The sequence below is a fragment of the Danio rerio genome, chromosome 9, assembly GCF_049306965.1.
Source record: "Danio rerio strain Tuebingen ecotype United States chromosome 9, GRCz12tu, whole genome shotgun sequence".
Taxonomy (NCBI): Eukaryota; Metazoa; Chordata; class Actinopteri; order Cypriniformes; family Danionidae; genus Danio; species Danio rerio.
The window spans coordinates 32,339,921-32,827,507 of NC_133184.1; the positions used below are offsets into that span (position 1 = coordinate 32,339,921).

General features: G+C 35.6%; 6 protein-coding genes and 4 long non-coding RNA genes across 51 annotated transcripts; 4 read left to right on the forward strand and 6 right to left on the reverse strand.

Annotated features, from left to right (window-relative positions):
• Window positions 1-13,882: 13,882 nt before the first annotated feature.
• On the reverse strand, window positions 13,883-18,012 carry LOC137496478 (uncharacterized). Its single transcript, XR_012385478.1, has 5 exons — window positions 17,805-18,012; window positions 17,442-17,522; window positions 17,020-17,083; window positions 16,609-16,735; window positions 13,883-15,652 (listed from the first exon to the last, which is right to left on the reverse strand). It is a non-coding gene; the product is annotated as an uncharacterized lncRNA (long non-coding RNA).
• Window positions 18,013-25,796: 7,784 nt separating this feature from the next.
• On the forward strand, window positions 25,797-130,450 carry klf12b (Kruppel like factor 12b). Of its 7 annotated transcripts, none has more exons than XM_068223264.2 (9): window positions 33,096-33,340; window positions 33,861-33,933; window positions 53,154-53,367; window positions 76,175-76,301; window positions 96,524-96,606; window positions 103,047-103,548; window positions 110,743-110,878; window positions 119,378-119,535; window positions 121,718-130,450. In XM_068223264.2, exons 5-9 carry the CDS (start codon window positions 96,541-96,543, stop codon window positions 121,897-121,899), a joined length of 1,044 nt encoding a protein of 347 aa, XP_068079365.1. In that variant the 5' UTR covers window positions 33,096-33,340; window positions 33,861-33,933; window positions 53,154-53,367; window positions 76,175-76,301; window positions 96,524-96,540; the 3' UTR covers window positions 121,900-130,450. The 7 variants fall into 7 exon arrangements, with proteins under 7 accessions (XP_073767555.1, XP_073767553.1, XP_068079365.1 ...); XM_073911453.1 differs by lacking the exon at window positions 76,175-76,301 and adding an exon at window positions 39,353-39,566 and having other exon boundaries at window positions 33,156-33,340; XM_073911452.1 differs by lacking the exon at window positions 76,175-76,301 and having other exon boundaries at window positions 33,095-33,340.
• On the forward strand, window positions 78,794-84,582 carry LOC141376148 (uncharacterized). Its single transcript, XR_012385489.1, has 3 exons — window positions 78,794-79,659; window positions 80,173-83,279; window positions 83,326-84,582. It is a non-coding gene; the product is annotated as an uncharacterized lncRNA (long non-coding RNA).
• A 6,525-nt stretch (window positions 130,451-136,975) lies between the features above and the next one.
• Window positions 136,976-146,714, reverse strand: klf5b (Kruppel like factor 5b). Its single transcript, XM_683433.11, has 4 exons — window positions 146,471-146,714; window positions 144,500-145,307; window positions 142,846-142,905; window positions 136,976-139,688 (listed from the first exon to the last, which is right to left on the reverse strand). Exons 2-4 carry the CDS (start codon window positions 145,293-145,295, stop codon window positions 139,510-139,512), a joined length of 1,035 nt encoding a protein of 344 aa, XP_688525.5. The 5' UTR covers window positions 145,296-145,307; window positions 146,471-146,714; the 3' UTR covers window positions 136,976-139,509.
• A 12,186-nt stretch (window positions 146,715-158,900) lies between these two features.
• dachd (dachshund d) lies at window positions 158,901-404,406 on the forward strand. Of its 25 annotated transcripts, none has more exons than XM_073912271.1 (22): window positions 158,901-159,062; window positions 160,303-160,394; window positions 200,105-200,169; window positions 200,633-200,698; window positions 200,763-200,900; window positions 207,409-207,516; window positions 217,683-218,011; window positions 222,498-222,625; window positions 222,753-222,789; window positions 222,889-222,956; window positions 227,809-227,915; window positions 229,676-230,397; window positions 308,911-309,026; window positions 329,969-330,130; window positions 354,431-354,603; window positions 354,935-355,070; window positions 357,934-358,065; window positions 381,840-381,985; window positions 388,166-388,313; window positions 391,630-391,773; window positions 394,256-394,324; window positions 401,535-404,406. In XM_073912271.1, the coding sequence occupies exons 12-22, from the start codon at window positions 229,829-229,831 to the stop codon at window positions 401,573-401,575; spliced, it is 1,836 nt and encodes a 611-aa protein (XP_073768372.1). In that variant the 5' UTR covers window positions 158,901-159,062; window positions 160,303-160,394; window positions 200,105-200,169; window positions 200,633-200,698; window positions 200,763-200,900; window positions 207,409-207,516; window positions 217,683-218,011; window positions 222,498-222,625; window positions 222,753-222,789; window positions 222,889-222,956; window positions 227,809-227,915; window positions 229,676-229,828; the 3' UTR covers window positions 401,576-404,406.
• On the reverse strand, window positions 204,632-229,523 carry LOC101887159 (uncharacterized). Of its 10 annotated transcripts, none has more exons than XR_012385481.1 (6): window positions 229,344-229,523; window positions 229,055-229,233; window positions 223,589-223,665; window positions 218,809-218,905; window positions 217,178-217,278; window positions 215,640-216,642 (listed from the first exon to the last, which is right to left on the reverse strand). It is a non-coding gene; the product is annotated as an uncharacterized lncRNA (long non-coding RNA). The 10 variants fall into 10 exon arrangements; XR_012385482.1 differs by having other exon boundaries at window positions 217,178-217,285; XR_012385480.1 differs by having other exon boundaries at window positions 217,178-217,404.
• A 10,896-nt stretch (window positions 404,407-415,302) lies between the features above and the next one.
• Window positions 415,303-484,902, forward strand: LOC137496481 (uncharacterized). 2 transcript variants are annotated; one of them, XR_012385494.1, is made up of 3 exons: window positions 415,303-415,593; window positions 483,139-483,251; window positions 483,445-484,902. It is a non-coding gene; the product is annotated as an uncharacterized lncRNA (long non-coding RNA). The 2 variants fall into 2 exon arrangements; XR_012385493.1 differs by having other exon boundaries at window positions 483,139-483,333; window positions 483,445-484,400.
• gpr18 (G protein-coupled receptor 18) lies at window positions 427,471-432,590 on the reverse strand. Its single transcript, XM_005167779.5, has 2 exons — window positions 432,464-432,590; window positions 427,471-429,906 (listed from the first exon to the last, which is right to left on the reverse strand). Exon 2 carries the CDS (start codon window positions 429,894-429,896, stop codon window positions 428,907-428,909), a length of 990 nt encoding a protein of 329 aa, XP_005167836.1. The 5' UTR covers window positions 429,897-429,906; window positions 432,464-432,590; the 3' UTR covers window positions 427,471-428,906.
• Window positions 444,647-447,577, reverse strand: gpr183a (G protein-coupled receptor 183a). The gene is given in 2 exon segments (NM_001099241.1): window positions 444,647-445,972; window positions 447,456-447,577. A coding segment is annotated over 1 exon segment (1,107 nt). The 5' UTR covers window positions 445,956-445,972; window positions 447,456-447,577; the 3' UTR covers window positions 444,647-444,848.
• Window positions 473,397-475,522, reverse strand: si:ch211-184m13.4. 2 transcript variants are annotated; one of them, XM_005167754.6, is made up of 2 exons: window positions 475,474-475,522; window positions 473,397-475,296 (listed from the first exon to the last, which is right to left on the reverse strand). In XM_005167754.6, exon 2 carries the CDS (start codon window positions 475,284-475,286, stop codon window positions 474,255-474,257), a length of 1,032 nt encoding a protein of 343 aa, XP_005167811.1. In that variant the 5' UTR covers window positions 475,287-475,296; window positions 475,474-475,522; the 3' UTR covers window positions 473,397-474,254. The 2 variants fall into 2 exon arrangements, with proteins under 2 accessions (XP_005167811.1, NP_001122272.1); NM_001128800.1 differs by lacking the exon at window positions 475,474-475,522 and having other exon boundaries at window positions 474,199-475,310.
• Window positions 484,903-487,587: the final 2,685 nt, after the last annotated feature.

A 487,587-nucleotide genomic window follows, 5' to 3' on the forward strand; every position in this document is an offset into this window, starting at 1 on the left:
GTGATTTTAGCGGTTAAGAATTACCAGAATTAGGTTAAGAAAACCTATCAATTCGGTGGGCAGGGAAAACCACAATCCTATATCACGTTGTGGTGGGCCTCAAAATCAGTGGAATTTGGATCCTATTTAAACGTCAGGAAATTTAAAAAAAAAAGATACATATTGTGTTTTTTATATCACTCTAGTACGACACTTGTGCTGTATGTTTTAAATTCACTTAAAAGAATGACTTCACAAGAGTCCTTTTTTGGGGGGAATTGAACTATAGGTGCTAGAGGTGAATTGAATAAACTAAGGCCGTACTCACACTATGTACAGTTGCCTCGAACCAGGCCAAAGCACGCTTGTTCCCCCTCCCGTCTTCCCCGACGGCCCGCACTCACATTACAATCGGGCCAGGACACGCTTACGTCATCGTTGCTGCGCTGTTCAGTGAGCGCTCTCGCTCAGCACAGTGGAGATTTCTCTAGTTATATCATTTCAGTCGTTTGATATGCAGTGACACGCAGTCAAATATTTCGCCAAACAGTCCTTAGGGATGTGGGGACACGCAGTCAGATATTCTGTCAAACAGACCCACCACTTTTGGTGCTCATAAAAAATCAAATGCCCTCTTGCTGCAGAAATGAGGAGGTTTGCTGAAGGTGCGCAGCTGTCGTGCAGTGAGGGGTTTGCGTACGGCAGCTTGCGTTCATTGAACAGTAAGATTGATTAATAAATCCATATGAAACAGTCCCTTAAAAGTCAAGTCTCAGTTTCATGCTTTGTCCCGTTTTGCACTCACACTACAAGCGTACCGTGCCAAAGCCCAAGTGAACCCAGCTCAGGCCCACCTCTTCCAACCGGGCCAGGGCCGGCCAAGTGAACCGTGTCTGAGCCCAATTCAGTGCACTCACACTTCTCAAACGATCCAGGAAACGGGCCTGGGCACGGTTCGAATAGCATAGTGTGAGTACGCCCTAAATTGGCTGTAGTGTATGTGTGTGTGTGTGTCTGTGACAGTGAGGGTGTATAGATGTTTCCCAGTACTGGGTTGCAGCTTGAAGGGCATCCACTGCATAAAACAAATGCTGGATAATTTGGCGGTTCATTCTGCTGTGGCGACTTGAAGGCTATCAGAATTGAAGTCCTGACCATTATAGTTTCTCCTCTGAAAACCTCTAGACAAGTTCGTGTTCCCCACTCTTAACATTTTCTATTCCTAACATCTATTTTGCTTTCAAAAAAACAGTAGAGTAACAGATATATGGAGTTTCGCCAGCAGTTTCTTACCTCTTGCTTCCAGTCTCCAGTCCCCAGCCTGACTAATAATTGAAAGCCTGCATGGTTTCCCTGCGCACTGGGGCTGGGCCGGGCTTTGATTCAGGCAGTGTGGGCACTGGTGCTTCATCGCTCACTGGAGAGAACCTGAAACTGCTCTCTCCCACTCCACCTAGAGAGAACTCCTTTAGCCTCTTCACAGCACTAGTGGAGGAGGGCTGATTTCCCATTGTGCTTCATTAACCTTTCCTGGATCTCATCAGCACGGATTCATCGAGGTACATTTGAAGCACTCGCACCAATGCCATCATCGCACAAGGGAGTAGATGTGTCTCCAGATATCGTGATGTTTAATTGCAAAAAAAGCACAGATTAACAACAATATATTAGGTTAATGTATATAAAGGAGGCCGGTGTGCCTCAGGTGTCAGTACTGGGGCCATTTTAATTTCTCTCTTACTCTATAGATCAATAAATGTGAGTGACAACTCTACTCAAAGTAATCTATAGATGCAAAATTTATATTATTAAGAAGGGGCGGAAAGTGAATACGAGTATTGATTCAGCATCTTTAGGAGTGCAGGCAGACACTCCATTAATCTTAAGGGTGGAAACACACAGGAACATACAGTAACAACGCCAACTGTGCTTGTAGAACACAAGCCCATCCCTAAAACACCATCTTCTGTCAAGCTAAGTGGCCAGATGCAATTCAAGCATTCATGTTAAGGATGGATGCGGTCTAATGCGAAGATAATACGAAGCGCATGTACGGCAGTGTGTGTCCACGGACTTGTGTATAGGGAGTGAGCGAGTGTGTGTTGGCTTTTTTAATGAGCACATACCCCTGCCCACTGCAACACAAGCGATGAGAGGCTGTCAGCCCTAGTGGACTAGGGATGTGGAAATTGAATGGAGTCTTTCAGTTCTGTTGCTCATCTCCCCTGGGGTGAGAGACTTGTTACCATGGTTATGTTGGATTCCTGCAGCTAATGGGTGGGAGTAGCGTAGCTCTGGCAACCTGGCTCCTGTCTGGGGTGGAAGAGACGCGCTGAGAGCTGGGGGTGTGGTGTGGTGGCAGGACTCTAGGACATGGGAGGTCACACACTGACAGGATTGCACAAAGACACACACGAGCACTGTTAGCAGAAAGAGGAAAATGTGAAAGATTTGGCTTGCAACTTCATGTCCACATGTGCTTCGATTTGAAGGACTAGTATAAGTGAAGCTTACAAATGTAACATCCTTTACCTTGTGCATATTTCGTTGTTTCCCTCTGATGATGTGTATGTTGATGGGTGGATTTCTGTCTGCAATTCATCCCAGCAAAAATCAACGTTTATCCTTTTTCTCATGACTTTTTTAATATGATTATTTGAATCGGTATTTTATCTTTAAAATGACTATGACTTATGAATAAAGCTAACGCTAACGTTACATAAACACCACATTCACAACAGGAAAATACTATTTAACTCGTTACATTTCTTAATTAAATGAATAACTAATCACTCAGTGAGTGCTAACTTTGACATATATGAATATTTAAATAAAATTATTGACAAATTATAACTTACCCGAAGCAAATGACAGGGGGAAGAAATAATGTTAAACTCGCACAGTAGTCTTGGCAACTGAAGAGTGGCGTGCCAGATATCTGTCAGACTTGTGTTCAGTTTCGAGTGTTTTTCAACACAATCCCAAAGTCAGCCAGAAGTTGATGTTTACCGATGTCAGCCATAGCTGCACCTCAGGATCTTGTGTTTTTGTTAACTGGCTCACATATTACAATAGGAGCTGTGAACCAAAGGAACATTCCCACCTATTCTGATTTTATGGCAAAACATATATGGTAATAATCTATCCCACTTTACTGTTTATGCCATATCTGCACCAGCTATCCATATTTGGCCCAAATGTTCTTGCTATCTGGGTAGGCTACTTCGAATTGTCTATCTTTGCTTTAACCAATCAAAACTTTTTACCTGAGTCGGGCTGTGATTGGGGGAAAATATTTAATTGCAGTTTTTAAAAAGATATTGCAGTTTTGATTTGATTTGCGATTAAATTTTGTAGTCAAGAATCAGCTCAATATTCTTTATGCTTCTTACTGCTGAAATGCAGTGAGTGTAAGTTAAAAAATGTTTTTTCACCAGCATGGACAACACCACAATTTGAGCTAGACTTTATTTATGGGATCTAAAGATAAAAGGGATGGTAAGAGAACAGTGGGATGAATGGGGAAGAGAAGTAAACAGTATAGAGATGTAATGATTCACCGTGAGCTGGTTGAAAATCGATTCAAATGTGTGACGATTGAAATGAATCGTAATACATTATTTGAACAGAGGGGGCGCTGTGACTACAGGTGCAAGCTGCTCACTTTACCTGCACATCTGCGGCAAGGAAGAGGTGGGGCGGCAGAGTAAAATGACAGCGGTGATGTGCGCTAGACAAACTGTGTGCAAATTCTGCAAAAAGACGGTTACTTACACTAACAGTACAACGAATATGATGCACATAAACCATCAGCACAGTGAAACACTACTGTCACATACAGACATCTATATGCAAAAAAACTATTAATAATAAGCCAAACCATGGGGACCAGAGGATTTGCAGCTATGCTCGCTCCGACTAGTACTACAGAGATCACATGGTGCATCAGTGTTTTCATCGCAAATGTGTGAAGATGTTTTTCAGACTGAAAGAGAAGGTTGTCCTGTTACAGAAGCAGGTATTTGATTATTTTTTTTCCTCTCCTTTTCAAATTAGTTTATGATATTTTAGTCATTTGCTTATTATTATTGCATATTAAAAAAAATCAAGATGATCTCTTTTTAAGTGTATCACACTGATACTCATACTGATTAATTACACAATTAATATTAATTACTCATGTTTATAATCATACCCAGCTCCTGTCTCTATCCTACTTTATAATTTGTAATCTTATAATAGCTTTTTATGCCAGTAGCCAGTCTTCTGGATCAGAAGGCCTATTGAAAACCTCTGTACACTCTGCTCTCTGATTTAGGAAAGGCTTTCCTCTCCATACCAGCCATGTCACACCCCAGTTTTTTTTCAGCAGGAGACATTGTAAATATGCAAATACCTCAACTTATGCCAGAAAACATAGATATACTGATATTTCAAAAAAAAAAAAAAAAAAAAGTATTATCCTAACACAGTAACAGTTTTAGTTTGTTTATATTAATGAGTCTCCTTCAGTTTGTTTTATTCTTTTTTAAAATAGCAATTTTGTTATTGCAGAAAATATATAATATTTTGCAAAAATGTGCAGCATTTAAGAAAAAATGATAAGGCTCTTCACCTAAAAGTTGTTTCAAATAATTTTGTTAAAAAATCATGACTAAATCGTGAGATTAGTATCATTAATCATATTTATGGGTTGTGGCCTGTAAGGGTATTCGCTACGTAGAACATATGCTGGATAAGTTGGTGGTTCATTGTGCTGTGGCAACCCCAGATTAATAAAGGGACTAAGCCGTTCACTCATATGCCATGTAACTTGGGTTCGATCATTTACTGTAGTACTTCAATGGATCATCTGCATTGAGACGGATTGATTTTGATTAATTCTGAACATGTTAATTCCATGTGGTATCACTACCTAAAAACCACAAAACCTAATAAACATTGTCACCGATGAACTCTTCTAAATGCATGGTACATTGAATCTAATGAATAACATAGCAGTGTAATAATTCTCCACTTTTACCAGAGTGTTGCAATAATATCTGCTTCTGAACTCAGACAGCACACACACACACTTTCCCCCTGGCTGTGAATATTAGCTCAGGCTATGGAAGCACCTGAGGAAAATGATGACAGCAAGCTTACTTTTCTTGTCTCCTCTTAAAACCAATGGCTCCTCTGACAATCAGCAACACAAAAACAACATCTTGTGGCAACAAATGAACATTTTGAAATTAAAGTGGGTCATTGATAGGCATCGCCGCTTCCCAAAATTCCCAACGCTGAGTGTTCCAAATCTGTGCCTCAGTACCCTCCTCTCGAGCGATGCAGATGTCTTGGCTCGTGTTACACTTGAAAGACTGAGTCATGGCTGATGCCTGGCCCCCCAATGGACTCAAAGGAACTTGGCTCTGAGATTTATGAAACCCATCCCATTCCCAGCATGGAGCCGACAGAGCTTAGAAAATATGAGAGACTTTTGTTTTTCCGAACTGACGAAGTTTTAGCTTCTGGTGAATTAACATACTCTAAAACAAAAGATTGCTTCCAGACTTTGTTTTGTCGGCTACCACGAAATTCCTTCCCCTAAAACGAAGCAAAGAGACTCATGAAAAGCGAAAGGCTTAGGAAAGCTCAGAGCAGGTTCAGGTAAGAAATTGAAAATTTAGTGGAGTGTATAGCGATATTGATATTGGAATACACTCATGGTGTAATTAGCCAGGAAAAACACAAAGCCCTCAGAGTGAGCAGTCGCTGAGGAATGTGGGCGGGGATTAAGATCTGCTCACCAATCAGGGGCCTTATGATATTATTCCACGTCTTGCGCTCCTAAATGTTGCCAGAAGAGTTATGTAATCCAATAAAGACTTCAGACTGTATTATGGCAGTTAAACAACTGAGACTGCCAGCTGTTCTCTTTAAGAGATGACAGTATGAAAGATATGTTAGTTATCATTTGCATGCGTTGTGTTCTTGTATCTACTTATCTAAATACGACCCAGCCCTTATATATACAGTAAGCTGTTAAGTCATAAAAAGTAACACATAATCATATTTTAAAGACGCATTAAGTTTAGTACTGATAAAACTAGATAAATGCAGGTCACAGATCACGCTCTACTGTTGAGATCCATTTTATTAAAAAATCTAATCATGTTACCTAAATATATACATACATTGACATTGGAAACATTGGCAAAATCCTTCCATGTAAATTTAAACGAGGTCAATGCGTGTTTTCTTGCCGATTCGCTCTCCTTTGTCCTCCAGAGCTCAGCAGTTCCTCTGCTCACCCAGACTGCCTTGAGTCATGGCCACCACATGCTCTCATTGTCCAACTATTTTACAAACCGCAGTGAGACAGCTTTCATTTCAGTGGCTGCAGGGTCTGAAGGATACCCCGGGTCGACTACACCCAAACACTGAGGCAAACTGTTTGGACCACAGCCCTGAGGTCATATTAGCGGCTCAGGGGACAACTTCATTATTCATATTACACTCACTCCGTAGAGTTTTCTTGCCTGAGTTAAGGCAACGCGCTGACCTCACTCCGCTTTAATCTGGGGAATAGTGTGGTTCAAGATCTGTTCCAGCACAGCGATGGAAAGTAACAATAAAATTACTTAAAATTAATACTCATTAAGCACAAAATGTTTGTATAACATATACCATAAACTAAGTTACTCACCAGCTGTTGTTATGTAATGTATATATTTTTTGTTTTACCACATTGTCAGTCATTTGTTCTCTATTGGTCATACTGTCTGTACACACTACGCAGTGGATTCAATATATTGTATTAAATTCATTATTCTTAATGGAACCTTTTCATAAGACAGTGATAACACAATTAATAGTCATCAGATTCATCAGCTCCCATCAACTTTGTAATATTTAGATCTTAAAAAAAAACGTACAGTATGTACATTTATAAAGCTTTTTGTTTATAATATTTGCATCAAATTACAGACAAACTAGTTACGGCTTATGTGAGGTGTTCCTAATGTGTGGGACAGTAAATTTGACAATGACTACGTTTACATGGACATCAGTAATCAAATTATTTGCATTAATCTGAATAAGACAATAATATGATTAAGTTGTTTACATGAGTTGTTTTTTAAATGTACCTTTCATGATCCTGTTTTACATGTTATAGCACATAATTCAATTAGCGTTATTGTGTCACATCTCTATCCACATTTCCTACTGCGTTTCATGTAACTTTGGGTGTTTTATTTTTAATTTGTCAACTTTAAAGAGCTCCTATAATGAGTTTTTGAAAATGACCTTGCAAGTAGTGTGTAACAGCTCTAAGTGAAGTGAAATATCCAGCTAAGGTTTAAATTTGAATTTCAAATGAATTGTCTCGATAACGAGTCAAGCTGCTTTGTCGTGACGTCTATAAGAAACATAAGCCCCACCCAGTTGTTGCGTGCACAAACCCGGAAAAATTGAAACCTGAGGTCCCGCCCACAAACACATAAGAACAGGAAAGACAAACAGATCCTGAAGTCATGAGTCACGAATACGCTGTGCTCAGCTTGATATTATTGGAAGTGTGAGGGAAAGTTATGGGAGTTTTCCAGGATAAATAACAAAATGAGTGGGTGGCTGGAGATGGGCCTGAATTACAGGAGACTCTCGGGAAAAACAGGAGAGTTAGCAGGTATGCTCACACACACACAAGCCGTGCTGGGCATTCACTCTGCCACGCTGTCAACCAATCGCAACAAACTGTCATCAGACCAATCAGCACAGATTAGCTTCACGCTAAGAAGGGGTTTGGGAACAAATGAATCACTAAACGATTCATATGGGAGTTGCTGGAATAATAAAGTAAAAATAAATGCATATTATAAGACAATGAAAGTGTGTTTTGACCTAGCATGCATATCAGCCTGTTGTTGGAGAACCCTGAAACCAAAATATGATCCTTTTTAATTTATATAGGATCTCTTTAACTGCAGTTTGGCACTTTCACTTTCATTCAGGAACAGTTCATTCATGCCCCGTGACAAACGCGATATTGGATACAAGTTTGAACTGCTGGAGGTGCGCTATTTTAATGGAATTTGATCCCGCACGCCGTATGGGAAAAAACCTCTGTATTTTGCAATGCAGGTGTCTGTGGTCCTTCACTGAATATTGTCAAACTTGTGTGTGTATAGACTATCCTGTTGCAAAATGCGCCAAAAAATCCTACACAACGATAATAGATTGATTACGGTGTTTACATGTCTACATCGGCATACTCCACATGTCTTAATTCCATTTGTTAAATTTGATTATGACCTTAATCAGATTAAATTAATCAAAAATCTCTGTTTACATGGTAGACTCTTAATCAGGATATTGTCTTAATTGCATTAAAATTGTATTATTGGTGTCCATGTAAACATTCTCAGTGTTCTTTTTGCTTTGCTTTTCAGTCTCACATATATTTTTATATTTTCTAAAAGTCATCATAACACTATTGTTGAGTTTTTCTTTTGTTATTTGAGCAAATTGGAAACCAGAAAGATGTATTTGTGTTATTCACCCATTCTCTGTTTACCCAACTATGACAGCTTCTGCTGCTGAGAAACCCGGAAATGTAAAAAAGCTCAATTAGTTTTCAGTAGTGAAATAACTCACTTCATGTGCACACATACAGAATGTGAAATATACATATCAGAGGATGACATTTCAATGAAAATGTGAAGAACATTTAGTTTTTGCATTGCATTGACAGGTGCATTGAATCATTAAACAAAAAGAGAAAAACTAACTACTCACAACTGCTTGGCAAAATATGCAAAGCAAATATGTAATATGCCAATCTTGTCATGGCAGCAGCTCAATGCCTTTAAGCATGTAGACATTGTCAAGATGATCTGCTGCCATTCAAACCAACCATGTGAATAGGGAAAAAGGTGATTTAGGTAAGTTTTAATGTGAATGCTGGCGCCACGTAAACTGAGACGGGTATAAACAGAGATGAGAGCCAGCTCCAAGTGGGTAGGACTTGAGCTCCCAGTGGGCTGTACAAACCTGGAGTTTTTATTTTATTAATGTCTTTTATAAGACACAGTCCAACCTTTTGTGTTTTATGAATGTGTACACCTACCTAACTAACATATCCTTCATACTGTCATACGATGAGTTTTATTAATATCTACAGGGCTGATAGTGGAAAAAATTCCTGAGCCTGAACTTTTTTTCCTTGCCCCTGAGGTGAGTAGGGGTGGGGGTACTATGTATGCAACGCACTTTTAACACATAACTCGTGGGCCCCTGGGCCCAAATATATTAACAGCCTATGTGTAACCCTAATCATCATTATTGTCAAGTGGCTCTTTTTAGACACATGCCAGTAATGTCAGTGACACATGCCAGTGTCAGTGATCTTGTGACATGTGCCAGTAGGTGTCAGTATAAGCACGTTATAAGCACCTTAATCTTATAAGTCTCTTTGCTTTAATATTTAAAAATCATTAGGCAAATGACACCTATTATCTTACATGCATATATGTTATGAGTTTTCAACATGCATTTTATTATAACTTTTTAAAGGATATTTTTTAAAATACCTTAAAATGAAAATAAGTTAAATAATAAAATAAATGAATGAATTAAAAACACAGAGAAGTCCATATTGTAGGGAACAAAGGAACTGCCAGGATGCAATAATATACAGTACAACAGATAAGTGTAACCCCTCCCATACATAAGCATGCCACAATAAAGTTGACTGATATGTACTGTCAAATGACTATATTACGTACGGAAGTATGACTACGAATACATAAAATAAATGCGTTTAAATTAAAACATCGTGGAGTAGCTCAGCAAATAAACTAACTTGCGACGCGATAAATTAGGTTAAAAGTCGCGTAATGATTAAATATGGTTTTGCTCGTGTTAATTAATGTCATAAGCTTCGCCGGGTGTCGATGTCACTGCAGTGACATGCAGCGCGACACTCTGAGTGACACAGCAGGGCTCGAAATTAACTTTCTTACTTGGTAGCACCGGTGCTCCCAACCTGAAATATTTAGGAGCACCAGAAAAAAATTAGGAGCATCCACCAAAAATGAATGATATATTTGACAAGTTGTATATTAAGGGATTTATTGTATTTGAAAATAACATCAATTGGGACTAACAAAACCCAGAAACAACTATCTAACTAATGCTGTGATGACTTAATATTTGTGCAATAATTCCAAAATGAATGTTGAATAATTATAAAATATTAATGATGATGATGATGACAATAATACTAATAATGAATAATATTTCTCATCATCATGATGCATTGAATGTGCTTTAATGCAAGTTATCTGCTATATAAAGTCCTACTGTTAATTTATGAAAAATGAAAAATAAATTGATGGTTTGCATCAAACACAAATGAAGCATTGTAGTAAGAAATATTTATTTTGTACTATTGTTTTTATATGCATGCCAATTTAATAAATAATATTTCTGCTACAAAACAAACGAAATAATATAATAAATAATTTAATCCGATGCTGAAAGCTGCAAAGCAGTCATCAGTAATTAAATAGAAAAATAATATAGACCTCAAGAAAGAACGGACAAAAGAAAGGAAGAAAAGCCTCACTTTTAAAAGTTTTGGTTTCGGTTCGTGTTGTTTTAATGCTCAGCCTCTTTATGCGCTGAATTACATTTTTCTGTGTTTGCGGGACAGCATGCGAGTCAGCCGGCCCAATAAGAGGGGGGCAGAGCAGGATTCTCCCGATGCCCACCGGCGCAATACTGTTCTTTGTTATAACCCGCATCAGATCAAACTTAGTAAAGGCGAGCTTCTTTGGCGATGGTGTTTTAGCGGACATTTGCGCTGTTGCAGCCTGCTCACGAGGAAACGTATGAAAAAGTTATGAATTGCCGTGAGATTGTGTTGGCTGAACGCTGTGCATACAACGCATCGAGATTCAGTGTACTTTTCACTCTTCAGCCGTTTGCAATCCCCGCGGTCACAAAAGCTCCCTCCCTGTCATCTGACAGCGGAAAGTCTTGAGTGATTGACGGCTAATATGAACCAATATAGCGGCAGGGAAGAGCGAATTTACCACGTTTTTAGAAAAAAAAAAAAACAGGTCGCACTATAACCATAATATGCAGTCGCACGAATGCTCCCAATATATATTATGAGTCGCATAGCTTAAATTTCGGGCGCATATGCGACTAAAATGGTCTCAATTTCGAGCCCTGCACAGGTCACTACACATGCCACTAGCAAGTGACACATGACAGTGGAAAACCGGACTGTGCCAGTCAGTCAGATGTCGTGTCACTCCATGTTAAAACTACTGTGAATCCGCGTTCAAGCGCACACAATAAGCTAAAACTCGCCCCAAGCACCGGCAAAAACAAATAACAATGAATGTGTCGAGGAAAGAGAAAGGACATATTTTAATTATTTATTATTTTATTTTATTTTTTTATTTTATTATTTTAATTTATTATTTACATATTCTGAGTCAGTGTCGCAAAGATGCTGACTGGCAATCTCCTCTTGGACTCGCCTTTAGAAAGAAAATCATCTTTACGGATTACATGAAGGAGTTTTTTTGTTTTCGATTTGTTTTATTTCGTTAAGTAATAATTTAAAGCTTTCTATAAATATATTTATTATGTCTGTGAGGCATATACATTTTGCTTCATTTTGTTAAGCGCTCCTGTTCAAAAACCAGACGACAGAAAGCGCATAATTTTGGTTTTCTTTATTTTATAAAAACGCTGTAACGTTTTTTGATGTATTACTCGTACTTTGAGAGCAAAAATGACGGATAACTTTAAATTGCTCCCACTGAAAAAATGCAAGTGATTGCTCTGGCGCCTCGATGTCCTGCAAGCTTTTTATAAGCAAACTATGCGCCTAATAGCACACATTCTTTAACGTTTAAGCTACCATTGTTTTATACTTGAACTGTTTTATCTTTTATTTTAGGCAAGTCGTGGAGATCTGAGAAGGCAACCTGATCAAACAGACAATGGTCTTCCGCTGGGCGCTGTTCGTTAAAAAAAACAACTTATTTTTAACGAATAAAAAATGCTCCAAACGTTTTTCTAAATAAGCTGAATAAAAAACGAAACTAAATATAAACACTTTACCATTAAGATACATACAAAACTGAACTATTTCATAGCTGAAACACTAATTAAGTTGTTTAAGGAGAAGGGGGAAATATATTTTTGTCCCGTCTATTGCTTCACCGTTATTTCGAGAATAAACCCAGCGTAAATATGCAGATGTCATTCCCAAAACATATCAGCGTATATGTGCTGAAAACGAAAGTTTCATACAAATTCTGAATGGATTATAGCCTGGAAAGTGCAAAGCACGCTCCTCTTATTATCACTAAAAAGCGTCACTAATCTTAGTTCATAGAGATCTCACAAAGATCCGTTATAATTTATAAAGCTCTCTAAATTACACAATTAATCTTTTATTTACATGGCGTCTACACTCAAAAGATGATTCGCGAGCACACAAAATGGCACTTAATAAAAACCAATCCGGCGCTTTCAGCAGTGAGTGAATTCTGTGAATCTAGAGAAATGACAGATCAATATCCGTGAACCTGATTTTTTTTTTCCCCCGCAGCCACAGTACGCCGGAAATCCGGCGTGGTGCCGGAACGCTATCACCCCTGTATCTACTACACATACAGCAACCCAGCCCACTAGCGGCGTAAGCCCCTCCCACTTGGAGGTCACCCAGCCTACTTGCAGCAAAATCCCTCCCACTTGGAGGTCTCCAGGCTGCAGCGATACCTACTCGCGCATAAACTAGTTCCGAATATTTTAGAAAATGCTGAAATGCTATTGGATTTTGATAGGATTATGGTAGGATTCTCACATACAACCACCTCTAGGGTTTGCAGAGAATGATTTGAAAATGCAAAAATGCTTGGTAGATGCCAGAGTTCAGAGGAGAAAGACCAGATGTTGAAGACAACATTAACTTAAATAGCCATTTTTTGCAACTGTGGTTTAGTAGAAGACCATCTCTGATTGGCCAGTGTCACACCTTGGAGTTGAGGTAGAGCAGCAGAGCTGCACACCAATGACATACGTGTCCATTTACATGGACTTACCAAAATTGGACAGTATAAAGGTTACAAATAATTCACTATAATAAAATGGCATTTGGTTAAACAGGAGATTTACACCCTGAATGTGCCAAAAAAAAAATCTGAGGCCAATTTGTTATGCTATTAGGGCTACACTATACTGAAAAAATATGTGATGTTGTTGAGTATTAGCGATAACGATATTTTTTACATTGCATTAGATGCAAACATTTAATTTTTAAAACACCATAAATGAGTGAAATCCTCAGATATATAGGCGAAATACTGGTTTGTAAATATTCAGGATGTGCACGCATCAAGGTTGCAGAAAAAAAACGGGAGCGCTAGTGTTTACAGCGAGGGAATGACATCCGATGCGTTTCAGAGTTTGTTGTTGTATTAGAGAAAAGTTATATTGATTACATCCCAGCCGGCATTTCAACGGTGATTCAACGTTGAATCAACGTCAGGTCTATGGTTGGATCAACGTTGAATTACCTTTCGATTTTGCAAATTGGATCAACGTTTATATAGTGACGTTGTTTCACCGTCGGACCACCACCGGTAATTCACCGTTGAAATCACAACGTTGTTTCACTCTTACCTTCTTCATGGGTGAATTGTGGTCGTTTTGTAGACGTTGAATGAAGGTTGAATTACCTTTCGATTTTGCAAATTGGATCAACGTTGATACCGTGACGTTGTTTCACCGTCATACATTTCAACGTAAGTTAAATAGAAATTACATACAACGCAAAGTCCATAAATATAGCAAACAAATTTTTACTAATAAAAAATACACGACACAAATACACAACTTAGTCTGTGTATCAATTTATTTAATACACACCTCATTATTTCATTTATTCTAAATATACAGCAACATTTACAGCATACATAGTTCATTAAAACCATGCAGGTTACTATACATGCTGTACACTCAAATACAGAAAAAAGGCATACAATTAAACAGTCACTTTTTAATTAGGTTTCATGAATTAAAGTTAATGTTTACTAACATGAACAAAGAACAAATACTTGTACAGCATTTATTAATCATTTAATTAATTGAAATATGTCCCGATGCTATTAAAATCAAAATGTATGCTTGTTAACATTAATGCACTGAGCTGACATGAACTGTACTTTCTTTATATGAAAGATGCTTCATTGTTCTTTGTTCATGTTAGTAAATACATTAACACTTACTAATACAACCTTATTGTAAAGTGTTACCGTCTTCAGAAAGACAGATACTAACTAAATTAAACTAAGTAACTAAACTACGCTTCAACCATCACAGTCTCCAAAATACAATTCTGTTTACAAAGTTTACAAAATACCCATTTTTAAAGTGGCTGCAGTAAAAAAATAAAATAAAAAACATCACTCACAACTAAGAATCACAAGTGAAATACATTACATCTGTTTGAGGTTTTATAGGTTGAGAGAAACACTTGAGGTAAAAGATGGCACTGGGGACAAAGAATCAAGTGTAAAACACTAAAACATCTATATCAGTCTAGCACTTAAATACATATTTATTTCTCAAACACCAGGTGAGTTTCCTACAAAATCAATAATGAGGTTTGCTATTCCAATTCATTGTAAATGAATGGCTTCACTTTCACAATAGTGAAAACTCATGCTATAATTTAAACCTGACATTACTCCTTCACTTTGCAGGTCTGCATGCTAAATATTTAGTGTTTTTTTTTTTTTTTTATAAAGTACATCTATTGTGTTTAGCATTACTGCAGCAAAACTGAGCACCTGTGACAGTGGAACATAGACAAATATTTCAGTAAATCAAACACAACAGTAAAAGCAATTTGTTATTCCATTATTATTAGTAGTATCATAAAAATTGCATGTTCACATGGGTCTTATAATAATGGCTCACATTTGTGAATGTAGGACCACTATTTCACTATTACATGTCACATTAAGTGTTCATATAGGTTCTGTTATTAATTACTTGTGTCATCCCAGAGACTTGTTAATCTTCAGAACACAAACTAAAATATTTTAGATTAAATGCTTCTCATCCTCTACAGACAGCAATGGTCCCAAGATGGTCATTGTCGTAATAAGGCACAAAACACATTGTCAAAACGTTCCATGTGACTTCAGTGATTTCAACTGTGAACATACCAAGCTCCAACAACACTTTAGTGAGGCAAAACAAAACAGTAAATACAAATGTGTTTGCATATATCTCTCCCGCATCAGATCAGCGTGTGTGTTTATTACGAGCAGTATGCACACACCATGACCTGTTGTGGCAAAGGCAAACAAGTTATTTTTACAGTACTTACTGTGATTTAACCTTTATGACAAATGTACTGGACCTGTTACTACACCTGATATATCACTATCTTTTATGAACACAAATTTCACTGTAACGGGTGCTGTTGTTTTGCTCTAGTTCCACCTTTAGAGAACACCGTACTAGTCAGACATCCATACAAAAGCAGAGAGTTTGGTCTTGTGTAGCAGAACTGCAATAGATGTCTGTCTGTCTAGGCTGACACTGGTTTAGGCCATCAGTATGTCCTTGATGCCCTCAAATGGAGCTTCCAGAAAACCTGCAATAAATGAAATACGAGGTTACAACTAAGTTGGTATCAGCTATTATACAAAGTGAAATTTAAATATTTATTTTTTATTGAATCCAAATTTGTCCTATAATATCGCCACACTCAATAATTTTGACTCATCCATCTGAATATTCCTAACTAAGAGAAGTGAAGAATTAGGTGTGATGTCGTCAGGAAGCCCTTCGCCACCACCGGTGCCAGCATTTCCAGAATTCAAATTTCAGATTCTCGAAAAAATAGCTTTTTTTTTTTTTTTTTTAAACCAAGGCTGCAGTAAAGAATCATGAAACATTCAACACATCTAATAATTACAAGTTGTCGTAAACCATTACATGTACTGTAAAAGCTGTTTAAAGCTTTTTAGACATGGTTGAGAAAAACTCTAGAAGGAGTAGCACTTCTGTAAAAGTCTGCATGTAGGACAGAGAATAAAAGGGATAGTTAAAAATTTGTATTCTGTCGTCATTTACTGACCACATTGAACACAAAAGAAGATATTTTGAAGAAAGCTGCAAATCTATTTAACCATTGACTTCTATAGTATTTTTTTCTACTATGGAGGTCAATGTTTACAGGTTTTTTTTTCAGAATAGCCTCTTTTGTGTTCAACAAAATAAACTCATAATGGTTTAAAACCATTTGGGGAGTAAAATGTGAGTACATTTTCATTCTTGGGTGAACTATCCCTTTCAGTTGGAAAACACCAGAATTCTTAAGTAGACCCTTTTCGCAAGACAGATGATGCATTTCATTTGTCATCTTAATCCTCAAGTTTTTAATATTTAGATTTATTTAAATAGCATTTTTATTTATTTGTTTTAATGACATTTAATAAAACAACTTCTCAATGACATCACATGTACTGGACCTGCTACACATGTATCACTATTTTTTTGAATACAAATTTCACTGTAACGGGTGCTGTTGTTTTGCTCCAGTAATACCTTTAGAGAACACAGTAGCAGTCAAGACATCCATACAAAAGCCTTGGTGTGGAGTAGCAGAACTGCAGTCTGTCCAGGCTGACACAGGTTTAGGCCATCTGCGTGTTCTTAATGCCCTCAACTGGACCTTCCAGAAAACTCAGAAAGTTAAAACCCATTACACCTTTTATCTGGTACTATACAAAGTGTAATTTAAGCATTAATTTCTCACTAAATACATATTTGTTCCCCAATACTGTCACATAGTATAACATCACAACATGATTTCACAATAATAATATCAATATAACAATATAATATCACAACATAGCCTAACAATCAATAAACAAACAGATTAGAAAGAGAATATCACCAACCAAAGCACCAAGAAGATTTAACAGATAGTTAAAGGTAAAGTAAACTTAACGTTACATGGACAAAGCCTTTTCCATTCAATGCTGTGCAAGTTAGTGCGTCTCTGGAGTAAGTTACATGTCTAAAAGCAAAAACAACAACAACAGTGAAACGACAGCAGTTAACTTTGTAATAATAACACTAATAATACAGCGTATAAAATGGATATTGTTTTATAACGTTGCTCAGTAACTTTAAACTGCGTTTGGAGTTTATCGCTTTGAATTTGCCATAAAAACGCTCATTTAGACTAACGTTAAACATGTGACATTACCTCGAGGTTAGCTGCGCGTCACCGGAGTGCAAACAAGACTAAAAACAAACTGGAAAGTTTTAAATGCTTCAAAATTCGAAACACTACACCTCAAAAGTCACGTTTAAGATACACTGACAAAATCGGGGGGTAAATAAAACGTTAAAGCATCTAAAAACACGCTTACCTCTGAATTCTGCTGCACTGCAGGTCAGGTGTTCGTAATTACGTGAAGTGAAGCGCTGCGCGTGGCCGCGTGCGCGGAGTCCTCCGATACCATGGTAACCAAACATGTTGAATGTTGGGTGAAGCCATGACGTTAATTCAACATACAGATCATGATAAAAAAATGTCAACGTTGATTTGTACAAGGATTTCTGTAACTTTTTTCAACCATTTATCATTCAACATTGTTTCAACATTAAAGCAACAACTGACATATTTTCAACCACATTTCAACGTTGAAGCCTTGTCATATGCAGGCTGTTTTTCAACCATTCAACATTGAACGTTCTATCAACATTATTTCAACGTTCAAAACACAACTGACCTTATTTCAACCATATTTCAACGTTGAAGGTCGGTCGTGTGCCGGCTGGGATATTATATAGATTATTAAATAATGCTTTCAGCATATTATAACAGCTTGTCACCCAGTGATAAGTACAGTGATTCAGCAAAATTAGCGTTAAAGTGAGTAGCGTTCATCTGACAGGTCCATTTGCAAAAGCACCCTCATGTGATGTCATGTGTGATGTAGGTTGGTAATTCCGCTATTCTGGGGAGGTGTGGATAAAGCTAGTAAGGCCCCATCTGATTGGTCAAATTTTACATAAACAAGCATTGTATAAAATAAATGTAATTAATCCCACATGTCTGATATGACTATTGCATATACTTTTATCAGGACAATGATGATTTTGCGATATATTGTACAGCCTGCTGCCATGTTTATATCGACCAACATCTCTAAGGACTGTGTCTAACACTTTGTTAAATTAATGAAACAAAGATTTAGAGCCGTTCTACTAGTAAGAAGTACCTAATAAAGTGGCCAATGAGTGAATAATTCTTTTACTGTCACTGAAACAAAATGTTTCAAACTACAGTTTCTTGGCCACTAACACATCTGTTTGGCCGAAGTCTCAATTTACTCATCATTAGGAGTGGCAATAAGGTAATTTTAAAGCTTGGGAACAATAACTTGTGTGATGTCAGTCTTGGACACAGAGACCATGTCTCAAATCTTTACAATGACTCCGGGTCCATTAATCCTTTGCAGGAGCTCCAAATTATAGAACAAATGAAAGTAGCCGGCTCTCACCGCAGGGACAGGGATCGCCTATTTTGCTGACTCGTTAGTTGCGTTTGACATGCCTGTTTGTGCAAGAGGGAGAGCAGGAGAATATTTATTGGCTTCCAGAAGTGTGAGAGAGCCGGGTATGAGCGGCTCAAGGGTCTTGTTATCGTCCTCTTTGCCTGCGTGTACTTTTTGGGGTTTAATGAACACTCGGGCGGTCCTCGCGCTCCAATCAGACAGGAGTCTCTGCCACTTTCCGCCGCGCTCCGCCAGGCTCGCCTCGGCACCGCTCGCCTCTCCTGTCCTCCAAATCAAATGAGAGGGACATGATGGCGGTGCTGAAAGGCTCAGCCGCTGAATAATTGATGCCTTGACAAGTGTGGAGTCAATTTATCCAGTGGCACACTTTGAGTGAAATTGTGTCCATGATCAGCAGCAGCAGGGGGGAATAAGTGTTCTCCTAATTTTATTTATTTCATTTTTTTTTTCGAAGAAATTTGTGGAATGCAGCACCATCTAAAGCAGACGGCTCAAAGGTTTGTCAGAATCCCACTGCTTAGCCTTTTGTACTTATGTTTTTAAAATAAAAGCAGCCTCAGAGTAATAAGGTCCAATTAACTGTATGAAAAAGTTCCAGCAAGCCATCTTGCATTCAGATATAAAGTACAGAATATCCACTGCAATATTTATTGCAAAATTTCTGTGACATTTATTCTGATGTGGCTACATAGACATTTGCACTGACTGCATTCTGAATCTGATCACAAAATGTGACCATCAACATCTGTATTGAGAGATATTAGCATTCATTTTTCTAGAATATCTGCCAGTCGTAAACACAAAAGCTTTAAGGTATATGATATGCACAAAGCAGCGGACAGGGCAGCGCAATCAAAGCAACCTCATGGATTTATTCTCGGATAGTGCGCTAATTAACAAAAAAGGAAATACCCCTGAGAATAAAGGATTCAGACTACTATAACTGCAGACGATTCAGTGTTTTTTTTTAAAGTTACACTGGAGTGGAGCTGGTGCATTATTTCCAAAAATGTATTGTAGCAAGCTAAACTACTCACTATATGCACAGAAAACATTAAGCTACGCTAAAAGCTATTGCATAAAGTATGCAAAGGTACTGTTTTTAAGCTACTTTTTAATATATTGAGTAGCTTTGTCTCTCATGTCATTATATTACAACTCTTGTTCTACCACACATTGCAATGATGAGTTGAACTGAAAACCCATTTTTGTGGTGTGTGTAGGTTTGTGACAGTGGTTGAGTGTTAATGAAACACATTTAGAGAGAAAATAAGCAGATATTTATATGGATATCGGGAAGATGGGGACATTATGAAATAGGACACTGGCTGGACGTCAAAATGGAAGTGTGTTTATGAGAAAGTTTTGGCAGGAGGAAGCCAAAGCCTGGGCCAGAATGAGAATAAAACACCAATTTATGTTACTTCTGGGAGTATCTCAAGTCAAAAACTTCACTGTGGAGTCACTGGATTTCAAACTGGGGGTTTGTATTTGTAAATCTAAACATGGTGCTTTTAATTAACTCCATGCAACTTTTTTGGCGACTATGAAATGGACAGTGGTGTCCAACATATTTTATGTGTTTTTTTTTTTTTCAGAAATAGTTTTGAGACTAAAGATTCAATAGCCAAACACTGCTTCGTAATACAAATTATAGCAACAATATTTCTTTAAACATAAACAGTATTTACCACATTTCACTTTTAGTTGTCATCAGTGAGCAACAAAGCATATTACTGGACAACCGAGTAAGACTGTACAAACTTTTACTGTTATGTATGTACATTAAATGCAACTTCATAAAACAGGGTTATTTATTAACCTAGTACATGCCATAAGTCATCATTAGTTCATGGTAAAACAAAATTAAATTCATGTATTAGTACTGATATGATTATTAATGTATTGATATTACAGCTAACCGATTTTTTAGTAATGGAAACTTGGTTGAGTGCACAAAAAATTATTGGCATCATATCCAAAAATGTGCAGATAGATAAAAAAAAACTTACAACTTTTTGAGCTGTTTTTTTTTTTTTTTTTAACTCATATGGCGTCCTAATTTAACAAATAAAAATTTTCCCTAAAATATTGTCCATTTATGTTAAAAAATAATCTGAGTACACTCAAAAAAAGTCAACAAGCCACTTGCTTGATTTCATTCATTCATTTTCTTTTCGGCTTAGTCCCTTTATTAATCTGGGTTCACCACAACTGAATGAACCGCCAACTTATCCAGCACATGTTTTACGCAGTGGATGCCCTTCCAGCTGCAACTTATCACTGGGAACACCCATACACTCTCATTTACACACATACACTACGGACAGTATTTAGCTTACCCAATTCGCCTGTACCGCATGTCTTTGCACTATGGGGAAATTTGAGCACCCGAAAGAAACCTACGCGAACACATGGAGAATATGCAAACTCAACACAGAAACATAAACTGACCCAGCCGAGGCTCAAACCTGCGACCTTCTTGCTGTGAGGCTACAACACTATCTACTGTGCTACCGCGTTGCCCACTTGCTCGATTTGCAAAATACAAATATGTCTCATGGAAAAGAATGGATGAGTTTAGTTCTGTTAAACAATTCATTCTAGTTGTTTGAAACTTAATGAATGAATTATCAAATGAATTAGATGAGATCTTGTTGATTCAATGAGATTTAAGCTTTTCATACGAAGGACTCTCTCTGGTGAGTTACTGTGCACCTCCGTTACAGTAGGTGGCGGTGCGCACTATAAGCTGGTTTGCATACCCCCCAATAAAACCCGCATAAGAAGAAGTTATTGCACATGCTTAGCTTAATGTTGTGTTCACACCAGACGCGGAACGCGCGGATAAATTGCGCTATTCGCGCGTAAATAGTCGCGTGAACATTTGAGGTTACTCGCTTCATTCGCGTGTCAAACCCCGCTTTATTCACGTGTCAAATTTACTTCAGAACAGACGCGGATTCGCGTGATCGGCAGGGCTTCTGTCTGCCCCGTGACTCTAGCTTCATAGCTAAAGGGCTAACATGGATTTTATGAAGAAAATATCTGTGTTTGTGTGCTTTATGAAGGCTGAAAAACAGCATCGATACGTTTAGAGCTGTGTTTGAGTCCACTACATCCTTTCAGAGGTGCATCCAGCTCTTTAAGCTCATAGACTCCTCCAGAAACTGAACCTGGCTGATGGAGGTTTTCAGCAGTGCTTCTGACTGAGCCCAGACCAGTTTGATGAACTTCTTGTCAGTGTTTGCTGGGGGATTTCCCCTGGGACACCGACAACAGGCGATACGTCACAATCACGCCCCCACAAGAGCAAGCTCCTGATTGGTTAACGCGGCGCGAATGTCTGCTGAAGTTCAGATTTTTGAACGCGAGTGATTCGTGTGAAACGCGCATTAAGCGCGTCAAACACGCAAAACGCTCAATTCGCTCCACTCCATTCGCACCATGCGCACCGCGCAATTCTCGTGATTCGCGCGTATCTTGCCGCAGGATGTCTATTCGCGCGTTTGCATTGACTTAACATGTAAATCACTCGCGCTTGATGCGCGTGCTGCGTCTGGTTCGAACGCAGCCTAATGCTGTGTTCACACCAGACGCGGAACGCGCGGATAAATCGCGCTTTTTGCGCGTAAATAGCCTCATAACCATTTGAGTTTACTCGCTTCATTCACGCGTCAAACCCCGCTTTATTGGCATGTCAAATTTACTTCAGAACATACGTGGATTCGCGTGATGGGCAGGGCTTCTGTCTTCCCGGTGACTGTTGCTTCGTTGCTAAAAGGCTAACATGGATTTTATGAAGAAAATAACAGTGTATATGTGCTTTATGAAGACTGAAAAACAGCGTCGATACGTTTAGGGTCGTGTCTGAGTCCACTACATCCTTTCAGAGGTGCATCCAGCTCTGTGAGCTCATAAACTCCTCCAGAAACTGAACCTGGATGATGGAGGCTTTCAACGGTGCTTCTGACTAAGCCAAGCCCAGTTTGATGAACTGTTGTCGGTGAAGACTGGAGGATTTCCCTCGGAACACCGACAACAGGTTCTACGTCACAATCACGCCCCCACAAGAGCAAGCTTCTGATTGGTTAACGCGGCGCAAATGTACGCTGAAGTTCAGATTTTCGAAATCGAGAGATTCGCCATTCCGCCATTCACGCGTATCGCACCGCAGGATGTCTATTCGCGCGTTTGCATTGACTTAACATGTAAATCACTCGCGCTTGACGCGCGTGCCGCGTCTGGTGTGAACGCAGCATAACAGACTGAACTTTTGAAGCTAGCTGCAAGTTATCGTAAGTATTAATTATTTTGTTACAGCAAAAAATTTCACAAACATTTGCTTAATGTTACAAATGCATGTTCATTCATGTTACTGTTATTTTTTAGTTTGTTTTGTCAAGACAATGTTTTAATTCAAAAGGGTATATAACAGATTCATTTTTTAGAAATTAAGACCAAAATGGCAAAAATCTAATCATCCATGTTAATGTTGATTTTTCTGGTTGTCAGGCCAAGGTTTGTTGGTAAGACTAAATTAAGTGAAGAAAAAAGTTTGAATTTTATGTTAATGTCTAATGAAAAAATACAAATGTTAAATTGTTTGCATGTTTTATTACTTTTGTAGATTAGTGAATTAAGACAAATCTAATTGAAGCAACAAAACAGATTTAAATGGACAACACCTAAACTTGTGAATCTAACAAGGACGAATCTAGTTGAGTTGAAGCGCTTTACTGATATTGAGTATACATGAATAAATTCAGTCAGTTTAATTCAATAAGCTGCAAAGAAGTTACACAGACCTATTAAAACCTTGTTGAATTCACAAGTTTGTGTTCAGATAACACATTCAAAGCAGTTCAAGTTTACTTGATTTGTTTAGATGCACAATGGGTGCTACAATCAAATAATGTTGATTCAACAAATTGTTTTTTGAGTGTATGCTTAAATATGGCCTTTATATTTTCACAAAAACACCTTTTAGTAAATATAAAAGTATATTGGAAGAGTTCAGATGCAAAAACTTCTAAACACCATCTAAAATTTTCTTCTAAAATGAGCTTTTTTTTCAATCTCCTTTGTTTGTGTTCAGTTATTTAACGAAACAAAATTATTCAATGCTATAAAAAATGAAATGACCAAACCTATACATAAGAGCTTGAAAAAATGGCATATTTCAGTAGAACATTGGTGCTTAGTAGTTTTTGCATCTGAACTCTTCATTTACAAAGACGTATCTTAATATTTTTAATTTAAGATATTTATAATACAAAACAATGTTTAATCCAAACTACAGCTATTTTCTAGTGAATAAATAATGTGCTCGAAGCTTTTATGATCTATTCTCCACCTCCTCTTCAGCGTTCTAAATGTGTGCTGTAAGGAAATGTCGAAGGTGGAGAGTAAAGCCTGGCCAAAGAAAATGATTCATTGAAAACACGGTATTCACTTTCAATCTATCCAGAGCCTAACAATGTGAAGGCTGCAGTGGAAGTGAGTTTGAATGTGAAGTGTTGCTATTTCTCCTCAGGCGGTGGACTGTGGCAGATGCCACGCACCTTCGCCCACTCTCCACCCACACTGGAGCAGCCGTGTACTCGGGGCAGATTCTATGTGCAAGCTGCACTCCGACAGATAAAGAAAATCACATTGACGCAGAGAGGGAGAAATGACGAGCTTCTCCTAGTGACTTCGCTCTGAATATTAGCACCGGCTTCAATCAGTCTGAAAACCCTATTCATGGAGCAGGGAACAAACAGTTGTGATCGTTTCAGTCATACAGTGTATAGATATAAGCCATATATATTTATAAATATATCACTGAACTTGTGTATTTTTTTGGGTTTAGCTTCTGTACGTTTTCATAGCTATTTTGTGTCACCTCAGATTGTTCGTTAAGCCGTCAGCCATTTATAGAGCATTGCTATGAAGGGTTATTCAAACATGACGTGGGTGAGGAGGGTGTGAGTCTACAGTCTTGCATATACAGCTGTAATTCTGCTGCACTTACCATGGCTCCATGCTGTTCCACTTGAACTGTTTCTTTCAGTGCTTCGCTGCCTTTCCAGCATATGGAAAGAAACTTATTAACTTATATGGGATGAGACAAGGGGTGTGCACTTGCTTCATAACATTTCGCCAACGCCCTGTGTAAGACAAATGCCATTAACATTCCATTGTTACATGTTACAGTCCATCTAAAACAATTCAGAGCCAAAGGGCCATTCCATTGGTCAGAATAACAGCCACAGACTAACACCATTGGTGGATGGTTTGACTAAAATTTAAGGGGAAATCAACCATTTAATTACTTTTCCACAAATATTGAACTGTTGTATAAAAAAAAAGAAATGGATTATAAAAACACTTTTAGGATTTATTATCTCAGTTGTCTTCTATAAAGAGATTTCACAAAGTTAGTTTCACTTTGTAAAGACACTCCGAATTCACATAATTTCCAATTATATAGTCAACATAGGCTCATTCTGAAAACGTACTTCATATACATTTTTGGTGATTGTGAATTATGTAGCCAGAAGTACATATGGCTGCATTTAATTTTTTAAATGAATGCTAAAGGGCGATATAATGGCGTTATTTTTTTGCGCTTACCAGCTGACCGATTATCTCCGTATGCATGGCTTTCCTGCTTATAGTTTGTAGAGTTAACTTCCCATGAACGTCGGTGGACTTGAGACGCAGAGAGGAGTTGACCACGATGATGAGGTTGAAGTGCGGTGAAGAACGGTTCCAGAATCAGGTAAGACAAAAATAGAAGCCAAAAAATAAAATTAACAAAAATAACGATAAGAATGTGGCAAAATCTGAAAACGTGGTCAAAATCAAACAAAGGCTTTTCTTTTTCTGGATTGCTTTTTGAAATTGTTGGTTGGGTTTACGGAAGTGGGTGGACGGGTCAATCTGTGGTTCTGAAAACAATGTTTGGTTAGGTTTAGTGAAGGGGGAGTGTGGGTCAGTCGATCTGTCAGTCAGTCAACAGCGGCCACTGGTGGATTTACGTGAGAACAATGGGCATGAACGGCACTCGCGAGAAAAATTTGAGATCTCAAAAAGCGTACATTGAGGCCTCTGGTGGATTTATGAAAATAAAAAAACTGAAAAATATAAACATAGCTCCTGTGATGTATTTGGTGCTATCCAGAAATGTATATAGAGGTATGTTTTCAGAACGAGCCTGGATTGATTATAGTATGTGAAAACTGTATAAAAATTCTAAATTCAAAAAGAACGCAAAAGTATCTGGACTTGCATAGTCAGGCAACTAAAATACTATTCTAATGTAACAAAAAAGACAGACAAAGTATGACGACTTCTATAATCTGTATTAGCTTACAATTCATGCACTATGGTGAAATTGTTTTGATGACCCTCTGACTGCACTTTTTGATTATCTTTCAACCCCAACTACACAAACATCAACATGCAGCATCAATGCATTTACCACCTTGACACCAGGCATGCAATTTTCTTCAAAAGGAAACATGTGTCCCCTCCATCTTCAGAACACTGGATTAGAAGGTTCTACATTGCATCTATCTTGAGAAACTTAGACATAAAGGATTTATGGATTTAAAGGATCACTCCTTTAACAAAACATGGAGTCCCATACTGTCTGTCATTGAGAACCTTAACTTTTTCTGACCTGCTGACTAGAATTTCAAAAGGGAGAAAGAGACTATTCAGTATTCACTTTACATTTTTTTTCTATATTGACCCATTTATCTATTATACCTTCTTATTAATTAATTATTTAATCAAAAAATCGATTTTCCCATGGTTGACAGTGGATATTAAAGCCCAAACCAAGCATGAAGAAAAATGAATTGTCTCAAGGCACAAGGCTGGGGAAGGTTACAGAAAAACTTTCTGCCGGTCTGAAAGTTTCGATGAGCACAGTGGCCTCCATCATTTCTAAGATGTTTGGAACTGCCAGGACTCTTCCTAGAGCTGGCCGGCCATCTAAGCTGAGTGATCTGGGACAAGGGCGATAGTCAGGGAGGTGATCAATAATCTAATGGCCATTCTGTCTGAGCTCCAGCGTTCTGCTGTGGAGACAGGAGAAACTTACAGAATGACAACCATCTGTGCAGCAATCCACCAATCAGGCCTGTACGGTGGAGTGGCCAGACAGAAGCAACAGTTCATCTTCCAGCAGGACAATTACCCAAAGCACACCTCCAAAATATCAATGGAGTGGCTTCACAAGAGCTCAGTGAATGTCCTTGAGTAGCCTAGCCAGAGTCCAGACCTAATTCCTAATAAACATCTGTGCAGAGATCTGAAAATGGCTGTACACTGTCGCTTCCCATCCAACCTGATAGAGCTTGAGAGGTACTGCAAAGAGAAATAGGCAAAATTTCCTGAAGACAAGTGTGCCAAGGTTGTGGCATCATATTCAGAAAGACTTGAGGCTGTAATTGCTTTCAAAGGTGCATCAACAACCAGCCTGATCTCACAAGGAAACGTAAGTATTTTATGTTTTGTCTGTTTAGTGGCAGTATGAAAATATACGATTTTAAAAAGGAGGCGTGGCACCCAACCGCAACCCTAACCCCAACCATCATTGGGTGTTGAGCAAATCGTACAAAATTTGCAAATTAGATCGTACAAATTCATACGATTTAGCCACTAAATCAACTAAATCACCTCTGAGCAGTACAATTATTTACTTGCGCAGTTTCTTTTTAAAGTATATGAATTTCCATAACTCTCTACTGCCCATTTCCTCCTCATGCCTCTCACCATTAGGCCGACAGCCAGGTCTCTGAGCCTTAGAGGCAGACAGGTATACACTCCTCACCTGTCCATCCGCATCCACTCACATACAGCCCAACATTAGATAAAGAGACACTCTACATTATTAATCAGGGAGTGTGGGGAAGGATAAGGTAAGGGGAAGAGAGAGAGTGCGATAACAAAATGAGCAGGGCCTGTCGCACTTCTACCTGAAATGTGACACTACGCCCAGCAGACACGCATCACAGAGCTAAAAACACCCGCAGACTTTTTGTTCTCCTTTGTTTTCTAATTCTGTCTGCAATGAAAAAAAGAAAAGGGGGAGCAACAATCCCAGCCTTTCCACTCTGCCAAAACCACAGGGAGATCAATACAAAACATCTGGGAATGGAGTGGACAGGGCAGCTTTTGTTTGCTGGGACCGAGTCCAGTGAAATACAGTCCTGTCGAATCAGCCCAACTATGCTTTGGGTTGCCAGGGAGAGAAAGAAAAGGTGTTCGCTTTACTCAGGGATAAAAGCCGAAAGGAACAAGAGGAGAAAAAAAGAGTATAACTAAAACCAAATCCTCACAAAGGCAATAGACCGGCCTTTTAGTCGGTTCAAGACATTTCTTGTTAAAGTGGTGTGTAGATTTATTGGAAAAAGTTCTGCTGTGTGGTTTCAAATCCAACATTAATATTTGTTTGAGGGGGCTCAAAGGTAAAAAATCTGAGATATAGTGTAAAGGGCAAGCAAACAGGGTAGAGAAATAATGCTGAAGTACAGAATGAGAGGGTCTAAATAACAGACTTGATATTGAATATCAATATCAGACAGACATTTTTGTGCAGGTTCAATAAGGAATGAAATTAGCACACTAAGCATGGCTCTACAAAAAGGACGGCTCACTCACCCAGGGACGGTGTGAAACAGTTTTAAAAGAGTTGATAAATCCCTCACTATAACACTTTCAGACCAATGGTGCATTTTCAATGAGAACATTCATACAGCTTTGACCTGCATTTTTATGTCTTACACAATTGAACTTAGGAGTTATATTTTGCATAGTTGTTACAAATTCGGTTGATTTCTAGTAAAAAATTAATTATAACGCAAATTATTACTATAGTGTTTATGGTCAGTGATTATATCCAGCGCTTGACATTAAAAAGCGATCGTTTCTCTTTTAAACAGACTGGGCAAATGTTGCTCGTGCACCCACAGTCCTGCTGCTTTCAAGAGCTTGAGATTTTTTGTAAGCAACAGCAGTTGCCGCTTTCGCTTTAACCATTCTTTGGACAGATAATTGATATAACCTTAACCATGTGCATTTGGTCATCCTTTCATTATTGCACATGGAATGTTTTTCACATCTCTTTCCTTCTGCTTGCAGTCCTTATTCATTAATATGGATTAATTGTCATCCTTTACAATAACATTGCTTTAATAGGAGATTAACTCTCTATTTATGTGTAGTTAACTGCTGAACTGGGACCTTTAGCCAGGACAGACTACTGTATACAGTTTTAGACACATGAAAATTATTTTTTTAAATGTCTATTGTTTTTCTAAGAACATTTTTGTTTAGAAAAAAGTGTACGTATACTGCTATATTTTGATTGTTTTGACAGATTATTTAAATTTTAAGGCAAGGTGGATGCAGAGCGGCTGGTGAAGTTAATGTCAAGCCCTGGTTATATACTTGTGGGCATCTCTGATGACGTATGGTTGATTTTGGATTTTTTGGTTTGCTGTATTTTTTTAAACCGAAAAAAAATATTGTCTAAAATTTAATCTAAAAATCAAAAAAGTTAATCTACAGAGCAAATAATATCAATAATAATTCCTTTCTTTTCATATATCACTTATCTGGACACTCAAAGCGCTTTACACATTTTTTTTTGAGTGTTATCTACCTGGATGATGCGACGGCAACCATATTGCACCAGACCGCGCACCACACACCAGCTGATTGGTAGAGAAGAAACAGAGTGATAAAGGTAATGATGGTATGGGGATGGTTAGGAGGCTGTGATGGACAGAGGCCAGTAAGCAAATTTGGCTAGGATGCCTGGGTTAAACCCCTACTCTGTTTTGAAGGACATCCTGGGATTTTTACGACCACAGAGAGTCAGGATATTGGTTACCGTCTCATTTGAAAGACGGCACTTACTGAGCAGTATAGAGTCCCCATCAATATACTGGGGCATTAGAACCCATAAAGACCACAGGTTGAGCGCCCCCTGCTGTTCTCACCTCACTTTCCTATGTGGTCTCTCATCCAGGTACTGATGCTTCAGTTGGTGACCATGTGACAGTTGCAGAGAGCTAGCTGCTGGCAAAATGTTTGCCTTTATTGTTTTATAGGAAAATCTGTGAATTTGTTACTACTCAAGAATGGCATTTCTTTTTGTATGATATCAGTTTGACTGCTTGGGCAGAACTTCCTGAAAGGGTCATCAGTTAATATTAAAAATCCTGTTGTTTTGTTGCTGTTTAGAGTAAAAATTAAGAATTCACACTGCATTAACAAATGCAAGCTAATGTGGACAATTACCAGATTATAACCATCATAGGCTCATTCTGAAAAGTGTCCATATATTAATTTCGGGAGATTGCGAATTATGTAGCAGAAGTACAGTACGTATGGCTGCATTTGATTTTTTAAAGAACGATACGGGGCGATATAACGCTGTTCTTTTTTACGCTTACAAGCACTTACCTCAGGCTGTTACCAGTTCTCACCATGTACACCGGTGAACTTGAGACGCAGAGAGGAAATGACCATGATGTCTGGGGAAAAACAGTTCCAGAAAATGGGTAAGACAAAAACAGAATCCAAAAAATAAAAAATAAAAAAAAAATAATAATAAAATAAACAATTAAATAACAGGGTTTAAAAAGCTGAATTGCTTTTTAAATTTGTTGGTTGGGTTTAGGGTAGTGGGTGGTCGGGTCAATCTATGCTTTTCAAAATACTATTAGTTGGGTTTAGGGAAGGGGGAGGTGGGTCAGTTGATCGCTCATTCAGTCATTCAAACAGTCAGTCGACAGTGTCCTCTGGTGGATTTATGAGAGAACAGCATGTGCGAATGGCACTGGCGAGAGAAATGAGATCTAAAAAGCGGCATTCGCGAAAACAAAAACTGCAAAAAAAAAATAAAATAAAATAAAAAAATTGCTCCTGGGACATATTTGATGGCCTCCAGAAATGTATATAGAGGTATGTTTTTAGAATGAGCCTGGATTGATTACAGCATGTCATTGTCAGACAATGTATGACAAGTACTAATTCATCATGATCAGCTGATGAAATCAAGCATCAACAAACAACAATAGAGGAAAAACATTGAGCTCAATGAAAATGTTGGCAATGAAAATGCAGGCAGGGCAACTGAAAATCAAAACTACTGACCATGGCAATCAAAAGTATATATAAAAATAATTGAGGTCTTTTCATAGATATTAAAGGTCCTAACATTGGCGATGAAAAATGTGTTCAGGGCTGATACCAACCACTGCTGTGCGCTGTTTTTTCCTACTCCACCTGGATGCCTGCAGTCCTATATCTCACCGATCTCTCAGCGGACCGCCAAGGCCCCAGGCACAATCATTACACTTCCAAGATGCATCGGTGCCCCTTTGCCAGGATGCCCCCCCACCCCCTCTGATGATAGTATTTACCACCGAGGACATTAGGCGTTCCACTTCAAGGACAATAGAGAGCGCTGAGGATGTTTTAGCTTACATTAATGCATGTAGCAATACAGTACCCTCCCAATCATACTAACATTAGCATGTAAATGGATCCATTAATTGCCCTAAAAATGTTATTCAGGGAGCTAGGTGGCATTTTTAATGAAGGAGTCTTTTATATCAAAGTTTGTGAATGCTTTTAAAATGGCCTCAGCATTTGGAGAGTTCAGATGTTAGATGAAAAAGCGATGCACAGTGTTTGACAAGGAAAGTAGCTCTTCAGGGGAACTTTTAATGTGAATGAATGAATCACGGCAAAATAGCACATTAGGAAAGAGCAGCATTACTAGACACAATGGACTGTGCTTGAGAGCGCAGTGTGACTCAACCTCTAGACTACGTCCTTGTCTGCATCTACGGTTCTAGTGTGTGCTAATCAAACACACACTATGCAATCACATTCTCTGAAAGTTCATTACTACAAACCCATTAGGTTCAATATCTAGACCCTCATTCCCTATATCCCTCTGAAAGGGCTTGTGCATGCTGGACTGCACAGAGCATCAGGCACAAGGCATAGACCACATGCAGAAGACTGAAACTCAAAGGTAATGAACCTTTTGACTGCCCCTGCGCTATAGATGCAGGCAAACTAATTGGCAGAGAGCAGCAGGGCATTCATTTTGAACACACTGCTGGGTAAATGTAGTGCAATCGGCTGTGAAGGGTAAATCAATGCCCTGCAACGACAGAACCCATGCAAGGTCTAACAAGGACCTTATATTGATTATGAGAGCCACACCTTGACTGTTTGGAACAAATGGTCTACCTACAGTGAGAGCAACAAATACAGTACAGTAGAGCGGGTGTGATGCATTGGTGCTCATGGGTTCAGAAATAGCTTGCATAGAAACATATGATTTCTGTAATGCAGAAAACAAGGAAAGATTCAGAACTTGGTCATAAAAACGGAATTAGCTGCATAAAGGAAAATGTTACACAACCTAACGAACTTTAGACAAACAAATCAAAATACTCTTGATTGGAATTTAAATAAAAAATGTTTAGTAGTAAATTAAGACTTTTAACTCGAAATTAATATTTGTTGAACCAATTAAATTCCATCATGTCAAATAATGGGGCATTTTAAATTGTAATATTTATTTTAATATTAAATAAACTGATTTCATAATAAACTGGCTGACTAATTAATTACCTTCTGACTCATTTCAAGTCAAGTGGAGCTTTATTGTCATTCCGCTACATGTGGACATACAGAGGAACCGTTTCTCGCAGGACAACGGTGCTAAATAAATCATAAATACAAAGACAGCACTGGACATATAAGAGCTATTTTTAAAAACACCTATGCTTAAATGACATATATTAGATACTTAACTATACACATAAGACAGGATGTAGCCTACAAGTAGGCTACTTTTAAAAACTTTCTGTAATGTTAGCTTGATTGTTCTGCAAAAATAGTTTTTTTTACCTCCTAGGCTGGAGATGGATCATTTTCTCCAAAGTGATGGAAAAAAAAAAAAAGTTTTTTCATTGTGATGGTTGTGGGACTTGTGTAGCTGCGCATTCATGGATTTGCTCTTCAGTGTTTGGACTAGCAGTGAAAATTAAACCACACTAAACTGAATAAAACTGAAATTCAACTGAAATGTGGACTGACACAGTTTCAATTCACTAGAACTTATTTGTGTGGACAGTGGACATACAGAGTGAAATGTCATGTCTGGAAATATGAGCTATAAAAAAAATCTATGCATAACTAACATACTGTATAAGATACTATACACATAAGATAGTCTATACAAGTACTTTGTTAAGCTGATTTGACACAATCTAGGCTGAATTGAATTGATCATAAGGGCAAATGGCTGATAAATTCTTCTCTAACTAGATAATTTTTCAGTAAACAGTGCTAATTATTTCACAGCATCCAAGCAGTTCATGGTATTTTCTGCCAACTGCTTAAAATAGAACTAAAAAGCTTCATTCAAAAATTAACACTGAGTCGGTTCCTTTTAATGAATCGGGTATTGAATCAATTCAATTAATTGAATCAATTGGCGAATCGTTCTTAATGTCAGCACGCCGTTGTTTGAATGAATTATCTGTGGATAAAATGATTTACATACAAATAATGTTGCTAAATAATATTGGAAAAAAGATATTTACTAGAAAAACAGCTGAATCCAGACAGGTACCTTCGTTTGAAAACGAAAGTGAAGCTCTTTGTATTTTAAGCACCTGCACACGCGGTCTGTCGACGACGACGACTCCGTGATGATGGTAAATACAGTTTCACAGCAAAAAAAGTAAATCGTGTTTTCAGTCATGTTTTTAATCGGTAACTTGAGTAGGTTACAGTGTATTAATATAGAGCAATGTGATATAATATCAGTATTTTTGGTCATACATTTAGAGTCGATAAACAATTCCTTCAAGTCTTCATCTGTTCAAAAATGCAGTATATAATCTATAATGTTACTATAACATCTATAATGTTGTAGTAAGATTACAATTTTATATTTATAATTTTTATGAATGTACTTTAGAATTGTAATTAATTCCAAAAATTAAAGCATTAATTTCCAGAATAGAAATTAGCGTTACAAATTTGTACAAATTTTGGGGATGTACAAATTTCCCCCCAGCAAATCAACATTATAGAATGATTTTTGAATGAATTACAAATCTTTTTATCTTCCTGGTGTTATTGATGTAGATTAGACCTTTTGGTGCTGAACAAATTTCTCTGTTTATGCTAATTGCTGTACATATTTTGTGTGTGGGTGTTTGTCTTGTCTAGGGTGCCAAATGTGGCAGGACCACCCAGTGGTGCCCAGGAGCGATCTTACAGTTTATCATTCTCTCTTCATTCCGTAAGTTCAAAGTATCCTTTTCCTTTTTGTAAAATGCCCCAAAATTCTAGCAAAATGGTGAAAATGATTGGTGGTCGAGTTGTGAGAGTGTGAAAGAGCACTCGCTCTCTTTCTGCCATCTGCCTCTCAGTTCGTGCTCCACCCGGTGTGTCCCCATGGGAGATGTGTGGTGAATAAGTTATTCAATTAAAGGTGCATTATTGGGTCGGCCACATCAGTGTGCCGACTTGATGATGTTGTGATTACCCCGGTCTGCATTCCTTTGCCCCACCACAGTGTGTGTGTGTGTGTTTGTTAAGAGAGGGAGGACACGGGCGAGAGAGAAAGTATGAGATAGAGGGAGAGTTAGTGAAGAAAAAGGGGGAGGGAGAGAGAGACATGGATAGAGTGAAATGGAGGTCTATCAGAAATGCCTGACTGGTTTCAAATGAACCTCCTAACCACCTCGGTCCCTGGCCACATTCAGCCACTCAGATTGAAGGTGGGGGCCGGCAGCAGTTTGCTACCACTTTATCAGACTGTAATATTCCTGCCTTTCCCTATCCAAAACGCATTTAGTTTTGAGAGGTACTTTGGATCATTGTCGCCAAAGATTTCTTGACAGTTCTGAGTGTGGCATGTCACTCCTGAAACATTTAATATTTTTTATATTCGTCTGTGACATTTGTTTTTGTTGCGCTGCCATTTGGATCAGCAGTGTCACATCTGAGTAACCCAGGGGAAAGTTTTATTGCTCCAAGGGGTTCCTCTTTAAGGGCTCAGGAGACTTAATCTTGCTCTCTGTTTTTTAACCGTCAGTTTTGCCTCAGATTTTTCTGAGATTAAAATAGACACAAAAGTATGTGTTTTTTGTGAATATCACACCTCATATATGTACATATTTTGGTCTTCATAGGCTTTTAAAACAAATGATCAAGTTACTTTTAATTCTGAGTGACATCTAGATGAAATATGCAGAGATTACTTTTTTCAGAAGAAACAGCGCAAAAGCAGAAGACTTAACTCACACTCCATTTAATATCCTTTTTCACTAGAGGAATCAATTACATTAAACAGATCTCATTTGTGTTGTTTATTTCCTGTGAGTTTGCAGTGTCTGGCTAATTTAGTAGTGCAGCATTTGTGTTAAAGGGGCTGTAAATGAAGCATTTTCATGCATTAATTGCTTTTTGTTGCCAACGATTGAACAGATTGTAGCAAACATAACATTAACAAACATAAAAAAGACCTTACATGGCATTCTATGTTGTCTATGAAAGCCTGTTGGCTGATTTTTATGTAAAGGATTTTTGTGATGAGAAAATCAAAAGAATGTGACGTTTACAAGTTTTTATTTTATTTTATGTCGCATGCAACAAATGCTTCCAGTATATAATGTTCAGGATAAGGCAGAAAATGCATTATTCTGTAAAGGTGTGCAAAGCAAGGGTGTATTCATACTAAACTCCCACATAGCCAGTCTTATTAGCTGCGTCCCAAATGGTACTCTATGCACTTATGCACTGTACTTATGCACTTACACACTCAACAGCATAGTATATGTATATAGTGTCGTCCTAAATGAAACTCTGTTTTTTTTCAGTTAACGGAAATTAAAACCTTTTCCGTGATGACGTTTGACAGTTGCCAAATTAGTAAATCATCAAACTACCAAATAATTCCTCCCGTGAGTTTAACCGCTTTCACCATCAAGAGGCGGTATAATCACTCTTGTAGGAGAATTTTGCTTTCACAATCCAAAATAAATAAAGTAACTAACATCAGTACCCGAAAGCTCTGCCCCTTTAAGTGAGAAAAGCAGTGGCTGCTGAATGCATGAAGTGTCCAACATTACACACTTTTTTAACAGACTGATTAGAGCATCATCTGGGTTTTTAAAGTACACTTATTCTTTTTAGATTTTCAGTGTGAATGCACTACTTGCACTATTTATACTACAAATTGACGTTGAATAGTCCATAAGTATGCGCTTTGGGATTTACCTACAGACATCTGTTAAAATGATGCTGTTGAATTGCAGAACATATGCAAACATATCCATATAACTTTGATCCGATGCTGTCTTAACTGCTGCTTTTTTCATCGCGGTAATTATTGGTGAGTGTCTTTATTATTAAAAGAAAAATGTGCATCATCTAATTAATAAAAAAAAATCTCTGTCAAATATTTCTAACTTCATTTTTAATTTAATTTTAACAGCTGATTTTGTCACATGCACAAGTTTAAGCACAAGAAGCATTTTGGTTAGGCAGCGGTTTCACTCATAACAAGTGTTTTAGATATTAACTATTGAGGTTTTTCAGAGATCACAGTTTTATGTATGTTATATTAAGGTTATATATACATTTTTTTTAGATGTTTTTTTTATTATTGAAGCTAAAACTGTCACAAATGAAACCATAGTTTACATACAGAATTAGTGTTGTCACAATCATTAACGATAGTCCAGAGATGTATAGTAACGAAGTTGAACTACTTCACTACTGTATTTAAGTACTAAAAGGCTGTATCTGTACTCTACTGGAGTATTGTTTTTTTCTCCTACTTCTACTTTTACTTCAGTACATGTTTTCGATGAGTTTTTCGATAGATTTTGTATGTGCTGCATCGTTACTCATTAATAGGGGTGTCAAAATTATTGATATTGGTTCAGTAGATCATAACCGGTTATTACATACTGATGTCATTTATCTCCTATGCGTGATGTTGCAGTAGAATACTATGGTAAAGGAAGCAAGGGGGAGTAAATCCTACTCCTAAAAAAGTAGTACAGTTCAACTGCTTGTGAATTTGCTGGAAAGTCTTTCATTGACACTGAAGAAGGTACAGCACGTAGGAGCCACTATTTCACTACTAGGGAGAAATGCTGTAAAACTCCATCTCTGCCTCTCTCTCTCTCTCTCTCTCTCTCTTAATTTGAACATTTGACCCGTTGGCGTGTTTGTAAGTTAACTTTTCCTCTCCTCTTGGCTGTTAAAGCAATAATTTTGAATCCAGACACAAGCGTGCCTGAGGTGCGAGTTTTCTTCACTGTGTCTATTATGGATTAACTGTGATAACCACATATTATGCGCATATAGACTGTAACCACGGCTGTTCTTCCCGCGTCATTCATTGGTGAACAGCGCTTTCATTTCTAAAGCCAATTCGCAGCCCTTTCTGTTGAGCAGGTGAAGACAATAACCAATCATAGGGGTGTATTTGTTTACATCGCTTACTGCCTATACTGACCGTTTGCCTGTTATTTGACCATGACTTTGAATTCCCTGTATGTATTTGTTTGACCCTGTTGACCATTGCCTGTCTGATCATTCTCATAATAATCCTGAATTTGAATCTTTAACTCCGTTGTCAGCGACATCGTTAATTTTAAAATTGCAGATATTTGATTGTAGACTTGATTATAAAATTAAAGGGCACCTAGGTTACCCCTTTTTTCAGATTTAATATAAGGCTTTTGCGTCTCTAGAATGTGTATATAAAGTTTCAGATCAGAATTCACATCAGATTTTTCATTATACCTTTTACAAGATGCTGTTTTATACTGATTTCCAGCAGGGGGTGGTTTTGTCGTACTGCGCCTTTAAGACGAGTCTTTCCCGCCTACTGTTTTTACTTGCCTCCTTCCTCAGCTGCATCAGACAACAGACAGACTTAAAGGAAGGTCTCACGTAGCGTTTGTGAGATACTACACTAAGAACTAACCTTTACTAATCAGTATTGTCAAGTTGCATTGAGTCACACACAATATCGTTACAAAGTTAACACACACACACACACACACACACACACACACACAAACACACACAGATACACACGCACACCGCAGATGACACACACACACACACACACACAGACAGGCAGGCAGACAGACAGAGCGCGCTTAGCCTAGTTAAGGCTAACCTCAAGTGTGAATATCTGTTATGCTAATGTACAAAATAAACCTGATTTAACTTCCACAAACCGGGATTGAAGCGTCTTCTTTTATAATTGTTCTGACACGCGGCTGTGCTGAGGAAGTAAAGCTGAAGTAAAACGCTGTAATTAATTACACACATACTCTGTTTTAAAACACTTTAAACATGTGAAACTTACTCTTAATCACATTTGATGATGATTGCTGATCCTAGCGAACAGAACAGACCTTTTATTCCCGGTTGCTTTGAGTATGTCTGCCTGGTCTTGTTGACATATACACGTGACTACCGGAACATGTTAATGCGCGCAGCTGTCAATCAATTCGGTGGGCGGGGGGATCGCACACCTACGTAATGGTGCAATCGATTTGAAAACAGCTCCAATTGGCCGACCCTTTTTTTTGTAGTTAAATTGAAAAAAAAGGACTGGGTGTGTTCATATCACCCCAGTATGACGGTCTATACACTATACCAACACACAGATCTGTCCAAACAGCTTGAAAAGTAGATTTTTTACCATAGGTGCCCTTTAAATTAAATTCATTCATTTATTTTCTTTTCGGCTTAGTCCCTTAATAATCCGGGGTCGCCACAGCGGAATGAACTGCCAACTTATCCAGCACATTTTTACACAGCAGATGCCCTTCCAGCGGCAACCTATCTCTGGGAGAAAGAGAAAGTATAAGATAGAGGAAGAGTTAGTGAAGAAAGACACACACACACACACACACACACACACACACACACACACACACACACACACACACACACACACACACACGCACACACTAATACACTACAGACAATTTAGCCTCCCCAATTCACCTGTCCCACATGTCTTTGGACTGTAGGGGAAACCGGAGCACCCAGAGGAAACCTACGCGAAGGCAGGGAGAACATGCAAACTCCACATAGAAACGCCAACTGACCCAGCCGAGGCTCTAACCAGCAACCCAGCGACCTTCTTGCTTTAAGGCACTGCACTATCTACTGCGCCACTGCGTCACCTGACGCTGAAACTAAAATACCAAAAACTTTTGTTTTGGGTGTGTTAAATGGGTCCAGTTGTCAAAATATAGTTGTTTTAATGATAAGAGATAGTTCTTTCAGTGCTAAGGCAATCTCAATTATGCTAATATTAACTATTAGTAATTATTATTGTTAATATTATTAGTTTTAACTTTCATTTCTTAACTTCTCTTCTCACGATTCTCAAAACATTCCTTCAAAAGTAGAATGTTGTCACAAATGGGACAGTTGTTTACATGATTACAGATCATTTTGAATCCTTAAATGTATGATTGTAGCCTTGATTTTAGTTATTTTCTCTTTATTGATTCTCATTGCTAACTACGGTCATCAAAGAGATCCTATTTTATAGTTCTTTTTTTCCTAAAGCTTTGCAGAGTCAGACTTGAAGTTACAAGCATCTCATTTGTGTTAGAAATAAATCAGAAGGACATCAGAATCAGAGCAGTGACCCCTAGTTTTTTTCTGTACAGAGGGGTGAGGATACAGTCAAAGCACCACATGCCCAGGTGACAGCGAGGACATGAGGCTGAACTTTCTCTGTTCGCATAAGCGTGTCAAGAAGCTTCAGAGGGTTACAGCATGCTCCTGCCAGGAAAGGCTGGCTCTGGTTCCCACCGCCAATCCCCAGATGCCCACAGCGAAGAGGGCAGGGTGCCTCATCTGCTGTGCAAAGAATACAAATAGGTCAGTCAGTGTTGTAGAGGAGGGGCGGCCCTGGTCAGGAAACCCTGCCAGATGAATTCCTCCATCAGACTTGATGGTGAGGGCCATCTGCTGCAAATGTGGGGGAAGTCAAGCACGAGTTTGGGCGATGTCTCCTGTTAGCCTATCACACAGGAAAAGGAGGGGGCCGGGTGGGTGGTAGTGAGAAACAAGAGTAAAGGATCTTGTGTGTAAGGTACACACAAGTCACTCAAAAAATTGCCAGAGCTCCTCCCATCACTAGAACTGCTAGGAAGACATGCTGAGATCTTACACACATGCAAACTAAATAATAGGCAATTTGGATCAAATGTTCTCAGGTTTTTCAAAAATGTGTGAATAATTAAGGTATACACACTCCCAACCATGCTGAAAGATAATTTAACTTGGAGGTGGGCGAAACGGGGTAGAATGATGTCATAGCTTGCAAGCGATCAAGTGTTTTTAGGCTTGTGAAGCTAATTCGTGTGTAACCTGATGAAACATATTGCTTGTTTTTCATTTTACTAGTATGAATTTATTGTGAATTAATGTGAAATGCCATTTGTTGACAAAACACAATATGCTGATATGCATAATATGAGGTCTGCTGTCTTAAGATCAGCGGATAATGCATTTCCTTTGAGATGTCAATATTACTATAGCAGATTTGTGACTTGTTATTGGGTCTTGCCATGTGTAGTTATAGTATATTCCAAAGTAGAAATTGAGGATTGTCAGAAAGTTTAATGAAATGAGAGTTTAGAATTACTTTCAGACCTATTGCTTTGTTCTAAAACTGGACTATTTAATTTAAAGCTAGACATTGTTGCAAAAAATCTACTTTAAAGCTATACATTGTTGAAAAAAAAAACTACTTTAAATCATATAAGCCAAGTTTTGAATAATTTTCTTATTTTATTTGTTAGTTTCATATTTTATTATGGGTCATTTTATTATATTTTATTATTAATTTTAATGTTCTCAACTTTTTTAGAGGTCTCATTTTGAGTCAACTCTTGTGACTCTGTGATTGGTCAGATGTCACTGTATGCCTGGTTTGGTCTGCTACTTATCATGTTGGAAACTAAATGCTCAATTTAAATTTCCATTCTGGAGGCCTCCTCAATCATCAGCATTTATACACACTCTAGGAAAGTAATAAATGCAATGGCTTTGACAAATTAATTGAGAGGGTGCTCGCTGCAGAGCCATTTGAGGAGAGGTGAGCTCCAGAGAGGGGGAGCATGAGCTGTCGCTCCTCCTCCTGTAAGCTGTTTTAATGCGTACACCAACCCCACCCCTAACCCTACCCCCAGTGACATCGCTCGTAGAAGAAGTGCAAAAAAGGTGGAGCTCAAGCTTAAGCTCCCCCTCTCTGGAGCTCACCTCTCCTCAAATGGCTCTGCAGCGAGCACCACTTGAATTAATTTGAGCCCAAGTCTGATGATAAAAAAGTTCAGCTGAACCTCCATCACAATCGTGACTTCAGCTGGGCATGTCTCAGTGTAACTTTAGATAATAATAGGCAATTACACACCCTTCTGTTGAGCATATACATGGCATGGCCATCTAGCACATAGAATATACTGCAAGTAAGTGATTGCAGTTTCGGTGATTATGAGTTTTTGTGCCGGTGCATAATTTACACTTGAATATTGGTTTCTCTTACAAAAGCAGTTAATGCTTCTTCTCAACTTGATGTCGATAACATGAGCCAACTGAAGTTTTTGATGACAAGTCAAAGTAGTTGTTGTTTGCAGACTTCTAATTAAGAACATAATGCAGATTTGTTTACATCAACCCAGTGTGCAAATTATTCATTGATGATTGGGGGGGTCAACTTTTTTTTTGGTAGTAGTTTGGTAATACATGCTTCCGTGAATCAAATTTATGAATGTGTTTAAGTTACATCTAACTTATTAATAAAATGTATACACTTTTAGTATTTTGAGGGATATGTAATGACTATTTCAGAGGTTAATGTAGGTCAAACTATACAAATTGTGTGAAAATCTATATACAGGCAGATACAAACACCTATTTTACAATAAACATGTTTTTTGAATACTTAAGATGTCTATCAGGGCTCTAGAACTGCCAGTTTTAGACTGTTGAACGATATTTTTCCTAGCAGTGAATGGTGTCTTATACATTCACAATGGTATGAATCGTTATGGGGGGATCAAATGTGTATTTAAATTATACATTTATAATTATTAATATTTAACATACAGATCAGAGCAAGCTATTTATTACTATTAAAGGGCTGACCCCCCCACACATCTTGTCTTGTTGTCCTTCGGGGAGGATCAAGCGTTAATAAGGGGGGTCAATCCCCCTTAAACCTCCCTTTAATTTGCACCCTGCTAGATCCGATATGGAAATAAAACTTCTAGTGATGCACGCTATATCGGAGGCCATATCGCTATCGGCCAATAAATGCTATTTTTAATATTATCGTTATCGATCCGATGTCTAAATTAGGCCGATATCTTTAAGTCGATAAATTACGTAATTGCGTGGAACATGTTCAGACTTGTTCATGGATCTCTCCTCACACTGATTATTCCTTCAAAGTCCATCCTTTCTTCACTTGGTATTGCTGTGCGTTAATAACTCAGTAAGTAACCATTATCCTTATCATTGTAGATATGTTTGATTGAGTGCCATTGTGTATTTTGCTTCAAATCGCATCAGAAAAAAATATTACATATATGAAAACCTTTCCTGCTCTGTCTCTTTGTTGTGTTAGAGATAGCAGGGAGATTTACTTATTACTCCAGAGCCGAATAATATTAGTTTCGGGGTGAACTCTTTTAGTTGCAGCCGGTGAATGAACAAGGACCCGTGTTACTTGGTCTCATTGGGAAAAAAGCGCTCCTCTTTTCTGTCTCTCCCTCTTCGCTTCACACACACACACACACACACACACACACACACACACACACACACACACACACACACACCAAACTGACCTGCACACGTGACGTGCTAAACAAAAACTTTACGAAAGGTTTTTAATCTAATATAATTATTAATCAACGCGTTGCTTCCCATGTGTTGTTGATGTAAGATGTAATATTCATATTGATTATAACGAGCGCGCGTGAGAGCTTTCACCGCGCGCGCACACACATAGATCTCACAGCCTTGAGCCTTCACAGATTGACAACAGGGGAGAGCCTAGGTGCACCGGTCACTGAATCCAGCAAACGGGCCATACAGTCTGTCTTTATATTCTGCTCTGTGTTTGTCATTAAGCCATCTGAGCTCAGTGATCAGGTTTGTATCAAAATCCGAGGGCAAATCTGCGCCCTCATAGGGGTTTATCATAAACTTTTCATCGATCATTATTCCAGCGATTGACAGCAAGAACAAACACAGAAGCGTTGATGCTACATGTTCAAAAGAATAGCCAAATAGGATGAATTTATGCCGTATTTTCTAAAATAATGCATTCTGTATCTAGATTTTCACTTGTACCGTGGCTCAGAGCTGCCAAAACACCTCTAAAAAAGGCTTTTACGGACATGACATATTTGTACACATGTACATTACTGTAACCCGTTTTATTCAAGAACATTTGAGCTGGTTTTAGTCCTTAGCTCTTTCATTTTTATTTTGTTTAAAATATATTTTACTTGCCTGTTGATTAAATCCCATTTTGTTATTTAACCTTTTGTAATTTTATGCAACAGTCAATTTGCCTGTTAATTTGCTATGAAGAAAATGAAATAATGTATTTTTTGCATGCTGAAATGGTGATTATAGGTCTTTATAATCACCTTGCAATTTAGAAATCATAGCTTTTTTGCTTTGAGTATAGGCTATTCAGTTCAAAAGAGCGGAGTTTCAGCTTTTATGAAGTTTGCTGTGTAAAAATATAACATTTTGAATTATTTATAATTATCGGCCCATATATATCGGCTATCGGCCTCCAAGTCTGAAGAATTATCAGTTATCGGTATCGGCCAAAAAATCCATATCGGTGCATCCCTAAAAACTTCTATTTCTTACAAAAAGTGCCAGTAATTTAGAATTTATACTTTCAAGACATCATTCCTAAATTTTTCAGACCTGTCCCATGTACAAAAAAGCTAAATCACACACTTTTTTTTAATTATTGAAAAAGTGAGCATTACGGGATTAACCCAAAATAACCTTGTATGTCAGCTTAATGGAACACTTTTGCCAAGAAATGGTTCTTAAAGTGTACTATAACATAAATGAACTGTTCTTGCGTGAACAGGAAGTCTTACGTCCAGTTTTGGAGCTCACCTCTGGAAATTCCTGATATGACAAATGGTGTTTAATCAGCATGTAAAAATAGAAATGGTTTGGTTGTGATGTAATCCAATTGTTATATATATGTTTTCCAGCAATTCACCCCTCTCTTGGCTGCATGCACCTCTTTGAGTGTTTGATTTACATTGGCAGTAAATCAAATCCCACTCCTGATTAAGTTCAGAAAAATCCAACTAAAAATAAGCAGCTTTGAGTGACTTACCCTGGTCAGTATCATAAAGTCAAAACAGCCTTCACCAATTTGAGACATTCCAGAGTTTTACAGTGATATCGGTTTTCCTGTTTTACACCAGCACTGAGTTAAAGACACTAAAAGCTGATGAAAATACAGGAAATAGACTCAGTCAGAGTCGAGGGTTTTGCGGCTTGTGGAATTGTAACCTTTGCCAAAATGTAAATATACATGATCTGGATTATAAGGTTTGGCTCATTCAAAATACTAGACATTTTCTAAAAATCAGAAATGCTGCAAGTATTTCAGAGCCGTCAATCTCCCCTGATTGTAAACATGTAGTGTTTGAGTAAATAGTACTCTTGCTTATTGATTTGAGGTGTTTGCTGAAAGATTGCCTGCACTTCTTGTTAAAGTTAGGTGTTTGCATTCCCAAACAACTCTTTTCTGAAAAGAATGCCATTCCCTCATGCTAATGCAGAATGCGTTTGCACATAATTGCCCTGAACTCTTCTGACAAATGCATTTCTTGTAATTTCTCTTTCAATTTCCCACTTGCAACATAAATTAATCATATTACAATTGAACGAGCTGTCTATTTAATATGCTCGTTTTTTTCCCCTCCATTTCACCGTTGCTTTGCAACACATCCGTCTCTATGATTATTTCAACTGGTGCCAGCAAATGACTGTGACCTCTTTAATTTGGCCTGTGATGAGGGCCCCTCCAATTCTCCACAGTCCCCTTTTAAAGCACAAAAAAGTAGAGAGTGAAAGCAATGTTGTTGCCATGGCTACCTGCTGGCAGCCTCCTCCGTGTACCGAAAGCCCCCACAATGAACAGCACTGGCTGTTCCCAACCCTGAGCCTGGGTGGGAGGGGTGGAGCTGCTTGGAAACAAGGGTAGGTCTCTCCTCTACTAAACCAAGGCTGCTGGCTGGGGTAAGAGCAACAAAAGGTTCAACACAAACCCAGTGCTCTCCCTTGTGTCCGTGGGGTTGGGTGATGGGCGCGCTCTGTATACAGTATTTGGCTGTTCAGATGATGACAGGGGCTGGTATTGGTCATTATGATAGGTTGATTAGCACTGCATTTACACTCAACTCAGCTTAAACTGCCCAATGAAATTGCCCATAGCTTCTTACATAGGAACTACAGTTGAACTGTAGTAATAATAATAATAATTCCTTACATTTATATAACTCTTTTCGGGACACTCAAAGCGCTTTAAACATTTTTTGGGGGGAATTTCTTCAACCACCGCCTGTGTACAGCATCCACCTGGATGACACAACGGCAGCCATGTAGCACCAGACTGCAGACCACACACCAGCTGATTGGTGGAGAGGAGACTAATTGTGGTTATGGCTAATTAAGATATGGGTATGGTTAGGAGGCCATTATGGACAGAGGCCAGTGGGCAAATTTGGCCAGGATAGCCCTACTTTTTTTTTTTACGAAGGACAACCTGAGATTGTTTTAACGACCACACAAAGTCAGGACCTCGATTTAACGTCTCTTCCAAAAGATAGCGCTCCCTAAGCAGTATAGAGTCCCTATCAATATACTGGAGCATTAGGACCTACACAGACTACATGTTGAGCGCCCCCTGCTGGTTTCTCTAACAACACTTCCAGCAACAACCTAGTTTCCCATGTGGTTTCCCATCCAGATACTGACCGGGCACAGCCCTGCATAGATCTATTGTGTTGTATTGTATTGTGTTAAGAACAGGTGAATCGATAGAAGGCTCCTCATTTTAATACTCGGACCCAATGTAATGTTACTACAGTCAATCTTACTATATAGTAGACATATCGTAAATGTTTTTTTAAACATTATTTTAATTAATCAATTTTTTTTCCAAAACCTAGTCAATAGCCATGCTTGATTGTGCCCACAGCATTTATAAACAGCTGTCTTCTAAGGCAGCATCTTAATTGCCACGTGACTAGTTGAGCATGCTGTGTGGCAACAATACAGTGTGTTGCACAGACAGAACTTCACACAGGAAATATACAGAGCTCAGCATATATAAGTACACCCCACACAAATCTCTTTTGAATGCTATACAATATTATATTTGTGCATATACCTTAGATTAGTCAGTACTGAAACCAAATCTTGAGCTTATCTAATAAAATAACTTACGATAACTGTCCAAAAACGAGTACTCCCAAATTTATGTCATAGAAAAATATTAAATACAAATTTTTAAAAGATGAAAAAATCGAGAGAACCAAAAAATCGAAAAATTTAGTTGAAATTTTGTAGGTTGTCATTTTTTTGCAATATTTTGCTTGAATTTAATTGTATTATTTTTTAATTTCTAAATATGTTTGGTGACTAAAAAAGAGTTTTAATAAATCTGTTTAATAAATCTGTTTTGTTTAAATGCACCAAAGTACATTTCCTATATTCACTGAGAAATGGATTAAAATATTTATTTTCAAAATGGGGTGTACTCAGTTATGCTGAACACTGAATTACACATTTCTTTATTTTTTAAAAACATTATTTTAGTTAATATTTTTTTCTTTCAAAACCTATTCAATAGCCATACTTGATGCTGCCCACTGTATTCATAAACTCTTCTAGGCAGCATCCTAACTGCCACTTAACTAATTTGGCATGCTGTTCGGCAACTATACAGTACATGCACAGACAGCACTTCACAGGAGACAAATATCACAGTTGATTTCAATAGTTTTAGGTTTTATGGTTAGCTAAGCTTATAGTTTGATACTCAAAAAAAAAAAAAAAAAAAAAAAATATATATATATATATATATATATATATATATATATATATATATATATAAATAATAAAAATATATAAATATAAAGAATATATAAACTACAGTGTGTTTTGTGGGCTACATATGGTCATTTTTATGGTCACATGGATCCATTGTATTGACTAATGTACTTATTAGCTTGCAAAATTTTGCCAATGTTAATTCACATTTAGCGTTGACTGTAATATAACTGTTTTTTTGCTACATTTTTCAGTCTTGGAATAATTTTCAAATTAGTCATTTGGTGAGCATTTCTTGGAAGGCATAGTTCCACCACTTGCCTACAGAAAAGTCCTTGCATTGGAAGCCTCACAGTAATACCTTTAAAAGTTTTTCGATAGGCTGCCCACTAAGTTTGGAAGCACTTTATCTCAAACTGTACTGTCTAAGTTAACTGCCATATGCTTCATGTGCAGTTGCCTAAAAGCACCTTGAAATAACAGTTTATTATTAATTAATGAAGTTGGGAAGTTGTATCAAGCCAATTGCAATGCTCAGGTGGCTAGCGGTTCGCTGGGGGTTAAATGTCAGCCCCGCCTACGCTAAGTCAGGCCCTGTGAAGGAAAACGATCCAGGTAATAGATCTGAGCACAGATCACATAATACCCAGCCTGCTCTCGCTTTTCACAACTGTCTTTCACAAAGCTCCATTTACCCAGTAGTGTGTTTGTGTATGTCCACAAACATCAGCAGTGATCTACTGTATATGCTTCAGTGTGTGTTTGTGCCTGTGTTAGCTATTTAGTAGATGCAGATGCAGTTGCTATTGGACACAGAGGAGGTGGTGGTGGTGTTTAGGCAGCCGCCCCCGCTCCTGCCCCTGCTTCTGCCTCTGCCCCGAAGTGTTGCTCTGACCTTGGCCACAGCACATAGATGCAGACCCGATTCAGACCCTGCAGCCACACCAGCCAAAGCCCCCTCTAAACAGCCAGGGTCTGTGCAGGTGGAAGCACACACATAAATACACACACTGCCTACTGAAGAGCCCTGGCCCCCGAGGATGAACATGTCATGTGCTTCTGAACTCCACACTGAAGAACATTTACTTGAATAATGCACTTGTTAGGAAAGAAAAGACTGCTTGGTTTAGCACAGACTTCATGCAACGATTATTTTTTTGTGTTTTTTAATACTAGTTAAGAAATAAAACCATTGACCTCAAGTCCCTGATTCCATTTTGATGGTCCATCTATGAGTCTTTTGGGGGGATTTCCGTGAACTTGTGGATTTTTCAAAACAAAACTTTTAAAAAAAGACAATGTCTCTGGTGTTTGATGCTAGGGTGGTTGCCAGGTAATTGCTTTGCAGTTGCTATAGTGTTTCAGTGGTTGCTAAGGTGTTTTAGTGGTTGCTAAGGTGTTTTAGTGGTTGCTAACTATATAGAGTAGGAAAAGGACATACCTGTCTTTTTATATCTGTATTTTTTTTTGGTCCCTAGATATTAAGCTCTATGTAGTGTCAGTAGACTCTACCGTAGTAAATATTTGAAGTGGCTCAAAAAAGTTGTTTAATGTTCTTTTAAGACAAGAACATTTGATACAACCGCTTGTTAAAGGGTCATGAAACCCCCCTCTTCGGTTCAAGTCTACCTCAGGATTTTTTTAAAAATGCTCAGAGATGGGTGTGGAGCTCTGCGAGCAGAGGGAGGAGTGGGCGTGGCTGGCAGAGCAGGGGAAAAAGAGGGAAGCGGATAACTGTTGTCAGTTGACTCACAAAATGAGACACAAACCATGAGGAGACGCATGATTTTGTAGTTTATAAAGTTAAAATACAAAGAAATAAACAGTAAATAATTTAATACTCTGCTACATTTGTTATTCGAAATTTCATATATACATAACCACAATTTGTCATAGCACCATAAAGATAATCATCCTTATATAAACACTATAAATGGACTTCTCTCCTTCTTAATCACTGGGTCTGAATGTAGACACAGTGGATAGCAGTACTGCAGGTCTCTTGCCCTGTCTATTCCAACCATTAGCCCTGCCAGTAATCTGGACGATTTTAAACATGCATGGGTGAACACAGCAGCATGGATAAAGGTGTTGTGTCTGAATGGTAAAAAACTGAACTGATAAAAGACAAAGATCACTATTCTCCAATTCTCATCCATCTTTTTAGACCAAAATGCTTGCTGAAAACCAGCAGCTTTACTGTATCGCCCCTGACAGAATCACAGGGAAAACATGCAACAAACCCCACAGATCATGGAAGCAAACATACGATCCGTGGCATGTGCAAACATGGTCTTAAGCAGTCATTGGGTCTCACAGAAACTGGCGCGTCATCACTTCCCTACCAAATTCATGCAACTTCACAGATTTGGATCCCGCCCCAAAAATGATTTTAACCCCGGAAGATGAAATTAGGTGACAAAAGCTCCAAATTATTCAGTTTTCCCCACAATTAAAGTTGAAGGTGCTAACGTTGTCTTAACACACACAAATATGTTGAACTCTCAAAAAAAGTACTCCAGGGTGTCTTGAACCTTTAAGTAGTGACGTATGAAGTACCGTTTCCGGTTTCAAGCCGCTGCTCATTTGAATTAAGAAAATATTGGTTCATGACTACTCTTTACTCATCTCAAACATCTAAATGAATATTATATAAAATCATGGTGTACACAACAGTCTCTGGACTTACTGCATCACAGACACCAATATTTTTACAATTTGTAAATAATTAATCCCTTTTTGGCCATCGTATATTAGGCATGGATAGATATATTACGATTGTGATTTTGGAAAGTAATACATTGCTTTGTAAACGTTGGTTATTACCATTTGTTGAGCCTCCCTGTACAGTTTGAGCAATTGGACCCTCTTAGACCTGGAAGCCACTTCGTGTGACGTCACACTTAACAAGTGGATTGGTTTGGGACATATTTAATTCAAGGCTTTAATCCACTTTAGTTGTTGACTACTGTAGAGTTTTTTTTTTTTTTGTCTTGATGAATCTCTGATGAATCTCTGATGCGCTAAAATTATGAATGTGATCACATCTTAAACTATAGTACTGCGGTTTCCTTTACAAGTTGCATTAATTGAAACATCATGTGTGATTATGGTATTTGCACTGAGTACAGGTCATAAACCACAACATGACCAATAATAATAGTGATGCTGGCTCATATAACAAAATCATTTTTAAATTAAATATCTGTAAACATAAAAGGGTAGTCAATCATTTGAGACTAAACTTTAGTTGAATTGACATTTCAGAAGAAAACTGAGCCTTCTGGACAGAATTGTAGTGCACTCTATAATTTTTTTTTTTTTCATTGGTGGTTTCCTAAAGAACCTTTTCTCTTATACACAAAATATTGTTTTTCACATGAAGAACATCATGGTTGAAAGGTCCCATGCAATTAAAATTAAGTTTTTTACAGGTTAGTATCAGTATGTTAGTTTTAAGGATATATATGTGACTGTGACAAAATTAGAATTTAAAAAATATAAACCAAATAGAAACATCTAAAGCTTGCAGTTCGTCACTGCTGCCTAAATGATCAACTTCATCTCATACTCAAATTTCTCATCAAATATTGACCAATGAAATGCTCTTTAATATTTGACTTGTAACGCCCCTTTCAAAACGCTTTTTTTTTCATTAGATGCACTTGAGCTCAACCCTTACTTGCAGAGCTTTGATAAAATGAAACACTATTGGCTGTTTTATAAAGGGAAAAAGCTACTCTATGCCCCACCCTCTCTTCGTGTTCCAGTTGAGATTACATCAAACATCCCATAAAACATGCCCATTTCAAAACAATTCACACGACCTTTAATGTAATTGACTTCACATTGAAATGTAATCATTAGCACTATTCTTAAGCTACGATAGTTCACAGAATGCTGTTATAACCTTAGTGCAAAAATCCGACTTGGATGGTTTTAATACAATGTATTATGACCTTTTCATCATAAGAATTTCCTTTTTTTAAATGAGCTTTTAGATTTGGGTGCTGAGTCTACCTCTCTGTAATCTGATTTCTAATCAAGGTGTAATCTTATTTCACTTTGAATCTTAGATACTGATTTTAGAATATCTAGCCTTTTATTAAGTATGCCAAAACAAAATACATTGCCATAGTGGCATATTTCAAACACCTATAAAGGATGCGCACATAATGTCATTGTGATATTAAAGTTTCAGACCAATTTGACAGTCAAATAGTGTGAAGTAATTCCTTCTTTTTTGTTTTTTGCCTAACACACAGAGCAGGCTTACAGACAGCAGTAAGTTACCCAGCAGGGGTGCATTTATTGCACAGCGACCAGGTTGCTCCTGCAGCCGGGTAATCTGTGTGGATAATGCTTCATCAACACATTTCCCAGATTCTACTCTCTGCCTTAAACCAGACCACTTAATACGTTGTTTATTAATAGCCTCACTGCTGCCTTTGTCATAAACTAGCTCCTTATAGTAGAGCAGGGGGTAATTGTTTTGTTTTAAGTTGTAAGGGAATGGATTATTTATGTTATTGATTATTTTATCATCTGAATGATTTTAGCATTCATGGGAAAAAATTTTAAATGTTTGATGTGAAAATGCTGCTATTAGTATAAAGAATACCAATGCATTTTGTTTTTGGAAAAAACACACACTCTCACACATACAAAATACTTTATAGCAGTTGGCAATAAATAATTAGAGCATTGTAAATTGGTTGCATTTGTTCATCCAGTCAGTGACACTGTTGACAATACAGTGTGAAATGTTAGCAAATGTTTAGCCAATATTAAATGTTAACCTTCGTTAAATAATGAGCAGTTTAAAGCAAGGTAATCCAGCATTCAGTTTAGCTTCCATTATTAAGCTAGGATATGTGACCCACTCTGTGAAAACCCAGCTAAAGTCTTTTCTTTGTCATTCACAGTTTTTAACAAATAATTTGCACAATGTAAAGAATATTCTGTGAAAATATAACATTGATATCTTTAATTTTGACTGACTTAGACACAGAAAAATATTTTTGAGAAATTCTAATTTAAAGAACAGCTTGTATTTAAAATTACAATAAATCAAAACAACAATTATCCTAACAATGTGTCACACATCAAATGAAATCTGAGATTCTCACATTTTCAACGATATTTAAAACATTTATGGGAAAATTAAAGTTAAAGTTTTTTAAAAAGAGGTCTGATATTTGTGATGTGATGATACAAAAAGCACACAGTATGAACAATTGAATTATTGGGTGAGATACAGCTGGTTAATTTATAAAATCAAATATCAATAGAAACTGTTTATAAATTTTTACTTATGATATAAATGTAAATGTAAATTGATAAATATTTAAAATATAAATGATAAATACTGTTATATTTATCAAACTTTCCTTCAAATTCCTATGCAGTTTCATCCCAAAAATAAGTCTTGCTCGTCATCCTTTAAAATAATGGTTGTAATGGTTATTTCATAATTTAAACAGATTAAAATCACATTATTAAACTATTATCTTTCAGTTCCTCGTGTTTCATAACTGCCGACTTGTCAAACAGAGAATTCATCAACGCATAGCATCAGTATGATATATAACCAAATTATTTTGTGGTGTATCAGCCATAAAATGAATCTAAAATAAGTGGGTTTGCTTGACACTTGTTGATGTTTAAAACAAAATGAACCGTTCTTGACATTTTGTCTTATCAAAACAATTAAACAAACAACCAACTCTACAAGACATAATGTTGATAAAATTATTAATTTCAATATTTATCATGTTAAAAATGTAAATAGTACTCTCAAAACCTTGATAATTAATCTATCATTTCTGCAACAAACAGAAATACAATTTTTTGTCATTTTATGGCTATAAAACTTTGTTGTTTTTATCGGACATAGATTTTTACTTTAGCCATGGTTTCACAAAGGGGGTCACATATGCTTACAAGCATGTTGTGTAGAAACGAGCAGTTTGGATAGTCTGCGAAATATCTCTTTCTGTGATTCACACAAGAGAGAAGGTCATCTCGTTCAAATGAACATGTCTTTTTCAGTGGTGAAATATTAGAATTGCTGGAGGGATGACATTCACATCTATACTTTGGACAATGCTGGTGGAACCAAAATCTTTGTTAGCGTGTAATTTATGGTCGATGTGTAAATGTGCGTATGTTGGCCTACGTGGGCTTGGTTAATCTTATCACTTTACAGCAACTGTTTGCCTGCTGTGTAGTTAACCGTGGTAAACACGGACATTGGAGCCCACCTAATCGCCTTGGGTTTTCTCAGTGCCACAGCTGTAATCAAGGGTGTTCACTCTTTTTTTTAATGTCTTTCTTTCTGCCTCCTCTTTGCAGGGGAGCTAAGATGGGGCCATGTTCCCTGGCAGGAATCCATACATGGCTCACCCTCCCACTGGAACGCCTGATTCCAGTTCAGCCCTTTACAAGACATGCCAGGACCCTTTGTGTGCCAGGCTGGGCTGGGTGTGCGGGCAGAGCAGGACAGCTTCCTCGAGATGTCATTATTGCTGGGGAAATTGCCACTCTTGTCAGAGGCTGCAGCTGGGAGGTATGGCATTTCATAAAGAAGCATCAGAGCGACATTCAATGCACATTTCATCAACCACAGTGATAAAAGTCTTTGTTTTCTCCTGAGTAATTCACACGGATGATCATGTATTGATAGATTGCATAATTATTTTAACGTTTGTATGATGAAAATGGGATCTGTTTTGCAGAGATCAATGTTTCATATTTCATTCTAAGTCTGAGAGCTTCAAGCAAATTTCGTTTTTTGATGTGCGGTACCTTTGTGTTAAAAATTAATTAGTTTAGGTAACAAAGTTAGGGATGCTATCAAAACTTTTTTAAAGGATTATTTCAGTGACTTTTTGCCTCTGCTCAATGTATGTTCACTCAAGGCCAAGTATGAATAATGTAAACATTGTTTTCTGCTCAGTGTTTAAATGTGAACAATCGTGTCATATCATGCACCATAATCATATTAAAGAGCCCATATTATGGGTTTTTGAAAATTCCCCTCCATGTAGTGTGTAACACAGCTCTAAGTGAAGTGGAGTATCCAGCTAAGGCTTAAATCTGTTAGTGTACAGTGTTAAAAACGGTTGATTCATCTAAAAAAAGAGTCAACTCATAGTGCTTCAAACGAGTCGCCTTGATACCGATTCATTAGGTGTTTCGCCATGACGTACGAACGAAACCAAGTTATTCACGTGCACGCGCAAACCCGGGAGATTTCCCCGCCCCGCCCTCTGACGCAGAAACCCAGACACACACACACACACACAAACATGCCGGTCGATTGAAGTCACACTGCAGATGGATATATTGAGTCTCTACCCAAAGATGAAACCTCAGCATTATAGCCAAGCAGTTGGAAACTACTGGAAACTTCTGGAAACTACATGCTACAAAGAATACTTCATCTGCGTTTGTTAAAGGAAGAATCAGTAAAGAGTAACTTACTGATAGACGTCAGGATGGGTTTCTTCCTCCATTTCTCAAGTGTAAGTACGTGCGATTAAAGTTGCCTCGTTGACTCTAGCTTGCAAATGTATTTAGTTGTGATTTGTTACTTGTAACCGCGTGTACTGTATCAGGTTAACTGGCTATATTCTCTTATCGCGTGCAAAGTCACGTTAAAAACGCGACGCGTGCTGCTTTGTTAACGGAGCTCCGTGGACGGGGAGTAGTGTGTGTGTCTGTGTGTGCGTGTGCGCGCGCTGTCGTCCGGAGGTGTGTGTGTTTGTGTGCGTGTGTGTGTGTGTGTGTGTGCACGCGCGTTGTCGTCAGGAGCAGGGTTAAGTGCGTATGTGTGTGTGTGTGTGAGTGTGTGCAATATGTGTGTATGTGTCTGTGAAAAGAGCAGAGTGAGAAGCTAGGAGATCTCCTCAACTGTTTTTGGAGTTTTTGTTCAATAAAATAGTTAGTCATCTGTATTTTTAAGTCCATAGTCCTACACGCCTACACTATCAAGCGTGTATGAACTGTGATTACTTTTATATTGCTGATTAGCTGTTTGGCATTTCATTCTCTGACTGAAGGCAGTCGACGAATCGCAACAGACTGTCATCGGTCCAATCAGCGCAGATAAGCTTCGCGCTAAGGAGGGGTTTGGGAACAAATGAATCCCTGAACGATTCATACAGGAGTCGCTGGGATAATTAAGTAAAAATAAATGCAGATTATAAGACCATGAAAGTGTTTTTTGACCTTGCATGCATATTAAACTGTTGTTGGAGACACTTACATCCAAGATATGACCCTATTTCATGTATAATATGGGCTCTTTAAGTCTTTTCAGATGACTTAGATTAAATGGTTTGATTTATTTTTGATCTCTTTGCAACTGTTCTAAAGCATCAGAGTTTCTGCTGAATAGACTATCAGTGAAGGGATAGAAATTCCTCAGATTTGATCGAAAGTATCTCCATTTGTGTTCTTACGATGTACAGATTATTATTTATTTTGGGGTGAACCAAACATTTAAATTGTCCAATATTCAAGTTCCCATTGCGTAAAATGAATTTCAAATACACAGTGCTTGATTTTCTTGAAACATTACAAAACGTATATAACAAAATTGCTATATTAAAGAACATTTTCAAAGGGAATTAGGTAAAGGCTAACATATTCTTCAAAGCCTAATCAACTCCATTAGCGTGTGTTTGTGTGCTTGGAACACAAAGTCTATCAGAGATGCAAATTAGCTCTGTTTCCTATACATTAATTAGGATTCCCGGAAGAGCGAATCTGCATCTTGAAACCAGAGCTGCCTCTTGAACAGACCACCGTCAAGCCTTCACAATTTGTTCCCATATGTGTGCTTAGATGAATAGAAATAAATAGCTTCTGCTGAATTTCAGTAGAGATGAGTCTGTAGTCTAAAGTATGTAAGTCTGGTGACTAAGTGAAATTAAGTAAGTTTATATTATGTAACTTGTAACATAGACTTTTAATCACATTTTCAGGAATTTAAAAAATATATATTTTAATTGGCAAGTATCTTAAAACTGACTATAAGTCCTAAATTCTGAGAGGTTTTCAAAATTTGTTGATGAAGATGACGATCATAATATTTATAATAGTTGTTACTATTTTAAAAATCTCAAGATTAAGCAGTATACAAGTCACATGGGTCTAACAGACAGCAATCAATTAACAGTTAACATTAATCACACCTTTTTTCTCTTTAATTTTATTTATGACTTTTCATAAATCACACATTGACAAACAAGCTATTCAAAACATTTACAAGCCTGTGCTTCAATTTCTCATTCAGTTACACTCTTTTTAAAAGCTTTTAGGGAAATCAATTCAATTATTTTATGCACAAGGTGCTGCGTATTTAAAAGCTTTTTTCTCATCTCAGTCCACATTTTAGGAACAGACAGTCAAAAACAACAACCTGTGAACGAAAGCCATAGCTAAGGACAGGTTTTTTTACAAATGTAATTCTGATGTAATATAGATTTGAAAACAAAGATATACCAATGCTTAAGCCCATGAATGGACAAAGCAGACCAGCCTACCCCAGTATACATTGCACAAAGATGAATGAGGGATTTAAAATGTTATAAGTCTTAGTGCACTATGGTAAATAGTATCCAATGCATGTAGACTGTGAGACGAAGCATGCATATAGATAACATCACTGTAGTCCAATATCAACATAAATGTTGCATCAACCAGCTTCTTTGTAGCATCAATTGAAAGGCAGTTTTTAATTTGAAAACAGAAGCCTAAAATTACTTTTCATTTTTTCACCAATTGCTGAATGTGAGAACTAAAAGAAAGTGTATCATCAATTAAAATTCCAAGATATTTGTACTGGGACACCGATTCAATATCTGCACTGTATATTGATAACAATAATAAAGGCAATAAGTGTACAGCATCAAGTGTTGCTGTTGCAAATATTATTTTTATTAATAATAACAACAATAATAATAGTATAAACCCATTTATTTTTAGTCTTACACATTTAAAATGTTTCAAAATTCATTATTATTGTTATTTTGAATGTTTTATTATTATTATACCTTTAACTGCCTGCTCTACTAAATGGTTGACCATATTTTGACTGTTTTAAATAATGACTGATAAAGTAATTTAAAGAATGACTGTTTTAAATAATGGTTTACACTACACAGCATTGTTGGTTTACGTAATCCTGTTGCATTTCTACACTTGGTTTTGGTTTATTGTAAAAAAAAAAAAAACAAGAATTTTTTTTTTTTAATGAAAATCGAAAATATTTTATGGCATATTTAAAAAAATAAAGATGATTTAGTATTCAAAAATGTTTTTTTACATTTACACTTATTATTTCCAGATTTTTCATAGTATATGTATCAATTCTGGTACTTTTACCATAAACCGACATATCAACCATTTGGTAGAGGTTATTATATTAGAAATAATGGGATGTGTTGAAAAAAAAAATGCATTGAGTATGTTAACTAGTGACATGAGGAGTTAAGAAATGCTATCCAAAACTTTTCTTTCTTAGTGGGGCAGTTATAGGGTAATTATTATCATCATAGGGCTGGGCGATGAATCTAAATCGTCATTCAGATCCTCTAATTTATCAAAATTTTCTTGGTCAATTTTTCAAATTTTTAGGCAAAATCACCCAGCGCTACATCATCATAATCATCAATTAAAAAATAAAATTATAAATACAAAATAATCTTTAATGATTTTATATAATATTTTAAGTTTTAATACATTGATTTTAATGTTTCTATAGTGAAGTGCTTTTAATTGTATAACTCAATGTATATTAAGTAGGGCACTTTTTGTGAGGAAATCTCTCTCTCTCTCTCTCTCTTCCCCTTTAAACGGGGAGGTACTCTAGCTCTCTCCGCTGCCTGGGCTCAGAGACATGTCGGAAACCTCCCACGAGGGGCCCCGTGTAATTCGATGCATGCTGTTAAAGCTTAGAGTATATTGTCTTCTCTTGCTTATGAAGCCTCCACCCACTGGCCCACCCTACATTTAGCAGATCATGTGACCGTGGTAAGTCATTTGCAAGTACAACAGTTCTCTGTGAGCTCCCATTCATTTCCTGAGAACTGCCCTGAGCAGCTGAGAGGAGCAGAGAGGGGAGGGAGTCACAGAGAGAGAGAGAGAGAGAGACAGACAGAGAGGACTGTATAAGGAAGACAGTTTCTGTCGCTCTGCAGCTCCTGGTCAGGTCTGTGTAAATTTTATTCCCCTTCGCTGTTCTTCTTTGAGTGCTTCTGTTTCGCTTGTTTGTCTGTTCTCTGTACATCTTGTTCAGCTGTCACTGTTGTGTTACGCCAAATGACAAGTCTGATGCAGCCTACAGAACAGTGCAGGTGACCAAAGACACAGTATGATATAACAATCATGGTGTCATTTTTTTTCTTCTTCATGTGTTGTCCTTTCAGTTTGAAATGTACTGTAAGTGCTACACACTTACACAGTAAAGTGGTCTGAAGTGAGTTCAAACTGTGCATAGGGTTTGATTAAGCTGTTTAGAGAAAAGGAAAAAACATCCAGCTGGTTTTCTGGGTTAAATATTGACACACTGTCAGAAAAGTGTGTGCGAGGGAAAGAAGCAAGAGGAGGAGGAGGAGGTCTGAGTGGCCACTGTTCCGCTGTCGAAAAAGTTTGATCCCGTTGGTTCGTAGTGCATGCATGCACGAGCGTAAGTGAGTGAGAGAGTGTGTGTGTGTGTTTGAGTTTGCTGATGGCACGTGTATCTCCGATGCGATGACAGGCTTCCCGGTGAGTGGAGTTACTGTGGTGACAAACTGGGGTAGGAATCAGAGACTGGAGTGCTGGGGGACGGACAGCAAGGGGGCGGGAGGCGAGTGCTTGTATCTGCGCGCCGGGGTGTTGCATGGGTGGTGTCGTGGATGTCATCTGCTCCTCAAGGAACAGTCATTGGTATTGATGGCTTGCTGTCAGTGACGGGCTCCTGGCTTGGTGTGCTGTGTCTGTGGGCTGGCCCGTGGCTGTTCTTTTCAATTACGCCAGACCTGGACACAGCTGACAGCGAAGGCATTCGAGTGGTGTGGAGGTCGATGTGCATTTGTGTTTGTGTGTGTGGGGGGAACAGTGGGTGGAGGTAGGATCCTCTGTGTGCTTGTATATGTGTGTACTTTGGTATGGTAACTGTGTTCTGATGTGTGTGTGTGATTCTACACAGTGCTAATGTTGGTCACTCATCCTTAAACTGTGAGGCAGCCACTGCTGCTCAAGGCTATTCTGCCAGAGAGATGAGGTTATTTAATGCTCTTGCTGCGGTTAAGACCCTTGCTACAGGACACATTGAGCGCATGTGTGTGTGTCTCAGATAAAACACTAGTAAATGATACTATTGCTGCTGATACTATAGGTCAAGCTAGCCACAAATGCTCTGTAAGCAACTCATTTTTATGGTGAAAGATTTGAATGATGCCTCAGATTGTGTGGCTCGTTGTGGAGAGTTGTGCTTAGTGATCAGATTTATGGTGTTCACCTGGCAGAGCAACAGAATGAGTCTAAAAGCTTTAGGTTTATAGTGATTGAGGGTTCTTTTGAAGGAGTGTGTTTTTTACTTGTGTGTCTTGGGTCAGTAAGTAACCACCTAGCAACCACCTATAACCTCTTAGCAACTGCATAGCAACATGCTACAAGCCACTCAGAACATCCTTAGCAACCGCAGCCAAAGCCCTGGCAACCACCCAGAACATCACAGCCTTGTGGCGGTGAGTTTTTATTTTATTCTTTACACAGACAGGCAGCACTGAAGACAATCAGATTGACCAATTTTTTATTTTAACATGTCCAAAATTAACGTCCAACAAGTTGTTTTTGCAACTTTTTCATGTTTAGCACATCCATTTCAGATGTGATCAGTTTAATTGATGAAAGTGAGATTTTTAAGGTGCTGTAAGTTTTTGACACTTAAATTATAAAAATACAATAAGATGTTTGCAGATATTAAAGAAACATGCCAAGTGAACATTTTTGTTTATCAGAAAACAATGCTGAAGTCTACATTCTGCTTTGAAAATGTCTGTCTTTGTTTTGGTTCTTTAAACCCGCCCAATGCCCGTTTAACCAATTATATTTCAGCAGCCCAGGTTGCCTGGATGGAAAACAGCGTATTTCATTCATTCATTCGGAATGGTTCTCAAAGCATGCGCCAGTGACTGAAATGCAACCTCCGGTGGACAGTAGCAGACTCTGAAATGAGACACAGATTCAGAGTTCCACATGAGGTTATTAATTAGCAAATAATATAAATATTACAAACGTAAACATCAGGTGAGCAGGTTACATTGTAACCCTGTGTCATAACAACACGCTACGTGATGAGATTTGCAGCGATAAGCAATTTGGCAGTTTGCACCAGACGAAACATGACAGAAATTTAAATACAGCCATTTAAAAGCACAGAATATACACTCTCATGAAATGGTAAGGTTTATAATCTAATTTATACATATTAACCCTCTTTAACATTATTATATGTAGATGCTTAATCACATTTTAAAGTTCAATTTCAAACGGTTCATTTTGCTTTCAGTAGTATGTCAATAGATGGCATATAAAATGGCCTTCAAACTCACATCATAGCTTTTAACACTGAATAGAGCACATGAGGTTTATCTGAAGTGATCACAGTTTGTCCTGTTGTTCAGCTGCAAGGAATAGAAACCGTTTGGAATATATTATTTTAGCTGTTGGTTAGAACAAAAACTTCTTTTAATATAAAAATATTCCTCTATCACATGTTGTTGCTTTAATTTTGAACGCGATTTAAATCACCCTTTGGCTTGATCATACTCGCTCTTCAATCTGGCAACCTGCGCTTGCATTTGTTTTGGTCCAGGAATGTAATGACTAGTTCAACCACTGGGTGTCAAACTTAAATACTGCACCTTTAGGGTGCTTTCACACTAGCACTTTTGGTCTGCACCCGGGTTCATTTGACGTCATAGTACGGTGCGTTTAGCTAGTGTGAACGTGTTTTCTGAACTCGGGTGCGCAACCGTGAACTGTACCCGAATCTGCCTGAAAGAGGTGATCTGGGGTACGGTTCATGCGAACTCTGGTACGGTTCACATCTGATGTGAATGCAATCATACCAAATAACGGAAGTGAACTGCCAACTGTACAACAAACTATCGTTTTCATAACGTTTGTTCGTGTGTGTGTGTGTGTGTGTGTCACATTTCGTACCTTGGTGACGCGTGGGACTGAGCCAGGCCAAACTCAGTGATACACAGTGATGTCTGCTTGTCTCCTCCAAAAACAGCTTCTGCAGACAGTGTGATGTTCTGAATGTTTATAAATTTTTTGTGGCAGATGGACCCGAGTCGCTTTCTGTATGTCCAAAAGCTTAAGTTAAAAGCAGAATGACCGCTATGTGCGGACGTCTTTTCATTTCGGTGCTTGCTTTCGTGACCGTCAGCTAGCAACGGCTGTAAAACAAAACAGCAGCTCGATCACGCAAGTGTACCAGGGTTCGGAAGTGATAGTGATAGTGAAAGATAGTGTGAACACAAACCAACCTGAGGAGGTGGCAAGGGGAGACAATCAAACTTGGGTATGGTCCAGGCAGATGAGCCAAGTGTAAAAGCACCCTTAAAGTGATTGTTTGCACACAACTTCTGCTTTTTTACTCATCCTGCTACTTCTGTTGAACACAAATGAAAATATTTGTAAGTATGTTGGAAACATTGATAATTAATGTTGATGATTTTTTCCTACTATGGATGTCGATGCCTACCGGTTTTTTATTATCTTTGCTCTACTCAGTTATGCTGAGCACTATGTTTTAATTTTTCAATAAATCAGCTAATTAAAATGATTTCTGAAGGATCATGCAACAGATTTTTTATGATCAAATAAATCATTTTATCAGATATGAGTCATCCTCCTTACTGTATGGAGCCTACTGTACATATACTGTGTATCTCCATCCAAGCATGTTGGACACGCTCTGATAAAAACCCAGCCTTTAATTTGATTCATTGACTTTGTGAAGTATATTTGTTAGACTCTATGGCCCCTATCAGAAGAGCACTGGAGGATTTTATCCCTGGCACCGAGATAGCAATCAGCCAGATAGAGAGCTCAATAATGGGACCCAATAATCAGAGGACAGCGTATCTGCTTATCACCTCTGCTTTACGCTGTGCCGGAGAATTCCATTAAAACTCTCTCTCTCTCCGGCCATACGAGTGGACCCTGCTGGCCATTGCGGATCAGCGATTAAAGGTTAGCGCCCTTCTGCTCGGAGACGCTTCTCACAGGTGGGCGGAAGATAGTGAATTATTGATGGATCTCGTCTGAGACTGGATACCTTGCTGAAGGGATTATCTGGGAAATCCTCACAAGATCTCCAGCCCAGGATGTGTACTGCGAATGAGTCCCAAACGGACCCCATCTGTCTCAGGCTCGGCCCAGAGGGACTCAGGAATGCCCCTGTGGTCTACATAGCTGTCGGGCCCCAGCTGATCAAATGTTCAGCTTTGCCCTCAATCTTTGCTTTTAGAGATGAACTGTTGAACCGGCCGGAAAATATATACACATATATTTGAAAAAAAAAAAAAAAAAAAAGAATAATATATATAAATAAATAAATAAATAAATATATATAAATATATATATATATATATATGTATATATATATATATATATATATATATATATATATATATATATATATATATATATATATATATATATATTTATTTATTTATTTGTTTGTTTGGTTGTTTATTTATTTATTTGTTTATTTACCTATTTATTTACTTATTTATTTACTTATTTGCTTATTTACTTGTTTATTTATTTATTTATTTTTAATTCAGCTAATCTATGGGTTGGACATGCATACAAACAAACTGCATTAATTTTTTACTACGGAGTATGTCAACATTATTTACCACAGCATTTACAGAGGCCAGTGATGTGCATTTACAGATGTACAGATATAGTTTATTGTACTCTCAGCTCAAGCACCACACAGAAATGGCTTAGAAAAACTTATATACAAAGAAATAAATGTCATGTCATTTTCATCCACTTATCCGGGGCTGGGTCGCGGGGGAAGCAGTCTTCCCTCTCCCCGTACACTTCCTCCAGTTCCTCTAGGGGGATCCCGAGGCGTTCACAGGCCAGCCAAGAGACATAGTTCCTCCAGTGTGTCTTGGGTCTTCCCCGAGACTTCCTCCCGGTAAGACATGCCTGGAACACCTCCCTAGGTTGACTTCCTGGAGGCATCCAAAACAGATGCCTGAGCCACCTCAGCTGACTTCTCTCGATGTGGAGGAGCAGCGGCTCTACTCCGAGCTCCTCCCGGGTGACAGAGCTCTTCAGCCTGTCTATAAGGGTACATCCTGCCACCCTGCGAACGAAACTCATTTCAGTGCTTGTATCTGAAATCTTGTCCTTTCGGTCATGACCCAAAGCTCATGACTATAGGTGAGAGTAGGAACCTAGATTGACTGGTAAATCGAAAGCTTTGCCTTTCGGCTCAGCTCCTTCTTTACGACAACGGACCGGTACATCGACCACATTACTGCTGCCGCTGCACTGATCTGCCTGTCAATCTCACGCTCCATCCTTCCTTCACTCATGAACATAACCCCAAGATACTTGAACTCCTCCACCTGGGGTAAGGACTTTCCTCCAACCCAGAGATGACAAACCACCTTTTTCCGGTGGAGCACCATGGCATCGGACTTAGAGGTGCTGATTCTCATTCCAGCCACGTCACACTTGTCAGCATTAACTTTAATACGTTTAACAACTTTCATACTGTATTTTCTGAGACTTTTTGTCTAGATTAGGGCTTTGTTTTGGGAGTTTGCATTAAAGCTCTTTTTTTGGGTGATTTTCTGAAATGTACAATATGTGTATTAAAAATTTAGAAAAAAATTCACTGGAGCATTCTTTTTATGACATTTTACATTATTTTAGTTCAATTAATATAATGTTCATTTAAACTGTTGAAACCTCTATATAGAGCTAGACTAAGAATGTGTTCACTGTACATGGGCTTCATTTAGTATATTTGTTCATGTCTTTTTCATCATATGCATCAATTATGGTTGCACTATATTCGAAAAGCCCACCTTAATATTGGAAATAAAATCTGATATGCTAAATTGGTGGCTGTTTTGTTTCATTGAAGTATCTACAAAGGTCATCCACTGTCTTCAGAGAGAAGTTCAGATGGTATTTTTTTCCTGTGTAATGCATATTATAGTCCCTGTGAAACCAAAATAACATTTTTTAGACATTAGTATGTCAGTCTTAACTAAGGATATCTATTAACTAGTGCGTGTGCTTCAAAACATAGATAAAATTTGCATTAAGAAGATGCAGTATAAACGTCCAAAGATTGCAGTTTGTCACTTCTGACAAAATGGATAAACAGTTTTGTTGACCTCATCTCATTCTTCAATCCCACCCCCTTCAATATGCTATTTGCAAGTGGTGACGTCTAAAATACTGTTTTTGGGTCTAAGTCACTGCTCGTTTGAATTGTGAAAATATTTGATTATGACCATTTTTAGTCATATCACACAATAAAGTGGATTTTATATAAAATCATGGTGTACACAACAGTCTCTGGACTTGCTGCATCACAAATTTATTAATAATTTATCACTTTCTAACTATCAAATATATTGCAATGGTGTTTTTCAAAAGTATTACATTGATTTGTAAACAATTATTATTACCATTTGTTGAGGCTACCCATGCAGTTTGATAAAGCGCTTGGACACAGAAGCCGCTTAATGTGACGTCACAATTAACAAGCAGATTGCAACATGTGCTTGAGCTCAACTCTCACTGGCAGATCTGTGATAAAAACAAAACACTATTACCTGTTTTTCCCAAAAGGGGGAGGAGCTACTTTATGCCCCGCCCTGTATTTGTTTCATTTTGAATTTAATCACACATTGAACAAAAAATGCGCAAATTACGTAATGGGTCCTTTAAAAACCACCACAGCTGCTTTGTTTACCACACCAAGCAGTTAAACAGTTGTTCTTGCTGTTCATTAAGCACCTTCTACTGGGAAAAAGGGCAATTTCCATTTTCACTTAGCCTGTGCACTGTTTGTACTATAAAACAATCTGTGTTAAAATTTGGCCAATTTGATTGTTAAAAAAATGTGCAGTCTGAATTTGTAATGAAAACCAAGATCGGTGCATCACTACTTGCTCTAACGAAAAACAGCTAAAGAGCAAAGCGCATTCACGTAGACATGTTGAGTTAATGTTGGGTCTGTCACCGGGCCTGTCCGATAACACGGAGAGCATGCCATTTTAATGATACCCTTCACTGCACCGATGGGTCCAGGTGTGTTTTCTGCCAGATCTAAACTGAAGAATTCTCTGTTGTGTGCTTTGCGTAGTCTACTTGGAAATACTATGAAAAACAATTTGTCATTTCTTGTCGGATCATGACATACAGTATGTGTTCGCGCCGAGGCTGGCTGCTTCATGCATGTCAGTGAGTAAACTGAAGCATGTGACAGAGACAGGGGGTGTCCTTTCATTGATTAATGACTCAGAATTGTTTGCCAATTCAGAAAGTAATATTGTGATTGTTTTGGTAACACAAGAGGGGCATGGATGACACTGCTTTATCCATCCATCCATCCATCCATCCATCCATCCATCCATCCATCCATCCATCCCATATTTCTCACACTAACTACAACCTGTTGTTCGATTAATGTAAGTTTCTAAGATTTTATTAATAATTAAATGTATTTATTGTTAATTCATTCATTCATTTTTTAATTCAGTAATTTACTTAAAATTTTCAGTTTTTTATATATATATATTTTTTATTTATTTAATTTAAATACATTTTATTTTTTTATTGTATTTTTATTTAAATTTTATTTGAATTTTTTATTTAATTTAAATGTTTTATTTTTATTTTAATTGTATTTATTTTAATTTAAATGAATTTTTAATTACTTACATAATTGTATTTTTAATTGTATTTTTATTTTAATATTTTTAAATTAAATTTACATTTTTTTATTAATTCAATTGAATTTTAATAAAAATAAATAAAGGTACATAATTGTATTTTGTTATTTTTATTTTATTTTATTTTATTTTTTATTAAGGCCATATTCCATCTAATATGTTTCTAAAAAAGCCAATATGATCACTCTAATTCTCCAGAAATGTCTATCTGTAGCATCCAGACACAAAAGCAAACCGAGAGAAAAGCATAGGTGAAAGAAGGGCTCGTGGCTACAGAAACTAATGATCCCTCTCCTCCTTTTCATTTCAACATTTCACTAAGCTGACAAAATGTTCCAGTGCGTGTCCTCTGGTGTGTTCAACCCTTGACCCTCATGTCCAGCCCTGGTTTGTTTACTGAAGCTGTGTGTGGTGAAGGGGGGGTGATTGTTCAACACTCTGACACACAAAGCAAGACGTGGAATTCGACATCTAAAAACACACAAATCATTTACAACAACTGACCATATCAGAGACTCCAGATAACTGTTGCACTGTTATAGAGCATTCAGAACATGATTTATTTACACAGTAATGTATGTTAGATTTTTTTTAGTAATTAGACATGGTGTGGGTCTGGCTGACGGTGAGAGAAATGAAGACGACCAGACCTGCGCCGTATTCTTCTATGTACTGTTCTCTACCTGTCGTCATGACAACACTGTGAGCACACCTAGCTGCCGTCCCTTAACCTGAGATGACTTTGGGGAACTTAAGGAAAGATACTTCTGGTGTATGTAGTAAAAAAAGAGAAAGACAATGAGCTGATATTGTCGTTATCAACGTATTTCCACTATTCAGTGATTTCATCATAAGAATTACAAACAATGCTTATATATTTAGTTATTTTTATATTATATAATTTTATATAACATTATATAACATTGTAACATTACAGTTGATCCGGGATTTGTACGGCTCACAACCCACGGTTCAAAAGACACGTGACCCGCAGATTAATAGTTTTTTTTAACTGGTAGATTAAACCTAAATTTAAATTTACAATTTATTTTTACTCAGCTGATTATTTCTTTATTTTATTTTTTAATAAAATCACAGTTTTTATCTAAGTGCTGTTTGTTAAAACCAAAGGTGTCTGGCAGTACTGTTTTTGTAATAAATGGAAAGCAAGTTAAATTTGTCTCCTCCCCTTTTTGGCTGATCCGAAAAATGGTCCGATGAGTGACTAGAAAACATGATACGAACCATGAAATTTGTGATCTGTTACACCAATATGAAAAGAATTTGATTATATACATTTTATATAATTCTTAAACGCATATAGTTATGTTTAAATATGTAAACTGAGGCATTATATCATTAAATATGCATACATTTACGTCACACTAAATTCTGAATATTGAGATTTTTTTGACACATTATTGTTTTTAGAGAGCATTAGAGTTTTTTTCAGAGGGAATTTTGAAAATCTCATGTCATTGTTCCATAATTAAGTAAAACAATTAAATAAAAAATAAATAGTTAAAAATAAATAAATGCAATTTAAATAAATAATAAACAAACAATTAAGTAAAATAAAAACTATAAAATGTATTACTTTCAAATAAAAGAAATAATACAATAAATAACAATAATAATAGAATAAATACAAAAAAAATGTAGAATAAAATGATGTATATAATTAGTCAAATTATGTTTGATCATATACCTCTGCAAAAACCTTCAGAATACAAAAATAAAAAAACAAACTCAAAATTTATAGTAATGAATGTGCAAGAGAAAAAAAACACATTTTAATAAAACTGCATTAAAATATGGGTTGTAGAAATCTACAGACACAAACTGTTATAGTGTGACAAAAGTGACACTTGAAAGAGTATTTCTGATGCCAAATAATAATAATTCATAACATTTACAGGTGCATAAAAAAAAGTTTTTGCATGCTGTACTTCATGCTAATGGAAAAAGTATACTGTACATACAATATAATCCCCCAAGCACAACATGATGTGCAGGATTTGTTCTGGCTTGTCTGTTTTTTTAAGGGTGCTCAGAAACTGTTGGTAGGATGTTCTGAGATGTGCATGAACTTTGTTAGTAGTTATAGGTCTGGCGATCGGGGGGTTGAGAAATTATGCAAACAACATATGGAGTCAATTACTGTCTAAAGGAAAAGCACAGCATGCATGGCTCAGCTTTGAGAGACTCGAAAGTAAGTCCATGTCATGTAGTATAACTTCCTTCTGGAGACTGGAGACTCATATCTGGCACCTAATGCTTTAGATTAGTAGAAAAAGTGGAGGAGCAAACTGAAAAGCAGATGCTGCATAAGAAGCATGAGTATAATCCCAGCTGCTTATTCTATAGAGTAAGACAGTGGTTGCAAAATATATTATGTTTTATTTTAGATAATTTTTTATTTGATTGTGTTTTTTATGTATGTTAATTTTTTTTTAATGTTATTATTTTTAAATGTATTTAATTTTATTGTTTTTTATTTAATATCTATTTTTATTTTTGTTGTGTTTTATTCGTAGGGAAAGGTTAAGTCTGATAGTTCTGTTATTTTTGTTATGTTTTTTATTTATTTATTTTCAATTTTTTGTCCTTTTTATTTTATTATTTTAGTTTATCTAATGTACTCTTAAATGTTTCATATGTAATATTTTATTTAATTGAAAAAATGAATACTTAAAAATGTTCTTCAATAGGATTTTATTTATTTATTTTTTTATTTAAATTTTCATTTCTTTTTATTTTAGTTTTTTTATTTAGGTTTTTTAACAATAATTAAGAAAAATTATTTAATTCTGAGTTCATTTACTTTTTAATGGTGCTTTTCCTAACACTTCTTAGCCATATTTTATATTATATTTTACTTGTTTTTATTTTTAGTGTATATTAAGATTTTCTGAATTACTTTAGAGCAATGTCTGTTCATTTTTATTTTATTTTATTATTATTATTATTATTATTATTATAATAATAATAATAATAATAATAATTATTATTATTATTTTTAACCAAATTTAAAAACAAAAAGAAAATTATTTAATTGGGAATTCATTTTGTTAAGTTACTTTTCTTAACACTTTCAGGCCATTGTTTTTATTTTGTCATTTTTATTTTTACTTGTTTCTATTTGAAAACTGTTTTACTTGTTTTTTCAAACTTTTTTTCAAAAGTTTTTTTAGTAATATTTGTTTTTCAGAACAACCCCTTCCCTAACAATTAAACTCCTTTCAGGTGAAGGAAAATAAATAAATAAATAAATGATTATATATATATATATATGTTGTTTTTTTTTTTTTTAATAAAAATAATACAAAATAAATAAAGGACTGCCATCATAAACACTTTTCAGGGGATATATTTGTACATCAAGTTACATTGTGAGACATTACCTTACATTGGTGATAGGTTAATTAACCACAAATGTAAATATCTAAATTTATTCTAAATATGATTCTAAATTCTTAATATTTATTCTAAAATAAATCTAAATATGTTGTAATACTTTTCCACCTCTTCAGAAAAATATCTGTCTTCAATTGTAGACATGCAGTCATTATTTCCATTACATAGACCTGTTTAAGTCTCCTAATCCACTTCCATTTAATGTAAGAGAAGACATTTATTAATATGTACATATTTCAAAAACAAATTTTGCATATTAAGGACATTTTACATTTATATATCTTTCAGTTATTGTAATATTCAATTATTTTTTATCAGACGGTTAATGCCAAGGCTCCTGGCACCTAAATCCGAATATTAGCAGAAAATATTAAAAAAGTAAACCAAAAAGCAGACGTTGCAGATGAAGCATGACCACAAAACCAGCTGGTTATTCTATTAAGCGAGGCTATGGGTGCCGGAATGTGTCAAATATCAAGTTAAAAATACCCTCATGAGCACTTCCTGTATTACTTAATGTTCAAGTGTGCTGAACTCTGAATTGTTGCTCTTAGTTGTTTTTTGACTCAGTGTGGCAGTCACAGCGGTTATAGATTTGCAGAGAAAAACCGAGCATGTGAGATGACTGTGCCTCGCTTTGTGTGTGTTGTTGATAGTGTGTGTTCTTGTTTGGCACAAATGCCATTGCTCAATCAGAGAGTGTGTGGGAGGGTCTACAAGAGGATGTGTGCTGTGTAAATATGCACGTTCTCAAATGCCAAATCTACTGTAGATTCTGGTCTGCGTAAATCCAGTTCACATTTAACCCACTTCCGCCCTGTTTACACCTGATATTAAGATGCATTTTCATTGTTCCAATCAAAAGTGGATCATGTTAAATAAAGGTGAAGATGATATCTATATGGCCAAGTTTCGACCACATCTGGAGGTGGTTGAAAAGGCATGTGTTTGTATTGCTGTTGTGGTGTACTTGGTCATGTGATTGAATTTATTTGAACAGCCCCAATAGTAAGTAAATACATCAATATTGGCCTTTTGCTTTCAACAACAACAACAACAACAACAACAACAACAACAACAACAACAACAATAATAATAATAATAATGATGATGATAATGATAATAATAATAATAATAATAATAATAATAATAATAATAATAATAATAATAATAATACAATTTTAAACAACTTTTTATTCCCTTAATTATTAAAATTGAATTTTATTAATAAACATAAAGCGATTTTTGGTCATCAACATTCATGATACCTTGGATAAAATGAATAATTAGATCTTTTATTTACTAAAAACTTTGTTAAACAATTATAAATATACAGTTGAAGGCAAAATTAATAACCATCCTCTGAATCTATAATTATTTTTAAATTTTTTAAAAATGGTGTTAAAAGTTTTCATGAAATGGAAGTTAATTTGTCCTTTTACCCTGTATCATGATCTACATTTGATTGAAATGATTTCTGAAATGAGAAAAAAAATCCTTTGTAAACCAATTGGATTGTTGGAAAATAGGCGTTGCTAACAAAATGAAAGACGATTTCAATGCCAGTTTTATGTATTTATTGATACGTTTAATTATTTATTTATTGTTATTTATTTTAAAATTTATTAAAATAATTTTTAAGGCCGGTATTGCTAGCCCACTTAAGAAATATATATTTATTGATTGACCACAGAACAATCCAGTTTTCCAGTGACTTATCTATTTAATGTAGTCTAGCATTTGAATGGCACCATAGGTTAAACACTGTTAGATTGAAAAATAGTAAGATAAAATGGATTGTTAATCAAGGCAAAAGCAAAAGATATTCCTTATGAGAAATTGGTTATTAAAACTATTATGTTTAATTTAATATAATGTGTTGATAAAATGTATTTAAAAGCAGATGTTTTTAAAAGAATTCAAATTTCACAGGAGGAATAATAATTTTGCCATAAACTATATATTACAACAGTATGCTGTACTCATTTGGGAATTAATGAGAAGCAAACTCAATTCATACTCAAATATAATAATATATTATTTTACTGCTTAAATATTTACACAGTATATTTTAAATTCAAATGCTGACCACAAATGAGGACGGTTGTTGCTAGATCAGATACGGTAAAAGCCGGAAGTTAACAGGAATTTATTTATATTATTCAATATGTTTCTAATTAAGTGTATTTTATTAACGTCTACCCCTACCTCAACCCTAAACCCAACCATCACATTAATGTAAAAACAGTAGTTGTTCTAAATATTATTTATGCTATCTATTAATTTACCCAATACATTTTTTTAACCCCAACCCTAAACCCAACTGTCACAGTACTGTAAAAATATAAATTATTGTTATACAGTGTCAGAAAAAATGCTGCTATATTGATGTACATATCGCACTTCTGTCCAGCCGCATATCTGATCTAGACTTTACCAATGAGTACATCATAGTTTACAGAAAGTCATAATGGCAGTATGCACTAAAAATTGTGATATATTACACAATATAAGACTAAAAGTACTGAAAAACATCCAACACATTTACTCACCAAGTGGTCAGGAAAGAAAATTTACTTACCCTGAAGTGATTATAAACTTTTATGAGTTGCTTACTTCTGTTGAACACAAAAGACATTTACTAGAACTTCTGTTAAGCTGCTTTGACACAGTCTACATTGTAAAGCGCTATAGAAAGAAATAGAGATGAATTGAATTGAATATTTTAAAGAGAGCTTAAAACCTGTAACCACAGACATCAATAGTAGGTAAAACAAACACTATGGAAGTCAACAACTACAGGTTTCCAGCTTTCTTAAAAATTTTACCTTTTCAGTTCAACAGAAATAAAATCAAACAAACAAGTAAGGGGAGTGTAAATGATGACAGAATATTAATTTTTGGGTAAACAATCTCTTTAACGTGAGATGTAAACTGGGACTAAGATTCTGTATGAGATTCATCCCCAAACTAGCAAGTAAGTTGTTGTTTTTGTAGCTGGTTTTGTTTATGTGTCGGGGGAGGGGGGCTTGTGCATTGAAAGACTGCAGAGAGGCATCTTAAAGAAGCTTCTCAGCATTAAGGCTGGAGGATTCGTCCAGCCCCGCAAGACATGAGGAGTGGGTTATTGTACTGATGATAAAACACTCCAGCACCTCCACCCACACACCTCCATCCACCTCCGCAAACACACTTCACACACTGAACGTGTTGTATAACCTGCACCGCTATACATAGCGCTTCTTTTATGTCCATGTGATGTGACAGCAGAATGACATGCTGTGAATGAAATGCCGGTAGACAATCTCTTTAAACGGAATTGATGGCAGTTGTGTTACTGCAAGTGGCATTCAAGTGTGTTGTTGAATTGCTATCATTTACAGAAAATCACCAGCCATATTTTTCTGAAAATGGGGGTGCCGCTAATCTGTGCTAAGCTAAAGGCTGATGCTAACCTGTGCGGTTGCTAATGTCAAATACAGTAGTTTTGTTGATTGTTTTTGTTAGTCACGTTGGATGAAACACTTTTATACGATAAAAGTTTCAACTGGACAAAACTATGATGGTTGGCAGAATCATTTTTCATTATCAATAGCTTATATATTCTTTGCTGTGTGCCATGTTAGCCACGCTAACCATGCAGATAGTAATTTCAGTATAGCTAAAAGCTGTATATAACTGTATACACTGTAAACTATGGCTAAGTTTGGTCTTGAATTGCCTTAAGTGTGCTTTTTTCATCTTATATTTATCTTGTTGCTTATAACAATATCAACAGTTTGCTGGAAATGTCAATGGTTTTGATTTTAGAAATCTAGTCACTCTAAAATGGTCTATTCAAGATTGGATACGTGCCCGACTAAAAGTGTGATATGTACATCAATATAGCAGCATTTTTTCTGACTCTGTACAACAATAATTCATATTTTTACAGTACTGTGACAGTTGGTTTTAGGGGTGGGGTAGGCATTAAAAAATACAACTTATTGTGTAATTTAATAGATAACATACATAATACTCAGTACAACTACTGTTTTTACGATACTGTGACGGTTGGGTTTAGGGTTGGGGTGGCGGTTGAAGTTTATAAAATACAATAAATGGAAAATTTAAAGAGCCCATATTATACATGAAATAGGGTCATATCTTGGTTGTAAGGGTCTCCAACAACAGTCTAATATGCATGCAAAGTCAAAAAACACTTTCATGGTCTTATAATCTGCATTTATTTTTACCTAATTATCCCAGCGACTCCTGTATGAATCGTCCAGTGATTCATTTGTTCCTAAACCCCTCCTTAGCGCGAAGCTAATCTGCGCTGATTGGACCGATGACAGTCTGTCACGATTGGTCGACTGCCTTCAGTCAGAGAATGAAATGCCCAATAGCTAATCAGCAATATAAAAGTAATCACAGTTCATACGCGCTCCATAGTGTAGGCGTGGATTTTAGCTGCCACACACACACACACAAACACACCTCTGGACGACAACGCTTCCGCCCGCACCCGCCAGGTTTTAGCCTGAACCCGACCGCTCCCGCTTATATTTAGAATTTCTTGTCCCGGTGCCCGAACCGCCCCGTTTTCTACCCGCCGCGCCCGATCCCGCTAAAGAGCGGGGGAGAACATAACCGAAAATCACCCAGCAAAACAGTCCAGAGACAGCCAGACAGAGCTCTCTCTCTCTCTCTCTCTCTCTCTCTCATATGCGCGCACTAACACATACACACAAGCGACAAGCAGACACACAGGCAGGCAAAGCTCTGTCTCATTCGCATAGTAATATCCACGATATTGCTAGACAGCCCGCTCCCGTCCCAAATTAAACCTGTTACCGACCGCTCCCGCGATTGATTCGGAAATTTATTCCAGCGCCGCAGAAATCTGGCGCAGGGACAGCCGCGGGAATGCAGACCTCTACCACGGAGCTCCGTAAACAAACAGCACGCGTCGCGTTTTTAACGTGACTTAGCACGCGATAAGAGAATATAGCCAGTTAACCTGATACAGTACACGCGGTTACAAGTAACAAATCACAACTAAATACATTTGCAAGCTAGAGTCAACAAGGCAACTTTAATCGCACGTACTTACACTTGAGAAATGGAGGAAGAAACTCATCCTGACGTCCATTAGTAAGTTATTCTTTACTGATCCTTACTTTAACAAACGCAGATGAAGTATTCTTTGTAGCCTGTAGTTTCCAGAAGTTTCCAACTGCTTGGTTATAATGCTGAGGTTTCATCTCTGGGTAGAGAATCGATAATGTCCATCTGCAGTGTGACTTCAATCGACCGGCATGTTTGTGTGCGTGTGTTTGTGGGTGTGTGTGTGTGTGTGTGTGTGTCTGGGTTTCTGCGTCAGAGGGCGGGGCCTCAGGTTTGAAATCTCCCGGGTTTGCGCGTGCACGTGAATAACTTGGTTTCGTTCGTACGTCATGGCGAAACACCTAATGAATCGGTATCAAGGCGACTCGTTCGAAGCACTATGAGTCGACTCTTTTATAGATGAATCAACCGTTTTAAACACTGTACTCTTACAGATTTAAGCCTTAGCTGGATACTTCACTTCACTTAGAGCTGTGTTACACACTACATGGAGGGGAATTTTCAAAAACCCATAATATGGGCTCTTTAATAAATTAATAAATAATTCTCGCTAACTTCTGGCCGCAACCGTATCCGATCTTGCAACAACCCCTTACAACACCGCAAATATACGATGGCCGGTAGAGCTTAATGCGTTGCAATTTAAGAAAGCACATGCAATTACAAAAGACACCAGCAAATAAAGAAACGATCTTCATCAATTTGACAGCACATGTGTTGCAAATTTTGTCACAACACAAACAACTGAAGAAACGCTGCAAATTAGTCACAACACTTGCAAATTTCCACGTAACACAACGGAAATGTTTCTTGGGGACCCAAAAACATGACGGACCTACATCCATATGCTGAGATATGGATGTGTTGTAATACTGTGACTTTTGCTCAGTGAAGTGATTGGTGGTCTTTGAAAGGTGAGTTGTTTTTCATTTATTTTAATATCTTGATTACACAATATAACAACACATATCTCAACAGGGTTCATCATGTTTTTGGGTCCCCTAGATACATTTCCGTTGTGTTGCGTGGATATTTGCAAGTGTTGTGACCAATTTGCAGCGCGTTTCTTCAGTTGTTTGTGTTGTGACCAGTTCGCAACACGTGTGCTTTCAAATTGATGAAGAACGGTTCTTTATTTGCTGATGTTTTTTTTCCGTAATTGTATGTGCTTCCTTAAATTGCAGCGCGTTAAGCTCTCTCGGCCACCGTACAAATAGAATGTTTCGTTAAGGTTAATAAATGTGAGCAATAAGAGTAATGCAAATGATCAAATAAGTATGACTGATGACAGCTGGCCAAGCACCTCTTCCCTTTACAGTTCTATTTAAATATAATACATTTTTGTTATTTTTAATATTAGTTGAATTTATTTTAAAAGTTTGTATGAATTTAAAAGTTTTGGAGTTTTGTTTTCATAATTTGTAATATTATTTTACAAATATAGGTGTGTTTTTTAAAAATATATATATTTAAATTTTTGTTTACATTTAACTTTATTTTAGCAATAGTTATTTTAAGATACTACAGTAGTTGCTACAGTAAATATTTGCAAAAAATTGCTACAAAAATCAATTCCCAAGTAATTACTGAATATTTCTTATTTATTTTCATTTATATTTATATATACATTTGAAAATGTTTCACATAAGAAATGTGATTATTTTTTTAAACTAACTTCAAACTTTTCTGTTTCCGTATGAAGACTATGAGTTTAGATGAGTGACTTACACTCTACTGCTCTCAGTATAGAGGTGAATATTTGCCCTAAGCATCTGACAGTGCACAGCTCGAGTGTGAAACAGTGTTGTTGTTTGCTCATCTGTGTGTGATGTTTTCTTTGGAAAGAACTTTACCTTTCCAGCAAACAGAGCAGCCCTGCGGTCCACAGCTGGTAGGAACACAGATGGCCCCTAAAAGTTAGCGTTGGACACCTTTAAATGGATTTACTTGAACACAGAGGACAGCTGTGAACGTAGGTTTTTCTTTTTTTTTCTTGCTACCCGTCAATCAAATCGCAAGCAGTTGTGTTTTGGTGAAAAACAGGATATGCGTTGCTAATCGGGAGAGTTACTCTTTATTATTGATGCTTAGGGAAAGAATTGGAGTATTGTTCAGTCTCACTGTGTTTTCTCTAAAACAGTGGATTTTTTATTCTATGTCATTGGTGGCATTGCTGATATTCAAGAAGATTGTCAATGTATCGGTCAGTTGTCTGTCAGGGACTGATTACCATGGGTTGGGTTCATTAAGGATGGATTAATTATATGTGAATCAATGTGACTTTACCACAACATGACAGCTCATTAGTCAGAATGACTTGTCAAAAAGAAAAGAAGAAAAATTGTTTTTTTTTTTTTTCCCCTTTTGTGGTTACCATCAGATTACCGTAACTCAGAGAGCACTGTAGGGAAACCACCAGCTATCCTTATTGTTTTTTTTTTGTTTTTTGCTTTCTTTTAATGTATAGGCCCTGGTTTAGGTGCTGTGTCTAGGCATTCTGCCCGTTTTGATTAAATTTGTGAATTAAAAATGACAAAATGCTGGCTATTACATATAACACAGTTTGTAATTTCCTTATTTGTTTACTGCCTTTAAAATTTTTAGTATTACAAAGAAACTAATAGGTATTTACAGAAAGAAAAAAGTAAAAACAGAAGTTACTATTGTAAAGAAGAGCTCAATAGAATGAATAACATATTCAGCTGATTGTATTAGATTATAATGTCTTCTGAAAATTCATACAATAGCTGTGGGTGCTTAAGAGTGCTTCTGCGGTCTAGCTTTTATTTATTTATTTATTTTGTCATTTGAGATCTCTTGGTTGCTATTTGCGATAATCTATATTGACTATATTGTTCCATATTAACTTATGCAGTGTATGAAAATGACTGCAATTTTGGGGATATTATGGCATGCTCGTTGTATTGTATAAAAATAATACAGCGTATTTGGGATTATAAAATCAAACTGCAATACGAAATTTAGGGAGGTAATGATTCACCTGACTCACGATTCGATTTGATTCATGATTTAGTCGCGATCTTTTTTGAAACATTTCATTTTTTTCCTAAATGCTTTATATATATTTTTTTTGCCAAATATATTTTCTGCCAAAGCCGAATTGCTATTTTAAAAACAAATAAATACCCCCAAAAAAGAGAATAATACAAGCTAAAGACGCTCTCGTCAGAGCAAGCGAAGCTGCAAATCATCCAGTCTACGTGGTTTGGCTTATTAATAGTTTTTTTGCATATAGACATCTGTGACGGTAGTTTTTCACTGTGTTGACAGCTTATGTGCAACATATTTATTGTTCTGTTAGCATAAGTAGACGTCTTTTTGCAGTGTTTGCACATAGTTAGTGTTTTGTCTGGCGCACTGCACCGCTGTCAATTTACTCTGCTGCCTCACCTCTTGCTCGCCACTGATGTGCAAGTAAAGCGAGCTTGCGACCCCTCTGTTCAAAAACATGTACTGCGATTCATTCAACATTTCTACTGATTTGAATCGATTTTGTACTGACTCACCGTGAATTGTTACATCCCTGCCAAGAGCTGTATGGCGACACAGGAGGACACAATCTATGTCACTAGGTAAAATTTCTTATTTCTCTGGGTTTACTTTGAACAGTTTTTGAAACATTTGTTATGTTGTGAGTACATTAGTCATAAAATATATAACGCTGTGCTTTTTAAATAACCATATTTCACTAGAAATGTCCTGGATATCATTTCAGAAATCTTGTCACCTTACAATACGGCAACTGCAGACATCCAATATGACACACTCGAGCCGACGCAGGGAAAGAGAGCAAGAGCTGTGAGGCATTGCTGGTCAGAGACAGTTCATTAGCTTGCTTTTCTGAATTGGAGATGAGGTTGGATTCTCAGTTCTTGTGCAAACCGAGGGCTTGGAAGGAGAAAACATGGAGCAGGAGCAGCATATCAGCACATGCACATTCCTTATTGATCCAGCGCAGATCATCAGCATTTAAGTCCAGCTCTCTCAGGCTAAATCCCCAAGCGGTGACCACACAGCCCATTCCATACCTCTCGGAGCAATTGAGGTTTTTGTGTCAGGTCTATTTTAAAGCACGGGCCACTGAGACCACTGCACTTTAAATAAAAGAGGGAAGGGAAGAGGTGTGCTGGGAGTGGATGGGATCGAACCTTTCTTTTGAAGCCTGCAGTTTCAGATTAGAAGCAGAGGAACTGGCAAAATAAAAAAGAAAGCTTTGTTATCAAGCTTTTGTAATGATATAGTTAATATTTAAAATGTTTAATTTATTCTACGAAATATAGGTGAAAGTCTTGCCATTACAATCAAGGCATATTTTTATTTTATTTTATTTTTTAAATTTAATTTATTTAATTTTATTTAATTTTATTTAATTTTATTTTATTTTTCAGACTTGAGTTATCAAGTCTTGAGTAGTTTTGTGATGCCAACAAAATCACTGCAACTGTATTATAAATATTAAATTTCTATTTTTGACACAATATATGTATAGTTTTACTTCTATTCTTTTTATTTTCATTTATTATTATTTTTTTTTGTATATGTTATACTAAGTGTTGCGTAATTAATGATGCCAGTAAGATCTTTGTAGTTATGAGTATTCAAAAGAGGAAAACTGTTTAAACTCTACTGTGACACTTGTGAGACGGATGTACAGTAGCAAGAGTTTATATGGGGAGAAGTGTTAGAATATTATGTAAAATTTCTCAGAGGTCATAGACAAATTTGGCAGGGGAAATGATGCTCAGGAAGCCAGATAGGTTTACGAGAAGCTACAAAAACACGTGAATGAAAAAAACCCCACAATGCTTTAGCTGTGAAGAAGTCTTTTTTAAAAGCTTGCCTGTCACTCCACATCCTGAAGCTTCAAACAAAATAACAAAGCTCTGACTCGTGTAATTCTGTTCACAAACAGCTGAAAATACAGATATGTAAAAATTCTTAAAACATGAGTGTTTTCTGTTGCATTACTGTACCTCCCACAGCTTGGTTCCATTGAACAATAATTTTGGATATTTTGTGGTTTAAAAAAAACATTTGGAGAGGGAACTCTGTCCCTTCTTTTCTCCTTGAATACCTTGTACACAACTCATGACCTCTCACCTTAATAGAACTGACCAAATATGTAAATAAACCTGGCTGATACTTAGTCTTGTAATACTAATGCTGTTGCATTTGATGCATATGTTTTAATCCAAGTACATTTAACACTACAATTATTCTCTTTTTATAAAGAAATTTAACATCAAATGTTCTTAAAGGCACAGTATGTCATTTTGCCACTAGAGGGCATATATTCACAACCAACAAAGGCATAAGCTGCGTCCCAAATCGCATACTTATGCACTATTCTACGCCATTTTGTAGTATGAATAGTGTAAGTAGTGTGTTCACACTGAAAACTCTAAAAATAATAAGTGCACTTTAATTACCCGGATGATGCACTCATTCAGCCGCTAAAATGAAGTGTGTAATGATGGACACTTCACGCACTCAACGAACGCAGGTTTGCCTACGTAGCGGAAGGGGCGGAGCTATCGGACGCACATGTTGAATAACTTTATTTATTTTGGATGGTGAAAGCAAAATTCTCCTATGAGAGTGATTATAGCGCCTCCCGATGGTGAATACGGCAGTACTTACGTCAGGTATTTGGCAACCGTCAAACGTCATCAGGGAAACGGTCTGAATTTCTGCTTAGTAAAAAAAACATTAGTGTGCCATTTGGGACAACACTACATACATAAACTATCCTGTTGAGTGTGTAAGTGCATAAGTACATAGTGCATGAGTGCATAGTGTATAGTGTGCCATTTGGGACGCAGCTAAAGTTTGATGATGCCATGAGTATGGAATCATGGAGTTTTTGTCTTCATTACATCCTATCATACTCCTGCAGAAATTATCTTCATGGATGAGCTAAAATATTCATCCCAGGCTCATTCTTAAAACGTACCGCTATATACATTTCTTGAGAGTGCCAAATACATTCCAGGAGGTACTTTTTTGCAGTTTTTGTTTTCGCGAATCCACAAGAGGCTGCTGTTTACACTTTTTGAGATATCAAATTTCTCTCGCAAGTGCCATTTGCACCTGCTGTTTTCGCATAAATCCACCAGAGGCTGCTGTCGACTGACTAACTGACTGACTGACTGACTGACTGACCCACTCTCCTCCTTCCCTAAGCTCAACCAGTAGCGTTTTCAAAAGCACCAATTGACCCACCGACCCACTTCCCTAAACCTGACATAGCATGAAAGCAGCAGAGCTTTTATTAAGTCACAGTCCACCTCTTCTTGTTCTTCCAGTCATGGTCACGTTTGAAAGAAGCAGCAGTATTGATCATGCTTAAAACATTTTAGAGTTCTATTATATTGCTGCAATTGTAAAGTCTAATAAATTGCATGACATAATAAAGCCTCTTTGGTGTTTTCCTGTTTTCTATAAAACCAGAATCAAGGTTGTGTGACATCATTAGCCCGGTGACAGAGAAGTTGGTCTATGTGTCATGAGTTAAAATGGATTATTTCTCTTTATTTAAACATTCTTCGAAACATTTGGCATAAAGTACACGAGTCAACACAATTTATAAAACTGTTTGGATATATTAATGCAAAAATCATACATACTATGCCTTTAAGTACATCTGCAATAAAATAAGTCAGCTTAAATATTCTACTGAGAATTCACTTTTTGTAGTGGCGGTGTCTTTGTTTTCTTGTTACGCTTTGCTGATACAGTACATAAGTGTAATATTTTTTAAATCCAAATATGGTCATATGAATAGTCAGACCTTAAATTTACAGTAGTTGTTCAAATTTAAAATGTTGGCAACACTTTAGTTTTGGACACAATACATGCTATTACTACTGACTTATTACCTGCCTATTATTAAGATGCTGACTGTTTATTAGTAGTTATAAAGTATTATCTTATTCTGCATCCCTAATCCTAAGGCAAGGCAAGTTTATTTATGTAGCACATTTCATACAAAATGGTAATTCAAAGTGCTTTAAATGTAGCACAGTGCTCAGTCCGTAAAGACACAGCTAAACAGATGTGTTTTAAGTTTTCATTTGAATGTGCCTAAAGTTGAAGCACATCTGATCATTTCTGGAAGCTGATTACAGCAGTGGGAAGCATAGTTTCTGAAGGCTGCATTCACCCTGCTTTGACTGAACCCTTGGAATTTCTAGTTTACTTGATTCTAATGATCTGAGTGATCCGTCTGACTGTCTTTTTGGGAAGGCCAATGAGGAGGCTGTTACAGTAATCCACATTGCTGGTGATAAAAGCATAAACAAGTTTCTCGCTGGAAACAAAGCATATAATTCTTGCAATGTTTTTGAGATGATAGTATGCTGATTTACTTACTGCTTTGACATGCCTAATGAAACTCATATCTGACTCCAGAATAACACCAAGATTCTTAACCTCATTTTTTGTTGTTTGAAGGGACGCATTAAATTATGTGTCTACCCAAAACCTAAAGCTCAATTTCTACCCAAAACACAAAGCTCAATTTGTACCTTGCTAACTATTAATAAACAGCTAGTTTATTAAGCTTGTAGTGTTATTTAATGGCTTGCTACCATTAACTAACCAACCAAGAGTTACCAACATGTTTTGGATTTTTTTTTTTTTAATGTTGAGTTCTAATGTTGTAGTCATAAACTGAGAAACAGACTCAACAAATTCAACGAATGAAATTGTATATCATTTAATGCTAATGCCAAACCTGTTGATGTAAATTACTTTAATGGAAGGTCTATATTTTCATTGCTACAAACTTTTATAATATTTCAAAACTTTTACAAAAATGTTATATAAGATTGGAGGCAGATGTTACGTAGAATAACTAAACTATAAATGGCCGCAAACTTTGACATTGAAAGTTTAACAGTGTCAAGACATTTATGCAGCATGCGATTAGTACAGTCCAGGGCAATATTTCATGAGCTGTGCTGTTTTATCCCCATTGGACTACTGACACAGGATCTCCCTGTGCAGAAATAGCAGGAGCCCAAGGGCAATTTGCTGGACTATGGGTGCTTCCGTCAGCCTGTGTTTTGGAAAGTTGGCCTAGTGTTTACAAGAGCCTCGGCCTCCTATTAAAGCTCACTCACTTCCTATCAGGTGTGTGAGGCCTAGTGAAGGGGTAGAATTGATGTACAGTATGGAGTCCTTTTACAGCTGGCATCTTGGACGGGCACCAGCTTTTTGACTCTACTGATTTAAGGCTTGTATGCTATTTTCCCCCTCCACTTTTGGGTTATATACTATGAATCACAATTACATTGACATGAATCTAAAACTGGCATCCGAGAGTAGTTCATTCCCTTGTGACCTGATTTTTTTTTAAACTTGTTTAGAAGAGTTTATCTGGTCATGTCTTTTAGCGCTTCTTCTGTTCGTCTCTGAGTCAGACTGCATTTGTCACACTCAGAAAAATAAAGTGAGCTACAAGACAGCAAATCTGCTTGGTCGGGGGCTCCAGTGAATGACAGGCATTGTTGTATGGCTGTTTTTAGCCAGAGGAAAATGGCAAAGTGGGCTCCCTGAGGTGAAGCGCTACCGTCTGGATGCGCAGGGCGGAGAACACACACTCACATTACTTATCCACAAACTCGGCTGGTACTGAAGCAGCATGTCTCTCAGGAGCTTGAATCAAAAGAGAGGTCTCAAAAGCGGCCAAAGTCGTAGAGCAGTCTTGCCTGCCAAAAAAAAAACTCGCCTTATGAAATGGAAAGTCTGAAGTCATTCACAATATGCCAGAAAATATTAATCAAAGAAATACAGTTCATACTGGAGTTTGAGGAGCACCGGGGTTAGAATTCATGATATGTACGAGGAAGAGGAGATATGGATATGAGCGTCATTTCATGTTTTGTGATGTTTTCTGAAATTCATTCGCTGTTCAGTTTATGGAAGGGTGGAAGTTAAAATTTGTGTTTCATTTCTGAATATTGAGCGGTGAGGTGGCGAAGTAGGTAGTGCTGTCACCTCACAGCAAGAAGATCGCTGGTTCGAGCCTCAAGCCTGATTTATACTTCTGCGTCAGGTGACCGGCATAACCAACGGCGCATGTAACGCGCGTGGCTGTGCATTTATACTTCTGCGCGCTGTCTCTGTTGGTCTGCATTAACACTTCCGAAACGCTAGTTGGCAGTGAGGTGTAAATGTTCCTCTGTGTCGAGTTTCTTCGCTGCTTTTTTGCTTTTCCTGAACACTTCCTGGGTGTACAAGTGGCTCAAACTCGCTCATTTTGAGGCAGGAACCGGCGGACGTGCAACAACTTTAACTATGAGGTAAACACAAAACAAAACTTTCCATCCGGAGCTCCTTCACGGTACTCCACACTTGTAAACAATCGCTCGCGCGGCGTCGCGCCATTCGCGCGACTCTTGGTCCCGCCCAGACTCATCAGCGCTACCAAGCCGACCAATTACAGAGCTTACGCTACGCGTCGTTGCGACATGTAGTTACATTTTTTGAGAGCATCACGTCAGTGACAGCGATGGCCATGGCGAAGGGCTATGCGTCAGCACCGTAGCATACGCCGGTGTTTGACGCAAAAGTATAAATCAGCCTTCAGATGGGTCAGTTGCAGTTTCTGTGTGGTGTTTGCCAGTTCTGCTCACGTTCGCGTGGGTTTCCTCCAGGTGCTCTGGTTTCATAAGACATGCAGTACAGATGAATTGGGTAAGCAATAATTGTTCGTAGTGTATGTGTGTAAATGAGTGTATTGTTTCCCAGAGATGGGTTGCAGCTGGAAGGGCATCCACTGCGTAAAACATATGCTGGAAAAGTTAGCGGTTCATTCCATTGTGGCGACCCCAGATTAATGAAATTAATGAATGAATTTCTGAATATTCAAAAACATATTTGAATAAATGAGGAAGTTAATATCTTTTCAGTTCCTCATTTTAGCAGTAAGAAGTTACGCTACAGATTATTGAGCTGAAGCTTGACTCTAAATTTAAATTGCAAATCACATCGAAATCGCAATATCTGTCAAAAAAAAAAAAAGCCAATTTATATATATTTTTTCCCAAATCGCACAGGCGTAGCACATGCCTTTATTTCCTTTATTTATTTTTTTTATTTAGCCATGAGATCACATTGAGACAGCACTATCTCTTCTTCCAGTGAGACCTGTTCAAGACGTAGGCCTGTAGTCGGATGCATGACAAATTGATTTTGTGCCCCTTTTTGTATGGTATCACAAAGCAATGTCCAGTAGCAGAGCGGAGAGTTCTACAGGGCAGATAGGGCTGAAGTTGTAGGTTCAAGTAAAGGGGTGCAGAGCCATTGGTTTGGAAGGCGACAGTGCCTTGATTTTTCATGGAAGCAATTTTATTATTATTATTATTATTATTATTATCATCATCATTATCATCAGTTTATGGCATTAGATACTGGATAGTGGTTTATTTCACAAAATTGTATCACTGTGGTACCAGAAAAATGCAATTATAGTGTAACAAACTTAGGTTATCACTAACTCCTCCTTCTTCAGGATAAGGAGGTCCAATGTCCAGCATGACAGTAAATGGAAAAGGCAGTATTTAGCCTGTATGTTTTCTGCTGGGGATGACAGAATGCTGACTCGACATTTTCGCTGTTTATAGGGGCTCCAAAGAGGGAAGTGAGCTTAAGCTGAACTCTCTCAGACATTGTCTGGCAGCGTTGAGGAAGCCTGAATTTCATTGCATCATGTGAACTTTCTGTAAATGTAAATACATTTTTGATTACAGGGGTTACAGGAATTTTAGAAAGAGCATAACAACTGTATTTCGTAAACTGCATAAATGTATGACACATTGGGTTTGTCCAAGCAGAAGGAAGACGGACAGAACATCAGAACATCACTGCTCCGACAGGCAGTCATTTTGCAGTCTTTTTGGTAGCAGCGGCGGTTCTGAAATTGGCCATTAATATTTCCAAAGTGTTAGTTTTTTGCAACCCAAAAAGGCAAGGTAATCTATTAACAAGAGCTCAGCGGGGAGCAGCTCTCAATAGCTCTTCTCCTCAGTGTGGAGTCTGATGTTACGTAAAATGCTGTTCTTTTGCTCTGGTTGAGCCTGAGAGGCTCTTTTGGCATGTTTGAGTTCAGTGTTCTTGTCTGGCTCTTGGCTGTGCTCCAGTGCTTAAATCCCTACCTCCCTTCCCAACCACCTCCTCCTCCTCCTCTTCTCATCCCCATCCGCTTTTCCCCCTTCGGCCCGTGGCAGCAGGACCAGCCTCTGTGCCACAGATGCCCGCAGTTGCTCAGGGCTCTCAACATGGGAACAAAGCATTGGCAGGACCAAGGGAACCCGTCTGTTAGTGTGCTGCTCCTCCAGTGCAAAAATCTAAAATTTCAGAAATGAAACGCCTCCGAGCAGTTACAAAATCATTCTGCTTCTCTTTATTTTCTCATCTTCTCATATTCCAAATTGTGTCTTGTTGTTTTGAAATGTCTTGGTGTTTTTGGAAGATTTTATAATACGGTATCTTTTATATTGGTTGTATATATTCTATGTGCATATGTTCTTAATTGTGAATGGTAGTGTTATTGTTATAAGGTAAACTTTTATTTATTGATTGACACAGGTTCCCCAAGAAAATCTTCTTAGGGGTACCCAGATGAGGCCATACCAAATCTTGGGGTGGCACACAAAAATAATGAATTCAGTGTAATGATATATTTTTGTTTCTGCTAAAATAATAATGTGGTTTTAATTAATTTAATGAATTACTTTTAAAATATTGCAATTTATTCATTGAAATAATTCAGCAAGTACATGTGCTAACCAAACAAAAAATCAATATTTGGTCTAAAAACACTTTTCAGGTCAATTTTTTTACATACTTTTATTGTACAGCATACAGCATGTGCCATGTCTAAAATTAATGAAGATGAATTAATAAAACACAACTGAACAAACTGAACAAAAGGCATTACCATATACACATACTCACTATACAGACTCTAATAATATCATTTACCCATATTCCTTTTTGAACCACAATATTAATAATACAGCTTCTTCTATTGATATGCCTTTTTGAAAAAACATTCACAAAATCATTGAGATCTTTTGGCCCTTGTAGTTCAACTAGCAAAAAATGAAGGCGCTAAATAAACTTGATTTTAAAGCTGATTTTATACTGCTTTTTTATTTGTGGTTTTCAATTGAGTAAAACCTAATTTTTCCATTTCAAAAATAATAATTTCTTAATAAATAGTTTCCAGTCTCGGGAACCCAAAGTCATGTTTCGCTTTGCATCGTCAAACGTTAAACAAATTATAAGAACTTTACCCTTATTTAGTTTTTTTTTTAAGAAAAAGAATGTAATGCGAACTTGAAAGTGTTGTGGTAAAGTCATCTTATTTGCACTGGTTGAATGTCAGTGGTTCATCCCGAGGTGCAGCCAGAATAGCAACAGTCAAACATCTTAGTGCATGCTTACATACAGTAGTAATTTACGCAAGTACATTAAAATGAATAAAATCTACAGCAAAATCATATTGGGCTGGCCACAGGGGCACCCTTGTTGATTGATTTATTGCTAATGAAAATAAAAGATCAATAATACACAAAAAAGTCTACAACATTACATAGAAAAGAAATATTGTATAATGTATAGAAGTTAACAATGGAAATAAATCAAAACCTTTCATCCAAGTTAAAGTAATCCAAACACCAATTCTTGTCAACTTATTTTGATCCACTTTAAATATTGACTACTGTAGATTTAGAACTTTATATAAATGTAAAAAAATATATAAACTTACAAAAGCAAATAGCAAAGTTATTAAAATATATATGATCAAAATGATAACTCCTAAATAAAAAAGCTAATTCAACATATTAATGCGATAGTATTTTAAAATGCTAAAATAGTCCTTTGATATTCAGCTCTGTTGTTTTTGCATTCGTATGACCTTTTATTGTATATAATAACTTAATTACAAAAACCCTCTAAATTTGTTTGTCAAATAATCTCAAGATGCATATAAATTTTTATGCCTTATTTATTTGTGATCCTAAATTTACTTCAAACTATTAATGTGATTTTTTTTTATTATTATGATTTTATTATTATTTATATGTTTTAATTATTTAAATCTATAGTATTGATTTTATTGACAATAATACTTGGCCAAAATTTTAATATTTGTGTTTTCCGATTTTATGCCACTCGACAGGTTTAGATTACTCTTGAAATACCTCCAAACCACTTAAATAGCGGTTCCTCCTGTGCACTGTAACGCCCCTCACATCAATGCCACACCAGGCTTGGCGTTGCACAATGAAGTTTGCAACCGGCTCCAGGAGGGTAACTTGAATGCTCTTTAAATCTTTGTGTAGCAAGGTCAGCGTGGGGTCCGGGAAGGTCAGCCTTTTCCACCCATGCCTGTCACCTCATATTGATCCGCTCGTCATTCGTCTGCAATTCCGCCCCCCTGTACCGTGCCTCTATCGGCACCCACATCCTTCAGGGGAATTCTTCAGCTATGGCTGGGCATGGGAGTGCCAGCCATTCTCCTCCCCTTACCTCCCCCCATCCTTAGCCGGAATCAAATCCCATGTGGGCCCCCTCCCTGTTGCCCCGTTTCCAGTTGAATTGCCCTCATTCTTCTCGGGGAGCCTCTCAGGGGACGGCTCCAGCCGTGCATGGCAATGAGATGCCTGAGCACTCTGCGACTGCACCTCCCCTGCTCATAACGCTCACACCTGGGATCACTATTTCATTCAGTGTCCTGGTGAAATGGAAAGGTGATCTTAATCTCTCTCGCGCTTGATTGCTCTTTTTCCATTTCTTCAGGTTGTTAAAGGGATAGTTCACTCAAAAAATTAACATTCTGTCATCGTTTTTTAACCCTCATGTATTTACCTGTATGACATTACTTTTTATGGAAAACAAAGATGGTATTTTAAAAAAGTGTGTTGGGCAATAAGGAGTTGTTTTTATTTATTGTATGGATAAGGGGAGTTGAAACGGTCTAATATCAGAATGTCTTTCCTGTATGCATGAAGGGTTTGCTTCAGTTTTTTTTTTTTTTTAGTTCATACAGAGAATTTCAGTTGGATCCAAAGTTGTTTTTATTTATTGTATGGATAACAGAGTACACCATTTCAGCATTTAAGATTCACAGAAATACATACTAAAGGCAGGTAAAGGCAAACAAACACACCCATTGGTCGGTTTTAGTTTTAAAGAGTTAGTTCATCCCCGAGTAAAATATCTGTCATTTAATTACTCTCTTATCCTTTCAAACCCATGAGGCTTTCGTTTATTTTCAGGTCACAAATCAAGTTATTTTTTTAATAAAATCTGAGATTCTTGTTTTACTGGTGAAAGTCTAATAACCCAATCGATGACTCTTTGAAACATAAAGAGATCAAAAATAAATTCATTTTACCTGAGAGATTTAAAGGGATATTTCACCCAAAACTAAAATGTTTGATTTAAAAAAAAAAAAAAAAAAGAATATATATATATATATATATATATATATATATATATATATATATATATTGCATATAAAAATTTACAATATATATATATATATATATATATATATATATATATATATATATATATATATATATATATATATATATATATATATATATATATATATTGTAAATTTTTATATGCAATATATATATATATATATATATATATATATATATATATATATATATATATATATATATTGCATATAAAAATTTACAATATATATATATATATATATATATATATATATATATATATATTGTAAATTTTTATATGCAATATATATATATATATATATATATATATATATATATATTGCATATAAAAATTTACAATATATATATATATATATATATATATATATATATATATATATATATATATATATATATATATATATATATATATATATTGTAAATTTTTATATGCAATATATATATATATATATATATATATATATATATATATATATATATATATATATATATTGCATATAAAAATTTACAATATATATATATATATATATATATGCAAATATATATTGCATATAAAAATTTACAATATATATATATATATATATATATATATATATATATATATATATATATATATATATATATATATATATATATATAAACAGGGCAGTTTTTCAGATTTCTTCAAAATGTATCTTCTTTTGACTTCAATAGAAGAAACAAACTCATTCAACTTACCCAAAAAAGTTGGGTTGTACTAATCCTTTAAGTTAAATACTTCAAAAAAGCCACAATTACTTTAAACGATTGTTTAAAAGGCAAGGCAAGGCAAGGCAAGGCAAGGCAAGGCAAGTTTATTTATATAGCACATTTCATACACAGTGGCAATTCAAAGAGCTTTACATAAACAAGAATAAAAAAGACAAGTATAAGAAAAATAAAAACAAATAATAAAAATGATTTATAAAACAGATAAAAACAAATAAAAATGTGTTTATAGAAGGTTACAAAAGAATGAAAAAGAAGAGAAAAACATACTGTAATAGTGTGATCTGTCAGATCATTCAGTAAAGGCACAGCTAAACAGATGCACTTTTCAGTCTCGATTTGAATGTGCCTAATGTTGGTGCACATCTGATAATTTCTGGAAGCTGACTCCAACAGCAAGAGGCTTAGTTGCTGAAAGCTGATCCACCCTGCTTTGACTGAACCATTGGAACTTCTAGTTTATATGATCCTAAAGATCTGAGTGATTTGTTAGGTTTGTACTTAGTGAGCATATCTTTAATGTATTGAGGTCCTATGCCATTTAGTGATTTATAGACAAGTAATTATACTTTAAAATCTATTCTGAATGTAACTGGGAGCCAATGTAAAGACCTAAGGACAGGTGTGATGTGCTGTGATTTCCTGGTTCTGGTCAGAATCCTGACCAGAAAACTAGCAGATTGACTTTGGAATTTTTCTCACATAACACTTGATCAGCAAATAGTGTTTACAGCATTTGAATTTGGGTACAGAAGCTCAACCATGCTTGCTTGATGTGAGAGAATCAATGTGATCCTTCATTTTATGTCTGACTGCATTTTTGAGCTTTTGCTAGAACCATTTTTTTATACAGCAAGCAGGTGTGGTTGAGCTTATGTTTATGTGTTATATGGTAAAAAGAGCCAGAATTGACAATAAAACTTCAAAAATGTCTAAAATCGAACTTGCCTATTTAAACAGTTGGTTCTAATGAAGGGTGATCAAATCAGGTGAGAAAATAGCCAAAAGAAAATATTCCCACCCCACCATGACTTGAATTGCTGAATTGTGTTAATCATTCATTCATTCATTTTCTTGTTGGCTAGTCCCTTTATTAAACTGGGGTCGCCACAGCGGAATGAACCGCCAACTTATCCAGCACGTTTTTACACAGCGGATGCCCTTCCAGCCGCAACCCATCTCTGGGAAACATTCACACACACACACATACACACTCATACACTACGGACAATTTAGCCTACCCAATTCACCTGTACCACATGTCTTTGGACTGTGGTGGAAACCGGAGCACACGGAGGAAACCCGCGCGAACGCAGGGAGAACATGTACACGAACTCCACACAGAAACGCCAGCTGAGCCGAGGTTCGAACCAGCGACCTTCTTTCTGTGAGGCGACAGCACTACCTACTGCGTCGCTGAATTGTTATTTTGGTGTAAAAATTTTGTTAACTCTATAAGTGTACCTCAGAGAACAGTACAAAATATAAAAAACGCAGTTCATGACCCCTTAAAAAATAGAATTTTTGTGCCAAAAGTGAATGAAAGTTTTATAGGTTTGAAACAATGTGAGCAAATAAAAACACAAATATCATTTTGCAGCACACCAACTTTTTAAAACCAAACTAGCTTGCATAAGATGATGAATTGTCCATAAACAATATCATATAACTCTTAATGTGCAAGATTCCTTTGCTAAGCTCTCCAGGGGTAATACACTGACAGTACATTTGATTAGATAAATCACACTGATCTGGCCAAGAGCATTTACGCTGTTTGGAGGAGGAGGAGGAGGAAGAAGGATCTAGAATTAGTCATCGTTACTCTTGCCTCTTGTATCACATTGGCCCTGTTAAATACAGTTGGCAATACCGTCCTCCATCACAACCTCTTGATTAAGCGTTAATCAATTGGTGCTAAGATAGACAAATTGTGCCTAAATGTTAACCTCATGGCGCTGTACTCAATTATGCTAATAATCGGTTCATTTGATGGTTAATGAAACAACTGAGACCTTGCTCTTGCTATTGATTTCCCATTTGGAGCTCTCTTAAGGGACAAGGTTAGTTAGGCAAGAGGTTGGCTCATTTATCTGATCTAATGATCAATGTCTCTGAGTGATATGCTTACACAATACACACCATCGCGATGACAGTTTCTTGGACGGAAAAACAGCGAGTGACCTGGTCAACTGGTAAACCTCATGTGTCAATCCAAAAGGACAATAAAGCTCTGAGCTCCAACTTGAGTTGCCATGGTAACATTATCTCAGCACACCACTACCTGGAGCCATTGGGCATCATGATCACAATATCAATCCAATGCACACAGATTAGCTTGGAAACACACTTCGGCAATGACAAGAGGGTTAGGGTTATAATTCATACAGATTCATTGTAGAACATGTTTACTTTTTATATGTGCATGACTGAAAATATTTTAGCTGTGCGACAGCTAATGCTAACATGGATTCTGTTTCAACTGTGGTGTTGATTAATAATGAATGTTCATTAATAGTCTTTTATTTAATTAGTTTGCATTAGCAGTTTGGACTAGATGACATGTTTTTATTCTAATGTAACACTGCAAAATATTAACAGAGGATGTGTTAAAAAATAATTGTGCAATATTGTGTCTAAAATGACCTTGTCTGAGTTGAAAGATAAGTAAATTGAGTTTCATCTTATATCCTAGCCCTAAATTTGAGCGCAAATAATAGTTACATTTTTAGAATCTATTTTACGATTAATTTATGTTTTTATTCAGGGTGTCTACGGGGTCTTAAAATGTCTTGAATTTCAAAAACGAAACTTTAGGCCTTTAAAGGTCTTATGCACTGAAATTTAGTATTGCAGGTATTTAAATAATTGTAAACACGTCTTAACTTTCATATGTCCATGTAAAGCTACCCAACAGGCATCCAATCACCAACAATCCATCTCTATTGACCTTATTCTACAATGCGGAAGTGCTCTCAGTTTTGCGATTGTTTTAAAACTTTCAATTTAGTTGCCTATGGAATAAATTATTAGGATTAATAAACGGCAGAAAACGATCTAACTTCTTGTTCTGCAAACGAGAGTTTGCATGACTCTACAGACAAAGTAGAATAATCTAATAAGAAAATATCAGTTTGCAATATCAAGCAGCAGTACGAACTGTTTTTAACATTTAAAAATGAATGGAAGTGAATGAGACCGGAAGTCTCGAGCCAAAAAGATTCAATTGGCTGCGCCCGCTCAAACGTAAAAAATAAGGTAAATAGAACTTTTAGCAAAACTCTAGTAATAACTCTTATTTGCAATATGGTTTAATTATCGTCCTTACAATCATATTAATTTAGAATGTCTCTGTGTATTTATAGTCCATTTATAATGAGTACACTGACCTAAGCAGATTGTTGTGTAAACATTTAGTCTATTATAGTTTTTAAAGATATGTTTTATTGAAAAATGTGTATGTATACAACTCAGAAATAAAGGTATGAGAGCTGTCACTGGGGTGGTACCTTTACAAAGGTTAGGTAACTAAAGTTTGTAACTAAAGGGTCCTTATTAATACCTCAAGGGTACATACTAGTACCTAAAAATGACAAATATATACCTCATGAACATTTTAGGAACTACTATACACCTGTGAGGTATCAATATGGTCCATTTAAGTACAAATGTGTACCTTTTGAAAAGGTACCACCCCAGTGACAGTTCTCGTATCTTTATTTCTGAGACTTAAAAACATCTGGCTAAGAAATAACGAATTTCAATATGAATTTCATTCATAATGGTCTTAAAAACATTTTATAAAGTCTTAAATGCGACAGTAAAACCTGCAGAATCTCTGTTATTGTCAATAATTCATAAATTATATTGTATTATAATATTTAGTAAGTACAAGGTAAAGCTTTTATATGAAATAGAAATATTCATAACAGCACTAAATCTCTTTACTTTGAATCAATCAAATGCATCTACAGTATGTTTAGTAAAAGGATTAATTTCTTTCTGTTAAAAACCATAAGTGGATGATGTGGTGTTATACGTTGTTTTGTACGTTAAGAAGCTTGGCTATAGTTTAGCTTGTTACACAATTTTTTGTTGATAAAATGCATCTTTTTGTTAATACTCAATAATGTAAATTAAACAATTTAACTTAAATTTCTAAATTTCTGACTTAGAGATGATTAGCAAAAAACAATGGCTACAACCAAAACAATAACTAAGCAAAAGCGAGCAGTTCTACATAAACATAACAAAGTTGACTCAACCAGAGGACACTACAGTATATAATGTTGTCCAATCTTCACCAAAATGGGTTCAGCCCAAGTGCTGAGTTGATATCTGGGCTGATTTCCTGCTGCCAATGCCAGGAGTGAAGCGTAATAGAGATGTTTAAAGCGTATCTGCTTTGCTTGCATTCCATCATGCACTGCTGCTAAAATAATAAGTGCACGGGTTACTTCAGGACACCTCCCTCTGAGCCACCATCACAATGTTGTCATTGGCTCTTTCTTGAGGTTCCCTCGTAACAACTGCGAAAGCCATACTGACCATGTTTGCAATCGTTGTGACAGACGCTTCTACGATCCGTACATATCAAAGTAAACCACTGACAGGCAGAGACGTATGTTCACTCTTTTCTGTCCTCAAGACAAGTCACCTATCTGTTTGTTTGTGTGCAAACTCGTCCCTTCCAACGGGCCAGAGCCAAACAAACATGAGGAAACATGAATATTGCATTTCCCAAGATGCTCATGTGTCTATTACTGTGCCTTTATGGTGTTAAACATGGTAAATTGAGTAGACGGGGGAGAGAAACCGTCTCAGTGGGAGTTCTGGAGCGTCTCATCTCCCCATCATGCACTGCTCTAAGAGCTATATTAACTTGTAATCAGATTCCACCAGTTCATTAAAGCTGTCTACTTGTGCATCCCTTGGATGTTAAGGGAGGTGGCCACTTTTTCATGTGTGTGAGAGTCTGGCAGAGCAATGCCCGCTGTAACAAGGCTGTAGTCTTTGTTCCGAGACTTAGGCGCCTGAGGGGAGTTTGCACAAAAGATGTGGATTCTGTTAGAAAGTCTTGTCGTTTGTGTGGATATACAAGAAGAGAAATGTCAAGAGACTCCGTTAGCAGTGACAGCCTTGATTGTGTGCATGCATTTAGATGGATGGATTGTGTGAGTATGTATGTGTGTGTGCGTGTGAGCCCACATGTTTGCTTGCACAGCTTCAGCGTAAAGACATGCCTCAGGTCGACTAGGTGATGCTGGGGACATTAATGTGTTTTTGTTGAACGAATCACTGAAACCACATTTGAAGATGGTGTGTGATGGATTTTGACTTCATGGAGTGGTGCAGGAATGAACACGGAAGATTAGTTTTGTTTGGTTTTCACCAGATTTTCATTTGGGTTTTTTAATTTAGTTTAGTTTATGAGAAACATTAAATGGTTACAATTTATTTTGATGGACCATTTGAATATTAGTAGACTGTCTGCTCATTATCTGCTGATACTGCTCCTTCAACAGACATTTAACTGACTATAAAAATTTTGCAAGTACATGTCAATTTACACTATGACCCACGGCACCTGCCTTGTGCGTACAATAGTCATGCATTTATACTTCTGTGTGCTGTTTGTGTTGCTCTGCAATAACACTTCCAAAATGATAGCTGGCAGTGAGGTTTTTATGTTCCTCTGTGTCGAGTTCCTTTGTGGATAATTTTGGTATTTTTGAAGTAGCTAAAACTCGTTCATACAGTGGCTGGAACTGGCGGACGTGCATCAACTTTAATCATAAAGGTAAACACAGAAGAAATGTTTACATCTGGAGCTCCTTCACGGGACTCAACACTTGTAAACACTCACTTCAACGGGCTCACGGCTCTCAACACCACCCACGCTCGTAACTGTTACCAAGCCGACCAATCACAGAGCTTGCTTTATGCATCGTTGCGACGTGTAGTTATATATTTTTTGAGGTGCGCATCAGCGTCGGCGTAAGCCACAGCAAGGGCTAAGCGACCGTGCGAAGGCTGCGCCGATGCATACACATGTGCTTCATGCAGAAGTATAGATTAGCCTTTTGTCTTTTTATTCATGAGGGGTCGCCACAGCAGAATGAACTGCCAACAACATAAATAACCTTAATTAGAAAATGTGATTAAAAAGAAAAATGTTGTCTCTATCTTGATGTGGTATCGTTGGGAATCCTTTGGGGATTTTTTTTTTACCTCATTATTTTAAATTGCTATCACGTATTTCATTTTTTTCTAAAGATAAATTCTAAACTTGGGTTTACTAATTATTATTACGTAATTGTTAGATAAAAGGAAAAAATAAATGTACAAAAAAAAGTGAAAAGAAATTGTGAGTGTTTCATTTACCTTTATTAATTTTTATACAGTGGCAGAAACAAGCTTCTGCAGTGGTATTTTGCTTTACAAAATACAGTGGTATTTTAATAAATAAAAAATTATAAAAAATAAAAGTGGTATTTTGTTTAACAAAATACCAACTAAGAGAAAAATCTGCTTTTCCTCACTCAATTTCTTTTAATTGTTGTTTATTCACACACATGCACAAAACTTGATACTAAAACATGTCCTCAGTTTGGCCAAGATTCTGTTGCTTGTGTTGTGTTTGGACTGTGATATGTGTTGCTCATTCTTTACAGCACTTTAGGTTTAAAATATCACTCGAAAAACATCCCAGATGTGTTTGTTTATGCTCTGTTGTAAACCTGAACAGTTTGCTAACTGCATACCATCATGACATCATTGCCTGTTGCATTGTTGTAGGCTACAGTATTGTTCAGAGCATTCTTTTGCTAAGTCACACTCAATCACAAGGGAAAAAGGTGAGAGGAGTCACACGCAGCGGCTTTCTCATGCCTTTCTCTTTTTCTCTCTCTCTCTCGCCTTACAGACGCCATCAATAACAGGATGTTAATGCTAGACGGAATGCCTGCAGTCCGAGTCAAAGCAGAACCTCTGGAATCTGAGAGAGGGGTAAGAGAGCAGTTGTTTTTCATACAAACTTCCCATCCGCACTGTACCACCCTCTGCTTCTTTCACCCCTCACACGCCCACCTCCTCGCTGTGATGCCCCTAATTACACCCAGACCTATGAATGTGGAGCGGCCCTGATGTGGAGAGCCACAGCTGGAGCAGGAATGCTCTCAGGGCCTGCAGTCGGGGCCACTGCAGCCAGGGCAGCCATTTTGGCAGGGCCTATACACAGATGCTGTAGAGAGAGTCATTAGAGAGTCATTATTTCTTCATATGCTACTTCCTTAAGTGCACATGTTGTGTTCACGATCATCCCATGCAGAGTACTGGCCAAATATAAGCTGTATTTGGGGTTTTGAAACTGAGATCCAAGACCCCACAGGAGCTCACAAGAGAGTTCTAGGAGGTCTTTTTGTTTTGTCTTGTTTAACAAAAAAACTAGTAATGTTTGAATTAAAAAGTATGTGTTGGGTTGATTTAAAGTAAAGACTGCATCTGTCATTGAGTCAACAACTCCAGTGTGTGTCCAGTTAATGATTCACTGATTCAAATGATCTGTTCAGAGTCTTTAATTTGCAATTCATAGATTATAATGAACCAGTCAGAACAAGTATCTAGTTAATTTTTTTTAATCAAATGTTCCATTCAGAGTGAGTCTTCAATGATTGATTCAGTCAGATAGATGTGATACTCACAGATTCAAACATTTGAGTTTGAGCAAGTCTCCAGTTAGCGATTCACAGATTCTTATGACCTAGTCAGAACAGGTATCCAGTTAAGGATTTATTGATTCAAATGTTCGGTTCAGAGCGAGTCTTCACTGATTGACTTGGTTAAAGAGAGAGTCTCCAGTTGATAATTCACAGATTGAAATGTTTAATTCCAAGTCAGTGATTCACAGAGTCTAATGAACTAGTCAGAACAAATATCCAGGTAATGATTCTTTGATTAAAATATTACATTAAGAGTGAGTTTTCACTGCTTGATTCGACGAGAGAGTCTCCAGCTGATAACTCACAGATTCAAATGTCCGAGTCCAAGCAAGTGTCCAGTTAGCAATACAATGAGTCTACACTGCAAAAAATCCTTTTCTTACTTAGACTTTTTGTTTTGTTTCTTGTCCAAATATCAAAAAATTCTTAAATCAAAAAGCATTTTCTACACTTGCAAAACTTATTGTTTTGTTTAAAGAAATAATATGGCAAAATGAAAAAAAAAGATTTTTTCCTTAAAACAATCAAAATAATCTGCCAATGTGGTAAGAAAAATAATCTTGTGTCAAAAGGAAAAACAAGATTATTTTGCTTACCCCACTGGCAGATTATTTCACTTGTTTTAAGAAAAAAACTCACTTAATATTGGTATATTAATTCTGAAAACAATGCATTGCTTTGCTTGCTGAAATAAATATTTTTTTTTTGTTGAGATTTTAGACCAGAAACAAGACAAAAAATCGAAGTAAGAAAAACATTTTTTGCAGAGTAATGAAACAGTCAGAACAACGGTCCATTCATTGATTTATTGAATCAAATGTTTCGTTCAGAGTGAGTCTTCACTGATTGATTCGACCAGAGAGAGTCTCCAGCTGATAATCTTGGAGTCAGAACAAGTCTCCAGGAAACAATTCACTGATTCCCTGAATTCACAAGTCTAACTCAATATGAGCTAAAAATGACAGAACAACTTTTTGGATTATATAGTTTCTGTTTCAATGTAGCATTTTTAAAAACACCCATCAGTAGTTTTGTTAGTAATACCAAAGCGAACTTTAAAAGAATTGTTATATTATACTTGAGCCAACAATTCCAAAAGGCACTGTTCACCGAGCTGCTCCACATCAAACGCACAGTTAACATGAAAAGCACAAATGCAGAAATGGATAGATGCACTGTTTTCTTGGAGAGAGAACTTGTGAATAGTTGTGTCTGACAGCCAACAACACACCCTCGTTGTGTTCTACTTCACAAGCCAGCATAGCAACACCTTGTTTCCTTCCTGCGAAAGGCTGGTAGACGTATTCATCCATATGTGCAGAAATGCTGCCAAGCACCAGGAAGTGTGCAACCTACACAATGACTCTTTGAAGTGCATCTCATCACTCAAACATAGTCGTCGTTCCGGTGGCCACTTGCCAAGACCTTGCTGAGAGTGCTTTGCCCCAGTTAATGCCCTCACCTGCTTAACTGAGATCTCATGTAGGACCACCGAATAAAAGTGAAAGTCATCAGTAGAGAGCCAAGGTGGAAAGTACGGAGGAGCAATCAGTTGAGGTTGAAAACATTTCTACAGAAACTCGTATTTATAACAAGAACAAGAATCTGCATTCAAAGGCAACCTTTTACTCGCATCAAAACCTTACTTTTTTTATTCCATACGAAAATAGGTCATGTGTGCTACATTACATTCACCATAATTTACAGTTTGGGAATTTCTGTCCTTTTTACAGTGCAACTGGAAAGTATTTATATTCACTTTTTTTCACATTTTTTTGTTACAGCCTTATTCCAAAATTGATTAAATTCCTTGATTTCCTCAAAATTCTACACACAATACCCCATAATGACAACGTGAAAAATGTTTTTTTTTTAATTGTTGCAAAATTATCAAAATAAAAAAACCCCTGAAAAATCAGTATTACTCTGAATTGAGCTCAGTTACGTTCTGTTTCCACTGATCATTCTTGAGATGTTTTAGCAGCTTAATTATAGTTCACCTGTGGTAGATTCAGTTGATTGGACATGGTTTGAAAAGGCATACACCTGTCCTAGGTGTCCCAGGGTTGACAGTGCATGTCAAACCAAGCATAAACACAAAGGAATTGTCTGTAGACCTTCGAGACATTATTGTCTCGAGCCACAAGGCTGGGGAAAGCTCAGTACAGAAAAATTTCTGCTGCTCTAAAAATTGCAATGAGCACAGTAAGCATCCGTAAGTGGAAGATGTTTGGAACCACCAGGACGCTTCCTAGAGCTGGCCAGCCGTCTAAGCTAAGTAATTGGGGGAAAAGGGCCTTAGTCAGGGAGGTGATTAATAACCCGATGGTTACTCTGTCTGAGCTGCAACATTCTTCTGTGGAGAGAGGAGAAACTTACAGAAGGACAACCATCTGTGCAGCAATCCACCAATCAGGCCTGTATGGTAGAGTGGTCAGACGGAAGCCCCTCCCCACATGGAATTTGCCAAAAGGCATCTGAAGGACTCTCAGACCATTAGAAACAAAATTCTCCGGTCTGATGAGACTAAAATGGAACTTTTGGAGTGAATGCCAGGCGTTACATTTGGAGAAACCAAGAACTGCTCATCACCAGGCTAAAACTATTCCTACAGTTAAGCATGGTGGTGACAGGATCATGCTGTGGGGATGTTTTTAGCAGCAGGAAGTGGAAGACTAGTCAGGATAGAGGGAAAGATGAATGCAGCAATGTACAGAGACATCCTGAATGAAAACCTGCTTCAGAGTGCTCTTGACCTCAGACTGGGGTGATGGTTCATCTTCCAGCAGCAACTCCTGCGACAAGAACATATGCAACCGGCCAACTGGATGTGATGCATTCCTGTGTTGTCTAAGCAGGTCCATGCCTATGAGATGAGAAATACGTTTTTTTTCTTCTATATTTAAAAAAAACATTTCTATTTAAAAAACAAGTAATAAAAAAAATATTTTTTTATGTTGTCTCCACATTCTCTCCAAAGTTTTTAATGCAGTCTATGAGTTTCTAGAGAGTAAAGGCTCTTGCTTTTGAACTCCTTTATTTCAGACACTGTGAGAACAGCTTCTCTCCCATGGTGCATGACAAAACTAAAAGTTCTGTACGACAGCCACAAGGAGGTGTATTCCGACAGTCATGTCCAAATGTTGTGTGCAGTGGAAAAGCGGCTGAAGTAGATGCTAAATGCGCATGTGAACAGTTTCTAGACTCTTTTGCATTTGTCCATTTTCTACCATTTCCAAGGGTAGTCAAAAATGCATTAAATCGGATTGCTTTCGTTGTGTAACCGCTCATGAGGTCAAATGCATTCAAACAGCCACAAAAGACCACCTACTCACCTAACACTTGACTTGCATCTGTTTAGAAAAAGCGGACCAAAGCAAGGTATTCATACTTTGTTTTATATTCTGAATAAGCATGAGCTCCTCACGAGTATAGTTCTTGATTATTTGCTGGTTTTATTTTCAGCGTTCAAACAGAATAAAACGTTGAAACAATTCAGATTTCTTTGACTAGTGTAAAGAGAGGAGATGAGGTCTATTTGAGAAGGAGGTTTGTCTCAATGGGGCCGCAAAGGCCTGAGGCTACAGCGGCTGCAGGCACAGATCCACACAATGTCCTATATACACACAAACAAAAAAATATAAAGCCTCTTAAGCATACCCTGAAGGGAACATCACAGAATTCAATAGAACTAGAGCGAGAGTTCACTACAGACAAACACTGTACCGTATGGTCTTTTTAAGCAGGAAATAAATAGGGGTTGCATCGCTGTTCAAAAGGATTTTCTCAAGGAAATGACTGGTTTGTCTTTTCTATAGGAGCACAAAGCATCTCTTAGGTGCTACAGAGGCAGGTTTTTCAATTAGATAGTGAGTCTGTTAAGCATGATGCTGATTGGTCATTAGATGCACCACCCTTCTCTTTCATACCACCCTCATTAGCAGGTTGCTGATTGAATGCTATGCTAATAGAAATTCACTCACTAGGTTTGATTCTTCCCCTGTTTGTGCAGCTGTGCAGTGCATTTTGAGACTGAAATACTAAAAATGGCTCAAATCTGACTATATCTTGCAATTATGTAATAATAATAATAAAAAAATGTGACAGTAATAACAGTTTTATATAAACTAAAGAATAGAAAACAAATTGTATTTCACTCAAGGGTTTTAGGGTCATTTGAGTTTGTGATGGATAATTATAAAAAGAAGAAACTGAACAAAGAGGACAGGTTTGAAGTATTTCTTTTAGAGCTGGGCGATATTGCAAAAAAATAAAATAAAATAACTATAACTATAACTATATATATATATATATATATATATATATATATATATATATATATATATATATATATATATATATATATATATATATAAAATATTGATAATGATTGATTTTTTTTAACAATACATTTAGGAATATTAGGAGTTTTTGTTTTTTGTTATTTAAACACTTTGTTAATTTACCAACATTACTAAGGCAAATAGTTTTAATAGTCAAAAACAAAAATATTTAAACAAAATATATTATCTCTTTATAATAAAATAAACATAAGTGTAAAGGAGACTCTTAAACTTGATATATAAAATGTTACAAGGTGTGTGCAATGGTAAAGTGTAAATACTGAACAATCAAAGCAAACGTTTAGGAATGAATAATAATGATACAGTAAACCTCAAACTCTGTCAACAACACAAATCAGGATAACTAAATCTAAACTTTCAAGTAAAGGAACCAACCATCATTGCAGCACGCATTCAAATTCAAAAACTAACCCTTTCAACTGTCCCACAACTGACTTTTCAGTTTATTTGCCAACCTTTTAATCCCATGACAGTCCCACCAGTCAATAGAGTAGAGCTTTTTCACAGTTTCATTGTGCTGCTCTTTTAGCCCAACAACTCCTGAAAGAGACTAATCACCATTGTTGTCAGTACTGTCACACTTTGCAAAAATGGCTCTTTTTGTTCTGAAAATACTGTTCTTTTCTCTGCCCAGTCGAATCTGTATTGTAACCATGACCTTTAGGTCATGTGTCCTGACCTGTGACAATGCCCTTTGAACCCTGGATGACCCAACCAGTTTTTTTACGGCTCATGTCAGCAAATTTAATAGCCTGACATTTGTTTGTTTTGAATTCAAATGCAGTTTTATTGTACCACATACTGCTGATTCATGGGCCGGTAACGCTCAGGCTGACTCCATGTGTCCTGAGTAAAAATAGTATGAGCTCAAGGGGGAGAAACTGTAATCTGCTACAGGCCCACTCAGGCTGCATAAAGAAAAGTGAGTCTATAAACAAACTCGAGCTGTGATTCTGCAGCAGACCGTTTATCACATCTGCCGTCGCAATTCGAGAACTTTTCCCCTCAGTTTAATGAGCTGCTCTGTCATGATTAGCCGCCCGCTCAAGAGCGATCATTTCACTGCACATGCTTACGGCAGAGAGGAATTTTTTGTCTGCTAGTGCTTTATTTACATGTTTTTTTGGGAGACAAATGTGGGGAGCTGACAGATCCTGTCTAAACAACGATGTTGTTTTTGTTAGTATTATTTCGTCCATGTTCTGGACTTCACAAAAGAAGGTCCAGAAGACACAATGCGACAATTGATTTATGAACACACAACTTGTTTGAATTGGATCTAAAGCTAAAATGATTCATGACTACTAATTCAATTTTTGATCAATCTAATTGCCACTTACATTTGTGCGTTTGTTCCTTACAGTCACCCAAAGTGCACGGCTATCCAGATATGGAGGCAGTGCCGCTTCTGCTCAGCAAAGTAAAGGCAGAACCTCCAGAAGACCTGCTCTCATCTGATCAATTCCAGACCCAGACGGAGCCTGTGGACCTGTCCATCAACAAGACACGGACGTCATCTCCTTTATCCAACAACTCACCCGTTACCTCAGCCTTTTCTCCATCCTCTTCTTCATCATCTTCATCCTCACCTTCCGTCATTGCCTCCGTATCATCTGGAATGCCCTCTGTGTTGACATCCGGGTCCTTAGTGGGCTCTTCTCATGGAGTTAGGGGCCAGCAGTTTTTGCATATCATCCACCCCGTCCCCCCTTCAAGCCCCAGTAAATTGCCCAGCCAGGTGCACCGTATCCCTGTGGTGGTGCAGTCGCTGCCCCTCATGTACACCACATCCGTACGTTCCCCGTCCACCCTCAGCTCCACCATCATGTTACCTCTCCTGGATGAGGCCAGGTGCCAGGATAAAGGTGAGAATCTCTTTTGGGTTTGATTCATTTTTTATTTTGCTTTAGTTCCACTGTTCACTTGATGCTTTAATGAAACAGGTTGGGAGTTTGTATTTGAGAATTACTTACAGTACTTGATCACTCCCGTGCCCCTGGGTGAAGCATTGCCTTGAGGGGAATGCTGAAATCTGATGAAATTTGGATCACGGGAGGAAATACATAGCTGGAATGAGGAAAACACACGAATGCTGATTAAAAGCATCTGTTTCGTTCATGTTTGTTTTTGGAAAATACTAGCTATAGACAACAGCATCTCTCTGCCCTTTCTTCAGGGAAAAAGCACAGCAGAATTCATAATGACATGCAGATATGGGGTTGATTGTCCTCAGCTGCCTGTGCATTTCCTGCTGTTAGGGAGTATGTGCTGTGTGTCTTCTTTCTGAAGTGCAGGTCACAAAGTAAAAGCCTAATTCCAACTCAAATAAGCAGCAAGGGGAATGAATATCCTCCACCAGCCAAATACTAGCACTGTTTGAGCAATGGAGAGCAGATTTGATTTGTGTATTGTTTAATGTGGTGCTTGACCTGTAAAGACTGATTTATACTTCTCCGTCAAGTGTACGCGTATGGTCCGGTGCAGCCTTCGCGAGGTCGCATGTCCCTCGCTGTGGCTGATGGCGACATTGACGCGCACTTCTCAAAAAATGTAACTACACATCACAACGATGTGTAGTGCAAGCTCTGTGATTGGTTGGCTTGTTATCAGTGACAAGCGTGGGCGGTGCTGAGAGCCCCGAGCCCGATGAACCGAGTGTTTACAAGTGTCGAGTCCTGTGGAGTAGCTCAAGTAGGAAACTTTTGTTATGTGTTTACCTTATGATTAAAGTTGTTGCATGTCTGGTGGTTCCTGCCTTTGAATGAGTGAGTTTTTAGCTACTTGTAGCTTCCTGAAAAAAACTAAACATCTGCGAAGAATCTCGACACAGAGGAACATAAAAACCTCACTGCCAGCTAGCATTTCAGAAGTGTTATTGCAGAGCAACACAAACAGCACACAGACGTATAAATGCACGACTGTGCACAAGACAGGCACTGTTGGTCATGCCAATCACTCAATGCAGAAGTATAAATCAGCCTTAGTTTGACCGTTTTCTGACATTTATTATTCCACTTCATTTCAAAAACGAGCATCTCAAATTGTCATTTGGCAAACAATGTTGTCTAAAGAAATCGCCACTGTCTGAATGATCTGTTAGATGGCAACCAAGGAATTGAAACTTCAAATGATTGTAAACACAATCTCATTACACCAAAATTAGATTTGACAAGCAGCAATAAAAAAAACTTTACTTTGACATCAGTCACAATTTGACATTTGCTGAAAATGTTTATGAGAGAAAATTATTACAAAAATGACGACTATCTTAGGGGATACATTAGACATAAATAATAACCATAATAGTATTTATTATTTATTTCCCATAATAAACCAATTAAATTAAATATATAAACTTTATTATATATTTATACAATATTTTTTTCTTTTTATATATATTGCGATAGAAATACAATTTAACCAGATGACTTAAATAACTCTGGAATATTTGGAAAGTCATTAATTTAGATTGGTTGGGATGATTTTATAGGGGATTAAAATCTAAATTTATTTTATTTCATTTATTATATACTTATGGTAAACAAACTACAGTCATATATAAACACAATAGAGCAAATGCCTTTATGGGTTTCTGGGGAGCATCTAACAGTATTTGGCTACAGAAATTGAGTATTCAAATGTAAAATAGCATTGCATAGTGTTCATCATATACATTATTTAATAAAATTAATCTTTATAAAACTTATTTATGTACTTAAAATACTTTAAATTCTTTTCAAAGTCACAGGCCATATAAACACATGCAGATGATAAACATTCACTCTATTATGGTTAAATTCTGCAGTGTCTCCACAAATCTCATGTGTCTTTCTGGTCAACTATAATCCTAACTCAACATTGCATATCTTGCGATATGACTATTGCCTACAGACACAACGTGATAACAATGCCCTAATGATATATTGTACAGCCCTATTAGTGAGATTGTAAAAACGTCTACTACTTTCATAATGTCCACATAGCTAAAGGCCTCCAAAGTTGAAGAAACTACCATAAATACAATAAAAATATATTTGTATCTCACAAAACAGATGTTATTGTAGAATCCTTAAGCAGATGCAACACATTGTCTGGTGGGTGAGAAATTCCGTTTCTCACCCTGTAATTACAGCTTAATCCTTTTTCTAACAAACAGAATAGTGAAATTGGTTTATTCAGACACAGAGTCAGAGTTGTTGTCTAAAATCCAGGGTCATGCAGACAGGTCTCAGCCCTTCACTGCATGCTCTAATCAGAAGCACACATCTTGCTCTGTGCCTTCCCAAACTCTGGAGACGACCTCACCGACGGCACTCTGGGACTGCTGTTTAGGGCTGGTTTCCTGTAGGGTGAGTTTTAACACTATGGCTCAGAGCCACGATGCTCTGGGTGTAGCTGTCAAATGGTGTTCGGCTGGAGCGGAGGGCACAAGAGAGCTGTTTGTTGCTCAACCTCTTGTTTATCTGGGAAAGGGTGTCTGTCCCAAATGATTGGGCAGGGCTAGGCATCCTGCGAGCTGGAAGAGGGATTTAAATACTGGGTGTCTCGGTCAGCTTCAGGGGAGGAAGGAGAGGAAAAACAAGGTTTGCATAATGGGGTGGGGCGGATATTGAAGATGGGTGGCACCGCGAGCAGTCAGGCACATAGACACATGGACTCCACCCAAAAACCTCTGGAGCAACACAGAGGAAATGGGGTCAGATTTGGGCGGGGCGACGATGATGATAGTAAGGCTGATATTTAGATTCTACCACTGTTTTGAGGAAGATGTATGCACCTTATGTTCTGAAGTGCACAGACCTGCAGTGTACTAGTAAATGTGCATGAATGGATGTTTTCGTCATTGCCGGTGGCAGCTGGAAACACAATGGACAGCACACTTTCTCTTGCATACCCGCGTACAGGTTGGCAGGGGGAGGTGGGAAGGGGTGTGCCCTTCTCCACAGCTCTGTCTCCGGCTGAGTTTCCATGGAAACAAGCTACGGCTGGAAACAACAGGAGAAAGAAATCATGGGGTTTGCTTCTCCACCTCTTATGAACTCCGCTTTTGTCATTGCCTTTATATGGACATTTTTAAGGAATATCCAGGCAAGCTGTGTGCTGGAGGTAGATTGAATGGATTATGGTGGAAAGAGTCAGACAAGGCAGACTGTTTCATTTGTGCTCTCTTTTGAGGGTGTCTTTCCATGCTGTTTACTATATCCAAGTTCTTTTTGTTTTCCTAATTTTGTCTCACATCTTTTATTTCAAGTAAATAAGAAATTAAAAACTGCGTAATAACTGAGAAAACCTTGCAATTGCAGATGCATTTAATAAAAATGTAATTAATAAATATAATATGTCAACAAAAATAAAGCTATTAACTGTTTTAATAATAAATACAATGTGATGTAAGTTAGAATATTATAAGGGATGGGCATCTTCGATTAATCCCCCAGTCTTAAATAATACAAATAAAAAAATAAATAATTTAGTTCATTTAAAAAATCGTGGCAATCACACAAAGTACACAAATATGACCCCAAATCTGTTTGAACATTGCCCTTGTGTGTGTCACAATAATACCGGAAATGAATGAAGATATAGTTGTGAGTGGTTTTGCATTACTCTCTATACAGAGGTCATAACTGATTTGTTTCTGTCTGAGTCAACAGATTGGCAGAGGAGAGAGAAGAGCTTCAGGCTCTTGTAATGTGTCCAATTAATCTTTCATTGAAATCCGCCATCGGTTTTACTAGCTTGATAAAGCTTACAATCACTTGTTGTGTAGAATTTACCCTTGGCTAATAGTACAAACCAATTAAAGATAAAGTCTATAGACATTTATATTTCGTCACCTTAGAATTATAAGGTTCTATCTTTGGGATGTCTATAAGATTTTCACTGACATCCCAAATTTAGCCTTGTTTGAGCCAAGCTGTTTACGTTTGGATGCATATTAGACGGCTATTAAACACAAAATTGTTTGCTGGGTTGTTTCTCAAAAATGGAGTGGTTGTCTGTTGTCTGTCTGTCATAGGATTAGATGTACTGCATTTATTTGATTATTATCAAAAAAGAAACAGTAATATTTAATGCGTAAGTCAATTTTGCTGCTCAAATGAAATTTCTTCCTCTTAAATCGTTATTGAAAAACCTAGCTGCCTATTATCTAGTGGAAACAGTGACACTTTTTAATGTTTTTTTATATTGTAAAATTGATATTTTAACATCAACATGTGTGATATGATTTATTGGATGCATCGGAATCACAAAATAATTACAAAAGCCTGCTCTTATTGTAAGAACATTGATTTATTGTTATTTTTTTAAACAATCAGTCACACTAAATAACCACTGACAATCCACAGCCCTAATTTAAAAGTCGTACTCTACCTGAGACCAAATAGCTGGCATCTTAAGTGTTTCCATCATTCATACAGAAATTCACAAATTGGCAGCATAACAATGTCCAGGGACAAAGGGCGAGTGGCAGCACAGTGTGTTCGCTTTTAGAGGCTCCTGGGGTGTCTGATCGCCTGTGCTGGTGACAGGCCCGCAGGACACTCTGCCCTGGGCTGATTGGGAGACAGCCTGGATACCTCTGATCCGGGATCAGCTCTGACAGACTGCTGAGAGAGCAGCGAATTAAAGCGCAGCCCTGCAGCCTGGGCAAACCCAGATTAACAGAGCCTGCTCTGGCTCTCTCTGGCCAATGACATACAGTACAGTAATCAGAGACTGAAAACAGGACATACAGCAAGACATGCTCAAAAAAAGAATGGGTGTTTGATGACAAACTCTCAAACAAGCACACGCCTGACAAGTGTTGAATTAATTGTTCTAAAAATCTTGTCGCAAAATAGACAATATTTTTATTTAAAAAAATGTATGTAAGGCAACATGGTGGCAAGAAGGTCACTGGTTCGAACCCCGGCTGGGTCAGTTGGAATTTCTCTGTGGAGTTTGTATGTTCTCCCCGTGTTAGCGTGGGTTTCCTCTGGGTGCTCCAGTTTTTCTCTACAGTCTAAAGACATAGGTGAATTGAATAAACTTAATTGGCCATAGTGTATGTGTGAATGAATGTGTACGGATGGTTCTCAGTACAGGGTTGCAGCTGGAAGGTCATCTGCTTTGTAAAAAATATGCTGGATAAGTTGGCAGTTCATTCCTCTATGGCGTCCCCTGATGAATAAAGTGACTAAGTCGAAGGAAAATTAATGAATTAATGAAAATATATGGTGACGCAGTGGCACAGTAGTAGGTAGTGCTGTCACCTCACAGCAAGAAGGTCGCTGGTTCGAGCCTTAGCTGGGTCAGTTTGACATTTCTGTGTGGAGTTTGCATGTTCTCCCCATGTTTGCATGGGTTTCCTCCGGGTGCTCTGGTTTCCCCCACAAGTCCAAAGACATGCGCTGCAGGTGAATTGGGTAAGCCAAAATTGTCCATAGTGTATGTATGTTTGCGAAAATGAGTGTGTATGGGTTTTGCAGGGATGGTTTGTGGTTGGAAGTGCATCTGCTGCGTAAAACTGGATAAGTTGGCAGTTAATTCTGCTGTGGTGACACCAGATTAATAAAGGGACTAAGCAGAAAAGAAAATGAATAAACTAAAATGGCAGTTTATATATGTATTTATTTAACTAGTTAGTCAGTTCTAAGTTGACCCTCCACAACATCAATTAAATGTCAAATAGGTTCTTTTGGGTTTCATTCTACCATTTTATACCAGTGTTTCGTAGCAGTAAATGGTAAATGACAACAAAAAAAAACATTACAAATTGCTCACAAGCTTCCACATATTTCATTTAGTACTAAATATAGTAATACTTAAAAGTAGACCATAGCTTAAATCTATGTGTTCAAAAAAGTCATAGTCTAATTCACATTTCTAAAATTTCATTATTGAAATAAGACAAAATATGAAATAAATGCTAATAATAATAAAAACTATTAATACTATAAAAATCATAACATCAATAAAAATTCAGTAATATTAATCATATAAAAATATTATTAATCTTAATACCATTATGACTAATATTAATACAAATAACAAATGAATTAAATGAAAAATATAAGCTACGTCAGTTCATACAGCAGTGTTATTGTGCCTGCTATCAATAAAAACATTTTTAATACACACCTTTTAACTGTGGACTTTCAATAAATACACTACAGTATAATTCCCCCCACCTCATAAGTATGACATTCAGAAATTTTATTCTAAAATTAGCCTTATGATAGTAAAAATGAGTAGAAAAATAAGGCATTAAAAAAAATAATTTGAGAAGAGAATTTCAGATGCCGCTTTTGCATCATATTTATATACAGTTGAAGTCAGAATTATTAACCCCCTTAAATTTTTATCCCCACGTTTATTTTTTCTCCAATTTCTGTTTAATGAAGAGATTTTTTTTCATATTTTCAAGACACTTAAAAGACACATGCAGCTTAAAGTGCATTTGAAGGTTTAACTAGGTTAGTTAGGTTAAATAGGCAGGTTAGGGTAATTAGGCAAGTTATTGTATAAGGATGGTTTGTTCTGTTGACTGTGGAAAAAATATATAGCTAAAAGGGGCTAATAATTTTGACCTTAAAATGTTTTTTTTTTTTTTTTTTTTTTACTACTTTTATTGTAGCTTAAATAAAACAAACAAGACTTTTATCAGACATACTGTGAAAATTTCCTATGCCTGTTAAACATCATTTGGGAAATATTTAAAAATAAAAATTAAAAGGGGGCAAATAATTCTGACTTCAACTGTATATATTTATAAGTACGTATTTGGGCATTTTAAATGCGTCAAACATTAATGCAAAATGCATGATAATGCTTCCAAGATAGTCGTTGTGACCTAAATGTGATGAACAGAAAAATGAAATCTGTTAAGAATAAATTGACCTCAGGCACATGGAGGTGCCAGAAGTTGAAGAAACACCCTGAATTGTTTTGATAATTTCTGCTTATGGTGGTGTGGCATATTGTGAGCTTCTGAACTGGTCTGCGCGGCCTTAGGCAGCTCGCATATTACAGTCGTATAACTAACCTCCTCCTCTGTTATTTTCCCCCTGCGGCAGCACAAACAGACCCCAATGGCCTGTCGCCAAGACAAATCAAAAGTGACAGTGATGATGACGACCTGCCAAACGTGACCTTGGACAGTGTTAATGAAACAGGATCCACGGCGCTGTCTATAGCACGAGCAGTGCAGGAGTGAGTACTCTATAAACATACACTGACTGCACACTATAACATATGCACACTGACAATCTGCTGAGACATACTGTAATACTGCACTGAGTTGACATCAGCATGTTGCGTTTTTATTTTTGGTTTGTGATTTTGAAGTTTTGTATCTCATTTTATTTGAAATTAGCCTCTGCTTGTCAAAGATGATATTCAAAGGGCTTTCTATTTATGCAAATATTTAGTTTTTTATTAGATTAAAGTGGTTTACTTATTTAGTTTTTAATGTTAATGTTTTGGTAATTTGGTTGGGATTTTATACAATAAGTCAACAGTATTAGATGATTTTTGTGTTTTAATTAATTTAATTTAGCTATTTTAACTTTTATAAAAATTTGATCAATAAAAACAAATATGGCTATTGCTTTGGGTTCAACTAAATACAAGTCTAAAAAATAAATATTTCCTTTACATCTAACTAAAATTAAATAAAATGTATTTTATTTAAAAATCTGTCTATACTTTCAATTAATTATTATTTTATTTTTTAAATTTAGATAATTTAATGTTAAATTGAACAAAATTAGGAAATATAAATATTAATTACTCTCAAAATAATAATTTGCACAGCTTCATGTTGGTCCCAACCCTGCTTGACTTCTTTCCTGTGAAATATAATATGGTATATGCAGTATGCAGAAGGACTTTTAATTTTTCAGTAACCAGGGTCAAGTGCTTCCGGCGAATATCCCGTTACAAAATCACCACGTTTAACGTTTGTTTATCTTCACTGCCTGATTGATATATGACATAATGTGGGTCTCAGAATGTACAAGAAGCACTGCAAAAAAAAATAAATAAAATAATAATAATAATTTTCCACACCATGACTTTAAAATATGGACATTTATTTTACTCCAGTATATTCAATAAAGTTTCTGAGCTAGCCTGCTGATCCTGACGGGCAAAACGGCTTTTCATGTCGTTTTACGCTTGAACCACCCAAAAAATGCTGAATTCTATATAACTGAATGTATTTTAGTTACAATACAACATCAATGCTGTAAAAGAAACCGTATAAAATTTAAAAGTCACATGAACCGTTCAACAGAAGTATGGGAAGAAACACTTGCTGTGCATATACTCTATTGAAAAGTGATTTGTTTTGTCCCTATAGTGAATTTAATTCAATTAATCTTTATTTCTATAATGATTTTACAATGTAGATTGTAAAATTTCAAAGCAACTTAACATAGAACAGGTTCTAGTAAATTGAAACTGATTCAGTCCAGTTTTCAGAATTGAAGTTCAGTTTAGTTCACTTCAGTGTAAAGTGTGTGTTTTTTATTATACATCATAATGTCATTCAGATATTCACAACAAGATCAAGAATAAACTACTGAACAATCTAAAGAAAACTCTGCCATTAATACATTGAACTTTTAAGTTTAAAATGAACACCTGAAGACACTCTATAAACTGTAAAGCCTTTCATTCATGGACATCATTTTTTAAAATAACATCTCTAGTTGTGGTCTCCCATTCTTGGCGCCACAGCTCCACGTGTGTTCGCTCAGATGAGGTAGTCGTCTCTTTAAAGACAGTGACATGATCAAAACCAGAAGACTCTCAAGCCTGCAGGCCATAAAAAAAATCTAGTTTTCCATGAGCCAGTCCCCCTACCAGCACCCTGTTGTCCGCCTGTTATTTAGGCAAATGGTTTGGAAAGTATTCCAGGATTCCTCTGTATGTCAAAGCTTCTGCGCTCTCAACACATAAGCGTTTTCCTTTGCTTCGAATGTGTTGCAGACGAGGACTTTGGCCCCCGGTGTATTAGAATGCCCCCTAAAAAAACTGTTAAACCAGGTTTACAGGAAGGGTGTTTTTGGGAGATCTGCTGCTCCTGGCTGTTTGGAGAGACGGAGGAAGAGCCCATGTGTGCAGCTGGGTTCATTCTAGCATGTGAAATAAGATAACATTGTGGGCAGCGTCGCCACAAGAATAACAGCGATAGCACAGCGGACTCAATGGACGAGAACAAATAAGCATTTATCACATCAAAGACGTGTTTGGTGAAGAATATTGTTGTTTAATTGGGTCAGTGTTTTTTTGCGCAGCAATCGAACTGGAAAATTTAGAAAGACCAGGCAATAAAATACAGTCTACGTTCGAGCTGCACCAATTTGGATGAAATCAGGATTGCTTTTTGTTGTTTGTTTTGTTTTGCATAAGATCACGATTCTCCTGCGTAATTCTGAATAGACCACAAAAAAAAAAAAAAAAAATGACTACACAGGGTTCCAACAAGTTAAAGAATTTCTAAAATATCATGGAATTTTCGACAGTTGTTCCAGACATTGAAAGTGGAGTATCAGGGATATTGTTTCTCACTTAATTTTTTTCCAATAATTAAAATGTAATTAAATAAGAATAATAATTACAATTTAGTTATTAAGTATGGGAGAGAGAGAGCATTTCTCATTCAAGCAAACAGTAACAATAAAACTTTCTAAATTCCATTGTTGTTATAATAGTGTCTATTAACATCATACTTAATTATATTCAAGCTAAAACTGTTTTAATATTTTGCTGTTTTTGCATTTACTAGATGTCATAGATATTCAGCTCTTTAGTCAGTGAAAATTTGACTTAAAGTATGAACCGTGACTAGAAGCTCAGACTTTTTAAATTTATTATTTATAGATATTAAATATCTTCTTTTGTGTTAAAAAAAAACACAAAAAGGTTTGGAACAAGTAAAGGGTGAGTAAATAAGGGCAAAATTTTCATTTTTAGGTGAACTATACCTTTAATATACAGCTGTGATCATCAAAAACAGAGAACCCATTAGGGTTTTTGGCAGGCTTGACAAGGTCTCATATGACTAAAATAATCCCCTGGGCTCACAGGCCTTTCAGATGCCAGTCACGGGCGACCCAAAATGACTCAGTCTCCACTATAAGACCGTTCTCACCACCGGACGACCAAATTTAGGAGAGAGCAACTGCCAGCTCTGCACTTCATTTAAATATCCACGTGTGCTGTATCACAACATAGCTCTCTGAGTGAGAGGACAGATGCTGATATCTGCCTTTAGGCTGCTGATGTCAGTTTTATGCATAAAAACCTTGAAATAACATTGTCAAAATAGTTATTTATAAAATCCTTAATTCATTGTGCACATTAGAATAATTTAAATAAATATCTCTGTTATAATATACATTTTTATAATGTTATCAATACACATTTAAAAATATTTATTCATTTATATTAATAGCATTTTATTTTATTTTATATCTTTTAATTACATTTTATTTTACACAGTATCTACACCTACAGTAATCTAACTCACTCTATCTGCTTCGCTGTACTTGTTCTCTATCGTTGCTCTTCTCAGCCTGCTTTCTCTCTGTGGGATTTTCGGATGAGTTGCAGGTCTTGTTGTGACAAATGTTTAGCATATCAGAGAACACCCAGAGCAGAAAGCGCACTGCACTGGTCACTCTGAAGGAAGAGAAGAGACAAAAACACAGCTCAATTCAGCCTGATTTAAACAATTCCGCATACAGAAGTCTTTATACATCCCACCGCCTCAACACAGAAACAGAGACACAAAAACAGAGGCAGGATGGCAGGGGGTTCATGTTCACACCAGAGTTATTGCAGTTGTTTTTGACGTAAAGCAACAAGTAAAACCACAGTATTTGAGGATTTGGTTGTATGCAAAATCGGGATCCAACCAACCAGAAGATCATCTTGGTAGACTCAAAATGACTTTTGCTGCTTGTTCAAACTATATTAAAATGTGTTGAAACAACTCATTTTCTTATATCTCATATATAGATATATATAGTTGAAGTCAGAATTATTAGTCCCCCTAAATTATTAGCAACCCCCCCCCCATTTATTTTTAATAACTCATTTCTCATAACTGATTTGTTTGATCTTTGCCATGATAAAAGTACATATTATTTTACAAGATATTTTCCAAGACACTTTCATATATATATATATATATATATATATATATATATATATATATATATATATATATATATATATAACTGTTTGTGTGTGTGTGTATATATATATATATATATATATATATATATATATATATATATATATATATATATATATATATACACACACAAACAGTTACTTTCAGTAAACGTTGAGCTGTTGACTTGGGTTTTACAGTAAGATGTACAGATATGGTATAGATTAGGGGTGCCCAAACTTGGTCCTGGGGGGCTGGTGTCCTGCAGAGTTTACTTCCAGACAGCCGTTTTTTTTAAGCACGTTGGAGCTAAACTCTACAGGACTCCGGCCCTCTAGGACCGAGTTTGGGCACCACTTGTAAAGATGGAAAGAATTATAAATTAGAAGACGTCTAGTATACGAGCATCTAAACACAAAAAAAAAAGATGAATCAACTATTACATTAAACAGAATAAGCATCTTTACCTGTCAGGTCATTTTGAATTTTCAAGCCATTTTCCACAAGTCTGACTACTCTATCAGTATTTATGACAGTGGCGTCCCGTCCGAAATTTATCAGACAGTAAACATCCTGTGAGAGTTTCCCTCTGAAAATCTTTCCGCTGTAAATCCTGTCACTCCCCTCATGCTCCTTCACTCCCTCTGAGCTTCTCCTACCAGCATCAGCCAGTTTCATCTTGCCACCAACTTTGTCTCACAGAAACTTGCTCTCACTAATTTTTCGGAGCAAAAAAAAAAACAACCTGCTTGGCTCATTGCCTCTTTCTCGCCTTCTCTTTGTCTCCTCGTCTCAGTTTCATTTCTCCCCTCTTGGGTCTCTCTCTCTCTCTCTCTCTCTCTCTCTCTCTCTCTCTCTCTCTCTCTCTCTCTCTGAACTGCCTTAGAAGTGTCTTGCTCTAGGTCCAAAATCATTTTAATCTGGTCTAATTTTGCAATGTTTATATAACACTACCTCTAATAGAGCTTGAGCTTTGCTTCTAAGGGCCCTATTAGGAATGACACAAGTGTTGTTTTGCAAGTTTCAGCCTGGTATCAATTTAATATACTACGTTTTTTTAACTAGAAAATGCATTTGTGCCCATCTGTGTGCTTATGGGTGTGCAGGTCTGAAAAGGTGTGTTCTGGCGCATTGTTGACATGCTCCTATTTTAGAGCAACTGAAATAGACATCACCATTGACTAACTAAACGCTGGTCTAAAGTCATCAATGGTGCAGTTTTATTTATTTTCTTTGTCACTTAATGAGCGCATTAAAATGTCTTTATGTCATAATGGTTAGTCTAACCTACCTATTTGCAAAAATGATAAATGAAAATAGGGAATGTGCCATGGTGTGACGGGTAACTCAATCGTAAGTAGAAAGAGAAAATTAACTTTGATGCATGTTTAAGACAAGTTACACCCAAAACACACCAATAACTCATTAAGAGAATAATGACGACCCTTTTAGTCTATGCGCTGGGCATGCAAACCTTTTTTCCCATCCTTAAAATAGCTACAATTTGGATTCGAATATGGCCTAAGTCCACATGCGCTTAGATTGTTAAAATATAGCCCATAGTATTTTTTTAGTTAAGTGTTTAATTTTCAGAAAAAAAAATTTCAAGTGATTTTGTCAGTCTGCATTTCTTTTCTATGTTTTTTTTAATGTCGCAATAAGCAGTAAAAAGACATTTATTCAAAACAAATAATTCTTAAGTTCTTAAAGTCTTAAAATTGACTGTGAGACTTGCAGGTATGCTGTTTTTATCCCTTATTCTTTATTATTGCAATCCTGACAAAAATTAAACAATTTATGAAAGCTGCTCTCTGTAGTCATATTGTGTTGAAAACTTTTCAGGTTTTGACCAACTAAAAGGTCAATAGCTAGAAGTTACACTATTGTAGAGTTGTAGTAATTTAACATTCACTTACTTATCACTAAGGCCAGACAGAATCTGCGGATATTTTTTGCTTTTTCTGCACAGAGTTTTATAAAGAATCTCCGTATAATAATCTGCGGAAATAAAAACAAGTAATTAACAAACTTAAATAAACTTTTTAAACTTTTGTTTAATGTTTACCATGCAAATACAATTAGATCCACTTAATTGGTAAAAAAAGCAAGTCTCTCATATAATAGATCTACTAAAAGACAGAAAATATTACTTCACAAACTGTATTGTAATCAAATAATTTGAACATTTTCATATTAGTCAATAATATCACTAAAATTAGTTTCAATACTGAATAAATATATATCTACACAGGTTTACACAAATAAATAAATAGACGCAATGATGGGTGAAAAATTAGCAAAAATCTGCAAATTTCTGCTCGTGCAGATTTCGTGTGGGCCTACAGTACTTATCAGCAAAGCTCTATTTAGTTTACAAGAATAAACCATCATCTTCATGTGCACAAACACTGTCTCCAAAGTCACAGCAAGGCAACAAGTCGGCAGCTTAAGCTTTTGGCCTGAGTCGTATAGCGTTTAGACTCATTTCTGACACATTGGCTCATTTCCGCTCAGTCTTCGCTTGGCAGCTCACCAACACCAACAGGTGACCCAGGAGCAGGGAAAGACGAGAGGAAGAGGAGTCACTTCACTGGAGGGATTTAGTCTGGCTCTTCCCCCTCTAGGCCCGCTTTAACAGTCCCTCCCAGTCCATGCCAATCAGCAGAGCAGGGGACATGAGCTCTTATTACCTTAGAAGGGAAGGCCAGCGAGGACAATGTAATGCAATTAGGCTCTCCTCTGTCTCTACCTTTGGAGGAAATGGAATAAAACGACTCCCTTTCTCTTTGGAACACAGCATGTCCTCACACTTACGTGGCTCTCTGCTCTTCTCCAACAGTTCTGTGAGCTCATTGGTTAATTTCGTGTAAAAATCCTCTCAATGAGAGCCAGATTTACAGTCTGAAAGCAGGCCCTCCGTCTGGAATGGCAGTAATTAATTTTTTTCCCCCACAACAGTCACAACAGATAGCGTGTTAGTACTATGCAGTTCTGTTCTGTTCATCTGTTATATTGTGTAACGTTAATCATGTAGAGGTATTCACTAACATTGTACTAACAGCAAACTAACAAGCAACAAATGTCACATTGCTGTAAGAGTTATTACTTGTTTTTTGGAGAGAGATACAAAAAAAGACCGTTTTTGGCCTGTGAGTATTTGTGTTGAACCATAAAAATACATCAGGCCTACAGCACCATCTAGTGAGACTTTAGGAAGGGCACAGTAGCAAAATGGGAAAGAATAAAAATGTTTTAAATTAAAACATAACTTACATTTTCTGTTTACATAAAAGGGTTTTGCCCTGTATTTAATAAAATATTATTGTGCCCTGTATTTATTAAAATATTATTGTGCCATATATTTATCAAAATATTATTGTGCCCTATATTTATTCAAATATTATTGTGCCCTATATTTATTCAAATATTATTGTGCCCTATATTTATTCAAATATTATTTTTCCCTATATTCATTGAAATATTATTGTGCCCTATATTTATTAAAATATAATTGTGCCCTATATTTATTAAAATATAATTGTGCCCTATATTTATTAAAATATTATTGTGCCCTATATTTTTTTCAATATATAAAAGAATAAGTGGTTAAACTATTTTAAAAATCCAACCGTAAAATGAAACAGAAGACTTCAGTGTACAGATTTTTATTAAAAACTATTTGCTGACAAATGTTTAAGATAAAGATAAATGAAAATAACATTAATCTGAAGAATTTGTAATTAATATTATTTTTTACTTGTGTTGTTTTTGTCTTTGAAACATGCAATACTGTTCAAATATGTTTTAAGCAATCTACATTTTTATTAAGCAGTAAAACATCCTCAACATTGACGGTAAGGATATTCCTCTTCAAAAAAAGATGTACTAATTTCGACAGTGATATAAAAAAGCTTAATTTCTCAAGGACCAAATCAGAATATTATAATTATTTCCAGAGGATCAATGGAAACTAAAGTCTGGAGTAATGACACTGAAAATCCAGCTTTGCCAATTAGGAAAATATTTAAAATGTGATACGTTAGAACAAAAACAATCATTTCAAATAATAATGTTATTTTTTTTACATTATTATACTATTTTTGCAATATATTTTTATTAAACAAGTACAGCAAACAAGTAGAGACTTGTGATAAAACAATAGACATTTCTTGCTGTCATTTTCTTTTTTATTACATTAAATAAAAAATGCAAATTAACATTCACAGCTCAGGTGAAATATGATTTATTTTGCTTTTACACATATTGCTCTGCTGCTGCTGAAAACAGCAGCTTGAAACATTGCAAGTCATAAGGGTAACCTGTTTAAAACACACGGTCTAAATTAAAACGGATGGTCTAAAGGCTTTAAAACGCATGGTCTAAATATTTACACTTCAAAATATTGTGGTCATACAGTCATTTTCCACAAGGTGGCAGCAGATATCTTGTTCACATGCTTATGTGTCTATTCATACACATCATACACAAAGTTAGTTGGCTACTCAAAGTGCATCTTTCTTTCTCAGTTCCATGTCACCATTCAGTATTGAGAGCATTCGACGGCCACCGCCACCTGAATCTCCAGACTCAAAGAAAAGACGCATCCATCGCTGCGACTTTGCAGGCTGTAATAAAGTTTATACCAAGAGCTCCCATTTAAAGGCACACCGGAGGACACACACAGGTTAGTAGGAAATTCAATTCAATCATAGTTTCAGTCAATTCATTCAGTTTAAGGTGTCTTGATGTTAAGGTTGTGCAATAATATTGGGGGAAAAAACTTTTCAGTATAGTTTGACATGTTTTCAGTAGCTACAATGAAGCAATATTTGGCTTATCATGGATAAATAACCATCACTCTAAATTTGCAAACACTTTGCTGAAAATTTCTGCCTTAATGATTAAATGATTAAACCTTTTATTAAAATTAATAGTTAGTTGGTGCAATTGCCCAGTGTAGGGCTGTGCGATTTGGGGGAAAATATGTAATAGCAATTTTTTTTTCTTTTGACAGATATTGCAATTTGATTTGCGATTTATTTTTGTAGTCAAGTCATGGCAACAATTCTGCTCCAGTTCTTAAAAATTACTTGTTCTTTTTCTGTGACTTTGAAAAAAAAAAATCCCATATTACTAATGCTGTTTTTCTATGACATTAAATAGTCTACTAATGCTTCTGAAGCAGCAGACGTGATTATCCCATTTGTCTGTGTTTCCCTGTTTGTGTTCTTTTGTTTTTATTGTGGGCTTTCCACATTGTTCAGTTGTGCAATTTTGATTGGGCAGAATGAAAGTCTGCTTACTCAATTGGCTAGTAAGACTATACACACAAAGACCAGTAGTGCATTTGCTCTGGGAGAGGGAAATTAAAAAAAAAAAAAAAAAATTTATATATATATAACCCCCTCTCTCCTTCACTTAATTTTCTGTCAACCTACTGTTTTGTCAAATAAAGGCAAAAATGCCTAAAAAAATACATGTAAAAAATAAATAAATATTATTTTTATTAAAAATAGACTGCCGTTCTTCAGATTTGGTGTCCTTCATTTAATTTACCAAGTTTGAATAAATAAAACACCATTTTTTTTGTAGAAACGTAAACACAAATAATACTGGTGCACTGAAAAATAATTTAGGCTGGAAACGAATACAACAAAAAAAGAATAGAAAAAATAAATGCAATTTTACAGTTTAATGCTTTTGGACTCTCGAGAATTGTTATTTTTGCATAATTGATTAATCACAGTTTACACAGTTAAACATCACAATTATGATATTATCACAGACAGTAAACAGGCCCGTTGTCTGCCTGGTGAAAGGGGTTCATTTTCTATTTATTTATGAGATTTCTGCATTTAGTGACATTTTAAACACTATTTTTTGCTGGATTCGCTTGTCGGATGGTTATTATTGCCACACGTATTAATATACCAAAATATTTTCTAAAGGTTTCAAATAAAGAGATGTGAACAAACTTATTTTTAATATACAATTTTTTCATTTATTCATTAATTTTCCTTTGGCTTAGTCCCTTTATTAATCATTGGTCACCACTGCCAACTTATCCAACATATGTTTCATGCAGTGGATGCTCTTCCAGCTGCAACCCATCATTGGGAAACACCCATCATTAGAAAAAAATAGGAATCTGGTAAAGGTTTAAAAAAAAAAAAAAAAAAACTGTAGCCTATTGTCATTTATTAGGCAAATAAACCGATCAGCACATTCAACTTTTCTTAGTCAGATTTTGGCCCTTTGAATAATAAAAATGAAAACATAATAATAATAATAATAATAAAAGAGTCATGAAACTTCTTGACTTATGAAAAATAATTGTTGAAAACTGATTAGCTGAAGTCACACTGATGTGACAGTCAACAGAGAATTCGGCTTGGTCTTAAAGCCTTTTTCAATATGTTATTTATGATGGTGTAGTAGTCAAAATAAGACAAATGAGCTCATGTATGAGACAAATTCTGGTCCTTTGTCATCAAGGGGTGGGTGTTTCGAACCACCTGAACCCCCTCTAGGCTACGGGCCTGATTAATATCAAACACTCCAATTATTTCAAATTAAAGGCATAGTTTATTCCAAAAATGAGATTCTGTCATCATTTACTCTCCTTTCACTTTCTTCAAGCCTGTTTGAGATTTTTTTCCCTCTATGTTGAACACAACAGAATATATTTTGAAGAAAGCTAGAAACCTGTAACCATTGACTTTCATAGTATTAGTTTTTCATACTATGAAAGTCAACAGCAGTCAATCCCTTTAATCAATCCTGATTGATTTTATAATACTTTATGATTGACTTTATGAATTCCAAAAATTCTGAAGTGTGATCCATTTTCTCCATTTTTCTACCAGGTGAGAAGCCATACAAGTGCACCTGGGACGGCTGCACATGGAAGTTCGCCCGCTCGGACGAGTTAACACGGCATTACCGCAAACACACTGGGGTCAAACCCTTTAAGTGCGGAGACTGCGACCGAAGCTTCTCTCGCTCAGACCATCTGGCCCTGCATCGTCGCAGACACATGCTGGTTTGAAAACACACACATGCATACACACACACACACACAGGAGAGCTGGATCTCCCTCAATACTGTTCAGCTGGGCTGGACACACAAATGGCAATCCCTGCTCCTCAGAAACATCCAGAGAGGATAAAAGAGCAAGCAGAAGACGGAGGATTACAATGCTTTCCCCACAATTGCAAAGCTAAACAGGGTCCATTCAGGAAGGGATGAGGTTCAGCTACGCATTTTGGAGTCTACGATGTGGATCGTTTCATTTTTGTTCAGAGGAATATTTCAATCGGGCAAATGCTTTCTTTCCTGTTTTGTCTTTTTCTTTCCGAATCATACTTTCATTCTGTTTAAACATGGCTGCTTCTTACTCAACATCTACAATATGAAGAAATGCAGCGTGGAATGGCTTCGTTAAACATTTGCTTGAACATCTTTTTTTTGTGGAACATCAAGAGCCGGACACGTCTGAGGAAGATGGTAGTTGTTTTTCTGATGACGGAGACTTTTGATTCCAGAGATTGCCGTTTACAGGTCAACACACCAGCGAATGAGATTACACAACAACCAACCTATTGAAATGATCTTTCGTTTCCTCCTGCTGTTGATTTTGAACTGATTGATTTTGATAAACCGACAAAAAAATAAGCTTCTGCTGTCTACTCTCCACATTTGCCTTCATTTCATTGCACCAACTTACTAATTGAGGGCTTTTCACACTTTGTTTAACCCTGGGTTATCTGTCACCTGTCTTAATATTGAATTTAACCATGGGAAAAGGACAGTTGTTTCGCATTCATTGCATTAAAATGTGAGATAACGAGTCTCTGCTCCAGAGTTATTATGGGAGAAGTGAATCTTTTCAAAGGCTTTGAATGTTTCACTAGTTCAAACACCACATGCTGGTGACTCCTGCTAATCAAAATAATAAAAAAGAATGTAATGAAGTTTACATAAAATATGTGTTGTTTTAGCAATTTACAGATCTTGTTTTGATTGTTTGGCTCAACAGGGCATTAAGAAACCAAATACTACTCTTTATTTTAATTATACAAAATTCTCAAAGTGACCACAAATGTATTAAAACCAATCCAATTTTAGGGATAAACCATAGACATAAAGTATATTGAGTATAAACCACAACCATATTAAAATTTGGACACAATCAAGACAAAATGGTTTTGTTTACTGAAAAGACTGTTGATGTATGTCATAATTACTGTAATCTTAAGATAAAAACATGATTTTCTGTTCAGAGCAGTTCATATCGACATGCTTCCATAAAAACAAGCAATGCCTAAATTAATCAGCATTTTCCAATGAATATTTTTGGAAAATATTGGAACATTTCCTATTTGATACGCGTGATATGCAAAATATACAACTTTTTTGAAGCTGTAAAGTTGAAGTTGTCTTTCAGAAGGCCAATCATTATGATTAGCACCATTTTGTGCTGTTAATCTGGCTTTGCGGTGCCTGAATTGCAGTGTGAACCGATGTAGTGTTAGAATGTTTCAACTAGATGCTTATAAGTATAAAAAATCATTTCCATTTTTAAAATGAGAATAATGTGCAGATCCACAACATCATAGACATTATGTAAACTTCATGTCTAATCAATGAAAAAATGCTATGATGTAAAGCCACAGTTTGGGATTGTACAGTGTGAAACATAAGTACTTGATGGAAAAACCTTGAGTAAATAACACGTATAAAATGTGAAGCAAGATATCCTGAATAGAATAACCTATAGGTTTAACTATCAAAGTATGGAAAGCCCTTTACATTAGTATACTTGGAGAATGAGGGTTTGCTCAGAGCAGTAAATTAAGGCATAAGAGCAATATACTGTATACTCTTGCTGAGCTGGCCTGGCTCTCACCCTTAAACAGTATCAACTTACATCAGCTGGCTTTAAAACATGGGCAAATCTTGGATTTCTCTCAGCGCCGCTTTGTTTTGTTTAATCCAGATACCTCTTCTATTTATAGTGGTTTTCTAGCTGCCACATTTTGAAGGTGTTAGTCTCTTTGTAGAGTAAGTTGGAGAAATCTGTTGAATGTCCTCTGGTTTCTTTTCTTTTGTGAGATTGCTTTTGAACTATGAAGCCTTGGTGCCATTTATGGTCAGTAAAACAGCACTGCTTGTTAGATTTTTTTTTTTCTTCTTTTTTTAGTATTTACTAAGTACTGTGTTAATGCATCAGGCAAAGTCTTTGCAAACATCCATTTGCTAATTATTCCCATCACACTTCAATTAGTTTGTGCATTAGGTAACAATGAACTAACAGTGCACACTGCTGACTTGTAAGAACAGGGTCCGTAAGAATTTATAATGATTTAAAAATAAGAAGTCTCTTAAGTGAATTATAACCAAAAAATAAGCCATTAAAACCGTATCTAATTTGAATGGCTAATATTTTTACTTATAGGCATATATAGTCATAACTTTGATTGTGACTTTGAATAGATAAATTAATTTTTTTAATCAACAATTTAGAACACAAATACATTTATTTGGAATACAAATCTTCTGTTAAACATATTTGCTTACTTTAGCTTGTGATCAATTTATTACATACAAGCTGTATTAAAGTGTTAATGAATTCCTTTGTAACCTTAATGGCAAACCTTTGAATGGCACTTATAAGTCAATGTAGTTGGTAATTGTATTGTTTTATGATACATCATTTATAATACAGTATTTGGAACAAACCATGTAAGTTTATACAACTTGTTGGCAAATGTAGGCTATTAGTGATCCCGAAATGGACATTAACCCAGATTATTAAGTGCTGTTAAAGAATTGTTCACTGTTAACTAATGCATTAATAATACTTATTGTCAAGTAAGTATGAGTCGGTGTAAGATTCTTATGGTATGATTACCTTGTATTAATATATAATGCTTTCATGGTATTGTGATTACTGCTCTGAAAAAATATTCTTTTTTTAATGTCTGGGTAAAAAACTTAAACTTTTTTGCCCTTTGAACACAATATATTTTATTTTGAGAAACATTTAATATATTTTGGAGCCGTAAACATGTCAGCGTAAATTATTCAAATGAGTCATTGACTTCTGCTGTCTTCATTAGTTTTTAAAAACACAGATTTCATTACAATTTAAAACGACATCTTGGATATCTTTTCTGCTGGAGAAACTGTTGCCCTAAAAAATTAAATAAAATAAATCTTACATATACAATAGGAATGGTATAGCAGAAAACTTTGGCGGTTTTAAAATTGTGACTTTTCCAAACTGCGTTATACCTTGAAAACGGTTACCATCCCATGCCTATTGTCAAATGTTACTAATGTTTATTTTTCCACACTATAGAATCAAACCAATTGAACGATCTCTAAAGTGACCAGTAGAGGGCAGACATTGAACTGAATCTCAGAGGTATCTCTGATAAGCCCTTAAAAACAAAAACAATCTTTATAAGCATTCTAATGTTAGATATGATGGAAAGTGACTTACTGAGCCATATTTGGTCAATTTTAGGTTAAGAAATTGCATCCGTCGGTCTACAATTCTGAAGTTTCTTAACCTAAACACACAGACACACACTACACTAACCAAGATACCCTATAGAAGCAATACGCCACACTTTTGTGAACACAACTTTTTATTACTATTTTACATACTGTACCCAGATATATCCACTGTAAGCTCCATGGTGTGCCGCTGAGCTTTTCGGCTCTCTTTCTTAATGGAAAGCCGTCAAAGGTCCTGTGATCCATATGCACTTTTAAGTGGCCACAGAAAGCCATTTAATTGCTTCTTAGATACTGCTAGAAATGACATTGACTTTGGGCTCACACTGGTGATCAAACACGCAGACTAAATCTACAATCAATCAAGGTCGCTGAGGCATGTAGGGACTTTTGGTCACCAATAATAGGAAAGTGAAGTCAAAAATGCTGTGAAAGGAAACGTTGTGTCAATAGAAACATTCTTTTCTTGGTAACCGTTTGTCCGTTAGAGATGAGCAATTCATATCTAGCATTTTATTTTTATTTTGTTTGTTTGTTTGTTGGTTTTAAAGTATTACGATGTTCCACCATGTTTTATGTATTTGTGTACACACGTGTGTATTCTGTTGTATATGGGCTTGAACATAACATGCACCTTGTTTTTATGAAGTATGGAAGTAATTATTTTAAGATAGACGTGACATTAATCACCAATGTATCTTATCATCATATTCTGTATTTTGAAGCGTGTCTGTAATGTGGGGCACTTCATCCGCATATGGCTATTTTCTGTACAAACAAAAAAAGTACTTTTAAAGATGTTGTAATATATGTGAAAGTGAAAAGATATCGCTCTGTTTTACAGGCTGTAAATACCTATTAAAATAGGGCTTTTTTAAAACTACAAGGGATTATCTTTATACGTAATATGCAGATTTTTTTCAGAGACATTCATTTAGCTAATATGATAATAATAAAAAAGAGAACAGTTGGTAGGAGAGATAGTTCATCCAAAAATCTGCCATCGTTTCCTTAACCTTCATGTTGTTCTAAACGGTAGGATTTTCTGCTTTGGGACAAGAAAAAGAAGATTTATAATTTGTTTGGACCTCACGGAATTAAAACAAATAAAGACAAGATTAAGTTTGGAATTACTCATGAATGAGTAAACGATGACAAAAAATTCCAAGAGTTTGAAAATATTTGACATTTTAGCAGATTAGTTGCTAATTCCTATGAATCTGTAAAACCCCATTCATACATTTTCACACAATCTTCTCATGCCCAAGTTATAGTACAAGGTATACCTCAGTATTTCCATGGTCTGCACAGTGTCCTTGTGACTAAGGCTATGTTATTACGTCCTTCGAGTTTTTGTATTGTTTAAAAAAATGTCTGCATTCAGATGGAAACCCAATAACTGGGTGTAATACATATTCCACACCTATATGTGGCACTGCAAACAAACACAGACACCCGTGGGATACTCTAAAATCCAAGAAGATTGCAGTGAGCAAGTTTATGACTGAATACAGCAATGATCTCAAACTCAATTCCTGCAGGGCCACAGCTCTGCACAGTTGAGATCCAACCACCTCCAACTAACACCTGCCTAATAGTCTCTAGTAGACTTGAACACCTTATTAGCTGGATCAGCTGTGTTTGATTAGGGTTGAAGCAAAACTGCGCAGAGCTGCGGCCCTTCACGAATCGAGTTTGAGACCTATGGAATACACACATAAAAACAAGAAGATAATGGCAAACGCACACGCATATCTGAAAATATCTGATGCGTGCAACTGTTAAGGCATCTCTACTGGTCTTGTAGTTGATACAGGATTACCTGGTTGTGTTCTAATAGTGCTAATAAACCTAATAGCAGCTGCAGCGCAAACACAGCTTTGTAACCTGCCATTGTTGCAGGGTTCTTCTAAATACAGAGTAAAGAGACATCATTGTTTCCAAAAAGCTGCTTGTTTTTTTTAATAATGACCCAAAAATGTGAATAAACAAAATCAATCCAATGAAACGCAAGTTCCCAAAACAGGATTGAAGTATGGAGCTAATTTTGCTTCTAAAACATAGTTATTAATATTATCCGAGCAAGATTTCAGTTCTTTAAAGGGGCTTTTTAGTGGAATTCAGAAACAAACGTTTTATTAGTGTAACTGGTGGTCATAAAGTGAACTGCAGCCATCAATTTTTGCACATTTTACATATTGTCAGCAAATTTGCAAATTCGTATGAATTCATGCGAGTTCGGTATGATTTTTAAAAGGAGGCATGGCACCAAACCCCACCCCTAAACCCAACCAGGGATTAGGGATAAACAAATGTTTCATTAGTGACACCGGTGCTCATAAAGTGAACTTTATGTTTAAGTTTTAGGGCACTGACAACATGGACAATATTAAACTTTTGCGGATTCACCTAAATCTAAACTTTTTTGCGATTTTTGAGCCTGGACCGCAAAACCAATCATAAGGGTCACTTTGGGAAATCGACATGTATGCTTAATTTGAAAGCTCAATAAATAAGCTTTGCATTGATTTATTGTTTGTTAGGATAGTAAAATATTTGGAAGAGACACAACTATGTTATTTAGCTCCCCCCAAAACCATGTGCCCACCTTCCCGGCCATCTCTAACTCGCCTCTTACCACATCATACCCCCTTCCCCCCACCCGCTGTTCATCTTTAACTTAGCCACCCCAACATGTCAATGCTAGAATCGCCCCTGGACACAACTATTTGACAACGATCTGAAATCTGAGGGTTAAAAAATATATATTTTGAAAATCACATTTAAATTTGTCCATTTTCCTTAGTTATTAATGTTATTCATAAATTAAGGAAATTAAGTTTTGATATATTTACAATAGGACATCCATTAAATGTCTTAATGAAATGTGATCTTTAATTAATGTTCTAATGATTTTTGTCTTAAAATAAAATGCACAATTTTGACCCAAAAAGCTTTTTGGCTATTCATACCCTTGCAACATAAGACTGGTTTTGTGTTTCAGGCTCTACTAGACCACATGTATTGTAGACATGGTCAATTTCAGAACTCCCCTCATGTTTGTGCTGTTAAATGCACATCGTTCACACGGACATAAAAACGGGCATATACACAAACTGTGCAGACATAAGTTTACCTATAGCAGCACAATCTCTCTCTCTCTCTCTCTTTCTCATCCACGCTTTATTGTTATCATGAATGAGATTGTATGGATTCGTTTGAATTAGCCTCTCTTTTGCTACAGTGTAAATATGTTGTTTTCTTATCTGGTTGGAACTGTCATTTTTGGCTGAACTATCCATGAAAGCGCACTTGTAGGACCGGTTTGGACTCTCGCTTGCAACCGGTTTGCAATTATTATGAACAATCAAACGAAATGTTTAGCTCATCACAGTATTCAGGCAGCGCTGCCTCATTTTTAATAATTATAATTTTGTAATGACTCAAAAATGTGAATAAACAAAAACAATCCAATGAAACGCAAGTTCCCAAAACAGTATTCAAGTATCAAGCTAATTTTGCTTCTAAAACATAGTTATTAATATTATCCCAGTAAAATTTCAATTCTTTAAAGGGGCTGTATAGTAGAATTTAGAAATAAACGTTTTATTAGTGACACCGGTGGTCATAAAGTGAACTACAGCCTTCAGCTTATGCTAAAATTTTTGCTAATTTTACACTTAGTAGTTTTACACTACAATTTTACAGTTCAGTCATATGAAAATTGACATATTCTAAAGGGAGGCGTGGCACCAAACCCCACCCCTAAACCCAATCATCATTGGGCGATGAGCAAATTGTAGTAAAATATACGAATAAGATTGAATTCATACGAATTTGCCAGTAAATCCAAAACTTACAATTTGCCCTGAGATAGCATTGGTTTTTAAAATAAATTCAGACTTATTTAAAATAAATTATAAACTTATTTTTAGTCAGTTTGATTGATGTAATTTGACTGAGCTAAAAAAGTTTAGTTTAGTTTTAAGACAACTTAAAAGATCGGGGATTATCTTAATTCTTGATCTCTTGTTTGTTTCATGAGTTTTTAATGCAAGAGCAATTAACAAATGTAAATTCTAACATATAGCCCCTTTAAAAACAAAATAATGGATTGTTAATACTCAATTCTGCATTACTTTCCCTCTCGTTTAGCATTCTTATGTTTTTTTGTGGCATAATTTTGTAAAGGCAAACAGGGTCAAAGTTATGCAATAATGATGAGTGCCTAGTATTATTAAGAATTGCGCGTACAGGAAGTTACGTTTTCCCTGGTTTAGTCCCACAAAGATCTGTTCCTTGAAATGCACTGAGCCTTACGAACCATTACGAAAGCATTCTGAAGCTGTAAATATCCCGGTCGGTGTTTGTTGAAGATTCTTTATGTGTCTCCTATGGAAGCTGCATAAGATTTATATGGTATTACTCGACTACGGAAGGACACATTCGTTTAATAAACAGGACTTTAGTTTACCTCTGACTTCCTAAAGTCACGTGAACGACTTCTCATGCGTCCCCAGTTATGGAAATATTCTGAATGTTAAGACACTGGTGGTACGGCGTAATTCCTCTGTGAACAGCATTTCCCCCCTCACCCTCGAGTCTCTGTAAAATATTGTTTATGTATTTACTTTACTTTCTTTGGAATCAAGTATTTACTCGATGGCCTTTGTTTCTTGTTTTGCTGATATTCTGTAATTATCTTTCTTGTATTTATGTATAGTGTGTGTATTGTAAATATATTCAGAGCTTTTGTTTTTTTTTTCTTCAGTTTTACTGTAAAGTTGTGAAATATTTTACCCTGCTACACTTCAATGGGTTTCCCTTCTCGATGGATCCCATTGGAGGATTATGTCACGTCCCAATCATTTCAGAGGTTCAAAGTGTTTCAGCTTTATTTTGCTTCTCCAGAAGTTGTCGAAGTATTCTGTGCTTTTTTGCTATTCTCTGTGTTTTTCTTTCTTTCCTTTTTCCAGAAGATTGAGCTGTGAATTGAAATTGAGGTTACACATTATTCTTGTTTGATAATCTAATCGGAGGCATGGAAGTTAATAAACTTGCATTTTGTATGGAACACATTGGCATAAACTTGTGTATTTACATTTACTTTAATATATTTAAATAACCTTTACATACTTTAACATACTTTAAATTGACATGTAATTAATTAGGCTATCAATTACATGTATTTACAGCTACAAAAAATAATTAAGAGACCACATGGTAATCGGGGTGGGGGGGTGTGTGGGGGGTGGGTGTGGATAATGGGATGGGAGGGTGGGAAGTGATCTGAAACTGAAGAGCGGGGTGTGTCCGCTACGCCACTGTAAATTGCTTGACGCTATTAGCAGGTTTGGCATGCTGTCTTGGGAGAAAACCCTAAACTTTGAGATTATTGAGCTCAGGGCTCCCGTCTGGTCAATTAGCATGTAAGTGGGTCTGAGATCAGGTAGGTCTCCAGAGCTCCCTCTGGAAAAGGAGGAATAGGAAGAGGTGTCGTGGAAGTATTCTTACAAAATGAAGTTGAGGCAGTAGGGTGAAATCGGTCTATTTATTGTAGTCTTGGATTAATCTGATTACGGATGAGGGACCAGCCTGATCAATCATATCGCGCGCTCTTCTCGAAATTAGTCTCTAAAACTTCACTTATGCAAACAGTAGTCTCAATAAGAAATGTACAATGTTAAAAATTTGGTATTATTGATTGATTTTAAGTGGCGCGGTGAGTAGTGCTGTCATCTCACAGCAAGAAGGTTGCTGGTTCGAGCCCTGGCTAGGTCAGTTGGCATTTCTGTGTAGAGTTTGCATGTTCTTTTCTAGTTAGCGTGGGTTTCCTAAGGGTACACTGGTTTCCCCCACAGTCCAAAGACATGCGCTATATGTGAATTGGGTAAGCTAAATTGTCCATAGTGTATGTGTGTGAATGAGAGTGTATATGATGCAGCTGGAAGGGCATCTGCTGCGTAAAACATAAACTGGATAAGTTGGTGGTTCATTCTGCTGTGGCGACCCCTGATTAATAAAGGGACTAAGTTGAAAAGAAAATGAATAGAAATACTTTGGAATGAGTTTTTATCCAGCACAAATTAAATTGATCAAAAGTGAAATTACATCATAATTATATTTCATATTTATGTAAAGATATGTTTTTAATGTCAGGATGTAACTAAGGATTTCAGAAGGATTATGTGTGATTAAAGATTTAATAACTGTTAAGAATTCCACTTTTCCAGCATCACAGGAATCAACTATTTTCCAAAAATATAATACAGGTAAAAACAGGTATTTCAACGTTTTGATTATAAAAAGTAAAAAAAACTTCCACCAGCTCCAAACGTCTGTAAGGTTTTTACAGACACGATATGAGGGCACAGAATTCTACAGAAAGCTTTTAGTCAGATGAACAAAGTATAAATTTGTGTTGCGTGAAACATTTCCATTGATTTTGTTTTCATACCAGAGTGATTTTGTGGGAATAACTTTCCCTTAAGGGGATAAGCAACATCACAGTGATCCTATAAGTGCTTTCAGTAAATGGCATTCACTAAAGAGGATCACAGCTGAGCTACTGTTTGATCCATACTCTCATCTGCAAAGATCATCTAAATGTCAGGTCAAATAGTGAATTAAACTATTGTTCCTTTCCATGAAAGAAAATAAATGAGTTCCCTATTGACACAAGGCATTTCAAAGAAACATGAAGGCAATGGCTTCACGATAACAATCTTCCTCGGAGACAAAGCAGTAGGGCTGATGGTTGTTTTTACATGTTTTACATAACGTAAAGATCCTTAAAGGTATAGCTGGCATTCACTAATAATCACATAGCAGTCTATTTGGTCAGTCGAGGACACAGTGCATCCTAAGGTGCACAAGTGTCTGTGTGCTAACTTAGCATGCTAAATTCTGCTAAAGAGCCAACAGAGATGAAGTGTAAATTATAAGCTAGACAATATCAACCACTGAAGTGGTTATGTCTCGTATTTTACTTGAAGCTTGTACATTTATTGACTAAATATGGCATAGTTCTGCTCATTCATGCCCAAAGACTTGTCAGCATAACCTACAGTACTCATGAAGATACAGTATAGTATATTTGCACATTTATGTTTGGAGGCAAAGTTCAGAATATGTTGCTTATGTTAGAATTGATTCAGAAAATAATACACCCGAAATTGTTTTCTAGACATATCATAGCTAGCACATGAAAAGTGCACACGAAAAGTAAAAAGTGATTAGTTACTTAAAGCGAGGAAACCAATTGCCTTAAAAACAAGTTGACTTTACAATAATAATTTAATAAACCAATTATAAGTTGGACTGTCAAGTTGACTGAATTTTTATAATTATGCTAATTGTACTCACTTTTTAAAAAAAAATAAAAGTAAACTAATCACTTTTTTCAATACACCTTTATTATATGTATTTTTTCAGCATCTAGCAAAATACTAAAATAAATCTGCTCTCCAGTGTGTCTTCTAAATTCAATACAGACTTAAATTGTAGATTTTATATACTTAATGATGCACCAAATATGAAATATTGTGATAATATCAGTAATTATTTGAAAGCAGACATGTTAAACTGACACAGTAAAAAGGGATTAGTTGAATTGAAAAAAAGTGAGTACAATTAGCATAATTATAAAAATTAAGACGACTTCGCAGTTTCAAGTTACAAGGGTTTACTTACTTTATTTTTGCAAAGTCAACTTTTTACACTAAAAGTCGCTTTTTACAGTGCATGTTTTTCTTTTTGCTAAAATGAGACCACGCAGATTAGCTAGGCTATAACAGTAGTGACTTTATATTTTACTTAGTGACTTTATATTTTACTTAAAAAATGTACTAGTATTTGGCCAAGTAAACAGTAAATAATCCTACATCATCTGTTCTGAGCATACAAGGCAGGGTACTATCTGTGATATCTGTTAATTAAGTGACTTATTGACAAAATATTGCACTATTCTACTCATTCCTGTCCAAAGACTTGTTAGCATAGCCTACAGTAGGCTACTCATGAAGGTACAGTATATTATTTATTTTGGGGGATAAAGTTCTGAATCTGTTGCTTACAGTACGTTAGAACCAATTCTGAAAATAATACAACCGAAATGTGTTTGCTTGACCTATCATAGCTAGCATGCCAACTTAAATCAGCCAACACAGATTAGCTAGGCTATGGCAGTCTCGAATAGCAGCCTTATATTTTACTTGAAAATTGTACTAGTATTTTGTAAAGTAAATAATCCTACATTGTCTGTTTTGAGCATACAAGGCAGAGTTCTAGCTGTGATACCTGTGGTTAATTTAGTGGACTTAATGACAAAACATTGCATAATTCTACTTATTCCTGTCCAAAGACTTTGTAGCATTGCCTAAAGTAGGCTACCTAATAAGGTATAGTATATCTGCACATTTACTTTGGGAGGTAAAGTTCAGAATCTGTTGCTTATTTTAGAGCTGATTCTGAAAATAATACACCCGAAATGTGTTTGCTATAGACCTGTCATAGCTAGCATGCTAACTTTTGCTTAAATGAGCCCACACAGATTAGCTAGGCTATAGTTTCAACAAGAGTGACCTTATATTTGACTTAATAATTGTACTAGTATTTGGAAAAGTAAATAGTAAATAACCTTACATCATCTATACAAGGCAGAGTACTATCTGTGATATTAGTTAATTTAATGGACATTTTGGTGTATTTGTTAATTGTTCTTGTGTGGGGCTGTTTCTAGATGATAGCATCTTTATTCTGAGACTTAGCATAAATACTTATGAACTATACTCAAATTAACCTTGGTTTTGTTATACAGTAGTACATTTTTGTCAGGTAGTTACTATTCGTATTGACATACTAATTGTATTAACAGTATGTAGCTTTAAATACCATGGTTTAGCTAAGGCTAAATTAGCATAACCACTGAGGTTTGAGTTTACCATGTTTAACAATTACAATGTACAAAAATTTAATATTTTTAGATTATTTTGATAATGGGAAAGTATAGTTGAATCTGTATAGTATCTGCTACTAGATAAAATGTTTTTTAAAAGTGTATTTCTTCCTGTGTAGGCCTATTTTTACATGATAGTGTCAATAAACGGTAATATCTACAAGTAAGCCAGGAAATAAAAAAACACCGAATTGTTCATGTTCAATGATGACTGCTTATATAAGAAATGATTCAGAAAAATAACATCATACCACCGAAAATAATTCATTATGAAAACGTCAGGTTATTTCCATGACTGAAGCCTTTCTGCTGTTATCCAGTGATTTGTACACAAGCTAGATAATTATAGTATCAATTTAATTGGGTGTTACCACTCAACACTCGCAACCCGATGACTTAAAATCTGACAGCCAGTATTAGCAACTGCAGCCACACCTCCATTTATTCACCTAATCACATGTGAGCCAGGACGACGGGACACTCCAGTCAAACTCGACAGACTGAGACTTTAAAGATTTGCCTCTATATTAAGACTAATAACAGTAATAGTGTACGCATTTAACATTAACTGTACTCATCTAAGTGCTGCAAATTAGAGTGATTACTGGGTGTGTTTAACATTTTAATCTTAAGCAGTCTGAACCTTTTAATTACAGCAATTAGACTTTTTCTCTTTCGGTTTTGGTCACAAAATGAAAGAACTTCTAGTTGCAAATCTTGAACAGAGCCATGTGTTTTTTGAATCATACAGTCAGAGAAAATATAAGCGATTGCTCAAGAAATACTCATTTTCTCAGGATTTACTGAGTTTATTAGATATGGGTTTGAGTAAAATGTAAATATATTAATGTATATATAATTTTACATTTGGAAAAATTGTTTCAGTAAAAATGTTAAAGAAGAAAACAATTATTAGCATTTTACTCTAAAACCCACATCTAATAAGCAAAGTGAGTCTAAATATCTAAAATAAAATGTTAATGTTTCTTTTGTTCTATAAAGATAACATTTCTTCATGTATGTGTATATATATATATATATATATATATATATATATATATATATATATATATATATATATATATATAGTGATTTTAGAGCTTTTTTTAATTAGAGAGCTTAATGTGCTGCAATTTAAGAAAACACATGCAATTACAAAAACACCAGCAACATAAGAAACGATCTTCATCAGTTTGACAGCACACATGTTGCAAATTCTCACAACACAAACAACTGAAGAAATGCGCTGCATTTTGTCACAACACAATAACAGAAGAAATGCGCTGCATTGTCACAACGCAAATAACTGAAGAAACAAGCTGCCTGTCACAACACAAACAACTGAAGAAACAAGCTGCATTTTGTCACAACGCAAACAAAAAAAAGAAATGTGCTGTATTGTCACAACACAAACAACAGAAGAAACAAGCTGCATTGTTGCAATGCAAACAGCTGAAGAAATGCGCTGCATTTTGTCATAACACAAACAACAGAAGAAATAAGGTGCATTGTCACAATGCAAACACCTTAAGAAACACGCTGCATTTTGTCACAACGCAAAAAACAGAAGAAATGTGCTGCACTGTCACAATGCAAAAAACTGAAGAAACAAGCTGCATTGTCACAATGCAAACAACTGAAGAAATGCGCTGCATTTTGTCATAACACAAACAACAGAAGAAATGCGCTGCATTGTCACAATGCAAATAACTGAAAAAAACAAGCTGCTTGTCACAACGCAAACAACTGAAGAAACTAGCTGCCTGTCGCAATGCAAACAACTAAAGAAATGTGCTGCACTGTCACAATGCAAACAACTAAAGAAATGTGCTGCATTTTATCATAACACAACCAACTAAAGAAATGTGCTGCATTTTGTCATAACACAAACAACTGAAGAAATGCGCTGCATTGTCACAATGCAAACAACTGAAGAAATGCGCTGCATTATCACAATGCAAATAACTGAAGAAACAAGCTGCTTGTCACAACGCAAACAACTGAAGAAACTAGCTGCTTGTCGCAATGCAAACAACTGAAGAAATGTGCTGCATTGTCACAACGCAAAAAACTGAAGAAACAAGCTGCATTGTCAATGCAAACAACTGAAGAAATGCGCTGCATTTTGTCATAACACAAACAACTGAAGAAATGCGCTGCATTGTCACAATGCAAATAACTGAAGAAACAAGCTGCTTGTCACAACGCAAACAACTGAAGAAACTAGCTGCCTGTCGCAATGCAAACAACTTAAGAAATGTGCTGCATTGTCACAACGCAAACAACTTAAGTAGCACTCTGAATTTTGTTGCAACACAAACGACCTAAGAAACGTGCCGCATTTTGTCACAACGCAAACAACTAAAGAAACGTTTAACAAAATGCATCGCGTTTCTTCGGTTGTTTTTGTTGTGACAATGCAGTGCGTTTCTTTAGTTGTATGCGTTGCGACAAAATGCAGAGCGTTTCGTTAGTTGTTTGCGTTGTGATAAATGCTAAATAATTTTTCGTTATTTTATGCAAAAATACTTTAAATGCTAACATTTTTATTTAAAATTTGAAAGAAATGTCATCAGTAGTTTACAAAAGAAAACACTCAAATTCAAATGCTATAAAATATAAATTCTGAGAATCTTAGAACTGTCAAGTCGAGATTTGTGTCTTTATTTTTTCCATATAGCTGTATAAACACTGTAAGTCCTCATATTACATTACCTCAGATAAAAAAAAATAAATAAATAAAAAAAACTCCATATGCTTCCCAATCTATTTTACTTCCATCTCAGGAACAACACTAGCTTGTCATCCGTAACGAGTCCCTTCTGTTATGCATTTGCAATCTCTGAAAAAATAAGGCGGAAAACATTTTTATTACTGTAATGGAAAATAAGAGGTTTTATGAGGCCACACATACAGATGTAACGCACACCATAAGCCAAACCAACTAATGTAAACAATCAGCTGCCACATTGTTCCACATAATGCAGCCATTTAGAGCACTATTAGTTTGAACAAAGATTTCTAAAACCACTTCCCAGTAACCCGGTGCACATTTCATGTAAGCATTGAGTTACAATTAATACAAAGTAAGAAATAAAATGTGCAAAATAAATACACATCATATGTACTGTACATATAAAGCTATCATTTATCCCAAACAAATGCATAGTAAGAAAAAAATAAACAACTATGGAAGTAATCGATATCTGAACTCTCCACTTTCTAGGAAAAAATACAGCATTTGCACCACTTATTGCATTTCAGTAAAGCACAAGAATTAACAATCAATCTTTAGATTGTGCTCTTTTAAAAACATGTTGCTACCATAAAGCGAATCATCTTCGTAACATATCGCAGTTTGGACTTGATCCAACTCTTTGGTGTTCTGAAGCTACATTTAATTTCCTAATTACCCGCCAGCTCCCGCACCAATTTCTGAAGCACTGTTTCTTATCAAGTGCTGCTTTTAAGACACCTTAAAACATTGTGACTCAGCATTCGTGGCTTACATTCTCATGACTGCTCTGCGGTTTGATTCTACAACCAACACTACAGCTCTTTTTTTAAATATATTATTTACCTTGTGATATACGATATATATTCTGGGTTCAGTGCAATTTAAAGGGATAGCTCAGCTTAAAATTAGTTTCTTTCTTCTGTTGAACGCAAATAAAGATGTTAAAGAATGCTGGAAAGCAGCAGCCATAAGCTACATTTCCATCCACCTATTTTAATGCACATTTTGGATATGCACATAAAAAAAAATCGGTTGATGGAAATGCCAAGATGTGCAACAATTTTGAAAATGCACATAAAAAAATGTGCATAACTGAGTAGGATAAACTTTTTATTCTATAAGAAAAGATGCGCATAAACTATGATGGAAACACTTTTACTGAACAAATTCCAGTATGTGCATTAAAAAAAGTCATGTGATTTTATTATAGGAGATCATGTGATGATAAAAATGTGTGTGAAGGGACAAACCACATTGTTAAACATCCAAACCATTGTTTTAATTACTCTAAAATGCCAAAAAATAATTTAGTATTGGTGTTATTATATTATTAATTGCCTCCAGAATCAAGAGCATCTGTGCTCCACGTCACATACCTTCAAACACCACATGTCCGCATTGAAGTGCTAGTAATTTATTAAATAAAGAAAAGATTCGTTCAGCTTCTCCCACTACAGCAAATTCCATTTTTACTGTTGACATTTGGTGTCTGTTAATCAGGAAGTGGCGATTTTGTTCTATTTGACTTGTTGGATGAGAACAGTGATTTATTTGCATATCTTTGCTGCAATATTCCAATTATTTTGCGCATAATGTTAATTCGCATTTTTGGATGGAAACATAGCTAGTGACTTCCATATTATTATTATTTTTTAGTTTGTCAATGGCTGCTGGTTTTTAACATTCTAAACAATATTTTATTTTGTGTTCAACTGTAGAAATAATTTCTCAAGAGTTTAAAACCACTTTAATGTAAGTGAATAGTGAGGAAATTACATTTTTTTTGTCGGGTGAACTACCCCTTAGCTCGGCTGACAGAACTTGGTGTTCTGTTGATTACCACAACATTTTCTGAAAAGAAAAAAAAAATGCTCAAGTTCATTAAAAATCAAGAACTTTTGTAACATTTGAAATTTCTGTACTGTAATAATTTAATAGCCTTTTTTTCTTCAACGCAATCAAGTGCTTGATTTTGTGTGCTCCATCCAGCACTGCAATCTTGTGGTATTCAACATTACACCACAAATGATGTCAATTAAGCTAAACTTGCCATAAACCCAGAATGTTGCTTTACAGTTGACTTAAACTGCCCACACAATCTTAAAAACAATGTACATTTTTACGTGGCACCTCAATTCTACAAGGTAAAAAAGGCACGTTAAAAGTAGTCCTAAAGAATGGCCTCAAAATATGCAGACAAATGAAGAAACAGACAAACATGTCAAAAGAATGTCCCATCTGGCCATCGAGCCAAGTTTTCATCAATTAGCTGGTTTTTGTGACCACAGGAGCCGTACCGACGGCAGGGTTTGGTCCTGTTGTACCTGATGAACTGCCAAAACCCGAGATTAACCAACACACCCAAATCCTAATTAGTATCAACAACAGAGGTCCCGATTGCCCTCCTGCAGCACCGTCAGAACAACGAGAGTGGGTGCCTCTAGTTCTGGTGTCTTTTCATGTGGAGGGCCAGGTGGTCCGATCGGGAGAAGCAACGGCTACATACAGAGCACTGGAAAGGTTTGGCCCCCGTGTGCTTCCTGAAGTGGCGCGTCAGCTCGTCGGAACGGGCGAAGCGCCAGTCGCACCCCTCCCATGAGCACTTGTATGGCTTTTCGCCTGTAATGAAACACAGGCCAATATAGTGTGAGGGGAGAACACAGTCAGAATTAGGATACAACTAAATGAAAAAGGTATTCCTATCAAATTGTCTATCACGTTGTCTATCACTATCATGTTGCACAATTAATGTAGACCAAATATCTCTTCTGAGGCATTACTTTTAAAGGAATAGTTTCAACCAAATCTGAAAATCCTGTTATCATTTACTCATCATTTACTTGTCTCAAACCTGTTTGAGTTTCTTTTTTCTGTAGAAAAATGGTGAAAACCTGTAACCATTGACTTCCATGATATTTGTTTTTTCTATTATGGAAGTCAATGGTTTATAACATCCCAGCAGACACACAAAGCCATAAGATGTTAATATTAGGTTGTATTTACAGTGCATATAGAAAGTTTTAATAGCGCTTCACCTTTTTGGCCTTTGTCTATGTTACTATTACTATTCTAAAATGGATTAAATTAAATTATTTTCTTTAAATTCTACACACAATACCCCATAATGACAATATGAAAAAAGATTTTTTTTTAAATAAAAAAATAAAAAAATCTGAAAAATCACATGTACATAGGTGTTCACAGCCTTTGCTCAATACTTTGTTGATGCACCTTTGGCAGCAATTACAGCCTAAACGCTTTTTGAATATGATGCCACAAGCTTGGCACACCTGTCTTTTAAAAATTTTCTGAAACTAAGTCCATTCCTCTTTGCAGTAACTCTCAAGCTCTATCAGGTTGGATGGGAAGCGACGGTGTACAACTTTTTTGAAATCTCTCCAGAGATGTTCAATAGGATTTAGGCCTGGGCTCTGGCTGGGCCAGTCAAGGACCTTCACTGAGTTGTTGTGAGTGCAGTGCAAATCCATTTTGGAATAAGGCTGTAACATAAAAAAAATGTGGAAAAAGTGAAGCGCTAAGCCACTCTATTGATATTTTGGTGGTGTGCTTTGGGTCATTGTCCTGCTGGAAGTGGTCAATGCTGGTTAAGAGCACTCTGAAGCAGGTTTTCATTCAGGATGTCTCTGTACATTGCTGCATTAATCTTTCCCTCTATCCTGACTAGTCTTCCAGTTCCTGCTGCTAAAAACATCCCCACAGCATGATCCTGTCACCACCATCCTTCACTATAGGGATGGTATTAGCCTGGTGATGAGCGGTCCCTGGTTTTTTCCAAACATAACGCCTAGCATTTACTCCAAAGAGTTCAATTTTAGTCTCATCAGACCAGAAAATTTGGTTTCTTCTGGTCTGAGAGTCCTTCAGATGGCTTTTGGTAAATTCCTTTTGGGGAGTGACTTCTGGCCACTCTACCATACAGGCCTGATTGGTGGATTGCTGCACAGATGGTTGTCCTTCTGTAAGGTTCTCCTCTCTCCACAGAAGAACGCTGGAGCTCAGATAGAGTGACCATCGGGTTATTGATCACCTCCCTGACTAAGACCCTTCTCTCCCAATCACTCAGCGTAGATGGAAAGCCAGCTCTGGGAAGAGTCCTGGTGGTTCCAAACATCTTCCACTTACAGATGTTGGAGGCCACTGTGCTCATTGAAACTTTCAGAGCAGCAGATTTTTTTCTGGAACCTTCCCCAGTCTTGTGCCTCGAGACAATTCTACTTTGGAGGTTTACAGACAATTCCTTTGTCTTCATGCTTGGTTTGTGCTTTGACATGCACTGTCAACCCTGGGACCTTATATAGACAGGTGTATGCCTTTTCAAATTATGTCCAATCAACTAAATTTACCACAGATAAACTCCAATTAAGCTGCTAAAACATCTCAAGAATGATCAGTGGAAACAGAATGTACCTGAGGTCCATTTAGAGCTTCACGACAAAGGTTGTGAATACTTGTGTACATGTGATTTTTCAGATTTTTTATTTTTAATAAATTTGCAACAATTTCTAAAAATCTTTTTTTACATTGTCATTATGGGGTATTGTGTGTAGAATTTGGAGGAAATAAATTAATTTAATCTTTTTTGGAATAAGGCTGTAACATGAAAAAATGTGGAAAAAATGAAGCGCTGTGAATGCTTTCAGATGCACTGTAGGTCACCTTCACAAAGGACAATGTTATTTTGACGTCCAATAACGACATGAAATGACATTGATGTTTGGTTGATTTTAGGTTTTGTTGGAAAGTGATCAAAATCCAATGTCAAGCCAACGTTTCAAACCAACGTCATATTAATGTCAAATACAATACTGACATTTATTTGTCAGGTATGGCAACCAAAATCCAATTTCTGATAAATGTCATAGTGGTAATGTACACACAACGTCAAGCCGTAACATCATTAGACATTGCTATTTTGTTGTTTTTAGGTTGCGTTGAGAAGTTTCCAAAATTCAACATCTGTCTGACGTTAGACATTGATGTAGGCCTGACATTGGGTTTTGATGTCAACCCGATTTTCATTTCCAAACAAAATGCAAAGTACCACGACGTAAGGGTATAGTGTCAATCTGACATCATGTTGATGTCCTGTGCCTGCTGAGATATTTTAAAATAACTTGTTTTGTATTAAACAGAAAAAAGAAACTCAGAAATGTTTGAAACCATTTGAGGGTGAGTAAATAGTGAGCATGTTTTAACTTTGGGGTGAACTATCCCTATAATGAATCATTTAAAAAGAATCACAAGAAACCATTTGATTCACTGAATGAACTCACCACGGTTCACCTTTCAGTGATGGAGTATTTTAAACAAACAAACAAACAAACAAACAAAAAACAGCTCTTATTTATACAATATCAGATGTTTTACAGAAGAAATGCTTTTTGCAGATCTTTTCTGTTGGCAAAAGTCAGTCTTTGCTTTTGCTTAGTACAGTATATATTTTAAAGAAAACACCAATTGAAACTGCTCAATTTTAAACTACTGTTTTTCATGTGTCAAGTTGGAGCATTCCTTGCATAATTTACAGCATTAAGAGAGAATCTGAGGACAAAATGGACATTATGACTGAAATATGCCTAAATGACTCCAAATCTAATTGAGAGCGTGTGAATCAGAATTGAATCAGGAAGTTCTTTTATCTCCAACATACTTGTTTTGTATTTTGTTGTACAGTCACCTTGAATGACAGAAATAACACACTGAAAACTGTGTAAACAGCTCTCTGGTCTCCCTGATTTTGCTTATCAAGTCTTACCTGTGTGAGTGCGTAAGTGGGCCTTCAAATGTGAGGACTTGGTGTAGACCTTCTTGCATCCTGATACAGAATAACAGAAAACAACATGTGTTAGCAAATACAGTAACTGAAACTTTAACATTAAAGCTTATATCTATTAAATACACACAGGAAATTCAATACAACCAGGAATGGTTGGATAGTTGAATAATTAAAAATAATAATAATTCTACATCCCTTTGATCCAAACCTGTATGATTTTATTTCTTCATATTTTGAAGAACGTCTGTGATTAAGTCAATAAAATAAAAGTCAATGAAAAAGTTATTTTGTGTTTAGCATAAAGAAAGGAAAATCATACAGGTTCAAAACGTCATGCGAGTGAGTAAACAATGGCAGAAATGTCTTTTTTTTGGGGTGAACTGTTCCTTTAATGTTCTGGCCAGCTCTGACTTGTCCAGCAGGCTCATATTCAGTGTCAAAAGGTTTTGCATTGTGTCCTAAGCCTCTTAGTCAGTCAACGTCCAACATAGAGACCGGTAATTGCCAGATGTTTAGTCATGTCAGTCCACAGCATCTATTCAGCAACGTTAAATCATCTGAATAGCCATTTAAGCCTGCACTGTGTCATTTGGACTTTGTGGAAAAAGCGGTGTCTTTCCTTCCGACACAACAATTTCAAACAAAGTGTATACCAGGGGTGTCCAATCCTGTTTCTGGAATGCCTGCTGACTTTAGCCCCAGCCAGCTAAATTACACTTGCCTAGAAGTTCCAGATAATCTTATTAAAGTGTTTTTAATAGGAATGATATAAAGACTGCCAAAGATGATAAATTATGGATTATTTTCACCAGTTGATCTACTTCAGTTGGACATAAGGGTTTTGACTTGTGCATTACGTGACACATTGCACATAGATGCACACTTCTGAATAGATTATGTTGAAGGAAAGATTTGATTTTTGATTTTTTTTTACAAAAAATGTGCAAAAATCAGATTTTGCAAAGAAAAAAGACTAAATTCTTCTATGAAGTGGTGTGGTTTGATTAAAATGAAATAAAATCTGTTGTTTACTGCATTTGCTTGCCTTTTTCCTGCAGGCATCGGACGACAACATAAGCCATATTGACGTTGTACCCCAACATCATAGGGACATTGGATTTGGTTTGGAAATGAAAATCAGATTATTGTCAGAACCCATCGTCAATTCAACGTCAATGTCCAACCTAAAATCAACCAAATATCAACGTCTAATCAACTTGACATTGTGTGGATTTTACCACTATGACATCTATCAGACGTTGGAGATTAGTCACCAAAACAACCTAAAAAAACAAATATCAACGTAATTTGACGTCGTTATTGGACATCAAAATAATGCACTTAGACGCTGGCTAGACATTGAATTTTGGTCACCTGACATCATGATCTAAATCTAACCTAATATTAACGTCTTATAATGTTGTGTGCCTCCTGGGTTGTTTTTGTAATCACTGTTAGAAAAATCTACATTTATTGTTATCTCTATATATCAGTCATCTGCCTCCAAATATGATCTTCTAACATTATCGTATTTCAGTATTGGTGCATCCCTAAACGGCAGACCACTGGGAACAGATCTAGGCACCTCTGATAGTCACATACTAAAGAGTCTAGATAATAAATGTAGTTTCACCTGGCACATCACAGTGATGTATCCTCCTTTTGTCCAGATCAGGATTGCTCCTGCGGTTATACTGGGCAGGCACCTGTTGCGTTTGGACAGAAAGTGCTGGTCCAGGGGTAAGACAGGCCATTTTTGATGCCATGCTAGCAGCATATGACGGAGGTGGCGATAAGTTCTGTATGAGCTCTTTCCTCCTGTCCGGGCTGCCCGGTTCTGAGTTGGGTGGGGAGGGTGGTAGATAAGCCGCCCTTTTCTGAGGATGCTGACCAAACTGGGCAGGTAGAGAATATCCATTGCTGGCCATATTACAAATGGATCTCTCTGTACCATGACTGGATGCTGGGTGAATGCTGTTATACGTTGACATGGGAGGGCATGTGGCATTGTGGGAATCTGTGCAAGAGTGCCCTCCAGGCACATTGGGCTCCAGATCTGAATTCAACAGCTGAAACAGTGGAACGTCTTGAAATTCAATGGATGGCGTCTCGTGCTTGATGTAAACATTACTACCTGTTTCCGGAGCTGGAGTGTAGAGGTTTGTGTACTCTTGATGGGTCATGGTGGGTGCAACGGTGCCATGGCAGCTGGAGTAGTTGAACGATGAATGTATGGGTTCAGTCTTTATCTGCGGCCCCACAGACCTCACGGTTCTACACATGCCGGTTCGTAGGTAGGTGACGTCAGGTAAGAAAACATTCATGTTTATGCTATATGGTGTGCCTTGGTCCATTGTAAAAGTATTGTCTTGACAATACTTCTTATGGTCTGACAATGCATGAAACTGAGGTGGCAGGTATCCATCCATTTCTCGGCAGATCTGAGGAACAGAAAAAACTGTTATAACAAGCCTGAATACTCACCAATAATCATTAGAAATGTAGAATAAAGTAACGTTTAGTTGGTTAGCATGGTCCTATTAGATCAGGGGTGTCCACTGTCCAAAGTAAGTGTCCTGCAGATTTTAGTTCCAGCTTATCTCAACATATCTGCAGGGATGTTTCTAGAAAGCCTAGTAAGAGCTTGATTAGCCAGCTCAGGTGATTCTGATTGGGGTTGGAACTAAACCTTCCAGGACACCGGCACTCCAGGACCGAGTTTGGGCACCCTTGTATTAGATGGTAGCTAATTTAATATACAGTAAATCTTACAGAATTCCACCAAATTTAAAGTTGTACAAAATCATTATAGTTTTACTGTTCATACACTCTTTTAAAGTGTTCAGATGAAAGTTTTTGTATTCTGATGGTATCATCTGTATTGTAATGATGCTTTCTGGTCATTAGTCAGGTGCTGTTTACAGCTGATTGGCTCAAAACATGGCATATTTCCAGCTAATAATCTGCTATTGACACATAAATGCTAATGTACACGTTTCGCCACTGAATACATGTGTAGCTTTTTGGCAGAAATCCTCTAAGCTTCCTAGTAACAATGCAGAATTCTTGAGACTTACAAAACAAGTTCAGAGAAACGCTTGTTTAACCTGACAGATTTTTGTCCATTATGTTCACATGTACAGTAAATCCACTCTCAAACTTGTTCAAATTCCTGTAATTTTCAGGGCAACAAGTAGACTTGTTTGCATCTCTGAATACACAGGCTTTTTGCTATCTTACACCGAAGAAGGAACCCCATTACATGCGCTCTCTCTCTCTCTCTCTCTCTCTCTCTCTCTCTCTCTCTCTTTCTCTCTGCCATCCATAAACTAGGAAATACTCCATCTGAATTTAGAGCCTACAGCTGCTCTGCTGTTATGGAGTTTTCAGATTAAGGTCAGTGCAGAGTGCACAATTCATCCAGCATGCTCATACACATATACAGTAAAACACCATTTGAAAACATTTCTATAAAATGTAAGCTGTGCAGCCGATCATATTACAGTGCGTTTTAGATCAAATGCATAAATAACACAAGCGTTTCGGAAAGCATGGCACCCAGCACTGTTTACCAATGTAACATGCAATTACAGATCGACTCTACCAGAATGTGATGCTTTGATGGAGTGTCATTAAATCCACTGTAACCGTCCCCTCTCTCTCTCTCTCTCTCAATGCCTCGCTCAGATCTTAGAGGTGTTTTATCCTAGCCGTGGATCCTGCTCAACAAAGCGTTGCCCATAACCGCATGTCCTCCGCTGAAATCAACTGGAGATCACGTCATTCAATATGCCGCAAATAAGCACAACACGACAGACAGCCAGAGATGTCAAGCGCTTTACGCGTTTGACAAGACAAATTACGCAACTGCCTCGTTTCAATGCCTCAAAACGGGGCGGGGCTTTATCATCATGCATTTAATAATTTATCCAAACAGGTTTTCAGGATCTCTAATAGTCTTGTTAAAGATAACCCTGCAAAACGTGATTTAGCTCATTTTTGTATGTAATAACAGTGGCTGCTGGATGACAGAACTTTACCATGGTGACTTTATGTGCTACCTGAAATAAAACAACCTACAGTAAGAGCGTTATTAAAATGTTTGTTATGAGGTAGCCTACTTGATGTTAATCAAATGTGCACCCTTCAACAACTTTGGACAATAAAAAACTAGAGTTTGAAACAAACACCATATAGGCTGTCATTTTATAATACACGACACCTAGCCTAAAAATAGGCTATAGTAATTATGAAGAAAAATATAAACTGCTTATTAAACAAGGGTAGCAAAAAATAAGACATATCTAAATAAATACATAAATCTATAATCAAAATACACAGGCCCGGATTAAGAACTCAGGGGCCCCTGGGCACATTGTCTTGTAAGGCCCCCTACCTGGCCGCACCCCTATAGTTGCATTTAAAAAATAAGAATAATATAATATTTTTTAAATAAAATGAATCTATAATTTGTTGCCCACAAATTTAAATAAATGATATATAGTACATATGCATTTATAGTCTACAAAGATTTAAATTATTTTTCAAAGCATTAAATAAAATACTAATAAAACTACATATATATATATATATATATATATATATATATATATATATATATATATATATATATATATATATATATATATACAGTTGAAGTCAGAATTAATAGCCCCCTTTCAATTTTTTCTTCTTTTTTAAAATATTTCCCAAATGGTTTTTAACAGAGCAAGGAAATTTTCACAGTATGTCTGATAATATTTTTTCTTCTGGAGAAAGTTTTATTTTTTATATTTTTTTGCTAGAATAAAAGCAGTTTTTAATTTTTTAAAAACCATTTTGGGACAAAATTATTAGCCCCTTTAAGCTAATTTTTTTTCAATAGTCTAGAGAACAAACCATCATTATGCAATAACTTGCCTAATTACCCTAACCTGCCTAGTTCACCTATTAATCTAGTTAAGCCTTTAAATGTCAATTTAAGCTGTATAAAAGTGTCCTGAAAAATATCAAGTAAAAAATAATTTACTGTCATCATGGGAAAGATAAAATAAATCTTTTATTAGAAATAAGTTTTTAAAACTATTATGATTAGAAATGTGCAAAAACAAAATAAACAGGGGTAATAATAATACAGGGGGGCTAATAATTCTGACTTTAACTGTGTATATATATATATATATATATATATATATATATATATATATATATATATATATATATATATATATATATATATATATATTTTTTTTTTTTTTTTTTTTAAGGGTATTTTAATGTATTGCTTTTACAAACTTATAAAGCATATTATTGCCATGGCATATAACGCACAATGCTTCTCCAATCCAGTTCTATGAATCTGAGTCTTTCATAATACAAACACTGATTTACTCTCTCTCTCCTCTCCCTGTATTTTCTCTACTCTTCTCGTGATAAAGACTTGATTATAAACCTAAAAGTATCCGAAATCACACACACTATACCTCTTCTCTCCTGTCTCTCTCCTCTTCTGGGCCTTTTTCTCTCTCTCTCTCCCTCTCTCTCTCCTTTTCTGTCTGTCTCTCACACGATGAATCCAGTCCGCGCTGCGCTGCCGTTAGCCTCCTCCGCCTGGTTAATGCTAGCTTCTCATCATTTAAAGTTACCATAACGTCTTCTTCTGTACCCTCATTCTCCTGATCACGGGTCTGTTTAAAGATGGTGTGTATGGAAAATGCCTCAATAAAGATGCCTCCTCTCCTCTTTCTCTCGCGTTTGCTAAATCCACTTGTCCACTCATTTTTGATCTATGACAGATATAACGTTACACTAAAGTCCGCTCAGTTTAGTGCGGGTTATTACAAAACTGACGTTTCCGCGCTTGACCAATTACAGCATTCTGTTTAGTCAAAGAAAGAAAGGCAATTTAAATATAATAATAATATTAATATGTGATCACGATTTTTTTGCTCAGAGGAAATACAGTTGTCTGAGCAATAGAGTTTTTGAAGAGAGGGCGGCACGGCAGGCGCCTATAATAAGACTAAACGTTATTAAATACCCACGAGACACTTGTGACTTTATATCACATTTGCATTATTTTAAAAAAATGTTTCTTTCCTGTTAAAAATAAATATATTTCCAATCTGATATGTAATGGGGAGAAAAAAAAGTAGCACGAGTTCAACTGATGGTGGATTCGAACCAATGTTATGAGTGATCGCGTCAAAAGATGATGCCGTGTGCCTTACAAGGTGCGCCACTGCTGCTGTATTGTTTCACAGCTCTTTACTCATCTTGTCTCTATCAATCAGCCATCGATGGGCGTAAACCCTGCATAGCTTAGTCCAACTAGATGCGCTATTTGCAATTAGCCTAAACAGACACTCCGAAATTGTCTTTTTTTCTCCCCCCTCGCAGGGGCCCCTCGTGCGCACGGGCCCCTGGGCCTGTGCCCATAAGGCCCATTGGTTAATCCGGCCCTGAAAATACACTTGCCTCTATTAACATAACTGAAAAGCTTAAAAATAAATTATTATTTATTAATAATATTATTATTATTAGGTAATCTGTCTGTCTGTCGTCTGTCTGTCTTTCTGTATGTCTGTCTGTCCTTCTGTCCGTCTGTCCGTCTGTACATCCATCTGTCTATCTATCGTCTATCTGTCTGTCATGTACAACAATAATTAATAATTAACTTTTTGGGGCAATGCATCTCTGAATGTTTCCCAGAGATGGGTTGCGGCTCAAAGGTCATCCGCTAAGTAAAAATATGCTGGATAAGTTGGCGGTTCATTCCGCTGTGGCCGAATTAACAAAGGGACTAACATGACAAGAAAATTAATGAATTAACTTTTTGTTATATTTTGTATTTATTTATTATTATTATTTGTTTATTTATCCATCCATCTTATCTGTCTGCCTGCCTGTCATATACAACAATAATTACAATAGCAACAACAATTAACTCTAATTTACTTTGTTTTAATACTTTATTAAAATTTTAATCAGTACATAACGACTTGTTGCATATGTAAACTTTGTAAAAACATTAGATCATTCAAACTAAACACTTTAAACAGAATGATATATTGTCTCTAAAAATGTTCAAACATTCATTTATTCATTTTCTTGTCGGCTTAGTCCCTTTATTAATCCGGGGTCGCCACGGCGGAACGAACCACCAACTTATCCAGGACATTTTTGAGCAGTGGATACCCTTCCAGCCGCAGCCCATCTCTGGGCATCATTCACACACACATTCACACACACAGCGGACAATTTAGCCTACCCAATTCACCTGTACCACATGTCTTTGGACTGTGGGGAAAACCGGAGCACACGGAGGAAACCCAGGCGAATGCAGGGAGAACATGCAAACTCCACACAGAAACACCAACTGAGCTGAGGATCGAACCAGCTACCTTCTTGCTGTGAGGCGACAGCACTACCTACTGCGCCACTGCATCGGCCAATGTTCAAACATATCTAAATAAATAATATATGTTCCTATAAATAATATGCCCCTATTACAGGCAAATTCAGAGAGTTAATGATAATAATAATAATAATAATAATAATAATAACAATAATAATAATAATAATAATAATATTAACAATAGTAATATATATATATATATATATATATATATACACATATATATATATATATATATATATATATATATATATATATATATATATATATATATATATATATACACACACACACACTACAATTATAAATTATTATAGTAGTATAGTGTACTACGTGTCTAGCCAAAAATTATATCACCATAGTTAAATATTACTTTCTGTTCTGATAACTAATTTTTTGACGTAAATGTGTAATCTAAAAAGGCTATAATATGCTGCTTAAATAAAGTGAGACTTAATGTATGAAATTAACTCAAATGTTTCATTTAAATTAATAGCCTTCTAAGTAACAACACTTAAAGGTAATCAAGCCAGATAAGCCACTAAACCAAAACTATTCTTTTGTACTTGACTGATGAGATCCTTAATCCCTGTGAATACAGTATGGAATTCCAGAGAATGGGTTAATTCACATTTATGCCCCCCACCCTCTCTCTCTTTCTGTGTCTCTCTCCCTTGGGCCATATGTGCTGGTATGCAAAACTGCTTGACTGCACTGCAGCTGCCTGTGTGGATTGCGTGTTCTATGCCAACATGCTAGAAGAAGTGTTGAAGTAGGCTAAGTTGCTGCCAGGGACAAATATCAGGAATGTTTTGATTAAAATAGCACGCGATCAAAAACGATCACTCGGAATGCCGCTGTAGTCTTCAAAGGCTGATTTAAGGGCAAATCTGATGTAAATGTACAGTAGTTGAACTAATTCATAAAAACTGGGATGCTGTAGAAATGTCACACTGCAAATTTACAGTTACAAGAAGCTTTGCATGGTTGAATGATTGTGGCAAGATGGTACTAGTTCAATAGAAATGAACTTTAATCCCATCAATCAAAATGTCAGTGATTATTAAAAATGTGCCAGGAGTTTCATTTTACTGTAAAAGAAAATCAATGTCCCGCATACAGGGAAACATACAGAACAGTATGTGTTAGCATGACAAATGAATTGTCATGTCGAAATAAAGGCCGTTCCCATCATTCATATAGGAACATGCATTGTCCTGCTTCACAGAGGCATTTGAAAACCAAACACAAGCATATTAGAAAAACAAAGACACACACGTTGGACAGGTTTGGAGATTTGTTCTGGGGCCGGACAAACCACTGAAACTGGAACAATGTGATGGACTTCAGATGTTTTCTGTAGATTTCACAATTACATTTGTAGAATCGGTCAATCAATACTTCTGTGAAGAGAAAGAGCACACAAAAATGAAAATACTTTTATAATTAACTCATCCTCATACACTACCTGACAAAAGCCTTGTCGCCTATCCAGGTTTTAGGAACAACAAATAACAGCCTGACTTCTAGTTGATCATTTGGCATCAGAAGTGGCTTATATGAAAGGCAAAGGCTTCTAGATTACACTTATTTTACCAAAATAAAATATGATCATGCCTTGATTTGTAATTATTTAATTAGGACAGTAAGGTCTGACTTTGCTTAGACAAAAGTCTTGTCACTTAACACAAATATTGTACAGTATAAAATATAAAGTCATGGTGCAGTGGAAAAAATAGTAAATATTGTGTATGCCCCCCATGAGCTTGAAGGACTGCATCCATACATCTTTGCAATGACTCAAATAACTTATTAATAAAGTCATCTGTAATGGCAAAAAAAGTGTTCTTGCAGGACTCCCAGAGTTCATCAAGATTCTTTAGATAAATTTTTATTGCCTCCTCCTTCATCTTACCCCATACATGCTCAACAATGTTCATGTCTGGTGACTGGGCTGTCCAATCCTGTAGCATCTTGACCCTCTTTGCTTTCAGGAACTTTGATGTGGAGGCTGAAGTATGAAATGAATCACAATCCTGCTCATGAAATTGCCCTCTCCTGTTATGTAATGGGCAGCACAAATGTCTTGATATCTCAGACTGTTGATGTTGCCATTCACTCTGCAGATCTCTCGCACATCCCCATACTGAATGTAACCCCAAACCATGATTTTTCCTTCACCAAACTTGACTGATTTCAGTGAGAATTTTGAGTCCATGCGGGTTCCAATAGGTCTGCATTATTTGTAATGACTGAGATGCAGTTCAACAGATGATTCATTGGAAAAATCTAACTTCTGCCACCTCTCCAAATGATCAACTAAAAGTCAATTTATTATTTGTTTCTCTAACAACAGGGATTGATGACAAGACTTTTGTCAGGTAGTGTATCATTAAATCCTGTAAGACTTTCTTTCATTAAACAAAATATACAGTTTCATTCTTTGATCTACATAATTAAAGAACCACATGACTTCAATTAATGGGCAGAAGATTTCTCTATAAGTAATTTGACTATTAGTAAACCCCAGACATTTATCTAAAACCATACTTGTGATTTTGAGAAGCATAAGCAAGTATGAATTAATCTTATTTTACATTTAATTGATTTACTAGATGTTTACTGCGTTGCGGCTGGAAGCACATTCGCTGTTTAAAACATCCTGGATAAATTGGTGGTTCATTCCACTGTGGTGACCTGATGAACAAAGTGACTAAGACGAAGGAAAATTAATGAATGAATGTTTAACAGAGAAGGGAATTTTCATAGTATGTGCTAATAGATTTTATAATATTGAGAGAGTCTTATTTATTTGCGGTTGGCTGGAATAACAGCAGTTTTAACATTTTGAAAACAAATTAAGGTCAATGTAATTAGTCCTCTTAAGATATCCCACCCCACCTCCCACGGTCCCACCCCTTGACTGGCTACAGAACAAACCACTGTTCCCAATGATTGGCTAATTAGTCTAACTATCTTAGTTATCAAATTAAAAGCCTTTAAATTGCACTTTAAACTCAATGCTAGTATCTTGCAAAAATATATATATTTTTACTGTGATCGTTGCACTAAGACAAAACAACATAGTCATTAGAAATTAGTTATTAAAACTACTACCTTTAAAATATGTTAAAAAAGTCATCAATGTCAAACAGCACTTACATATCTGAAAACAATTACATTTTGCCTTATAAATTTGCCTTCAACTGTATATGTACACATATTTTGCCATGCCTTTGTCTTACTGCCAGATATTAAATTAAGATCCACTGAATCTAGTTATGTATTGAATGTGCATCAAAGCCGGGTATTTTCTGTTGCTCATTAGAGAATTTAAGGATCACAGCAGCCAGGGAGCATCTGTTGATGTTGGCACATAGATATCCGCATATGAATGCAAGTAATTCATGTCGTATGTTATTAAAAACTCAGAATATGCCGACAATCGGATGCCAGGTTTTAGAAAAATTTAAAGCATGTATTTGAAGCAAGCATCTACTGTACATGAACTAATAAGGTGAAACTCACAGGGCTAAAAATGGTTTGCGCATGCAGGAATATGAGAGTATATGCTTGTGACGTATTAATGTTTAAGATTTGCAGGTTAAAACGAAAGTTAAACACGCATATATACTGTTTACATTAAACGGCCACTTTATTAGGTACACCTTACTAGTACCTGGTTAGACCCCTTTAGCCTTCAGAACTGCCTTAATCCTTCATGGCATAGATTCAGCAAGGTACTGGACATATTCCTCAGAGATTTTAGTTCATATTGACAGGATAGCATCACGCAGTTGCTGCAGATTTGTTGGCTGCACATCCATAGTTTGAATCTCCCGTTCCACCACATCCCAAAGGTGCTCTATTGGATTCAAATCTGTGACTGTGGAGGCCATTTGAGTACAGTGAACTCTTTGTCATGGTCAAGAAACCAGTCTGAGATGATTCACTCTTTATGACATGACGTGTTATCATGCTGGAAGTTGTCAACAGAAGATAGGTACACTGTGGTCATAAAGGGGTGGACATGGTCAGCAACAATCTTCAGGTAGGCTGTGGCGTTCACATGTTCACATGATACTCAATTGGTACCAATAAGTCCAAAGTGTGCCTAGAAAGTATCCCACACACCATTACACCATCACCACCAGCCTGAATCGTTGATTGAAGTCATGATGGATCAATGCTTTCATGTTGTTAAACCAAATTCTGTCCCTATCATCTGAATGTCACTGCAGAAATCAAGATTCATCAGACCAGGCAACATTTTTCCAATCTTCTATTGTCTTATTTTGGTAAGCCTGTGCGAATTGGAGCCTCAGTTTCCTGTTCTTAGCTGACAGAAGTTGCATCTGGTGTGGTCTTCTGCTGCTGTAGCCCATTCGCCTCAAGGTTGGACGTGTTGTGCGTTCAGAGATGCTCTTCTGCATTCCTCGGTTGTAACCAGTGGTTATATAAGTTGCCTTTCTATCAGCTCTAACCAGTCTGGCCATTCTCCTCAGACCTCTGGCATCAACAAGGCATTTGAAATGAGTTCTATTTTAACTTAACATTCGTAAAAAATAAGCAGGTAGGTTTTTTGGGTTTTTAAAGCATTTAAAGTGTCAAGTCATTTCAGTCACTACGATATACTGTATATTGTAAATGCACAAAAACTTATATTTGATCTAAAAATTCAAACAGATTTATTTAATATATTTTCTCAAAACTTTTGTATCCATCAGTGTTTTAATTGACATTCAGTCATGTTTTCTAAAAAAGCAGGTTGCAATGTCAAGTGTAAAGTTGTAGTTTCAGTGGGTGTGGTGCGTCAGGAAGCCCACATTGTTTGTGGGATTATGGGTAGCTTATTGAATGAGCTATTTAAAATAATATTTAATGCTTTATGGCACTGAATAGAACCTAATCCTTTTGAGTATGTGTGTGTTTATAATGCATGTGAACTCGTGAAACAGACAGGAGAAAATAGAGCGAGTTGTACTGTATGTGTGAATCATTGTGTGCTTGGTTTTAATGGTGTACGTGGGCGTCTTTATGATTTCTGATAATGGGAAATGAAGATTTAACAAGTATGAACTGTTAGATGCAAAAAAAACAGGGAAACACTGACACATCTAGACATTATTGTTATTAGTTTTGCTTTGTGTTGGGTTTTAAATATGAACAAAAGGTGGTTTAAAAGCAATTACTGTATATATGTGAGAGAAAAAAACATCAATGTTGAAAAATAAAAAAATCAAAGCTGTTTTAAGATGTTATTGCAATGATGGCCTAGCAGAAGTATCAAAGAGCTTTTTTGCAGTCATCAGAGATTCAGCAATTTATGGCAAGATCTGGTTGCGTGTTAATGAGTAAACAGAGTCAATCTTAGGCTTTTGATGAGAACATTTGTATGATCATGTCTAAACACTGTGGACCTGACTAATTTGGTATGAGATGTTAATCATAAGTTGCAGTCTAAAAAATAACTCCATAAAATACCATAAAATGTACAAGTAGCTATCCAAAATGACCATCCCAGACAATATTTCTTTAAAACTCTTAAAAAATATAAATAAAATAACTTTTGAACTGCAGCGTTAATTTCTTTGACATCGGAAGTTGTAAGTGTAAATTAACATCTGTAATGTGAATTACAAGCTACAGACCCGTTCTTAAAATTTAACATACATATTCACCCAAACCTTTTTTGCTGCTTTTTCAAATTACGTATTTGAAATACTTTGAGTTTTTTTCTGGCAACTTAATTGTTTTGTTTAATCAACCTAAAATTGTGAAAAACATTACGTTAACTTAATCGATTTGCATTGGGACAGTGAACTGTTTACACAGTTTGCAGTGGATTACCCAGGTTTTTTTTGTACTGGAATTTACATAAAAAATGTTGAATTTCAAACTTGTTCACATGAATAGTTATTTTTTTAAAGACCAGATAAAGATGTTGTTGGAACAGAGATCAAGGTCCCATAATGCAATTTGAAATAGTAAATAATTTCCTCTAATGTGATCATCATTTCGCTTGGCTATATGATGCAGGTTCATTAAACTCATCAGTAACATATCATATTATGGCTCACCAACCAATTTCTCTATCAAAGTGGTTCTGTCATCATTTCTGGATCTTTGATCTTTTTAAATTCCCCTTGCCTACCTCAAAAAAATAATTATGACACTGTTTAGCAAAATTATGATAATTTGAAAGTAATAAGCAAAGCAATCATGTAAAAATTATTTTTGGATTTCCCACAGTCAGACTATTCATAAAACATTTACACTGAGTTCTCAAAATGTTCAACAAGTCTAGCTATGTTGTATTAAGCTGTGCATAGTGTTATCTGACCCGAATACAAAGTAAAAACTGCTTTTCCTACTTTTGTGTTCTTCTCTTCTCTTTTATACGAATATCTACAATTTCTTAAATCAAGATGCATTTTCTAGACAAGCAAAAAAATATTGTATTGTTTTCAGAAATAATACATCATAATTAAGTGAGTTTTTCCATAAAACAAGCAAAATAATAACCCATTGGGGTAAGGAAAAATAATCTTATATCAAAGCGAAAACAAGATTTCTTTTTACCCCATTGGGATATTGTTTAGCCTGTCTTTAAGAAAACTCACTTAATTTTGATGTATTGTTTCTGAAGATAAGACAATATTTTTTGTTTGTCTAGAAAAAGTTTCTTGATTTAAGAATTTTTAGATATTTGGAATGGAAACTAGATAAAATCTCTGAGTAAGTAACATGTTTTGGTGTGTAGCTGAAAAATCTTAAAAAATAAAACCTTCCGGACAATATTTACATGTTTATATTAAACTGTGTGACTTTAAAAAGAAAAAAATAAAGGCACAGGTTGTCATGCCAGGCACTTAAACTTATAAACTATAACTTGATTATGTAAAGTGACACTGATCAGAAATTAACAATACAGTATGTCTAATACCATGGAATAAAGCAATAGTTTTGCCTATTGAGAGACCGAAGTACTTTTATTCAAATTTGTTCAGTGTTTGTGCACAACTTTTTAAATGTGAATTCTTTAATCTGTATTTTTTTTTCCCTCAAAATAGGAAGGAATGCGTGAGACAAGTTAAAACTACCACAAAACTTAATTTAAAATCTACAGGTCTACTATTGTTGTTGCTTTCCCACCAAGATGATGTCACTATAACCAGCAACTACCCACATAGCTAAATTTCTCTGGCCCACACATTCAGCTTTTGCTTGGCCCACATGCCATAGTGAACTATGGTACATAATTGGACCAAGTCTGGTTTCCATACAAGGGCCAAACATGATCCATATTTGGGCCAAGTTTTAGCCAAGTTAATAACCCATAACTGGGCCTGAACTGGGCCAGATATGTTGGTCTGTCACGTTTTCAAAGAATGAATTTCATTTTACAAACGCTTTTTCTCGAAGTGTGTCAACTGGTAAAATTTGTTTTACTCAAAAAATAATAAATAAATAAATAAATAAATAAATAAATAAATAAATAAAAAAATTACATGTATTTTAAAAGTGGGTCAGGAAGATAGGCCAAACTTACATGGGCCACATATACGTTTTTAACATCTGGGCCAAATACTGTTTGATCTGGCCCAAGTCTTATGTGCTGTCTTAAAGACAGCACCACCTCTGCCAAACCCAGACCATGTTAGGCCCACATGCTGGACGAATACCTGCTATGCCAGCTTTAAATCAAATCTGGGCCAGAATTCTATAATACCTGGGTAACTAGTGTCAGAAATCATACTTGAGTATGTCATACCAATAAGTTGCCGCAAGTGGATCCCATTTTCTTTACGGCTTAATCATTTTGTTAATCAGGGGTAACTACAGCGGAATGAACTGTCAACTTATCCAGCAAATATTTTAAACAGTATGATGCCCTTCCAGCTGCAACCCAACACTGGGAAACACCCATACACTCTTGCATTCACACACACACATGGCCAATTTAGTTTATTCAATTCACCTATACTGTATGTCTTTGGACTGTGTGCGAAAACAGAGCAGCTGGAGGAAACCCACGCCAACACGAAGAGAACATGCAAAAGTCCACACAGAAATGCCAACTGTCCCAGCCGAGGCTCGCTGTGAACTGATCATGCTACCCACTGCACCCCGTGTTGCCCCATTTCTACAAGTCAAAACATAGAAATGTCTGAATATTTATTGTGGAATCTCTAGTCACATTTCACCAGTTTCAATGATAGCATCCTGTGTTTGATTTAAGATCAAGGAAATCTTGGTTCAATATCAACCAATAACATATGGCCATGATGACACTGAATCTTCTGTCAAAACATTCAGTGCATAAAAAGCATTTACTTGACGTAGTAAGTTTACACTACAAATACCCCACTTTAAAATGAAATAAACATAAGGATTTATATAAAATCATTCTACAATTTAGATGCAATCAATTATTGTGTCAAAAACCAGTTTATTCAGTGTAATGACGCATATTGATTCTATAGATTTTTCCTTTATGGCTTCTTTTATTTGCAATACAGGATTTTTTTTTGCTATTCGTATCAGGTAATTGATATATCGTTGGTGTTTTAAACTAGATTGCTATTTCTATTTCCCCTCACACCGGAAGTGGCTTACAGGTGTTAACTTTCCTCATTAACGTTTAAACAGAGCCGTCTGACATCCAAAATGATTGACACGAATCGTAGAAAGATAAAACAAGTAGAAAAGAAATGAACAATAGGAATCAACATGAAAACACTCGTTCTTCAGCTTTACGAAGAAAACTTTATGACTGGTGAGTTAAAACTGTCTTTCTCGTTAATGTTTACTTTTTGATTTTCTTTGTAGGCTACTAGGTCTAGTTAATATAGCATAGCCTTATAATAACATAGAAAATAATACCTCCAGATTGGCCTTTTCTGTGCATTTTTGTTTCTTGGTGACACTAAATCGTGAAAATGAAATTTAGCCATGGCATTTTTGTGGAGGAATCCTACTGTAGTTTCAGTCTGCTGCCTCTAGATGGCATTGTTTAGTCGTCAGACAGTCATCCGATGAATGCAACACGTAATGTTATAAATAACACCATATTCAAATCGAATCACATTTTATTCATTATGTCGTTTTATTTATTATTATTATTACTATGATTGATATTATTATTATTTTTAATAGTAAGATTTGTAGTTGTGTGTAGCCTACTATATGAACCAAACTGTACTACTATTGCAAAAGCACTTTTTATAATGCATAATGTATAAATATATAATGCTATAAGTAATTAATTTGGCTGATGCACAGTGAATTGCAGTGTGAGCCTTTAAAGTAATTCAAACAGCTTTTTTGGATCATGCTGTGACATTGGTTTTTGTAATAATTTAGTGATTTAAATACATTTATAGAGCTGGAATGTGCTGTCAGAATGCTATCGAATTTAATTTGCAAATGAGAGAACCAGATCTCTCCAGAGCAGCTCATTAAGGTATGAAAAAAAGTTTTGATCCAATTATGTTTTCCCCCGTGCGTCACAATCATCCGTGATTGTGTTACAACAGATGACAATACACACTCCGTCGGTTTGTCTTTGTCTCTGCATTTTCTCTGACACACTTTCAATTTCCTTCTGATCTTTGCAATCATTTCCCCAACATATTTTTTTTTTCGCTTGTTGCTTGTTTGTAAGCGAGAAACACAAGTCTAATGTTGCTCTCTGGGGAAAAGTTCAATATAATTTGTTAATTAAATGGATTAATTTAATTACAGTAGCTCCAAAAACATTCATCAATATAATTGTTCCTTGTACTCCAGTTTAATTAATCTTTAAGTGAAAACAAGTCCGTTTCAAATGTACATAATACTTTCCTACATAAACCCCCCACCTCCCCCTGCCACCCCCCCCCCCCCTGCCTTGCTATTCATTTTCCCTCTCTGATCCTCATCGCACAAAAGCCTGTCGGTGTTTGTTTGATTTTCAATGATACAGTGTCGCTGAAACCAAACATTTATTACAGCAATTTAATTTAACCTCTCAACAGGCTTTTACAAGACGACCAGAGGGATAGTATCAGTGAAAGGCACTCAGTGTTCAGTTATTAATCTCCCGCCGCCGTTGGCCCTTTCATAAAAGGTAAGTATTATCCAAACTCCAAACATACCACTGCCATTCAAGCTGTCTCAAATTTCATCGCAATGCAGACCAGATAGAGCTCAATTCGTCCGTGCAGGCCAAAATAATAAAAGATAATTTGGGCTAATCTGCCCAAGGAATGTGGAGTGTTTGATGTGGACAGTGGTGGATCTTCAGTTGAAATAATTGCATATTGACTCGGTTGGCTCAGGTACGCTCCTTGGTAGATTACAGGTGTTCTTTCTAGACAACCCTTCCCTTGTTTAAGAAAGAGGCACAGAAAGGATTCATCTGAACGCTGGAATGAACAAAATTATATGGGAAACCGAGTGTGCATCCAATGAGTAAGATAGTTAAGAAGTTCTCCATAGAGTTTTAGTGTTTTTCTAGTCTTGTGAAAAGCACTGGTTTTATTTGCAAGGGACCTATAGGATATATAAACTCTTTTTACGAGGTACGTGCTTGGAATTTAATGAAATGTGCTTATAGAGAAATAATTCCCCTTTTTATTTCATAGTACATGCAGATTAAAAACAACAAAGGAGTGTTATATGCAGGTACTGAACATACACCCGTTGTAATTGCACAGTTGTTAATGAAAAGCACAGAGAGTAAATAAATCCCTCGTGTCATGGAACATGCACATTTATTTTTATGTTTATACTATTTATAATTCATATAAAGCGGGATATTTCACATTCTGAGGAGAAAACAAAAATAAATTCAGAAAGTTAAATTCAGTAGCACTTTAAAGTGCTGTAATTATACAGTAATAACTTGATGGAGATACAGTTTTTAAGATGCTAGCATTTTTCCTGCTTTGTTAGATGTTGCTTGCATGTGTTAGCATGTTTTCTGGTATAAAGTAATGACTTACAAATTCTCAGATTGCTGTAATTGAGTTGTTATTCTCAGTAAAACTCAGGAAGATGAAAGAAGTCTGCTGTATGATGACTGAAATGGCCTTAAACAATAACTAAATGTTACGTTTTTAAATGTATGCACAATGTATTCAGGGCTGTGTTTCCCAAACAATGACATATCTTGTGGCTGAACTATCAAAGTAACATGCATTGTTTGGGATTGTTTATTTATTGTTTTTAGGACATTGTTTATTTAATTTTTTTTCTACTTTTACAATTGACATATCCAAATCACTGCTGAAATGTTCTAACCAATAGACGCATGTCATACAGATACATTTAATAAATGACCTATTATAAAATAAAGTATTAACGTATGCTATATATTTTTGTTTTCACAAGCTTGGAGACGTAACTTAAATTCTGCTTTTGAATAATAGGTCACCTATAGCTTTCTTCATGAGCCAAGGGTGCGTTCAAAGTAGCATAAATGCTTTCAAAATGCACTACGAAGGCAATGCAATTATCAATATGAATTTCGATTAAACTAAACGATAATAAAAGTACTAGGAAATCAAACTACATCCAAGAGAGATGGCTTTAATGTTTTTGTTTAAATGTTGGAATGTTTAAAAAGAATAGGGCATATGGGATAACTGGCAACACAACAGGAACTACAGCTATAGAGGTGCAGTTGGAAGTGTTTGTTGGAACAATGGATTTGGGAGACGCCAAATCAACAAACTATGTTTGTAAAAACTGAATTGCAAAATGTAGTTGGCTAACAATAGTTTTCGGAAAAGCACCCCTGCACAAGCTCGGTTTTGTGGTTCTAACTGTGGGACACTTGTAATTTGTCATTCAGGGTTCAATGTGCATAATAAGCATTAACATCATCACCACTATATTTTTGCTTTTAATTTACGTAGATTTTACTCTGTAAATGCATCAACCTGCTTTCTGTCAACTTATTATAGCTGCCTAAATTAATGTAATGTGTTGTGTTCTCACATTAAATTAGGCTCATGTTGCAAATTAATATTCCATGGATGGCAAATAATTTAGCTTACACTTATAAACATCAAAATTGCATTGATGATCCTACATTTTTAATTTAAAGGCTATAAGGTGAAATAAATTTCACAGCATAATACTGATTGCTCACTACCTTTGAGTACTTTTTGAAGAGATTCGTTTTATAGGACAGTACTTGGTCTACTTGCACAATTTTTTTTGGCTGTAATAATGATAATAATAATAATAATAATAATAATAATAATAATAATAATAATAATAAATAAAATGAATTCATTCATTCATTCATTTTCTTTTTGGCTTAGTCCCTTTATTAATCAGGGGTTGCCACAGCAGAATAAAATTTCAACTTATCCAGTATATGTTTTATTTACAGCTGCAACCCATTACTGGGAAATACCCATACACTCGTACACTACGGACAATTTAGTTTACCCAGTTCTCCTATAGTATATGTTTTTGGACTGTGGGGAAAACCGGAGCACCCGGACGAAACCCACGCCAACACATGGAGAACATGCAAACTTCACACAGAAACACCAACTGATCCAGTCGATACTCGAACCAATGAACTTCTCGCTGTGAGGCGCCATCGATACCCACTGCATCACTGCGCCGCTCCAATAATAATAATATAATATAATAATAAACTTCATTTTTAAATAACGCCTTATGCATGTCAAGGCATTTTAAAGACATAAAATGCAGAAGTAAAAGTATGAATATGAAAAAGTGTAATAATAAAAAGATCTAAAAATCATATAAAAGTCAAATAAAATCCAATAAAAGCTACCCTAAAAAGTAAGTTATAAGAGATTATTTAAAATATTTATTGATTCTGCATTGCGAATATCAGAGGATAAAGAGTTCCACAATGTAGGTGCCAATGAAGATAATGCCCGGTCTAGATTTTAGCCGCGTTGACTGAGCACATTAAAATGACAGATTAAAAGCTCAGGTAAATATTGTGGTGCTAGACCATTTAAGGCATGATAATACTGTACTTTTACTTTTTTAGTGCTCTTTCCAGCCCATTTTTTTGTTTTGGAAGGTAGCAAGATTGTAAAAGATTATTGTAAGTGTGCTAAGTTTCTTTAATTAAAAAAAAAAAATACTTGATTCATAGGATTTTTAAATAAATTTGCACAAAACAGAAAAACAAGCAATTAACACCAACGACAACAAACATTCCCAACACTTATTTTCCCTTTGTGGCTTTAAGAGAAGGCAATAAGCTAAGAGTCAAGGTTCAAGTCCTCAGGCGTCATACAAATGCACAGCAAATGTATGTATAGGATGTATACACAAGACAGATACTGTAATAACTGTACAGTACTGTACAGTAATATTTATTTTAAAAATTATGTAAATAAAATATGTTAAAAGGAAATTAAGATATATATGATATGATAAACATAAAGCGAACCATTCAATGTGTAATAGCAGGAAGGTTCTTCAAAAACCTTTATTATAAGCAAACCCATTGTGTTTAATGTGAAAGGCATACCAATGTTATAGTGAGAGGAAAGAAAAAAACGCTTAAAAAAACTTTAAACTTAATTGTTCAAACTTGAACTAATATTATGTTAATATGTTAATTAATGTTTATTAACAACCTGTATTTACATCATGGTTAAAATTATTTGCTTCTAATTAACCCTAATTTAATTGTGTTGCTATACTTAGTACATATAGCATAACACCGTATGATAAAATGTTAGTGAATGTCCATCTGACAAGTTGTTTTTGTTCAGTTAGTTATCTTTATCTTCAAGGAATTTCACTCCACACACTGATACCCACTCAAGAGAGTTTTTCTTGGGAAATGAAGATGATTCATAATTTGAGTGTTGAAACAGTGAGCTAAATTTGTGCGCTTATCACTAACTCATTGTTTCAAAACAATGTATCCACTGTTTGAGCGCTTTGTATATTTAAAGCAATTAAGGAACAGCACAGTGATGCTTTGCTCAAACATTCAAAGCTTATCATAACGAGTTTCACGCTGCTACGTGGGTAAATATTTGTAAGCTTCATGGAGGACGTTTTGTAACAGAGAAGCGTCAAATCAAGAGAACATCTGTCCAATTGCTGCATCAAACGAATAAGATTATAATGTTGTAATGTTCACTGAAGGCTCAGATCATTATGCCTCTATTCAGCTGTGAGATTGGAGGCGAGCGGGAAAAAATCCTCTACAGAACAGATGTTATGTGTGGAAATAGCTTACACTGGCCCCAAAAAGTATTTAGACACTTAAGCCACAAGTAAATTACAAAATCATTTTTTATTCAGCCAAATGGCATCTGCAGACAAATGATTTTCTCTGAGCTTACTTTCTCAGACATTTTTGCAAGTATATTTAACCAGCTGTCAGATCTCTCCAACTTTGAGGAATGTAGTCAACATAGGCTCATTCTGAAAAAATAGCCCTATATATATTTCTGGAGATCGGGAATAATGTAGCCAGAGGAAACTATGGCTACATTTCATCTTTAAAACAAACGCTAAGGGGTAATATAATGCCGTTTCTTTTTGCGCTTACCAGCTGACTGCTTGCCTCTGGGTAAACGGCTTTTCTGCTGTTACCAGTTTGTCCAGTGGGTCTTCACGTACGTCTGAGGATTTGAGACGCAGAGAGTAATTGAACTTGACGATAGAGTTCGAGTCTGGTGAAGAATGGTTCAAGAAAGAGGGTAAGACAAAAAACAAAAGTCAGACAATAAAACAAACAAGTAAATAACATGGTGAAAATGTGCTAAATAAAAAAAAAAGTGGTAAAATCAGGCAAATGTTTTTCTTTTTCTGGATTGCTTTTCAAAACACTGTCAGTTGGCTTTAGGGAAGTGGGTGGGCGCTGGTCAGTCGGTGCTTTTGAAAACACTATCAGTTGGGGATGAGGGAAGGGGGTGCGTAGGGGTATCAGTCAGTTGGTCAATCAGTCAGTCGACAGCGGCCTCTGGTGGATTTACCCGAGAAGAGCAGGTGCGAATGGCACTCACGAAACAAATTTGATATCTACACATCGGCTTCCGGCTGATTCGCAAAAATAAAAAACTGCAAAAGAACTGGCACTCTCCAGAAATATGTAGGGGAACGTAATCAAAATGAGCCTGGGTTGCATGTTGTTCTAATGCAGTAAAAGTCATTTATAGCATGATTTTTAAATGCAAAAAAATACTCTATATGATTTAATTGCTCAGAATATTCATGGTTTTCTGTTTTTTTTTTTGGGACATAATTTAGAGAAGTTTTTTTCAAACTGCTTGTTGGAATCTAGCATTAGAGGCCTGTGAAAATATTTGAAAGAAAAACGCAAAAATATCTTTTAATTAAAAAATCATAATAAAAATTGACAAAAACACGAGATACAAAATATATTTTTTTTACAAGAAATCACATTTGTTTAAAAGAAACAAAGAAATTGTAATTGGATTTAAGTAATTTAATATCTTTTATAGTTAAAATAAAAATAGGGCTGCACGGTGGCGCAGTGGGTAGTACGATCGGCTCACAGCAAGATCACTGGTTTGACTGGTTAGTGAAAGTCACTAACCAGTCACTAGTGGAAGTGAAAAGTCACTGGTTTGAGCCTCAGCTGGGTCAGTTGGCATTTCTGTGTGGATTTTGCATGTTCTCCCCGTGTTGGCGTGGGTTTCCTTCAGGTGCTCCAGATTCCCCCACAAGTCCAAAGACGTGGTACAGGTGAATTGGGTAAGCTAAAATTGTCCGCATAGTGTAAATGTATGAGTGAGTGTGTATGGATGTACACCAGTGATGGGTTGCAGCTGGAAGGGCATCCGCTGCGTAAAACATATGCTGGAGAAGTTGGCGGTTTATTCCACAGTGGCGACCCCAAATTAATAAAGCGACTAAGCCGAAAAGAAAATGAATGAATGAATGAATGAATGAAAAGAAAAGTACAATACAAAATAAAATAATTAGTACATAAAACGATTGAATAAGTTTAAAATGATACAAAATTATAATAATAAATTCACACAAATGAGATATAAATATATTATAAAATTTATTTTACAACTGGTAAATGAATATAGCACTGTACTGTGTACAAAAAAATACCTTAATAAAACCATTTAGAAGGGTTTTGTTTTAGGTATCCCTCATATGCAAGGATAATCATATTCGAAGGTCTAATAAATTAGATTTAGAGGTTTTATTAGGTAAAATAATAGCTTTAATAAAACATTTTACTTTAACATAACTGTAACATTTTACTTACTGACTATGAGTAGAGCCAGACGGAATTTGCGGAAATGTTTTGCTATTTCTGCAGAGAACTTTGTAAAAAATCTGCAGGTTTATGTAGAATTATTTTGGGAGTAAAAGCTTAATTTGTGAAATAATAAAATCATTTTTAACTAAATTTCAATTAATTTAATTAATACATTTTTATTTAATGTTTAAAATGCAAATCTTATAAGATTCACTTTATTTGGTAATCAAAGCAAGTCTCATTGAATAGATCTACTAAAAGACAGAAAATATTACTTTACAAACTGTATTTTAAATCAAATGAACATTTTAATATTAGTCATTTATTTCACTGAAATTAATAAAAAAATGGAATAAATATAAATTTACACACATTTACACAAGTAAATAAATAGACTAAATTTCTGCGCACAGAGGGCCTAACTGTTAGAAATGTGAACGTTACCCATCCTAAGTCTACTAACCCTAACCCTATACCTAACAGCTACAGCTATTACAGTACTTTTAAGGCAACTATTTTACATGTTGTTGCAACATTAATCATACTAAACAGAAAATCTAAAGGGGGCCAAAAATAGCATGCACCCGAAACGCTGGATGAATAAATCTCTGAGCTGAAGTACATAAGAATAACTCTTCCCTCTGGAGTCTCTGCATTCCCATCCATTAGCTGATCTGTCCACACCTCCTCCTATTCATTCATTGGCCAGATTCCTTCAGACAGACCCCTAATCACATGACAAAGCTTGTCTCTATTAGCCTCTGTCCAGCCCTCCCTTCACTCGCTCACATTTGCCTAGTATTCTTCTTCTTATTGTTGTGCTAATGAATTATTTGACCAACAGTATTATTTACTGTCATGTGAAATGCGCCGGTTAAGCCCCGAAACTGACGTGGAATACTATGATAAAGCTAAGCCTCTTCTGGCTCAAGTCAATAAAATGTGAACAAAGGGGCACCTTCACCATTAAAACCATCAGCAGCGGCTTGTGGAAAAACAGAGCTGCCAATCAATGCACCGCTCCAAAGGCATCTGCTTAAGCATGTTGTGCAGTTCTAGTGAAAAAGGGGGGAAATTAATTAGCTTTTATTAGAAGCATTGATATAGAGAGCTCTTTAAATAGAGTCAGTGTGTCATGGGAAATTGCTCAGTGTGATTGTTCTGAATTGAGTGTAATCATAGATATACTGTACAGTATGACACACTTCTTAGGTGCTCTGCACGGTTTATAGAGTTGACCACTTTTTTATATAGTTGATCACATTTAAAAATATGTGTCTATAGTAAACTGTTTTAACATGTATACAATCTTTTCTTTACTCAGTTAAATTCAATTTATGTTTATTTATATAATAACACTTATACAATGTAGATGTGTCAAAATAGGTCTAGTAAATTGAAGCTGTGTAAGTGAAAATCAGTTTAGTTCAGTTCCGTGTGGTTTTAATTTTACTTCTTAAAGTCCAAACATTGAAGAACAAATCCATCTATGCTCTGCTCCACAAGTCCCAAACCAAGCAACCCAGTGGCGACTGTGGTGAGGAACAAAACGGGACCAAAGTGAAGGAAAAAAAAAAAAAACCTTGAAAGAAACCTGTCTCAGTTGTACATGACCATTTCTTTTTTGGCCATATTTAATATTATATATTTATATAATGTGTATTTTCATGCTGCCATTATTTTTTTTAGCTATTGGGTTTTGTTTGGTATATAATTACAGTCAAACCATAAAATCGTGAAATTTTTAGATTCAGTATTTTTTCTGGACTTTGAACATCTTTTGAATATTGCTGTTTATGGAGGATGAGAGAGCTTCTGGATTTAATCTTAATTTGTTTTCCTGAATACGAACGAAGGTCCCGGGGCATTGGAATGACACGAGGGTGAAAAATTATGTAATTTAGATTTTTTTGGGGGTAAACTAAAAATAGAAGATGGTTTTAAAAACAGAACATTTTGGCTCTTATTATTATGCTAGCGCTTATTTCAGTGGTCACTAGTAACTAATCGTATTGTAATTTTTTTCCCGTTAATTTGCGATTTGGATCTTACATTGATAATCTGATACATCAACTATTCAGTTTTGCTTAATATGTATTCCAGCTGAGATTATAGCACAGTATAAAACCAGATTCTGTTAACTACTGTATATTCATTAGATGCTAGAACTTATATTTATCCAGTTTTTATATTAGTACTTAATAAATTGATGCTAGTTTTTATTACATTCTAGTATGTATAGATTTTACATAATTTTTATTTATTAGACACTAGTACTTAGTAATTAGCAGCAAGTTACTGTATTTATTAGTTTCTAGTACTTATTTTTTAATTCTTACTAGTGAATATTCTAATCTTACTTGTCACAGCTTCTGTTTTACTTGTCTTGAGCTATGAATAGTCAAAAATGGTCACAGTAGTTTTAAATTCAATGTGTTTTAAAGACACAAGAGTGTTTTTGGGGCTTGCATGAGTTGTGAAATCTCAGGGCAGGGTTGTGGCAGGAAGGTCATCCAACAGTAAAACATGTTAGAGTAATTGTATCATTCCGGTATGGTGATCTCTGACAAAGAAGGAAATATACCAAAGTGAATGAGTAAGTAACAAACCCACTGAAGTCAGAATTATTAGCCCCCCTGATTTATTAGACACCCTTTATTTTTTTTCCCCAATTTCTGTGCAGAGAGAAAAAATTTTTCGCAGTGGGTAGCGCTGTCGCCTCACAGCAAGAAGGTCGCAGGTTCGAGCCTCCGCTGGGTCGCCGTTCGAGCCTTAGCTGGGTCAGTTGGCATTTCTGTGTGTAGTTTGCATGTCCTATACGTAAATTGGGTAAGCAAAATTGTCGGTAGTGTATGTTTGTGCATGACAGTGTATGGGTGTTTCCCCATGATGGGTTGCAGCTGGAAGGGCATCCGCTGCGTAAAACATATGCTGGATAAGGTGGCGGTTCATTCCACTGTGGCGACCCCTGATTATTAAAGGGACTAAGCTGAAAAGAAATTGAATGAATGATTGAATGAATAATGACATCTGACTTTTTTTGTGGTCACTCTTGACTTGTCGTTTGTTTAGTTTTGTCACTTCAGTTTTTGCTTTCGCATTTTGATTTGTACACTGTAAAAATTACTGTAATTTTAACAATAAAAAACTGCAAAAATGTAGAAAAATTAAAAATCTGCAACCTGGTTAACAGTACAAGTACATTTCCTTAATATAAACAGACTTTCCCACTGTTTGTCATTTTGTTGACATTAATATGGTACTTTATTTTCTCACCAGTGATGTACATTAGAGTTTTATGTTACATCTAATGTTGATAAATGCATTACTTTAATTACATGTGTTTAGAAAATATGTAATGAAATACTGGAGTTTACCAGAAAGTTTTAAAAACTTTTTTATGGTTTCTACAATTTATTTTTTACAGGTAAAGTTCTGGCAACCGTTTTTTATTACTGTAAATTGCATGGATTTTTTAAACAAAGTAGCTGAAAAGCAAAACAGAGCGCTCCCTTTCACCAACTGCCAACCCTGATTCTACATGCTGAATCAGGCAAACTTTCTCTTGTGTGAGCCTGATGAGCAATATGGCACAAGTATTTAATGAATTAGCTAAATAGAAAAGATAGTACCTAAAGAATAAGGGCTAGAATAATGAAAGCAGATCCTATATGGTTTTTAAATAAAATGTTAAAATGGCTTGCCATAGTATTAGCGGTAGTTGTATGTGAAAACTATATCATTTGTTATGTGTTATTATAATTTTTTGTTTTTGTGTATTATTATTCACAAAAGTAGCATTTTCATGTGCAAACATTTTTAACCTGGCATAGACAGGATATCATACAGACATACAATACGTTAAACATTTTCCCAAATGCACAATTCAAACTTTCTGCTGTTCCACTTATAAAAAAATAAAAAATCTGTCAAATATGCAGTGAATGAGAACTCATCACAGCCGGCTATACATTAGGCATCATTATTTTAATTATTATTCCACCACAGGTCAGAAGAAACAAGGTCCAGAGCAGTAAACTCACCATGTTTCTTGATCGCTATCCAGTTGTTGAGATTTACCTGGAGGCATCTTACATTTCTCGTGATAATTGAGGATGCTTTAGTATCAAATAGTACAGAGGTTTCTTCAGAGGTATTAATTAGGATTTTATTTATGCAGATCCCTGAAAAAATTTGCATAAAATCTATTCCACAGATGGGTTTATGGGAGTAATGAATGTGCAATGCTGGTATAACATCTGGTTCACCATAACAATGCTTGTCCTTTATAAAGAAAAAAAAACATAAGGCATAAATTTGTTAGAATATGAAAGAATATTATTGAACAACTTTACGAAACATAACCGCAGGATCATCATGCAAAGTCAAGTATCTGTTTCTCAAGATAAAATTACTTCCAAGTTATTTATGTGGATGTTTTTTAAAAAACTGATATATGACCATCCTTATTTTTCCTTTAAAATATTTTTAATTATAGATCTGCAAAAAAAATTTTTTTTGTCTTAACAAATCATTCTATGATGTAGTGATAAGAAATAGCAATGGTCTTCTTGAAAATAGACCCAATTTAGTAAATGTATTTATTACCTAGTTTAAAAAAAATCATAATTGTGTTTTTTTTTTTTGTTCCTTATTTCCAAGATTTATTATGCTACATTTAATACAGTGGTTTTAGTTTTACAATTCTGCTGAAATGTTTTTTTAAATATACAAATGTAGCACTATCTGATGAAATATGCACTAATTTGCATCTATTTCAAGAACAGGAATCATTGGAATTGGATGGTGAGGTTTTTGACATTTAACGTCTATTTTTTTGGTTTTTTTTACTTTTATATATCAGATAAATACTGTTTAAAATATTGTTAGCAGCCAGGACAAAACCTCATGTTAATAAGAACAGTATACAAGCTAAATTGCATATAAACAAACCAATTAAAATGAAAATAATGCATAAATAAACTGATGTATTAATGTGCTTCTGAAGTGGAGATTTTGTAAAAAAAAATAGATAAAAAAAAATTAAAAAATTCGGAAAATTAGGGATAGTGGATAGCAGATAGCAGACAAGTACTTTAATACAAGAACATTAGCCTTTTTTCGGTTTAATAAAAAAAACAAAAAAACGTTTCCCTCATGATTTACAGATGCCACCAACTTAAATGACATTCAGTTTAATATAGGTTCAGGCTTACTTAGAACAATAACCATTTGAAGACATATTCAAGACTCTTTAAGATCTTGTCCCCAATAGACATTATTTTTAATTTAAATATTCCAGATTTTGCCTCTATTATTCAAAGATTTTTACCCATTTCTCAGGAAGACGTTTTTAATCATTTTAAAGTGTAATAACATTGAATTCTTATACTTATACAGTTGAAGTCAGGATTAATAGTGGGCGATTAATTCTGACTTCAACTGTATGTTTATATAACTTGTATAACTTATTCTTTTAAATATGTTAAATATTCTGTACAGATCAGAGTAAGTATGTTTTTTGACATAAATATGATACACTGAACAATGAAACATTTTGTTTTGACAGGAGAAATAGAAAAATATTTGGATCTAATTTATATAATTTTATAATATATATTTTAATATATATAATTTTTACTAGCTAAACAATTTTTGATGGAGGCTGTACCCGCTTTAACATTCTACAGTATCTAGTATGTACTGTACTGTACATAAAATCACCAAAAATCACCAAATCAGGCATCTTTTTTGACCCTTGTATGATGTCATTTTAATGATGTAAAAAAATACATTTATAAAATAAACTTGACTAGTTATGCTGTTGTTTCAAAACTGTTGTTTTGTTTTCCCTTTCTCACTCGAGTGTTTTGCACTTCTGAAAGAAATCCACAATGCAAGCAAACTCACTTCTTTTGGCCGAAGTGCCAGTTGGCACGCGGAGCCCGAATGCGGACGGTTTCTGGGCATTCAGCAAGATCTCAAACGGGGGGCGCTGTGCTCTCATCCTCCGCCGGCTACAAGGTCACAAGAGTATTGATAAATCACACAGCTGTGATTCCCCTCTGACAGCTCAAACTAACATCAACCTGGATGGGAGAGAACAAAAGACCATCAAGCGGCCCTTTTCTTGACACTTTTATTCAATCACGGCCAGATTGCTTACGACAGCAGCAGCAGCTGTTTTGTCTTCATCTTTCCCCATTTGATAAAGTGTGTCAAGTCATATTTTTTGTAAGTATTTCACGTCACCCCTGCTGCGTGAAAGCGGCTCCCGTTTGGCATATGTATTCCACATGAGGGGATCATCAAATGGGTCAGGGTTTAATGACATCCCTTCCAAGGTCATCAGCCATCTAAAAGGGAAGCTGCCACAAAGCTACAAGCTGAGGGTCAAAGATAAGAGCGCGCGGGGAGATATCGCAGATAAAAACCAGAAAATTAAACAATGAGGCAACGCCGCCACGCTTTGATTGTGTTGTTTGGTGCGATTGTTATTTTGGGTGCACCAATTCACAGAGTGTCGATGTTAACCTTGTCCTCGCAGGATAGAGGTTACTGATAGGACTAACACATTGTTTGTTTTCGAGCTCCCAGGAATGGGATTTCCATTCCCCTCTTCGGGTCCAGTTATAGATTGCATTTGCAGCAGTTGTTTTGTAAGGCCGATGTGTGATCACAATTACAGATGATTGAATGCTTTCTGATGGGGTGAGTGAGAGGTGAAATGACAGCGGGTCAAAGTCTTGTGAGAATATCATATCGGTTCAAGTGGGGAAACTGTTTATATGGGACGTTTCTTACCAGAGGGTGGTGCTGAAAGCTATATTGTTTGGGGAAATGCTCATGCTTCGTTTGGGGATTTGTGTTTGGAGAGACTTATGAAACTGGTTTGATTCATTCCTGTGCATTTGGAATTCTGTTTCCAATGGCAAACGTCTGCTAATGTTATCTGTGGATGAAAAAACATCAAGCGGTTTTTGTAGCTTGAATACAAACAGCACTTTTCAAGCCCATAACAACTCTTTGAACACTGTAGCGATTAATTGAGTTTAAATGGTCAGACGTGCAATCTGGAAAGCACACACCATTTATCAGGTAGAGATGACTTAACTCTCGAGTTGGACAGAGTCCCAGTTTTATAGTCGACGTTGAATCGTTCCGTTCACCACAAAAACAGATGCACTGTCCATATGCTCACCTCCAGCGACGGAGGATTCAAGCAGCCCATCTTCTTCAGGTTAAGAGATGAATGGCAATCAGTCATTAATCCCCTGGTATCTCCTCTGTTTAAACGCTTGGATTGCTCGCCAGTACTTTTATTTAAATTTTGTTCAGCTCTTTAGCATTTCAAAGATCTCACTGTTTGACTGAATGTGCTGAGTGTGTGTACCCACCATCTTTTGGGGACAGATTTGCACCTGTAAAAACAAAAGAGACCTGACGACGTTTTGAAAAACTTCCTTTTAAAGACATCCTCAAAACACATTTGTAAATTCAAACCCCTCAAAATCTATTTAATGTGATATAAATATATAATTAAATATCAAACATAATTCTTTATAACTTATTAGGACAGTAAGATCTGACTTTGCTTAGACAAAAGTCTTGTCACTTAACAGAAATAATGTATAGTATAAAATATAAGGTCATGGTGCAGTGGAAAAATAATAAATATTGTGTATGCCCCCCATGAGCTTGGAGGACTGCATCCATACATCTCTGCAATGACTCAAATAACCTATTAATAAAGTCATCTGAAATGGCAAAGAAAGCGTTCTTGCAGGACTCCCAGAGTTCATCAAGATTCTTTTTATTTATCTTCAATGCCTCCTTCTTCATCTTACCCCAGACATGCTCAATAATGTTCATGTCTGGTGACTGGGCTGGCCAATCCTGGAGCATCTTGACCTTCTTTGCTTTTAGGAAACTTAATGTGGAGGCTGAATTATGAGAAGGAGTGCTATCCTGCTAAAGAATTTGTCCTCTCTTGTGGTTTGTAATGTAGTGGGCAGCACAAATGTCTTGATATCTCAGGCTGTTGATGTTGCCATCCACTCTGCAGATATCTTGCACACCCCATACTGAATGTAAACCCAAATCATGATTTTTCCTTCACCAAACTTGACTGATTTCTGTGAGAATTTTGGGTATGTTGGTTCCAATAGGTCTTCTGCAGTGTTTGTGATGATTGGGATGCAGTTCAACAGATGATTCATCTGACAACTTTTACAACTCTTACAACTTGGATCATAACGAGACTTTGTCAGGTGGTGTATATGTTTTTATTAAATAGACTTGTTCTGCTGTTATATAGCTAGTTTAAATTTTATAGCCAAAATCCTGCAAGAAAAAGTGTATTGTTGTGATGTTATTTATACAGGTAGATAATATATTATATGTTTGTCCTGGACATGGGAAAACTAGGTTGCTGTTGGTAGTGGCGTTAGTGTGGCCAGCAGGGGTGCTCAACCTGCGGTCTGTGTGAGTAACAATGCCCCAGTAAAGTGAAGGGGACACTATACTGTCAGTAGGCACCGTCTTTTGGATGAGACGTTAAACAGAGAACCTGACCCTCTGTGGTCATTAAACATCCCCTGGCACTTCTCATGTCCTCGCCAAAATTTTTACATTGGCCCTTACCAACGGCCTTACCAACTTATGCAATGTGTGGCCGTATGGTAAAGTTTCCTGAAATAAATCTGCCTTACCAACTTATGGAATGTATGGCCGTATGGTAAAGTTTCCTGAAATAAATCTGGGAATATCAGGATGCTGTGTAGTTTATGAAATCAATGAAATCCTAGTAGATTTGACATCATGCTGCTTTGTTTACCACAGTAACCAAATCAACACCATTATTTCTGCTGTTCTCTAGACGCCAACCTGCTGAAATAGCTAGATTTAATAGATTTTTATTCAGTATATGAATAATGTTTTAGTTTTAGATTAATTTCTTACATTAATATTTAGTAAATATACTGTAGTTTAAAATCCCACCAGTGTTTCCAGTTGAAAAGTGGTTATGAGGTCTTAAAATGTATGGAAACTCTTAAAAAAGGTATTTAAAGGCATTGAATTTCACTCTCTTATTCCTCTATATACTCTGATAAAATCCCATAGTTTTTTCCATAAAGGAGTGCATTTCTCTTGATTCTTTGGACATTTTTTAAAAATTTCAAGTTTGACTATTAAATGTAAGATTTTTTTTTTTTTTTTGCTTTGTCTTCTTTATATGCTTTCTGGAAAAAATAAAGAGGGATACAATTTTCACAACCAGAAAAAGTAGGTTCAAAATGTCAGCCAGTTTCTCCAAGCTTACATACTTTTAATTGTTAAAAAAAAAAGAATTTCCCCCTTAAAACAAGTATGTAAACTATCCTGAATACATGTTGTTGTGTTTTAAGCTTCTCTGGGAATGACAATTAAGGTAAACCACAAACCAGTGGATTAATATTGTAAAGCCATAAAGTCTATGTATCCCTCCAAGTGAGGTGTTATCTATTCACATGAGACTTAATTAAAGAATATTTATCCAGTTTAAATCATCATATTCTGAGCGCTTTTAAGACTTCAGGCTATGGCCAGCGTTGCTCACTGTAAACCGTGTGCTGCTACAGACTTTGTTTATTAGTCCTCAAGTATTACTTTATTTTTCCAAGCATAATAGCATACAGTAGTGAAATATAGCAGCGCTCCTGTGTAATTACAGTTCTATTAATGTCATTTTACAACCATGACACGCTGCGCTATTCACATACATTCAGACTGTCAAGGACGATGTTTGGAAATAGTCTGAATATTCATTAAGGGACACATTTTCACCAGCTCAATGACATCTTGCATTTCACAGACGATTGTGAGACGTTTCAGATAAATGACTTTTTTTTTTTTCTATTAACAAGTCTGTGCCCAGCATTATCAATTCATAATGGTTTTCTTTCCAGCATTCTGCAGCTATACCTTATCAAAGAATAGCAGCCCTTCCGAGCTGGGGACTCATTTTGTGTTGAGAAAGGCCTCCTGAGATCGACAATATTTCTCTGAGTGCCATCGACATTAGCAGACGTTACAACGACACCATGCTGCTGTGAAAGAAAGTTTGTAGCATGTGGTTTTCTCTGGATTTTTCTATGCGTGGCTTTTGAAATGTGATCAGTTTTTTTTTGTAAGTAATAACTTAAGTTGATCTTTTATTTATTTTGGGAGGCTTTTTATACAGTACATTGCCTTATTGATTTAAGCTGAACAGGAAATGAATGAGAGGAAAAGGGTTATGGAATTGGGTCATGGCATAGGCCTCTATATAAAATCAGTTTTCTCTTTTTAGTCTCATTTTTGTTCCCTAAATTCTGTTATTCTTTTGGAATTCTTTATGAATCCATTTTTACTGGTTACATTTTTTTCTGGACTCAAATTTAATTGGTAAAATACATTTTATAAATCAATAAATTATAGAATTCATAAACTATCATCAGTTTAACTATTTTTTTAGAAACCCCTGTAAAATAAATATAACCTAATTCTGCAATTATTTCTTAAAATAATTTTTAATGTATTACATGGAACACTGTACTGTGCAATAGTGAAATGAACCTAGGTTCATTGGAAATATGTGCCTCAGTCTATTTTTAGGTTTTGTTGTAGGTTTCAAATGACAGATCCACTAGAGGGCACTGTACAATTTTTGCAAATCTGAAATACATCACTTAGGCCTAATCCTAACCCCATAGCCCTTTCCCTTTCTAGTTGAAGAGAATCGAGACACCCCTACCGCTTCACGTGAACGTGCAAAACGAGGGGTAGGGTTGTCTCAATTCTCTTCAGCTAGAAGGCATAGGGCTAAGGGGAAGGGCTAGATACGCCTCAAAACGTAGATTTTTCAGGAACACACTTGAAACCAAGGGGTAAGAAAATTTTCCAGAATTCAGCAGCCAAAACGGCTGCATGGCTGCACCTGGAAGTCAGGAGATGCACAAGCTAGTATTTTTGTCATTATTATGAATTTTTACAACAAACATCATGTTCGTGTTTTACCATCATGCTTAAAAAACACACACACACACACACACACACAAAAAATCTGCCATCCATAAACCCTAATAACTCCTAAATTGTGGTCCCATAACATTCTGACACTCGGTGTAAATGCACAGTACAGTTGCAAACTTATTGCCACATTACATTGTTATGATAACATGATATATACCTTCAGTGATTTCCTGAAGTTACTGTAAATAACAGAAAATGACGCAACTGGACACAACTACAACAGTTGTGATCGTTGATCTCATATGTAGTGTGTGCAGGTGCTGTAGTGGTGTCTCAATGCTTAGAATGTAAAGGCGAAGAGCTTCAAATTTTACCCCTGTTTTAAGGGCCAAGGGGAAGGGGTAGGAGTACAAGAATAGAATTGGGATTGGACTTTAGTGTACATTTTATTTGTTTTAGAAACATGTATGTTCACGAGAAAATAGGGCCTGTCATACAGCTCAACAAAGAAATCACTGACATAAACCCTTCTCTTAACCGAACACTTTTGCCTTGATTTCACGTTGCTTTTATCTTTATTGTGCAACTGTGCTTCACCAGACTTAAACCCAAGTATGCTGCATCAGAAGGACAACATCGTACAAAGTGAGCTACTAAGCAAACTGACCGCACCAGAAAAGTTGTCCATATGAACTCTTAATATTAAGGATGTCACGAGATCTTGCGAGATTAAATCGGATAAATGTAGGTAAAAAGTTGTCTCGTGAGTTGAGATGTTAGCATGATTGAGCGTGAGGGTGAAATTAGCAGTGAAGATTGGAAGCAGTATTGAATTTGAACTGCAAATCAAGTGCTTTGCATACACCTGGTAAGGGTGGCCTCTGTGATGCACATGTCACTCAGTTGGGCAGGGGGTGTGACGTAACTGCTTTTTTTTCTCAGCGGTGTGAGATATGCAGAAAGCCACATTATTGAAGTGCAGTACAGATATGTAAACACCACAATTAAACTATTATTACCATTGTGTATGACTTCTAGCCACATTTTGCAACAGGACAGTCCACATAGCTGTTTGACAATGTATTCTCTGCACCTACATCCATCTCTAAGAGCACACACATACTGAACTGCTGGAGACTCAACACACCCGCCTTCATCATTATAAAACACGTTTATGCTGTACAAGAAAAGCGGCGTTTGCTTTTCATGGTTCAAGTGACCACATTCTACACAAGTGATAAAAACGCTTTTATATTGTCATGTAGCACATTAGGATGCCTACTGGTTGAAAAAGAATATGGCCAAATGAGAGTTCTGTCATACACTATAGGAAAACAACTTGTCAAAAAGAAAATAAAAAAATGAAACCATGCAAACAGAATAAATACAGAAATGGAGAAAAGAGCACTCTTTTATTATCCGCTGTCAGTCAGCGCCCACTCTTTTTTTCCCCTGGTCATTGCACCTTTTGGGGTGTGTAGTGTAAATGCAGACAATCGGATACGAGTCACCTTTAAAAGGTGATAAATATAAGCAGGTCATCAAAAAAAAAATGGATACTGTCACAAAAACCGAATTGACTACCAATATCTGCAATGTAAATACTCTGAAATTCTATAGGGGAAAAGCCAGTCAGTAGTTTGCTATTTTCCATTTATATATTAACAAATATTTTGCAGTGTTCACGTTCATTGCATGGAATTCAACATAAACTAATTTAAAACTATTGCATACATAAAATTTTGGGAATATTTATGGAAATTGCATACATAAAAATTAAAGTGTTCAATAAAAGTATTAAAAAAACACCTAAATTGTTTTGCATTTTGTGATTTAAAATAATAAATATATTTTTAAATCTATTTTTCATTCATATATTAGAAAAATATTATATGAAAGCAAAATAATATGCTATAATAAAATGATCAAAGTAATGTTCTGTATCTATCTATCTATCTATCTATCTATCTATCTATCTATCTATCTATCTATCTATCTATCTATCTATCTATCTATCTATCTATCTATCTATCTATCTATCTATCTATCTATCTATCTATCTATCTATCTATCTATCTATCTATCTATCTATCTATCTATATATATATATATATATATATATATATATATATATATATATATATACAGAACATTACTTTGATCATTTTATTATAGTATATTATTAACGAAATCCAAAAATTATAGTATATTAAGAAGGGGTGTGATGAGACATCTACATCACGAGACGAGACAAGGCAAGTTTATATATATATATATATATATATATATATATATATATATATATATATATATATATATATTATAGTTTTAGTTTTAACCATAATTAAAATTATATTAAATTTAAGATTTTTTTTATAAAATACTGATAATAGAAAATAACAAAAGGCACAACAAAGGTGTTTATTTATATATGCATTTTCAGTGGTATAGTGTGGATGGAGATGCATTCAGAAATGCTAGATGAAACACCATAAATTGTACATAGTGTATGAGTGTGTATGGATGGTTTCCCAGAGATGGGTTGCAGCTAGAAGGGCATCCGCTGCTTAAAACATGTGCTGGATAAGTTGGCGGTTCATTCCGCTGTGGTGACCCCGGATTAATAAAGAGACTAAGCCAAAAAGAAAACGAATAAATGAATAAAACGCCAGTGTGGACAAAGACCGTTTTCATCAAAAATTAAATTTTAAAACTAAGACGTATTAGTGTAAACGGAGCCCTGTGTATTATTTGGGATGGGGCAGAGGGTCGCAATGCCGGCTCAGCATGATGATGTCTATTGGTCATCAGTGATGGACGATAGCATGGTCTATCGACCCAACCCTATTACATGGTTCTGGGGTTTTTGCCTCATGGATATATCTGTGAATGCTCATCATGTTTAGCTAATGTCCTAGTAACTTTTCTTTAGAGCTAATGTAAATAAAGTGACTTGCTAGCCTTCGGAGTTTCTCAAAAAGTGAACTCCGAGTATATGTAAATGAAGCAATTTTGTGTTAAACATGAGATAAGTAATTTTGACAGCCTCTGTGATCTTTTGTACTGCGTGTCAGTGATTCTAAAATGACCTGGCAGGCACAGAACATTAACTCGTTGGTTTTATTTGACAAACAGTAAATACACTTTAAAAAGCAAAGCCACGTATTTCTAATTAACCCAAAAGTACGGTTTGTTCTGTGATTCCAGCTTTGTGGCATATTAAATCGCACCACAGATGACTCGGACCAACTTTGAGGAAAGCTAAAACAAAAAGCCATAAAATGATCACCACCGCTCCCTGGAATGACAAGTATTATCAACAAAAATTAATCAGCCGCATCTTTTCATGAACTCAATTAATAATGTGCAACAACAGGGTCTTTTTTTTTCCTCGGGATGAAAATTAATTAGCAGTGGGAAGGTCACTCCGAGACGCTGACATCACTCATCAGAATGGTGTGGCAGTTCTAATTATTTGTCTTCCAGGCTTGGGTGATCAAAAATTATTGCAATACCTGAGCAACATTTAGAAAAAGCCGTGTTTTAAACCCGTTTAATTAGACGTAGCTATTTGATTAATGCCATGTAAGCATTCCAGTTCAGCCTCTTATCAGGATTCTGACAAGTTTGCTGGTCAGTGTTCTGTGAAAGACGTTTCATTGACGCTAACCGACTGTTTAGTATCTAATTCACTCATTTCACAACAATTAAAAAGCTATTTGCTAGGAGAGTACTTGTTGATATCAATAAAGATGTTAGGAAGTTTGACAAACCACCCAGTGTCACAGAGTGCTGCTTTATGCATCACAAGAAGCACAAGTGACCACAAATGCTGAACGGCAGACTTTATTCTGACAGATGTGCTGCACCAACACATTTGCCGCCTTATATATTTTTGCTTTTTTGATGTCAGCTATCCTCTGCTGTCCTGAAATACCTGTTTATTATTTCCATAATATTTCATATATGAATGTTTACTCTACAGTAAACAAAACAAATTATAACTAAATTCACACAACTGAAAATAAGAATAAAAATCACTTCTTAAATTACGTTAAACTGCAGGGATCCATCAGGGTCCCATAATAGAATACACTCGTACACTACAGCCAATTTAGTTTATTCAATTCACCTACAAAATAGTGCATGTCTTTGGACTGTGGAGGAAATCTGAGCACCCGGAGGGAACCCACATGGACAGGAGGAGAACATGCAAACTCCACACAGAAATGGGAACTGACCCAGCTGGGACTCGAAGCAGCGACCTTCTTGCTGAGAGGTGACAGCGCCTAACACTGAGCCACCATGTCACCCCATAATGGAATTCAAATGTATACAAATTAAAAATATATGAATGAAGCATGTAAGCTTCTGACATTATTTATGAAACGGATATGATATATTGTCAAACAGCTGTTAATTAACAGATATTTTATTCATAAACTTTATCCGTTTTAACTGTTATTAAGATTAATCTTAAAATTGAACAAATTAGATTGAAATATTGTTAACTTAGTAAATTAACAAAAACAAGTCATTACTTTTTTAATTGATTAATTATTTTTTGTCTATATATTAAATATTGTGATAATATTTAAGCAAAGAGAAATTGCATATTTTTTGTAAATATTAGGAACCTCTCATATAATGATAATCGCTTTTCTAGATTTTTAATTGCTTAATATTAGCCCCAAACCTAATAGTAAATACGTAATTGTATGAACTTGAAAATGACCATCTTGGTAGAAGTGCAGCATTAAAAAAGGATTTTGAATCAATTCCACCTCTACCTCCTAAAGCTAACCAATCATACAATATAAAGAAAGCATGACAGACAAGTGCAACCTGCTATAAATCTTTGTGTTAAGAGCCAATGTACATTTAATTTCACTGCTGCACAAGACATTTTTATGCTTGTAGTCACTAAAGAGAATTACAGATATTACAGGAACGATTATTCAATAAAGTGTAGTGATTTTTTTGTTTAGTTTTTTTACTCTGAACAAAACTAAATGCAGTCATTTCATAGTAAACTGTGAATTAATTGTGTTTAATAATATGACAACCAAACACACTATAAGCAAAATTAGGGATCCATTGATATACAATTTTTTGATTACGATAAAGTTAAAGGGATAGCTCACCCTAAAATGAAAAAAATCATTTACTCACTCTATTTGTTCCAAACATGTTTTTATTTGTTTGTTTGTTTGTTTATTTTTAAAGCTTAAATGAAAAACAAAGCAAACTTCAATGAAACATCTAGATCTGACCTTTTCTCAAAATCTTTGACAAATTGCAATTCTGAAATCCTGCTTTTTTTCATGGTGATAAACCACACTGCCAACACCCTCTTTTCTATAGTGTTAACTTTTTCTAAAGTGTACATATGTATGCAACATGTTAATGGTATTATAAGCACAAATCCAAAGTGTGGAGACATTCCATTATTTAATTGCAGATCATTTAGTTTCATATTGGCTGATGCTTCCAATACTTGGATGCAGACTTGGATTTGCAAGCTGCATATCTCAGACTTGCAATGTCAGACACATTTACCTTAATGCAGCTAGTGACATTACTGTGAGGTGTAGGTTTAGGGTTAGGTGCGTGCATTAAAAAGCATTGCTTGCAGCTCACCTTGCAACTGCACCAAGTCTGCATCCACACCCCTCGATGCTGATAACATTAAAATAAATTAGCCAACCAGATGATTACTTTGAATGTTTCCAAGCATTTCCCAAATGCGTATTAACTAATGGTCCATGTACTTATCTATAAGACTAAAATGATAAAGATTTTTTATCTTTATTTTATATCTTTTGTCACTTGCAAGTTATGCCATTTGTAATTTTCAATGTAATATACTTTTAAATCGCTTAAATTACATTATAGAATAAAAATCTGCATATAATGCATAGTCCAGAATAACCTGTATAGAATGTTCTTTACTAATGCTCTATAAACATTTTATAATATTATGGATACCTGTTGAATATGCCTGCATGCTAAAGTCCAAATCAACAGTAGATTTGTGAACTCCCAGCAGTCCCGAGTCCAACTCCACTGTCGGCTCAAGTATCCCTTACTCCAACCACATCAATTCATATTACCTGCAAATTAGCGAAGTTCTACTTTCAGGCGCGCAGTACATTTGATCCAAATAGACTTTAAATGCCATTTCTGTTCCTATTAACCTACGGCGCGGCGTGGCAGATATTTCCATGAGGGTGTGTGGATGAAAAACAGGGGGCTAATGGCTTAGTTGTGACAGCGCTTCTCATGATGATTTATGATTCTGTGTTTAACTTGATTACTCCACTGCTGACTCTGAATACTATTTCAATTAGTACACTGAAGGTCACATCGCCAAATCCCTCCATAATCTATTCCTATTAACACTAATGCAGGGAGTATCCATATCTGTTCACCCTTGTTGATTCAAATCATCCCTGTTCCTAACAGGAGGCTTGTTTACCAGTTTACTGGTTTAGACATTTCCGGGATGGTAATTTTCAATCCTTAGCATATCATTAGCGCTCTCACTTTTGACACAGTGGCGAAAGGGACATCTCAATAGAGCCCATTCATCTTTCAATACTTTTCATTACGCTTCTTCTTTCAAGTTACTTGTTTAAATGAGCATTTTATACTCAGTAACTGGTCAGTTACCTTTTTTTACCATCACTTTTGTAATCAGATTTTTTTTTTCAGTGTATGACATTATAAAAATAGCAAATAATTTAAAGCAGAGACTTTATTTGTTATAGTTTTTTATTTTTATTTTATATATATATTTTTATATTTTTTTTAAATATCGACAAGATATGTACGCTCTAAGTTTCTTTTAGATTGACCTGCACTTTTCTTTTAATGGAAGTAGTTGAGAGAAACCTCAAATATACTGAGTAGTAAATATACTATTGTAACAGTGTTGTAATTGCCATCATTTCACTTCTGTTACTGTATCTGACTTTTTTCAGAGTATAACCAAAGTCGCTTTAAGGCAAGTCATTTCACTTGGTGGCCACTTTTGAAATGCCTCACAAGACAGTATGCTTGGTCATTCTTTCAGAATGAGGAAACATCAAATTCTCCAAAACTGTTTGCCAAGCTTACGTTTACATTACTGTACATATTTGGAATTACCAATAAAGATAAAAAAAAAAAAAAAAACGTTTGAATCAAACAAAATTTGCTGTTTTTTTTCCAGGTTGCCTAAGCTAATGTGCATGAACTCTAAAAGAACGAGATCACGACACAAACCTCATTTACGGCCATTTTACACCTGCTTATCCACTGGATAATGCTTTGTCAGATCGCACTGCTCCTCTGAAATAATGTACAACTTGATCTTGATGGTGAATCTCCTCCAGAAAGGAAAGTGACTTTTTGTTTACAAGTTTGAGTAGTTGTTGCTGTCATGTGATGTGCATTTGACACCTCGTATTCGTTTCATGTAAATTACAAGATCAGAAAACTTTGGTTTTCAATTGTAGTGGGTTTATTTTAAAGTAGAGCTTTGTGTGGATATTTTACTTATGTCTGTTAAACAAGTATTTGCTGAAATTCCATAAAAGCACACGTCTGGTCTGAGCTTTTCCCCAAGAAAAATCATCAGTCTATTGCAATCGAGGATTGGCTCCTGTACTAGTAAGCGGGACTTCATTCACCATATTGACGGTTATATTTTTCCCCATTTTAAACTATACGAGTTACATGTCGTATAGTATAACAAATGAAGAGTTCAGATGCAAGAACCAGAAGTGCCATCTAAATTTTTTTTTTCTTATTTTGAACTTTTTTTTTTGTTATTTCACTTTAAAGGCAATGCAAAGAACCTATTTTTTTCGTCAAAGTGGATTTACTTAAGGAGTTTGCAAAAAATACTAATTTTAGAGGAAAATTTCAGATGGCATTTAGAGGTTTTTGCATCTGAACTCTTCAAAAAAAATTTTTAAATTGCACTAGGGGAAAGTTGGACTTATAGTAAAAATGCAAAAACTGTGCTTGTTTCTATACATTAATAAAGTGAAAGTAGGAAAATAAATTTTTAAATACAATGTACATAAGCGTTTTTCCTATAGAAGAAAAATTTATTGAAACTGTTACATTTTTATTTAGCTTGTATTATGATCATTTTTATTTATTCATTCATGTACTGTATATAAAAGTGAAGCATTAAATACAAATTTCTGCTTTAAGTATCTCCAGCACTGTTTCTGTTAAGGAAACAATTGAGAAGTGTTGTTTCTAAGGAGTTTGTTTGAAACAAAGTTTTCCCCGCTGCAGTTCAGTGATCCCTAAGTCGCCCATCATGTTGAAAAGCCACTTTTTAGAAAGTAAGACGAAAGTGCTGACATTGACGCGGAATGACAGAGCCTCATCGAGGGATAGGTGAACCACTTTGGCAAAGTGACATCAATTTTCAAGATGATTTACTCTAACCATAACGCTCTTCTGGAGAAGGGGCAAAATTTCCAAAGTCTGATTTACCCCCACTGACAGTCACACAACTCCCGCAACAATGTTTCCAAGGCTGCTAGCGAATGACGAGTGGTCATGTCTGTAGAACCGGCCCCATTGCTTTGATTTATAGGCGGGGGATCCAATAAAAATGGCAATCAAATCAGCCCAGCCACTTTACAGGTAGTAGCCTGTCTGATTAAGTTGTCCAAGGCATGGCTAGGGTTCAGAATGATTATCCAGAGGAACCGAAAAACGGGTCCATTCCCACTGCCAACAAGGACACCATTCATCTCCCGCTGTGTTCTTACTCCTTCTGTGATACATATCCAAAATAAGCGCACATCTACCGCTCACGTCCCCTCGCTGAAGGTTATTTGTTGTCTGAAGGACTCCTCTTGTCAAGATATGATGAATACCATGTACACAGACAGGGGAGCATCAAAACCCGGATTAGCCGGAAAACTCACTGATCTGTGAATAACCTAAAAAAGAGGAGCCGAAGATTAGCGACGACGCTTTTAAGAATGATCCATCAAACTCAACTACCAGAGGAGTGCGAATGAATCATGCGCCTTGATTTTTGAACCCTCTCTTCTCAGCAACTCCAGCGCCGTAGTGCAGCGCGGAGTATCCGTCGGAGAGAATGTTATTAAATAAGCGCTATTAATTTCCACACAGATCATTTCTTATCTGGCCTTCGCAATGAATTATTCACACAATGATGTCACAGATTGCTGAATTAATCGCCAGTCTTTTATATTCAACCGTGTTGACCAGAAAGCCTAAAGCGATGTCAGTGATTTAACCTCTTGTGGAAAAAAAGAAAAAGAAAGAATGGTTAATGGAGAAAGGAAAATCCCTTAAGAGCGCGTGTGACTTATTTTCTCTCATTCGCAATACAATGGAAGTAATGGCTACGTGTTAACCTTCGGGAAAACGAAGGACAGTGGTATGAATAAAAGGGCATTTCCCAAACCGTTTGGGCTATTTTTTCCCCTCAGAAGTGTGCTAATGCTACACGTCCGTATGGCTTCCTGTGCTAATGCCTTTGCGGTATTCAGCGATCACATGGCTGAATTAACACCATTGTCTGAAGATTTGCATTGGGGAAACGCGAAGGTTAGAGCGCTGTTACAGCAGGCCTGCTTTCTTTTATCTCCAGTGGGACACAGGCAACAGGTAAAATAATCAATCTGAAATGTTTGTGCTGCTTAGAAGTAATGGCCGCATACTTTTAGCCTGTTTACCGTCTGTTGTAGGAAGCCCATTGCAGGAAGTGCATCGGATCAAAGTCCGGGCAGCTGGTTTAGCAGTTACTGTGTGTGATAAGTCAAATGAAATCACCCTCATTGTTACATTGGAGTGACTTGTCTCAGTGTCTGACAGGAAAAAAGCAGGAAGAGGAAAATGGAGCTGATAGTTGGAGTTGCCTGAGTAATAAAAAAAGGCCACGGGCAGCCCTCCAACTTCCAAACAGAACAATCGAGCACAGAAGCTTTTGTGATAGCAACACAATCACCCCCAAGAAATAATAGTCCTGTATGCAGAACAGACACAGGCAAATCTTTCTAGACATAAATCTAACCGGAGACCACAAACATGGCAATTATAACCATGCTTGGCTGTGATGTGTTTTTTTTATTCCTTGGCAGTAATATTTTTGTTTCCATAGAAGAAAAAAAAAGAAATCTGACAATTTCATATCTTGCTTTCTTAAAGTGATAGTTCACCCGAAAAATGAACATTTGCTATTGATTTACTCACACGTGGGCCATCCAAGATTGTAGGTGTTTTTTTTTCTTCAGTTGAACTTTAATGAATATTTTTAGCTAAAACCATGATGCTTGGCTTCTCATATAATGCAAGTCAACACCTAGTAGTTCAAATAAGATTACATATATATATATATATATATATATATATATATATATATATATATATATATATATATATATATATATATATATACATATATATATATATATATATATATATATATATATATACATATATATATATATATATATATATACATATATATATATACATACATATATATATATATATATATATATATATATATATATATATATATATATATATATATATATATATATATATATATATATATATATATATATATATATATATCCTATTTGATTGCAATTTTCATCATAATAAAAAATATATGTAAATTGGCCCAATGTTGCTTTAAACAATTTTCATCAAATTACAGAGGGGAAAAAAGTGAATGGTGAGGGTGAAAAAATAATATTCGGTTCTCTTTCTGTCCATTTTTTATTTTATTTTTTTGCCCTTTTAACATTTATCTATTTGTGTAGTTTGAAATATAAACGTTCTGATTGAAAGTGCAATGTCTTGAGGCATAATAAAACCTAAATAACCATCGTGCCCTTGCCATTTTTAAAGGGAACCTATTTTACCCTTTTTACAAGATGTAAGTGTCTCTAGATAATAGTGTCTCTAAAATGTGTCTGTAAAGTTTTATTTCAAAATACTCATCATATAATTTATAGCCTCCAGAATCTGTCCATTTTGCTGTCTTGACTACGGCTGTTTTTGTAGCCTGTGCCTTTAAATCTAAATGAGCTGCTTCTTCCTGCCTACCGCCCCCAAGTGCTTATCTGCTTCTCATGTGTTACGTTAGATAAACAGCTGTCAGTGATAAAGATAGACATGGATGAAGCAGAAATTCTGCTAATTAGTCAAACATACCAAGTAAGTTTTTTTTTTGTATTTGTGGCCTTTCTGAAATGAGTCTCACGCAAATGCCATTGCAGTTTACACACACACACGCACACACTCACGCATGCATGCACGCATATATATGTGTGTTTACAGACACCATGCGGCTGAGGTGATTGTAGCGGTATGGAATTACATAGCGATTTTACTGGGTTGTTGCTAGATCGGATACGGTTGTGGCTAGAAGTTTACGAGAATTATTTAGATTTTTTATTAACTTTCCGATTAATTGTATTTGATTAACTTCTACCGCCAGACCAACCATAAACCCAACCGTCACAATAACGTAAAGACAGTAGTTGTACTGAGTATTATTTATACTATCTAATAAATTACCCGATAAGTTGTATTATTTAACACTCACCCCCACCCCAACCCTAAACCCAACCGTCACAGAACTGTAAAAAGTATTGTTATACAGTGCCCTAAAATATGCTGCTATTCTGATGTGCAAATCGCACTTCCGGCCGGCTGCATATCCTATCTAGACTTGACAATTTTACAGACTTTATTACAAACAGGCTCTGTTTTAAAAACTTAGAAAACTTATAGAAATCACAGAGTTGGAACAGATATTTTAATCTCAGTTTTAAGAGTTCGCACTTAGCTGATAATTTATTATTAAGCGTGTTTGGCATGCTGTCCCGGGAGAGAGCCAAGAGCCTATAAGGTCCTCGAGCCCAGGGCTCCCTCCCATTGCAGGGCGAGAGGAAAATCTGAGCTCAGGTAGATCTCGAAAACTCCCCTGCTGTAGTAGCTAATGAATAGATGGGATTGCTCTTAAGATATAACTTTTTACTAGGAGCACGTCTATGATGCCGGTTTGGATTTAGTCAACTGACTTAAGTTGTATGTTTTTAGACGGTGGGAGGGAATCAGGGGGCCCTGGGGAAACCCACGTGAGCACGGGGAGAACATGTAAACATTTAAACTTGCTTTGAGGCGACAGTGCTAACCACTGGGCCACCGTGCCACCCATCTAAGAAAGGAGGAGGAACGGGTGGAAGGGGGGATTCTTTAAAACAAAGATGGCTGTGCTATGTAGCTTAGGGTATTTATGGTGACTAAGGAATCATCTGATTGGTAAATTATAAATTGGCTAATGCTTGACCAGCTGTGTTCAATCATAAGCATGTGCTCCTCTCGAAAAAAAAAAAAAACACTTATTCGCAAAAAAAATTTCTGTGGACATGTGTTGACATGTTGTTATAGAAATATGGTGTTTGTTGATCAATTCCGCGGGAGGGTAAAAAACCGCACTCTTACATTACGTTGAGCTGGGCCTCAAAATCAGTGGGATCTGGGTCCTATTTTAACATCAGGAAATTAAAAAAAAGAGACTTGATGGGTTTATATCACTCCAATATGACAGTTCTGTCCAAACAGCTTACAAAACATGATTTTCATCATACCCTTTAAAGTAAATATGTCAATTTGACCTCACTTTATTTTTTGGTGCAATTCCTACTAGAAATAAACCATCAACTACGATTATATCCTCAGTAAACTCTCAAATTGCAGCTTATCAACAGATATTAATTTAGTTAGGTTTTGGTGTTTGGTAGGACAATAATATCAAAAACAGCCAATATCTTAATAGGCAGGCACTTGTTCATAGTGAGAATTGATATGTAAACTAAATAAGTATCACCGACAATTCTTATAGCATTCATGAAACAGGAAATGACTATTCATTGATTTCTGTTTCCAGAAAGATCAATTTTATTCTTCTTTTGTTTTCTAAGTACAATGCTGCAAAGCTTCTTGCAGCTGGATGTATCCTGTACACCAAAGAAGAAAAGAGGCTATTAATCAAATGGTGTTGGTGCAAGCACATTGTGTTGTCCCGCACAATAGAGACAGTCCAAAGTGCTCTTGTTACGCTGCCAGTCGCACATATTTTGTAGCAAAAAAAGTAAATTGTTGGACATATGGATGGGAGTCTGGCTGAAACAAATACACCACTGATAGAAATATTTTAACATGTGACGTGCTTCCTCAAAGCCACCGCTATATTTTCTTTTCTTATGACTTATTTCAGAGATTTAATAGCGTAAAAATGTTCACTATGCATATTGCAACATTGCTTTTGCCATTATAAATCTAAGAGTCACACTCAAAGTGTTGCTTACATCAATTTACAGAATATAGCACACGTCCCTGTTTATTTCTGCTGCATATTTATTCTTCGATTCCTTCCCATCACTTATTTTTCACTGCCAAAGAAGCATCAGAGTGACTATGGATGTCCTTTTCCAGTGACAGCCACTGAAAGTGATACCTCAGGCTTTATCTTGCATCTGCCTGTTTAAGATTCATAGAAAAGGCTATCTGCCCTAATCAATATCTTCTTGAAATTTAAGTTGCATAATGCATCGCCTTCGCTGGCATGATTTAAAACATCAGCACAAAGTATTCTTAATTTTATTGCCCGCTGTAAATTAAAATTAATGATGCTGACATCCACAATTAACAATGAAAAATGCAGATTCCTATAATTACTTTAGCCATAATATTGTTTTTCAACAAAGACTCAAGGTGCCGCAGACCAGCTCCTCAACGTTCAGCAGAACACAAAGAGACAGCTTCATTACATTTTATTTGCCATAGGAAACAAAAAGAAAAAAAAAAGCTTTTTATTTGCTATAGAAAAAAAAAAAAAAAGAAAAGCTAACAAAAATCCGCAGCTCATTTGGGATTCTCTCGCCATGCATAATTAAGCAAATTTGATTGGAATTAAGCATGACTTCTTTGGTTGAGTTTTAATGAATGCAAATCAGGCATCTACATCCCTAAGATTAATTTCAGCCAATTAAAAAACAAAGCTTATTGGAAAGTGTAAAAGTGTTCAAAGCCGGGTAGCAAAGCATTTTCCTCTGCTCGTCTCATCCTCATAACTTACACTCAGGAGATTTTTCCTCTCTCAACTTTGATCATTAGCGTGGAGTTGCGAGCGAGCCCTCTGAATTCAAATAGTGAGGAAAAACGCAACAGTCTTAACCGCAAAGTCACTTCTGCACAACTCTTTGCAACTCTGTGCTGTGTCACACACACTCTGATACATCCATTAGCCGCCTGTGAGGATTAGTACTTCTGTACTTGAGAGAAGTATGAAAGTAGTTCATATAACAATAATACACATTAGCTGGGAAGTTATTGCTTAATAAACCCACTTAAGATAACACAAGATCATCCTGTTGAGGTTTATTTCCTTTATTTTGCTTAAGATCTGTCATTTTCATATACATTACATGACTAATTGACAATTGAATTACTGGGTGTATAATATTTTATTAGCGCTGTTGCTTCACAGCAAGAAGGTCGCTAGTTCAAACCCTGGCTGGATCAGTTGACATTTCTGTGTGAAGTTTTCATGCTCCGGTTTCCCCCACTGTCCAAAGACATGTAGGTGAATTGGGTAAGCTAAACTGTGTGTATGTCCTGGTCCGCCAGATTGGGGGTTGAGCGTTGGGCTAAGGATCCACCATAATAAAACTAGATGTGACAAAACACCAATATGGTGCGGCTAAATATCAACTTCGGTATAAAAATTGTGTTTTTTATGTAATAGTAAAGAAACAATATATAATTATTTGTGTGATGTAAGATTTCAGATAATATGTATATATTTAGGAATGTATTATACAATTTTATGTAATGTAATGTGTATTTATATAGTCCATTTATTGTGTATGGCTATACACCAAAGCGCTTTACAATCATGAGGGGGGTCTCTCCACACCACCACCAGTGTGCAGCATCCACAGGACGACACCAGTGCGCTCATCACATACCAGCTATTGGTGGAGTGGAGAGACAGTGATAGAGCCAATTTGGTACATTGGGATGATTGGGAGGCCGTCATCATAAGGGCCGATTGAGGGACTTTGGCCTGGACACCGGGGTTACACCCCTACTCTTTTACAAGAAGTGCCATGGGATTTTTAATGACCACAGATAGTGAGGACCTCTGTTTAACGTCTTATCCGAAAGACGGCGCCCACTGACAGGACTCACATAGGACTGCAGGACTTGCTATCAGACCACAAGTTGAGCACCCCCTGTGGGCCTCACCAACTCCACTTCCATTCATATTAAATAATTTAGAATATATAAATTATCTACAAATAATCATGTACATAAAATGATAGATTATCTTTACTTTTACCTCAGTATTTTACCTCAGCACAGATATATACATATTCAAAAATCAAATAATAGTTATCTGACAAGCAAAATTAAAGTAGATGCATTGCCTTGTTTTATAATAAAAAATTAAATAAATAAGTGACTAAAAGCGATGCCAAAAACATTGTAAATTTAAAAAACGCATGAAAAAAGCCGCTGATGTGGTTAAAAAACAAAGAAACAAAAAAACGTATTTTGCTTTTTAATGTTTGTTTGTTGACCATTGGGATATATTTACTCTTTTATATGCATTAAAAGCTCCTAATTTAGTGTTTTTTTTTTCTGAAAACAAGACTTAAATGGCACCTATGATGAAAATCATCTTTTGTAAGCTGTTTGAAGGTATGTGTGTAGGTATAGTGTGTCCACCGTCATATTGGAGTGATATAAAGGCAAGAAGTCTCTTTTTAAAAATTTCCTGAAGTTAAATTAGATCCAAGTTATTATTATCCAAATTATTATTTTGAGGCGCACCGCAACAAGACGTAGGAGTGCAGTTTCTCCATCCACAGAATTGATTGACATGTCTTCGTAGTAACGTGTATAATAACATCAACACAGGACATGCGCAAAGCAACTGGGGTTAAAAGATCTGTTCAGCTATCATCAATCATCAAATTTGACCAAGAACGAGTTTTACAAGTTTAAAGCGTTTTTAAAACAGTGCATGTTTGTAATGAATTACAGTGATTTTACCGTCTTTATCACCACAGCTGCATGTCTGTACAATTTTAGAAGAAGACGCTTCAATCCTGGTTTGTGGGTGTTAAATCAGGTTTATTTTGTACAATAACATAACTTATACCCATACTGCAGTGTATGTTAACCTGTATCCTGTCACATTTGTGTGCAAAAACAGTGCAAAGTTAAGCGCGTGTGCTGTGTGCTCACAAACATTACATAAAATCTGCTTCCTTCATGTCAGTCACTGTGCTGTTTATCTGGCGCAGCTGAGGCAGAGATTGAGGCATACTCTCACTGGCACATGGGAACGGTGGGCAGGGAGAACTAGCATTAAAGGCACAGGCCACAAAGTCAGCTAGTATTTAGAGCAGAAAATTCTAATGTTCTGACAGATATAATAAATAATCTGGTGGGTGTTCTGGAGACACAAAAGACTTATCTTAAGTCTTGAAAAAAGGGTAAAATATGTGCCATTTAATAATTAAAGTTCATAATTAAATGTATCATCTTCTTGGACGATCTTAAACTGGAAAATGAGAAGAATACAAACAAATTAATAGGCTTTTCAGCAGCGTATAAATAATTTGTTCAAATGTATTTTGTGTTTCAACAATAAGCCCCTGTTGCTTAATTTTCCAAATAATACTAACTTGCATAACTCCAGAACAGCGCATAACTGAGGCACTGTTTTGGGAATACAGTAAGTGGGTGATATTGGCCATCCTTTGAGCACAATGTGTATTTGCAGTACATTGCAGGGTTTGAATCGAGTTGTTTCTTCTCAAACCACTCTTGATTTTGGACCCTTCTCGTATCTCTCTATTTATACTGCTTTAACTTCAGAAATGCACTTAACTCTTGGCAGTGTGTCTCCTATAACCATTTTCTGCTCGAGCGTTTGTTTCACTGCCTGCTTTCTGCCAAAGCAGTTTCACGTTCCTGTTTTCTCCCCTGGGTGACTCTTTTGAAGCACTTAATCTTTTAAAATTTTTACACACCTGCTAATGTTTCCCTATTTCCCATGTAGCCACTTAATAATTGAGGAAGCAAAAAGGATCTTTCGCTCTGCAAGAAAATTCTGGTAAAAACTGATTATTTTGCACAGGCAGAAGTAAATGCTAATGATTTAAGGCAAGCAGGCACCTTCGACACTCAGGGCTGCGAAATGCTAATCCTCATCTTCCCCCTCCCCAGCATGCTGTTCGACGAGAGTGTGTACATTGATTTGATCTCTCACATCAAAAGACAAACACTGATGCGAGTCAGCACTTCCTCTGTCAATGTCATTCCTTGATGTGATTCTTTCCACGCACATCTTTGTGGAGCCCAAAGATCGAGCTTTAAGCAATCACAACTATTGGCATTTTTTAAGTCTAGAACCACCAGTGGTCGATGAATACCTTAAATGCTAACGGGTAAAATATATGAATCCAAATGACTACTGATTGATACAGCCAAAAATGATATATGTCACTGCAAAGTAATGTCTAGAATCATGAAAAAAAATTAAATTAAATTTTAGCCTGAGTACTTAATGAAATTCGTAACTTTTTTTTTGTACAGTATTATTTGTACAATCTAGTAGTGTAATGGATCACAAATCTCGCGGTTCGGATCACACTACTGTTTTGAGTTACCGATCGGACCATTTTTTGGATCAGCAAAAAGGGAGGAGACAAACATCATTTTCAACCTGTTGAAAAACATAATTTAGAACCTGTTGTTTTAATAAAAATAAAAATCAAGAAAGAACCAGATGAAATAAAGGAAAATATTCAATTTGAAAAATGATCTTTGCTACTGTTGCTGATAATGCTAAATATAGAAATCCAACATCTTGTACAACATAACATATTTATTTTCAATGAATGATTTAACGACACACACATAAAACTTTGTTTCATTATAGGTGGATCATTTTTGAAAACTTATTCAGTGACACAGTTTTGATGGTTGTTTGTCGCCACCCATTGGTTAAACAATGTAATTGCTACAACATTCACCTGCATCAAGTTTCATTAAGCTGTGATTTTAATCTTTACCATAAACATCAGTGTTTATATCTGAACTATAAACTGTTCTCCCAGTACTTCTGTGTTATTTAATTGTTTCTAACTAACTAAAAAAGTGTAAAAACAAATCTTTCCTGATCAAACGCAGATTTGAATGCAGGGGTTTGAAGGATTAATAAACAAATGCAAATAATTTAGCATTCTTGTTGCAAGAGTTTGAATTGAGATAATGATCTTTTATTGTTTAAATTGTCCAGCTTTACAATGAATGCATTAATGCAGGCTAAACAACTTGTGTGTCCCACCACAACTTTTTCCCTCATCATTATATTTTATGAGGAAGCCAAATTGCTTTCATACACATGATTTGAATGACACGGGAGGCAATCGCTCTGCAATTATTAGTTCAGAAAGTTATTAATCCGCGGGTCATGTGAGTTCCGAACTGTGGGTTGTGATCCGTACGAATCACGGATCAACCCTGGTCCGCTACAATCCCATTTGTAGCAATTGCCTACCATTTACACCTATGAGGGGTAGATTGCCTATTAAAATTACGGTAACGCTTTATAATAACTACACATTATAAATAATTTATTAAGCATTAGCAAATAGTGAATTCATTATCCGTTAAGCATTAACTCTACATTAATAAACGTTAGTAAGCAGTTTATAACTGCAGCCACAAATGCTGTATTCTTGACTTATAAGCACCTATATAATGTGCTTAATAATTGTATTTTCATACTTAGTAAATTATTAATTTTTCATTACTAAATTAAGTATCGCATTATTTACAAACCAGTTGTATTTAAGAGTAGTTGAGGGTTTTTAGGATCATTCAGAAAGAGTTAGTAAATGATTCTTAAACTATTGAAATCAGCGTTTATGTCTTATTATTCAGGCATATACTAATAGTCAACTAATGTGTTAATAAATGCTTTATTAACTCAACTTCATGCAGTTTTGTGACCTAATCTAAAGTGAGGACTATTCATGCTTTATAAATTCCTTATAAATGACAAATAAAGGCTCAGAATCAAATGAACTATAATATTTGCAATCTTTTCTAAAATGTAAAATTACTGTAAAGTTTAAACATTGCTGAATAACAGGAGTGTCAAAATACAACAAAACTGGATAAAACAACAATATAATAATTAAACAACGTAATAAAATGTAATGTTTAAACTCTACAGTGATTTTATTTTAGATCAGGTTGCAAAGATTTATTTTTCATTTAAAGTACAGTTTCATTTGTGTATCTTTAATTGAATAGGAGTGAATAATGTCTTTTTTTCTGTTTAGAATTTAACTGAGCCTTTTTTGTCATTTATAAAGGATTTTTAAAGCATAAATAGTCCTCACTTTAGATTAGGTCACAAAACTAGATGAAGTTGAGTTAATAAAGCATTTATTAACATACATAGTAACCGTTAAGATATGCCTGAATAATAAGACATATAAACGTTAATTTCAATAGTTAATTAATCATTTACTAACTCATTCTGAATGATCCTAAAAACCCTCAACTACTCTTAAATACAACTGGTTTGTAAATAATGTGATACTTAATTTAGTAATGAAAAATTAATCATTTACTAAGTATGAAAAAAAAATTATTAAGCACATTTTAATTGTGGTTATAAGTCAAGAATAAAGCATTTAGAGCTGCAGTTATAAACTGTTTACTAACGTTTATTAATGTAGAGTTAATGCTTAACGGATAATGAATTCACTATTTGCTAATGCTTAATAAATGATTTATAGTGTGTAGTTATTATAAAGTGTTACCGTAATTACTTATCAGTATAAAATCATATGAATTCATAGAGTTTTTTATATATATATATATATATATATATATATATATATATATATATATATATATATATATATATATATATATATATATATTCATAGTTTTTTATCTTTTTTATATATATAGCCTTCTGATTGTGAATGCAGTTGTACTATCTGTCAAATTATTACTTGTTAGTCATTTATTTCGGCAGGATGGTGGCTCAGTGGTTAGCACAGTCGCCTCACATCAAGAAAGTCACTGGTTTGAGTCCCAGCTGGGCCAGTTGGCATTTCTGTGTGGGGTTTGCATGTTCTCCCCGTGTTCTCGTAGGTTTCCTCCGGGTGCTCTGGTTTCCCTCACAGTCTAAAGACATGCGTTATTGGTGAATTGGATAAACTAAATTGGCCGTAGTGTATGAGTGTGTTTGTGAATGAGTGTGAATGGGTGTTTCTTAATACTGGGTTGCGGCTGGAAGGGCATCCGCTGCGTAAAAAACGCATATGCTGGAATAGTTGGCAGTTCATTCCACTGTGGCGACCTCTGAAATAGAGACTAAGCCAGAGGAAAATGAATGAATAGTCATTTATTTTACAAAATTAGCGGCTTTTAAACATCATTATGGAATTGGTTTGAATTTCTGGTTAGTAAAAAATAACATTAGTGTTCCATTCGGGATGACACTAAACTCAAACATGGCGCATAAGTGTACAAGTATAAGTGCACAGTGTTGTCATTTGGAATGCAACTGGAAGTGTCTGAAAGACTTTAATATTTTATTGAAAATTTGTTTTGTATGAAAAAAAAATGGTTCTAGTGTTGAAAGAAGAATCATGATTGTAAGGAAGGGGGAAGAACGGACCTGTCTGTGAGGATGGAGATGCTCTATGTTAGTACCGCGCTAATCCCATTGTCTTTACCTGTTATATGTTTCATTAACATTGTCTTTCAGGATCAGCCTCCAGCAGTGCGGGGGAATAAGTTTGAATATGCACAGAAATCAAAAAGAATTCAGTGGCAGGGTTCAAAGCAGCCCACGAAAGGCCTTTATGTGGGCCTTAATCATGCTAAAACACAGGCTGGTATGCCGAGTGCGTCGCGCTCCCCTTGCTTTGCCGTGTGACAGCGAGAATTAATATTTGCCCTCTGATGCATTTTTTTTGAAGGAATAAAGAAAGTAAAGAGAAGCATTATCTATTCAAGTAGCGCAGGGAATAGCGTTTGCCGGGCTCCCTCTGTTCGAGCTGCTGCGTCTCATTTTGTCTAGAGAAGATCAGAGAGCTGAAGACTCGCCGCTGTCGAGCGCCGAGTGGGAAATGAGACTGAACTTGGAGTTTCAGGGTCCTAGGGGAGAGTTTTGTTGGGGTAACCAGACTTTTGAGCGTATTTGCATCACACAACTGGTTAAATCTACTGCAGAATGATACGCGAGCGTGGTAATAATGCAACTGTGAAGATGGTTTCACTTACTGGTACATACGTTTGGCTGCTCTTTATTGAGTCTTTACAAAAATAATAAATATTAAAGCATTAATGCCTTAAAGCGGCTAGATGCAGAGCGGTGATGGATTGGAAAGTGAATGAAAATAGAACTAAGAATAGAGATGCTGCTTAGATAACTTCATTTTAATACATCTTAATGGGGTGTTTAGGTGTCAAATCCTGGTGATTTTCAAGTAACAACCTTTTTTTTAGATTGTATGTGTATAGTTTCGCTGTTTTTACAGGCATGGTGAAATTGATGTCTTTTTTTTCTGAATTACTGTACTGTATATAGAATTCAGAATGTCAGATTGATCCTACTAAATCAATTAATTCTAAATGATTCCCTCTCATATGAAGTCATGTAAGGTCTGCTAGATTCTAGTGAATTGGCTTAATTCTAAATATATTTACAGTAATTTGTATATTATTGTATTTCAACTAATACTGATCCTAAATTATTCTCTCATGTAAATTCTGGAAAGCCTTTGTCGAGTCCAAGTCAAGACCAAGTCCTTAACTAGTTGAGTCAAGTCCGAGTCCAAAAGGGGTCGAGTCGGACTTGAGACCGAGTCCTTAACATCTGAGTCGAGTTTGGCTGAGTCCAGAAAGTCATGAAACTTATTCATTTATTCATTTTCTTTCGGCTTAGTCCTTTATTTATCAGGGATTGCCACAGCAGAATGAACCACCAACTAGTCCAGCATGTGTTTTATGCTTCTAGCGATAACTCAGTTCTAGGAAACACCCATACACACTCAATCACACACACATTCATACACTACGGCCAATTTTGTTTACCCAATTCACCTGTACCGCATGTCTTTGGACTGTGGGGGAAACCAGAGCACCCAGAGAAAACCCACGCCAACACGGGGAAACACGCAAGCTCCACAGAGAAACATTCCTGGCCCAGCTGGGACTCGAACCAATGACCTTTTTGCTGTGAGGCAACAGTTCTAAGCACTTAGCCATGGCGCCTCCTAAGTCATAAATTTAAAAAAAATAAATAAATAAAAAATAAATAAATAATAATAATAAATCAAATAAAATTTCAGTTAACAATTGTTTAAACTGTTAAATTAATATTTTAAACTCTCACAGTCAGAGAGTTCATTAAATTATTGTTATAATTTCATGCTGTTGTTTATTAATTTTGAATCTCTTTATTTGTGTTATAGATGATGTGGACTCGACTATACTTGTGATATTTTCCAAGTCCAAAACGTCCAAGTCTGAGTCAAGTGTGAGTACAAATTCAGTCTGTGAAGTCTTTGACAATCAAAATTGGACTTGAGTCCAAGTTCGAGTACCCCAACACTACTATTGATTCTATTGAATCAGTTAATTCTAAATGACTGTTCATTTTATAAAGGTTTAGAAAAACAGCTTTATTCTGTTTTACCATGTATGATTCTCTTTTATATAAAGTTTTGGGAAGCTTGATTCATTCTGTTAAATGAGGTCATCCTAAATGACTCTTCAGTGTGTCATGATTTGAGAAGTTTGATCCTTGTGAATCACATCATCATAGAAGATTCTCTCTCATGAATTTTGGGAAAGTCTGATTCACTATTGGATCAAGTCACCTTAAACTATTCTCTTTTTCCAAAAATGAATATAAAGGTTGGGAATATAAAAAGTAAACCAGCAACCAAAGTAAATAATAATAGATCAGCAAACACTCACTCATTATCTTTATTTATTAGGGCTCGCTGCAGTGGAATGAACCACCCATTATCTTGCACAGTGGTGGCCCTTTCATCCACAACCAGGTACTGGAAAACACACATACACTTTCTCATTCACACACACATTCATTCACTATGGCTATTTTAGTTTACCAGATTGTCTTTGGACTTGTGGGGAAAACTGGAGCACCCAGAGGAAACCCATGTGAACACAGGGAGAACATGCAAACTCAGAAATGTCTGCTGGCCCAGCCGGTACTTGAACCATTGACCTTCTTGCTGTGAGGTAACAGTACTAACCACTAAGCGCTGTATTGTGGAACAATATTTGTTTTTCTTGACAATTGTGTCTGACTAGTTGGGACAACATTTTGCAATTCTGATGACCTTATGTGGGTATAATAGATTTTCAAATATTTGACATTTCTTTGTATTGTGACCCACATGATTACAATAATGTTTTTTTTTCCATGTATAAGTAAAAAAGTCACTTGGTTAATTTCGAAGTAGCTTTTCAACAAATACAGCAGATGTGGTGTAAAATTGGCAAATTTTGACAGAAATATATTTTAGAAAAAAAATGCTAAATTGATTTACTGCATATTTTCAACAGTAATTTACTGTTTTGTTTTTTTTAAAAACAGTTTAACTATAGTTTGCAAAACATGGTGGGGGGGGGGGCTATAAAATGATAATATGCATTATTGTTTTGGGTGTTGGGTGTGCCTTTCTATCAATTTGTTTCTTATTTTTCTTTGTTTTAATCCACAATGCATGCTTTTCCCTTAACGCCTCAGGCTTGGTATCCTATTAGACAAAGCGTCATTGCCAGGCCTTATGTTTCACTTTATGCACCACAGACTGCACATTCAAGTCCAGCAGAGCAAACCACGGCCTTTGAAAACACTTGAGCCACGTCAATATAAACCCACACTGCTCATACATTCGTAACACTACAGTCGCAGATCAACTGCTGCAAAATGCTCTTTCCCTTTTATTCCTGCGCATAATGACATAACAGATGTTTATTATTCAGTGGCCGAAATCAGTGAAAGGCTATTGAGACGGTTGTGTTTAAGGCCTCAGTAAAAGTGGAATAATTTGCAAAGTCTTTGAGAATCAACACAATCAGCAGCGGCTTTAATAGCGTTTTAATTAATCTTCCTGAAATTGCGTGCGAGCGTTTAAAAGGAGATCTTCTGGGTGTTATATTGTGTGCGTGAGAGATGCATCTCTGTGATGGCAAACCCAGGGGACACACAGGAGGACAATGCTGGCTCTCTGGAGGATTGGATGTTGCCGAACTGAATGTGAATGCAAAAGAAAACTCGGCAGCAGTGGGGAATAGGGCACAACATAGATTTGTGCACAGAGAGGAAAAAAACAGCACAGAATATGTCCACATTCTTGCTTAAACCTTAAATAGGTTACCTATTCATTATGCTTGAGCAATCTGCTTACTAGATAAATGCTTGTTGCAACTTATTTTAACACATATTTTTACAAAATTGTACAATTTCATTTTTTCCCTCAGTTTTGTAAATATAAAAAAGTCAAATAAACAATTTCTCATTTTACAATTTGATATAAAATTTAGATAATTTTACAGCTTAAACAATGACATATTTAGGGAATAAAATATTTCATAATTTAGATTATTTATTTATTTAGCACATTTTTTTACTATATAGGATCTACTGTATACATCTGATTGATATAGAGATTGATTGCTCAAATATTATTAGTAAATAAGTACTCATTATGCTTGAGCAATTTGCTTACTAGATGCAACTTAAAAACATATCCCTTCCCCCTCCCCCCACAAACAATCTCACAATTTATAATTGGATATTTGTTTTAGACATTTTACAGCTTATACAATTATGTCTTTAGGTACTCTATGATGTATTTTGTATTTTTTAATCCATTTAAAATGTTTTAAAAGATTAGTTTTTTAACACATTTTATTTTGGCATATAAATATTATTTTTTTGCTAAATTGTTGTAAACTATTTAAATGGGCTGAATTTAAACAAACAAAATCAATTTAGTAATCTTAAATTTCTTCAAAAATCTTTAAATTCAGCCCAAATAAATTGTTTGCAACCACTTACCTGAAATATGTAGTTAATCAAATGTATATTTTTTTCAGTGTAGGAGAGGATCTACTGTATACATCTGATTGATACAGAGATTGATTGCTTAAATATTATTAGTAAATATGTTATGTACTCATTATGCTTGAGTGATCTGCTTACTAGATGCAACTTATTTAAAAACATATTTTTCCGAAACTGCAATTTCATTTCCCTCCCCAGTTTTCAATATATCAAAAAGCTTCATTTTAATTAAAGTCATATAATCAATTTCACATTTTATGATTGAATATTAATTTTAGATCATTTTACAGCTTATACTATTATGTCTTTAGGTACGCTATGAAATATATTGTGTTTTTTAATGTATTTAAAATGTTTTCATGATTTAATTTTTTTTATTTGTTTAGCACATTTTATTTTACAATATACACTAAAACAATCGTTGCACAATTGTTAAACAAATGAAATTTAGCAATGTTAAACTAAATTTGTTTGTTTAAATTCAGCCCATATAAATCGCTTGCAGCTACTTTAAATGTAGTAAATCCAATGAAATTTGTATTTTAGTGTAGGAGACGATCTACTGTATATCTGTATAGAGAAATGATCGATATAGAGATTTATTTCTCAAACATTTCTACTTATTGTAAATATAGTATAATTTCCCATGTGTAGCATTTTAATATCTGTATTCATCCACTGTAAAACCCAATAAGTTATGGTAACTCAAACCATTCAAGTAAATCGACTGCAACAAACCATTTAAGTTTAAAAATTAATCCTAATGAGTACTGTGAACTTAATCTATTTAAGTACACAAAGCAATTTGAGTCACACTTTACAATAAGGTTCATTAGTTAATCTTAATATACTAACATGAACAAATAATGAACAATATATTTACTACTGTATTTGTTCATGTTAGTTAACGTTAGTTAATGAAAATTGTTAGTTTGTTAACTCATGGTGCATTAACTAATGTTAACAAGCATGGACTTCGATGTTAATAATGCATTAGTAAATGTTCAATTATGATTAATAAATGCTTTACATGTGTTGTTCATGATTAGTTCATGTTAGTAAATGCATTAACTAATAAACCTTATTATAAAGTGTTACCGCAATTTGAGTTCTGTAAAACCCAATTAGTTAAGGCAACTTAAACCGTTTTAGGAAACCGATTGCAGCAAACCATTTGAGTAAAAAACGAATCTATATGAGTACTGTGAACTTACTCCTTTTAAGTTGAAGTAATGAGGTAAAAAATTAACTCATTATCTTTAACACTGAGTTCAAAACTCTTTTCAAATGAGAATTAACTGTCAGTAAATTTTGAGTTAACTACACTCATTTCATTTGATAAAGTTGATGGTTTTACAGTCCAATGCTTCAACAATGAACAAAACAGCATGTATTTTGAAGAAGTTAAAGTGATATTTCGCTCAAAACTTAAAAATTCTGTTTTCATTTACTCTCCTTCCACTTGTTCCAAACCTGTTTTTTTTCTTCTGTTGAACACAAAAGAAGATATCTTGAAAAAGTCCTTTAAAAAGCTTTATTCAAAAACCTTCTTTAGTATTCAAGAGATAAGATAATTCTAACTGTGTGTGGAAGGTAAAGACAAAATCACCTACAGATTATAAATGTTACTGTAAAAACAACTGAATTTATTTAAGATCGTTATGTGATAGCCTTTTCTGTATTTTAATAATGCGATTTGATTAAGTTTACTGTATTATTTTTTATTTATTCTTTTAAAATTGGGCACATTCCATTACTTTATACAGTAAAATCCATTTTTATGACTGCATTCGGCAATTCAGATTACAGATTATAAAACATCACAGAGACCTAGAAATGCTATTCAGTTGTTTTTTTTTTGTTTTTTTTTTACATCCACCACAAAGAGAAAAGTTACCGGAATGTTTTTTTTATTAGACAAAAAAAGTGCTTTTCTTGTGTGCACTAAACAAAAGCAGATCCATGCAACGTGAGCGTCCACCATGCGCTCCGGCTACACCCCGTCCATTTGCTGCTCGCCTGCTTTTCCTGTTTGGTCTGCTCTCTTTGGTTTGTCCCTTATCTTTCCATCAGTCATTCCTCCGGCTTGATACGGCCCTTTGGCTGTGGCTAGTGTTGTTTGGCACCCTCTCTTTTCTCCCGTCTCTCTCTCTCTCTCTGTGAAAGGCACTTTGTCCTCCTGTGCTGAAGTTTAGAAGCGAGGGAGAAATGTCTTGGCAACACTTGCTGGTTTTGCTGGCGTTACACCTGGACCTGTCCAAGACTTCATCTTCAGGGAGATTAGCTCCTGCACCACTGGACAGATAAAACCATCTTAGTTTATTATGTACTAAACGATAGAATAGATGATAGGATGGCGGTAATTATTATTCTCTACCATTTAAAAAAATCTAATATTTATTTGCATTAGAAAACAACAATATAAATAAAAACACAAAAATGTTGCATTAAAAAACTATTTTGTTGTTGCTGAGGTGGGATGTGGGTATGGTTAGGGACTGTTTGGATAAATAAAACAATGAAATAAGTAATAAATACTATTTATTTTTGAATGCAAATTCATTTACAGAATGTAATTGCAGGTTTAATTCTATGCATATTTTGCATCTGTGTATCGCTACTAAATTTCACAATTATATGGAATATTTTTACTTATATACTATATAACACAATTACTTTATATATATATTTATTATTTTTTATTATTATTTATTTTTTTATTTTTACTATATATAAAGTTGAAGTCGGAATTATTAACCCCCCCCCCCACCCCCCCCCCCCCCCCTGTTTATTTTTTTTTTACCAATTTCTGTTTAACGGAGAGAAGATTTTTCCAACACATTTCTAATCATAATAGTTTTAATAACTAATTTCTAATAACTGATTTATTTTATCTTTGCCATGATGACCGTAAATAATATTTGACTAGATATTTTTCAAGACACTTCTATACAGCTTAAAGTGACATTTAAAGGCTTAACTAGGTTAATTAGGTTAACTGAGCAGGTTAGGGTAATTATGCAAGTTATTGTACAACAATGGTTTGTTCTGTAGAGTATCGAAAAAATACATAGAGGCTAACAATTTTCACCTTAAAAGGGTTTTCAAAAATTAAAAACTGTTTTTATTCTAGCAGCTAAAACAAATAAGACTTTCTCTAGAACTATTCAAAAGGGGGCTAATAATTGCGACTTTATATTAGTTGACAAAAATAAATGTTAATATTATTATAATATAAAAATTATATAAAAATTTACATGTAAAAATATAGAAACAAAAATATCTAATTTATATTACTATAGAGTTGCAGAAGTTGAATAAAAACATAAAATTAATTTTTCTTTTGGGTACTTCAATAAATATTAATGCAAAATAATAATAGAAGTAAAATTCATTCATGTACATTCATACATTCGTTGATAATAACAAATATGTATTTTGAAACCGAGAATCCAAAAAACTAAATATAAAAATATATAAAATAAAAAATATAAATTATAAAAATATATCAAATAAATGTACAAAAATAAAATATGTTATTAAGAAATTGCTAGTACATTTTACCAACAATTCCAATGAAATAATAATATTGACATTAATTATGAAAATGAATAATACAAAATACAAAAAAACAACAATAATTTAGATATAATTTTGTGAAAATCTTTGTTTATTATTTTTATGAACTTTAAACATTACAGAATACATACAGTATTTAAAAAAAGCATGAACTACTGGAAATATAACACATAAACTGTGTCTGCGGGGTCTTAAAGTCTTAAAATGTCTTAAATTTCCAAAACATAATGTCTTAAATTTACTGAAATTGAGTTGTAGGTCTTAGATAATTAACAGGTCTTAATTTTCGTCTATGTAAAGTTACCCAGTCATACCAACCACTCAACAAATAATCTAATCTAAATAAAACTTTTGCTAATAGTTAAATATTTAACTCTATTTACCAATATTGTGTAATTATCTTTCTTACAATAACTTTTGTTTGCATACATTTAGTTTATTATAGTTTTGCAAAGATTTTAACTAGATTTAGCTTGTTTTGACATTTAAAATATGTGGTTAAGATATTACTAAATTAAAATTGTTTCAATGAGGCAACTTAAAATCATTTTTATTGGCCCAACCATGCAACTAGAAAAAAATCCTTAGCTTTTAGCCCTGCGTAAGTCTGGAATTTTCTTCATAATGGTCTTAAAAAGTCTGTAAAACCTGATAAAGGAATAAATTAGGCTTCTATTTTTATTTGAAGAGTTCAAATGCAAAAACCTGTAAATGCTGTTGGAAATGTTCACCTAAAATGAGCATTTTTTAATCAGCCTTCTATGTTTATGTTCAGTTATTTCACTTGAAAGGCAATAAGAACTTGTTCGTCACTATAAAAGTTAAATTACTGAGCCTACACATGGGAGTCAGAGAAAAATGCTAATTTTAGAAGAAAATATCAAGTGAATTTCAGAGATTTTTACATCTAAACTCTTCATTTGTTTTATTTTTATTGTCCTGTACTTTGCATGTACTCTACTGTTTTGTATCACAATCTGCCTAGTATTTTTACACCATATTTATTTAACCTTTAATTAATTCACAGTGATTTATAGCTTTTTAATATGTTTTTTTTTTTCTTATTCAAGATCCTCTGTTTTTCTTCCCTTCAAGGAGTTTCCAGCAGGAAGTCAAAAGTGTATCTGTCTTTTCCATCTTCAGTCCCTGTAGAGGTCACTGTTGCTTGGCACAGCTGAAAAACAACCGAGGCTCAAACGGAAGGTAATTAGATCTAACATTATCTGATATTCACACATGCCGTTACACTTCCACAAAATGATGTCAGATGCAAAAATAACTATATCCCCATATGCAGTAGTCAAGAAACAACTAGTGTACAGTTTTATATGCCTCGAGGAACGTCCCGAATCATCCAGACACGTGTGAGGAGATATTTTATAGTTATGCCATCAGTTTATTTTTGCAAGAGCTCTGTGATGGTAATTGAATTCCTTGATATTTGTGTTTGGGGAAATGATTACAGGCTGTAATTAAGGGTGGGGTTTTGTTATGGAGCTCTGAAATGAGAGGTATTAATTTACTCTGTACTCCACATTTGTTTGTGCTCTTTAATTCTGAAATCCACACACACTCACTCGCATGTCGGAATCAACTCTAAATCATATTTATCGCTGGCAACACACGTCCAGATGGCAGACTCTTAACTGAGCTTGGATTAATGGGAGGACGGGCGAGAACTGCATCAAACTCCTCTTAAGGACCTTTGAAGAACAACATTGCTAATCGCTCATAAGGACGCTGTACAGCATGTTTGTTGGGTAGAAATAAACAAATTATGCTTTGTTTGGAAATACATTGCCAGCTTCTGCGTTTCTAGATGTCAGTAGACCAGCATGTATATGTGTATGTGTGTGTGTGTGTGTGTGTCTGGAGAAATGCAGATGGCCTGGTCCACATAAGCCCTTAGTTAGGATTCTGTTTAAGTGTTAAAATCAATTCCAAGCAAATAACGTGGAAACCTTTGTGTAAGCACTTTTTACACTCTTAATTCTCCCTTGTTAAATTAGCCCCGGTGTCGGAATGATGGGACAACAGATGAGGAAGGAACCTGAACGTGCTGGAGCATCACAAGATTTACAATTTACTACACAAAGTGGTTTTATCTTTAAAAAAATCAATTTAGTTACATACATAATTTATTATATAAAGCATTTTTGTATTTACATTTATATATATTTATAACCCCTCCTGAATTATTAGTCCCCCTGTTTATTTTTTCCCCAATTTTTGTTTAATGGAGAGAAGATTTTTTTCAACACATTTCTAAACATAATAGTTTTAATAACTTACTTATATCAAGTGGTTTGTTTTATCTTTGCAATGATGACAGCACATAATGTTTTTTCTAATAATAATATTTACTTCTGTACAGCTTACATTACATTAGTGACATTAAAAGGCTTAACTTGGTAATTGGGTTAACTAGGCAGTTTAGGGTAATTAGGCAAGTTATTGTTTTATGATGGTTTGTTCTGTAGACTATCAAATATATATAACTTATAGGGGCTAATAATTTTGACTTAAAAAAAAGTAGTTTTAAAAAAAACTAAAAACTGCTTTTATTCTAGGTGAAATAAAACAAACAAGACTTTCTCCAGAATATATATATATATATATATATATATATATATATATATATATATATATATATATATATATATATATATATATATATATATATATATATATATATATATATATATATATATGTATATATATATATATATATATATATATATATATATATATATATATATATATATATATATATATATATATATATATATATATATATATATATATAAAACCTAAAGGGGGTAATAATTCTGACTTTAGCTATACAGTGTATATATATATATATATATATATATATATATATATATATATATATATATATATATATATATATATATATATATATATATATATATATATATATATATATATATATGTATATAAAGTGCTCTGCATAATGGAGTACAGTTCATTATGAAAACCTATGTTTTTATCTATTCCTCAGTGAATATAGGCAATGCATTTTGGTGCATTTAAACAAAACAGATTTATTAAACGGATATATTTATTAAAAAAAGATTTTAGTCACCAAACATAATTAGAAATTGAAAGATGAAAATTAGTTTTTGGTGCTCCAATAAAATATTAAAGTATTAAAAAATGATAAAATGTACAAAAAAATAAATAAATTAATTAAGCTGTTCAAACATCTATTTCTTATTTATATTGAACACAATTTTTATAATTAATACTTTACAGGCTATCAAAATTAATTAATTTAAAACGCAAAACTAATAAAACGTTAATCAAAGTTTAAAAAGTGTATGCATTTAAAGAGAAAAGTGATCATACATTTAGTGAACATTATTTTTACAATGGATGTAATGAATCTCTCATGACTCTAATACTGTTAGTAAGGCCAGCAGGGGGTGCTCAACCTGCAGTCTGTGTGGGTCCTAAGGCCCCAGTATAGTGAAGGGGACTCTATACTCCTCAGTGAGCACCGTCTTTCTGATAAGATGTTAAACCGAGGTCCTGACTCTCTGTGGTCATTAAAAATCCCAGGACGTCCTTGAAAATAGTAAGAGTTTAACCCCAGGATCGTGGCCAAATTTGCCCACTGGCCTCTGTCTATCATGGCCTCCTAAACCTTCCCATATCATAATTGGCTGCACCTTCCCTTTCTTTCTCTGCTTCACCATTCAGCTGATGTGTAGTATGCGGTCTGGTGCAATATGGCTGCTGTTGCATCATCCAGGTGGATGCTGCACATAGGTGGTGGATAAGTACTACAGAATGTAAATGTAAGGAATGTGAGGAACTGTATAAATGTAAGGAATTATTAATACTCGGTATTGCAGCAAAGTACATTTAGGTCTTTCTGCAGCAAAATAGACATAAATAACATTTATTTTATTAGTAAATTGTAAGCTAATTAATTAATGTACTAGAAGTACTACTACTAATAAAATAAAAAAATAACCCCCCTAACCTAACCCTAATAATAATGCATGTATACTGTGTGTTTACAGGCTAGATGATTTATAATCAGTTATTTATAGAGATGTATTTACATTAGTCTGTAATCTGATAATAGGCCATTATGCATTCATGGTTCTGAGTTATCGGGTTCTCCAACTGGGAGAAGCAGTATTTTTATCTAAAAGAGATGTATCATTATGCGCTGATAATTCCACATAGAAAACGTGTCTGGCGGTGTTTGCTTTGCCATGGCGAGGCTTTCTGTATGCTACCCCAGTTGATTTCCACATCTAAAAGGACAGGGCATCTCATTTCTTGTCACCGTGTCCCAAATTCCTAAAGGTACAATTAGCATTTTGTCTGACAAAATGTTGAAAGGTTCATAGATTGATATTTGCAAAAATGCAGCAAGATGCTTTTTTCCCCCGAATGCAAATTTTGACATTTATTAACTTTTATTCCGGATCTGTTTATGGATTGTAAAAAGTCTGCATACATTTAACGAGAATCAAGCGAAATTACAGTGTTTACACAGTTGCTGTCCGACACGCAAAGTGCGTAATTTAACGCAGAGGCAATAAAATTTTTACTGTCCTTGATTTATGTCTTCTATGGCATTTCTAATGAGAACGAGCAGCGTTTCATTGAGGAGCCGTGCAGGAAACTACATTTATTGCAGACCTTTTTTTTCTCAGGGGTGCTTTTCCCCTGCGAAATAATGTCAGCACTTTCCCACCTTCAAAGTCCTTTTGTTTTTCTCAATCTATTAACAATTCTAATTGTACAGCACTTGTTAAGTAAGCATGGTAAATAAGGCAGGAAACGCATTATTTCCCTTTAGTGCAGATTAAAGGTAGCACTGCGCTATGCTGAAACACATTAGTGAACACTAAAGACACGCTGGCTGCAGACTGGCTTTAGTGAGTTTCCTGACGATTAAGAGTGCTTTCTGTGAGAAACAGGCCACATATCTGTTAATGAACACATCCGTGTGCTGGAATCTTCAAACGGGATGCAATCACTTTAAATTTGATTAAAGTGATACATATTAGACTGGCTGTTTTCTTTGGGCCTTTCAGCTAATTAAATAGCTTTGTATGGCATCGACTGCTTTTCTCAGACACAACACCCCAGTTCAACTTCGCCGGCCATATCTTAATTGGGGATCATTTCGCAAATGCGGTTCAATTTCCTTTACAAGACAGTTACTGTTAACTGCTATTTTTAAAGCCAATAACAACGTCAAAGCTCGGGATGATTAAAGCAATTAAAGTTTCCCTTTGTTTTGTGAATACAGTCAGATAGGCGGCCGTGTTTGTATAACATTTATTAAACATTTACTAAATGGAATTGAATCTGTCATCGCAGAAGTTTCTCGGAGACAATGACTTTTCGGTGCGCCCTTTCATTCAGGGAATGTTTTTCGGCCTTCTGTCCCTGATTAGCCGTGCGATTTTAATCAAACTTTACCCTTAAATCTACACGCAGTGAGAAGAAGTCGTGTGTAATTTCAGCACCAGACTTTACCCAATTAGCATACTACATTTTCTCCATTAGATAAAACTGCCTTTTGAGATCTGACTGGTTTAATCTGTTTAATGTGCGTGTAAACTATAATCTCTCAATTCTCCAGATTCCCTTAAGGACATTATTCACATACTCTTCATTTTTTTGAAATGCATGATCTAGCACTGCTCTTAAAATCAGAATTAAATGCTGATTAGAAGACGGCTTTTTCACAGAGCTTTGCCTTCGTGGTCAGAGGGGGGAGTAGAGTTATGTAAAAGTAATCAGCTGCAGACTAGTTTTGCCACAAGTTTAATAGCGTTTTACAACCAGACGTGTTGCTTGCACTACTGTCACGTACAGATGTTACTAATCAGTGGATGCGCAAAGAAAGACGGAGAAAAACATTATTTTATTAAAACCTCTGTGCCATGTGCATTTTGGGATAACAAAAGTTAATCACAGCAAAGATCTGTTTGGTTCTTAACGTAGGGATGAAAAGAAGTTAAAAATATCTGTTAGCAAAACAGATTTTTCCTTTCGATGACAAAATAAACATACACGCAGTGGGGAATTAACTTTTACTCGTATTCAGAAAATGTTTGCACTTGAACATGAGCATTTTCATTTCATTTTCCACAAGTGGGAACCATGCCTTGGGGATGTTGATTCACAAGGTAGACAATGACATCTGCTTAAACAAAACAGACTGGAATGCATGCAAGCTACAGAAACAGTGGATGACTATGAAGATGAGAGATGTTGTGAAAAGTAGCTTGAAAAATTACAAAGATGTTGGTTACAACCTGTGGCAATCCTATATACAGACCCCTGTAGGTTACGAGTGGTACTGAATACTATGCAAGCCCTAGTAACTCTGGGGGCCCCAAAACGGCAAAATCCTAAGAATCATCCTAACTTTAAAAGGCTTATGATTTTTAACTGATGTTGGAGGAGAAAACGTGATTTGAAAAGATGCTTTTTTCCCCAAAAGCTATATTTGTAATGTACGCAATTATATGACTTTAGAAAATGTAATCAGATAGCAAAAATTTAAACAGTAACTCGTTACATTACTGCGTTTCTCAAAAATGTAATTAAAATACAGCATTGTGTTACTGCGGAACGCGTAACATCCAACTCTGGTTATTATTTATTTTCTAAAGAGCCTGTTTATGCATAGTCTCTTGATGATAATGAACCAGAAATTTATCATTAAAGTTTGTATGAAATGGGGTTTATGACTATCGATTCATTCACATTTTTTTTTTTTTATTGTATTGGAACACATCCATATTAAAAAAGAATACATGCTTTACAGTAAGGTTCTATTAGTTTTAATGTTAGTAAAAGCATTTATTGACATGGACAAGCAATTTCCAATACATTATATGGTTCTTTAATAGTTTTCTCTGCTCTGTATCTTGAGCAGATGTGTGCAATACATTTGACCACCCCTATAACGGATCATACCATACCAATCATTCATTCATTTTCTTGTCGGCTTAGTCCCTTTATTAATCCGGGGTCGCCACAGCGGAATGAACCGCCAACTTATCCAGCAAGTTTTTACGCAGCGGATGCCCTTCCAGCCGCAACCCATCTCTGGGAAACATCCACACACACATACACACACACACACACACTCATACACAACGGACAATTTAGCCTACCCAATTCACCTGTACCACATGTCTTTGGACTGTGGGGGAAACCGGATTACCCGAAGGAAACCCATGCGAAGGCAGGGAGAACCATACCAATCAGTCTCAGAAAAAAAATGTACTGTATTCAACAGTCTGAAACCAGCAGATCTAGAGGACTGATATACATTGCAAGTGTTCACAAGACACTTCTCTTGTAAAATAGGTGTATCTTTAGCCTAAAAGTAAAGTAAAATTAAATGCATAGTTTGAACTTAGACGTACAGCAACCTCTGAAATAATAATTTGGAGATTACTGTAGATCAGAATACACTAAATATCCCTCAAAACACTGAAAATTCAAAATGTTTTATTAATAAATTTAAATATAATTTAAATAAATACATATGTTTGATTCACTGAAGCATGTATTACAATACTAACATTACCAAAAAAAGTTGATCGTCTAAGTTCATGTATGATTCGCACCCTGGTTTTTTTTAAAAGTATTTTTAGATGTTAGTATTAATATTGTTAGTTTTTAAGATATCCATAAGCTAGTGTGCCTTAAAACAGTGACACAATTTGCATTTAGAAGATAGAAAACTAATATCAACATGTAAAGTCACTTCCACTTAAGTAGATCAACGGTTTTTTTCACGTCAACCCATACTTCAGTTTCTCATCACACCATAACCAATCAAATGCTCTTTAGTATCTGACATGCCCCGCCCTCTTCAAGATGCTTCTCATTTGCTTTTCAGTTGATGCACTTGAGCTCAACCACTCTCACTGACAGAGAGGTGATAAAACAAAACCCTATTGGCTGTTTTTTAAAAAGGGGAGGGGCTACACTGTTCGAGATTACGTCAAAAATTAAATAAAAATGCACATTTCAAAGCACTTCATGGGACCTTTAACTAGTGTTAAGTATGAATATGAATTCAGATTTTGATAACACATTAGTAAAATGTTGAACTATGTTTGTCACAATCACCATTGATCTAATCCTTACAGATTGCTGGTAAACTCACAGATCGCATAGAACTACAAATCAGTATATGGACTACAAGAATCAGTGATGCACCACACACTCACACCTGTTCCAATTTTCCACTGATTGCTAACACGCACAGCTGCAGCTGTTCAGAACTGATTACATAGACCTTAAACGAAGCACAGACACACACACACAGCTGTTGCTGAGTCTTGTTTTACAGTTTTGTGACATTAAGACGTGTTCTCCTTGCCTTACTTTGCTGTGTTTTTGAACCTCGCCTTGTTTGTTTGTTTAGGTTGATTGCTTCCTGCCTGTATTGACTCACAGGGCCAGACAGAATCAGCAGACATTTTTTGCTATTTCTACGCAGAATTGTGTTAAAAATCTGCGGATTCAAGCATAATGATTTTGGGAGTATCATAACTTAAAACCTAATGTATGAAATAAAAAACAATACCTTTTAAACTTTTATTGAATGTTTATAATGCAAATCTAATTAGATCCACTTTATTTGGTAAATAAAACAAGTCTCTCATTTAATATATCTACTAAAAGACAGAATATATTACTGTATTGTAAATAAATCATATGAATATTTTTATATTGGTCAATAATATTAGTGAAATTAATTTAAAAAACTGAATAAATATACATTTACATACATTTACACAAGTAAATCAACAGAATTCATGATGGGCTAAAAATCTGCAGAAATCTGCAAAATTCAGCACGCACAGGTTCCATGTGAGCCTAAATCACCTGTGTTTTTGACTACGATTGGATTTGCCTTCATACATTTTTACATTAATTGTGACCATTGCTTGTCTGACCATTCTCAATTAACCTGTGTTTGGATCCGCACCCCTGTTATTAGCATCACTTTACATTACAATGATTAATAAATTATGTACAAGTATTGTTCATTATTAGTTAATGTTAGTATATTGTATATAGTTAGTAATACATCACCTAACATTAACTAATGAAACCTTATTGTAAAGTTTGACCAAATAAATTAACTATGTTCTATATATCTATTAATACATGATTATTAAATTTACTTATTAATTAATCAAGCAAAGGCTCTGTTCATACTGTACAACAAAATGTTGCTGAGGCCATGACATTTTTGTTTTGGTGCATACTGGCAATAAACCGGAAAGTAAACAACAAGTTTAATTAAATAAATTTAATTTAATTTAAAAATGTGGACAGGGAAAGAGCTAAACATAAAATGCATGTCTACACATCAACGTCTACTATTAACCAGCTCTTCAGTGTTAAGCTGTTTTAGAAATTGAACACACCTTACTATTACATTATCATCACTGGCGATTACTATAGTTCAAAGTTTACCAGCCAAAGCAAACATTTCTGTAAGTGTTTCGAATAGGCTGATTTGGTCCAAAATGACATCACACCACTTTGTTTTTCGATTTTGCTTGAAGTAAATCAACATTTGCCATCTGACAAATGCCCAGAAGAAAATGCAGAAGAAAGAGCACTGGATCAAACCCATCACTATTGTACTATTGTAACGAGAACGGAACAACAGTGAGGCTTTTGGAAGCACAATATATTTCTTTTATAGGATGCAAATGTATTGAGTGATGCGACAGACCGGGTTCGATATGTACCGCGGATTCCTACCAGAATGAGTCTTTGTGCAGGTTCCTTTTGAAGTCACTTCATTGATTACCACAACCCTCTAGGAAATGGCTCATGCATCTCATGTACATTATAACAAATGTTCTCTTTGCATTACAATTGAATTGTGATTGTTATGTTCAATCAATGGGAAAGGTCAAAGGATCGCCACTGCCAGCAATTTAATGGAGAAGTCGATGGAGATTCATTTTAATCACTGTGGCTGTTGCCGAACGAGCACAACAGGCCCTGTGAATGGCACGGTAATTACTACTGTTTATACAGGTTTACCTTCCAATTTAGATATCCACAAATCTCTCGTCTGATATAAAAGTCTGTGCGCCTTTAAACAGGGCACAGGGCAACTCAGAGTAATTGTGCAGCTATCAAGCAGCTTCTTTTGAAAAAAGAAAAAAATGAAATTAGCTCTCTTTAAAAGACTGGTATCACCGGAGGGCCAGTATTTTACATACGGTTGGACGTTTTGCCAGCTCAGCTCACAAGACACTTGGCTGGCATCTTTCCAAGAGAATCCTGAGATTTGCAGATATATTTGCAGACAGGATGCATAGAGAGAAAGAGAGAGAGAGAGAGAGAGAGAGAGATGGCATTATCATCATCATTACAACCGCACAAATGCATCTGAGCATCAGAACAGCTTGACATCTGATAATTATTTCATGGCAGCATATCTCTATAATGCATATAATGAACTGCTGTGTTGCAGCTTTGTGCTAGGAAACTAAACGTTGGTCAGGAAATGGTGATTCTCTGATGAATGGAAAGTTCCAAAGAACAGTGCTTATTTGAAATGGAATTGTTTTTTTTAGCAGTTTGTGTTTTTACTGTAACATTTTATCAATTTGTCACTTCTGAATAAAAGAAGAAATATTTCATTAAAAATATTTTACCATTTATTTATATATATATATATATATATATATATATATATATATATATATATATATATATATATATATATATATATATATATATATATATATAATTATAGATATAGGGTGATTATAGATATAGGGTGATGCGGTGGCGTAGTAGGTAGTGCTGTCACCTTACAGCAAGAAGGTCGCTGGTTCGAGCCTCGGCTGGGTCAGTTGGCACTTCTGTGTGGAGCCTGTTTTCCCCGTGTTTGTGGTTTTCCTCTGGGTGCTCCTGTTTCCTCCACAGTCCAAAGACAAGTGGTACAGGTGAAATGAGTAAGCTAAAATAGTTTGTAGTGAGAGTGTGATAGGTGTATGGATATTTCCCAGAGATGGGTTGCAGCTGGAAGGGCATCCGCTGTGTAAAACATATGCTGGATAAGTTGGCGGTTCATTCCACTGTGGCAACCCCATATTAATAAAGCGACTAAGCCCAAAAAAAATGAATGTATGTATATATACAGTACATGTATATAACAAATGCTCGTTAAAGCACATTTCTAATCATCCAATTTAAGGTGATTTAAGTGACTTTAAACGTGGCATGGTTGATGGTGCCATACTAGTTGGTCTGAGTATTTCAGAAACTGCTGATCTACTAGGATTTTCACGCACAATCATCTCTATTGTTTACAGAGAATAGTCCGAAAAAGAGAAATTATCCAGCGAGCTGCAGTTATGTGCGTGCAAATGCCTTGTTGATGTCAGAGGAGAATGACCAGACTGGTTTGAGCTGATAGAAAGGCAACTGTAACTCAAATACCAACTTGTTACAACCGAGGTATGCAGAAGAGCATCTCTGAACACACAACACATTGAGGCGGATGGACTACAGCAGCAGAAGACCACACTGGGTGCCACTCCTGTAAGCTAAGAACAGAGAGCTGAGGCTACAATTCGCACAGGCTGCTTCAAGTAGGATTACACACCATATCATAAAGCACGAATCATCTCACCCTGTACTAGTAAGGAGTCCCTAATAAAGTGGCCTGTGTGTGTGTGTGTGTGTGTGTGTGTGTGTGTGTGTGTGTGTGTGTGTGTGTGTGTGTGTGTGTGTGTGTGTGTGTATTATGTATGTTATAGCATTATTAATTTAGTTTAAGTTAAATGAAAATGACAAACATACGTTTCAATCTGCTAAAATCAATAAGTTTTTATTCTGTTATTAATTTTTATTTTAACAATTACTTTGTCTAGTTTGGTGGTTTTAATTTTAGTTGACAACCATGGCCTGGACTTTATAGATGCGCATGTGCAAATCTTTGCAGATGGCCTGCTGCCCACAAACTGCATATTAGGGATTGTTACCAGTTTCTTTTACTTGAATCTGAAAAAAAAACTTAGAAAAATTCCACAAAACAAAAACACTATTATACATTTTTGTTTAATATTCGTCATTCATTTAATTAATGCAATGTCTATTTATGGTTCTTATACTGATGAATTGAAGTTATGTATAATTTAATGCATTGTGTTTGTTAAATGACTACACAACAATATAATTCAGTTTGTTTTAACTAATTACATGCATTAAAACCATTCGCTTTGACATTGCTATTTCATATCGGTATTCATATGAACTCCTTCTAGGAACTTTATTAAGATGCAGCTATCCAGACTTTTATCATCTCAGATTCTATACGTCCTGTAAACAGTAGGATCTGCATTCCATTATGAGATTCCTTCACAATTTGTATTGACATGCAACATTCCAATCAGGGACTAAAAATATTTGCTTTAATTATGTCTCTGAAGGTCATACCTGATTTGTGCAGGAACCGCTTTATGGAAATGAGCCGGCTAGAAGATCTGTCGTTTTATTAGAGCACATTTGGTCTCTGTTTACTCTCTGATCTCATCTGTAATGTGAACACAACAAAGAGAGCCGTAGTTTCACTTTGTGGAACATTCCGAAGGCAGTGAACTCAGAAAAATTCCAGTCTGGGGAGAAACTCCATTCTCATTAAGCAAAGAAACTGTGCTATCATTCTCTCAACATCTAATTTAATGACAGTCCCCAACTGCCTGTCATAAAGTTTGCCTTCAGACGTCTACTAAATGAGGGGGCTCTAATTGGGAGTCTCTGTGTATTAACCCTGTCTTTTGTGTACCTGTAAGTCGAAATGTGCTTTTCTTTAAAGGAACAAATGGGAAAAAAGGATTGACTTACTTATTTATTCAAATACTCCATCAAAAGCAAGTAAATATTGTAAAAAAAACAAAAAAAACAAGTGTTTATATAGAACATTTAAATTATGTGGTTTATTCTTAATGGCAACCAACATTTTTAGCAGTCATTACTTCAATCTGGTTTGTTGCTGAAGAAAAACAAAGCAATATTAATGTTGAACAGTTTTGCTACTCATAACAAAGGATTATTTAGTTAAGTTTGACCTGTTTTTATATTCAGGGAATCTTAATTTAATTTTAGGGCTGCATGATAAATCTAGATCTATTATGAAATTTCCATCACGATTAATTAAAAGAGTTTGTCATGCACATCTTGTCAGAGAAGCACAGTTCTGTGATCAGTAGTAAATCCAATCTGAAAGCCAGAGGGCCGTCTCTTGTAAAAAGTAACTCCCATGACAGACCCAGTCAGGAAATCCCCAAAGTGCTTGCTAAATAAACATACATTTTTACTGCTTTTATTAACTTGACTAATCATCACTACAGAATTATTTCACAGAAGGATTTAGAATTTAAATAGTCTTCGATAATGAACGCAATTTTGCGTAGTTTGTCTGTGAATTTGACTCTGTCCTGTCTGAATGCACATGCTAAATATTTACAGCTAATTACAGAACTAGCTTTATTTACAAAATGCACACACAGTCGCCTCTGATTAATTGTGCAGCCCCAGTTCATTCCATTGTTTAGTTCCTGTTTTCTTTAAATACATAATGCTCTTATTTGTTGTTACGGTTACTGATAATGTTCCACTCGTGTATCTGATTTAGTTACTCATTGTCATTTGTATAAAATGGTTACACATCATTGGCATACTGAAAATGGAAAACTTTTTTTTTATCTTACACTATATCAAAATGTTTCTGTAAAAATTATTAAATCATAATAGTTATTATAATCAATTATTATCGTAATTATTATCATACAAAATATTGTTTCATCATCGATATTTCACATGCCCAATAGTCACATTGCAGGATATGCAATGTTCATTCAGAATTATTGTTGACCAGAAGCAATAGAATTGTATTTAATGACTAGTATGAATATATATATATATATATATATATATATATATATATATATATATATATATATATATATATATATATATATATATATATATATATATATGGAATTTATATGATTCATGAAAAAAATCTTTCTTAGAATTTTGTCTTGTTTCTAGTGCAATCTACATTTCAAAGCGAAAACACGATTACTTTACTTACCCCAGTGGCAGAAAATTTAGCTTGTTTTAACTCAAATTTTGACATTTCTTGCTGAAAAGTTGAAAATAAAACAATATTTTTACTTGCTCCAAGAATTTTTTTTTTTGATATTTGGATTAGAAATGAGAAAGAAGAAAAATAAAATATCACAATATCAGATTTTTTTCAAAATTATGCAGCCCTACTGTCTATTATGCATGTTAAGTCATTAGATGGCAGCGTTTGTAATCACAGAATACACACATCAGGCCCTGCTTCCCACTATTGTTGTTTTGGTTACTTAATAAGCATAATTATATTTTCATAATATCTTGTTTGTGTAATTTACACAATTACAGTAGTATTTATTTTAAATACAGTAAAGAAAAAAACTGAATCGAGTTTTTTTTTTTTGCCCTCAAAATAATGCTGTCATGTAAATGAACATCTACAGTGCATAAACATTTTCAGTTTTCAATTGAAAACAGTCATGTAAACCAAGTACAGTGCATCCGGAAAGTATTTATAGCGCTTCACTTTTTCCACATAACACAGCCTTACAGTTACAGCCTTATTCCAAAATGGATTAAATTCATTTATTTCCTTAATTCTAAAAACAATACCCCATAATGACAATGTAAAAAATATATATATATTTTTTTAAATTGTTGCAAACTTATTTTAAAAAAAATCTGAAAAATTACATGTACACAAGTATTCACAGCCTTTGCTCAATACTTTTATTGATGCACTTTTGGCAGCAATTACAGCCTCAAGTCTGTTTAAATATGATGCCATAAGCTTGGCACACCTGTCTTTGGGGATATTCCATTCCTCTTTCCAGTACCTCTCATGCTCTGTCAGGTTGGATGAGAAGGGACGTTGTTCAGGCATTTTCAGATCTCTCCAGAGATGTTCAATAGGATTTAGGTCTGGGCTCTGGCTGGGCCACTTAAAGACATTCACCAAGGTGTTGTGAAGCCACTCCATTGATATTTTGACAGAGTGCTTTGGGTCATTGTCCTGCAGGAAAATTAACCGTCGTACCAGTCTGACGTCAAGAGCACTATTAAGCTTCCAATTTTTGCTGCTGAAAAACATCCCCCGAGCCTGATACTGCCACCACCATGATTTACTGTAGAGATGGTATTAGCCTAGTGATGAGCACTGCCAGGTTTTTCCAAACGTAATGCCTGGCATTCACTCCGAAGAGTTCAATTTTAGTCTCATCAGACCAGAGAATTTAGCTTCTTATAATCTGAGAGTCCTTCAAATGCCTTTTGGCAAATTTCAGGTGGGGAGAGGCTTCTGTCTGGCCACTCTACCATACAGACCTGATTGGTGGATTGTGAAAACCAATAGCACATTGTGAATACTTATGTTCATGTGATTTTTCAGTTTTTTTATTTTTTTAATTAACTTGCAATAATAAAAAAAATTCACATTGTCATTATGGGGTATTGTGTGTTGAATTATAAGGATATAAATGAATTTAAACCATTTTGGAATAAGGCTGTAACATAATGAAATGTGGAAAAAGTGAAGCGCTATGCATACTTTCCAGATGCACTGTATGTTTTGTTTTCATTGGTTGCAATGATTGCTGATTATGTTGCACACCTGTGTCTGATTTAGTTACTCATTATCTTTCTATTTAATGCCCTGGGTTTCAATTATTGTTGTGGTTATGAAGGGTTTCATTTCTGATTCTGATTATTTCTCCTGCATTCTCCTTGTATGGTTTATACCTCAGCTCTCCCTTGCTCTTGGAATCAAGGTTGACATAAAAATATTTTACAAGTTTTGTCTTAAAATATGACGTAATAGCATGCTGGTGATTTTTATTTAACAATAGATAACTATATTAGTTAACATGCTAAACAATGTAAAGCCACATTTAATATTAAACAAATACTCAAATACAAATCAACAGTTTTATTTTTCATTCAAAAAGTGATCAAAGGTTAATAAATACCACACTAATAAATCATTGTTTGTGATTGCTTTAATATTTTGGCAATCCTAATATTTTTATTTTATTGTTTTACAGGTTTATGAATGTAGAATATCTTCAACTCCGTCTCTGACATTGACCTATAGAAAGGGTGACGTTGAGGGCTGGATCTCAGTGAGCTGAGGCTCAATCTGTGGCCATTCTGTCATCTGCCCTCCACCATGGTGTGTGTGTTTGTATGTGGCAGGGGTGTCTCCGGATGGATGGGGTCAATGGCATGCGACCTTGAGGAGACAAATATTCCAAATCAATAAGTATTTGTCTCACTCTGCACTCTGTTTGTCTGAGCAGCATTTTAAGCTCCATCCTCCCCTGAAAGCGGAACAATGTGAGTAATGAACGTGAGTCAGAAGACAGACGTACAACACTCGCAGATGTACCCAAATATTTACTGCACGCAAGCCATGTTTATTCATTTATTCATCAGACGGAGGTTTGCATTTAGTGCAGTCCGCCAGCATGCTGCAATGCAACGTCTATTTCCATCTGAAGCAGGTATGCCCATTTAATGCAATTAAAGTTATTTAGCTCCCTTTTCAAAGTTCATCAATTATGTTGAAATACTCTTAATGTCCATAAGGGGGATGATGTATGATTGGTGTAATTATTTCTTATTCACCATGCTTTCTAAAGCATATCAATTTTGTTAATACCATGTAATTAAAACATGTCAGTGCACTACAAGTTGCGAGCTGTATTAATGACTGTGAAAATTATTTTAATTAAATAGCCAATTATAGAAAAATCCTAACCATGAGAATTGACATTTAAATGAATTTAATTTAAATTGCTTTTCAACATTGTTTTATCAAAGCCTTATAGGCTGAATAAATTATTATATCAAACAATATACAGTGCCATTGATCATGCGCGAGTCATATCGTAGTTCTACTTTTAAACACTGACATGTGAGCTTAATAGATGGAGGGAAACTCTGTGCACCCGCTTTATTGCCGGCTGCCTCTCCGTTTGCTTTTAACTGAGCATTAAGAACAGAAAGCAGTCGTATTGTCATCAGCTTGTTTGATGGTTCATGCATGTCTGATGTTTGCTGTGTGTTCTTCCTGTAACAAATACCATAAACAAAATGGAAGGAGTTATTCATCAGTGCTGTAACGCCATCAAACCTTTATGCGTGTGGTCTTGTGATGGGCCTTTCCTCATTAGCGGTGTCATGTCATCCCCCAGCAGTCATCGCGGGCCTCTGATATCATATAAACACATGGAAGAAACACATAAATCTCGTTGACTAACTTCAAGCACTATTTAGAAACCATTTAAATGTCATTTTCCAAAAAAAGAGTGAGAAACAAAGAACTCCCTATGCTCCTTCAGAAGATAATTGAGCATTTTATCCATTGCGATCAAACAGTCAGATTGTTTTAATTTGTGGTTGCATTTATGAGTAGCATTTATGTTATCCATTTGCTTTCTGGATAGATCATTTCAAGCACTAAAAGTCTAAATGGGCATGTTGCAAATACATTGGTGTTCTGTAATTTTATTTATATACATTTTATTTATTTATTTATTTATCTATTTTTGCCATTGTTGTTTCATAGAGTGGAAGAACTCAGATGTCAATTTGTATGCAAAAACCTGCAATCGAGTTATCATTTTAGCAGTTTCGGTTCCCTCGTCCTAAAGATAGTGGGTTTTTTCAATGGAATTTCAGTTAAATCGCTTAAATAAGGTTTGTGGCTAACACAAACTTAAGATACCTTCATGTTTTATTCTATGACGTAAAACACAACAGTTACATCACACTCTTGATTTTAAATCAGTTTTGCTTCTTTGACAAGATGGTTGCTATCAAGTTGCTTAATGAGACTAAATAGGACGGTGTCGGAGACATTATAGTCATCGGTCTGAACCGCATAGATATATACACTAGATATCGCATACGTACCCTGAGCATGCGTCAATAGCGTAGGTACATTTGTACAGTGCTTCCAGGTCAAAAGTCATTCAACCTCACTAGTCAAGTGTGCCAAATGTAAAGATGCTGGACTTTAGCGCTGTGTACAGGCGTAGTAACGTGCAAAAGAAAAAAACAAAGCATAAAGGCAGAATATTTCATAAGAGTTTGTTTTTTATGATTCTGTATGTTATTAACTTTTGTGCTCAACAAGTAACGTTATTGATGATAATACAGTCACCTACTGCGTTCACCTTAAGACAAAGTAGCACCAACTTGCACTAAATTCTAGGCTTATGTAGTTTTGTTAAATAAAATAAGCAAACAATGTAAATGAAATATGACAACAAGACTTTGCAGTGCTAGAAACTTTTATTAATGTCAGCTGAGTTCATTGATAATGGAGATTCATTTACAAACGAATCGCTCTCTTTGTTAGAGTCAGAAGTGAAAGCAGGAGAGGGGGTGTGTTTCAGGACACGGATAGATCAAATGTAACAGATGATACATTTCCATGTACACAAACACATGCTCTTTGTCGGCAATGCCCGTACGGTCACTTATCCATCAATGTAGAAAAGTGATGTCAAATTCTAATTTTCGTAATTGAAAAAAATAGTTGCATACTGACCACTGAGAAAAATCCAGATCATAGATATATGAGCAATATCACACGAGTAGCAGTGCAATATGGCTGTATATCGGCACTGGTGGGAGGCGTGCGTTGCCTTAGTGCCCCCACCAGTGCCGATATACAGAAATATCGCACTGCTACGAGTGTAGCAGTGAGAGTGCATCTTTTAAACTTTAGATCTGTAGTGTCTGATTTTTGCTGGTTGTATGTGGGCAGAGTAATACACAAAGGGTTAAGAGGCTGCAGAAGTTCTGATATTACAGAATATCGCACAGCTATCAGCCAATCAAATTTGAGAACCAGACAGACTGTTGTATAAATGCGTATATCTCTGGCTCTAAGTGGATATTCCTCGACTGCACCTTGGTCCCACATTCATTTCAATGGAGTGCTACCCTGTACTAAAATGGTGGCTTTATTGGCACATTCCTTCCAATAGACAACAAAAGGGAAGGCGACATTTAAGGTAATTATCTCTGGCTGAACCGTCTGTAACGCAGCTCACTTGTGTTGGACATTTGGATTTGTTTGTTATTTAAGTATTTTCATGAATAGTATTTTATAGTTCGTAGTATTTTTCTAATTGGGAATTCATATTGTATATCGATAATGCCTTCACTTGGACAGACCTTCATGACAGTTTAATTTGTTGATCATTTATTTAAATAAAACGATTTTATGAAGATACAGGTGCAGTCTGTCTCTGTCCTGCTCTCAGTAATGCAAATGTGTGAAAAAATGTATAAAATTATATAAATATTAACTGTCAATTAAACATCATCAATTGACTTTTTCATCGTTTTTTTAGCTGAACACATTTAACTCTGACATAACTCGTCATCATAACTGCAATAATTACACCCCTCAGACTTTATTTAAAAGTTATAATATAATAAACCAAGAGAGTAAATCTTTGTCATGAATCATATTTCTAAAAATTAGCTTGAAAAGTTGTCTTTTGTAGGGTGGTGCTGACGTAACAAGCGAGCGCCGCGAAAACACTTAAGGTTCATTTATAGCCTAATGTTAGCTTTTCAGTTCTTGCATTTACATTAAAGATCCAAAAGTGATATAAGTTAAATTTTCGTATGAAGATTATCCGGTTGGACAAAACGTGTAAGTGTAATGAACTGTGTTTGAACACAGAGCTTATTATTTGCAATATTCGAAAAGCCTATGGGAAAATGCTCAAGGGATTTTATCAAGGGATCCACAAGGTGACGTCATAATTCTTCCACTCCATTTATTAGTTGATTAAAAACTGGAAAAGATTTTGGTACTTACAGTTAAAGTAAATAATAATAAATTTCATTAATTCATAAATTTTCCTTCGGTTTAGTCCCTTATTTATAAGAGGTCACCACAGCGGAATGATCCGCCAACTATTCCAGCATATGTTTGACAAAGCAGATACCCTTCCAGCCACAACCCAGTACAGGGAAACACCCATACACACACATACACACACACACACACACACACACACACACTTTCATACACTACAGCCAATTTAGTATATAGTGCATGTTAACAAACTTTATGGCATACTATATCTATGCTAAAATTATTGAAAGTTAATGATAATGTATTATGGGAACTAAAATTATATGAAATATTTTTAGATTTTAGGTATGAAGGTATATCTATATGTTTGTGTGTGTGTGTGAGAGACTGTCAGTTTGAAGTGGCCATCCATTTCAAAATTCTTGACCTCCAAGAGGACTTAATTAAACCAGTTTAACATTTTGTTCTCAGCCGTTTCAAGCTGTTCGTTGTTATACGTAACCTCTTGATTATTGTTGGCTTGAACTTCTCTCGGGTGAACTGTGTTATCATGTATTTTCCTCCAACTGAATAATGATGCAAAGCAGAATGAACACGGCTTCTTCTAAAGAGTAAGACTGAGGAATTCTAACCGCGATGCATGCATTTACCCAATACATAACGTTCACAGACGTTGTTAATTTAACCAATAAAACTAATTGAACATTCAAGTTTAGAATGCATGCGTTTCTCTGCATTGCGCATCCTGCTGTTTGCCTATTGAAAGACTGTTGTTCTAATGGGAGTTTGATTCATCAGGCCCACCCAGCTTGTTAAGAGATTCTGAATCGGAGACATCACAGAAGTCCTGTGGCGTTTGTGGATGCCTTTTTGTCTTATCATCATTCTTCTCTAAACGAATGTCTGCAAGCAGTTCTTTGTGTGGAATTTTATGGCCATCATTTGCAGTTAACCCCATGCTAACATGAAAAATTGTTGGCAAACTATCATGACATTCATTGTTTTTAATGAAATCTTAATATGATGCATATTTAAGCAAAGGTTAGCAACATAAAGGGCAACTTTGTGGCTATGAATTTTAAGCGGATATTGATTTTTACACTACATGCTACCTCTGTGTCTGAATGACAATTCTGAAATGGCATTCTGCTTATCTTAAAGCAGATCAGATCAGACTTTGACTTAGAAGTTAACTGGGAGAGATAGGGTTCTTTCCACTTTGTTTTAATTGAGTTCTGTTTGTTTCAATCTGGTCTTTGAAGAATGCATATCTGAAGTGCAAACTGAGACACAAGCATTAACAGTAAGATATTAAAGCATGTTTATACCAAGAATAATAACTTTGTATAAATATCCAATGAAGATCCACACAGAATACAATGTCATTCTGTTATTATAAACACATGGAGCAGTTTTGTCATGTGTCCTTTTAAACTAGTAACCACTTTAATTTCTTGTGGATTTTGATTGGCTGTTTACTTTTTTATTCATTCATTTTCTTTTCCTCTTAGCCCCTTTATTTATCAGGGGTTGCCACAGCGGAATACACCGCCAACTGATTCCAGCATATGTTTTACACACCGGATGCCCTTCCAGCTGCAACCCATCACTGAAAAATGTATGCATTTTTATTTATACATAATTAGATATATCAATGCCTCTTTAGCTGTACATTCTTACCTTGAAAGATCTTATTTATTCATAAATTTAGGTCTTTGGTGTATTTACAACCAGGCAGGTGAAAGTTCTGTGTTAATAATAAATTTTTACTGTAAGGAATGCATGTTGGCCATTTTGGAATCATCTTGAACTTGGTGTGAATGATAAATTAGCAGAGATAAAGTTAAATTCAGAATTATTAAACCCCCTGAATTATTAGCCCCCCTGTTTATTTTTTTCCTAATTTCTGTTTAATGCAGAGAAGATTTTTTTAACACATTTCTAAACATAATAGTTTTAATAACTCATTTCTAATAACTGATTTATTTTATCTTTGGCATAATGACAGTAAATAATATTTTACTAGATATTTTTCAAGACACTTCTATACAGCTTAAAGTGAATTTAAAGGCTTAACTAGGTTAGGTAGGTTAACTAGGCAGGTTAGGGTAATTAGGCAAGTTATTGTATAATGATGCTTTGTTCTGTCGACTATCAAAAAGTATACAGCTTAAAGGGGCTAATAATTATGAACCCAAAATGTTTTTTTTTTTTTGTTTTATTAAAACTGCTTTTATTCTAGCCAAAATAAAACAAATAAGACTTTCTCCAAAAGAAAAAAAATATCAGACATACTGTGAAAATGTCCCTGCTCTATTAAAGATAATTTGGGAAACATTTAATAAAGAAAGAAAAGATCAAAGGGGGGCTAATAAATCTGATTTTACAATTAAGAAAATGTAAAAAAAAAAAATTAAATAAAAAAGCATTTAAAACGTAATTCAAATTGCAAACGCACATGTTACTTCACTAAAACATCTGTATCTGTGTGTTTGTCACTTTTGTGCCTTGTGGCACACACATTATTCCATCCAATTCCATCCATCTTAGTACGTTCAGAAACCGTACTTGAGAAGTGTTACAGTCCTTCTTGTAATACTTCCAATTTTTTGTTAAGCAAGCAAATGAAAAGCTTTTGTCGTCGCCGTCAAATTAAACAAGAGACCCTGCTGATTCAGACGATAGCAGTTCTATAACTTAAAATAAACTGACTGCAGATCAAATCATAAGCCAGATGCGAAACTTTTCTTTACCTACCTTTTCTTACAGTCCTGCAAATCCTTTTATAACTTTTACGGTCACCTCAGGAGGGTGGTGCTCTCACGTTTGAAGTAATTTCACCCCTGCAGCTCTTTTCTAATTGGTTAAACCGACTGGGTTACAACTCAACCCGCGGTCTCTTCTCATTGTGGTTTTGTTAAGTGCACTTTTGTCAGCTGTCATAGTGGTAATATCTTTCATTAATATCAATAACAAGCATGTGTTTATATAGCCACATTTTCCACTCAAGTCGACGCCGTTATTTAAAGTAATTATAAAGTTTTACCTTTTTCTCTCACTCAAACTTAGTGTACTTTAAAACAGCGAACAACACGAAGGAGAAGAGCTCGGCGTATAAAGAGTTTGAGAGCGCATTCCTGGATGAAGCGCACGCCGTTTTCTCATCCGAGCTCGCAAAGCCTGTGTAAGTAAACGCTGGAAATGTTCCGGCGTCCGCTGTTCCACTAGGGTCGCATTAGATTGTGCATGTCTCCGTTTCAAAGCGCTGATAGTGGCTCCTCCCTCTCTGTACCTTGTGACAACAACAACTCATCCACAGAGCACAGGCACACTTTTCTGCTCATTTTCTTCCTGTCATTCTCTCCCAATCTTTCTCAGAGTCCTAATTTCAGCACGGCACCTCTCCACGTCCATTGGCGCGTCGGCGGAGCGCACTCGGGTGGATTTCTTCTTCTTTGCGCTACTTTTGCAGACTGGCTCTCTTTCCCATCTGAACTTACTTGATAGGCGGACAGGCAGACAGAACACACCATGGCCGTACCGGCTGCTCTGATTCCCCCATCGGCTCTGGTCCATCCGTGTCCGATCTCAACTTCTTCGTCAGCATCATCAGCATCATCATCATCATGCTCCGCGACCGCAGCATCATCATCCTCGCCCTCGGCCACTTCTGCGTCTCCTTCTCAGTCAGCGACCCAGAATCTGTTCCGCGCGGATCTGATCAGCACCAACTGCACCAGTAGCATCCCACTGGCCGGCAAGCCCGTGTACTCGACCCCGTCTCCAGTTGAAAACACTCCGCAAAATAATGAGTGTCGGATGGTGGAGCTGAGGGGCGCAAAGGTGGCCTCGTTCACAGTGGACGGACAGGAGCTCATCTGCCTGCCCCAGGCATTTGACTTGTTTCTCAAACACCTGGTCGGGGGTCTGCACACCGTCTACACCAAACTCAAGCGGCTGGAGATCACGCCGGTGGTGTGTAACGTGGAGCAGGTCCGCATCCTGCGCGGGCTGGGGGCCATCCAGCCCGGGGTCAACCGCTGCAAACTCATCTCCAGAAAAGACTTCGAGACCCTCTACAACGACTGCACCAATGCCAGGTTAGAACAAACTCTTTTACCTTTCCACAACAGGCAATCGATAGCTAAGTTGGATGAGAAATTTCGTTAGAAATGAATTCTAAACTTATGTACTTCATGCTAATTGTTTGAGTCTTATACGTGAAGGAAATACTTTCAAAATTGTCTTTGCACTTAAAAAAAAAAAAAAAAAGAATAGGCTACAATTATAGGTCAAAAAAATTATTAGTACAAGTAAAGCTTTTTAAACTTTGCATGTGTTAACTTTACTCCCAAAGTTACTTCAGTAACTTTAAAGAACCTCATTTGAAATGTTTTGATAAGTGCACACATTATTAAAGAAAGGCGTATTTTTTATTATTTTAAACAATAATATAAATATTTGCATCAAATTTTTTAATATTATAAAATTACATTTCGCAAAGGTATAAAGTTAAATATATCTATTAATAAATAATACCACTTTTACTGAATTGTTGTAGTGCATGCAAAATGCAGTGCTCTTTTTTTTTCTTCAACTGTTTAAAATTAATATTTCATAAATGACAGTTGGCTTAAACATGTTTTATAGAAATAATGCACAAGTTTATATATAACGCATGAGATCTTTTTTTCTTGTTCTTTAATTATTTGCTACCAACCATTAAAAAAAGTAATCTGCATGTTGCAGGCAATAGTGAGCTCCTATTAAGCATGTGAGGAAAATATCATCTGCCTTTCTATTATCTGTGCACTTTAAATAAGCATGCTTGTCAGAATTATTATAATAAATGTTCTCTCGCATGTATTAGTTGTATTTATAGGCAGGCATTTCTTTCAGCTCTTTTCTTCCTCTGGGGAAAAATCAAATCATAGTCAATAAGTGCTTGTATACTTAATGGCAGGAGTGATACAGTGCTTGAAGGTACAAAATCACACAGGAAACAATTACTGCTTGTAACAACGGTGAATAATTCGCCCTGAAACTTTAATGTCACCCTTTAGTGATCAAGTGAATGGGCCCAATAATTACTAGAAAAAGTAAGCTAATTTAAAAATGTCAAGGTGTTGACAGCTCATCTGAAAGGAAAACATAAAACACCTTGCATGCAGCAACCCGAGCCTGAGTGTTGTATAATTTCACATTCTTTTTTTTTTTTTTTAATGAGGAACTTTAATGCTATAAAATCTGAAAATTAAATCACAAGTGGTGTGAAATATTTTATAATTTGTAAACAAAATATATATCGCAGATTAGTCAGCAAGTGAGAAATTACACAACATATTTAATTTTATAATATATAATGTATACATATATATATATATATATATATATATATATATATATATATATATATATATATATATACATTATATATTATAAAATTAAATATTTTATATAAATATATAAAAGTGGCATTTTATTGAAATTGTATATATATATATATATATATATATATATATATATATATATATATATATATATATATAGATAGTGTGGAATAATAGATTTGCTAATAAAATTTTTTTGATTATTCAGATAGATAGATAGATAGATAGATAGATAGATAGATAGATAATTTATTTAATGCCATCAGATTCGCAGCTACAGAAAACATTGAGTGACTTTCATGATATTTTAAAGGAATATATTTTAACATTTTAAATACAGCAACTTATCTATCATTTGGTCTAAAAATTTCCCTCTATCTGTATGTGTCACGTTTGGTGTGGTGCTAATGGAGGAGTCTGCTCTCAATCTCTCCCGAGCTGTCTGTGGGAGCTCCTTCTGGGCCTGTGCTTGCGTTTACTCGTGCGGCCCGTCCCAGGCAGGGTCCTGAGGTGATGGAGTGTGTGGTTTGAACTCCGGGGCTGGGAAAGAGAGTGGTCAGTGATGGGGTTAAAGGATAATGCAGTGCTACACATTGCTTTAATGACGCTAAAGTGCTGGCCTATTACTGCTGCATAGAGAGGCCTGTAATTGTCTCTGAAAGCACCTGGTACTGCCGGTGTTATGCTGAAATCAATCACCTCCTCCATGTCTGCTTCCCATTTGGAGGATTACATCATTTGTATGGACAAAGGTATCTGCTCGGATGGAACACAAACACGCCGGCTCTTATTTACAGTGTGGATTTAGTGCATCTACATCTGTTTCGGTTCTCTGTATGGGGAAGGTCAGCACGCCAAGTCATAACTCTTGCATGGGTGCAGTTTCTTAAATGTTGAATTTGTATGATATGAGTTTGATTGTGTAGGGGCTCACATTTGAGTTTCTTTCCAATCTTTTTACTGTTGTAAGGTCAATGAAAAAAAAAGGGTATAAGCACTAGCAAGCTCACTTTTCCAGTGCGCAGCCCGACTTCCAGAGTGCTGAAGAAGTGGTAATAATCCTCTTTGCTATGGGATAACAGCGTCTTTACATCTTTGTCTGCTCATGTTAAAAGAATTCCCCGTGAAGCGGAGTCAGACTCGCCTCGTTCCCCCTTCCGCATGAGGACGTGTTCCTCCGGCTCTCCCCCCCCACACCTCATTCTCCCAGGGACCCTCGGCCCAGATTAATGCGCACCTTCTGCCGCCGAACAGATACAGGGCTGTAATCTCTCTGCTTTCATAGGAGTTATGAGTCTGCCTTGTGAGAAGCAATACTTCAGCTACTTGTTTTCCTTTCCATTTCGTCCATGTGGGACGGTGCAGTTCTTGCCGCCTGGTGACATTTGAACTCTTAAGGAAAGGTTATTGAAACACCACGGCGGTCAGGCTGGAGGTGAGTGCTGAGGCAGCTGTTATGTCGGAGGGTTTGTCAGGCTGCGTACGGCCCTGGCGCTTAATTGACAGCCGTTGTCAACAATGCAAGGTTAAATGCACTCTAAATGCACCTGCATATTAAAACAATATACTCAATCAAAATGAGGATTGTGTTTTGATTTTTTTATTATTATTTTTATTATTATTACTTAATAATAAAATTATTTAATTAATTAGTAATATTAATAATAATAATAATAATAATAACAATAATAATAACAATAATAATAATAATTATTATTAATATTATTACTTTATTATCCAATTTTAAATAATAATAATAATAATAATAATAATAATAATAATTATTATTATTATTATTATTATTATTTATTTATTTATTTATTCATTTATTCATTCATTCATTTATTTTTATTTATTTAAATTCAGTCACAAGTGCATCACATTTGACAAAATATTTTCGTTTGTGTACAACAACTGGGATATTTACCAAGGAGCGTCATTATTTTGTTTAGCACTCAGGGGTGCGTCTTAACACACAGTGGCAGATTTTATCGCTCTTTTTTTTTTCCCCCTCGCTCTCTTTGCAGTGCTCTTCTGATATATTTGTTTTCGACAAGGCACGGATGTGTTTACAGGTACTCATGGGAAATCTTTGGATCGAATTCAAATCATTCCCAGTCAGAGTGGGTGCTAAGATACCCGTCACCCAGCAACCACATCCAAGAGGGAGCTGAGGCGATAATAACTTCAAAAAACAGAGAGACAGATGCTGATTAGGATGAAAGAGTTGAGGGGGGGCAGGGGGGGGGGGGTTGTGTGTGTGTGTGTGTGTATGGGGGGATGCATGTTTAAAGGTTTGTTAAAATCACAGATTCATTGTAGCACTTTCTTACAAATCATAAATATGATTCTATATTTCTCTCTCACGATCGGTGCTGATGGATTGAAAATGAAGCATATAAACAATTTGTTTTTTCTTCATCGCCGTGAGTCACTGGAGCTCTCCTTGATAGGATTAGCCACGTGCGTTCAAATTAACTGTGCACTTGGCATCCTTCGTTGTCAATGCAAGAGGAGGCCATAGAGGAGTTTGTTATAAACGTGACACTGATAAAAGCAACCTGATACCACTGTGCTTAGTTGAGGTTCATTTGAAACACTAGTTCTAGGAAGAAAATAGACATGCTTATTTCTTAAAGATCTTGTATCTATTTTGAAAGCAGGCAGACGTTATTGTTTCTGTTAATGTTTATGTTGTGATTTTAGATAATATTTTTTATTATATATTAGAAATGTGACATTATACTGTCTATTAAAATTTTCATTAGGATTTATCGACCCAATTTTTTTTGAGAGTCAGAATGATGCCCTTAATTTATTAAACATCTTCTTCTGCATAACTCTGAGAATGTTTGTGTAATACAATAAAAGTAAATGGGGTCCAAAATAACATTAATATGACCCCATTGACTTTCATTACATGATCATTTCCCCCCTGATAATAATAAAAAAAAACTACACTGTAAAAAAAATCTAAATATTTTCAAAGTATAAGTTGAATTATTATTATCATATTTGTTTTTGGACTAAAAATCACTCAATCTATATATATATATATATATATATATATATATATATACACTACCGGTTAAAATTTGGGGTCAGTATGATTCTTAAATGTTTTAAAATAAGCTTATCCTGCTCACCAAGGCTGCATTTATAGTATCAAAATGTATCAAAAATACAGTACAAAATGTGAAATGTTATTGCAGTAGATATATATAAAAAAATTATTAAAAAACAAAAAGGTTTGTAAAAAAGAAGTTTATACTTTAATTTAATAATTTATTTCAGTGATTTTAATGATGAATTTTCAGCTTGATTACTCCAGTCTTGAGAGTCACATGATGCTTCAGAAATCGCTCTATTATTAATTATTAATTATTATTATTGTAATTATTATTGTAATTATTATTATTATTTTTATTAATATTATTATTAATGGTAATAGTAATAAAAGCAATAATGACTGGACTAATAATTTAGTGTGAAAATACACACAATAAGTCATAAATTAATATTTATTAAATAAATATTTAACAGTTTAACTTTTTTTCCATTTAACAAATGGTGCATTGATGAACAGAATAGTTCATTTAATAACATGGAAAAAAAAACTTTTAAATGGTGATGTATATACAATACATATTTTTAATATTTAATTTATATATATATCATTCATTTTTGCTGCCTTAACATATAATATGTCTAACTCATATGATCAAGATTTTTTTTTTATTTGACTTCGATATTTTTGCTCCTCCGACGTTTTATTAATTGATGTTTGTGTCTCTTTAAAAAAACAACAACAACAAGTGTTGTTGCAATGTTAATTGCACAAACAAGCATACATTTGTTCTTCTTAGTACAGGTTGCGGCAACCCTGAGTGACAGCATGAGTCATCAATCAATCTCAAATCAAACAAGCAAGAAGGAAGCATGTCAAATCAACTGCAGCTTTCTTTTTGTCTGAGCAGCAGCTATATGAAAGGAGACAGGACAGTGGCACTAGCCTCCATACCCACACCTGGCACAGATTGCCGGTGGAAAAAGCAATGCATTAAGAGCTCTCTGACTGAGCCATAGCATGTCTTTAGCCACCATCCCTTCCACATTACAGCATATTTAGGAAGCAGTGCGCAGGCCGCTGACGCTCGTGCAGGGATGTTAACCACTACTGACACAAGTTAGAGGGAGCAGATGAGATTTCTTGATTGGAGAGCGATTCTGGGCCTTAGCTCGCCTCTGTCTAATATGGTCACATAAAGAAATTGATTTTCCTCAGAAATTAATTAATTTTTCATATAGCCCAAAGCTGGAGTTTAAAAAGAGAGCGCACTTTTCTGCGTTCCTATTTTCCTCCTTTTTTAAAGAATTATTGCCTAATCATATTAATACTTTTGCCCTAAGGATAGGAAGATGATTGTACAAATGCATTCGGAAATATGTATCGCTGAGTATTTATGATTAAATTATGCAAATAACTCCGCTCTCATCCTTCGCGGACCCAGATTGTCTAATTAGGATTGATATGCCGAGTAGATGTTCGGGAATCTGAATACAAGCATGTCCAAAGAGCAGAAAATTGAAAATGACAAGGCCGGAATCCTTAAAAAGTGCTCTTTTTTCACCGTCAAATTTAGCGTAGCCGTATCAGGAGTTAATTTTCCCTGGCTTCATTTTGGTGTTGAAGCTGACATGAGGAAGAGAGAGAGAGAGACAGAGAAAAAAAAGAAGAATACTACAGGGAATCAATCTCAAATGGGATTCCAGAAATTTCCTCTTCTTGTTTTCCCCTCGCCTTCAAGATCCTATCAAATGATGAATCTCCTTCTATATAAACTTTTGGCGTTATCGTGGAAATATCTGCGTCGTTTGAACTTAATGGCCTCTTCTTGTCCCACTCTTCTGCGATAAAAGAGAATGATGGGAAATCTATCTTGTAAGAGTGATATTTACTCTGTTATAAAATGGAGGAATGTTATGATGGATGCTTTATGAGATCTGCAGTTTTGAAAGAAGACCACAAAAAAAGCTGGATATTTAAGTTTCAGTCTCTGTCATAAACAGCGTCAATGAAGAGCAGGGGAGCGCAGAGGTCCCGTCAGCAGGTTTTTTGGTGGGACTGTGTTGAAGGACAGGTGACCGCTGAGGTCTCGAGGCTGTTTTCATTTAGGTCAGAACAAGCGCCACTTTACAGCGCAATGAGAGCGCCATGACTCCATTAAAGAAAGACAAAGGGCTCTGGAGTGCTGGAGACTCTTTTCCTTGGACAAAATAAATAGCGCTCACAATTCAATTCACTTCAAGCTCTAGTGCAAAAATGAATTATATAATTAAAGTACCTTTAATAAAAACCACTTTCAGAATTCTGCCATAAATAATGCATTTAGTAATTTATGAATAAACCACGAAATATGCTTAACACGTTTTTTCCTGCTCCTTAAAAATACCTTTACATTTTTTTTTCTGCACAGCCAAAGCTACTGAAGAGCCTTCATTCAAGGAATGAACAAGAAAAAAGGAAATTGTACCTTTTTTTATTCACATTCCTTTCTTAGCAGTGTGACAAAAGTCTCGTAACATCTCTGAAGGTATCTCATAAAGTTGTGATTGTTATCTAATCTTTACCTGGCCCACAGCTAATGACACTCGAGAATAGAATGGAAGTCTATCAGAGCTCAAAGCATGATAGGCCTTTGACAAAGCGGAGACGCCAGGCCTTCTCTTATGAAGCTGCAATCCTCACGGACCGCACAGAAGCCTATCAAGTCAATTTAGCACAATTGAATTATAATAGAAAAGCCAAATTTCAGTGCTCGTTGCCGCTGAGGATGCCATATGTTGCCCATATTGATGCAGTTGTTGAGTTTGTATCTCATTCTTGCAGCCTATTGAGGAGGCATCTATTTTATGCAAGTGCTGTTTAATGTAGAGATTTATTTATATAGAGAAATGTATAACTCATTTTTGAACATCAAGTTTTTTTTTACCATGATGACAGTACATAATACTAGTTATTTTGCAAGATACTAGTATTAATCTTAAAGTGCAATTTAAAGGCTTAACTTGGTTAATTAGGTTAAAGTTAGGTTAATTAAGCAAGTTGTTGGACAATGTTTTTAAAAGGGGTTGCTAACAATATTGACCTTAGCAGTTTTACATTTTAAAGTTTATTTTATTTTTATTCCAGCCAAACTAAAATAAATTGGACTTAATATATAAATATTAATATTAAAATATGACTTTTAAAATTTCATTTAAACATTTACAATACATTTTTACATTGAATAGAAAATACTGTGAAACAAATCCATATTTGAAAAAGAAAAGTTCTCTGGAAGGCTTATCATTTTATCTTCAACTATATCATTCATTCATTTTCCTTCAGCTTAGCCTTTGATTTATCAGAGGTCGCCACAGGAGAATTAACCGCTAACTGTTCCAGCACATGTTTTTTACTTAGCAGAGAGTATGTGAGAGCCCAATGCAGGAATTTCTAAAATGCTGCTTTATGAAAGCAAAGCAAACGGTTCGCAGACCTTGTAGCTCAACCATGGAATGTCATTTGAAGGCTATTGTGAATGAGCATCGCATAGCACACAACTTTCTTTAGAGGAAACATCCTAACACGCTGATTTAAAACAACTCATAACTCTGAACACTGTAGCACAAAGTATGCCTTTCCTCCAACAACAGATGCCCCAAACCATTCGAAACCCTCCACAGGCTTTTACAGTATTTCATTATCAGCAAACAAAGGTGTTGTTCCTTTGAAAGCAATCCAGAGCTTCTCACATTGCTGTTGTCTGAGTCCAGAGAGACAGTCATTCTGATAACTCTTTCTATGATGCTCTGCTTGAATTTCTCCTCCACACTCAAATGTCAGCCTCTCGCTAAGGTTTCTGTAAAAAAAGAAAGTGTTTTTTTTTCCATAACATGTGGCTGTGGTGCCCGGCTATTATTACTCTCTTCTTTAAGACTGACAGTTTGCTCCAGAGAGACACGACACCGAATGCGTCTGCTGGAGGCGTAACACTGCATTTCACCGTCTGTCCAATCAGATATGTGTAAACTGACGACACCTGGCAGGAGAAGGTAAACGCTGAGCCCAGAGCTGCTGCAGACACAGATATTGTGTTCAAGTCTTTGTGTGAAGGGAAGATACAAGACACGGAAACACAAACACAGTCCCATAATAAAGCCCTGTTCACACCAAGAAAAGTTGCTTTACCGATAACCGTGTTTGCATCAATATTAGCACATTATAATGTGTCGTCTGGTTGTCTTGTCTAAATGCTTGGACTAGTTAGAGTAGAATAAAAAAAAAAGTATGTTTTTAAAACAGGAAGTGTTTTATGTTTCAAAGGACACCTATGATGAAAATCATCTTTTGTAAGCTATTTGGACAGAACTGTGTATAGGTATAGTGTGTCCACTGACATATTGGAATGATATAAACACAATAAGTCTCTTTAAGTTTTCCTGATGTTAAAAAAGGACCCAAATCCCAGTGATTTTGGGGAGCACCGCAACATAGCGTAGGAGGGTTGATTTCCCAGTACATTTTTTTGCAGATTTAAAAATCTGTCTCAACTCTCTGTGATTTCTATAAGTTTTATAAGTTGTTTATAAAACAGCGTGTTTGTAATAGACAATAAAATCTCCATGTAATTCTTAACCGCTATAATATATATATATATATATATATATATATATATATATATATATATATATATATATATATATATATATATATATATATATATATATATATATATATGAATATATATATATATATATATATATGAATATATATATATATATATATATATATATATATATATATATATATATATATATATATATATATATATATATATATATATATATATATATATGTGTGTACTAATATATATACTGCAAATGAAATTTGTGTGTGACTCATCAATTCAGAAAGGCTTGAATAAACTCCAACACAAATACATGAAATAAACGTACTTGGTATTTTTGACCAATGAGCTGTATTTCAGCTTCATTTGTGTCTCTCTCTAATCACTGACTGCTGTTTATCTTAGGTAATGCATGAGAAGCAGACATGCATGTTGAAGCGGTGGGCAGGATTAAAAGCCACAGGCTACAAAAACAGCTACACTGTACTCAAGACAACAATATGGGCAGATTCTGGAGGCTATAATAAATAATCTAATGGGTATTTTGAGCTGAAACTTTACAGACACATTCTTGAGACACCAAAGGATTATCTTACATCTTGTAAAAGGGTTAAAATAGGTGTCCTTTAATTAATTAATGGGTAGTTTGTATGAAATTTTTACAGTCATCTTAATGGAAATGTGTGATTTATAGAGGTTAAGGTCTGCTCCAAACGTAACCATAATCAGTCATGAATATTTGCCATGAGATTCTATTGAGATTAAGATTGCTGTAAGATTTATCCTTGCTGTGAACCGATGTTGGTTTAGAATGATTTGTGCAAGGTGGTAAAATCTCATTGCTTTATTTCACTTTTATTTTAGCTAAATCTTTAGAAAAGGTAGTACATTTTATTTTTGTCTATTTAATTAGTAATTGTACACTGCAAAACCCCACAGTCAAAAATCACTATATAAAATAACTTAATTTAACTTATAATTTTTGAAAGGTTACTTTAACTTAATAAAAAAAGAGTTATTGTAGCTAATGAACAAATTATATTAAGCATTACTCAAAACAAATGAGTTATAAATGAATTAATTATATGTTTTTGTGTTATCTCAAAACCTAGAAGCAATACCAAATCATTTGAGTAGCTGTGTAGTATTTTTGGACTGAATTTGTTGAACTCCTGGCTATTTGATAACTGAACTTAAAATGTTTAAGTTACTAATACTCTAAAAGTTTGACAACACAAATTATCAACACAAATAATATGTGTATATGACTCTATATATAGTCATAGTCATATAGTTTACAGTACTCAAACAATATTGTTTCAAAATTTAAATGGTTCGCCGCAATCGGTTTCCTTAAACAGTTTGTTTCAAATCATTAATTAATTAATTCATTCATTCATTCATTCATTCATTCTTTTCGTTTAAATTACTTTTTTATATCAAACTAAAAGCAAATAAGAAGTAACCTTGATGAAAACGTTTCTCTGAGTTTGCTCTTTGATAGATCAGTAGACTTAACTTTGAAAAAAAAAAGTCTTTTATTCAATTAATACAATCTGCTTAATTTGACATTTTGAGCATTTAACTATAAAATGGACGTGAATTTCATAGAGTAGCATCTAGTGGAAATTGTCATATAAAAAATTTCAACTTTTCATTGCACCATTAGTTGACTTTACTTTCCATAAAGCCCAAGAGTAGATACTCGTGAGATAAACGGGCGCTTTTTCCCAGTAGAAAAACGAGAGCCATTGAGACATTAAAGAGCTCTCTTTTGTGGTTTTCTTTCCTGTGATACTCTTTGTTATCTCTTGCATTAGCGCTATTAATTTTAGGTTACACTCGAGTCTCTTCCATCCCATGCTCTCAATGCATCAGAAGGGATTATGTTACTAATGATTTTGATTGTGGATTTATTTTCAGACGCGACGTCACTAACAGATGATTCGCAGAAAAGCATTCCCTTGAAAGTTGGGCTTGTTGTTTTGGTTTTCGAACCTGTGAAGAGGAGGTTCATGGCTGTACATACATTTACATATTTACATTATTGCGCTCGGGAGACGATATTCTACCAAAGTGTCTTAAAGAAGGATAATTTATTCCAGTTGTGGATCTGGCCTCACATTTTAAACTCAGTGTCTCCATTCATAGAGCTTACGGCGTGCTAATACAACATTCCCAGCATAATGTGTCTGTCCACATCTATTATCCCGCTCTGGAACAGGCAGTGTGATATCCGTAAACTTCACATATGAATAGGCTCAGCTGAAAAGGAGAATGAATTAAGTCAAGCTGACATCGCATGCCAATAAGCTTTGTTTCATTCCCAGTGCAGTATTCATTTGCGGCACAGAAAGATTTATTGCATGATTGACAATTATGAGAGGATGACCTAGTTTTTTGTAATGGAACAAAAATGGTTTTCATGGGACGCCACTGTCTGTCTGTGTATTCTGTGGATGCCAACCCGGTAATAACTAGGTTTTCTCTCACCAACAGAAACTGCTTTCTCTTTTTTTTTGTCTCTCTTTCTTTCTTCAGGGGGCGGATTTGAAAGAACAGTGAATCACTTTACTTTTGCTCAATATATTTTGTCTGGGATAATTCAGTATTAAGTGTCAGCGCTCCCCATAGACTTCACCTCCCTTTAAGCTAATACATTCAATTTGCTCCTCAAAGTTATTTTCAATGCGATTTGACATGGCTCTCCCTGCAGGCGAGCACTTAAGTAACTTTATACATGAAGGAGGTTTGGTGCAGCCATTCAATAAGCTACTGAACTGTCTCTGAAGCCGCCCCAACAATGCTCCGTCTGCTTAACCAGGGACATTTTCATCGGGATCTGGCTAATATTTCATGATTCATGCATTTTTGATCTTACCTTTCTATTAACTGTTTTATTCAGCTCAGTAAAGCTCATTACAGCTGTGGAGGAGGGCTCCGGCCCCCACGGGACCATTGGTTGAGTGGAACCACAAATGGCACAAGCAGGGTTTAGCCAGAAGTTAATATCCTGCAAAATTGTTTCTGAGTAGCTCGGTAGAATACGGATGATTAAATGACACGAGCAGATCAAAAAAACGTTTTCTCTGACTACAAAGTGTTAAGTGCCGATGCTTTCAAGCGCTACAGATCTCCCAAGGTTGCCATTAAGTGGAATAGGACTTATTTAATGGGAAAGACTGTCCTGCCGAGAAGGGAGAAGGGAACGTGGTGCTGAGAGCACAGCGGACGGTCTTGTGCTGTACAGAGAGCAGCAAAACAACAACAACAGCAAAATGAGGCTGTCAGTTCCTTTGTCATGGCTTTGTATTATTAGAAAACTTATCACTGAGGTTACATTTAATAAATTTAAAATAAACGATGATTTGTATTAACTTCATAATGATAATAATAAGACTTTAAGATTAGATTAGATTTAATTTAGTCATTAATTCAAATCCTTGTATGTAAATTATTATATTTAACATAATGATGGTGCTTAGATGGCTTAGATTTAAGTCATTTTTGCAGGTTACGACATCACACCAGTAGGTGGTGAAAAATGACTTATGGGAACCTTAATTCAATTAACACTGATGCTACATCTGAAATCAAATACTTTATTAAAGATACTACATTTAGATTGAAACTTTGTTGTTTTCTTATTTTCCTCTTCAGATTCTTAAGTAGTCACTCAACTGGTGACTGTTGGACTACTTCTGAGGTTTTTAATTAGTGTAATTTTAATTTAGCTTAGTCTACTCGTTGTTTGAAACTAAGGTATGCAGTATGAATGTCATTTTATTATTGTTTTTATATACACTGTGAAACCCAATAACTTAAGATAACTCAAACCATTTGAGGAAACCAATTGCAATAAACCATTCAAGTTCAAAAACTAATCTTAATGAATACTGTGGACTTAATCCATTTATTAAACGAAGCAATTTGAGCACAGCAAAACCCAATAAATGAAGAGAAATTTAACCAACTGAGTACTGTAAAACCCAATAAGTTAAAGTAACTCAAACTGTTTGAGGAAACCGATTGAAACAAACCATTTGAGTTAAAAAACTAATCTATATATGAGTACTACTGTGAACTTACTCCATTTAAGTTGAACTAATGAGGTATTTAATTAACTTATTAACTTCAACACTGAGTTCAAAACTCTTTTCAAATGAGTCGAATTAACTTTCAATAAATTTTGAGTTTTCTACATCTATCTATACATATACAGTATACATCTATTTTTAGTATAGAGAGCCCTGCTGTGACATGTGAATTTACACTTGGGATTAATAAAGTCTAACAACAACAACAATTGTTGCCAAAGCAAGTAGATACTAAGACTTTCTAAACCAGTCACCGTAAACGGACAAATAGTAGAGCAGGTCTCAAAGTATTTTGTCTTAAATCCAGTGTTAAAAGCAAATTTCCTTTCTGTGTCAAGCAAAAGGGACAATAAAGTTTAAACTAGATTAAACTAAACTAAACAATTAAATATGAGTATTAAATTAGGTTTTCATAAGTTAATTTATTGAAAAAAGAAACCTATTCCCTTTATATGTAAAATCATTCGGTCATGTACTGAGGTTCCGTAAGTCTTTGAATCATTAATTCAGCAACATTTAGGTATGCTAAGACTTGAAATGCCATTTGCCTTTGTTTGGAATCATTTAGCTGGCGGAGCAATAGCAACTGTCAATATTGTGTCTGAAATGTAAGTTACTCTGTATTTGCTTATTGTTTGTTGAACAGCAGTATGAAAACAATGTCACACTCTGTAACGACTTTGATCTGTATTCGGAACAAACATCACTTTTGTTAGTCTGATATTGCGTAAATATTTGGGTCAAAGCCGCCCACGTTTCAGCATTGACAATGTGCAGTTTCCTGAAACCTAAAAAAAAAGCACAGTTGGTCTCAGTCATTATTTATGGCACAGCATTTTGGCTCTGTTAGCGAGCGTGTGTGTTTCTGTGTTACGACTTGACCTTTTGTCGCGGTCAGAGCGTTATCCGATTCTTTCCTCTTTTTGTCTTCAGAGCAGCAAATTCCTAAAGCTTCACCTTTTGGTGAACAAATGCGAACGGACGCAGTTTCCCATTCTCCCTCCAGCTCTCCTCCCATAGATAAAATGCTATGTTACCGATTCTAAGAAGACAGATTAAGGGTTGTAAAATGGAGTATGAGGATTTTGCAGTTATCAAATGTCCTCTCACTCTTGACCTTTCAAATGTCAGCAAAAGAATGTGAGACAAAAGCAAGCCCGTGTATCTGATTACACGGATCAAAAGCGTCTTTACGCTCCTATAAGTGACAGGGATGTTTAATTGGAGAATACCAGAGAGGACGGCTAAAACAATATATCGTGCTGATGTATTCTGCTCTGTTTTCGTACCTTAAGTGTTGTGCTGGAGCGCTGGAAACAGCTCGTAGTTGTTGGGGCATTATGTAATTTTCCCTTGATAAAGGAAGCTCTTCGGCAGCTGTGTCTCTTGCTAGTCTCACAGTCACATTCCAAATAGTCTAATATTATTTCAGCTCTGAGTGGGGCCCTCAAATGCGAACTTTAAAAGAACAGCACACACAGCTCACGGCTGTGATATGTATATTCGTTTTGCCATGGAAGGAGATTCGAGACAGGATAATTAAAGGTATGCTTCTCAGAGGGTCAGGGTCAAGCCAATAGGAATGTCAGAGTCTTGCAAGGCTATGACAGCTCTTTTCAACAGGCCACGGTGGACTGGTGCAGGCAGAGATAACGCAGCGGCCCTGAAAGGGCAGCACGCTGACAGCTCTCCAGCCACGCCGTCCCAGCAGGAAGGCATCAGTTTGAGAAACAGATAGCCAGCGAGGCCGCCGGTGGCGCGGACCGAGTCGGGACAGATTAGGTGCGGCCTGCGGGTCAGGCCGTTCCCACCGTTTTGCTTGTGAACCCTGGAGTGTTATTAATAAAAGACAGGGCCAAAGTGCTCATTGAAAATCTCAAACTCACCTCTTTCATTAGAGCAGGCGTATGTTGCTTTCACCATTAGTATGCTAGCTGTGGATGCTAGTTGACATGTAATGTGCCCTAGAGGCAGTTGTCTTGTTGATACTTACTTTTTTCTATTTTTAACCTCAATAACTTAAAGGTGAAACATGCTTTTTTATGTTAAAATTATTCCATCACATTATAAGATGCTGAGACAACTAGTATGGACAGTGTAACTCCAAGGTCATCAGTATCAGGGGATATTTTGTCTTTTATTAAGAATAAAGTACATCCATAACAGAGGCGACAGTAGCCATGAATGTACGACACAAGAAGAATAATGCATTTCACCATTACAAATCAAGTTTCCTGGAGAGCTGTGTATTAATTACAGACGTTGATCAATACATTTTCCTAATTATAAAGATTGTTCAAGTCTAAAGGTGCAGTATGTGAGTTTGACACCGAGTGGTTGAACTAGGCATTGCATTCCTTGATCAAACGCAAGTACAGGTTACCAGATTGATGACCAACAGGAGAGATTCTCGAGCCTAAAAGGTGATTTAAACCGTGTTCTAAATAAAAGCAATGACACGCTATAGAGGAATATTTTCATATTAAAAGGAGTTTTTTTTTCCTAACCAACAAAAATTTATATATTTCAACTTCTATTTCTTGCAGCTGAACAACAGCAAACTGACAATGATCACCTCTTGTGCTTTATTCAGTGTGAAATGCTAACTATGCGAGTTTGAATGCCAATTTTCATGAAATGTATTGCCATACTACTGAAAGCAGCAGTAAATAGTTCACCTCAGATCTTGAAAATACAATAAACCTTAAAAAAGGTAACTTTAGAACTGAAATAATGCAAAGCAACACATACTGTATCAGTGATTCAGCATCTACATTTATTAATGTTAAAGAGGTGTAACATGTATTAATTAGATTATAAACCTAACAATTTTGTGAGTGTAGGCATATTCTGTGGTAATTAATAACCAACTCATGTGAATCTGCGTCTTATTTTGGAGTCTGCTACTATCCACCGGATGTCGCATTTGGGTCATGGGCGCATGCCTTTCCTAATGAATGAAATACATTGTTTTCCAATAAGGCAACCAGGGGACTGAAATGTAATTGGCTAAACTGGCATTAAGAGGGTTAAAAGAACCAAAACAAAGACAAACGTTGTGGCATGTAATGAAGATTTTCAAGGCAGAATAACTGACTTTAGCATTGTTTTTCAGATAAACAAGAGTGTTCACTTAGCAAGTTTCTGAAATATCTGCAAACATATGGTATTTTTATGCTTTAAAAGAGTCAAAAACTTACATACAGCACCATTGTTTGTAATCTTAGGGTTCCAAAAAATCTTAATACTTGTTTAAAGCTGTCTAAATTACGTTTTTAGCAGTATTTACTGTGGTAAATGTATTAAATATCTTCATGGAACATGATCTTTACTTAATATTCAGGTGATGTTTTTTACAAAAAATAAAAATGCATAATTTACTGTGTATTTTTGGCACTGTAAAAATACACTGATACAAATAAAAATGTATAATTTTGAGCAATACAATGTATTTTTGGTTATTGCCAAAATATATCTGTGCCGTATTAAACTAGTTTTGTGCACCAGGGTCACATACAGTTGAAGTCAGAACTATTAGCCCTCTTTTGATTTTCTTTTTTTTTTTTCATTTTTAAATATTTTCCATATGATGTTTAACAGAGCAAGGAAATTTTCACAGTATGTCTGGTAATATTTTTTCTTCAGGAGAAAATCCTATTTCTTTTATTTTGACTAGAATAAAAGGAGTTTTTAATTTTTTAAAAAAGCTATTTTAAATCAGTTATTAGAACTGAGTTATTAAAACTATTATGTTTAGAAATCTGTTGGAAAAAAATCTTCTCACCGTTAAAAAGAAATTTGGGGGAAGGGGGGGAATGTGGTGGGGAATCAACAGGGCGGCTAATAATTCTAACTTTGACTGTGTTTGAAATTATCCACAATGTGTATTTGGAGTGTCATTAAAATGCCATACAAAAGAAAAGCAACCTGATTTCATGAAAAAATGAAGTACTTATTTTGTGATTGAGTTATTCATTTGTAACCTAACCGACTTTTAAAACTTCCAAATAAGTGGGTTTGGGAGTGTGACTTTTGGTTTAATCAACCAGAGGTGAAAATCCATTTCAAATAAGTATCTTGTGATTATGTTTTCTGATGCTACTTGCACAGAAATGGCACCCTTCACTTTTTAACTGAGTCTCTATTACAGTAGCAAATTTGTCACGGCAAATAATCTCCATTTCAGCGTTTTAAGTGAGGATATCTGTGCACACAGAGATAAAGCATGCTCCCATAACTCTCTCCTTACCTTAAGCGATGACTGGTGTCGTAGCTGTCATGTGTTTAAAAGGAAGCATAACACGATAAAGCAAGATCTCCGATCGAGATGTGCAGGTGTGCGACGGCCATGATTTATATGCCATGCCTCAATAAAAAGGATGTCAACTTCAGGCCTTAATGAAAGCTCTTGAACGCATTGGCGGCAGTGAGATATGTTGACAGTAAGCATGCAAATGAGGTTAAATGTGCGCAAACCGAAATGAATCACCTCCTGTCTCTGCCATTTCTTCGGCTTGAAGCTTTTTGGTGGTTACGTAGGGGCGCGTGACACGTTCTGTCCTTTGTTGCAAACTGCTAACTGTATTTAATTTCACATCTTATCGGCCTAGGCTTTGTCTGTCTAACGGCTCCTCCCGAGTCAAAGCGACCCCTTGAGATAAACTCTGTCAGACTCCGGGGTGATTTATTAAATTCTGATTTCTGTGAAGGACTTTAATGGGGGCTGGGGTAGGGGAATACATTGCAGGTGGCTACCAGCTTCAGGCACTGTTTGTTCTATGATACACCCATGAAAGCTATAGAAGAAAGGGAGAAGTACAAATCTAAGTGGGATTTCCTTCCTTTGTTGTGGTAAGAGGAACCTTTCCCCCTGCCGTCCCCCTTTAATTTCACCATTGCAGCAGTTGTTCTGAATAACTGCTGTTTAGAATAGAGACGGCTTGAGGAACTCAGGCTATTTATACTATCCCGCGACCCAGAAGAGTAAATTTACATTCATGCAAATCCACTAGCGGACACCTAAAAGTGTCTCTGACCCTCTATCCAAATCTATTAGGGAAATGTACTGACCCAATCTCAGCCCTATTTGATTAAACTAGTTTGCATCTCTTTTTTGGCCCTGCACTTGTCGGCAATGCAGCATCATGCTAACTGTTCAAAGTGGTGTGTGTATGTGTAGAAAATGCGTCAGTCGATGTATTATTAAAGCTAATTTACAGCCGAATATGATTAACCGCGGCAGGCGTTTCATTTCAAGGTTGTGCTCATATGGCCTCGTCTTTTTCTCTAGCCGTTAATGGCAGGAGAACATGGCCCATAAAAGTGATATGTTACTTATTTCAGTCGTATCTGTGAATGGTGCTGTGATTAGCGCCTGATGTTCACTGTGTCGTATTTTTCTGCTCAGCTTTTGCTAGCTTTTAGAAGCTACAGTATGCTTTTGTACATCTCTAATAAACAATTTCATGTATATTTGTTGCAGCTTATCTTTATATTTATTCTTATGTTTTTAACAACATCCTTACATAATTTTCCAGCTCCCCATATTATTTCTTTAGAGAAAGGAATGTAAACTAGGGTCCAGATTTACAAATCATTTGTAATTTGATTAAAAAACTATTCTTAACTGTTATTTTCTTGTTATTTTCTAGCTTATAAGCAGGGTATACTACCTAAAAGTATATTTAACTATTTAATTGACTTTAATTTAATTATTCAACCTGGTAGGATTCTTTCTTTTTTGGACTACCAGAGAAGACATTTTGAAACATTTATTGTTCAACCTGCATTAAATGTTAAACAAAGAACAAAATATAATAAAGTAAATAATGAGTAATATAAAAGAATGATCCCAGATGACAGAAGTCATGTTTACATTCATATACACGTTTTACATTTATGGTAGGCATGGGACAATAACTGGTTTCATGGTTTACCATGGTTTGGAAAAGTCAAGGTTTTAAAACCGCTAAAATTTTCTGTAAAATTGTGTTTTTATGGGTTGTAAAGATATCTGTTTTTAAAACTAAGTCAGTGGTTTATTTTTAATAATTAGTCTGACATGTTTACTGTTACAAAATATTATAAATGTTTTCTAAAATGAAATAGATTGTGTTAAATGGGGGAAAAGGTTGTTGTTTTTTTGCCCAGACATGTAAAAATAACTTATTTTACAGCAGAAATCACAATTCAGTGAAACCGTGATATTTTTATCCAAGGTTATCATACTGTCAGATACAGGCCCATGCCTAGTGATAGGTAAAAACCCCAAAAACTACATTTAAATTGCATTACTTGAAAATGAAAATCTGACCTTGACTATTAACTTCATGCATGACTTTGTGTTTATGAACTCCATATTTTGCTTTGACTTACATCGAAAGCACACAAGTCACACTTGTGCCGTTCTGATAAACTAAAATAGATATAGCATAAAACAAACCTGGAAATCCTCAAATGTTCATATACAGTAGCTTCTCAGTTTAATATTCCTGGACCAAATCTCTGGTTGTCAAAGTGACAGTTGACATACTGTATGACACACAATAATAACTTTCTGTTGTGACAAGCACAACAGTATCTTACAGATGAAAGAAAGTGCATGGATTGTATTATGTGTGCATTTTATCTTGATTTCTAACAACTGATCTGCTTTTTTCAAGGCGAGTTAAGTGCAGTAACATTAAAGATCAACATAAAAACTAGAAAATCCTTGAATGTTGGTTTGAAATCACTACTATGTGGAACACAATATATATCAAATACACGAGAAAGATGTAAAATATGCTGATGGAATATTTCATGCGTTTTACTTAAAAAGATTCCAAAATAATAGGTTACACTTTATGTTGATGGTCTGTTTGTTGAATAAAGTTACATTTCGTCTGCAAGCCAACTAATTCTCGTTAGATTATAAGTAGACTGTCAGTTTGGGGTTGGGGTTAGGGTTAGTGTAAGTTGACATGTACTTTTAAGTTTCTAATAGTCAGTTAAATGTCTGTTGAAAGAGCAGTATCAACAGATATTAAGCAGACAATCTACTAATACTCAAATGGACCATCAAATAAAGAGTTGCCAAATAATTTATTTCACATGCTTAAATGGATAGTTTGGCCACGACTGGACATAGAGGACGATTTCCTAGTGGAGATCTCTAAAACGTCAACCAAGTATAGTCTTGTGCTTTAAACATTGTGCCCGTCTGCATCATTTAGTGAGGTTAATATTTAATTGAATGAATAATGACTACACTGTAAAACCCAACATGTCAACTTTATCAAACGAAATTAGTGTGGTTAACTCACAATTTACTTTTAAGTTAATTCTACTCGTTTCAAAAAAAGTGTTTTGTGTTCTCTACATTTATTGGGTTTTACTGTGCTCAAATTGCTTCCTTTACTCAAATGGATTAAGTTCTCAGTACTCATTAGGATTAGATTTGACCTTAAATGGTTTGTTGCAATCGGTTACCTCAAACAGTTTGAGTTACCCTTACTTTTTGGGTTTTACAATCTAAAAAAAATGATATGGTTGTTAGACTTTAACACTTTTTTTGTGTTGTCAATATGCTTGTGTTTATATATTTCCGATTGGTGTGTGTGAGATATTGTGTGCAATATTTGTATGTTTATAACCACCTTCAAAGATAGTGGGGGTCGCGAGCCACTAAAGTTGTTATCTTGTGGATCAGGGGTTAGAAAGTTTGGGAACCCCTGTTGTAAAAAACCACATGTGATATTAACATGCAATTGCACATGCGAAGCTCAGGTGCAATTCACTGACATTTGCATTTAATATATAATTACCACATTTCCCAGAATCTATTGCCTCGGTGGCATTGCAGTTCATCATTTCATTCCAGTTCAAGCTCCAATTCAACTCTCTATTCAAATTCACACCCATATATTGAAAGGTAGCCAATTCACCAATTCCGATTTTTGCACGGCCCTGATGTTAACCACAACATTGCGATTGCATGTGATCAGAAGCTTTCAGTTAACTAGTCAAGGATCACCTGACTAGCCACACTCTGCTCAAGAAAGCAGCGTGTCTCTTTTACAGCTGGATCCCCGCGGTCGTCTGCTATGATCCCCTCATCCAACAGTTTCCATTGTTCTCCGCTCCTCAGCATCTTTTGTCTTTTTGCCGCTGATTTGTCTTTTGATCTGTGCAAGTGATTTATCTGCATGGAATCGGTTTTCGCGCAACTCTCACCCACCTGCCACAACAGCCACCCCCTTCCCTTCAGCCTCAGGAAATTTGGAAAAGATCTCCAAATAACCTTGGCAGAACCAACCGGAGCGCTGTAGAAGTTGATCTGGTGTGTTTTGATGCCTCCCTCCTTGTTGAAATGAGAAATGAACACAGATTTGTTTCCCATCCACCATACTGTAAATGCAATATTTGTCTTTAAATGTAACAATAACAGAACACTAAAGATGCTAAGGTGGTTTAATTTCCGTCTTTCTACTCTGAACTCCCCTGGCTGACCCATTTCAAGCCTGCGAAATCGCTCCAAGATCAGGGAGTTTGGTGGAAGACTCTGATGTCTTGAGACGGCAACAGTTTTTCCTCTGTTTGCTTGGTTAAAAGCATTGTGGGTTGGGGGATTGGAGTTGACAACCCTGAGGGTATTAGAGCTGTTTGCCTTCTCTCTCTCTCTCTTTCCTGCTTTTTTTTCCACTCGTCTGCAGCTGTTTGAGTCTCCTCCCGCCAGCTGTCAGTTAGACTCTCTCCGTAAACACCTCCACACACCACCTGCTTCCCACTGGGGAAATAGGTGTATGGTGGAAAAGTTTGAACAATACAAAAAGGCGGACAGGTGGAGAATCTGTATTCAGCCCAGAGTCCTGGCTCTGACAAGCCAGTTAAGTGTCGTCTCTGTCCAGGGTTTGTCAGAGTTACAATAATTCTAATTAGTAGGGCTGTGTTTGAGAAAACGTTCTTGCTTGTTTTGCGAATGAAAGCGTGCCTTGATGAATTCGAAACTTATGAAAGACCTGAACGCATAAATCAAAGACAGGAAACGGTTGAAGCTGCATCCACATTGCGGAATAAACGCAATTTGCCGTCTGTTAGGACTGTTTGAACAATGCAAGTTCCTTCTTCTGCAATTACAGCATAAAGCCTTGATTTGACAGATGTGTGGCTGTGCGCTGGTGTTAAGTTGCTGTCAGAATGAGCCGTAAACCAGACATGTATCTTTTCATCTGTCAATATGAGCATTTATTCTGTCTATTGGAACAGCGCAGCGCCCCAAGGAGAACTTTATTTAACTTTTGGTCGTCCTTCCAAGACTAAATTCATCAATCCTGACGTTATCTGAACACAAGTTGTGAATGCTAATTAACGAAATGGCCTACAGAAATTCTGATAACCTGAATGTTTCTTTTTTTTCTGGCTGCTTGGCCAACGGGCTCTTTTCACACAGGAAGTTATGAAAGTATTACACGCAGATCATTTGCACAATGAAGTCCCAGGCCTCTCTCAGTGTTTTTGTTTGAATTAGCGTAGCAAGTTGAAAAATGACCACCTCTAGGCTAGTTTTGCTGCAGTCTGTCAGCTGCAAGTATGTAGCATTTATGCACCTGGGCCATTTTTGTTCTTTTTCTTTTTCTTTTTTTCTGTGTTGATTTTGATATTGGATTTTTCTTTATGTTAAACTTGCAAATGTTGCAACATTCCAACCAAAGCATCTTACCGTAGACTTCCCCAGTGCTTCAACCACAAACCAATCACACAGTCTTGGTCCTAGTTAAGTTATTTCCTCACCTCAAAATTTCACAACTGCCGTTAGAGTGCTCTGCAAGTCAATCAGTGAAGCAATGGAACTAGTTTCACCAACTGAGATTAAGGAGCATTTTGATCTCGATAACAGACTTTCAACTTGTGACATGGAACGGAAAATAAACATGTATTTTTGATGCCGAAAAACAGGGACGAGAGAGATGGAGGGTAATGACGTTGTGCCGAGCTCCTGTTTAGCGCTCGGCAGCCCCAGGCAACTGTAAGGCATCAAGGCCACCTGGGTGCGACTTTATTAAAGGATGAAATGAGAGGTCGCACGTTCTAGACCCTCACATGACATCCTGCTGCTGATTCTCTGCGCTGCCCAGCCTGGCTTTTTGATGGGTTAGCCATGAAAGTGTTTTTCATTAGTCCCTCCGAGGGACCCTGGAATGCTCTTTTGCCAGCAAATCCTAATTTCATTGTTGATAGGTCTGTTAGAAGCATGCCGTGTCTATCACAGGCTTTTAATTAATGCTACATAATGCGTTTGTGGGGATTTCAATAGATAGGCACATGTTTTTGCAGAGTTAATTTTGACAGCAAATTTTGATTTAGTTTTAGTCTTAGTCTTTTGACTAAAATTCCATTTTAGTTTTAGTCTTCTGAATCATTTTAGTTTAGGTCTAGTTTTAGTCGACTAAATTTTATAAGATTTTAGTCGACTAAAACTACTGAAGATTTTCAATTCTAAAGCGAAGATGTACATAAAAAATAAAAGCGTGCTTCACTTCAAGGAATCTTGTTATCTTGTATGTTGTATGCGACTCCCTCATAAGTGAAGATTATAGCACTACAGTCTCATTACATCCTTATAAATTTAAGAAATAATCATACTGCTGAATGACGCCCTAAATAAATAGTTTTGTGGTAGAGGTACACTGTAAATGGCTGTTGTCATGATGATCGTTACCATAAAATAACCATAGTTTATAGTCAAGCCTTCGTTATGGTTTAATATTTTATTAATTATATAATTTATTTTCCGGACCGGAGCACCTGAAGAAAATTCATGCAAACATGGTGAGAGAATGCAAACTGCACACAGAAATGCCAACCGACCCAGCCGGAACTCGAACCAGCGACCTTCTTACTGTGAGGCAATTGTGCTACCCACTGCGCCACCATGATTCCCCTATGGATGATAATTTAATCGCATTCCACGTCTACAGTGGACCAGTTACTTTTCAAATATGTGTGTCTCTTCAAGATTAGTTCTGATATGATATATTTTTTTAAAAACCTCCCAAAATCCCATTCTTGTCTTGTTTTTATTAGTCAACGAAAATGTCAGTATATTTTTATTATAGATGTGGTCATCATCGCTTCCTTTTTATTTAGTTTTCATCTCGTTTTTATTTGTAGAAACTTGTTTGTCACGAAAATAATGACGAAAAGTTAACACTGTGTTTTGTCAAGGCTTTGTTATGGTTTAATATTTTAATACAATTTTATATTCTGCTTTATCAAGGATACAACAAAAATGTAAAAGAATTGCATTTCTAAAAGCAATAAATTGTAGGCCAGAATTTAGCAATGCCACATGATATCTTGAACACCATCAGAAATTTACTGATGTTTTTTTATTTTTATTTGAACACATATTGTATCTATAAATCACAAATCCTGAAAAAATAGTTTTCTCTTTGGTGTGTATAGTTTAAATAGAGCACTACATTAATTTAGCAGGTGTGAAACTTGCAGTTCATTGTTCTGCTTTGTAATAAATCCTAAACAAGATTTTTGTACTCGTAGCTTTTGGATTGTGAACCCGTTATCTGATGGCAGCAATCGGGTAACAACTTTATAGCACTTTTTCATGGCTGTAGACTGTAAATGGAGTAACTGTTTGCATTGGCAAAGTGTTGGCTGTTTTATAGCAAGATCCCATCATGTCAAGCTCCTTATCGTTGGCAGGCACGCCAGTGTTCTCGCAAAAACAGGCACCTGTTTCAGCCACTTGAGCATGCATTTTGCTTTTAAAGGGACGGCTTTAATTTAAGAGAAAAATGATAGCTTGTGAAAGTGCAATCTGTTGACATATTTCACTGTAGAATAATCGGCGCGAGCTGTGATTGGTCTTCTGCAGCGTTATCATTTAACAGGCGGCTTTTAATGCTATCATTTAATTCTCCTCTGTCCCTCTCACCGGCTCATTTGTATGCTGCTCTCTCTGTGTCTGTTTGGGCTAGCTTTAAGAAGCACAAAGCCTTTAATTGTGAGGTTTAACATTTTGCAATTAAAATCCACCCTTATTGCTCAGAGGAACGAATGACGAGGCTTTGATGTATTTTAATCAGCGGAGATGTATTGTACTTTAAGGAGCGTAGAGATCCCTGATACATTTCTGATTTTAAATCGACATCCTCTTCTACCTTTGAAGATGATAGCATTTCAAGCTGAAAGCTCTGAGCTGGGGTCCCTTGAACCCTCCCCCTAGATAATAAAGATTTTTATCTTCCCCATTCTAAAGTGGACAAATAGGATTATGGGAGACATTTATATTTCAACTAAACCAAGAACATCACAATGATTCCCCAGAGCATGAAGAATCAAATCTCCAAAGATGTAATAATTAATGGGAAAAGTTTGCACGCAGAACTTTTTGGGATGATGACACACTTGGCGAAGCTGGAAGTGTACAGCAACTGATCTCGGCGAATAATTCGATTGCTGTTTTGCATCTGTGAAGCTGGAATTCACTAATAACGGATCTCCTCCGCTTCACTTTCCCTTTGACAGATGGACTGTGCATGCTCAAATCGAATTGGGCTTTAATTGCATTGTGGCGTTTCAAATTTATCTGCTCCAAAGGTTTTGTTTACAGGTTTAGGGGCTCCTGGAAATGATGGTTGCTTTCTTTCTAGTGCTCCGAAGAAGAGGCCACTGTAATTCCTGGAGAATGTGCCTTGGTTGTTTGCCCTCTGGGAGAGAAACTGTTCAATAGGGCAGATTGTTTTTTTTTCTTCTCATATGCACTTAAATGCTGTACAGCTGCCTGGATGGTCTTTGGAGCTGCATGTCTGCTTGGTTGCACAATGTTCACATGATGGGGTTCATTTGGATAGGTGGACCCAGTGTAATCAAATTCCTTTCTGCTTCTGAGCTCGCCTCTTCTCTTGCACATTTACGAACGCACTTTACACGTGTACACTAATGTCCTGCCTTATTAAGTCGAAGCCGTTGAATATCAAAGGCCCGTGCGCACGGTAATCAGCGTGCTTTTCTTTTATCAGCATTATCAAAACAAGCTGATGACGGTTTCGTTTGATAATGTTTCTTCGACAAGAAAAAAACAGCTTGTTTAGTAGAAATTGTTTAATCGTGTTGAATTCTGGAGAGAAATCATCCAGAATGCCTCATAGACAAAAATAATAGCAATAAAAATACAACACCCCCTCTGTAAATGCTTGTGTTAATATTGTTCTGGATGTTCATTAATAGCTTCAGATTTTCCACTGAGTGAGTCATGCTAATGTTTAACCGACTATTTTAAACCAAAGCCCACACAGAATCATATTTCCATTTTAAGAGATTCGAAATGTTTTTACTGTGCGAAACAAAAGCATTAGCTAATAAAAAGTTTCTTGGATGACCTAAACCTTAAAGGGACAGTTCAACCAAAAATGTCAATTTGCTGCTTATTTACTCACCCTTAGGACATCCTTAAGATTTGTATTTCTGTGGAACATTAAAGATGTTTTAAAGCTGAAATTATGATCTTTAGTAAATCAGAAAATCAAAGTAAATAACTTCTGTCACTTTGAGAGTGAAACACAAATACTGTTCAATCAATCAATCAATCAATCAATCAATCAATCAATCAATCAATCAATCAATCAATCAATCAATCAATCAATCAATCAATCAATCAATCAACCAACCTTTATTTATATAGCACTTTACTGCAACCACGGTTGACCAAAGTGCTTTACAAAAGTAAAAAACTAAATATACAGCACAACTAAAAAGCAGACAATGCAAAACAATACAAGAAATATAAAAAAAAATCATACAGTCTCAGAAATAAAGGTACAGGAGCTGTCTCTGTGGCAGTACTTTTTCAAAGGGTACAAATTTGTGCCTAAATGGTCCATAATGGTACCTCAAAGGTTTTTTTAGGTACATGGATATTTTAGGTACTTAGAAGCACCTTTGAGGTACCATTGTGGACCATTTAGATACAAATTTGAACCCTTTGAAGAGGTACTGCCACAGAGAAAAGCTTCTGTACCTTTATTTCTGAGAGTGTACAACATATAGGCATACAGGCCAAACGTATATACAGGCCAAACTAAATGAATACCTATGATATTGCTCACTGCATTCTTACCTGTAAACAAATATTAGTGAACAGCAACTATCAAACCCAAAACTAGCTTTGCTGAGCTGTACTTTGGATGGATTTCAATGTAATACAAGCTGTTGAAAATTGTGCTTATTTACTGTGCCGGCTGACTGGATTAAAGAGCTGCAAAATGTCACTTTTATCTACCCTGTTACACTGCATTGATCAGATTGTATTTATATAACAGGTCATGATTTCTGATTTGCTAAGTTACTTAAGTGCACCTCAATATTTTTTCATATAATTATCAATGCATTGCCACTGATATTTGTTTTCATGTTGCCTGTATATGTTTTGTTGACTCTCAAAGTGCCATTAACTGTTTACTTGCATTTTATAAATCTGCAAGAAGACAAGTCTTCTTTAATGTATGATGAATGGCTTGAGGGTGAGTAAATTAACTGCATGTTTTCATTTTTTGTTGAATTATCCCTTTAACGACAGAGCTACAGTAGTAATGCACTGGAATGAGCTTGTGAAGAGAGAGGATGATTCCATCATGCCCTCTGCCACACACTCATTTGCCTGGTCTTTGTGAGCCTGTAATATTTTTCATGTGCTTCTAATGAAGATTACCCCTCTCTACCATCCACTCACCTTATCGTTAGCCTGAGCTTTGCCCGTGCACTAATTGATGCACCTCTGCCAATTCAGACTTCGGCCCTGTCACTGACCCCCATTAAGAACCCGTCCTCCCCTTCTTATGGAAATCAGCCCCAGCGTTGTGAATCCTCCACCTCCAATCAGCTCTGCTCAAGTGGAGAAAACAGCCTCTTGTCGCTCGAACCAAGATCAAGCCTGACTCTTATTGCTTTGTGTCTGCTGGCTACTATTGATGATAACAAAGAGACCGCATTCCTTAACACAGATTCATCCAAAAGTGTAATTTAAAAAAAGGTCATTAATTAAAATTAGATATTTCAAGTGATTTCAAGTGAGATTTTCCAAAAATATATATAAAACATTTGCCGTGACTATAATCAAATTATACTGACTCCTAGTGGGACCTTAGTGCAAAGCAGTAGTTTTTAGTTAACAATAAAACTTTAAAAATAAATAAATAAATTATTTATTAGAAGTGCTGTTTGTGTTGTCAATTATGTATAATAATTCAGTTCACATTTATATGCATAGCATTTTTTAGTATAAATATCATTTCAAAACTTTGCCTACATAAATAATTTATTAATTCACCATCAAAGATGTGTGTCGATGTGTATATATAGCAGAAATGCACAGACATTGTTTAAATTTATCATACATGGTCATAAGATTAAAGTAATAATTACATCTTGTGATCATAATGTTTTCTTTTCTGTTTCTGTTGTAGTTTTCTTTCTCCCAGATTAAATGAAAAATGAAGTTAAGCCATTTTGGACAAGTGTGGTATTTACTTAATATTAATTAATGTAAATCTTCACAGAAAACAATCATATTTTTACTGCACGGAAGTACTTAAAATACTGATAGATATGGCAATATTGAGAAAACTGTTATTTAATTTTAATAATAATATTAATAATATAGGATCATTCATTCACTCTTTTTCTTTTTAACTTTATCATTCGTTTATTTATCAGGGGTCGCCACAGAGTAATAATCCGCCAACTTATCCAGCATATGTTTTATGCAGCAGATGCCCTTCCAGCTGCATCACTGAGAAACACCTATACACTCTCTTTCAATACACATACACTACGGAGAATTTAACCCAATTCACCTACCTGTATAGCGTATGTCTTTGGACTGTGGGGAAAACCAGTGCACCAGGTGGATACCCTCATGCAAACTTCACAGAGAAATGCCAACTGACCCAGCCAAGGCTCGAACCAGTGACCTTCTTGCTGTGAGGAAATAGCGCTACCCACTGTACCATCGCACAGCATAATAATAATATTAATAATAATAATATCAATAATAATAACAATAGATTCAAAATAGTTTTAGTATTGTAAAAGTAAAACTCAATTTTAACCAGCAACTACTCCAGTCTTCAGTGTCACTTTAATGCCACTTTCAAGTAATACAAACTTGCTGGATAAAAATATTTTTTCATAAATGATTCATAAATCTATCTTCCACATTTTCATTGGCAAATTAAAGCCGACTTACACTGACGTGACTACTGTTTGATTATTCATGTGATCCAACTACTGTACTTTGCTATTGGTTTGTCATGTCATTTTATCTGCTCGATGAGACAGCTTTTATTAGCTCACAAATAAAATTAGACCATCCCGTGTGAGTATCTAGGAGATTTTAGACGTGTTTTGTGTTATACATTTTTAAACAAACACAAAATGTCAGAGCGCACCTTTTAAGCCACCTGCATCTCTCCTGCGTGAAAGGTTGAAGGAGATTTCACAATAACTGACCAGTCAGTAATGATGCTTGTCATCAGATTTATACATGTTGGCGTTCTGCACCTGTTCTAATATCTTCATGCTGTGCACACCAAAGCCCGTCCACGTGACGCCTCGCTAGCTTAACTGCTCTAATATAGATGCTGTATCTCAACCTCCAGTTATTTATGGCTGAAACACAACGGCACTCCCATGTCGAGTTCCTCTTCACTAGATGCGATGTCAACACACATACCATGTTGTTTTCTGGAAGCTTGACATTTGCAGATAACAACCCTGCTGTCCAGGTAGCTTAGCTAATCGTTCTGGTTAAGATGCCTGGAATAGTGACACGCAATTTGATATTTTTAACTGGTAAATAATGTCATATTTTAACAATCCTGACTAAATGTCTTTATTTTAGGGCTGCACGATATTGGAAAAATCAGATATTGCGATATTTTATTTTTCTGTGATAAATATTGTGATATGAATACTGTTTCACAAGATGGTTTGAATGGCTCCATTTGATGGTTTTCTGAGGAGTCCAACAGTATTTGGGTACAGAAATTAAATAATCTCAGAGCTCTCTTTCTGGACAGCAGGTCAAACACGCTTATTGTTTTTTAAGTCGAATATCTCAGGCTTTCTACAGGTTTCATAAAGTTCAATTTTAGACCATTATGGATGAAATTTCAGACTTACACAAGACTAAACACCAAGGATTTTTTTCTAATGGCCCAGTTAAACCATTAAAAATCATTAAAAACACATGTTATTATAAAGATAATTAAAGGGTAGGTTTAGAAATAGAAATAGAGTTGGTAGATAGAGTTATTAAATATGAGTTAATAAATAAGATTAAAAAATAAACTTTTGTTAAAGCATATATTGTGAAGGAATGATAGGGATTGAATGTATGCTGGCCCGATTGGGTGACTTTACATGGACATAGGAAAAATTAAGACCAGTTTGAAATTCTTTAGGACCTGCAACACAATATTTCATTGAATTTAAGACATTTTAAGGCCCAAAATTTAGATTTTGAAAGTTAAGACATTTTAAGACCCCTCGGATCCCCTGCATTATCAAGTGCAGTAGAGTAAGTAAAGTGGATGGTAAGTAAATGCTGACAGAATTGTAATTTTTGGATAAACTGTTCCTTTAAACAAAATCATTCATTCATTTATTCATTCTTTTTTTTTGGCATAGTCCCTTTATTCATCCGGGGTCGCCACAGTGGAATAAACTGCTAACTTATCCAGCACGTTTTTATGCAGCGAATGCTTCTCCAGCCGCAACCCATCTCTGGGAAATAAACAAAATCAATTTGGGATAATTTGGTTGTTTAACTAACATCATCCCTATTTTTAGCCTACTATCTGCTAGTGGATTCCATTCATACCATTTCCCCTACAGCGAATCGTTTCTGTGTCCTGCTGAATACAGCCGAAAATGCTTATTTCTCATTCCAGTCCCCAGTGCAGAGACCGTGGCCCCTGTCTGTACTTATACTGATCTAAAACGGGCTTGGACAAAGCAATCTGCCACATGCTAGCCCTTGCAACATGCTTTTTTATAGTATCAATAGTCTGCTCTGCTCTCAGACATGACATCACAACAATTGGGAATCACTTTCGGCAGCTTGCACTGTGAGGGTAACAGCCGGGCCAGAAGCAGATATAGTATGCCATTCGGCTCATGGGTTAGTCAATGTGTAAACACAGCGAGATAGTGATTTTGTGAGCGATAAGCAGTTTTGTTCGTGTAATACATGCCTTTAAGTTACAATACAACTAAGTGTCAGAGGGTCACTTATAATTGCTAAGTTGTGCATTTGTGTGTTCATAAAAGGTGCATTTAAATTTTCCACAGTACATTTTCTGAAAACATATGTATTTGTATTATGTATTTATATTTAATTAGTACCTATTTCTATTACTATGTGTATTTGTCTTAACATAAAATGTTTCATTTAATAAAATGTTTATATTCAAAGCAGAATTTTCAGCATTGGTATTTTTAAAACTTTAAAAAATTTCAATGCATTTTAACATTTTTAGTGCCACTTTTGATTAATATATTCTGCATGAAATGATGTAATCAGTAAAATTTCAAAAATTATACATATATACTTTAGACAAATGCATTCATAAATTTACTGAATTTCATTCATAAATTTACAAATGCATTTAAAAGTTACTGAATGAGATCTACAGTAATGCTCGCACCCCATTTATGCTAATCTAGCTGCTTTATTGGTTTGTTTAAATGCATTTAGCCCAATTAGCAGAAATCAGGTGGTGTGCTTGTGTTTTATCACAGTACACAGTCATTAGGTTTAAACACCTTATGGCCACTTCACTCTGTTTTTATTTTGCTCAGATTGCTTTGTTTGTTGGATTAAAGAAGAAAATCCTGTTTTGCTAAGGACATTCTGATGCGCTTCCAGATTGTCCTCGAATGCCTCATAAAATATGGCTCCTGGATCAATTAATTGCGTACAGAGTGGAAAAGCAGAGCGGCGAGTGTTACAATGGAGGGCCCGTCTCCCCTGGGCCCCAGAGGCTTGCACTGTGATGTTTCATTAACTGCGCGCAGGCCTGTGGCCCCCAGTAAACACACAGTAATTAGGGAATTTTGAGTTGTCGTTTCTGAGCTTGCACTATGGTAATGATGATATGACCCTAAAAAAAAATACGAGGTACTTGCGAGGTCACGGAATAGGCACCCCGCATTTAATTCTCCTCGCTGGTCCAATTTAAATTAGCCCGTGACTGTTTAATATTCCAATTCTTGTGCGCTAAAATGGAGATTTATTTACAGATAAGGGCGAAGGATCATATTTCATGAATTTTTTTTTCTTTGGAAGCTAATCGCAGACCGCAGATTGACGGACCATTTGTCTGTGTCAGCAGCCAAGGACTTATTTGCTTGCTAATAAACACAGACGTCTAAATGTATACAGTCGTAAAAAAAAAAATGACTAGCAGTCAGTGTTAATTATTCCAATGCAAAACAGCAAATAGTGTATTTCGTTCTGCACCGGGTGTTTTTACCTCTAATATTAACATTATATTAAGTCTCCTAATTAGTGATGGCTGCAGTCGGGCCTCGCAATAGTAATTGCTTTTGCTTCTTTAAATAAAAGATGCCATGTACAATTGCGTCTCGTTACCGATATGGGATAAACAGGCTGAAGCCGGAGTGGCCAGGTTGGCGAGTGGTGCCCGGGCGGAGCATCGAAGAGAGAGAGAGAAACCTGCGGATGGGGAGGCAGAGGCAGCATGTCAATGAGACGACTCGATGTCACTGAGCTCACCAGTCAGGACAGCCATCTGGAAAATCAAAGGCCAGCGCCATCTGCTTTACTTTCCCACTGTTTTCCCATTGCCCCCTTTCTCTCGGCTCTCAAAACAGGATCTTTGTTTGATACCTTCTCTTGGATTGAAGTGCTATTTTGTTTTCTCAATGTAGGTGTTGTGGAATTTCTATTCCTTTTTATTGGTATTTTGACCTGTGAGATTGCAGTGACATTCGCGTGCCCTTGTGGAAAGGATGACTTTTTAGGAATGCATTTGTATTGTTTAAGGACTCTCTTTTTAAAAAGCATCGTCGGTGAGACACAGATGGAAAGGTGCCCTGGTGCTTCCCCTCCTTTTTCAGAAAGAAATCTCCTGACTCTGTAAAATGGGCAATGATGACATATGTGGATGCGGGCTTGTTCATATCTTTGTAGGGCCTTTAGGGAAATAAATATCTGAGAACATTCAGTGAAATGAAGCTCACTCAATAAATCAACCTGACACAATAAACACTTCTGGCACATGCGCGCCCCCCTTCATCCTTCCCCCTTTTTTCTCTCCAGCACCACCTACCTCTCAACGCTCTCGCCGCTACCAAATGGTGCCTCCCCAAAGGCCGGTAAATCAAATCGGCACACAAATACAGTGGGAATTTATTTGGAATGGGTTTTTGTTCTGTTTAACGCCCGATTGTTAGATGGACTGGGCTGATGATAAATCTAGAGACCGCCGCTTTACCCGTGCTCGGAGCCTGTTGCACCTCGGCGCCACGTATAAATCATAAATCCGATTGCATGAGAGAGCTTTTGCGGGCTGTTGACAGGAAAGAGAGTGGCAAATGAACAGAATATATGTCCGACGCTATTTATCTTCCCCCGACTGCTACTGCTGCAGACTGCTGGAAGTTGCCAGAAAGTTTCGTATTGAATCAGGAGAGGTGTGAGGCACAGGAACGTCCTGCGGTGTGATTAACGACCACAGAGTTGTTCCCATTTGCGGCAGAACGTAGCTGAAACGTTGATGTGCGCGTAACCCGTTAGTTCAGTTCATTAGCTTTCCACATTGACTGTTATGTTTTGTTATAGGATTTAGCTCACCCAAAATCATCTGCTGACACTTGGCTTGTTCCAGACCTCTGAAGAACATATTCTGAAGAATGTTAAGGAGTCACTGGAAGGGCATCCGCTATGTAAAACAAAATGCCAGAGAAGTTGATGGTTCATCCTGCTGTTGTGATCCCTGATAAATCAGGCACTAAGCCAAAAGAAAATTAACATCGAGGTGTCAAAAAGGTCTAAAACAACTCTCCATTGACAATCCCACATTTTATGTTCACATCAAATGATGGCATCAGAAAAAGGCATGTTTCAAACATTAACAGATATCCAACCAAGAATAAATGTAATACTCACTCTTAAAATAACTGGAAACTGGTAGTCATTGACATCTATACACTGTAAAACCCAAAAATTTAAGTTTAACTCAAACCATTTTAAGGAAACCGATTGCAACAAACCATTTAAGTTCAAAACCGAATCCCAATGAGTACTGTGAACTTAATCCATTTGAGTAAACAAAGCAATTTGAACACAGTAAACGCTGATAAATGAAGAGAACACAAACCAACTGAGTACTGTAAAACCTAATAATTAAGACTACTCAAACTGTTTGAAAAAAACGATTGCTACAAACCATTTGAGGTAAAAAAAAAAAAAAAGTAATTTGAATACTGTGAACTTACTCCATTTAAGTTGAAGTAATGAGGTATTTAATTGGGTTGGGGGGAGGGTCACTGACAAAGGTCCAGAATTTGTCCCTTACATGAGCTCATTTATGCTATTTTGACTGCTATGCCATCATAAATAGTGAAGAGAACCCATTGAAAAAAGGCTTTAAAACCAAGCAGAATGCCTTTTTGGCTGTCGCTTTGGTGTGACTTCAGCTAATCAGTCATCTTTCACTACTGCCTTGTTTTAAAACAGAAAACATTTTTCAGGTAACTTTTGTTCTAAATCTTGGACCCTATTTTTGAAACAAAAAATTAGCAATAAAAAAATGTAAAGCACCAAAAGCGAACCATATTGATATTTTGATTTGAATACTATTTTGGCTATTGTTGTTATCCATGAGTTATGAAACTTTTTTTACAAGAGAGGCAAAAAAATTGTGAAGCTCTACATTATTATTATTATTATTATTATTATTATTATTATTATTATTATTATTATTATTATTATTATTATTATTACTATTATTATTATATCATCATTATTATCATATCATCATCATTATTATTATTAATAATAATAATAATAATAATAATAATAATAATAATAATAATAATATTATTATGTTTTAATCACTTTTTATTTAAATGGCCAAATTCTGACTGAGAAAAGTTTGTTATTTGCCTAATAAATGTTAATAGACTACAGTTTATAATTTTAAACTTTACCAGATTCCTATTATTTTCTAATGATAAATTTATATTTTATAAATAAGTATTATTTCACATTTCTTTATTTAAAATCTTTAGAAAATATTTTTGGTACATAAAACAGTGTGGTTATGATGATCATCTGACAAACTAATCCAGCTAAAAATAGTGCTTAAATTGTCACTAAAATGCAGTATTTACATGTCATAATTAAGTAGAAAACGAAGCATTTAACTGCAAAAAGGTCCACTTTTTGAGAAAAATGAACCACTCCTTTTACCAGGCTGGCTATGGGTCTTATATTGATTACATACTGTAGACTGATGAGGGGAAAACCTAGACATTCACAGAGTTTGTGATGAAGATGAGGTTGTTTCTTCATGCAAAATAGATTTGAGAACTGAAATGTAGTTTTGTTACTTTATTTTAGAGGTTTAGTGATGCAGGTCATTATCGATCTGTAGAATACAGTAGGCTGAATTCTAAGACCAAACAAGGGTTCATGTAGAATCACATTTTAGTAGTGTCAGTCCACTTGTGTGTGGTGCATTAAGATTTGGATGGCAGCATTTACACCTGATCGAACAAGAAACCGAACGAACAAATCAATCACACTAAAGTTGGTTTTTAAACAAATAAACCTTCCTGCTAAGTTCGAACGCATCCTGGATGGATAACAGAACATTTTGTTTAATGTTCAACCTAAAGTATTGACCTTCAACGTGGAAGTGCCCTCGAACAAGTGTTTGCATGACTATACAGACATAGCAGTATAATTTAATAAGAAAATATCAGTTTGCAACATAAAGCAGCTTAACGAGCTGTTTTTAACATCTAAAAATGAATGAAAGTAAATAACACCGGAAGTCTCAAGCCAAAAAGCTTCAAATGGCTGCGCCTGCTCGTACACAAGGAATGTTGAGGAACTGTTTACAATAGACTACAATACAATAGAAGTCGATTGTAAAAACAAACACCTCACACATTTTGTCCTCCACTTTAGAAAGTCAGTTATACTGTTATAAAAATTCATCAGGGTGAGCAAATGATGTCAGTGTTAATTTCTGAGTGAACTGTGCCTTTAATTTGTGACCTTGTGCTGATTCAAAATCCCTTCCGCCGCTTGCCTACATGCCGAAATCCCTCCCAATCCCCCGGGCACTATTTAAACAGCAATAATATAAGCCGTATAGCAGGGAATAATTAGTTTATCAGTGTTTGCTATGGTAACACACGTGGTAACAGTCTTAAGTGATTGTGTTTTCAAATGGCAGGCCCCGCATACATTTTCTTTTATCTATCCACGCAGTGGCTATGATTGCTCAGTGTTATAAATGGCACATACTTTGTAAGCGGAGAGAAAGACATTGTTTACAGTTGGCCCCACACCGTGAATCTGTCCAGTGTAAGGTAATCTGCAGTAATAAGCTCCATTTGTTTTGTTTAGCTCTTTAACAGGGGGCTGGGGAAGAGAGAAAGAGAAAGAGAGAGAGAAAAAAATCTCATTTCAAATCCTACTAACCTCCTTATCTCTATTTGTTCAGTTGTTTTTAATGCCACATACTGAAAGAATTTCAATAGCTGTTTTGCCATGAAGTCATTTGTTATCCTTCAGCAGGCTTTGGTCTCCCTATTGTGTGACAGCCGCCGAGTGCTTGAATCTTCCAGATGGAGCTAGCCAGAAAGAGACGCTAGCAAACAAGCGTATGTTCTCGTACTTGTGCGCGCACACACACAGTAATACCTTTAACGTTTGGTAAAGGGTGAAATGATTGTGTCATGTCTCTCAATATCTTACTTCCAAAAATATATACTCCGTATCAATGTGAATGTGTCAGGCACTTTGTTTTAACAGGTGGAACAGCTTGTCCCTTAAAGCTCCATCTCTCTGATGTTACGCAGTGGTCACATCCTAACACGATGAAGAGCGATGTATCCTTAGGCCAGTGTCATGCTGGATTCTATATGAAGTTACTGTGCTCGTCTGCCACGTTATGTGCTGCTGACAGGCTTCGACGTGAAATTCACAGTCAAGGTGCACTGCTGCGAAATAATTTAACAGCTTAATGGCATGCACTTAACTAGGACTTAATTTATGGCTCCCGAACGTTAAGGGATACTGACGTATTAAGGGAGAAATGTGGAATAGACAGTTATTAAAAGACACTTGGAATTACTTTCCATCTGTTGGTGTGGTTGATGCAAACGTTTCCTATCGAGTTGTGATTAATTCTGGAGCAGAATGGGACATTCGATGAGAAAAAATGTTGAATTTGTAGATTTTTTTTCAGTTTGTATGGAAAATCGAGGATTAAGTTTAGAGCATATGCATGTTTGTTAAAGCATTGTTATATACAGTAGTGTTATTCAATCCAGCATTTCAGAATTGGTCATATTCAGGTTAAAAACACTCACTGATTTTTTTCTTTAGATCAAGATACCAATAATACAACAAAACCATGTATTTATGAAGTAAATATAGGAGACTTTGACTGTTAAATTTAAGCTAAAGTATATATTACATCATTATTGATAATAGAGCTGTTTGTATAAATGTTCAGCTATTAAAAAATGTTTGGCATTCCAATGTGAATGACTACATTCACAGTCTAGTGCCATCATCAACATGTTACACAATAGTTGAAAGCGCTAATAGCTCCTAACAAAGTGTGCCAACATGATCTTCTAGTCTTTGCTTGGATGTTCAGACCATGACACATTATACAGAAAAAAATAATAGTAATTTCAGTATCTTAGATGCTCAGCTACTGTTTGGGCTGGTAACAGTTTTAAAATCTTTAATTTCCTATAGAAATCTCTCTTATACTCTCTCTTATACACCCGGTGCAATAAGGATGTGTTTAGCGTAATTTGTTGGTATTTTCAGACCAACGCAACTCTCGTTTTGCACCATGTTTTTTTAAAATAGTAAATCCATTTGCACAGCTTTGTGGACTAATGGTTGTTACGGTCTAGAAAGAAGGTGTGTTAAGGTGCATTGTTGGCATGTTGCTATTTTAAGGAACTAAAATAGACTGCGCAATTTACCAGCTGAAAGCAGGTCTAAAATCCAGCGCTGAGCATGTTAGTTGTGCGCCTTAAACGCATACACATTGTTTAATTCACACAGGATGTACAGCAACTAACAAATATCTTTACAAATGAAAAAATATAAATGTAAAAACCATTGCCTCCATCTCAGGTTTTTTTTTAAGTTTATTTATGACGATTTGCTTTTGTATAATGTTATTATTATTCATAGTATTATTTATTTTATGCATATTTATATTTGTTTTAATTAAACAAGTTTAGGTTTGTTCACCTATCAGGTTTTGGAGATGTATGCATCACCATATGACATAAAAATAAGATGGGTGTATAACTCCGAATTTTTTGACCGCATTTCGTTATTATTGTTAATTTATTTGTTTGCTGGAAATTAGAACTGAATTTAGAAATAATTTATAAACAAATCTTTTCGCTTAAGAACTGAAATGATATATGTAGGCTAATACGTGTCTTCTGTAGAGTTCGTACAACATTGTTTCCTTATCTATGAAAGTAAAGAAGTAAAGAGAAAGTAAAGAGGCCGAATGGAGGAGGCTCATTCTTTTCTCTCGCGCAGATAGTCTGTTTAACTATTTTCTCGCTATTGAAGCACATAACTCATTATGAGAATAAAGCACAACTCTGTAAGACCATGCGCCGTGGCACAAACCGTACTTTTTAAAAACACATATATACTTATTTAACAACACACTTTACATGCCAATTTGCACATAACAGCTGCACAAATAACGTTGCATATAGTAATATGCCTGTAAGTAATATGCCTGTACATACACTTGTCAATTTTGTATGGTTTTTCGATAGATAGAAAGTTTAAAGAAACAATATTTATTTGAAGCGTAAATTTTTTGCAACAATATCTTTACAGAATCTTTTTGATAAATTAAGAAATAACATTCATTATCTCATTTTGTTCTGCTTATTTAAGCATTTGCCACCTATTGAAATATTATTTTTCATGACTCCAAAAAGCCACCTTATCTTCTGGCCTCCCACATGGCAGATGTTTTGCATGTACCTTTTGCGGTGAGATTCTTGCAGCAACATGCATGAAAAAACAAAGAGACTGTGATATGATTAGACTGTATTTTGTATTTCAGCAGTACTCTGCTTCATAATGTCTCCACTAACTCTTTCTCTTTCTTTTTCTTCTTGCATGGCACTTGGGGCATTCCTGTGTGACGACTCTCCTAATTCAGGTTAGTAATGTTCAGTATTTTGCCATCGTATCCATTATGCATAAATCCCTCCCGTCCACAGAGACAGCTAAACAAAATTTCAAAGTTGAAACACAGGACATTTCAGCTTAAATTACAAAGATAAAGCACACATCTAAATGCGTACGGCCATAGGCCACACTGACTGTATTATCTAAATACAGGAGCCTTAATAAGGTCAGTCTAATGTTTGGCTGTAATAAGCATAACAGTGGCTGGGATATGACTGATTCACAGCGGACCTCCAGGTTCCATCGGTAACTTAATGGAACTGTGCTTTAATTTGACCAAGCTTTTGATTGACAGCTGCTTGCCATATCTCCTTCCATAACCCTTGACAATGGACATTAGCGCCGGATTAAAGCAAGGTGTTAAAGTGTATTAAAAAAAATTAAGTCGATTTCTTTTCTGTTCACTCATTTTCCACCCTTAGACAGCATTAAAATTCCTCCATAGTCCGTTTTTATAAGACGATAGCGACGTCTCGCCGTGCTCTTTTGAAGAAAGTCCAATGACTAAATATACAGGGGTATTGTTAAAAGGAAAAGGATGGGAGCAAAACGTCATCCTTCATCGAATAAAGCATACAAATATTCTATGACTTGTGTGCAGGGGAATTATCTGCAGAACACTGGGCTTTACCTGTCAAAATGAATCTGATCATATCTCCGATGGGTTCATATTGCAGGCTGGTACACGTATGAAAGCGCAGCCCCCCCTCGCAGAGAGCTTTATCTGTCAAAAAGGCTCAGCTTGAACCTCTTAATTTGTGCCGAACTGCAAGCCTGCACTTTGTTTATTGTATTATTTCACGCTGCTGTAAATAGACATAAATCTCTCGTAAGAAATATTGTTCAGCCAGACACCAAAGCGTCCCACTTAACAGAGATGGAGCGTTACTTATTTGATTCCGTTTCCCTTCGTTTATGGATTCGTGAAGAGTCTGGTTTGAAGACAATGAACTAACAAAAGATTGTTTTAACAGCTGTGCGTCTTTGATTACACGCTTCTTTGAAGTATCACTTTAAGTTTGTCTTTGAACTTGGATAGAGATCAGAAATGAATTGGGCTCCTTTTTGATGTAAAAGGAGGGATTTGATTGTTGAAATGTTCATAAACTGTTTCCAACCGTTTGCAGTTTTGGTGTTGGTTTTCAAAGGGGATGAGGGGGAGAGATACTCCTCTTCAGGCATGTGATCAAAAAAAGACACATTGTTGTCTCTCCTGTAGAGCAAGACGAGGAGAAACAATTTTTTGCTTTTCTTCAAAAGTGACTGGGGTTTTACATTCCTTTTGTGTTACATTCTTGTTTCAATTTATATTCAGTTTTTTTGTTTTTTGTTTTGAGAAGTGAATTCACAAACAATAAAATAGACTGTGGATCACAAAAAGTCATGTTTTGGGTAAGATTGAAACAATAGATAGTCATACAGTATAAGATCGAGCCGTTTAAGCGATTATCTGCCTAAGGTGTTTTATGCCATATGGTATAAATCATAAACCAGTTACAGTATATGTAATAAAGTAACAAATCTATAATTACTCCGCTTTTGGAAGTATAAGTTTCATTAGCTCCGTCAAAATGTGTGAATAAAAGTCTAAAAGAATCCTTCTGCAGAGTTAACGGGATACAGTCAGTATACAGTATGTTGATAAGATTCTTCTTTTCAACACGAAAGAAGATATTTTGAAGAATGCTGGAAACCACAGATCTTCACTCAAAAATGGCTTGCTGCTTGTTTGAAAAACTTATTTAAAATGAGTTAAAACAAGACAATCCTGAGTTTTATTTTTGGGAAAACAATCGTTTTTTTATGTTCAATCCACTTAAAATTGTACAAACAAATAAGTTAACTTAATCAATTTGTGTTGTGATAACATGAATTGTGTGGAACCCTGCATTTTTTAGAGTGTAGTAGGGAAAATACTATGGTATAAGTGAAGGCTACCAGTTTTCCACAGCTTTCTATAGAAGAGGAAAATTAAAAATGTTTGGAACAAGTGCAGGGTGAGGAAACGATGAGTGAATTTTCTCTTCTGGGGGAGCTATCTCTTTAAATGGATTTACAAACAATAAATTGAACTGAGGATCACTAAAAGTCATCTTTCGGGTGAGATTGAAACAATAGATATAAGATAGAGCCATTTAGCGCTTTTATGCCTTTTGACATATTCGTATTAAATGACAACTTATTTACATTATGGGATGTTTTTTTATAAGTTGTTTACATTTTAAGACTTTTTATTTAAAAAAAAAAAACAAATATTACACACATACTGTTTGCTATATGAAATGCAAAAACTTTGAAGCTCAATATCTCAAAATCATTCAGAATGCAGCGAGAACCTTATAATTCAAAGGTGACAAAATGTCATTAGCCCAGCCAAAATAAAAGTCTAAAAAAATCAACTGCACAGTTAACAAGAAACAGTCAGTTTATGTTGATGAGATTCTTTATTTTTTTTATTTTCAACACGAAAGAAGATATTTTGAAGAATGCTGGAAACCACTGATCTTCACTCACAAAATGACTTTTGCTGCTTTTTAAAACAACTTATTTAAAATTAGTTGAAACTAGACAATTCTTTTGGGGATAACTACATGTTTTATGTTTAATTCACTTAAAATTGTACTAACAAATAAGTAACTTAATCGATTTGTGTTGTGATAACATGTAGGAATTGTGTGGAACCCTGCATTTTTTACAGTGTAGTAGGGGAAATACTATGAGATAAGTGAATGGCTACCAGTTTTTCACATTCTTTAAATTATTTAGTTTGTTTTCTAAAGAAAAAAATTAAACAGGTTTGGAACAAGGGGAGGGTGAGCAAACAATGAGTAAATTTTCACTTCTGGGGGAAATATCCCTTTAAATGATACTGAAAACCTTGCCGCTAAAATACCACAAGTTACTGGAACTTTGTTATAAATTTTAAAGTTTGTTGTAAAATTTAAAGTTTAAATAAATGAGGCAAAAAATCACCCATAAATCTCACGCTATAGAAAATTTCTGTTAAAACAGTCGTAAATGAACAGTATTTGTTTACAATATGGGACAACTGAACTCAAAGGTTTTCATAATTCTTAAATGGACAGTCCTCCAAAATTCCGCACCATTTGTCATCACTTTGGTACTCTTCTTTTTAAGACCATTGAACAGAATGTTTGGAAGCAAACGAAGTAACATTTGAACCTCAAAATGTCTTTTGTGTTCTATGGAGGAAAAACTGAAACATGTATTTTAACATAAAAGTAAATATCAACAGAATTGTCTTTTTTTGCTTGCACTTTACCTCTAAGTTTTTGTGTCCCAATATGGTTATGTTAATGATTACAGATTCCATTTTTTTAATCAATAGTTTTTTAATGGAAAAGGCTTTATTTCATGTGGTGTTCCTGTTATTTTACCGTAATGACTTAGAATAGGTTAGATAGAGGTGATAAACTCTTTCCCAGTAGAGTGTTTCTTTGCTTTTGTGTGAACGTGGAAAACAACTGGCGCTATTCCAGTGCCTGTCCAAATAGATTAAACGCAATGTAAAGACCAATGCTCAACAAAAACATTCATCATCAGTTGTATGCTCGTGTTTTAATAAATATTTAATTCCATTTATTTTGTTACCTTTCTGGTTGAAATGCTCATCTCTTGAATAGACATAGGGTCTGCATATTTATAATTGTCAGACTTTTTTTCCCTTTGAAAATTACAACCTCGACTTGTAAAAAAAAAGGCAGAAACAAAGTTAGAGTACATGGCCTATATCTGTCAAAGACATTAAAAGACAGTGCATAACTCTTGATTTATATTCGTCCAGGGAAAAAAAAAGAAAAACGCAATTTTTCTGTATATTTCATTGAGTCAAGGACAAAGAAATGGATGGCCCCAGCTCACCAAATGACCCATATAACAGAATACATGCAATTCATGATCTACTTAAACAACGTGATAAATGCAAATACTGTCACATCGGCCCTAATCTCCGCACCATTATGCTGGAATCTCTCATTTCACTCTTGTTTTCATTCTTTTCACCCTGCTGTTTTTGATACAAACACACTTGGCTTTTTTCCCAAGGACTCCGATATGAATGTTATTGAAAGAGAAGGGAGAGAAAATTTAGATATTTTTACATGATGTCCTACATTTTGTCAGCTAAAATGGGGATATTGCCTGAGCGAGAGTGAGGCATGTTCTTCAGTTGTCAAAAGGCAGTAAGTAATGATTAAAATAGCAGTGTGAAACGCTGGGAGATTAAAGTGATGCTAATGATAAGTGAGAGAAGAAAAGGGCAAGCTATATTTTAATTCCTAGGAGAATGGTTAATGACTTCTATTGCCTGAGATTAAACTAAACCTGTCTCATCAGCTTTTTTCTGCTCGCAGAGGAAAAAAAGGGCCCCGTGCACTTTAATTTATTAAACTCTTTTAAGGAAGCACATTGATCTACATAGGTTAAACTTTCAAAATTTGGGCAGCACGTTCCATAAAGCTGTCTGCAGTAGCAGGGGCAGTGGAGTAGCTCAAGGCGCCGCCATAAAGAATTCATTATCTATGAACTGCCACATTTAATCAGAAAATATCAATTATTTAAAGGGGAAGGCTTGCTTCTGTTTAGCGCTGGAGGATTTCGAGACGGTCCAGATTAAAGTGACAACCGCAGACAATGCGCTGTGTGAATTTCCACTGTAACACAAGCCCTCGCTTTAGGTGTATTCGCCACGGCGTGTCAAAAGCCCGCGCTTGCCTACTGTATTCACGCCTGTGATTACAATTACATCAATAATGCAGAGGTGTACTGCAAGTAAAATATTTATCTGGCTTTTTCAGCCGCTCTCGATTGACTAAGACATACGCTGTAAAAATTTAACCGTGACATTAAAACACAACCTCCCGTGACCTGCGTAATGAAACGTGTGTGTTTTTGTTGACATGGCATTACGCGTTCCGACAGACTTTATTAATATCTGTTTTGAGAGAACCTTTTGGCGTGTTCCTGGTGAAGATATGGGGCTGTGACACACATTTTTGATGCTAATTAGCATGCATTCCAATCCACTGAACCCGGCATAAAAGCCCGATCCTTGCAGCCGCTAGACTTTCTCGGCACCGGCCGTGATAGAAGTCATTGAACATTCTGCTGACAGCAGATTATTTTTGTTTTTATACAGATGTCAGGCTTGAGTTGCTGGTGTTTTCCACTCTAGCTATAAGGCTCCAGACTCTTTGCACTGTAAAGGGAGCAAACCATTATTCTTTTCTATGTTGATTGGGCAAAAAAGCAATATCGTTGTATTTGCATCTGTATTTTGTACTGTCTGGAGCCAGCACCTAAGCTTTTCACTCATCATAGCACACGTGCTGCTGAAGATGTGACAATAAAATTGGTTTGATTTGATTTGATTTGATTTAAATAAAGATCTGGTATTTAAATGGATAGTTTGTTCCAAAAGTTAACAATAAGTACGTTTACATGGACACCAATAATCTGTATCCAGTAATTTTAATACAATTAAGACAATAATTTAGAGTTTACCATGTAAACATTGACTTTTGATTACCTTAATCTGACTAAAGTCACAATCAAACTAAACAGAAATGGAATTAAGACATGTGGAGTATGCCGATTTTAGTGGCGTTATTGAAGTTCAGTACAGACATGTTAACACCGCTTTCAAACTATTTCCGTCGTGAAGGACTTTTGCCGCATTTTGCAACAGGATAGTCCATACATAGACACATGGCTGTTTGACACTATTCTCTGCACCTATCAAGTCAGTGAAGAACCACAGACACCTGCCTTGTGAAATGTGGGTTTTTTCCCCTATACAGTGTGCAATATCAAATTCCATTAAAACAACACTCTTCCAGCAGTTCATACTATCGAATACTTCGCACAGGGACATGCATGAAATGTTCCTGAATGAAAGTGAAAGCGCCAAGCTATAGTTAAAGTCAGCAAATTAAAAATGAAACTCCGCAAGAAATGTGGATTGGGTGGTGACGCAATTCCGTTAATCGAATGATGTGCTATAACATGTAAAACAGGATCATGAAAGAAACATTTAAAAAAAGCAACTCATGTAAACACATTCATCTTAGTATTGTCTTATTCAGATTAAGGCAAATCATTCGATTACTGATGTAAACATAGGCACTCTGATATCATTTACTCATGCTCATTTCTTTCGAAACTTGTGTGGCTGACTGACCTATGTGTATCACACATGCACAAACACCTACTGTAAAAAGATATTTTGAATTGTTTTTGCCCATACAATGAAAGCCAATTGGGTACAAAACAACATTGATTGGACCTTATTGACTTTTATTGTAGGGACATTTTGTATTCCACATTACATTCTTATGTGTGTGTGGAACACAAAAGTAGATATTTCGAACAATGGGTCATATTCACTGTGTCCAATGTGGGTATGGACGTTGTGAAAAAATAGTGATTCATCAAAAACTAAGATGTCTTACTAACTATTGTACTAAAAATATAGAACAACTTATACAGTATCACATGTACGCAATAATCATACACTCGGCCCATTATATATAAAGACCCCTGCATATAATTAGATGAGAGTATGTGTGAAAGTAAATAGACATTAAACATTTATATTAAAGTACAATCAGAGGTCTAATATTATATAATTTTATAAGTTAAAGGTTTAATAAGAGGTAAGCCCTTATAGTATATAGGCAGTACGCCGTTATATAGAGCGGGTTTGGGTGTGTATATCGTAAATAAATAATCTCGTGCACACATTTAGAACACTCAAATTCACTAACAGAAGTATGAGTTTATGCATATAAATATGAAGATAATACCCAATTATTAGTGAATGCGACTTAATGTCTCAGTGTATTGACATTCTATTTGTATTTATGTACGATATAAGTCATCGGGCTCCAGTGTTGTTAAAAATATTTACAATAAAACTGCATTGTATCTAGTCTTTGTATTTTTGGTTACTATTGTTAAGTAAATGGCTGCAACATTTACTTAACAATGGTAGCCTTACAAAACTTCAACATCCTGTAACAACATTGCCTGTAAATGTCAACTGTGCAGAAAAGTTAGTGCTAATATGATCGCAGTTTCTCTAGTCTTGTGCAAAACCTGAACAAAAACACTTGATTTCAACATTAATGTCTGAACCAGAACATGCATTGAACTAAAAATCTTCTCTCTTAACTCTCAGCTTAGTAGCATCAGATTTGGAGTACATGTAACTTTTTTTTTCAGCACAATTAACTATACCTAATATTTGAGTGAATTAATGGTCACCTACAGTATGATCTTTTGTAAGCTGTTTGGACAGAACTGTGTGCAGGAATAGTGTATCCACAGTCATACTGGAGTGATATAAAAACAATAAGTCTCTTTTCTTTAAATAACCTGATGTTTACCAAATACTGTGTGTGCACACAAACTTTGTAACAACATTGTGTTTGACTCATCGAAAGGCTTGAATTAACTCCACAACAAATACATCTAATACTCTTTGAGAAAGTTCTTACTGTAATATTTCTCACAAACGTTACGTCAGATCAGCTTCCTTCATGTCTGTCACTGTGCTGTTTATCTGACACAGCTGAGGCGGATATTGAGGCACACTCCAACAGGCACATGGGTGAGGAGAACCAGCATTATAGGCCTAGGCCTCCAAAACAAGCTACATTGTGTTCAAAGCAGAAAATTCCAATGTTCTGAAAGGAATAATAAATAATCTGATGGGTGTTTTGATCTGAAACTTTACAGACACTTTCTGGAGGCACAAAAGACTCATCTTAAATCTTGAAAATAGGGGTAAAAAAGGTGCTCGTTTCTCATTTCAATATATTATATTTCACAGATTTTTTAACATTACTTCAGACCCCAAACAAGAATGTTTTTTTTTTAAATCACAACTTATTTTTGTGCCAATTATTAAATTATTTTTTAATATAATGTGACTAAATTAATGACTGATTTAAAGACATTTCCATTGGTTTTGCAGGAATAGGGTTCATGCCTTCCTGCAGTTTGAGATCCAACAATAATGCCTACCAAGCGGCAAATCAATAGTGTCAATTGCCAAAGCTGCTATGCAGAATTTGATACCAAGGACTTGTGATGACGTTCACTGCTGGGTCAATAGCCATGCGATCCTTTTTTGGGTTTGGAATACATAATGCCTTTCGTTGTTAAGAAAGACTCTGACACGGTGCCATTACAATTGATTGCTTCAGTGCATGCAAGAATAACCCAATAAATCACCCTTGCCAATAACGCTTGAGCTTTGCCGTTCAGCTGATCAGGGGTGGCATTGCGACGAGTTGTCATTTAGCCATATTCTTTATCGAGTTTGCATTCAAAGAGGCAACTAATTATAATTTGTTTGCCTGACTGTAAAAATAAAGAAATCCTGCCCAGCTCTCTGCAATAATGCATTAAGAAATCACATTAATAATGCACATATTTTTCTCACATATTTATAGCTTTCCCCCAGACACCAACATGTCACAGTTGTTGTTAGATCCCTATTGGTCTCAATTAAAACCTCGGCGAAGCAATAAAAATAGGCAATTAAATTGGAGCAAGCACTTCAGAGGTAGAAATGGGCTGATTAAATTAACCTTGAACTGCAATTAGGGTTAAAAATAAAGCTATGTATGTACAGTGTTTGTCACAAGCAACAATATTAATACAGCGATCGCTATTCTATCACTCTAAAAGTTTTAATTACAGCTGTTGCTTTGGGTTTTAAAGTGATAACTTTGGCTAATGCCATTACTTTGTGCTTTGTTTTTAATACCTTACAGCATTAATGGACTAACACCTACTCGCAGTAAGTAACTTTTCTGATTGAGTGTTGGCCATATGGCCCGTCCGACTCTCTCTCATATGGAGAGAATGACCTCAGCCTTGATATAAATGAGCTTTCGCGGGACGGCTCGGCCTTTGACTGTGACACTAATGGAATGCTTGTGCTCACAGGCTTTTACACGCTTAGGTAAAAAGGCTTTTGGTAGCGGATCCTAACACATGTTAGCTTAAGTGAAAACATTTATTTCTGGAGCAATACACTCGCTGTCATTCCAGCTGCAGCTCGTGCCTGCCCGTGTGTCTCATTATCTCGCACTTTAAATCAACGTATACTAGCAGTCCCGGGCCCTGAGCCTCTGTTGCATATTCTGACTGCCGTTGTGCTTGTCTCAATGCTGTCATTCTTTTTTCAAGTTAAAAATATTCCTGTTGATTTCCCCACAATCTTTTCTGCAGTCGTCATTACCTAGAGGCCGTCTGATTCTTTTAGCTAGCCGTGAAGCTGATTAATTTCACTCTTCATTAAAAATGTGTTGTGGCATCTCCTGGACTATTGTCATTCCCTTTCTCTCTTTTTTTATTTTTCTGTCTCTTTCTTTCAGTCTTTCTCCCTCCTCTGCCCTGGCCACCCGCCTCCTCCTCCCTCAGCGCCCTTGGCAAATGAAAGGTCAAAGACGCTGCAGTGATTAATGAGCACCAAGCGCCAGGATCCCTCTGTCATTTCCCCCCCTTGTGTTTTTAGTCAGGCCGCTAATTCCTCCAAGACAGCTCAGGCTTTATTGGCCGATGGGAATGACGCGGTGTCTATGGAGGTTTTTTGACTGAGTTGGTTTTAGCGAGGAAAGGAAAACAGTCCGAAGGCACTCAGTCCCCATGAAAAAAACAGAAAGAGCTGCTTGAAAAATTCTGTTTTTATATCCGCTAAAATGTTTTGAGGTTGAGTGTCGCTCGTTTCTCGTCTGTTTTGTTTGCTTCAGGAACAAAAAGCCCACTCAGACACTAAGTTTTGTGATATATTTTTTTCCACACAACAGAAGTGGCCGTCAGTCGACTCTCTCTCCACTTCGTGGATGACACTTCAGCGGTGCACACTGAGTGTTTATTTGAAAAAGTAATGAAATATTTACTCCCTATTGCGGGTAGGATTAGCAGTGGTAATTGACTGCAGCAAAAACCCAGTCTGTGTGAAAGCGACTGAGAGAGCGCGAGTGAGAATGAGGGCCCCTCGTGTTTGAATGCAGATCCTTAGCGCACAATGGTCCTGTTAGCGAGGCTGTATTTCGCTCTGTCACTCTCTCTCTCCACATGTTGCTTTTTCTTTGGGAGATAAGTGGCCCTAATGCTGAACAAATAGTGGAAATCAGAAGCCACTGAGAATCATTCGGCACCGCTTTTCCCATGGCACCCAAATAGACGCCCGGTCTCACGGAGAGAAGGAGCGCAAGAGGGGGAGAGAAAGGGGGAGAAAAAAAAACTCTCAGATGAGCGCGAAACAGTTTTGTCACTGCAAGCAAATCCAATTGAAAAGTCCCCTGGACTGCGAAGAACCGGAGTTGTCAGAACGGGCCAGAGCACTGAAAAGATCCAGGAGTCCTAAATTGGCATCAGGTGTGGGGTTTCTCTCTGTGGTGATGGGCTCCCACATTGTGTCAGCTAGACATTTGGCCATTTCCAAATATAATGGGAGAAATTAATGCAAATGAGCGGCTGGAATGAAATGTATTTAAATGCAGATTGAAAGAGCCTCTGCGTTCTGCCTGATAACAAGTTGCTTTAGGAGAAGGGCCACATTGTGTTGGCTCATCTCACCCCCTACTGTTTCCATCCCCACACCAGTGTGTCTTTTTTCTTCTCTGGTCGTTTGTGTCTCATAACAGGCCATTGTTCAGTGGGTAAACTCGCTCACTAAACTATTTACATTGCTCATTTATTTGAATTTCAGATGTAGCCGGGCCTTTGGCTTGGAGCCGGTCGAAAATGTTAATTGCACAAGGACTTGAGAGAAAGAGCCGGATCATTTATAATAATGTTGCTGTTGACCATAACCTCATTAGAACCTGCGATGGCATGAATTTCACAAACAAGTTCCTGGCTGACTCCTTGCCTGTGGCTAACCTTCTCTTAAAACATCCTCTTCCTAGCTTTAAAGAGCTCTTGTTTCAGGGCCTCGCACTCCGTGTCCGTAGCCATTATTAGAAGAGCCTGGAATACATCAGTTTCAAAGGAAATGTTCAAATTCGGAGCAGTTCAGTAGGAGGGCACATTTGTTTATCTGTTTGGACAGTGTGGCTGCCAGACGCGGCTGTGTCCAAAAGAACAGGATATTGTTCTTTTGGACGCAGATGCAGATTAGAACTTTTAATCTATAAAGGGATCATTCACACAGGAATGAAAATTCCACCATCATTTACTCACCCTCATACGTTTCCAAACCTGTATGAATAACTTTGTTTTATGACCATAGAATGAAAGTTAATAGGTTCAAAAGCAGCATTGACTGAAACCCATTGACTATCATTGATAGTCTTAGTTTTCCCCTTTTTTAAAAAAAAAAACTGTACCTCCTCCACACACACAACCTCCGTAAGAACTTAAAAGAAATATTTTCCACATTAAGAACATTTTGAAATGATTACAGTATGTCATATTATATATAATGATTATTACAAAAAAAAAAAAAAAAAAAAAATATATATATATATATATATATATATATATATATATATATATATATATATACAACTCTCAGTATATATATATATATATATATAAGTATGTATATATGTATGTATGCATATTCTCGCTGGCTTTATTAGGTACATCTTATTAGTACTGGGGTGGACCCCTTTTTGCCTACAGAATCACCTCAGTCATTCATCTCATAGAGTCAACGAGGTACTGGAAATTTTACTCAGAGATATTGGTCCATATTGACATGATAGCTTCACGCAGTTGCTGCTGATATGTCAGCTGCACATCCATGATGCGAATCTCCTGTTCACCCCATCCCAAAGGTGTTCTATTGGATTAAGTTCTGGTGACTGTGGAGGCCATTTAAGTACAGTGAACTCATTATCATGTTGAAGAAACCATTCTGAGATGATTCGCTCTTTATAACACGGCACGTTATCCTGCTGGAAGTAGCCATCAGAAGATGGGTACACTGTGGTCATGAAGGGATAAATAGCAACAATACTCAGGTACAGAAGGCTGTGGCTTTGACACGATGGTCAGTTGGTATTAATGGGCCCAAAGTGTACCAATAACATTTCCCCCATACTATTACATAACAACCACCAACCTGAACAGTTGATACTAGGCAGGATGGATCCATGCTTTCATGTTGTTGACCCCAAATTCTGACCCTACCATTGGAATGTCACAGCAGAAATTGAGACTCATCAGACCAGGTTTTTTCAATCTTCTATTGTTAATTTTTGATGGGCCTATGCGAATTGTAGCCTTAGTCCCCTGTTCTTAGCAGACAAGAGTCGCACCCAGTATGGTCTTCTGCTGCTGTAGCCCATCCGCCTTAAGGTTCAAAGTTTTGTGCATTCAGAGATGCTCTTCTGCATACCTTGGTTGTAACAAGTAGTTATTTTGATTTGTTATTGCCCTTTTACAGCTGGAACCAGTCTGGCCATTCTCCTCAGACCTCTGGCATCAACAAGGCATTTGTGCCCATGGAACTGCCGCTCACTCTATATATATATATATATATATATATATATATATATATATATATATATATATATATATATATATATATATTTTTTTTTTTTTTTTTTTTTTTTTTTAAGACCATTCCATGTAATCCCTACAGATGGTTGTGCGTCAAAATCCCAGTAGATCAGCAGTTTCTGAAATACTCAGACCAGCCTGTCTGGCACCAGCAACCATTAAATGTTCAAAGTCACCTAAATCACCTTTCTTCTTCATTTTGATTCTCTGTTTTTACTGCAGCAGTCTTGCCCTGCGTCTTGACCAGGGGTGCTCAGCCCTGTACCTGGAGATCTACCTTCCTGCAGAATTTATCTTCAATCTAAATCAAACACAACTAAACCAACGTGATGGAGCACTTGGTAATTAAAGTCAGGTGTGTTTGATCAAAGTTGCAGCTGAAATCTGCAGGAAGGAAGATCTCTTGGAACAGGTTGGGCACCCATGGTCTTGACCATGTCTACATGCCTAAATGCATTGAGTTGCTGTCATGTAATTGGCTGATTAGAAATTTGGGTTAACGAGTTGTTGGACAGGTATACCTAATAAAGTGGCCGATGAGTGTGTGTGTGTGTGTGTGTGTGTGTGTGCGTGTGTGTGTGTGTGCGTGTGTGTGCGTGCGTGTGTGTGTGCGTGTGTGTGTGTGCGTGTGTGTGTGTGCATGCGTGTGTGTGCGTGTGTGTGTGTGTGTGTGTGTGTGTGTGTGTGTGTGTGTGTGTGTATATTCATATGTGTATATAATTTAAAAAAAAAAAAAAATTTAAATATATGTTTACAAGGTCAAATTATTTACTGATCTTAACCTTTTCCAATGTAAAGTACATTTTGAAAAATGTCCAAAGATGTTGAATGCACTTTGCCAGGGAAGCACTTTTAGAGTGAGTAAATTATGACTTAACATACCGTTTTGGATGAACTATCTCTTTAAGAAACTTAAAAAAAAACACTGAGAAAAACAGCCACTTGGCAAATGCGAAGAGTGTGGCTTAAAAAAAGGGAAAACTTTACAGATGCAATTTACATGCAATTAATTTTAGTTAATTGGATACACTGACTTCATTTATCATGCATATTTATGTCAAGCAGCTTGTGTTTTTCCCTGATTATTAACCGATAAGCAGAAACATGGGCATTTGACTCTTATCTATCTTCCTACCATTATCTGCTGTATAAAGAGACAGGCGCTCTTACTGGCATGCAGCGCTGCTGTTTAGTGTGTGTAGTGCACTGAGAGAGAGGGATGGTCAGGTTTGATGAGAGTCCAGGGCAGTGCAGGAGACCGCTGTGTCCAGAAGGTCCGGGCCTGTGATTAATGTGATAGATAATGTGCTGGGGAAATGAGTAAACACTCCCTCGCTGCCTAGCTTTGTGCTTCATCGGGTTGATGACAAGGGCAGCGCAAGGTGAGAATTTAACAGGCCTGCTGGAAGAAAAGAGGGAAAAAAGGAGAGAGATTCAAAGGAGTGAACCATGACAGACTTGTGGAGAGAAAGAGAGAGAGAGAGAGTGGGAGTCGGCTGCTTTGCTAATAAAGCGGGCTGACAAAAGTGGAAGTTTTTCAGGAGAGGAATAATTAAAAGTGCTCAGGGGACTGCAGTTTTAATTTCACATGTAAAGGGCTAAAGATTTCATTTATAGGCACGCTGAGTAGCGAGAAGGTTAATAAGACGAACAAAGCGTGCATTGTGAGAACATACACTCGGAGCAAGGCTGCTGGACTTTCACCTAACACGTTTTTAATTATCTTTCTTTACATATTTCTTGCGAGACGGGAAAAAAAAGAATAGATTAACTGATTAACAGGCCTGGTGACCGATTGCTGATGGTGTAAAAGGCTCAAGTGTCTTGTTCTGGGTTAAACATCAGCACAAAGGTACAAAAGTCCCAGGCTTTACAACTCATTTTGTGGTAAAACAGTGATCTTGGAGCAATTAGATGAACTTGACTACATTTTTTTAAATAACATTATATAATATTATATACATTACTAAATGAAGAGTTTAGATGCAAAAGCCTCTGAAATTTTCCTCTAAATTGAGCATTTTTGCCAGATTCCTGTGTAGGTTCAGTAGTTTTTTTGTTTACTTTTTTTTTTTTTTTTTTTTACAATTGATCCCTCACACAAACACAAAATAAGGTTCCAAAAGAGGAGTTTGAGTTCCCCAAAGAACCTAAAAGCAAGCTTTTACACTTTAAAATCCTTTTGACCTTGTTAATACAGTATGTAATAGTATGTAGTGATTACCTAAATATTCAAAATTAAAAATATATAATTACATATTTCTTGCAAGACGGGGAAAAAAAAAAGAATAGATTAACTGATTAACAGGCCTGGTGGCCGATTGCTGATGGTGTAAAAGGCTCAAGTGTCTTGTTCTGCGTTAAACATCAGCACAAAGATACAGCAGTCCCACGTTTTCAGCTCATTTTGCAGTAAAACAATGATCTTGGAGCAATTACCATAGATGAGCTTGAAAAAATATGTTGTTAGTGGGGGATATTTTGTGAATATTAAAAAAATTATGCTATGTAATATTATATACAATACTAAATGAAGAGTTCAAATGCAAATCGCTCTACGTCCCATCTGAAATTTTCTTCTAAATTGAGCATTTCGTTGCATTGTACTTGTACATGTATAATGACAATAAAGTTGAATCTAATCTAATCTAATCTAATCATTTTCGTTCGGCTTCTGTGTAGGTTCATTGCCTTTAAAGTAAAATTAATGAAACTACACAGGAGCCTGATGAAAATGCTCATTTAAGAGGAGGCTTTTGCATATTAAATATAATTTTTAATTATATTTTATTAGAATTTTTTGCAGTGTTTTTGCTGTATTTTTTGCTGAGTTGCTGTACCTTGCAAAGAAGTATAATACTGTTTAGACCAGGGGTGCCTAAACTTTTTATTTTTAATAGGCTCAAATTCAAGCTTGATTGAGGGCCATGGGCCAAAAATAGATGGAGCAAACTTTAAGAAGTTGCCATGGGTAATTTCCTAATTTATTTCTTAATATTTATAAATAAATAGTAAAATATACTTCAATTGTATTTACTAATGCATTATATTTTTGAAAAATATACATTATTTTAAAGAACTTACTACAATAAAACCATTAAAAAGAAAATCCATTTATAAAACAATGGAGTTCAATGCTGAATACACTAAACATGCTGATCCTGCCTTTGCCTTGATTTGCTCGCTGATGTCTTCTGCTTTGTCCCCTATTCGTTAAGTGATAGTATGTACATTTAAAAAATCTGATTCATTTACAACATTGATTTGAATGATTTAATTTCAGTTTGCTTCTTTTTTTTTTTAGTTCAACAATAAAACAAACAAACAAAAGGTTTCATTAAAATATAAATAGGAATCTCTGTTAAAGGCATTCCCCAACCATTCCCAATTATTTTCCTCTGGCGGGCCGAATCAAAGGATGCAAAGGGCCAACTTTGGTCTGTGGGCCCTAGTTTGGGCATCTCTGGTTTAGATAAACTTGCACATTAAAATCAAATGGCATTATCAGTTGCAATCAGGTACATTCTCTCTGTGTGACCTGACAATTCAGAAGCAACTTGAAGTCTTTTCTTAAATCCTGTTTGATCACAAATGAGCAAGTTCTTCATGGTCAACCCCCTGATGCGTAAATAAAAGGAGTATGAACGACTGATGCACGACTTTGTATATTTTGAGCCCCACTTCAGACAGTCTGGGTCTCGTTTCTCTCCATACAATCCCGGTCTGGCCGAAATCATTCTGTCTGTCAGTCAGCAGTGGATCATGGGAATGAATGATCGCAGCAGCGAAATCCTCCAAATCCTTCCCCCGCCGGCCTGTCACACACTCCACTCTGGGCCTGACACTTCTCTATTATATGTTTATCAGTCTCTAATGAAATGCTGACAAGTTTCGCCGCACAACGGATACTGTGTTCCATTAATAGTATTTAACGAACCTTGAGCTCTCACAATGGCTGGGCCCTATTGCCGGTGACAGCTAAGGGGGCCCCTCTGCTGCTCCCCGGTGAGAGAAGATATTATGCATTATGAACATTTGCAATCCCCCTCTCTTGCCCCCCAGACCATCTTACTTGTCTTGCCTGATGGGAGTAAGAGCGAGACAGTCCGTTCCAATATGGTCAGTGGTGTCTAGCTAGAATGGAGCCCATGCTGTTGTGAATTTTATGAATTCTCTTATGTGGTGCTGAGATGGATAATGAGGGAGGAAATCGTTTGTCATAATTTTTGTTCTTTTTTTTTGGATTTATTTGCTTTTCTCAGACAAAATGCATGTATATATGTATGTTAGATAAAAATCTGTCGATCTACACTGTAAAATATGATGAGTTTGTGTAACCCAATGTTGGGTTAAATGTGAATAAACTTAAATTTTGGGTGAAAAAGTGTACATTGTAGTATTTGGCATACCTGTCAACCCTTTTTTTTTGGGGGGGGGGGGGGGGGGATATTTTATATTTATATTATATCCCGTATTTTATAGTTCTATCCCGCTATCATTCCATAAAGGTATTTTCCAATATTTCTCCTGTATTTTCAGTCTTTCTCTGAAGGGTGGCAAATAAACATTAAAGAGCCGATCCTCCCAATACGCAACCCATACCGCCAAACCACAAGCTCTTAAGTGTGAGTTTGTTCTGTGCTTTCGCTTTGTTTAGGCATGAAAACACTTTAAAATAAATATAAAAATGGCGGGATTCCCTTTCCTTTTCATTACAGGTGCCGTCTCCCCTTCATACGCAATCCTTAAAACTGTCATATAGCAGTGCATGAATGTCAACTAACGCGCTCCATAGTGATAAATAGACGCTGTTCCCAAACAGATTCTGTACACGCGATTTGAAGCGAAGTGAAAGTCTGGGTTTTGGGTGTGTGTTTAAACAGACATGTACACATAATTAATAATAGTAATATCTAAAGATGTCGGTCTTGATGGGTTTTTTTCAAACAGAACTAATTTCGTCTTAAATGAACATCAAAAAGTTAGGAAAGCAGACAAATGCTTTCATTATAACGTTAGATCCGTGCTTTTTTTGTGAAACCTCTGTTATTTAATTTAATCAAATGAAAAATCCAAATAAGTAAGATGTATTTGTTGCTCTGTAATCACAATGTGTAGGTTATACAATAAAGAAATTGCTAATGAGATATGATAGCTTGATTCTATTTTATTATAATAACTAATTTCAATAAGCTGAACTGTTTGCTAATGTATTTGCTGTTAATGTATATTATTTATTTTGTAAATAATAAAAATAAAAATATTACTGACTGTTTAATTGTTTATTTACAGTAGAACAGCTCCAAATGAACATATTTAGTAATTTGGTTAATTTTTAGGGGGTCGGGGAAATCCTTTATTATAGTGGGCATACCCCTTATTTTCACATCCCAATGTTGACAGGTATGGTGTTAGGGCTGATTTATACTTTCACCTGGTGCCGTGACGTGAACAAAACATTTCTTCCTTTCTCATGGCTGTTGCAATTTTTGGCTAAGAATTATTGATTGTGTGGTTATCACGAATCATAAAGATGTTTGTACAGTCTTACCTGTTTCAGACTAAATCTCTTAAAAGTAATCCATATTCAATTCAAATAAAATGCGGCGTCACGCAAAATGTTTTTGTGCGCTCCGTGTGCGCTCCGTAATCTGTGCAAGTTAATCCACTTAAATATTTTTTTTTTTGTTTTTGGTAATCTTTAATTAAAGTTTGAATTTGCACAATTTTAGTTGTCGGCCAAGTAATTCTTAACAACACCCCTCTTACCATTAGTTTGCTATAAGGGAATGATGTATAAAAAGCCTGCTGAATATTTCATTTCAGTTAGAAAGACATTCGTTCATTCATTTTCTTTTCGACTTAGTCCCTTATTTATTAGGGGTTGCCACAGCAGAATGAACCGCCAACTATTCAGGCATATTTTTCACACAGCGGATGCCCTTCCAGTCCAATCAAGTACTAGGAAACACCCATACACACCCACATTCACCTACACACACACACACCCATACAGTACGGGCAATTTTTGCTAACCTTATTCACCTATAGTGCATGTCTTTGGACTGTGGGGGAAACCAGAACACTCAGAGGAAAGCCACAAAAACACGTGGAGGACATGCAAACTTCGCACAGAAATACCAACAGGTCCAACCGGAACTCAAACCAACAACCTACTTTCTATGAGGTGACAGTGCGCCACGGTTCAGCTCTTGGAAGTACATTAACATACTAAAATAAAAGTCTCTGCAAAATTAAAAAAAAATTTACCCAGCATTGGGTTTGTCCATATTTGACCATTTGCGTTACAACAACCCAGCATTTTTTGGAGTTTGTCTGTCTATCTGTCTGTCTGTCTATCTGTTTGTCTGTCTATCTATCACTCTTTCTGTCTACACAAACATTTCTTAATTTTCTTTAAATAAAATTCAATCAATTATGCTTCCATTCATTTGAATGATAAATTATTCAGTTCAAATGCAATGTTTATTGAGGAGTTGATTCCTAATTGAAACTTTCAGTTTGGAATTATGCAATAACGTCAAAATGGCTTGGCTAACAATATCAAAATAAGAAGATGATATCAAAGTTGTTGTATCATTCGAAATCTGTGATTTATTGACCAGTCATCGACATACCAAATTACCTAGATGCAATCATGAGCATACCTTCATCCTTAAGACACCACCGACCTCCATACACTTCTCTGAATTAGCTAATAATGCAGCCCTATCTGTATAACATTATTCCTTTAAGCCATTATCAGCCGGTAAGAAAGAGTTCTGCCCTCATGAATAATTAGACCTTAGCACCTTGCCATAGTTTATTTCTGTTTAAGTAACCTTGTCCACGGAAGTCACTCAAAACATTAGCGCATCATGCTAATTCGAAGCAGATGCCCGCTCGACCCACAGAGTGATTAGTTTCCACAGACGTCGGTGAATATATACGAGGCAGAGAGTACGAGACTTGCGTGAAATATCCGCGAGGGCCTGGCACGAGACTAGAGAGCATAGATGTTCCTCATCTGTAATACACTGTGTAGACTAATATCTGCTGCTTTTTCTTATATTGCAGTGCGATATTGATCTGCTAAAATTGTACCATATTGGAGCTGTCTGTTGTGATATTCATCATTCTGTCATGCCCCCCCCTCCTGTAGCGACGAGTTATTAGAGGCAGCGGTTTGAAGAGGTTGAAGGCTTTAGTTGCAGAGATGTTGCAAACAATTCATCATAAATCCGAGGGAGATAGCGGTAGAGGGACGGGGAAAAAAAAATCTCAGGTGATGTCTCGCTTAAGATTTATGTGGACTCGGGCCATGCATTAAGAATTACATCATCAAGTGGTGTGAAGACTTTCGCGCGATGTGCTGAGTCGGACTATTTGCTTTCACGCTGAGCCTAAATGGACTTTTCTTACCTCCTCGTGAAGCTTTTTAATGGAATCGCGAGCTTCCAGGAATAAAGCGAGTGATTTAGTTAGCGCGTTTGGAGGCTGGGTCACGGGCCCTGATAAAGCCTGTCTGAAGTAATTGTCATTCTGTGGGTTTAACGACACGGGCCTTGCCTCGCTGCCATTACGCCACATTTGGCAGTTGATGGCAATCAGACAGCGAGGATGAAAGTAAACTTGTACGTGCCACATTCGATTTGTCTCCTGAATGGGTGGGGCGCTTTTCCCTCCAACTGTCTTAAAAGGTTCTGGTTGTTTGCTCTCCACACGCAGTCGGTGATTCGTCCTGAAGGATCAAAGAGACACCGAAGGATCCGGCTGACATGCGTTTAGCAGCCGGACCACTTTTTTTATAGCAGGGACAAATCCTGGGATTGTGTTAGCAGTAGGGTCAATTGTTGTGTTTTCACAGTAAACTGCACTCAAATGGAATTGATCAGGATCTGGGAGTCACAGAAAATGATTTGTTCTGCATAAACAGTATCTAAAATTGCAAGAGGAGGAGGAGGAGGACGGGGCGGATCGCAACCCCTGTCTCGATGTGCCGCTGTGTAAACATTGCTCTTCCTCTCCCACCACAGATCACTTCTGGACTCCCTGGAATATTTACATTTCATTAATTATTAAGAAAGCAGAAAGAGTATAAACAGCAGATCATTTTTTTTTGTTTAATGTTTCACACAGGATTCCGATTCCACAGTCCAATTAATGTTAATCATTAAGGACTTCCTGTTTAGTCCTGAAGATCAGTTTGTTTGTCCCTGAGCGGATACAGAAGACCTCACATCCTACGTCTTGCTCAATACCAGATATTTGCTCTCGTTGTAATTATCATCATGGCCTGTTTTAGTTGTGGCTGACTGAATTAACGACTCTGGAAAGTCAGTGGGCGACTGAAATGTCAAAGAACGACCAGAAATACCGTTTTTTTTTTTTTTGTTTTTTTTTTTTCGCTGTCATTTGCTAATTGAAATGCAAAAAATTCCACGTAATGTGGGGCAAATATTCTCTGTTAAAAAATAACTCCTCTAGTTTTGTAAGTGTGTGTGTGTTTGTGTGGCACGCTGCCATAATCGTATTGATTCTGAAATCATATTTGCCGAATTAATATGCATCAGTCTGAGTGCTATTGTTTTGTGGCCTCTTAATTGCTTCCTCTTGTTAATATTAAAAGCACATTAAAGTCTTAACTATTGGCTCTATCTGAAGTTGCTTTCGACGACAATTTCATAAGACAATGGGAAGGATTAATAAACTGCGTCTTGATCTCTGTTATCAAGCCCTTTTACTATTGGGAACCAATTAAGTACCCTTCAAGATGACTTTCACTTGCTGCACTGGTCTGTTCCTCTGCCAGAATTTGGGATTAATTGGGAATTAATATCCTCACAAGAACAAGTTTGCTTTGTTTGCTTTGTCTGACTTTAACAATCAGCAGTGAGGTTATCCCAACCTGTTCGTCAAAGCCCCCCTCTTTTCCTCCTCCTCCTCTCCGAGATTGATACGTACACGTCCCAGATCCCTTCGAGCTGAAAATATGGGCCATTAACAGAGAATAGTCGACAATGATTTCATTCTCCGCGTAGAATTTTTTCGAGCTTTATTAGCCATGCATATTAATGACTCAATTAATTCTATTCATCCTCGCAAGTCATCTGTTTGTTTTCGCCTGACCTTTTATCTTAGAAGTATTCACGCTCGGCTCGGTTTAAGCACTTCCTGCGCGCCGGCTATATCCCACAGTGGCCGAGCGCCTCCTCCAAGAGGGAGTCGTTTTAATGCGTTCCAATGAACCTCCCTCTGTCAGAAAGCACGGCGGATGTAAATGTGACAGGAAATATGCTATTATTACACACTGAGCCTTTCGTCTGACATCCCAGCAAATAAAATTACAGCATTCCCTCCCTTCCTCTATACCCCAACTCCATCTGCCTCTAAAACACCTCTCTTTTTTTTAATTTACGAAGATCCGAGTAAACAGGCATGTGATGCGGAGGGTTGGATACTTGCCCTGCGCTACATCTATCTCCCATTCAAAGTTAGTGGTGAGGACAGGACATATAATTGAAAACTGCAGCTGGACTGTGTACAATCTTGTAAAAGGATGCCTTGGAAATTAGATTAATCAAGAGGCAGACATTGTGGGGAAAGTTTGTTTCGAATGCCTGACAGTATCGCTCTTTCTCTCATTTCAAATGCTGGCAGGGCAGCAGGCAGCTCCAAGGGAAATGTGCTCCTTTCATACTTGAGTAATTGATGAATTGTATGCAATATGCAAATGAGAATCCATAAATCTTATGAATGACAGCTTAATTTATGTGAGCCTTAATGAATGCAGGATTAGATTTTAATTAAATATCCTCAAAGGCACCCTGACTAGTAAGTTTTTAAAGCCTTGTTTTGAAGACTTGTTTCAGTTCGGCGTGGTAGAGGCAGATCACTGAGAGCGTTTCCTCACCGTTCTGAAGATAAGCGCAGCTCTGTTTTGTTAACCAAAGGGACCGAAATTAATAAATATTGCGATGGAAATCATATCTAGCCATCTCGTTTTAACTTTCCTGGAACTGTTCATTTTCATACATTTGATTAACTGCATTTACTTTTTTTTTCTTCTCCTTTCTCTCCCTCTCTCTCTGCCGTATCTGATCTATAACATTTTCTGCAGTGTCTTTTTAATTAAGAGAATCGTCCATTAGGCACGGAAAAGTCAACCAATTAGGCATTCTACATCAGTTCCCAGGATGTACAGGCCTGCTGCTCCTTATTAGTGCTAATAGTACTGATACAAAACAATTTTAAGCTTCACAATTATAGTATGCAATTAAGAAATCGGCTTTTTGCCATTAATGATGCATTAAAATAATCAGCAGTTTATCTTGCTTTCAGATCTCTTTTTTACCCTCTAAGATCTCCCTTCACTATGAACTTATCTCAAACAGTTTGCATTTTAGAGGAAAAAAAGGTGTATTTGCTTGGGTTTTTACATGAACTGGTCACAAAATAGAAACAATATAAAGATCCACCTTTAAATAATTATGAAAAATGCTTTTTTTGTGATGATGTTTTGCGCAAGAACTTTATTTTCTGTTAGGTTTTTTTTAAATGTCAGAATAATGTCATTGACCTGTAACATTTTGGCAATCTACAGCAGAGTGTGAATGCTTCATGTCAGTTCAGTCAGGAATAGACAAACACATTATGCTTAACCTTTAGGCTGCGCTGGAAACCCTTTACCTACTTTAGCATTCTCTTTTGGCCTTTTAAAAATTGCTTGTAAATCTCTCGTTATTCTATATTATCACCAAATGATTCAATATTTATGTCAGCTTGTTTTCTTTCAGCACAGGTTTGGTATTTCTTTTTGAAACTGATTGATTGTAGCCCTACACAATATGAAGATTTGGAGTGCGCATAAAAACAGTATTTGAATCTTGAGGAAAAAATTTACATTTTTTTTTTATTATTATTTGACCAGGAAGATTCTTTAAAAAAAACTATTTTGTACTAAATTACTCTCAAAAGTCTCCCTTGTGGTGCTTTTGGTTAAAACAAATGAAATCTTGGTTCCAAGATTTTGATGATAATAAGAAGTAAGTTATTTTTTGTAGGTATTATTATTTTTTTATCTATCTATCTATCTATCTATCTATCTATCTATCTATCTATCTATCTATCTATCTATCTATCTATCTATCTATCTATCTATCTATCTATCTATCTATCTATCTACCCAATCCATCCATCCATCCATCCATCCATCCATCCATCCATCCATCCATCCATCCATCCATCCTACCATCTCTGTCTGTCTGTCTGTCTGTCTGGTGGTTTATTTGTTTGTTTGCTTGTATGTGTGTTTGGTTGTTTGTTAAATCAAGTTTAGTTTCAATAGGAAATGAAAACATAAAAGGTCATCATTTGTTTTAAAACATTAATTCTCATTATTAACAAACCATTAACTGACCTTTAGCTCAATAATTTAAATTTGTTGCTTATTAGTTCTTAATAAGATCAATAAGAATGTATGTACATTATAAGCACAGCCAATCTAATAAAAAACAATATCAGTATTACAGTTTTCTCAGTGGCTTTTTTGGTGCATTTCTTACAACACTATTTACATTTGCACAACAGTTAACGCAGTTCTCAAAACAATTAGTAGAAACTGCAAAATCTAGCTGATAACCTGCAAAAGCATGTCTCTTGCTCAAAATAAGTAGCACTTTCCTCAAAAGCAAGCATTCATGTCAATAAAAGTGTCAGTGTCATCAAGATGAAAAGTACTGCCACCATTGTTTATGAAAAAAAGCCTTTTGGTGACACTTCATGAAAATTCTCAAGACAGCACTATATACTATTTGCACAGCCATTTAAAAACCACAGTAAAGTCAGACATCACTGCATTTAGTGAGGTATCTGAGTACAACACACTGAAAATGCATGTTTCACATTTTTACTGCATTTGCTCTTTGCAGTTCTAATTTATTCACAGCATTGTGCAAAAGAATAAATACACCCTTATTTACAACAAATATAAGCTCTCTTTGGGTAGAGCTGTGCACAAATGTAAAAAATGTTGCAGTACTTATTGGAACTAAACTATAAAGTACTGTACATACAGTAGGTCTGTAAATCATTCATGAAAATGTTTTACAGGAAGAATAAAAGATTTATTTAAAAAGTTTTATAAGAATTGCTTGACAGATTTTGACCACTAGTTCAACATTTTTGTCTGTAATGACTCAAGTAATAAAATGAGGACTATTAGTTTTATATGGAATGACTATTCAGCATTCACAAGTTTAGTTAATTTTGACTGACATGACATAAGCAAATGATAATGTTATAAACAGCAGAGAGTTGTAAAAAAGCAATTGATGCATGTCCAAAAGCATTTGCGATTTGTTGGAAGGAATGAGAAACTGCAATGATGTGCACACATGACTAATTGTTTTGAAAAATGCATTAACTGTTGTGAAAATATAAATAATGTTGTGAGAAATGCACCAAAGCAACTGCAATAAATTGGTAGTTAATAGTGTGAAACTAGTTAATAGTGTCAAACAAGTTACTTTGTATCATGAGCACTTCTTGTGTGTATTGCCTCTCTTTATTGAATCGCTGAATGCCACCTCAATTGTAAGTCGCTTTAGACAAAAGCATCTGCTATATGACTAAATGTACACGTGAACTGGTCCTTAAACTAAAGTGTTACCTAAAAAATATTTGGGTTGGGAAAAACTTTGTGAATCCCTATCCAAACAAGTTTTCCAAAGTCGCATAACCTGCGTTAAAGTCAGTAAAACACGACTGTAGTTTTCAGCCAACAATATATATCATGCTTTTCCACCCATTACTTAGCAATAATTCAATACTGTTGCATTAGTGTTGCATAACCGGCTAAATGCATATTCTTTAATGCATATTTTTACACAAGAACCCAGCCATATAAATAAAGCTGAAGGAAGGAACATGAATGGGTTGCAAGTTCCTTCACAGCAGCTCAATCTGATGGCCCTGCCCAATGCCTCTTTAATCAGACTGCACAAAAGCAGCAGGAAGGCCACTTTTATAACCTGTCCGCTCTCAGTATCTCCAAATGTTACGCCCAGCGCTGGACTGTTGAAGGATTGGCCAGAAAAACACGTCTGAGAGCCGAACTGCTCTCTTTGATTGTGTGCATTTGATCTAATATATTGTTCCTTACAAAAAAAAGTCCAGCGTTTACCAGCGGATGCAGCTGTTCCTGCTTATAAAACGCTTTATATGAAGTGCTCGCGCATAATCCATCTATGTAGATCTGATAAGGCGTCTACCTGGCTGAGGGTGACAGGTGTGAGAGGGAGAGAGAGGCGATAAAGTAACACCAGTTCAATGCAAATAAAGAGAGAGATAAAATGGAGATCTGAGGCAGCACTGATTAATGCCTGAGCGCTGGAGGAACGGCTGACCTCTTCTGTTTAGCGTTTCATTCATGTGCAGGTGGAAGTGACTGAGACGGATACTTGTGTTGCTGCATATCAGGTATCATTGCAGACTCCACTGCACTGGTTGCTTGCGAATGCTGTTGAAACTTCTGAGGAAGGTGATGTCTATGCTGGTCGTCTGTGTGGAGAATAATAGAGATTTTTGTTGGCTTGCAAAGGAGAGAATGTCAGTGTTTTGCATGTATAATGGGATCGTTGCTGTAGCATGTCCATAGCGGATCTAAGGTTTTTAAAAGCATGAAAGTCTTTGATAAGCATAAAGGGGATGGTTCAGACCAAAAATTCAACTTCATTTGTGTTCAAACCCATATGCTGTTTTATATATATATATATATATATATATATATATATATATATATATATTTTTTTTTTTTTTTTTTTTAATGCCTTTTTTATATAAAAGAACAGTTTTTATTTTAGATTTAGTTTTTGTACTAATTGAAAAACAAAATAAATTTTCCCTGTATAACTAAGATAAAATGTTATTATTATTAGTAGTAGTAGTTTTATTATTAATAATAATTATATTAATAATAGTTTTTTTACACTCATACACTCTTATTTACACTACGGACAGTTTTAGCTTACCCAATTCACCGTAAGCTGTAGACTGTGGAAGGAACCCGGAGCACCCGGAGGAAATCCACGCGAAAGCTGGGAGAGCATGCAAACTCCACACAGAAATGCCAACTGACCCAGTCAAGGCTCGAACCATTGACCTTCTTACTGTGAGGCGACAGCACTACCCACTGCACCACTGCATTGCCCTTTTAATTTAATTTAATTTCATTTATTTCACATAAATTTATATTAGTTAGTAAAGTGTTTATTTGGTAGTTCTTTGCAAAAAGGTCCATTAAATTCTTAATTCATTAGCAAAAAATAACTATGAGCATTACATTTGTTACAGTATATGTTATTATCTGTTACTATCAGTTAATGCATATACAGCAGTTTGCGTTTATTCATTTCCATAAAAGATATACAAAAGAAATACATTCTTAAAATCAAAAGTGTAGTTTAATTTTATTAATTTAGTTTACAACTTTAATTGCACAATTAAATTCATTAATTGCACAAAGATTCAAAGGGCTACAGAAAAACACGTACATAAAATAAAACCATAGTAAAAAAAAAAAAAAAAAAAACATATGAAGTATCCTTTTAAAATGGTCTGACTACTCAAGGTAAACAGAAAGGAAATATATTCTGAGATAAATATGAACTGAGATTTATCAATATATTTTATATTAATAAATATTTTTTTTATTCATTTATTCATTTTCCTTTGGCATAGTATAGTTTTTTTATTCATATATATTGGCCACATTGGAATAAACTGCCAACTTATTCAGCATATGTTTTACGCAGAGGATGCCCTTCCAGCTGCAACCCAATTCTGGGAAACACCAATACACACTAACAATCTCACACATACACTATCGGCAATTTGGTTTATTCAATTCACCTATATTGCATGCCTTTGGACTGTGGGGGAAACCATGAGCACCCTGAGAGAACCCATACGAACACGGGGAGAACATGCAAATTACACACAGAAATGCATCAATGACTCGAAGCATTCAACCTTCTATTGTGAGGCAACAGTGCTAACCACTTAGCCACCATGCCGCATAAATATTCATTCATTCATTCATTCATTCATTCATTCATTCATTCATTCATTTATTTTCTTGTCGGCTTAGTCCCTTTATTAATCCGGGGTTGCCACAGTGGAATGAACCGCCAACTTATCCAGCAAGTTTTTACGTAGTGGATGCCCTTCCAGCCACAACCCATCTCTGGGAAAGCCGCATAAATATATTTTTTATATATTAAATAATGTAATTATCAAATAGAAATTTAGTGTGATCGCATGTTTTTGAATGACATGTCTCTTTATAAAATCCTTCAACGACCATTTTCATTCATTGCACTAGGTTTTTAACTAAATACAGTATACTGGCCCAGTTTGATGTTTCAAGTCCTCTCAATGTACAGTAGTTTAAATTGAATGTCTTTCTAACTACAGTATGATCAATCGGCCAGAGTTATACACTTCGATCTTACAGTCAGCGCACGCAAAGATTGCGTAGTAAAATGGAGCCGCGTTTACCTGCCAGCATTCCATCTAATCAAGCCGAGGAAAAGCTGCAAAGTCAGGGGCCCTAATCTGTGTTATTGTTAGTGCGCAGACCTCGGGTTTGTTATCAGGCCCTTGTTTTCTCTGCTGGCCACCAGTAATCAATGAGGCATGTGCTGCTATCGCTCCAACAAAAATGAAAAATAAACCAGTGATAATCCTTCAGTTAAAAGGTTATTCGGCCCTGATAAAAGCTATTTTGTTAATTTATTTACACTTTGCGCGGGTGAGATAAAGAAAGGGAACAATTAGGGAATTCTAGGTGAGAGATTTGAAAAGGCCAATGACATTGGGTTAATATTTTATAAGGCCTGATTGGCGGCCTTCTGGAGGAGTCTGTATTTACAGAGGCAGAGATGCTGCGATTTGGCCGCATGTTTTGCTTGACTGCAGGTAAATGGAATAAATATCTTCATCTTTACCTTTCCCGATGACAAACAAGAGGAAGACGGGAAAGGTTAATTGCTCCATTTGAGGCCAATCAAAAGGGAATGTTCTTTCTGTAAACCTGAGCGAGACATGTATTGACTTCAGCCAGCCAGTGAAATGTGTCTGAGCTTGGTCCAGAAGTCCACATGCTGATCAAATGGGTTCTTTGTGGACATCTCAAATTTGTGTTTAGTAAATACATAAGATATTTGATATGAAGTACCTGCTTTTTAAAATTGACTGGGTATATTTTAGTGCATTCAATGTGTGATACAAAATTGAAACAGGCTCTAGATAGATTGCAGAAGTTTAATAGATTGAATTAAGTGTCTTTTTTCAACAGTGGATGTTGTACTGTAAATAATGAAATAATTATATCAGGGTTTTTTTTTTTATTGATAGCTAAAAAGAAAACATTTGTAACTTATTTGATTTTTATTAATAATTTAAATGTTTTTTTATTTTGTTAATTTTTTTTCACTTTTAAAATCTTACTAAGGTTGTGTTTTCATTTTAAAAAACAACTATAAATTTAAAAAAAGAACATTTAAATTAGTTTAGTTTAATTAGTTTAATTCAATTTCATTTCATTCATTCATTTTCTTGCCGGCTTAGTCCCTTTATTAATCCGGGGTCACCACAGCGGAATGAACCGCCAACTTATCCAGCAAGTTTTTACTCAGTGAATGCCCTTCCAGCCGCAATCCATCTCTGGGACAAATTTCATTTCATATTTAAAAAAAAATATTTAATCTTACACAATTTTAGTTTTAAAAGCTAAAATAATTTTGTGTTTTTTTTTTACATGGTGGTATATTTATTTATATTTATTAAAATGATAAAATTATTCTAATTTTATTAGAGAATCATGTGTAATTAGTATTTAAGAGTTCAATCACATCGGAATGCTAAGAATTTAGCCCCCCGCCCCCCAGACAGATATTAACAAGCAACACATAAGAACTGTGAGATGACTTTTGTGTTTTGTGTGTGAGATGACCATATAGTTTGTGGCTTTAATCTGATTGCTTTCTCAGTGTGGTGGGACGAAGGAGATCATGTTCCACTGTGAACTCCTGGGTCAACATGGACCAAGTCCATTAAAGGAAGCACGGTTCAGAGAAAGTTCACTCTTATTTTCTTTTCGCCATGAATGCAAAACAAACGCAGAACTCCTACATTTGTTACAAATTTGCCACTTTTTTGGCCTCGGGCAAGCACCGTTTATAAAAGTTCGAGGATCTGTTATTAACTATAGCAAGAGCAATAACACGAGAATGCTGGGTGATTGTTTGGTTCTTATTCTGAAAGGTGAATTTTCCAGATTTACCGTCTAAGAACATGGTTTAACTTCTGCAAACGTCTGCTATGTCATATGTGATATACAATGTGTTTTCTGTCTACCCATAGTTCATTCCAAGCATAACCTAAATGTTTAAACTTTTATTTAAAATGTATTTTACAAGTAAATGTTTTTTAGGTCTGCAAATAATTTTTTTTTAGCATTATACATATTGACTTTATACATTTTAATGTTATTTAAACTGTTAAACTGTCACACATTAAACCTCTTCACCTTTTCCTCATCGCTTTGATTGAAGTAAGAGGGTCAAACTTTAATTTAAGGGGGTCAAAACCTTCTAAAAACCCCTATAATTTGCACCCTGGCTGAAACCCGTCTTCCATAATAACTCGCTGGCTGTGTCTGCATTGCATTTTGCAGCTAATTTCAGATGTTTACTTTCCGAGTAATACAAACCACTCAGCTTTATCTAATAAATAAATGCAAGCAAACATTGCCTTCTCCCTCTAGGGGCGAAAATCTTGTTTATTTGAATTTGTCAGCATCGCGCTCAGCAAAACGTCACTGATAGCCTTGTTTCTCTCCCATTGTGTTAAAAAATATCCCATAGAGTTACAAAAAAGAAACAAGGGGGGAAAAGGATGTAACTAAGTTTGGTAGTGGTGACATCCAGTAGTGGAGTGGACAGGGCAAATCTCAGGCACAAGTGGATCTCATGAACCATTGTTGTGCTCTAATAGCCTACTTTTGAGGACTTTTTGTGCCGGGCTATTTAAGGACTCAGCATCCAGCACATGACAAATTGTACTCGTTCTTTTGTGAAGGTCCAGCTCTTGTTCTCTCTTCGTCCTCAGTGGCCCCATAATCGCTGTTTACAGAAGCGACAAACAGCAGAGAAAGCTCATGCATATCTCAGCTAAATGACTGCAGTGTCCTCTTGAACATAGGAGCACAGGCCAACCTGTTTTAAGTGAAAACCTTCCGTACTGTCGCATGATGGGGATTTCACTTTCAAACACTTGATGTGATTCAGCTTTGTTTCCAGCTTGTTTTTTTTTCCTTCAGAGTGCTATCGTGCCATCATAAATTAAAAACAAACCATATAAAGAAGACAAATACACATAGAAAAGCCAAATATAATAAGGTTAAAAAATAAGTGGGATGTATTTAGGGTTGGTTCACAAAAGAATTTAATTTACTCATTCTCACGTCATTCACAAACCATGAGTATATCATTCATCTTCTGAAATAAAGATCATTTGAATCAAATCTGTGATTTTTTTTTTTAGAAAGTCTATCTAGCCAGAAGAATTGAGCAATTTAATCTGAAGAGACGTGGTCGGTTTCTAAGGCTTTTTATTCACATACAGTATAAACCTTGACAAGCAAACAGTGTTTGCATCATTCATATTTGGTGTCTCAAGCATGCTTGCTTAATGCGTGACAACCAGTGAGGTTAATGCAGTACCTTTCAGCTTCCACAAGAACCAATGAGGTTCTTTTTTACTAGTAGCGGACTTCTCCATGATAGCTAATCTAAGGTTTCAGGTTTAGAGTAATTGTTAAAAGTAAGTTGTTTCTACAAGTTTTAAGGGTAAAGCAATTATTTAAATCATATTACATAATAATATTTGACTAAATGTCTGGTGATTATTTACTTATTTCAACAGCCTAGAGATCTAATTTGGAGCAAGGTAAAGATAAGGGAGTTAAATAATGTCAAAGCTAAATCTGCATAATCAATATTTGTGATATTTTTCTTCTAATATACTAACTGATTCATATCTCTCTTCTTTTTCTTTATTTGTTATATATATATATGTTTTTTTACAAAAAAAGGTATTATCATTTATTTTACAAAAAAAATTATTATGTAACGTTTTATTATGTTTATTTTTGTTTTATTTAAGTAATACTTAATAAAAGTATTATGGGTTTGGAACATGAGAATAAGTAATAGATGTATTTCTTGACATCAGCAACAACAATAAAATTTCTGTTTATATTATTATATTAAAGACCTCATTACAATTATTATACTGTATTTGACTCATTGCCTTTTTATTTCAGACTTATTAGACTTGTTTTACCTCCTGTATGGCTGAGAAAATCCCTTTACATTTGATTGAGAAGTCTTCTCTCATACTTGCGATAACATTTCTTAATGGTACTCTCTAGGTTTTTATCGATGCTTGCGCTGGTTTCTTTAGCCTCATATGTTGCGCTAGCCTGGCCAATGGCGGTCTCAGCATTGGCGTCATCTTGAATTTCGTGTTTCTTCTTTGTTGTATGCGATGTCAATCGAATGCTAGAGGAGCATGAATAGGTACATCTGATCAATGCGCCGTCATGTTGTCTCCTGACTTACTAGAATTAATTTGTTTCTTAAATACATTCTGTGAGTGAAAAAAGTGCACTATAGCAGTCAAAAGTTTGGGGTCCAATTTTTTTTTTCATGTTTTTTTTTTTTTTTATGAAAATTATTCTGTTCGTCAAGGCGGCATTTATTAAATGTAAAAAAAATACAATTTGTAAATATTTGTTAATTTTAAATAACTACATTCTTATTGAATGTAATTTCAAATTAAATTATTACTCCAATTATTATTATAGTAGTATATACAGTGTAATAGTAATGACGACTGGAGTAATGAAAAATTCATCTTTAAAATCACTGGAAAAAAATATTAAATTATAAACTAATTTTGTACAGTTATTTTACCGTGCAATAGCACAATAATTCACAATTTTACAATATTGTATTTTTGATGAATAAATGCAGCCTTGGTAAGCAGGAGAAGCTTATTCTAAAACATTTAAAAACTCTACTGACCCCAAACTTTTGACCGGTATATATTTTTTGACGTGAGCAACAACATCAATAAAATGTCAGTTTTTATTGCTTATAACAACCCCAGAATTACAATTATTATACTGTAATTGATTGTTTCAGACTTATTAGACTTGATTTGTTTCTTGATTTAGAACACAAAATAGTAATATATTTAGGGGCTGGAGCTTTAAAGCCTTAAAACCAGGCATAATCATTCTAAATGTTAATATACAAGTCTTTCTTATGACTCAAGTGCCATACATTCTGTGAGTAAACTGAAAAAAATGTTCATCATGATTCACTTGAACTTGAGAACTGTATCACTCTAATACATGAACATATCATTCAGATTCTGTCAGTGGAAAAGGTCTGTTATTTGTTCATGAATTGGATCTGTTCCTCAAATACTGTCCAGTCTGCTATGTGTTTGGCTTCATAAAAGGCCGTATGAATTTGAACATACTTTTATGCTGTTTTTTTTTTTATCACAGTCAGCAATAAGAAAGTCATTTGGGTTTGGAATGAAATTAAATCAAATGAATAATTTTTCTATCTTTTTTTTCTTTTTTTTGCTACGGTAAAATAGTGTTGCAACAACCTTACAAAAAGCTCCTGTTCTTTATCTCCTTCCACTCTATACCTTCATCAGATGGGGTGTAAACACTCTGAGAGCAGATCCCTGCACAGCTCCAAGGCTAAACGTCTGCTTTGTTCACAATCCTCTGCTCTTCCTGGAGCTAAAGTTGATGTGACATTTTGTCCATTTTTTTGTCCAAGTTTTTTTCTGCTCTTGGCATTGTTGAGAGAGGAGGGAGGAAGGCTTTTACCATCACATGCCGCCTATTGAGGTCTTTCATAAATAATTCAGCTTAGTACATTGAAAGTGATGACAGCAAAACTGTCATGCAATCTCCTTGGTAAGATCAAGGGTTTTTTTTCTATAGGAGGAATTTCATTTAAGGACGTTTTCTGGGTTGGACAGGATCGTTTCTTGCCGTGGTCTCTTAAGATCTTCTACAATTCCAAATGAAGTGTTGGATTCAAAAGAGGGAAATTTTCTACAACTGAAAATTGTTTGATGATGTACTGATGCTCATGTCATTCTATGACTTCATATTGGAACTGTGATGAAGTTTAGGAGAATTTCAGATGAGCAATATGACCAAAAAAAGTTTAGTAGAGGAAGTCATAGATTGATTTAATGACAACAGAAATAGTTTTTTTTTGTCCCACTTTATATTAAGTGGCCTTAACTAACATGTACTTACATAGGAATAAATAGTTTGTTACAATGTACTTATTGTGTAAATACATGTATTTACTGTGTACTTAAGCTTGATTAAATACGTATATAATTACATCTGTATTTAACTTTTGTAATTACATTTGTAAATACACTGTTGACCATCCCTTACACCTTAACCCATCCAGAAGCCTACCCATGCCACCAAACCTGTCCATAACCCAACCTCTATCCCAACTCAAAAGCACCACAAGTGTTCTCAAATACATTATAAACACAGTAAGTACATTGTATTTATTTTATGTAAGTACATAGTAGTTAAGGACACTTAATATAAAGTGGGACGTTTTTTTTTTTTTTTTCTGTGTAAATTTGCATATCCACTTCACATCCAAGTCAGATGGAATTACATCATTGATAGAAATGACAAACAATTTTTACGTGTGCACCAAAAATGTTACTGTTTGCTTTGTTCTGATTATTTGGTTTGAAATAGCTAAATGAACTGACAACTCATCCAGCATATGTTTTACACAGCAGATTCCTTTCCAGCTGCAACCCATTACTGGGTAACATACATGCCCTCTCATTTACACACATACACTACAGACAATTTAGTTTATCCAATTCACCTAGCGTATGCCTTTAGACCTTCTTGCTGTGAGGCGACAGCGATACCCACGATGCCACCAACAACTTAATTGTTTCATGTTCAGTTCACTTAAATTTATAATAGTTAAATCTGTTAAATTAATTCCTTCATGTTGTCTCGACAAATGGATTGTGTAGAAACATTTTTTACTGAGTTGGTTGTATTTACACAACCAGCATTTACTCCTCACTTTTTTATATACTTGCTTTAAATGCTAAACACATTTCCATAGGTGTTGTGTTAACTTCACTACATCAGTTTCTTTGCAGCGTGTCTAGATGAATTTACACAACTCAAACTGTGTATTGGATTGTGTTTACAGTTTAATGATTTGGAGAGGAGGGACAATCATGTTGAAGCACATTCACATTTGATCAGAGCAGTAATATTATGACGAAGGTGTTTACATACATGTTTATTGCCACTAAATTTGCTATATGCAAAACAACTGTGATTATTGTTACAGTATGTCAATGTGATTACATCAGTTATGGTTGTGAGTTTGATCGCATTAGTTTGATTGAAGTATTAGGTTGACACGAGTTAAAGTTTAATCGCAATAATGTCAAAATCAAGCCTGACCTCATAAGGAAACTATTTGAAGTATAGACAAAAAAAGCAGCTAATTCATATACAAATTAATTCAATTTCATTTATGCAAAAAAATACACTTTTATAACATCAAACACCTATACCCAACCATCGTTGGGGATGAGCAAATGAGATCATATAAATTCATACAAAATAGCCACTAAATCAAAAAGTTGTGTATATCTGTACTATTCTGTTGCTAGATTACATTATAATCACATAATAAGGTTGCATGTTAACTGCTTTTTGTGTCTTATGATCACTTGAAACTTGTCAAATTTGAATATGCAAATGAATTTAACTGATATGATAAAGAAAACAGCTCAAATTATTTTGTTTTCTATGAAAAATGGTAAAAAATGGTTTTGGATTAGATGATGAAAGCATGATAACAGATATTTTCGGGGGGTGAAAAATTGGTTTACAAAAGAACAAGTCTATATTAGGCCGAAAAAGATTTGCATAAATGCATCAAATAGAACCTCAGTGAAGAACTTGACATTCTAAGTATGAACAGAGGGGGCGCTGCAAAGAAGAATATCAAATATAGCCCTATTATAACAGTGTGAAATCCTTTACCGGGACATTTATATGAGGTATGAAGAAGATGATGTCTCTATTTCTGTTGCGTGATGCGAGGTGGAAATGATTCTGTCACATTCGAACAGACTGATATGGTTCAAGCTCCTTACAGTGTGAATGGCCTCGGGCCTGACTGTATATCGAGTGCTTCTCTTTCTCATTGCTAACGCTATGAGCATGGAGTTTATGGCCTCTTCTGTTTTTAGTGTGCGAAGTAAAGAATTTCCGTTTCAATTTCATGCCTGTCAAGAATAAAACATGATAAAATGCAATGAAACGCAGCTCATCTGCCCAGTCTGTAAATGGACTAAACTGATGCACATGACAGACTTTGGTACATGAATAAGTGAGCTTTTAAAAAGGCCTTGGGTCGTTGTAAATGCGCTCTTCTGCTTTCCTTTTGGCCATGAAAATGAGGCCCTGTTTAGTCACTGGAAAAGCAGAGAACAAAACCTTGAGTTAATGAAGGCCTCTTTCAATCATGTCCTGATATGCCATTCTAACGCAAGTGTTGTGAAATATACACAATGCCTTGAAAATGAGCTTTTCTCTGGAAACAATGAGTAGCATTTTATCTGATTTATTCATTATATTTAAATATTCAATCATGTACATATAATTAGATAATTTATTTGTGGTGTTTTATAAGTCTTGAAAATATAGTTATCAATTAAAGATGCAGTAGGCGATCTGCCTAAATGCTAACCGTTTAGCGTAATATCTTTCAAATACAATCCCTGCCCTGCTGTCCAAAGCCACATTGCCTAAAATCGCGAGCACGCACATTAAAGATGACAGAGACCCACTAGGCCAGGGGTGTCCAAACTCGGTTTTGGAGGGCCGGCGTCCTGCAGAGTTTAGCTCCAACTTGCTTCAACACACCTGCAAGGATGTTTCTATAATGCCTAGTAAGAGCTTGATTAGCTAGCCCAGGTGTGTCTGATTTCGGTTGGAACTAAACTTTGTAGGACACCTGGACCGAGTCTGGACATCCTTGCACTAGCTTATTCGCCAATTAAAAAACTTTATAGTACTTTATTATACTACAATTCTGAATGAAAAATTGTATTATATCTAGCACGTTTCCAGTTATGTAATTACTCTCTCATCAGTCTCACTCTCTCATACACTTTGTCCTAAAGCGACTACTGTATGCTTAGTACTTGGCTGGTGGGGTGCAGGAATTACACTTATTTCTGAGCCATACATTTACTTACATGCTATTTCAGACCGAACATTAAGAGTAGCATGGTAAACTAAAAAATAGGGAGTGCGTCACAAATGTCATTGTTCAAAAATAAACCAATGTGAATATAAAACCAACTTCACCAGTAAAGCAGGCTAGGCAGAATAGTGATATTTACTTGTATTTTGTTATTAAACTAAATTAATATCTACATTTTTAATGCTGTAAAAGATTCTGAAAATAGTCACATCAATCGTTTGCCGGAAGATTTCAGAGATTGAACAACACTTCTGTGCATAAAACCCATTTAAACATACCATTACCCGTCTAAAAGAACTACTTCAGTCATGGTGTCGTCCTTCCTCCAGCGTGCAAAAGTTGATCGAATATTCATTCAGGATTTTAAAATTTTGATTGAGCATTTGTTTTTAGTGCTGTCACCCTTGGCCCGCGTGGACGTGCATTGGCGGATCTGCGTGAAAAGGTGTGCAGTTGTTCAAATCTGCATTTGCTGACAAACAGTTTGGGCTACTTATCAGAATTATGGGAATTATCGACTCTACAATATTTAATTGGATAAAGACTTTTTAGTCTTACGCCTTACCCAGAATATAAAAATACATAGAAATAAATTTAGATCATTTACTTTAATCATTACTATTGGAATGTGAAGAGACTTTTAACCAGCACAACAAAAAAATGTGAAGACAATCACCTACTGCACCTTTAATGGTCAATTCCTTTATTTGTATGTTTGTTTGTTTATTTGCTGGTTTGTAAAATTTGATTATGTAATTGTAGCATTCTACTATTTTAACTATGATTTTATTTGTTTGTAATTGCTACATTTAATGAATATATTTGTTTATTTACTTATTTATAAAGTAAATCTAAATGCATTTATCAGTCTAATAAATGTTAATGTAAATATAAATTTAAGTTTGGATATTTTTTTTATTTTAGTTACTAGAAAGATTTGTTATCGTTAAACAGGTATATAATATATGTTTATTTGTTTAGCAACTTTACGTTTGTAATTAGTTTTTAAATAAAACAGTGAGTGGGGATGCAATCACACTTCTTCTTCTTTATTTTTTTTTTGTTGTTGTAAAAACTCCCAAACATGTCCCCAGTGGCTGCAGCGGCTTCAAAACAACTACACCAATTTATTAGGGATGCTCTCAGATAGGAAATATTTCCGTAAAGGCTGTTTTGATATTACGCAAGCTGCGTTTTGGCCAAAATTAGAGGAGAGATATGCATGGATGAACAGCACAGAGTAATGTGTGAAAAATATCTGACAATCAGCTCGGAGGGGCATTTTTTTTTCTCTCTCTCTCTCGCTCTCTGTCAGACTTGTGCTTCTTGTGTCATTAATCATTGTGTGATCTTGGTCACTCATTTCAAGTAATAAAAGTTTCCATCATAAACGCACAACAGGTCTGAGTCACTCAGTCACACCAGCTTCCAGCTACAGCTCCTATTAAATCAAGCAAGCAGAACGTTTCCTAAGGCAGCCGTTGCCTTTTAATTTCCTGAAGAACCTTACAATATCATTCATTACCAGAACTACACATATTTGGTTTTTAAAAGTCTCATAAATCAATAGTGGCCTGACTGCAATAATTATAACAAGTTAACATGTAATTTCCAGCCTGAAAAGCTGCACGGCCGTATTTTAGCATATGCAAACGAGGCAATTCAAATAGTGTAGGGATATTAATACAGAAGGGCAGGTAACGAGGTGCGGGCCATGAATTATGCATCAAAAAGTGGTTGATCTTCAATAAAGGAAATGAATTCACTGTGTAATCTAATTAGTTATGGAAGTCTATTATGTCGAGCGGCAGAAAGCAACTGTCCTTGAAAAGGAATTTATTTACAGTGCATGTTGGCTCTTTGGAATGGAATTGCGTTCTGGTGCGAATGTTAACAGCAAGTCTCTCTCTCTCCACTTTCCCCTTTCCACCACTTCACTTCTGTTTTAGCTCAAGACCCGGGAGGCCTCCAAAACGGACCCAGAGTGTGACATCGCCGGAGAACCCTCACATCATGCCGCACACGGTGCCGGGCCTCATGTCGCCAGGAATCATTCCCCCCACAGGTAACACACGCAGACCTCCTCCCGCGCCCCGGCCCATCCTCACAGCGGCCCGCTGCCCATCCGTTAAATGGCACACTGCAAAATCTGACAGCCCTCATCCAAACTACCAGCCAGAACCACTGACCGTCCCCGCCGGCCCCCCTCCCCGTGCAGCCACAGCTCCAGAATAAATTGGAGTGGAGAGTTGTTCTCTTCCAGATTATTACAGTGGATGCTGCATTCTGCCTTGAGTGGATTTTAATTAGCCCGATTAAATCCACTTCGCTGCTATATGTGCATAGGCCGCCGTCATGTTAAAGTAAGCTTATCGCCACAAGAATCAACAACAAGCGTTTGTGCCTTCAGTTGGCCTGGAGCCGGTCTTATGCTTTTGTTCTATTTGCGGCTGGTTTTCATTGTGGCGCCTTTGAAGTCGCTCGTGCTGATTTGCATATTGTGCTCTCGGTTGTTCTGCCGTCTTTTAATAACACATAGTCATTAGGTTATGGTTGACTCCCTGTTAATGTACGGTTAACTTCTCGTTTAGTCTCTCTTGCGGATTCCTGAGCAATTATTGAACACAGAGACTTAGCATTTTTAAACCTAAGTATGGTTTGTTTGTATTGTTGTTTTTTTTAAATGATGTCGCTGTGGCACTCAGTCAAGCAGCTCTTTGTGTTGTTTTTATATTTGCATACTTTTATTTGATCAGATCAGACTTGCGTTTTATCTAAATGTTTCTTTCCTGTAGGCTTAACATTCAAATGGTGTTACCCAAACAGACCAATTATTAAACATGCAGCAGTATGCATTATATAATGTTACAATATGATGCCATCAATAGCACCTGGAAAATTCTTTATGGTTTATGCATTTGTGAATACAAGAGGACATACTTTCAAGACCAAAAAATTAATAGGAGAACAGAAAAAATGGCAACAAAACAAAACTGTGATTGTCTCATGCATAGTTCAGTAAATACAGCTTTTATGTTAAATTAATTAACAAATAACCTAAATTTAGGTATTTATTTTAGTAAATGGTCATCTTTCATCTGTACACTTCTAAAAACATAGGAAATTGATACATTTTCTCATTGAATACCATGTTCAACAGAAAACTTTAATTAGTTGAAGGACCCCATTCAAGTTACTGAAGCCCCCTGTGAAGCTCATGATATGCACCTGTTGTGTTTGTCTGAATATTTGAGAGGAGTCTGGTTGCAGACCTGGTGGAGTGCAATCTGAGCTGCATCCAATGCTTTTTAATGCGCTCACCTAACCTTACCCCTAACCCTACTCGTCACAGTGACGTCACTCACTCCATTGAGTGCATTGTGTCTGAGATTGCATTGCTGAGTGGTGCAATCTCAGCTAGCATCACAAAGGCTGCATCCAGATGCTATTGGAATTTTTGGAACTTTTTGGAAACATTATCAACTTTGTTGTTTCTCGGTGTGACATTTCTGTTTATTAAAATTGTCCAAAAGTCTGGCAAGGCATAGAGAAAATATAATATTAATAATCTCACATAGCAAATATGTTTCACAATTAAATAGCACTATATGAAGTGTCCAGCAATAAAGATAAATTTCTATCCCACTGTTTGTATATTATTAAGAGTTTGTATGTTAATAAGAGTCTGTTTTTAACGGTTCCTTAAAAAGTTTAAAAAGTAACCCCCTATACATTCTAAGATATCAGACTTCAAACTACATAAATAAATAAATAAATAAATAAATAAATAAATAAATAAATAAATAAATAAATAAATATGACATCTACAATAGTTTCCTTCCTTTAAAAAGTACATTTGTTATTTACCCATTGTCACGTTCGGTGATGGGAAAAAGGAGCGAGTACCCAAGCGCAGAGTATATAGAATTTTATTAAATAATAAAAATAAAATAAAATGCAAAATAAAACAACCCCGAGGGGGAAAACACTAATAAAACAAATAAACAAACAAACTTGACTGGGCAGGCACGACAAGGCAAGGCTGGACACAGCAGGACAGGTAAAGATGGACAACATGTGATGACGAACTCGCACAGGACAGCAGACATAAGGGGTTTATAAACTGTAGGAAATTAACACAAAAACAGATGAACATAATTAACTAATAATGGGTTAACAAGGAGGGTGGGACTAGACAATAGACGGGAGAGCGCATGACACAGAGAGAAGACACAAGCCATGCGCTCACATAAAACAGGACAAGAACATGCAGCCAATGAGAGAACTCATTAACCGCATGTTCATGACAAGACGAGCACAACACTGAAGCACACGACAAAAGCACGTGAATACAATGTAAACACCGAGCCACGTGCTTTAACAAGAGACGCAAGACACGAGCACACGATAGATAAACACCTTACCGTGTGCTCACACATAAGCAACGCGCATGCTTCATCTCAGCGCCAACCAAAACTGAAACCAACTAGACGGAGGCGCCGAGAATAAAGCAGCGCGATGCTGACAGAACAAACACAAACACTAGTACAAGAGCGCGCGCGTCAGAGGGACGCAGAGCGCGCGCGGCCACATCAAGCGGCACGATGTCGCGCGCACACACAGAGACAGAAACAGGACCAGACATGGGTAGTGTCAGAGCTCTGCCACCACCAAAACAAGAATTTACAAGACCAGAGTGGCAGAACCCTGACACCCATGTTGTATAGCTAACAAAATGTATTAACAGTTAAAGTCAGAATTATTAGCCCTCCTGAATATTAGCCCCCTGTATTTTTTCCCTCCAATATCTGTTTAATGGATAGATTTTTTGTTCAAGACGTTACTAAACACAATATATTTAATAATAATTAGTAATAATTGATTTTTTATCTTTACCATGATGACAATACATAGTATTTTATTATTCTATGTACTATATATTATTATATATTATATATTATTACTGTATATTTTTTAAGACACTAGTATTCTGATAAAAAGTGCAATTTAAAGGCTTAACTAATTGTGTTAACTCATTAGGCAAGTGATTGTATAACAATGGTTTCTTTTGCAGACAGTCGGAAAAATATTGCTTAAGGGGGCAATAATAATATTACTAAACTTAAAATGGTTTTAAAACAATTAAAAACTGCTTTTATTCTAGCTGAAATAACGCAAGACTTTCACCAAAAGAAAAAATATAAAAAATATTATCAGGAATACTATGGAAAATTACTTGCTTTATTAAGCATAATTTGGGAAATATTGAAAAAAAAATAACAGGAGTTAATAATTACTCATTTTGACTTTAACTGTAATTATTTGAATTGGTTTATGCTCTGATATGCAAAGCACAACTTCAAATCTAGACTGGGGAACACTATTAAAAATCCTACTTGAACAGTGCTTTAGTGTAAAATTGGGCTTGGGAAAGTGAGTCCAGCTGCCCCTCATGTTTGAGTGAGGTCAGTCTATCAGTGTCTTGTTTAGAAACAGGAACTCAAAGGCCATGTGCCACAGGCTGAGAGTCTTCTCTTATTTAGTTGTGAGCAACCGCGACAAAAACCCTTTGATATCCAGCCCTTTAAACCATGAGAGAACCTCTGATCTTGACATTTGTTTGGATCTTCTGAAGAAAAGTAACATTTTAAGACTGTTTGGTTGTTTGACGAAGTGGCATACAATGAGTAGTGAGATTTCCGTGAATCCCTGTTATCCGGGGGAGTAAAAATTAAAAACAGCTAAAAACATCACCAAGTTGTCTTACCTATTTTGTTGATGTAGCTTTTGTTATAAACAAGAGTGCAATTGTAATGTTGGCAAATGTTCAGGGACTTTATACACAGCACTGTGATAAAGCAGTACTTGAGTTGTTTTTCTTGCAGTAGCTTGTCATTCAGCACCAGTTACACCTCTAGAATAGAGATATCTAGCTCATTGTAAGCAGTAATTATGTAACAACATATTTCTAACTGTCTAGTAGATTAAATCATATACGTCATTTGCTCTGAGTTTGACCAAAAAAGGAAAAAAGTGATAGTGAAGACTAATGGCTGCTGAAAATGTAATCACATACTGTAAATAGATATTTTAGTACCACTGAGTAATTTACAGAAGCACGGAAGCTTCATAGGTTCAATTTGTTTTTGTTTTGTAAGTTCATTTTGTTTTTGTTTATTTGGATATAAACAAAAGTGGTGCAGTAGGTAGTGCTGTCGCCTCACAGCAAGAAGGTCACTGATTCGATCCTCAGCTCAGTCGGCGTTTCTGTGTGGAGTTTGCATGTTCTCCCTGCCTTCGCGTGGGTTTCCTCCAGGTGCTCTGGTTTCCCCCACAGTCTAAAGACATGCAGTACAGATGAATTGGGTAGGCTAAATTGTCCGTAGTGTATGAGTGTGTGTGTGAATGTGTGTGTGGATGTTTCCCAGAGATGGGTTGCGGCTGGAAGGGCATCCGCTGCGTAAAAACATGCTGGATAAGTTGGCGGTTCATTCCGCTGTGGCGACCCCGGATTAATAAAGGGACTAAGCCGACAAGAAAATGAATGAATGAATTATTTGGATATTAATTTTCTGTGTAATAGTGTAATAATATTTGTATATTTGTATCTTTATATATATATATATTTATAATTTTTTACATATAAATTTGTATAATAATCGTTAATAACAAAATTACATATATATATGTATATATATATATATATATATATATATATATATATATATATATATATATATATATATATATATATATATATATATATATATATATATATATATATTTATATATATATATATATATATATATATAAATTTATTTATATAGTTGAAGTCAGATCAAGGACATTTTCACAGTAAGTCTGATAAGATTTTTTTCTTCTGTAGAAAGTCTTATTTGTTTCATTTTGTCTAGAATAAAAGCAGTTTTTACATTTTTAAAAACATTTTAAGGTAAAAAATTATTGGCCCCTTTAAGCTTTTTTTTTCCGATTTTCTACAGAACAAACCATCATTATACAGTATCTTGCCTAATTACCCTAACCTGCCTATTTACCCTAATTAACCTATTTAAGCCTTTAAATGTCACTTTAAGCTGTATAGAAGTGTCTTTAAAAATATCTAGTCAAATATTATGTACTGTCATCATGGCAAAGATAAAATAAATCAGTTATTAGAACTATAAATCATTTATTAAAACTATGTTTAGTGTGTGTGTAGAATCAGGAAATCATAATAATTATCCCCGACAAAGCCAAAGCAGCGCAAACACTACTAGATTACTGTTGTGTTTGCGATAAGAAAAAGACATGCAGGCATTTCCTCTTTCTTTTTACTGAACTAGTCTGCAGTAACGAAAACAGGAGATGCATTAAAAACAAAATGGTCAACAAAAAAGTATATTAGGGTTATACAAAAAATACATACACAAGACACAAAATACACACAGTTTGCTCTGTATGACAGGCTGATGGCCGCAAACACGATGAATCATCTGTTGTCACGCTGTGTGGGTGGAGTAATACACAAGGGTTAAGGGACTGTTTAAGTGCTGTTATTACAGGAATATTGCATGGCTATCAGCCAATCAGATTCAAGAACCATCCAGAACTGTTGTACAAAAATGAAATATCACTCTCGTAGCAGTGAGATATGGCTGTATATCGTCACTGGTGAAACACTAAGGCACTCAGCCAACGCACACCTCCCACCAGTGCTGATATACAGCCATATCGCACTGCTATGAGTGTAATATTGCTCATTATATATATAAATATATTTTTTTTTATTTTTTTTTATTGCCAACTAGCTGAAAAAAAAAATTATTTTATTTTTTGGATTAACGTTTCAATTTAGTTTAAGTAACAAATCATTTTTTGTTTTATGATTTTAATTTCATAGATAACAGTAAAACTCCTATTTTATTCCAATAAATGCATCCTTGTTGAGAAACATGTATTCTCAGTGTTACAAATCTGTAGATGTATACCTTAAAAAAGTGTAATTGGCCAGTAATAACTCATAGACATGTTACTTCAAATGCTCAATTCTAAATATAAGCAAAACACCAGCAAATATGCTGGAGAAAATTCCTTAATATTAACAGTCCACACTGGACCGACACTATAATACTCACAGTACACTTGACATTTAAGTGTTTAGCTCTGCAGGAAATGACATAAGAACATCATTCCGTCAGTCTGTCATCAGGTGGACACGATCAACTAGAAAAGCGGCAAGACTGAGAGAATCGACACAAAAAGAGGTTAATGAAACATGTAGCCCTTCACGCAGATGCAAGATTACACTGTCATAAACAGATCAGTCAACTCTAATGTGACTCTGCTCACACCGAGTGTCGGCAGCTCATAATTGATGTGCGGTATTTGGCTCCAATGCAGATGGAACAATTCAGATGCATTAATTCACCCAGTCCTCGCTGGCACAACCTCAGCTTTGTGTGAAGCAGCGCTCCTCAGTCAGAGAAACTGAGCTAATTTCTGCAAATTCACTAGGCAAATAGAGAGATTAGCCTTGATCTTTATTAGGAGCCTGAAACGTTAAAAAGATCTCTGAGTAAAAAAACTTAAATGGCTTGATATAATGTAAATGATATCTTTTATTGAAGCATAGTAGAAAACCCTTTCATTTAATAATTCACATTCATTTTGGCAACACAGGCTCGCTTGAAATAGGTGCTTTATCTCACATTTTTGTAAAAACATACTTAAACATGCATATGACTGCAGAGTCAAGATAAAATGAACACTACCTAAAGCAGGGGCAGTATGATACCAACAGCTTTTGGTCCATTTCACACTAATGATGTTTAAAGAAACATATCCGTGAGTAAAGGAATGTATTTGTGCAGTTTAACAACAAATAAATACCACTAATCTTAAACATAACAACTCTACTGGTCTATCATTTGTACTCAAATACTGTACATTTGCCTCAGCTGTCTGTCCCCATTACAGACAAATTTTCAAGTGTAGTCAGTCAAACATAGCTCACTTTGTACAGTGTTACTTATGATCTCACCTCATTTCCTAATGAATTGTTTTTTATCATAGAAATGCTGCCAATTTCATATTTAAATTAAACTTGTATTTATCATGTATTGAGTAATTGTTTTATTATTAATACTAATATTAATAATAATAATGATGATAATAATAATAATAATAATAATAATAATGATGATGATGATGATGATAATAATAATAATAATAATAATAATAATAATAATAATAATAATAATAATAATAATAATAATAATAATAATAATAATAATAATTCCTTACATTTACATAGTGCTTTTGTGTACACTCAAAGCTCTTACACATTTTTGGGGGGTATCTTCTCAACCACTAGTATCCACTGGGATGACGCGATGGTAGCCATATTGCGCCAGACTGCACACCACACACCAGCTGATTGGTGAAGAGGAGACAGAGTGATGAAGTTAATTATGATATGGGGTGAGGGGGGCTAGGGGGCCATGATGGACAGAGGCCAGTGGGCAAATTTGGCCAGGATGCCAGGGTTAAAGCCTTACTCTTTTTCATAGGACATCCTGGGATTTTTACGCCCGATTCACACAGGGCGTCAACACTTGACGGAGGGCATATCTGAAATTGAGGCTGTTGTGATCTTCACAGCAGTGTCATCCAATGAAACAAGTCCACAATCAGCTACTCTCTGAGCTGGAGAATTTGCATGAAGTGATCTGAATGGTTGACGCTTTTATCGGCGCTTGAAAAGTTGATAAATTCCCAGTTTCTGCAGCGACAACACCACTTAAGCAGCGCAGACGGACCCACAATTCAGTTTGGCAACGATTGACAGACACCTTTTCAAAGTGAATGGGAAGCGTTGGCGCTAACACCCCATGTGAATGGGGCGTTAACGACCACAAAGAATCAGGATCTTGGTGCTCGCTAAGCAGTATAGAATCCCCATCAATATACTGTGGCATTAGGACCCACACAGACCAGAGGTTGAGTGCCCCCTGCTGGTCTCACTAACATCACTTCCGGCAGCAACTTAGCTTCACATGTGGTCTCCCATCCAGGTACTGACTGGGCGCAGCCCTGCTAAGCTTCAGTGGGCGACTATGTGAGAGCTGCAGAGAGCGAGCTGCTGGCCACAGCTAGTTATATTTTTAGGTAGACGTTTTTTCCCCATAAGTACAGGGACTCCAGATGCAAAATTGCATTTTGGCTATTTCTGGCACATTCCTGTGTTATTAATGTGCATTGTCTCTGTCGAATAAACCTGAAAATAAGAATAAAAAATAAATGCAAGTGATGCTGACCACATTAAAAAGCAAGGTAAAACTACATTGTCGCAGTGCTCTTTCTTGCTTTTGAAAACACTATTGGTTGGGTTTAGAGAAGGGTTTAGGACATTGTTTCACTTGTTCATCTGTACACTAAGCCCTGCCTTCTCATGGATGTATGCAAGGACAATGTGCATTTGAACCATAAAATAAAACATACCATAGAGTAAGTAACACATTTGAGATTAGCAAAAATGTACAAAGCGCTCTCTAGTCGATTTGTCATCTTAAAAACATTTTACAGACATTCCCGGAGCAATGCATTTTATGTTTCACATGCATATAGACCTAGACAGATAAATCCAAGGAGAGATTATTTTATGTGAGTGCTTGATGTCAAAAGGTGGCTTCTGTTGGCTCTTGATAATTCACAGCCACAGAAAGAGCTTACAGGTGGCAATGGATATAAGCATACGCATAAACCAAATGGCTTACCATAGATTTTTTCCTCACAAGGAGTCTAAATGCTCTCAGATATTGAGTGAAATCCATGCTGAGAAACAGCTGGATGTAAACATGCCAATGCGCATCAGCCACTGAAGAAGAAAGTTCAAACTGACTTTTCGTCAGTTTCATTGCAGTCAGTAAGTGTACAGTATTGTCCAGTTATGACTGCCGTTTCTCTGTTTGGAGTTCGCTTCATATCCAGGGGTGCTTAGACGGTTTGTTTGTGAAGATTTGCATCACTTATCTTGTTTCTCTTCGAATGGAAATGACTACAGAAAGCTGTACAATGTGACATCATATGAACAGACAGCACCAGTGGCTCTAGGGCTCTGAGTTGATTCAAAGAACAAGTGGTTCCTTAAATTCAACGCATTGAGAATTGAGTGTTGATTCGACAGATTTTATTTGATTCAATCAATGGGAATCAATTGTCCTTCAAGAGGCTTTTCTGTTAAAAAAAAGGAATTATGAAATTAGCTCTTGAATCCGAAAAATCAGAAGTCTGATCAATTTTTATGAACAGATTCATTTGGATAGTTCGCCTCAGTAAACTAGTTTACTTATATACCATCACGTAATTTACAATTCCTGGTTATGGTGTCATGCTGCATGGCATACCATATCCATGCTGAAGCATCCAAATACAGTTAAAGTCAGAATTTTTACGCCACTTTGATTTTTATTATTTATTTTTTCATTTTTAAATATTTCCCAAATTATGTTTAACAGAGCAAGGAAATTTTTACAGTATGTGTGATAATATTTTTTTTTCTTCTGGAGAAAGTCTTATTTGTTTTATTTCGGCTAGAATAAAAGCAGTTTTTAATTTCTTAAAAGCCATTTTAAGGTAAAAATTATTTGCACCTTATGTATTTTGATAGTCTAAAGTACAAACCATCATTATACAAGGATTTGCCTAATTACCCTGACCTGCCTAGTTAACCTAATTAACCTAGTTAAGGCTTTAAATGTCTCTTTAAACTGTATAGAAGTGTCATGAAAAAATATGTAATAAAATATTATTTACTGTCATCATGGCAAAGATAAAATAAAACAGCTATTAGAAATGAGTTATTAATACTATTATGATTAGAAATGTGTTGAGCAAATCATCTCGCTAATCTTCTCTCTAATATCAGGGGGCTAATAATTCTGTCTTCAACTGTAGGTAATGTTTAGAAATGCATATTTCTTTTATTCTTAATGCACACAATAAATAGGCACTAGGTTATATTTTTATACTAAATAACATAATTTTTTACTGTAACTGAATAATGTTGTCTAGAACTGAGAGTATTGAGGTCCATTCTAACCATATAAAAAGATGAATGAAATACATTTTTAAAAATAAAATCAACTTTCTTTTCCGGGTCACCAACTTTGGTATAGCATCCGATTGATCACAGCCACAGTCCACCCTCCCACCAAGCACTCCCGACCCCTACCTTCCTTTGTAAAACTACTTAAAAATGATTACGTAGCCTTAACTAAGTACTTGCATCAAAAATAAAGTGAAACATACTATTATGTTTACATTGTATTGCCGAACAATTAGAGTATGATGCTGTTGAGGTGGGATATGGATAAGGTTAGAGACAGGTTTGCTGATATTGGTATATTTAATGATAACAAATGTGTAACAATGTAATTTTAAATGTAGCTACATGTACAACTACATGAAGATCATTTTAAGCACAATATAAAAATGTACATTATGTGTGTATATACATACACACACACACACACACACACACACACACACACACACACACACACACACACACACACACACACACACACACACATATATATATGTATGTATATATATATACATATATACATTTATACACACACACATATACATACATACATATATATAAATATATATATATATATATATATATATATATATATATATATATATATATATATATATATATATATATATATATATTTATATACATACATACATACATACATACATACATATATTTATATGTAATTATGTATATATATAAAATAAGTGCATTATACCAATTAGTTATTTTATTGTAAGGACATAATAAGTAAAGGATTTAATATAATGCGGTACCTTTATATATATTTATATATATTTTTTAAATTCTGTTTAAAATTTGTATTCTATTCAAAATGTGTGAAAATGTTTTTAGACAGCATGTTCATGTGTCGTGTATTAATTGATTCCAGAACCAGTCATCAGGATCAATCCCAAAAAGCCCAAAGTTGTTCACAGCCTTTTGAGGTCAAACATGTTAATATTATAAATCTGTCATGGCTTTTTCACTGCATACGAGCATTATTATATTAACCCATACAAGTCTCAACACAGAGGTTCCCATTAAGATGAGCACTAAGCACGACTAAGTCACTCTTTGTGTACTGATGTGAAGTTAATCTGATCTTAATTTAATTACACTATTCGTAGAAGGAGGCACATACATTCTGTATTTGTTATAAGAATGTTCTGACATTGAGCAGGTATGGGGCAGCCCGCATGTTAATTAATAATGAACATTCTGACAATATTCAGAGGCATGACAGCGTTAAGCCAGTTCCTTTGCATATTAATAGATCCTTCATTATTATTTAATATGACAGCTGCTCCGAGGGCTACGATCAGACCCCGTCTCTATTATTTGCTGTTTTGTGCGCAGTGTGACAGAAGCATGCGATTCTTTATTTGTCAAAGCCGTCCGCCTGTCCGCTCGCTCGCCGTTTATATACGGCTGAAGAGCTCCTTGTGTCTGTGAGAAAACAGACATGGGTGTCTGAAATCTAAAGGTGACTTTCAAAAGTCGAAACGTTGCGATCTGCTATTGGTGCTTGGCATACTAATGAATGCTAATTGAGGAAGGAGTGGGTTGCTGGTTGTGTGTTTGCTGTGAGTGGACTTGTTGCTGATGTGGAGAATGGTTTGTGGATTGGTGCTCCAGTGTAGATGTTACAGTGAACACACTCTTATAGCCTGTGGTGGATGTTATTTTTGATATAATGAAGAAAAGACTCGCTCTGGAAAAACGTTGAATGATAATTTCGAAGAGGGGCTGAATACACGTGTACAGTTGGGGCTCGTGTGGCTCGAGTTTGTAGAAGTGGTTTTCAGATTTTCAAGTTTGTTGGTTGCTTTGTTCATTAATTTATACAGTAATAAGCATATCACGATAACCAATTTGTATTTAACAGTGTGAAAAAAATTTCTGCCATATCGTTCTTACGGTACATGTACGATTTTTTAATTTACGTTTTCTTTTTAGTTTTTTAGGACGACAGTATCTCCAGCAGAAAAGATGCCATTTGTAAAGAAATATTTGTTTTAAAAGCTAATGAAGACAGCAGAAGTCAATAATTCATTTTAATTATTTAGCCTGACATGTTTACAGCTCCAAAATATTTTAAATGTCTCTCAAAATACAATATATTGTGTTCAAAGAGGAAAAAGTTTTAGTTTTTCTCAAAAAAGAATATATTTTACAGAATTACTGGATTAATTATTTTGCAATTATATCTAAGGTGTTGCAGGTAAATATAGAACCATCCCCTGATGTTGCCATATTTGAGGTTCCAAAGATTTGGTCCCAGTTTAATTCTAAAGAACTTGATATTTTGGCCTTTGTCTTATTATAACTAAGTTCAGTTGGTTGTAATTTTCTGTACACATTTATTACTCTTGTTTCCATTTTTCATTTTCTCTTATTACTATTATCATTATTATTTTATGAAGATTATTTTTTTTAAGATAATGATATGTAACTATTTGTACTAAAATAGTGTTAGTTTTTTTTAAAGTAAACATAAATAGAATATATTTTAGAGCAGTAATCACTATACCGTGAAGCTGTAATATTTTTATCCAAGGTTATCATACTGTTAGAATCTTATACTGATCCATGCCTACAGTACATGCACATATGTTTTGTCTTTAAAATAAGCTTTAAATAAGAAATAAAAAAATGTTTGAAGTTAGATATAAATGATACAGAAGAAAATTTAACTGTTTATTTCAGCTAGCTGTCAGACATATATTGATCATTTTCTTTAATTTGAAGAATCATGAAGCTTAAAAAAAAATCAAAATTATGCAGGTGCAAATGATAAAATGACATAAAACTAAAACAAATAACACTGAAAAGGCACACAACAGCACTTATTTTAAAAAATAAAAATACAATTTATCAAAAATGAAATAAGCTACCAGATCAGAAGTGGCATCTTTTAAAACATAAACAAATCTTTTGACTGGCAATGTATGAATATTATTGAATATTTTATTATTATTATTATTATTATTATTATTATTGGTGTGAATACTGTATATATATGGTCGAAGTCAAGATTGTTAGCCCTCCTGTGAATTTTTAATTCTTTTAAAAATATTTTCTAAGTTTTGTTTCATGGAGGGAAGATTTTCTTCAGCGCATTATTAAACTTAATAGTTTAAATAACTAATTTCTAATAACTAATTTGTTTTGTCTTTGCCATGATGAAAGTATTGTTCTGCAAATTTTTCAAGATACTAGTTTTCAGCTTAATGTTCAATTTAAAGACTTAACTAGGTTATTATGTTAACTAGGCAAGTTATTGGACAACAGTGGTTTGTTCTTTAGACAATCAAGACAATAAAGTCTTTAGACAGTCTTTAAAAATGCTTTTTTTTTAAGGAGTTGCTCTGTTAAACATCACTTTGAAAAAATAAAAAAAGAATAAAAAAATAACAGGAGGGCTAATAATTTAGATTTATTCAATAATATTCAATAATATATAAAAATGCTAACATTTATTGAATGCAGCAACAATTGAATGCAGTGTGACCTTTATTTCAAGAATTCTACATTTATGTCACGCAAGATGCAATAACTTGACCTATAATAACATTTTAAATGTAGAAAATTTGATTTGCTTTCATAAATGAGCAACAAAATAAAAGCACACCCTCATTACTACTGTAAATCTGAGTCATAATCCACAAACAGAAATCCACAGTTCTGTACTATATCAGTATAACCAAGCAAGAAATTAAGATAAGCTGATTATGATAACATCATAATCAACAACGCTAGGCAATATACAATATTCCACAGTCTGTTTCACAGAATTTTTAAAATTCTAAACGTTACTGTACATTCAATTCATAACCAGAGTGTGTATAATTGCTGGACCTAATGCTAAATGCTAGTCAAGCGACTCTCCCTGTGAGCCACCGGAAGGTGATTTTCGTCTGTATTTATTTTCCCCAGGTCTCTGCAAGAGCATACATCTCATTTAGAAAACAGTTGACTCTCTCCCATTAGACGCAAATGAAGATTGACCTTCAGTGCGACTGGAGGCCGTATTTATTATGAGTGGAGCTGTAGGCCATGAATATACATCAGCCGCTCCGACACCATGTATACCATACATCAATATGGTACTGATGTACTTTAAAATGCAAACAAGCCCAGAAAGCCGGTGGCATCAGTGTTGCCCACACCATCTGCCTGTCTGCTGCTGGGCAAAGCAAGGTGGTGCATTAATGCCACATGTTCCATATCTTCGCTTTTCTCTTGCTCTTCATGCTTAGGAAAGGAGACAGAGGCCAAATGGACACAGTCGGGTCCTGTCAGCCAATGTGGCAGTTTTAGTGATGATGAATTTGCTTATTGGCTTCAGTCACATGAGGGAAAACAAGGGTCATGAGTGAATCGCTGATTGATGGTACGTTAGAGGATTTAGGGGATTTTAAGGGCGGTTTTCTTGGAGGAATTTTAAATACTGACTGTGTCTTTGTTTGATATATACATAGTTTGAATTATAAAAGTGACGTGAATGACAGCATGTCTGCGAATTTGGCAACAGGTGACTGGTTTTCCTAAAATAAAATTAATTAATATTGAATAAAATAATATTATTCGAGTTTATAGTTAACAAATTATCTGGTTATTTGCAATAAAATAAATATTGATGAAATAAAGTATAATCATTATAGTTAGCTAAAACTAAAAACTAAAGGTTACCAAAAATAAATTTAATAATTATTATAGTTAATTAGTCAACAAATCGTGTTGTTACTTAAAATAAAATAAATTTTGATCAATATAATTAAATAAATATTGCTTTAAAAAGTACAATAATTATAGTTAACTAAAACTAAAAACTAAGGTTACAAAAAATAAATAAAAGAATTATTATAGTTAATTAGTCAACAAATCATGTTGTTATATACTTCAAATAAAATAAATGTTGATTAATAAAATAAAATAAATATTGAAAAAATAAAGTATAATCATTATAGTTAGCTAAAACTAAAAACTCATGGTTACCAAAAATAAATTTAACAATTATTATAGTTAATTAGTCAACAAATCGTGTTATTACTTGACAAAAAATAAATGTTGATCAGTATAATTGAATAAATATTGATATAAAAGTACAATAATTCTAGTTAACTAATACTAAAAACTTAAGGTTACAAAAAATACATAAAATAGTTATTAAAGTTGATTAGTCAAGAAATCATGTTGTTACTTCAAATAAAATAAATGTTGATTAATAAAATAAAATAAATATTGATAAAAAATAAAATGCAACTATAGCTAAAATGAAAACTGAAGGTTATAAAAATAAAAAAAACTATTATTATAGTTAATTAGTCAACAAATCATGTTGCTACTTGCAAAAATGAATTGATTAATAAAATAATAAAATAAAATATTGCAAATTAATAATAATCTACAATATTTTGGTTAATCTAATTAACACTAATGAATGGTTAGGGCTTCTAAAATAAAATAAAATAAAATAAAATAAAATAAAATAAAATAAAATAAAATAAAATAAATTGCATTTAGGTTAAACAGGATTTAGGTTAAAACATAAAACTAAAAAATGTCAAAACTAAATTACAAAAACTAAAAAAAATATATATTTAAGTATTACATAAAAGATATTGAAAATATAATAAGCAAAACTGTTGTACTTTATCTCCATGATAGAAAAGTCCATTGAAGTAAACTTACTTGCAATGTAACATTCAGAGTTGTATTTATCTGCTACAGTAATATTACATTTTTTAATGTTATCATGCAAATATTGAGTTGGCATATCATTATTGACATAATAAAACACAAGGTACAGATCTGTTCAAACCCTAAATTAAAAGTGAATTTTAAAAGTCAATGGCGCTGAATATTTTGTGGTGTGTTACGACGGTACTCAGCCCTTATCCCAGAATCCACTTTGCCTCCCAATCTGATAAATGAGTCTATTGTACTGTAACCATTTTCAGTACAGTGTATGTATAAAATGAGACAGAGATCACAGGATTCTCTGAACACAGATGAAAAAAAAACCTCAGTCTGATTCATCCATTCACATCGTTTCATTAATCTTCATTCATGAGCTCAAGGTCTCTTTCAAGGATCCTCCTTTTACTTTCTGCAAGTCTTTCAGGTGTTTTGTCATTGAAAAAGAGTAAATGACGGCGAGTCAGTTCTTTATCCAATCTCCCCGTCTCTCCACTGCGCTCCTTTTAAACAAATCAAACAATGGAAAAAAGATTATTATTGCCACTGGAGCCAAAAGACTTTGAATCGCAGCGTCTCTGTTCATTCAGAGCCAATGACAATGGGTTTGAAGTCAGAATAGGGAGTTTAAGGTGAAACACAGCAGAAAAAAACATAGTTTTTCTCTGCCACCTGTCAAATTTTGATATTTTGGCCTCTTTTTTTTTTAGTCTAATCCAAAGAACACATGTAAGTACACATTTAAGAATTTCTTTTGTCGCACCTTATCAGTTTGTGTCTGCATGTACACATATTTTAAAAGACCTTCTTCTCAAAATTTGTTGAACCTGAAAAAATAAATAAATAAATAAATAAAATTTAAATCACAACAATGGTAAGTACTTAAGTACTTTAGTCAGCATTCTTCAGAAACGTAAAAATACTCAAATTAGTCTAAAGGCTATTTTTTTATTGGTTGTCTCTTTGCTAAGTGTTAAAGGTCTATACCAATATAAAGACAGATTCAAATTATGAACAAAACTCAAATGAACAAACAACCACAACTACATCGTTCAGATTGTTCGACTTTATTTCATTGTTCACATTTTTCAACTTTATTCCAATGTTCACATTTTTCTGCTAGAAATGTGTAAAATTAGTAGAGATTTAATTAACCCTTTATATTGGTAAAAAAAAATAAATAAATAATCCTAATCTAATCAGGACATAATATTGTTGAAAAGGTGTAAGGACGTGTGTCCACAAATGTGTTTTTGCACAGCTAAAAACACCAGTTCTCTTTCAATTACGCTCAGCCGTGAGCACTTCTTCAACTCTCTGAGTGGTGAACACTTCTCCAACTGTTTCCAAACTTTGAGTGATCAATGTTTTACTTAAAACACACAAACTACGAGCCTTGTTATGCCTCATGCTTTTAAAAACACAGCGTTTTTTTTTTTTTTTTTTTTACAACAGCTGAAGGAAAAAAAACACTTTAGAGGGCATGTGCCCTAAAACTTCTGAATACATATTTTACCACAGTTTGTTTTCTGTTTGTTTGTTATTTGTTTGTTATGTACAGTAGGAAGAATAATAAGAATAAGATTAAAAACAGCCTGATCTCTTGAGGAAAGTAACTATTTTGCATATTTTCAGAAAAGTGGCTAATTTGTGCAAATTCATACATTTTCATTCATATAAAAACTTGTTTTAAAAAAAAACAAAACTAATGACTAATGACATTACTAATGAGCAAATTGTACTAAAATGTACGAATGAGATTGTTCAAACTAATACGAAGTAACCACTAAATCAATTAGTTACGAATTTTCGCCAAATTATATCAATTATAACCCATTTTCTGTCAGTCTACAACCTGTGGGACTATTTACGACTACATTTTTTAACTATAATTTTGTTGTCTAAACTTAAATAAACAAACAAAAAAAAACTATATATAAGCTTAATTTCTAGTTTTCATCTTTGGTGATTTTTGATAAATATTACTAAGAAATGGTTATTAATCTGTAACAAGGATTCTCATCACATGTAAAATCACAAAAAAGTTAGAAAACTCAAAAGATAAAATTCCTTCTCTATATTTAGAGAAATCATGATTTGAACATGGTTTAATTATTATGTTGAAACGGATGTTAAGAAGATGTTTTAGAGACTAAACTCAAATTTAATATTAACAAACTGCTCATAATTCTTTAGGAATTGATTTCTGCTTTACAAATATTGTGAAAAGTAAAAAAAAGTAAAGTGTGAAAATACGCACAGAATATTATGTAATATATATTTTTAAATATATAATTATTTGAAGACACATAAAAGTTGTTAAATTAAACTACATTAAACTTATTTAACTTTCTAAACTTGTTACCCCTTCAGCTACAGTCTGAAAATCCTAAAAAATAATTGGCAATAATTTAAGTTGTATTTATGTCATTTTCACATCTTTGTTTAAAGAGTGGGTCTGACAGTTAAGAAGTTAAATATTGTCTCATTTACATAACAACATTAAAACACCATTTTAGAAAACGTTTTACCTTTTTTCATCTAGTCAAATTTAAAAGTATGGCAATAAACATTGAATTTGTTTAACCTGATTCGTCTGCCAGGTCTAACTAAAACAAATCAAACAATGGAGAAAATATTATTGCCACAGGAGCCAAAAGAATTGCAGCATCCCTGCATATGACAACGGATTGGGAGTGAGATGATGTTGTTTAATGTGCGTATGTTTGTGTGTGTGATTTGAACGTTTCCCATTGTTTCCGACTGTTTGTTTTCACTTTGTCGTACATTGCCACCCGTTTATTTACAAACAGAAACCGTGGCATCGTGTCAGCTCTGATATGTTCTCGCGACTCCATCTGTCAGCATCAAAGCTCAACAGCGTCATCTTTGCATTTAGAGAGAGAAAGAGACGGAAATCAGGGAAGACGTTCATGACAGTGAGGCTTCTAGCAGAAAGCATTGCATCAGTCCAATGGGGCCAGCGGTGTAATCAAAAACAGCAAAGCTTGTGTTGGTGAGAGGATTCAAATGATTTAGTCGAGTTCAGACACCCTGCATGACTCTGTCAGGCTAATGATGGGTTGAACAGTTAACTAGATAGTGAAGCAGTTTGACACCCTTATTCTGAGGTAAAGGCCTTCTTAGAGGCCTTTGTAATCTGTAATCTGAGAGAAAAATGTTATTTTATACAGTATATGAAAAAAGGATTGATATTTGACATTTAATTGTGCACCTCTAATTTTTATGTAGTAGTAGTAGTAGTAAACTTTATTCTCCTTGACAGAAAATTTTTTATGAACAAAAATATGGAAATATGGGCATCACCATATTTCCGGAGACGTTCCATAAAAACAGTAACAACAATACAAAATACAGCAGTTACAATATAAGTATAATGCTAATTAAGATAAACTATTGTTAAATAAATCAACTGAAATGGGTACTAAGGATTTTTTATATATTGTTTCGATCGTTATGTAGGTTTCTGTAAAAAATATTTTGAAGATGTCACATGTAAATGTTTTAGAAAATCTTAAGATGGAAATACATTATCATTTTATCTAATTGTAGCATTTCAAAAATGTATCATAATTATTGATTTGGTGGTGATGATGATGATGATGATGATGATGATGATGATGATGATGATGATTATTATTATTATTATTATTATTTAATTCATCATGGACGCATTAAATGGGTCAAAATAGATTAATATAATCTTAAGTAAACATTATTAGTGCGATTAGGTGTGCATATATTTTATTTAGTTTGTTTGTAAAAAAAAATAAAAAATGTTTTTTTAGCGTTGATTAATGTAATAAAAAGAACATCATTTTGAATAATAAATCTATTTTATAACAGGATTGTTTAAGTACTGAGCAACTGCTTTATTTTTCAATTGGTTATTATTGCTATTTAGTTTTCATTTTAAATTTAAAGTATTACTAATTGTATCAAAATGTTAAATATAGTTGTGGTTTTTTGTCATCTACATTATTAAATCATCAAAGGGCACCTATTTTACTCCTTTTTCAAGATTTAAGATAAGTCTTTTGTGTCTGTAAAATTTGAGCTCAAAACACTCACCAGATTATTTATTATACCTTTCAGAAGTTTGCATTTTCTGCCCTAAACACTATGTAGCTGTTTTGGTTGCCTGTGCCCGCCAGTTCTCCCCGCCCACCATTCCCACGTGCCTGTCAGAGTGTGCTTCAATCTCTGCCTCGGCTGCATCAGATAAGCAGTACAGTGACAGACATTAAAGAAGCAGATCTCACGTAACATTTGAGAAGTACAACAGTAAGAACTTTACCAATGATTATTTATTGAGTTTGTTGTGTTATTGAGTCGATAAGACCGATGAGTCACACACAAGGTCAGTACAATACACGCGTTTAACTTTGCACTCTTTTTGCACGCAATTGTGACAGGATAAATGTTAATATTCACTGCTGTATGGATACCCGTTATGTTATTGTGCAAAATAAATGTCCACAAACTGGGATTGAAGCATTTTCTTTTGTAATTGCACTAACATGTGGCTGTGGTAATAAAGACGGTAAAATCGCTGTAATTCATTACAAACCTGCACTGTCTTAAAAACATTTTAAACTTGTAAAACTCCTTCTTGATCACATTTGATGATGATTGATAATTACAATAAGCCAAACAGATCTTTTAATCCTAACTGCTTTGCGCATGTCCTGTCTTGTTGATATGATTATACGCCTTAATTTGGAGACATGTTAATATGTGGCTGTCAGTCTATTTGGTGGGCGTGGAAACCGCACTCCTACGTCACGTTGCGGTGGGCCTCAAAATGGAAGGGATTTGGATCCTATTTTAAGATCAGGAAATAAAAAAGAGACTTATTGACTTTATATCACTCCAATATGACTATGGTCACAAAATACATACACACAGTTCTGTCGAAACAGCTTCAATAAGATAATTTTTATCATAGGTGCCCTTTAAAGTTATTCAAAACACTACTTAAATGAACAATTACACTATTTCAGGGTGACTAAAGATAAATAAATAGTTTTGAACTCCTACGTCTGTCTCTTCTCTCTCATGAGGTCGTAGAATAGAATGATACTGAAATTATTATTTATTAGCCACACCTGTGTTTTGAGCCCATTTGTACTGAACCCTTGTGATGAAGTGTCTCCATGTTTGTGTCGTCCTGCTTTAGGCCTCACAGCTGCAGCTGCAGCAGCAGCTGCCGCCACCAATGCCGCCATCGCAGAGGCCATGAAGGTGAAGAAGATCAAGCTGGAGGTGATGAGCAGCTACCACGGCAGTAACACCCACAACGGGCCTGATTCTGAGAATGGAGACCTGAGCTCCAGTGTGGGTGAGTCTCAATCAACAGACATCAACGTCTGATCTGATCTACTGTACATTTACAGTCTCTTTTACTGGAGACACAAGTGGCCATTTAGTGAACTGCAGCCTGCAACTTTTTGCTAGTGCATATAGTAGAGCACATAGCCATGGTGGCCGAGAGGGCTTAACGTGCTGCGATTTAAGAAAACACAAGCAATTACAAAAAACACCAGCAAATTAAGAAAAGATCTTCATCAGTTTGACAGCACACATGCCGAAAATCCTCACAACGCAAACACAGTTTTTTAAAAACGCACTGCATTTTCTCACAACAAAAACATTTTAGGAAAACGCTGCATTTTCTCACAACACGAAAAGAACAGAACATGACTGAAATGTTTCAAGGAATCCCTAAAATGTGACAGATGCCGCTGTGCCTTGACTATTGCTCAGTGAAGATGTAGGAGATCTTTATAAAGGTGAGTTTTTTGTTTGCTTATTTTAATATCCCGATTCCTGTGTCTTTAGTATTTATTAATCTAAATATACATAACCTTTATAGCCGGGTCCATTTTGTTTTAGGGTGTCTTTGAAACATTTCCATTGTGTTGTGAAAAAATGCAGCGCATTTTCGTAAAAAGTTTGCATTGTGAGAAAATGCAGCGTGTTTTATCAACTGTTTGCGTGTGCACATTAAGCTCTCTCTGCAACTGTACATAGCACATAATGACGCAAAATGTAATAAAATAACAAAATAATTTCACAGCTTAAAAGTACAAAAAATAAAAGTTAAAAATACCATTGCACTGATTACATCTAGGAAGTGCCCATGTTCCTGAGAGGGACATTTTGATAAAATTGTTAATATTAGCTCTTTCTTTTGGATGACAGAGGTATAAAAACAGCAGTCAAGAAAGCAGCGGGTCACAGTTATATAAATGTGTCTGCACAAACTCTGCAGTTCACAGCATCATGTCAACAGATGAGAACTTACAAGTACATTTTAATGATTGATTACATTTGAGACTTTAGACTACTGTATATTTGGTCTGGTTTTGTGAGACTACAGTTGAATTAACCACATTGCCATTACTTTAGCGAACGACTCTTTCAAAATTATTCTGAACATTATTATTTTATCTAATTGTAACACTTCAAAAAGATTTTTAATATTTATTGATTTGGATGATGACGATGATGATTATTAGTATTAGTATTAATAGTAGTAGTAGTACTAGTAATTTATTTATCATGTATGCATTAATTTAATCAAACCTAGAGCAATATTATCCTAAGTAAACATCTATTAGTATGATTAAAATTGAAAATATTTATTTTGCAATATTTTTGTTGAAATGTTCACAGCATCATATCATCAGATGAGGTCATTACAAGAACAATATGATAAGTGTTTATTAAGCACATTTGAAACTATAGACTATATTTGGTCAGTTTTTTTTTTTTCTTTGAGACTGCAGTTGAAATAACCACTGTTGAATTAACAGCATTGACATTCCTTTAGCAAACAGTTCTTTAAACATTATTCTAAACATTACAAGCATTACTTTCACGTGTCGTAGAAAAGAAGAGAAGCTCTAAGGAGTGCATGTACAGTTGGTATCACACCTTTTGATTTTTCCAACAAAGAATCCTAATAAAATATCATTCTACAGACTTTCATAAACAGACCTCCTTTTCTGTTTGTAAGCTGTTTAAACATTGCAAATAAAAAGCTAATAAAAATTCTTACATTAAGCACCTTCAAACATTATATAAATTTCATAATTTAAAAACCTTATACTGTATACCTGTATGAACAAAAAAGAACTGTTTGTCCTTGGGAGCCAAAATGAATATGTTCAATGCTGTACATCATCATACAACAGTCAGTTCAAATAGTTAATACACATTCATTCACATATCCCTATAAGGACTAAGTGATTTGCTGTGATAAAAGTAAACATAATTCATTCTATTTGCCAATGCAGAATTCCTACAGCGTGTCCTTTAACTCACTGAAATGAAGATTAAAACCGCAAGCTCCCAAATCTACAAGGAAAGCAGAAAGCTTTGTGTAATCTTCTGTTGAGCAGTCAGTTTGTTTGCTTGATTCCAAATTCATCATTAGCAGGTAATGCACTTTTAAAGTAGCTACACATCAAATGCATCCATGAGCACTTTATCCCAAAGCTAATAGCTATTAAGCGAGCCGCTAATTCAATTTGGTGAAGAAAATTGGTTTTGAATGTCCCCGGCTCCAATTAATCGTTTCTCAGATACATTCCGATTTTTTCCTCTCTCTTTGCAACATTACTTAAAGCCATTTTTTGTGTGTGTGGAAATTACACTGTTATATTAAACCACAAATCCATTACAAATGATTCAGTTACCATAATCCCTGAGCTGAACTGTGTGTGTGTGTGTGTGATTTCCATTGTGAATATCCACCCCGCGTCGAGGATTTCCCAGCTGCATTTGACACTAGGAGTTTTGGCAAAACACGTTGCGCTCTAAGCAGATTTATCGAAAGCAAGCCGCACAGAGCTGAGGTCGTTCAACAGCGAACAGCGGCGGGAGGCCGCGAGGTCACCGAAATAAAGATAAATGCGAAACGCAATAGGCGAGGCTGCGGCAATGGGGCTAATAAGAAAGTGTTTTTATCTTTTTACAATTTAAATTGTAACCTTGAGCATGCAGACTCCCCGAAGAATAATAATTCCAGGCCCAGCGGTGAGCGGAGGAGCCGAACTGGAGAGGCATTAGAAGCTCTGAGTGAAATATATGGCCGCGACGCCTCTCCGGCCCATCCACAATCAATTGGATTCTTTTACTTTAATATTTACTCGCAGCGATGAGATGCTAGTCTGCATGGTGATGAACAGTCTACCCCTGGCGTTTGAAGGTGACCTGTCAGCGCGTATGGACAAATCTCTCGCTCGCAGAAATGTAGAAAATAAATCATTAAAGGCAGGCGGGCCTCTCATTCCGGGATTTAAATCACTCGCAGATTTATGATTTAAATTAATGCTTCGTTTGGTCAAAAGAACGGAGGCCGAGACAAATGATGTTTGGTACTGAAGCCATCCTAATATTGATTACTGGATGTCAGTGCAATCTCTTGTTTATATCAAGCTCTCTCCTGTGACGGGGTGGCCAATAGGAGTCACCCGCATGATAAGGGGGCGAAATATAGCCTCGTCTATTCAGCCAGCCAGAGGGGAGAAACAAGCTCCTTTCAGCCTTTAATTGCAACATAAATTAGGTTTTTAAGTGAAATAGACAGTGTTTTCCATTCCCGTCTCCCAGCGAATTCCCTCACTGCTCCGGATCATTACGGCATTAAAACGGAAAGGTCATTTCGCCGGAGAACTGAGAGAGATATCGCATCGGGGTGTTTTAAAAGAGTGCCAGAGAAAACATACAACTGTGAAAATAAACTCTTAGTGCCATCGCTCGGCTGGCTTTTTTTGCTCTTTTGGAGCACCGTGATTGGCTCTAATGGTTTTGGCGTGTGAAGGCCTATTATGTCCTGCTTATAGGCTCTCGCTGAGTCCAGAGTGTGAAATCATCTGATGGATATAGCGATGACTTTACAACAGTGGAACTCCGAGAAACTCTCCAGACAGGAATGGACAATGTTATGAGCAGGAAGTGAGCCGACTCTATATTAAAACAGCTGCTCTCTGTAGGAGGTTTATTTACAGACACTTAGTTACAATCAAGTGTGTAATTATTTTTGAAATGTCACAGGGGCATTAACAGACTACACCATCAATAGCAAAAAGCTTCATTACGCAATCAAACAAAAATTATTATGATTATTATTATTATTTTTCATCATTATTTAGTGCTGACCAAAAATATATCGTGATTAATTGCATCTAAAATAAAAAAATAGTTTTGACATAATTTAAGTGTGTGTGGACTGTGTATGAAGTCAAGTCAAGTTAAAATAAGGATATTTGTTAGGTGCAAGATTCAAAATCATTAGACTATATCACAATGCACTCAACCATACATTTTTTGAAACATGTATTCAGAGGACACATTACCAATATCATCTACCACTACCATTTACCCATTCTCAAATTTAAATACATTAGCCCACAGGATAGCAGCCTTAAGTGTAATATGTTTGCAAGGCTGCTTTAGTGGTTAGATACACAGTAGGGAAGTTTGGATCTTTAACGTGAACCAGATCTTTGTGACAATCCTCCCATGTTTGGACTCAACATACCAAAAATATGTAGTTAGCAATTATAATTTCAGTCAGTTAAAACACTGCCTTTATCTGAAAGGTTTCTTAAAAGTTTTGCAGCCCAACTAAAACATGTTTCACTTATTTGAATTCCATTACAAATTTCTCGCCAGATGCTCTCATTTAAGCCCTCGGTGTACCCGCGCTACGGTTGTTCAAGTTAAGTTCAATCACAGCAGGCTGTCATGTACTATTTGTGTTCAGTTCACCATCTGCTGAATTGCGCATGTGCAGTATTATATACTGTTCACCACTTCTCAAATCTGATCTCAGTGTACTGTTCTGATAACTGAATAACTTAGGCATGTTAAAAATAAAGTCCTTACTATAGACGCAAATCATTTCAAATGATTCAATTAGATTTAGTGAACTTGTTAAACCGGTTCACTTACAAGATCCGGTTAAACAGAACGATTTGTTCGCGATTGAGATCACAAATACAGAAATAAAACCCATTATTGGGCACAAATGTGTTAAAGTAATACTTTAACTTTTTTAAAAGTCAAAGAGTAGGCTTAAGTATTAAATATATTTACAAAGACAAAAACGAAGGACACTTTTGCTATAATTTTAGTTAGTTTCAGTTCTGGATGTACAAAATAAAGTTTCAGTTAGTTCTAGTTTTCAAAAATACTTTCGTTTCTTATTTTTAGTTCAGTTAACGTTTTCATTAACTATAATAACCTTGGTGTGTATCATATATATACATAATAAATATATACAATACATACATATTATGTCAAAACAAACATTTATTTTTAATGATTAATCATAATTGGTCTTTCCCCACCATTTTTCATCTAAATTCTTTATTCTTCAAGCTCTGAACTTGTTTCTGTCTCTTTTTTTGTATTTATTAAATTTATTACCAATTTCTAAAAGAAATTTGTAAATAAGTAAATCTTACACTTTTTTTTTTTTTTTTGCAGTGTCTAGTGTTAAAGGTGGTTGCTAGTACTGCTTTTGAAATATGCATCTTTCTCTGTTCCTCCCCTCATATATATTCTAATGGAGATTCTCAGTATAGTCTAGAATAGATTTAATCTGAAGCACAAAGGCTGACAGTAAGTGTGTGAAGGACATTGTACTCTCCTTCGGACTTCTTGGTTGTTGATGCAAATTGGATGCGCTAATGTTTCTTCTGCATTAAATATTCAGCTCAATCACCCTCGCCGGCTTGCATCACTATTATTAATTACAAAAACAGAGAGAAAAACAGTCAGCCAGTTCATGTTGGAGCCAAATAGCCAAACACCCTGCGCGAGAGGAGGAGGTGAGCGTGATTAAGCTTCCCGTTTGATTCTTCCAGATCTTTTTTAAGGAGGTGGGGGGTTCCCTTCTTTTACAATGACAATTGTTCCATTCGCTCACAGGAAATGGCACAATTAGATATCGCAAACCAAGCAAAACATGAGCCTGGAAGACACACAAACACTGATCCCCTTCCCTTGCCTTGCAATCAAAACTAACTAACACCTGGCCTTTTTCTGCAAGATGAATTGTTTGGATATTTATTCATTTTTATTTCTTCCTTGCGACTCATGCATTTGCCGTGTCCGGGTTAAGAAATGGAAGGAGGTGAAAAGAATCTCTCTCTTGGTGGCCACTGGGTGCCATTTTGCATCTGATTCCTTGCCACGGCAACGTTAATGGACCTTAAATCCTCTCCGTAATTAGATGGGGGAATTGTGTGTATCACCAACCAGATGATGCTGCCATAATGAAATAAGCGACAAACTTTCAGGCATGCGTGTGCGCGAGTGTTTGTGTGGCTTTCTCTGATTTAGCGTTGAGCGTTTTGGGGATGTGAGCCTGTCACGTCAGGGTTGGTGACAGGTGTCTATGTTAGGGGCAGAATTGAAAGTGAAGGGGGGGAGATGATGGGTGGGCGTCCCACCATCGATGAGGTCAGGCCGCTAATTCCGCCAGGCTTCTTCTGGCAGTGGAGGCCAGCACTCAAGAGATGGATCTGTAGAGAGACCGCAGCTGTAAGCGTGGAGGAGCTAATTGGTCCTTATCTTGCTGTCCCATTCATCTTCATTTTTTACCAATTACCGAGCATTATCTGTGTTCTCGGTTGGATATGGGAGTTAATCCTTTTTGGTTAAGCTGCTGGTGCCGCTTGCAGATTTCCATTGGTGGAGCGGGTGAAAGAGTCAGAGCGAAAAAACAAACTCGGGGAAACTTCTCATCATTGTGTGAAGGAAGGAATCAATTGGAAATTATGTCACAGGAGAGAAAACAATAAAACAGCGTCAAGGCGGGAAATCATCCCTTGTTTGCAAATGATTGGTTTATATCATGTTTCAAGTTCACCTGGCATTTCTTTCAAATATCTAGGCCTCACGGAATCAGCATGCACAGAAATCTGCAGATTATTATTGAGTCTATGTATTTAATTGCGTAAATGTCTGTACTATATCATATAATAATTTTATATTTGTTCAGTTTTTAAATTAATTTCAGCAATATTATTGGCTTATATGAAAATCTTCATATGATTTATTTAGAATACAGTTTGTAAAGTTATATTTTCTGTCTTGTAGATGATATACAGTATTATAAGAGACTTGCTTTATTTACCAAATAAGTGATTCTAATTGTATTTGCATTGTAAGCATTAAGTAAAAGCTAAATTTAAAGTTTAGTCATGATACTTCCAAAATAGTTCCGCAGAAATAGCAAAACATGTCCGCAGATTCTGTCTGGCCCTACATATATCTAAATGCTTTATTAGAATTAGAAGTAAGGGATTGGTGAGCTCCTATAAAACAACGCACATTGTTTCTAATAGTTTAACAGGCCATCGTCAGTTATTCTGGTTATACTACATTAGAGAGTGGCGGAATGGTGGCGCAGTGGATTGCACTGTTGCCTCACAGCAAGAAGGTCACTGGTTCGAGCACCAGTTGGGTCAGTTAGCATTTCCGTGTAGAATTTGCTCCGTTTTCCCCACAAGTCCAAAGACATGTGCCATAGGTGAATTGGGTAAGCTAAATTGTCTCTAGTGTATGTCCTAATCCTCCTTGTTGGGCGTTGAGTGTTGGGCTAACGACCCACCTCGTAAAAATTTGATGTTACAAAACACCCTAAACCCAACTCTAACTGTAAACTATTCTCAAAAATCAGAGGGGGATATTAGTTGGATAACAATCATGTAGAAGTGCATAAACCTAACCGTAAGCCTACACTTGACATGAATGGTAAACATATCCCTTAATTCTGATTGGCTGATTTAAATATTGTTCCAGGATCAAGGTACTGTAGATGTCCATATGTTCATGTTCTACTTGGTGAAATTAGGTTGGCGGTTTAACTGCATAATGACCGAAATGGCCTTAAACAATAACTAAATGCTCTGCAGAATGTTTCGTTTACACATTCATCCACAAATTACATGTAAACTAATCAGCTTTTACGGCGTAAAACTCATTACTTTTTAGTACTTTTAAAGGGCTGCTTTTTACTCATATTTTGAGTAATATTTACAACAGATACTTTTGCAGTACTTTTTGTACTTTTACTTGAGTATGATTTTTTTAGTACTCTTTCCACCACTGATTATTAGTTAATTAACATATAATTTGCTTGCTTAGTGTCATTTTAGATATTGGTTATTTTTCTGTTGCCTTAAGAACCTTTAAAATAAATCACTTAATTTGCTAAAATGATATGGCTATGCATGAAAAAATCTTCTCTAGATGTGTGTTTCCCCTAAATAACCTGACACAGTTATCAATCAATCAATCAGAGTCAAGCACAACAACCCCATATAAATAAAATAAGGACAATTGCCTGATATTTAACTTATTAATATAACTGAAGCAGACATTTTAAAATGATAAGGGTTTCCTTTGAAGTTTAAGAAACATTCTTTTCAAAGTGCAATAAAATCATCATCAGATGTATAATACTTTGCTAAAAAGTGATTTTATTACCTTAAAATACCAAGAGGGGGAAACAAACTCTTCTCATCATTGCATACAGCAAGGAATCGATTGGGAAATGACATCACAGGAGGGAAAGAAAGAAAGAAAAACAGCAGGGAGGAAGGGAATCAATTATCGGTGTTATAATTCAAGCTCTTGTTTGCAAACGTTGCAGTGCCATTGATTGCGTTTGTTTTCATTGCGCTTGCCATTATTGACTTGTTAAAACCATATTTCTCTCTCATCGGTGGTTTCAAATGTGCAACCAATCAACCAGTGGTGTTCAAAAATCGTGTAATAATTACTCAAAACGTATGAATTTGTGACAGAATTAGCCATGCGATGAAGGAAAGGATCACAATCTCTTATCATACACTTAACCGTATGGATAAGCTTGCAAACACATTAATAACTGTAAGACTTCTGCTTCTTATTGTACTTGTTACACTGTCAAGAACGATCTCGTCACAAATTCAATGCATCGCTGCGTTGGGCGCTTTTAACTGACATTGAGGCAGTCGGTAGCGCTGCGATATCTTTCTGATGAGCGCTGTCACATTTCCTCAACACCTATCAGAAAACATAGACCCTAAACCCATTGTCTTTTAAGCAGGCACATCCATCATGCATCGCGTGGCTTCTTTATAATCAGCCGGCTTGAACATGGAGCACTCATTTAGCATAAAGCGTCGGTGCTCTTAAAATAGCTCCCCATAGAGGACGGATTGAGTGAGCCATGCCTCCTGCTCTTTGATAGGGATCTGTTTGGTCACACACAGCACCAGCTGTCATCTCAGCCTCGACTGCTGTGATTTAATTAGTCTGTTTATGTCCTTTCTAATAATAAATCCCACACTGTGGAAGGACAACTCCAACAAGGGTTGCGCTTTGTTTTTCAATCTGGCCGCCTCGCACTGCTAAACGTGGCGTGGAAACGACAAACAAAGTTTTCGGCCTAATCGTGTCGGCCTATTTGACTTTCCCTGTTTCTTACTCTCTACTTTCATTACTATAAGTCAGAGTGGTGTAAATGTTTTAGATTTTCTTATTTAAGAAATTGATCCATTTTTTTTTTTCAATTTGGATTTTTTCGGTAATTATGTTTATTTGTTTTATTGTCATTAATGTTTGATTATTTATTTGTATTATTATGTATGTATGTATGTCAAACATTTATATTATATTTTATAAATACCTACTTTATGCTTGAACAGTTTAACACTAGTATAGACAACCTGACAAAATTCTTGTCATCAATCCCAGTTGTAAGAGCAACAAATAATAACTTCAAGCTCTTCTAGTTGATCGTTTGAAAATGTGGCAAAAAGTAAATTTTATCATTGAATCTGTTGAACTGCATCCCAATCATTATAAATACTGCAGAAGACATAGCGGAACTTGAACTTAAGATTCTCACAGAAATCAGTCAAGTTTAGTAAAGGAAAAATCATGATTTGTGGTTACATTCAGTATGGGGGTTTGCAAGAGATCTGCAAAGTGGATGGCAACATCAACAGCCTGAGATATCAAGACATTTGTGCTGCCCCTTACATTACAAGCCACAGGAGAGAGCAAATTCTTCAGCAGGATGGTGCTCCTTCTCATACTTCAGCCTCCACATCAAAGTTCTTGAAAGTAAAGATCAAGTTGCTTCAGTATTGGCCAGCCCAGTCACCAGACATGAACATTATTGAGCTTGTCTTGGGTAAGATGAAGGAGGAGGCATTGAAGATGAACCCAAAGAATCTTGATGAACTCTAGGAGACCTGCAAGAACACTTTCTTTGCCATTCCAGATGAATTTATCAATTTATCAATAAGTTATTTGAGCCATTGCAGAGATGTATGGATGCAGTCCTCCAAGCTCATGGGGGGCATACACAATAATAATTATTTTTCCAATGCAGCATGACTTTTTATTCTATACTGTACATTATTTCTGTTAATTGACAAGGCTTTTGTCTAAGCAAAGTCAGGCCTTACTGTCCTAATTAAATAATTAAAAACCAAAACATGATCATATTTTATTTTGGTAAAATAAGCATAATATAGAGGCCTTTGCTTTTTCATATAAGCCACTTCTGATACCAAATGATCAACTAGAAGTCACGTTCTTAATTGTTGTTTTTAAAACTTGGATAGGTGACAAGACTTTTGTCAGGAAGTGTGTATTGATCAAATGTTTATATTTAATAAAAACGTAAACATAAATAAACAATAAAACTCTATTAACTATTTTTAGTTAATAAAAATAACAACAATTAAAGGAATAGTACACGCAAAAATGAAAATGTACTCACTATTTATTCACCTCCAAACCTTTCATGAGTTTCTTCTTTTGAGCACAATGCAAAATATTTGGAAGAAATCTGAAAACCAATGGTTACAGATTTGCAGAAAGAAAAGAAAGAAACAGAAGAAAGAAACAAAGGTTTGAAATAATTAAAGGGCAAGTAAATGATGACAAAATTTTTAGTTTTGGGTGAACTATTCTTTTAATTAAAACAAAATATTTATGGCTGAGACGTTTTCTTGTGCCATGGCTAAATGTATGTTTTTGTGGTGTTATAATTTTTAATCTTTAATTTTTGGCATATCATTATTATTAAAATCATAAATGAAAAAAAAATTTTTAGATTCAGAGAAATAAATGGAAATTAAATTAACATTCTCTTCAAGAAAATACTTCGCAAATAAAAGCAAAAAAAAAATGTTTGCAATGTTATGCAATTCTCAAATGTATATGCAATTCTCAAATCTAAAATAAATTCATAATATACAGTTGAAGTCAGAATTATTTGCCCCCTTTTGATTTTTTTTGGGGGGGGGCTAATAATTCTGACTTTAACTGTATATATGCCAGAAGTCTTTAGAGTGAAAAACCAGCCTGCAGCCAAACTACGCAAACACTGTTCACATCCTATCCACATCTCTGAATCGCAGCAGCAGAAATCAGGGCAATGATACATTACTCATTATTCACTAACTCCCACCATAGAAATTCAGCACGGGAGATATCCAGACTCTTCAAACGCTCCTCACCTGTGTCCGTTTACATTGCTGAACGCTGTTTTGTCTCTCCTCAAACAGTGAGGCAGGAAACATCAGTAATAGCTCAGAGAAGCCAGACATACACACACACACACGGCCTCTCCTGGGCATTCGTTTCTGAGTGCCTCTATTAGTGCGATGCGCTCCTGGGAAGCAGGTGACAGATAAGTGGAGAGCGTCACACATTTTAATAGAATTTCAAAAAGATAACTCGATAATCACTTACTTTTTTTAATGAAGTCAAATTGCTTGTTTTAATTCCGGTTGCATCGACTGTTAAGCATCAGCATAAAATTGAATATGCATGATTTGGGAAGAGAGAAAGCGGGGGAGGGGGGGTGTCGGGTGTAAAAACGTGGTGTACACAAATGCCTACAACTGCAGAAACAGATTACAAAATGGGAATTGATTAAACATTATTTCTGTAATGATCCGTATCATGCTCTATCATCTCTGAAAAGCGGCGCGGCGAACAGAGCTGCAGATATTTGTGCGAAGTGAAATAAATAAGCGCTTTGCTTGTCGGGCCTCATCAACATTAAAGCTCATTCTTCATTAATTGGATGAATTCATTTGAAGCCGTTTGATTCGCCTGTGTGTTGGCCGTCCCTCTTTGCTAATCTCTGTCAGGTTGCATTTATAAGTGGGATTGAGTGACCTTTGGAGGCAAAGATAGGGATGAAGAGATCCACGCAATTTGAAAAGACAATGTCACATGGTGTAAATGCGCTACATGTAATAAATGACATTCAACCTTTCACACACGATAAGCTTCCGCGGGTCATAATGCGAAAGATGCATGTGCTTTGACTGCTCTGAATATCCCTTCGATAGGTCATTCAATTATGGCAGAGACTCACCAAAAAAAAGTAAACGCTGTGTCTTATGATGACGGAGAGGATGCGGTGCAAATGGAAAGTATTGCTGATTGTTGTGGTGATGATAATATTGCAGCAATTAGAATGTGAGGGATTGAACGTGTGGTTGGGTGTATCACTCATGCCTGGAGCCCCATTAACCCCAACCAGACAAGTGATCCTGCTCTGGGTCAGGCGTTCTGCCAGAACAAATCAACCCATATAGCCTCAAGTTACTGAAAGTAGACCATATTTAGGCCGTGTATTTGTGCGAAATACTGGATTTCTGTATGTGCTACTGAACTTTTTTTGAGTGTGCCTGAGGAAGTGTGAGTGCTTCAAAGTTCTTTTGAAGCACTTCAGATGTCTGGTTTAGATACCATGTCTTTAGTAAAGAACGTAAACACAAATATAGACATAATATAATGTGGATATCAGAGATAAGCTAATTTTTGCCAAAAAAAATTGGATTGCAATTTTCTAAACTCCTAATGTTGCTATTTATCACACTCAATGCAATTTTTTGAGTAATACATCCCATATTTTCTAAAATATCAGCCTCCACCAAATGGTTGATATGTTGGTTTATGGTAAAAGTACCAGAATTATTAAAATTTAAAATTTTGAAAATATCAAGTATATTAGACTGATTTATTTAAAAACTTAATCAAAATTTAAAAAAATGTGAATACTAAATCATATTCATTTTTTGAAGTATGCCATAAAATATGTCAGATTCTAATTTATTAAGTTTTTATTTTTCTTACAAACCAACAAAGCTGTGTAAGTCATTATTTAAAACAGTCAAAGTATGGTCAACCATATGGTAGAGCACGCAGCTTAAAAATGATGTCATTGGTAATTTTGTAGGTAAACGTCTTTTCTGAATTATTATTTTAATAAGATTTAACCATTTAGAACAAAGATTGGTTTTGTTTGATGCATTTGTATAAAATAGAAACTGTTTAAAAATGTATTTGTATTAATATAAATGTGATTATTTTATTTTATTTCAGAATTTTTAGCCAGATTTTCTTTTCTTTTCAGTGTATCAGTATATTTCTTGTTTTTAATGGAATGAATGTCTTAATGTTTCACTATATATATATATATATATATATATATATATATATATATATATATATATATATATATATATATATATATATATATATATGTGTGTGTGTGTGTGTATAAATTTTTATTAGATTTTTTTATTGTTTATTTTTCCTTTTTTATTTTTTGCTAAGTTGTTTTTATTTAATTTAATAACATTTCGATTTAATTTAATTCAATTTAGGTTTTGTTTATTTTATTTTATTTAAAGTTTTTTTTTTGTTGCCATTTTTGGCTTTTATTGTGATAAGACATGAAATGAAGTTGAGGGAGAGAGTAAATAAGTAAAATAAATGAATAATAATAAATTATTAAAAAATAAAATAATAAAACTGAAATAAAAATATTTAAAAATGATACAAAAAATATTAGTGTTAAAAAGAATTAGAAAAAATAAATTAATAATACTTTAGTTACAGTATAATTAAATAATTTTTAATAATTATTAACACAGTTACAACTAGGGATGTCCCGATCAGTGATCAATGTGTGTCAATGTAATGGATTCCAAAACAATACTGGGACCCCATTGACTATTGTGTTCACGAAAATCAAATTCTTCACATAAGAAACTAAAAAAAAAGCACCATCCAGATCTGAAACACATGATGGTGAACAAATAATAACATAATTTCCATTTTTAGTTGAGCTATTCCTTTAAGCACACTCAATAAAACTGAAGTGGGATGACAAACATAACAAATCTCCTTTCACAAGGAATTTTAGAATCACACAAAGATGCAGCAGAGGCAACGCAATGCTAATTTTGTAATTAGAACAGATGATGCAAGAGTCTGTCGTTTTATCCTGCAGAAAGTCTCCGTGATTGATAACACCGTTCGATACATTTCATCTCCGAGTCCGAGTCAAATGACAACTGCCTGCCATTGACCGAAAGCAATCTTTTTAAACGGGACCCTTTGCTCAGTATCTGATGGAAATGATGCTCCGCCTGGGTGTCACAGTCCCTCTGGGAGGAGCGTTATTGATTGGACTTGAATATATTGTACCCTCAGTGGAAACATCTGCTGCCTTCTGCTTTCTCTAAACCAGCAGTAGTTTATGGAGAATGATACGGGACACATTTAAGCTGGATCTAATTCAGAGGCAAATTGGGTGTGCTTTTGGTGAAGTGTCCTGAAGCCTGTGTCTGGGCATCTAGAAGCATGAAGGTAATTGCATTTACCAGATGGAGTTACAGTGGATAGAAGACTCAATTGTGGCTTTCACCAGAAACAAAACAACAAACCCATGGGTTTATTTTGCAATTTTGTTTTTCAGGGTTCTTATGGTAAACTATAACTAACTAAAACCTAAAAATATAACTGTTAAACTTACTTAAAGCACTAAAATTGGTAATAAATAATTAAATAAATAAATGAGAAAGAAACTATAAAATTAACCAAAACCTAAACTAAGATTAAAATTAACAACATTATTTTAACTTGATAAGTAAATAAAGTAACATAAATTAATAATAAATTATTAAATAATAAAAAAATAATTAAACTAAATAAAAATATTTTTTAAATTCTAAAAAGTATTAGTGTTAAAATAGAATTAAGCTAAATAAGTTATTAATACTTTAGCTAGAATTCATTTATTTTTTTAAACAATATTAATACATTTACAACTAGAGATGTCCCGATCAGGGTTTTTTTGCCTTTGAGTCCGATTTTGAGTATCTACCGATACCAAAACTTGATCTGATACTTCTATTATACATAGAAATAATAAAGAAGAGCGAAGAAACTGATCCAGGATGTTCCTTATTATTTTAACATTCAATAACTCTGTTAACAAACAGACCACTTCTGTGAGGTAGCTTAAACAATCAAGTAATAAATAACATAGTGCAACGGTAAATATGTATAAAAATTTATATAAAAACAAATAGCACCTCAACTTAAAAGCAATCCCAAGTTTACATATCTCACAGTTTGCTATATATATATACAGTTGAAGTCAGAATTATTAGCCCCCCTGAATTATTAGCCCCCTGTTTATTTTTTCCCCAATTTCTGTTTAACGGTGAGAAGATTTTTTTCCAACATATTTCTAAACATAATAGTTTTAATAACTCATCTTTAATAACTGATTTATCTTATCTTTACCATGATGATAGTAATTTTTACTAGATATTTTTTAAGACACTTCTATACCGCTTAAAGTGATATTTAAGGGCTTAACTACTTTAATTAGGTTAACTAGGCAGATTAGGGTAATTAGTCAAGTTATTGTATAATGATGGTTTGTTATGTAGACTATCAAAAATATATATATAGCTTAAAGGGGCTAATATGTTTTACCTTAAAATGTTTTTTTTTTATTTTTTTATTTTAGCGGAAATAAAATAAATGACTTTCTTCAGAAGAAAAAATATTATCAGACATACTGTGAAATTTTCCTTGCTCTGTTAAACATAATTTGGGAAATATAAAAATATAAAAAGAAAATATATATATACATATATATATATGTATGTACGCATATATATATATATATATATATATATATATATATATATATATATATATATATATATAAACATACATATATATATGTATGTATGTATGTATGTACATACGAATCCTAATCAGGAGGTAACGTCCGTTTCCGATCATGTCTGAAACCATGTGATCGGCCTTAGTTAAAACTAATTTTGTGTAAAAATTATGTAAATGTAAATATAAAATAATCCAGATACAACATAACACTGTTGTTTATATTGTTTTTTGTTGTTTGAGTTTTTACAATAACTTACAAAAAGTTTAATAATCCACCCGAATTAGGTGTGTGTTGGAATGTGCATGTGTAAGTGTGCATGCATTTGTGTGTGTGTGTGTGTGTGTGTGTGTGTGTGTGAGTGTGTGTGTGTGTGTGTGTGTGTGTGTGTGTGTGTGTGTGCGTGCCGTAATTATTATTATTATTATTATTATTATTATTATTATTATTATTATTATTACTATTATTATTATTGTTGTTGTTGTTATTATTATTATTATTATTATTATTATTATTATTATTATTATTATTATTATTATTATTATTATTATTATTATAAAATGTTCATATGATTTATTTATAATACAATTTGTGAAGTAACATTCTTTAAGTCTTTTAGTAGATCTATTATATGAGATACTTGCTTTGTTTACCTAATAAGTGAATCTAATTGGATTTGCATTGTAAACATCAAATAAAAGTTAAAAATGTATTTTTTTTTTATTCATATATTAAGTTTTTAGTTATGATACTCCCAAAAATATTCTGTATAAATCCACAGATGTTTTACAAAATTCTCAGCAGAAATAGCAAAAAATGCATCTGCAGATTCTGTCTGGCCCTAGTCATGTCTAAAATGTGATCATTTAGGCAAAAGGAAATTCACCGGATGATTCAGTGGGACAGTCTGTGTAACAGGTAGTGAAGCTGGACCGAAATCACTTCACCACCATATGCCAAGAACTGCTGCTGGGCCTTTGTCCTTTCTTTAGGAAGAATAAATAAATAATAAAACAATATTGTCTGTCTCCTCCATAATCCCTCGCACATGTTTGCTTTAATGGTTTAGAGGGGGGGGGGGGGGGGGGGGGGTAATTATGCTACCTCATCAAACTAGAGATGTTTTCTTCCCATTATTTTTTACACTCACAAGTGTGTAATAGATGTTTTTCTTTGGCCTCTGTTTCTGATTATGCTCTCTCACTTCAGAGTGATCGCAGTAAATGCCTGTTCCTCTGTTCTTGTGGCTTCAGAAATCGCCTGTATCACAAACTCAAGCGTCTGCGCTGCATTATTGTCAGTGATAGTGTACAGGTCTGTTTTTTTTTATTATCAGTTTTGGGGGAAGGAATATTAACAAACTCAAGATGTTATTTTTTATGATTAGCATTAAGATTATAAACAGGAAGAAAAGACTTTAAAGCTTTTTTCTCAATGACACAGAAAGGCCGTGGGTGGCTACTTCAAAGTCAAATACCTTCCTCTAACGGGCCTTTAATGAGTTACAGCATTTCTCAGCCTTGACTAGCTTTGCCATCTGGGAAAAAAGAAAACTATCTATACTTTAAACAGAGAAATGATGTTGTGTCTGTTTATAAATGACCCCCTTTGTTTTCTTTTTTCTTTGTTTTTTTTTCTTTTTTTTTGTTTTTGTTTTTTTGTTTTGTTTTTTGCCGTTGGTGTCGTGGATCAATCTTGAACATCAGTATTGAGGTCATGTTTTAACTCATTCTGTATATACATGTATTTAGTTGTTTGAACCTTTAACGCACTTTGTTGACTTTAAGTTACATTTCTTCTACATGCCAACTAATTGTCAATAGATTATGAGTGGATTAGGTTGGGTTTGGGGTTAGTGTAAGTTAACATGTACTTGCAAAGTTTCTTATAGTCAGTTAAATGTCTGTTGAAGGAGCAGTATCAACAAATATTAAGCAGACAGTCTACTAATATTTAAAATAAAATAAATAAAAAATAAATAAAATCAAGTAATTTGGAATTACCAGTAGCTACAGTAAAACTACCTATCATAAACCAATATCTTAATATCTTAACCAATCACAGAGCCATCTAGATGTCAGCAAATATAGTAGATTGATTTGAATTTTCTTAAAATATAAAAGATGCCATAGAATGAAAATCTGCATATACCAAGGCAAAGCTGAAAAATAAGTGTTCAATACATAGAAATGACATACTGTGAGCCTCAAACACTATTGTTTTCTCATTCTCATGCAAATCATGTGAGTGGAATATCCTGGTAAAAAAAATAGGACAATATAAACTAAACATCAACTGTCATTTTTCACATGGGATCATTAATATGCACACCATTGTTTGATAGGCCATATTTAGGGCGATTAGAACAATATATCTTTTCTTATTTGTCAGTTTATTTAAGATAGTATTATATTTACTATGTATGTGGGACTCTTATTTTGAATACGGGACAGGCTTTAATAAAGAGTACAGTTTTTTTGACACAGGCAGCCATGAATTACCATGGAGTCTTATTTGTTCACAGCATGTCAGAACACAAAATATACAGATTACACATTAACTTAATGCCATATAGAAAAGGCACAAAATCTGTTTTACTATATTTTTTAACATGGATATTGTTAAATGTGCTGTGTGTGTTTGTAGCGAGGCAAGTAACACATGAATACTGCTAAATATAAGAGTAAATTCCAGTCTGTGTCTTCTTACTGTACACGTTGAAACCATAAAATCCATCTCTGTCATCTCCTTTTGTCTAGTGTAATCATAATTTGGTCTATGTATCATCCTTAACACCATTTAGAAGAAACTGGGTTACTGTGGTGGAATAAAGATAGCTTACTTAGTCCTTCAATCTAAAATAAATCTCCCTACCACTTAAGTTGAAAAGATCATTCAACAAGAAATCTACTCAATTCGTTAAAATATTTGTTAACAACTGAAGTATGATTTATTTAGCTTTAGTGTATTTTACAGAACATTGTGTGTGCGTGCGTGCATGCGTGCCTGCTTGTGTGCGTGCGTGTGTACGTGCGTGCGTGCGTGCGTGTGTGTGTACGAGTGTGTGTGTGTGTGTGTGAGAGAGAGACTGTGTGTGAGAGTGAGTGTTAGGCACTGACATGAGCTGGATCACCAGAGCAGTGCACATTAATATTCACGACCCTTCCAAATATGGTCAAAACGTACCAAATCATATTAGAGGTAATTACTAGTGTAGGAAATGGTCCTGAAAAAACAAACAAAAAAAACATTTCTAGATCATTTTTTCACTTACCTAAGCCAGACACCTTCTATTTAGATATCAATGCATTCAATAGCATCATAAAATTACTTTAATTAATTTGTGGGCACAAAAAAGTCTTGATGAAGCTTTCCTAGAGGAAGGTCTTCATTTATAGACAACATGTAATCTCAATTATTTCACAATTAAAATGTAGCATAGTTTGTTATTTGAATAAAAAACCTGTGCCAAAAGCCTTGAGAGTTGTTTAAACAAAACTGATTATTGTTTATGCCAACCGGCGAAACCTCTTTATAACGATGGGCATCGCAAAAAATAACAATCTGCCATTCTGAAAAGCCTCATGAAAAAAACAACTTAAATTGTTTTCCCGATTCAACAGCTACTTCAAAAGGCGCAAGATTTTGGCTCTCAAATCAAAGGGACGAGCAAAAGAGAACGTCTGTTTAGATAAGAGCATTTACAACATACTGCTCCATGGCGTTGCGCTCACAAACAAAGATGGATAGGCCAGAAACAAGTCATTTAATTAGCGCTGGAACCCCCGTCTCTGACTCCAGCAGCCAATTACACATTCCAGCGGCATCTGCAGGTCCTATTTCACGGGAGGAAAGCAAATCTTCCCTGGCTCGGCTTCATACAGTACATCTTTCCTCTTCCATTTAAGAGAAGGTAAATAGCAGAGATGGACAGCTTCATTAGACAGCATCTGAGGAGCAGGCAGGGCGGATTGTCGCTTAAATAGTGGGCTTTTACTGGAGGGCTAACCGGCGACCTCAGATCAATTACAGCTGACATTATTGTTTGTCGTGAGCTCTTCCAGGACAGAGGAGTAGAGGCAGAACGGGCCCGGGCGCTGCTGAAAATGTAATTTTCCTCCTCTTTTGCTTTCATTCCACAAACAATAAATCACTCAGTTGAAGAGATAATAAAGTGCCAAGTAGGAGCTGGTTTAATTTTTGTCAAGGGAAAGCTTCCTCCCTCACTGGATAATGCAGGCTGCTATAGCGCTCTGAAGGCCAGCTTTCGACAGACAATGGCTGCTTCAATCTGTCTCGCTTTTAAGGGCCACGGAAATCAAAGTTCATCTGTTTGACAATAATATCTTGCTTGCTATTCATGCAAATTATGGCAGTTTATCCCTCTGGCAGGTGAGGAAAGTGCAAAAGGAGTAGGCTTTCTTCCAAATGGTTATTAGCAGTTAAATTCAGAAAGACGAAGACGAAGATCACGCCGTCATTTACTGTATGATGAATGTGTTTTAAATTACTTGAAATTCATTATGAATTTTGTTTTGGTGTTAAAAGTCAGATATGTTTATTGACCACATCAAAAAATAAATAAATAAATAAAACTCTGGCATGGGTCACAAATGAAGGTTTTTTTTAAGCATCAACATTTTCACTACCCAATAAAAACAAACATGTTTGACTTGGAGGTTTTTGAATGCATTTACTGTAACTGTTACTCTAAATAATGATGGAACACTTTATCTTGTCTTAATGTTTTACATTTTATTTTCACAGAAGTTATTTTAAACTTCAAAGTCTGTCAGGTCAAAAATCTGAAAATTATACTGCTGCAAAAATATTTTTCTATATTTTATACATTATATTTAGTATTCAGTATTAGGTTCACAGACTGTGAATGTGTGTGCAATACCTTTAAAAAATGTTTACAAGCATGGTAGAAGAAGCTAGAAAAATTAGCATTTTTTCATAGTCATACCACATGACACCAAGGTTACAATGGTTTAACATTTTTCATTAGTTTTAGTTTTTATTTAGTTTTAACTTTGTTTTTATAATTAGTTAGTTTTAATTCGTTTTTAGAGGTAAAATTATTAGTTTGTATCAGTGTTTTTGTTTATTGGTTTCAGTGTTAGTTTTAGTTTTTTATTTTTTGTTTTTTTTTGTAAATAAGGATATTTGTTAGGTGCAAGATTTAAAGTCATTAGAATAAATATTGTATAATAAAAACTAACACTATTATACTAAATAATAAAGATACATTTTTGGAAACATGTAATAGGACACATGAACACAGCCATCTACCCATTCTCAAATTCAAATACAACAGCCCACAAGATAGCAACCCTAAGTACAATATGTGTGCAAGGCTGCTTCTGTGGCTAGATACACAGTAGTAATGGGAACTTTGGATCTTTAATGTTAACAGGATATTTTGTGACAATCCTCCAATGTTTGGACTTAACATGTCAAAAATATGTCAGCAATTAAAATTTTAGTCAGTTAAAACATCAACATGATCTGAAAAGTTTCTTATATAAGTTTTTTTTTTTTTTAACCCAACCGAAGTTAGACTCACTTATTAAAAAATCCATCACAATTTTCTATTCTAAAATAAACTTACGTTTTTTCACCACATCCTCTCATTAAAGCTCTTGGTTTACCCGCTTTGCAGTTTTTAAGTTTAGTTCAGTCACAATAGGCTGTCATGTATTGTTTGTGTGCAGTTCACCTGCTGATTTATGCATGTGCAGTATTATTAGTTTACCGGTTCTCAAATCTGATCTCTGTGTACTGTTCTAATAACTGAATAACTCAGGAAAAGTTGTTTATTTCAAGTCATGGTGCAATTTAAAAAGAAAGGGATGTCTGGGAAAGAGTGCTAGAGATTTCAAATGATTTAGTTCGGTTTGGTGAACTAGTTCAGCTGGTTCACTTAGAAGATCTTGTTAAAAAGAATGATTCGTTCATGATCAGGATCACTAGTATGGAAATAAAACCCATTATTGGGCACAAATGTGTCAAATAAATACTTTTAAGTCATTGCTCAGGTTGTATTTAATGCCGTGCTGCTGTCATGTCCACTTGTTGTTTTTTAAAATCAGAGCAACAGCAAGTACTGACTGGAGAAGGACCCGCTTGATCTGGCCAATGTATAATTAACCTTGCATGAAACTCATTAAGGTTATAACTAGATTTTTTTAAAACAATCATTTTGCATAGACCAATCAGATTTTTTAATGGTCTGTATACAAACAGAATACAGAAATGTTAAAATAATAAGTATAGTCGATAATGGCTTGCACTGGCTTGCTTGGATGGGACTTGTGGGGCTGCACATTGATGGATTTGCTTTTCAGTGTTCGGACTTTGAGCAGTGAAATTTAAACCAAACTGAACTGAACTAAACTAAAAATCAACGTTGAAAACTGCACTGAAACATTAGACCTTCTAGGTTAATCTGCTTTGAAACAATCTGCAATAGAATAAACATGAATTAAATTGAATTGAATAATTTGATATCTCATTTTTAAATGTATCTTCAGCTGAACAAAGATCTGCAACCTGACAGAACACAAATCAGCTCTTGAAGTGCACATAAGTAAATAATTTTTCAGGTGCTCAATATTTTCATTTATTTTTGGTCAATAATCTGTCTTTATTAAAAAGATAAATACTTTAATGTAGTAAAAAGAAAAACTTTTATTTCTTTTTAGACTAATTTCTTGAAAAAGTACAAAAGAAGCAAAAAGACTGCTGATGATCAATGTAACTATTTCATCAGACATCTGAATTAGACATCCACAGTTCATCGCCTTTCAGTCTGTCTGAAAAGCTTTGCTGGACCTCTTTTAGCTTGTATCATGTTTTCTCCACTTTTCAATGGGCCATTATGGCTGAAACATCACTTAAGGATGGCGAAACATGAAAGGAGGTGGGACGAGGAGAGAGAGAGAGAGAGATTAGACCCCCGAGAGCAGTCTGCTACTGTAAGCCTGCGGTGGTTCTTCTTTGTGAAGTCGGTCAACACAACAGACATCATTCACCGGCGGGCTGATAAAGGACGCCCATTTAAATGACAAAAGCAAAGTCATATCAGACTTTAATACGTTTCTCCGCTCTCTTGTAAATGTTGATTTCCTGAAATCCAGTCAGATCTTCTTGAGCAAATCACAAAGGCGCGCCGGCACTCAATCCGGCTCTCGAAAGCTCTGAAAGGTAGATATGTGCATGAATGCCTCTCTCAATTTGTTTGGACGTGGCGCTGTAAGTATCCTGCAATCACACGCTGGCGCCGTGGCAGGTTTTAATTGAGTCCGGTCCTGCGAGCGGTAATTGATTCAGACTCGGCACTCGAGGAGAGACGCCTTTACAAGGTGCTGCTTGGCCTCTCGTTCTTTTAATCTCCGCCTCCTTTTTAATGTCGGGGAATGTGTTTTCCCTGTGCATCTGGTCATCTTTCTTATGGAAATGCACAATGCTTCTCTGAGGAGCGCTGACACTGAAGGGCCCCCTCCTCTTATTTTTGTGTGTGTAGTCCTGATATTTTGCACAAAAACAACTCACTGGATTATCCCTCTGAGTCTCCTGTTACCTTGAGCCGGGCGATAAAGGGGAAAGTGTGGGACGGAGAGCACAGGATGCCCTGCGTGCTCGATCGGATCCGATGCGAAGCCTCAAGTTTGCTTTCAAGTGCTGGAGTGGTGCCTTTGACCGAAATTTCTCCGCGTTACTTTTGATCCTTTAGTTCAAAGTCAGGAGTGGGAGTGAGTGGGTCTTTAGTTCAGGGACACACACCAGGCTGTGACCTTATTTGTGTGCATATGTCCTTTGAAAAAGCGGGACAGCTTCCTTTCTACCCATTTAATCACTGTCTAAGAATGTAGCACAGTTCGCCTTAGTTATATATACGAGTTTAACCTGCAAGATCTGGTTTTCCTCTTCCGAATCTTTGAATGCCTTAATTATTTCAATACCATGTAGCTATCAAGGACCTGCAAATGACGTTGTGAATGCACTCTTTTATACGAGTAATGGAGTTTCTGGCACAAATACACATAATTAGCTTGTAGGCATCTCATGATACACACTTAGTTTTAATTGGCTCGTTTTTGCTCATTTTAACTAATGCCTTTCATGTTTTTGCCTTATTTTGAGCGCATTTACTATTAATGGTGAAATATTTCCATAATTTCTTCCATTTCCCAGCACAATAAAGATTAGTTTAAATCTCAACAATTATTTGGTTATTATAACTCTAATCACCACAGCGCTACAGTATATATTATTAACAGCCGCATATATTATTAACAGCCAAAGTGAATATTTATGTTTCTAATGACCGTAATGGTTTTTTAAATGTGCTGCGATTCCTTATTTCTTTATAGACATCAACAGCTTTCATGTAACACAGTATCTAATGCGGTGATTATTATTTAATGAATATTTACTCTCCCCGCACAATAGGTCACGTGTGAATAATTCATAGCATTTCTCCTTTAAATCGTCCTCTCCTCTTCAGCGCTCTGCTTTCTTTTTCCGTCACACACGCATCTTCCATTTGCACACAACTTAATGCCAGAAATGATTAATTAATCAGCCGCTCTGGTCTCTCATCTGCAGGCTTGGAGCTGCCGTTTATGATGATGCCCCACCCCCTGATCCCTGTCAGCCTGCCTCCCGCATCCGTCACAATGGCGATGAGTCAGATGAACCACCTCAGCACCATCGCCAATATGGCCGCCGCAGCACAGGGACAGAGTGCCCCATCCCGAATGGTGACATCAGTGATTAAGGTAACCCACGGCGCCGTTCTCTCATTGTGTCGTGCACATCTCTCTCTCTCATCAGCCATTGGGGGAAGGTGGGTGGTGCGCGATCCGTGCTTTTGGTACGGCATTGCAGGGGGTAGTGTTTCAGACAATAGCCTGTGAAAGAATGAAAGCAAAGATGCAGAGAATGGGTGAAGGGAGGGAGGAGGGGTTATATCCAAAAATGCAAAAAAACATATAAAAAGACGAGGCAGCAGCATGGATGCTTCTCTGTCCATGAAGGTGTGTTGGCTGAAAAGAGTGTGTCATGTAATGGCCGCCCCGGCTGTGTTTGTTTTTCCTGTTGGCTGTGCAGGAACGGGTCCCCGACAGTCCCTCCCCTGCCCCCTCTCTGGAAGACGGCAGGAGGCCGGGGAGCCGTCCCTCGTCCCAGCGCAGCAGCAGCGTCTCCAGCTCTCCAGCACACACCGAGAGCTCCTCCGACAGAATGCGTATGTTCACCTCATAAATCTCTCTCTCCCACTCTCTTTGTCTCTCCATTTCTCTCCCCTGTCACACACGCACTGCTAAATACTGCACTAAACATGCCCCTTGTTAAGCCCGGAGCACACGTGCATCCCTTTATGCTTTCTGTTGTCTCCAACAGATGGGGGGGTGGGGGGGGATATTAGCAATCTTTAAATTTTGCTCCGGCAAGTGTTGTGCAAAAACAGACCTCCAATGTTTTCATCATTAGCTGTGCCATAAAATCAAAACAATGTTCTTAATCACTGGAAGAGCGTGGATGTTTTTCGTCATCTCTGAAATATGCTGCCAATGTTTTATGAAGTTATTCTTTACGAGTAACTGTTTATTTTGATTAGAAACGTGTTTTGAGTTCTGAAAGTTATATTGTATGCGTTTAGATTCCCTCAGTTACCGGATCACAATTAAGATATGTTTGTTTCTATTAAAGCTCAAGAATCAGTTTGGATCTTAAAGTTTAAATTAACTAATCAACATCGACAGAGGTTACACAAACTTAGGAAGGTCATGCAGCTCATGTTGTCATTAAGGCAAATCCTTCTCTTTAATAAATAAGAAATTTACTCATATTTTTTTATTATTATTAAGATAATAAATAATGAATGCTTTTAGCAGACCACCTAGTTTACGCGATTCCTGAATCGCTGTATCTAATGCAAAATCAACCAAAAATCGCAAATTTTTGCGATCCTGCAAAATTCTTAATTTCATGCAAAATAATCGTACAAAACTTAAATAATCTCATAAACCATTCAAACCATATAATCAAAATATACTTATTTCTGACTGCAAAAAGTCTGAGCAGATATCTAAAAACGGAGCAATGGAATAAACAGAAAGGCAAGAAGCTTACAATTATGGAAATTGGTTTAAGGATTTGTGCTTTACATGTATCGCCGGTATTATGATGTTCGAAAAATTGATAAATGATTTTGTTGAACTCTTTCCCTGCAGTTAACGAGAGAAAACACTACTTGAAATGAGTTTTACAGCAATTTGTGTTTTAGGTGTATTACAGTAGTGAAAGCCCGATCGCATTTCCCATGTGTGAGGTAACTACTGTATATGACAGATCCTCCGGGCAGTAAAATCTGAGAGAGAGAAAATTAAGTTCATGCATAAAAATAAGAGTTATACAACCTGTGTTTGGAATAATCCTTACCGTTTTACCGTTAAAGAAGCTTTATTTTTATGATTTGTGTCATTGTCATTGTGTCAGATTGCACACCTAACATAGTAGGCTACCTAATATGGTAAATATTATGGTAAAAAATATATGGTAACAGATATATAATATATATGTATATACAGTTGAAGTCAGATTTATTACCCCCTTATTGATTTTTTTTTTTCCCAAATGATGTTTGACAGAGCAAAAAACTTTTCACAGTATGTCTGATGATATTTTTTCTTATTATTTGTTTTATTTTGGCTAGAATAAAAGCACTTTTTAATTTTTTAAAAGCCGTTTTAAGGTCAAAATGATTAGCCCCTTTGAGCTACAGTATATATTTTTCATAGTTTACTGAACAAACCACTGTTATACTGTATATAATAAATTGCCTTATTACCCTAACCTGCCTAGTTAACCTAATTAACCTGGTTAAGCCTGGTTAAATGTCACTTTAGGCTGTATATTATCATTTTGAAAAATATCTAGTAAAATATTATGTACTGTCATAATGGCAAATATAGAAGAAATCAGTTATTTGAAATGATTTTTTTTATTCCAAAATTGTCTGCACATTTCTGGGAATTACCCATTCTAAATCGGTAATTTTTATCGCAAAAAAAAAAAAAAAAACTATGGGGGTCTGTTTACCATGTTGGTTTACACTCCAAGTGCTTTACAATCATTTTGTGGAGGTCTCTCCTGACCACCAGTTTGCTACCACCAGCATCCTCCAGTCTCAGATTTCATTCATTCATTCATTCATTCATTCATTCATTCATTCATTCATTTTTCTTTGGCTTAGTCTCTTATTTATCAGGGTTGCCAATCGGAATGAACTGCCAACTATTCCGACATTTGTTTTATGGATCGGATGCCCTCCCAGCCGCAACTCAGTACTGGAAAACACCCATACACTCTCATTCACATGCACACTCATACACTATGATCAATTTAGTTCATTCAGTTTACCTATAGTGCATGTCTTTGAACTGTGGGGTAAACTGGAGCACCCTGAGAAAACCCACTCGGACACGGGGAGAACACGCAAACTCTACACATGCGAACCTGCAACCTTTTTGCTGTGAGGCGACAGTGCTAACCACTCAGCCACAGTGCCGCAAGTCTCAGATTAAATTTTTACTAATAATATGCTAATCAATGATCATTATTATCAGTATCAATAATCATTATTAATAATTGAATTTGTAATGATTTTTTATTACATTCTAAAAATGCAAATGTCACTTTTACCTGTGACTTTAGAAATCAACTTTGTGAATTTTTTATAATATTTCAACTTAGCAAATCACAGATTAGTGTAGCCATTTTAATCCACAGGCTCTGTTTTTTATAGTTGTTTTTTTGTTGCTCAAGTTCTGTCCCCTCATCTCAGATGTCATAGAGAATTGCACTGAGAATTGCGCTCACCAGGCAGAGTGGTAAATGTGATTTTGATTGACTGGCGCATTGATTTGGAGATGAGGTATACCACAAGTCACAAACAGTTGAAAGCCAAGGACAGATTCACCTTCTGTAGCCACTGGACGGCGAGAGCTCTTTTCAACTAGAATCATTATTTATCACTCGAGGTGTTTTGCGTTGTCGATTGAGAGCATGTGGAGATGGGAATAATGTGTCTCTGTGTTCTCTCAAAGCTGTGCATCAGAATGGGCTGTCGATGAACCATGCGTTACTGGGTCTGTCTCCCAGCATCTTACCCGGGCCTAAAGAGGGCGATCTGGCTCACGACATCGTCCATAACGCCAAGAGAATGCATCTGGAGAAAGGTCAGAGTTCAATACCCTAAATCTGCATCTGAAACCAATAACTCACAGATATTGTTGGAAGTGTCTGTGAATTAGCTTAAGTTTGGCAGTTGCATGCATGAAGTCATAGGGTTATTATCTGCTTAGTACATAACACTTCATCCATTTGGATGTTTTCCTTGAAGTATCTTTCACTCAAAAAAAAAGCTAAATCAAAAAGCTAAATATATAAATACTGTATTCTTCATAGCTATTTATGTTGCTACTAGCATAATATATACAGTTGAAGTCAAAATTATTAGCCATTTTTTTTATATATTTCCCAAATATTAGTTAACAGAGCAAGGATTTTTAACAGTATTTCCTATGATATTTTTTTCTTATAGAGAAAGTCTTATTTGTTTTATTTTGGCTAATAATTAAAAATAAAAATAAAAGCACTTTTTAATATTTTTTAACCCATTTTAAGATAAAAATTATTAGCCCCTTTAAGCTTTATATTTTTCAATTGTCTACAGAACAAACCATCATTATACAATGATTTGCCTAAGTACCCTAACTTGCCTATTCAACCTAATTAACCTAGTTAAGCCTTTAAATGTCACTTTAAGCTGAATATTATCTTCTTGAAAAATATCTAGTAAAATATTATTTACTGTCATCATGGCAAGATAAAATAAATCAGTTATTAGAAATGATTTATGAAAACTAATATGTTTAGAAATATGTTGAAAAAGATCTTTTCCATTAAAAAAAAATTGGGGGAAAATATCTAATGGAGCAAATAACTGAGGAGAATAAATAATTCTGACTTCAATTGTAAACTACTATTTTAAAGCTCTGTGGCAGTAAAAATAAAAAATATACTCTTATACATCAAGGTTGCATACAATCCATATGAATTTCAGTTCATAAATGACATTGAAGACAAAAATCTATGATATCCACAAATATATTAAGCAGAAATTTAGTTATTGATTATATTTTGAGAACCAAATTAGCTTTTTAGAATTATTTCAAAGGAACATGTTGCATTGTGGACTGTAGTAGAAAGAGTGCAACATTTTTAAAACTTCTTAACACTGAAAACATATTTAAATTGTAATAATAATCCATAGTGTGTCTGTTTTTACTGTATTTTTGATCAAGGAAATGGAGCCTTGGTGAAAATAAGAAATGTCTTTGAAAAACAAATAAAATCACCTAAGACTTAATTAAAAATAAAGTTTTTTTGTTGCCATTGCTTCTATGAAGAACTGTTGACAGTTTTAAAACCATTCTGTTGCTAAAAAGCTTCTTTATGTTGGAGAAAGGTTCTTTAGAGTATCAAAATGTTCTTTGTGTTAAATAATAATAATAATACAAAGATATTTGATAATAACTGTTTGCTGAATGATTCTTTTGAGAAAGAAAGAGCAAGTATATAATAACTGTTACATTAGCATTCAGTCAAGCCCTTTAGATATTCTGAAATTCATTCAACCTGAACAAATATTTTTATAATTTTCACAAAGGTCTAAACAAAGTGAGTCCATTTTCCATTAACAACATTACAATTCATTTACTCCATTAACTTCAAGAATGCATATTTAATCATTGAGCATGGTTCCCTGTACCTCTTTACTAAATTGAATCAAATTAAATGTCAAAACATCTCCTGCTCTTAAGTACTAAGTTAAACCTTTGATAAATTTCTATTCATTTTCACTATTTACTTTGGTCTTGCAAAGAAAAAAAATGAAGTGTCATTTCACATGCTTTGCATTAAACAGAAAACGAAGCAAATAATAGATTTGAGAACTGTCTCCAGGCGCAAAGGCAGGGCTGGGGAAGTGTTGGAGAGGGTGATAATGACATTAAAACCACGGTGGAAATCACTGGGCTGCACATCCCCTGTTGGATCTGCCCGGAGAGGCGGCGCTGTGTAGGTCTCTCCCATAGACCGAGCAAGCCTGTGAATCAAAGTAATTAGCATGATTATATGAATTTACAGGTCATACCTTAGGTGTGATAGGCGGGGGGGTTGGAGATGAGGTGTTTGTGTGCTCCTTGGAGAATTGGTGTGTGCGGTCGATGTGTTTTGTTCTGTCTGGATCTCACGTTTGTAATGATTGATTGTGTACTATACATCTGGATTGACACCGCTGACATCTTGGCCTGTTTATGATAACATTATCACAATGCGCGTGTTTCGGCAAAACATTTTTTTTTTTCCTGCCGGTCCCCAATCGAGACGCTGAGATGGATCCGTCTAATCCCTCAGCACGCCACGGTTCCTCCAGCCCCGTTAGATATCAATTGAGTTAGATTGGTCCTGATTCTCTCCGACCGAGTGAAAATCCACATTGTCTATTTGCATCGCTGCTGCATTATCATTCAGACGCTTGGCATGCTTAATATGTCACTCCTCTTGATTAGAATCCAAAGCTCTCTAACGTGTGCGGCAAAGGTCTCGGGCTGTGGAAAACATTTTTATAAAATAATCCATTAATGCAGAGGAGTGCAACTAAATTAGTTACCAATTTGCTGAGCATGAATTAATGAACAGAGCTTCTCCTGGCTCCCAGAGTTGTAATTTTCATAATAACCTCAGACCTTTATTTGGCAGGTTGTTTAGTTTTTTCGTTTGAAGGTTTTCATTAGTCTAATGAGGACTGTGCAAGGGCGAGCAGTCAGCACAATTTACATGAGGAAGCTATCATAATAAATGAGGCAATTTGAATAACACGCACAGGTTTATGCCGCGAGATGAGAGAGATCGTAGCGCCGGATCTGGAGGTAACCAATACATTAGACCAACTAATAACCAAAGTAATCCCAATAAAAGCCTTAAGTGAAGGGAATAAAATTAATGATAGATATATTGAACTGTAATGATATGATACATGATGCATTAGATTAATAAAATAAATGTGCCCCATTGTTAAAGAGGAGGGGCTCGTCTGGCTTGGCCTGCTTTTGTTTATGGCAGCCTTTTTAATTAGGGTTGTTCATTGGATCAGTTTGTTTAGACAAATGAGATTACATTCCGATGGTTTAATGATATTTCTCCACTTGTTTGATCTTTATGGTCATGGCAGGGCATTAAATTAATGCCACGCCGTTCGCTTTTGCTTCAATGCAAAATATTACGATTGAAGTGTTGACGTCACCTGTATCCAAGCAGGCTAACAGTCTTTAGCCTTTCAAACAGTTGCTTTGTGTTTAGAAAATCATCTTCAGGATCAAACAAGCAAGAGTAATTAATGCTTTCAAGTTAATTTTAAACAAAAACTGAAAATTAGTAAATGATTTAAGGACTTGCACAGCAATTCAATAAACAATATGTTTACAACAAACATGATTAAGGCTAAAAACTTTTAGCCTGCCTGACGTCAACACTTGTAATATTTTGCATTAAATAAAAGACATGACCATGAAGACCATGAAGATCAAACAATTAGAGAAGCATTTTAATAAACGATAAGTTTACAATAAACAATATTACATCACCTTAGAATAAGGTTCTATCTGCATTCTGAATGATTTTGAGATATTGAGCTTCACGGTTTTTGCTTTCCATATAGCAAACATAATGTGTGTAACATTTGTTTTTTAAATAAAAAGTCTTGAAATGTAAACAACTTATAAAAAACATCCCATAATGTAAATAAATTGTCATTTAATAAGAATATGTCAATATCTCAATTTTGACAAAAATGTCAGATACTGTTGAACCTTATAATTCCAAGGTGATGATTAAGCAGCCTACATTTTACCAATTAATTTATGTACCACCAAACGAATCTGATTCCTCTAAAAGTCAAATTAGAAAGTGTTATGCCACTTGATAGTGTTTTATTCCTAAATGAATCAGGAATTAAGCCTAATTCACACTACGAGTGATTTGCAGCGGTAAAGCAACAAGCGCTCATTTAAACGGAGAATCATTTAAACGGAGAATTGTTCCAACAACCTCCGACTATGTGAACGACAGTAACCGTTGGCGACCAGGAGGGCATGTCGCGCGATGCGACAAAGTTGAGAATCCCTCCATTTTATGCAAATGAAGAATTACTTTTTTAAACGACAGCCAATAGGAGAGCCTGTAGAGCTCATGTGACCCTCTCTCAGCTTGCTCAGAGGCCAATTGTATTCTCAGTGCTGTAGACCTACACAGGCCTTTGTTTGGGGCAGGTCGCTTTCGCCACCCTAAGCGACAGTCAGCTACAAAGTTGCTGCTAATGTGAGTAAGGCAATAGTTTGGAGTGATGATATGAGCAATGACTCAACAGTTTTAATTCAATGATTCGATAACTATTCAGTGTTGCGAAAAATCTTTTGAATGATACAGTCACCTTTTTTATTCCTAAAAACACATTAGAAATCGCATATCTTTTTGAGTAATTACATACAGTACTTTGCAATTATGTTTCATGTAATGTGAATATAATCTAGATATACAACATTCTCCATGCTGTCATTATTTAAAAAAACGTATAGATTGTAAGTTTACTTAAGATATTTGCAGAAAGAAGTAGGTAATTGTGGTACTTTTTCTGCTGTTTTACTGTATAACTACTGTGATTTTAGATATACTTCTCGTCACGTACAGTTTTTTGACAACTATATACAGTATGCAGTAAGAATACAATCTTAGATAAGCCATGTGTGTTTTGCTACTGAAAGTATGAGTGTTTTGTAAATAACTGAATGAAATTATTCACTCATAAAAACACCACCTACTGGTGAATCAGTGCAAAGTTTAAAATCATAATGCTATCACTCTCAATTAATAAATGGGACATTCTGTATGATGATACATCATTGGTGTATGGTTTCCTATATCTGTCATTATTTGCTAGCATATCTGTACCAGTAGAAGTTTAGACAGATTTAAGTGCTACCTCATCTTAAAGTGAAGCAAAAAAAAAAAGCTAACAGTTTTCTCAAATTTATTATAAAGTCTGGACTAATTGAATTGCTTCACAAAGGGAATCTGTCAGAATTGTTTTTGACAAGCCTCGCTCTTGTGAAACAGCAGGAAGTTGACAAACAAGGAAATTTGAAAGGCTCTAAAGCCTTTGGCAGTAAACTCATTTTGGACATCAAACATTTAACATGGTTCCTCTCCTTGGGGGAGCCGCTTGTGAATATATCCACATATGGGCGGGAGCTGTAGCTAAGCGCTGCACAATAACAACACTAGAAGAGTAATTTATGGGATAATAACTGCAAACATTTTCAGTTGCCCAAAGGAATGGTAGGGGTTTATTTTTACCAAATGAGAGCGGCTCTCACATGAATTATTCCTGCATTATTGATCATCACAGATGAGTCATATTTGATGACATTGATGAGTGGCAATGTAATGTTGATGCCCCGTGGCATGTGTTTAGTTATGCAAAATTAGATTTGTGCAAAGGACGTTTATATTGTAAAGTTGCACAATCCTTTTTCATTGCTTTACTGCACTACGTTTAGTAGCGCTTCAAAATACCCCACTAAAAAAGGAGATCTTTCTAAGAAGTCTACAGGAAACATCACTTGTCACTTGTCATAGTATTGCCATGATTATTACCCTTTCCCCTTTTCCTAGTTACCACAGTATTCAAATACATAAATGACCACATCCTCATCACAAGCGTATTGTGTGACTTTGAAGGAACAGCGAACCGTCACCGAGTCTCTACATTGACAGAACATTATGACTTGGTTATGCGAGTGATTGATGCATACACCCCCTCTTCTGAATTCAGCATTAAATGTGCGTGGAATAATCGGATCTGATTTGGCCAAACAGACAAGCGCAGAGATGCAGTCAAATGAATAATGGAGCATAGCAGCCGCAGTATCACTCCGATAATTTGCCAGCTGGTCAGTGAATGGCAAAGCATGTGTTAGCCATTACATGATTTCATCATAAAACACCTCATCCCGAAGAACATCAAAAGACTAGTAAATAAAAGTCATTTGCTTTTAAAAACTCAAATCAAAGAGAAAAGAGTGGATCATTCCAGTGCAAAAAAAAGTGTGATGTACAATAACCATGCTTTCATACTTTTAAAGTTATTCTGAATGCATGTAATATTGTGTTCTACTGTTACATGCATATGGACTAATGTTGTAAGATCTTGTTTTTTCAAGTTTCCTGACATTAAATTTAATAGACTTGAAGGGAGTGGGGAAATTTACCGTGATGTGTTCTTTTTTCTGTATCTGGCAGAATTAGATATTGTTCTTGCAGTGCAAGAATGGAAACTCATTAGATTGCTTTGCTGATGTAATTGTCTTCACAAACCCCAAGGACAGAGGCTTTATTTCATTTAGAGCGTAACGCCTGAGAAATAATCTGGCTAATTTCACTTAGCGTACTGCAGGAAATTGTACAAATCCTGTGGACCTTTCGAACAAAGTAAACATTATGATGTTTGATTCATATAACTTGTTTAAAGGCTTGATTATGGGAAAAGGGGATGTTTTTCCCTGATTTTTAATGTGAAAAACAAAATCAATAGGATGTTATTCATAACTATTGTCCCAGTGTAAAAATATAGTCATAACATGTGTATTTTTTAATTGAAGCCCATCAATTTGGGGGAATAATCAGTAATTTTTTGAAACCTGTTTTTTTAGATGAAATGGACAGAAAGGAAGTGGCACAATGGGTAGTGCTATCACCTCACAGCAAGGTCACTGATTTGAGTCTCAGCTGGGTCAGTTGGCATTTCTGTGTGGAGTTTGCCTGTTCTCCTCGTGTTCGCAAGAGTTTCCTCTAGGTGCTCTGGTTTCCCCCACAGTCCAAAGACATGCGCTCTATGTGAATTGAATAAGCTAAATCGGCTGTAGTGTATGTGTTCTAATGAGTGTATATGGATGTTTCCCAGTGATTGGTTGTGGCTGGAAGGGCATCCGCTGTGTAAAACATATGCTGAATAAGTTGGAGGTACATTCGGCTGTAGCGACCCCTGATAATAAAGGGACTAAACAGAAAAGAAAATGAATCCATGATTTAATAAATTTATGAATGGACAGAAAGGTCTTCAATATGTTTTTAGAAGATTCTTTAAGAATGTAAAAGTTTGAAAAGAAAGCTTGAGCAATTTGACAAAATCTGGCATCCTTTTTTTTCTGTTACCTTGACAAAACCCAATGGACTAATGCATGATTTGTATGTAATGTTTTAATATTCTTTTTCATCATACTTTGCATTAAAACAGGTCTTTGTAAACAAGTCTTTTGAGGGTTGGCTTATGATGTAGATGGGTTTATTTTAAATTGGTTAATTTTATACTTTGCAAATGTAATATTTTGACAAAATATTTAAATGGGAGAATCCTTTTTCTTTTCCTTAATGAAAACTTATTTGACAAAAAGAATTTAAAAGTGACTTGAAGTAAAAAAAATTAAAGAAAAAATAAAAGACTTTAGTTTACAGACCACAGGGTAAAACAGAAGTACCGCTTCACCTGCTGAGTGAGACTTAGCAAAACAACTAGTGATTAAGAATACTGACACATTAAAAATGTTTAGGTTAAAACAGCCATGTAGATCGCACATTTAATGTGGTCTACAAAAGTGTCAGTGTCGCAGATTTTTTTTAGATATATATATGGAAAGTTTAAAATACTTTTTTTGTCAGACAGACAACAAACACCATTTTAGACTGTAAAGTGACTTGTGTGTGTGTGTGTGTGTGTGTGTGTGTGTGTGTGTGTGTGTGTGTGTGTGTGTGTGTGTGTGTGTGTGTGTGTGTGTGTGTGTGTATGTAAACTGACAGTAACAAAGCATTCTACCCTAAAAAATTTAAATAATTTGTCTGCCACGTTAATATCCGTTAACTTCCTTTTCAAGGCTTTTCTTAGCTTCTCTGGAAACCTGCTGTCTGTGCTGCGAGTCCGTTTTGAAAACCTTTTTACAATATTTCAAGTACAAATACAAAGATGTAGTAACTCCTTAGTATGGTTTGTTTGTCAGACAGTAGAAATGGGAAGCACATACTGTACAGTAATATCAACATTATGATTGGTTAGATTGCATTTCAGTAAACTACTACTCTTAAGATGGAAGATTAACTTTAACGCACTGTATACATTTATTATTTACATTTATTAAATTAATAAATCCTGCTAATAAAATATCTGTAAATGCAGGTACAGTTGAAGTCAGAATTATTAGCCCCTTTTGAATTCTTTTTTCTTTTTTTAATATCCCCCAAGTGATGTTTAAAAGAGCAAGGAAATATTCACAGAATGTCTAATAATATATATTTTTTTCTTCTAGAGAGTCTTATTTGTTTTATTTTGGCTAGAATAAAAGCAGTTTAGTATTTTTTAAAAGCCGTTTTAAGGCCAAAATTATTAGCTTCTTTAAGCTAAATTTTGTTTCGATTGTCTACAGAATATTTGTTTGTAGAATATGTTATACAATAACTTGCCTTATTACCCTGTCCTGCCTAGTTAACCTAATTAGCCTAGTTAAGCCTTTAAATGTCACTTTAAGCTGTACAGAAGTGTCTTGAAAAATATCTAGTGAAATATTATTTACTGTCATCATGGCAAAGATAAAATAAATCAGTTTTTAGAAATGGGTTATTAAAACTAATATAATTATAAATGTGTTGAAAAAAATCTTCTCTCCGTTAAACAGAAATGTGGGAGAAAATAAACAGGGGGCTAATAATTCTGACTTCAGCTGTATCTGATCATTAGGTTTGTTGGAGAAAAAATAGAAGCCAAAACTACTTGAATTGAAGAATGTTGTAGCTGCATATTTCATAAATATTTCTGGTCCAGCAGTTTAATGACCGCCATCTTGCATCGTTATAGAGACATTGGTTTTTGCTTAGCAAACATGTTACTTACAACACACCTCCGGTTCTTTAACTCCACGGCTGATTACAGTAAAGTTGAATGCTCTCCTTTCATCAGACACACTTGCTTTCCAAGCATGTTTTCTATCGCCTTTTTAAGTGTCCTTGCGGTTCTGGCTTCAAAAGTGAAACGGACTGAGGCTTGTGCTGACTCTGCCGACTTTTCCTAAGACAAAAGGCTGGATCATTAGCCATGGGGATCTGAAATGTGACTTGGCAGACAATCACGGTGTATGATCAAACAACTTGTCAGTGTGTTCTGTCGAAATGAAGGGGGGTAAAAAAGAAAAAAAAATCATTCAATAGAGGATCAATCAAGTTTCCGAGCAGCGAAACAAATAGTGCTGATGATGCAAACGTGGGCCGTCCCTCCAGGACACGGCGCTTCATTTGGATATTTGTTCTCCCTCATGAATGTTCCATTACGTGATACCATGGACTGCTAATCACATTCCAGAAGAAAGACAGTGCTTTTAGAAATGTTGAAAAGCGAGTGGTTCTTTCTAATCTTTGAAATGCCTTAAAAGTGACAGAATGCTTTCTCCTGCCAAGATGTAAGGCTTAGATAGAGAGATAAATATGCTGTGGTCAGCTAAGAGTATCTCGCGAGCACAGAGGCAAATTTAATAATGTATTATCATTCACTAGAGAAGGTGAAATCTCCTTGTCCATCACAACACGCCAGGGCCGTTTTATGTTACCCTTCATTTCAAAGGGAGCAATGTGCTGCAGAGACACCTGCTTGGATGAAAAGGAAAGATGCAGCTTTTGGCCTAGAGGGTTAGGGCTTCACTTTTTGACTGCACTGGTAGATCTCCCACTTTGCAAGTGAGTTTCTTTTTTGTTTTGCTGAAGAAGGGCAATTAGAATGAATGTGGTTCTGCATGCAGCACGGACCGTCTCTTTGTGAATTCTAAGTACATATCCGAGCATCTGCCCTTAACGCTATGCACACTGCTGTGAACAAATTTATCATGTGCTTGCCCTTGGACAGAAGAAATGTAACAATTAGCAGTGGTGTTTTTCTGCTAATTTGCGATTCAAAATGCAGAAAGCTTGAGAACAACTGTTGTGTAAAGCTTAGGTTGACCCTGGCTTTCTATGACCCAGATGTCCTAGACATAACAATTAAATACCTCAAAGATCATTGTTTTGCATGCTTGTAATTTGTTTGGTAAACAGCATGTTTTGAAGCCAGTTTACCAGACATAACAATTACAAAGGATGTTTTGCTGAATTGAAAAAAGATTTCACTTTGTTGTTGCCGCAAATCCTCCAAAGAGAAAATTATTTTTGAATTTACATATGAGCTATAGGGGGGGATTATGTGACCAGTAGATAATTATCAGATTCTCTGGATTTATAATTTATTATAGACAGCACAATACCAATGTTTTCAGTTCAGCATTAGTTGGAAAAACCCTACACACCAAATAAATAGCTCATTGGATGATTTCCATCCAATACATTTGTTTAGCACCAACTAAAAAAAAAATATTTGCACAATTAATGCAGTTGAGTTGGTCCAACATGATTTTATCAAATAAAAGTGTAACCACTTTTGTATTTTTATTCTTTTATTTTTACTCAAATTCAAGTGTTTGATAATATCATGTATGTATATTTTGTGTTGTACATTTCAAATCTCTTAGTTTTATTTGATGTTATCCTAAATTAACTTAAAGAGCCATGTTTAAGCAGATTTCATGACTTACGTATACAGTTGATCAAGACTGATTTCAGAACTAATTTTAGGACAGTTATTGCATTTATGCTATAAAGCCGTTAACACCCAATGGGTGCTTCTGCAAGATGTCAAAACTCAAAGCATTACATAAAAGTCTTCTAAATCTTCAAACTAAGGTAAAGAATAAACTCTAACAAGTCTTTCTATTAACTTTAAACACTTAAGATTACTTTTATTCTCAACATTTCCCTCTCTTAATTCAATCCCACACAAAGCATGCTGGGAATTACAAATCCCCAACCAGATAGTTAGACCAACACAATTCCTTCATGGTGTCCTAACACAAAATGCTTAGGTTAACTTAATAGTTTACAAATTTAAGTGGACTAAACATAAAACAAATAAATTGGCCAAAGAAATTACAAGAAATGTTCAGCTCATTTTAAACAGGTAGTTTGAACAAGCAGCTGTAATCCTTTTTTGGATGTACTTAATTAAATGTAGTTTTCTGAAAAATAAATGACAACATTTTAATTAGACATTTTGATTAAATGTTTTTTAAAATACATGGAATAAAACTAAAATTCTATAACTATTGTGAAAAATTATATACCCCGTTGACTTTTAAAATATCATGTGTATTCTGCCAGAAAAAAAAAAAATCATGCATGAGTAAATGTTCTAAATGAAATTTGGGTTGAACTATCTCTTTAATGTCATATTGGAGCGCTTGCACAGAAACGACACTCTATTATTAAGCTGCTGAGTTTAGGGCAAAGTGTGTCAAATTTTTAAATTTCACTGTTCCATAATTATCAACGGATACTTAGGGCTGTTATATCCTTTCACTGCGAACAAAATCGTTCCTCATAAAAGAGAATAGGGGGTGGAGAAAAACTGCGGGAGGACTAATTCTCTCCTCTCTTGCAGCATTTGAAAGCTCGCCTAAGTGTTCCAGTCACCTTGACTTTGCAGCCACAGGCCCGGAGATGCTGTTGCTTATCCCGCCTAACCCCGGCCTGTCAATTAGGTGTTTAAAAATTAATCTCTTTAACTGGAAATACCATGCCAGCTTTCTTCCATCTGTAAATGGAGTGTTATTAATTCAAGCTGCGCAAAGCCAGTGTTATGAATAATGTTATCAAAACAGATTTCCACACGTTTAACACATCACCCGCTTTTAAAAATCCTAAGTATTTTTTATAGCTGTGAACCAGACGCAAATGGATTTGCATCCATTTTCCTCTGCTCACGAGGGCATGAGAGACAGCAAGAGGAAGGGCGTCAGACGGGGGCTCCTAAGCTCTGCTTTTTAAAAAGTTTACATTTACATTTCTTTTTGTCTTTCATCTTCTGTTTCCAAAGCGGCTCAGTACATAGAGCCTGGATTAGTGCCAGAGTCGATTGTCGCCCCAAACATCCTCATTCCCAGTAGGATTGCTGCGAATCACATTAATATGTCCGCCCGTCTTCAACGAAACACACTCCACTGTGATCAGACCACAGACTATCTTCTGTTTCTCAGTGTTCAAGTGCTTGTTCTATCAAAGCCTTTTGATTATGTCTTGTTTTTTACTCCTTGTTTGAATTTCTAATGTCATTGTGTGTAAAATGCGTACGCCATTTACATATTGGCACAAAATGCATTTGTAAGTCTGTTTGTAAGGAAGGTGATGTGTGCATTTTTTAAAGATGTAGCAATTTCAACCAGATGTGAGCCGATGACAGTTTTAGTTAACAAAAATAAATAAAGATGTCCACACACATCCATGTCTGGAGATGATTAGCACTAGATTGCAAAAGCTTCCGGAGTGTGATTGTAGTAATCTAGCTTTCAGGTGTGTTCCAGTTACTGTTCGATGATCAATAAACACACTCAATTCGAAATGATTACACCTGTAAAGCATGCTAATAATAAACCCAATCACAAAAAAGCTCATTATTTTAACCTTCAACACATTAGTTTTCCAGACTCTAATGATCATCACCCCCCCACTTAGACTGTAAACAAGACCCTCCACTACATACAAGTTCTGCATATATTTGCTTTTCAAAAGGCAATTAATTCGAAGGCCTTTGAGAGCATTAGTTACTCATCCTCCTTTACCTTTATTAATCGGGTTATGCAACCCTCTGTCGCCAATGCTTCATCCACCTTTGAGGAGTATCTGTTTATGACAGTGATGGTTGTCATTGTGTGAACAGTACAGTCCTCCTGTAGGACGCTCACTTGAAGAAACAAAAGTAGTGGAGGGGCTTTTTTATGCAGTCATCACAGGCAGTCAAGCCTTTAATCCTCAGCGGTCCAATAATGACATCCCCTCTGCATTTATTACATGGAGGAGCGTGGAAAAACGCTGACTTTGAACAAATGAACACTCTGACCTTTATGCAATAAATATGACACGGGCTGTATAAAAAGACAAGATATCTTCTTCTGCTGTGGTTTGCACTAGAGACTCGTTGCCTTGCTCTGTTGTATGGCCCACCACCAGAAAACAAGACTTTTGTGGTAATACTGCACGTGGAATCACAAAATAGGAATATGGGGAAGAAAAAATGTCTAAGTGTTGTTTTGGACCCCATTGGCTTAAATTGTTTATATAGGGACAATAAAAAATATCTTCCCAAAATATAAGCCATTCACAAATTCATACTTGTTATTCCATATGCAGTGAACTATAAATAAAGGTTTTTAAAAATTAGGAGCAAATGATGACTGATTATTTCCCAGAGATGGGTTGTGGCTGGAAGGGCATCCGCTGCGTAAAAACTTGCTGGATAAGTCGGTGGTTCATTCCGCTATGGCGACCCCGGATTAATAAAGGGACTAAGCCGACAAGAAATGAATGAATGAATGATGACTGATTATTCATTTTTGGTTAAAGTATCCAAGTCTAAGAACATTTCTTTCTAAATCAAGTTTCCAAATGTAACATCAAAGTAACTAACAAAAGTGTAAATAATAAATAAATAAATAATGAAATCAAACAATGTAACTTTACTAAACAAGTTACTAATAAAACAAAAAATGTTATTAAACTATTATTACCTCACATTAATCATTGCTATACTAATCAAAGTATTTGTAGCAAAACTGTAGTTAAGCTAGTATGCAAAAACAAACAAAACAAAATTATTACGCATTTACTATAATTAAACTATGGTTCATTTTTGAAAAAGTAGCCATATATAGTAGTCATACTGCAGTGTGTGCTTGGAAATGTAAGTGGTTTTCAAAACTACAGGTGTCTTTGAACTAAAAATGCATTAATCAGACTTATGATTCAGAGTATGGCGAGGCAGTGGCGCAGTAGGTAGTGCTGTCGCCTCACAGCAAGAAGGTCGCTGGGTCGCTGGTTTGAACCTCTGTGTTTCTGTGTGGAGTTTGCATGTTCTCCCTGCCTTTGCGTGGGTTTCCTCCGGGTGCTCCGGTTTCCCCCACAGTCCAAAGACATACGGTACAGGTAAATTGGGTTGGCTAAATTGTCCGTAGTGTGAGTGTGTGTGAGAATGTGTGTGTGGATGTTTCCCAGCGATGGGTTGCGGCTGAAGGGCATCCGCTGCGTAAAAACTTGCTGGATAAGTTGGCGGTTCATTTCGCTGTGGCAACCCCGGATTAATAAAGGGACTAAGCCGACAAGAAAGTGAAGGAATGAAAAAGGTCAGAGTATGTACCAAACGAAAAGCTGCATCAAGATGATGAAATAGTATTTGCTTTGCTAAAAATAGTGATAGATGTTTAGACACTGAAGGAATGAAAATACAAGCAAACAAAATAAATAACATCATTTTGTGCTCTCTGTGTGTCCAGTTTGCAGTCCGATTGCCTTCTGCAGTCCACTGATTCATTGTTTTCCCTCTGGTGGTGAACTGCTCACCATAAAGGCTGCTTTTGTTTTTATCCCTGACCGCGCACGACAGTTAAGGATTTATGAAGATTTCCACCCCTTCGCCTGCCCATCTGTGCGGCTGTCTTCAGCGTGGCCTTGAGAATATGTTTCAATTTATTAAGCCAAACCAAAGGACTCATTATTTCAGAAGAGGGGCGCGGAGTGACACACAGAATTGGTTATTAATGGAAAGTCTCTGCCACAGGGCAGTTGAAATTTAATGATATCCTACAAGAAAATATGATGGTGTCACTTTCCCAAAAGTCATGCGAAATGTCAGCGTTTTAAGGTCCCGACGCTAATTTTATGCCCGTGCACAGTAATGTTTGGGAGCGCGTTTAGGAAACACGGCCCAGTGCCTGTGCTGATTATCCCCCTCACCTTCCTGGTGCTCTCAAATGGGTTTGTGCAGCAAGCGATTTAATCTCTAAGTGTAGGGAACATTAGTGGAGAGAAAGGGAGAGAGAGAGAAACACCACAGTGCATTTCTCGGAGATAAGGCTTTCCAAGCCAAATGTTACCTGTTAATCCAGGGCCGACCGATTCCAGCACTTGACTTTGACTCTCAGCAGGAATTTGGTAATGGCTAATTTTCATCTCGAAATTAAAGAGCAGAAAAGAGCAAAGCCAAGTGGGTGTGAGCAGGGATGTAGAAAGCTGTATTTCCATAACACAAATGCCATAGTGTCTGTGTTCACCGTGCCCATATGCACAACATATGCACCTTTAAGTCATTCTAAAGGAATTTGCCCACTACGGATCACAGCACACATTTCTCGCTGTGGTCTGCATGTGTACACATGCTGTGAAGGTAAAATGCTTTCCTTTTCATTTCTTTTGACGTTTTCTTGTTTTTCTGTTTTGTTCTGTACCTTAGTTACTGCACTTGCAATGTAGTGATGCATTCATAACATCTGGTAAGAAGTCTTTTGCAAAGAACCAAATCTTTAAATATAAGCGTCTGTCCGTCCATCTGTCTGTAAGTCTGTCGTTGTTCTATTGCTATATTTAAAGCTTTTAAATATTCAGATTTTGTCCTTGCAAACTGATTCATCATAATGTTTATACCAATACATCTTACATACTACACTGTGCTTTTTTATTTCTAATTTTTTATTATATCCATATAGACTTTACATTATAACTCAACTTTCACTAACTCTAATGTTTTACAGTTCGAGGATATTTTGTCTTAGTTTTTATTTATGACAGTTGCAGTGCATTAGAAGGCAGAAAGTAGTGGAAGTCCGATAAGAATATGGTTAGATTTAAATACTGATTCTGGCCTACATATTGGTTTTCTAAATATATTATTGGTGATCTTATAATTAATAATCTGCCTGCTTTGATGATTAATCATATAAACAATCAGTCAGATACATACATCATACAGACCAGTAAAGGAAATGGGCAGCAACGGGACACTGGCATTTTAACTGTGGGCAATATAAGCTTTGAGTTAGGTCAATAAAAACAGTTTGCTGCTGAAATATTTAATGGAATGCAGAAGAGAGAGTAGACGATGCAGTTTTAAAGATTAGCCTCTGTGTAATGCGCTGTTGTCTCCATTTATGAGACTGAAAGGTCATAACCACTCCCCTGGAAGGAGGCAACTTCTTCAGCCCCATTGGCAGGTCAAATAAAATGTAATTGTCTGCTGTAGGCAGCGGCAGCCTTTGCGGAGAGGGGAACTGACATCCTCCACGTTTTAAACATTCAATTCTCCTGCTGCGAGGAACACAGGTTTGCAAGGACACAGGCTTCACCTGTCAATATATCACAGTGACTGGCTAGCCAAATGCTGCAATGCTTTTCCCCTTCTCTCTCTCTCTCTCTCTCTCTCTCTCTCTCTCTTTCTCCCTCCTCCGGCTCAGTGCCTTCATTGGAGAAATCAGCTGAAAGGTCCGCTGGGACCTCAATTCAAACACTGCAACTTGCAACATATGGCACATTTTCAGCTCCCAAGGTCAATTAAAGCTATTTATTGAGAGAATGTTGCTAAATTTCCCAAGGTTTCCTTTCAATTCATCACAGAGTGCCTTGTCTATCATATTAAAAATCGGTGAAGTGGTTTACGCTCTCCTTGTCATGACTTTCCATCAAAGATATCAAAGACTTTCGAGAGAGGTTTGAGACATTTTATCTTCTCTTATCGCCAACATCTCTTTTCACTCTCCCCTTTTTCTCAGTGCAGCCTTGTCCGCTCACAATACAAATCTAATAACATGTAAATTGGAGATAAGCCCAGATCCTTCCAAGTGATATTTTTTACATTCATAGTTTGTCAAGTCGATTTCCGAGCCCCTGTTTTAGCGACACAACACATAAGGACTGAGAGAATTAACAGGAAAGGTGATTTATCATTGCTACCACACTGTCAAGGACTCCCACTGCTGCCATGGGAGGGAGGAACGCAGCATGTGTGTGCGTGTGTGTTTGTGCGCTTATGTTTACGCGCGATTGTGAGTATGTGCGTTGTTTTAAATTATGGCATTTCATTCCAAATGCGTCGTATTTACAGCGTCCCATTTTTATTTGCGGCTCCTATTATCCAGCGAAACAGTTGCGCGTGGAATGTTATTTGTGACACGGCTGACCTAAAAGGATTTCATAAAGATTTTTTTGAGGCAGAAAGCTGCAAACGGACCTGTCACAGCTGCTGCTGGCAGCCCCGGTGGAGAAATATCACCTGGAAAACACAGCCCTCTCCTTCGCTCTCTTCATCATGCTGGCGTCTGGCACTGTAATTAAGTCCAAGTCAATGATTCTGGACCAATGGCAGGAAATAAACAGCTCGAGCCAGGCCAAAATGGGGCGCTCGAAACAAGAGAACGCTCACAGACACAATCGCGCTCGAGTGTGGCTAATGTAAATGGAGACAGACCAAAAAAATTGCAAATTTCGGTTATTTGAGAGCCGAATTGGTCATTTGAGATGAAATGTGCTGTTTGCTTTCTAATGCATGACAGATTGTTTCCTAGTAACAAAGCAATATGAACCACCCTGTGATCCAGTATTGTGTTTGCGGCGAGGTCCTGCTGAGTCTAAAGCAGAAGTTGGTTTAAGCAATGATGTATTATTAATGCCAACACCAAATCCAGGACTACGGTGGCTGCAAACCAAATACAGGCTTCTGACATCCAATTCTCCTCTATTGTTTCTCATTTGCTGATTTGCTGCATGTTTGGCATCTACAGAATCAGAGCCGTGAATGTGACAAAGACAAGAAAACATAGAGCGTATTCAGTAATTCATGTAATTCACTTTGTTGACTTGATTTGTTGATTATGGCACAAAGCTGCATCCAAACTGCATTAAAAACATGTTCTTTTTTTACCATTTGATTGCAAGCAAATGCACTTCCATTAGTTGGCTGCTAATGAACTGGAGTAAAATGCTAGTTAAATTGAGGAGAGACCCTCTATGGGTTCCCAGCACTCCTCTTGGCCTTTTCTTCGGCCAAGAATTTCAAATCGTAAAGTCTTAATAGTGGCGGCTGATATTCAACTGTTGGTTGGCTGAATGTTTCCAGGGCATTTGCAGATGCTCGGAATAATCTCTTATGTTTTGCTGCAATCTGCTGCGGAGATGGTTGAAATAAATACTTTAAACTAATTAATGTCGGACCAGCTGTTACCAAGCCTTGGCTGGCGTTAGTGAATACTGATGGCAGGAGTGGGGCTCCTCGAGTCGTGCCGTGTTTGTGCATGATTTAGGGAGTCATATAAACACATATTAATTCTGTATGAGGGCCTGTTTCTGGGGTTTGTGACTTAAACTGAAATTCAGAAGAAATGTATGGCTTTTAACAACATTATTTTATATTATATTATCAATATATAATATAATATAATATAATATAATATAATATAATATAATATAATATAATATAATAATATTATGACTTTATTAAGTCAAAAACAACATACCTTATAGAATGATGTCTGTCCTTTAAAAATAGACAAATTCACCCTATATGTAAATGATTAGAAACCTGTGAAAGACTCTGCACACATATAGTAGTAGAGTAAAAAAATATACATTTTAATATATTCTACACAATGAAATATGTCAAAATAAATTTAATTATTCTAAAATACTAAACATTATTTAATGGGCTTATTGTTTTTAAAAATATTTTTGGTCCCACTTTATATTAAGTGGCCTTAACTAATATGTACTTTCATAGGAATTAATAGTTTGTTACAATGTACTTATTGTATAAATACATGTATTTACTGTGTACTTATGCTTGATTAAATACCTGTATGTAATTACATCTCTAATTAACTTCTGTATTTACATTTGTAAATACACTGTTGACCATCCCTTACACCTTAACCCACCCTTAAACCTACCCATACCAGCAAACCTGTCCATAACCCAACCCCTATACCAACTCAAGTGCACCACAAGTGTTCTCAAATACATTATGAACACAGTAAGTACATTGTATTTATTTTTTTATGCAATTACATAGTAGTTAAGGACACTTAATATAAAGTGGGACCATATTTTTTATAAAATGATTATCAAATTTTTAATAACATTTTCTATAAAAGTATATTTATACCGCATAGTGATGCCATAGGGCAACAAGATATTTATGTTAAATTCCCTGCCACTGTTTCTTTGAGACCAACATTCTATTTTTTTGGTTGGAAAGAGAAGACTTTAGTTTAGCCAATGATGTGCTTTGGTTAAGTCACATGACATGTTTTTCTGTGGCGTGATTTCTGACAGACTTGCATTTAATGTCAGTAATTACTGAATGCAAATGTAAATGTCAATAAAAATAAAGGATCAAATTATGTCAGATTGACAAAAAAATCTGAAACATCACCTCCAGTAAGTTATGATTACATTTTCACAACTCGAAGTTTTTATCAAATTCGTTTTTTTGTAAATCGATTCGATCAAATGTATGCGTTGCCAAATGGCTACACTGTGCAATAGTAAAATGTGCAATATTGCAATAGCTTAGCTAGCAAGCAAGGTCTGCTGTGATCTTTTAAGTTGTAACAATAACAATATGGATGCTTGTAGTAATGTTGATTAGGCATTTGAGTTATGGATAAAATCAAATTTTAATGGCAATACTACTTTTTATTAGATATAAATACAGAGAACAGTGTATTAGTAAGCCCCACCATGTTCTATGGTAGGTGAAAGAAGAAATGGACAGAACTGGCTCATCCTGCAGATGAAAGTGAGGATGAGATGGTTTTAGTGACTGATGTAGATTGGACATTTGATAAAAGCAGTGATACAGAAAGTCCAGTTAAGTTAGCTTAGTGGCATATAAGACAGGCGTAGCATAGTATATAGTATAACATATAAACATTGTTAGCTAGTTACATGATTATTATCATTATTGTCCACTATTGGATGTTGTTGCCATATGGCAACATATCATGAAGTACCAAAAATGAAAAATTTCCAAAAATTGTTTTTTCTAAAAACACTTTTTACAGCACTTCAAGTTAAGCCATTATAAAAAAGATTTATCATAATGCATGCAGTAGAGGGGGTAGTAATAATAATATATTTATTCGTACCCTTACTGTGTTAAATTAAAAAAGGAGAAAACAGAGAATTTTATGCAAAGCGACACCTTTTGTTTGTGCTCTCACAGCCAAAAAACTTCACTTAATGCTTTAGTTTTGTCTTAAAATCATTTAAAAGACAGTTGCTTTTTTAAACTTTCTATTTAAATGTACAATTTTGGACAGCAAATTGAAATCCTGTCTGGCTAGCGTGATAAACATTTCTGCTAGTACTTTTTTTTTGTGGCTCATCAGAAGGCAATACAACTGAATAAGTTTCATCTACCCTAGAAATAACATTTAAGCTTAAAACATTTACAACTAAGCTTCAACGTGTCCACTTGTCCACAAATAAATATTACCTTGACATAAAAATATATCTGTATTTAATAGTGATGGAAATAAATATGGTAACAATCTGTAATGCTTCCCAAATAAATATGATGTACAACAGTATGTATCAAAAAAGCTTATTTTGTTCTTTCATAATGCATTACATTTATATTATAGACTTATGTATCATCCATTGTTTCCTGCCTTTAGATGGTCTGAATCTGTCTCATGTTGTGGTATTTGTGGATTTTTGTGGACATGGCCTGTTGTCTATCAGAGAGAATGTATACTTTAGCTGTGATTGGCAGCAGGCTATGACAGTGTGAAGATAGTGTCAGCTCAGGCCTGTGTGCTTTAAAGTGACTTATCCTAGTCTGTTTGTACATATTTGTCTGTGTATGTGTAGATGGAGGCCTGTACACATGTGTGTTTGTAGTGATGGATGTAGCTCTGTGATAGCTTGTATAAGGCAGTGACTGTTAAGATAGATGTGGAGTTTTGATGGCCAGTGTGTGTGTATGTGTGTGTGTGTGTGTGAGTTATGATGGTCCATGCAGCAGATGGCACAGGTCTGCCCTGACAGAGCTGATGAATGGCAGATGATGTCATCAGGGCACTGACAGGCACTGGTGGCTGATCGGAGGAAGTGAACAGGAATCTGCTTTACATTTGGGCCCCAGAGGACCCAGTGTCTGTTCAGTATCCAAGCTCATGTTATTCACTTTCAGATGCTGCTCCCATGCTCAGAGGAATAGAAAACTTTTTTTGTTTTATGTAATGAGTGCTACCTAGTGGTTGTATGTAAGTTTAAATGGTAACTGAAACAAACATAGGTTTAATCGCTATACTAATTTCATGCATGAATCAAGAACAAAAGGTGTTTGGAGCATTGAGCATTTAACCTGGTGAAGACCATGTAGGTTGAGATGTTGTCCAATTAAATTTGTCTTTTGAGAGCTAAAGTGGCAGAAAAAAAAGAGTTTTTCTATTGAGTTTGGCTTGATTGAGTACTCACCTTCAAGAATTTTCTTGATGTGCGTACAGTGATGTTTTTATTTGGAGCATTAAAACATTAGGGGCTTTAGTTTAGAGATCTAGGGGCAAAGTCTAAAGCGCATGGCGCAAAAGTATTAAGGGCATGTCCAGATCCACTTTGCTATTTTAAGGATGGAAAAATTCAATTTGCACTGTGACGCATGGTCTAACAGGGTTGTGCTTATTCTTTTATTGAGTTATGGGTATGTTTTGAGCAAAACGTGCATTAAAGCAATGAGGCATTTGCTATTTACATGGCGAACTTTGTAAGTGGAAAAACTGAATGCTTCACTAGCGAGAAAAAAGCTAAACAGACCATCTGCAGCGCAAAGATAAAGAACAAGCCTCCTCCATTTGGCCTCTTTACTTTCTTTTTACTTTTTACTGTTTACTCCTTGACTTTCATGAATAAGGAAACGGTGTTGTTTGCACTCCAGTGAAGACATCCATTTGCCTACATATTTAATTTGTTTGTTAAGTGCAAATATCTGTTTTAAACCTATTACTAAATTAAGTTCTAATATCCAACAAACAGATAAATGAACAATAATAACGAAGTGTGGGGTTGCATACATTCAAACACACGTTCTATTCTTATGCCCTATATGGGGATGCATGCATCTCCAAAACCTGACAGATGGATAAATCTAAAAAAATTTTAATAAAACAAATATAAATATGGATATAATAAATAATACTGCTGAAAATAGTAACAACATTATAATAAAAATCCTAACTGTCATAAATAAACTGAAAAATGCATAATTGCACCTTATTGCTCCGGGTGTATGATAGGGCTCTAGAAGTGTAAAACAGCTTTTATTATTATTCCTTTTTTATAATGACTATTATGCAGTCTTACAATGATTTACAGAAGATATTCATTAAAATGTAATTCATTGTATCATTAATTTATCCACCATACATCTTGATGAATTAAAGACTACTATCATTTTTCATATTTGTTCACTGCCTTTCAAACTGCAGTATAGGTTTTACCCATCTGTCAGCAAAAATGTTTAAGTCATTAAACATATAGTAAAATATATACTTCAATGCATTCAATTTGAAATAATTATATATTTTACACTGAACAGCAATGGAACATTTCTTCAATTTTTTTTAGTTATTTGAAACATTACAGTAGACATTTTACATGCAATTAATGTTATGTTACGTATACATTGCTGAAATTGTATGATAACAGCAGAAACAATTTTTATTGCAGTTTTCCCATAGCTGAGGGTCAAACAGGTCTAGAGCAACTGAGAGGTCATGGTTTTCAGTTCCAGGAAACACATACTGTTAAAATATATTGCATGCATTGTAAATTGATTTTGATTAAAATGTCTGCCACATGTATAAATGTAAATGTAATGCATATTGATTGCAACATAACTGTTTACAACACTATAAATAGCTTTTCATTTTTTCATTATTTTTTTAACATAGGGTACTTTAAATTGCTTTCATTTACCATACGCACGATGTTTAACAAGTAGACATGGTGATTAATCTTGGAAAGCTGTTTTGTGAAGACATGCTGCAGACTTTACAGTGCTCTTCCCAGCGTTTTCTCTCCTTATGACATTCAGCAAGAAGTCCCAACGGACTAGGCGATAAAATATATACTCTTTAATGTGCCAGCCCCTGTTTTTATTTGTCTGGCAGACATAAAATCCTTTTTCTTTTATTTCCAGAGGGTTTTAACAGCCGCCCCACCTGTGACATTTTACACCTGCACATTTATGTGTCAACCATCGACTGAGAGGAAATAAATGATATTTATTTTACTCCTCTGTTTTCTTCTGCTGCGCTCCTTTTTGAATCTAATCCAATCATATTGATTTTTTATGCACCGATTCCTCCGAGGGTTTTAATTCATTTGCCCAAAATGGCATTGCCAGTCTGCTGAGGGGGCGGCAGTAGTGTTGAAACATGGTCAATGAGGGTTCACCACCTTGTGCCATATGGCCTTTGTTGAGAAGCCAGAGCCCTTGATAATCTCAGCTTGCCATATGCATCTGCTTGAGTGCCGTCTTTTCCTATCACAGAGTTTTAGCGCCATATGGAACGGGTGGGCTTTTTTCTCCCAGCATATCTGTGCCCTCCATGCTACCGAGAATATATGCTTTCCAAAAATGCAAATGACCCTTTTTTTCTAGAGGGGCTTCTCGTTCTATCTTTATGTAAAATCTCCCAAGCATTTATAGTGGCTATAAATACAGAAGCATCAATAATAGAGTGCCGTGTGACAGTGACAGAATGGGCTATCAATCATATGTGCTTGATTGGGCATGCTTGTATAGATGTTAATTTTACATCTCACAAACAATCTGGGTGTATAAACACCAATTCAGGAAAATAATGATTTATTTTACAGCGCAGCACTACATGGAGTGTGTCGTCTGTTGTGCTGAATGTGTATGTTTCTGTCTGTTTGCCACCAGAAGAAATTCCCATGTGCACGCCGACAGCCAGAGACAGCTATGAGAGACTGTCGCTGGCGGGGCAGACTTTACCTCCAGGATTCCCCTCACCCTTCCTCTTCCCTGATGGCCTGTCGTCTATAGAAACCCTGCTGACTAACATCCAGGTGAGAGACTTTGCTGTCTGAAGGTCTATAGTGGAAAATGGTACATCATGTATAGTCTTTCTTGAGCCATTTCATTTCCTTGTTAATTCATATGATTTACTAAATATTGAACTGGCAATATTCAGACCAGTGACAAAGCATAAAATGCTGAATGGCAAGTGGACATTTGTTTTAGAGCTGTGGTTTTCAACATCTCTGATGCCAAACCCAATCACCCATATATATTTTAAAATTAATAAATAATCATTTGAGTATTGCTATGTGAACACAGAACGCCAAATAGATACATTTAAAAAGTATTTGTTTCGTGACTTTCTGAAATTGAATCAGATTTCTAGTGGAAGTATTTGACCACAGTGACTGACAAAATGGTCAGAGTCTGTGCTTCAAGGCAGTCTATACTGGACAGTTCGAATTTCTGGTTTGTGCTCAAAAAATTTTTTTACTGCATGAAAATTGGTTAATGGTTTATAAATGGATTAAAACTAATAATACATTAAAACAAGAATAAATGTAATTAATTGCCATGCAACTCCCTTAAAACACAACATAAAAAAACTGGTTTGGGATCAGTAGGACTTTTAAATGTTTTAAAATAAGCTTATTCTACTCACCAAGGTTGCATTTATTTATAAACTACAGTACAAATGGTAAAATTGCGAAATGTTATTGCACTATAAAATAACTGTTCAAAAGTAGTTTATCATTTAATTTAATAATTTGTTCCAGTAATTTTAAAGATGAATTTTCAGCTTCATCACTCCAGTCTTCAGTCACATGATCCTTCAGAAATCACTCTATTATTATTATTATTATTATTATTATTATTATTATTATTATTATTATTATTATTATTATCATCATCATTATTAATGGTAATTGTAATAAAAGCAATAATGCCTTGAGTAATATTTTCATTTGAAACTGCATACAGTAAGAAGGCAGTTATTAAAAATTTTCATGAATATTTAACAATTTAACTTTTTTTTTTTTTTTTTTACACTTAATAAATGCCACCTTCATGGCCAGAATCCTTTTCTTAAACAAAAAAAACATGAAAGAAATAAAACTGTTTCCAAATTTTTGACCAGCAGTGTATATATATATTTATACACACTGGCATTTATATTTTACAGTACATTATTTTATTAAAATAAAACAAAACAAATTGATGCTCTTGATGCCAGTTCTTAAAAACAACTGATTAAAAATGGTATGCTGATTATACACTCTTGCAAATAAAGAATCTTTTTTGGCATTGATGGATCATAAGACTTTTGCATTCCACAAAAGATTATTTTATAGCTGAAAGGGTTCATAATACTAATAAAAATGTTCTTTACTCTAAGATAAACGGCTCTATTAAGAACTGCTCTTTTTCTTTGGAGAACAGCAAGTTGTTGATTTATGGCATTACAGTCAAATTGGAACCTTGTTATTTTAGAGTCTATATTTTGAATGAGAATGTACTGTAGGGAGACCAAGACCAGATGATACCATTCTACTACTAGTTAAAGTTTTTCAACTGTTCTAATATCGGCTGAACAATATGTCATTTAAGCATCATTATTGCCATACTGTATGTGTATGCACACTAGTCCCATTGCAGGGTTACATTATTTATCAAAGATTAGAAGATGAAGATTCATTCATTCATTCATTTTCCTTCGGATTAGTCCCTTTATTGATCAGCGGTTGCCATGATGAACCGTCAACCCAGTAATGGAAAACACCCATACATTCTGACATTCGCCCACACACATACACTATGGCCTATTTAGTTTATCCAATTCACCTAGTTCATGTTTATGGACTGTGGGCGAAGCCGGAGCACCCAGAGCTAACCCACACAAACACGGGAAAAACATGCAAACTCCACACAAAAATGGCAACTGGACCAACCGACACTTGAACCAGCGATCCTTTTTGCTGTAAAGTGACAGTGCTAAACACTGAACCACTGTGTTGCCCAGAGATGAAATATTGTGAAATATTATTGTTAAAAATGTTATTTTATGTTTGACTGTACAATATCTATACTTGAATGCTGCTAGACTCCCGTTTATTTAACTTCTTATTTAAAATGTTTGATCTGTCGTTTTTATATATGCTTGTAATTTATTATATCTTATGCTGATGCGCTGCATAAAAAATACTTTATTATCCCGGTCGATGTAAATTAATAAAATCTTGTCAAATAGAGCTATTCAAATCATCTGGTGAAATTATCGCAATATAAATCGCAGCAAAACAAAATATCTCAGTATTAGATTTTTTCAATATCGTCCAGCTTTAGTTCTGATATATTTATCAAAATTAAACAAACTGCTAAATGAACATTCAAATAAACCAAACTCAAAGTCTAAAATAAACCATGAGTGAGTATATTAATTCCAATAAAACATCACTATCAGTGGCAGCACGCTTTCCTTTTGATCTGTGGCAGACGTTGGTTGCTATAGTAATGTTTTATTTTAGCTCACTGTGGACTGGCCAGATGACAGATGTCATGATGTTATCATGTCTTGTGTCATAACACAGTAAACAGCAGTGATGCTCAAGATTACACATAATGGAAGGAGATGGCACAAAGAGTTGTTTATCACAATTTATGGCAATCTTAAGCCGCCGCTTGGAAAATATAGTGAACGGATGGCGATGTGCAGTGATAGTATCATCACGCTTGAGATGAAGTCAAACATTCATGCAGTAAGAAATATTTATGCTCTTCACGGATAATCATTTAGCACACACTTTAGCTCGCAAAAGAGAAAAAACACAAACAATCATATACAAGTCAGTATTACTGGTAACGTAATTACTGGTAGTTTTTATTTCTTAATGAACAGTGATAAAAATAAGAAAGATATTTCTTTAAAATGCTTTGAATGATCATATTTTATTTGAAATCTGGATGAAATGTTTTCAGTCCTTAATAGAGTAAAATAAAAATTACCAAAAACATATTAGATTAAAATAATTTGAAAAGGGCCTTCTGAAAATTTTCTTCTAAAGTGAGCATTTTTCTCAGCTTTCTTTATCTTTTTGTTTAATGATTTTACATTAAATGGAATGCAAACATTCTTTAAAATAAAAGTGAAATTATTTAACCTACACACAGGATCCTGAAAAAAAAAACATATATATATATATGGATGGATGGATGGATGGATGGATGGATGGATGGATGGATGGATGGATGGATGGATGGATGGATGGATGGATGGATGGATGGATGGATAGATAGATAGATAGATAGATAGATAGATAGATAGATAGATAGATAGATAGATAGATAGATAGATAGATAGATAGATAGATAGATAGATAGATAGATAGATAGATAGATAGATAGATAGATAGATAGATAGATATAGATTAGAATGTCTTTATTGTCAATTGTTATTGGCAATTAGGTTTACAGCAATAGCCGACAGTTGACAGCAACAAGTCACACTCAACAACATAAAATTAACAGTAAAAAATAACAGTAAACAATAAAATTAGTCATGGAAAGAGAAAAAATAACTTAAGGCTTGTTTAATGACCGAACTGCAGTTGGAACAAATGAATACAAATATCTGTTGGATCTTACTCATCTAGAATAAGTATACCTTCTGCCTGATGGCAGAAGGCAAAACTTTAAATAAAGTGGGTGGTTCTCGTCTGCTAAAATGGACATAGCCTTCTTTAGGACTCTCACCTCATACACTTGTCCAATACTATTAAGATTTATGCCCAAGATCTTTTGAGATTGATGAACAACTTTTGAAAGTCTGTTTTTACCATAGCAGCATATTTAAAATATGCAAAAGTTAAAAAAGACTTAAAAGAAGAATAAAATGTCCCAAGAAAAGGTCTATCCACAATAAATTTATTTCCAATAAATTCCTTCTAAATTCCTTCCACAATAAATTCCTACTTTCTCAAGTAGAACAGTCTTTGATTTGCCTTTTTCAAAGATAAAATTAATGTTGGCCTTAAAGTTCAGTTTCCTCATCCAAAATGGTGCCTAGGTATTATTACTTACTCACTATCTCAATAGCCGTACTGTTTATAGTAGTAGTGGAAGCATTAGAAATAGAGTTGCGGCAAAAATCAATACGCATTTCTTTACTCCTCATATAGAGTAAATAAATATTACTCAAAGCCATACCTAATAAATTTCAATTTTCAGTTTTGTTATAATAAGAATCAACTCTTTAACTTCATACCCTTGATTCATGGAGATGTCAAAAAAAATTTTAATATAATACTTTTTTCTGGGTACATCAAAACAAATGCATAGCCGCATAAATTCAGCACGACTCCCTTGATCACCACTGTTGGTTGTCATGCAAGTAAAACCCAGTCAGAAAGATGAATGTAGTTGATTAACACCGCCTCTGAGACTAATGATGTGGGTACAGTATGGGGAGTGAGAGGTTTGCTCATTGCTCTTGTGATATGGCCATCAGATCTATCGTGCCGCTTTCGGCCCCATTGTTAATTAGCAGGACTCAGTTCAGTCAGTCATCTTTAATCATGATTTCAGGGTAATGTTTTGATTGAACATTCACACACAAATCAACAAAACGAACCCAAGCAGAAAATTGAGATAAAGCAACTTAGTCTAAATTGGGGTCATACGAAGGAACAATTAGTATGATATAGCCCATTGCATTTGGCTTAATTGCATGCGTACAGGGAATAATTGTTTTGAAATGGTCACCGCACCGTTTGTGTAGAAAATGCCTCTTTAAGTGTTGTTTTGAGACAAGCAGCTGTTTGATCTTTCTTATAGAACTTGCTACTGAAGTTTAAAAGTCCTATATTCGATCCATGACATTTTATGACATTTTGCTGTCAAGACATGATACTGTAGGTTTGGACTATCTAGTATTTTTATGTTATGATAATCACTGTTTCTGATTATGCAGTTTTGAATCCTCCTGTAAAGTCTTGTGTCATGAACAAGAATATTTGTTAGACTACACATTGCTTCCCAAACAATTATGGCTTGCCATCTGTGATGACATGCATGATGTCATAGAAAAGGAGAAACTAGAAGTTGACTTCTATAAGACTTTAAACAAACAATGGCTACCAAAGTGATATTTTACATACATATATATGTATATGTGACATGATATATATATATATATATATATATATATATATATATATATATATATATATATATATATATATAGGTCTGTAAGTTTAACGGAAGATCTTATTTGGAGATAGTTTGGGCGTGTTTTGACCAAAGTCACTGCACATTTTCATGTTAAATATTTTTTAGCACAAATGCTGAAAACATTGTTTATTATGCTGTTTTTCTGTGACTGTCTAAAATCTGCAATAATGTACCACACAACAGATCTAAGCATCTGAAAACTGCCTCAAAACCCTCCCAGCAGGTGCATGACACCAACATAATGTCAGATTGACATTGTACCCCAACATCTTGGGACATTGCATTTTGTTTAAAAATAAAAACCAAAACCCAACTTCGGACAGACAATCCATTTTGGTTACTTCCCAAAGCAACCTAAAAACAACTAAATATCAACGTCTAATGATGTTACAGCGTAACGTTGTGTGGATGTTACCACTATGACGTCTATCAGATGTTGGATTTTGGTTGCCATACCTGACGAATAAATGTCAGTATTTGACGTCAATATGACATCAGTTTAAGATGTTGGCTCATCGTTGTATTTTCTTCACTTTTTCCAACGCAACCTAAAATCAACCAAACATCAACGTCATTTCAGGTTGTTATTGGACGTCAAAATAACGTTGTTCTTAGACACTGGGGACCTAAACCTAACCTAATATTAATATCTTTTGACATAGTGTGTCTGCTGGGTTGCTTCTAAATTAAATATCAAATGTTAATTTATTGGTGTTTTGGATTTATTGAAAATTTTAGAATTAAAAATGTATTTTTTTTCTTTGATTATTTTAATTGATTTAAATTTAAATGTATTCATTTATTATTGTAATTTTTTTATTAATTAACAAAAAAAAGTTTGTCTGTCCATCACTGGCTTTCATCGTATGGACAAAGACAGTTTCTTCAATATACTTTTTAATGTTTGAATGTTTAAGTGGCACCACTCTAGCGTATAGTGAACCTTTCAAACAGTTTCTTGACTCCTGAGGAGGTGTGTAAGGTGTGTTTGTCTCCTGCAGGGTTTACTGAAGGTGGCGATTGATAACGCTCGTGCTCAGGAGAAACAAGTACAGCTGGAGAAAACGGAGCTGAAGATGGAGCTGTTTAGAGAGAGAGAGCTCAGAGAAACCCTGGAGAAACAACTGGCTGTCGAGCAGAAGAACAGAGGTGTGTGTTACTTTAATGCGTACACACACACACACACACACACACACACACATTAACACCACATGCCGTACGCACAATTTATTTTATCTCTTATTACCTTGAATTCTCAGTTCTAAAAAAGTGATGATAAGGCCCAATTTCAGAAATTAACTTTTTCATTAAGGAGCTATATTTGCACTTGTGAATCATATTTATTAGTGCCTATTTTTTTTCTAGTCACATTAAAAAATATACATCTATTTATTTCAAGTGCTTCATTTTAATCAGCTCATTAATGCACATTCTCAGTCTGACTAATTGTGTTGAGAATGTGTTACATATGATATTAAAACAACAGTATGTTATGCAATAAAATAATATTTGACATATTTTTACCTAAATGTAAGTGCTGCTTACCTGCTTTGGGGAGTTTTTATGATATTTCTGTTTTACCTAGGCAAGCAAAATTGCATTACTAGGTGGTTATTAAAGCAATAACTAATAAAAGCTGAAATTTAACAGAACTTTTTTAAAATGTTCTCTTTTTGTGCTCTTATTTTGAATTTTGTTCTTTTTTTAGATTGATTATACATGTTAATTTCTGACTAGTAAAAGTTATTGTAAAAGTTATCTTTTATGTACAAAAATTTGGTATCAGAGAAAAGTTAAATAGTTTTATTCAGCAAGGATTGCTGTGAAGACATTTGAAGAGATTAATATTATAAACAAGCAAATATATATATATATATTTATATAACAAGCAAATATATATATATATTTCAAATAAGTGCAGTTTATTTATAAACTAATTTTAAGAGCATCACATGCTTATGATTTACCACATCCAGTTTAGAGCTGTAATTGGGTCGTAAAAATTAGGCCCGACAGAATTTAGCCTAAACCTGAAAAGTACATTTTGATTGACAGCTTTTTAAAAATGATTATTCAAATGTGCACATGCACACAGCTTAGTTGCCTTTTTTCAAAATTGAGTCGTTTATATGTGTTTTAACATCATTTATTCATAACAAATTGATAAGCTACTTAGACGTGGGAACAAAGAAATAAAATAAGTCCTCTGTAACATTGTAAAATCTCTGCACTCTAAATTACTGTAGGTACATACACTTAGCCTTAAAAAACTGGCCTACACACCAATAAAAATAAGTCTTTCCTAACAAATTAAAATAAATTCTAAATTATGATGGGTATTTGGCAATAACAAAATTAAGATAAAGGCTCTGCTGTTTTGGGTAGAATTGTTTGTTCATCTTCCACTAGTCAAGAACAACCATTTCATTTTCCATGACAGCAGTTTCAATGTAGCGAGTGACCTCATCATTTTCCTTGTCAGCTTACTGTACATTTTCCCACTCAGCAAAATGAGCTCTTTTTGACTTCTCCGTCATCGTTTGTTTCACCTTTTCAGGCATGGGTTTTAATGTTGCAACAAACAATTTGATTACTTTCTCGCGCTAATCGAAATGCATCACATGACTGTTCATTTATCGCGCAAGCCCGAGCCTAGCCTGAACCCATCTACAATGATAGAAATTAAGCAAAGACCTTCAGCTGTAATCCAGCCCCACATTAGCTAATCATGATCCTCCAATCATATGATTCCTAAGTTACTAATAAATACCACAGTCTTCATTCCACATGTTATCTTCGTCTGGAAGAAACCCATCCTTCCTCTTCTTCTCCTCCTTTTTACTTATAGATTGGGTGGCCCAATGGTCCCACAGCAAGAACACCGTCGGCTCTGGTCCTCGCCGGGCCAGTGGGTGTTTCTCTGCGGACTTTGTATGTTCTCCCCATGTCCGCAAGGGTTTCCCCCAGGTTCTTTAATTTCCTCCAACTGTCCAAAGATATGCATCATACGTAACAGACTAAGCAAATGGACACTTTGTCTTCTCAAAGTAGTTTACCTTGACCACTTCAGCTAGGAAGTTTCTGAGATCTACCTGTGCTCATTCTGGGCTCAAGGACCCCTTAAGCTCAGGTCTCTCTTCTGGGACAGCATGCCAAACAAGCTAATGATAAATCATCAGCTAAGTGTGAACTCTCGAAATGATTTGTTAAAATGCTGAAAAACAAAATGTATTAGATATATCTTCTACTGTGTTAACAATAAAAATTCAAATTGAGCACCAATTTGGCTATTAGGCGATTCCTGAAGTATCATGTGACACACTTCATTAATTTTATTCCTGTTATGTTTTTACTTTTGATACTATAAACAACCACCCACGACAATCTTAATGATGAGTTTCACAAAGAGCAAACACCATGTTTTTATTTCTGAAAATGCAGGAATCTCTATAACAAGTGAACTTTAATTCATCATTTTAATGCATAGAGCAATTAGTGTAAAAGTGCAATAAAATGACCCGAAAAGCCGTGCTACAAGCTCAGTTGTTAATTACAAGCACACAAAAAAGCGTACAGCCAAAGTGATAGAGACAAGGTCATAAATCGAGCAGAATGAGGCATATTCACATTACGATCGATACATGAGCACATATTGATTATGCGCGCAGAAGTGCTTGTGGGAATACAGTATATTACCGTAACTACATACATAGACAATGAGTGCATTAGAAGCATATACAAAGCCTTTATTCAAGTGAGTGTGGTTAAACTCGCGGAAACATGAATAAGTCATCTATGTGGTAAATGTTTCTAAATGAGCCACAATATTTCTCCAGGGAAAGTCATGATTGGACTGCAGATTGATAATAGTTTAGCTAATAATTTTCAACTCTCTTTGAGATTAAAAGTGATATGTGCATTACAGATGGCCTCTAGTTACAATACTCTCTTACTGTATAACATATAATTATAAACTACATTTTGACATCAATAAAAGATTTAGATTTTTTTTTCTGCACAAAAGCAATGCTATAAATGCAGCTTAATAGTCTCATGTTCTATGTATTTATCCTACATAATGAATCAAATTGAGCTTATTAAGCCAGTTTCACAGAAGGATCCTTATAAATGTGCCCACAGCCCTCCAGCATTCTTCTGTTTAATATTCAGCTCGCCTCTTTCCGTTCCTTTTTTACAGAAAGTTTCCCTTAACCCCGTCTCATTGGCATTTTAACCTAGGTTAATCCAGGTTATCGCTGGCTCAATTATTTCACTAATGACACAGTCAATTTCTCATTGAACAAGAACAGTTTTTCTTTTTTCAGCTGCAACTTTTCTATGAATTTTCCCCTCGCCGAGGGAGTTTGAAAATTAGCTCTCCTTCCTTTGGTCCTCAATATTAGATGTGCCGCCGCATATGACTGGGGTCCTTGACTGCTGCTTTTTCTGTATTCTTTGCGCACAGCGATCATTCAGAAAAGGTTGAAGAAAGAGAAGAAAGCCAAGAGGAAATTGCAGGAGGCGCTGGAATATGAGTCGAAGCGACGAGAGCAGGCGGAGCAGACCCTGAAACAGACATCACCTACAGAAAGTCTCAGATCACTCAATGGTGAGACATTTTACTTAAATAGTGTGCATAACTGCAATGTAGAGCCGGTTTGTTAGTTGCCTGATGAGTGTAATCTGATGAAATATGCTTCTGTATGTGGGAGATAATATACTGTATAGGAAGGCAGTCATTTTTACTAAATTAATGCTTTACGTTAATGCAAGACTTGCAACTATTACACAACAAAAAAAACATAATTTATAAAAAATTATTTATCATTAAATATAAAGAACTTCATAAATACTTTCTGCAGAAATAAGCTCAAATAAAATTTGAGAACATTCAATTATGAGCAATACATGCCAATTATGACCAACTCAATACAAGCAATACAATGTATTTTTAAATATTAAGATCCCAGATATGATTCAAAGATTTCTGTTAAAGCTTGTTAGCATTGGTTAACTAGTTAACATGTCTTAACAGATATTTTACAGTCTTGGCCAACTCTTATTTCAAAATGATCAAATAGAGCTTTTGTACCAAACTATTATAATGTTTTCATTAATTGAAATAATACTTATATAAAATAAGATATAAATGTTAGATTAAAACATAACCAATGAAGTCAATGAAAAAAAGTTAAATAGTAATGTTTCTATAATAAGTATGTGAATAAAAAACTAAATAAAAAGCACATTATCAAATTGCAATATTTAACCCTTATATACTGTTGGGGATGTTTTCATCCACTCTGGGGTAATTGTGAGTAATAATTTGGCCATAACTCTTTCTTTGTTTCAGCTATCAGAATGATTTTTGGTGACAAATCTTATTTTGACACATATTTTGAGAATAGGCTCTATGATAAAATCTTGGCAAATTTATTACACATTTGTTATGTTCGGTATGAAAACATCCACTACAAATAACTGCTGTAAAAATGCATCTGATAAATATTTTTTTCTAAATGTTTTGCTTAAATCTGTTAATCAACCTTTGTCCTGATCAAAACTACTAAATTGCTTAGAAAATTGTAACTCTTTAATTGCCAAATTCATCCATCATGTCAGTGATTTCGTAAAAAAAAAATCTATTTTCAATATAAAAAGTAATTGAGGACTGTTTTCTTACCTTTGATCAAAGTCATCAACATGACCTTTGATGCATTGTTTTTGATTGATTTTATTTTTTTTCTTCCTAATTTACTCTTTGTGGCTTTTTTACCCCATTGACCTTCATTATAAAACTTTTTTTTATTATAAAACAATGACACCATATTATGGTGCATTTTTGATTGTTGGTGGTTTTCCCTGTTGGAAAGAGGTAAAATTTGTAACTTTTACTGTTGATCATCAGTTTGCATTGTTAGCCCTTTAGATAGACCTGTGCAAAAGCTTAGTTTCTGGATTTATATAGAGTATTACAACAAATTAAAGTGTGTGTGTGTATGTGTGTCTGTGAGTGTGTGAGAGTGACATTCGTGCACTTACCTTGATGTATCTAAGAAAATCTAAATATGCATCTCAGCTCCCAGACCTACATGGAATAAATAAAAACAAATACTGTGTATTTATGCACCATAAATGTGATTATGGTGTAAGTCAATGGGGCACAAACCAATAGTAAATTGAGGAGAATGGAAATCTAACATTGCATCAAAAATGAAAATCTGACAATGCATCAAAGCCAATTGACATTGAAAGACAGTAATAAAAGGTAAAAAAAAATCCAGTCCACAATTACTTTTTAAATTGAAAATACATCATTTTGTGTGTTTTTTCACCAATCAGTGACATTATTTGTGAACTTAAATAAAAATTTTACATTTTAAATTAAATGAAAGTTAAAATCCTGTAATGTTTTAAAACTGTTTTGCAGTAGTTTAATTCACAATAACAAATGGGTAGTAAATTTGCACAGTAGTTAAAATTAAAACTCAAAATTCAAAATGAATTTGTTTTCAAATATTGTAAAACACTTTGATCTGATGGCAGTTTATTTTAAAGATTTAATCTGAACATAAAAAAAAACTAAATTAGACAGAAAAATAAACAACAATAATAAATTTAATTAAACACACTTCCATAATTATTGATTTATTCACAATCAGACAAATATACTAAATATATATATATCCCCCAAAACAAAACCCATTTATTTATCTTATACTCCATCATGCTGCCATTCCTAAGGTTACTACAATGTATGTACACCTTAATGCATGCACTTCAAAAAGAGATGCAACATTAATAGTATAAAAGTACTAAAATAATTTAGAATTTTTTTGATAGAGCATATTCTATATTGGCTGGATCTCCACCAAGCTTTGCAAGAACCATAAGATAAGCATAATATGTGGCAAAGTTCTCTGTTCAGTATTCGTAACACCACCCAGTCATTGGCCAAATTTGGCCCTGACCTGAGCGACCCAAGCACATCCACCCTCCACCCATCACCAAAGACGAGGCTTGAAAAAACTTCCCTAATTAAGCGCAGATGTCATGGATGTTTAATCGTCATTATCTTTTCATTTCGCCAGACTCGTTGACCCAGGAGATAGAGACTGACCGCAGCAGTGGCAGAACAGATGCTGAGAGGACAATACAAGGTACGTGTTTTTGAGGAGACTATAAATCTGAGCTCAGCTTCAGTATATGAGGTTCGCTTTAACTCGGCCTGCTGTTCATGCATGCAGCCGGCCATCTGGGCCACAGACCCTACAGTTCAAGAGGAAGGTCAAGATCAGTGGGATCTGTCAAAAAAACATCTTTAGACAGGAAAAATCACGCAAACGTACAGTATGACAATATCACGGTCTGCTGATTCGGAGAGCTGAGTGTGTGAGGCAGTTTGATAGGATATTAAATGAGGAACATGGAGAAGATTAAACTTTAAACAAGCCCACTGAGTCAATTAAAATTCAACTTTTGTTTTGTACTTTTTACCAGCAGGGATATATTAAAGGGATGTTATTAAAGGGACAGTTCACTCAAAAAATGGATATACTTTCATCATTTGTTCAACACAATGTCGTTCCAAACCTGTACGACTTAGAAAAATGGATGTTCAATACCTCTCGTCTCATTGTTCTTTTGTACCAGACATTAAAATAGAGGCTTTTTTTGTAAAAGTGCAATAGGTCTTATACAGTTAAAGTCAGAATTATTGACCCCCCTGAATTATTAGACCCCCTGTTTATTTTTTTTCCCCAATTTTTGTTTAACAGAGAGAAGATATACAGTGCTCAGCATATATGAGTACACCCCTCACAAATCTCTCACTTAAATTTATATTTTCTATAGTATGTTTAGTCAGTACTGAAGCCAAATCTGGAGCTAACCTAACAAAATAACTTACAATAATGGTTCAAAAATTAGCAGACCAAATTTATACCTTAGGGAAAGATATTAAATAACGTTTTCAAAAACAGCAAAAATCAAGAAAAACAAATAATATGTACATTTTTGTTGACATGTTGTAGTTTTTTGTTTTATTTGCAATACTTTGCATGAATTTATTTGTATTTTTCTTTCCATTTCTAAAGATGTTCTGTGACTAAAATTTTATTTTAATAAATATATCTGTTTAATAAATCTGTTTTGATCAAACGCACCAATATATATTACCAATATTCATTGAGAAATGGATAAAAATATTCATTTTCAAAATGGGATGTACTCAATTATGCTGATTAATGTATATGAATGTGGATGCAAGTATTTGGATGTGAACATGTTTACTGACTGTCATGGTGAGTCGAAGTTCTCAAATGAGCCTGTGTTATTTAGTAGTTGTTATCTAAGAACAACATACCTTGTAATGTCGAGACTGACCAATCAGAATTAAGTATTCCAGGCAGCTGTGTAATAACTAATGTTAACAAGTATTAATTTCATTTTCATTGTTGGTTACTTTTAACTCTTTATCTAGCGAAAAACCATACTGTATGTACTACAATTTTTGAAATTAATTACAATTTAAAGTGTCATGTAAAGTGTTCACTAATACTGTATAAACAAATTTAACTGAATTTACTTGTTTCAATACTAGATGAATCATCCTTTTGAATGAATCTTTTGAACTAATGGTTAAAAATATAATTCTAACAACTTAACTTAGCTCTCTTACCTGTGCTTTTAAAGAGCTTTAATTTGATTGCTACCATATATGTCATTGTTTATACATGAACTACAAACTGTTATCCCAGCTCTTCTGTGATCATTTTAATGCTTTTAATGTTGATGTGTGTAATTGAAAAGACTGTTAAGCAAGTAGTGTCATAACTCTAAGACAACTTCTCTATCTTGGTCAAACGCAGATTAGGTAGTTCGTTGGGATTTCATTTACAATGGTTTCTAGATATACAGTTGAAATCAGAATTATTAGCCCCTCTTTGAATTTATTAATATTATTATTATTATTATTATTATTTATATTTCCTGAATTATGTTTAACAGAGCAAGGGAATTGTCACAGTATGACTGATAATACTTTTTCTTCTGGAGAAAGTCTTATTTGTTTTATTTCGGCTAGAATAAAAGCAGCTTTTAATAAAAAAAACATATTAGGGACATAATTATTAGCCCCTTTAAGCTAATTTTTTTAGATAGTCTACAGAACAAACCATTGTTATACAATAACTTGCCTAATTACCCTAACCTGCCTCCTAATTAACCTAGTTGAGCCTTTAAATGTCTTTTTAAGCTGTATAGAAGTGTCTTGAAAAAGATCTAGTCAAATATTAGTGACTGTCATCATGGCAAAGATAAAATAAATCAGTTATTACAATTAAAACGATTACGAGTTATTAAAACGATTATGATTAGAAATGTGTTGAAAAAAATCTTCTCTCCATTAAACAGAAATTGGGGAAAAAAATAAACAGGGGGGCTAATAATTCTGACTTCAGCTGTATGTGAATCACAGATGATGATATGGTGACTCATTGATTAGCACTGTTGCCTCACAGCAAGAGAGTTACTGGTTTGAGTCCTGGCTGGACCAGTTTGGCATTTCTGTGTGGAGTTTAATTTTTTCACTGTGTAGGCGTGGGTTTCCTCCGGGTGTTCCGGTTTCCCCCACAGTACAAAGACATGTTGTGTAGGAGAATTAAATAAACTAAATTGTCCGTAGTGTATGTGTGTGAATAAGTGTGCATGGATGTTTCCCAGTACTGGGTTGCAGAATGGTATCTGTGCTGTGTAAAACAACTGCTGGATAAGTTGGCGGTTCATTCTGCTGTGGCGACCCCTCATGAATAAAGGGACTGAGTCGAAGAAAAATTAATGAATCACAGATTTTACTGCGGGATAAGACAACATGGGTGTTTGAGTCTTTTAATGAATATTCATGGTCAAAATGGTGTCCGGCTTAATAGATTGGATATAAGAAAAGAAACATTTTAAACATAGACCCCCTTGACAGGCAGACCCTGTCTATGTTGTGCACCTCAGAGACCAATGCAATTTAATGAGCATAAGAAGAAGTTTCATTATCTGAAGATGACCCACAGTGGAGTTACCTCACAGGAGCACAACACACCCACTCAGAGAAATGCACACACACTTCATGGGTTTATGGGTGTTTACGCACCTGCTTCAATCTGGTTTGCTTTCACAGAAATCCACTTGCCCATTTGCAGAAAGTTTCAGTCACACTATTTTAACTACACCTTAAGTGTTAAGTCGCTCACCACTGATGTCTATTTTAATTGTACCCAGCAGCACATGCCATACCAAAAAAAAAAAAAAAACGTCTTCTTGAGTGGTCTCAATTTCCCTTTGAAAATAGTGTGTGGAAATTGCTATGAAATGTGGGAAATGGTATTTTAATACCCCGTCGCAAGTAAAAGCCCCGTAACCCAGTTTGATTAGCCTAGTTAATTTTTTGTGTGTGTGTGAAGGAAGTTTTTAGTAAAAATAAATGAAGATCAAGTGAAAGGAGTGTGATTTTTCCCAGACTAAATCAAGTGACATTGACTTGATGAGCAGAAAATGATTTTTTTTAGACCATATAATGTCATTAGCATTATGATGGCTGTTATGCCTAAAGATTAATAATTTTCCAGCATTAATTGCTAGATATAGAAACTTAGAATAAGTGTAGATTAAAAAGAAGCTTGTCACTGTGAGAAGTTTTATATTGGAGCAGACATATAGGGGTCAAAGACAAAATGTTGGTCCCGTTTTGGTGTCTGCATGAAATTAAATGTCCAAAAAGTGATGTTATATAAATAGGAAGCTCATTAAATGCTATTAAAGTGTCTACTTTGATGTTTAAAATAATATTTGTGAAAGTAATATGTCAAAATATCCATGAAATAATGTTCTCTCATCATTCAGGACAACAGATAGATTGTGAAATATATCAGGGTCAAAATAAAACAAAAAGGATAGTGGAAAAGATTTAAAATAACATTGAATTAACCATGATCTTTTAATATTTCATCAAATGATTCTTGTTCTAAATATCCCTGACATATTTTTGTGTATATAAAAAAGCTGAATGACTTTTTAGTGGATAATTTAATCATTAAAATTATAGATGAAATAAAGCTGCTGTGCACTTTTATTGTTTTGATGCTTGAAAAAACGCTTTTTATCTTTGAGCCATAATAAAATTTGAAGCATTGAGGTCATTTGATTTAGAAAAAAACAGGTAAGTTTTGACTGTCAAAACTGTAGTTATTGCTTCACAAGATGCAATCATTTCACAGGTTTTTCGGTCAGTGCCCTTGAAGAATTGACTTAGTCTGGCCAAAGGAAGTGTGTGTGTGCGTTTAAAAACATCATGTGTGTCTGTTCAATTATAACAGTGTGTGTGTGTGTGTGTGTGTGTGTGTGTGTGTGTGTGTGTGTGTGTGTGTGTGTGTGTGTGCGCGCGTGCGTGCGTGCGTGCGCACGCGTGTGTGTGTGTGTGTGTGTGTGTTTATGTCATGGTTCTTGTGGCCTACAACCAGTGTGGCATAATTACTCTCAAATGGCAAAAACATAAAAAAGGATGCTGATAAATTACACTTGCATGTGAGGGAAAAATTCTATTCCAATCTGTATACAAAAAAGCAAAGAGACAAGCTATAATTTCAGCACTTGGCTGTTGAGGGAAAAAAAAATAATGAGAGCATAATTTCAGAGAACTAATTATTTCTATTTGTCTTTTGTCACACTCTGTAATTCTGCTATATTAACACAGTCTGTGTTTATTAATTGCTTTTCCAGTGTTTTGAATCCATTCCAAGAATAAGCTTGACTGTTTTTCCTGGCTCCGTGCTTCTGGGAGCACATCTCGCCACTAATTCCTTGTGATACCGAAAATAATATCTCCCCGGTATCTGTTCCTGATGCTCAGCGCTCGCCTCGCGATGTTTTCTGCAAGTTTACACGACCCTGTGCGGGGAGATAAAGTTCTTTGTTGCAAGATTAAACATCAAAACAGTTAAAGTGAAATTAAAATTAAATGAATGAATGTCACTGAAGCAAAAAAGGCAGTAATTAATGGCTCCCTTAATTGTCTTCATAAAATATTTGCATGGGCATAATTTGCATAATTTACATGTATTAATTAATCTTTCAAAGGAATTTTATGCTGAGAGAAGCCAAAAATGCCTTTGTTTTATTTTGCATCTTATGAAATATTTATCCTCTTTAATGAACTTTTCATCTTGATTTGAATATAAAAATGCCAAAGTTTTAACATATTTTAATGAGGGGGTTCTTTCATAAAACAACATGGCAGCCGTTCGATTCTTCCCACTCAAGATACTTTCCTGGCACCGTTTACTCAAGCTAGTTTAGCTACACTTCATTTGACCCAGAATTAATATGCTAATTTGTACATTTAAGATTAGCTCTCTGCTTGTTTTTGTTGTCGTCATTGTTCAGAGGGTGTTGAGAATCAACTGTGGCATTTTAATATTTAAATTGTACATTTTCTGTGTCATTTTATTATGATTAACATTATTGGGATTGATTGTTGATTTGCTTCACTGTTGTTTATGTTTGATGTCAATCAAGCTAATACCAAGAAATTATAAGGTTTATGGATTATTAGACAGCCCCTCCAGAATTTCGCAAGACTTTTTTTCTGAATTTTGCGTCCTAAAATGATTTTGCTGAGGCTTTTCTTTAAATTTGCGGCAGTATTTGTGGTAGTTTTTTGTGTTGTTGATGTGTTATAAAAAATATACCACACACAAAATACTTTACTGAAAATATTTTTAATCACTCCTAGACTCAGACATTTGGTTCTGTAACTTTAATAAAAACACACCTACATTTAAAAGATACTGTATGTTTAAAAAAAAAATCTTGTATCCATATATCTGTATAAATTGTGCGCGCACTACAGCTCTAAGGTCAAAATCCACTGAATAATTGCACTTAGTCTTTCATGAAAGCCACTCCATTTAAAAAAAAAAGTGTTGTTGTTGTTTCAAAATTATTTGCCCTCCTCTGATTTTTTTTTTTTTTTTTTTCTGTTTTAAATATTAAATTATGTTTAACAGAGCAAGGAATTTTTCACAATACTTTCTTTGGAGAAAATTGTAACTAAACTTATTTGTTTTATTTCGGCTAGAATAAAAGCAGTTTAACATTTAAAAAAACCTACAAGCCTCCTTAAGCAAGAAAAAATGCGAGATCCGCAAAATTTAGTGGAGGTTGGTTGATTTTGCAATAAATTCAGTGAATGCAAAATCGCGAAATCCTGGAGGGACAGATTACAAATAGCACATACACTCAAAAAACATTGTGATAATCCAATACACCATAACAATACAAACCTTTTGCTCTTGAATGTAGCAGCTGGAAATTAGTAGCCTTTGTAGAATAAATTTTAGAAAAAAAAAACAGGGTACAATACTTCAATACACATTTTTGCCATTGTTTATAGGCTGTTTGCATCAACCTAAAAAGCATTAAAGAGCATCAACCATTAGACCTAAAATGAGAGTTAGAGTCGTAAATTTCTTGATATTTAATCACCATCATTAGATCACAATATTATATCTGTAAGTCCAATAAAGAACATAAACAAACTTGATGGCATAATGCCGTTTTATGCACACCCTGCAATTAATCAATGTCTATCAGATTTGGTTTCACATTAATCAATACTTCTGGGTTAAATAAAATGCAATACATCAGTGTCTACTATATTTTCTAGAACATGAGTCTCTTTTTTTATCTACAGTAAGCTGAAACCTATTTAATGGAATTACCATGAAATTAACATTAACATATTAACATATAGTATCCCCAATTTGATGTTTAGCCTTTTTGTTCATTATATATTTTATTCATAGTTATGCAACTATAATTTACAAAAAAATATGCATCTTTGATCACCACTTTTGCTGATTTATTTAGTTGTACTACACAAGAGAGCAAACGCTGCTTAAATGCAGTGATGCAGCATTCCCGGACACAGAGGAACTGTTCTGGTAATAAACGTCAAACAAGCTCCTGAGCCATGCCTAACAGATGCTTTTACCAGAACAAGCAAAGAGAGCTGCTGTCCATTCAGGCATGCACTCGCCAGTGAAGGTTTCCCTGGAAATGGACTGAGCTCATTAGATTGTACACGTTGAAGAAGGCAGTGTTACAGCTTTTTTCTCTTCTAAATGTTATTTACGCACAGACTGTCATTTGTGAAGTGCTTTGAATCATAAGTGCTATATTATGTTTTTAAAATGTGACATAATCTGGGGTTTACGGTGATGTTGTTTGTGTTTTCATTGCATCACTGTTACTTATCTTTGCTTAATGGCTCGATTCTGTTCAGTGTACTTATTATCTTGTCTCTCTTTGTTTTGTTTTTAGCAGATGGAAGACTTTTTCTGAAAACCACAGTGATGTACTAACAGCATGACGTTGAAGACTGGCCACTTGTGTTGTAGGACGATTCTCCAGAGTCCCTTCGCAGGGTAATTTAGTTACAGAAACAGGTCAATCGCTCATAGAGGTGCACCAAGGGTTTATGCTGGGCCCGATGTGGAGGATGGATTGTGTCCGAATGTAGTATTAGGACTCGTATTATCACTGATATCAACATTATAATATACCAGATGTGGGATTGGATGTGACGAGTTGACCAAGGTGACAATTTGAGCACAGTAAAACGTACCTTTTGGTACACTCGGTGATAATATTTACAACAAATTCACAGCACTGAAGATTTTTTATACTGTATTTAAACCAGCGAGAAAGCTTCGGAAATTCAATCGGATTCAGAGGTTTTGTTTTGTATTAAAAGAAGAAAAACACACACACACAAATCAATGTTAGAACTATTTGCCAAGATGTTAAAGATCCAAACTTGGAGGAGAACCTCTGAAAATGTGAATTTGAATATATGTTGATCAACAGAAAAGACTAATATCTGCTTTTAATGTTTTCTAAACTAGAAGAAAAAAAACAATCAAGTTTCATTTCTATCATTATTGTATATACAAGAGCAGAAGATAGGTTAACTCACTCACTTTGGTATTTGTATATAATGTCAAAAGTTGGTATTGTGTATGCAGTAGATCTATTAGGAGAACAATACCGACGTTTATATTGAATTTCTAGATTTGTTTTGTTTCTGAGCCATCATTCTTTCAATTCGCTGCCACTATGGTGAGGAAGCATGCAGGCATGTAAATGTGTTGTCCTGAATTCATGTTATTCAATAAATACTTAACTGTGCTGAACAAATGTACTTAGGGTTTATTCACTCACACCCAGTTAAAGTTGATGAACACTATCTTTTAACAGCTACATTTTAAAGCTTGTAAGGACTGATTTTAAATTCAGTTGTATAGGTCGCCAAATGCTACACATCATTATTACACTGAATTTGGGGTATTACTTTCATCAATGGGCCCATTTAAATGAGTATTTTATGTGTCATATTAAATAAATATCTATTGTTCAAGTCAGTATCTTCAGCAAAACAACATGCAGCAAGTCACAGAAACATTATATTCATTCTGAAATCCAACAGAAGATAACTTATACTTATTATAATTATTCATTATTGGCCCCGATGTAGACCATAGGTGATGAAATGAATTGCATGCTGAACTTTATTGTGAAGTTCAGCATAATAAAGTTGATGAACACTATCATTTAAACAGCTATATTTTGAAGCTGAATCTTGTAAGGACTGATTTTAAATTCAGTTGTATAGGTCACCAAATGCTACACATCGTTATTACACTGAATTTGGGGTATTACTTTCATCAATAGGCCCCTTTAAATAAGCATTCAATGTATCGTACTACATAAATATCTATTGTTCAAGTCAGCATCTTCAATAAGCAAACATGCAGCAAGTCACAGAAACATTATATTCATTCTGAGATCCAACAGAAGATAACTTATAATAATAATTCATTATTGCCCCCCATGTAGACCATAGTTGATTAAATAAAGTGCATGCTGAACTTTATTATGAAGTTCAGCATAATAAAGTTGATGAACAATATCATTTAAACAGCTACATTTTGAAGCTGAATCTTGTAAGGACTGATTTTAAATTCAGTTGTACAGGTCACCAAATGTTACAAAACATTAATACACTGAATTTGGGGTATTACTTTCATCAATAGGCCCATTTAAATAAGCATTTAATTCATTATACTACATAAATATTGTGTTCAAGTCAGCATCTTCAATAAGCAAATATGCAGCAAGAATATTCATTCTGAGATACAATGGAAGATAATTGATAATAATTTTTCATCATTGCCCCCCCATGTAGACTATATTTGATTAAATAAAGTGCATGCTGAACCTTTTTTTTTTTTTTTTTTTGCAGATAAATTATATATAATAATAAGGTTATGCTAATGTACACTTGCTGGCAACACATTTTTGTTTTATTGCTTATTTTTTGAAAGAAGAAGATTCCTAAAATATTTGACAGATTTAATTAATCGTTGCCAGCCGATATTCACACGAGTCCTTCACATAATTTGCCTTTTTCAAGGCAAAAATCAAGTAATCACAGCAATCCCAAACTGTCAGATTTGAATAAAGAGTGAAACAATTGAGCCGGATGGGTTTAAAATTACACTCTGCTAATTAGCGGTAATGTCGAATATATTAAATCATAGATTACAGGCTTTTATTATACCAAGTAGATGATGATGATGATGGTGATGAGGCACTTATTGGATAATCAAGAAAGAATATGTGTTGAAAGGATCCTTTATTAGATGGACGTATCTAATGTTACGGGGCAGCTATTTAAACTATAATCATAGACATTATTTTGTCACGCATTTGTCCTCGGTCTGTAACAATTCAAATGTTTATTGTGTTAAACTACATGTTAAAGTATCTTTTTACCTCATCAAAGAGGACTTGCCTTTTAGTTTCTTTTTATGTGATGTAAACACTGTAGCAAGATTTATGGACACATTGTTCCTTATTTCTTTCTATGGCAGTAAAAGAAACGTATAAATATTGAAAGGATGTCTTGTTTTAAAGTGCTTTTCCCTCTTTTCTGATCTTGTCTTCTGTAATGACACGGTATAAGAGAGAGAGAGAGAGAGAGTGTGTGTGTGTGTGTGTATGAGAATGAAAGAGCGAAATGGTGCGTGTCTGCACACATGCACTACAGTGTATCTGTGTGGATTTGCATGAGTGTGTGTCTGTTTTCTATTCTATGGTGTCAAATATGGTAATAAAATATTTGTGAGTCTGATTATTAGACTAAACTCTTTTGCGAATGAATCACTTTGTCAGCTTGAGAGAAGTGTACACTTTTTTTTTAAATCAAATGTCATCATGTAAAGCAGTTTAACTCATAATCCACGATTCAGTGTATTCTAATGAAGATTTTCAGCCGCGAAACAAAACGTCACATATGATATTACGTAAGCGGCATGCTTATATTTTAATCTGAAGGGCAATCAAAATTGTTCATGGTTGAGTTGTAAAACATGTGTTACTGAGCAATGACAATAACTAGCAGAATAAAACCACTCATGCTTAGTACAGTGAGCACACGGCTCTACACAACACATGACTGAGAAATAATACCTTTCATTCATTCCGGCTGAACGAGCACAATATTCCTGGGAAAAGCCACATATTCAAAGAAAGAAGGAAACCAGAAGAAGCTTACATCTCTTCATGTAATTTAATTAGTTATTGATGAACTGTTAAGATTGAGCCAAGCAAATCAGGTCATTTGTGTTACAGTATGGGGTATGTTTTCATAATAATTATCATCAACAAGACTGAAGTAATAAAATCTCAGTTTGTAAAGGTGGAATATTATATACAGTATTTTTTTTATTTTTTATTTTGGATAGATGTGCCCCGCTGCTTCTGAAAAATCTATTAATCAAATAATATTAAATCTATAATCAATTTACAGATACATCATTAATGATATAATGTTGTTTATTTTATTTTCAAATACAGGTGCCATGACCTTTCAGTTGATAGTTTACCTCTTTGATGAGGTATTGCACCAATAAACATTTTGTTAAGCAGAGTTTAGAGCTAATCAAGGATTTTTTTTTTTATCTTGGTTCTAATTTAAATCGAGTTGTGTTACACCACTTGCTAACAAATCTTTGATTAAAACATTTAGCTTTGATTAAAAAATTCACCTATGATTAATTGTGATGATTTGTGTATAGTATATAGTGTAGTAAAATAAATGTACATTAGTAAATGAAGACTTCAGATGCAAAAACCTTGAAATGCCATCTGAAATGTTCTCCTAAAATCAGTATTTTTCTCAGCCTCCTATGTTTATGTTCATTTATTTCACTTTAAAGAGCATTGTAAAAAAAATATATATATATATATATATATATATATATATATATATATATATATATATATATATATATATATATATATATATATATATATATATATATAATCATTTATATTAAAATGAATATAATTAATATTTTAACTCATTTGAAATTACATTTCAATCAATCATAACAGGTTTCTTTCTGAATTACTTTGAACTATCTGCTCCATCATGAAACTCAAAAAGGTTGAGATGCTCATTTATATTTCTGCAAGTGATTTTCTTCAATCCTCCTAATGAGTGCTGCCATTTTGGCCCTCAATAGCAAGTTTAAAGTTAATCCTTAACAGAAATGTACATCTGATTTCAAAGTGATTGAGCAACAAGGGTATGGTTAACCAAGGTTTATTTTGAAGTTAAATCCAGAATCAAACTGATGGTATTAATGTAAGCCTATACCTCTTTTCAAACAAAGCGCAAGATTGATGCAACACATTTATTACACAGGTCCTGATTTAGGGGATTCCTTTTTGGTCCCTTTATTAATCAGAGGTTGCCACAGCGGAATGAACCGCCAACTTATCCAGCATATGTTTTACGCAGCGGATGCCCTTCCAGCTGCAACCCATCTCTGGGAAACATCCAAACACACTCATTCACAACGGACAATTTAGCCTACCCAATTTACCTGTACCGCAAGTTTTGGACTGTGGGAGGAACCCAGAGGAAACCCACGCGAACACAGGGAGAACATGCAAACTCCACAGAGAAACGCCAACTGACCCAGCCGAGGCTTGAACCAGCAACCTTCTTGCTGTGAGGCAACAGCACTACCTACTGCACCACTGCACCGCCCTAACTATATCAGTGTTTCTAAATATATATCAGTTCAGAAAATTAATTTCACAATGATTATGTATTTTTAGAAGAAGTAAAAAAAGGATTGAATAAATGATTCAAAGCATCACTAAGTTGTCACCAAACTCAAATGATTGTTGCTATCTATTGGTGTAACAATATAATAGGCAATAAGCATCACTGACAAAACAGGCGGCATCATTTTTCAAAATCTGTTGCATCCTATTATCATACAGTATACAAGTACATATGTATACATATACTCAGAATAAATGAAACCAAAGATTAGTTAATAAACCAAACCAAAGTTAATAGTAAATGTGTAAGCCAACATTGCTTTGCAATTTATTTTAGCATTAATAAACAAAACAGGAGTGTAAATTATAAAAAATAATTATTATTAATTATTATATCCATTGTTATTCCTAATTAAAAGTACATTTATAAACTGTTTATGAACAGTTTATAAATGTGGTTTATAAATGTGGTTTTTACATTTAATCAAAATGTTCTAAGTTGAAAAGCCTCAATTAAAAATAAATAATTAATCATTTTTTTCTAAATATTTACAACCAGACATGTTTTCCCATTTTAATTGGTGATCCTTTTACAAATTTAACTTCTTTCAGTTTCTAGCTTGAAATATTCCTTAATGGCATCAGGAAGTAACATGTGAAAACAGCATAAACGTCTGAAAGTTTTAGCAATAGATTTGTTAAATAATTAGTTTGTGTTTTTTTATAATTATTTTTAATACCACAATAAAATAAAAATGAAATTTTTATGAGCTCCTGATCTTATTCATCCTGGTTAAACATTTTCCTCTGTTGAATAACCCCATTTAACTGCCTGCTCTACCAAATGGTTGACTATGTTTTGACTATTTTAAGTAACGGTTTACATACACAGCATTTTTAGTTTACAAAAAAAAAAAAAAAAATCAAACAAATATAATTCTGTTGCACTACTACACTTGATTTTGGTTTTATTGTTAAAAAAAAAAGAAAATATGTTATTAATATTTTATGGCATACTTAAAAAAAAATAAAGATGATTTAGTAAATATTTTTTTTTATTTTGAATATATATATATATGTGTGTGTGTGTGTGTATATATATGTGTGTGTGTGTATATATATATATATATATATATATATATATATATATATATATATATATATGTGTGTGTGTGTGTGTGTGTGTGTGTGTGTGTGTATATATATATATATATATATATATATATATATATATATATATATATATATATATATATTGGTCTAAAACTGCATATTTTTTGATTTTCATAGTATATGTATTAATTACTGTACTTTTACCATAAACCTACATATTAACCATTTGGGAGAGGTTGATATTTTAGAAATTAGGGGATGTGTTGAAAAAGATGCATTAGGTGTGTTGAATAGCGACATTGGGAGTTAAGAAATGCAATACAGCTTTTTTTTTTTCTTGGTGGGGCAGTTAAAGGGTTAAAAATGTTTTGAACATTTCTGATAGCTGGCACCCCATTAGCTTATAGTAATTTTTCCTCTATACGATGCAAGATGATGAGTGCCAGCAAACTGCAATCTTCAAAATATGTTCTTTTGTGTTCAACAGAAGAAAAACATTTAAACCCCACGAGTAAGAGTAAATGATGAGGTAATTTAAGGTAATAATGAGGTTATTTGTGTTATACAGATTGCAAGATAAGCAAACAATAAACACAAACAATAATTAAAATGTACTTTTTTTAAATCTGTTTAATGATTCTGTTCAATTCAATCCAAAAAAAAAAAAAAAGAAAAAAATATTGTTGGCACATTCAGTTGACAACTGCCACTGATAAACAACTGCCAATTGAAATAGATGTTAAATAAATAGTTTTGTGGTATCTTAAAATATGGTATTATAAAAATGGTATTATAAAATACCACAATAAAATAAAGACGACGTTGTTATGAGCTCCTGATCTTATTGGTTAAATAATTTCCTCTGCTACATAATAAAGAAGATGTTTAGAAAATTTTGGTAGCTGGCACCCCATTGGCCTACATAGTAAATTTTGCCCTATACTCTGCAAGATGATGGGTGCCAGCAACCTGCATTCTTCAAATTATCTTTTTTTTTTTGTGTGTGTGTTCAACAGAAGAAAAACTTTTAAACCCCACGAGTAAGAAGAAATTATGAGGTAATTTCCATATTAGTGTAATACAGATTGCCAGAAAAGCAAACAAAAAACTAACAATAATTAAAACATTCAATGTTTTATTAACCTGTTCAGTTCAATAAATAATTTTGCGGTATTTTTTAATTTTAAAATACCCCAATAAAATAAAGATGACATTGTTATGAGCTCCTGATCTTATTCATCCTGGTTAAACTTTCCATGTTTTTATCAATTTGCCATTTTTGCAAATATTTAAGTGCATAAGCTTGCATATTCCCAAAAAATGTTATACACCTTTTAAGAGGAATATTTATTCCCAGCAAAAAAAACGTTACTGTAAGTACAAGTTGCAGAGCTCAAAAGGTAGTGCGTAGCAGAATTGACCCATGAGATCACATAAGTGTTTGGCTCAGGAAACTGTTTTTTGAAGCAATGCAGCTAATTGGCATTAGTGTTATTTCAAATTTATAAAAGCTTAGGCAGAATTGACACTGAATGACAATTTCCTGTCGTAAGCAATTCTGATGGAAATGTGTTGACACAGCACGGCCGTGCACAGGTCCATTTTGCATGCTTTTGAAAGCGTGGCTGTAACAGAGAGGCTTGGAGATGAATAATTGACTGATCGCTGCATAATTCAACACAGCATTGTAAAAATTCAAGGTCTGGAACGTTTCATGTTTTTCTTCTTTATTGAAAATGAGGTTAAAGTTTCTATCAACCTTGGAAAAACTACATATAAAGTGGCAATCAATGGTGACTGTAATTCAAGTTCGGCCTTTTCATGAGCATAAAAGGTTTCTGTCGCTCACTGCTGAAATTTGAGGCGGTGAAGAAGCCGCAAATGTGCTGTCTATCAAATTGTTTTGTTTTCTTCGTCAGGCTGCTTACTTTAGTGCATTTTACATACAGCAGATCCCTGTTGTCTGCATCTTTGATTGAGAATAGGATGATTTTCCTCTCTCTCAGACAGAAATGTACAGTAGTTATGAGCTGTTTGATGTCTTGTTCTGCTCCAGCTATTTGAGCGGGATTCACCCCTCCAGCTAGATGTTTCATATCACTGCACATATTGTAATAAATTCATTTCAGTTAGAACATGACTTTGAGGCACAAAGACTAAAATATCCACGGTGCTGTAATCGCGTCCCATGTCGAGCACATTTATAACGAGCGCTGCTCATTCCAAACATGGACCGTGTCAATGTCATCACTTTGGAGTGTGTGCTTCTCTAGTGTCGAGTGTGAATATAAAGACATTCTCCAGGTGATTACTTCACACAGTCTTTTCATCACTAATGCCCAAGGTGATAATGTCGCTCGATCCGTTTAGTGCAGATAACTGTAAATGAATTCACATGTTCAGTGGGATGTTGTTGTCAAATAGAGGTGCCATAATCTATCGGCTGCTTTAGCTTACGTATTAGATTAAATACTGAGTAGATATTTAGATAAAAAATAATTTGTTGGTTTTGCTGCATTTTCATCCCATATTTCTAAATGAATTCTGGTTTCTGTCTTTCTTTTTCCTTTCTTTTTTTAATAATAATCTGGCTGCGTCCAAATGGTATACTTTTATAGAATGTGAGAAAAAGATTATTATTACGAAGAATAAGAATACTATTTGTTTCTGGCGAGACTGTGAAGTCCACATTTGATAGATGTTTTTACTATGCTTTATAGCCAAGAATGGAGAATTGTGAATGGAAGTTAATACAACTGATGCTGGTTGGGCACATGACAACAATGCCAGAAAAATGGTCGGTTCACCTGTAAAGGGATAGTTCACACAAAAAAGAAAGAAAATTTGTCATCGTTTACTCAATCTTCACTTGTTCAAAACCTATTTTCAGTTTCTCTCTTCTGTTAAAGAACAACATAAGATATTTTGAAAAATGCTGGTAGCTTTCACCCCAGTGGCTTACATAGTAATTTGTCTCTTATACTATGGAATTTTAATGCGTGCCAGCAACTTGCATTCTTTAAAATCTCTTTGTTTATGTTGAAGGTTTAAAACCCCACAAGGTAGAGGAAATGATGAGGCAATTTTATTTTGGGAAAAACTACAATCAGGCATGGGATGATAACTGTTTTCAAGGTATACCAAGGTTTGGAAAAGTCAAGGTTTTAAAAACGCCAAAAAAATTTATTTACTTTTTTTAGGACAACGGTATCTCCAGCAGTAAAGGTATCTAAAGATGCCATTTTGAATTGTAAAGAAATCTGTGTTTTTGAAACTAATAAAGACAGCAGAAGTCAATGATTCATTTGAATTATTTAGCCTGACATGTTTACTGCTTCAAAATGTTTTAAATGTTTCTCAAAATAAAATGTATTGACTGCATTTGCAATTGCCTACTACTCTGTAGGTACAGCATTTAAATTTACTAGACCGATAGAAAAGTACATTCTATACACTATGAATGTGAGTAGTAAGGATGAGCTGGGACATACTACAGATGCCATTTTTTCATCTTTACGTGACATACCTGCTTCATTCTCATTCATGAATTCTTGTGGTGCATCATGGGATAGTTTAGTGTCCATCGGATGCGCACTTCAGAATCTCAACGAAAGTAGTAGGTCATCTGCATACTGTTTTTGGAATTCTTAAGCATTTTCAGGAAGTGTCACCAAAATCTGACCTTATTGCATTTGAAGAAATGTACAGAGTAAACTGCCATAATAAGTTATGACTATCTTCATCATTGGTTCATAACCAATGATTTCAGGACTTTTTCATCTTGATGATACCGACACTTTCATTGACATCAATACTTGCTTTTGAGGAATGAGCTCTCCATTTTGAGCAGATGACACACTTATGCAGGTTATCAACTAGGTTTTGCAGTTTGTACTAACTGTTTTGAGAAATGCATTAACTGTTGTGCAAATGTAAATAGTAATGTGAGAAATACACCAAGCCACTGAGAAAAACTGTAATTAACTTAAATTTGTTGAGTGATGTTTCAGTTCAATACTAATCTCAAATGATGAAATGTTTAAAAAAAAAGATGTATTCCCCTACTGCCACTGATAAACAACTGAAACAAGATTAAAACAATGACTTCATAATGATCCTAGTCAACCAATGATAATAAAAGTTTGTAAATGTGTGTGGACTTTTTAGCTGGTCTTTTGATCACCATTCCTCCTGTTTTTTAATCCATCAAATTTTTATTTGTTTTTATGCATTTTGGCTAAGCTAGAACATGATTTACAATATATCTAAGTTAAACTTTTACTTTTTTTTTGCCTTGTGAGCAGGAGAAGCTTATTTTAAAACATTTAAAAATCCTACTGACCCCAAACTTTTGACCGGTGGTGTACATGCTTGTGTTTTAAAAAATAAATAAATGAAAGTATGCGTGGTTAGTAAGTTTTGGAGAAAAAATGTTGCTGAAATAAGGTCCAAAAACCCACACTGAATGGGCCTGAATAAGACTTTTGAGTAATCTGCTATAATGATATGCTTTACCAGTTAAGCTATATGAATCCTAAAGTTTGCTTAGACATAAAAGGGTCTGCATTATGTATGTCTTGTGTTAGTTGTGCACTATTTTAGTAAATGCTCCTATTTCAGACAAGCAACTTTGAAAAGTAATAAAGGGTGGATGGGTTGCATAAAATAATATGCAAAATGCAATTAAATTATATATTACTCAGGGAGAAAATCTAAAATGTATATTATTTATAACATTTTATATTATTTTGTGTGATGACAAAATTGAAGCTTATAGATCAAATGACAGTGAAGACATTATGGATGTGTATATCCGCATTCTATTCTTCACACTTTCCTGTTATATAAAAAATGTTACGGATCACAAAGAATGTACTTATTCAAAATAAGAAAGAATCCAATTTTAAACGTAGCCACGGAAAATGATATTTACTCATCTCTACCTTCTAATGTAACAATATAACATTCAGAAATTAAATGCTCAGCCAATCAAATACGAGGACCCGAACTACAATTATAACATTAATGACCTTCAGTGCCTTGAGTGTTCAAGCACCGAGGAACCCTGATGTGTTGCATTAATGATCAAATTAATAGACTACACTAACTAGCATGCATAATTCTTATTTATTCCATTCGGGTAATAATAAAAAAAAAAGATAGCACTAATAGCATTAGAACACACTGTCTAATTTAATCTGAACACCAGTTATGTGTTTCTTGATTTTTACATTTTGATTTAGACAGTTGCATGTCTGGAAGCGACATAATGCCTATTCCAGAAGCATGCTTAAATGTAATATTGGTTTTGCCGGTCAGACGTAATTACTCACCCTCATTTGACATTCAGCACAGTTCATAAAGTAAAAAGGTATCAAAGACTCGGCAGCCATGTGACTCTGTTCTTCATCTGCTCATCTTTGAGTCGGCGAGGAAGGAAATCGCACAGGCTTGATTGAACACAAGATAGACTTAATGTCATCTAATCAGAAAGACCATTATGTATTAGTGGAACCACCAAACAGAATTATCTGACAAGGGGCAGGCCACATTATCTAAATTAACATTTTGCAAGCATGAACATGCAAGGCCACAGTGGAAAATGAAAGGCTACAGGAGAGCGGCCTGCATTTAGACATTCGGGCAGTAATTATTAATTTATGCTTGTCTGTGGTCTTAATGAAAATGAAAGCCAGGAGAAGAGAACAGGGAAGGATAATGTGCCGTGAAATTGAGTTTCATTTGTTCAGGGGCCACCTTTTAACTTTTCCTTTCTTCCCAGGAAATGAAACCAACCAGAGTTCTTGTGTGTTTTTCCTCTGTGAACCCCCTCCTCCCGCACAACACACATCTCTCCAGCACAGACATAGACAATCTCTTGACCTCTGCAGTATCTGTAAATATCCTGTCTACCTCTGTAATCTACTTTATAGAGCCGTGCTTCAATGACCATTATTTCTTCTTCAATAACAACTGCCCATGTTAGCACTTTGTGCTCGACTAACTGATGGTACTGAGAACGCAACCTGTAACAGATTGCACACTGATACAGCCAATGAACAGTTAAAGTACTGTCTACGGATAATAAACTGTGGGCTTTATTTTAATGGTTATGAATTTGCACTTCTTTTTTATGTAACTTCCAATTGACTCTTTTAAGCTCCGCCCTTTTGGTTACTTTTGCGAGTTTTACTGAACACTTTTCACAATACAGTGGTGTAGGAATGATGTCAGATGGCTTGTGTGAATAATTCAATTTTATAAAAGGGGATTTTTGAAATAAAGTCTGTGCTAAGCAAATTATACTACATGAGCAGCACAAAATCACACCCCAAATGTTATTATAATTTGTAAGAAATGTAAGAAGGGTTTCTGTCGTTCTGTATTTTTAGTCGCTAGTTGATGGGTCCATGAGACTAATGCAAGCATTCACAGACATAGAACATTGGAACAAACTTCTTTTACTCTGACTCAGAATTGCGCATGTACATCCCATGCATTTCATTTCTCTCCATCTTTACGCTCTTGCGTCAGTTAAAGCAAATAATACCATAATATTTACATAAATAAATGTACGGAAAGACAACTAACATATTTTAAAATACACACAAAAGCTTCAGAATTCACATTTGTAAAATAATTTACATTATAGAACAAAATGCTAAAGTATTGTCAAGTTATGTTTACCACATTGTATATTTTAAACCCTAGGGAAAATGTCACGTAAAAAAAAAAAAAAATGATGAATTATTCTTCCAGGTTCTGACATAATTTCTGCACCATGATAGAGATAATGGAATCAAACTTTTTGCATTCCCATATCTCTTATTGCCAACTACTAAAAAAAAATGTTCAGACTAGACTGCCTAATTATAAAAAAATGGCTAAATTGTAGAGATCATGCTGTATACTGATAGAACTTGTGATATAATGTTCCATGTGACTGGTGAACCACCTGTTGCCATATTATTAACACACATTTACAAGAGCAAGGATGTGAACAGCTCTTTAAATAACATCTTGTGTTGTCATTTCCATAAAAGTGACATGGCCCAAATGCAGTTTACTATGCTTCCTAAATTACAAGTATGAAACATTCCATTACAATAAAAGCAATGTTTTATTAAAATAATGTAGGGTTAAGCACAATGTAAAATATATATTTTGCATGATTTCCATAAAAATTAGGTTAAGAATGATGTGAAAATCTTCTACAGATTGGCTACAAATATAAAAATATAAATTCATTTTTTTATTTTAAAAGATTATAAGACTGTTTAAGGTACTGATCAAAGATAACTTTTTAAAAGACTGTATAGCTATGCCAGACAGTGCCTTTCCGTGGAGAAGCACATTTTCTGATTATGATTAAAGATGACATTGGATTAGGTCTAATTGTACATTTAGCTATAGCGTCAATTTTGATTTGTTGATGATTTTAAGGTTGGCCCACAGTATGGTTTGTCAATAACAACAAAGTTAAAGCAGTTTTGCAAGTGCCAGGTTGAATAAAATATTTATTAAAAGTAACAGAAATGTGTTTATCTGATAATAGCCTACATGCATTAGATTAGCCAATACATTAACAACCAAAGAGCCAATCTCGTTTGTTAATTTAAATCAAGTACATTTCCAATGTTTACATAGGCTATTGGTTTCTGTTTTGCTCTATCGGACTGTCTTTGTATGTTTTTAATGTATTATTGGTTATAAAAAGAGAGTGGTGTTAGGAAAGTGAGAAGACAAATCATACAAAATGAGTATTCAATTAAAATTGACGTACCGTTGACCGTAATGACTTTCGATAGAAGTCACGCTTTTAGCCCCGCCTTTTCCTACGGTATTGAGGCGTGCTGGCTGTTTACACTAACTTACAGTTCCGCCTGTGCGCCAAATTCAAACGAGAAGGAATTCGTTTTTGAGTGTAAACACTTTATATTTGCGTGTTTTATTTTCATCTAAGCCAATCAAAATGTTTTCACAAGACACGGATTAATAGAGGAGTAATATGAACTAGCCTACTTTTATAACACGTTTAAGGGCTGTTTGGAGTTTGAGAGCTAGAGTACAGCACAGTCGCCATTTTTTACAGATGAATCGTCAACACAAGCTTGGATCGACATTAAATGTGAGTACATTTTAGCAGTTTTATTTTATCTTGACCATATCAAATATATTGCTTCAGCAAAGCAATATCTTATTAGGTTTTATGTGTTTTAAAGTTGAAAATGTAACTAACAGAGCCTCCTTTCAGGAAAACGTTGTTTTATCCACATCGTTTCACACCTTAACTTGTCATGTAACTGTTAAATTGTAGGCTTGTGTTTTTGGAATTATTAATCAATTTATAAATTTAAGTAAATGTAAATTTTAACCTTTTAAAGATAAAGATAAGAGGTGAAGGGAGCACAAAAGTTATGCTGCGGTGAGTTGAGAAAATTGGCAAACAATTATAAATGCCATTGGAGAACCTTTATCGAGATGCATTACTAGACAAGATTAGATAACAAATGCCATGTTATTAATGTTAAAAGGGTTTTAAGAAGCATGCTTAATATTTTGATCTACTGGACGAGAATTAAAATTTAGTTTGAATGATATTTGCACATTGATGCTCTTGAACAGAGCCTACAGTATATTGACGATGGCAAAGTCACCACTAAGTGTCTTGATCCATGGATGTTTCTTCATTTTGTCCATTTGTCACAAGGCAGGCTTGCATGCATAAGGACAATGCACAAACCATCCTAACATGCAGTCACAGAAACACATACAGAAGCTATTAACCCTCCTCCAGCTCATCAACTTTGCTTTGCAATCTTCCCTCAGAACCATTAGAATACCCTGAAGAAATGACTTTCCAATTAAAGGGGATCTAGGAGAAGACAGCCTTTTTATCTCTGACTCCAGGAGTTCTTTATTCCAATCATTTAAATTGGAATTGATTTTTCAATTTAGCCACTGACTGCTCTGGACATGCAGCAGAGGGGGCCAAATAGAGCTGCGTTCTGAAATATTTGTCCCTCATAAAGTCACGGTGGCCTCGAACGCATTAATGTGTTTTGCACGCCACTGCCGCAGACAACAGATTTTAAGCTCAGCATGCTGATGGAGAGAAAGCCCATCAAGAGTGGCCACCTCCCTCACGCTGCAGAGCACAGAGCGCTGGACTGACGCATGTGTGTGTGTCTGTGTTTTTTTCCTCCTTGCAGAGTGTGATTGGGTTTATTTTTCTTGTAAAGCAAAGGCAGCTGTAATGTGCATCTAAGTAGTCAGACTCATTTGATCAGAAGTGATACATTTATCAGAAATATAATGTGTAGATTAAGAGTGTTAAAACCTTGAGGGTTTGAAGTTGGTGTAGGGGGCTAACAAGTCCACCACATTGTGTGTGTGTGTGTGTGTGTGTGTGTGTGTGTGTGTGTGTGTGTGTGCGTGCGTGCGTGTGTGTGTTTGTGTGTGTGTGTGTGTTACCTCATTAAAGAAACATTTCTGGCTTTAATTTTTTTCAGGTTTTAGAAAAGCAACATTTTTTATGTTCATGCCAGTTCAGTTCAAGTCCACCAATTTGTATAGCTTCGTTTTGAAGTGCCAGCAACTTTAAGGGTTTACCCTAAAATTAAAATTCTGTTGTCAATGATGTTTAATCCAAATCTTCTAAATAAAGTAGTCTTATATGATGAAGAGATTTATGTAGGCTTTTATTCACGTATATACACTAATCAACAAGCATTCAATCAACAAAATCTCAACTACAGTCAACTCTCACTAAAGCTCAAACATGCTGCTTGACATGCACAAACCAATAACGTTGATGTCAAGCATGCATGCTTGAGCTACAACAAGAACCTCGTGTTTGCAGATTTTTTATGGTATATGAATAAAACCTAATTTATCTTATCACATTAAACCAGGAGTCTTAAAAATAAAAACTAGAATTATAATTATTAACAATTTTAAGCACTAGAGAATAAAAAAAAATATTTTATGCCAAAAATAAGAAATTTTGGGGAGAACTGACCTTATTAAAAAGATTAATTTCAACTACACCTGCTTTTTTAACCAAACCTTTAAAACTACAATGTAAATCTCTGATGACGTGCTTTACAGAGTTGATCTCTTCATTTACAGCAAAAAGTAAATATAGAATTGTTATAATATGCTATAAAGCAGGGGTGTCCAAACACAACAGTCCCGGAGGACAGGTGCCCTGCTGAGTTTAGCTTCAACTTGCTTTAACAAACTGCTGGGATAATTTACAGTTTGAATTTAAAGAATGATCAGTCTGTCAGATGAAGAAGAGCCGGAGTCAGAGATTTAAATATTTAAAGTTTACTGAAGATGGTTGGCAGTTTCCACTACGTCAGACATCCACAAACTGTTTGGAGTTAACATTTAGAGTTACGAAGAGACAGGTTAATGCAACATTCTTATATTAAGCAATGTGTGAACATTATTCATTAGTCAAAATAGTTTCAAGATTAAATACTGATTCAAATAATCATATTAATAAAGTAATGAGAAAAAGGATAAACGTTGGTCCATGCTGGGACGGATTGGAAGGTAGAAATCCGATTCCATCAACACACCTGCCAGGAAGTTTCTAGTATATCTAGTAAGAGCTTGATTAGCTGGTTGAGGTGTATTTGATTAGGGTTTTTTTTTTCTCGAGACTTGCGGTCTTATTCACTTACATTAATTTTTAGATGTTATAAAATGGCTTGTTCTGCTGCTTGATGTTAAAGAAAGATGTTTTCTTTTTATATTTTTCTGCTTTGTCTGTAGTCATGCAAACACTTATTTGTAGAGCAAGTACTTTGACTGTTTTCTGCGGTTTATTATTCCTAGTCGATTTCTTCCATAGGCAACTGAATCGAAAGTTCTAAAACAATCGCAAAACCTAGCGCATTTCCGCATTGAAGAATAAGGTTAAGAAAGGTTTTAGTTTTAATCATATTTTAATGAATAATTACAGGCTTGATCATTGGCTTTACTGTATGAATAAGAGAAAGAGAAACCAAATTGTAACTTTTTAAATATATAAGACGATACAGACAATACCAACTCCTGAATTGTCTCATTCATTCATTTCCTGGCACATTCTTTTAGATAAGATCATCTATGAAAGAGAATTTATTGCACCAAACCATTTGTATTTGTACTTGAAATCTCCTGGCAGTAAAAAGGAATCAATCTGAACTTAATGGTGCAGTTAAAAAAAAAGAAAAGGCATTGAATCACTCTGGCCAAACTTGTGTGTTTAACAGGCCTCAGCTACTGTGTAGTCCAGCCTCTAACAAGCCCTGCCATCAGCACTGTAAATTTCCCCAGCTTCAGCCCGGGCGGAAACAGTTGTCTTCTTCAATTACAATTGGAATCAGATGTGCTTGTGTTTTCCAGCCAGGCCTGTGAAGTCTTCAACAGCACTGGCAGCTGCCTTTTAATGAGCATTTATTGTTTCGCCGGCCATGGATACCACTTTTATAGGGTCAGGTTCAAGGCAGAATGATTTTCTTCGCACTGTTTTACAGAAGCGTTTAGAGAGGTTTTTGTGGACTGATGGTTCACTCTCGGCTTCCTGACAGCTGCGTTGGCTTGTTTGGCTCTCTCCCCCATTTCTATTTCTTTTTCTCTTTCCTGAGTTGTTTAATATAGTTGTGTCACAAGAATACGAAGGAGAAGATTAATGGACGCAAAGGATCGGTGGCAGTTGTTGGGAGATGCAGGACAGAGCAGGCCAGCAGCCATCTGTTCTCGCTACCTTTATGGCTCTCTTAATGGAGGACAGGAGACAAAAGCATCTCCGCCACCAGGCAGGCGGTGAGCATTTCTGTAGCGCCACTGTAAACTAATTGTCAGTTCTTTTGACGACGCACAAGCCAGCCGCAGACACGTACGCACCCAAACACAAAGTTTCTCCCAAAAGTCTTTTTACCTCTCAATCAAGCGTGGTTGGGAAGCGTCCAAGACAGTTGCGGCACGTTTAGAGAAAAAACACTATGAGAGGAAAGTGATTAAAAGATCCTCTTGAGGCAAAACAGATCATTCACAGAGACAGGATGGCGCGTAATCAAATTAAGATGAAAATATAGAGATGGCCCTTTGGTCTTTTGAAAAGAAACAGAGATGTTCTCAGAACTTCATCAAGTGTTGGCCCATACTCAAATGCAAATGCAGTCTGGCACTGCTTTCTTCTGAACATCATAATCAGCGCGAGACTTCAGTAGACCTTATGTGGCCTTCAAGTAGAGTAAAAATATTGTAATTATGAGCCGCATGCAGATAAACAAACAAGTGATGTCGTATTTGTGGTTTTTAATTGTCTGTGATACCCAAGTTGCGGCTTGTTTACATGAAAGATGCTGGAAAACAGTTCTGCAGTAAAAAACAGTGAAAGATTTTGTGAATTTAGTTCTATTTCAGTGTATCCTATAGACTTTATTCCTATTATATTTCTGTTTTATTTAAAGTATAGTTTTTATTTCCTTCCGCAGTTGACATTGAAGCTAAATTATCCCATGTGTGGCTGCTGTCATTTTGCATTTGATGATGATGTTGGGAGCATAATGCCGAGTTTAGACTGTGATTTTAGCACCGATTTTGACTCACCGACAGGTTGTGAGAAATCGCCAACAAATGCCTGAAATCAAATCGCTTCTCGTTCACATGAGTAACAATTACAGTGTGAACTACCAAAGATGCGTTCTGAGAGAATCGCAGATGAGTCGTCCACACCCATGAGATATTTGGCATGCAAGATATCTGGACCTGTCGGCGATTTAAATCATGCCGTGTGAAATGTGTTCAGGTTGAAAATAACATTAACAATCACCTACAGCCAATCAGAGATCAGCATCCACTAGTATTGGTATCTGCAGGCCAACTCATTTTTAGTTTATTTTGCCCCGAGAAATGAAGAAAAAAATAGTGTCAATTTGACAGGAGCACCCGTGTCTGTCTGTCCGAGTTGAAAAAAAAAAATGTTATAGGAGAAATTGCTAATTCTTTTTAAAGCCAGTTGAGCAAAATAAGTACATTCTCTACCTGTTTCCATGTCACTTCTCATGTGTGTTTGGTTGTGAGACGTAGTTTGGACAAAGTTGTCGGTGATTCTTCCTATTGTAAAGTCATGCAGTGTGAAACCCCCTTTCGCCGATCCATCTTGCAGTGTAAACAAGGCAGCGGCGAAACGCCTCCCCGGATAGTCATGCAGTATGAAAATATCTGTGACATGACATCATGCAGCCTGAACTCGGCATAATTCTGTTGTGACTTCAACTTAAACGCCCAAACCCAATCACACCACATAATCATAAGATCACACATTTTTATTAATATCTAAAAGCAAACTTGTTTAAAAAAAAACATTTAAACATACCTCAGCATTATAAGAACTACCTAAAATGATGAAAACAATGTTTGGAATAAATTTATTTAATGTTTAACTTTAACATTCTTATCATATACATGGCCCAGACTTGATTTTTGATATATACTGCAACCAGCCACTTGGGGACGCTATATGTAAAATGTTTTGGCTTGACTTTTTAGGACAAGTGAAAACACCTAACCTCAATGATATAAAAGTTGGATATAACACACATGCAAACTGATGTCTCTTTCCACCAATTTAATTAAATGTTTAGAAAAATATATATACACTTTAAAAAATGCTGGGTTTCACAAAATTCATTCATGTTGTCCAAACATATATTAAGTTAACTTTACACTTTTAACAAATTTATGTGGATTGAACCATAAAAAATGTAGTTGTCTCAGTGAAATCTCAAGAATTGTGTTTCAGCTCATTTCAAATAAGTAGTTTGAACAAGCAAAAAAAAAAGTGTATATTATTTGTAACACCAAAATCTGCAACATATTTTTAGGTCAAAGGTGCAATCAAAATAAAAAATAAAGAAATTCCCTACAAATTCAAGATAACATTCAAGACAACTAATCTAAGTGATTGAAGCTGTTACTATTGAAGTCAATTTTGAAAAATGAAGAGACAATATTTAGTTAGACTATTTAAAAAAATTAACTTTTGAATTCTGTATACATTTCACTGTATTTTCACAATTTATCTTACATAGAGTAACTTACTTTAAGTTATATACACAAGATCTTTAAATTAGTTTGTTCCATTCCATTCTATAGACCATTTCAATGTGGTCATGTCATACTGTAGGCCCATGAAAATTTCCTGGTTGCTTTTAAACTACTTCATTACTGAAACAAGAGGGAATTCAATAATAACTTTATGTTAAAACACGTGCCAAAGGATCATTTACAAATATGTGGACGTTTTTGGATTCTCGGAAGCTATGGACATTAAAAATGTAAAACAGAAAATAGTTAGGACCTTTTTCATTGTTTACATCCCTCAAAATGTTGCATCATTTAATTCAGATAACACTGAGCCCAAATACTACAGAAAAACCAAACAGGCTATAGTTGGTTACTTTCAGTGTCAGTCAGACTTTCTCTCCTCAAGGTGCAGTGAAGTCTAGACTTTATTATTAGTCGAAAGTAAGGCTTTGTGAAATGAAATAGACCTAAAGAAACGTAACTCTGATATTAGAGGCAAATAAAAGGCCTTTTAGTTTCACATGAGCTTATTCTCATTGCACAAACCCGTCTTATGTTAAACAACAGCCTCGCTTTTCTCTGGCGGTGCCGACATCTGTAAAGCAAAATGAAGTTTCCTCTCTGAGTATCAATCTTGTAATTGAGCTCTCGGAGGCCGATACGTGACGCGCACACACAAGAACCCTCCCCGCTGTCAGATCCCTACACACGGCTGCCCCGCGCTGTCACACTGAAGTGGTCTCCTTTTCTCTCCTCTCTCTCTCTCTCTCTCTCTCTCTCTTTCACAATCATTCTTCTGTCTGCGGCTCCCTGGGCCCTGCAGTGGGAGTCCGCCCGCGCACTTAACGCGTCAGGTTTCAATTATTTTGAATACCAAAAACCTTCCCATAATGAGGCATGACACAGACATGTAGTCGAATTTTAAATTGGATTTAATTGTTTTCTCAGTTGCAACTTCAGTGGGACGGGGGATGGATTGAGAGAGGAAGAAAGAGGGAACGGAGAGCGAAAAGTGGGTGGGAGAAAGACAAATTCAGCGAGCGAAGGAAACTGACGAAAAAAGACAGGGCAAAGTCTCTGATCTGTTTCTTAACACAAATCTCTCTTTGTAAGCTCTAGCAAGGGCCATGTTTGGAATTACAACTTTCATGTCTTTTATCCCTGTTGTAATTCCGCCTCGCGTGTTCTGCTGGTGTGATACGATGGATCATGGGGAAGTTTAAGTGAGACTGAATTAAATATTTAACCGATCCGACACAAGGCCTGTCTGCTCCACAGTGCCGCTACAATTAAACCAGGGTGCCGTGCTTTCACGTGCAACACTCGATCCCTGCTGAACGCTGTCAGGAACATGCTACTTTACAGACTTAAAATAAATCTTGTCCTAATCTATTGAAAAACCTGACAAGTGGAGCCCAAGGTTTCAAGGCACTTAGCTGAGTAGTGTAGAAAAAGGACTGTACATTATTTATGCCCTCTAATGGTGCTGCTATTCTCTGCGTGTGAATCAGCATCAGGCTTGTCCGCTAAAATAGCCGCCGCTGTAATCAAAGCCATATGTTTTCCTCACCTTTCCTCTACTAACTGACGGGTCAATGGGACTTGTCTTTTGCATTGAACGCATTTTCTCTGGGAGATCACAGCTTATGATATGGATTAAAGAGCGCAAGGTCTTTCTCCCCACTTCTGACCAGACAAGATCTTAATGCAAAAGCCAGTAAGGGTAAATACAAGCACCGCAGGGAACCGCATGAGGCGTTTTCTGAGATTTCTGTGGCTGTAGAGATAATGAAGGGCACCATCCAATCGCTGTCAAACACCATTATGCACCTCAATTCATTAGGCCAATATGCCACTTTTGGCATGGTTTTTGGATAAGATATGGGTTTTTTTTTCTCTCTGCTTGGGGATGTCTGGGAATTCCAGACCAGATTCTTTAAAAGCTTGACCACATGGTGCAAAATGCCCCTGCATAAGTATGATAAAACTCTGCATAAAAATTTGTTGGTTTAGAGGTTGATATGTTGGCTCAGTGGTTAGCCCTGTCACCTCACAGCAAAAAAAATCACTGATTCGAGCCCCAGCTGGGCCAGTTGGTGTTTCTGTGTGGAGTTTGCATGTTCTCCCAGGTGCTCCGGTTTGCCCCAGAGTCTAAAGATGCGCTAAAGGTGAATTGGCTAAGCCAAATTGTTCTTAGTGTATGTGTGTGAATGTGAGAGTGTGTGGGTGTATCCCAGTGCTGGGTTGCAACTTAAAAAGCATCCGCTGTGTAAAACATATGTTGGATAAGTTGGCGGTTCATTCAGCTGTGGTGATCCCTGATGAATAAAGGAACTAAGTCGAAGAAAAATGAATTAATTTGGTAGTTGTAATACAAATTTGAGGTAATATGATGAAAGACCTCTGTAGGGATATTTTGTAAAAATACCTAATAATATTTCAGGACATTTCTTAGCTACTTACTTTAGCTTTAAATTACTATAAATAATAAAATTACTAAACTTTATTTTTTAAATTAAAACATAAGGTTGAAGAAGGTTGCTGGTTCGAGCTTTGGTTGGGTCACTTAACTGTTTCTGTGTGGAGTTTGCATGTTCTCCCCGTGTTCGCGTGGATTTCCCCCGGGTGCTTCGGTTTCTCCCACAGTCCAAAGACATGCGCTATAGGTGAATCGGGTAAGCTAAATTGTCCATAGTGTATGTTTGTGAATGAGTGTGTATGGATGTGTATGGATGGGCACCACTGCGGAAAGCATATGCTGGATAAGTTGGCGGTTCATTCCGCTGTGGCGGCCCCTGATTAATAAAGGGGCTAAGCTGAAAAGAAAATGAATGAATGACTGAGCAATCTTTTTAAAAACCATTAGGCTGTGTAGTGAGTGATTGAGTGATTAAATATAAATCTGTTATTTGAATATACACCCCAAATAGGTAGAAAAGATCTGTTGCAACCTTCATCATATTACTTATTACAACCGTTTTTTCACATTAATTGTACTTCAGTCTTTAGAACAACACAATAGTACTTGTCATTATGAACAATTGTGAATCATGTCTGATGAAACTGCCTATTTTTTATTGGTTATGCCAATATTTTCGATAAGGATGCTGAGTCATAATCACACAAGTCTGGAGTTCAAACATGTTCACTGTTAAGCCATTAACATGAATCACATTCCTCTTGAGTAGTCAGAGGAAGCTAGTCAGACACTACCAGTTCCAGTCATGTTTTTTATATGATTTGTGAATTTGGCTCTAGTATAAGTGCTCACGAACAGTAGAATCCCATTATAATTCCCATATCACAATATAAAACTGCAACAGCTGAGGCATAAAAACAACACCGTACGAACTTCATTGAAGTCACTAGAGACGCGGTGGAGCAATATCCCACCAAACACACACCGCGGGCCCACTCTGATCATCACTTGATAGTGTGCTGACAAGCAAACTCTATTAAGCTGTCTTCAAATATGCAAAATGATATGATTTTACAATGATTACATATTCACTTCCCAGCTGGCTGGCTCCGTGCAACTCCATTTGTCATTGACTATTGTGTCCAATTATATGATTAGCTCCAAACACTCCGCCACTTGGAGAGCTCTCGTGTGTTCCAGTGCACTGACTGATTCACAAACAAAGTCATTACAACATGTATTCACACATATCAAATAACAAACAGATGGCCATTGTGCGCCGGCTGATTTGTTTGTAACACGAGCAGCAAAAAAAAGGTATTTTTTTGCTGGGCTTTGTTTAAGCACCGACTGTTTTATTCCCAGAGAGAGACATCTGGCTGCCGAGGCGGCTAAATCAACTCAAATGAAAGACAATCTTGTTTCCATTAATTTTTCCTAAGGCAAAAGCACTTGTTATGAAGATTTGAAATTACTGAGAAAGCTTCCAGATAATTCATCATATGGGCCGGTCAGAAGACTGCAGTTGCTCAGAGAGTGTCTGTCTCCATTAACTTGCTGTGATGTGTATCAGGTGGGGTTGCTGAAGTGTGTGTGTTGCGTTTTTGCCATGCACAACTTGCAGTAGTATTAATACTGTAGATCTGAGGAGTCTAACATACAGTCATGTTGCTTGTTTTTTGCTGGTACCTTAACTGGTTAGGCCTACCATGGATGGATAAATATGGTAACATATGACACTAAAACCACATGTAGGTGGCGGCAAGTCCCTGATTTGTTGAATCGTTAATTCAAATGGTTTGTTTCAAATGGATCATTCATTTAGAAATAAATTAAGTGACTTTTTTGTCCAAACATACCCATTACCTACATAGTAGTTGAAAAACGGTATGCAAGACAAGACTACTGTAAAAAAAAAAAAAAAAATCTTGATGACCTAAAGTTGAATCAGATTAAGTTGTCTAATACGGCTGTGCAATTAATCGAAATCAAATACCAGTCACGATTTGAAACATTGCAATTAGCTAAGGGTATGCGATATGAAATATATTTGTATTATTTAATTTCCCCTGCCCACAGCAAATGCATGACTGCCGTCTGTGTGTGATTGCCTTTGAATGAACACAATGTAGTGATGAGTGTCTTGCTAAAAAGTCAGCTGAAAGTATTGCAAGTGACACTCAGTCTAGTAGCAAGCAACAGCAAATTACAATTTCAGGCTTGTTTCAGCCAAGTTAGTTTGCTGAGTGTTCTGTATTTTTATAATTATCTTTTTTTTTGCTCTCATAATAAGCTACACTATCTCCCTAATTTGAGTTCAACTTGTTTAAAGAAAGGTAAGATCATTTTATTTGTATCTACTGTGGGTATTTCATTCATGAATATTTAAAATAAGTAGCTTAATATTTTTAGCCCCTTTTTTAACTAACACACTGCATTTTTGCAGTAAGAAGCTACGATACAGATTATTGAGCTGAAGCTTGACTACAAAATTAAATCGCAAATCAAATTAAAATTGCAATATCTGTCACAAAAAAATTGCAATTAGATATTTTCCCCAAATCGCACAGCACTAGTGTCTAGTGATCTAGTGATCTTGCTTCAATCAAACTGACAAAACATATCAATCTTTGTAAAGCTGGATCTTTAGTAATTTAGTTGAAAACTGACTTAACTTAGAACATCAAAATATTTGTTGTCTTTGTCAATAAATGTTTAAAGTGTATATCTTTTCTGAATTCTTAGTTTTTATGAACAACAATTGGCAAGAAGTGTTTGGATTTTGAGATGTTATAAGTCACTTTTTTTTTATTTTTCCAATAACAATTTTGATACCTGGGTATACTGAGTACTTATCCAATTCCTTATATATACAGCTACTAGCAATTTATTAATTTGTTACATTATTTTATGATGTGCTTCAGACTTATTCATGACTGAAACGTAAACAATTTTATTCAGTGAACCAAAAATGTATTATCAGACATTTAACTGATATTTATTTTTCTAAACTGAAAAAGAACTTAAGAATAACATCAACCAAAAATAATTTGTTACAGTAGTTTTACATTTTACAACTGGAATAAAATAAAACAGTCTCTCATTTAAAAATTGCCTTAAAATCCATAAATTATATATAATTGTGTCCAGTTAAACTACTCCCATACCTGATAGTTTATCACATACACAAACTATACCAGGGCTCCAAGTTTTCAGTAAAGCAGTGAAACTCACATTTTCGAAGACTGACAGCTGATGGTTATTATTTAACTCGAGAATTTTTGGTTTTTATCACTTATTTGCTGTCATTTGGAGTTTCAAATTTCATAGGAAATCTGTATCAAAGGGCGGTTTATTGTGGCAACCTCTGATAAATAAGGAACTGAGTCAAAGGAAAGTGATTAAATAAATGAATCTGCTTTAAAAGTGTTAAAAAAAAAATTTGACCAGACAAGATGGTCCTATTGAAGATAGTATTTAAAAAATACAAAGTACATCCATGTTAAGAATTGTTTAATCAAGTAAAGTGCATAGTATTGTTAAGTATATTGGTTTTTAATGTACAACACAGAGTTTAGTTTAAAATTAATATGAATGCTAAGATTTTATAGTTACCTCAAGTCTTAAAAAAACAATTCATTAAAAATGGTTTTGCAGTGCAACATTTAAAACCCAAAATACTCCATAAAATCTCTCAATTAACATGAAGTAAAAAAAAAATCTGCATAATAATTATAACAGAATGAGAAAGATAAAAAAAGCATGTCACCACAATGTCAGTTACACAAAGAAGAAATTTGACTATTAGTAGTCATATTTTATATTAAAAAAAACAAAAAAAAAGGACAAAATAGTAGAATCCAAAATTTTGAGCACCTATAATGCCACTATCAAGTAATTTGTTTACATGATATGACACCACCTTATGGTGATCTTGGGACAAATAGCTGTAATTGTGCCCTGGTAAGTAGCGCCACCCACTGGTGTCCTGTATACTACAGTTTAGGTTTGCTGTCATGTGAAGTATAGAAACTGCCTACTCCAGGTTAATTTCACTGATCAGATTTTATTAAAGAAATTTGGTGCATTTTTAAGATAATTTTTTAAACATATTTTTTTATTAATATATTTTATTTACTTTGATAATAGGGGCATTTAAACATAATATAATATAAAATATAAAAATAAAGTGCTCTTACAATAGGCTATGTAATTTAAATACTTATTTTTCCCTTTTTTGGGAAATGTAATGTGTATTGCAATCCAGATTGAATGGCAATGTTTTACACTTCTAGAAAGACAACATACAGTATGGTACACGTCTTTTGAACTAACCCCATCAAAGACATTGACTCTTTCTGAAGATCATACTTGCTGTGATAAAAAGCATGCTCAGAAAAAGAATAACTGGTTTTGCACAGATTGTGCAAGAACTGCAAAGATTTTGCAAAGGAAATCATTTCAAACTTCCTGCTGTAATGTGCAAGCACATTCCCTAATTTCATATACTGTACATATTTTTGATTGAATTATAATGTAATGGAAAGTTTGACACGATATGGCCCTGATTGTATCATCCAAATTTAAACCTTTTAAAAACTTTTACTCACTTTTAAAAGCTCAAAACAACAAATCAAAACAAACAGTTTGAAAGGGTGTGTCCACATTTTGTGACTTCCAGCACAGTTTACTTGGTTGGTGTTGTATATCCGGCAGCAAAACTGATTTTATGCGAATGATCAGCGATTCAGTCCAGCAACTTGCAATGAATCTATACCATGTGATTTGTCTCCTTGCTCACATGATATTTGAAAAGAAAGAGTTCAATTCATGGATTGACCAACATTCATCTCGTTTTGCTATTTAAATCTTGGTCTGCTATTTATTTCCAAACACCAGCTTGTTTACATTGTCATTGCCAGCTGCATTTTTCCTCAGATCATGGCACTGGTCAGATTACTGAGCGAGCGAACGCTGTTGGTGTGACGGCTCTTCCTGCGAACGCTCCTTAAATAGTTCCTGTACAGGATCACACTGATCACACGATCCTGAAACTGCTTTGACACGATGTAGAAGAGTATGATGTCCAGCACAGTGCTGGAGTTCATCAGGAAGGTGGTGAAGGCACCCCAGGTGTTGTAACCTTTCCCATTGGTGTCCAGCAGCATGGAAACAAAACAGATGTGGAAAGGCACAAAACACACAAGCACCTGAATGATCAGTGTGATGATGATCCTGATGGACTTCTGCTTTACTTTGGGCTTCAGTTTGGATGTGCGGCCATGAATGAGGTTATCCACGATGGTAATGTAACAGCCCACCATTATGCACACCGGCACTAGAAAGAAGAAGACGATTCGTGCAAAGTGGACAGGGTTGTCACGGCGCAGGTAGATGATGTCGTGCATCTTGATGCAAGTTGTGAAGTTTGATCCACGATCTGGATCTTCTTCGAGAAAGACGAGTGGAGCCGTGCTGCCCAGGGTCATGATCCAGACTCCTGCACAGGACAGCAAGGCTTTACGGATGCTTTTTAGTTCTCGTGTGTGCCGCGGCTGCACTATGGCCACGTAGCGATCTGTGCTAATGAGGGCAAAGAGCCACAAAGCCAGGCAGGGATAGAGTACAGTCAGTGCTGCGTTAATCCTGCAGAAGATGTCCCCGAAGGGCCAATAGTTTTGACTGTAGTAGACCATTCGAAAGGGCAGCTGTAAGATAAATAACAGGTCCACCAAAGCGACATTGATCATGTAAACAGTGATGGAGTTTCGTCTTTTAGTGGTCAAGGCAAAGACCCAGAGGGCTGTCAGGTTGACCACTGTGCCTATGATGAAGATAATGCCGTAAAACACTAGGCTGGCAATCCGATACACTTGAGGAACTTCAGTCTCCATGTTGACAGGCAAAGTTGTGCTATGGTCCATGAAGGTATTCCTGATTTGATCATAAAATGGACAATAATGTAAAAACAATATGACCGTAAATGCCTGATTCATAGTAAAAAAAAAAAAGAAAAGTAAATTTAACACCCACTCTTGGGGAAAATCATAAAACATGTCAAAGTCAAAACATGCTTTTACTCTAAATCTATAATAATAAGTCGTATAAAAAAATACAAATTATATTTAAAAAAATGAGAAAAAGAAGTCATGTTACCAATTTGAGGTTTGATATCTTAATAAATACAAAAACAAAACAAACATGCACCTTGTATATGATTTCATTTGGTGCACAAAACAAGCATTTTTGTTGGACTCATCATCTCATCTGTTTCTAGTCCAGCCATTTTTTTTGACCACATCCATTAAACCTTTTTGTATCATGTCCAATTTCTGTGTTTTTATTTACTTATGTGTGGCAAAATACTGTAAGTGGCCAAACTTCAGACTATTCAAAAATAATAACAAATCTAAAATCAAAACATACATTTTTCTTTCTGAAATAACTGGATTTACCAAAGAACATTTTTTTTGTAGGGATGAAAAAAAGGGTGTAAGGGCTACAGTGATTTTAGTGATTGTACTTCCAAATATAGATTTTTCATTTGAGGCATCTATCCAAAAGACTCTTAATAAACAAACATTTTTTTTGAAAGTTTTAAAATTTACTTGTGATCTAAACTCTAACCTGAACCCTGGACCACAATCCCAGTCTTATGTTGCATGGGTATATTTTGGGCAATATATAAAAAAGCTCTGTATGGGTCAAGATAATAGATTTTTTAAATGCCAAAAATCAATAGAATACTAAATAAAGATTTTGTTCCATGAAGATGTCTTGTAAATTTAATACAGTAAATATATCAAAACAAAATTTATGATTAGTAATATGATTAAAAACTTAATTTGGACACATTTGTGGGTGATTTCTCAATATTTCAAAAAAAAAAAAAAAATTCAAATTATTTTTTCAATTTGATTTTCAAATTGTTTTTTTTTTTTCAGCCAAATTTTGGAATCTGCCAGTTTGGAAGCTTGCCTTAGAGCACAAGGATACCTGAATTATCTGCACTGACAATGAAGGGTCCTTGGTTTGAAATGTATTTGTGTGTCAGCAGTGTGCCAATTATCTCAGTGTATATTTATAACCGACTTTAACAGTAGTTTTCTTTTTTTTTCAGAATAACTAGAATAGTAACATAGAAACTATTTTAAATTTCACTTAAATAGAAACAAACCTTCTAAATAAATATATATTTCTTTCCTATGTAAAAAATAAAAAATACATTGAAACAGCATGAGGATAAATAGATCTGAGATAGGTTGGGTATCCAAAATCTATGCTCAAGTAAAAGTACAAGTACTTAAAGTAACAATCTTAAAAGTTACTCAATAAGAGTAAAAAAGTATCTGATGACAAAATTACTCAAGTAAATAGTAAATAGTTACTAGTTTATATATATATATATATATATATATATATATATATATATATATATATATATATATATATATATATATAATGTATATTTATGTGGCTAAAATAAAAGCAGTTTTTAATGTTTTTAAAGCCATTTTAAGGTCAATATTTTTAACCTGCTTAAGCAATTTTTGTATTGTCTACAGAACAAACCATCATTAATGATTTGCCTAATTACGCTAACTTGTCAAATTAACCTAGTTAAGCCTTTAAATGTTACTTTAAGCTGAATACTATATCTTGAAAAATATCTAGTAAAATGTTATTTACTGTCATTATAGCAAAGATGTGTTGTGTTGATAATTTTCTTTCTGTTAAACAGAAATTGAGGTAAAATATAAAGAAGGCTAATATGTTATGTTTATATATTATAATGTTTAAATGTTACATTTGTAATGATTAAGAGTTGGAATGAATTATTTGCAGGGCTAATCAGTTGTTTCATTAAACAGCAGTTTCTTTAGTTACTATTAATAAGGTTCAAGGTGGGAAAATATTGACACCACTACGTGTTTTTCAGGTTGGAGCTGTAATTCATGTATATGTTGGAATGTCTGTTCGATGTACAACATATATCGCATTATCAAACTATTCTTGTTGACATCTTGGAGTGAAAATTTTAACTCCAGTAAATGTAACAAAGTAAATGTAATTTGTTACTACTCGCCTCTGGACAAGATAAATACAGAATTGTCGCTTTTACTTCATTTGACTTTTTAGGGTTAGTGAAATTGGCAAGAAATAAAAAGAAGAGAACTGAATAAGAATAAGAATACAAAAACACAAGTGTGAGTATAGTCAGTAAAAAAGGCAACAAAATGTGAAATATTAATATTAGTCAATTATACCAAAACTTTAACATTTCTAAGTCTCACAAAACTCAGTGCAAAATCATTTTACTTCAACAAATCTAAATCGGTCTACTAACAGTTCAGTTAACTTTATATAGAAACCACATTTGACCAACAATATAATACAGTGCAAACTTCTGAAATGACAGCCGGTTTTGACACCTGCTGTTTTACAGTTATCAAATTTAGTTCTACAAAGCACAACAGTCAAATATACGAACCTCAAAGATCCATCGTGTTGGCATCGTAACTGTTCTGAGGGCTGTATGAGTGACGACTATGTGCCATTGCTGCCGAGCTTCGATCTAACAAAGAGGAAGTTATGAAGCCAATGTCTTTATTTAGATTAGAATTTTTCTTTTGGTTTCTGTGAAGCCCCTTTACTTCCTGTAATGCGTGTACTGGTGGAGAAAATATCTCCGATGCAAACGGTATGTCATATGCAGTTTGAGAGCGCTGGAGAAGTATAGATGTGACAGGTTTGGGTGCTGGTTATTGATTGGGAAAATAGGGTTTGTCACACAGCATTAGCTCTCTTGGGAGCAGCACACAGCAGGTGGCAACAGAAGGCATCTGGTGTTGAAGAGTTTTAATTAAACACAGGATGCTGAGGTTGTTGGTGTATAAACAGGAAATGAGATCTTTGTAATGTTGGTTTGAGACGGCAGCTCATCTTACGATCACAAGATGAGCAAGAGAATGGTGTAGACCTGACCAGGCAAAACAATTTATCTTTTCTGATTCAATTACTATGGCCGAGGTCAACCGGCTATCTGAAAGTATTCAGTATGATTGTTGCCTTTGCCACATTTGTTCAGACGTAATTATGATAAAGCTGTTTTGATATTGCATGCGAGAAAAAATAATATTATTATGGCTGCCATTTACTGCATAGTTGCTCCTGAAATAAATCATCTCTTCATTTGCTCACATTCATGTGTATCCATCCATACCTGCATTACTTTCCTTTTTCCAAAGACATATTTACACAGCAAGTAAAGGCTGCTTTGTGAATTTTAAAATTCAGTTTAAAGACACTATGCAATGATGCCTGCTCTGACCCACTTAAGCCAAGTTTTTTGCACCAGCCAGTCAAAACATTTTTGTGGGTAGTTTAGAGGTTTCGTTTCTCTGAAAAGGGACAAAAAATGAACTAGCAGAATATCACAAAGCAAAACAGAAAATGTATAGATGCTGCCTTCGTTTGGACCGCAGAACACAATTGTGCACTCAAAGTTTTTTTCTTGCTTATTAATCTTGATTATTAATCAATTAAGTTAACTTAACAAATTTAAGTGGATTGAGCACATACTAATTTTGCTGTTTTGAACAAATCTTAATAATTGTGTTATTTGAGTTTATTTTTAAGCGAAATTTTACAAATTTCAAGAGGAGCTCAGGATATGATTGATCTGTATTTTTCATCCGTAATCAGTAATAGTCTAATCACATTGATTCAAGTTTACAATAAATAGACAGATTTTGCCCTACTACCTTAATTTTGAAAGAATCCCCCCTTCCAACCCATCTCCTCATTTTCCTCCCTATACCAGGGGGAGCTCTCGAAACCTACCATGATCTCGGACTGCTTTCTATGCTTATTGATAATCTCTGAGCTCTCTCAGCATGCTAAACCTGCTAATAGCATCAACCAATATAAGTGTAAACTCCTAAAATAAGTAGTTTGAAGTGATGTGTGACAGCACAGAATTTTTCACAGTATTTCCTATAATATTGTTTTCTTCTGGGAAACAGTCTTATTTTTGGGGGGCTAAAATAAAAGCAGTTTTGCATTTCTTAAACCATTTTATTGGCAATATTATTACTTTCCTTAAGCAAGTTTTTTTATTGATTTGTCTAACAAACCATCATTATACAATTCATTCATTCATTCATTTTCTTGTCGGCTTAGTCCCTTTATTAATCTGGGGTCGCCACAGCGGAATTAACCGCCAACTTATCCAGCAAGTTTTTACATATGGGATGCCCTTTTAGCCGCAACCCAGCTCTGGGAAACATAAAACACACATATTCACACACACAATCATACACTTTGGACAATTTAGCCTACCCAATTCACCTGTACTGCATGTTTTTGGACTGTGGGGGAAACCGGAGCACCCGGAGGAAACCCACGAGAATGCAGGGATGACATGCAAACTCCACACAAAACGGTAACTGCGCCAAGGCTCGACCCAGCGACCTTTTTGCTGTGAGGCGACAGCACTATACTGCGCCACTGCATCGCCTCATTATACAATGATTTGCCTAATTACCCTAACTTACCTAATTAACCTAGTTAAGCCTTTAAACTTCACTTTAAACTGAATAGTACCTTTTTTAAAAATCTAGTAAAATATTATTTACTGCCATCATGGCAAAGATATTAGAAAATTAAAGTTAAAGAATAGTTATTTAAAATTAGTTATTAAAACTATTATGTTTAGAAATATGAAATCTTTGTTAAATGGAAAAATATAGAAAGGGGCTAATAATACAAGAGGGCTAATAATTCTGACATCAACTGTATATATTTTGAGGCATTTTTCAAAACATATTCTTTAGTGTTCTTTCGCCACTGCAAATTACGAACAGCGCTTCTTAGATATCCCATTAATGAATCTTTACACTGTGACTGTCAAAAGCCGCTCAGAGTTGACAAATTTATTCACACTAAATTACACTGTAGAAAATACTGTAAATAAACACTGTAGAAAATAAACACTGTATAGTATTCATCATTAATATAATCATTATGCACATTATATAGGTGCTTATATATACTGTAGAGCATTTGTATCTGCAGTTATAAATAAAATATTCATAGAGTGTAGTTATTGTAAAGTGTTATCTTGTGACTTTAACTATATTTTGTCCCCGAAATATTAGTGTTTCTCAACTTTTGGTGCATGGGTTAGCATATTGGCTGCGGAGGGCATTTGGATGCACAACTTTAATATTGTAAGATGTGTTTTTCTCACAGATGCGGTTCATGTGTGTAAAAAAACATGTTCTCAAAGACCATTTCAGATAAGATGCAGCAGTCAGAACTGCCCTTGTTCAGAAGCACAGAAAACAGTAAATGCTGCTGGTTTCACTAGTGGTGGGGGCTCGAGCAGGACTCGTCCACCTAGCACTTCTTAGTAGGTGCCACCCAAGATAAAAGTAGCAGGCAGCAACCAAAGATAAAAGTAGTAGCAGACGTGTTGGCTTAGACCAATTACTGAACAGTTTATTAATAGTCAATCAAAGAACACGTCACTGATCTCATATCAGAGTGCTGAAAACATGATGGAGATACAAACATACAAACATATGTATACTTGGGAATGGGCAAAATACATTGAAATGTATTTTAAAATAAAATACCAAATACCTCAGTCTTACATGTATCAAAATAAAATACTTTACTCTGTGTTTTGAAAATACTACTAAATGCTTTTACAAGGGAGCATGACATTTCTTCTCATTTCTCAACTGACTTTCTCTTTCATTTTAGCTAAGATTTTGTACAAATTTCATACAGAAGGCCCTGTCTCAATAATCACTGTAAAAACCTGCAATAATCTCTTAACAGTCGTATATTTTAAAGGGTGATATATAGAGTTTTTTTTTGTTCAATAAATATAGATTTTTTTGCAATTGAACTTACTTTAAAAACATGATTTCTGAAAACTGCTCAAATCTCCAGTTTTAGTAATTTCCAAAAATCATGTGTTTTGCAGTTGTACTCTTTAAAACACTAAATTTTTCCCCAATACAAGTATTAACTACCTGCTTGACATTACTGCTTGCCGCACAACCTCCAGTGTACTTTTGGATCGGCTGCAGGGTCGTCAGTTGGTACCACCGTTCAATGATGTTTCGCCCCCTACCCAGTACACCACCGGTGGGGGGGCATGTCTCCCCGCCATCCCCTTCAACGCGCATCTCCCACCTCTTTCCAGGCATGAGCAGGCACCTTGTTCTCTTTGTACCTGTGATCTGCCCCCCTTCTCCTGGTCTGAGGAACCTAATCTTTGGCAGAGGACATGCTGATGTTGAGTTTGCTTGTACTCTGCATTATTCAAAATGCTCTGCCAGCTTTCTTAGCACCTGATTGTGCCGCCATTTAAAACGGCCCTGCGCCAGTCCAACATTGCACCCCGACAGGATATGTTGCAGGTCTGCATTGGCTTTATCGCACAGGGGGCATTTGTCCTCAGAACCATTGGGAAAGGTTACAGGGGCAGGGGAGGGTATCATATGCTGCTCTTACGAGGAAACTCAGCCGTGGTGGTGGAGTTCGCCAAATATCTGCCCAGGATATGGCCCTGTTAATGACATCCTTCCAGCTGGTCCATGCTCCTTGCTTGCCCTGTGCAACAGCCCTTATAAAGTAGCAGTCCTGCTTCACTCGGGAGACCTCTTCCACCACCATAACTTTCCTCTGCTCCCTTGTAGCTTTGGACCAAAACTGTGATGCCTCTCCCCATCCCAGCCCTGCTGATGCTGATGACATATTGTACACTACTGGCATTATATATTATTGGTCTAAGCATTGTGCAATATTTTATTTTTAATGATTGTTGACTTTTGTTGCCATTTGTCTTATTTTCTTTGTGTGTGTTGCATAATTTCATAATTTTCTTATTCTGATTTCAAGTCTAGGCAAATAACTGAAAAAGCACTAATCAGAGGCCAGTCATCATGCAGACTTCTTACAAAGTATTTTACAGTATTTTAAAAATACAAGACACTAAAGTATTTTGATACAAAATATAAACCCATTTTCATTGGTAATCAAGTACAAATTTGATATTATACAATATTTGAAATACTTATTTGAAATACTTGTATCATAAATACTGGCCATCCCTGCCTGGTGTAAAATACTTGTCTGAAAAACAAATCATGCTAGTCATGTTTCTTTTTAAATTACAAATAAAAGTAGCATGGACAATATTTTAGTTATTTGTTAAAAAATACAAATTTTCTCACCTGTTGAAAATAAACGTTTCCAACCTGTCATTTATGCTGAGCTCACAGAGCACTGAGAGAAAGGCGCTGCCAATTGTTTTATATTTTCAAAAATAAGTGATCACATAGTTGAATATTTAAACAAGAATTGTAATTCTTTATATTACTATATATTATATTCATTCATTTTCTTTTCGGCTTAGTCCCTTTATTGATCTGTGGTCGCCAGAGCGGAATAAACTGCCAACTTATCCAGCACATACCCTTCCAGCTGCAACCCATCACTAGGAAACTCATACACTCTCATTCACACATATACACTATGGACAATTTTAGCTTAGCCCAATTCACCTGTACTGCATGTTTTTGGTCTGTGGGGGAAACCGGTGCACCCGGAGGAAACTTGCATGAATGCGGGGCGAACATGCAAACTCCACACAGAAATGCCAACTGACCCAGCCGGGGCTCGAACCAGCAACCTTCTTGCTGTGAGGCAGCAGCACTACCTACTGCGCCACAGCGTCACCATATACTATATTACTACTTGTTAAGGGTTTTAAAATGTGTGTTTTCATGTTTGTTCTATTTTAATATGACATTCTTAGGATATATTTTATATCTGTGAGAAGATGGTGAAACTGTGAAATGAGACATACAGTGGAATTTGTTGTTCATCTAAAGTCAGTCATATTTTGTTTATAAAATATTATATAAGATTAAAAATAAAATACAGAATAATCTAATAAGATCAAGTCATTTTATTTTCTTAAATATTCAAGCTTATTTATTATATAAAGCTCCTTTGTACTTTTTTCTGGAGTAACTACCTTTATATAAAAACCATATTGTGAAGGATATTATTACAGTGAAGTAAACTTTCTCATACTGTGAAATTAAATTTGGTAATACCGCCGAGCCACAGGTCCTTGTTAGTAAATGATGAAACTTTTTTGGGGGATGGGACCAGCCCTTTAATTACTCTTGTTGTTGTTGTTCTGTGATGAAGCTCTGTAACAACCCACACGAATGGAGTGTTCCAGCAGCACACGCTTCATCCGGAGGTTTGATATTCTAGTATGGGAAAGTATGTTCTTTGAAGACGTCAACACTACAGCACTGCACTGTTTAGCACATTCATATTCTCCATCTTGTATTAGACCATGTGCTCTACTGTGAACTCTTCACTACAATATTCAAGCTAGTATGACACCTACACTGTACATTGACTGATTCATTCAGCACCGTCTGACATTTCCACAGTACAGCATTCGCCCACATCAGGAAGCTGCTAGTGTTAACTTACCCACATGTGGAACCCTGACACACAAACATTAGGCTTTTAACAGGCTTATAGCAATCTGGGGATTTTTGTTTTTGGTAGAGTTCTGAATGTTTAGAGACATGAACTTAAGGTGAAATGAGGAACGTCTGCCTGATCTATAAGCAGCAATTTGTTTTCAGTTCCATCATAAAATAAAAAGAGGAAGGAAGGGAAGTCTAAAACTAAACGCACTATACACAAATAAGGATGCAAAATCTGCTACTGGGATGGTACTTTTTCAAAAGATACACTTTTCTACCATACAAGTGGACAATAGTACCTTTAGGGTACACTTTTGTACCTTTAAGTTCAATTTTGTACCTTTTAAAGTACTTTGAGGTACACTTTGTACTTTTGTGGTATTAAAATGTACGTTTAAGGACCTGTTAGGAACAAAAATGTACCTTTTGAAACAGTGACAGCTTTTGTATCTGAGAGTGTATAAGATATTGGGTACACATTTTTGTCTTACTTTATCTGCACGTTTGGTTTTGAGCATTATACAGAAATATGGATGTAAGATAAGGAAAAAAAGAACTTGAAATGCATTACTTGCTTAACAAAAATGGACAGAGAATAAACAGTCCAGTCTGAAGTCAGCCCTGTTAGGAGCCAAGTTTCACCTGATCATGTTGATACTGTATGCTTGTGGTTCTCAAACACAGTGTGTGACACAGTTTAAATGCAACAAACGCAGACTTGAGTGTATATCTACATTCTGTATAATCATTTGTGACAGTTGCTTTTTTACATTTGCTTTGCATGTAAGTTCATTTAAATGTAAAAATACACAGGATATAATGCACAAGCTTTTGTGAATAAGCACAATTGTAAGGAAGTAAAGTTTATTTATAGCACACATTTGACTTCAGTTTGGCACTGACTAAAGTGCTGAACAAAACCAAAACACATTCTAAAACAGAGTAAAATAACAATAGAAGTAATGATAAAATAATAGTATGAACAACAGCATTGCACATTTAAAATAAAAACCTAGAAAGGCAATAGAATACAACTGTGTCTTAAGTCTGGACTTAAAAATAGAGAGAAGAAGCACTCGTAATGTCTGGTGGCAGCTGGTTTCACAAACGTGGAGCAGCAACTGCAAAGGCTCTATCTCCTTTCAGTTTAAGTCGTGGCCGAGGAATGTGTAAAACTTTATTGGTTGACCTTGGAGACCGAGGAGTTCAATATAAATTAATAAAGTCAGAAATATAAGAAGGTGCTCGCCCAGTCAGTCCTTTAAAAACAATTAGTAAAATCTTGAACTAAATTTTAAAATTAACAGGAAGCCAATGAAGGGATGAATATAAGCACGTTTTTTTTTTTTTTTTTGGTGCCTGTTAAAAGTCTAGCTGCCGCATTTTAAACCAACTGCAACCGTGCCATTGAAGATGAGAAATGTGATAAAAGCATGTATGTCTTTTTCCAGAGTATTTAAGTCCAGAGATGATCCTCAGCTGATAGAAACTATTCTTAATGTCTAGAAGTATTGTCTAAATTAATGGATTTAAAAAATAATTAAATTAATCAAATAAAGAACTCTTTCAATATGTTTTGTTTGTTTCTTGAATATCCAGATGGAGTAATTCTAAAAAAAAATGCCCATCTTAAGTTTGAAGTCAAAAATGGTTATGAAACATTTAAGTATGCTCATTTCACTTAGACATGGGCAGTGTAAATGTATTGAAACTAGCCAATGCAAATTAGATTCCAATTAGGCATTATAATACGGTCACTTTTTCCTTTAGAAGTTAATGAGTGAGTCAATGTTTTTCATATAGTATAAATGATTTCAAATTCCAATAATACACAGTGTTAAATTCTATATAGAAGTGACTAATTATATTTTCGTAGTCTTTAAATAGAGATGGATTTTTTTTGTTGCGATACCAGCTTATTCATCCAGGCAGAGATCTCATGAGGTGGACTCTGATTTAAGAAAGCATCTAAAATGCTTGTCCAAAAATCATTTTAGATTCAAGTTAAGGTGGCTTGAGAGTTTGGTCACTCTAATCAGTGGCAATTGGTGGGTGCAACTTTTTCTAGCTTTTCTATTTTGTCTGCTACATCCACTGATTTCTAAACTATAAAAGGAAAGATTAAAAAAAAAGTTAAAGGAGTAAATAAGAATTTGAAAAGTCTTAATTAAAGATGATTGTTTTGTCAAGTGACTATTTCAGAGTGTTTGAGACTGATTCCAACAAAACGGCATGTTGTTTAGCATGACATTTTGTAAAATAAATTAAAAAAAATACTTTGTGTAGTTCATATTGTAGTACCACAATAATATTTGGATTTAACATGCGGAGTTAATTGTTAGTTGCTACTGAGGGAGGAGGAATTTATAACTTAATTGCTTGGGGTAAAAATGATAATTTTTTCCTATTTCTGACACACCTGGGAACACAGTATTGATGCCCTGATGGTAACAATTGAAAGGTGATTGATAAAGGATGTCTCTCATCATTAACAATCATGATAGCCTTACAATATTTAGTACTCTTTCTTTGTATATACCATCAATGCTCTTTAGTTTTACTTCCAACAATTTACTGGCTGTTACCTCCTTTTGTAGTGACCTCTTCTGAGCCTCAGAAGCATTTCCATACCAACAGATTACACAAAATGTTGCAATACCTTCAATAAAAGCACTATAAAGCATGATCAACAATGTGTTGTCAACATTAAAAGACAATAGTTTATTTTATATTGAAGCTTTTTCCTTACACAGTCAGTCCATACATCCCACTTAAGTTTATTGTCCAACATCACACCCAAATATTTAAAATTTGTTACTTACTACATTTGCTCCCCATTAATTAATGTGGGATGAGTTTTTGCTTTGTGCTCTCTCTCTCTTAAATCAATAACATTTTTAAACACCAGTTTAAAAAGAAGTCAAGAACAGGACAATGTCCTTCCTCCTCTTCTTTTAAAAGGCTCACAAAAGCGGTATCATCTGCATACTTTACAATTTATCTATTTTGTACATGAATAGGGTATATGCCGAGCTAGTGCTGTTCCCATGCTGATACACTTCCGGTGACCTGTTATTGTGAACTTTTCCCATTTTATACGGTTCTTTATACAGTATCGATGTTGTAATGTCATTAAAATACATTCAGTTAAATAAACTTTAGCATTTATTTAGTTGCTCAAGCGTAAAACGAGACAAAAAGCCGTTTACTCGCACGTGCCCGTCAGAATCGGCAGGATAACACAGCTCCATTGAATATACTGGGGTAAAATAAATGCTCATATAATAAAGATATGGCGGGGGAAATGTAATTTAATGCAGTGCTTCTTGTAAAATCTGAGACCCACTTTAAATCGGATATCACTCAGCTAGTGGAGATCGCTGATTTTTAAAGAAAATAGACCTTAAACGCACCGGATTTTGCATTGCCATTCAATTCGCCGGAAGCGCTTAACCCAGGTTACTGGCAAATTAAAAGTCCTATTAGCATGCTTCGGCATATACCCCATTTATACAAGAATTTGTATATAAAATAAACAATAACAGAGATAAAAACAAAATCCTGGTGCACTCTAACTAAAGTACACATTTTATCTGAAATAAAACCTCTCATTTTAACCTGTTGGATTCTAGAGCTAGCTAAGTGTGTTTTTATCAGGCAATATGGACAGCTATTGCCCAACAGTTTTTTTCTGTTGCTGAAAATAAATCATTTGACCTCAGTATCTGTCGCGCTTACAAACTACGTCCCTTTTCCTGTAAAAGGGATCAGTTCAAGGAGGTTTAAAGCAACACTGCAACTTCCGTCCATTTTTTATGCAAACCACACGTCCCCCTGCAGCTGCTCTTCTGCTTCTCGGGAGTCTTGGTCAAGTCCTCTCATATTGGTCTCAGAACGTTTTCCTGTTTTTGTCTGTGGTGTCACTGCTACAGTCTTTCACTTCCCTTCTGAAGATAAACTACTTTTTTTTTTCAGGCTAATTAATTTGATGAAACACAGTATAAGTTTCCAGTAAAAACAAATGTGTAAAATTAAGCACTTGTTTTTCATCTAAATGAAACTGGCTGAACTTAAACTGTCGAAGCAGCACTGTGAGTAAAGGGGAACAAGTGACATCCGTTGTACTGTTGTTGAACTTTCTTTTCTTTTAACTTTATGCTGTCCCTCCTTCTGGTTCTTGGTTGTAACTGCACTGCATTCAGAGAAAAAATATAATGGGCAGTTTTTTTTTAAGATCTGTAATTTTGATGAAAACCAAATTCAAACCATTTGCAATAAATGAACCAATTTCTAAGTTCGCAGTGGACATTTTATGTACAATTAAGCGTTTTATGGACAGAACAGTAAGGGTTAAGTAGAAATGTTATACCGCTGTGTTATAGCGCCCTCTTCTGGCTTTTCCTTGTAAGTGCACTAAAGTCAGTAAGAAAACAGACACAAAGTGATAAACTTCACATGTGAATCTTGGTTTACCTCTTGAAGGCTCTTGATGTTTGGAAAAGATTTTTTGAGATGCAAATCTATATCATCCTGAAGCACTACAGATGCTGCTAAAACAACACTGAGGCACTTGAGTAGATCCAAAAAGACATGTAGCCTTAGCCTACACTATATTTCAACAGGTTTAGCTTGTTTTGTTTTTCTAATCAGTTTTTCAACCCACACTATAATGATAGTTGCCATATTCTTTAAAAGAAGGTAAACACCAAACACATCAACCTTCTTGCTGTGAGGTGACAGCACTACTTACTGCGCCACTGTGTCGCCTGCTTCATTTAATTATTATTTTTTATTTATTAAATAAAAGAAATAAAAAAATAATAATTATTAAATGAAACAGGCAACACGGTGGCGTAGTAGGTAGTGCTGTCGGCTCACAGCAAGAAGGTTGATGGTTTGAGCCTCCGCTGGGTTAGTTGGCAATTCTGTGTGGAGCTGGCATGTTCTCCCCGCGTTCGTGTGGGTTTCCTCCAGGTACTCTGGTTTCCCCCACAAACCAAGGACATGTGATACAAGTAAATTGGGTTGGCTAAATTGTCCATAGAATATGAGTGTGTATGGATGTTTCCCAGAGATGGGTTGCAGCTGGAAGAGCATCCCCTGCGTAAAACATATGCTGGATAAGTTGGCGGTTCATTCCGCTGTGGCAACCACAGATTAATAAAGGGACTAAGCCGAAAAGAAAATGAATAAAATGAAGTAAAGAAAAGGTAACAGTGTGGCTCAGTGGTCAAAACTGTCACCTGACAGCAAGAAGGTCGCTGGATCGAGTCCTGAGTTTACATGTTCTCCCCGTGTTCGTGTGGGTTTCCTCTGGGTGCTGCGGTTTCCCCCACAAGTCCAAAGACATGTGCTAAACGTCCCACGTAGCTAAATTTATCTGGCCTAGCTCTGGCCCACACAATCAGGTTTTGCTTGGCCTACATGCCGCAGAGAATTGCAGTTCATGACTGGACCAAAAATGGACCATATCTGGGCCAAGTCACCGCCAAGTTAATAACTCATAACTGGGCCTTAACTCGGCCAGATATGTTGGTTTGTCCCAATTGCAATAAAATTTATAAATCTACAAAGCATTGCACCTTAGGCACACTATGGGCGTGCTTTTTCTCTCAGCGACCTGGTTGGTAGAATTTTTTTATTTACTCAAAAGTTATTTTTAGGTATTTTAAATGTGGGCCAAGACAGGCCAAACTTACATGGCCCAAATCTTGTGTGCCACCTTGGGTGCCACCTCTGCCAACCCCAGGCCTTATTTGGCTCATATGCTATAAGCCAGTGCCGAAAGATGAATGCCAGCTTTGTCAAATATGGGCCAGAATTCTTGCTACCTGTGGTGAATTGGGTAAGCTAAATTGTTCGTAGTGTGTGTGTGTGTGTGCGTGCGTGTGTGTGTGTGTGTGTGTGTGTGTGTGTGTGTGTGTGGTTTCCCAGTGATGGGTTGCAGCTGGAAGGGCATCTGCTCCGCAAAGCATATGATAGATAAGTTGGTGGTTCATTCTGCTGTGGTGACCTCTGGTTATTAAAGGGATTAAGCCGAAGGAAAATGAATGAATAAATTAAGAAAAATCCAAACTGTTAATGGTCACATTGTTGGCAAGGCTTCAGTAATTGGCTTGCATTGAATTTGCCAAGTACTGTACTTTGTGTCACTTGGTTTTCTTTTTATTTAAAAGATCAATATAAAAATACTTGAAGCAATTCTGTCATTCAACAAATTAACTACACAACAATATTAAACCATATTTAGAATCAATAGCTTGATACAACATATTTTGCAGAGGTCAGAAATGAGCATTTTCTTTAAATTTCAAAGAGTCACTCAAGTCCAGCTCTTGTACTTGTTTATTGTTCCAAACTATTCAAAAGTACACTGCTCCTCTCTTTCTGGAAGCTTCTGGAGTTCATTTGGATTTTGTCATTCCCAAACACGTCTTTGGAGGAGCCTTCGGGGGAGGTCCTGACCACGCTCGAGAAGGACATACTGACTTGCTTCTTTAGCAGTTTCAGCACCTTCTTCTTGTATCCCTTGCAGGCAAAGAAGTAGATGAAGGGGTCCAGACATGAGTTGAGATTCATAAAGCAGACAGTGATGTGAAGAGAGATCTGAAATTTGTGCAGCTCTGAGCAGTCTGGGTCATACCGCAACTTTTTGATCATATACTGCAGGAGATCAACATGATATGGACTGTAGCACACGACAAACACCAGAATGACTGTACAGATCACCCCAATGGCTTTGCTGCTGCGTCCTGACTTTTCTGTCAGTTTATTGGACTTGGCCAGGTGGCGAAGTTTCAGGCAAAGTGCAGTATAGCACACTAGGATAGTGATCACAGGGATGCCGAAGCCAAGCACCACGGCACCAATGAGCATGACGGGCAAGTTGTCGATTTTCTCAAAGTTGGGATACTCCATGCATGTTATGTGACCACTTTGCTCGATGTTTGTCATGGGCATTGACAACAAAGGCAGTGTCTGCATCAACACCACGACCCAAACGACCCCACAGATGTACCGTACCTTTTGTACCTTCCGAAAGCGGGAGAATCGCAGTGGCAGTACCACTGCAATGAAGCGGTCAACACTCAAACAAGTCATGAAGTTGACTCCAGCGTACATGTTGATGTAGAACAGCAGTGCCACAGCCTTGCATAAACCCTCCCCCATAGGCCAGTCGAAACCCCTGGCGTAGTAAACCACACGTAAGGGAAGAGCAAGCGAAAACAGGATGTCCGACACTACCAGGTTGGCTGAGTACAGAGTCGTGGAGTTGATTTTCTTTAAATTTGGCCAAATGACATGCAGAGCCAGCACATTTCCCAGCAATCCAACGATGCAAATCATGGAATACATTGCAGGCAGGAAATATTGTGCCCAACCACGATGGTTATACAGGTTGGTACAGACATTTGAGTCATTCTGGGTGAAGTTTGCTGATGTTGTCTCCATGGGGTCAGTTATGAAATCTGAGAAAGGGAAAACACATATGTTACTACAGAATAGAGAGAACCCAATCAATGCCTGAACATCAGATTTGCATGTTTCAGTAAGGAAGTGCAACCAGATTGCGTCCTTTTTTAACAGGCATGCATGACAGACAAAGGAAATGCCGCAAGCCAGCTGCGGTTTCAAAACGCTCGTATACCCCCTGAATGCGTTGCGTTGACATTTTTATAAAGGTGTCTGATTGTTTGTACGCTCGAGTACGGAAATTTGTGATGCCTGCAGACTGCACTGTTAATGACAAGGAAGTTTTATGTCAATCATCAGCATGATTGCAAAGAGCGGTCCAGACGAGCACTGCACTCCATTGGAGCAGCAAAAGGTGTTTCCTTTCAGCCCTACGACTGCCCGAATTTTGAACTCTTACAAAGACCTTGACTGCCAGAAAAACATGTCTGAGTAGAAAACAATTTCTGTGATGGAGTAATCGTGGTTGTGTAATGGCTAGTATACTTCTGCAAAAACAATATCTTTTTTTTAGAAAGTATTCTGAGTTGACAGACAGTGAAAGTATGAAAAATATGCTAAAATAACACATTTTATAAGATATTACAGTAATTTATAATTGTTTCTCTGTCTAGTAGTAGCCACAATGTTCATAGATTTTATCTTGATTTGCAGTATAATGAGGCAGAAGTAGGATCTGTTTATTCATGTCGCGATTCAAGTTGTGCAACAAAAAATATTTTTAATAATATCTTATTTATTATTTAATAATAAAAAGTGTAATAATATCTTATTATTTACATTAATACATATATATATATATATATATATATATATATATATATATATATATATATATATATATATATATATATAATTTATTTATATATAGATTATCACACACCCAAGTACAATAATTTATTTAGGTAACATCAAATAGTTTTATAATACTTGCAAACTCTTTAATAATTTATTCCTGGCTATATTTCTCTAAGATTTTTCACAATTATTGTGAGTAATTGTAATATTCTGAGTTACAGACAGTGAAAGTTTGAAAAATATTGTATAAAATATCAGTGTATTATTTTAACATATTGCACTAATTTATAGATTATTTTCTGTCTAGTAGAAGCCATGATGTTCATAGATTTATTCTTAATTTGCAGTATAATGAGGCAGAAGTAGGATCTGTTTATTCATGTGGCGGTACACTCAGTACTCATGTTTGTTGTGCAAGCAAAATATTTTTAATAATATTATTATAATAATAAATGTAATAATGTCTTATTATTTACATTAATACATAAATAGACATTTTTTATATATAGATCATCACACACCCAAGCATAATAATTAATTTAAGTAGCATCAAATAACTTCATAATACTTGCAAACTCTTTAATAACCGATTCCATTGAACATTCCTGGCTATATTTCCATAATTTTTTTCACATTTCTCCTTTGCACACACTATCATAAAAGCAGATGTGCTGTACTTACCAACAGTGTCTTGTTTGCCAGTTTTCTGCTGTTGTTTTGTCAAGAAGTCTGATCATGGCAGTGTCAGAAATGGCACCTCCTGGTCTAGCATTAACCACGTTTTCTAACACACCCGACTGAGCAATGAAATACAGTTTCCAGTCTACTTTTGTAACCATGGTGACTGACATAATTTCCTGTATTGCTGATCAAGATCTGCCCATTTTTTCTCTTTTTCTCAGTAGTTCTCTTTTGAGTAAGGGCTTCTTGCTGTCACATGCTAATTGCCGTCCTACACGTGTCGGTTTGTATTCAGATGTGGTTTTGTAGATATGAAACTTATTAGGACTTTGCGATTTTTATTAAGGGTTATTTTGATCATTTAATTTGATTAATAAAATGTTAAAACATTTTTAATTTACGACAACTATAATATTGATTAGATTGTAAAAGGAATTTATAACTTTTTATGTGAATTAGAGTTGTGAATTTTCTCAAAGTGAAAAATTTGTTTGTTGTTGATCCATTTAGATAGAGCGAGCTAGTTTGTTTGTTAATCCTGTTGTTTGCAACAGTATTGGGTGTGGTGTAGTGTGAAGGTATGCAGTTCTATTGATAGAAGTGGAAAACTACATCTGCTATAGCTCTTTCGTTTGACTTCCCTTTTTAGTGCAAAACATCCTTATACATCTTTTAACGTGTTACTACCAAGTAAAACAAGGTTTTGATTAATTAAAGCACAATAAAGATGACTTTGTGGCTCTAGGTAACTACATTAGTTGTGACATGCTTATTTGTTGTAAAGTTTGACAGACCATAATTTTGCTTTTTACAACCTTTCATAATTAAATGAATTAATTTTCTAAATTATTCTTGTATATTGAATATTGATATATTGATTAGTCTTATACAATATTATGAAAAAGCACATCTGAAAAAAAGAAAAAAGATATTCTTTAAAATACTTTTTTTTTTTTTTTGCTTTTAATTACTCAAAAGCCACATCCTCTCAAAGATAATAGACATCAGGAGCCGGAAATGACCTTTTAATATGTTAATCTTTCCATTATCTACTCAACACACACTTTATATGTGTGCATTCAAGATTGACAACCTTCACTCTAAATTATGCAGACACTGTACGGGATAAAAATTACTCATTCGTTCCTGTAAGGTCACCTATACCTAATCTGAAAAATCATACGTTTAGACACTTGCATAACGTATTTATGCCGAACAGAAATTTAAAATTAGGGTTGTCTCATTTATTAACTTGTTACTATTTTTATGCTAATTGCTACTGTACATTTTAGCACATAAGCACAGAAGTCTTGGAAATATACACTCTATTTGCCTTTATTCATTTGGCTGACTCTTATATTCAAACGAGGACCCAGTTAGCAACTAAATAAAATAAAATAAAATAACTACAAATAACTAAATTAAATATTATTAGAATATAAATTTATTCCTAGTATCAGTTAAAGACACAATATGTAAGTTTTTACCATTAACGATCACATTTTCAATATAAACAAAACCATTAAGCTTTTACATACAATAATGTGTCACAATAATCAATATATTAACTTATGGCACAAAGCATAGAGATGACCTCAATCATTTTTGGGGATTCAATATACCGTATATCGCCCGTACATAAAAACTAATTCTAGCAACTTTTTAGCTGATTGTGGAACCTCCCTATCTCTATTAGAGGTGTCAGTGTTAGTGTCAGTGGTTAAAAAACACACTATAGTATTTACTATTAAACCGTCTATTTTCATGTGTGTGTCTGACAAATGAACACAGATCTGGTACCAGACATCGCATCCTGTTACTTTTTACTTTGCACTTTTACTTTTTTTGTTAACATTTAGGATGTGCATTTTCACATTTTGATTCCAGTGCCACATTTATAAATTGTTAAAATTACCATAATTAAATAAATTTTTAAATAAAATATTACAGTTCTTTGTAAGAGTGTACTTGTATTATAATGCTGTTATATTGTCATTCTGGCATTATATGAGTGGCATAAAATGGTCTTAAAATGAAAATGTTGTTTATCGCAGGGCTTCTGCTATACCTTTTTCATGGGGCCCACTTCTTTTGCCAATAAATTTTTGATGGCCTACCTGTCTGACATTTTTTTCTAAATTGTTTGTATGAAATGCTCATTTAAACATTTATTTATTCACACACACACACACACGCACGCACGCACGCACGCACGCACACACGCACGCACGCACACACACACACACACAAACACACACACACACGTCACACACACACACACGTCAATCACACACACACACACACACACACACACACACACACACATCGGCACCTGTACAGCCTCTTCACCCTTTGTGTATTACTCCACCCACATAGTCAGCAACATGCAGAGAGATAAAACAGTTTGACAAATATTATTGCTGTTAGACAACAAAATGTACTTTTTGGGCGTTTTTAGTTGAGAATGTAGTTGTTCAGATTGCAACTATGCAGTTTATTTGCAAGAATAGTGCCTATATTTAAATATTTACAGTTTCTGAGAGAGCTCGTCGATGGCCTGCCATAGTTTAGACCAAAGACAGTTGACGTTTCCTATTCACAAGATGGCAACAGAACCGCATAATAAGCCCTTACGCTTAGAAGATATAACAGTCAGATTTCTAACTACAGCAGATCAAATCATTATTAAACTGGTAAGCATACCTGCCAACACTCCCGTTTTATACTGGGAGTATTCCGTATTTCATCTCCCACAACCATCTTGTTTTTTTATTTCATCAGAAAAACTCCTATAATTTCACCCACCCCGCTCTTTGGTAAAGTCCTTGAAGACCCCCGAGTTGCCAACTTTAGTACAGTACCCGATCGCAGCGGCCACTCAAAACCTGCTGCATCCTATCCCGGTTCTCAACAGTGTTATAGCGTATATGCTGAGCTAGTGTTGTTCCCATACTGTTAAACTTCTGGTTACCTATTATTGTGAGTTTTTTCCATTTTATACAATTCTTTTTAAAGCATTGATGTTGTAATGTAATTAAAAACAATCAGTTAAATAGACTTTGGCATTCATTTAGTTGCACCAGCATAAAGCGATGCAAAAAGCCGTTTACTCGCATGCGCCTGTCAGAATCTGCAGGCTAGCACGGAAGCTACATTGAATATACTTTGGTAAAATAAATGCTCATATTATGAAAACATGGCGGGAAAAAATGTAACGTAAATGCTCGCATATCAGGAATGTGTGTTGTGTTGGCAGACAGAAAGAAGCAAAGTCTGCATGTGTTTAGCGTTTTTCCTTATTGCAAACACAACAGTCTGGTAGTGATTGCCTTGCTTTTTGGGGGGTAATTATTGGGATGTGCCAATTGCAACAGAAATTCTGTAGACTGTAACACTGTAAGAAGATATCTCTGTAGATGAATGCCATTTCATGTCACGGTCAGCCTTATAATCTTAAAGTGTGAGCAAAATCAGCTGTTTTGTCATCACTTTAGACATTACGCTATAGAGAGTCATTCAAACACTAGCTCTAAAAGGACGTTGGTGAATTAGTAATGTCTTCTGCTGTTTTGACGTCAGCTGCAGATTTGACTGAATGTATGTATATATGTATGTATATGTACACCGTGCAAGATCTTATGGGCGGTCATCCATTATAAAACACTCACAGGACATTTATTTGAACAACTATGCAGATATATTACATAGTTCACAAAAAATACACAAAGAGAAACTTTCACTTTATGCAGTTTGTGAAGGAACAGACTGACGTGTAGTAGGCTGCTAATTGCAGACGCGATCATGGTGCTGTTTTTGCGCAGAGTTTGAAGTAATCAATCAGAGAACAGAAGAAAGTGAATTACTTCGATCATTTTAATATGTCATATTTATAACGAAATACAAAAGTTATAGTATAATATTGAGAGTTGGGCCCAATCCCAATTCAACCGCTTAGCCCTTCCCCTTACCCCTAACCCTTGTTTTGTAAAAAACACAACTGGAATAACTACAGCAGTCGCGATTGTCTGATCTCATAAGCAAGAGATTGTGATGGCAAATGCTGACATGTGATGGTGCCGTAGTGTCCAATTCTTAGGGGTAAATTTTGAAGCCCTTCCTCTTAACCCTCTGTTGTAAGGGCCAAAGGGAAGTGGAAGGGGTAGGGGAACAGAAATAGAATTGGGATTGGGCCTTAATTTTAATCTCGTGGCTCACCTGCAGGATCGCTAAGGCCCACTAGTGGGTCGCAGCCCACCAGTTGAGAATCCCTGGTTTATCACAATATATTTTGGTGCAATTTATCATACAACAAAACATGGGTATCATGACAGGCCTAACATATACAGTGTAATTATTTCAAATTATTTAAATAATGCTGCACATGATTAATGCTATTGCACTAAAGTAAATATGAATGAAGCAATCTTATTTCCGAATAATTACTAAATATTTTTGTGCAAATGTTTTTACTGCCATGGACTTATTCACTTGATCTGATAAAAAGATAAAAAGTATGAACAAAGTGTAATAAATTTTGTAGTATTTTATAATATGCATTATTAGATGCTACATATGCATGAATGTGTTGTGCCTCTGCATTTAACAGTTCCTATAGAAAAACTAATGTGTATGACACAGAAATAACTTCAATAAAATTTGGACATGACTATTACTTGCACAATAAATTATATATATCTTTACTTTCCTTTCTGTAAAAACACAGTGCTATTGTGGAATCTCCAAGTTTCAAATCCAGGTTTGTTGTGAAGCTCTTCAAAACATGATCCTGATTTTATTTATTTATTTATTTTTTTCAAAGTCTGCTTGCCTCAATCAGTTTATTTTTTTACATTTGTCTGGGTTTCTGCAATAGTCACAATGAAATGCTACTTAGGATTGCACAGATATTATGTAATTGATTGGTGACAAGGGACAAGATACACATTGTTATGCTGATTCACAGGAGAATTTGGTGGTTAACCATTTTAAAAGAAGCAAATAATCAGCAAAACAATCACAGAGGATTTGAAAGTTGCTCTTCCACATGGCCAATCGAGAGTAGGGCAGTTTCAGAATTTCCACCTTTGTAACTAGTTACTGTCAAGAACATGTAAGAAAGGCAGACGTTTGAATACAAAATTGACTGAAAGCAGGCTGATGGCAAAACAACAGACTGACCACATTACATGACAACTGAATTGTCCATCATCCATCATCAGAGTAGTTTTCTTTTATTACCTCCCACAACTGTCATGACTGGCTGCACTCCTAAAGAGTGGTCTAGCACCTCCAAAAGCCATTGCTTGTTCATTGTGCTACGTCCTCTGAGGTACTTAAAAAAATGTATATAAGAAAAAAGGCCCACATGGCTTCCCCTGCATCATTTTATCAGGAAACACTGTGCTTTATTCGCAAATGTTTTATGTGATGTTGTATTTAAGTGATATTTACGTTTATTTCACATCTTTGGATGGAAACATAGCTTGTGTCAAGTTAAGAAAACTCATTAGTGAGGAGGACGTGAAGATGCAGCCATATTGGATTTTATCGTAATTTGTGTTGGAAAGTGAGGTGGAGTGTGTGTTGTCAGGGATCAGTGTGGCTTGCAGGTATTTGTAACAATGGGGATAAAAGAACTCATTAGATAACACATTTTAAAAGCATAGTTCACCAAAAATGAAGTTGAAGTAGTAAAAATAGCTAATAAGCAGGGCATTGCCAGTATTATTGCTTAGTGGAGTAAAGGGAAAATATTAGCAGGAAATCAGCAGGATGTCCCATACAATTTACATTAACAAATGCTCAAAACTGAAGGAATGTGGCTCATTAACAAACAAAATTTCAGCAAGTGAAACAACAGTAATACAGTGCATGTAAACAAGCTTCCAGCCATGACTGCTGCGCTAAAAACTAATGAAACAAAAAACATCCAGCAGTGAACTTCTCCACTGATGTCTGCTGCTTTGAATATGCAAGCCCTTTATATTTCAATGGAGTCATGTCAGTGTTTTATTGTTTATCAGCTGGAATAAAATCATTCGAGGCTATTCCAGCATATTGTTTCTTTGTATTGCTGCTGTTACATCTGCACTAAAAAAAATAATTGAAAAAAGGGAACAAATAATACACGCTGCTATCCTGCTTTGATGCTTGATTGTTTCTTGATTGTACTGGGGACACCTGCTCAATTGCTTGTTAATTAAAATAATTGCCCTATAAAAAGTAGGCATGTAGACAGTCTGCTGAAGGTCAAAACAAGCATCAGAATGAGTAAGAAGACTGATTATGAACGTGTTAGTTGCTGGTCAGAACGGTAGTTGTTGGACAGACAGGCCTGTTGTATTTGAGATAGACTGGTGTGTATTTCAGAAACAACCTGCTGGGGTATTCACGCACAACCACTTCTTGGGTTTACAGAGTGTGGTCTAAAAAAAGACACAATATCCAGAAAGTGGTAGTTTGTTAGGTGAAAAGTGCTTGTTGTTTCCAAATGCCAGAGGTTATTCAAGCTGATAGACGGGTAAGAATAACTCAAAAAAACACACTACTATTGAGGTTTAAATCTACTCTAGTCTCATGGTTTGATTTGATTACGATTATCATACCATTGATTAGGTTCAATTCGAAATGATTTCCCTAAACAATTTGATATTTTACTAAACAACACAATAATTCTTGTATTACAGTTTATAATTTATAAATATTTATATATAATTTGTTTTACAATTTTGTCCTTTAATACAAGCAGTCAGATATATGTAATGTACCTTTAATTTTACCTGCTCTTTAGCTCTTTTTGAATGCATCAAACAAAACTTAAGAACATGCACAGAACAACATGTGCATTATAGCAAATAAAAAATTTAAATATTATCCCAGCTTTATTATCCATATCTTTTTTAACGTTGTTGAGCGAGTTCTTATACACCTATAATTGATCACATGCTCAGGGCCGGCGTGTCCATAGAGGCGACCTAGGCGGCAGAATAGAGACGGTGGCGATCCCAACACTGCCCTCACCACCCGCGCCCTTAGTTATATCCACGTCTAGAGCGGCAGAATAGAGTGGGCGGCATCCGCGACACTACCCTCACCACCTGCCCCCTTAAGGCTGATTTATACTTCTGCTTTAGCGTTGACGCATAGCCCTTCGCCGTGGCCGTCGCTGACGTGCACCTCTCAAAAAATGTAACTACACATCGCAACGACTTGTAGCACAAGCTCTGTGATTGGTCGGCTTGGTAGCGCTGACGAGTCTGGGTGGGACCGAGAGCCGCGCGAATGGAGCGACCCCGATAGAGCTATTGTTTACAAGTGTGGAGTCCTGTGAAGGAGGTTCGGATGGAAAGTTTTGTGTTTACCTCATAGTTAAAGTTGTTGCACGTCCGCCGCTTCCTGCCTCAAAATAAGCGAGTTTGAGCCACTTGTACACCCAGGAAGTGTTCAGCAGCGAAGAAACTCGACACAGAGGAACATTTACACCTCACTGCCAACTAGCGTTTCGGAATCGTTTATGCAAACCAACGGAGACAGCACCCAGAAGTATAAATGCACAGCTACACGCGTTGCATGCGTCGTGGGTTACGCGGGTCACTTGACGCAGAAGTATAAACCAGGCTTTAGTTATATCCACGTCTAGGGCGGCAGAATAGTGAGGGCGCCCCCCCTCCCGGCTTTTACTTTAGGGTTGAGGGCGGCGTGACCGTCCTTTGCCTAGAGCGGCAGTTCAGCTTGCTCCTGCCATGCACATGCTCAACACAAAAGGCTGCGATTGGCTCTAATGATCAGCGCAGCAGGTATTGTGGTTGCTTGCACACATCAACTTCTAGTAGGAAAACAAATACTAAGGAAGTCAATGGGTGCCAGCTACCAGCATATTTTCCAAAAGATCTTCTTTTGTGTTTAACAGATAAAATAAACTAATGGGTTTTATAAAAGGTTAGCAATTGATGTCAGAATTTTTATTTTTATGTGAATGTTCAATTTAAAGCACTTAAAGCTTTAAAAGTGCAGGGGCCTCATGTATCAACGCTGCGTACGCACAAAAACTTTGCGTACGCCAGGTTTCACGCTCAGAATCGCTCACGTTTGGATTTACTAACAATGAACTGAACGTGGGAATGTGCGCAGCTTCACGGCAGCTTTCTGGCTGGCGTACGCAAATTTTTTGTGCGTGTCTGTTTTTTTTCCATTGGCGACTCCTAGAGGCAGTTGTGTTAAATTCCTCTCTACAAAGTGTCTGAGCCTTGCAATGGCAGCTGTATGAGACGGGTTCATCTAGCAGGTATATAAGGTTTCCATACCATACAGTTGACCAGCTAAACATTAAAGCGCAATTTGCAGCAGTCGCCTGTTTTCCCAATGTAATCTGAGCAATCTACCGCACGCACATTGCTATAAAGACACTATCTGAAGATGAATTTGCATGCGTGAATCAGAAACATTTCCATTCAATAGATGTGCAAATAAAATATGATGCACAAACTTATTGATGATTCCTACTTGTCTTTCTCGTGATAAATAGTGGGCAAAATCTGATATGTAGCGGGGAAAAAAAAGAAGAAAGAGTTCATCAGACGCTGGATTCGAGCCGAGTTCATGCTCGAACGTGTCAATACATGATCACATGCGTCTTACGAGGTGTGCCACTGAGACTGTTAAGGGTACTGCAACATTTTACAGATATAAACCACACTATTTCTTTTTTTAATGCACTCAGTGCAATGTTCAGACCCAACTGTGTTAACTGCATCAGCTAAACTCTCCCACTCTATTTTTTTCTTTTGTTGTTAATTCCGGAGAACAAACTTGCAAATAACACCGCTTTTCTCCGGTCTACCTCCGAAAGCAGCACCTCCAATTCACAGTCTGTTCAAAGTTTCTCTTTTTGCTTGCTTTTGCCTTTGCTTTTTCGTTGGGTTTTGCCATTAGCATAGTCATTAGCTATTCATACGTGGGAGGAGGCAGGGAGAGGTTTTGTGCTCGTGCATGTTGCGCTCAGTTTCACGTTCATTCGGATGTACAAAAGAATATGCGTGAGATTCGGCGTACGCAGTGTTTCATACATCTGAATTTTTCTCTGCGTACGCACATTTACAGCTTTGTGCGTACGCAATGTTTTAGTAAGATTTCCACGCAAGTCTTCGTACATGAGGCCCCAGGTGATTGTCTTCCTGCACATTGCAGGCCAATAACTAAGCATACAGTAGTCTCTTTAGGACAAGCCCATGAGAGAGTGAGACCAGCGATCATTGCATGCATGAAATACTGCACATTATGACAAGTTTGTATTGCTAATTACATAACTGAAATCGTGCTAGATATTAGGGCTGTCATTGTCATGTCATTATCTGATTTCCTCTTGCAGTATATTCAACATTATATAGGCTAGAGTAGTTATACTGTAAACATTTATTTTCATGCACAACACTTTGTGTTTGCCATGAAAGAAAAAAACATATCAAGTGCTTGCTGTAATCATAAATCTAAAATGTGATCCTTTAAATGATATGCGTGCCGGTTGCACTTTCACTGCAGCGTGTCATGTCTGCCATCATTCTGAGAAAAAAAAAACATACATGCAAATCATACTTTCTACTTGGCTCTCGAACAATCGCTCTGTGCAACAAACTGAATGTTATTTACAATTTTATTAGCCGTTATTCACAGTAGAGGTGTAAACCTACACTGGTCTCACGGTTCGGTTACGATGATCATGCCATCGATTTGGAGAAAACTCTGCAGACACGCGCTCATGTCTGTATCCAGAAGTATCGCTGTAACAGCTGAGAGTAGGGGAAAAGTCATGCCCAGCAGGTCAAATGAGTTGCACCGAAGAAACAATTAATTTTGGCACCCCTTATTCACAGCCTATGCAGGTTCTGTTCACTAAAGTAGACATGGCGGGCAGTAAACAAACAGTGCATTAGCTCAAGTGTGATTTCGCAGCCACGAATACGCCATTACAATAAGACAGAAATGACATTTTTGGGTGAATTATACCATATGAATACAGTATGTGACCCTTTTAACACAGGGTATGTAAAACTATGAAAAGCCTTGTGCGACTGCTTTTTTGCTTCTCTCCTGACCTTGGAAATATAATTGGCTGAATCGTAGAAAAGCTGAATTAAGATTGTGTGTAGGCTTGACTCGACAATCTTTTTTTGATTTAATTGTGCTGAGTTTTCTAACTGGCGAATGAGTGGGTCTCTGTCATCTTTAATGTGCGTGTTTGTGATTTCAGGAGGCATGGCTTAGGACAGCAGGGGAAGGATTGTATTTGAAAGATACTATCCAGTTAGCATTTAGACAGATCCCCTGCACCTTTAGGTGTAAATTGGGTTCAAGGTAAACCTGCACTGTAAAACCCAACAGTGAACCGTCTCAAATGAAATGAGTGTAGTTAACTCAAAATTGACTGGAAGTTAATTGATTTGAAAAGTGTTTTGAACTCAGTGTTGAAGGTAATGAAGAGTTAATTAAATACCTCATAACTAAATTGGAGTAAGTTCACAGTACTCGTATAGATTTGTTTTTTAACTCAAATGGTTTGTAGCAATCGGTTTCTTCAAACGGTTTGAGTTGCTTTAACTTTTTGGGTTTTACAGTACTCGGTTGGTTTGAGTTATCTTCATTTCAGTTTTTTCTTCATTTCACTTTGTTCAGTTCACAGTACTCATTAGGATTAGTTTTGAACTTAAGTGGTTTGTTGCAATTTTTGTTTTTACAGTGTATGACTTGGCTGATTGTATTTGCACTGTGCACTATTTCTTACGTTTCTATTTTTTGTTTGTGATTTATTTGTATAATTTCAACCCTTCAGTTTCTTTTTTCCTTCAGGTTGCACCTCTGAAACTTTCTCACACCACACCCTTTACCTCTTTAGTTTTAGAATAAAATTAAACAAAACTCTCTCTCTGTCTGTTTCACAGTGTAATAAAATGATACTTATAAACTTTTAATTATACTTATGTACTTTTTATACTTAAAAGTGGTCTAACGGAGAAATATAACACTTCCAGAAATATCATACTAATGATTGTAGCCGGTGTTCAGTTTAGAAATGCGTGTGGTAAACAGGAAACCACAAATAAAGTACTGGCTTCAGTTTCAGATTGACCCCTGTTCTAGAAGCACTAAGATACACACTGCTGCTTCTGCAAATCTTAGGTGATAACTCAAAAACATATTTTTTTTCAAATGTGCAAACATCTCACATCAAGGACTTGCCACATAGTTGTTAAAAATTTCCTGCATGTGTTTTCATGCATCTTCAGAGTGGTTTTCACACCTGCAATGTGCTCTAAACTTCCCTTAAACTATTGAACTTCTATCATTTTATTGACTGTAGTACAAAGTTTGAAACACACAGGGGTTTAAGGCTTGAGTGTGACTTGTTGCCTGGGATTTCTGCTGTAAGATTGAATATATCAAATACATTTGTACTTTACACAGAACACTTAAAAACACAATGCTTACGCACAAAGCTTAGTGTTTTGTGAATATGTCTGCAGGTTTTTGGAAAATTTAAGTGTGACTTGATGAGTCAAACACATATGACAAACCAGACTGAATGTGAGCTGGCAGTCCTTTGCTCAAATTGTTGTCATATAAAACACAATGCCAGTACAAATATTTTACAATCAGTTCCTTTCTGAATTTCTGTCATAATATAATTTGGGCCAAAAACACAGCAGACATAAGTTTAATATAAGATAAGACAATAAGTTTTATTTGTTCAGCAAACCACATATAAGTTTCAGTTTTGACACATAGCTTCTCGAATGTTTTGACTATACTCGACATAACCAAACCTGATTCATTTTAGAAGATTAGATCACCTCAGATGGAGATTTTTCAAAAAGAAAACACAAAAGGTCTTGACCTCTTATCTTGAAGTTGTGTTAATATGTGTTAGTGCTTTACAAGAATATTTTGCATTCATGATTCAGGAGTTAGTTGTTACGTTTGTCAAGCTATTCTGACCTTGTTTTTTCTTGTTTCTCAGTGTGAGAAGGACATACAGTACTAATGTCAAGGGATTATGAATCAAATATTATTCGAAAGGAGAAATCTGTTTCAAACTCTGCTGAGCAACAGCTTCAGGAAATAAATGATTTGCATGTAGGACAACAGAAATATTGTTTGCGTAGTACATGCATTGAAACTGAAATTCTTGCTTCAGAGCCTTGCATTTATACACTCACTGGCCACTTTATTAAGTACACCTGTCCAACTGCTCAACACAAATTTCAAATCAGATTTTTAATCGCAAATTTCTAATCAACATCGCAGCACCTCAAAGCATTTAGGCATGTAGACATGGTCAAGACGATCTGCTGCAGTTCGAAACGAGCATCAGAATGAGGAACAATGGTGATTTTCAGTAAGTGACTTTAAACGTGGCATGGTTGTTGGCGCCAATTGGGCTGGTCTGAGTATTTTAGAAACTGTTGATTATATTGGGATTGTCATGTACAACCATCTCTAGGGTTTACAGAGAATGGTCTGAAAAGGACAGTTCTGCTTGGGGCACAAATGCCTTGTTGATGCCAGAGGAGAATGGCCAGACTGGTTTGAGCTGATTGAAAGGCAACATTAACTCAAATATCCCCTTGTTACAATCAAGCTATGCAAACGAGCATCACTAAACACACAACGCATCCAGCCTTGAGGCAGATGGGCTACAGCAGCAAAAGACAACACCAGGTGCCACTCTTGTCAGCTAAGAGCAGGAAACTGAGGCTACAATTCACTCAGGCTCACCAAAATTGGACAATAGAAGATTGGTAAAACACTGCCTGGTCGGATGAGTTTTGATTTATGTTGCAACATTCAGATGGTAGGGTCAGAATTTGGCATCAACAACATCAAGCATGGATCCATCCTGCCTTGTTTCAACAGATCAGGATGGTGGTGATGGTGGTGTAAGGGTGTGGGGGATATTTTCTTGACACATTTTGGGACCATTAGTACCAATTGAGCATTGTGTCAATGCCACAGCCGACCTTAGTATTGCATTTGACCATGTTCATCCCATTATGACCACAGTGTACCCATCTTCTGTTGACTACTTCCAGCAGGATAATGCCCGATGTCATAAATAGTAAATCATCGAAGACTGGTTTCTTGAACATGACAATGAGTACACTGTACTCAAATGGCCTCCACAGTCTCCAAAGCTCAATCCAATAGAGCACCTTTGGAATGTGGTGGAATGGCAGATTGGTATCATAGATGTGCAGGCAACAAATCTGCAGCAACTGTGTGATGCTATCATGTCAATATGGACCAAAATCTCTAAGGAATATTTCCAGGACCTTGTTGAATCTATGACACGAAGGATTAAGGCAGTTCTGAAGGCAAAAGGGGGTCCAACCCGGTACTACTAAAGTGTACCTAATAAAGTGTCCAATGAGTGTATATATAAATGTTATAAATGTAAATGCAGCCAAGACAATTGGATTTAAAATGCATAAATCAGAAAACAAAAGTGGAAGTTTTAAAAACAACGCCATTGTCGTGTCGATGTAAACACATAAAAATTAGAGTCTTTGAAATTGATAATACTGTATCATGTTTGGATTTTTTTTTTCTGTGGATGTGTATACATTTTTAAAAAAGCAAGGCAAAACCCTTTTAATTGTAGACTTCATTGTTGTGCAAATATAGCCTTAGATTCATATCCTGTTAACTGATGAAATGAGTGTAAGAGGTCAACTTGTAAGAGCTGTGCAAGTGAAACTCATACATCTGGTGACACTTGTGACTGGCTCTTTGTTTGTGCCATGTGTCTCCCATGCTCAATGTGGATTGAGTAGACCCCGAGGGGTACCATGACCAGGGAATGTGGTGTGGGTGGGTAAATGTAAAGAAGGTCAGCTAGTATAGTAGATGTGTGATTAAACTTCACTCACCTGCATTAGCAACATAATGGGTGGAAGGTTTGGATGATTCCAAGGTTCCTAGAGTGATCCAATATAATCACACCATTCGAAATATAATTTTGAACAAGTTAAGGCATGTACTGAACTGAAATCTGCAGGAAGGTGGCTCTCCAGGAACAGGGTTGGCAACCCCTGGCCTACAGCATCCAGTGTCAGTCACTAATGCGCCTTTTGAGGCCAGGTATATTGAGACAGTGGTCCAGAGTATATTTTTAAGGCTTGGTTGTGTTTATGAGGTGCAAAGCAATGTGTGCTCATGCTTCATTTGTGAAAAAAAATCCTTTATCGTTTATAAAACTTATTTTTTTCATATATCTTACTTGATCTTATCTTGAAAATGACTGTCATATTACCTAGTTCCTCTGAAGCCCTGACGTCAAGAGGCTCTGATTGGTCAGCTAACATAATGTGCTGTGATTCGCAGATCAGCTCCGTGTCACCAGGAAGCGTCACTAGCATGCGCTGTGCCTCTGCTGTGTAAATACTGTCAGTCAGAGTAGCTGTATTAGTGTGAGCCTAAATTAGACATAAAATGTAGAGGACCCAGCTGAATCTCATGCCTTCTCTCTAAAAAAAATTTGACAAGTGTCTTTCACATATATTTGGGTTATAAGTATGTGCAAGTAATATGAAACGTTAACATATCTTTTGCGAGTTTGTTATTTGAGATTTAGAATGCAAGGAAAGTGGCCGCATAGAGAGACACTGCGCCTGGTGAATAAGAGTAAGGCCCAATCCCAATTCTATTTTTTTACCCCTATCCCTTCCCCTTGGCCCTTACAACCGAGGGTTGAGGGGAAGGGCTTCAAAATTTCCCCCTAAGAATTGGGACAGCACTGCAGCACCTGCACACATCATCATATGTCCTCGCGATTTCTTGCTTCATCAGACGATCGCGACTGCTGGAATGATTCCAGTTATGTTATTTTTTGGTATTTATCTTCAGGAAATCACTGAAGGCATATATTATGTTATCATAACGATCTAATGTGGGAATAAGATCGTAATACTGTGCATTTAACACAGTGGCCATACTCAGTGTAAACACGCAAAAACAGCATTAACATTATAGCAGACACTGTAAAAAGCTCATTGACTGCCACTAGACTTTTCTGACAGGGTATTCCAGTGTCATCGAGTGTAAGAATGTTGTGGGGCTGCTGTACAGGATTTATGATTAGGTAATAACATATAACGTCACATATTGTGTTAATCCTCACAGTGGCTTAAGTTAAACTATTTAAAAAAATTGACCTCACTGCACATGTGTAGGAACAGCTGTTGGTGGCCATAACAATAAAAAAAGGCAGGGGATTATGCGCACATAAACGCATTTAAATCTGTAAAGGAAGAAGCATGCGTCGCGTTTTCAATGTGGTTTTGGACGCAATATGTGAATAGCCCTATACATTTTTAAATTGAGACTTATAGTACAATCGCTGATCTATAATAGATAATAGCCACGCAGAGCAATTACAAGTTACAACACTCAATTAAATAAATATTTAGCAAATTACAGAAAATGAGGCAACATTTTTAAACACGCTTGTTCTGTAGGAAGAAGAAACACTTTCAGGATTTGGAGGAAGAAAAAACTAGTGTATATAAACTGTATAACAGTTACTGACAAAGTTCCATACATCAGTAGACTTTGCTGCTGCTTCCTTTAATAACAAACTGCCAGCGAATCCCACGTTGCAGGGTGGGTTATAATATCAAACATCAGAAAGATGTCAGGAATAAACACAGCTCAAGGTATACTGTGGTATTGTTGTGAAACAAACTTTAACCCTTTATTCCCCACATCTGCATGTCTTGCCATCTCTCAGTGATAGCGATCTTCATGTCATGATCAATCCCATCATTCCTCACACTCTGCTAGTGTCTGAAATGTGCGTTCATGTTTAACCAGATTCGCCACTTCATATTCGGCAATGTCCCGTATCGACATTATTGTTTGCAGGCAAAAGATCTGAACAAAGGATAAATAAATAATTTGACCCTGAATCGACTAAATAGAATCAATAGTTTTAAACATGGAGCATGGTGCACTTTCAGATTTAAACCTCAGCTGGATGTTTCTATTCACTTAAAGTTGTGTTACACACTGCATAGATGGTAATTTTTAAAAAAAAACCATAATAGGGTCTCTTAAAGCGAGCTGGTCACATGTTCTAATAAACTAAATAAAAACACATAAGCAGAAGGAAAGGGTTACATTTTGAAAGTTATAATGTACAGACATTTTAGGGAAAAAAAGTATTCATTTAACTCTTGATAGAGTATTGACACTGTGTGCTTGTTTGTTAATGACCTGTTTTTGTTTCAGATTTGAAAACAAAAACCTGGAAATAAAGATCACTAAATCTACCTACAAAGACATTACAGCTGCTTAGCATGCCTTCGATCACCCCTGGAAGTTAGTGATTTGAATACTTTTAAAATTGAGAGGTTTTTGTTACAAAAACACATTGATTCACTTGACAAGACATGCATTAACCCTTTAGTGGCATACAGGTTCATTTTTAAAATAGATTTATACACTTTTGGAAGCTTTAAAATAAAAGTTACTTACACCATTATACCACATGAAAGAGCCAGGATAGATTTTAAAACTACTCCAACCGTTTGTCTGATTTAACAAAAAAATGCAAATACACTACCACATACTTTACTCACCATAAAGTCATTTTAGTTTTGTGGTGATTTATTTATCTTTTTTTAGACTATATGATAAACTGCATAATAACAGATTCTACATACTGTATAAAGTAAAGCACCATCTTCTTTTGCTGTGTCTGTGTGCATTATTTTGCCACTAATAGCTTTTTCACTACCATCTATAGCTGCTCAAACTGACACCCTGTCAGCATGACCTTCACACCAACACTGAGTTTTAAGTTTAAAATGTCATGCTGCTTACAAACACTAAAAGGTCTAAACTATATATATATATATATATATATATATATATATATATATATATATATATATATATATATATATATATATATATATATATATATATATTTTTTTTTTTTTTTTTTTTTTTTTTTTTTTTTTTTTTAAACAATCTCAATGTATGATCAATGAATTTCTAAATTTCTAAATTGTATATTCAGTTAACTACATTTGTTCAAATTAATTAATTACTTTTTTTTAAACATTGTGCATTAAAAGTGCAAGACACATAGTGTCAAAAATAAGATTGCAACATGAGCAGGAAGTTAAACTTGTGGTAAGGATGCTCTTTGCTGACTTCACACAACTGGGTGCTGGGTTAGCTGGTAAACGAAAACATGTTTGCTAAACTATCCATACGCTTCAGTCGTACCTTTCATATTTGCCACAGTAATCATGTTCTTCAGGGGAATAGAGAACAGGAACTTTTGTTGTCATTCACATATATCTTACAAAGTAAAAGCTGCTTGTTTATGCCAGTGTTGCTATAAGCCTAAGATATTAAGCATCTATTGTGGCTATTTTTTAGATTTTTTTGTTTGGGAAGCATGGCTATTCTTAATTTTTGGTCAAGGTTGAATATTTATATAGCACATTTATTTGGTTTTGCACAAATGGTTTTGTTTATTATTTGTTATGTGTAATTGTGGTTGCCATAGTAAGGAGTTGCATAATTCTAGCAGGAAATGACAGACTAACAGAGTGCATCATGATTTAAAAAAAGTGCAATCATTGACCACGTTAAGGGATTCCCCCTGTATTCAGAGAAGCTTACTATACTTTACCTTTGCATTTTTCCTGCAAAATGTTTAATAAATAACTTTTTTTGTTAACCTGCTTCGAAACAATATGTGTCTGAAACAATTTATGTAAAAAACAAATACATTGAGATTACTAGTTATATATATATATAGTGTGTGTGTGTGTGTGTGTGTGTGTGTGTGTGTGTGTGTGTGTGTGTGTGTGTGTGTGTGTGTGTGTGTGTGTGTGTGTGTGTGTGTGTGTGTGTGTGTGTGTGTGTGTGTGTGTGTGTGTGTGTGTGTTTGTGTGTGTGCGTGCGTGCGTGCGTGCGTGCGGGCTGTGCGTGCGTGCGTGCGTGTGTGACGGAGGCCAGCTAGTTAAGTGCTGTGCAGGTAAACCTCACCTGCACAGCATCCTTGTTAGAGCAAACGACTCCCATAAGGTTGCCAGATTGATCCCAGCTCGGAGCGGGTTGGGTGCAGTATATACACACAATATTTTCTTGAATGTTTTCCCAAAAAGATCTAATATTGATGTTGACTGATGAAAAACACAATTATTAGTAAGTAACTGCTAACGTATGAATCGACATATTTGGATTGAAAAGGGCTTCTTTTAATTGGGACCTTCAAGAACAAAGCAGATGTAACTGTAGTTTGGTAATAAGATATTACAAATAACGTAACAAAAATAATCTTATTAAAAATGGTCAACTAATGATCTACCACTATTACTATAATAATAATAATATATTAAACGTTTAACTAAATGAAATGTTTAACTTATACAGTAATTTCTTCGCTATGTTTGCTGCTATTATGTTTAGTCACCAGATGGCAGTAATGCTTCAATATTGCAATGTTAGGTATCTGCAGAAATGAATGTTGTACTGGCATGAACTTGAATTTGGATTTACACATGTACGGTATTATATGTGTGTAGTCACATCTTTGTACAGTAGAGGGCCATATACAGTTCATTGTTGAGACGCACACTCTGATTTTTTCCTGTGTAAGCTGTGAAAGGGAAGTCAGTTAATAATTAATAGTAATGCATGAGACATTTAAATGTGATATGCAATGTGCTTTTGTATGTATTTCAAATCTCAATTTTATTTTATTCAGACCAGATATTCTTTGCTACAACAAATAATTGGTGTTTTCAGTTCCAGCATTAATTTCATAAATTTTACTTTGACTTTTTCACATTTTTAGTACAACATATTGTTAAGTATGACACATTGTCTTATATAAGTTTATATATATATATTACACACATATACATACACTGTAATACCCAACAGTCAACTTTATCAAATGAAATGAGTGTAGTTAACTCAAAATTTACTGAAAGTTAATTGTACTCATTAGAAAAGAGGTTTGATCTCAGTGTTGAATGTAATGAGTTAATTAAATACCTTATTACCTCAGCTTTAATTGAGTAAGTTCACAGTATATAGATCAGTTTTTTTTAAGTCAAATGGTTTGTAGCAATCAGTTTCCTCAAATGTTTGAGTTGCCTTAACTTATTGTGTTTTACAGTACTTAGTTGGTTTGAGTTCTTTTCATTTATTGGGTTTTACTGTGCTCAAATTGCTTCATTTACTCAAATGGATTAAGTTCACAGTACTCATTAAGATTAGTTTTTGAACTTTTAAATAGTTTGTTGCAATCGGTTTCCTCAACTTTTGGGGTTTTACAGTACATATATATATATATATATATATATATATATATATATATATATATATATATATATATATATATATATATATATATACTACTCAAGTTTCAGATTAAAAACATAAGTTATTGGAAGTCTCTTCTGCTCACAACATGGCATTTTTTTTATCAGAGTTCAGCAAAAAGGTGAAATATTATTTTTATTTTGAATATCTGTTTTCTGTGTAAATATATTTTAAAATTAATTTATTCTACCATGAATTACAACCGTCATCAGTGTTATATGATCCTTCAGAAGTCATTGAAAGAAATTTTGGAACTCATTATTTATTTATTAATGTGTATCTCTGAACCATGCACTTTAGTAATAGTGCAACAGCAAATACAAATGAAAAGCATAAAAACTATGCTAAAATGCTACTTTATAGTTATTTTAGTTTAGAACATAATATAATAATTTACTATGACTTTTAAATGTGTGTTTGTAAGTGGAAGAGCAAGTGGTATTTATTATGTAACCTAATTTTAGACAATTTTAGACTTGGTAGCAGTTAGCAGTTCCTCTTTTGCATAGTTAATTTTTAATCTCTTCATTCAACAGCTCTCTCTATTTCGGTGCATTTCAAGATTTTATAATTCAATTATTTTGTTTAAAGGATATTCCTCTTTTTTATTTGTGTGAATAATACAAACAAGTCATGTTACATTTTAATAGACATACAAGTAAGATATTAAGATTTTTTAAATGAAATACCTCCCAGAAACAGCATTTTGTGTTTGCATGTGATTTGTGTGTACAGATAAATATTCACTGAGTTCACTGAGTTCTAAAACAGCAGTGTTCATGGGAGGTTCCAACTAGGACACCACAACTTTTGTAAAAAAAGGTTAACATTTTTACAAAACAAAGCTGAGAACTTCTTTGTGCAAACATAGCACACAGTAAAAATATCAAAATTAATCAGATATGTAAAGCTATGAGAGGAATATGCCTACCTACACTATTGATGTATCACTAACTAAATGAGAGTAATCTGTATGCATTTCTGGAAATTTGTCTGATTGCCATCCAAGCAAATCTTCTTCAAACTAATTAAATTCCAGTTCACGAGCTAACTGTGCCAACACAGCCTAAAAATAATGTTTTTTTTCCAGTATATACAAATATATGCAATGTAATCAACTGAATATATTTCAGTAATATAACATTACCAATATATACATTACCAATATTCACAATTCACTTGTCATAACATGCTTCAAAATATCTTCTTTTTTTTATTCAATGAGGTTTTTATATTCATTGATGGTATTTTCTTTATATCCTTTAATGTGTTTTGAAAAAAAAAGATAAAATAATTTATGTATGTAGATAAACATAAAACTATACAATTTTAAAATTAAACAGGCTTGGTCAAAAGTAATATAAATGTAATCAGAAAGAAATCTGTTTTAATACTGAAAATGCAAATATTTATGTTAACCGTTCATCATGTCTTTTATAATCACTGATGGACTACATCTGGCAAGTAATCAACCCAGCATTGATTATGCCCTGGCTTGGGCAATATTTGTATCCAAAGACATTACGCTGTATTCAGTGTATATTTCTTTGTGTATTCATGCACTATAGATGATAACTGATATTTATCTGTAAAATAAAAAATAAAAAAATTGGATAAACTACCCATTCCACATAGAGCTGGTATTTTCTGAAAAACATTATTAGAATAAAAGAATGAGTAAAGAATGTACTTTAATTTCTCAGTCATCATAACAATTGAGTTATGGCAGCAAACACTCTTAATTATTTATTGATAAGGCTGTTTAAATATATAAAAAAAATCAAACAAAAATTCTGGTTGAATTTGCAGTCAGAGAATTAGATCAGAGTTGGCATTTTTCTCCCCATGTTCAAATGACATGCGCTATAGGTAAATTGGGTAGGCTAAATTGTCCGTAGTGTGTATGTCCTGGTCCTCCAGGTTGGGAATTGAGCATTGGGCTAATGTAGCTTTATATACAATTCTGGAGATCGTCAAATATGTCCCATGAGCTTTTTTTTGCAGTTTTTTTTTTTTTGTAGTTTTTCTTTTCACAAATCAACAAGAGGCCGTTGTTTACGCTTTTTTAGATCTAAAAATTTCAATCACGAGTGCTGTTCGTACCTGCTGTTCCACCAGAGGTCGCTTTCGACTCACTGTTTGACTGACTGAGCTATCGACTGACCCACCCTCGTCTTCCCGCACCAACAGTGTTTTATAAAGCACAGATTGACCTGCCCACACACTCCCCTAAACCCAACCGACACATTTAATATATATTTGATTTTTACCACATTCTCTCCCTGTTATTTACTAGTTTATTTCATTTTTTGGCTTCTGTTTTTGTCTTATCCGCTTTCTGGAACTGTTCTTCAGCGGATTCAAACCCCATTGTCGTGGTCATCTCCTCTCTGCATCTGAAGTTCACTGATGCACATGGTGTTCTAACTGGACAAACTGGTAACAGTGGGAAAGCCGTACGGAGGTAAACGGTCAGCTGGTAAGCGCAAAAAGGAACGCCGTCATACCACCCTGTAGCACTTGCTTTAAAGAAGAAATGCGTACATACTTCTGGCTACATAATTTGCGATCTCCAGAAATGTACATATGACTCATGAGGAAATGCAAGTATTACAGTTATACAGTTAATACAGTTAAGTATTAATCAGTTTGGTGGCTAATTTTTACGAGCTCATATAAATTCAGTCGTACAAAAATGTAAGATTTTTAAAAAGAGGCGTGGCACCCAACCCCACCTCTAAACCCAACGATAAGCAAATCGTACTGAATGAGATCATACAAATTCATACAAATAAGCCACTTAATCAAACAGTTACGAATTGCCGTTAGATCTTGTTGAATAGTTCATAGGAGCAGGGCCTAAGTTGGCATTAACACCCACTTAAAGTGGAAGAATTTCATCAGTGATTTATCAGTCGAAGATAAAACACCAAAGGATGACTTACTAAGTCACTTGCTGTCGGTTTCATTTAAAGGGGACCTATTATTATGCCCCTTTTAACAAGATGTTTATAAAGTCTGTCCATAGAATGTGTATGTGACGTTTCAGCTCAAAAACCACACAAATAATGTTTCTAACTCTTTGAAACTTCCGCTTTTAGGCTTTGACCTAATGTGTGGCATTTTAGTGACTGCCACGTTAAATTTAAACAGCAGCAGATTCAAAACAAGAATAACTTTGTCTGTAAAAAATGTAAATGTCAAAAAGAAGCGTCTAAGAAGAAGGCTGTCTATGGTGACTCCATTGTTCATGCGTGCATCCTAAAGCCCGAGATTTATAGCTATCTAAGTCACTTTCGTTATCTTCAATAGGTACGGTGTAAAAACCCCAAATAGCAGATTAGGAGAGATCATTAATAATAGGTGGTGCTTTCCCCCTCTGGTTACATGTACAAGGGGAAAATGTTAATCAAAGTCTTTCTCCAGACAACTCCAGATAACTCTTCTGTTATTCCAAAAAAAATAGTTAATTATTTTTACCATTAGATGCTGGCTATTTCGGGCGGCACAGTGGCCCAGAGAGTAGCGCTATCAGCTCAGAGCAAGGTCGCTGGTTCGAGCCCTGGCTGAATCAGTTGGCATTTCTTTGTGGAGTAAGATGCTGGCTACAGTATATTCACACACTGTTGCCACAACTTTGTTTTAACCCCTTATAAAAGTGATTTTTGCATAATACGCCTTTAATAATTACATTCAGCACCATTATTCCATCATTTCATAGCTACATATTTAAAAATGTTTAACATTAAACTTATGACATAATACATTTGGATTTGCATTCATGCTACATTTATCCTTATTAAACAACATCTGAATTCAATTTTAGTTGCTGCTTTCATCTGCATTAGATATTTTCTTGGTAACAAACCAATAGTTCCTGAATTGAAGTTATTAATAAAAGGTCAGAATTTTTATATCAATGATGACAAACAGGAAAGTGTCTTAAATTCTTGCATGCGGTAGTGAGATACAGTATTTTGAAGTCATTACTTTTAGAATGCAGATGTGGTTTCCGCAAAAATGTATTTGTGGCTAGTAAATCTGGAAACCATCAGCCACAATAAATTTATATATATATGCTCTTATCTAAAAAATATAAGCTGTTAATATGAGCCATTATTCTGACATGCTGTTTTTATTTTAAAAAGTTTTACATGTATGAAATGTTTATACACATGGTTATTACATAGTTATTTCAGTTGGCTTAATCATGAGATTATTTGCAATACTATTTTAAATTGGCTATACATTTTATTTTAGTTTTAATTCTTTTGATTATTGAGGTGAACAAATTTCTATTTAGCTTTTATATATTTACTTTCAGTCTTAGTAACTCTAGTTTAGCAGTTAACAGAACATGTCCAAGTGTTTCATGTTTCCACAGCTTATTTAAATGGGGACTGGGAACCATACAAATGTAACTTAATCAAAAATTCTAAATAACTATAAGGAAATTATTTAACTTTTTCAAATTAAGGAAAATATATGTAGTCAAAGATGCCTAGTTAAAAAGGAAGATGAACAACACAAATAGAACACAAGTTTTATGTTTCAGATTTTTGTGTATGTGCTCAGCATAATTGAGTACACCATATGCACGCGGTTGGCCGGAAGTACGATATGCACATCAATGTAGTAGCATTTTTTTTGACACTGTATAACAATAATTAATATTTTACAGTACTGTAATGATTGTGTTTAGAGTTGGGGTGGGGGTAGACGTTAAAAAATACAATTTATTGGGTAATTTAATAGATAGCATAAATAACAGACAGCACAACTAACAGTACAACCACTGTTTTTACATTACTGTAACGGTTGGGTTTAGGGTTGGGTTGGGGATAGACATTAATAAAATACAATAATAAGAGATTTAATGAATAATATAAATAATTTTCATTAACTTCCGGCCACAACCAAATCCGATCTAGCAAAAACCTGCTCGGGCAGTATGCTCGGGAAACATCAAATTCTCCAAGGCTACCTGCAAAGCTTATAATTAACTTTCATATTAGGAATTACCAATAAAATAAACATCAGCTGTTACATAAGTTTCGTTTCTAAATGTTCAACTATCAAAATCTGCAGAAACTCATGTCTGGTTCAAGCCCCTCCTTCAGAGTTTTGTCAGGCTTTATTAGCCATATTGACTGTTACACTTTTCTCCATTCAAAACAGTAGGAGTGACATGTCTTGTGTATTCTATAGTGTTTGTGTACATACAGTATAAAATTGTATTGACCTTATTCTAAAATGTGGAAGTGCGCCTGTTTTCACGATTGTTTTAGAACTTTCGATTCAGTCGCTTTTGGGAGAAATTACTAGGAATAATAAACGGCAGAAAACGGTCAATCTACTTGCTCTACAAACAAATGTTTGCATGACTATATAGACCAAGTAGAATAATATCATAAGAAAATATCAGTTTGCAACATCAAACAGCGAAACAAGCAGTTTTTAATGTCTAAAAATGAATGGAAGTAAATGAGACCGAAGTCTCGAGCCAAAAAGATTCAACTGGCTGCGCCTGCTCGTCGGCGAAGAATAAGGTGAATAGCTTCCTATTAAAAATATGAATTTAAATGACAGATTTGTGAGGGGTGTACTTATATATGTTGAGCACTGTATATGTAATCATGCATTTGACTGATGTTTTTTTCTGTAAAATTTAAATGTTCAAGTATTTCTATAAACAGCCTCAGGTCAGATTTTCCATTAAAGAATGGAAATATAATACTATAATACTTGCTATTTTATTTCAGTTTGTTTTAGTTAAGTTTTTTTCTGTTTATTGGGAATATGTTTTATTTGAGTTATTATGTTTTATTTTTTTTGAATAATACACTGTAAAACTGTAAAAAGTATGTTGCTTGCATACAATGTTAAATCACTTTAACTTGCAAGTCATTTACAAGTTAAAAATAAAAAAACTAATGAAGTTCAAACCTGAATAACTTTCTAAATTAAATTAAAGAACCGTAAAAACTTGCGTTGTTATGACTTTTTTATTATGTTTTTTTTTTTACAGTGTAGTTTTAGTGTTTTTGTTAACTCAAATAACCTTGATATTCACTTTTTACTGTAGGTAATATAGAGGTTGATGGTGTGTGGTGAGTTTGACAAAAGGTCATGTTATTGGCCCATCTCATGTTTCAGCAAGATTTTTTTTTAATCATTTGAACATAAATATATCCTCTACAAAGAAAATTTAACCACCCACATGCCACCTACATCCTTGTGTTTTGTACGCTTCTACGTTTGCCACATTCTCCGCATTTTTTTATAGACACGGAGCTTCATGGCATACACAACAAAGTCTATCAGACCACCTGTAGCAGCTAAAAAAGAAACTTCATGTGCTTGTGGTTATGTTGATATCCGGTTCTGTTGCTCAGGTGAAATTAAGCAGGAAGAACAACGCTGCCAAATGTGTGTAAGGCACCCACACGCAAGCTTAAAACACGTTGTGCGCTTTTTTCATCTCTGGTGCCAGTGTTGGGTAGAGTATGATGGTGAAGTCATCGCTATTTCATAGTAACACCGTTTCTGTTTATATGTTTCAAAGAGTAAATCAAGTGGCATGACATTCTAAGAAAGGCTGAGATGTGATCTTGACTTTAGATTATCGGTTTCTTGTTGTGGTGTTCGGTCTTGTTGTGCTTTCCCAGGAGTTGATAACTAAATGGCAAATTAGGTCATCAAAAACATTTGTCTCATTTCGTACAGTGTTGCGTTGGCAGCTCGAGCAGATAAGTGAAGGAAAACATGACAAAACTTGATGATAAACATTTTTATTATTGGTATTCAAAGAAAGAAGATTAACAGCTACATAAGCATTTAATTCCCAAATGGAAATACCGTTATGTACTTTAAAATGTTACGTACACTTTGTGAGCCTCTTTAAAGCAAATGCAGTTTGCATTCATAGAGCAGCTTGCAAAAAAAAGTCAGTAGATATTTGCATACACCTAAATCACTCATCATTACTTGGAACTGTCTGATGGTTTCTTTGACCTTTATGTGGTACTTTTCCATATAATTAATATTTTTTTTCACCACCACACTACCATGTAAATTAAAAAAGACAATCCAGTCACACATTTATAATTCAAAGAACTACGCAATTTTGTTCAGATATTAATACATATATTAATACATCAAATATACATACATTAATACATGATCATTTCATTTTAAAATGCATATAGTCAGCCAAAATACTAAAAAAGCAAAACCAATGTCAGTAATTTTTTTAATCAACGACAAATAATGTTGTGTGAAGTTGCCCAAAAATATTAGCTTATTCTAGACTCTACAGCTCAACCGCAATTTCACACATGTTCAATCATTTCCTTTGCCGTCTGCACCATCAGTTGTTGTTTTCATGAATAATACTGTCCCTCATGTGTTACTGCTGCTGTTATCCTGCAGACTTTTGGAGGCTGCCGAAATGGAAATGTAGCTCTTAAAAAGACTCATGACTCTCTGCTTATACGTTCTGATGGCAAAAAAGTAAATAATAGGGTCAAGGCAGCTGTTTAAGTTCATCATGGCAACGGTTACCTGCAGAGACAATTTCAAAGCCTTTAACTCTTCACAAGAGGGCTCGTGGTAAAGCCTTCTCACAACAAACTGCATGATGTTAATGTGGTAGGGGCTGAAGCACACTACGAAACTGAGCAGAATGAGTAAGATCATATTTTTGGCTCTGGTGTGGCCTCCAGACTTGTTGGTCAAAGGGTTTTCTTTGGCCGTCTTGTAGAGCTTGCAGCTGACCCGGCTGTAGGAGCAAAGAATAAGTCCCAATGGCATGAAAAACCCAATGACGCAAGCGAACAGAAGAACATAGGCCATCCTCTTGCTGTCAAAATTGGAGAACTCCATGCACGTTCGATGACCAGGTCTGTTTTCCATGATGCTCTTGAAAAGCAATGGTGATGTTTCAAGAAGAACCACCACCCACACCAGAACACAGACGGCTTTCACGACTTTGGTTTTTCTCAGTCTTTGACAGCGCTGACGGTGCAGCATGGCCAAGTAGCGATCCACACTGATGCAGGTCATGAAAGCGATGCTTACATAGGTATTGCTGTAGAAGATCATAGCCGTCAGGCGGCACAAGAAATCTCCAAAAGGCCAATCAAAGCCACGGATGTAGTAGGTGATCCTGCCGGGCAGAGCTAATGTGAAGAGAGCATCGGAGATGGCCAGGTTGATCAAATATATTGTGGTAGAGTTCATCTTCTGCCTTTTCTGACAGGTGATGCAGAGGACCAGGGAGTTACCTGCCACGCTGATCACAAAAATCAGGCAGTAGAAAAGTGGAAAGAGGATCCGTGCAGACTCCTTGTAAATGAAAACATCACAAGTCTGGTTTGATCGGCTGTCATTCTCTGCCATCGTCTGAGAATCTAGTACAGTTTGGTCACTCATGTCCGTGAGACTGGAAAAATCAAACTTTGTTTTAGGAGGAGGTATATACCACATTATTTGCATACTTGTATGAATAAAAGCATATGCTAAGCAATTTCATAAGAATTAAAATGTCATCAGAGTTTAAATAATGTCATATTGTTGTCCAAAAGATTACATATCAATAAGTCAGCTTAAAGATACTCACAGCAGGTTTGGGTTTGATATTCTGTCTCTCTTTGAACTGGATAGTGGTGTGACTGAGTTTGTCAGAGTTTGTGCTGAATTACTTCAATAGAAACCCGCCTCTTAAACCTGATTGGCTAAGCTCAATTGGGATTTAGGTAAGGCATTAGTTAAAGTGAAATATCATGAACAAAAACCAAAACAAATGTTTCATTTTTATTTGTTCTTTTAGTTTTAGTCACTATAACCTTTATAAATATGTTGATTATACATTTTACTTTAACTTTTATAAAACAACTATCATATGCTATTTTTGATTAGTTATTTCAATTAATATTTACACAATAAATTCTGTTCCATTAGTTTTTTGCAGAAGTTGTTACCTTTGTTTTCAGCATTAACATAATCATGCTACAATTCCTCTTTTTCGAGTTATTACCGCTCATGTATAACCACAAGCTGCTGTTTCTTCCACACTGACCCAGTTAACATGCCAACAAAATGTTTTAAGGTGTTTTGCAGGGTCTCAGACATCCATTTTTGAAATAAACTTGAAGACAAATGTATCAAACGGCAGGCATATGAAGCACATACAGAATTCAGAATGTTTTAGTGGAACCAACAGAAGCATTATGTTTAACTGGAACACAAATGCTTGCTTGTGCAACTTTGATTTTGTATGAAAAACAGGTAGTCTGCAGTACCCAGCAAGCAGTCAGGTGGCTGATAACATCTGTGGTTTATAACCACAATGTACCTCGTCCTCACATTCGATACATGGCAGCAGTTTCCCAATCACTTGGGTTTCTGTTGTAATGTAGTAAAAAACATTTAAAAGTGTCATTTCACAATACCAACACATGTATGGAATATTCGAGCGATTGCCTAAAGATATGCATTTGGGCAGAGAGACTGGCACTAAACATAACAGCAAATTCTGTGAAATGGTACTACAAATTTCTACAAAAAAAATATCAAATAAATATATTAAATAAATATAAATACAATATCTGTGTTATTTCTGTGGCTTAAAGAAACCAAACATTCTTGCAAAAGTGATTTCTAAACATGTTTCAATCCATTTGAAAATGTTTAAATGAAGATCAAGCTTTAATCCACTAACTACCATCAAACACGCAACTGTTTCTGGCAAAAGACATGGCAGGCTGCTGATGCAAACGTGCCAGTGTTTTAGCTAAAAAAGCATGTCAGGCCCCTGCTCAAACATTGTACCACAAAACCCACAGCGTTCACACTTTTCTGTGAGAAATCCACCTACGTATGGCTTCAACATGCAGATAAAAGTATAGATTACTTTTCATATTGGTGGGAAATCTACCTACAATTGTCTTCAGTATGGAAAAAAATCTAATCATTAACTCTGAATATTAAGCTGGAATAGTAATTCTTAACAAAATGTATTCACGTATAACAATAAGCTTTTTAACAGCGTCCCTAAATGAGGAGTTGTAAGTCACAGCTGGTTCCTACACTGCAATTGATCTAAATGCTTTAAGACCAGCAAAAGGTCACTAATCGTCACCAGTCGCTTGCAGTTATGATACAATCCGTGCAGGTCACAACACCAGTGCATTGTGTGGACAGCATCGGAGATAGTAGTTTGATTTAGGTCAGCACTGGATTTCATGCTTCAAAATTAAACACCTCAAAGAGTTTTAGTCCTTCCCTCAAACAGTGGGGGACTCAAACTACTTATATAAAATGAGTTGAAACAACAAAATTTATTTATTTATTTATTTGTGGGGTGGGCGGGGGGAGTAACCTAATTGTTTTATTCGGTCCACTTAAATTTATAAATGCGATAAAGTAATCAATTTGCTTTGTGACGACATGTAGGAAGTGTTAAACCCAACTTTTTTTGTGTTTGCTGGTTAAATGTACTTCTGTACCATTATTTTTAACAATTGTCTTAATTACAGTATACTGTAACACATTGGTTTGCAATGCTTATTGTTTTACCATTTAGTGAGTTATTTAAGACGTAGAAGGCAGAGAAAGCCACATGCTGCTAAAAATTGTGGCTGTTTACAGGGGTTTGATGGATAAATATGAATTTGTGGCTAAATTGTTAACATTGCCAAACAGCATTTCCCGTTGTTTACATCCTTGCTACAACATAAAGTTAACGCTAAAAACTATGCAAGTAATAGGGCAATTTTAACAAATAATTACTTACAACAGACTTACAATTTGTGGCTCACAATCCACAGATTCTTCTATAATGATTGCCACTGCTCCTTTGAGGAGTTTTTAGCCGAATTCGGCACTAAACTGGAAGAGATTCTGGAAGCTGTCCTTTGTCAAAGGCTGGCTATATATTTTTTATAATTCTGTGGAGTTAAAATAACCTGTTATTTCTCTTTTTGTGTTGTGTCCTTTGTAAGCAAATACAAATACAGCTCTGTTGAAATAGCAGCTTTTGGATGGCATTCTAACTTTCTCTGCTATACAGTAAAGTATCTCTGGTCTCGCCCCTTTGCACCCTGTGGTGTGTCCTCATAACCTGAGGGGTTTATGACTCCATTAACCCGAATGTATTTTTATTATTATTATTTTTTTTTTTTTTAGTCCCCAAACTTCAAAACCAAACAAAATACAAATAAACAAAATTTACATAAATACATTAAAATGTAGGGCTTTCTTGTTTACGGAGTCTTTACTGTTAATACAGTGGGGGAATTAATTATTAAACACAAGAAGAAAGTACTGAACTATTGAAATGTATTTAATGCTTTATATGAATTCTTTTATATTAAATGATTAAATCATTGTCTTGCTGAAATGTCCACCCTGGTTTTACCTTTATCTTCCTGGTAATGTAGATGTAAGACTGAAGCAGCTAATATTCATTTACAGTGACAAAGGGCAGAAGGTTGCCAGGATTTCAGCTGCTGTTTGGGCTTTTACTGTCTTTCTACACCTCCCTTTCTTTGTGTTCAATACCTTTTCCCTGTGTCATTTCATTTACACACAACTTAATTTATAAAGGACATAGTTTTGTTTTCTTTCACTTTAGAAATATGTTTTCTAAGAAAAGCGGTGAAGTGTTTGATACTTATTTCCCCCATTGTATATAAACATATTTGAGTCAACAAAACTATAAAATTTGGTTTCTTATTAGTAAATTTACATTTATGAATGTAATTTATTTAACATAATAATATAAATTAATTAAATATAATTTGTTTTCCTCTTGGTTAGGATAAACTGTATAGCCAAAAATGACATTTTCCCATTGAGAGATTTTAAACTAGGGCTGGGCTGATAATCTATATTATATTGTATCGCAAAAAAAATTGTCAATTACAACGATAAGATCTGAACTTTTTTCTTTATATGGATCTAAGAGATAATCACACAGCAGAAGTGTTCAACAAATTAATCTAAAAGTGTTTGATATTAGACAAAGTGTCGGCCGAAAATGTTATGCCATTTACGGACCCTCTCATTTTTGTGGCTTCAGTCATTGTTTAGGTACTCTTTTACATCTGGAAGTATTAACAACTTGTATGGTAATATATATTGTTATCATTCAATATGGAAAATAATTATTGAGCTTGCATTTTTGCTATATCGCCCAGCCCTGTTTTGAACAATGAAAATTGTCATTAATAAATTTGAGTATACACAATATCAAATAAAGTGTAAAGCAGTCTCCTCATACCCTTTACTAAAAGTACAATCCATCCTTTACGTTTTTGTAAATAATGTTTAGTTGAAAATCCAATTTTTGAATAAGTTTAGAGGATTTTACTTTCATTTTATTTCTAACATGATATATCTGTGGCAACAGCCACACTTTTTTCATTCATTCATTCATTTTCTTGTCGGCTTAGTCCCTTTATTAATACGGGGTCGCCACAGCGGAATAAACCGCCAACTTATCCAGCAAGTTTTTTTTTTTACGCAGCGGATGCCCTTCCAGCCGCAACTCATCCCTGGGAACATCCACACACACACTCATACACTACGGACAATTTAGCCTACCCAATTCACCTGTACCGCATGTCTTTGGACTGTGGGGAAAACCGGAGCACCTGGAGGAAACCCACACGAAGGCAGGGAGAACATGCAAACTCCACACAGAAACGCCAACTGAGCCGAGGTTCGACCCAGTGACCTTCTTGCTGTGAGGCGACAGCTCTACCTACTGCACCACTGCCTCGTCCACACTTTTTTCCAGCATATCCATTTAACCTTTAATAAATAGATCCAAAAATACTGATTAAGTAACATTTTTTATTTTATTTTTTTTAAGTATGAATAGATTTATTATTACTCTTGGTATTAAATGTTAAACAAATTCATGGTGACTGTTTATAATGCTGAGGTAGGGATGCTTCAGATTTTGGAGACCAATTGATTAGTTACAAAATCTGATGAGAGGCTAAAGTGCAATGTGATGTCATCAAAATAATAAAAGTGTATTAACATGATTAGAAGAAAGATGCTATTTTGAATCTTAAAAATGTGAATTGTATTACCTTTTTTGGGGGCATACCACCTTATTCATAACCTTGCATTCTATAACATTTGGCAAAAATAAAAGTACTTAACCAGTCAATCTTCTTACTGCTGACCTTATCCAGAACAGTAAACTTGTAATTTGTATTTTCTAATTTAAGTGTATGGTCTGTAAATTTTCACAGGAAACATGATATTTCTTTTGTATATAATATCTGTAAAAATCATTTTCAGGTCTGTAAAAACAAGGAAGCTTATGCTGCAGTTGACGGATCATTTAAGCTGTCATGTAAATAATTTATAGTGGTTAATTGTAAAGTTTTCTCATGCAGTACTTCCAAGATTTTGAGTCTGTGTTTATACAATATCCACACATGCCCCTAACAAGATCCATGCTATAAGGAGCAGGGCCAATGTAACCTATTCCAGCTAGTGCTGTGCAGGTAAACCTCACTCCTCTGACCCAGCGACAGACTCTAGAGGCCACGGTCTTTAGCCTGCTTGTTAGAGCAACCGACTCCCATGCAGAGTCACTGGTTCGATCCCAGCTTCGAGTGGGTTGGGTAGTGTTGGACTGTCATGGTTACATTGGTGCTGTTACCCAGATGGGAGTGAGATTTAGGAGGATGATGCCTTAAATCTCAACACCTTTCATTCACTTTGAATGGGTGAAGTAAAGCGTTGCTGAACTGAATTGTGGATACGTCGGTGCTGCTTCAGTGGCATTGCTCACTCAACTTTTCAAGCGCCAACTGAATCATCTGCTAATCAGATTGCTTTATGCAAATATTCCAGCTCAGACAGTAGCTGATTGCGGATTAATTTCATTGCCTGACAATGCTATAAACGATCGGGCCAAACTTCAGACACACTCTTGGTCAAGTATTGACGCTGAAGTACGTGTGAATGCATAGTAAATGAGGCCAGCTAGTGAAGTGCTGTGCAGGTAAACCCCACTCCTCTGACCTCTACAATGTGCTCTAGTGACGGATTCTAGAGGCCATGGTCTTTAACCTCCTTGTTAGAGTAACCGACTCCCATGGAGAGAGTCCCCAGTATGATCCCAGCTCGGAGAGGGTGGTTAGTGTAGGACTGGCGGGGTTACACTAATGCACTACTACATGAAATGACAATTCCCCAAATAACTGCACGTGCAGGTTTTAAATAGAGTTAAACTTATAGACTGCACCTATGCAAATTCAGTGGAAAAGCTCAAATTGAGCCAGTTATTTCCTAAAATTAAAACAATTAAAGCAACAGATGCTAACATTGTCTTAATTTTTTCTCAACACACACACACACACACACACACACACATCTGTTAAAATCTCAGACAATTTAGTCCAAAGTTTAGACCAAATGCACACTAAGTCAAGTTGTCCTATTTATCTGGATCCCACTGAGGTATTATCACGTTATCTGGAAATTTCATAATAAAATACCCTCTGCAGTGATAATGATTTGTATTTTTAATAGGACAAATTATTGATTTTGTCTGACTTTATTTTGAAAGTGAATGTAGCTAGGCTATATGAAGCGAAAGATCGCAAAAGGGCAGTTAGCTGTGTAATATGCAGCATTTGGTGTTGATGGCATTGGCATGTGACAGAAAAGGTTTTTGGAAACTGAAAGTGACGACCCAGCGTGAGACACACATGAAAGTCAGTTCTTAGGAGTCTGACCTTTTTCTATTTGTTCAAGAAGGGGAGGGAGATCAGGATGAAACTGATTTGGAGGGAATTATGCATTTTAAGTGCAACATCCGCTTCAGTTAAAAACACACGGTAAAACGGAATGAAGCAAGCCGGTGACTGCATTTGCACCAGATTTCTAATCACTTTGATCTTGTAATTGATTTTTGCTTAAAAGGCCTTGATCTACTTTTCATTTCACTTGTAAATATAATTTTTGACAAAAATGCAATGCAATTATAAAAATCCATTCACTGTCATTATTTATTTGCCACAAAATGGGTTTTGTTCATTAAACGCTGTATAAAATGTGACCAGCAATCTTCTACATTTGTATTTGGGCATTGTTTCACATGTTATGCCGTTATCAGGGGAATGGTCTCAATCATCCACACAGGGGTCCAGCACCTAAGACACAGATGACAGTAATTATTAATGGATGTGAAAATGCCATGCCAAATGCCATAGCTACCAGGTGCAGCCTTTGTGAATTTTATTGACAGCAGTTTGTTTAGCTGGTTTAGTAAACTGCATATAGAAGACATGCTAAATTAAAGATTAAGGCTACAGAAATTTCCTTGCTGATAAATAAAAATAAAGCAGTCATTTCTGTTAGACTTAAGGAAAACCTGTTGGCCACTAGAGGGAACCAAGTACTATCAAATTCAATTAAAGGAGGCACTGCCTGGTGAATCCACAAATGCACTAAAACCAGCATGTTTTAAAAGCATCGCATAAAAATACATATAGAATTTGCATTAATAAAAAGCGTCTGTGGGGATTATTTTACTGAAGGTTTCACTACATCAGTTTACTATATGCATCTTCAGGGTCGGTTTAACCAAGCAAGGTGAGTGACCTTACGGCCCCAGAAAATCCTCAATCATGCAGCAATCCAATGGTCAAATTAAAGATTTAGGTTTAAAAACGAAATTTTTAAAGGTTTATATATAATTTTTAGTTGTGAATCCATTTTAAGAAAACAAATCGTTTATAAAGTTGTACAAGATGCTTTACATGTATTAAAATTTAGCATTAAGACAAAATGAAGGAGATTGAGTGATATAAAAATAAAAACAGCAAATAAATAAATTAAAAATAAATGAAAGTACAAAAAGCCCATTTTAGAACTTTCGGGCCCCATGGCTGGAATTGCTAGAGCCCCTATATCACTAAATCCACCCCTATCTTAAACATAATTTACAAGGTAACATCAACCTCATCATTTAAAGTGTGATACAACATCAACACACTTTAAACTGTGATACAAATATCGCTTTCTGTACTCTTTTTTTGTTATTCTGCTGGTGGATATTAATAAAAAATTACTATTATATATAAATAATATTTATTAAATTAAATTTACAGGATTTCCCTGGGACGCCCGAATTTTAGTTTTAAAAAGCAGGTGCACAATAATAACAATGTGCACAACAATGTTTTACAGATAAAGTAATGTCTCATTTGAACTGCCTAAAACTATTAACAGTCTCATTTTATTCTACTTTTAGCAGATCCTCTCATGGGGGTTGACATGTTGAGACCACATGACCCCCCGAACACAACTGGATTTACATCGGCAACCCCCTGTGTTATTTGACACTTTGTACTGTGCAGCTTTAAGGTAATCGTAACTTCTAACGTAACGCTGTCCGCACATATAGCCTGACGTGACCCGTTTAGATTTGCGTCTCGGCCCGCCCGGGGTAATTATGATATATCTCTATCCTTCCCTCTCTCATGCAACTGTTCTTTTGATCTTTGACTGAATTCATCCACGCCAAATGATAATGATATGCTGAAATATCACTTTTTAGGGGCTCTCTGGGTGTGTGAAGAAGAAAAGAGCGACTCCGGCGGGCTTTGAAGCTGCCCTGCCCCTTTCAGAGCCGTCATCTCTCCCGCCAGCCCTTTGTTGGTGGCGATGCTGGTTCTTTGTCAGCGGTCTCATGTGGCTTGTGTCCATTCCCATCATCACCAATTACACGTGGCTTTCTCGGACGCACATCTCTCGCGGTGTCATTCATTTAGGCTGGCGTGAAGACGCCCTGCGTACCTTTAGCTGCTTGTCAAATTTAGCACTCTGTTTAGCTGCTTCCCCTTTTACAGAAAGCGACACTCGCAGTGCATTTTCAGAAAAGAGAAAGCGGAAAAAAACGTGTAAGGAGTGTGTGAAGATGGTGAGCGCTGGTAAAAGTGCGCCGCGTAGCCTATGTTGGCTTGTTTGAGCGTGGATAAGGCCGCGGGCCGTGCGTCGCTGTGTTTCAGACTGACAGTGTCTGTCAGGCCTGGCTCTGGGCTGTGTGCAGAGTAAAGGCAGGTCTGCGCTTCTCAATTGCACTCAGCGGGGGACAAGTGCTCGGCTCTCAGGGACGCCACAGCCAGCTGGCTTCACATAGATGAGCCGTGCCCCGACTGTCTGCCCTGCAGTGTGTGTGAGGGAGAAAAACACTTGAGAGGGAGCATTTTATCTATGTGAGGGGAAAAACTTGATTCTTCCACTGTGTGTTATCTTAAGTATTGTGAATCTTTTTTGAAATCTACCAGGATTTTTTCTTTGTTTTTTTGAAAGAGATAGAAAAAGAAATCTTTCCTGTTCTGCCTTATTTTTTCCACTGAAGGACTAAATGTCATGTTTAGGGTTTTAAATATTATTTTGCCTCCTAAAAATGTATTTTACATGTAAGACCATACAGCAACTCATGGCTAGACTATGGTGGCAGGATTGACTGGACACAGGGATATAATTTATTAAAGAAAATGTATTTTCCTATTTCTATGGGTTTTTTTTTTTTTTTTTGCTGTTGTTGCTTTGTTTGCTTAGAAATGTAGCATTTTGGCTGTTTAAAATGTGTAATATGAAATGATATACAGTACACACACACACTTGTTTTTGTGGAAAGTGGGTACATTACATAGGTTTCCATTCATTTTATACTATACAAACTGTATAGTATTGCCCTCACCCCCCCCTACCCCTAAACCCAACCACCACAGGAGACTGTGTACAGCTTTACTCTCTGAAAAAAAGAACCTCATTCTGAGTGATTTATAAGCTTTTTGAGAAATGAGAACATCAGCAATGTCCTTATATTTCACCTCCTTTTTGTAACACCTGTGTCATACCTATGTCATTGGACAGATTTGTGTCCTGACATGTCACAAAAACATGTACTCACACACACACACACACACACACACACACACACACACACAGTCATTTTGTTTTTTAAAGATCTGATAAGATCACTTCCTAATGTCAAATGTTTTTTTCTGTCTTGCTTGCTTTTCTTCAGTGTTTTTACTTTAATGTTGTACGTCCTACCTATAACTATAGGGCCAGACAGAATCTGCAGACATTTTTTGCTATTTCTGTAAAAAATTTGTGGATTTATACGGAATGATTTTGGGAGTATCACAACTAAAGACTTAATAGATGAAATAAAAAAATAACAACACATTTGTAAATTTTATATAATGTTTACAATGCAAATCTAATTAGATCCACTTATTTTGGTAAACAAAGCAAGTCTCTTATATAGTCTTATACATCTACTAAAACACAAACTATTATCTCACAAACTGAATAGTACATCTTAATCATATAATAAATTGTATAAACATTATCATATTTGCCAATATTATTTCTTATTGTTAATTTAAAAACGGAATAAATATAAATTTACACACATTTACAGAAATAAATAAAAATACTCGATAGGCTGGAAATCTGCAGGCGCAGATTTCATGTGGGCCTACCCATAACTTAGTTTCTTAAATGTGTTTAAGGAAACGTACAAACATCCCAAAATCAGCCTCTATCTTGTGCTTAACAAGTAGCAAAACATATCTGCTTATTTAAATCCAAATTGTGACATTTCAAACTGATTAATGGACTATTTGAGGACATCCATATATATCTATTATTATATTAATTATATTAATTTTAAGAATGCTTTATATGGTGAGAAATTACCAATTTAGTCATTTAAGATTCGTTTATAAATTTTGCCAAATTACTCTTTATTCTACTATATTTCATAATAATATCTGTACCATTTCTATGTTAATTTCATCCTTTACACAAAAAAAGCTTGTTAGACTGATCTTTGCATTAAAAATCAAAGAGCTGTAATACCACTGAGTAGTTTATGATTACAAGCAGGATCCAATTTGCTTCCCATTAAATGAATGTAAAATGAATATAAGAGGAATCAATGTTGATGCAGTTTTGTGTTTGAAGATGTTGCCTTTGTACTCTGTCTATGTGGCGTAGCCTATTTTCAGGTCATCTGAGGCAAAGCCCATATTTTGGATGTCAATTTGGCTGTTTTCATATTGTTTTATTCACAGAGAGTGGACTAATTATTCCAGTGGGGCTGCTCTGCGGCTAACGGAGTGACAGTTGGCGTTATCGGAGTGATCAGTCTGCTTCTAAGCCTCTGCTTTAGCCATTTGACATATATTAACAGTAATTGGTGCCACCGCCACAATGATGTTTTGTAAACCTTATGCCATTTTCCAGGACGATGCCCATGAGGAATGCAGGGTGGAGGCTGGTCTGTGAAGACATCTTCAAAACCACAGAAACACACTTTTCATCATGAAACTCTGCAATCTTTCTTCTGTCCGTGCTCTTCTGATCAAACATGTCCTCTGGCCTGAAGGTTGGTCACATACAAAAACAAGCATTTTATTTTGAGATGGATCAGTTTTGTTTTTGTGCCCCGTCATTTTTAAGCACATTAGCAGTTTCTGATTTTGTTGTCCCGCAAAGAATAATGTGTTAAATTTCATAACCCTGGATTTATCTATTCGATTAGATCTCATATTGCAGTTTAATACCTCCAAATTGGACGAAGCCCTGTTTATGATGGTCAGAAACAACAATGCTAAATACAAACTGTAAAGCATATAGTTGTGTATAGATCCTAAAGAGAGAGACAACATATCTAAGGTAGTGTGTTTGGGGAAAAAACATAGAGCAGTTGCACAACATTTTGTTTTCAGTGAGCAAAAGAGCACAAGTTTATAAAAATAAATAAATACAATTTTATTGATACAGATTTAGTCAGGATAACAATTATATACACTGTAAAAATGCTGGATTCCACACAAGTCATTCATGTTGTCCCAACACAAATTAAGTTAACTTTTAACAAATTTATGTGGATTAAACATAAAAAATTAAGTTGTCCCGATGAAATCTCAAATTTTTTGTTGTTTCAGCTCATTTTACATAAGTAGTTTGAACCATTAGTTTTTTTTAGTTTTTTTTTGAGTGTATTATATTCAGAATTTTGTTGATTCGTTTGTTTCATACTGTACGTTGTACAATTTGTTTCCTGTTGTGACAATTTGATTCTGGATGACTAGAGTGAGGCAACAAAGTTTTTAAAACGTATTAAACCAAATCTGAGTACTGAGTCAGCATTTTCTGTCCTGTTATAAATACAGTAATGGCATAATCCATAGTGCAAAATACATGACATGTTTGTCAGCCTTACACTGCACAGATGTGACTGGGGCCTCCTGAGGCTTGCGTGTAAATGCTGTCCTTCTTTTATTGTTATTTGTTTATTTTGTGTGAAATGAACTAGTCGGGGTATTTAACAGTAAAGAGAGGAGTTCGGCAGACTCCAGCAGGTTCTGCAGCTGCCAGATTGTACAAGCGTGGGCAGTGGAGAGATGTGTGGTGACAGCACGCCGCTCATTAAACCGCATCAGCATCAGGGGGGTGACAACTGGACGACTCGAGCCTCGCCCGGTCACCCGGCCACTCTTTGTGGTCTCGTTGCTGGTATCAGGTCAACAGCGGGCATGGGTTGTACTCTCCAGGCTTTGCTGGTGATATCTATTTCAGTCTGATTTGCCACCTGACATGCAAAATTCCACGTGTGCCAGGGCGCTTTCAACACGCTCTTGTGTTGCAGCATCTCCCGCGTCTAGATCGCTTAGCC

Coding starts and splice junctions, on each gene's coding strand:
- dachd (XM_073912271.1), top strand. CDS start 229,829: ATGGCCGTACCGGCTGCTCTGATTCCCCCATCGGCTCTGGTCCATCCG. Junction 230,398..308,910: donor AACGACTGCACCAATGCCAG/GTTAGAACAAAC, acceptor CTTCTGTTTTAG/CTCAAGACCCGGGAGGCCTC. Junction 358,066..381,839: donor GAGAATGCATCTGGAGAAAG/GTCAGAGTTCAA, acceptor GTTTGCCACCAG/AAGAAATTCCCATGTGCACG.
- klf5b (XM_683433.11), bottom strand. CDS start 145,295: ATGGATGGATACCTGCCACCTCAGTTTCATGCATTGTCAGACCATAAG. Junction 142,906..144,499: donor ACATCACTGTGATGTGCCAG/GTGAAACTACAT, acceptor ATTCTGTATCAG/GATGCAAGAAGGTCTACACC. Junction 139,689..142,845: donor CCACTTACGCACTCACACAG/GTAAGACTTGAT, acceptor GTTTCATTACAG/GCGAAAAGCCATACAAGTGC.
- klf12b (XM_073911454.1), top strand. CDS start 53,172: ATGTTCCCTGGCAGGAATCCATACATGGCTCACCCTCCCACTGGAACG. Junction 103,549..110,742: donor GGCCAGGTGCCAGGATAAAG/GTGAGAATCTCT, acceptor CCCCTGCGGCAG/CACAAACAGACCCCAATGGC. Junction 110,879..119,377: donor ATAGCACGAGCAGTGCAGGA/GTGAGTACTCTA, acceptor TTTCTTTCTCAG/TTCCATGTCACCATTCAGTA.
- gpr18 (XM_005167779.5), bottom strand. CDS start 429,896: ATGGACCATAGCACAACTTTGCCTGTCAACATGGAGACTGAAGTTCCT.
- si:ch211-184m13.4 (XM_005167754.6), bottom strand. CDS start 475,286: ATGAGTGACCAAACTGTACTAGATTCTCAGACGATGGCAGAGAATGAC.